Source organism: Cheilinus undulatus, linkage group 6 (genome assembly GCF_018320785.1).
Source record: "Cheilinus undulatus linkage group 6, ASM1832078v1, whole genome shotgun sequence".
Taxonomy (NCBI): Eukaryota; Metazoa; Chordata; class Actinopteri; order Labriformes; family Labridae; genus Cheilinus; species Cheilinus undulatus.
In genome coordinates this window covers 9,666,798-10,186,697 of record NC_054870.1, presented here as the reverse complement: position 1 = coordinate 10,186,697, position 519,900 = coordinate 9,666,798, and the positions used below count along the sequence as shown (strand labels likewise).

Here is a 519,900-nt window from a genome sequence, read left to right as displayed (position 1 = left end):
ACACAGACTCAGTGCTGTGATTGCAGCCCAAGGTGAATATTTATGGAATTACTAATTTTACATTACATACTTTTGTTTAATTGACATTACTTTGTGGAAAACTGTTTTCATTTTGACATTAAAGATAGTTTTTTTTTTTAAAGCCAAATTATATTGAGCATGATTGATTTATGTAATCAATAAAAGGGTAAAACAACCAAGGAGGTGATTACATTTATAGGCATGAGAAGACGCAGTCCACCTATTTAATGGATAAAGAAAGATTTAACACAAAAAAATTGTGCACTTATCACAAAGAAACTCTAAATGGAGTATAGTTCAAAAATTGTCCCACAGCAGCTCTTGAAAAAGGGGCGAGGCAGTGTTACATACAAGTATTTTTCTTTAAAAAGTATCTTTTACTGACTGACATTTAAAAAACTACAAGGAAGCCCATTCCCTTCTTTTAACCCTGAAAGGAAACCATATTATCTATTACTGCGGTCTGCCCAGTCTGATAAGGTGTCTCCTACATACTGTTAAGTGCATGAGAGGAAGGCCAGGTGACAAAGAGAAATGGGATGCAGCCTTCTGTTTGCGTATCTAGAGCCTCTGTAATCTAGGCCATGCTGCAAATCAGCAAAGTGTGCAAGGTCAGAGTCCAGTCAGCATTACATCTGATACAATGCATCATTTTCAACCTGTGGAATGATAATACACCGCAGTCCTCAAGGAAGATTAAACAGCAAAGTAGCAGTAAGAATTTCCACATTTTTCCCCTTTTCTTTGTCCTGGAATATTATGTTGTGGAAGAAATTTTAACTGTTTCCTCTGCAACAACACACTCCCTCCACCTACATTCTTTCTTTATATTATGTCTGTAAATGGGCCGTTCAGACAGTTGAGGTTGAGTGATGTACTTGTGAAGCATCCTTTAAATCTCCACTTCTTTATTCAAGGCCTGGCCTGTGTGTTTGACATCCATGGAGGCCCAGACAGAGCTCTGATTTATGGTCATTTTACCTGACTGCCACCCTGCCCTCGACAAATGTTTGTGGATTTGTTTTTTCTAAAAACTGCAGAGGTCAAAGGCTGACTTCTTTTTCTTTCTTTGCAAACAGAAACTTATAGTTGGTTTAAAAGGTGCTCCCCAACTAAAAGCTTCTACATGTTCTATCTCTTGAAATCACCAACAGCCTTGTTGACTGATGCAATAGCATGTAGTCAGGCGGACTGAACGGACAGTGATATGTGATACATTTAAAGGCCTGGCTGTTCTGGCAAAACGTCGATGTGCATGAGGTCATGTTTCACTTTTTGTCGTTTACTTATCTTTAGGTCCCCCTCAAACTCCATGATCCTTCCCCTATAGGTGGGATCCTTCCTCCCTGACAAGTGTCAAACACACATTTGGAACAGGCTGGCAATGTGCGTGATTACATCATTGGATTGGTCCCGCCCACATATCCAACAGTGCCACGGATCAAAATAGAGATAGTAGTAACAACTTCTTGTTCTACTTTTGCCTATCTAGCTTTACTATAATGCCATAGAAGTATGATGAGAGCATATTAGTGGTGGAAACTTTTTTTTAAAAGATTATGGATTCCTGCAGATGCACAAATTATCTGTTTGAAGGACTCAATCCTTTGAAAAATTTTGAGGATCCTCAACATTGGAACAGTCCTCCAATGACTGTATTTCAACAAGTGCTGTTCAGGGATCCTTCCTTGGCTTTGAGAAACAGCCCCCTGACTGTCTACCCACCAACTCTCCTCAAGAGCCACACTGTAAAGCTCCTCTACCAACTGGGCGCGGCGTTTAATTCGCAATATTATCCACAGTTCCTAAACTACAGCAGAGTTTACTGGTAGGTTTATTGCAGACCTGCTCCTCTGCAGTCACTCTGTTGTTTCAGTGTGACTGCTGCAGCCCTCCTCCACCCCAGCCACCTCCATTAAATCCCAACGGTGTTCTGGTCCAGCATCTTTTTGCCATGGATCATCCCTTCATTGCCACCTCCAAGCCATTAAAAACATCACGATGGATTCTGTCCGCCAAAGACATATTTGCAAACTTGGGTAATGAATTATTGTTAAACTTGTATTAATTCCCTCCTGATTGAAGCACACCAAGCTGAATTCCTACATACAGCTGCTTTAAGTTAAGAATTCACAGTTTGACTCCACCCTTTCAAACTGTGGCCACTTTTCAGTTGGGATTTGAAGATAATGCAATTAAGTTGATTATTTGCAACTTCACTCTTACCTGGAGAGAAAACAAGTCTGATATCTGCCGTCATGTTATTACCTACATTTCACCTGCCAGTTAAAAAGCCTGAAGACTTTGGCTCACATTTACCCTCATTATCCTAAATAAATACAAAATAAAGAAAATGGCCACAGTAGTCGTAACAGGACAGCATGGATGGTGTGCCCTCTGACACGTTCCTTTTACTGGTTTTATGATGGATTGTGTTTAGGTTCTGAACACACTGAGTCTCTTTCTGATGTGACTGGAGTGACTTTTTACTTTAAGTGTCCCACCATATGATGGGCCATTGAAGGACGATCTTGGAGAGTTTAACCTGCCGGGAGGGAGAGAGTGGAGAGTCTTATTATTTCACACTTCATAAAGTCAGAAATCTTCCACAGACAGCAGATCCACAGGGACGTGTTGGCAGGACGGTGAGACAGAGAGCAGAAAATATCAGCGCTCAACAATTCAATGTTTCTGAAACTGCACATGCAATGTATGTATGGATGTGTTTCTTTTCTTTTTGTTTGTTTTTAGTGAAATGAAAAAACAAAAGATTTGTAAAACATACACAGCCAACACACATACAATATGTGCTTTGTTTTCCTGCTGTTAAAAAGCTGCTATTCCTCATAAGTTTGACCTCAGTAAACATCCCTGCAAGTCGCTTGATTCAGTGGATAGCTGAACTGTGCCGGGAAGAATTAAGCAAATATAAATATAAATATAAATATAAAAGCATTCTGCACAAATGGAGGGAGTTGCTCCATTGAAATGGTAAGCTGAGTTTTTACTCTAGAAAGCAATAACCAGAGGTTAATTCATACTGTATTTATCTGTCCTTATGTATATTGGTCTGGTGTGAAAACAGAGCTATTAGAAGAAGTTTGGAGAAAAGATGCATTTAAACTTGTGGGCTTCATCAGGGCCATCAAGGAAAAGGTTGCAAACATATTCCACCAATGAGAACGCACATACAACATGGTGAAATATGGCTCTCTATTAACTATTTCCTGTCTAGTTTGGTTGATAACCCTGCATGTGTGCAGAAACTAGGCGAGCCCTTGATTCTCTAGATTCTCCTCACGAGACAAGCGTATCAGGCACATGAGACAAGGTGTTCCCGCAGGCAGTCTGACAGTCCTGAATTGTTAACATGAAAACAAAACCAAGCCCTTTCATGGCCAAGGCACGTGTCCCAAGCATGCAATCTGAAAAAACCCTAATTTGCTCCCTGTTCATTCAGTCTTTGCAATTCCAGAGCACGGGTTTCAGTCCATATCAGGCACTAACCACAAATCCTATTCTGTTCAGTTCTGCTCAAGATAGAACAAGCCTGGTCTTTTTTCGTCACAGGCCACTGCCGAAACAAATCCATCAACATAAGACAGATCAACCCAAACAGGAAAGAGAATGCTCAAAGCATCCAGTTAACTTCAATATACAACCAGTGCATTGCAATCAACTTCAGCTCCCATGATCTTGTGATCTCTCCTCTGCAGGGCTGTGCCCCAACATGCATCATTTCAGAAAAGCTTCCAGTAGGTGAAGGTGGTGCCATCAGTCAGAGAAAACATGTTGCGTGCACAGAGTAAGCTGAATTTGCGGGTTAGCTTTCAGATTAATTTTGGAGAACAGGAGGAAAAAGATCACCTACATTATATGATGTAGGTTCATGTAGACATAAAGGAAAAGAAAACACAGCAATCCATCAGGAGAGAGGGGGTGAATTAAACTCTATTGCCAGAAGAGGAGTTGACAGGTGTGTTGGTTTACAACATAAGCAGTACTCTCCTAAAAGCAGACAGGAAATAATAACAGATAAATCACAGGATATCAATGTGGATAAAATCTATTTTGACACAGACCTATGGCCAAACATATGTATAACTCATCTTACTTTATTTAAACTACTGGCTGCTGCTTCTCTCCACTTTGTTACTGAGTTAATATTTCAAAGGAAGCATCCATTTCTGCGGTTTGTGTCCAATTAGACCAGCAGGACAGCTCTGAATTTGTCTAAATAATTTTAATCTGATTAGATGCTTGATGCATGTGTATGCACATCATAATCAAATCATTTAAAATGCATCTGCGTAAGTAAACAGTGCATTGGGAATCTTCAAAAAGAAGGATTTAAGATCAGACTAAAAAAATATTGAATATGTAATCACAGCTGATGGGTTCTGAAATTAGGGAAAATTGGGTTTCATGAGAAAATGTTGTTCCCCCCAGTTTAAAATGACTAACTTCATTTAATACTTTTCTGAACTGCAGGTGGAAACACTCAAAAGATGCTGCATATTTCACATCCCCATCCCAGTCTTGTCACTGCAGAGCTGAATCCCTTTTCGTCACATTGAATTAGATGCACAATGATGAACAATACAGATGCTTTCTGATGACGTCTGATTCCACTCAGCACATCAGACCCTGTAGTCCCCCTAAATAATCAACTCTGTCATCATTTCCACATTTCCATAATGGCTGTAGCTCATTTACATCATCGTCATGTCCCGGTTATTCATAACAGTGCATCACGTCTGTCAATGACCATTCAGGAAAGAAAACTCTAATGGCTCTGACAGGCATTCATATTTTTCTTGTGATGTTTTCAAGGTTGAACTTCCAGGGGTTTATGTGTTTGATTTTTTTCTCTCAAAATTGACAGAACTTCAAGGTCACATACATGCATGTGCCACATCAGGAAACTTCAAACATGTTCAATTAAATACGAAGATTTACATTTGGATTTAAAGATCTCCTTGTTCTGAAGTTTTTGTTATTTTGCATGGAAAAGTAATATTATATTATATTATCTGATGTTATCTGCCTTTTTTAGATATCATATTATGTTCTGTCACTGTGATCAGCAATGACACATAATGCATATTTTATGGGTTTATTGTCTTTGAAACAGCAAACAACTTGCAAATTGAAGAATAAAAACCAAACCAGTGAATAGAGAAACATGTCAAAAGCTGTTGAGTCCATTAAGCCGGTTACAAGCCGACCCTATGACATTCATGGTAGAATGTCAACTCCTACGGGGTGTCTGAATCGCTTATGACACATGACCATCACGTTCAACCTGAGTGCTCACACTGTAGGAGTGAAGTCAGGACGGACTGACAGAAATCCAGTTTCCTTCAACAAAAATCACACAACCAGCATCACATCCGTGCCAGCTGCAGGCCTGCGGTTAATATTTCTGCTCGTTTATTTCATCTATCATAGAAGGGGTCAAGGGGCATCAGAAAGTCATTCCAGCTGTTGCCATGGTAATTTAGAACGTTGTCTGACAGTTTAAAAAGGGAAAAATCCCCCAAAGTTGTTTATTCTGCTCGCGTTTCTGCTCTGACTGTCTGGATTCGTACGACCAGAATATCAAACATGTCAAAAATCCATCTGACCAGTCGGGGGCAGCTCCCAGACTGTGATCAGGTCATTGCCGGCCGTCGTATCCGCCTGTACACAGCATGATAAACAACACCCACTCTGACTGAAAGTGGGTGTGACTTCCAAGTGAGTCATGCGACTCAAAATTCATGGCTGATTCGGACGAATTTCTCTCTCTTTTTATTCAGTGTTTGCAATTCCACTGTACATGCTACAGTACCGTGGTTCTCAACTAGTAGGTCGGGACCCAACAGTGGGTTGCAGAGCAGTTTTCAGTGGGTCGCGACTAGATGTATGAAAAAAATGTTGGCAAAAGTCCTGAAGTTCTTATTAGACATGTACCTTTTATTTTGCCCTGTTTTACTGTGAAATTGGGTACATTGAAATGTTTGGTCAATTTATCCCCTCTTCTTGCAACAAATGGCTACTTTTCCCATGATAATGAAGCAATTTCACAAGTTCTCTGGAAACATTAACACGTAATGATGGGAAAAGAGGGTATAACGTTTGTCAGTTTTGTCCCTTTTTTTTTAATCAGGTATTTTGGTCCAGTCACGCTAAAAACCACAACATATTCAATTAACTACTAGATTGTTGAAAATGTTTTTGAAGCTTGATTGTGATCTGACGTAAGAAAGACTGGTGGGTCCTGAGGCCGGATCAGTTGAGAACCACTGCTCTAGTACATCTCTGGCACTCCACTCCTCTGCTCTGGATACACAACAGGCTTATTTTCAACGCCAGCCGCTGCCAAAACACACTAATCCGCACAGAGCAGACCAGTCAAAACAGTTCTAACCTTCTGAGGTGGAAAACCAGAGAAATTTAAACAACAATACTGGAATACCAGAAGCTCAAAACAAGAGTTAATCGTTGTTCCAAAACCACACACTCATTCCCTACTCCCTATCCACTATATGGTGAGCAGCATATAGTGGACTATGTAGTAAACTCAACTGCAAAACACAAAAATGATTTCCGACACTACTCGCAGGCGATGACGTCATTGTCATCTTACAATTAAAACATTAAGCAACACTAGTTCGTAGATTTCCATGACAACAGCCGAGGATCGAAACTAACTGTAGAATTTCACTGAAAACTGATAAAAATAACGTATGAATGAAAAGTTTTGTGACTTTAATGGCTAAATAATATAATTTATTTGTGTATTATCATTTTCTTTGCATAAAGATTTGGCACATTTTTCAACGGCCTCCCCCACATACTGAGCTCTGCTGCTCATCCCACAAATGCATGTTCCTTAAAAATGTGGCACCACAATAACAGGCTTTCCAGCTGTATAAGATTTTTTGTTACAACAAAGAAATAATCTACCAAACACAAACGCCTTATTAGTTAAAAGAGAGTTAACACATAGTTGTTTTGGTGGAGCTGCAGCCTCTGAGGCAGGATGTGGAGCTCCAAATGTTGCTTTTAGTCTGAGGGGGTTTGTTTCATTCATCTGATTACACAGTATGAATGAGTTTACAAGCGTATCTAGTCTACTGACTATTAAACTTTACACCACAAAACCCAAAAGTCGCCTGTTGCTCAAAGACTTTATCATCACTGGTGTGGTTCTGTTATTACCCAGAACCAAATGCATTCAGGCTTTAAAAGTGACTCACTGGTGAAGCCAGAAGACCTCCTCTCCATTGTCAATAAAGGCCAAAATGGCTTAAAGGACAGCAAACATTGAACTCCCTTGAATTATGACTCTGCATAAATGCAATCTAAAAATCAAGCTGTGAGAGAAAATTGAGACCAAGAGAGTGGAGAGCGTGTTCTGCAGTTAGTGACGAGCTAATTAGAGGTGTGTGTAGTGTTTATTGCACTGCTGTGGAGTGAAGACGTCATGAACTGTCTGTGTGAGCGGCAGTCAACAATAACACAGCAGCAGGGGCAGGATTGGATGAAGCCATGGGGAAGACCGATAGTCATTTCCTGCTATACGCTTGTTTGATTTGCTTTTCTTGGACATCAAACACAAACGTAGATGGTTGGGGTCTAATCTCTGCTGGCCAAGACATGGGGCGTCCAGACTATTTTCACTAAGGGCCATAAACAGAAAAACACAAGGATGACTCAAAGGGCCACTTTGATGCACCTCACTTCTAGTGTAATAAAGTCAATAAAACTATTCTAGTTTTTACATCAATGGCTGTAGAGGAAAATAACCGGTCATGGATAGTTGGGTGGCCAATCAGATTTTAGGGGTAGCCTTGATCCTCCCTGACTACCACTGGAACCATCCCAAAAGTCAGAGACAAGAGCAAACTGCAAAAAGCTGGCAAACTTTAAAGGAATATTGAGGCTTAAAGGCACAATGTGTTTTATAAACAAGACGTTGGGATGAAGAAGATAAGGGGGCTAATGAGTGCATTCATGTTGCTGTTTTTCTGCTGTAGTCATTTTTTCTGTTTTTAGTTATCACAATTCTTATTTTCAATATCTTTACCATTTATGTTTTCCCAATTTTGTCATGAAAAAAGATGTCAGTCAATTATTCTGGTCAAAACATCATTTAGCAGCAACACCTTGTGTGTAAACTGTGTAAATTAAAGCCCTGTTCGCACTGGATTAGTATTACCTGAGGACCTCCGGTCATGTCTAATCCTGTGCAAATCAGCATCATGGTAGTTTGTGGAGGGCATTTTGTTTTTCTGAAGGTCTGTGCTTCTTTTTCTGCACCTTTTATGGTTGAAAGAAAAACATAACATTGTGAATAAACATATTGACATAAATTGGCAATTTAAAGTGCAACTCCCCCATTTAATTTTCAGATTATGTTCACAAATGTCTTCAGTTTGCTAATTGTACTTCCTGTCAGAACAACTCCCAATACAGGCAAGCAGAGCTCCACCTTACTTAAAGGTACAACTTTCACCAAAATATCTGTTATTAAAAGTGTACACGACTGTGTTATATAATACATATTATTTAATCTAGCTTTTACATTACCCCACATATTTCTATCAGCTTTCAAATCCTTAAGCGTTCCTCATTTTTCTAATTGTAGCATGCATTTTAAGTAGAGACCAGACTTACGGCTCAACGGTCCCCGCCTCTGCAGCTTATTTCTTATTTTTGACTTCAGGATTCTGTTTGTTCAAAAGCTTCCCATATGGTGTTTATTCTAAACAGTAAATTTGCATTTTGGTTGCATTGATGAAGTTCAAATAATGAGGGGGTAAAAACTGTTGAAAAATGACCCTCCTCATTTGCAATGCATTTGATCCCAGAATGTCTTGTCAAAGGCTCACAGTATGAACCAGAAAGGCCACTATTAACAGCTTTTCTCCCTAGTTATGTGACATTCATCCATGAAACCCAAACCATGATTTACTTTTCAGTAGATACTTATCGAGCACCATTTTTGTAGAACAGAAGCTTATTTTCAAAACAAGAAATAAACAGCTGAGCTGAGAAGCACTGGTCTGAACTCTTCATCTTTTGTTTTTGTTTTGATTAAGAGCCCCCTGCTGGTGGAATTTAAACAATGCATTTTAAATACACAGCACTCATCCCACTTATTGTCACAGAATTGTCTGGGCCCCTGATAAACCCAGCATTGGTGCTAGCATCCTGGCTAACAGTTACTTCATTTTGGAGCTAAAAAGTGTGTCAAGCTGTCATTGGGGTCTGATGTTGACATTTCTTATTTGCACCACTCTTTAACCCCTTTTCATCATTGTTTCTACCCATTTCTTTCCAACATTTTTTCCAAATGTTTTCACTTTAATCCCATTGCAGCTACTTTGTTGCCACTTTTCACAATTTTCCCATCCATTTGTTGCCCCTTTTTGCCTCTCATGAAACATTTTTGCCTCTTTTAATGTGTTTTTTAATCACTTTTTATCCACTTTTCACCATTTACCCATCCATTTTGCCCATTTTTGCCTGTCCTAACCCATTGTACCTTTTAACCAATTTTTGCCACTTCTCAACATTTTCGCATCCACTTTTCTTTCTTTTCTTCATTTCTTGACTCATTTTTGCCTCTTTTAACCTATTTTTGCCTTAATACCGTGATACCATGATACCGCATTACCCTAATATCAATCCTGCAACATTAGTACAATACAGTCAAGCACATTCTTTATGCTCTAATGTCAACTATATTTCATTATATTTTTAGCATTTGCAGCAGGCCAATTAAGAATGATCCACAGGCCTCAGTTTGCCTGCAGGCAGTAGTTTGGACACCTATCTTCTAAATCCAGCCGAGTCTCGGACTTCTCACTTCTCGTCTTCAGTTTCACATTCCAGTCGTGTTTTGTATGCTGCTGTAGTACCATGAAGGTGTGTATGGCACTTAACACACATCTCTCCTCTAAGCAAGGCATTAGTGTCAGAGGAGCTCATATGTAAGACATGACAGTAACATCCTCTCCACCCTCAGCTCATATAGGAGCACATGATCTGAGGATAAAGACTGTAAATAATCATGGCAGCCTGATATGGAACCTGTAACACATAAACAGATGAATGCAATGTTCTCAAATATTACATTTCCATCTCACCTCCACAATGAGCTAACAGCTCTGTGATGGATTTGTTCATCTTCAGCTGGAGTACATTCATAAAACACGTGATGATATGGAGAACTATATATCCTGCTAATTCACACCAGGGAAGCTTATCTTCATGCTCCCTGCAGAGCTGTACATTAAGTGAACCGTTTCATTAGTACAGATGCTCTAATATGTTAGCCTGCAGGCTGTTGTCCCATGCAGTCACCTCCGATAAAAACGAGCCACTCCTGATTGCTTCCATCAGCGACCTTCAGATTGCTCACATCGTGTTTCCTCCACTCCTCTGTCGGCTCATTCCCGGTGTGTTTAGGGAATTATGAATCTGATTGAGAGGGCCGAGCTGAAGACAATCTACTGGCCTCTCATTAGAAGAGTAAAAAACCTACTTAGTCAAGTAGAAGAATCTCATTTACTGGCTGCCGACTGTGTTTCAGTGCACACAGCGGTTGATTGCTTTGTTATTTTAACTGCTCCCCATTGGATGTGAGGGCCAGACACGTTTTCTCCTTGCTTTTATCTATGAGATCTTAAATTGTTGGCAAGCCTGTGAGTCCTAATGGTTAGAGGCATATTATATGTGTGTCTCTAGGCTGATTATAGGTCCATTTGAATTCACCACAGTGGCAGCAGCTGAGTTTGTTGCTCTGTATTGCCTCACATGCTGCCCTATGTTACAGGCTCCATTTGCAGACACTTGTGATGCTAATGTGTCGCTCTGAAGAGCTCAGTGACTTACAGCGTAGTGCTTTGCTGGCTGCCACCTTTACAATAAGCAGGTTTGTGAATTTTCATCTCTGCTTATTAGAAAGTGGAAGCGTTTAGGAACAACAGCAACTCAGCCATGATGTGGAAAACCATGTAAAATCACAGAGCGGGGTCAACGACTGCCAAGGTGCATGGTGCATAAAAGTCACAATGCTCTGCTGATTTCATAAGAGTTCACTGTCATTAATGTAAGCACAAAACAGCTGCATGCAAGACTCTTGCCATTCAAGTCCAATGCCAAGCATCACATGGTATAGTGTAAAGCACACCAACACTTGACTATGAAGCAGTGGAAATGTGTTTTGTGGAGGGACAAATCACGCCTGTCTGACAGATGGGTGAGTCTGGGCTTGGCGGATGCACAGTGCCAAGTGGGAAGTTTTGTGGAAGATGTTACACGGCTGATTTTGAAGATGTGGGCTAGGCCCATTATCTCCAGTGAAGGCCAGTCTTAATGCTTCAGCTTGCCAAGACATTTTGGACAATGCCGTGTTTCCAACTTTGGGGCAACAGTTTGGGAAACGCCCTTTTCTATTCCAACATGACTGTGCCCTAGTGCACAAAGCCAGGACTATAAAGACATGGTTTGATGAGTTTGTTGTGGAAGAATTTGACTCAAACTGCTTTTGAAGCTTCCATATTGAAATCGCGGTCTTAACCAAAATTTGGATCAACCTAAGCTAGACTTCCTGTCAGCTAGCTAGCTAGCATTCTGATTGACAAAATCATAGCTTCTGCCTGTGAAGCTATCTGTCAATCAAATGAGATTCACCAAAGGCACGCAGAGAGAAGAAGGGCTGCACAGCTGAGTGCCAGCTTTCAATTTAGTTCAGTTTTTAGGCTTCCTCAGTGTTGAGCCCAATGCACGCAGCAGCTCGAAGGACATGGAGAGGGGGAAGCAGAACGCATCTCAGATAGAAAGATGTGCAGGGCCAGTGGACACACGCTGAGATGAGATGTCAGCTTAGACTCGGACATCAGAGAAAAGGCCACGCCCCCTACTGTGGCGACCTGCAGGATTTTTTCCAGCCATCACCTTGTGAGTCTCTGACATTTAGGTTTGTGGATTGTGAGATCTTTGCAGAGCAGTGACCAGTGAAACATAAACATGAAACATTGGGATGCACACCTCAGTCAACAAAAGTGGAACATGGACCACAGGATATACCGTAGTTATTTATGTCTGTTTGCATTCTTCTTGTCTGCTGCATTTAATACCGCTTATAAACTCAATCACATACATACAATCAACACTGTTATAGCAAAGCACAGATTGGCTCAAAAGAATGCTATTGCTGCCATTTTAATCTCTTAAGTTACAAGTTAAACAAACTTCTGCCTTATATCTTTTCAGTATGTCATAAAAAATCGTGACCTTCATTTTGTTGCCTTACCATGGTTAAGAAGTGTGCTTGGTGTTTCAGTATTTTTCATCCCATTTCCTCAACCAAAAGATAATAATGTACAATGTCTTCTTTGGATATGTAGACGATCACACTGGTAATTCAACCAATCAGCACTCACATAGAATACTTGTTATGCTTGAGAAACATTTTATCTTTACTGACAACACATCTTTAATGCCAGTCTAGCAAAGCACATAAGAATGTATTAAACCTCTCGTTTATATCTTTTAGTAAAACATGCATTTGGTTGATACTTAGCTGGCATTACTAGCATCATACATCTATACAATGGTTTTTGTTTAAACATTTTGAATTATCAGTGTAGCACCACATTATGTAATAACGCCGCATTTTGTAAGCCACTAAGCGGTTAGGGTTAGGACAATGTAGTAGGGTATACCCTGGAGCACACCTTAAGTCCTAGGGTTAAGGTTAGGTGTTTAGTCTAGAGCCCTGAAGGGGGGTTAGGTTTAGGCATAAGTCACTAAGCTGTTAGAGTTAGGGCAAGGTAGTTGGGTAGGGCATACCTTGGAGCCCACACTAAGTCCTATGGTAAGGGTTATTAATAATGCGGCGTTATTACAAAATGTGGCGCTACAATCCTTATACAGCCTACTGAATATTTGTCTTTTTTCTTTAACTGAGACCAATTTTATAAACAAGTTCAACCAGTTAAAAAAACTGGAATACAAATACCTATCCATCCATCCAAACCCATCTATCCATCCACCCATCATCCATCCATCCACCCATCATCCATCCCCATCCATCCACCCATCATCCATCCATCCACCCATCATCCATCCCCATCCATCCACCCATCATCCATCCATCCATCCATCATCCACCCATCCAGCCATCATCCGTCCATCCACCCATCCACCCATCATCCATCCATCCATCCATCCATCCATCCATTTATCATCCATCATCCACCCATCCATCTGTCATCCATCCATCCATCCAAACCAATCTATCCATCCACCCATCATCCATCCATCCATCCATCCATCCATCTATCCACACATCATCCATCCCCATCCATCCACCCATCATCCATCCATCCTCCCATCCACCCATCATCCATCCATCCATCCATCCATCCATCCATCATCCACCCATCCACCCATCATCCGTCCATCCACCCATCATCCATCCATCCATCCATCCATCCATCCATCCATCATCCACCCATCCACCCATCATCCGTCCATCCACCCATCCACCCATCCATCCATCATCCACCCATCCACCCACCCATCCATCCATCCATCCATCCATCCATCCATCCATCTATCCTTCCACCATCCACCCATCATCCATCCATCCACCCATCATCCATCCATCCATCCATCCATCCATCCACCCATCCACCCACCCATCCACCCATCCATCCATCATCCATCATCCATCCATCCATCTCTCCTTCCACCATCCACCCATCATCCATCCATCCATCCATCCATCCATCCATCCATCATCCATCATCCATCCATCCATCTATCCTTCCACCATCCACCCATCCACCCATCATCAATCCATCCCTCCATCATCCACCCATCATCCATCCACCCATTCATCCACCAATCCATCATCCATCCACCATCCATCCACCCATCCACCCATCCACCCATCATCCATCATCCATCCATCCATCCATCCATCCATCCATCCATCATCCATTCATCATCCATCCATCTGTCCACCTGTCTGTCAGTCCATCCACCCACCCACCCATGAAACCATCCATCCAACTGTTCATTTGTCTCTGTCTGCCCACATGTCACTCCCTACAACCATCCATCCCTCTGTCCCCTGTCCATCCATCCATCCGTCCATCTTTCCAACTATACATACATGCATACATACATGCATGCATATTTCCATTTATCCATCATCCATCCATCCATCTGTATTCTTTTACTGAGACAATTTTATGAACAAGTTCCACCAGTTAAAAAAAAAAACTGGAATACAAATACCTACCTATCCATCCATCCATCCATCCATCCACCCATCATCAATCCATCCATCCATCCATCCACCCATCATCAATCCATCCATCCACCCATCATCAATCCATCCATCCACCCATCTATCAGTCCACAAGTGATTCTAGTCAGCTGTCTGTTCATCCTTCCACATGTCAGATTATTTTTTAATCTAATTAAATACATTTAAGCCAAAATTTTATTTGTTGCACTGTGGGTTTTTTTTACGAATAAGAAAGTATGTGGCCTTGAGCAATCAAACTGTTTCGTTTAAACAATGTCAGTCTACTTACAGAGCCTTGTGGTACACCTCGTTTGTTGAGACTAAAATGATGTCAACCTATCAAAGCCTATCCATGCAGACATGATGAAAACTAACCCTACAGACCTGGAAATCCAATGCTCTGCTGAATCCATAGAAATATAATTCACAGAGTCCACAGTTAACAAATAACATTCCATTATCATATTACATCAATATGTGTTGATCATGTGTTTTGGGATATAACCTGTAAGATTTAGGACTTGACATTGATTTTTATTTTATACATTTTTTACAAACAAGACTAGGAGAAGAGGCCATTTAAACATAAAACAGATCATATGAACGGTCATCTAAATATAGTAATATTCCCAACTATTTTATTCTGTGGAACTTTCCAGAAACAGTGAAGTTGTCACTCTATAAGTGTGGTGATGAGGCCCCTCAGGCAATGCTGACTGACATCTGGGTCAGTCTCACTGATTAACCAGCAGCAAGTCACTCATGGCGGATGGATTTTGGTCTGCAGTGTACCGATGGAGGAGTGGCCCTCAGGCGGTAGGCTGCTCATGTGGCTCTCCTCTGGGGATTCAGGCTTCAGGTTCTGGAAAGCAGGCCACCTCCTTTCTACCCCCTGCTGTCTAACCCTATCTCTCTCTGCACGGCGCTCTCTGCAAGGGCATGGTGAGTCATGAGAAACCATGGCTGGACATGCATTTTAATACAGCTAGGACCTTTGTGATCTGCTGCAAGGCTACAGTGGGAAAGTAGGAAAAGCATACTGGTGGATGGAGTAGTATTCCATATAATAAATAGCCCTGAAGCTTATCCTAAAGTTGTGGAGATCCATTTAGAAACCAGTCGAAGTACCTTAAAATCAGATTACATAATGGATCACTACTGTTATATAAATCAATACATTGCTATTGAATGCAGTTTAATTACAGCTAACAGTCTTACATAAGCAGTAAGTGTTGAGCCTTATTGTGGTAATTGTTGCTTTTTGTGTGGTGATCTTTTGAGCCTGGCTTTTGCTGTATAATAACATATTTTTATCATAGGTAACCCTTTGTAATGGTTTCACAAAATATTGAATTCTGGGTCCATTATGTTTTAATGAGAGTTATCAGCTACTCACCTCAAAACAAGCTGAGGCACAACAGTGATTTGAGTTAAATGTCAGCTTGCAAACAAAGAAAATGACAACAGTTGCTTTTTGGTGTTCAGCAGCAATCATTTTTATCTGTTGGTGTCACTAGAATTTTATCAATCAATATTTTAGTACTTTCAAAAGTACAGCTGAAGTTGAAGGGGGATTTTTTTGTTATCATTATTTCATAGGTTATTTTAGTGATTATTTGCCTCTAAAGGACAGACTCAGCCTATGATAAGAGAGATATAACAGGACAGCGAGACATGGAGTGACCAAGCAGCTACATCAGGTGTTAAAACATGAAGCCAGTGCATAGGTCCCAGAAACTGAAGGCTGCGGAAGCCGAGGAATTCCCATCAGGTCCAATTAGGAATATTTAATAGCTGTGTGTTTTTAGAAATAAACAGATTTCTTGGTAGAAACTGCTTTATTATCACAAAACTCCCTAAATGAAATGTTCAAGAGCTCAAGAACATTCATAAAATTTACTCGTTATCCAAACAAATCAAAGTGAGAAAAAAATGGATGTATTCACTTGGGTCTTTCATTCATTGAAGACTTTTTGCCACATTTTTCCTCAAGGCAAACATTCACCACTAGGGATGCGGCAATTACACGGTGTCAGAGTTAACAGGTGTTCTCTGTTGTCATTTGCAAATGCGGGGTCGGAATGCTACTTTTTGCGAAAACGCACAGAACCAAGACAAAGTGTCACACCAGCTGTGATGCCTCAGCTAAACCTGCTTGTTGCTGCTGTTTGCTATGCTGCATGGCTTTACCATAGCAGAGGGACGCAGCAGCAAAAGTTTGGACGATGGATCCCCGTCCGTAAAACCTGACGTAAGAGGCTGCCATGAGAGGTTGAAATACCTTGTGTTCAGACAGGACTTCCGGTATTTCTGCAGCCAGCCTCAAGTGGAAACTTGCAGGTTTTTTTGCACTTCCGCATTGGCTTCATTTTCAGGATGGGGGTTTGCTGCTTGGTTTGATCCCCAGCTCCTGGAGTCACATGTTCAATGGGTCCGTAGGCAAGACACTTCATACCCTGTAAAGTGAAGATAAATCTCTATTTAGGTTTGTTGAATGATAGGTCACTGTGTTATGAACCCCCAGATCAAATATTTGTTAAAAAAAATCCTAAGTTTATGAAATTAAGCTTCAAAATCATGACAAATGGAGTAGTAAAATCTGCTCTAGGATGGTGTGGGTGTGTCTGTTGAATGAGCTGAAGCCACGCCCACTCAGGAAAAATACAATCCTCTCAAATTTAAAAAAGTGCAACTATCTGAATGGAGAAAGGCACTCGCACTATTAGCCTGCCCCTTGACCTTATGTTGACTTTTTGACCTGAGCAGGCTGCCTGGCTCTGTGCCGGAGACGAGACAAAGTTAGTTTCCTGGCTCAAATCTCCGTTATGATTCTTTAAATTCAAAGTTTTTACATTTGGTTTGCAGGTCAAGCGAGCAAGAATGGATAAATATTTAAGCACATCCACTTCATCAAGTGATGCCAGGCCCAAACGAGCTAAACTGAGAAAAAATGATGACAGCAGCTTGGTTTTTCCAATTCAAAAGAAGGGATGGATCTTTTTTATTTAGTTATTAATTATTTTCTACTGATTATGTTTTTTATTTTTTGTTTTTTCATTTAAAATAAAGGAAGCAATAAAGACAGTTCAAATTTGTAAAGAATGATCATGTGTCTATACATAAAATGTACCAAATTAATGCAAAATTATCATGATAATGGTGAAACCAAGATTGATTCTTAGACTATAATTGTGACACCAAAATTTATAATTGTTGCATCCCTATTCACCAACCACTGAAAACACATTTGCAACCTACTTTTGTGTTCCACGATAGTTGAGAGCTACTGTCTTACTCCATTATAACAATTGTTTTTAATTTTATGATATAAGCATTACTGAAATTTGTAAGAAAAAAAGAAAGAAAAAAAGGTCATAAGAAACTAGGTGAAGACTTTAACCAAGGACACTTTGAAGGATCTGAGAAAATGGTTGTTTTTCACTCACTTCCCTAATGTGGGTCTTTCCACGTGGTCCAGTTCAATGATCGACCCTCCAGTCATTAAACCATTAGCCCAGTTCTCTGTTCTTCCTCCAGGCTACATCTGCACCCCTGACTCTATCAAGGCTGCTTAAATAAGGTCTTTTTGCATGAGAAGGATCCTGCAGAGTTGGTACACCTATTAATCACTTTGATCAAAGTTTATACCAAATATATCATATTCTCCTGACACTGAAAGCCTTTTTGTTTATCTTACATGGCTTTTCACCTGATTTAGAGAGTATTTAAAGTATGAGAAACGTATGACTTTATTCAATGAAAATTAATTACCAAAGTAGGCCCTGGTGATCAGTTTAGTTAAATCAAACCAGCTTTATCCCCATCTCATCTTATTGTGAGCTTCAAATGCAAAATTCAGATGCAGGAAGACTCATTTCTTGCCTCAGTTATCCGTTCAAATCTGTTTAAGCAAGCGCCAGCCCAACCCGAGCACAAAATACCCAACATCTGCAAAAATATATTCAGTCAGCCGCGGGCATTATGAATTCAAGGACAGAGTTTCCTCATTTAGCCGCAGCACTGTATGCAATCACACACTTGAGAAATGTACACCATGAAATGGAGAGCGACCCGCCAAGCTGAGAGTGAAACCAAACTAAAGCTCCACTCGAGCACCCCACGCCCTCAATTTAATAATCTGAGCAGCACGCTCATTCCCTGAGAGAGCCAGCGGACATGCTACCTGTTTACATTTATACTCAGATATTTATGGGGTCCTACAGGAGAGAAGTGGGTCACTCAGGATGCAATCATTTCCAAAACTGTGCACACGATAATGAGGTCAGGATTCCTGCTCAGAATGTCTCATGCACAACAGTCTGGACTAAAGGAAATGTATTCATTCATTCATTTATTTTTGTCCTAAGAGTAGGTAGGACTAATGTTGGGTAGAGATTAGAAGGGAGGACAGACTGTGGCATCCTATTTCTTCATCAAGGTTTAATTAGCCACCTGATGGCATGTTTGGCTGCAGAGCCAATGGAAAATCACAGTCACACTGGTACAGGATTAATTCAGCTGATTGGATTTAAATGTTTTTCCTTCAAATCTACACTCCTGAACAACATTTTAACTGATTTTCATCTGACATAGTTTATATAACTTTACAAAATATGATATATTAAAAGATAAACAGCCTCTTAAATGTAAAGAAAATGTGGCACCAGTGCTTCTGTTCGTAAACTTGTTGTTTCTTACATGGAGCACAACCCTGCAATGGTGTAGTGGCTTCACTGATAACCCTTACTGAGGGTTCAATCCAGAACCCTTTCACCCTCTAAGGGTTTCATCTAGATCCCACACAGGGGGTTCCACTGAGAACCCTTTTATATTTCAAGGGTTTCACCAATAACCCTCTTGTCTTCTAATGGTTATATGAAGAACCACGTTGTATTCTATAGATCAGGCAAAAACATCAACTAATAGACTAAACATGCATAATAACAACTTTGCAATGAACATGAACATTATTAAAAATGATGCGTGTTTAATTTATTAGTTTGTGTTTTTAGTGAGAAGTGTTTTTTGGAGTGTGACACCATGAGTGAGGGGGGTCAATGTTGCAGACCACCCTGTTTGTCTGTGACTGTATCTGTGGTTCAGAATAAAAAATACCTGCTCGTGCTTCGTTAGAGAGTATGTCAAAGTCATTCAAGTTGTCTGGCGGCCATTCCTCATCACTGTTCACCACAATATGAAAGTAGAGAAGCACCCAGAGAGCGCAGACATCGTGCATACACTCTTATTTCTAAGAGTGTATGCACGATGGTAAATATTGTTCGGCTAGTGACCATCAACTGTTCACTACTTTTCAAAATGCATTGTGGGATAGAATGAGTGTACTATACAGTGAATAACAATGCTCACCCAGAATTTGGACACCACTACAAAATGGTGTATTCACTATATAGTGCACTATATAGTGAAGGGAGTGATTTCGGACACAGCCAATATGTTAACAGTTTGGGCCTTTTTCATATGATTTCCCATATTCAGTTTCATTATAAGTACAGATATGTTACCGGTTGTGTACCAGTCACATAATGTAGAGAGGCTGTATTTGCAACTGCATGCTTTACGACCAATAGACTATATGGAAAAATGTTTGAACATCTGACCCTCACACCAACAATGGCTGTAATGTCATTGTATTCAATTATATGTACTTTAAAATGGAGTTGACCCCAAATGTTGCAGCTATAACAGCCTCCACTCTACTTGGACAGTTTTTCACATGACTGTGGAGTCTTTCTGTTGGAATTCGTGCCCATTCATTCTCTATTGCAATTATGAGGTTAGACACTGATGTTGCACAAGAAGCTTGCAGTCTCTGTTCCAGTTCATCCCAAAGGTGCTCAGTGGCGTTGAGGTCAGGGCTCTGTGTGGACCAGTTGAGTTCTTCCACTCCAAGCTCATCAAACCTCCTTATAGTCCCTTCTTGGTGCACTGGGGCAGAGTCATGTTGGAATAGAAAAGGGCCTTCCCCAAACTGTTGCCACAAGGTTAGAAGCTTGGCATTGTCCAAAATGTTTTGGTATGCTGAAGCATTAAGATTGCTCTTCACTGGAGAACAGAGGCTTAGCCTAGTTCTCCCAGCATCCACCAAATCCAGACTGCCAAACGAGAGTGTAATTCTTCACAACACCTTTCCACTGTTTTTCCAGTGCTCAGTCTAGTCAGTGTGTGCTTTACACCACTACATCTGACACCTGGCAGTAGACTTGGTGATGTGAGGCTCGCATGCAGCTGTTCGAAATGGAAACCTGCTCCATGAGGCTCCCACCACAGTTTTTGTGCTTTCATTAATGCCAGTGGAAGTTTGAAACTCTTCAAAGATGGAATCAGTAGAGCCTTGGTGACTTTTACACACCATGGGTCTTAGGGTCGTTGACCCTACTCTGTGATTTTACATGGTCATCTGATTCATAGCTGAGTTGCTGTTTTTCCTAAACACTTCCACTTTCTAATAATATAACTTACAGTTGACTGTTGGATATCCAGCAGGGATGAAATTTCACAAACTGTCTTATTGCAAAAGTTGCACCCATCACAGTACCACACGTGAAGCCACTGAGCTCTTCAGAACGACACATTTAGTATCACAAATGTTTGTAAATGGAGACTTCACGGCTAGGTGCTTGATTTAATGAACCTGTGGTCTGACTGAAACACCTGAATTGAATAGTAAACAGGTGTGGCCAGATATTTTCATAGTGTATAGTGTGTACTGATTTTGAACAAATGTAACGTACAGTAAGTACTGGCAGTATGCCAAAAATGCCCAGTCAAGTCAGAATTCTGCCTTTTTTCTCACAAGTAAAAAAAAAAAAAAAAAAAAAAAAAATTGTGTCTTAATTTTTTTTTTCAGTGGTCCTAATCCTCTTACGTAGTCTTCCTTACATGCCATTCTTAGTGAAATGCAACAAACCAAGAGATCTATATGGCGGACACCAACAGCATTAGTGTTTGCATTATAATACCAGTGAATTTACTTTCTTTAACTCATTACACAAGTAGCACATGTCTCAAAAATACAGTAAATGTTTATCTCTGTGAAAATCATGAAAATCCAAATAAATAACTTTTAAGCTTTTTTCAGACCATAATTAAATGCTACTCTACAGTGGCATTTGCAGTTATCTGAGCTAAAGTCCACCTCTCCTTTCCATGGCAGTCAATCAGCTAAGCCAGGAAAACTCCATACATTTGGACAAGTTTCAAAATCAGGTCATGTACCGTAGAGATCAGGTAAAATGGAAGTAGGTCAAGTCATCACCACAGAGGAACTTCTGACATTAAATCTAGGGAGAGATGGTGGACCTTTAATCAAGCCTGCCTGAAATTATTCAATGGTCAATTGAAAGTCTGTCTTACAGTCATTGGCCAGTATGGGGATTGAATCCATAATCTTGGTGTTATTAGCACCACGCTCTGACCATCTGAGCTAACCAGCCGGTTTCTGTTGGACAGACCCAACATTTTTTATCTGGCCGATAAATCCAAACAGAGAACACCAGAGAAGTGTCCTTTGTATAAAGCTGCATGGGCAACCACGAAGGGACTTGAACCCTTAATCTTCTGATCTGAAGTCAGATGCCTTGTCCATTAGGCCACGTGGTCATTTTTTAACAGCTTCTTTCATTATTTTTCAGATTTTCCTCACTTTGAAGTTCCTTGAAAGAGAAAAAGGCATTTTTCAATTAAGGTCGTAACTGTCACTTTACACCTCAGATGAAGTTCTGACATTGAATTCTAGTAATGGGAGGTAGGGAGGTAGGCATTTCTCCAAATCCTTATTCAATGGTCAATCCAAAGTTGGGCCAAAGGTGATCCTGAGAGAGTCTCACAGTCACTGGCCAGTATGGGGATTAAACCCATGACCTTGGCGTTATTAGCACCATGCTCTGACCATCTGAGCTAACCGGCTGGTTTTTGTTTGACATCCCCAACATCTTTTGTTGGTCTAATAAATCAAAACAAATAACACTAGAGAAGTGTCCGTTGTATAAAGCTGCATTTGCAACCTCAAAGGGACTCAAACCCTCAATCTTCTGATCCAAAGTTAGACACCTTGTCCATTACGTCACGTGGTCATTGGGTCATATCACTAAATGTGGTTATCAATTACTGTAAACTTGTGTGTGGGCGCAAGAAACTGGTGTAGATGTAGCAACAGTAGCCAAAAGGACCTTCACAAAAGGTGAAATGTGGAGAGCAGATCTTTAGGGTCAGAGGTAAAGGTGAGGGCAAATTGCCTGTGAAATAATGTAAGTGCAGCAATGAACCAAAAGACATTAGAACTGTGTGAGTGAGCATATCACAGTCTGGTGAAAAGGTACATTCTTCGTGTTCTCTGAAGCGTACCATAAAGTCATTATGTAGGATTTAGTGAATAATCATGTTCATAATATGTGTGATACCATCCAGGTCTTGTGATCATGACAGAAAATCCACCTGACCTGCTTCATTATTTTAGAGCTGTACACATCCATGTTTTTATGAAGAGGTTTTAACGTCATACGACAAATTTTCCATTTTAAATAATAACAGCGTAAGGCAGGATTAGATTGGAGCTCTGCACCAGAGTAGCAGATGCTGCTTTAATGCTGATACCTTGTATGAAATATGAAAATGTACTGAAGCCGGCTTCTGTTCTAAAGAGATGAAATAAAATCCATCTTATTCTCTCAGTCAAAGTATGATATAATAAATAACTTTGAAGAGCCAGTTCACTGAGCTTTGCCAGTCATTTCTGTGTGCAGGCCTGCATGTGTCTATTGACTGGAGCAGGACTGTGCACAAGTGAAAAGTCTCCATATCCAGGTACATTATAATGCCAGTTTACACCATGAAGAAGGCAGTGCCTTTTTAGAAGTTTGCATGATGGAACCTGTTTAAACTCTGAATTTTGTGTGACCCAAACACCACTGTCCTGTTAATGAACAACCAGAACACAACAGATGGTTTTGAGTTTTGGCTCGAAATCAGAGCCCAAAACTCACTTTATATTTTGAATCCTGTTTATTTTGTGAATGTGTTGACTTAATCTCTGTCTTATGTTTCTTATGTGTGTAACTAAATAAGACCGTCTCTCAAAGGACCCCTTAATCAGTCATTGACATGGCATAAAGGATTCATCTATTCCTCTGAGTCAAACCGCGTCACTGATGAAATCATGGATCGATGGATGCAGACTTAGTCTGTCATGTGGAGGTGTCATGGTTACACAGTCGGTTCCCCGCCTCTCTTTGGTGATGAAGAATGAACTCAGTGTGTGGTGGCAGCATTGTGGCTCTCTGGCTGACTATTTCCTGTCATCTCGTGCCGACTTCCCCACACTGTCCATCTGTCTCAGTTCTGTTTGAGCTCTCTAAACGGTGTGACGCACTGACTGAGGTCTGTCAGAGATCATGCTCCACAGCCAGGAGGACTAAGAGAGGTGAATGAAGATGCCATGGATAACACTCTGGACTCAGTGTTTATTCTGTAAAGTTTTTCTGAGTTCTAGTCTTATTAACTTTTATTTCACACAAAGGTCATGTGTATGATAGTTAAATGCGGAAAGATTTTTGGGCACGTCTTTCCCTTTGTTGCAGTTCTTTTTCTATGCTTTGTTTTTCTGCAGAATTTGAATGAGTGAGTCTTTAAAGAATTGTAGGTTATCTTGATTTTTGAACACAATACTGTGTGAAATTACAATATTATAAAGAATGACAGCAGAAAACACAAACCGAACAGATACAACACAATACCATACAAATTAACTCACTGTCACCAACAGGACTTAATGGGAAAAGGTCTAATGAACAGTAATGGCACGCCCCTCAGCTTACATGCAATTTCCACAAAGGACGACTGCGCTGCGCACCAAGTGCTGCAGGTGTTCTCTGACCGAAGGCGAGTGACCTCCCCCATTGGAAGCGTGTCTAGCGCCCTGGCGAGCAGCCCTGATCAGCAGGCAGAGATCACAGGAGAACAGCAAGTTCACACAGGAATAGTATGTCCACAGTAGACTTTTTTACCTTTTGGGGTAAATTTATCATCCTTTCCGGTGTGAGTCCATGAAATCAGTGCTTCCATTGGTTGAGTACATTAGGAAGGCAAATGGTTCATGGTTGCAAAAAGGATCTGTGGTTTTATGTAAGATTATTTGGCTGAATGTCCTCAAAAGCTAACCTTTCCTCGTCTATGGCGCCGTTGTAGCTCTGTGATCCAATGACCTCTTCGTGACCCGGCATAATGTTGATATGATGATTTACGATTGAGAGTCCGTGCACTGTGTTGTACTTTGAAAGTATTGAATAATCTACGCTTGTGATTTCCTGTTTGGAGCTTTCTGATCGACGGGTATTGATGCGGTTTGGCAGCGCTGAAAATAGACCTGAAGCATATCTCGAACTAAGCAGAGCTGCTGGACTGGAGCGCCGGCTGTGGAACCGCTCTGATAGACTACAGAGGGAGCGATCAATTTTACCCAGAAACAATGAGTTGAATTAATTCGGTTTTTGTAATCTGTTCTAAATACCTAAAAACAAGTTAGCTGTACTTCTTGACCTTAACAACTAAAGGGCTCAATTTACTTTAGTTTTCTTGGTTTAAACAAATTTAATTTAGGGGGGTAAAATTGAGTTATGTTTTCATAAAAAACCAAAACAGCTATTTAAAGTCTATTTTTATGAGCTGATAGAACTCATTTTAGTTTTAAGTGAACAGTACTCAAACAATTTAAGTATTTTTGTTGTAACTCAAATTATTTGAGTTATGACAAATCTGCAAACTTTTCCCAGAATGCCTTTGGGCACTACACTTTTAAGCACCATGAGTGTAGTTGCTGTATTAATTGCAGAGCTCCCGCCCATGGAGGACAGTGTTAATGTTGTTAATGTCAATGAACGTTGGATGGCACACATTAATGAAATATCAACTATTGGTTAAATAGGTCTATAACAGCCATTGTTGCAAATGGTTGCACAAGTCAGTCCATCACAGGTGAGATGCTAACTTAAAAAAAACTTATTTCAGTAGGTACTATTTCAAGGTAATCAGTTAATTGTGATATTTTGAGTTCTACAAAGTTAGCGGTGTTTACAGTGCACTAAAAATATTAAGTATTGCACGCTCAAAGTAGATGATTTAGCCTAAGTCCTGCAAACTTAAATTGATACTTGAATCTCAGTTTTCAGCAATTAAAATAATAAACTAGTAGTGAATAATTAAGTGGTGCATTTAGAACAAGTAATAGGCTCTAAAAAGGAACAAGTTTTTTTAACTCAAGTGTTTTAAGTCAAGTGTAGTTTTCTTGTTGTTTTTGAGGCAACAAGTTTGTGTGTTTTCTTTTTAAGTAAGCTCAAATAATTTTATTCTACAGTGTTGGCCTCGTGCACAGAGCAGTGAGTGTGCTGGGCAGTATGGGCTGCCAGAGTCAGCAAGTCAGAGTCTTTCAGTCTTTGGTCCTGCCGGTCTTACAATACTCGTGTGAGGCCTGGACATTAACTGATGGCTATAGACGGCGGCTGGACTCCTTGTGACGACTTCTCTTAAGAGCATTTTTGAGTATCACTGGCAAGACCGTGTGTCTAATGCTGACGTGCTCAGGAGGATGTTGGGAAGGGTCAGAAGGTATCTGGCATGCTTTTATGGGCTTTCTCTGCCTCACTGCATACTGCCTAGGACCTGGTGGTTGGAGCAGAGCTCAGGTACGGCCATGTGCATTGTGGAGGGGTCAGCTGAAAGGATACCTTGAGAGACGGGCCTGGATGATCATCATCTGGAGGCCGGAGCAGTAGAGAACAGAAGTTGATGTGGTGAAGTGCAGAACCAGCATTATGCTCCCATACCTGGCCTGACCTGTGGCCTCCATCATCCACCGGGTCAGGTCAGGTCAGGTCAGGTCATGTCAGGTCAGGTATGGGAGGATATTATGGCTTGGCCTCCATCACCCTATCAGAACTGCAGAAACAGAGAAAATGCACACCAAAACATATAAAAACACCACGGACTTGTCAAATCATCACTCACTCCTCAGAGAGGGTTAAATTCAAATTGAATGTTTTAATTAGTGCACTCTACATTTTTAATCTTGCACAGGTCACTTTGATGTTACATGGATATGTTACTGCTGTTTTAAAGCATGCAAGAGCATTATTTCTGCTTGTAAAGTCAATTTAAAAGGTTTAATGGCTCTATTTTTATTTATATGTGTATTTTCTTTTATTGCAAAGGGGAAGCGCTTGACCTTGGTATAGAGAAAATTTCATTTTGACTCATTTCTCATAGGTCGTACAGAAAAAACACAACACTAATGGAGTTATTCAAGAGCATACATGGAAATAAAACTGCATGTGATTCACTAACCAAATTCTACATCAGATTAAGTTAAAGTGATCTCATTAGGGCCAATGTCATTCTTCTTACAGGATTGGATTCATCGTGTGATCTATCAATTAAATGAAACATTCACATAAACATCCAAAGAGTCAACAGATGATCCAGCAGATTTCTGTGACAAATTCATGCCCACCTCCCATCAGGACAGAAGGAATATTCATATATTCTCTGAAGACTCATTATTCTGGAGCTTGAATTAGCCGGTATTTAAATCCATAAGCTATCATAGCCAAATCCATCACTGACACTTTGGTTTATTTTTAGTTTCTGAATCACCCAAACCTACCAACAACACCTTTTCATTCAGACTGCGTCATTCGGATTTTCCTGCCATCACTTTTTTTTCTCCTTCAGATAAAATATTAACGCTGGAGCTGTGACAAAATGATGACATCTTATCAATTAATGATGGGTTTAAAGTGCGGGGGAAATAGAAAGCCCTAATGTCCTTTTTCATCTGGAGGAAAAAAGACTGATGTTGTGGAATATTTATACACCAGCCGTGAGACCCGACCTTTTAAAGAGAAGCAACTCCGACAAATCGCTCAACGTGAGAAAATAAGACTTATTTTATAAAACTGAGCAGCCTCTAAAGCAGCCTTTAAAATGGCATCAGACAGTTACTACCACAGCTTTCTCACAATTTCTCTAATACTCTTTCTCACTCTGAATTATTCATTTATTTAAAATTTATTTAACCCTTATTGAAATCTTTAAAATTTACAATGATGTCAAGACACAAACACAAACAAAAAAACACCATCAATCAAAACAGAAAAATGATGCTCAGTTAAAACAGTTGCACACTGTGGTGAATTGATTTGACAGCATTTCCTCAAAGTGCCAAAGAGAACCTAACACACCAATCTTGAGGGTTTCTTGTAAATTGTTCCACATTTTAGGAGCATAAAAGCTAAAAGATTTCCCAAATTCAGAGTTAACCCTTGGGACCTGCAGCATTAAACAGTCATTAGAGCAAGTATTGCAATGTCCCGTGGTCCAGTTCAGCATGTAGGTAAATAAATGAAAACATACAAGTGTTTATCCCGCCTTTGTGCCAGAGAGGACCAACCAGCTCTGTCATATAGTATACAGTGATGAGTGTTATAAGGATACCCATGAATCAAGAGCAGCATGATAAACAGAATCTAGAGGTTTCAGTGTGGGAGCTGCAGCGTGTCTAGGATATCACCATCATGCCATACAGGCAGAAAAATAGCTTCAACTAAACTTTTCCTACAGTTACAATCAGTTTTTCTTTCATTGAGAAAAATTCTAAGAGTTGTAAAAGCATGTTGAAGACTGTTAAAAGTAGGGATGCGTGTGGTTAACCGGTAAAACAGTTAAAATCGTTTATCAAATCAGCTGGCATGGGATTTACTAGTCAGTTAAACTAGTTACCTATCATGTTTAAAAACACAGGCTTGAAATCGCAGTCTTTAAACTGTAATGGACCTCCCACCACTAGAAGCGGCTGTAGCGAAAAGGGGGCTTTTGATTTATCGGTCTTTGTTCCAACCCTCAGCTATGGTCATTAGCTTTTGGTAATGACTAAATGAATACAATCACAGATAAAAAACACTGACATGAGATCCCTTAGGAGGGTGGCTGGACTCAGCCTTGGAGAAAGGGCGAGGAGTTCAGACATCTGGAGGGATGTCAAAGTAGAGCCACTGTTCCTTTATGTCAAAAAGAACCAGTTGAGGTGGTGTGGGTGTCTGACTCATGTTCATCCCTTGCTGTGAATATGATAAAAATCAGGAATGCTTTGATGGATTTTCTTTAAACTTTGCACAAATGTCTATTCTGATTCAAGCTGCTTAGAGATTGGAAGCCATAGCCCAAAGGAAAAGGTCATTTGGCCTCATGTTGGTCATTTTATTTCCAACGCGATATCAAAAGAAAAGGTGAAATATTTTTTTCTAGTTTTGCCTTAAACCACTAAGGTCTTCTTCTTCACCCTGTCTTGCACTTGTACACCTTACTGAGATATATAGAATAACCAAGGACTAGTTGCTGCCTGCAGGTATCACTTTACAGTCCTATAAGGGCAGCTTCAACTGTTTCAATTAAAATCTCATTCTACTGAAGTTTAAGAGAAACTCTCCAGCCTACCTTTACTTAATCTAATTCTCAGAAAAGATTATCCTTATTAATTTATGATCTCAACCTATAGTTATTTTTTTTCCAATGCAGCATATTTATTTAGTAAATCGTCGTCCCCTTTAGAGTCAAGTATGGCCACAAAGCAGAGTTTTGTGAGGGTAAGGCTAGACACCATAGGGATTTTGTAAAATGTTCTTGTCAACGCTTCTGTTTACTTTGAAAATAGATGTGAAATGCTAATTCTGAAACCTCTGAAGAGTCACAGTAGTTTTTTAAAAAAGTTGGCTAAAATTGGATGACGTAAAGGTAGCTTCATTTATACACAGTCTATTGACACCATTAAACTGCCATATGTACCTTAACGTATGAAAATCATTTCTACCCCATATACATCATATATAGCAGCTCTATTTTAGAAGAATGATTGATTTCTGTTTCCTTTCTTACATGGCAAAAGATTTTTATATGACTCCCAACAGGGCAGGGGGAGGATCATGGGAAATTATATCGTTATTACTGTATATCACTCATGCGTTTGACATGGTAAAAATTGCTGTCACCATGGCAAACTTTGTTATCACCTGGGGAAGGAATTGATTGGGGCTGAAATGACATTGATTTCCTGCATGCTGCTGGATTCTGCTCCTGAAAACGACAGCAACCTTGACAAAGCTGGAGACATTTGACAACACAAAAAGAGATGACAGTGGCACTTATTTCCACACCTGACACTTCTAACCTTTGCAGTAAGTTTTAGATTCATGGAATAAATGTTTTTCAAGAGTACCCCCTCTTTATTGCTGTTTCTTTTCAGCCCTCTGCCACTCTTAATCAGACATATGCAATTCAAAACCAGTTTAGAAGGTATTATTTTGCCATCGCTCTGCAGTGTCACGCTTTCACACCTACAATAAAGCTGCCACTTGTACACATTTAGACATCTTTATGGAATACATTTGCACAGAGTACTTACAGTAAAAGCCTATCATGTCAGAGCTGTGCTTGAACTGCAGATCTGCGCTGTTGAATTGATGCCCCCGTCGACACGTGTGCAGCACTCCGTCATCGACAGGATGCAGTCTCATTTTGCTGTCATTGAAGGATCTGTTGTGCAGGGCTGAGCTGTGAGACATACAGCTGCGTGGAGGATATGAACACAGCATCATTGCCCCACAAGGCAACCAAACAGCTGTTGACTTTAAGGGGTACCATCATAAAAAGTTTCCAGCAATTCAGCCCAGTCAACAAAGAATTCCCTTTTGGCTCAAAGGGATGCTGTGGAGGAGAAACAGAAGTGCTTTCACAGCAACAGAAGTGGGAGTACAGTTTCTGCACTCTCTTTTAGTGGTGATTCTGAAGTATAAAGGTGCAAAGGGATCCTAAATCACGTCTGAACTGCAGACTTGCAAGAAGACAACGCATGCAACTCAGGTTTTCCGCATTCAATTGCTCTGTTAGATCTTTGAGCTCCTGCTGAGAGCATAATGACACCCATAAAGCCCTTAAACGCAGCTATCAATCCACTGTTAAAGGAGAGCCTTGTAATTAGTGGGTCAGAATGGGACAAATTGCTTCAGATATTTCCCATCTCCTCAGCTTACTGATTGATTTTATTGATTAGCATCCAGGGTTTACTGCATCCAGTCCTTATCGTGGTGGGATATTGTCTCCTTGATTTCTCCAGCCTGTTCAGTTGGGTCTCAAGGTCAAGCTCTAGTGCTGGATGACGAATCACAAAGTAGATAGTTGCCTCTTCACAGTGGGACTACCGCTGATGAATGATGAGATATTTGATTTTGTGTCTTGACAGAGCAGAGGGTGCATGTGAGGCAGGCAAGGATGAAGGATGGGATGGTTGCTAGAAGTGATAAAAGCTGGTTGTCACAGTTTTGAGTTGTCTGGATTTGTTCCACTTAAACATGCTTTAGATTAGTGGTTCTCAACTTGTCGTGTCTTAGGACCCACCACCAACTCCACAATTATAATCAACCCAATTTAAATTTATTGGACAAGAAATATTTTAGTTTCTTATTTGAAACAAAATGTGAGCAAACAGAGAGACAACAAGTGCATCATTATAGAAACCCTAAAATCATATGCATGCAATATTGCTGCATGATTTGGTAATAATGTGCAGCTGCAATCATACTGTGATCTGCGTTAATAATATAATTCATAAATGGTATTGCAAGTTGTAATGGTAGGTTATCAAAGAATAATAAAAGTTTTGAAGTGTGTATTTTTCAGCTCTTTGAGCAACTTTGCAAATAAAGGTACTTTTGGTTTAGTTCAGTGAAAATGGCCAAAATGCACTTGTTAGAATGGAAAAACAGAGTTTTATAAAATGAAGGGAATTTATTTTAGCTTACACCCTCTGTACACGTTCCAGGCACACTTTTGCGACCCACTGACAACAGCTCTGCGATCCACTTTTGGGTCATGACCCACTAGTTGAGAACCACTGCTTTAGATGGTAGAGATGGTTGGACCATACTGATACTCAACCTTAATGACTTGCTTGTAGAGGAGGAGAAGTAATGAGACTTAAGGAGTGAGTTAAGGCCAGCTCAGATTGCCTTGTTACCAATCTTTGTTTATCATCGGGCCCAAACATGAATGTCAGGAAGGTCAGACAATCAATCAGTGATGCATCCGGTATGCCCCATGACCCCTGGCATGTCAGAATATTTCATGCATCTTCCTCTAGTATTAGACGCTTACCTAACATTAATGACAACACGAAAAAAATGTCTGTTTTCATACAGCAGAGCTAATGTACACTATGTTATTTTGCTAACTAAGCCAATGTTCTCGCTAATACATGTTGGCCTCTTCTCGATACATGGCAAGTCCATTAACCTTGAGAAGCCAGTGGATTTGTCAGATTCATCTTGCAAAGCTTCAAGCTAATATTTGTTCCCAGTCAGAGGATGGCCAGACCAATCAGTGTCCTCAGTGTGAGGAGACAGTCCCCTGCAGGCATGGTTTAGTTGAAGCAGCTGCAATCCTGTCAACAGTTGCAGCTGGTGAAGAGGTCAGTTCAGATGCAACCACAGTGGCAGTTTCAACAGAACTGGGCAAAACTGTTCATTAAAAGAAAAGCAAAGTGCAGCACTGAAGGGCGCACCTCTTCTGTCATATGTTTTGTTGCTCTGATTGGCTCATAAAGAATGTGATACGATGTTTGTCAAGTCACCCTACATATTTTATTTATTTATGTATTTATTTTCTTAAAGGTTCCACCCTTCCCAAACACTTCATATGCTCTGTTGCCCAGAGGATATGAAATATATCCCTTATGTGCTAATCTTCCAAAGACTTTGGATTGGCCAGATTCCATGTTTGTCACCAGGGGGATTCAGCTTTCATCCATCCATCCTTTTATCCGTCCATCCATCTGTCCATCCATCCATCTTCTTCCGCTTATCCGGGGTCGGGTTTCAGTGGCAGCAGGCGTAGCATGTCAGCCCAGACATCCCTCTTCCAAGCAACGTTTTTCTGTCCCTCCTAAGGGATTCCAAGGCTCTCCAAATCCAGATGGGCTATATAATCCCTCCAGCAAGTTCTGGGTCTGCCTCAGGGTCTCTTCCCAGTTGGACGTACCTGGAAGACCTCAACAGGAAGGAGGCATCCTGATCAGATGCCTGAACCTCCTCAACTGGCTCCTTTTGTTGTGAAGGAGCAGCAGCTCTTCTTCGAGATCCTTATGAATGTCCGAGCTTCTCACCATATCACTAAGGCTGAGCCCAGACACCTTCCTGGGGAATGTCATTTTGACTACCCAGAGTTCATGACCATAGGCGAGGGTTGGCACGTATGTCGACAGGTAAATCAAAAGCTTTGCCTTTTGGCTCAGCTCCCTTTTAACCACAAAAGTGAGCAACAATGCCTGCAAACTGCTGATAATGCACCAAACTTCCTGTTAATCCTACGGTCCATTCTACCCTCACTCCTAAACAAGACCCATGATACTTCAGCCCCCCCCCCCCACTCCCCCACCCCTGGAAGAAATCCACTGTTTTCCTGCAGAGGTCCATGGCCTCAGACTTGGAGGAGCTTATTTAACTTGCAGAGCTAGAATCTGAAATGATTGTGCCTGGTATAGGCAGACCAGTCAGTGTCATTTGAGGAGAATGAGGCAGTCGGTACGGGTGGGGTTTAGTTTTATTGGAGGCTGGAAGCAATGGCAGTCAGAGTGGTAACAATTAGTTCAGGTGTAGCTATAATAAAGCACCAGAACTTGGCCATATTCCTTTGTTAAGAAAAGAGCACTGAACAGCACTGACAGGTTTTCATGGCAGAAAAGATGTTTTTGCTTTTCTCCCAGTCTGCATGAGTTTGCAATATTTATGGACAGGGTTTAGTGGTAGTGTATGCCGGTATACAATGGCTGCTGGTAAAGCAGTAAGCTTGCATGTAGCTATAGTATCAGTTTTTATCAGATTTGGACAGCATTCCTTTGTTGAAAAAAGGACCAAAGAGCCACACTGACAGCATTTGCACTGACCACCCTCAGCCTGAGTTTGAGCCACCAACGAGCTAAAATGTTCAAAACTACAACAGTGTCTGCTTGCTGATCTTCATTTGTCAGTGGGGGCAATTCATTTTGCAGAGGTGGGAGCATAAAAACACACCAGGCAGATAAACACACAAAAAATAGTAGTATGTAAAAAATAAAAGCACAAAAATTGCAAATTTTTTCTTGTCAAATTGATTTGTCCACAATGAATGTGACAAACAACGTTCGTCCAATCATCTTTCAAGAATTTTTGAAAAGTCCCGCCCTTCCCAAAAACACTTGCTATCGGAAGTTTTCCAGTTAAATGTGAGGTAATGAAATCTTATTATGATTATTGCTGGGCCGCTGTGGCTCAGTAGGCAGGGGGTTTGTCATTAAAGCTGGTCAACCCCAAAGAGATGGAGCAGTAGGAAAGTCATTCATCCATCCTTTTCTCCCGTTGCTTTTCTTGGCTGAAGAGATTGTTTGCTTATCTCCTGACCAGCCTCAGCGAGAAATTGATTTACCAACCGTCTCCACTGATAAGGACAATGGCTAGCTGTCTTTCTTGCATTGTGTTTACATCCAGACCTCCTCATCATATGTTTTGTTTCACTGATTGGTCTGTAATGAATGTGACAGACTATTTATCCAATATCTGAGATTTTTTAAAGTTTTTTTCCCTTTCCAAACATATTTATGGTGTTGTTCAGATTGATGTTATACATATCCTAAGCCATGGATTTGCAAAATTGTCTGGTGTATTCATTTGCAACTATTTCTTTTTTTTTTTTTTTTTTTTTTTTTTTTTTGATTTTCTTCTTTTTAGATCACTTGTATTACATAAGGCCCTTCTTCCATGATGGACACTCCTTGACCAACCTCCTTGATGACCTATGAACTTGCAGACACTTGTGAAGACATTCGATTACATCATAACGGCAGCATACAATAAGAGGTCAGATCACACTTGTAGTGCTGGTGACATGGGGCTATCGCAATAGACAAAAAAATCATATTCTGATCTGGCCTTTATCGCTTGTTTGTGGTCTCAAATATCTTAAATGTTGTGTTAATCTAGATTTAAAACTCTAAAAGACATGATATGCTGGAAAACTCAGCCTGTGAGGTTGGCAACAGCCTTGAATGCAGTTTTCTCTCATGCAGGATCCCAGTGACCATTCAAAAGCATGTGCACACTTCTCAATGGCGTGATTTTACCTGACTCAGCATGTTCAGAGAAGACAGATGAGTTCAGAGTGCTGTCCATAGATATCGCCTTCATTCTTGTCACTGTTCTCGTAAAATGATGGACGGTAGCTGTCAATGCTTCCATTAGATAAGAAGCTGAGATGATGATTAATGGGAAGGTTTAAGTTCCCTGTAGAAAATTAACAAGTGGAGGGGATTATGTTGGAGTGTCATTACAAAATAAAAAAAAATGGATGATGGTTAAAGTGTTTTGAAGCGTCAGCATCTAACATGAAGATGGCATGCCTGTCATACAGTGGTGTCATTAGTTTAAGTGCCTTTTGTCTGCAGACTCTCTTCTTTAAAATCATTATAGAAACCATGCACACCAAAAAAAGAAAAAAAAATGCAGAATTTATTTTAAAGAATGGTGGCTCTAAACACAGGACATCTTAAACTCCAATAAGTCTAAGAAAATCTAGAGTAAAAAGTGTGGCAGTATTGTGCTTATAATAGTGCTGTTACTTGATTTTTAAAAATTAATTGAGTTAATCACATCACTATGCTGTGGTTAATCATGATTAATCACAGCATTTTTAAAAATAGTATAAATATATCTTTATTTTTTTAGATTTTTAAAGGTTGTTATTGTCAAGTGTTTTATTTTTACTCTTTTATTTCCATGTACAGCACATTAAAGTGCTGATCTGAGTCCTTATCGATACCACTATTAATACTTTCTATAGTTTGGCGGAAAGACAAAAGAATGGCAAATATTTAAACTACAAGTGGTCTTGAGTGAGCTTGAGTTAAAAAGCTATGATTCAGTCTGTCCTATCTATTGTATATCCCTCAAATATAAACACATATTCTCTACTGTAGTTATTGAAGTTTCTCATCAAAAACTAAATTTTCCCATTTTTATGTGACATATGAACACACCATAACAGATAGAATGCAGTTGTGTAATTTACTGAGGTTACCTGAATATTTACCATCTTCAGCTGGTAAATTTTGCTAATTAACTTCAGTTTTGCCAGTTCCACCGCGGGTTTCTACACTGGATTAATATTGTTAACAAACAGGACTGTCTCAAAGTTTTGGAGCACTTTTCATCATTTATCTGAGCAGCTGAGGAAGAAAACTGTCCTGAAGCAACTGGAGAGAGTGGTATGACCATGGCTTGATCCCATGTTGTTGTTAGCATCTCTGCTAACATTAGCAAAGCTGTGCTTTGCCTGAAGGTGGAACTAAAGAGTCATTGTGCTTCGGTGTAAAGACAGTTCATCACTGCAGCATGGACCCACAATTCTGGTTTTAGCTTAACTAACATTCGCCTGCTTTTTAAAAAGGAAATTACCATTAAGCAGACCTGGGTCTGTCTCCTCACTCACCATGGCTGACTGTGGCCCCGTTTACACGGAAACGAAAACACTATACTGCCGTTTCGTTTTGGAAAAGTTTTCCATAAAGACAGAATCGTTTCAGGAAATATCCGCGTAAAAACGAAACCACCGAAAACGAAAGGAAACGATGTAGTGCTTATGCCAAGCCAGTAAGTGGCGCTGTAACCCTGCCCCGGAAATGCACCAGAAGACAGAAGAAGAGTACGGAGCAGGTTTTGTGCCGTTTTGGCCGGACCCGCACAGGCACGTTAAGAGAGCTACAGGGCGTAGCGTAGCGTGTGATGTAATCATTTCAAGAAATATGCAGATACGCATCCACATGGAGATGAAACGGCAGTCGTATACGGATTTATGTACTCTTTCAAAAAGTATCGTTTACAGTCACCTGAAACGCCATTTCCATGTGAAGAAACACCGATGAAACACCGATCCGACAAAAAACTTTTGCATATACACCTGAATTCGTTTCCGTGTGAACGGGGCCTGTGTCTAACTCTCTCACCTCTTCACCCCTGGGCACATAAACATCCACGCTGCAGGACTACGGGATCAAGTTGTGATCAAACTTAGTCATATGATTAAATTGTGCTATTATTAGTATTTTTTTTTTTGCGTGTTAAGGTTTCAAGATTAATCGCAAGCGTTAACGTGTTAATGTTAGCAGCCCCAGTTTAAAAATGTCAGGCCTTATTTTTCACCAGGCACCAAGTGTCTTTGATTACAGTGCAGGTGTCTTTCCTGTTTTCCACTCGTCACAGTTGTTCTTTTGGCATATGACATCGGCACAGTGGAAAACTCCAGATGGGAATAGGAAGTGACTTCTGCACAGAAGTGTTCTGTGTATGACTTTGCCAACTGTTTGAATTGTCAAACAAAAGAATCTTAAGTAGTGGCAAATTCAGGCAAAAATAGAGAACAATAGAGCACACATAAATTACAAGCCACCAAGCTAAAAGTGAGCTCTCTAAAGTTCACAGAAGTACTTGTTGTGATTCAGTGCCTTGCTGAGTGGTCTCTGTTGATCAGCATCTTGTCTCATCTTAATACACACTGAAGGATTTCAATCCATCCTTAGAAGTGGCACTGACACCAGTGACTGTGTGTCCATCATGCAGAGGAAACAGTAAATATTTAGAGCAAGTGTCAAACCAAAAGCCATGCAGGAGAGCTGAGATGAAAGTGTTGGTGCAGACAAAGGAAGAGGAGGATGAGTCAGACTGTAGTGGCAGACTGAGGTTTTAGAGCAATCCTGCACAGGGATGTCATCTACCTCAGACTGATGTTTTTTAGCCATTACTGAAATTGTTGTTAAAATGCAAAATATTTGAATCAATGTAGGGTTATATCATCTCAAGTCATAATAAAAAAGTGACTGTTAATTATTGCACCAAATCACCACTTTGCACATTCTCCATGTTACATTTTTCCCTTTTACCAAGAGATAAGAGCAACACCATATGAAGAGCTTTTCAGCTTTGAGATGAATTATGTTTATAAACTGAGTTAGAGCTCTGAGTTTATTTGAAATGAATTCAAAAGATAAGCCTTTAAGGCTTTTGCATGTCCATGTCTTGCTTAGAGACACAAAAATGCAGGAATAACAACAAAGGCTGGACTGGAGCCTTGGTTGCCCACGTACATGGAGTATGACCTAACTATTAGGCCATCAGTGCCCCATTCGTAGTGTTTATTCAAATCAGAGTAAGGTCTGTTTATCATTCATTAATGGTACTGTAGTTGGGTGGATTTTTAGGTTTAACCTGGAGGAATTACCCAAAGTAATCCAAGGGGAATTTGAATGGCGAAAAGACAGCAAAAGTTTTATTTTAGCTAAAATAAATTAATCTATGAAGTATGATGGTTAATCGCAGTTAATAACATTACCAATCAACTTTTTAAAAGACAATCATTTTGTATGTCAAATTAAATCTGGGGTCCACATTATAAATATCAATCAATTAGTATCTCGCTTTTCATTTCTAAATCAAATGAATCAAAAGAGATGCATTTCATGATCCTGGCTTTTAGATTTATTATTTTTATGAGTGCTGCAGTGCTACACCAATGTGATTTAGCCCATAATTTAGAGGTAGGAAACTGCTTTATTTTCTAAAATAAAGTCTTTTACATTGTTATTCATTAATCCTCTGAGCCCTCAGCTATTTTTTAACCATTTTGTCTCACCTGGACTTTTTTGTCTTAAAAGCTTGTAGAACATCAACGCTGTGGTGCACAGTCAAGCTCTCAACATCATTTTTTCAGGACTGTCGTAATGTCACCTGAATTTGTTTCATCATGGGACTATAAAGACATTAAAATAAAACAAACAGAAATTACTTAAACGTAAAGATTTTTATATGTGACACTGTTAACAATAATGACTAAGACTTCTTTGCACAAACTTGTTTTCTCATCTCAAGGGACAAAAAGTCTTCAAAATATTCAAATATGTACACAAAAAAATCCTTGTGTTTTTTTTTTTTTTTTTTTAATTGGCTGAATTTGAGCCATTATTTAAAGCAGTTCTTGTCTGCATTGACACAGAGGTCCACATTACAGGTTCTCTGTCTCCATTTTCTCTCTGACTTATTCAGGCCTTCTCTACCAGGATCTCAATGTGAAGACATGTGCTGTTTGGCAAAGCATGACATGACGATAGAACAGCCTGCCATGCTTAATACTTAGCTAGTGGGAGAAATTATTGAAAAATGGATTAAAAGTGGATAAAAAGATGTTCAATATCAGAGAACTTCCATAAGGGCCACAAAGATGTACCATAACGCTATGTCAACAGCATAACTGTACGTGGCATCGATTTATGGGTCAAAGCTCTTGCCGTATACGACAGCGTGAGTCTCAGGGGGTTAAAACATATGCAGGAGTGCATGTACAAAATGACTCACTTATATCCAGTTATCCCCTGCTGAAACATTTGCACTGTAGAGGAGTTACAGTTTAGTTGCTTTCTCTGGTAACATTTTTTCAAGAACCTTATCTATGTTATGCTTTTACTTTGTCATTGACTGTTTCTGCTCATTCTTCACTCATTCACATCTCTCCCTTTTCCATTCTTACTCTCTTCCCGCTCTGACGATCAGCTGGTTATGGGCGTTCACTCTCCTAAGTACTCAGCCAATCAGATTCTGCCACGACCTCATTTGACCAATCATCATGCACCTGTCAGATTTTAAATCTGTCATTCTCTCTTTCACAGTCAGCCAGTCAGACGCTGCAACCCTCCTCCACCCCAGCCACCTCCATTCAGTGAATCAGCATCTGGTCCAGATCCTCACAGGTCTCCTCCTCATTCTGCATAGCTCAGTCTCCTCCTCCATGCCACCTAATTGGTTCCTGGGCAGCTTTTCTCAACACCACCTGTGTCTAGACTACATAGGGGGTATCCTGTTCACTACCCCTTCAAATACATGAAATCATCACAGTGGAGTCTAATCACCAAGGACTTTGGACAATTCTTTCATTTTATTTGTTAAATAAATTATTGTTGATCTTGTATTAATTATGTCCTGATTGAAATGTCTTTAGCCTGGGCTACTTCAGATGAAAACATGCTTTTATTTTTGAGGGAACTCAAACTCAAAGAAAGTTTTTAATCCAGGAGCAGATGGAGAAGGACAGGCCTAACGTTGAGTAGTAAGTAATCTGTGATTTCATTACCAACTTCTTAATTTGTGTATCAAGATGAGAAGGTCCTGTAAATTGTCAGTTGTAACAGTCTTGATCTTTGTTGGCTGTAGGTTTTACAGGAAGTGTTGAAGGTCAGATATCAGATATCACACTCTTCACTCTTAACAACAATCTGCACACAGTATTAGGAATATTTCCCCAGTATGTCACTATAATAGGCCATGTAATGGGGTTTGCAGCTCCCTGACAGCTGCTGTATTAGCGGCTCTGTTAATAAAGTTCATGATGTGTGGCACCAACATGCATGTGGTCAAACATCCATCATCCCCAGTGGGCTTAGATATTGATCGCTTCATGTGGGAGCTGGAGAGGAACCTTGAAGAAGGTGATTCAAGTGAAGCGTGATCCTGAGAGAGAAGGAAGACGGAGCATCCTGCTCAGGTTTTCTGTTGTTGTTTCTCCATCAGGTGTCTTGCTTTCCAACCGTACATCCTTTCAAGGCTGGGCATGAATTGTGTGATGTCTGATAACTTTTGGGGTTTGTAAATGTATAAAATCAATAGTGTAAATTGAAAATTTGTATTACACAGCCTGTGGGACAGACTGAAGGATCTTTGACTCTGACTGGAAATGTTACCTTCTTCTTTTTCTTATCATATTCTTTCCAGGACAAGCTGCCTCAGAAATCTTACAAACCTGTCTGTTCACAAAAGCATGTCACAGCAGAAGAAGTTAACGGTCAAATTTAGGGTTTCAAGAGGACGGAAACTGAATAAGAAATGTTCATGTATATTTCCAGCTGCATTCTCTCAACACCTTACCCAAGTCAGGGCTCAAAATAGTTTAGTGTTTATATGCAGCACCCTAAAATTTTAGCACGTTTTGGAGGAGTTTTGTGCACATGTGAAAGCAGACGCATATATTCAACCTTAAATGGTCAAAGCAAAGCTCCTTATGAATGAAAAGGCAGAAAACTGAGCCCCACACCATCCACTGGACCAGACCCGAAGCCCCAAAGCTCAGCACTAAGTACCTCAAAAGCCCCTGATGGAAAGACAAGCTAAGTGCCCCAACAAACACAAAGCAGGAAGTCTGTAGATATTTAACATTTTTGTTAATAGAAACCTTTGAGAAGCTAGCAATGCTAGCAGTGTTTGGTTCATAATTTGGAAAAACAAAAGGGAAGTGGAAAGTGGGGGTTAAAAATGGGTTAAAATGGGATTAAAGCAGCAAAAATGAACAAAAATTAAGAAAAAATTAAATTTGTTCAAGAGACAAAATGGGAAAAGTGGTAAGGATAGGTTACAAAAATGCAAAAAAAAAGGGCAAAATGGGTAGAAAAAAAAAAAAAAAATTAAAGCGGCAAAAATGGGTTAAAGAAGCAACTAGAAAAACACTCAGCCATCAGCTTTATCTCCCAATAGTGAAGAATCCTTTAAAATCATTGCTGGATCCAGACGGCAATTTGGATCACTCCCAAAATCTAATTCGCCGATTACTCCCTCCCTGGTGGGGTGGAGACAAGATGAGGCAAAGCATTGGCTTCACTACATGTGAAAGTCATGGCAGAGGGTGAATATTCCTCTCTTCCTCCCAGCATTGTGAGTATTCTCGCTACAATTCGCTGTCTTTCTCTCTGTTACGCTTCAACTCGTCTCCTCAACTGGGCATGCATCTTTCAAACTCTATAAACTCCAAAACTTTGGATAAGTTACTCATGTCCGCCATCTGCTGGTGTAAAGTGGTAACAGCGCAGACCTCTGCCATTAGCCCTATCTCCCAATAGTACAGAATCCTTTAAAAACTTCCTGGATCCAGACGGTGATCCGGATCACTCCCAAAATCTTATCAGTTCTTCCTTATGCCATTTCTGACATATCCTGAAAATTTCATGAAATCTGTCCATGACTTTTTGAGTTATGTTGTTAACAATCAAACAAACAAACCCACCCAATCACATAACCTCCTTGGTTACCCAAAAATGGGTAACCTGACATGCTAGATGGATTTGTTTCACACATCCATCTGGGAAAGCTTCAATAGGAAACACTGAGAAAAGGCAGAGGCTTTGAAAACAACTAGGAGTATGATTGGGTGAACGTTCTGTCTGTCCCATCTCTATGGGCCAATCAGAGCAACAAAACATTTGACGTAGCTGCTATTGAGCTGTGCTGGCACAGCTACCAAGGAATAACGCGAAACATGGTGACTATAGGCATGTTAGTACTCGACTTTTGTCGTTTTTGAAAAGAAAACAACTCAAAGCTTTTCTTTGTTCTTCTTTTAACGAAGAAATGTTGTCAAGTTCTGATAAAACTGGCGCTTTAGCAGCATCCACGCTAATCCCTTCCTCCATAACTGCACCAGCTCTTGCTGCTGCTTGTTTATGTCACCACTCTGCTGCGCCTGAAAGTACATCGCTGATTGGTCCTGTCACTTTCTAACCAGGCCCAAACAGTTCAGATGGGAGCTTTGCAAGATGAATTCGCCAGTGAAAAACAAGGAAACAGGCGTATCCATCTGCTTTGCAAGGTTAAAAAATGGGCGAATGGTTTGCAAAAATATGCTGGTTAAAGTAGTGAAAAATTAATTTTTAAAAACTGGATAATGAGTGGAAACACTGGTGAAAAGGGATTAGAAATGGCACACAGAAATATTTGTGTAAAAGCTGTACAACATGTATTGATATCAGCAATAAATCAAACTGGGGAAGGCCTAGTCCCTGGGTGGTTCAGGGGCCCAGCAAAGGCCTGAGTTAATGCTTTACAAAGTTTAAAGGGCTTTGTGGTTTTATCTAAATTCTGTTTTTCACCTCAAAAATGAGCTTTTCTTCATCCATGGCACCATCAAACCTCTGCAATGCTCTGACCAACTGATGACCTGTTTCACAGGCAACAGGATGGAGCATGATGTTAATTCAGTGATAAGATTTACAGTCAGGAATCAAAATGGACCGCATGCTTTGCACACTCTTCCTCCTGTTTGGGTCAGTCTGCTTGGCAGTGGCCTCTTATATGTGAGTAGAACTGGAGCGGATCTCAAGCATAGCGGACTGGTGATTCCGGCACCAGAGTGCATGCTGTGGAACAAAGACAGACTATAAGGGAGTGATTTGCTGCTGATTGTGCTTCACATGTGGATCCCAGAATGGAATTTGAGTGTGAAAGTCTCTGCCATGACACGAAAATGTATTACAAGTCTCAAGTTCTTATTTTCAACTAGTACATTTTTTAGACTTAATCCTTTGCAGCAAACCTTTTTTTCTTGCAAAGTTGTGATTAAAATAAATATTAGCTGCATTTTTTAAGTACTATACCCTTTTCTCCTCTATTTTTGTGTTACAGAATTTTTTGGCCCACCTCTGCAAGTATTTCCTGGATTGTCGACCATGCGTGAAAATCTGGTGAACACCCCATCCAGAGAGGGACGAGTGAGATCCTCCAGAGATTTAGTGTGAAATGAGGCATCAGCTCACCTGTGCTGTGTTTAATGGAGCTCAGGAAGAGGCGGAGAGAGTCCCATCTAACCCTACCATCAATCAACATGGTTCCAACCTTCAGTTTGAGTAAAAACAGAAGCACACAATTGCTTTTCCAAAAATATACTTTAATACAGACATTTTTCATAACCAGCGTGCATCTATGACCAGCATGTCAATCAAACTTCAGACAAAAGCACTCATGACACAGAAAACATTAAAGCAGAACGAGCCTGGACATGCCTCTGTAAGAACAACACAAAAAACAAGTGGATCAGCATATACTCAGGGCTGTAATGTAAAAAAAACAGGAGCTTAAAGCCATCTTTACACGTGTGAAGAGTTTCCTCCCTCATCAGCATTCAGCATGGTCTGCTATCTGTGCACCAAAATGTAACAGTGGCAGCTGTGTTTGATTTATATCCTGTCTAATCTTCAAGGTGAAGTCACGGCTTCCAAAAGCCACTACACACCAACTTCACACCTAAAAATGAGTCTGTGAGTGTTGGTGCTCCAGTACTAGGGAGAGTGTGGAGAAAGAGAAAAGAATTCATGCTGACAGGAGAGGACAGTGTGCGTGGACATTTTAGCAGAAAGTTTGGATTTTGTTGACACACTGGTGGACAGTCTGAGTTACTGCCTAGATGTGATATTGATGCATGGGTATTATCTCAGGGCTGCCTTGCTGTGGCTGCAGATTTCCTAGTAAGACATCCAGAAACAAGCATCTGAAAATCTGAAGCAACAACTTCAGCTATCCAACTATCCAGCCCAAAAACTGAATCATCTTTTGTTGATTTTTGCTGCAACGTATGCAACTTAAAAGTACTTATTTCACACTTACAGCCCATTTCTTGGATCTGTCTGTGGGTAGTGGTTCTTGATCTGCTGATCCAGCCTCAGTCCACTCCTGTGAAGCTCCTCTAAGTTCTTGAATCTGCTTTCTCAGTCCTCTGAAGGCGGCTCCTTGTTGCTTGTGCACCTTTTCTTACCACTTTTCTCTTCCAGTCAACTTTCCATTAATATGTTTTAATACAGCCTCTAAAAATGACTGCCCTTTCAGCAGTGAACTTCTGTGGCTTACCCTCCTTGTGAAGGATGCCAATGATTGTCTTATGGACATTTTTCATGTCAGCAGTCTTCCCCATGACTGTGGTTGTGTGTTCTGAACCAGAGTGAGGGAATAGAGGCTCAGGAAACCTTTGCTAATTCAACTTTTTTAAGACAGTCTGGCTGCAAACAGTACATTTCTGACAGCCACTCTCACAGACTGTTCATCTGAGACGCCATAAATCTCAGAACGGAGATACACACTCAAACTTTCAGAATAAAATTGGATTAAACTTCCAGTTAGGCTAAGGGTTAAGTTATGGGCTAGGATATAAAAGTTAAAGGATCTGCAAAACCTGATTAAAAATGTTTAATAAAGCTGAGTAAACAATCTGCTTACAGGTAAAAAGCTCATCCTCCATGAAAATATTCTAATGCATTATCTACATAGCTAATGTAGCAACCTAGTTAACAGGGCTAAAGCAGCTAAGTAAGCTTTGTATCTATGTTACCTACATAGCTATGTTAGCTTTAGCTACATATGCTAAAGCTTAGATTGCTAAAGCTAATTTAGCTAAAGATAATGGAGCTAGCTATCAAGCCGAGGTATGTTATCAGTAATGCTATTTTAGCTTCAGCTACCTTTGCTAAAGAATATGATAAGCTAACTGAGCTATAGATAACGTAGCCACATAGCTACATCCGCTTGAGCTACATGTCTACATAAAGTAAAGACATAAAGTCTACATAGCTAGAACTAATTTAGCTATAGAAAACAGAGATAGGAAGCTAAAGCTGAACTCACAAAGCAGCTATGTAAGCTGAGGTATGTTATCTATGTAGCTATGTTAGCTTTGGCTACCTTTGCCAAAGCTCACATTGCTAAAGCTAACTTGGCTATAGATAACAGAGCTATGTAGCAAAAGCTAAGCTCACAAAGCTGCTATGTAAGCTTAGACACATTAGCTATGTAGCTTTGTTAACTTTAGCTTTTGTGCTGAAGACCATGTTGCTAAAGCTAACTTAGCTACATTGGCTTTTGTAGAAATGTTAATGATGTAGCTAATGTTGCTATGTTAGCTTTAGAGCTAATGAAGCTAATGCGAGCCACCATACATTTAATTACCTCTAAAACAGGTCTATCAATAATTTAATCCCAGAGTAGACCTCTGATCTTTTTCTGTTTTATTTATGAAATGTTGCTTATTCTGTAATTTTTAAAATTAGCTTTTTTCATGAATGTAACTACCAGATTTTGTTGATGAATGATACTTAATTTTAAAAAATAATCCAAAACTGGAATACATTATACTGGCAAAATACAACACTTCTTTTCTGAGAAATATGGTGCCTCAGATGAACTGTTGTTGAGAAATGCACATGGCTTGCTATAAAAACTGGAAAGCCTTTTATTCAGTATTAGTTGGGTGAGACGCAAACACATGCAGGTAGTCTGAAAGCCCTGACTTGTTCATGTGCATGCAGAAATGAAAATCCAGATTCAGCTGTTATGCTGCTGCCACTCACCCAGTCTGAAGCCCCCTCACTTATTTAACTGATTACCACTGCTTTTATTTGGTGGGATGACAGTTAACACAGAAAATCTTGCAGGTTAAAGATCCACTTTAAAGATGGGTTAACAAAGGAACAAGGTAAACCGTATGATATTTCCTTGAGAAAAACTTGCGGGAGATAGAAGCTGATCTGCCAGTCCTTTTCTCCATGGTTTTATGCTGTTAAGCTCATTACATCGAGGCATCACAAGTTATTTGGCACGTATCCACTGATGCTTAAAGATGTTACTCATAGAAAACCAGCCAAACATGAACACACACTCTGTACACTGCAGACAGACACCATACTGTTAATTTCAAACATAGTGAAGCACTGTGCAGCAAAGAGAACACAACAGTGTTTGACAAATATCCAATAATAGTGAACAAACATGCACCACGAAATCGAGTAGGAGACATTTTAACACTCACTGCTACAGCTGTAGCGAACGCCGACGTGTTCAACTGTGTGGCAGAAGTAAGCTTTAATATTGCTGCTGACCTGTGCTTAGGATAGCATTGCTTTTGTACATGGCTGTTCAGATAGGCCACTGTTGTGCTGTGATATTTATTGGTGCATCTTCACAGTGCCTACAGAGAGCTTATTGTTATACAGGCAGTGAACTGCAGTCGAGTGTGTGTAGGAATGTGAGTATGTTTGTGTTTGTGTGTTGGTCTCCTGCTGAAACTTCATGAATATGTTGTCCTCCAACAGAAGCAACAGGAGACTGGCATCTCAGAGTCATATTGACCATCTCCACTGAAGATGAAAGCTTTGACCCAGGCTTGTCCACACGGGATAAACTGAGGGTATCCAAATTCAGAAGACTCCCCCCCGTCCTCCTGACGGGCGGAGATGAATGAAGATGCACTGCCAAAGCAAAGTAGTGAAACAGCATAGGAAAACAATTCTTCCTCTACAGGCGCCATCACAAGGCTTCAAAGGAGACGGTGAGGACGAGATGAAAAGCCGAGTGCATTGTTGTCTCTGATAAAAAAAAAAAAAAGATGGCAGGTCCTCATGGTAAAGGCTGGAGTTTTTTAGAAGTCTCTTTTTTCACTTGGATATGAAGGCAAAAGAGGAGGTTGAATGAGGAAGAATTAGAATATTCTTAATCCAGGGTGCTTTTTTCCCTAAGTTTGATTCAAAATGACAAATAGGGACAAGAAGGCCCTAGTTTCTGACATCTTAATTGCTATAGAAGATTTCTGCAGTGAAACAGGCTGTCAGGACTGTAGTATTATTCTAATAACTTTAAGCAAAAACGTCTCTTCTTTTTTTTCACCAACAGGCAATTAGAAAAAATAATCCAATTCCTAGTCCCCACTTAAGTGGGCATTTTTTAAAAGAGTCTTTCCTCAGTATGACATTATTCCTGTCCACACATGCTTTGTTCTCAAGCCCACCTTCATCCACATGAAAACACAAAAAACACTCATTGTCAGGTATTACTGTTTGCTGTCTGCTACTGTCTACAGTGGGTTGTTTGCTAACTTTTTGTTTGAGGAGTATATGTTTGTATATACAGCTGTTACAATGATGTCTATAGTCTGTGGCTCAATGGCTACATTACAGAGCATAGTCTTTTGAGTTGAGATATATTTTTAAAGTTCCAAACTTATAAAGCTAAGCTTATGATCAATACAAGAGATGTTTTTGGTGCTAAATAGTATGCAAACCAGAGCAATAATATGGGGTAGATGTCTTTCTGCATCTAATACAGCTGTTAAACATGAGGTGACAATGTAGTGATGGGAATTTCGTCTCTTTTCAATGATCTGGCTCAATTGGCTCCCACACAGCTCTTCATTCAGCTACCAGTTTTTTTTTTAAATTGATGAAAATATCATGTTATTATTTTTGGGGTCAGATGGAATCTGCTCACTGGTTGGGATTTATGACACACCTGACATCACACTTTCCATTGAAGGTGTACTGGCATACTGCATCCCAGTGTGGTTCTCCAGCTGCACTGCTCAGGAGAAGACAGCTCTCCAGAGGGTCATCAACACAGCACAGAGAATCACTGGCTGTGCTCTCCTCTCCTTAGAGGAGCTGTTCAGGTCCCGCTGCCACAGGAAGGTCCTGGGCATCCTGAAGTACTCATCCCACCCAACACCTCACCTGTTCCAACTGCTACCCTCAGGAAGATGGTTCAGGACAATAAGAACCAAAACTAACAGACTGAAAAACAGCACCTATCCCAGCGCAGTTTCAATATTAAATGATAATTGCACTGAATGGAACTGCGTACAATTTCGTTGTACCTGTGTACAATGACAATAAATGATTCTGATTAATGTTACACTATCAAACACACGTCCTTAATGCATGGCAGGCCTGTGGTGGAGGATAAAAGATCATCTCTAATCAATCAAATAACACAGACACACACAATCTATATAAAAAACAGGATCCAGCTCTTACCATTCACTTAAAAGAGCTGGCTCTTTGAACCGGCTCGTTCACGAATGACCCATCACTACAACAGTGGCACTGATAATAATACAGCCTAAGGTGACATCACAATCTTTCATGAATGTCTCCAGGGATGTACACTCTGCCATTGGGATTCATTTATCTTGTGTTTCTTTTTTCAAACAACTAATTGTAGGATATGTATTTAAATGTGTGATCCTGTTGTCTCCCTCTCAGAAAAAACACATGATGGACTGGGACAACGCAAGGATCATTGGAGCAGAGAACAACAAACATAAACGCTGGATTAAAGAGGCTATTGAAATCAGGAAGTGGGGAATAAACACTGTCAGCTGGGGCGAGGGAGCATTCATGCTCTCCAACACCTGGGACTCTCTCCTCCGGACACCACTGGGTGGTGGGAGGGCGTGGTCAGCAAGGGTATTATAAGCTAGTTAACTAAAACTAACTAAAACTAAAATTCAAAAATCTTTGCAGTTAACTGGAACTAGATAAAAACTAAGCTTGACCAAAAAAAAAACGAAAACTCACAAAAACTATATAGTGCTCTTACAAAACTAACTAAAATTAAATTTAAAAAAATCCAAATTTCCTTAGTTTTAGTCTTTGATACAAACATAGTGGTAGTTTTATGTCTGGAGTTGTATTCAAACATTATCTTTAAAGAAATAAAATGATAAGGAAAGAGTAGCCTGTTAAAATGTTTTTAAAAATGTAGGATTTTCACTCAGCCCTGACATGTACCCCAAAAAAACCCTAAAACTAACACTAAAACTTATTAAAACTAAAATAAAACGAAGCATTTTTGAAAAATAAAAACTAAACTGAAATTGAACACAGTGTGAAAACGAAATAAAACTAAACTAGTGAAAAATTATATTATAACCTGGGTGGTCAGCCTGATAGACCTGTCAGGTCCATAGACCTGGGAAGAACAGTATAAGGATATGTCACAGGCGTCAGATGACGCTTCTCAGGAAGACTACAGATGACAGTGGAACCATGTAGAGGTAAAAAAAAAAAAAAAAACATATCCTACAATAAGTTGTCTTAAAAAAGAAACACATGATAAATATTCAGAATAAGAAGACAAAATGAATTTGCTGGATCTGGCATTAGGATTGTTTTTCTTGCTCGATCACTCTCTTTTCCTCCTTTCAGCATCATCTGTTGCTGTTCAGTTCCATCTCTTAGCCTTAGCCATTGTGACAGAAGTTACAGAGATGGGCTAACAGGCTTCTTTTTAGCTGAAAGCTGGTTTGTAAACTACCGGAGCTACATAGTGCTTAAAGCAGGCAACTGAGGCACTCTGTGGAAATAGGATCAATGCCCGTTCACCAGCTAAGTTCTTGTACTGTTAAAATGACATCGAAACAGCTGTTTTAAGGTGGGAAACTTGTATTTTTTGGACAAAAAGCTCTCTTTGTATTGATTCTTCCTCTAATTTTGCCAGACACCTAAAACAATCTGAGCCTGTCAGTGACAAAATAATTTGAAAAAAACCTTTCAGTGGACAAACCTTGACTGGATGCACTGCTAGATTACACTGCAGCCATTACAACCTGTTCCACTGCTGCTACCAAAAGCAACCTACTAGAGATTTTTTTTTCCAATTCATAGCTTTTAGTTCTGACTATTTATCCACCCTGATGTAAAATTGCCAAAAACATCCTTGAAGATCCTTTAAATTTGAGAAACTGGCAGTTGGGCTTGAATGCCTAAGAAAAATGTCCCTCAGCAACAGAAAAGAGCATCTGATAAAGAGTATTTACACCACCAGATTCTGTACAAAGTTCCTCTTTGTCCCCTCTGTTGTTCTTTGATCTCAGACTGAAGCATGCTGGAGTCCATTCCTTAGTTTTGATCTTCAGTGTCTTTTTCAATTATCTTTTCAAGTGAAATACAAAAAGTGCACAAATCTTTGACTATCAAAAGTCTTAGTGCACCCTTCCCTCACATCCACAGGGATAATTTCAGAACCCTTGTGCCTGGACAAAGGAGGGTTATTTTGGACTCCCAGAGGACAGTAAAAAGACACCCATCAGGAAAAAGTTCACCGTTACATGGGACACACTTTGTTCTCTGGAATTGGCAACTGTGCGAACGAGCCGCAGTCAGTTGGAGAATCATCCGACCTGGCCGAAGCTGTGCCACTCACAGGGATTCGTGCGGCGATGGCTGACATTTCTCCTGTTTGACTCTCCGCTGTGATTCCAGGTCGCTCTGAGGTCTGGTTCAGGTTGCTGTCCGGGATGGTTCCCATGCCGGTGAAGAGCTGGATTAGGCACTTCCTGAACTGGACAGGAAACAGGAGGATTAAAAGTGTGATAAATAGCCATGTTTATAATTATACCAACCAGTGATTCTTTGTCCATAGAATCAGAATACAGGGTTAAACAGGAAATTCTTCCTGTAAGGCCCTATAGAAGACACACTAATGCGCATATATGTACATGTGCACACAGAACCAGCTGTACCTGTGAACTGTTGTTCTTGGAAGAACATCATCCCGTCCCCACTATCAGCCCTAGAATCATTGTTTTCCACATTACATTAAATCTAAGCCTGATTGACCTTGTTTTAAAGGTAACGTTTCCACTTTACCTGAGGGCCTCAGAGATGGAAACATGATCCCTGACCCTTAAAGACCAGTCTGATGTAACACACAAGCCTTCAGCAGCTCCTGAGCAAACCATCAATGCTTTCCAAGAACAGAAATAACACCTCTGGTACCTTCTAATGTGATGGAAAAGAAACAGGCTGCAGTCTATAGCTTTGTTTACTCTGTAATTATGCACTTAAACCACTGACATGGTGCTTACACAACACCTACCTCAAACTCTGAAAAATAAAGCTTTTGCAACATTACTGCACAAAAAAACATGTCATCTAATGGCAAAAAGAACCTGAAATATATTTCACCTGAACATCATCTTAAGATGGATCTGCTTTGTTAATGGAGTCTTGAAATAAAGGTTTAGCTTACACTTTAGACTAAACTAGAACCAGATCGAGGATGCTTTTTTAACCATTTTCAGAGACCCTACAAATGGTTAAAGACAGTATCTAAAACAACAAATTAAGTACAGATAAGCTAGGGCATTAGGAAAAACTATTGCATTAGTGTTTGTTTCCAGTAGAAAGTGAATTTTCTTTGACTATCAAATATGTTGTAGCCCCAAACCGAGGTGTGCCGCTACCTTTGAGTAAACTCATAGAGAACTGCATAACGCGAACCATGGCGACTGTAGACATGTCAGTACATCATTTTTGTCATTTTTGAAAAGAAAACAACTCACTGCTGTTCTTTGTTCTTCTTTTAACTAAGAAATGTCGTCAAATTCTGATAAAACTGACGCTTTAGCAGCATCCACGCTAATGTCTTCCACCATAATTGCACCGGCCTCTTCTCACTGCTTGCTTACGTCACGACTCTGCTGCGCCTGAAAGTACTGTCCCTCAACGCTGATTGGTCCTGTCACTTTCCAGCTGGGCCCAACTGGTTCAGAGGGGAATTTTGCAAGATGGATTTGCCAGTAAGAAACACGGAAACAGGCGAATCCATGTGCTTTGCAAGGTTACAAAACTGGAACCAGAAGTTTAGTTTAGTTTATTAAGATTATTTGTGTCAGGGACGATGTACAACATTACATTAGTCTCAAAAAGAGAAAAGATGCTTTGTACCAGATTTAGCTTGTTAGCTAATTTCCATCTCTAGTCCCTGGGCAGGTAAACAATGACAATGAAATACAGAATCATCTACACACGAGCATGCACACACACAACTGCATTCACCAAGCCACAATACATCTTTCATAGCAAAGGAGATCATAATACATATATTAAAATTTAAATTTGATATTTTTCATAGTTATAAAACAGTGATTTAGATGCAAGATTTTTGGCTAAAGTGCAACGTCAGAGCTCATCGTCAAATGTCGGGGGTGATTACGAGCATCAGGGACCACAAACACTCTTGTAGTGTGACATAATCAATGACTCATCCAAGGCATCCCTCAGCCATGATTCGACAAGACTAGCTTGTCAGAATTCTTCTTGCATCTTCGTCTAGTTTGAAACCCCGACCTGACATTTACAATGTGAAACCTGATGCCCACCAATAGAAGAGCATTTGCTCCTTATCTTAACAACACATGTTGTATGTTTTCTGCAGCAAGAAGGGTCACAAAGAAGAAAAATCAGAGTTTCACTGCAGTTTTGCTTGTTTGTTGGACTCAAACTGATGTCAGAGTACCCATGTCAATCAGCGATCTCTCCCACAACAGGATATTAAAAAGACTAGTGAGAAGTTTAATCAATCACTCCAGGATATCTTTGTTTTTAGCTGAGACCAGGGGTCTCTGTACTGTTGTTCCCACATGGACAACCATTTATGACCATAAATGTTAATGTGCTGACAACTTAATTGTCCTGACAGGATGACGGCATGACAAGAAAATGAGTCAAATTTTCTCTTCTAAAGGTAATTCCTGGTTTTACTGCCTAAATGCTTTAATGTTTGGAGGTTTAAAAACTCATCTATGGCAGGAGGAGGAGGAGAATTAAGTGTTTTCTCAGATGGATCAATAAAGTTTTCCTCTCACATCGAGGCCTCAGTGGACAAAACATCAATATATAACTTTAAATTGAAGTAAGTCTTGTCAGAACTGTCCAGGCTTCGTTTTTTGAAAGCTTTGTTTTCAGATCTCTGCTTTGCCTCTCGTATTGATCAAGTGTTTGATATTTAGGGATCAAAGACAGTAAAGCTTTGTGTGAAACAGATGTGAAAGAAAACCAACACAAGTGATGGATGCATGTATGTAGGAGGCTTTTTCACCTTTGACCTTTGAGATCCCAAGAGGCTGTAAGACGAACACAGGTCATGAAAAATGGAAATTCTCTGAGACAGTTTGAGCTCACATTAATTAAAGCAGATAGATGTTAAACGTATGTGAGACTCCATTTATGAAGTCAAAAGATGGATTAAACAGTGAAGTAGAGCAAAGATTTCTCAGCAGCACACCACACACATTCACTAACAACCCAGAGCTCTGATTCTAAACACCGGAAATCTCTTTAAATCTGTCCGACAGGAATTTATAGCACAGAAACATGGAAAAACAGAAAACAAAGATCTGGCTAACATACTTCCTGGACTTTAAATGCCTTTATGCTGGGGACAGGCATAGTAAAGACTTCTTATAATTTTGACTTTTTATGTCACATTTTCAATAGTTTTTTTCTCATAATTTTGACTTTTTATCTCATATTTGGGACTATTATCTCTTCAATTCATTTATATTGTTTCTTTTATGAGTGGCTGAAATTGAAGTCCATTTTTTCCACTTTAAAAAGGAAACATTTGAAAGTTAAACAATAGTAAAATAAAACTAACCAAAAAAAAAAAAAGGAAACAAATCCTAAGTCATAATCATGAAAAAAGTCAAAATTATGAGAGAAAAAGCCAAAATTATTGGATGAAAGTCAATATTATAAGATAGAAAGTTAAAATTATTAGATAAAAAGTCACAATTATTAGAGAAAAAGTCTAAAATATAAGACAAAAATGCAAAAATAATAAAAAAGTCAAAATTATGAGAGAAAAAGACAAAATTATGAAATAAAAAGTCAAGATTATGAGATTAAAGGAAAAACTATGAAATAAAAGTCATAATTATAAGTGAAAAATTTAAAATTATGAGATAAAAAGCCCAAATTATTAGATAAAAAGTCAAAATTATTATATGAAAAAGTCATAATTATCAGATAAAAAGTCATAATTACTAAAGAAAAAGTCAAAATCATGAGATAAAGAGTAAAAGTTATAATATTAAAAGCTAAAACTATTACATAAAAAGTATTAATTTTGAGGTAAACAGACAGAATTATGAGATAAAAAGTGGAAATTATGAGATAAAAATTCCTAATTATGAGATGCATTATGAATTATGTTGCACATGTGCACCCCTGCCAGAGACGTTTCTGCATCCACACACTGTATGATATCAATGTTTATCAGATAACTGTGACTTTCTATCTCATAATTTTGACTTCTTAATCTAATTGTTATTACTTTTATCTCATAATTATGATTTTTTTTCATAATCTTGATTTATTATTATTATTTTTGTTATTTTTAGAATGGCATACTCAATTTTAAAAATGTTTTAGTGGCAGAAATGGGCTTCCATAAAAATGAGCTTCCATCGCAGGACCAGTGGAATTATGTTTTCAAGTTGTCTGTCTTTCCGTTCATCTGTCCAGGAATTTTTTCAACGCAATCGCTCAAGAAAGCTTTCAGGGATTTTCTTTAAACGTTGCACAAATGTCCACTGTGACCTGAAGGTACAAACTCAAGGTCACTGTGGCCTTAAATCTTATAAGCACAATATTTCAAGAATACATTGAAAGATTTGTGTCAGATTTAGCACAAACCTACACTTGAGCTTGTGGTTAACGTGATAAAATTTTGAAAGTCAATGGTCATTGTGACCTTTCCCACTGTGAGGTCACAGTGACCTTGCACCATATTGTAGCTTTAACCGCCATTGCACTTTCACTGTCTCTCTTGGAGGTTTTAAACCACGTGGCAGTTGTTCAACTTAATAAAGATTCACAAAGAAAATAAGACAATAGATGAAGTTGTTGATGGCAGCATAAACATGCTTTTACACTCTCTATGTCTCTATGAGACATAGAGAGTGACCTGGAGGAGAATGAAATTGATCTGCAGTGCTTGTACTTCCTTCTTTAGTCCCAATTGTCTATTGTTTCATTCAATCCAAAGTGAAGATCTAATGAGTGGGTGCTTGGTTGACCTCAGGGTTCTTCCCACACAGGTCAAGACACAACAGCTGTGTCTTAATTTAGGGCCCACTTAGTTTTAACCTGAAAGGCCAAATGGACTTTTGCATATATTCATTGCATAGAAGGGGAATAAAAAAAAACGTGCTCAGAATGTGATTGGGCAAACATTCTGTCTATCAAAGTCATTATGGGCCAATCAGAGCAACAAGACAAAATTAGTGAGGCATTTGCAGCCTGAGCTCAGCAGAAAATGGCTACTGTAGTTTTCCAGTCAGAGCCTGATAAAGCATCAAACTCTTACCGAGGCCAGTTTGGAGAAGTGCAAAAATAACTTCTCCACCATAAGGCCTTCAATGTGGCTCTTTGCTCTTTTTTTTAATGGAGAAAGGTGGACCAGTTAAAGCTTCCGATATATTTGTAACATTTAAGCTTATTGCTACACAAGCTTTGTATCTATGTTAGCTTTTGCTAAAACTCACATTGCTCAAGCTTAGCTATGTTTGCTAAGCTAACTTAACTACATTAAGTTATGGAGTAACTAAGTAGTACTTATGTACTGATGTAGCTAGCATAACTACAGTGCTTAACAAATTTATTAGACCACCCTAACCCTAACCAAAGTAAGGTTTATGCCACAGCTGCCCTAAATTAACAGCATTGGTAGTTACCAAAATCATTTTTATGTTTCTGCAATGGTTAATACACCAATATGTAGAAGCTCTTTAACCCAAATGATATTTAAATGCTAAAATAGAATTATTATCCATGAATTTTCAAATTTACTCATTTACAAAAAGACTGAAAAAATAGTAAAGCACATTAATATTTCTTGATTAATATGTCAAATTATAGTTATTTACTGGCATTCCTGAACAGAAAAATGAGTTTTAGTGGTTGAATGTTATGCTTGATTCATTTCTTACTTCTCAGAGAAGCCCAGTGAGCCTGCTCAAATTTGGGTGAATTCAGTTTGAAATTCCTCATTCCTGTTCAAAATGGTAAAATGTGGAGAGCTGACCGAAAATGAAAGAGTCTGCATTAAAGCACTTCATGATGCTGGATGGTCTCTGAGACAAATACGACAGGTGGTCTAATAAATTTTCTAATAAATTTATATATATATATATATATATATATATATGATAAGAGGAGAAAATACTAAGAAAACAATCCTGACATTAAATCTAGAGAGAGAGAAATGCTAAAACACTCCACAGTCCACGATCTAAAATTTAGTTAAAGGCCAGACTAAAAAGTAGGTCTATGTTGTTATTGTCACTTTAATTACTGTTATGTTATCATTTCAAAGAGTATAGTAGTTTAAAATGTTCAAATCCTGTATAAAAACAAATGAAAGAATTAAAGCAAAATTACAAAAAAGGTTTAAGTTCAAAAGGTTGTCAAAATAGATAAAGCGGGAACTTAAGTCATGATCACATTACTTTACAGTTTGTATAAAATTATGACAGATTTAAATTTGTGTACAGTTGTGAAGAGGGGGATAACAGGCCTGACCTAAAGGTCTCTGTTTGTGGATCACTGAGAAATGACTGATTTAGGGGGCTTATCTTTTTGAGCATGCATTCATGAACGTTCGTCACATGGCTGCATGGCTGTAACACATCAAAGGCTCTTTAAACTGTGCCAAACAAAGATCCTGTTTCCTCAAGACCACAGCCAACAAGTCCAAATGTATATTGCACATGAAGTTAAACAAAACATCTGACATTTAGCCTGCTGAAAATGAAAGAAATAGGGTTTAATTTAATGAAAAAGCAAATCTGAAGAGGACCTATCAGCTTGATTTTCTTGTGTTTACCCCACTTGATTAAAATGAGAGCTATCACAGTCAAGCATTAGAGCCCCCCTAACCTCTATAAGCACTGTGAGATCAGGTCTGTCTTTATTCACATAGGTGATCCATTTGTGCAGACCTGACCTATTTAAACAGCGAGTGCAGCTCAGAATTGGGCCAATCAGACAAACATGGAGACTTCATGCAGCTCTTTGGCACATATATGTAGAGCTGGACTTCTGTTCTCCAGTCTAAAAATAGACCACTTTAATTGCTGTGGTTGCTCATGTTTGTCACAACGGGGCATGACAGTTTTATGCTCAGCCAACAGAAACCTGCCATGTAAAATAAAAGCTTGCCACAGTTCATGGGGCGGGTTGGGGCAGAGAGGAACATGCTAACATGAAAACGTTGTTAGAGAACTTTATATGAAACATGAGAAACTTCTAGACATCTTTGCACAGCATTGACTTCAAACAGCAGCCAAACATGAAGACTGATGAGCTGATTGGATTCAGCATGTTCGTGTTTGTCCTTCTAGCAGTCAGGCCTTGATGTGAGGTGGTTCTGCACACAGAAACTGTTTTATTGGAGAGCATGTTGCTACTGTTTGCACAAGCTCAAGTATCAAATTATTCACGCAAAGGCAATTATTTTAACGATGGAAATATTTCTCTTAGTTTCAACCATTAAAGAATCGTAAAAACTGGCAGGTAGTATGGTGGAGTAAATTTTTTTAACATCATTTCAAAGCTTGACATCAGCGTTTCCAAGAAGAGCTAAATGTTTTCCTTACTGATGGTAATCACAAAGCAGATGTATGAAACATGTTATGTGAAATAATCTCAATGGTCTTAAATTACAAGCATAAAAATTCAATCTAGAAAAACAAATGGCTATTACAGACTCAGACACAAAACTCCTGCATTAGCCTAAAATCTAGCCTTGAGGAGTTTTACATGCTAACCATCTGTGGAACAAGCAACAAAGCACTTCCAGGTGACAAATTTCTTACAATTCCAAGTCTTGACACCATTTTTGTACAAGTATTCAGACCCTCTTCACTTTTTAAGTTTTGTACCTGCATCTTGCACTGGGGAGCCGACTCCAAGACCACTTGGAGATCGAAAAAAAACCAAAGTGGGTTTTCATGTGTTTTGTGCTGTCTAGAGCAGTGGTACTCAACCTTATTCTCCCAAAGAGCCACATCGTCTTAAAAATACTTTAGCGAGAGCCACAATCCAAACCAGGGATGTAAGGTAGATCACAGAGCAGTTAATTCATAGTTGAAATTAAATGAGGTTAAATGGGATGCAATAGGATTCATGAAAATGTCTGATGTGTTAGAGGAAACAATATGTCTCTGATGAGCTTATATTTATTCTATTCATCGCTGATGTCAGGCAAAAACTTTGTATCTCAATTTTCATGATTTAAATTGTTTTTAAAGAGGCAAAAGATGTGATTTTTTTTTGTTGTTGTTGTTTTTTCATTCCCTGAAAAGTGGTGCTTTTGGAAATACAAGTCTTTGGCCCAACACCAGCATTACGTGAGTTACACCTGGCCTAAAAAATTTTCAAGATATTAGAATTTGCTGAGTTTGAGCGATGAGCTGCTTTTTAAAGTGCTGATGAATTATGGTTGGATATTTGGGTATTTATATTTGGGCATTTACCGTAGTTCTGTGGCTTTATTAACATAAAAGAGATGCTTTCAATATTTTCCATTCATTATTAATTCTTTAGCTAGAGGGGGAGGGGCCTCATATTGATTTTTGCCCTGGGCGTCCGAATGACTAAAACCGGCCCTGCCTCACACCTGCAGCTCTCTCAGACACACTGTTCTGCCCTGCCTCATTTTGTAGCTTTGGTTTTATATTCCTGCTCTTTTGGCAATATTTATTATTACTAGTACATTAAAGATCATATAAAACACCCACGTTTGGACAAGTTTCACTGGATATTACATTATCCCAACATGTGATCTTTGTGTGCTAGGTTTGTTGATGATGATGCGTATCGCATAATCATTAAAAAAAACACTCTCACCAACAGACTGATCAAAAACCTGCCAAAGGTTGTGTGATCCATCAGGATGACTTCTTCAAGCACCATGATCATATTGAAGTTGGTGAGGACAGCTTTAATCAGTACGATGTCATCACTGCTCTGGAAATGGACGCCATGATGAGAACACATGGTTGGAGAACCCGGTGAAGTTTGAGAAATCTCATGGCGTTAATAACAACCTGGATGCTGAGATCGTCCCAAAGTCAGACACTGAGGAGGAGGAGACTTACATCCTTATTGTGGAACCTTTGATCAACGTGCTGAACCAACGTTACTTTATTTCCATCCCGTACGAAGAATGCATAAAGAAGAGGTGCTCTAGGAACTTCACGGTGCCAGATCCACCGGCCTGTCCAATGGTCATGTCTGGCCCATGTATTTGAAACGCAAGGAAATCGTCAGGAAGCAGCTGGCGAAAATAGTTAAAACAAGGGCATAGGAAGCTTCAGTTTGAACACAGCACAGCCCACCTCAGTGAATAAAGTTAGTGAAGAGACGCAACACCGGCAGACTTTCTCTCCTCTCTTCTCTTACACACACTCCTCCGCTGAGTGCACCTCGTGAGATCCAGATCATACAAATATCATACAAATATCCTCTCGTATCCTAACCTGACACGCCAGATGGATTCATTTCACACATCCATCTGGAAAACCTCTCAAACACAGCGTTTGGGAAAGGGTAGAGGGCGATTGGATGAACGTTCTGTCTGTCACATATTTACGAGCCAATCACAAAACACGTGACGTAGCCGCTACAGAGGAGTAAAATCCATAGAGAACTGCATAACGCAAACCATGGCAACTGTAGACATGTCAATACGTGACTTTTGCCCTTTTTCAAAAGAAAACAACTCACTGCTGTTCTTTGTTCTTCTTTTAACGAAAAAATGTTGTCAAGTTCTGATAAAACTAACGCTTTAGCAGCATCCACACTAATGTCTTCTGCCATTACTGCACCGGCCTCTTGTAGCTGCTTGCTTACATCACAACTTTCCCAGAAATCCTTGGAGGCTAATGCCACCACTATAGCCAAGTACTTCATATGACCCAACTTCAAAAATCCCAATATATCCCCTTGAAACAACAGACAGCTGTTAAATGTTGAAGCAGAGTACTGGGCTTGTTATAACGCTACATCAGGGGAACGTGAAGTAAAATTCAGTAGGCTTCTACGCAGGCAGTTATTCAGTCACTGAGAAACATTTTTAGAGCAGCAAAGAAGAGTTGAAGAAGATAGAGTTGGAAGAGAAATTGCAGCATTTATAACAATTATGTATCAATATAAGCAATGAAAAGCCAGAAGATGGAAAAAAATACACAGCTTTTATGCCTAAAGAAGTGAATCCATCTTCTCCCTGTTGAATCAAACTCAAAGAATGGCCTCCTTATGTTATCCTTATGAATGTTGCTCAGTACCAACAGACGTTTGTTCATCATCATAGATATGTTATTAGCTGACGTGAGCAGCTGAAGGTAGCACTCAGCACCTGGAGTTGATACAGGCATCGTCAAAGGACCTTCAGCATTGTTAATGCTTGGATAGAAGTCTGAAGATAGCTCAAGCTCACCTTGCTGTGAAAATAACCCTTGACCTGTTACCACTACAAGTTAAGCTGCACCAATCATATGCCTTGCTTCAAATGTATTTGTGTCATGACATTTTTGCACAGACTGCAACTCAAGAACAGGAAGAGGACAGAAACTGTAGAGAAAAAAACTAACATAAGCTGTTGTCACACTTTTATTTTTATTCAAAGATATATATATATGCTGGCAAAAAAATGTATGCACAGTGCGTACAGGATTACAGCTGGTGGCACCACTGGACCTTCACCCTGGAAGGAATTTTCAAAAGGGTGCGTTTTCCATTATACCCACCTTCATATGGACTAAGCCCAAGTTTATTAAGTCCAGCCCTAAAGCCTGTTTCAGACTGGATTAGTGAGACACATCTAGGCCATGACACGGCTCAATTTTCAGTTCCTTTGCATGTAAATGATGATTTGTAAAGAGTAGAGATGTTCCAATACCATTTTTTTCTTCCCCGATATGATTCCGATATCAAGTGTCACAGCCACAGTCGCATCCCCTCTCGTGTAACTAATTTTTCCTGTGGAGTGTCTGTGCATGTGTTTATGTGTGTGTTTGAGTGGTTTGGTTGCATCATTTAGGCTGATTTCCTGACACCTGTGCAGCTGCTGAAAGGTGATGATCAGTGAGCAGCTGCGATCAAACCAATCAGCCTAGAGAACAACAGCAAACAGCCCAACCCTTACAAAAGCCTGGCCACTCTTCAGTCTGCGCAGCTTCATTTAGTGTCTGAGCTCGCCACCGTGCCTATTTTTGTTAGAATTATGTTAATGTTTAAAACTCGTTTTGATGCTCTGGGCCAGGTAGTAGTTTAGTTTACGCACACTCATGTAGGTTTTATGTTGTGTTGTCACACTAGGTTTAGGGGTGCTGTTCTTTTGTTGTTAGATTTGGTTAGTTAGACTAGTTAGTTAGGGTTTGTGTTCAATTTGTTCTACCATGTAGTTCATTCATTTTTAAACGCTAGTTAAGATTCTGTTTTATTTGGTTATTAGTCAAGCAGCACTCAGCGGTCTTTTTTGCCTCACTTTTGTTAAGCTCAATTTTAGTTTTTGTAATGAATAACTTTAATTTACCAATTTCATCTGGTTTATATGATACTACTCTTTCCCGACGAGCTGGGTCATAACACAAGGTTTTGGGTATCGGCCGATACCGAGTACCGATCCGATACCAGTGTGAACTTTCTGGACAGACTGTGCAGAGCAATTTGTTTTAGACCTATATTTGACTCAGAACGTTGCTCAACAAATACAATCATAATTTACAGCATCTCTGTGATCCTAAAGTTGTTTATCTGCTGATTATTGAGTTTTACTGCTAAATATTAAAATAGTATGCTTCACAGGCTCTCTCTTGCTCTCTCTATTATGCTCTATCTGGGCAGCATGACCTGATTACAGAACAGCCTGCCATTGGCTGACAGACCCTTACAAAGGATGAACAATATGGAGATTAGCATTCGAGTTAGTATTTGATCTAGTGATAATAAATGATTGTAAGGCAATTAAAATGGATAAAAAGGTGTTCAATATCAGATTCACTGATGTGGATTTAATCGTTAAAGTCCCCAGAAGTCACACGCGTTCCAGGCTCACTGAAAATGCTGCCACACAGGATTCAAAGGCATCAACAGCATCAATGGGACAGCACAACGGCTAGCTTCAAGAGCAGAAACAAGTAAGAGGCAACCATCTGTGGCCCAAACGTGTTTTTAACTTTTGATAAATGAATCAACTCTTGCCGTGCACAACAGCACCGGTCTGGAAGGCATTTTAATGATCACATTCAGAGAAAACTGTCACGCAGCCACCATTCTCTGCTGCTGCAGTGAGTCCTTTGGTTCTTCCTCGCTGCACTAAAAATGGCAGCCTGTGCATGCAGTGTTTTCTGGCAGTGAAGAAGAATTGAGTCCGGTTTAAAATATAAAGCCTAACCAAACGGTATCGGATCTCATGTGCTCACTGATACCAAGACCCCCATTTTAAGCAGAACAGGACATATTTTTGATACTAGCATTGGAATCGGAGCAACCCTAATTAAAAGGGAAAAAATATATTAGGTTTAAGGGACAGCATGCAAGTTGTTAAAATGTTTTTTTTCTGTGATCAGAAACATCACCTTTTAAGAGAAAGACCTCGTCACTCCTTGCAGAGTAATTTTACTAGCAGAATTTCATATTTAGTGATGAGACAGTATCTTAACCCCCTACAGGTGGATGCTGGGGCAGAAAGGAAGTCTAATTCAAGTACTGTTTCAAGGCAGAGCAGAGGGAGACAGTGGAAGTCTTACAGCTTAAATTGACTGCCAACTGGGAGGGTGTTTGTCAGGTGATTGGATAATGACATTTGTCAAGTGTGAAATCAGCACAGCTCAAGCCGTCTGAATGAACTAGCTCACAGGTGTTGCTCCATTTAATTCAAATTTTAAATAAACACCTGTATACGTTCTCGTTTCTTCACTACAGCTACAGTTAGAATCAGTGATGACAGTGTGGTATGAAAACTGCAGGATGTGGGAGTGAAGGTATAGCATATGTAGTGGGTTTTAATCTGACTTTAACTACGTACGTAAGAGACAGTGAGATAAATCCTTCATGTTTTGTCCCTATTGGCCATAGGATGCATAGACATTTTACACCACAATAGCTCAAACAAGGCTCTCACTGTCATTAATCTAAAAAGTTTAATGATGACTTTTATGAGTTAAGTGAATTTGCAGTGTAAATGCCCTGCCCTCGATCGAAACACTGTGTTCATGCTCCAGCAGATTTGTCTTACAGTCAGCGTTCACACAGCCTGACCTGTTTATCACTGCCGCCTTAAATAAATAAAGCAATTACTCCTCCTGTGTGACTGTCACATTCTCCAATTAACAGCTCCTTAAATCCTGTTATGTAGGTCTGATGTGGAACACTATAAATCACTTAGAAGTCAACACAGGAGGAAAATGTAGGTGTGAAATTAAAAACATGCAAACAGTTCCTTTAAATAAAGAGAGTCAGTTCTACAGGGAAAACTGCTAAAACTATTTCAACTCAGCTTAAAGCTGTAGTAAGAGATTTATTTTTAGTGTCATATGCCCACAAAAACAACATAGCCTGTCAGGGTCTTGTTATTGAAGCCATCTAATAGAATAACACACTTCTGCAACGCTTCCTTGTGCTGCAGTCTCACTTGAGGAAAACCAGCAAGGGACGATGCTCCAGCCAATGAGGAGGCTAGTACTTGCTGCCAATCAAGGCTCAAGTCCGAGGGAGTGTTCCTACTGGCCGCTGTAGTAGGTGCGCTTCCGCCTCTCAGCTCAGTGAGAAGTTCATACAATGGCGGAGTTACCAGTGAACTTATGTCCTCAGTCCTATGTAGAATTTGTTAATGCTGGGACGAATTGTTTCCTTGCCTGTAATTCGGCCATTGGTTTCAGTGGAAAAGCAGGGAGAAGAACAAGAAGGGGGTGGGGCGTAGAGATGATTCTACACGGTTCTCATTGAATGTTACGTTCTCAAGCTTTAAATAAGAAGTGTGTATTTTTAAGCCTGTGCTCATTTTTTAAATAACTTTGTGTCGTGACTAACAAGTGTTAAAACTTTTGGAACTGCTAAGGAGATTGCTTTAGACAGTGGAAGGGAAAATGGCTGTGATTGCTGCAACTTACTCCCAAATGGAGAATATCCACGTTACAGAGACTGTTCACAAGTGTCCGTAAAAGTGAAAATATTCCTTGAGGAATGAGAAAGAGAGTCTAAGGAGGTAAAAAATGTATGAAAAAGACATTCAAGTAGGTAGACACAGAAATACAGTCCAGACTATGATGAGAGATTTTTGCTTTTTTTTCTCAGTGTAATTGTTGATGCTGTAAATACACCCAGAGGAGTGTAAAAGAACGTTCTGGAGAGCAGCAGGAGAATGAAGCAGCTTCATTATGTTCACGCAGATTGCACCAGTCATCCACATGATCCTCACCCTGCCCTGCTGCTTCTCCAGCTGTGTTAATGCTTCAGCTCATCCCAACTGAACACACAAAGGTTAAACTGGCCTCTTCTGAAAGAATGGGAGCAAAGTTTGACCACTTTTGTTCACAAATGTGACTACAGTTCACTCGAATGTAGTTTGAAGGAAGTGATTGAACAGCTGTAAAGCTGTTTATGGTAATACAAGATAGAATAAAATGAAACATCTCCCTGCTTAAAAAGCTCTCTTTCTGTAAGGCAGCAGTTTCAAACTCAAGGCATGGGGGCCAAATCCGGTCAGTGGTACAGTTATACCCGCCCAACAAAATCATATAATTTTTCTATCATGACTGGCCGTTGGGTATGAGGCCTGCAGATTTCTTCCAGTATAAAAATGTAAACGTAACCTTGATGTTTTGAAGTATCCTTGTTAAGTCATAAAAATCTTAAAAAGTGTAAAAATAATGATATAAGAAAATCAGGAATGTGGGGAAAGAAATTAATTTGTGTTTTCATTTCACATGTTCAATTTTCCATCTGAACTAAAAAGGTCATCTTTTTCTCTGATTTTGAGCCTTAACTTATCATTTTGATTATTTTTAATTTCAAAATGATTTCATCATGAAATGAGGTTGACATTTTCGGGTTAAATGTTGAAAAAAGTAAATTTATTGGAATGGGCAGGTCTGAAAATCTCTGACAGACTAGCTGTTTATATTGGCCATTCAAACAAGTAATTTTGTGGAGTTTAGGCAGAACCAAAAGACCTAGGTTAGCTGAAGTCTTTCTATTTCTTTATCCTCATTTGTTAAATTTAAGACTGTTCTGAGAACTAAAGTGTGTTCATCTGGTCACCCTAAAACTAAAAAGTGTGTTGTGATGTTGAAGTACATTTATTGATCCATTTCTATATAAGTATTGATATTTGCATATTGCATATTGATATTGGCATATCAAATATTTGCAAAAATCCAATGTTGTGCATCCCTACTAATAATCAAGCAGCATTGACTTCATAATGTTGCAGCTAACAGTAGTAACATGATGGGGGGGTACTTCTTGCTCTATCCATATGTATGATGTTCTAATGGTCTTGTCATGTCTTTATTCCAGGGTAGATGCACCTCAGCCAAAACCCTGGGGTAGACTTGGTCTTTTTGGAGAAAAACTGCAGAAAAACTGCATTGTGGCTCAATCTCTTGGATATCTTGTGTTAAAGAACTGCACATAATCACTCTTTTCTAATGGCTGCTGTCATGCAGTCAATAGACAGTATATAGTCAATAAGAGTGTGTGTCTCACTTTCACTGACAAATGGCTGCACAGCACAATGTAAAATTGAACAAGTAAATGGCATGAAATGTCAGCATCGGCTCTTTCACAATCATACAATAGATGACTAATGTATTTTTTAAGAGATCCATGCACGGACAATTGCACTCTCTGGATTTCACCTTTCTCTTATTCATTCAGCATGCATTATTGAGTGACGGGCTAACAACCCGACAACAACAGAGAGAATATCCCAGGATTTGGTAGCTGAAATCTGCTGAGTGGTTTCAGCTTCTCCACACTGCTGCAGAATGGTACCAACGTGTACATGAATATGTCAAAGAAACATCATCCAAACAGCCTATGATGAAAAACCCAATGTTACCTGTTTGTTCATGAAGACGTAGATGATGGGGTTGTACACAGCAGCTGTTTTGGAGAAGAAAGCAGGGATGGAGGCCAGCCGGGGGTCCAGTTCGATGGATGGATAAGCTGTGACCAGTATGGAGAAGGCGGCATACGGCGTCCAGCCAACCATGAACGCTATTATCATTACCACCACCATACGGGTCACCTGACGCTCCGGCTTCCTGGCTGTGGCCAGACGGCCATGAGACACCTGGAGGAGACGCAGAAGCAGATGTGAAGTCATGTAGCTGGACTTTGCACGATTTGATTGCTTTAATTTCACATAACCTGCAAATATTCCTTTCTTCTGACACCAGGTAAACTAAATACTTCATCATGTCATCATTTCTGTGTCCAAAACTTCTCCTGTTCTCTCTCACAGGTGGGTTGGTCCCCCTTCCTGCTGTTTCCAGCTCCTTGAGGCAGACCAGGTCCCAGTATGATGACTCTTCAGGGGGGATCAGTACCAGGATTTCTAATAGACACCAACTAGCAGCTTCAGATGTCAAACTCCTGTCTAACAGTTTTCACTAAGGTCAAGCATATACCGTGCTATTTCAAGATGACTCTACAACAGTCATGTCAGCTCAAAGAATGTGACTGAACCATATATGGTGCACAAAAAACACACAATTTATGTGCAACTAAATCTGTACAGTCTGACGGTCATGCATGACCTAGGTGGTCACACAGTAAGAGCGAAGTATTTACAGACTGTAATAGATATTAATGGAGTTCTCTTTGAAAAGTCTCACACATTGAGGTCAAAGTCAAATCATATCCCTGTGTCTCTCTCTCATACATATAAACAGCATTGCCAGCAAACACAACTAGCAGCCAAATAATAAATATCCTGTGACATCTTGGGGATCTGTCTGAAGGACAACAACCAATGATCTGCTTCACTGTCAAGCACCTGTCCATCTGAGTTCACTCATGCTGGGCATACACTTTCTTCTAACCAGGGGTCGAGCGATAGTGTTCTGTCAGGGCTGATAAGATACTGATTATTTGCAGTTAACAGGACCAGTTAGCAATATTTACAACCGATATACATTTATTATAATCTATAAAATGTACTTAATGGGGCGAAAGAAAAGTTGCATAATAAAAAAGTGAAAGAAAATATAAAATGTATCCCTGTGTGTATCAACATGGCTGGTGCTCAAGCCAATCAGATTGTTTTGTATACAGGACAGTTGGTGAGACTGGAGAATGAAAAAAGCCTTAGGAGAAGACAAACTCTGTAGTGGAGCCAAAGTAGCACATTAAATCTATTGATTTCCCGGAAAACAAAATGCTGATACAACAAGGTAAATATGGCCAAATCCCAAATAATTGTCAGGCAGATAATCGGTTGACCCATTCTTTAAATCACACAGTTTACGCCGAGCATGAGGGAAGTCCACACTTCACTCATACAGCCTGAGCACTCAGGTTGTGCACAGCCATCAGACCACAGAGTATAAGCACATAAATCATGTGTTATGGTTGTAAGTTGTGAATGATTCAACTGTATGTTGTGCTTTGGTATAACACCAAGACTGTTACAGGAGTTTGCTTGAATTTGCACAGTGTACGCTCAGTTTAACAGAGAATGGTCGAAAAAAAGAGGGCTGCACGGCAGTGAAGGGGTTAGCGTTGTTGCCTCATAGCAAGAAGGTCCTGGGTTCGCTTCCTGGTCAGGGTCTTTCTGTGTGGAGTTTGCATGTTTTCTCCATCCACACGTGGGTTCTCTCCGTTCTCTGGCTTCCTCCCGCTGCCAAAAACATGCTCATTAGGTTAAACGGTGACTCTAAATTGGCTGTAGGTGTGATTGTGAGCATGCCTGGTTGTCTGTCTCTATAAGTCAGCCCTGCGATTGACTGGCGACCAGTCCAGGGTGTACCCCGCCTCTTGCTTAATGACAGCTGGGATAGGCTCCAGCCCCCCTGCAACCCCAAACAGGATAAGCGGTTAAGAAAATGGATGGATGGTCCAAAAAAGAGGAAATATCCAGTGAATGTTCTCTGGACCAAGATGTCTTGTTTCTGGCGGACATTAGAGGAGAAAGTTTAGATTGGACTGAGCTGATAGAAGAGCACCAACAATAACTCAGTTAACACTGGTACAATCTATCTATGTGAAGAGCATCTCTGAATGCATAACATATTAAACCTTGAAGCAGAGGGAAAGAATATGAAAATATGGATCCATCCTGTCTTGTATCATTAGTGTCATGGTGTCAGGCAGTGGTTCTCAACCGGTGGATCAGGAAAGAATGTGGGTCGTGAAGCTTCCTCCAGTGGTTTGGGAAGGTGTGCTGAACAAATTGGATGACAAAGCTGTTTTTTTTCCTTTAGAAATTTCCTAATTTTGATTAGTGTCTTGAGGAAAAATGAGTAATTTAAATGTTTGCATGCTTGTCCTGTAATGCGGTGCTCTTGTTTTGTCATGTCTCTTTTGATCCATTTACAGTTCAAACAGTAACATTTCCTTCATTAGATAAATTTTAGTGGTTGAACATTTTGAAGAATTTGGATCGCGATTCTTTGTAAAGTCATGATGGTGGGTCCTTAGGCCCAACCAGTTGAGAACCACTGGTGAAGAGTATATTTTCTTGGTGCACTTCCGGCACTCTAGTACCAACTGATTATTGTTTAAATGCAACAGCCTGCCTCCGTCTACAGTGTGCCCATCTTCTGATGTCTACTGTCAACTGGACAACACCCCATGTTACTAAGCTCAAATCGTTTCAAACTGCTGTTTTGAACATGATGACAGGCTCCCTTTACTCAAATGGCCTCTACAATTATCAGATCTCACTCTAGCAGAGCGCCTTTGAGAATTTGTGTTGAAATGGGGGATTCACATTATGGATGTGCTGCAAGTATATCTGCAGTAATTGCATGATGTTATCTTATCCTTATGGACCAAAATCTCCAAGGAATCTTTCTTGGAACTTACTCAATCTCTGCCACGGAGAACTGAAGCAGGTCTAAAGGCAAAAAGGGGTCCAGCTCAGCACAGAAAGGTGTATCTAATAAAGTGGACGGAGGCTGAATTCACTGTATTCAAATTCTCAGGAGTTTAACATCATTGCTTTGGCACCAAAGGATGGTTGGATTAGATTTGAGTTTGAGTTCAAATCAGTGATATAACTAAATGGTATTTAAAACTTATACTGACCTTTCTGAGCTTCCGTAGAAGTTTTCCATAGCAGAAGAATATTAGACTGAGAGGCAGAATGAAGCAGGTGGTGAAGAAGGTGATGATGTAGCTGTGGTCCCTCGCATTGGTCGAATACCTGTCAAAGGTGGACAACAACAGAGTCAAATCAGTCAAGCTTGGTAAACGTATGAACCAAACATATAACTGCTCCAACCCTGACCATTAGAAACAGTAATCAGCGCGATCATTGATCAACAACACTTGTGTTTGCCTTGAAGAACGGACTGGTTAATAATACCATAATTTCAGCTATGAGCTGTCGTGAAATGTTATTTTGACATTTGCAGGCTTTTATCTTGCTGGAGAAAAGGATGAAAGTGTTACTCATCATTTGAGCTTCAGTTAAAAGGAAAATTTCACAGCTGAGACAAATCTCTGTGACACAATAAGGAACCTCCAGGCTCCTAAATTAGTCTCATTTAGTCATTTCCATGAGAATAACTTCCACCGCTAAATAAAACAAACTTCTCATTAATGTGTAAGGAAACACCTGGCAGACACAACAAATATTTATATTCATGAATTTTAAAGCTCACACGTGTGGCTGAACACATATTTGATACAGGCCATCACACCTTGCTCTTCATGTATTTATTGACATGTGACAAACATGTAAACTAGAAATTCATAATGCATGAAGATTTGCCTGGTTTGTTTGGATGGCCTTATTGCAGCTGTGGCTACCATATAGTGGTTAGAAGGAAACAAAGCTAGGAGGCTGAGGTTTACGTGCACTAAATCACTAAAATTCTCACAGAAGCCTATCTCAGATCATAACATGGTATAGAAAGCATAAATAAAACTTTCTCCCTGATTGGAAGTCAAATCAGGCAAAGAACTGGACATAACTTTATTTATTTATGCATCTTTGATACAATCATGCAGCTGACAGTGCAGACAACAAGGGAAGGACAATGATAAGTTTATTTTTTCTTCTTCTCTTTTTTATAAACAAACCTGCACCTCCAACTGAGATGGATGAAGCATCTCTAACATCAGCCAGTCACATCACTTTGAGGCATCTAGTTTGGCATTTAGGCTGCTGCAAAATTGTCCCTGGCGCCAAAAGTGACCATATTTAGACAACAGGGTGGCCCTGCAAGCTCTGTTGTCAGTGTGTCCACTAATTCTCCTGTACCTGGGATTTTAATTGGGAAGCTAATTTTGGAGAGCAAGAGCAAGGGTTCTAACTACATTTGATTTGCCAAAAAAAAAAAAATCCATCCAATAAATATCAGTGTAGCAAAGCAGCAAACCAAGAATTCTCAACTCAGTTGCTGACTGCTTGAAATTGTTGCAACACAGTACACAGATTATATTTGGCCCCTGGGAGCTTAAATTGTCTTTCAATAATGAACAATAGAGAGAAATGAAAAATGGAAATCCATTTATGGCTAAAATGTGGGTTTCAAACTGCTGTAAAAGAACAAACTGCCCCCTGTTTTGTGCTGACAGCTGAGGCCAGCCCTACAAATGGCTCTGTATGTGTCTGACTGAGTGAGTGGCTACTTTCAGAGCTATACATACAGAGTTTCGCTATGGGCGTGGTTTTGTTGTAAAGAAAGCTGTCAGCAATGGCTGCCTCCACTGCGGTGATTACCTCGGATATAGCTTTACCTTTGACCAGAACTGGACGATGTTTCTGTTCGAAATAAAGAATAAAAACAACACCAAAAAGGTTTCATGTTGGGAAAGATGTTTTCGCTCTTCTGCCAACTTGCAGAATATATAGATACAGTGCTTAACAAATTTATTAGACCACCTGTCATATTTGTCTCAGAGACCATCCAGCATCATGAAGTGCTTTAATGCGAACTCTTTCATTTTCAGTGACCTCTCCACGTTTTACCATTTTAACCAGGAATGAGGGATTTCAAACTGAATTCACCTTTTTATACCCAAATTTGAGCCGGCTCACATTTCATCTCTGAGAAGTCAGAAATGAATCAAGCATAACATTCAACCTCTAAAACTCATTTTTCTCTTCAGGAATGCAAGTAAATAACTTTAATTTGACATATTAATCAAGAAATATTAATGTGCTTTACTATTTTTTCAGTTTTTTTTGTAAATGAGTAAATTTGAAAATTCATGGATAACAATAATAATTATATTTTAGCATTAAGAATATCATGCTAAAGAGCTTCTACATATTGGAGTATTAACCATTACAGAAACATAAAAAATGATTTTGGTAATTACCAATGCTGTTAATTTAGGGCAGCTGTGGCATAAACCTTACTTTGGATGGTGGTCTAATAAATTTGTTAAGCACTGTATATAATCTTAAAAAGAAATAATTGGAATTTCTCCTTGTGGGACTAATAAGGGAATATCTTATCTTATCTTGATATTAGCCAATACCAATGTTAAACCAATGTACCTCTGCTTCCATATACATTGATGGAAATTGTGCCTTTTACGTCAGGGATGCCGTGGCACCCTGGGGTGCCTTCTGGCATAATCAGGGGTGCCTTCAAAGTGCTTTAAATGTCACAAAGAATTATCAAGAATATGCAGATCATTATCTTTCCCTGCACAAATAATCAAAAGTGCCTCACATGCTCCTGACATCACATCTATGTAGGGAGGGGTCTTGAATTCTTTCTCAGTTTTGGCAGGTGTGTAAAATGCATTAACATGTCAGTTTAAAGTCTGCACAGCCACAATGCATTTCATTCAAGGCATTTAAATAATGGCACAGGTGTTCTGTAGCGATCTATCTCATTGATTCTGTTATTGCATCAATCTCATGACAGTCATTGTGATGTTCATTTTACTCAAGACTTGTCAACATTTTTAATGGTGCCATGACAGAAAAAGTGTTGAGAAAGGCTGATCTAGGGTGAGATCTAGTGATGTTGCTGTCTGACAGGATGACTTTGACTCTATGGGGATCATTGTAGGAGTGGGATATCTTGAACCAACCTCAGGATAGAGAGCCTACCTTTAATCAGCACCAAAAATCTTGATAAAATTCAACTAACATAAAAGCATAATACTCCAGTCCTAACAAAAACCCTTCACCTCATTTTATTTTACAGTGACCATATGCTCAAACACCAATCTTGATGCCATAATAAATTAGGTCAGGTTTTTAACCACATCAAAAATGTTTTTTTTTTTAAAGAATATAAAAGTTGACTGGAGAGCAGTCTTATCTTTGCACATGCCAGCCTCCCAAACATTAATAATGATGATGTTTTAATGAGTTCATGTCAGCAGGTACTCTTTCTGCTGTATGTGTGCCCATTTCCCCAGCAAGGCAGAGGATTTGAGCAGAGATCCTCCATCTGCATGTCTCTGTGATGACACAATACTTGAACACTGAAAGGGATTTGAAAGACAGCATATAAGCAGGAGATTATATCCGAACCCTCACCAAGGTTATAGGCACCTGCAGACAATCTACAGACATAGACCTCTCCTCCTGACCTTTGTCTGCATGCTACTTTACATTCAGAAAGTCCCGGAGTTGAATATCTGCATACATCCAGAGATGAAAAGATGCACATAAATGAGGCTTTTAAGATGCATCCGGCTGTACGTGTGGCAGCATTCTGCACCTGGAGCACCTGCGCTGCTTCAGCTCCCACTGTTCACCAAATGTTTCCTGACAGATCTCACACTGTGTGCAGTTAGAGGAGGAGCGGGTCATCTATGCGCCGGTTATTTCCATAAGGTGATGTCTTAATTGTATTGTCTGAATCATTCATTCCCCCCACGCTTCATCTGAGTGCAGGTTCCCACACATGGCTCAAGGCAAGCACTCCTATCTGCACGCCTTTGATCAAAGCAGCTAAATAACATTACCCATACGGCACCCTGAGGGCCAAGGTCAGAGCCGTCATGCTTTCAGCCTCTCTCCATGAGGCATATTTACACAGTGTGAGACTACAGAGCTGAAGCTGCAATATAGATCTGAGCCACAGGGCTGAAAGTAGACTGTCTGTAACGTTTATCTGTTTGTTTGTGAGATGTGTGATAAGATATACAATAATACAGAGATCTTTGTGGGCTTAATGATGAGTGTAGAACTGTATTTGACACAAGGCAAGAGTCTGCAGGGGCTAGGAAAGAGTTATTTTAAGGCCTGAGATATACTTGCTATTCAAGCTTTCATTTATGTACACAACAGGCTGCGTGACAACACACATTTCTATGCCTGGTGTTTTACTGGGGGATACCTCTAGAGGGCACAACAGAGAGTTCGGGCTGTATATAGTGGTGGGTTGTACACTGCTATAAATACTGTCACTGATATGACTTCTGCCACAAAATTGATTTATGCAACGCTGTCATCAATGGTGCATTGTGTTGTTGTGCACATAGGAGGTAAAACCATTGCCACTGATTGCTCAAACTACCACTCATGATCATGGAGAGTTAAAAGAAGAGTAGCAAAGTGATATGTGACAGACAACAGCACAATCTGAGTTAAGTCATCGGCATGTTTCGCTCAGATACTAAAGAGCAGCCAGGTAACTAACCCAACATCACACCAGTTTAATTAATCTGCAGCACAGCTCGACAAATCAGGTTCAACATGGGTTCTTTCCTCTCCATATTTGTGCTGTAACAACAGCAACATGAAGCAAGTGTTGGAAATACGTCTGATACTTTTAATCCAATTATGATGATTTATTGCTGCTTGCTTGAATACTAACTGTCATATTGTTTACCTTCTGTGAGCATGTGTCAAGCAATGTCACGTCTTTCCGTAATCAGGTCATGCTGTCTGAAGAGAGCATAAAGGAAAAATAATAATCAATAATAACTATACTTTCTGATTCTATTGGTTGAGCCATGTTCTGAGTCAAATATAGGTCTTAAATAATTTGCTAAGCTGTACAGTCAGCCCAGAAAGTTCACACTGGTATATTATTATTATTATTATAGGATTGGTACTCGGTATCGGCTGATAGCACTGCAGTTACAGAGGTTTGCTGAACACATTAAAAGTCCTTTTAAATACATTTTTTGAAAGCCCTGCAATTTGGTGTGAACCAAAACAGAGTTAAAAGGACAGTAATGGTTGGGTGTGCACAAAGTAGCACAACTAGATAATGCAGCTGGGGACTGACTTTCTCTTGGATACGTACACCTCAATTGAACTAGAATTTACTTGAATGTCCATGTATGCTCCATAGCTTTTGCACCATGAAATGTGTGGCATAATGCTGTTCACAGCAGTACTAATGTTGTCATTGTCCTTCAGATTTACCATATGGCAGAGTTATGCATGGAAGTCCATTTCCAAAACTTAAACAAGAAAAATGGAAGAGAAAGAAAAAAAAAAGAATCCTAAGTCATGACTATGAGATTAAAAAGTCTAAATTATGAGACAAAAACTTGAAATTCTGAGATAAAACTTTATCTCATATTTTGACTTATTATCTCATAATTCTAAATTTTATCTAAGAATTTTGACTTTTTATACCATAATTGTGATATATACTCTCATAATTCTGACTTTCTGTCTCATAATTTTGTTTTATTATCTCATAATTCTGACTTTTATCTAAGAATTTTGACTTTATATCTAACAAAAAAAGACTTTTTTCCTCATAATTTTGACTTTTTTCTTATTACCATGACTTTCATCTCATAATTTCAATGTACTATTTCATAATTTTGACTTTTTTCTTATTACCATGACTTTCATCTCATAATTTCAATGTACTATTTCATAATTTTGACTTTTTATCTTATAATCTCATATGTATCAAAATTATAAACCCTCTTATTGGGCTCCTATTTTGGGCCCCAGGGTTTTCTGTATGATTTTCAACTTTAAACTCAGAGCTATAAAAAAAACAAAAAAAACCCCATCAAAATTCAAAAAGTTGGGATTGAATGAGCTTTCTTGGATGAATTTGTCTCTGTTGAAAGAGCTTAACACCAACAGTTCACACTGAGATAGTAAATTAGCTTTTCTCTCACCAGTCTGGCTCACAGGTGGTCCCAATCTTGCTGACAGTGTATCTGTTCCAGCCCAGAACTGGAGGGAAGGTCCAGATGAAGGAGAAGCTCCATACAAACAGCAGACCCAGGATGGCGTGCTTCGCCTGCAGTCGGATGTTTCCCAGAGGTCGGCAGATCACGAAAAATCGTTCAAAGGAGAGAACGGCGAGCGACCACAGAGCTACGATCCCTGAAAGGAACAGCAGGAGGTCAGAAACACAAGACCCCAAGTCCTGAGATTTGTTTTAATATGTATAAAAAATCCAAGATCTGTGGCTACCACTGATTATTAAACACAGCATGTTGACAATGTTTCTACATGTTTTCATTCATATCATGACAGTCTTTTGAATAGTCCAATGGAAATAAAACACTGTGTTTAATCTGGCTTATACAGGGCATTATATTTCAACTTTATTCATTTCTGTTTTTTGTTTCTCTGGTTCTTATTTGATCATGTTTTACTATGTGTTTCTTTTAGTTATGATAGTTACTGTTTTTTTCTGTAATTTTTTATTTTTATGACTTTATCTAATGACTATTATCCTTTCTGATATGCTCTATACTTTTTTTGAAATTTCCTTCTTGACAGACTGTTAAAAACTTTAAGACTTTCCATTTACAAAATGGCTGAAGCTGCAACTCCCACCTCAAGAAAAATAAAGCTGTAAGAAAAACAACTCAGTTGATAATATTTTGCATGAGAGTTTACACAAAAAAGGATTCTTGACTCAGTTTTTTTAAGCAAAATCAACATAGGCCTACAATAAAGGAGGAAAGGCTAAAGAAAGCAATATTCCTTTTAACAGAGAACTTAAATAGAATCAGAAATTTTAGGTGTAGAAATACTTAACAACTTAATTCACACAAGTGTAGCTTTTGCACTCACTAAACTGGAAAAACATGACAAGAAGATACTGTCTAATTAATAAAAACACACAAACAGGGTTAGATGTTCCCCTAACTGTGCTGCAGAGCAAACAGAGTCTCTGTGTACTACTACTGTACACAGAATTTTTTTTAAGTCTCTGGGTTTACTTCTGTCTAACTGCCCTCCAAGTTTCACATTTCATCTCTATCCTGCTGAGGTGTGTTAAGCTCCTTATAATTCGAGCACAATTCCTGATGAAGGCGTTCACAATAAAAGCGTTAGTTTACAGCTACTTTACAGCTGCTTTTCTGACCCCATTTAACATTGCAGCCTGGATCTTTGACTCACTGTGGACTTAGAAAAGAAAGTCATAGGTTAAAACAAACCTTTTAACGGTTGTTTAAGCCCCTGAAAGAAGAACAGCTGCAGCGCTGGGCTCTACACAAACTGAGACCAGCCAAAGCAGCACTTAGCTTGTGTTAAAGCCCCAGGCAGGCTGACTTTGTTGCGGTACAGTGACCAAACTGTGAGAGGAAAGAACACGTTTTGCTGTTAACCGTGCTTAGTTACAAGGGCAAGGGGGGCGGTTTTTGGTTTGTTACCTGACTAAACGTAACGCTAGTGCTAAACATGCTAATGACTGGACTGAGCCTGAGCTGTCTGTCACAAATCTCTCACTCCATCAGCTGTGGGAGCGGATATGCCTCGTGTATGCAATACAGCACAGCATAGAAATTAAACCAGTCATGTTGCAAAAATCTATTCCGTGGTAAAAATTTTACAGGTGATGGTATTAATACCAGTTTACTGCCCACTAGGTTGTATATAAATGAGATGTCGTATTCAAGCTTTCGAGTATTCAGGAAAACAATTCCACCTCAGTTTGACTCTAAAAGAAATGTATACCAAGTCTGGAAATATGACTTTGACATAGTCATTCTTCATATGAGGTTCACCTTCTAGGGCTGTCAGCAACTATATATATACTTAAAAGGAACCTGACATGATCAGGCAAATTCACCTAATTGGATAGATATTTGTATCTCTCATATTCATCCCATTTTGAGTTGATCTGAGTTCATATTCATCAGGAGGCCGCATTTCAGCAGTCTGTTTTATTGCTTGAAGCTGCTGCGCGTGTCTGATCCGGCATGCACCATCACAGCTTTAATACCAGGCATGAGTTTGTTGCGTGTTGACTTTGTCTCCAGTCTATGTTGATCAATAATTGCTCGGGGTGCATGGAATAATAAAGGAGACCTCAAATATCAAAACTGTCCGTGCGTGAAACATACAGATGCAGCCCTCACACTGGCTGCCAGTCTAAACGGGTAGTTCAGGTGTAGTACACTGAGGAGCGCTCTGGCCAAGTGACATCACACTGCCAGTGCAGAGCAAAACATGGCAGCCTCCTGGTCAGTTCGTCAGTTCAAATTTATTCAAAATGCAGATATCTAGTGAGTTGTTTGGTCAAAATACACACGAGAGACACAAATATCTATCCAATAAGGTGAACTTGCCTGCTCATTCAGGGTTCCTTCAAAACCTTGTGTAGTAAGGATGTGCAAGATTACCCAGCTAAACATCCAGTCCCTCTGCAGCACAATTACTAGTCAGTTGACCTAATTCATAATATTTTTTATTAGTACAGACCCATAATCCCAATCAAATAGTCTGTGTTAACTGTAACACAGCCACCCATCCCCACTAGCCACTGTAGCTAGAGCCCTGTCATCGTTATGCTCTGTAACATGACTGTAAACAACAGTCGATAGCATTGCTAGCATCTTGTAGAAATAGCCCTGATCAGCACCATTTTGATCTTGAAAATGGGGGTAAAGTTGCACGTAATCCATGTCAGGTTATACTCACAAATGAGCAAAGCAATTAGAGATAACATTCATCCCAGGAATGTGAACATTAACCTGCTGAGAAGATCAAAGTCTGGCAGTGTTAACACTGCTAAGGTTAGACACATTCAGCAAACTAACTTCACATTATTTAACAAATGCTGCTGTGATCCTGTCTGACAGTTAGTGCTCAATTTTGACTGTAAACAGTGAGTTTTGTTGATATTAGACAAGTTGACTAAGGGTGCTCTCACACTAGGCCCGATTGTTTTGAACACAGGATGAGAACTTTATGGGCATGTTTCAGCCTGAATATCAGGAGTACTATATGTTTTGTGAATTAGACCTTGAGACAGAGCAGACAGGGAGCAAATGATGGTGTGTTTTTGGAGCTATTAGTGGTCACAGGTCAGAGTTATTGAATCAGACCCACAGTATGCAGTGTAAACAGGAAATACTCAATCCCAGTGTGCTTTAATGTAACACATGTGGTCTGATTTGGCCTTAAAGATGTAATGTTATGTGACTCAGGAGCTGGATGACAGTCTGTCATGTGTGGGTTGGGGTTTAGAGCCAGAGCATTGCAAACATAAGAACTGCCTTAATGCCTAAATGCCTCAAAAACAAGGCTGTTTTTCTTTCTGTTGCTGCACTGCCTAATCAGAAGTCTCAGACTAACCATCAACCAGGATAATACAGGCAAAAGAGATTCATTGTTGTGAAGTGTCACTTAATATTCTGAATACGTGGAGCAAGGAAGAATCTGATGGTGGGGAAGTTTCAGGACTAAGCAATCAGTCCAGGGAGGATTTTACACGTGACGGGTCATATCCAACAGTGATCCAGTTCTCTTTCTGTGGCTGATCAGTTGTTCATTATCAGGGGTTAAATAATTGCTCTTGAACGGTGCTCTTTATACAAATCAATGCAATCCTCATCAGTTTTACCCACTCGCAGTTTTAGCTATATAAAGACCCCAGTGGTTCTAGTGTTGAAATCAATGATTTGTTGGGTGACTCTGGGGCATGACAACAATTAGTGACATATCGGAGCTGGAGGCTGAGCCAGTGCATTATAAATAGTGCTCTGTTGAGAGGGGTCAACAACAATTTACCCCCACACCTTAGGGTCCTGATGGTGTATTGGTCTTAATGATTGTCCATCAATTATTTCTTGTAGATCTTCTGTGCAAATGTGATAGGTAAGATTTTTTTCACAGTGCATTTCCACTACATCACAGTACAAAAAAAAACTGCCATCATTACGTTTACATTGATTTCTCTATGCCACTGAATATGGTGCCCATATAAAGTGCATATCTTTGCAGAAGCAGGGACAGGGAGACTGGTCCAGGTCAAGGGAAAACTGAATGGAGTGAAGTACAGAAGACCTTAGACTGGGCCGAAGATTCACCCTTCAACATGACAATGACCCTAAGCACATAACCAAGACAATACAGGAGGCTTACCTCCAATTTCCACATACAACGTCCATGTTGAAATCGGCAGGATAGACGTTGATTAGCATACTTGACAAGCTAACTTGCGGTTGTATGATGATGTGTTCACGATGGCTGGGAAATTTAGTGTTTAAAGAATGAGTACAAATATGTCAATATATCAATTAAAATAACCTAGTAATTCAAAAATGTATTTATTAATATTTTTATTAATTGAGGACCTTATGGAAGGAGGTTGCAGCATTATTAATAATTCAAATGTAATTTATTCAGCCTATTTATTTTGATTAAAAAAAAAAAATTTAATCAGTTTATTTGCTTTAATTACCATACCAAAAATGTACCAATTCGTGACTTTAAAACTGAGGTACGTACCGAACTGAAATTTTGACACCCCTACACCCCTACAGTTAACATATTATTCCTGTGTGAACACGCAGTTCTCCCGTGATCGCTAACCACTGATCAGGGCTGCGCACCATGGGGCGGCGCTCTAGACATGCTTCCAGTGAGTAAGGACACCCACATTATGTAATAACACCGAATTATGTAATAAATTTTCAATTCATTATGTAATAACGCCGCATTTTGTGAGCCACTAAGCGGTTAGGGTTAAAGCAAGGTAGTAGGATATACCCTGGAGCCCACCTTAAGTCCTAGGGTTAAGGTTAGGTGTTTAGTCTAGAGCCCTGAAGGGGGGTTAGGTTTAGGCATAAGTCACTAAGCTGTTAGAGTTAGGGCAAGGTAGTTGGGTAGGGCATACCTTAGAGCCCACACTAAGTCCTGTGGTTAGGGTTATTACATAATGCGACGTTATTACATAATGTGGCACTAAACACCTTCGTTCAGAGCAAACCAGCGGCATTTTGGTGCACGGTGCGATTGTCCTATGTGAAAATTGCAGGTTAGGGACAGCTCTGTAAATGTCTGGAGAGACCTGAAAATGACTGTTCCCTGACAGTCTTCATCCAAACTGTCAAAGGTTGCGAGGATTTGCAAAGAAGAATGGCAGAAAATCCTCCAATCAAGGCGTGCAAAGCTTCAAAAAGGCTCAAGGCTGTAACTGTTGCCAGAGGTGCTACAACTAAGTACTGAGTAAAGACTCTGAAAACTTCTACCAATGGGATATGTCAGTCTCCTCTTTTTAATCAATTTGCAAAAATTTCAAAAATTATCTTTTCAGTTTATCAGTGTGGGCTGCTGAGTGTTGATTAATGAGGGAAAATAAGGATTTCAAACAACTGTAACATCAGGCTGCACCATACCAAAACTGAAATGAATGAAGAGAGTCTGAATACCTTCTGAACGCACCGTGTGCTGAGTGCATGGCACAGATGGAGCACCCAACTCATTTCAGCTGAGGTTGGGTTCTGCCTAAAATTGAGCAAACTTATTCGTACATACATTGGATATTTACAGCCAGTATAGGCCAAGATTTACAGCCAATTTATCAGTTTTAGATATCAGCAAAATTTTCTTTTCAGCAGGTTCAGATAATTAACTCTTTAAGCTTAATAACCTGCAATACTGATATCAGGGCAATAATATTGTGCATCCCTAACACAAAACAAGACATGCAAAGATAGGTCTGCTCTCACTGCTCTGATCCTCTGTATGCCTCTGTTACTACCTGCAAAGCTGGCACAATGGGGATCACTTCAATTCCTCACGACGCCTCTGTGACATTCAAAGTGAAGGCGAAACATCACAGGGTAGTCAGCATCACTCCTTTAAACAGCACTCTGAGTGGGAATGTAGTCTTGTTATTTTGAAACCATCTGAGCTTCCTTTGTTAAAAAGGTGTTATAAAAATAAAGCTAAGGTGTGAATCTATGTTTCTTTATGTCCAGCAGGGGGCTCATCTGTTGACTACATCTCCCTCTAGTGTGATTATGTTTTTCAGTTCCTGACAAAGCATCCCAGCTCTGCACTGTCCAGAGGTAAAAGTGGAGACACTGCTGCTAGAAATTGTTTAATGATCATGGGTAGGTGCATGAGGCTGCCTCCTAATGGGCTAAAAAAAGCCAACTTTAATTATGGTAATAAGTCACTCTCACAGACCGGTTAATTACCTATCTCTCCACAGCTAGCTCTGCAGCCAGCTCACAGGAGAGGACAAAAGAGAGAGGAGAAAACCGCGCTGTACAATTATGTCACACTCATCTGAAACAAGAGTCTGTGAAAAGGTTCACTGAAACTATTAACACCCAGACTGCAACGCTCTTTAGTAACTGACCATCAAAGAGTGTGTTTTTCTAGAAAACATCCACTCAGTTCAGTAAGTTTTTGTGTATTTATCTGTACAGCACAGGTGTGGCTTAAAATAGAAACAGAAAAAAATCTCTACTAGGATAGAAAATTAAGTGGAGCATCCATCCTGGTCACTGAGAGGACCAGCTCAGCTAAATCAGCCTCTAATTCACACACATACACACGAATATGCAGGGGGCTCCGCTGCAACACATCTGTCAATCACTGAAACTGCTGTCAAGGATAAACTAGACTGGCGCCTTCAAGATGGATGCAACACTTTAGTGTGTTATTGATTCAACATCCGCATAGCGTCACCAGGACAATTCGGTTTAATATAAAAATAGTTCCTTTTTTTGGTCACTCCTATCTGGCTTTGTCCTCTCCTCCAGACTTTACACCGAGTCTCATCCATGTGTGGTTGTTCAGCACATCACTAGATAATAAGGTTGTCAACAATTTTTGATACTTTTCATTAACGTGTTTTAAAAATTAATTTATCTCAGATCTGTTATGAGTCAAAACTATCCAAAAAGCACATACACTCTAATGCACACACTAATGCCGGCCTTACACCAGAGGACTTTGATAAAACTTTTAAAAGACTCTAAAAAGACTGACATCTGAGACTCTCTCACGTTTAAACAAGTTTTTAGTCTCAGACTAAAGCTGGGCTTACACCAAAAGATTTTCACAGTCACAGACTAAAAACTGAACGTCTTTAGTAAATTTTAGGAGTCTTACTGGAGTCATGGCGTGCTCCCATCATCTCTATTGTTAAGTTTAAGGTGGTAATCAGCGCTGTTTTATATCAGTCTTTTCCTATTCTTTGACTTGCGATCATATCAAACATGTTTGATACTATCGCAAGTCGCAGTGACGTAACACTATCAACAACCAGTAGATGAGCTCTGACAAACCAGAAACAGGAAACCTGCCGGTCAAAACAAACACAAAAGCAGCAGAGTGGCATGGACGAACAAGAAACACCGGCAGTGAAACGTCGAAGGTAGAGCAGCTGTAGCCAAAAGCTGCTTCTCCTCCATTTTGTAAGTTTCTACCAAGAGCATGATGGGGGAAAAAATGCATGGTGGGGAAAAATTGCTCAAAGACTCTGGTAGTAGTCTTGTAAATAGTGACCCTGCAAGATTCACAGTCTTTGTAAAATCTCAGTCTGAGACTAGGCTGTGACTAAAAACGCTAAAAACTTGTCTTTAGATGTGAGCAGGTGTGAGCTGATAGTTTTCCAAGAGTCTTTTCCAAATCTTATCAAAGTCTTCTGATGTATGGTAGCATAAGATTTTGCAAAGACTGGTGGTCGCTAACTACGAGAGTAGAATACGATTCCTTTTGATATTATTTCCCATCATGCATCCTGTGGAAATTCACAATAACAACATTTAGGCAGAGAACAAGACGTAGAAGGAGACTGAGATTGCATTTGAGTTAAAATCTCTTATAATCCAATGTTTTTAAATCATTTACACCAAGTAGAAACAAAAGGAAAATTAAACACCAAAACAACCTTGCACAAACTGACCGGGCTTTTACTTTGAAAATCCCAGTGGCGGTTTACCGTATTTGTCATGTCAGCCTGGAATAAATTGACAGAAAGGGACACAAACACACAGGAGCAGAGATCTGACTGCAGCTCTGAGCAGAGAAGTTTTTCAATCTCTTGAGTTCTGAGCGGACATTCAGCAGCTCCAGACTGATATACCTATACGTTTAAAATAAAGTGATTTATTGTGCTGAGAGACACAAAACATGACCAGATTTAAGACTTACGACAATATCAAACCTGTTTGATATTATCGTAACACTGGATGGTGGTAGGTTTGAAAATATTGGCTGAAACTAGAGGAGAAAGGCGGGTTAATGTTGGACTGGTGCTGTTCTTCATGCTAGAGATCTCTCTGTGACAACAGGAGCTGTAGTCCGTCTGCCTGTCAAAAGCTTTTTCACACATTCACTAACTTATTAACCACATCGTGTTCAGATCCAACACACATAAGGTATGTGATGTTGGTTTATGAGATCTCCAATCACAAGATGGAACTGTTTGTCCAGTTTGACGGAGGGAGCCCGAACACACCCTTGTCTACATCTATAATTTCATTTTGTACTGGTGTGATGTAAGCATTTTTCATAAAAGGTCTACGTTATATCTTTATCTCACTGGCCATTAGATTTTGCTCCCAGTAACCGGTTAGCTGTACTTTTTCATATTTTAAGCTTTTAAATCCCTCATGACCCAAACGTTCCCACTGACTGCTGTTTGTTTTTAAGGACCTTTTCCCTCAGAAAGGGGCGGGGCTGAAATTGTCTGAGCAAATTACCCAGATGGGTTGCTCTGGTCTATCCAGTGACACTAGTGAGGGGCTAAGAAACTAGCTTTGTTCCTCTTAAGAAACCATCTTTTTCCCAAAACATTTTAACACAGATAAGTTAAATGATCTGTTTGACTTAGTATTGTAGAGAGAGCTTGTTCATTAAAGTGAGCATAAAATGATGCTAAAACTGTTAAATGCATCGATCCATCTCCAGGAATCCACCAATTTTCTGTTACTGTCAGTAACACTTGAATAGTAGATTTCCTGGAAATGCACACACCTAGCCTCTTACAAATACAGTCTGACTGTGCATGCAATGTGTGCATGAGCATTAGAGCATCCAGAAAGGTGTAATCCTGCACCTTTAGTTGAGCTATTTTGTGAAAATGATTCAATAACAGAATCATTAGAGGCTGATGATTTTCCCCTCCGCTTCATTCTTACTGACTCTTTTCTGATGGAGACATTCTGTGACTTTATGTGCTTCCTCTCTCTGAGCTGCCAAAATAAGACCTAACAAACATTATTACTGAATCTAATAAGCAGTTTTTGCCTAAATTAGCCCGGTATTTCCTACACTCTCGTTTCTAGTTCAGCAGACACCAGAGGACCCACTACACCATCACTGACTTAGTTAAATGTTATTGGTGGTCACGGTACTGCTAACCTACTTATGAGGAGTCATGCACTGCAGTGTGTGAGCAGGACAGTGAGCATGGCTTTGAATTTTCTCTACTAGACACTCAGAAACATGATTTTCTACTGTTTTACAGTCTTTTTGTTTACATATCACAGCAGAACTGGGAAGATCATGTTTTATTTCTTGGTAACCCTGCCCTGAACATAGCACCCAATAAGTTTCTGTTTTTAACTAAATCCTAAAGGTGCATAAATGTGTTTTCTTGTCAACTTTACCGTGTTTACATCTTGATTTTTATCCTGATGTTCGTTAATTTTGCCCGGCTATGTCTGGTTCACTTCAGCCTCCTGTCTTTGAACTGTATGTATGATTACAGAAGACCTTCCACACCCACTCCACCACTCCTTCCATGCACTGACACCACCAAGTCCCTCTGACCCACAAAAACATCTTAAATAACCTCCAATAACAATCTTAAAAAGGCACTACACAAACAAAGATGCACAATATTTGATTTTGTTGTTTTCCACTCAGCCAATACAGATATTAATATACACACTTATTCTCCATGGTAAAGAACACCAAGTCTCCCCTATATGGGAATTGAACATCTACCTGCGAGCTTCATCAGCCTTTTAGAGAGCTACAAACAGCACAGTTACAATGTGCTGACTGACAATGAGCTCTGAAGCACACTTAAGGAAAATGCACCTCTTTTATGGAGCTTAAACTTTCTAATGAAGACTAATTACCCTGAATAAACATGAGGTTTAATAGCAGGGTGGTTCACTGAGACAATCCTGACAAAGTTCTCCAAATAACCCAAAAATCCCTTCATTCTTAAGTGCCAAAAATTGCACCTAATCTGCAGATCAGACTAAAACCACAGTCTTTGGAGCACACTTTAGTGATAATAGGTCTATTGGCTGTGCTTTAAACTGCATGCCACACCTTATAATGTGAACACTACATTTTCATTTTATAAGGATATGTACATCCGATATCAGCTTTAAATACTGCTACAGATTTTCTTGTGGGACGATAAACTTTTAAAGCTATAATATGCAGATGCTGGTATTAGGCAGATGTGGTGCATCGTCACAAGACTTTCAACAGCCATTTCTTCATTCATGTACTTTATTTTAAATGTGTTTAAATGTAAGTTGTCTTTATTGTCTGAGCCCTTTCAAAGGAGCACATCTGTCACGGTTAGTCTCATGGTGTGTGAGACTCCTCGCACTCGCTCTGTCTTTGGTCGAAGAGCTTTTAATGTTTTTGCTCCATCGTCTTGGTCAGAGTTACAGCGTCATCTTAAACTTGAGCGTTGTGTTAGTTTAGGAGATTACAAAGCTAGAATTAGGGAACATTTGACCAGCGTGTGCACGTGTTTTTCTGCTGAAAGCTGCTGATTTGTTGATTGATGTAACCTCTGTTCTCTGTCCTGTTCTAATGTCATATATGTGAAACTTGTCATGCTGCTGTCTTGGCCAGGACTCCCTTGTAAAAGAGATTTTTGTATCTCAATGGTAATAAATCCTGGTTAAATAAAGATTAAATAAATAATAAAACAAAGTCTGTCTGTCTCAGTATGTAGCATATGTGCTCTTGCTTTACTTTGTTGTTAACTAGAGTTATAGAATTGATTGGGTTTTTTTTTTTTGTTATTTGTTTTGTTTTTTGTCAATGTGGAAAACTATTTTCTAATCAGTTCCAGAATCTCGGAAGTTACTTTCGCGATGTCAAATTATGTCTTTCATGCTGTCTGATCATTAAAAATCAATGTTTTCAACTCAGAATTTACCAAAACCAGTACTAGTAACAGGTGCCAAGCCCAAGATACTCATCAAACATTACCAATAATGCACTTCATACCATTTTAAAGCATGATGCTCTTCTCTAAATATCCAAACACGCAGGCATAGTTAAAGCCATGTCTGCAGACTGATGATATCTTAGGGTAAATGAGTATAATAAAAGTAGAGCACGTTGCACACTGTGCAGTAGTAAATTATCCAGAAAGGGTATTGAATGAAAATAAAACACATATTGGGTATCAGTGCGATATCTTGTATTTGTACTTGGTCTGAAAAAAATAGTATCAGTGCACCCCTACTGTAAACCTTAACTTTATTACCTCCCTATCACAGAAAGTGCTTATTTCACACGTGTACCCAAAGATCTAAAAACAAGTTTCCAGCACTGTGATCTTCCTTTTCACTTTGGGTGTAGCTTTTAGTGGCACTGATTTGTCTTCTTCATTTCACCTTCCTCCCAGATGCTCTAATTTACGAACAGATGTTGAAGGGAGCGCTGAGGATGCGCCATGTGGAGCTGTTTGATACACATCCCTGCAACATGTGCGTAAAAAGCTCCAGTACTGACACCTATAGTTCTTAGAGAAGTTGTCTCAACCAGAATCATGTTAGAAAAAAAACAAAGAGAGGGGGAACCTACCGAAAAAAGTCACAGCAAACCCCTCCAGGACGCACGCCCACCTCCCCAGGAAGAAGTAACCCCTCGCGTTCGTGAGGAAACTTATTACTCCGCCGGTAAGCGAGACCAGAAAGTCCGCGATGGCCAGGTTCACTATGATGTAGTTCAGCGGCTGCCTGAGCTGTTTGAACTTGAAAGTGACAAACATGACGAGAAAGTTTTCACTAAGAGACAGAGATGTGACCACGAACATGAGCACGGCCAGGACGGTGAAGTTCCACGGTGCGATGCCATCAATTGGTCCACTGAAGGGGTCATCAGTGGGGGAGAGATCAGCCGCCACAGTGTAGGAAACCGCGTTCACTGACAAGCTGAGAGTATCCATTGTCCATGCCCGGAGTGCGCGCTGCTTGATAGTAAAGAAAAAAAATAGTTCTTCCCAAAACTTTACGTGGAGTGATTCCTAGAAAGTCGCGCTCACTGCTATGCGCTGTGGAGCATCCTGCGCGCGCCGCCACTCTTCTTTGACTAAGTTTCTCGGTTGAAGTATTGTGCCTACGTGCATGTTTGGAGCAAGGCGAAGAAAAATCCGACAGAAATGCGGCGTGAAGTCTTGGGGCAGCGTGGCTCTAAGTGTTACTGAGCGGAGCTTTGGTGGAGCACGCGCTGCACGGTGCGCGGGGAGGTGACGTCCTAGAGAGCGCAAGCAGCGAGAGCATGAATGACCGATCAGTGGCATCTTGGAGACTCTTATATAGGCGCTCCGACATCACTGCTGCCCTGCAGGAGACGCGACAGGACCTACACGTGCGCTCCTCTTGCGCGCTGCGGACACTCATGAGCGTTCAGACGCATATGCTTCCACTCTGTCCTCTCCACAAACCCACACTAAATACACACACACCCTCTCTCTGACACCCAGGATTAATGAAACAAGCGAGTCTTTGTTCTTAGCCCTGGAATTACACATCGGGCTCAGCGGCGTTCCTGTGCGTAATTCATTAACCATGCGCAATTAGGCACCGAGCAGGCTGATTGTGGACTTTGAGTCATAATTAAACTCACGTGACCCTGTTTTACACTTCATGTGTCACACTAACAAATTCTGGATTCAGACAGCTTTGAGTGGTATATTTCTAACACCTTGATGGTCACTTCACACGGATCGATCCCATCAAGCTTCCTAATCAACTTGTGTGCACTTCTGTGATGCTTTAGTTATGAAACGCCTCCTGCTCCTACTGCATGATAATTACAATCAATAGCACTCTTTGCTGCAGCTAAATGTGGCATCAGGAGGTCAACTCACACAACAGGCTGGGCTGTGATTAGGTTAGACTGACCTCTCCATCAGAACCACCTGCTCACTGAACATGTCATGAGATTTAAGACACTGTGTCATTCTTCTATTCCTGTCCTCTTTCCTAAAATATAAAATGTTGACTAGTTAATATGACTAAACTGTCCCACCCTTCAGAAAGCACACATGAGCACTGAAACGTCTGAGTAATACCACTACACACTCCATAGTGACAAAATCATCACTGTGCTGATTTTATACTGATGTGTTTGATAGTGCTGCTCTTTTAAAAAAGTTCTGCTGCTAAATAGTGAAATCTGTGTGTAAAGGAGATTATTGCAATTAACTACAGAAATTCTGAGATTTATCGCAACTTTCAAAATTAATCGTTTGACCCCTGTTGTTTTCAACAGGAAGAGGCGGAATAAATCAGCTTTCCATTTAAAACATCTGATCTTTCTAGATGCTCTTTAACAGAGAGGACATTAAGAATGGGCAGCAAGCCAAGCTTCCTAGTACTGTCAAAGCTAGAACAGGTCTCTCTGGGATAATACCAAATCACCAGGCTGTTGTTTAAAATCTCACCATGGGCAAAAAAGTTGGTTCATCCTCCTGTATGACAATTTCCATTTTATTCAGCTAAGTCCACAGCATACAGTTTCTGTGCAGCTATGTCACTTGTCCTTAGTTACATTAGCTAAGTAGCTATATTATCTACATATCTAAGGCAGCTAATGCAACATTAAGAATGTTTTCACAGAGGATGAGCTGCTTTTCCTGTAAGCAGACTTGTTACTCAGCTTTTATAAATGTTTTGTAATCAGGTTTTGCAGGGCATGTTTTTAACCCTTAAAGGGATACTTCAACATTTTGGTAAAATCACCCATTGCCATAATCCCTATAGTCTTAGTAATAGGTTCGTTGCCTTTAGTTGTCGGTGCAAGCTGTTTATAGATCGGCGGGCCTGAGATTACAGCTGCTCTACCTATTCTATGAAGTCTTATGGTATTCCGGCTTTCCCTCATCAAACTCATCAAATACACAATCCAACAACTCCAAAACGCTCTCGTGGACAAGTTGTGACCTTCACGTTCACCAGGCTATGAATTAATAACGTATAATTATGTAACATTATGACACATGTAGCATATACTCGGTTACTTTGTTGTTCCGGCTTTGCATTTAACTTTTAAACATCTCCGTCTTGTAATGTTCCATGATTATTTCATAGCGTAGGAGTGTGTTTATGGGAATTTTTGACCATTCTTCCAGAAGCGCATTTGTGAGGTCATACACTGATGTTGGACAAGAAGGCCTGGCTCTCAGTCTCCGCTCTAATTCATCCCAAAGGTGTTCTATCAGGTTGAGGTCAGGACTCTGTGCAGGCCAGTCAAGTTCGTCCACACCAAACTCTCTCATCCATGTCTTTATGGACCTTGCTTTGTGCTCTGGTGCACAGTCATGTTGGAACAGGAAGGGGGCATCCCCAAACTGTTCCCACAAAGTTGGGAGCATAGAATTGTCCAAAATCTCTTGGTATGCTGAAGCATTCAGAGTTCCTTTCACTGGAAGGGGCCAAGCCCAGCTCCTGAAAAACAACCCCACACCATAATCCCCCCTCCACCAAACTTTACACTTGGCACAATGCAGTCAGACAAGTACCATTCTCCTGGCAACCACCAAACCCAGACTCGTCCATCAGATTGCCAGATGGAGAAGCACGATTCATCACTCCAGAGAACGTGTCTCCACTGCTCTAGAGTCCAGTGGCGGTGTGCTTTACACCACTGTATCCAACGCTTCGCATTGCACTTGGTGATGTATGGCTTGGATGCAGCTGCTCAGCCATGGAAACCCATTCCATGAAGCTCTCTATGCACTGTTCTTGAGCTAATCTGAAGGCCACATGAAGTTTGGAGGTCTGTAGCGATTGACTCTGCAGAAAGTTGCCGACCTATGCGCCTCAGCATCTCCCAACCCCGCTCCATCATTTTACGTGGCCTATCATTTTGTGGCTGAGATGCTGTTGTTCCCAATCGCTTCCATTTTGTCATAATACCACTGACAGTTGACTGTGGAATATTTAGGAGCGAGGAAGTTTCACGACTGAACTTGCTGCATAGGTGGCATCCCATCACAGTACCACAGTCTGCATGCCTAGGTGCTTGATTTTATAAACCTGTGGCCATGGAAGTGATTGAAACACCTGATTTCAATTATTTGGATGGGTGAGTGAATACTTTTGGCAATATAGTGTATTTAAAGGTGTTTTAAAAGAAAAAAATCAAAATTCAGAGGAAGAAATTATCAATTAGCAGAAGGGGGTGCTGTGACATAGTGATGAAATTGATGCAGTAATGTTTTAAGAGTCAAAATGTGATCATCCCTGTTAAGTTTGCTGATGACTGACATAAGCGCTGTAGATTGTATAGAATCAAAATAGTTGGCACACTTAAAAAAAGATGGAAAAGTGGCTTTCCAACTTAAGGCCCCGTTCAAAGCTTCGCCCTATGTTGAAAACTCACAGTTTGTCCAACTTTAGATCTTCATCTTGTCTAGAATAAGCACTGAAAATTTTGAGAAAATCTAATGAAATCCTTCAGATGTGACAACTGTGATGCTATCCAAAACAGCCAAAATATGACCTTTAATTGTTGGTAGTGTGTTTCCTGTACATATTGGAGGATGTTCCCAGGTGATTGTATTTTGTCTAGATCTGTACTGATTTTCATGCATTTTGCCTTTACCCAGTTCCCTATGCCACACTTGGAGCCCGTGGGGCCCATGTGCAATGGACTTACACGATTCCACCAAAACACAACAATTTGTGGATTTCAGTGGGTTGTTTTTTTTCTCAGTACTTGATGCTTTTTATATGTAATTAAGTAAAATACTTAACTCATACTTGTAAAAGTAAATGTTGGGATTTTAAAAACTACTCAAAAAGTACAAGTACACAAAAAGCTACTCAATTACAGTAATTTAAGTAAATGTAACTAGTTACTTTCCATCCCTGTTTATTAGCATGTATTTTCATTCTAACAGAGACGGTATCTCTTATGAACAGTCTGCAAGGGAGGCCGTCGGAGATGTACGGTCTGTCCTCTCAAAAAATGTGATCCGGGTCACTTTAGCCTGTAATGTGACTGCAGCCTTAGAGAACTCGAAGGTCGTGTCCACATGTACCCAGAACTCCTTCTCTAAGGTGACTTACCTTCCTGCTGTCCCCTCTTTGATGTGAACTAGGCCACGGTTTCACAGCTCACTGATCAACATGTAAATGAGGATTTATTACCTGTGCTCACAGTCTACACCTGTGGATCCCAGCTCTTTGGTTTGGCTGCTGTTTCCAAACACGACTGCCTGGTTGTGCTGTGCCCAATAAGAGCCACAAAAGAGATTACTTTTAGCCCAAACTTTTTTTTTTCCATCAACAAACTTCCTTCTGCAACATCCTCAGTAGGCGAAAGAAGGTAATCAGCAAGGACAAAGGAGGATTTTAAAAGAAATACAAAATGACATAAGTATATAAACACATTTGTGGAATAACTAAAAAAAAAAAGCCAAGCTTAGAGAATCTGTCTGGGGCCATGTCTGAATCAGCCAGTTGCATTCTGACCAAAGAAATCTCTATCCCATTTTTTATATTCCATTTTAATCCGTATTAAATTTGACACAGCCAACAAAGTCACTTCTTTGAAGTTTCATGTGTATCCACTTGTCCATATTTCTCATGTTAAGTTTTTAGAAACTTTCTTTTGTCTCTAGCTACAAACTAGTGCTTTCTTGGAAGCAGCACTAACATACTACCAGTTATTTTTTCTACATCTGTTTTAGTACCTTTACTTACAGGACATTTAAAATCGTATGACTTAGGTAGGTGAAAGTCAGCCAGCTCACCTGAACTGGAACCCACTAAATGTAAGGACACAATGTCAGGCCAAAAAGGATAAACCACATGGATCATACATGACTGAGGGTGCATGTCAGCTACATTTGATGGAGCTGGGATACTTTTTGGTGTACCTCCCTGGGAGGATCAGTCTTAAGAGGCACTCCTCAAAGAATGAATCCCACCTTCTGTCTCACTTTGCCCTCTCTAGACTTACCTGTCCCCTCATTAACCCTGTGTATCTTCTCTCTCATTTATTGTATGTTTTATTTCATGTTGCAATGTTTGTTCAATCATTTTTCCTAGCAAGTATTTTCCTTTTTTCTGTGTTGACAATATTTGCTAATTTGGTTTTGCCTTTTTGCCCGCTCCACTTCGACTGATTGCATCTTTGATTACCTGTGACCTTGAGTGAGTCATGTCTTTTTTCAGTCTGCCACCTGTCATTTCTTCTTTTGTGTTAGAAATCACACTCACATCTCCCATGCACACAGCCTCATCTTCCTCCTTACCATTTACTTGCTGTGGATTTCTATAATTTTTTGTTACCAGGCTTTCAACAGCCAGGGCTGGAGTCGTTATGTTTTCAAGTTGTCCATTTGAACAGCCGTGCAAACAAACACACATTCACCCACTTGTGAACACAGTTAATCTCAAGAATGTGTTTAGGGATTTTCTTTAAACTTTAATTAATGTCCACTCCGAATCAAAGATTAACTACAGTAAATGCAGTTTAACGGCATAAGGTCAAAGGTCACTGCGACCTCAAATCTTGTGAGTATAATATTTCTAGAAAACATTTTTATCCAAACTGGTGCAATCCTATGCTTGGTTTAGAGGGTGAGCTGATTAGATTTTGGAGGTCAAAGGTCACTGCTACCTGCATTTATCAAAAGAGCAAAGGGTACCTTTGGACAGTAGAGTTAAAAGGAAGTATTTGAAGAAGTTAATTGTCAATATTAACCAGGGTGCCAACTGCCGGCAGGTGGGGGGGCGGGTCCGGTTCTGAAATTGCTCTCTGATGATAAAGTTTCATCTATCTCCAAAGGGGTATGTTTTATTCCTACCCCTGTTCAGACTGAATGCATCCTTTTCTGCTGGTTTAATCTCAGCATCTCAGCATTGATTGTGCAAGTGAAGAGTTGATGATACTCATCCTACGCTCATACTATGGTCTGATAGTCACACATGGCAACAGAGTTCTCAAACTGAAGAGTAAAGTCAGGATGAACCAGATTTCAGCACAAGAATTACAACTTTGTCTGGGCGTACTGATATCACAGGATTATACAGGTTTATTTATTTTAAATAAAATGTTGGAGATGTTTGAAACAGCCTATGTTAGAGATGGTCTTTTGTTTATGTAACAGCTAACAAGTCATATTAATTTAATGGCTCTTGTAAAACAATAATTTCTTACTTCCCAATACAAAAATATTATTCTGTTCATTTCTTGCTATCCTAAAGACCTATAAATAAATCACCAGAAGACTACTCTTTAACTTCTATGTAGGACAATTGTCTGTTTTTGATGATAAGCATGAATTATTGTTTGTTTACTGATTGCAGAAAGAGAAAGCGAGAGAGAGAGAGTCAGTGTGAAGAGCGGCGCGCTGTGCTGTCAGTCTAAACTTGGATTAGAAACAGTTTATTTTTGCTTTGAGACAATATAAAGACGATCAGATCAGACAGAAACATTCAGCTCTAACTCCTGTCTTTCTTGTTTTGACAGTTTTTGTTGTTTCATAAAGAAACGTTAATCCAGTGGTGAAATCACGTGACTCTAAGCAGGTGCAGTATCAGTGACTGTGAATGAGATCTATGGGGGAAAGGTGGTGATAAAACCTTGAGAAGTTTTCAGACTTTTACCTGTTGAGACTTGAGTTTCACCCCTCCACTTGTAGCTCTCTCTCTGTCCTCACGAATCATCTGCTGCTCAGCTGAGAATAAGGCTCCGACACATGGAAAGTTGCTTGTGGCTCTGCTCTCATTCTGCAATGTTTCCATCAAAAATGTATGCACATCGTGAGTAGCTAATTAAGCCAAGGTCGGCCATTGTGTACCCACAAACTACACACTGCAGCTGCACGACTCAAAAATCATCAGGTGAGAATAGGCTTGAAAGCGCACCTTGCAAGATGCAGTAGTTTGTTTGTTTTGTTTTTTTTTTTAAGAAAATGTCCCCCTCCCTGTGGTTTTTCAACAGTTTGTACCCTGATATAAACTGAATTAAACTGTAGGAAAAGCCCAAAAAATAGACCTTGAACTTGGTTTAGAATATCCTACAGTGGATTGTTCTCAATTTATGGAGACATTTTCTGATGATTGCAGGATGATTGAACTCCAAACTCAGGAAAGGGCTGATTTGTGCTGTGACATATATGCATAATATGACAAGCATTCATGTTGACATAACATCAAAGTAAAAGTAATAACTTAATGGAAAAGGCAGAAAATCTAACAGGTAAAAAATCAGAACCACTTTGACATAAAACTACCACAGGTTGAAGTTGATATTTAGGACTACTTTATGCATAACACTGTGTTTGCTATGGGTGTTCCTCCAGTGGTCTACAAAGGGGTCTATACTTAAACACACACAAAAAGAGAAACTAAAAGTACCCTACTTGGCCCGGCTTTGTAGTGTATTGTGACTGGATATCTCAGTGACAAACCATAACCGGGCGGTAGTTGTAGCTATCTTTTATTGCTTTGGTCATTGTCTCTTAGTGTTATGCTTTATATAAGGCCTCATGTTAATTCATTTGCACCGTAACTGAAAAGCAAATTATGGTCATAAAACTAAATGCTTCTTTTAAAGGTGAAAGGGTGATCAAGCTTTTGCTGTGATTGAACCTTAGCTGTGGAGACTCTTCTGCTTTTTATTAGGCACTGATTAAAGGTCTTTAAGCTGACACTTGACTATATCAAAATGTTTCTTGTGTCATTGTTTTTACCCACATTTGTGATTGCCTTATCTAACTTGTTTTCTTCACGAGTATGCCTGCATTAAATGTCATTGTCTTCATTATTGTCCTTCTGTAAAGCTCCTGTATATCATTCTAATTTACACATGACCTCCTTTGATCTGCAGTACTGTTGCATGATTTTACATGAACACAAACCAGTCAAGTCTGTGCAATGATAGCAACCAACCTGCATCCAGGATGAGCTAAAATGACATTGATGATAACATAACATCACTGTGCACCTACAGTTTCGCTGTCCTGATGTCTTCATCCTTGTTGTGTTGACTGACAACACCATCCCATCTCATCCCATCCATCTATTACAGGCACATCAGGCTTCCCGGGGCACTGACCTGTGGAATTGGCTGCTGTGGTTGATCCAGTGAGGCTCGAGATTGAACAGGAGTACTAACCCATGAGGGAAATCTAGAAGAGCAGGAGAGGGGCCTGGAATGGGAGAGTTAGTGCTCGTTGCTTCTGCTCTCTATCACCTTGTGGTAGTGATCAAGATCGGTGAAACCATTTTAAGTTAGTAGTCCAGTGAATAAATACTACCAAATGACTGCTCTGGCATTGTGTTAAGAGAAGATACAGTATATTTCATCCCCTGAGGGGGAATATGTCTTGGGCAGTAGTACACTGAACACAGTGTATTTGAGACTGGTTAATCAACCAACACTGAATCTGTCAAGTTTTTTCTTCTAATATCTACAACCCACCAACAACCATGGCACATTCAAAGTCAATTCATCAACTTTCTTTCCTACTCTGAAGAAAGGGCAAGACATAATCATTGCTGTTTTCAGTCAGCGCTGGGATTTGTGTGGCCATTTTTCTATGTGTACACATGCGTTGTCTTGCATACGTATAAAGCTCAGTTAAAACCCAATCTTGCAGATTCAAAACCTTGAACAGTAAAAAGAAAAAAAATGCTAATGCCTCCTCAAAACATCAAATATTTGAAAGATATAAAATCTTCAAACATTTCAAGTATTTGACGGCAGGAAATAAGAAGCCCAATGAACAACGAAACCGTTGACATGAACCACCATGGTTGGATTTTATATTTCTTAGCGAACTGCAGCTGTAGCTGATTTCTTCAGCTTATGAAGAATAAGACAGTAAGACCCTAGTTTTCTTGAAATGCTGAGTTTTAATGTGGTGTCTGATGAGAACTTACAGTTGGTTAGCTATTAGCTGTAATAGATTGTTGGTGTTTTCTCTGGAGGGTCTTATCTGGCTGTTGTATGGTAGTAGCTGACAGGCTAACGTGAAGCTAAGTGGTGTATGTGATTAATGCAGCAGTGTGTGTGTGTTGTAACGGATTGTATATATGTAAGAAACAGCTGATCACGTTTTTCATCATGTTTGTTCAAACAACCAACATACAGATAGATGAAATAATGATTTTAATAGTCATTTTCATGGTCTGATCATGTGTATCGCTAACTAAACTAAATCGCTGCTGCTGTTCATGTGGTCTCAGTCTCCCACACTGTTTTATTCATATCTGATATCTCACCTCTTGGTCTTTTGTCTTTGTGAAAGAGAAAAATTCAACACCCCACAGTAAAGATTTGGAGGTCCCGTAAACTCACTGCTTTGGTACACTAGCGTCTGCTGAAAGCAGGGCTCCCAGGTCTGGGTGACATATCTAACCCAGCAGCTGATAAAAAGAACTAGCCCAAAACCAAACCCAACTCTGAAATTCAACAAAAGCCAGTAAAACCTCTGCCATACCACATATATTATCAGCCCAAATCCCAAGAATGAATAAACATGACCATGTGAATGAAATGGAGTTGCTCTGCCATGAAAATGATTTTAACATTTCTTCATTTGGGTCATAAAAAGTCTTTAAAAGACTTGCATTTGACTTTCTGAAACCCTGAACAAAACTTTTTTTTTCGTTTTCTGTTAGACATCAACAGTTCTGCAGCAGAGGGAGTATTTATTAAAGGCGTGAACTGTAAGAAGAGGAAAGGCATATGGTGAACTTCCAAATCAAATACTTTGTTCCATAATCAACAATGATAAATATTGATTTCACACGACAACTTTGAATTAATGTCATGTCTCTATGGAGGCATTTGTTATTTGTTTGAGTAAAGCTCTCAGATAATTGCTAACTGAATAAGTTCAAACACACATGTTCTAAAGGAAATGTTAAAGTTATTATCACCCCACCAATGGTAAACACACATGATCATCATGAGTGTTAATTCATTATCTAGCAGTTTCTTTATATGACTGATGCCTCTGTATGACCTACTTAAAGACAAAAACATTCATTTTTGATGGCTCTGATTTTTATATTTTCTCTTTTTATCTGATTATTCTAGATTTTTATGTTTTATCTCTCTGGCTTTGTGCTGCTGGGCTTCGTGGCATCAACAAAATTTTGTTATATTGCATACAATGACAAAAAGTATCTTGTCTTAGCATTTGGCATCCCTCGATAGAATGCCTGATAAAACAAACAAAAATAAAATACATTTTTTATTAAAAAAAAAAGTAAAATAAAAATAAACTAATAACCACTTTAAAAGACAAAACTTTAGATCAGTGGTTCTGCACTGGTGGGTTTGGACCCAAAAGTGGTTATTATTTTGTCATGGTTTGTACTATCTGTGGTCCAAGTACAGAATATTTTCTTTAAATATATCTGGTTTAAAAATAGTTTGGGGGACAGGTTCAAGAGAGTCTGGTTGCAGACATCATAAAGGCATGCACATTGCCTACTTAGTTGTTTTTTGTTTTGTTTTTTTAATCATTGAGGATTCTTTTTATTCAGACCAAACTCCATAAGGTTTATGTACTGTGCAGTAAACCAATGTTTTAGTTCACATTTTTAGAGAGGAAGTTTGTTTAAAAATGCAGACGTATTCCGGCCTTGTGTATGTGGCTCCCGTCCACCGCAAGTACGTGCTGGAATACATCAGCATTTGAAGACAGGTTTTCTCTATTAATACACGAAATTCATCCACCAAAATGAACCGCTGTTTTACTGTTTAGCAGATTCACCTTATGGACTTCAGTTTTCAATGAAAGGAAATCTCAGTCAAAAAAAGACAGCAGCGCAACACGGGCAGAGCACAACACCCTGTAGGATCACTACTTGTACATTGTCACTCGGGCATGTTCAGATTTCAGATTGATTTCATAAATAAAGATTACAGATGTCCAAGTGAACATGTCGTCATGGATGTCTGCAGCCAGGTGCCTCTCGGTTGTGATTGTTCACGAAACAGTTGGTGGTGGGTCCTGAGGCTATACCAGTTGAGAACCACTGTCTGAAGAAAGTACAGCTCCTAAGAAGCTACAGTATGGAAAAAGGTTGACGCAGTCTCACAGTATGTAAGGTCACGGTGACCTTTGACCTCCAAAATATAATCAGTTCACCTTCGAGTCCAATTGTAGGTTTGCACTAAAAGAGGCAAAAATCCCTCTGTGCTTTCTTGAATCATTTTGCTCATGATTTGTAGTCATAGTGGCTGTTTATCTTTTACCTCTACAATCAAGTTCATCCTTAGGTCGGCATGGACATTTGTGTGGAGACTGAAGAAAATCCCTTAAAGAAAATTCTTCTGATGTCACATTTACAAAAGTGGCCAGGACAGACAGACAGATAGACAACCCAAAATCCTAATCCCTCAGGCCCTACCTATCCCAAGGGCTAAGGCAAAAAAGGAAGAACCGAAAGATTTAAACTAGAAGATATTCAAGAAATGCATGTAGAGGTCAGGATCAGCAGAGACATGAAAGAGAATCAAACACAGTTGAAATCAAAAGCCAACAGATTCATGAATAGGTACTACTTTGTTAAACCTGGCTGAGTGCAGGTTCTACCTCACTTTGAAAAAGTGGAGCTTTTTTTGTCTCTGCAGCATCAGGGGCTGAGGGCGTTATGTTTACAGGCTGTTCGTCTTTATGAGCAATTATTGTGACAGCAATATCTCAAACACTTGGAGGGATTTTCTTCAAATTTCACAAATGAGAATTTGGAAGTCATAGTTCAAATGTCACTGAGTCCTTTGTCCATCCCTTGCTTTCAATGTGAGTATGTCAAGAGCATCTTAAAGGGGTTTCAGCTCGAACTTTGCCCAAAAGGCCACTCTGACTCAAGGATGAACTGATTCGATTTTAGGGGTTGAAGCTCAGTGGGCCTCATGTTTATTCCCTGCTTGTGAATGTGATTTCTGAAGAACACGACCCACACTGACCCAAGGGTGAACTGAATACTTTTTAGATGTTAAAGGTCAAAAACCACCTCAGTTTTTCTGCTTGACTCTCTCAGGTTGTATGTATGTATTTTTTTAGTTTCCTATGTGTATTTATATGTTTCCTGGTGAGCTAACTGATTTCTACAGATGTCCCCTCCTCCAGATCATCTTCTATGAATAAATGTCTTTTTTTATTGTGTCTGACTTTTCCAGGGTTGTCCTAACTTTGTGATGCAGTGACATATACACAGCAGCTTGAAAAAGCGATTGTTAACAGTGTTTCTAAAGCTCAGAAATCCACTGTCAGACTCACTGTTGATGCGTCTCATCCTGGGATTTGAGATGAGATATTACACTATAAACAGAAACACAAAAAACTACACCTTGTTTCTGAGAAATGTGTATTCAAGAGGCATGGACGTTGTATTTAGAGTTCTCCAAAAGACCTGTCTGGATATCAGACCTCAAATTAAAAATAAAATCAGGATTTTCTGTTCTGTGATTTGATAAAGATTCTGGGTTATATGTCTTAATGTTTAAGAAAACAAACATTTCAGGCTCCACCCTGTACAAACAATCATAAGAAAACTCACCTGAACAGACCAGGAGACTGTGTGTCACAGCATCAGACAGTTGATATTGTGGGGATGGTAAACATTTGAACCAGCATTGCAACAACTGTATGTCAGTAATGCCTCTGCCTAGGGGCCTGTGGCGGACAGAGCCTGGACAGATCAGACCCTCCATGTTGAGTCGTCCTTCAATGCAAGCAAAATTCAAATTTCCTATTCTTGACATGTAATACAACACAACTTGTGTGTTGTGTGATGCCTGTTGAAATGCCTGACTCCACAGCTATAGACAGAGCTACCCTGACATGCCAGATAAACTGTTCCATGTATCTACAGCATGGATTTATTTCACATTCACCTGGGAAAGCTCCCGTAGAAAGTGTCTGGGAAAGGCAGGACTTCTCAAAAAGATTCTCTAACGGTGATTGGAGGAGCATTCTGTCTGTCACAATTGTAATGGGACGATCAGAGCAACAAGACAAAGTAAGGTTCTAGAAATGTGCTCCTCCTGAGCAGACAGGCTACCGCTGCCGTAGCTGTGAATGGTGAAGCTCAAGACATTTATGCCAAGGCCAAGGAGATGTGCAAAAACATCTTCTCTGCCAAGGCAAGCTTTTTTATGTGACTCTTAGTTCTTGTGTGTAAGGGAAATTTGGTCCATTTCCGATTAAACTGACGCTTTCCTACAGCCTCATCTGAGCTAAAAGCTACCGCTAATGGCTATCAGCCATTGGATACACCAGCAGACCCCATCCATAATGATCGCAAACCTGTGCTGAAGCAGAGTGAAAACCTCTTGTCCGTCATGCAAAGCCTTAAATGTCTCTTGTTTTAAAAAATTATAGTCAGTCAGTCAGGCTGTCACATACAGACCCATGTGCAGGGCCGACCCGGCAGTCAGCCAAAATATACCCTGTGAGCCGTTTTCCTCATGGTGTAACTACTTCACTTAATTCAGTTACTTAATAAATAACAATACCATTACTTTTTAAATGTACATACGGTGCTTAACAAATTTATTAGACCACCCTAACCCGAGCCAAAGTAAGGTTTATGCCACAGCTGCCCTAAATTAACAGCATTGGTAATTACCAAAATCATTTTTTTATGTTTCTGCAATGGTTAATACACCAATACGTAGAAGCTCTTTAACTGAAATGATATTTTTAATGCTAAAATATAATTATTATTGTTATCCATGAATTTTCAAATATACTGATTTACAAAAAACTGAAAAAATAGTAAAGCACATAAATATTTCTTGATAAATATGTTATTTACTTGCATTCCTGAACAGAAAAATTAGTTTTAGTGCTTGAATGTTATGTTAGATTAATTTCTGACTTCTCAGAGAAGCCCAGTGAGCCGGCTCAAATTTGGGCGAATTCAGTTTGAAATCCCTCATTCCTGTTCAAAATGGTAAAACGTGGAGAGCTCACTGAAGATGAAAGAGTCCACATTAAAGCACTTCATGATGCTGGATGGTCTCTGAGGCAAATATGACAGGTGGTCTAATAAATTTGTTAAGCACTGTATATATATATATATATATATTTAACTTGGCGGCTTAAAGACATGCTTTGACTTGTGAATGTTTGATATTACCATATCTTATGAATGCAAGCACATTAAATGCAAACACACATGTACAAGGCTCGTTGTTTTAAATCCACTTGTGGTAAGAATGAATATAAAATGGTCTCAATTAAGAAGTCTCTTAATGTTGTTGTCTTTTCTTATTTCAAAGCACAGCATCTTTACGTACCCCTAACTCACTTTTCAAAAGTGTTTCTGAAACTCGTCAGACTTTTCTGTGTGTGTCTGAAGCTGCAGACTGTTCTCACACCTGTGGTCTTCACTAGCCATACCTCATCTCGGTGAAGAATCTTATTGGCTTAGTAGCATCACATGTAATTACCGTACAGACAGAAGAAGCTGTCAGGTCGGTCAAGTATGGGGGCCATATGCATTAAACTTGGTCCAATACTGCTCTGGCCTTTTGATGGCCAATCGTCCAGGCCTGTGCCAGGCCCATTCCCCATCTCAGCAGGTATCCACCAAACTGCCCCCTCCACGCTACATGCAGATGCCCACTGTGTCCTGCACTCCCAGCTGGATTAGTCCCAGGAAAACCAGCAAGTTGCCTGTTATAGTGTAGCCGCGGCTCCTGTATCAAGCGGCTGACCCTTCCCATCCCCACTCTTCTGAGCACATCAGCATTAGACACGCCATCTTGCCAACAATACCGAAAAATGTCTGAGAAGTTTTCACAAAGGAATCTAGCTGATGTCTCTGGCCATCAGTCAACAACCAGGCATCACAAGAGTATAGTAGGACCAGGGGGACCAAGGACCGAAATACTCTGCCTTTCATCCGCATGCTCAGGTACCAGGAACGGTATGGTACCCACTGTACTGTCTTGCACTGTCTTGCTCATCGAACCCATTGCCCCATGCGCGAGTCCAAGACTGCTGTTGCTTTCAGCCTCACAGTCAGCGGATCAATGGATTACACTGCTGAGAAGAGGGAAGAAAAGCTGTGCATATCAAAAATGTTTATCATTAATGTCAAAAGCTGCACATGTCAAAACAGAAGTGCTTGTTGCAATGAAATAACAGGTGTACTGGTCTGGATAAGATTGCACCTGCAGGATTCAGACTATGGTAATTAGTGACCTCAGCTTTTGGTGAAAGATTCAACATCACTGCAGGTATATCTGTATGAAAACATCTCTAAAGCTAAGTTGTAGCTCTGGCTTTTCTGATTTTAATGATTTAAATAATGTCCCTGTGTTGTGGAAGACTCCAACAGGATATAAACTTATAGTGCAAAGAAATATTTCAGTTTTTCTGCATTTGTCTGCATGTGTCTCTTTTAGAAGCTGCAGATTTATAATGCATTGTGCCACAGCCCCATGCTGGGTTCAGCGGTAGCTGCTACTGCCCTAAGCTGTCTTTGCACTCCAGCCCTACCTGTCTTACCATGGCTGAAAGCTATGAGCTCATTGGTTGGTGTCTGGGTCCCTGAGCAGTTAAGTGCATCACAGGTAAGTGAGCTAAGAAGATACCTTAAGAGATGGGCATGAGCCTCACCCAGGCTCAGACTAGCCATCAGGAGATTCAAGCAGTAAAGGGACAAGGTTGACGCAGTGAAGTGCCACATCAGCATATACTCCCATACATGACCTGACCTGCCTATAGCCCTATTGTAATTGCATAAAGTTGATATTTATAATACTGGTTAATCTTAGCTTCAATAAATTGTTAATGGAATTGACTGATAAACTGACGTCAAAGGTAATATCCCTGCTAACAGATCAATAATTGGTTAAGAAAGGTCTTTTTGTTTTAACTCTGCCTACCTCTGACAGTATTCATGGATGCCACCAGTTCTGCTTGTTTTTCCTTGTAAATGTTGCTAGTTTTGCTGATGCTGGATTAAATTTGGTCTCTGTAGATTATTTTATAAAGCGTAGTCTTAATGTGTAGTGTAAACTGTTCTGACTGAGAACATCACTATTAATAATTGGATAACTGATTGATTTATGTTCTTTTCTTTGACATATAGCTATCAATCGAAGGTCACAACATTCATTCCTGGTGTAATCAAAGTCAGGCGGATCAATAGTTCCCACCAGCCATCATGGACTCTGAGAGGTGACCTCTGTCATTCTCCTCACAGCTCTGTGCTTTCCAAGAAAGCAGCTTGAAATCGAGTTTTGAGTAATGACTTACTGAAAGGTCCTGTGTTGATTAGTATCGAAGCTCTGCTGGATGGTCTGCAGGGCTGATATTACACCAAAGACACAAAAACATACACTGACTGACACAAATCCCTGAAGAAATCCCTCCTGGGTTACCTGTTATCTTTAGACACAAATGTCATTATGGGACACTGTTAGAAGAAGGAAGATCCAGGCAGTCCCCCATGTTTGATTGTGAGTGTTTACCCATCAAACCTCATAAATATGTGTTTACCTGAGAGCTGTTAAATGCAACTATAACAATCAATTACAGGCCTGCAATGAAAGAGTCAAAGTAAAGCTCTATATAATTAACGGTCACCTACAGCTATTGATTGGTAGATTAGGTCTACAGACTTGAAAAGGGTGCAGACTAATACTATAATGACCACTTGTGAGTTAAATGTGTCCTTTAAGGTACTATTGTGTAACTAGGCTTTCTCCCTATGTTGAAAGAGATATGGAGGAAGAATGCTGCAGAAGATCTGAGGCTAGAAACAGAGATAAGAGCCTCAGTATTTACATTTCATACATGTGAAATATCCGTGAAATATTCTTGTTTCCATATAACTGCTTTTACTGACTCTCAAACAAGTCTAAGATCTCCAGTGAGTGTGAAACATTCAACCAGGAATCCCAAAAAAGCTTGATGAAACCATAAAGTGTCCAAGACTCGCTGCAGAGGATTTATGTTCCTCCTCTCTGCCCTTCTATTTTTAAAAGTGAACATTGTCCCCAAAAGGAAGCTGCTGCAAAATATCGTTTCGGTAAGATTAATGATGTACAATAAATAAAAATGTGAGAAAATGCTGAAAGATGAAAAGTTACATGACTAATGTTTGGCTTACCTTGACCTGAAAGGCTCAGCAGAAACTTACCTGAATTTATCTACTCTGTCATCGTCTAACAGTCCCCGTGTATTGATTTGTGTGGACACTAAAGTCATGTCTTCATGTTATATTGTGTCTGAAAATTTGGGGATCCAAGTTACAGTTTAAGACCCTTTAAAGCCAAATCAAAACTAGTCTCTAGATTAAATTGCTGTATACTTCTACTTAAAAAGGCTGAGAGCTACACTACATGTGGAAAAGCATTTGGCCCACCTGTTAATTATTGAACCCAGGTGTTTCAATCAGACCCGTTACCACAGGTGTTTAATTAATGGGAAATGGAAGCATTTAGGAACAACAACAACGCAGACAAAAAGCAGGAGATCCACAGAGTGGGATCAACAACTACTAAGGCACATGGTATGTAAAAGTCTGCTGATTCCATAGCTGAAGAGTTTAGAGCCTTTACTGGCATTTGTGTAATGACAAAAACTGTTCTGTAGGAGTCCATTTCCTAGCATCACTGGAAGGTGCAAAGAATACAACACAAGACTGCGGAGCAGTGGAAACATGTCCTCTGGAGTGACAAATCAAGCTTCTCTGTTTGGCAGTCAGGTGGGTGAGTCTGGGTTTGGCTGACACAGAGAGAACTCTACCTGCCTGACTGCATTGTGCCAACTGTGAGTTTGGTGGAGGGATAATGGTAATAGGTTGTTTTTCAGGTTTTGGCTAGGCCCCTTATCTGCCCTTACCAAGACATTTTGGACAATGCTATGCTTCCAACTTTGTGGCAACAGTTTGCGGAAGCCCCTTTGCTACTCCAACACGGCGATGCACCAGTGCACAAAGAGAGGATGACAAAGGCAGGGTTTGAAAAACTTGACTAGCCTGCACATAGCCTTGACTGTAACCCCATCAAGCATGTTTGGGATGCTGGATCAGATATTGCGAGCCACACCTTCTTGTCCATCATAAGTGCCTGACCTCATAAATACTCTACACAATGAATGGGCAAAAATTCCCATATAAACCCTCCAAAATCTTGTGAAACAGATTTCCCCAATACAGTCTGTTGTTTGCTGGTGTCTATTCTTTTATAGGAAAGTAGTAGCCAGCTTAATACAATGCATTATTTAGTGGGGGGTACATCTCCCCAAACTACCAAATATGGTGGCTTGTGGGTCATTACAAACTAACATGACAGACTAATCCCAGACTTCTGTCCCACCTACTCTGACACAGAACCAGGCAGCAGCACTCGTACCAAAGTTCACCATAATGTCAGGGTACAGGATCATTTCTAGTTGCCTACAGAGCTTAACAGTACCCATCCACTTTTTGGCAGCTCTGGTTAAGGAAGTACATTTCACCCTCAAAAATCTAAATAAATTCAAAAGCAAATTTTTGCTAATTTGTTAAAAATAAGAAACAGAAATATCACACTGACGTAAGCCTGACCCTTTACTCAGTACTTAGTTGAAGCACCTTTGGCAGCAAGTATAGACTTGAGTCTTGGGCTTTCCCTCAACCCTAGTTCTGCTGAAAAACACCCCCAACAGCATGATGCTGCCATTGCCATGCTTTACTGTTGGGATGGTATTGGCCAGGGGATAGGAGGGTAAGTAGGGAGGTAGGTACGTAGGTACTTTATTAATTCTGATGGAAATTCAAGTTGCATGAGCAGTGCCTCGTTTCCTCCAAACATAACGTTTAAATTGAGGCCAAGCAGTTTAGTCTTGGTTTCATCAGAGCAGAGAGTCTTGTTTCTCACAGTCTAAGAGTCCTTCTGTTGCTTATTTGTAAACTCCAAGTGGGCTTTCATGTGTTTTGCACTGAGGAGAAGCTTATGTCTAGCAACTCTGCCATAAAGTCCAGATCAGTGTAGGGCTGCAGCGATGGTTTTTCCTTCTGGAACTTTGTCCCAGCACCACACAGGACCTCTGGATCTCAGTCAAAGTGACCACCAAGTTCTTGGTCACCTTTCTTACTAAGGTCCTTCTCTCCTGGTTGCTCAGTTTGGCAAGATGACCAGCTCTTGGAGGACTCCTTGTTGTGCCAGAGTTCTTTCATCTGAGAGTTATGGAAGCCACTGTGCTCTTGGGAACCTTCAGTAGAATTTTGTAGCCTTCCTCAGATCTGTGCCTTGCAACAATCCTGTCTCTGGGCTCTGCAGGCAGGTCTTTTGACCTCATGGCTTGTGTTTTTTCTCTGATATATGACTGTAAGGCCTTCTATAGAGAAGTGTGTGCCTTTGCACATCATGTCCGATCAATTTAATTATCACAGGTGGACTCCAGTCAAGGTGTAGAAACACCATCAAAGATCCAAAGAAATTGGAGGAAATTTCAAGATTTGTTGCACAGGGTCTGAATACGTATGTAAATGCAGCATTTTCATTTTTTTGGCAACAAATTCTGTTTTTACATTGCCTTGATGGTACTGAGTCTAGATGAATGAGAGAAAAATGAATTAAAACAATTGTAGCAGGCTGCAACATAAAAAATTTTAAAAAGTGAAGGGGGTGTGAATATTTCCTGAATGCTCTGTATGTGCAGACGGAATTCCCCAAAATACAATTTAATAAATATGATAAAACTGTCTTCTTTGGGTTCTATTCTGATTATATTATACAGTTTTTGCTGAATTATTTCATTTTTCAACAGAGCCGTCAGCAATCTATTCTGCTGGAGGTGAAGAAAATCTGCAATGCCACGTACTAAACTGTGTTTTGGCATTTTAGACCTCCTTTTGGTCTTCATTCTTCCCCACAGTGAGCTCAGTACAAACTACACCCTTTGATTTTATGCCTCACATATAAAGTTGTAAAGTTTGAGTTCTTAGAGAGACTTCAATCAGGCTCAGCCAATGCACGTCAACCAATGAGAGTCATTCAAATCAAATTTACTTTGTACTCCTCGCTCTGATTTCTCTCCCTTTGAATGCACACCAATTGACTTTGCGGGCCTCCGGTGTGTGAAGCAGAGATGACCTATGACAGAGTGTCAATATCATTTCTGCTCCTTCAGCCTCAGCCAGTTTATTCCCTTTCAGAGATCAAACAGTGGCCGCCCTGACTGCGTGAGCGGCTGCTCTGTGGAGGGTGGGGGGGGCTGAATAAGGTTTGGGTGACTTGTTTTTTTATGACACTGATCCTGGGACCTTTCTTCATATGCCAGCCGGCCAAATGGCATTACACGTTGTATTCGCCCAGTTTATTTGCCTTCCCTCTTATCTGCCACATGAGAAGCCCAGACAACCCCCCATCAGGAGGCAGATGATAATTGTCTGCGCTTTTCCAGGAAGATGCAGGTAAAGGGAAATGGACTGGCATTTATCTCCTCATTAGTGTGTTGGTCAAGCCAGAGAAGATGGAATCGAGGCAGCTGGAAACAATCTGATTGTCCCTTTCCTGCAAACCTAAGTGTAAATCACAACCCCAGCAACTACATTTCTCTCATGAATAAGAAATGAAAACCTGTGAAAGTTCAAGTTCTTTCATCAAATTTTCATCCTGAACATCCAGTGTCATGTTCACTAACATATGTTAATTGGTCAGTGGGGGGAAGAGGGATAATGGCAAAGTGGGACATAATTGAATGCTCTCATTAAGTCACATAAGGATGATCAGACCTGAGCCTCTACTCCCCCTGTAGTTATCTTAATCATGTTCCCTCTGCCACACATGGAACCTATATAAATGCTAATTGCTTCTTTGTAATTGTACACAAAGCCAGATGTTCTCTGCACATGTTAATAATGTGCAGCAGTCCCATGAAGCTGCAGCAACCTTTGCAATAGCACAGATAAATGACTCTGCTGTTAAGCTGTTCATTTGTTCTAACCTTTTAATGCCGTGCTGAATCAGAGAGCACGGCATTACACTGTTCATTTGCTGTAATGTGACACTCACACAGGCCACCCGCCGCTGGTGTTGCAGTGGCTTGACCTTTCCAAACTACTCTCCCAGGGCATGTTTGTAAATGTCGAATCACTTCCTATTATGACACAAAAGTTACCGGCTTCTAACATCTTGTTATGCAGCTTTTGAATGCAAAATGCAATGATCTGGAAGAATTATGTGCCCCAAAATTTTAAATATTCTTTAAGAGGTTAGTGTTTGGAGGCTGTTTCCCTGTAGCAAAAGTAAAAAGACACAGTGAGGGCCTGATTCACAGAGATTGGACAGCTTCTGTAAACTCTAACCCTACGTAAATGAGTCAAAAAGATGCTCACAAAACATGAACATTGCTAAATGCACTCCTAACTGTGCTGCAGAGCAGGTGATGTTAGTGTGCATTTCTGTCTACCATTAGGAGCTCTTTGGAAAATAATGGAATAATGGTTCCTTTTTAAACAAAAGCATTTAAAATCCTGGTGACTGCTCTGTTCCAAATACAAACCAAGTCTTTATTCAACAAAGCCACTCCTTAAAGCACAAATAAGACTGATCTAAGGTCATAGAAGTTAAAAAACAGTCTTCTGATGACTGATTTATGGGTATTTAGGATAGCAGAAAATGAACACAATCCTGTTTTCGGACTGGGTTATAAGAACTGCATGCTTTACCCTTAAAATACACCAGATACGTCTCCGTTCAATCACGGCTGCGATGCGGTTTGACACCGCCGTCTGTCAACACCCACTGATTGCGTTTGCAGTACAGCACGGAGCAGCATTTAACTGTATATTTTAATTTGTTTTTGGTGACACTTGCTGGATTTATGTGCAGAGATGCCCAACAATTTCAGTGTTGATTTTTTTTTTTTTATGTTAATAGGCACAGACAAAGTTGTAATCCTGTTGCTTCGCCTGGCCTGTCCTGTCATTAATGTGTTGGACACACAGTGAATGCTGAGATTAGACCACCACAGTTAAAGAGTAGGATGCAGTCAGTCCAAGCAAAGGCAGGGAGAAGGCTTTTCATTGTAAAGGATTAGAGGAGCTGTTTACAGCTCCTACGACCCAGCGGCTGAATAACCTTAGAGACAGTGTTAATTTGGCTGCTGTTTTAAGATTTAGTCTTAGTTTTAGTCTTTAGACAAAAATACATTTAGTTTTAGTCACATTTTAGTCCTGGTCTAGTTTAGTCCATTTTTACTCCGTGAAAAGTCCTTACATGTTAGTTTTCACTTTTGGTCACAACATTTTTTCTCTCTAGAAAAACTTAATCAGGCAAATTATTAAAATAAAATGAACACTTATTTTGTACAATCAAAAGTGTACTTGTACTAACATGAAATAAAATGATGAAAGTACTTACACACACTGGATAACAGACTTTACGGATAAGGATCACTGATTTTATTACCTCTGCCAAGGAGGTTACGCGATCCGTTGGGTTTGTTAGTTTGTTAGTTTGTTTGTTAGCAGCATAACTCAAAAAGTTGAAGACAGATTTTGATGAAATTTTCAGGAAATGTCAGAAATGGCATAAGTAAGAACTGATTAGATTTTGGGACTGATCCACATCCCCGTCTGGATTCAGGAATTTTTTTAAGGATTCTGTACTATTTGGGGATAGGGCTAATGGCGGAGGTCTGCGCTGTTACCACTTTACACCAGGAGATGGCAGACATGAGTAACTGAAATCCCAGCAGCATTTGTGGGTGTGTTCTATTCAAAGTTTTGGAGTTTATAGAGTTTGAAAGACGCATGCCCGGTTGAGGAGACCAGTCGGAGCGTAACAGAGAGACAGACAGCGAATTGTAGCGAGAATACTCACAATGCTGGGAGGAATAGAGGAATATTCAACCTCTGCCATGATTTCCAGTCACCCAGTGAGACCATGGGTGAGACTGTCAGTACATCTGTTGGCACCAGCACGCAATGCTTCCACCATGACAGTCTACCCATAACAAAGACAGTGTTTTACCTCACCATATTTCCACCCCCCCCGGGGAGGGAGTAATCAGTGAATGCTGTGGTGGGGGGCACATGGGGATGGGTCCAGGAAATTTTTAAAGGATTCTTCACTATTGGGAGATAGGGCTAATAGAGGAGGTCTGTGCTTTCCAAGTGCTTTTCTAGTTAATATTGGTACTCTAATTAATTCTCCTTAATGCTCACACTCTTCATCAATAATATTAGTTATATTAACGGGAATATTTGTGTATTTAGGTTGGAAAATGAGACATCAATATGTTTGAAGTGAACTCGTGCTTTACATCTTAAAATTCTAAATTCCGATTTTCACCATGTGGCATTTGAACACATCGTGAAAAGTTTTTTTTTTTTTTTTCATCCCCCTTTACTGGTCAAAAGTCTGAGCTGTCATTAAACACATCATAATTTGACCGTATTCCACCTTGTTTAGGTCACTAATTAGCGTCTCAGTTTTAACATGGATTTCAACTTTGGATTAATATTTTTAACTAAAATGATTTTCTACAAGGTTTAAAAGTTTTTATCACTCTCTCTAAGACTGAAGAGGATTACTGTACAGCAACTAATGGAGATTTTTCAATGATTCAAAGGTAGGCTGACCACATTTTATATTACTTTCTTGTAAAGACTACAGCTGGAATAACCTATCAGCTGCTCTCTCTGTCACGCTGCTTCACACACCCAGACACGCCCACTCCAAACTCTCTCCCCTCTGGTTATTTTAACAGACAGCAGGCTAGACACACAGTGGAGAAATGAACATGGTGGTTTTTTTTTCTACATATTGAACGTGTTGCACTGCTCTTGCTTGCATTTGCAGTAAAATCTTTGAAAGCAAAACGTGTGACTTGTAGCACATCCTTGGGCATCCTGGCAGACACTCTTGTTGAGCAAGATGGCAAATGTACACGCATGCAGGTGAACACACATGCCGGGTTCTGTATGATCATTCAATAGCGGTTATAAAATATTACAGAATGAAACAGTGTTATAAAACAAGACTAGGTTAAAACCTAGTATATGGCTGACCACATCTATCAGGGATGCCTGTAGAAATGCCTGACTGAATTGTGTGTTCTGGCAGAGTGGTTTTGTAGAGGTGTGTAACTGTGTTGGCCCTAATGTCTGTGGTTGAGAATTGAAGGGTCCCAAATCCTGATCAGTTCAGGGTGTCATGATCCAGGTTCTGATTTATTATGTTCCTGAGTTCTCTCATGTTTTCCTTTGTTTATTCTGTGACTTCCATGCCTCTAGTTTTACATTGTATTTAGGTTTTCCAAGTTTGTATATTTCTGGTGTTTAGTTTCTTAGGTGTTTCTTGCAGTCCTTGTGTTTCGGTGTATTTTGTGCTTTATGTTAGATCATGTTCTAGTGTTTAGTTTGACTCTCTGTGTTTCATGTTTAGTTTGACTCTCTGTGTTTCATGTTTAGTTTGACTCTCTGTGTTTCATGTTTAGTGTTACTCCCTGTGTTTCTATTTAATTCCTTGCTCCCTCCTAGTGTCTTATGTTTGATTCTCCTCCTGGTCCAGTGTTTTTGTGTACTGGAAAGTGTTCCATGTTTCCTGTTTGTAACATTTTGTGTGCGCCTCGACTCCATGACAGTGTGGTCCAGGTGACGCCACAGTTTGTTGCCTGAGAAGAATATACAGATCATGATGGTGAATGTTTAAATAATCAAAGTTGGCCTCAAAATCAAAAATAATAAATTACCTGGGGTTACAGGCTGAACATCCTGTGATGTTGTTACCTGATTGCATTGTTCAGGGGCTGCTGACCTTATTACAGCCACACACACTGCAGTTAGCCTTTTAACTGCTTCACTCGCCTTTGTTGGACTAAAAAGTCCTATGGTCTTGAACCGGGGAACCAACAGTGTCGCTAATGACATTATGCACATAGATTGCAGGGTGTGGAGCCTCTCCCTCAGCATCCTGATGAGGTGGTCACCCATTTCACCTGCCACTGCAACTGTTGTAGCTGTCAAATCTTCTTGTAGAGATTGCTCAAGCATTTTTAACAGTGGCACAACCTTAGAGCCTGAAACAGTCTGCTCTGCTGAGAGCTCCACCGTAGCATCATTGAAGGGAGACAACAAAGTCAGGCACCCACTGACAACGCTGAACTCCTCCAAGGTCAGGATAGGAGTATCAGTTGGAAGGCTTGCCAAAGCCGCCCTGAGCTCCACCAAGCGTTGGAGCATTTGCTAAGTGCTGTTCCAATGTGTCTCCACTTCCTGAATCAGCTTCACCTTTGGCCTTCCCAGATGCTGCTGAACCTGTGCAAGCTCCTCCTTTAAAAAAATACAGATGAGAAGTTAATTCAATCACTGCAGCATTAACAAAACAAAATATTAGCATTTTGAAAAACTGGAATAAGTCAAAGAATGTACCATAGCAGTGATGCTGCTTCTAAAGTAGCCAGCCAGCTTCCTTGCCTTGGCCTGGATGTCACTAAGCACAGGGGTCTGATCAAGAGCCTTCTTGACCATCAGATTGAGTATGTGCGCAACACAAATATTGTGACAAAGCCTCAGCTCTCCACAGGCAAGCATACTGGCAGTACCATCAGTAACCAGGCATGTTACCTTATTTGTTTCCCAATTCCTCCATTAGGGAGGCTTTCACACTAGCTAAATTCTCCGCAGTGTGTGATTTAGGAAATTTCAGCACTCCTTAAAGCACTGAATCAAGCCTGGTGTTGTCATCTACAAAATGACACGTCACAGCCAGGTAGGCGTCCATGTTAATGGATGTCCACATGTCTGAACTAAGGCTAACTGCAGCCACCTTCTACACTTTAGCCTTTGCCTTCTCTTTAGCTGTGGTGTATCTGGTCTCCACCATGGCCTTTACAGCCTAAAGGAAAGAAAATAAAACAGGGCTGAATTGTCAGATGTACAATTAAAGTACTCATTATCTTTATGCATACACCCATACACACCTGCCTTGTTGGTAGAACGTAGGTGGGATCTAGTTTGGACACAAATGCCCTAAATCCCACATCCTCCACAACACTGAAGAGCTGGGTGTCCTTCACTATCATGGATATCAAGGTCTCATCCAGCTCCTGTTTTCTGGTGGCTGGATAAAAGAACATACATGTAAATATAGTTTCTGTTACTCGTCTTTCATATGCAAAATAAACAAAAGTCAACATGATGAAATTGTGATATCATTGTTATATTGTAATGACTTACCTTGGCTGGGTGCACCTCCAGTTCCCTCCTTGTTCTCATGCAAGGCACGGTAATGCCTTAGCATGGATGAGGTGTTGTTGTTGTATCCCAGCTCCTTGGAACACAATAAACACCTCATCTTTGAATAAAAGAAGAAACAGTGAAAAATACTGTTCTTGATAAGCAAACTCAATGCATTTGTAATAATGTTAGAATTAGCTTACCTTATTGGGAGTAATCAAATCAAAGTGTTCCCACACAGGGAAGTCCTCCTCTTCCTTCTTTGTCAAAATATTTCCCCAAAAATCAAACTCTAAATGGAGCATGGGATAAATAAACCACATAACTGAAAGAACGACTACATTTACATTACATTTACATTTTACATAATGTTTACAACATATTTAAGTTATTGTTACTGGTGACTTAAATGTATATATGGCTACATTTTCTCCTCTCTCTCTCTCTCTCTCTCTCTGTGGAGACTCAGTGGAACACAGAGCCCTGAGCAATGTTATCCCCCTCTCCTCCTGATTTTCTTTAATTGCATCTGATTGCTTACACAGAAACATGTGGCCAGAACACAGAGACGTCTAGTCAACAGCAGCGCTAATGTTGGCAGAACAGTGAGGAGGAGATATCCTCCCTTTATTCTTTGCTGTTTTGTGCAGAGAGGGGACACGTCACTACAGGAGAAGCGCAAAAACATCTTCTCTGCCATGACAAGTGTGGCTCTCTGCTCTGGTTTTAACAAGAATAGTGGTCCAGGTGTTCCTTCAGCGACATCCAAGCTAACCACTAACGGGCTACGAGGCCCTGAATATACAGGACAAGCCAACTGAAATCTTCAGAAACCTATACCAAAGCAGACCAGGAGTAGAGGGAAAACATCTTTTCTGTAATGGAAAGCTTTCAGTGTTGCTCTCTGCGCGTGTCTTAATAAAGAGACATTGTCCAGTTCAGACAAAAGAGCTGCTGCAGCTAAGTCCAAGCTAATCACTCCACTAGCAGGTCTTTCACACAGCCAGTCACAACAACCAACCTTTCCCCATAAGTATTATGTACTCAGGCCAAAGCAGGTCGGCGACAACATAATTTTCTGCCGCTGAAAGCTATCCATGTTTAACTGTTCCTCGGGCCGTATTTAGTCCATGGAAAAATTTTGACTTCTCATATAATATTTTGAGGTTTAAGATTCATAATTCTAGTTTTTAAGTGATATTTTGACATTTTTAATCAATTATTTTGTATTTTATCTCATATTTCAACTCCTAACTTTGACATCATAATCCCATAGTTTGACCTTCTAGACTCACAATTTAAAATTTTGAATCATATTTTGACTTTTAATTTCATGATTACAAATTTTATTTGTAATCATGAAATTAAAATGTGTAATTATATTTTATTTCATTTTCATAAACATTATTTTTCCATTTCAATGTCATGTTTTGACCTTTTTGAACTACTAAATGTACTTTTCTCAGATTGTGAGCCTTTAAACTTTTCTTTTTAACTTTTAAATGTCAAAATCGTTTATCATCAGTACTTTTTTTTTTCTTTTTTTCAGATTTTATTACCAGTGAAACAAGGTTGACAGTTTATGCTTAAAAAGGTGACCATGTTAGGCCCTCTGGTTAGTCCTGAATCCAGAATCTGGCCCCTGCTGTGATTGAGTTTGACACCCCTGCCCTATGCAGTTAAACCTTGACTCCAATCGAGTCACAAGTCCTCCAAATCAGTACTTGGGTCAGACTCATGTGACCAGGAAAACAGTTCCATCTCTTTATGACTTAAGAATAAGTTAGCTGTGAATAATGTCTGTAATTTTTTTGTTTGAAATTAATATAAAGATAGCCACAGATTAAATCAGCCCAGGGCTGCAAGCAGCTCCACACTCAACCTATGAGTGAAAACATGCATGAAAAAGTTTCCTCTCCACTCCTGATTCATCATCTCTGTGCAGCGAAGGTGCAAATAGCCTCTCTCCACAGTCAGACATTAAAACTGGAGCAAAATACACAAAGGATTTATGGGTATTTCCACTTGATTATTATTAGATACCTGTGCTTATTGAGGTGCATCAAGAAGTCAATGAAATCAATGTACAGTGCTTAACAAATGTATTAGACCACCTGTCATATTTGCCTCAGAGACCATCCAGCATCATGAAGTGTTCATGCGGACTCTTTCATTTTCAGTGAGCTCTCCACATTTTACCATTTTGAACAGGAATGAGGGATTGCAAACTAAATTCACCCAAATTTGAGCCAGCTCACTGGGCTTCTCTGAGAAGTCAGAAATGAATCAAGCATAACATTCAAGCACTAAAACTCATTTCTCTGTTCAGGAATGCCAGTAAATAACTATAATCTGACATATTAATCAAGAAATATTAATGTGCTTTACTATTTTTTCAGTTTTTTGTAAATCAGTAAATTTTAAAGTTCATGGATAACAATAATAATTATATTTTAGCATTAAAAATATCATTTGGGTTAAAGAGCTTCTACATATTGGTGTATTAACCATTGCAGAAACATAAAAAATGATTTTGGTAATTACCATGCTGTTAATTTAGGGCAGCTGTGGCATAAACCTTACTTTGGTTAGGGTTAGGGTGGTCTAATAAATTTTTAAGCCTTGCATATTAAGCAAATACTTTGAGGTTTCAGTCCTTAATATCTGATTTCTTAATCAAGTTAGACTTTTTTCACAAAGCAATTTGGTATCTTGATGGACATTTTAAAACATTTAGAAGGAGAAGAAACAAAATGACAAAGTTTGGCTTCATATCTTGACTCTGTAAAATTTGAACAACAGGTTTGTTAGTGGAGTTTTAGTGAAGGTAAGATGTAACAACCCTGACAAGTTGGAGGAAGAAGGCGCTGACTGGAGTAGCACTGGCGCCCCTTGTGGCTGTTTTGGAGGATGTCGGCGTTAATGAATAAGCGTGGCCTGAGGTGTGGAGCTTGATGGAGCAGCTGGCCGTCTGTTGAGATCCTCTGCGCCTCCAGAAATGACCTGATACTCCTCATGTATGTTTAGGGCTACAGACATTTCTAAGAAAGTAGGCCAGATTTATCTGTCCCCCCTTCTCTTGATCCGTGTGTGAGCCCATGTGCTGATTGATGCGACATCAAAGCTGAAGTATGCCAGATTCCTGATGTTGAAGCGGCTTGAATTGAAAGAGATGTTGTGGAGATTTTTTCTCATTTCTTCCTCAAATATGTTGTCAGGTTCCATATCTGCCAGACATCTGTCAATATAACAAGAGAGGAGGCTGGCAGGACAGAGTCTGGGTGAAAAACTCATCTGTTTGTGTTCATACATTGCTCGCTTCAAAAGTATAACAGTTTTGTATATAAGCTTTAAACTTAATTAACAATAATTTACCCAAGAGGTCCCTTTGAGATTTAAAGTTTCTCCAATCAAAGACACCTGGCAGGTCAATGTAACAGCCATACAAAATCACAGAAGCACATAGAATAACAACTTAAAACAGTGGAGGTCAGCCATGTTGCCATGAACACAAGTCTCACGAGACAGTGCGAGATTGAAGATGCAGATATCTTGCTGCTAGAGCCAAAAGAAAAGTTTCTCTTTGGACATTCAAGCATTTTTCTTAGTAATTACTTAGTAATTTCTACAAACCTTGATTTTTCTCTCTTGGAATGGCCTACAATGCCAACAACTGGACTCAGAGGATTGTGTGAAAGTCTTCTACAACAGGCTCTGCATCATGAGGACTGCCTCCTCATGATGCTCATCCAAACACAAGAAATCAAGCTTCTCTCCAGATTATAGACGGCCCTCTGAAGAATCACTGTCCAGCACAGGTCCATCTTCATCCCCACATTCCCTCTGCTATACAGAGGTAAGTGACATTCTCATAGCCATCGAAAATAAACTCACCAGACTCAATGCCAGAATTAAACTTGTTGGAGTTTAACACAGAGAATGGAGTCTCTCACAAAAGGAAATTAAACACTGTCAATGCCATCACAGGTCATCTCTGTCATGTCCGGCTCAACTCGCTCACTGCCGATAACAATCAATACAGGCAGTCTCTACTTGGTCAAATGATTTGGCCATTATAATAAAGGCTTTTTACATATTTCCATCCTAGCATTCCATGTTTGGAGAGCCTGGTTTCCTCTTCTTACATTGAACATTATTCCCCCCTATTCTCCAAGAGCACACAACTATTCAACCTTAAAAACGTCAATCTTAGCCATAATCTGCTCATTTCTCATAAATGCACAGATTTAGCTTTGGGTACTCATTTATTAATTGGATTGATTCTTTCTCATCAAAGTGAGCGCTCCTTACATAAAATATTTGTCATGGGACAAATTAGATGGCACATTACAGAGAAGTTTAAAGGGGCTCTATGCAAGATTTAGAAAAATATCAGGCGAACTACAACAACATTGTGTTGCTCATCCAGGACGGCACGCTCATGAACAAGCTGATAAGTGAGGTTTATCAGCTGATACACACACAGACCAAGGTGATTTACCGGCATCATGTATACAGAGGAGGTAAGTGAAGTAACACTTAAAAGTTCCACGGACTAAAAGTGAAAATAAATAAAGCATATATGAACCTCTAGTGAGGACACGGCACAAAATTAAATATTGGTTCATATGAGGCAATTTTAAAAGGTCCTATTTTCGCAAGCATTTCTATGAATGAACAACTTCGCTACTTAGTGCAGCATTGACCAATTTTATTGTCTTTTTATGTGTGCAATGCGTATTGAATGGGACGCATTTTAGAGCAGAAGCAACAGGGCAAACGTTGCTTAGCTCTGATAATGGTGCCTCGACCGCGGATATCAGATAGCTGACATTATGTGTTGAAGATATTTTATGAACTATCGAAAAATAAATTCAGTAAGTTGAGTCCAGAGCCAGGAAGCAAGAAAAAGATGCAGTATTATCCGGAAAACACTAAATGAGCAACGTGACATTCTTGTTGTTTGGATAGCATCTTCGTAAGCAAGCTAACGTGATGTAGCGTATGGTTTATACAGCATAAAACACTACATTGTATTTCACGGTCAGGAGTGATGCCTTACCTTTTCAACAGAGAGACGGCCATCTCTGGATCGGTATTTATCCTGAGCGCAGAGCGAAGCTCCATCCATTTCTCAAATGCTCCACCGATATTTATCCTCCATTTCCCCCTGCATCAGTCACACTCTCTTTTAGCTTGACGGGCTTCAGCAGATAAAACTATCTTAGTTTTTTTTATGTTTTCGCGGAGTTTGTGTGGGTGTTTGGGCTGAGCTAGCTGGTCGTTTACTCACAAAAGCAGCCTTCTCCATTCAACACGCCGTTGTCAGGTATAAACAGAGCAAGGGGGTGCACGCATTACGTAGTACCCGACGTCACTTCTTTTGAGATTTCGCGGAAAATTCGGCCCGAATCCTTCACAGAGAAACAACTCCACAGGCTTATACAGGCAAACAAGGAAGACATAAAGAGCCTCATTCTTCACATCGAGATAAAGTGCACACCATTATATATTCAAAAGTGGGAAGTTTTAAAGCAAAAATCTTACATAGAGCTCCTTTAACATTTTGTTGTAAGAGGCTTTTGCATATTTTAGTCATCTGTCCATGAAGGCGATGAAATTCTTCCCTGGTCTGATCTTTTTGAGCCGTATCATTTTGGCCATTTCACTCTTCAAAGCAACATATTTGACAACAAGACCCCAATTATGGAAATTATTTTTATGTTTGTAGAACAATGATTTTTAAGTTAATTAATATAGTAGATTAGTTTAATGTGCTATTTTAAATTTGTAATTGAAAATATTTAATCAGATGTTTTTAACACACTGAAATCAAATAATAAAACAGACAGGTTCACTTCCTCTCCCTTCAGCTGAATTCTTCCTAATTCCTGAAAAAGTTATCTATGACAGACTATTGTCTGCCTCAGTTTTTCACTGTCGTTGTGAATGCTATTCCAAGTGCCCTAGTTTTTACTTTTTTTGGTTAATCTATCATATTTCCACAACGTGACAGGCATTTAATGTTTTCATTGTGTTTTGTTGATGAGCTTACATGCTAAGGTCATATGATTCAGATTCCCCTCCATGAATAAATAAATAAATTTAGAGATAATTAATTAGATGTTATTTAAACATTCTGCAACCTGTTGAGCTGAGAGAGACAGAAAATGCGGCCTTGTCATGTCCTCAGATGGGTGGCATGGAAAAAGATTGCTGGTCCAACTCAGTCCCAATGACAGAAAAATCAATCAATTGACCGGTCTGAATCAATATGAGGAAATATCCTGGTCATTGACATACAGGCTCCCTCTTCAGGGTCTCACGTGGGTGGTCAAGGAACCAGGCTCAGTCCCTGTCTTTAAGGACCGTCCTTGGAGACAGAGTCTAAGACCATGTCTTTAAAGTCTTTAAGGATCTTGACTACTGTCAAAATGTAAATCAGCCAATAAATCCCAATCAATAGTAGGGCAATCTCTATTGCTCATAGACAGCCTCCCTTCTCATGGCCTGGTGTCTGTTTGTCAAGGGACCAGGCTCTGTCTTCAAATAAATCAATAATAGTTTAAAAACTCTTAAGTAAATACAAATTTGAGATAGATTTCTTCATAAATTTTAGCACATAATTCATGTTAAGCATCAGGATTCTTGGAAATATATATTTTTTTAATTTATGTCAGAGTATTCCACTTTATTCACATGTTTTTTCCCCACATTTCTGGATTTATTGAGTAGTTTCAAATGTCCAGTGAAGGTCTAACATATAAACCTGAATGAAAATATTCTTTAAGGGTTTAGCCAATCCTAAAACTCCTTTAAAAAGTCACCTGGGATTCAGTTAGAGAATTTTACTTCCGAGGTCAGAAGTTTGCTCAGATGAGTCGCTGAAAATTTGAGATCAAACGTAAATCAGGTCAGAGAGGGCAGTAAGGAAGAGGAGGGTGAGGCAGACGAAGACGAAGCTTCAGTCTCAGCTGTTCGCCTGGAGACGCATCCCACTGAGAGCACATGGGGACCGCAGACGTGATCTTCACTTCCTCATCATTATTACACAACATGACCCACTTTTAGTTTGATGTACAGGAGGTCAGACCCCAGACGGATGAGGTTCTTAAAGGTAAAACTGCAACTAAAAAGTTTTTAAAAAATCTGTTTACATTTATAACTCTTCTACTTTAGTGGGTCAGATAAACTATTGATGGTATAAATTGTCTCATCTCAGCATTAATTGATTTTAGCATTAGATTTTTTTTCAACTTGTCTCCTTGTACAGTTCAATTACATTTCAGGTAGAAGTAAAAGCCAGGTTTAGCATTTCTGTGGAAAAACTCGCCCTGTTTGCTTTTATTAAAATTTTTTCCACCCACTCAGGCTATCAATGAGTTAGATTTCTTCAGTTTAATTCATAGATTCATACATTATCATTATTATTATTGTGTTGGTTTTTTCACCACCTTATTTCTCTTTTGTTGTGTTAAAGCTATGCCAGAGTTTCCCCTCAGAGATGCAGAGTGAGAGTGAGATTCAGAGAATACGCAGCATTCATGCATCTGTTATGAAAGCTGCGACAGCATGAGTTGGAGCAAACCTACCCAGTCTGAAACCGGTGTAATACTGTACCATGCTGAAGCACCACTAATAGCTTGCATCACCTATAGTTTTCCTTTCTTAGTAACAGTCAATAAAATGTTTTAATTCAATGTTTCCTTTAATAAAAATAAGTGGCGAGTATGACTTGCACAGATTAAATGAGCACACCCCAGCTTGAACAACCTGCACTGTTGGTTCAAAGGCACTTAATAATTGAAAGAGTGATCATTTGCACTTGGTTATTAAATTCTTCCCCTACTATGTACTGCGCTGAATGATGTTTCTGCAGGCACTACACTCCTTTAATGATGCCACCAACACAAGTCAAGTCTTTTCAAACCAAGTTTTGCACGTTTTAAAGGGGGAACATGATGAGTGTTTGCTCCAGCAACCACAGGTAAAATAAAGCATGTAACAACTACATGAGGAGGGACGGAGGAAGTGAGGTAATAATTTATAAAACAGTGCAGGATTCAGATAGAAAGTGTGCATGTGAAAAAATAATTCAGGTTTGTACTTCCATGCATTCGCATACCTGCTTGCACTGTTCTCTTTATGAAGCATGTTAAAGCCATCTGTAAGGCTGTGGGGCTTCAGCAAACCATGATGAATTATAGCATATATATCCACAAATGGAGAAAATCTGAAACAGTGGTGAACATTCCCAGGAGTGGCCGGCCTACCAAAATTACTCCAAGGGCGAATCAACAACTCATCCAGGAGGTCCCAAAAGAACCCAGAACAATATCAAAAGACCTGCAGACCTCCCTTGACTCAGTTAAGGTCAGAGTTCATGATTAAATAAGGAGAAAGAGATCGTTTCCTTGTTTCTCACTGGCAAATCCATCTTGCAAAGCTCCTATCTGAACCATTTGGGCCCAGTTAGAAAGTGACAGGACCAATCAGCATCGAGGGGCAGTACTTTCAGGCGCAGCAGAGTCGTGGTGTAAGCAATCAGCAAGAAGAGGCCGGTGCAATTATGGCGGAAGAGATTAGCGTGGATGCTGCAATAGCGTCAGTTCCATCAGACCTTGACATTTCTTCATTAAAAGAAGAACAAAGAACAGCAGTGAGTTGTTTTCTTTCAAAAACGACAAAAGTCGTGTACTGACATATCTACAGTAAGCATGGTTCGCGCAGCTTTTTATGCAGTTTACTCTTTCGGTGGGGGTGCAGGCGCAGATCGTTAGCAGCTACGCCACATGTTTTGTTGCTCTGATTGGCCTGCAAGGATGTGACAGAATGTTCATCCAATCACCCTTTCAGTTTTTTTTTAATCCTCCACCTTTTCCCAAATGCTGTCTATCGAAGGTTTCCCAGATGGGTTTGTGAAACAAATCCATCTGGCTTACTAGGTTAGGTCTAGTGTGTTTGTTTAGAAATTAAATTACAAATTAATTGAAACCGTGCTTATGTCAGCATGTTTCAAAATTTGTTAAGATTTTGAAAATCACCTATATTACCTTGTGTATAGCCAGCATCAAGCACTGTTTAAAAATATTTTTAAAAAAAAGTCTGTTAGGCTATTGCAATGTTAGCTTTTTGTTATTAGCTAAAATAACAAAACACAAGAGGAAGGGAAAAACTACCCTCATCCCAGGATTCTTCAGGTAGCTTCAAGAAAAAGTTGGTCTGTTTCAATTCAACTGGGAAACCTCCGTCGGAGAAAACAGACACATCAGCAGCCGAACAGATCCGTGATACAGGCGAGTGTCCAAGTTAGGAGCCACAGAGAACAGCTTGAAGGCTAATGAGCCAGTCAAGTGAAGATCCTGTAGAAAAATCTGTCAGGAGCTGCTCTCGTCTCGCTGATGTGCTCAGCTGAACTCTGGCTTAATTCCTCTTCAGGCACATGAACCCTTCTTGGAATCTTTAACCTAACCAAGCAGAATAAACCTATTAACCTGTTGGACAACATGTGAAAAATACCACATCACAACGTTCAGCAGATATCAAACTGAAGAGAATTCACAAAAAAAACAGAGAAAGGAGTGATCCGTGTGTAAAAGTTAGCATAAAAAGTAAAATATCTGAAAGCTGTTGGCTAGATAAAAATGGATTACTTGGTCATTGTAACCCTGAAGTGCAGCTCCATGTTATACCCAACACTTTAAAAGGATTAATAAATGTACCCTGAAGGCTCTGTCTTGCAGATAAATGAACAGGAGAGATTTAAACTACCCATAGTTCCTTGTGATCCCTTGGACCATTGTGTGTGCACTCAGCAGAGGTTGTAACCTGCTCTGGAGATGACAACAGGAAGTCTACTGATTTGACTGGCAGTCTCTCGGACACACTCAAGTCCATTAATACAGGGAGTGTTTATGCTCCTACATGTCTATATGTGCACTGTTGTGTGTTAAAAGCTGCTGAGAGAGTTTCTATCTGGTTGTGAAACAGGCTGAAAGTAATAGTGATGCCTCTTTACCACAGTTGAAACCAAACCAGACCTTCAGCAACAACTTATTTATTAGGATGCCTTAAAGACTGTTAAGTGAAAACCAAATCTACATGAGATCTATATGTGACTGAATTCTGGAAATCCTGAGTGGGCGTGGCTTCAGCTCATTCAACAGACACGCCCACACCATCCTGGAGCAGATATTACTGCCCCATTTTTCATGATTTTGAAGCTTAATTTTGTAAACCTAGAGATGTTTTTCATGATTAAAATTTAAACTGGGGTGTCATAACACAGTTGCCCTTTCATAAAACAAACCTAAAATAAAAATGTATTTTCACTTTACAGGGTCTTTAAGTCACTGCAAGAGGGTCAGTGTCAGACAAAGCATTAATACCAGATTAAAAGCAGATTATGTTCAAATTTTCCATGGAAAGGATTTCTAGTGAAAGATAATTTGACTGTCAAGGTGGTTAAATAAACTGTTTATTCATGGGGCACAGGACAAAGTCAGCAAAGTGATAAGGGGTATCCCTTTGACCACAAGGAGCACCAAAACTGATGCATACCAGAAGATCCTCATTTGAGTTTTCAATGCATGAAAAATCTCAAGTATTACGGGCAGCATTCAAGCCTCAGATATCACTTTTGGATTTATGTCTACACTGTCTCCATTAGATACACTTTATAGACAAAAGTATTTGGCTGCCTGGCCATTACACAAATAGAAACCAAAGAAATTGTATTCAAATACATTTACTTTAATATTGAGCCCCCCGCCACCACCACCTTTTTGCAGCTATAACAGTCTCAACTCTTCTTGGAAGGCTTTCCACAACATTTTGGGAGTTTTTTTGTGGGAATTTATTTATGTGCCCATTCTGAATGGCATTTATGAGCTCAGGCACTGATGTTGGACGAGAAGGCCTGGCTCACAATCTCCGTTCCAGTTCATCCCCAAAGGCGCTTGATGGGGTTGAGGTCAGGGCCCTGTGTGGGCCAGTCAAGTTGACTGGCCCGCACAGAGCCCTGACCTGTGTGAGCCCTGTGTGGGCCAGTCAAGTTGATTTCATCAAACCATGTCCTCATAGTCCTTGCTTTGTGCACCAGGGCACAGTCATGTTGGAACAGAAAAGGGCCGTCCCCAAACTGTTGCCAGAAAGTTGGAAGCTTAGCATTGTCCAAAATGTCTAGTTATGGGACAATTCAGTCAGGCACGTTCTCCCAGCATCCACCAAACCCAGACTCACCAACCTGACTGCCAGAGAAGTGTGATCCGTCGTTCAACAGAACACGTTGCCACTGCTCAGTAGTCCAGCATCGGTGTGCCTTACACCACTACATCCCATGTTTGGACTTTGTGATGTGAGGCTTACATGCAGTGTGCAAACAGAGGGCAGCACCTCTGCTCACCTTGCTGGAAAGATCTGAACAACACTACAATGTCATTGAATGCTGAGGTCGTGTGATGGAGGTACCTGGGACAGTTAACACTTTATGAAAAATGTAGACAGGACCTCCAGATACACTATGCTGCCAAAGGTATTCGCTCACCTGCCTTGACCTGCATATGAACTTAAGTGACATCCCATTCTTAATCCATAGGGTTAAATATGACGTCAGTCCACCCTTTGCAGCTATACAGACAGAAGTTTACCTGGATAATATAGCATTTTTTTATTTGCACTTAACTTCATGTCTGTGTCTCATGTTTGTTCCCTGTTATAAAACTGGCAGGATATACGATATGTAGACTGACCTCAGTTTCACCATATTTGTGCAGGAACAGCTGTCTAACTCCATTCTGTCATGCAAAGTAAACAGGGGTGCTCTGTTGTTTTGCACCTCCAGCAAATAATCACGCCCCAAAACACCCCAATGTGTCTGAAAGAATTCCTGAAAGAATTCCACAACACTCCCACCAAATCAGAGAGGACTCATCCACAGAGCTACTCCTTTTGTCCTCTTTTCTACGCTAGAAATACTTCAGGAAGGGACACTTTATACTGAAATACCAACAGCGGTTCAGCATCGTTGAAGTTATTACACATTATTGTTATCATGAACCAATTGATCAACTCTAACTGCATGATTCCCTCCATGTTCAGCCCTTTGCTGAGTCGGTCATGTTTACAGTGGGAGTAGACTTCTCCTCAGACTGCTGACTCTCTGATCAGAGTTTCTCCAGCAGACTCCACCAGCTTCATGTGAATTCATGAGGCAGGGAGAGAGATGGGAGCGACCCCCCTCTTCATGGTGACAGCTCTCCTGGAGTGAATCACTAAATGAGCCGTGAGCTCCCCGGGGAGAGAGGAGCTGCTGATACCCATCCACGACTCCCAGCGGAGGGTCACCTGCAGCAGGAAATTCAATCTAAATCCTGACATTGTTTTGTAGTAAAGTGGGGATAACAGGCAGTAAACTCTGCTTCTCAGTATCAACACACAGAGATACACTGGTAAAGAAAGACCTCAGGAGGCAGTGGGAGAGGGGTTAATGGGTGCTCTGCTTCAGAGGCTGGTATGACTCTGAGTTTGCTGCTGAAGACCAAGACGGAGGTAACAGAAGGCTCTTAAGTAGAGATGGGGAACATTTATTTTGATCTTATTGATACCTTTATCGAAACTTTTCAATCATTTGGTGGAAAGACAAAATGAAGGCATTTATTTAAACTACAAGTGGTCCTAGCTGAGTAGTGATTGAGTTAAAAAGCTAGGATTCAGTCCGTCACACCTATTTTATATCCCTAAAACACATTCTTTATATTTTTCATATTTCTTGTCAAAAACAAAACTTTCCCATTTTTATATGACATATGAACATATAACATATAGAATACAGAAAAAGGTGATTGTAGTGGTCTTTTATTTAAAATAAGAAATAATTATGGATTGGATTATGGATAGCAGTTATGAGTGGGTCAAGAGGAGAACAATATGGACTGGCTCTTCTTCAGATAGGACTTCAGGTATGCATGTAATAGTGTAAATGTAATAAAACTTACACATTAGTTTTATGGAATAAATGGGGATAAACAGTGGTTTATCTTGAAAATGATGATGCAAAGATAAGGAGCAAACACTCCTGTTGGTAGATGTCAGGATTCACGTCGTTGACCCGGGTCAGGGTGTTGAACTAGACGACAATGTAAGAAAAATTCTGACACGCTAGTCTTGTTGAATCGTGGTCGTGGGGCATCTTGGACGCGTCATTAATTATGACACACTACAAGACCATTTGTCATTCCCAACACTCTAAATCAGGCCTGAGTTTTGACGATGAGCTGCGACGTTGCAGTCGGGCTTAAATCTGGCTGAATTCATGTAGTCTGAGCCGGCCTTAATTGTGCTGTCCCTTATGTCTGTTGGGTTAAGAAACCGAAGGACCCTAAAGTTTAAAACATAAAGCCCTGTCAGCAGGAAATGGCTAACCTGGCACGCCAGATCATGTCATATGAATATATTTGACATTTATCTGGGAAAGCTCCCATAGGGGGCTTTTTCCATTACATGGTGGGGCTCAGCTCTACTTGACTCAGCACGGCAGCCCAATGCGGCAGGGGGTTTGCCTTTTCACCACAAACGAGCTATCTGTTTGAGGGCTGATGACCCAGTATTTTGAGCCCTCCTCGATCTCTCTACACTGTCTGATCTGTTGACTTTGCATCGCTTAAAAGCAAAAACAAACTGTTAACTGACAGCGCTGCATGCTGCTCTTTTCAAATTCTCTCTCTTCCTTGCTCTCTTTCCCCGATCAATAAACAATAATTTACACTAATCATCAAAAGGAGAGCATTTCCTGCATATAAGTTAAAGAACAGTCTTCTGATGATTGATTTATGGGTCTCTAGATATCAGAAAATGAATATAACCATATTTTTGGGTTTAGCAGTGAGAATGGCATGCCTTACTAGCGCCATAGAAAACGCTTGGGAAGGGCAGGACTTTTCAAAAATTATTTAGAAGGTGACTTCATGACGGACCAATCAGAGCAGAGCTAAGAAACGGAGCACACATCATCCCATCTCCTCTCCCCCTGCTTTTCTTTTATCATATCTGGTTGGTTAACAGTCGTACACACATAAACATGCACCTACAAACACGCGTCCTCCCTTTATTCTGTGCTCTTCGTGTGGGGAGGGGACACATCACTACAGGAGAAGTGATTGGTCATTCGTGATTGAGCCAGTTAAAGAGCCGGCTCTTTTATGTGAAGACGCTTGAGAGCTGTTTTATATCTTTATAACTATCACTTTTACTATTTATTAGTATGTTGTTTGTGTGTTATTTGATTGATTATCAGGAAGGGTCTTTTCTACATACACTTCCGCAGTCACATCTCACATTAGGGACACAAGCTTGATGGTATAACATTAATGTTTTATATCAGGTGTGTCAAATAGCCCAGCCAGTGAGCAGATTTCATTTGACCCACAAGGTGTTTTGGGGGGGGTAAAGTATATTTTAAAAAATAAAAGCACTATATTTTCATCAGTTCAAAAAATTCAGCATAGTAGGACTAAAATACTAGCATAAATATCTATCATATGTTATGATACTGCTAAATCTGGCGGTCAAATGAACATAACTGGTACCTGAATGAAGAGCCGTTGGGGAGCTGAAAGAGCCGGCTGAGCCAAAGCAAATGAGCCGGATCATTAAAAAGAGCTGAAAACACCTTTTCTGACCTGAAAGCTTGGTGTCCCTAAAGCATTCGGCAAGCCCTGCCCCCCGTTTCATTCTTCATATTTTATTTGTGTGTTGCATTTAGTGAACAAATTTAAAAAAAAAAAAAAAGGATTTTGAAGAGTTTGTGAATGAGGATTTCTGCATACAGTTCCCTGATAGTATAAATTCCCCTAACCCTCTCAAATTAGTTCCTCAGATACAAAGACAAATCTTTATGGTTGTTTGGTTTGTTCTGGAGTATTATGCAGGTTTCTTTATTCATTAATTAAAGAAAAAAAGCACAAAGTTTTTCAATAAATTGAGCCTTGTCTGAACACAACATACACATTAGTTATCATTAAAGGTCATTTCAGATGATGGAGATTTCCATGTAATGCTTTGTTGTTGTCTTTTTCTTCAGTGGGTACCGTAGTCTACTCTCTAATGGAAGCAGCAACACAATGATATACTTTATTGTCATATTAAGTTTGGATTTTTATGAATCCATTAGGCAGAAACGTCAGACATACTTATTGTTAGGCTTCAGTGCTCCCGCAGACTTTCATTTTCTATCTTCTGATATAATTGCACTTTTCTAGTAAACCCAAAATGATTCAGACTGACTTTAGATTGGACACTTACATTAAAAATGTAAGTTCTGATAGAGCCTTCTGTTTGAAGTCTGGGGTCTTTAATGTGCAGACTGTGATCTGTGGTCCAAGTATGACTCAATATGAAGTCAGTGAGTACATTCCTTTTTCTGAAAATATGGTGTTTTATTTTGACTTAATGGTCTCCACAGCTGCATACAATCCATCTGTTTGTCAGGTAATACTGTGGACTGTATGTCATACATCTTGCGGCTGTTCTTTTGTCCTTGCAGATGCGTTTTCTGCACAGAGCAGCCACCAGTGCATTTGTTGTTTGGTATTCATCTTTACCTGATAAGGACACAAAAGATTTTTTCTTTCTAGGACAAAAAAAAGTCATGTGGGAACAAAAGAATTACACACAATAAACCCCCAAAATTGTAACCAATCATAGTGGTTTAACTTAGCAAAATATGTAATTCAAAAATCCTGATATTTCACCATCATATGTGGTGTACTGTTACCTGATTCCTTTTTGTCTCATCATCCCAGTTCTATTGTCACTGCTGATCCACTTCCTTCCACAGTAAGTCTGCTTTCTGACCTTAATTTTGACGTAAACAGTGCCTCTCTAAACAATTTAATTTTCAAGCTCGTCTGCCCTCTCATTTCCTTCAATACCTCAATGTGTCACTTCCCACATGAACTAAAAACTTTGTTGGTTGTTCTTGAAAGTCCTCTATGAGGATCCTCAGAATTTTTCCAAGGATCCTCCTCTTCTCTCTTCTCTTCATTCTCTACATAACATAACATAAATAAATAGTGCAATATCAGAAGGAACCCAGGTCCTCAAGCACCTAATAAGATTCTGTATGTCCCGATTCCACCGTAAATGTTATCATCAAGTTGAAGCTGGACGGGTAAAAGTAGCATCATAGAATATGATTATATTAGCCTTTATGATTATATTGTATGCTGAATATGATTATATCCATCCAACCATTTTCTATGCCGCCTATCCCGTTGGGGGTCACAGGGGATGCTGGAGCCTATCACAGCTGTCATTGGGCGAGAGGCAGAGTACACCCTGGACTGGTCGCCAGTCAATCACAGGGCTGATGTATGGAGACAAACAATCAGGCAAACTCACATTCACACCTTCGGCAAGTTTAGAGTCACCGATTAACCTGATGAGCATGTTTTTGGTGGTGAGAGGAAGCCAGAGTACCCGGGGAGAACCCACGCATGCACAGGGAGAACATTCAAACTCCTCAAAGGCCCTGACCAGGAAGCAAACTAGTGACCTTCTTGCTGTGAGGTAACAATGCTAACCCCTGCACAGCCATGCAGCCCTGAATATGATTATATGATCATATAATTATGTTATGATTCTATGATGATGTAACAGAGTATTAGAGGGCGCTGGTTAAAAGTTGTCTGTTAGCGCGCCTCCCATATAGATTTCTGCCACCGTCGTGTATGGGTGCGAGCATTCCTATAGTGTAATCATGCACACTCACTAGCCTGTTCTGAATGTATTCAAGAGCTGCCAGGGAGGACTCCGGCCTCACCTCTGAGGGACCTGACTCAGGAGGACCCTGTAAAGTAAAATCCAAAATTTGTGTCTTCACTTACTAAATATGTTGGAATATGGTCTCTGTAAACATGTGGAAACCCTGAGATCTACATGTGAGCATGTGTGTGCATGTCACCTCTTTGATGGCTGGGTTTAATTTGGGTGGTGCAAACATGTGGACTAATGATGTCCCAACAGTGGGGAATGACCCCGCCCCTCTAACGCTACAATATAAAATCACGGAGCAGTTCATCTCAGTACAGTCTGTTGTTAGCTGATGTCACTGCTTTTATAGACAGAGAACAGTCAGTTAAATGCTGTTTTATTGTTCATTGTGAGGTAAATTTGCCAAATCTATCAACCACAGCGGTCTACGGATCATTTAAAGCAACATAAGAGAGATTTGAGCCAGAAAACAGATTTTGTCTCTTCTTCTAAGGTCAACGTAAGCTCAAGGGGCAGGCTAATAAGTGCTTTCCTCAATTCTGATTTTTTTTTTTAATTTGAGAGGATCATATTTCTCCTGAGTGGGCGTGGCCTCAGCTCATTCAACAGACACAACTTACTGCCTCAATTTTCATGTATTTGAAGCTTCATTTTATAAACCTTGAGATGTTTTATCCGACTGAAATTTGACCCGGGAGTTCATAACACAGTGGCCTATCATGCAGCAAACCTAAATACATATTTACTTTCACTTTATAGGTCTTTTAAGAAGAAGGATCTTGAGCTTTGTGAAACAGCTATTGAGTTTGGTGAGGTAATCATTCAGTGCAGTGTCAGGTGTGTGTGACTAATTGTCCCTGATTAGGACCAGGTGTGTGAAGTTTATACAGTTTTTTGGGTTCTACCACTGTGTGTGACTCATTGGCCCAGTCTTAGGGCTGTCCCACTGTCAAATTGTTAAGTGTACGAGGGATCTCGCAGACTTTTTGAGCCCTTTATGCAGCCTTAGCGGGAGTGGGCATATCTGCAGACTACCCCTAAAATACACCAGGTACGTTTCTGCTTCAGCACGGCTGTGCTGCAGTTTCACCGTGTGCCCCGCCATCCATCAACATCCACTTACTGCATTTGCAGTGCAGCATGGAGCCGCACCACTGGACACAAAACCGAGGTGTTTCTCTGTATTTACAGAACCACACCTGGTCGTGCGAGTACAAACCAGGGCTGCCAACTTTTGAGGAAACCTTGGAGTGAGACTTTGTGGCGTGCGGGGCAAATGTATGGTTGGCCCAGTCGGGGTTACCACCACACACCCAATATATTTATCTATATTAATTAATTCCTAGTCAAACCTACCAATGTATGCTCTGTGTTTGTGTCCCATAAAAATGGGGTCCTGGTATTAACAGTAAGAACCACTACTCTGTAGGCATTACAGTACACAGTCTGTGTACATGTTTACGGACAGTCAAGTGGCCATTGGAGAATTTAACACATCTGAAATGCTACATTTTTTTGGAACAATTTAACATGTAGAAAAACATAAATTGGCATTTAAGCACATAAAAAAATTACATAATAAATAAAATAATAAAAAATAAAGTGCAATTAGGATTTGTGTGCCATGTTGTAAGTGCTTGTGGCCTTCTTTGAAGCCTTGATGAGGTTTGGAGAGGGCTCCCACTTGAAGCAGGGCTCCAGGTCAGCCATTTTTATGGCCATAATGGATGACAGGGTTCCATCCAGGGCCAAGCTGTTCCTTGTCAGAGGCTACGTTCACACTGCAGGCGTTAATGCTTAATTCTGATCTTTTCTCAGATCTGATTTTTTTGTTTTCCTGTTCACACTGCAGCTGACTTCCAAAAGATCAGATATGTATCTGATTCAGAACCACATACGAAAGTGGCCTGAATCTGATTCGAAAAGGTGAAAAGTTGCTTGCAAGACCATGGGGAGGGGTAGAGGGAGAGGGCAATAAACTATGATGAGGTGGGGGGTGAATTTTGTGTCCCTTCTTCAGCCAACAAATTTAGCATAGCAATTTTGACTACTGCCTCCTGGGTTCTTCCATTTTTGCCAGTTTGGGGACCATGCTTAAGGCAAAATAATAACATTGATCAATGTGTGTCTCTGGTTTGGGAAGGGGCTCCTGCAAAATGGACTGAAGGTGGTCTTCCAGAAGAGAAGCATGTTGTCTTGTTTCCCTCCTCATCTCTGTTGCGCCACATCTAAGTGATGTTGTTGTCCACTCCCTCAAAGGTTTCTCTGTCACCCCAGAAGTGGAATGTCCCAACACAGATGGGGGTCCCTGCCTCTCATGGCTTACTGATGCACTGCCACTGGGCTGATCATCAGATCCACTCAGACACAGTGGCACTGATGACCTCTCCTCCTCCAGATGAAGAGCAGACAGATTTGTTTTTAAATACAAATGGAAAAAACACAAAAGAAAAGCCAACTTAGTTCTTCATTTTTAATAGGATGCATTTTCTTACTGTAAATCTTTATAATGCAGTTCAGTTTGTCATCTAAGCACTTATAAGACTGTGGGTTAGATAATTTCATGCGTCCTGCTGATGCGCTGGTTGACACCTTTCTGTTTTTAATGAAGCCATCTCTCAGTATCCTCCATTTAGCTGTGCAAAGTTTGGCTGAAAAGAAGAAGAAGGGAAGAGGGTTAATTGAGTAAGATCTAATCTAACTTATTCTCTTTTTGTGTGTGTATTCCCTCGCAGGTTGGCTTTAGGGGACTCCATGATGAGTCTAGCATTCAACTACTGCCTGGGTCACACAACAGTCACAACTCTGTCCACATGGTGTGTGCAGCCATTGAAAAGGTCCTGATGGGGAAATTCCTACCCAGGCCAACAGTGGACACATGGAAGGAGGTGGTACAGCACTTCCGGGACAAGTGGAACTTCCCAAATTGCCTGGGGGCAATTGATGGGAAGCACATCCTCATCTAAGCACCACCACTGTCTGGGAGCCAGTATTGTAACTACAAAAAGAGCTTTTCTAGTGTGCTTTTAGCTCTGGTGGATGCAGAGTGCAGATTCAGGTGCATTCAGGTTGGATACTTCGGGAAAACGAGTGATGCTGGTGTTTATGCTGCATCTGATTTAGGCAGAGGAATGGAGAACAAAACACTACATATGCCACAAAATGCACCTCTGTCTGATGCTGCTCACCTTGGGGATGTGCCCCATGCCATGGTAGGTGATGCAGCATTTCCTCTAAATCCCTACCTATTGAGACCCGACCCTATTTATCCACTACAGGCTCTCTAGAACAAGGATGATGGCTGAAAATGCCTTAGCATTCTGGCATCCAGGTGGAGGATTTTCCATTGAAAAATTAACCTGCATCCCAGAAATGTGGACACACTTGTGGTGGCAGCCTGCATTTTGCACAATTTCCTCCTTGCCCCTTTGGATAATGTGAGGCTGCTGGAAGAGCCTGAAGAACAGGGGAGACGCACGGCACCTGTCACAAACATGGGGAGTAACAAGGCGTCTGGAGAGGACTATGCAGTCAGAGAGAGTTTTGCTACTTTCTCCACATCCCCTGAAGGCAGAGTGTCCTGGCAGGACAGGATGGTATGATGAGTTCACTACAGCGGGTAACTATGAAGATTTGTGAATATGTTGATTTCACATTGTTGGTGGTTGTAAAAAAAACATGTTGAATAAACATTTGTATAACCAGTTCTTGTAAACCCACTAACAACATTTACAGGAGTGAAAGCCACCATCTCCTCTGTGAGAGGTCACAGTTAAAAGCAAGGTGTGGACAAAATATCCTTTCCCCCTTTTGATGACTGTAGTTGTACAGTCCCCTTTTAAAACTAAGAGCCCTTTTCACGTTATTTTCATCAGTTTTAAGACGGTAGTATCGTGAAAATGTGCTTGAAGACGATATGAAGAAAGTGTGAACTACAATATTGAACTCTTTAACTTTGCAACTTAGTTTGGATGAAAATCACTTTATCCTGACCATCCATGCAATTCAACATAAGGTATCTTTAAATTATACATAAGCTTTTTACATAGATCACACATATACATTTCCATTTAATCATTATGACTTTATATGAAGATTTGAGAAGTTCCTTAGCAACTCTCCATGTACTCCCATGACTCCAGCTATAGTGTTCCACGCCAATAGTTATCCTTGTACAAAGGATGGGTGGTGTCATAAATAATTTTGTGGTTTTCCACCTTTTCCTCGTCCATCTCGGGGTTGTCGTGGCCTCTGACCCTTTGACTCCGTGCCCACCTGCACCCCATTGTGATGTTTTGTCAACGTAGTAAAGTTAAACACAATCAGGCATTTACACCGAGTATTTTATCTAGTATTTAGTGCAGCAGAGCAGGTGTAAGCACTCTCATTGACTTAAAGTAAAACCTATCTGCTTCATCACCATGCTGGAGCGGAGACGGACTGAACACGTACAGGAAATGGGCCAACCGTTCCAATATTTTTTGTCATGAAAAAACTCAAAAGGGGGACCCAAATGCAGAGAACTCAAAATGATTTAATGAAACAAACTAAAGTCCAATACTAAGAAAAAAAAACAACTTAGGATCCACTAGGAAAATCTACTGAACAAAAACTTACTTAAAAAAGGCCATCAGAAGCAAAAAAGAACATAAGGCATGAGGAGCAACCAGGGGAAGACATTCCATGATCTGACAAAGGACAGGGAGAAACAGAGCCTAAATACACAGGGAGTGCACAAGGAGAGACAGGTGTGGTTAACGAGACTCAGGTGAAACTGTGAGGGTAATTACAGTGGAGGGGAAACTGAAGCAGGAAGAAAAACTGCAATCAAACACGAGGGAAGGCAAAATAAAACAGGAAACATGGAACTTCACAAGAAGCACACAATGACTGAAAGACAACAAAACAGTACACTAGAAGCTTAACTAAGGAAACACTGAAAACACAGGAGGATACAAAGACAACAACCAAAGGGAACACAAAGAACACAACACAAGGAGGGAAACTCAAACACAGGGAGGGAAAAGGATTTACAAAACACACTAGAACTTTACAAGAAATAATGAAACACAAATGGTAATCAACTTAACACTAGAAACATGAAGTACACAAAATAAACATATGAAAACACTAGAGAACTCAAACATAAATCAAAACCTGGACCATGACACATTTGGAGGGGACTGTAGTTATCCTTGTAGAAAGGATGGGTGGTGTCATAAATATCTTTGTTGTTTTCCACCTCCAATATGAGTCTTTCCTCATCCATCTCAGGGTTGTTGTGGCCTCTGATCCTCTTACCCTTTGACTCCAAGCCTGGCTGCAAAACCTTTTTGTTTTGTTAATGTAGTGAAGTTAAATACAATCAGTATTTAGTATTTAGTATTTTATTCTGGAATTCAACTGGATAAATTATTTTTGTTTTGGCAGGACTTTCGGCCTCACTCAATCTCATGGTGAATTGATGTGCAGGTCTCCTGGCAGAAATAGAAGTCCAGCGTATCTGCTGCTGAGGGCTCCACACTGCCAGAGCTCTGACGGAGCAGAGATGTAGTGCAGCAGAGCTGGTGTAAGCACTCTCACTGACTAAAAGTAAAACCTATCTGCTCCGTTACCGTGCTGGAGTGGGGCCGGACCGAACATGTATCTGGTGTATTTTAGGGGTTAGTGTGAGGGAATTACCCATAGTTCATAGCATTGTGGCATATGACAGGGATTCTCTAAAAGATGCTACTCAGGCATGGGATAGGAAAAATAAGCAGTTTGACATCTCGAGGCAAAAACTCAGTCGATATCCATGCACTGGTGCTACGTCAGAGACAAATCAAAATAAATACACACGCGAGCAGAGCAGAGGCATTGCTCTGCAGCAGCGAATTGGATAAGAAATTCATGCTCTACTGAGATGAAACAAGTAGACTACATGAATTGCATTAAGTCTAAGGTATTTTGTGCCTTTTATTAGGACTGCTTGCGGGGTTGCGTTTGAGTGGAACGGCTCTGAAATGTGACTCTGAAAAATGTGTCTTGATTTGGTTTGATAGGCATCAGATGTGTTGGCACCAGTGTCATGTTGGTTTGGTACTCATCCCTATTAATAGGGTTGGAAATTTTTACCCACAGCTTCATACAAGACTGACTGTAGTAGTTGTGCTCTGTCTACAGTTTGGCACACACTTGCACGAATAACCTAAACAAAGTCTGTCAGGATGGATGGATGCTGCGTTATCTAATCCCTTTCTTCATGAAGTAAAAGAACAACCAAATCCCTTTTTTTAGCACTATGACAGCACAGCACTGTCTCACACTACAATTTTTCCAAAATGAACACAAATATAAACACATAAGACCTGGTACACAAAGTTTAAGTGCATAACATTTTTTTAATGTATTACGCATCTGACAGAGTGTTTATAACACTCATGTTGTTTAAAACACAAACTGACAGAGAAGTTGGACTGACCTCCAACTCCAATGCGTGTAATAAATAGAAAACTAGCCAAATTTATCTTTTTTGGCTCTAATATCACATTTGATCATGTGGGATTTTGAGTTTTGAGAGCAGAGTCTCTGGTTGTCTAGTGTGTGGTGTGCTGTATTGGTCACCTTGTTACACACCACACAGCATAAGAAAACTATACTCTGCCACTATTTTTTGTGTGGGGGGTATTTCACATTTTTGAAAACAATTGAGATTTTTAAAATCTTTAAATGTGTGCCTTTAACAGAATGAATATGAAGGTGAGGAAAACATCCTCATATGAGGCACTGAGAAACTGTCAGGGTCACAGAAGGATACAGAGTCATCTCCAGGAAGAATATTGTCAAGGAACAGTGTCGTGTTCCTATTATTCTCTCTTATTGCTTTAATATAAAAATGTAATTGTAAATGAGCAAAGATTTTGTTGTCATATTGAGTCATGTTTATTCTCTTCAGGTCTTGTTCCTCACTACAGGTCTATAGGATTGTCTCCTGCCTGCACTGCTTGACTCGTAGGCTTATTGTAGATTCCACTTTATTACACGGATAATCTGAAACAAAATGAGTTGCTGACATTATCTGTTGTGTTTTCCTACATTTCCAGGAAGCATATTGGGTTAAAGGGTCACACTGTGATATTGCTTATGCAGCTTTAATGTTACTTTATCAGGGTTTATGTAAGTCACTTGCATAAACTTGACCAATGAGATCGTTTGTATTTAATTTCAAAGATCACAATAATGTTACTGTTAAATAGATGAAGTTTTGTTGTTTATGTAAATCACAAAAATGGAAATCCTCACACCAACCTGAAGTCCTGCTGTTGTAAGATCATGTGGCAATGTGCTAAGTTACTGACTACTCAGTGTATGTAAGAAGAGTTGGATGTGGCCTTTTGATTACAGAGAGTGGAAGTGCTCAAAATCTGCACAGCTCATGGACCAGAGTTGTAAACATTTTAACATTTCCCTATCGAGTTTGTGATCTTAATATCTGAAACCAAGCTCAAATGTCCTTACTTTTTGTGCTTGGTCAGTCATTTCTTTGTTGTAACAATATTTCTTGGCATTTAATCTCCTACCATTGAAAAGCCACTTTATTTTCCTTTTAAATGGTGCCACATTTGTAAGGAACATGCATTTGTATGATGAGCAGTAGAGCTGAGTATCTGGGTTGCCCCCATGAAAAATATGCTATATCTTCTCTGCCTTAGGGCACCAGAAGCTCACAATAAGGGTCAATGGCAAGAGCGAAATAAGCTGATGACCAGGTGCCTGAGTGGCAGCACCTGTGAGCTTGGGCCGTGCTACTGTGGTCAATAAGTGTCCAATCCAAGGATGTGCCTGCTCCTTTGACTGACTGACTCATGTGGCAGGGCAACTTCAAGCTAGTGTTCCACAAAACCAATTTGCAGCTTTATTTGGAGTGAGCCCTAGTACCATCTCCAAACTGAAGGCCAAGTTCCACATGGGGGGGGGTCTTAGACAGGCTGCTAAGTAGACATCCGATGAAGGCAACAACCCAAGAAGACTGTCAGCACTTAGGAACCGTAAGCTGTCTTATACAGATTTGCAGTTAAAGTTTGCAGGACAATATGGCTGACGGCTCTCTACCCACACAATCTGGAACAGACTGCATGCAGCAAATCTTTGGTCTCAATGAGCTGCTAGGAGGCCTGCTGTGACTGCCCTCCACCATCAGGCCCATTTGCACTTGTGTTGGCAACACATGCATTGCGACCTGAATATGTGGAAGGACATGGTGTTAAGTGAAAAGTCCTGATTCTGCCTATGGCAGTTGGATCATAGGGTCAGCGAGTGCAGAAGGCATGGGGACCGTTATGCTGATTGGCAGAGTAAAATCTTTTGGAGGTAGAGTGATGATGTTGGGCAGCATCTCCTTCACTGGAAAAATGAGGCTTGTTATCTTTAGGGGCTATCTAAATGCAGAGAGACATCAAGATGAGATTTTGCAACCAGTGGCAATCCCTTTTCTCCACAGTCTGGGACTAACTCCATCCTACTCTATCCTCTATTTGGATGGGGGTGAGTGAGCGAAAGAGAGTAAAGTAACAGGCGCTGATCTGAATCATCAATCACCCATCTATCTGTTATATTTCCATGGTTTATATCCGCATAATAATGAGCAAACTCTGGTGTTTAAAGTGAGGTTTCAGGGCGAGAGAGAGGGAGAGAGAGAGGGAGGAGGGGTCCAGTGGGGGTGAGCAAGTGAGGAGGAAGTGGCGGGCACTGTTCTGAATCATCACTCACCCATTGAAATGACTTGGACTGATGCAAAATTTCACATAAAATCGAGCCTGTTCCTGGAAAAAAAAGTGACGGACGAAAATTTCATAACCCAACGCTGAATGTACCTACCCAGGGGTTTCTGGCTGATTCCAGCACCAGTGAATGAAACTTAAGTTCCACTAAGAACCATGGACCAACAGAGGATGGCACTGAACTATCCACAGTGGACACTTTCTCAGTCTTCACAACTACTAAAAAAGCTCAAGTGCGAAAGTTGTTCTTTTTGATTCTGGCCAAAAAAGTCTAGCGTAAACTTATCACTGTTATACAACTCAGCATTCAAAGAAAGGACTTGGTGAAAAGTGAAACTGAGCTGCTGGATGTTTAGTTGCTCACTCTCTGTTGAGTTCAATCATTTTGATCTAGAACCTCCAAATCTTAGAGGACACACTCATTTTCTGCTGAAGACTGGGCCCAGTGCTCTTTGACAAATTGACCTTGAATTGTTTGAAGCTGACAGAGCTGCAGGGAGTAAAGGCAATATTATGGATCAGTTGTCATTGGTGTCACACACCCTACTGTGGTCATTACAGTGATTACTTAACAAAGCCACAGGAGTGCAAGAAGACACAAGAACCGTTAACAGAGGATTATCCTCCCCAGTAATGAGGACAGTGCTCAGGAAACAGATATATCAGCATTTTCCATTCTGAGGGAAAAAATGTCATCATCTAGGGTAGGTAGAAGTAAAAGGTATCTTTAGATATAATGCATTTAGAAAGTATTCAGAGCCCCTTCTCTTCTTTCAGTTTTGTTATGCCGCAGCCTGATGATACAACTATTTTAATTCCTTTTTTCCCACAGTAATCTACACCCATCAAAGTGAAAACAATTTCATAAGAATTTCTGCAATTTATCAAAAACAAAAATCTGAAATATCAAACATACAAAAGTTTTCAGACCCTTATTCAGTACTTAGTTGAAGAATGCTTGGCAGCAGTTACAGTCTTGAGTCTTTTTGAATATGACGCCACACACTTTGCATGCCTGGATTGGGGGATCTTCTGACATTCTTCTTTGCAAATCCTCTCAAGCTCTGTCAGGTTGGATTAGCACCGTCAGTGACAGCCATTTTTAGGTCTCTTCAGAGACGTTTGATACAAGTCAGGGTTCAAGTCAGGGCTCTGGCTGGTCCACTATAGCACATCCACAGAGTATTTCTTCAACCCTGTCTGAGATCCTGAGCCCTGCAGAACAGATTTTCATTGAGTATATCTCTGTTCGTTGCTCCATACAGTTTTCCTTCAACCATGATAAGTCTCCCAGCCTCGCTACTGAAAAAAAAAACACCCCCACAGCATGATGCTGCCACCACCATCCTTCACTGTTGGGATGATATTGGGCAGCATTTCAGCTGATGGCCTTCATCAGGGTCACCAAGAAACAGATTACAAACATATTTTACTAGTGTGGACGCACATATTTGCTACAACAAGGTAAATATGGCTGTCTGTCATTTTCCTGTGTAATTTGGCTGTTGACCATGTGTAAAAAAGCAGAAGAGATGTCAATTCTCCAGATTCTCCATGCATGAGATGTGCGTATCAGGCATTTGAGATGGGGCACTCACACATACAGTATTGCTCATTCAAATGTCTCTGTTTGTCCCCTCTGGTAATCAGCTGGTATAGGTGTCTTCTCACTTAAATTCTAAACCAGTCCCATTTGGTTGCGATCTGTCTTGACCCAATAATCCTGCTGCTGTCATATTTTAAAATCTGTTCTCCTCTCCTCCGCAGTCAGTCTGTTGTTTCAGTGCGACCGCTGCAACCCTCCTCCACCCCAGCCACCTCAATTACATCTCATCTGTATCCAGGTCCAGGTCCTTAGAGGTCCAACCCAGGTCCTGCTTCTCTGTGCCATTTAGCATCCTTAATCATCACTTCATCAGTGGTCCAGGTCAAGCCCCTGAAAACTGGTCCACTCCTTCTCATGCTACGTCCTTCCATCACTACCACCCATGGGTGTAGCACAGGGAGGAAAAGGATACTGATTACCCAGGCCCACAGCAGGGAGGGGCCCATGAGAAGCCTGCAATGAAAATTGTGTTTTAATTTATTTTTTCTTAGTAATTATTGTCATTATTGAACTAAAAGCGATTAAATGAATCTACAGACTGAAACTTGTATCAAATAGAGTAAAATACAATACTGGGGGGGGGGCTGCTTCTCCCTTAAAAATGTCCAAATGGTGTAAATAATGCGAGTGAAAGTAATTTAACCATAGTAAAAATAATGCTCATAAATGGGGAAATTGTGGTTCAAAAATACATTAAAATGCATTGATTTTTGTAAAAAGGATGCAACATTTGTGGCATGGATTACCGGCTAAGGGGGGCCATGTGTAAACTTCTTTCCAGGGGCCCAAAATCTCTAGATACACCCCTGCTACCACCAAAGCCTGGTCTCCATAAAGGGGCTATCCTATCCTGCTGTCAGCCCCGTCAAGTACATGAAGACATCTGGATGTCTATTCGCCAAACACGTCACATTTCCAAACTTCTAAAAAAAAAAAAAAAATCTCTCCTTTGTTAAGTCTCACCTGACTGAAATGTTTTTTTCAAAGACTGATGGCTTTCAAGAGAGAAAAAACATTTTCATCTTCTTCTTTGACAAAAATGTCTCTGTATAATCTGTGCAGGTCCTCATTCATCCAGGTCATGGTTATCCAAATCTTCTTCAACAGGGCAGCTGGTCTTAATTGAGGTTTATGAAGACGATTTACCACTCCTCCAAAAGGCTTGTTCAGTTTTAATGGGACTGAGGCCAAAGTTGTATAGTCTCTGTTGACCATCCACATGTTAATGAGCTAGGCTGTCACCTGAGAGTCATTCACGGCTGAGTCACTGGTGGTGAAAGCAGCACAAGGCTGCATTGAAATGTAGCAGATAAGCCCTTTTTATTTTCTCACTGCCTTGGATTCCTTTTGACAGCAATCTAAATGCTTTCACGCTGGATCACAGTCACCAACATCATGCAGATATGACAACCTGTCTCACTGGAACTGAACAGGGATGTTCCGATACCATTTGTTCCCTCCCGATACCGATACCGAGGTGTTGGGTATCAGTCGATACCAAGTACCAATCTGATACCAGTGTGAACCTTCTGGACTGACTGTGCAGACTAGCGAATTATTTTAGACCTATATTTGACTCAACAAATAGAAACATAATGATCAGCATCTCTGTGACCCTAAAGTTGTTTTTCTGCTGATTATTGAGTTTTATTCCTAAATATTAAAATAACAAAAATACAGGGGGCTGCATCACAGGCTCTCTCTCCATTGTGCTCTATTTGGGCAGAATGACGTGATTATGAAACAGCCTGCAACTGGCTGACAAACCCTCACAAAGAATAAACAACATGGCGGTTAGCATTCCAGTTAGCATTCAAGCTAGCACTAGTAAATGATCGTACTACGATTAAACTGGATAATAAATACATTCAGTGTCGGGATCACTGGTGTGGATTTAATCATTCAAGTCCCCAAAAGTCACACGAGTTCCAGGCTCACTGAAAATGCTTCCATAAAGGATTCAAAGGCATCAATAGTATCAATGGGAAGGTACAATGGCTAGCTTCAACAGGGAAAACAAGTAAGCAATGACTAATGGATCAAAAGTTATATCTCCTTTGACGAACTTTGTCACTTTTTGATCACATGCAGAGAAAAAAAATGCCTCGCAGACACCATTCTTTGCTGCTGCAGTGGGTCCTCTGGTTCTTCCCTGCTCTAAAAACAAAAGCCCATGCATGCAGCACTTCCTGGCAGCAAAGAAGAATTGATTTCTGGTTTGTAGTTAACTTTTAGCATGGCTAAACGAAGCAAAATATAAAACTAAACCAAACAGAATCGGATTGGTGCATAAATTCGTGTACTCGGTGATACCAATACCTGCATTTTAAGCAGTATGGTACGTATTTCTGACACTGGTATTGGAATCAAAACAACCCTAGAACTGAACAAGCCTTTTAGAGGAGAGGCGAAATATCTTCAACAACCTCATTCAAGTCCAGTTGCCCTTTAGACGAAGACTTGTATACTCTGTCCATATCCTTTCTGTAAAATACAGACACATTCAGAATAACAATCTCAGCCTGTCAGATTAACTTTTAGCGGTTCTTTGATTTATTTGGCAGCACATGTGGCAGCTGCTTAAATTTTCTACCAGAGAAATTCCACATCTTTCACTACCTGTTTTTGGTTTAGAGCCCAAATTTTGCAAACAATGACTTTTTGGCATGACAATGACTTTAAAAGTCCTCTTTAAGAAAGCTTAAGTTTCTATTTTATGAGTGGAAGTGCAGATCTTATTAAGTATATATCACCTGAAAAGGATTATATCAGACTGTGTAGCTGACAGCACTGGTCTGAGTGGTTCTTTTGCAGTCATATACTGAGAAAGCAAGTCTTTCAGAGCCAAACTCAATGAAAAATAATGGATTCAGCAGGGACTAAAAGGCAGGCGGGTCACTGTTTGGTTAAAATCTAATCCTGATTTAGTTGTAAAAATCAGGTCTGAGGCTATTAATTGGTCTGAATGGCTGTGCAGTCAGTGTATGTGAACAATGCTTCTATTTGTTCTCCCTCTGAGCGGAAGGATGTTTACCTGTCTGATAATATGGGCATGGATGTGGTCTAATTACAGTCCCCATTTACACACAATCAAGCCAATCTCAGATTATACAATGAGCTGTCCGTCTGGGCTCAATGGTAATGAGAACATGGAGAAAGAGCCCCCCCTATGAGGGGACTCCATCATCTATCAGCTTTTATCCTGCATAACACTGACGTCTTTCAGGCCGGCTCCTATAATCAGCCATGACAGAGTATGAAAGCTCATCACATTACCCAGAAAACAATTAGCACTAATGGCACACTTACATGATATTGATTTGTGTGTTTTATGCACAGCTACCCGCTCAGTGTTTACACAGCAGCACACAGATATTGGACGTGGATGGAGATGGAAGAGTTGAGAGCGTTTTTTTACACCCTACCAGCTAATACGTCTTCATTTAAAGGCTGACACGGACACGCTATCGAAGCAGCAGTTTTATCCAGTGCTGTACGCTGCTGCAACACAACGTGATGAATGTAATCAATTACAGTGGTGATGGTAGCCAACCTGCAGCAGTACTCCTCCTCCTGCCGGCAGAAAAACAGCATCTCTCTCCTGGACAATCCCCACCAGTTCATCTCTATTAGCGATCAAATGAGCTGTCGAGCACCCACAGAGGCACTCAGTCAGACAAAGAATGGGACCCAGCTCTCTGGAGGGGCCGCTGTCACCCCCACTATGGACATCCAGCTTCCACTGTGCACACTGAAGCTACTGATTGATCAATAACCCAGACACTAATTGCTTCTTTAAACAGAAAGTAAGCCCTTATAAGCCACTTAGAAACAATGATTTCAAATGTAGTTCTGCAAACTTGCTCATTAGAGAGGACTTTGCTAACAGTATTGGGCACTGCCTGTGAAATATCTTCCATTTTCTGACCCAGAAATAACAGCCCAGAACAGAAAACGCAGCAACACTCGTTTGTCTTGATCCAGATGAACTCCTCATCCTTCATCTGCCTTTAATTCTCTCACTTCTCATTTGGTCTGACATCAATACCTGCAGCAGCCGGTGCTGAGCAGGACGGCCGGCCGCCAAGGAGAGCAGACATTAACGCTCTGTCCCCGTCAAATGTCCCCGAGAACAACTAATGCTAAATATTTACAGAAAAAGTGAGGAAATTCAAACAGGCCTTCGTGGTGAGTCACAGGCAGAAGGACCCTGACCTTTGGGTGTTGGAGCGATCAATCAGTCTGACCCTGTAGGCGCTCTGTCCTCCGAAACAGCTCAGTCTGCACCCTTGATATCTGCCCAACAGGAGACATTACATTAATCTAACTGCTGACAGCGGGTACAAGAGCAGCAGATACTGTGGAGCTGAACTTAACTCTCTAGATTCACTCTCCTGGTCACTGACAAAAAAGGACTTTAGAGCCTAGTGATGTCTCTCCTAACAGCCCATCTCTCATCAAAACAGCCGTTTGGTGGCTGCTTCAGTACTTGAATATAGCTTGCTGCTGTCATGATCTCAGGTCAGGGGTGTCACCTCAAGGCCCAGGGGCCAAATCTGGCAAGTGGTGCAGTTATATCCGACAGATCATATCATGTTTTTAGTACAAATGGTCCATCGTTATGAGGTCTGCAGATTTCCTCCAGTGTAAAAATGTAAACTTAAATTTGATGATTTAAAATATCCTTGTCAAGTCATAAAAATGTAAACATTTAAAATATTTATTTTTTAAAAGTGACAAAAATTGGAAAAAAAATATTTTATTTTCATTTCATATTTTCAATTTGGCATCTCACAACTTAAACTTATGATTTTGACTTTTTATTTTATATTTTGGCCTTTTGAATTCATAATCATTGACATTTTAGCTCAAATTTTGACCTTTAAGATTCAAAATTTTAAATTTTAAGCCATACTTTGACCTTTTTAACTCATTATTTGGAATTTTATCATACATTTTGACCTTTTAGACCTTCAGTTAAGTTTTGTAACTCTTTTGACCTAAACTCACATTTTCAACTTTATTTCATATTTTGACCTTAAGAACTTGTGATTTCATATTTTATCTGATATTTTGACATTAAAATTTACACTTTCAATCACATATATTTGCCTTTTAAACACATTATTTTGACTTTAAACTTTGTGTTTTTATCTTTTAAACTGTAAGCTGAACATTTTTTAACTCAGATTTTGAGCCTTAACTTGCTGTTATGACTTAAAAAAACTCAAGATCATTTATCTTTTTATTTAGATTTTTGTCTCCATAATTCATCACTGGTGAAAATAAGCCCTGTGAGGTTTGGGCTGTTGGGCTCCCAGGTGAGACCAAAATTTAGGATTGCCCCTGTTGTGAATGAGTTTGACACCCCTTGCTCTACACCGTAAACCCAGATTTTGTTTCTACTTAAACTTTTTAGTAATCATAACTTATTCTTCCATGTTTTGTCACAAACCATTGACATTACTAAATCAGATTAGTCGTTTGTACTATTCAGCTGAAAGATGCAATGCAATGATCATGTTAAGCTGAGAGAATTTAATATGTTTAGTTCTGGAAGGGGAGGGGCTACTTCAAAATTTTCAAGAAACCATGGGTGAGACTGTCAGTGCATCTGTTGGGACCAGCAGGCAGCACTTCCATCATGACTTCCACACATAGGGAAGCCAGTGCTTTGCCTCACCGTGTCTCTACCCCACCAGGGAGGGAGTAATCAGCTGATCCAGATCACTGTCTGGATCCAGAAAGGTTTTTGAAGGACTCTTCACTATCGGGGGTTAGGGCTAATGGTGGTAGTCTGTGTTTTCAGAGTGCTTTTCTAGTTTCATATTGTGGGCAATCAGTGATGAGGGATGGCTCCCAGACAAGTTGAATGAGTTTGACAAGTTCTCACACAGGAAGTAGAAGCAGCTCTTATTTATTCTGAACCAAATATACAGTCACATACAGGGTGATCTGCAATATTGACCCCCTCACTCATGGTGTCACACTTCAAAAAACACTTCTCACTGAAAACACAAACTAATAAACTAAATGCAATGAACATGAACATTATAAAAACAGTAGAACAAATTCTTACACACAAAGCACTCCCAGAAGTCCCTGCTCCAGGCGACTGTTTCCTGGATCGCCACAATATATTTTTATGTAAGTTAAACTTAGCATTGTTATTTCATACAACTTAGACTTCATTTATGTGAACTAATGATTTTTAGTAAAGACTACTAATATACACTTAATATGCCTACTGCATAAAATTAAGGTTCTGCGTTAATACAACTTAACTTCTTTAGTTTTAGCTTGTGTAAAAACTAAAGTGGTATAAGGCAATCGGTTTACTCGTGCTTATAGTAAAGTCAACTAATTCGGGTTTAGAGTGTGGGTAGTCCTGTACCCTTCAGTCATTAGAAATTTTTCTTTCATACGTTTGGGATCATCTTTCTTGTTTTTCACGACTTGAACCGCTGACTCAGCTGTAAACCTCACAAAACTTTGGGATTTGATATCACTTCTATATGAGGAATTCCCTTGCTGACCCTGTCTTGAGTTCTTCTCTGGTGTGACATCATCTGCAAACAACCTAAAAATACAGCTGTTGTTGTTGCGTTTATAAGCCTTGCTTTTTCTCCTAATCACTTAGGATAATCAGAACTTTCTTGTCAAGAGTGGGATCACTTCATCAAGGTCATCAGGGGACACTCTTTTAATGGAGTTCAGTGATGGGTCCACAGTTTCTCTAGAGAGCTCCGTGTGCCCCCTCCACTTTACACCTCTTGTGCAGCCCAGCCTCAAAGCCCTTTGCTGCTTAGAAAACCATCATCAACCAAACCTTCATGCTTTTAAAGAACCTGATTGTTGATTTGGCTACCAAAAACTTCCCACACATTGTCTGACTTGCAAAAGAAAAGGCAAAGTTTTGGTTGTGGACCTTCATCAGAACAGCCGCTTATTGAAAGGGCAGGACATCTTGCATGACATTATCATGATGTCTGATCTAAACCAGCAAACTAACGACAAACATCAACGTCCTGACTGAGAAAGTAAGGCCTTCTCTACATGGAGACGGCAACCATCTATTTTTTTGTTTTAAAGTTTTCTGTTAACACGGTATCGCTTCAAGAAATGTCTGTGAAAGCAAGAAACCACTGAAAAAGCTGTAGTATACGTGCTAGGCATGTAGGTGGCGCTGTAACGCTGCCACAGAAATACACCACCAACTGAGAGGATTGTGGAGCAAGTGCACCTAAAACTTTTCTCTTATCCAAAACTTTCTCCTGGCTGCCGTTCTGGTTGCTCTCCATGGTAGATCTTAGAACATGTCCCATACACTTCTCCATGGTCATCTGTTGCACACACTGGTAGAGGAGCAGAAGATTTTACTGTTGGAGCCGTAAAAGCTCAGCAGCTTCTGCTGCACAAATAGAATCATGAAATCTGCCATTGCTGTTATTGGTGGTGGGGGGGTTAGCCAGGTCGGTCAAGGGGGCTGTGTTGTGATCCTTTCAGAAAAGATGCACTTGGGTCGGTGTGACCTACGTTCAAAAAGTTGCATTTTCAGACTCCAAAAACACCTGCTCCATATGGATGAAACAACAATACCATAAAAAAAAACTTTAGCTGATACTCCTAAACTTGTCCCCATGTGGATGGCCCCGAAATAAACCTTTCATATTCATAATTTTAAATAAAAAAGTCACAAAATATTACCTTGCAATCTAAGGGAGAAAAACTGAAACACTACAACAGAACAAATGAATCCAGAGAAAGTGTGTAGTCACTTCCTATATAACATGTCCTGCCCCTTTTAATGGAAATTGCTGTCAAGAGATGAAAATTTTTTAATTGCAAGTCAATGTGCTATTAACGCTGTATCACTCCCAGTGTCATTGTCACATTTGGCAGCTTAAGGCGGCCTTCCACCCAACAACTTTTTTGCAGTCAAATTCGCAGTCAAAATTCCAGTCGAAGTAAGTCTAGCTAAAGTCGTAGCTCGCTCCCGTCGTCTCAATTGTTAGGTGTAAGGTGGTCTTAAGACTCAATTTTTGCAGTTTTAAGGCGGTCTTTCTTCAGTCTTGGTATTACGATGATATCAAATGTGTTTGATATTGTCGTAAGTCTTTAAGTCTGGTTGTATGCAAATTGTGTTTCTCAGTGACCATCGTCCATGACCAGTGGGAGCGGATGTTGTGCGTGAACACATTGATTCACCTCATTCTACAAAATACGAACGTGAGCGTAGATCATTCTAGAGTCGCTGAATGTCCGCTCAGAACACAAGAGACTGAAAAACTGTCACTTCATTCCAGGCTGACCTGACAGGAACAATAAACCGCCACTGGGCTTTTCAAAGTAAATGCCCGATCCATTTGTTTCTATGGTGAGATGACTTTGGTTTTCATGTGGTACTTTTATTCTGAAGTGTTTCCAAGATAGTGCCTTGGTTGTTGCAGTAACATGCAAAGTTGCTTTGGTATTTAACTTCCTTCCAGTTTCTACTGGATGTAAAAACATCGGATTATATGAGACATTTACTCAAATGCGTTCTCCATCTCCTTCTGCATCTTGTTCACTGCTGTTCAAAGATTGCTGTTTCGAATTTCCACCAGATGCATGATGGGAAATAATCTCAAAAGGAATCGTATTATAGTCTTGCAGTTAGTTACCCACATTCTTTGCAAAATCTTAGTCTGAGACTAAAAACTTAATGGCTTGCTGACAAATTGTCTTTAGATGTGAGAGGGTCTCAGATGTCAGTCTTTTTAGAGTCTTTTTAAGAGTCCTCTGGTGTAAGGCGGGCCTTAACTGCATGCTGAAGTTACGTCACAGGTTGGCTTAGAAATAATACGTTTCCTCGATGTTGATCTTTAACTAAGCTTTACGTGTTTGTCCCACCAACCTAAACCGAGTACGGACATAGTAGGGGGAACAATTGTGTGTTTAAGTGTAAGCATGTTAAAAGTCCAGTTATCTAGTGACTTTAAACAGAGGAGAAACCGGGGTACAGTCTGGGGTCATGCTACCTCTGTGGTCACATCATGAGGCTTAGGCCTGACCAAGATATTTGACATATTGAAGAGAAGAATGTGTTTTCCTTCCTCACTGTGTTACCAATTAAAATTCTTGAAAAAGACTCAAGTCATCACATTGTTCAAATGTTTTCTGTTGTTCTGAGTTTGTCATAAAACCGTGACTCACCAAAAGGACACAGACATCATTTGTTGGAAATCACAAGTGAACTTTCAAAATACTCTAAACCAGGTTGTTGTCTCACTGCTTTAACATTTTAGGAAAAGGTTAGTGCTTCATGATTGACAGAAAATTCATCCATGAGCTCCACACCCCCAACAAGTGATCATTTTACTGCTCAGCCTGAATCAGAGATGAATAAATAATTGTATTTATGTGATTTTAGTGGCCGGCTGTCGTCCAAGTTTGTACTTAGATATATTCTTGGTCCCATCTTACTTTTGTTCCATCACAGCATTGTGAGAAAAAGAAACACAACTTTTCACATATTCAAACCTGATATTTTCCAAATAGTTTTAGAAAAATTACTTAACAAAACAAAGTTTGACTTGTTGGGATGGATCATGTTTTCCCACTCAGGCGGGTGCAGGTGGGGAAAGACTGAGCCCTTGTATTGCCTTCAGATCGTGTTCACTGTGTCGGCTCCCCTGTGAGAGTGAGAGCACGGCCTGGGTGTGTTTCTCATTGTTTAGTAGGTTTTATGAGAAACGGCTGCAGGTGCATGTGATCTTTGTCGCAGTGGCTCCCTCTGCAGGTGTAAACAGAATCTGGCAGCAGTGCACCAGAGCATCTATCCGTCCACTATACTGGTATATATACCACTTACCAGATACGGGGTCACGGGGGTCCTGAGCCAGTCCCTGCTACCGTGAGGTGAGAGGCTGGGTACATCCTAAACAACAGACCAACTAGTTTATTTAACCTTTGTTTAACCAGGAGTGTTCCCATTCCCATACAAAAATCTCTTTTACGAAGGAGTCTTGTTGAAGAACTTCCACACATAATAAACAACAGACCAAAAGAAATATAAAAGTTATATGTACCAACAAATCAGCAGAATTCAGCTGTAAAATCTGTGAATAGACAGGATCAAATATTTACACAGTGATGCTGCAAGGTCATATCATATTCTTATTATAAGTGGCTCACCAGTATGAGGTCTGCAGAGTTCCTCCAGTATAAAAAAACGTTAAGTTAACATTGATGATATCAAATATCCTTAAGTCATAAAAATGTAAGAAAAAAAAGAGAAAAAATAATTAGATAAAAAGAAATGTGGGAAAAGAAATTAATTTGTGTTTTTGTTTCATATTTTCAATTTTGCATTGCACAGTTATGAATTAAATCAATTTTGGGGGGCTTTTATCTCATATTTTGGCCTTTGACATTAATATTTTGACTTTTTATCTCATATTTGTCATTTCTAGCTTTAATTTTGACACTCTGTCTCAAATTTGGCCATTTACATTTATTATTTTGACTCTTTATCTCTTTGACCTTTTAGGTACAAAATTTTAAGTTTTTAGTCATATTTTTTCCTTCCAAACATGATTCATCTTCCAATTTCATATATTTGCAACTCAAAAGTATTATTTAACATCTAATATTGTAATATTTTGACCTTTAGAACTAATAAGTTTGACTTTTAATCTCAGATTTGGAGCCTTTTAAACTTGTCATTTTGACTTTCTAAATCCCAAAATTCATTTATCATCGTAATTTATCCCCCATAAATTAGAACAGGCGATGATTAGGGTGACAGTTTTGTTAAATGTTGACCGTGTTAGGCCCTCAGGTTAGATCTAAATTCAGAATCTGGCCTCTGCTGTGACTGAGTTTGACACCCCTGATGTAGAAGGACAGGAAATAAATGAGAAGGTGAATTTAAAGTTTTGATCTTTAGCTTTGTTATACATTTTATTATTACACATACAGCTGCTTATTGACAAAGCTTGACATTAGTAATCAGAAGTCATGTCTAAAGTTATACAAAGATTTCTAACTGCAGATCTGATCAGGTGAAACTAGCCAATAACTCTGATCCCCTGCTATTTAAAAGTGATTTTTAGGATGGTTAAGGTGAAAGAAATTCATCCATTACTCTGCCAATCTTGATTGTGTAGACTGAAAATGATAGTGAAGACACTTTAGACAAAAAGTAGGTCCAGCATAATCTTTGTTATTCTATTTACAAAGTCCCAACAATAATCATGCAATGAGAACAGCACAAATAAACATTTAGAAAAGATACAGTGCAGGGAAAAGTTTCCTTTTGTCCCAAAAAACTGCATAACGAGGATATTTTAAATTTGCAATACAGTCCTCTGCTATCTCACTAACTGAAATGATAAAGTCAGTCTAGTTTGCCGTAAAGATGCTGGTCCTGCCCCTACCTGGATGTAAACATCAGAACAAAGGTGGTAAATGGGAAAAACAGAGTCTTTAGTCATTTAAAACCTTACAACAGCTGTAGGGTTAAAAGTTATTAGCTGCAGTTTTACATAAAAATGACTTTTCTGAATAAAGATGAGCATTTTTAACATAAAAAATGAAGTAAAATTTCAGCACTGAATTATCTATGTTAATTTAAAACTTTTTAATTGAGGTCTTACAGTATCTCAAATGTTTCCTAAAAATCCAAAGACAGAGAAATTCTTAATTTTTATATTTGTAGTGGGACATGTCTTGTCATGGTGGCTTATAATGGAGCCGCCCATTCTCAGCATTTCCAGCGAGTTAAGACCAGCATGGCTGGCCAACGCCAAAGCCTCCTTCTCAGCAATACCTCTTGTTTTGAATTGAGGACTCTAATTCAGTGATTTTCACACTTTATTTAGCCCAAGGTACATCAAAATTCAAGCCAAAATCTCAAGAGACACCATGTTCATATCCATGAAAAAATAGTCTCTAAAACACACGTTACGGTATTGTAAAAAGGATGCTTCAAAAAGTACTTTCTCACAAGAAAATCCAAAGAAGAACCTGGAGCACACGAGTCACTTTCCTGCAGTTTGATCAGGTGTAGAGGACCATGAGTCCAGGGTCTCTGATGAAGACGTCGTGCATGGTAGTCCTCTCCACCTGATTAAATTGCATGAAAGTGACTTGTGTGCTCCAGTTTATTCTTTGAATTTGCGTATGAGAAAGTATCCATCGAAACATCCTTTGTAGATTACTGGTCCTTTCTGAGAGCACCGACCTCCCCCTGTGGAAGGGCTATAGTGCAGGAAACGTCCTCTACACCAGTGGTTCTCAACCTTTTCAGCCTGCAACCCCCAAAATAAAGGTGCCAGAGACCAGGGACCCCCACTGTACCTGAAGATGTCTGAACAGAGCCATGCACAATTAAGAATAGTCATAATAGTCATAGACAAGGCCTTCCATAAGAGGGGTAAATGGGTGAGCTTTCAGGGGCCCAGCCAAACTGAGGGCCCATGGAGGTCAGCACAATCATGGTCCACTGTAAAATTAAGCTGTGATATCCATATTTTATATCTAACCTGAAAAATAACCACTCTTATCAAAGAAACAAATATCTTTTTTAATCATTTGTGTAGTACATAACCTTCATAAAAATGTTGTTAAAAAATAATTTAAATGGATTTAAAATTACAAAAATGGGTTAATAATTGTATAAAATGGTGAAAAAAGAGGTGAAAATATATTTTAAAAGTAGAAGAAATGAGTTAGAAGTGGCAAAAATGAGATTAAAATTGAAAAAAGTTAAAAAGACAAAAATCATCATAGTGATAAAAGGGAGTTAAAAAGTGGCTGAAAGCCTTAAAATCGGCAAAAATGGGAGGAAATTTGTTGAAATGGGATGGAAAATTGATATAAACTGGCAAAAAAGTGTTAACTGAGAAAGAAAAAAGGCAGATATTGGAAGAAATTTGTTAAACTGGCAAAAATGGGCATATTAGATCGTGAAATGGAATGATTTGGAATTTCCACTTGTGGGACTACTAAAGGAATATCTTATCTTGTCTTATTATATCTTAAATGTGGCTAAAATGGGAAAAATTGGGTGTAAAAAGTGGTAAAATGGGGTTAAAACTGGCAATAATGGGTCAACAGAAGTAACATTAGGCATAAGTGGCAAGAATTGGTTTAGAAGTGGCAAAAACAGGCAGAAAATATGCAAAAATAGGTTTTTAACTGGCAATAAAGTGTTAAAATTGGTGGGAAAAAAATTATGAAATGGGTTAAAATTTGGTTACATTTCTCTGAAGTGGCAACAGTGTAATTTATAAAATATTCCTATTTTTTTTCTAGGAAATCTGGAGATCCCCATTCAGTGTCTCATGACCCCATAGGGGTCCCGACCCCAAGGTTGAGAACCACTGCTCTACACGTTACAGAATCTTTAGCTATTCTGTTGTTGAAGTAATGTGTGTTGAAGAAATGTGGTTGTAGAAATTCCCATGGCACACCTAAAACTGCCCCGAGGCACACCAGTGTGCCTTGCCACACCATTATAGAACCACTGCTCTAATGAATAACACTGGCACCTCAGAAGACATATTTAAGAAAACCAGCTGTTCTGTTTTTAACATATTACCCCCAACACTGCTGTTCATAGTGTTTAATAAAAGGCTAAACAGGAGCTCAGCAAAAGGTCCACTCATTCATTAATCACCAATAGTTCATATCTCTCCTCTTCTCCATTCTTTCTCTCTTCCCTCTCTGGTGATCAGCTGATTATGGGCGTTCACTCTCTTAAGTACTAAGCTAATCACATTCTGCCACAGCCTCATTTAACCAATCATCATGCACCTCTTATATTTTAACATCCTCTCTTTCACAGTCAGCCTGTCGTTTCAGTGTGCAACCCTCCTCCACCCCAGCCACCTCCATTCAGGTCATCAGCATCTAGTCCAGATCCACACAGGTCTTCCACTCATCATATCCTGCATACCTCAGTCTCCTCCTCCTCCAAGCCACCTCATGGTCCAGCTTTTCAGAAGTCTACGTCTCATCTAATCCTGCATCCATCATCAACACCACCACAATGGGGTATTGTCACCAAAATCATTACACATTTCCTTCATTAAAATTTGCAAAATAAATTTTTGTTAAACTGGTATTAAGTCTCTCCGTATTGAAATGCTGTTAGCTGCTTGGCTCCAGGATTGTATTACATGTTTGTTCTCAGCAGGACTGTTTTCCTGGAGCCAAAGCCAGGTGAAATGCAAGAGGATCATTTTTTATGACGACAAACAAAAATCAGATCCCCCTTGATACGCAGTATCAAGTCATTTACCCACAGAGTTTGCATTTTATGCAGAGATAACACAAGTAAAAATGAAACCAGATCACAGCTGTGTCAGAGATGCCAACTCAGTTCTGGAAGTAAATAAATCCATACAGTTGTATTTAAGGGGTTTGGAGCATATTTGGGTTCTGAATAACATTCAGGATGAACTCCATTTGATGAGCTTCTTTAGACTCATGGCTTATTCTGCAGAACAGGCACATGTTTTTATTTACAGTATCAGTACAGTATTTTCTGTGTCCATAAGCCCCCACTGATTTAATCTCTATATAACCGGGGCTGCAGGAGGCCTGTGTGTGTTGTCTCAGCACCTCAATGTGGATTTAACATCATTTCACAGAAGAATCAAAAACAGATCAGACGGATCAGGCTCAACATCTCTATTAGTTTTGTGAAATGTAGGAATCAGAGCCCAAAGCAGCAACAAAAGTACTGAGTAAAGGCTCACAGACAGCCAGAATGTGACATCCAACACTAACAGATAGGCATGCAGCCAAGGAAGCCACATTTACTCATCAACATGATGGGTTAGGAAAGAAAATAAATCAATTTGTCTGATGTTTAAATTGTTTTCTGCTCATGTTGACTTGCTGAATTATGTTGTCAATTTTCTTGGCCAGGAAACTCACAAAAAAATATGTATTTATTTCATTTAAAGGGCTTCTCTTTCTGTTTCGATAAAGGCAAAATAAGACTAAAAAACAATATGCAACCAGTAAGAAAAAAACTTTATGTAACCAAGATTTAATAGAGGTCATAATGCTGATACAAAGGGACGCTCCGTCTCTTGTTAAAGCAGCATGCACTGAGCACATCTACCTTAAGTTTAAGGCATGATATTACAAAATCCTGAAGTCTCCATGAAGTCAGAGCTCTGTGCTGTCCAGGGAGGCTGCAGCAGAGTTTGAGCCAAAAACAACGCTCCAGTAAGCAGAGATGCACCACCCGGCTCTTTCATTTCCCCTGAGGCCTCCCAGATATTACTCCCTGATCCGCCATGTGATGCAGCTTTCACTCTCTGCTTTACAAACACAATAAATATGAAAGTGAAGTATTGACAGAAAATGACAATACAGAGGGGAGTCTGATGTGAGACAGCTGACACTCATCATTCAGCAGAGTTTACACAAGTTTTACCAGCCTCAATACAGCAAAAAGTCATATCTGAAGGAGGTAAACATCATAAATCAAGAGATTATGACTGTTTTTGACATAGCAGGTATTTCTTCACGACAGATGGTTTATGTTTGAGCATTTTACATTCACCATGACTCTTATAAAACACTGTTGGTTGTTACTGAGTTTTTATTTCTGGTTCAAACTAACAAAGTGCTCAGAACCAAGATTTGAAAAATCATGAACATGTTGGATGAGCTCTGACAACTTAGAGAGTGTGTTATTGATGTTGACATGTTAATGTGTCCATGTTTTCCCATGAAGTCAAACTTTTCACATCATAGGAGCAGATTATGACTAAAGCAAACTCAACACAGCACCCGTGTTCTCATACAGATGCACAACAGCAACACCACACTGTTTATACCCAGACAACTAATATCACCTAGGTCATTGGTTCCCAACCTAGGGCCTGGGACCCCCTGAGGGGGCCACCAGAATTTTCAGGGGGGGCAGTAGTATCTATTTGTTTTCAGGTTGTGAAAATTTGATTTTTTCATTCTAACTAAAATAATGATAAAACACAATAGTTCATGCAAAGGTCTCTGCTTTAGGTATGACAACCTTTGTGCAGGACCATCCATCCATCCAATATTCATCCATCCATCCATCCATCCATCCATCCATACATCCATCCAATATTCATCCATCCATCCATCCATCCATCCAATATTCATCCATCCATCCATCCATCCATCCATCCATCCATTATTCATCCATCCATCCATCCATCCATCCATCCAATATTCATCCATCCATCCATCCATCCAATATTCATCCATCCATCCATCCATCCATCCATTAACCAATCCATCCATCCATCCATCCATCCATCTAGCGATCCATTCACCAATCCATCATCCATCCATTCTCCAATCAATCCATCCATCCATCCATCCATTCACTAATCAATCCATCCATCCATCCATCCATCCATTCATCCATCCATCCATTCACTAATCAATCCATCCATCCATCCATCCATCCATCCATCCATCCATCCATCCATCTAGCGATCCATTCACCAATCCATCATCCATCCATTCACCAATCAATCCATCCATCCATCTATCCATTCACTAATCAATCCATCCATCCATCCATCCATTCATCCATCCATCCATTCACCAATCAATCCATCCATCCATCCATCCATCCATTAACCAATCAATCCATCCATCCATCCATCCATCCATTCACAAATCAATCCATCCATCCATCCATCCATCCATCCATCCATTCACCAATCAATCCAACCATCCATCCATCCATCCATCCATCCATCCATCCATTCACAATTCATCCATCCATCCATTCACCATCCATCCATCCATTCACAATTCATTCATCCATCCATCCATCCATTCACAATTCATCCATCCATCCATCCATCCATCCAACATCCATCAATCCATTCACCAATCCATCCATCCAACATCCATCCATCCATCCATTCACCTATCCATCCAACATCCATCCATCCATCTTTTTTCATCTATTTTCATTCTAACTTAAATAATGATAAAACACAACAGTTCATGCAAAGGTCTCTGCTTTGGGTATAACAACCTTTGTGCAGGACCATCCATCCATCCATCCATCCATCCAACATTCATCCATCCATCCATCCATCCATCCATCCATTCACCAATCCATCCATCCATCCATCCATCCATCTAGCGATCCATTCACCAATCCATCATCCATCCATTCTCCAATCAATCCATCCATCCATCCATCCATTCACTAATCAATCCATCCATCCATCCATCCATCCATTCATCCATCCATCCATTCACTAATCAATCCATCCATCCATCCATCCATCCATCCATCCATCTAGCGATCCATTCACCAATCCATCATCCATCCATTCACCAATCAATCCATCCATCCATCTATCCATTCACTAATCAATCCATCCATCCATCCATCCATTCATCCATCCATCCTTTTACCAATCAATCCATCCATCCATCCATCCATCCATTAACCAATCAATCCATCCATCCATCCATCCATCCATTCACAAATCAATCCATCCATCCATCCATCCATCCATCCATCCATCCATCCATTCACCAATCAATCCAACCATCCATCCATCCATCCATCCATCCATCCATCCATCCATCCATTCACAATTCATCCATCCATCCATTCACCATCCATCCATCCATTCACAATTCATTCATCCATCCATCCATCCATTCACAATTCATCCATCCATCCATCCATCCATCCATCCAACATCCATCAATCCATTCACCAATCCATCCATCCAACATCCATCCATCCATCCATTCACCTATCCATCCAACATCCATCCATCCATCTTTTTTCATCTATTTTCATTCTAACTTAAATAATGATAAAACACAACAGTTCATGCAAAGGTCTCTGCTTTGGGTATAACAACCTTTGTGCAGGACCATCCATCCATCCATCCATCCATCCAATATTCATCCATCCATCCATCCATCCAATATTCATCCATCCATCCATCCATCCATCCATTAACCAATCCATCCATCCATCCATCATCCATCCATTCATCCATCCATTAACCAATCCATCCATCCATCCATCCATCCATCCATCCATCCATCCATCCATTAACCAATCCATCCATCCATCCATCCATCCATTCACAATTCATCCATCCATCCATTCACCAATCCATCCATCCATTCACAATTCATTCATCCATCCATCCATCCATTCACAATTCATCCATCCATCCATCCATCCATCCATCCAACATCCATCAATCCATTCACCAATCCATCCATCCATCCATCCATCCATCCATTAACCAATCCGTCCATCCATCCATCCATCCATCCATTCACCAATCCATCATCCATCTATTCACCAATCAATCCATCCATCCATCCATCCATTCACTAATCAATCCATCCATCCATCCATCCATCCATCCATCCATTCATCCATGCATCCATTCACCAATCAATCCATCCATCCATTCACCAATCCATCCATCCATCCATCCATCCATCCATCCATTCACAATTCATCCACCTATCCATCCATCCATTCATAATTCATCCATCCATCCATCCATCCATTCACAATTCATCCATCCAACATCCATCAATCCATTCACCAATCCATCCATCCATCCATCATCCATCCATCCAACATCCATCCATCCATCCATTCACCAATCCATCCAACATCCATTCACCCACCCATCCATCCTAACCAAGACATCTCTCCAGCGACTTTTTCCAAATCCTTCTGGGGGATCCTAAGCTGTTCCCAGACCAGACAGGATATATCATCCCTCCATTGCATTCTGGGTCCACCCTGGTTCTCCCAACTAGACGTACCTGGAAGACCTCCACAGGGAGCCGCCCAGGAGGCATCCTGACCCGATGCCCAAACCACCTGAACTGACTCCTTTTGATGTGAAGGCAGAGCATCTGTGTCTGATGTCTGAAGTCATCAACCTATCTCTATGGCTGAGCCCAGACACCTTCCAGTGAAAATTCATTTCAGCCACTTGCATCCGCAATCTCATTATTTCAGTCATTACCCAGAGTTCATGTGTGAGGGTTGGGAGGTAGACTGGCAAAATAGAAAACTTTGCTTTCCTTTTGGCTCAGCTCCCTCTTCACCAAAGGAGTCAGCACAACCCCAGTAGTACTGCTGATGCTGCACCAATCTGCCTGTCAGTCACACACTCCCTTTTACCCTCACTTGAGAACAAGACCCTAAGATACTTAAACTCTTTTACCGGGGGCAGAGACTCACCCTCCATCCAAAGGGAGTTATCCACCATTTTCTGGCAGAGAACCATGGAAAAATATAATGCCTTGGCTGAACTTGAGATTTAAACAATAAAAACTATGAAATTTGATGTTAATTTTTGGCACTTGTGTATCACCTTTTGTTCGTGTGGGTTCTGACAGCACTGGTGTTGGACCAAAAGTGCCTATCTCCAAAATCCCCACTTTTCATGGAATGAAAAAAATGCTTTTCAAATAATTTGATAGTGAGTCTTCACAGTCAGCATCATTTTGACACTTTTATTTCTTTAAAATTTGTTAAAAACTCCCTGATGTAAAGGGTGATTAAAAGCACCGATTAATGAAAAAATCATGAAAAATATGATAAATATTTAATCTGTTTTGTTGATGCTATTTGAATTTTCAAAGTTTTATTTAAAAAAGAGCAGTTTTTCATTGTAATAAAGAGCCTTTTTGAGTGCTTTGCACAGCATTGAATGCGAAATTAATTTTTTTTTCCTCCAAATCAAGAAACTAATCTTAACTCATTTTCTTCATTAGATCGTTATCCTCATGTATAGACTAGACGCACCAATTTTACAATTTTCTGGCTCTTGAAAATCAGAATTTATTAAAAATAAACAGAAAAATCTAAGAAAGATATTTTCTTGAGGCAGATATTTTCGATGTATTCAGGTTTTATTTCCCTTATTTGAATTTTCTCTCATTCTTGGGTGATGATTTTTTCAATTTAACATATTATATAACTTTTTTTTTTTTTTTTATTATAACAAAATTCAGGTTTGTATTTAGACAACTTTATTTGTATCAAAGGGCATTTTAGTTTTTGCAGTCTATGGTGACCTTACATGCATGAGCAGACAAGCAGCAGACAGGAGGAGCTCAGAGACAATAATAGTCTGACTGAGATATTCACTCACACGTTGGCTCCCTCTTGTGGCACAAGTAGTGACACACACCAGGGTCATGCCAAGTTTAAAATTCACATTTCAAGAGAAACACTAGATTAAAATAAATAGACATGACATACTAATGTGCATTGTAGGTTACATTATAAGTCTACATTCAGAGAATGTATGAATGAACCACCAACATATGAATACAGCATAAACCACACAGAACAAGGCACAGAAAATAAAATGTTCCAGTGAGTTCTTTCAACAGTTACCAGCCTGGTGGCAGAAGGAATTAAAGACTTAGAATTAAACAAAATTCTCCTGAGAGACTGTAGAGCAGAAGTCTGAAGGCATTGAAGTGAACTCAGAGCAAGGGTTCACAAAGCAGCAGAACCCAACAAGAGATAAAGACAGCAAAACAACAACCAGAGAACACTCAAGGCAAGAGAACCTGAACAAGATCTAAATCCAGACTACAAGATCAGCCCAAACAACATTATTACAGAGACATTTTTAGAACTAAAAATCCAAATAAATCATAAGAGCTTAGACATCCCATGACATCACCAGAACTGAAACAACCTGACACTCATTTAGCATAGCAGAATGTTTAATGGAGCGTCACAAGCTAATTCAGCACCACTCAAACCCTGACATGTTCTACATAAGACAAAATAAATGTTTTAAAAATGATGTTTAAGTTCAATCTCCTGGCTTAACTTAATTTTAATTTCTAAAATTATATTTATGGGTTTTGTTTAAGGCGAAAGGCCTCTCACGGCCCACCTGAAGTACCGCCAGGGCCCACCAGGGGGAAGCACTGATCTACCTCGTTATACTTAACTTGATGTTCTGAAGGGGGGAATACTTTTGTCTACTAGTCTGCCTATTTGGGCTTAGGCTAAAAACACACAGTCAATACTCATTTAGCAAATCATTGCATCACCTTTTTGTCAGTTGAACGTGATATCCTGATGACGTGGAAAATGCACAAAACAAACTGCTTTAACATAAACACGTGGTTAGAAGACTTTTTTGATTATTATCAATGAACAGGCAGCTTCAGCCCTCTTTAAACTTGAGATAAAGGATCCTGGAACTTCATAAGAGAAAACAACACTTTGTATGACTGAATTCACTGTAAATGATATGAACTCTCCCCACCTCATTTTTGTTTTGTGTGTTAGATGGCATTAGTATGCGTTTTTCTTTTCAAAATAAGAAAAATTCCATAAATTTAGAGAAAAAAAGAACTTTACATGATATGCAGGACACTCCCAGGTATTTACATATTTATTTATTTTACATTCAGGCTTTGATGCCATGTTGTGCTCTCTAGGCACCTTATAACACTCTGAACTGAAATGATTTTTAATGTGTACCTCACATTTGATGCACAAAGTCTTAGTGCATGAAGCCTGAAGTGGTTGTTGACCTCTGCTAGATGATAAAACAACCTCTGGGTGCTCTGTACAGGAACATTAAGAGTTTAACCCCTTAAAGCCTGTTGTATCATATTTAATACATACATTTATGATACCTCTATCTCATCAACAGGATCAATAAATTACTTTAAAAAAAAAAAGATTGAATACAATCTCATAAATGATCAAAAAAATGCCCTTAAGTGGATTATCAGTTACCAAAAACACCTAATGTATCAAATGAGATACAAAAATATGTTAAATATTATGGAAATTTGAATTTTGGGGGATTTCATTAGAAAGTGAAATAAACATGTCAGTTCCAAAAAATTAGAATTTTCTGGCTGTAATTTGTGTACACAGGCTTTAAAGGGTTAAGGGACAATTTTCTTTTCAAACTTTGTTGGTCGATTTGTGTTTTCTCCAAGATGGTTGAGAAAAAATAGTTTGACGTTGGAAGTACAGAGTTCATTTCCATGTCGAAGGATTGCAGATTCATACTGATAAAAGTTCATCTGCCACAGTCAACCTTAATCATATACGATGTTATTTCCTACAAGAAAACTGTGGTTAGTCAAAATTTAGAATGACTGATGAGAAGAAAAGTTCATCTTTGTTTCTGCCGAGAACAATGATCTTTTTTTCCTTCTATCCTGCCGGATAAAACTTGTGTAACGGAGTTAAAAATGCACATAATTGTTTACTTTTGTTTACAGAAATATTTTAGAATTGTATTTAATTATATTTTATTCTGTAAAGTATTTGTGAATTTTAACTCAGTGAGTCATTTTTATTGACTGTTGTGGTTTCTGTACCTCTTGGCTTACCGTAGCTCCTGCTGTTGTTCCCTCACAGAGCGTTATGCTGTGGTTGGGGAAAGTTGTATGAGGAAATGCTGCTGTGCTATTCTGTTGTTAACTATGAAAAATACGCTGTTTCAGTTGAATTTTAAGAGTATATCGTTTCTTGCTCATTTTATGACCTTCACCAGTCAGTTGGATTTGTTTTTGATCGCAAAATATTACTTTAAAAGCTATTTTAACGGGATATGTCCACCATTGTCACGTGATAAGTGTAACATTTGCAGCAATGTCAAAGTGTAAACTTTATCATCCTTTATATTTAGGAGCAGAGGTGCAAAAACCAGAAGGCAATTTAAGTGTTTTCATTGTCTTCTGCAGGTTTTCTTTGAGAAATGTCATCAATGTTCAAAGTTTCTGGCTGTGTGCTTATTTATTTTGGCCACTAGGTGTCACTGTTTGACAATTTCTTGTGTTTTTTCTCATTGTTTAAGAGAAAAGTACAGTTAAGTTCGATAGAAAACAGATGTTTTTCAGTCTAATTCAGCAGCTCTTGGCTAGTAATGTGTACACTGAGTTTAATACAAGCAGAAATGTGATTTTAATGTGTTTTTATGTATGTAAAATGCAAATTTAGCACTGCACAGAGCTGTTATGCTGTGCTGAGGGAGCAGAAGTGCAGAAACCAGATACCAGAAGGCAATTTAAGTGTTTTTATTGTCTTCTACAGGAGCAAATAAATGCTGGAAAACAGTCCATGGTCTCCTCCTTCAACACCCCATACACACCTGTTACACTTTAAAGACAAGAATAATGCACAAAATATATTGAGTTTAGAGGAACCTAATTTGATAAAGACGGTTTTTGGTATGCCAGATATAACCCACAGGGACTCAGTGTTTTATGAAAATATCATAAATCTAAAGGGGGTAAAGTGTGAGAGCATGAGATTAGTTTGGCAAAAAGATGTAGGAAAGGCTATTAGTGAGAATGCGTGGCAAACCATAATATCCAATATCGGCTGTGCTTCAGGAGATATAAGGAGTAAATTTATTCACTCTAAAATTATACATAGGTACTATTATACTCCTTCAAAGTTATTTAGGATGGGTCTGATACAAGAGAGAAAATGCTGGAAATGTAAGGAGGAACTCGGCACATTCATACACACTGTTTGGGAGTGTCCTGTAGTTCTTCCCTTTTTGAAAAGATGATAGAAAAGCCCCTACCAGTAACCCCTCAACTGTCTTCTGGGAGATGAATCAGTTCTACCACTAGGGGTCACAAAAGCACAGAGTGGGTTACTGTTAAATGGCTTCATGGTTGCAGCAGGAATAGTGTTTGAAAAGCTACTGGCTAGAATTAATGATAAAAAAGGGAAGTTTGATGAAGTTTGGAACAAATTTATTTTTTCTTCAAGGGCCCAGCCTGTGGGACAGGTACAGTAGAGTAGGTAACTGTGATGGGGGGGTTAACTGGCTGTCTATACATATACATTTTTTTTCCTTTTCTTTTTTGTGGGTTTCTGTTTTGTTTTATATTAATTTATGTATTTATTTTTTGCCTTACTTGATATTATTTTGAGCATGTATCAGAAAATTGAAAAAAATGTGAGCACTCTGTGTATGTATATTGAATGATGGAAAAATTAATAAAAACTTAAATAATAACAACAACAAAATATATTGAATCGTCTTTATAATAATCTGAAATTGTTCTACAACATTCTCAGCTCCTCCTCTTGTAAGATATTTTAAATAAAGTTTGTTTTTTTTGGTCAATGATGCTTGAGGGAGTCTCCATATTTGATGTTGAGCGTGGATTGTGAATTTACAGAATGTGCCACCAGAGGGCGCTCCTGCACCAATAATACTAACTGTCCTGTCCCGTATCGAAGCAGAGACTAAACCCAGGGAGGGAAGCAGGGTCCTTTATATTTTTCTGTTTGAACCTTTTGACTTTACATCGTTAGAAATCAGAAATGTCTACATTTTTTTAGACTAAATGCTGGAAATGTTTTCACATTTCTGTCACTGATTAGTGGGAAACCATGCACAGTCACACATTTTTAGAACATTTTTAAGTATAATTTCCTGTTGAAAGGATTAAATCTGAGAGCATGATTCTACTTCTCTTTTACCTTATAACTCCACTGACAGCAGAGAGGTAGTGGGTGGCTTCTCTTCACCTGAACGCATCAGTGCCTCCGAGCAACAAGCGTCTTTTTGTGCGGACAGCTGCTTATCTCCTCTCTCTGTCTATTCCCATCAGTGTCGGAGGTTTCTCTCAGATAAGATTATCTGTGTGCGTTTATGAACTGATTTCTGCAGAACTGGGGGACAAAAGGCCTCTGCTGCGCGCGCCATCAGCAGGCCGACTGCCCATTCATAAAATCATCCGGAGATTTTACGCACGAATCTGATTAATGCGCACAGAGAGCAACAGGTTCATATTTTTACCCAAACAATACGATTATAGTTTTAAATGTTGTTCATGTTTTGTTTGGGTGACTCTGATTTAATTCGTCTTATAAGTCAAAGTCATTTAGTGGGATCATTCTCCCAATAATTATCAATCAGCTTTTTGCCGTATTAAAGTCCCCTACGTCTATTCCTTTAACATATTGGAGTTTAAACGTTTAAAGTTTAAATTACTCTTAAATTGATGCGATAATAAATGAAACCATTCATTATGTTAAATCGTCATTAGGTGTAGGTGTGATGGCTGTTTGGCACCCCTGCTGTCTGCTGAAAAAGAGCCAATGTCTGTGTCATTCGTGTGACTCCTTCTGCGTAATTTAAACCGCCTTTTTAATCAGAAACACGAGAGAAAAACACGACAGGACGGTGTTTGTTTTCCTCCTTTAGTGATCATTTTAGAAAGACTTTCAAACAAGGTGATAAAATCCCCTCGATGAGGGGAAATATCCGGATATAAATTAGAAAAAGAAGGCCATTTACAGAATTAGAAAGCTTGTGTGCTGCATCTTTCATCTGAAGAAATACAGTCCAAATTGTGAATCAGCTCGCGTTGAAAAGCCTTTTAAAATCCACAATCTCTCCCCGGTGAGCAAATGTGGCAGCAAGGTGCGTTTATAGTGAGTCCTTTCAGATGCTAACGGGGCCATATTTCACTGTAACAACCTGCTCACATCTCCATAAAATATTACTGCACTCTCTCAGATGACTGGAGGAGGCTGCTGCGCCTTTCGAGCCCACTTTCACTCTAATCACGCAGTTTGTCTCCAAAAGCCTGATCGTGTCTCTCAGATCAAACCCTGCTGCGTCCTTTAAACACCTCATTTGGTCTGAAAGGCCTCAGACTGCTCCGAGGATCCATGAAAAACAGCGAGCAGCAGCATGAGCTCATGTTAGAGTGGAGAGGAGCTGTTATCTTTGATGAAGGCAGATTTATCAGAGCTCATCCTCATGAGGAGCAGAGAGACTGAGAATCATTTCAGCAGAAAAATCAAACAGGAGGAAGAGTCCGAACCCAGCCTCCAAAGTAAAACATTCATTTAAAAGCTTTTTAATCAATTAACGTTCACTTTCCTCCAAATGTCATTTCCTCCCCCACAGTGTTAACCCCCTACAGATGCTGCTGTACGGTGGCCCTGACGGTCAAACACAAAAAACACTTGATTGAAAGAAAAGGGGGAAAGGAATTCTACTAAATGAGAAAATATTTCACCTAAAAAAGTTCACAAGAAATAAAAACTTTAACTTCAAACAGTGTTTGTGGTGACCGATTATTTTCGTTATAGTTTTCGTTAATAGCCTTTTCTCCCCTGAAAAAACACAAGACAGTAACCAATAAAAACAAGCGCACGTGGACAAAAACTAAAACCAAATTAATCGACACTTTAGTCAACAAATAAAAACAAGACAAAAACGTTTGACAGAGACTTGGGCATATATTGGAGAGAGATCCAATCAGTTGATTACATTTATTGTAAATTTCATCGACTAAATAGTTGGGAAGTTTCGTCAACTAAAACTAGATTAAAACTAAAACAATTTATATGACTAAATTATGATTAAAACTAAAAGATATTTTTTGGCAAAAGGCTATAACAAACTAAATTAAAAAGTGCTGCCAAAATTAACACTGACTTCAAAGAGAAAATAGAGCAGTCCACAAACTTCAAAAAATATTTCTAGAAACAGAACATTCATGAGACACAAAAATATCTTATGAGACAAAAAAATGGACACATTCTAATTTCATGAAACAATTTTTTTTTTTTTTAATTATTCAACCCAGATAAATTATGAAACCCAAAGAGATTTTTGGAATGCAATAAATAAATAAATAAATATTTCATAAAATTTTAATTCTGCAGCATATGTGTGGAACACAAACTTTTAATGAAACACACTTTTTATGAAACAACAAAATTAGGAAACAAAAAGGTCTGTGAAATACAAAAACATTTCATGAAAGAAAGAAAAGAAAAGAAAGAAAAAAGAAAGAAAGAAAAAGTGAACCACAAGAACAGAAATGCAAAAACATTTTGTGAAAGACAAAAAGATTTCATAAAACAGAAAACCACTGTGCAAAATAAAACAAGAAACAAAAACCTAGAAACAAAATGCAATAACAACATTGTGTTTTATAACAATGGTATTTTTGAGTTTAATTATATTTTTGCATTCTTTTTAATGCTCTGCAGTGGCTGTTCAAGGCCACCGTACTGCCTCTTCAGTTGTTAGCTCCCAGATGTGTGATGGTTTTTGATGAAACGGATTCACATCAGCAACCTCGATGGATGTCAGCGCGCCTCAGACACATGTACGATTTAAAAAACAACAAAAAACAAGTGTTGATTTTAATTTTGTATATTTTTTATTTAATCACTTTCTCAGGAGATTATAGACCATAGATTGGTGACTCTCTAAATTACAGACTTTGCTGTGTTTGAAAGTATTTAACCTTTTTTTTTTTTTTTTGTAAATAAACAGATTTAAATCTTTAATTGTTAAAATGTCAGTTTGATCATCATTATTTATCTTTTACAGAAGCAGCATTTAGTGTGAGCCATGTTTTTTTTTATGGAAAACACTTAATTCTTAATTTAAATCCATCCTCTATCATAAAACTCGATGTAACATTAAATGTCTTTTTCATTGTTTCTTAGATCAATCATGTTATTTGTGTTGATTCTTAATGTTTCCTAGAGCGTAGGAAAAGTAGTCCTCTGATAGTTGCTGATGGGGATCAGAATAGATAAATAAACCTCCACTGTTCTGTTCTCTCAGCATCCTGACAAAAACTAAGGAGAGAAGCTGATCTCATTATTTGAAGTATTCTACTATTAAAAAAAAAAAACTCACAAACTCAAAGATTAAGGGCCTTCAAAATTCTAATTTAAGAATTTTATTGATGCTCTTCACCCAAAAAGAAAAGCCAAATGTCTTATTTTTGACGGAGGCCCTAAACTCCCCAAAGTTAAAAACAGGCCGTCTATGTCCTCCTCTGAGCTCAAAGATCTGGTACCACTGACGACTTCACCGAGGCGTTGCATTGTGGTCACTCCATGTGGCTTTTCTGTGGCTTCGACAAAATTATGAACATTTTTATTTTTAACTAAAAAAATTAGCATCACTTCTTTTTTAGTTCAAAGAAAAAAAAAGGGATTTTTAAAAATACTATTTTCCTTTTAAAATAATGAATGCATGAAAGGGTTGATAAACCCATGCGGTTTGCAGGACAGCTCATCATGTAAATGTAAATGTCTTTGTCATATGTGGAAACAATGATTTCCGCGCAGTGAGACGCGTCATTAACAGCACCACTAAAGACCTTAATAGAGTGAGGCAGCTGCTGATGCCTTCACGACTCAACGTTTTTATAACGCTATCTAAGATAAACCGTTATTCTGGTCTGTTTTTTGTAGTTGAGCTCCGTTGCTTACTCTAACACGACGTTTTAACATTCAGAAAAATGAATGAATAAATGAGCAAAAATAAAACTCTGAAAATAATGATTCGTAGGCTAATTAACAAGTTTTTGCGATCGTTGGTCCGCTTTAAAAGGCCTGAAGTAGTAGGTGGCTGATATTTCTGACAGGACTTAAAGGCATCACCCGTCCAGCGAACACGCACAAGAGAAACCGCGAACCCTCCTTCTCCTCCAATCAGGACGCTCTCTCACTCAGACCCCTGTCCAATGGGAATAGCGCGCGTGCAGGTGGCTGCTCTATTATCAGCGGGTCCCTCTTCCCTCGCAGCTAAAGAGCAGAGAGTCAATTTATGGAGGAGAAGCAGAGCCTTTAATGGTTCCCATCAAAACCACTGAAACCAGCATCAGAGCCGCGCGGCTTCCTGCGGCGGCCACGTTCAGCCTTCAAACAGCTGACAGCACGAGAGCACGGCACGCGCGCGGAGACGTATCTGGAGTTTGGAGCTGTTCGCTTCCCCAGAGAGGAGAGAAGTTTCCCAACATTCCCACAGTCTTCCTCTCCTTCTCCAGGATACTCTAGGAGCGGCGGCAGAGGCGGCCTGGCTCCTGAAAGACAAACTTTATTTACTCTTGTTTTTTTATTTCCTGTTTTTATCGGCGCGCGCCCTGTGGTTCATGCTCACAAATGTTAGCGGTGGGGCAGATGGAGGCTAACCGGCAGAGTGCGTTCGTCCTGGGCAGCACCCCGCTGGCGGCGCTACACAACATGACCGAGATGAAGACGTCCCTGTTCCCGTACGCGCTGCAGCAGAGCCCGGCTGGCTTCAAGGCTCCGCAGCTCTCCAACCTCAACTCGCAGATCTCCATGGGCACCCCGCACGGAATAAGCGACATCCTGGGGAGACCCATCACCACGGCCGGGCAGCTGCTGTCCGGATTCCCCCGGATAAACGGCTTGACGACTACCGCTGCTGCAGCCGCCGCCGCGGGGATGTACTTCAGCCCGGCGGTGTCACGGTACCCGAAGCCGCTGGCCGAGCTGCCGGGAAGGGCGCCCATCTTCTGGCCCGGGGTGATGCAGGGTTCTCCCTGGAGGGACCCGCGGGTTCCCTGTCCAAGTAAGTCCTCTCTGTCTGCTTTCATGTTAAGAGTTTTATCATGTCTGTGCACACTTTTCCTCACTTCTGCTACTTTTATAACCATGCTTTCGTGCTCGTGGTGCATCAAAGGGTCATTATAGATGTTAGGACAAAAAGCATGATCCGGACATGATTTATTTATAAAGTACATGCAAGTAACATTGATCATTGATTGGCACTTTCTGATTTAAGTGTGATTTGGTTTATATATAAAGAAGCATTTCTACTATGCAGCGTGCTTCTTGTTTATTTTCTGGTCTTATAACTTCATCATTGTTGGTCTATAAAAGACACGTGACTACACAAATAAACACACACAATCAAACACACCAGACTGTATTTAACACAGATAAAAATGAACGTGTTCTACCAATTTTTACAGCTGAAACCAGAGCGATAAAACATAATTACGCACAGTGTAGTCGCCGTAAATTCAGGCTACTTAAACTGGAACTTCCTTATAGATAATTAAATTTTTATGTCTTCTTGGCAGGACGTTCAAACTTGTTAAATTAAGATATTAATATCAAAACTGTAAGTATCACAGGGAGGAGTGTGTCAGTGAGCTCATCGTGTAGCTCAGACACACTCTGGAGAGTCTGAGTCTAATTTGGATCATAAAATAAGAGTTAACCTGCAGGAGCATAACATTTTTAAGACTGTTCTTGATTAAATTAACCCTCTGTGTGTTTGTGTTGCAGCTCAGGCGAACATGATGGTGGACAAGGACGGGAAGAAGAAACACTCCAGACCTACATTTTCAGGACAGCAGATTTTTGCACTGGAGAAAACTTTCGAGCAGACGAAATACCTGGCCGGTCCGGAGAGAGCGCGCCTGGCGTACTCTTTAGGGATGACTGAGAGTCAAGTTAAGGTAAGAAAAGAAATCAAACACCTGTTCAAAAATATAGATAAATAAGGTGAATGTTGGGATGTCGATTTGAACTTTTACGCATCATGTGGAATCAAAGAAATGGAGTATTTTGGAGAAATTACGCAAATCTTCTCATATTACCCAACTAAAAAGAAATCTATTATGCTTTTATTTTTTCAATATTGTTTGGATTGCTACAGTTTGAATTATTTACACCTGCTGCCATGAAATATAAATGATGCACTGGATTCTGGACCTGTTGAGCATGTGTGCGCCTCCCTCTCTCCTCCTCAGGTTTGGTTTCAGAACAGAAGAACCAAATGGCGAAAGAGGCACGCGGCAGAGATGGCCACGGCCAAGAAGAAACACGACTCAGAAACGGAGAAGATGAAGGAGAGCTCTGAGAACGAGGACGACGACGAGTACAACAAACCGCTGGACCCAAACTCAGACGACGAGAAAATCACGAGACTGTTGAAAAAGCACAAGGCCACCAACCTGGCGCTGATCAGCCCCTGCAGTAATAGCTCGGACACCTTGTGATGCCCACACCCGTTGGGGGCAAAGTTTATGTGGGGGGGTCTAACAAAGAGAGACTTGCCGCACTCTTTCTGACCCCCTTTCCACCTGACATTACGAACATGCGCCTGAGGAGACGCGTTTTGCTCACAAGGAGCGAGAAATGCGGAGTGTGTGCCATGACGCACGGAGAACGCGCTCACCAATCCGTTTGGCTGCATCCAAACCCAAACTTTTACAGACTCTGTGTGCTCGGAGATGTCAGAACTGGACTTCACCAAGACTTAAAAGGTCATTCAGATGAAGGACAATAAAAAATAAATGGGAAAGGAAGACGTTTTGGCGACGCAAATCAGTTTTTACGCATAAAACTGGAATTTAACAGCAGGTGTAAATGCAACGAAATACTATTCACACACAATCCGGATCAGTGTTGGGCCTTTAAATGTGATTAATTACGTTTATTCCACTGAGAAAGCTGCTTTATTTTACTCATGAAGCCATGGCACTTGTTACATCATTGTGCGTAAAACATTCATCCAAATTAGCAACCAGTGTCGTCCATTAAGGTCTTATAGGACGCTCATTTTGCTCTGAATGAGACAAGTGATTGTTCTTTTTGATAAGGAGACTCTTTTGTTTATGCTCAAGGAAAATAAAAAATAATAATCTCATTTATTTAAGAAATCATGTGCCAGTTTTATAAATTCAAACTTTATTTAAAAATTGGCTCCATAAAAGGTAGCGACTTTTACGCAGGTGATTATCACATCTAAAATTGAGCAGCTGACACTGATCCGGATCCAGGACGCATGTTAAAGATGGCAGGTGTGAACGGGGCCTGTGATGCTTTTAAAGCTCAGATTAACCAGGGTATCCACTGTCCTAAAAGGCGAGAGAGCAGAGTGTAGTGAGGGGCACAGATTTAAGGTGCTGCAGCCTGAAGATGAAAAATGTTCGTGTGAAGATTGTATATATATTTTTTACTGGATAAGTTATGTTCGGACGCGCTTATTCCCCCTCAGATAGACCTGCTGCTTCCTTTTGATCCCTGCAGAGTAATGTCGTCTCTTTTTTTCAGCTCCGGAGCATCGATGTACAGACGCAGAATGCTGTAAATAATCACTGTAAAAAAAACAAAAACAAAAACAGCTTTTTAACATCACACACTTTTTCCTTGGGTTTCATTTGATAAAGTTTCTGTTTTTTTATTTTATTGCCTTCATCAGCTCGGAGCGAAGCAGCAAACTGTTGGAATTAAAGAGAATTATCACCTCTGGGAAGGTTAAAGGAAGAAAAAACACTTTGTATAATGAATAAATTATTTAACAAGCATTTTTTTGTTTCATTTGGGGTTTTTGTTTGAATGTATGGGCTTAATATAAATTAAAGAGGAACTCATGACTATCATAACGGAATTTTGTTATTGGCAAGAAGGATGATGGAGGATTAATTCTGATTTTAAACGGGTTTAGGGTTAGCTCTTAATAATTATAATAATTTTATTGTGTACGTTTTAATACTTTTTGATGAAGATTTTTGCACTGGTGAAATTTTGCAAGAAAAAAAAAGAGAACCTGAAAAATTGTAAATCTCATTGGGTTACGTTTAGTTTTTTTTTTTTTTTTTTTTAATTTATTACGTTTTTAAAAAGAAGAAACTAACAAGATTAAATAATAACGAAAGTTATAATTATAATAATTGCAAACGGGGCAGATATAACAACCATTTTTGTTATTACAATATAAAGTTATTGACTAATCTTTACCATGAAAGAGGCCGTTTCCCACAGACTGCTCTGTTTCAGATTCTTTTTTCTGCTGCAGTCACTTAATTCTCAAATTTGACATAAAATTAACTTCATCGTTTATACAGATTTAGTTTAATTTAGACAGTACATTTATTTATTAAAGTTTAGTATTTGCCCAACAGTTTCTTGATTTTGTGCACATCAAACTCGGTGCTGTACAGCTGTGTGACGGGCGCGCGCCACCTCTGTCTCCACGTGGTACTGCACCCTTTTGTTTTCTCTCTGTATAGCTTATTGGCGCTTTCAGCGCCGTCTCCTCCGGATTCAGCCAATCAGAAATCAGCAGTCAACTTAAATTAAATCTTTAATGCTTATTTGATAAACCGAGGCTGACGCAGACACCTGCTGCTGCGTGAAGAGGAGCTAACTGAAGGGGAAAACGACGAGTTTGATTTCTGACTGGGATCGACAGAAATGTAAGAAAATAGAGGATGATGAAGACATACATCGACATTTATTGGTACTATATTGTACCTTTAACCAACTCTGTTTTAAAAACCTTTCTTTAATGAACTGAAATGTGACACTGAGGTTATTTGGTGGCCGTAATTCCACCAAACTCGTCCTGAAGTCTTTTAAGGAAATTCAATCCAAAGAGTTTGATTTTGGAGAAGCTTTACGACATTAAAAACCACATATGTTTAAATGTGCAATCACTCTGCACACTTTTATTGCACCTAAATATAATTTGCTCGAAGTTAATTAATGGTTTAATTTCTTACGACTTATGGCACCTTTCAGTGTTGTGGAAATTTTGTTTTTCTTTCAATCTTTCACGATTTTAACGGATAATTTTTTCAGAAAAAAATCAACCATTTGTATATAATGTAACGTAGGATGTCCATCAAAGCATGTGGGGGCTATAAGGACAATTTGGAGGTATTAATAAAACTTTAAATATCACTGTTCTCCATAAACCCCGTAAGCCTCATATTTGGCTTTAGGCCTATCTTTACGCAGTTAACGTCGCCGTCACGCAGCATCTCCATATAGAAAACACCCTCACAGACATGTATAACATAATAATCTGATAATGTAGTGTGAGGATAATAGATTATGGTGCACCAAAGAGGTAAAATAATGATCAATAATGAGGACAAACAGGCGTTGAGCTCTAATGGTTTTTATTGCTTGAGAAGTGCATCACCTACAGTAGAGGCCAGGCCGTCAGAGGGGCTAAAGAATCAAATCTCTACCTGCTTTAATAAGATGGAGTGAAGAAGAAGAAGAAAAACTGCAGCTTAAACTCCTACAGAAAACTCACACAGAGCAGCAGGAACTCAAACAAGCAGGTGGAGATTTCTCTGGGTTTAACTTAACGAACCAAACACAGCAGAAGAAGAGAAACCCTGCAGCAGGCACTAAATCATTTCAGATGAAAAAAAAAAAATCAACAGATCAGTAGGATCCATGTGATGCTTTGACACAGTCTGAAATCTGTAGTGTAGGCAATTAAATCAATAAAAGGAAACGCTGGCGCCTTTGAGCTCCTTTAATGCTCAAATGATCCAATGAAGGCAACAAACAGATGAAGAAAAGCACCTCCTGCTGCTGCTGCTCTCTCCCATCTTTAGAGTTTCTCGCTAGTTTATTTTTTACATGTCATAATGAACACCTTTAACCTGTCTGACTTAAACATTTAAACTTTGACACACCTCATGTCTGTGTGGATACTTGGCACCAAAATGCAGTAACAAAAACTGACAAAATTACATTTTAAGGATACCCAAGCCTATCTAAAATATCACATTCAGAACCAGAATATTATAGAAATAAGTTAGAGTAATAATGAAATAATGTGAGAGTGCTATATAGGAAACATTATCTTATATACTTGCATGGTCTATGGCACTGCTTAAAACATTCTTGGATAGGCAATAAATCACACTCCTCGTTTCTCTCCTCGGTGCTGCAGGAACACCCACACAGTCGGCACAAACATTTGGTAAGAATTATAAATTATCTCTTTAAAAAGTACAGTATATAAAATGAGAGTCAACTGATGTGTCAGGCATGGCAGTGTGTTGTGCACACAACAACAAAAACAAAACAAAAAATATATATATAGAATTTGTTGAAATCTATTTTCCAACAAAAGGACCTCGAAGTTTGGTCAGAAAGAGAACGGCACTAAAACCATCAACAACTCTATGTTATACTGTCCAATGTACAAATAACCCTAACAATATAGATACACGACTTTTTTTGCATTGCACTTTTCTTTTTTTAAAACACCTTACACACTGTGTGGAGAGTAGCTTCTATACACAGAGGCAAACCTACGAATGGCGAGTACGGTGTCTACACATGTAGTCGACTGATTTCTTTTAGAGTTTTGGCAACGAGGCTGTGGCGTGGAGAAGAGTCGTCTGTCCGTCCGTCCTGTTTGTCTTCTTCTCTGGGGAATGGGGGTTGCATGGCAACAGTGAGGTCAGCGATGTGTGTGTTGTCTGGAGCCGGGCCCTCGGGTGCTCGTCCACGTCTCAACAAGTGTTTTATGGAGAGAAAACGGCTTCGTATGGATGAGGTGTCAGGACAACTGTGAGTGGTCAGCACTGCTGAGAAACTTTGTCTTCAGTGTACGCTTGTGTGAGTGTGTTTTTGTGTATTTTTGTGTGTTTTTGTGTTTGTGTATATGTGTCCTGTTTGTTTCTTCTCACAGAGGCGCTTCACGGAATATCTGCTCCCCCCTTTGGCAACACTTCCCTATGGAGAGAGAAAAAGGGAAAGTTTTACTCCCCAATAACAGGCTGACATTTCAATCAGAGAAAAAATGACCTGGGGCCTTTTATGTTAGATGCTGCTCTAGTTTGTGAGTGAAAGAGAGATTTCTGGATTTTAACCCTGGGTGACAGTTTGACATATTTTAGGGTCTGATGGCTTAAAAGGTACAAAACAAGTTCATGAACTGCTGCAGTTTTTAGTCACTAACGGCTCTAATTGTTGTTTTTAGTGTCTGACAACATAGGATCCCTACAGAAAGAGAGCTTTTTATCTCAAGAAAGATGTATAGATTTTTTAAACTCGAAAAAAAAAAAAAGAAGCTGCTATGATGCTCTCCATAAAGCCACCAGGCTAAATGAAACACAAAACAAAATGCTTTCTGGTCATGCCTGCCTCTATTTGTCATTTTATCACATTTAAAAAACATTTAGACTTGGGCTGTCAAGATTAATTGAATTAATGGCAATTAATTAAGGCCCACAATTAGTGCACTATCTATTTTTTTTAATTGCATTCTCTTTTGTCCCTTTCAGCACAATTTGGTGAGGGCACTGCAGGATCTCCCTGCAGCCACAGTGATGTAAAATAAGTCCACCACTGCTCCTAAATGTCTCATTTCACTTTAACAAACCCACAGACAGCTCAGTGGATGAATCAAAAGTCATCTGAACCTTGTGAATGTTCTCTTGTTTCATTTTCAATCTATAACAAATTCCTTTTTCTTTGTTAGTCCATGTTAAATTAAATGATCTACCTATAAAGGCAGGTCTGCATCCAAACAGTAGAGTCATTTACCCTTAGTTTAAGACAGAAAAATAAATAACACAAAAAACATCTGGAATGCAAAACACTGCAATATGGAACTGCAATAAAAATATGTGATTAATCACACTTAACTACAGAAATTCTGAGATTAATATCAGTTTTAATCTTTATTTCTTTTAACCATATCTGTCTTAACACTTGTCTTTTCAAAACAAACACTAATTTTATCTCTCTGGTTGAACTGCTGCTGTAATGAGGGTTGTAACAAAGACTTAAATGTTAAATATATAAATATTTTAAGGACATAACAGATCAACCAATACACCTGTTTTAAACCAAGTGCAAGTACCTCCACTTGGGTACCTGATTACTGAATGTTGAAATGAGTTGTTAATGATATCAATAGAGTTCTTCAAAGATTTCAGAGTTTTTTGAAGAGGGAGTTTTCTTGGAATTCTTTGATGGACACTTTCTCCTCCTTTGCACCAGCCTTGTGAAACCAGCCATTATCATCACAGTTATTGTGTGTTTTATGTTTAGATGTGCTTCAGTTTCTGACTGCAGCAAACTAGACCGTGTGATGTGGCTGCATCTGTTGCTGACATTTCAACAGTCAACAGTTTTTCCAGACAAACATGGCACTGTTTGCTGAATGCATCCATCTGTTGCTTGCTTTTTCAAACCGAGGACTCTCAATAAAAATGGAATTTAATAATGTGTATTTCCTTATTGTTAAACCACTGTTGTCATTTAATTGATAAATTTTACACACTGAAGGAGAAAACCTGTTTTAAAGTCTTCCTGCTTCACGACGCAAAGCTGGAAGGCGCTGCCACTTTTAAATATCTTTTCTCTCTCAGTTTGTGAAAATCATCCATGACACAAGAGTGCTGCTTTACTATTTAAGACATGTATCTTAATGAGTTTATTTTAAAAACATCTTTTTGAATTTTTAAAAGCTTTTTCTGCCTTTATTCTGATAGGACAGCTGAAACGTGGAGATGGAGGATGGGGGAAGACATGCACCAACAGCACCAAGACTGGGAATTGATCCTGTGGCCAGTGCATCAAGGACTACAGCCTCTGTCCATGTGTGCCTGCTCTACCAACTGAGCCAAAACAGCACCCATGAGTTTATTTTAGATCAGTCTCAATTAAAAAACTAGGTTGTATCGTAACCTCAAACATTAAGGTAGGACCAAAGATTTCAATAGCGTATAAAATTTGAAATGATGTGTTAACATGTTAATGGATTAAAATATTTATTAGTATATAAGTGTTTAATCCCTCCTCGTCTTGATGGTGCACAGTTTGCAGCCTGCTCTTCTTTTGTCATCCTTTTGTATGTTTAAATATCATGCAGGCTCCGCCTCTGTCTACCTACTTAACTAACGAGGCTAAAGCATGCTGTAAAGTGGAAGTTGTTTTGGAATAGATTTTTCATGGTAAAATGTTTTTGTCAGCGACGTCTGGTGCTTTAAGGAGAGCAACTAAGCAGCTCTCTGTGGTTAAAACAATCATCTTCCTCTTTAACAAAAAGCTCCATCTCTGTAGGGATCCTTTGTGTAATGTCAGAGACTTAGAAAACAATCTGAGCCTGACAGGGACAAAAACAGCTTTTAGTGGACACACTTTAAATTACTTTTTTACAGCCCATATCATGCTGTACTTCAAAACTTTTTTGTACCAATTCTTAATTTAGCCCCTAAAATATCTAAAAGTAATCCCCAGGTGTAAAATACTGAAATTCTCCTTGGATGTCTTAAAATGTCTGAAGCATTTTAATCACATTTTTCCAAAATTGAAGTTTAATTTTGGAATAAAAACCTTTAAACAGGCTCATTTGTCTTCAGACCCAACTTGTAGTGAAAATCAAGCAAATCAGAGCAAAAAATAGCAACAAGTGTGAGGAATATTAATGAAGAAAAGTTAATATTTACCACGACATCACTGCACCACACAACACTTGTGCTTATTTGCATTAGGTTTACCTGCCCCCGCTGTTATTCGGAAGGACAGGAAGACGGGCTGGAGGGGGACAGACAGAGACAGTCAGAGAAAAAGAACATGTTATTGATGCTCCCTCTCCCTCTGAGGACTCAGAGGTTAAACTCACACAGCGGTGCCGTGCATTTTTGGACCCGTGTGCTAACTACATCGGACATTTTTTAAACATAGCTGTGTGTGATTTTAGCAGCAGAGTGCGGTGGGGAGGTGAGCTGTGCTGCAGTATCTCTCTGTGTGCTCGGGTCACATCACACACATACACTACTGTCTGTGACACTCTGAGTATTGATGAAAGACCTGACTTGAGGCGCCTCACTCTCTTTCACAGCAAGACCTCTTGTCTGACACGGAGGAGACTGAAGCGACCATGTTAAACACTTTCTATACAGTCAGCTTTAAAGACATCCTGACTGTGCTGCAGCATCTCCCTTAGACTTTAATATCTCACAGAAAAAAACAACTGCAGAAATGACAATGATGTGAGAAAGAGCCTCTTTTCTATAAACATTCATTTTTATATTTCTTTGATATTTTGATATTTGAGCATCAAGGCAAGTTGATATGGAACCGCAGGACTCCTGCACACTTTAAGCATTCAAATTTAAGACTTTTAAAGACCAGAATAGAGAAAAATTAATAGAACTTCTGCAGCAAAAGGTGAAAAATGAAAGGCACACAAGATTTTTTGTTCAGCCAGGCCAGGGGTGAATCTGCTGATTTAAAACAATACATGTAAAATGTCCAATGGTAAAGGAAAATTAAATTTGCTTTTGTCATAATCACCCAAATTTTATGATTTTGGCACACTTAATATCTGTATTAACCAATATAGTGCATATCTATATTTTTCACCACACCATTTAGCAGCTTTGGTGAGCTAATACTAAACAAAGCAAAAAAGGATAATTAAAATCAAATACATTTAGCCGGAAAACAAAGATTAGACACAGACATGTCTCAGTCAAAGTGCCTTGTATAGTTAAAGACCTCTCACTGGTAAAAACAAGACTTTGAAGACTTTTCATTGCCTTAAATTTCAAAAACCCAAATAAAGACTTTGGAGAGTTTTCAAGGACCCAGGGGAACCTGGATTGGAAATATACTGATAAATTTTAGTTGAATGGTTAAACATGATAAATATCTTGTTTTTTTCTGTAAAGAGAAAACATATGATTACATAGCACCAGAATTATAACTTTTAAAATCATTTTAGTAAAAATCAAACTACATTCAAACCTGTTTTCAAACCACTGCAACAAAATTACAAGTCATAGACACCAATATTGGATTTTTTTGTTTTTTTTTTAGGTGTAAAAGGTTTATACACCGTCAAAATTGTACATAAACCCTTGTGTAAATTGAGGTTCTCAAATTTTTCTTTACTATTAAATACTATGTGCTTCAAAATGATCAATTTTCCATTATTTTAATAATCAATAGTATCAAAAGGTACTAAAACTTAACTGCCTTCAGTTGCATCTTTAACCCAAAGATTGTCTATACTGTACAAATATGTTAAAAATATTTAAAGTGGGTCAAAGTAGCTAAGAGAGATGGTCTTTTTATGCAATCGAAAGGGTATGCAGGAGTTTGGCACCAATTTTTGATTATTAAAAACGATTATCCAGTTCTGAGTGTCAGGGACTTCTGTTTTGTTGCTGTGGTATTACTATTGCTTCATTTTCATTACTCATATAAATGCTCTTAACTGAAATAAACAAAATGTTAATTCCCCTTTGATACTAAACATTTCAAACTGATTATCTTGTACTCGATGTGCACTGAACTGGAATTAGTTTGTACTTTTAACAATCTTTTTACCGGTCATCATGCTTGGTTTCTCCTTTATCTCTAAAACAAGTCATTCAACATAGCAGCCACCAATGGTCGGATCAAATCAGAAAAAAATGATATACTTTATCAAAATAAATCATACTGTCTCATCCATTCAGTCATTAGAAAATATATCAATATACATCTTGAAAACTTGATATATTGCCCAACTGTACTTAATATAAAGGCTAGAAATATATAACAACATCCTGTCTTGCTTGAAAATCCAAACACTCATTAACCAAACACTTTTCTTCTCAGTGTAAAAGAGGTGCTAAAAAAAGTGCATTAAGCCTTTTCTGAATGACAACAAGAGGTGAGATTTTACATATTATGTCAAGGATGAGGTTAGTCTTACAACCAAAAATCCACACAATTACAGGTGGATGTTTTTTGCAGATAATGAGTCTTATATTCAGATCAGTACAGTTATTTACATAAAACATAATACAACACTAAATATATACAATTTAAGTTATCAAAGCATTCTTTCAAAATGTTTGGAGATAATTTCAGGGAAATCTCAGTATTTCTAAAATCTCTATTATAGATCTGCTTCTCATTCTTTATTTGTGAAACAGAGCTGCTGAAAAAAGAAGACCATGACAGTTTGTAGAGGAAGGTTAGCGTGTAATCCCATCTACACTTCATGTGCATGCAGAAAGCTACAGACTGACCTGCTGTGGTTACATCTGTTGCTGTTGTATGACAGGCTATTAGATCTACACACAATGGTTTATTAATAACTCTGATTGATACAGTCATTAAGATTAAAATTTCACTGTGATGCCTTTCTGAGATCTTTTCATCCTTTGAACAGAACAAGTGTCATCTTAATCAAATTAAGGGACATTTTTAACCTCTGAATGCTCTTCTTTGACTCACAATTTCACATCACAAACAAACTGTTGTTACCTTGTGGTCCCCCATGCAGACATTGGGCCCGATGTTATCATAGACTATAGACTTCTCTTCATTTTCAGGCTGCAGAGACAAAAGAAATAACATTTGCAAAGGTATGAGAACTTGATAAATATCAGAGTTAATTTATCATAAGACACTCCTGATGCACAGATCAGTTTCTGTTACACAGGAAACACAAAGGATGCAGAGTCAGCAGATGCACAATGTTATAAAAACATCACAGCCTAAGATTAACAAGAATCAATCATAGATGGGCAATCAGTGTATGTGCTTCATTAAATACATTAAGCCGAGTTTTTTTTTACTGTAGTTAAAAGTGTTGTACAAGAGAGAAGAACAGTGACTGATAAAACAGGATGTTAAGGATTTAAAGACCAAGACGACACTGTAACACTACATTTTGATTATTAAATTTACTTGCAAAAAAATAAAAATAAATACATCTCTACGGACATCAAAATTCCTGCTTATTTTAGCCATGCAGTCACTTTAAATTGATAGTTTTTATATGCATCAGGCTTGTGCTTAATCTGACACTAATGAGTCTGCAAAATAAAAGAAGTGGATGATTATTTCCACATTAGATTAATAAATAATCTGTTTCTAAACAAAAACCTTAATTTTGTTGGTCAAAATGTCCAAAATAACTTTCATCATGTTCACTGATGGTAGATCATCAGTTTCAGTGTCCTGAAGGATAGAAATTAGGGATTTTTTCAGCACCATATCAGCAGATATAAAAGTTTCTGCAGATATTTACAACTGATATAATGGCTTTTAATTTGAGCCTATACTCACTTTAAATATCTGCCACATGTACGTCTTAGTTTGTGCAGTTTTAGGCGGGACCAACAGACCTATGCGAGCTGGAGTCTTTTTCTTTATTCATCCTCATTCCTTAAACTTTAAGGACTGAGGTTTGTTTAAATTTTCACTCTAAGAGTAATTTAAGAGCACAAATTCAGCAGGATTTCAGTACGAACATCGTTATTGGCTAAATAAATCTGTAAATACCAGCATGTTGCATTTTGCATCCCTTCTGATAATGTTTTTATGGTTCTGGACTGTTTCTAAAGAGTGATGTAACAGCTGTGTGTGGTTTTCAGACAGAATAAAAATATTTGCCTGGCAGGCTCCCAACCTGGGGTCTGGGACCCTCCAGGGGGGCACCAAAGATCTTAGGGGGGTGCAAGGCTTTATCTGTTCTGAGCCTGCCAAAATTAGATTTGCAAATATTGAATAAAACCACAATAAAGCTGTTATTAAGTAGTTTATACAAAGGTCTTTTTTATAAGAAAAGCAGGCATATGCTTATTTTAGGGTTTTATCAGCAAAACAAATAAAATTTATGTTGACTTTCGGCAACAGTGTCACTTTTTCTTCGCTCTGGAGTCCTTGGGGCGATCCGCTTTTCATAGGTACATGTAGTTGGGGGCTCCAAGGAAAAATTAGGAAACAGTGATCTAAAGGATTAAGTTGCAGCCATTACAGCTTGTTTGGTTCTACAAGAACATCTTCAATACTTAATGCACTGATTTGCTATTTGAATGACAATGAAAATTTTAAAATGGGCCTGTTTTTAAAAATCCAACTAAAATCCTCTTAGAGTTCTACTATTGACCTTAAAAGAATTGTGTTGAACAATTCTTTTTGCAAGAAGTCTGCACAGTTTTTACTTTGAATCAGCACCGCACAGTGCAGTGAGGAGGAATAGAAAGCAGGAGGGATTCACAAAGTGGACGTTTCCCTCCATCACAGATCCTCTGAGTGTAATCTGAGAGCCTATCAGAGGGAATCGTGTTTCAATATCTGCACACGCAGAAGCTGTTACCCTCTCACACATGGATCTCCAGACTGGAGAATAAATCACACTCGTCTGGTTGAACTAAAGACTTTTTAAACACAGAGTTGGCGGCTGGGTTGTGACTCTGTGAGCTGCTCTGACGCCTCAGAAGAAAGAGACAGAGAGCTCGAGAATGAACCATAAAGTGAAATCCAAATTAACTTCAGACCAATCCTGCAGCTGAACAGGGTCAGCACACCTCCACCTCTCTCCGCCTCCTGCAGCGGCCTCGCACCGCCACCTCTCCATTTGTCTGCTGCAGCCACAGATACATTCATCAAACACACACTTGATAATTCACAAAGGCAGCAGAAAATTGTGGATTTTCGGGCTGCATAATCTTTAGACAGATAAACAAATTACCCGGGGCCCTGCGGCAGAGAGGGAGCGCTCGCTCCGCTAAACATTCATTACCAGTGCTCCCGGAGCTGGTCCTGTGCCGCGCAGCCAGCGGGCAACCTTTGGCGTGTTAGGGCTCGGCAAGCAGAAAATAACATGATGGCGAGTTAACCGACCGTGCCATGATAGATGACGCCACACGCCGGGCTGTTTACGGGCCTATGTCTCAACAATCTGTAACGCTGGGAGCCGCAGAGTGTGTGCTCAGTGAATCATCAGCCAATCTGCGAACACACTAACTGTTCACTCCTTCCACGCATTACAAGCAATTAGCCGGAGCATGACGGGGGAGGAGGGCAAACACAAACCAGCTGTGTTAGTGTGTGAATCAGTCTTTCTATAATTCTGTCACACTGAGAGGCTGAATCAAAATGGGTGTTATCATTTTAAAATGTTTAACAGTCTTTGTTTTTTTATTGTTCCTGTGAAGCTGTAGTCAGGAGAAGAAGAAAGATCAGGAAGGAATTTCTCATTTGTGGCCGACAAAAGAAAGCCAAACTTCCTGAGTAGCCCCCTGTGGTGAGCAGTGACTGTACAATACACTTCTGCTTCTAGTTCACTCACATTAACAGATGAAAGCCACTGAACAGACTTTGACCTCCATAGTTAGAACCGAGGTTTTAGAAATTTCATAAAGTCCCACTAATTTTAAAGTTCCTAATCAAATAATGCTCTCGTAAAAGGAAATGTAACTGTTTATAAAGCCTGGGTTCATTTTTACACATTAGAATTGAATTTAGAATTGCTTCAGTAAATTTCTCAGCATGCAGCTGTGAAACATGCTGTTATCGCTACAACACAGTCCCTACATGCCCAGTTAAAGTGTTTTTTTGTTTTCTTGAGATTAAAAAAGGACACAGGGATCACTAAGATATTGATACCTCAATCAGCAAATTATTATTTTAAGATTTTTATCAGGGGGTTCTGTGCAAAAGCATCCTCCCTGCCAAGCTTTTGGTGTGTCTTTGCTCTTGTTTTAGTTGAGAAATGTGGTCCAGTTCTGTACAATTAAACCCCCACCTGCAACGATCGCAAACTCCTGCCAAGCAGGTTGAGAGAGGAGTGAAAACATCTTTTCCATCAAGAAGCTTTCACTGCTGTTCTTTGCTCTTTTTTCATAAAGAAATTGTGTCCAGCTCTGACAAAACTACTGCTATACTATACTGTAGCATCCAAGCTAATCCCTACACCAGTAGTCATTGCTATAGGATTCCAGTAAAACCAAACCATGCCCATGGCTACCGCCTCTGTCTTGTCAAATGATGCTGATCTGGCACACCTGTTTTTAGACCAGGCACAAACGTTATAGACTGGAGCTTTGTAAGATGGATTTGCCTAATGTCAGACAATCCATCTGCTTTAGTTATGAGTAACTAAAAAACTAAACAGATTACAAGGCCGGCTAAAATGCTGCTGCTCCATTGGCCCTGCAATGGAGTAGTTCACCTTACATTCATATGTGGACACACTAAGATTGATTCAAATTAAATGACTGTTCAGAACTGCATTGAAAATATCAGTAAGTTGATATTTATACCATGTTAAGCTATGAGTGATGTAGATGAAAACAGGTAGATCTATGTAAAATTGGAGGTTTAGCACCCCTATGGAATTATCCTTGTTTTATAAGCAGTTGTTAAACCGTAGGTGTTTTCAGTGCATTTATGTAAACTCACTCTAATGTTAGAAAACAGGGTTGTCTAAAGCAGTGGTTCTCAACCTTGGGGTCGCGACCCCCTTTGGGGTCACGAGACCGAAAGAGGGGGTCTCCAGATTCCCCTAAAAAAACTAAGAATATTTTTAGAATTCCACTGTTGTCACTTTACAACAAGTTTTGCAAAATTTGAGCCATTTTTAATTATTTTTTTCACAAAAATTTTAACACGTTTTTGCTATTTAACATTTATTTTAGCCATTTTAAACCCTTTCTACAACTTTTTTTTGCCTGTTTTTTCCACTTCTGAACCAATTCTTGTTACTTAAGCCTAATGTTGCCTCTGTTGACCTATAATTGCCACTATAAACCCCATTTTACCACTTTTTATGCCCAATTTTTCCCATTATAACCACATTTCACTATCTGATATGCCACTTTTTGCCAGTTTGACCAATGTCTGCCAATATCTGCCTATTCTTTCTTTCTCAGTTAGTACTTTTTTACCAGTTTATATTGAGTTTCTTCCTATTTCACCAGATTTCCAATCATTTTTGCCAATTTAAAGCCTTTCAGACACTTTTTAACTCCCTTTTACCGCTATTTATGACCATTTTTTGCCACTGTAACACATTTTTGCTACTTTTAGGATCCAACTTCACCACCTTTTCCACCATTTTTTGCCATTATTAACCCATTTTAGCTATTTTTAACCCATTTTAATTCTTTTTTTTTTTTTTTTTACAAAAATAGATTTACATTTTTAAGAAGGCTATATACTACACAAATGATTTAAAAAAGAGATTTCTTTAATTGATAAGAGTTTTTTTTTTTCAAGTTAAATATAAAATATGGATATCACAGCTTAACTTTACAGTAGACCATGGTTTTTCTGACCTTCATGGACCCCAAGGTTTGGCTAGCCCCCAGAAATCCTCCCCTTTATCCCCCCTTATAGATGGCCTTGTCTCCATATGACTATTCTTGAATTTGCATGGCTGTGTTCAACCACCTTCAGGTACAGTGGGGGTCCCTGCTCCCCGGCATCTTTATTTTGGGGGTCACAGGCTGAAAAGGTTGAGAACCCCTGGTCTAAAGGGCCAATCAGGCCCAAAATGAGTATCTTGTGATACTCTGCTTTAAATGAAAACCTGGTTACACAGTATATAGGAGCACTTGGCAGAACAGCACGGCGGATCTTGGTAATCTTGCAAACATTACAGAAGGAGAGGATGGAGGCGGCAGATTGGCTGCAGTTTACAGTGCTGGGACAGATTTGAAGCAGAGTGGAGGCCTGCCGGGTTTGACTCTCTGAGGAAGACGACAGATCTGTGGCTTAATGAAGAAGATTGGGGCCCGCTGGGGTGAAGTGCTGGGATATATATACTGTCTGGATGGACCTGAGGCTTAGCTCTCCAAATTAATATTCACAGAAGCCTCATCCCTCCATCTGTGAGGCGACGGAGAGCAGAGAGGGTGATGTGGATCAAGGACGATGGAGTTGTAGAAATAAAGGGACAGGGATGCCAATAAAGATGTTGCGTTTCAGTGGAGGGAGGGGGTTTGGACTTACCTTTAGGACCAGGTCTCTGGCAGAGGACGACAGGAGGATTCGGTCACACCAGGCAGGGCATCTGGTGTTCATGTACTGCTTCCCCTGACTGGAGTCTTCGCTGTACGGGTAACTGAAGAGACACACAAATAAAATACACAGTTATAATGTGTACTGAACAACAGAGAGACAGGGCTAAGCGGGTTAAGGATGTTGAGGGAAAGAAAAGGTGACAAATAGGAGAAATGCAGCAGGGCTGATCCAAAGCACTGTCCAGAACAAATAAATAACCCTTTGTCCTGTGTCCTGAATTCGTACAGAACATACCAGACAGGTGAAAGACTTTTTAATTCAAGTTTAAATCTCTATCTTTAAAACTAACAACTAATCTAAATCACATGCAGCTACAAAAAGAAAAGACATAAGAGATCAAAGTTTTTATAAGTCTCTCTGTGTTTACTTCTTTGTGACTGAACCTGTAGTTTTAAATGTTCTTCTTTGCTGAGGCATGTCAAGCTGCTACTGAAAACATCACACTTCCTGATATAGGCATTCACAATAAAAACAACAGACATTTTCTGTTAAGGATTTGCTGGTGGTACCATGTTTAGCATTGCTTGCATAAGCTTAGCTTAGCTCTGGTGCCAGCAAGTTTACACGAGTCCACAGATGGTTCTCTGACCGTTTTTATCGACACATCCCACTTCTTTGAATCATCGTGGATTTAAAACAAGTAAATCATAAGTTTAAACATATCTTTCAACAGTTGTTTAGGAAATTGTAATACAAGTCGCTGCAACAGCGCTAAAGACAAACCATCTTGAGCCCAGCTCGTATTAAAGCCCCAGACAGGCTGACGAAGACTGCTGTTATTACAGACACCTAGCTTCCCGAGCAGAGAACACACCTTTTAGCTCATTACTGTGCTTCACATTAACCACACAGATACAAGTAGTTGATGTTTGGCTTGTTACCTGGCTGCTCTTTAGTGTCAGAGCGAAACATGATGAAAACTGGACTGAGACTGAGCTGCAGCCTGTTACAAACACTTTTTTATGCTAAGGTTTGCAGGGTTATTACCTTGCATGTGCACTGTAACAAAACACAAGCATTTTAACCAGCGATGATGGACTTGCAAAAATCCATACCATGGCATGGCATAAATTTGACCAGTGACGGTGATGATGCCAGTTTACCACCCACCACTACATCAAACAGTAAATTCCTCTAAGGAGGAGAGGAAGGAGAAAAAATAATAGCCATAAAAAGGGTAGAAGAACTAGCACTTATAGAAGGAGAGGACAGAGGAATGGTAATACAAGGCAAAAAAATGTAGATGAGGAAAAATATCTCCAAGAAGAACTTATAAAATAGTTTAGGTAGTGGTAAGGTAGGTTGTCATTATTTTTAATTCTTTAATAATCTGCTTTTTCAAATGATACGATGTCAATTATTGTAGTTATTGAAAGCATCAAAAAGTAACAAATCTTTACAACGTAGTACTGTAACATCTAGTGAGTGAAACAAACATTTAATACCAATTTTCTTCTTCTTAAAAGTGCTGTGTCCTATTTTACAGTGTTAGCAATATACCACTGTAAATACTGAAATATGCTTCAGTCATGATCGTAAGTGAAGCAGCTAACGTCACACATTGCAGAGAATCTGCTGTGATTAAAGATCCACCTTGTTTTTTTGTTTTTTTTTTTTCCTCAAGTGTTCCCTTTGCTGTTAAAAGTATGATACCATAAACAATGAAGCACACCAGGCTGGGGCTGCCACTTTTTACCATCTTTTCTCTCTCATGTGTTCAGTTAATAACCTTGTAGAGTGCTGGTTTGGTTGAAAAAACTCCTCATTTAAAGACAACAAGGAGTCTGAGGAGGTAGTTAAAGCAACAAGCATGCTGTGGGCTTGTACATCCCAGCTATCACTGTCAGCTGACAGCTCAACTACTGTACTGTTAGCTGGCAGTATTATAGTCCACAGATAGTACTAAAAGAGCGACACAAAAGCATGGACTTGATGAACACAATGGAACTTTACTGAAAGACCCCCCAACAGAATGTTTCTGTGTACTGTTAAGACTTATACTCTGGATTTTACAATTACCCTTGGACTTTTATTTGTGATTCAATTGCATCAGACTGGCATAGATTAAAATAATGAGTTTATTGATTTTTCAAGAATTATATCCAAGTTAAAAACTGTGATGACAGCCAGTGACAGAGGAAGAGGAAGAATTGCAAAATCAAGAGGGACCAGCAGCCCATTCGTCCTTTCCCTGGATACAAGAACATTGCTCTGATAAGAAACATTTATGGTACTTTAAACTTGCTTAATCGGTATCTGAGTAACAATGAACTTTCTTCCTGCACAAAGAACAAAACATTTAAGGCAATCAGGGAAGTCATAAATATAATGTATGAATGAACAGAAGAGTAATAAACATGAGACATCAGACTTCAAAGACTTCAGATTGTGTTCCTGAGAAAACAGGAGGTCCATAAGTCTGAACGATGGTCGGAGTAATCTCCTGAATCAACACACATCGATGGCTCAATCTCAGCATCTCTCTGCCAACTGTACAGGCTGTGAGTGTCTGTGTTTGTGTGAGTAAAAATGAAAGAATGAGGGAGATTCAGCCGCCCGTATGCACGGCTACATCCCCACACGGTCATCAAAAACACATTAGGAGCTGCGGCAGCGCGAACGTATCTGAAAACAGCAGGAACAATCGCATGATTTAAGCGTCTGGAGTCGAGCTGATACAGATTTACATTGTTGAGAATTCAATTTGTCCCTTCAAACGCTTCAGATTTACACACCACACAATCCAATTTGTTTGTGGGCGCTCATCAGGATGTGGAACGGCTGTACATACTGTAACTCCAATCCAATTTACTCCTTGAGTGCAGCGCGTGCTAACTGTAGCAGAACATAAAGGGGAAGAAAACGTCTTCTGTGAGGATCTAATGAAAAAATAAACACACTCATCTGGACTCCCATTCATCACACATACAGTGCTGATTGTTTAATTAGACTTTATGCTAAAGCTGAATACATTTAATATGCATTTAGTGCGATTTGCTATGTATGTGAGTGTATTCTGCCGTGGATAATATGGCTCATAAATGCATATTTAAGTGTTTTTTTATGTCACTTCTGTGAATATCTTCAGATGCTTCATAGAACCTGTACAGTTCAAGCTTTATGGTCTTTTACAATAATCATAAAAAATTAAATATTAAAACAATTAAAATAATTCAAATAAAGCTTATCAAATTTTTCCATGAACAACTAAAAATGTTCATATAAAATTATGTCTGATGTGAAACATGAACAAGAGACTTCTTTGCATGTTCTTTTTAAACATGCAAACTTTTAGTTTTTAAAATAGAATTCTTTCAGTGAGTTCAAAAGAAATGCACTGCTACAATCGTATGTTTTTGTCATTCTGGTGCAATCCTTCTGAGTATCCTCAATGCTTTATTTGCCCACACAAAAAAAAATTACATTTTTTTTTCTTATTTTATATTGTTTACATTTTGATCATTTTAACATAATTATACAAACCAACAGCAAAAACACCGCAGCAAGACTGCAGAAGCTCCTGCCACCTGCTACAGTCATGGCCATAGCACAGGGGGGGAAAGGGTACTGATTACCTGGGCCCACAGTAGGGAGGGGCCCTAAAGTGAGTTTTTATTTATTTTTCTCTCAGTGATACTCCATGTGTGGCACTTTTATGTCTTAATTTGAAATATTATCCCAGAAAACCTTTAAAAAAGGGAAACTATTACCTCAGAAATTATCCATTGCAAGCCGCATTCATCAGTTTGAATCCTTATTTACAATTTTTTACCAATTTCTTTCCTTTTTTGCCACTTTTATTCCATTTTTACTGCTTTAAAGCCAATGTTTGCCATTTTTTTTGCCACTTTTTGCCCATTTTTACTACTTCTATCCCATTTTTGCCACCATTTCTGCCTCTTTTATTCTGCTTTTTGCCATTTGCATTTTTTCCTTGTCACTTTTTGCCCATTTAAGCTACTTTTTGCCATTAAATGCTATTGTTTTCAGCATTCTTGCCCATTTAAGTCACATTTACACTTATTTTTTGCCATGTTTTTGCTGTTTTAGGGCATTTTTTGCCACCTGTAACTCATTTTGGGGTAACTTCTCACCAATTTTTGCCACCTTCTGCCCTATTTTCCACTTTTTCTCCCCATTTTTCCACTTTTCACCCTATTTTTGCCATAATATGCAGACTCTGCCCCTTTTTTGCCACTGTTTGACCATTATTTGCTACTTTAACTTATTTTTTTGCCTCTTGCAAAGGCATTTTTCAACAATTTGGCTCTTTGGTTGAGCAGGGTTGAGTAACACTGATCTAAATGAATTGGTCAACAGACTGAAATTTATGTCAAATAGATTGAAATGAAATACTGAGGGGGCCCTGGTCCTCCTTTAGAAATGTCCAAATGGTATAGTCCAGCAACTCCAAATGATGCAAGTAAATTTATTTTGACCATAGTTAAAAAAAAAAAAAAAGAAGCTCTTAAATTGGGAAATTATGGTTCAGAATTACATTTAAATGTATAGATATTTGTAAAAACGACGCAACATTTCTTGCTTGGCTAGCCAGTTAAGGGGGGGTCTGTGTTATATTCTGTCTGGGGGCCCAAAATCCCTAGCCACACCCCTGGCTACAGTCAATTTCTTTTCAACTGCAAAGGAACATCATTTGCATTTCTTCAGCATGGCTGTGATGAGGCTCCATCCTCTATAAACCTTAGGACATTCATATACTAGTTTCCCTGTCTGTTAATTCTGTCCCTGTCTGTTTTACTGTGTTGCAGCGGTGAGAGAATGCTGAACACAGTGGAACTCTGTGAAACACAGTCAGACATGCACAGACAGAGCTGCGTTCCTCCTAGCTCTGCCGATTCCCTCTTGCATCTGTAACATCTTTGTGATGCTCAAAATGAAAATGAAACGTCACAGGGGTGTAAACATCCCACCATGACACCACAGTTTGAATTAGCCAAATGACATATAATTCAGTTTAGGAAGACGCTGCCAAATCTAAAAGTCTAGACTTCAGCTGTAAAGTTTCATTTTATAACTTTATTTTGAGAATTATGCAAAGACATTTATAAAGTGGAACAAAGTGATACCGATAGTAACTGATGTCTTTGATATTAGCTATAAAAGTAGTGAAGCATCTGTGCATTCCAGGTTTTATCAAGATTAATTTCAACACTAATGCTTTAGGATGAGGTTCTAGCTGCCACAGAAGTTAGGCCTAAGTTGCACATTTTTCACATCACAAAATGAAACAGTGCAACATGAGTTCATTATGCTAATTAGGGAATGATGTCAAAATTAAACTACTTGTAAAATTTTTGTGAAAAGAAAAATACAACTTGCCTAAAGGGAACACACAACAGGCAACCCCTACTTCGCTCCAGCATGCTTGAGCACAGAATCAAGCTCTGTTTGACTAGTGTGAGTGTGCCATACTGTGCTCAAGAAGATTACACCTCCTTGGCCCTGGTATGGACAGAATAGGCTTACTTTAGCATGGCACAGCATGGTCATGAAGTATATTCAGGACAACTATTTCTCTTGACGACCATTTTAAATAATGGGAACGAGTTAGAGGGCTGTATCTGACCAAAATGACTCAGATTAGACTTTGTACACAAAGTGAGTTCAGTTACTGTAGTGTTGTCTATATATTTCTCCATTGTGCTGTGAGACTCCACATCCTCTAAATTGCTTGTGTCATATTGCAATGTGATGATGTATCTGCCCTGAGAAATGGTTGGGCCTGGAGCAGTGATAGTGCAGGCCAGTGGAGGACAAGCATGCTTCAGCACAGTGCAGGAGCTTGCCTGCAAGTTTTGGTTAAAAAAAAAAAAAAAATGAGCCAATGATGAGTGCCTTGGACTTCTATTTTTGTTGAAGTTGTTGAAGTATCAATATAATTTGATTTTATCCAAACTCACATTAAAGTTTAAAATTCTGGTATCATGACCACCTTAGATTAAAGACATTTTGATGAGCTGCCTTAATGGCCCTGTATGTAAAGTGCAGATCATGACCTGCAACATACTAGGGAGTCCTGAACACCATTATAGACCAGTTTATCATCAGTAAAAAACGGTGAATATGAATGACCAAAGAAGAAGGGTCCCCATTTAATTGCCAAGTGAATTTTTAACAGTCGGAAATGTCGCAAAATATGTAAAATAGGGCCCAGGTTAAAATATAGTGGAATAACCCTTTAAGGAAGATGCTTGAATTGCCACACAAACTGTCACACAGACTTTCACAAACAGAGCCCCCCCCCCCCCCCGCCAGGTGAACAAACAGACCTGAATGAAGCTACTTAGAGAAGTTCCCTGCCTCCAATTAGCATTAATAGCACTTAAACAGTGGGGAAATGCATGGGGGGTTTTGGTATGCTAATCAAAGAGCTGAAGGAGTGATCCGGGATAAAAGAGAGCATGAAGAATAGGATGAGAGAAACAGAGATAGACAAGGAGGCAGAGGAGAGGGGATAAAGACGGATCAGACACAGAGAGAGGGTAAAAAAAGAGCAAAGTCTTCAAAGTCTTCAGGGTGGCCTGAATCCTTGGCTGCTTCCTGAGGAACAGCCTCAAACAATCCTCCTATCTGGGAGCCTCTGAGACCTTTATTGACTAACAAGCTCGGGGTCATTTTAGTGTTAAACTGATTGAGAGAAAATCAAGTTTCCCCCTCACCTCCTTCAAACAATGAACTCCCTCTCAGCTGATAACAAACTTCCCCGAGCACTTCAACAACAAACTCTGCCATCGTTCACTCACTCTGATGGCAAGCCAGCGTCGTAAAAGCTGATTAAAAATACTCAGCAATGGTCATTAAAGGGCCATTCGATGTGTGCAGGTAAAGGTTGTTCCCCTTTCTGTTTCACCGCGCCCTGCGCTCACTCGCACAAGATAACGTGTCTTAATGCGACTGCAAACAGTTCAACAGCCCAGAGTGATTAATGTGTCCGATTAGCAGCGAGTAAACTTATGGTTGAAGGTAAACGGTCTGAGAGGGCGTGTAGCCTCAGACCATCAGCTCATATCAGACTCCTACTGTCCACAGAAAGACTAATTACGCTAATTATAGAGGCCAAACTGATAACAGAAACTATTGTGTACTAGTAAAGGAGTAGAGCTGCAGAGTAACAGCTTTGACAACTGTACTCCCAGGTGTTACATGTCAGCAAGCAATAACATCTTTGTAGGATGTGGCATTCATGAGGGTTGTGCAAAAAAAAATAAATCTAACAGTTAATGGGACTTTGCATGCCTTCCTCCCATTGTCTTTTCAGCCACAGATTTGATGTTTTAGCAATAATATTATTCTTCATCATGTCATTCCTTGGTGTGCCTGATTTGGAAAAGTTTCATGTTTCAGCTTCACAAAAATCCCAAGCACAACACTGATGAACTGAAACCATATCTGGAGTGAAAACTGACAATCAAACACAACGGTCTTGAGCTGTTTTCTCACACACAAACAACCCATGAAAAAAACCTGAATTTCTGCAGCTGAGCTGCATGTTAACCTTATATAGACAACTTTTTCACTTTCGTGCTGAGTTACATTAAACTGATGTGAGAATACAACAACAACAAAAAAAAATCAGAATAATTTACTACAGGCAGGCTGATGTTTTACTAGAGTTGTTTTTTCTGTTATAGTCATATTTCTACCATTATTTTTGGCATAAAGCTGAATTATCTGTTATTTTTTCTAGCTGCGTGTAAACTCTGTGTCTCCTTCCTGTCTCTCTTTATTTTTCAGTTTATCCAGTCCCCACAGATGTCTGTTTTAGATGAGTCCTGATGACTTTTGTGTTATTTGAGGTATCTGCAGAAGCAATGAAGTTTGTTTGGCACAAGCTACCATCACTACAGCACATGTTTACTGTAAAATCTATTTAAGACACACTTTAAATACATATTTAATGTCTTAAAAGTTACCCGAGTCTTACATATACCATTTCAACAAGTATGATGTGCTTATACATCACGCAGTTGCCACTATCTCACATTGAGACCTAACACAATTGAAAATTCACCCCTTTAATTGTGCATTGCAAGCAGCTGCTTCATTGTTCAGAAGACACTGAATTACAGAACAACACTGACCAGACTGGAGGGAGCATACACCACTTCATAAACACTTTTCTATATCATTAGGTCATAATACTGCATGTAAAGAAAACAGGGAGTATACTGTTAAATAAATGAACCTTGTGTTGTTGAGACTGAAAAAATCCTCAGTTAAAGACAAAGAGAGACAAATGAATGGCATTCAACAGAGAGACTTTGGTCGTAAGTCCATCTCAGAGCAATCACTGTAGACTTCAAGCTGAATTACCGTATTAAAGTGAGTAGATGCACAAGTTCAACATGGCTAAAACTGATGGCACTGCATGTTGTGGACTTTTGATGAATCATATGAAATTTGTCTTGAGGCGGACAGATCAAAGCTTTTTTCCAGTGTATACAGTGTATATAAGAGGATTCCTTTTCTGAAATTTTACTGTACTTTCATGGGATTACTGGCATATAAAATTACCCATAAAAATAACTTCTAGTAAACTCTTTAATCAGCTCCTCTAAACATTTTCAACATTATTTTGGGGCATTTTTTTGCCTTTATTTGGGTAGGACAGCTGAAGAGGGACCAGGAAACCCAGGGAGAGAGTGGGAGTCGATCCCACAACAAGCACATCGAGGACCACAGCCTCTGCCCAGGGGTTCCAGCTCCACCAACCGAGCCAAACCAGCGCCCAACTCCTCTTTAAACCTATTACAAAAATACATCCAACAGAGATGATACTTCTGCTGTTTCGTAAGTTGAGAAGTTAAAGTGAATGTGACTGACTTTGCTGTATTTTTTATGTGCTTTAAGGTGTGTTTGTTGTCTACAGTTTCTACAGCAGCCACCTCTTGTGTAAAGTTGACATTAAATACAGTTTCCTCTCTGTGTTCTAACATGAACCGTGTGTGTGGTCATACACTGAGACCCTGACAACCCATCCAGGGCTTGTTCATTCATTCATGCTCTGTTAGTAGTTTAATGTTTGACTCGGCTGCTGACACATCACTCACAGGTGATGTGCTCGCTGTCAGTTTGTTTGTCCTGTGACAGTAAAAAACAGGTGAGAGGAGCATTGGTCCTACCTGCATGTGTCACCCAGCCTCACCCATGAAACAAAGTAACTCTACCTTTGATTTTTTACTCTAGGAGCTGAACATTATAACAAGGTTTATTTAACGTAAACACATTTAATCAATAAGCTTTTTAAAAACTTATTTCTGGATACGTGCAGTAGGACATAAAAACTGATCAAACATCTTTAATTTTTCAAGACTAATTGAATCACTAATGATTTTTTACATTATTTAATCAACAATAAAAGTCTTGTATACTGATATGATTAAACAATTAGTTTGTCACCACATGTAACATGATTGAATAAATAGATCAGAGTTAAACATGAATCCTCAGAAATATTGAAATGTTTTACAGGAACATTTTTGTATCTTAGTAAACAGGACATTTAAAAATGTATTGAGCGCACTAGGACCGTCGATGACGTAGTATCCTTCAAAAACTGCCGTTTGAGGATCCTTCCTTCCTAACATACGCACAGAAGTATGAGATGTAATGTTTAAAATGCAAAAATATACTTTGGTTCATTCATGGAGCATAAATGAGCCTTAAGCTGGCTAACTGCACACATCTCTGAAGTTGAATGTGATGTCAGAAATAGTAAAACACAGCCTTCTACTGCAAAGAGGATGAACACTCCCAACTGTTACAATGTGTATTCTAAATAAATAATAGTTTAAAAAAAGGTTTTCAGAGATTTATAGTTATTTTCCTAATTTCTGAATGGTTTCCCTTTGCATACAGAGACTAGTTGCATGGAGGTAGACTAGATGAATTGTCTGCACAGAATAAAGTGTTGCATTTGATTTATTAAAAATTATGACTTGATTCAATATTTTTATTGACCAGGCTGTACTCCTATTCCTGGAACAGACCACTCCTGTCCAGACTTCCTCGTCCCTCATCTCTTATCTTTCTGTCTGAATCTGTCACTCTTTTCAACATGATGATGAATAAGTGACAGGACAAACAGTGAGCTGTTTGGGTGCTCAGTATTTAATGAGGGCAATATAAACCTGTGAATATAGGTAGGGCAGGAAGCCAGAGATAACAGTCATAGGATCAGTGACACAAGGTTAAAGGTGGTGTAAAGCATCATAAGATGTTTGACGGCCATAGCTGGGCTGGGATTGGCTATAAAGATCAGACAGTGTGGGTCTGAAAAGACTCTGCAGATATGTTTGTTTGCTGTAGTCATAGGAGGCTAGAAAAACACTACACACACAGAGAGAGATTGAAAAAGATCAGCCAAATGTTATCAATAAAGCCGAATGTTTGCTTCAGTTTGCAGAGCGGGGAGAATCACAGGCACAACATTGGCAGAGTCAGTCCAAACACAGAGAAATGCCATCAGCAGAACTCAGCCTGTTAGCTTCAGCTCCGGCATGTTTCTGTCTTCAGAGGCTCTAAATGAAGATGAGGAGACACAGATGGCATCCATTTAATCCTCTGTGTGTAAGATTGTTTTTGACAAAGCCTGGCTCTCAGTGGCATCATCTCAGACAGCACAGAGGACAATCTGCAGCCATTATCGCCACAATGGACTCTCATCATTTTCACTGCGTTCTGCTAGTTAGAATGATGGATGTGTTGGTGATTGTACAACAATGTTCCTGTTCAGTGGATCAGCCTGTTTCACAGCACACACTTAGAGCAGCTTGGACCCAGTGCTTTAAGCAAACGTCCGAGCTGAAGTACATCTGTGCTGCTCCTTAAATGGAGTCACGCGCCTCTGCTGCACTATAGGCCATCTCAGAACAAGAGGCCTTGTTGGAGCAGGATGCAAACAGCTGAGCTATAGGACTAATGTATGCACAGTGAAATAAACACACAGGCTGACATCACTCCTGCAGGCCTTCAGAGCTGCTGTGTGAGGAGTTATTCACAGAACAAAGACAGCCAGTGTGGACAGGAGAGCCATCTGTGGCAGCTCTTCCTGTGAATTCTCCACTGCTCTGACAATCCTCTCATACACACTTATTAACAGTTATTGAAGAACTGGCAGGGAGCCATTAGAGACCGAAAACTCCCTCATCTGAAGGGCAAAGACACTGAGCCTGGCATCAGCACAACACCCCTCCTCCTCTTTTCACGAACCTGTGAATGTTGTCGCCCTCAGCAGCGGGAGCGTCACGTTTTGGCTAACAGAGCAGCAGTTTTGGAAAGTGTTTGCTAACGTGCCAGGGAGCTTCCCAAACAGTGAGAACCCAACTGTTTATCAGTTTCTGACCGTTCTCACCTCCTGACCTCTGTGTGAGACTGGTCAAACACAGACTGAAGGGACTGGAGCCAAGCTGCTGCCTCTAGAGCCTTCCCACCCTCTTTCTACATGTAATTTATGGATTTTTTTTCTGGTCATTGCACCAGTTGAACATCAAAATGTGGAAATCTGTAGCAGTTGGTCTGGATTTTTGTACAGGGGGACTTCTGGTTTCTCTTTGTTGTATGTTAGAAGTCCAACTACTATGAACCAATGATGAATCAGCAGGCTTTGGTGTCTGCAGGAGAAACAGCCTCTATGGAGGGCAAAAAAAGAAAGAGCATGTCCACCGTAATCACATCCAACAGCAGTGACCTGATGATTATTTGTCTTAATCTCCAGATATTTGCATGCAAGAGCAACATCCAGCACTTATACTAAAAGGTTGAACTGACTGCAATTAAACAAACAAAAGTCTTAACTGCTAGGAAATCACAAGAAAAGGATTTCTGTTTCAGGTTCATAATGCTGAAGGGATTGAAAGTGAAGCTGCTGTTTAAGACGTTATTTAGAGACCCAACAGAGACAGATTGATGGGAACTCCTCCAGGGGATTGGGTGAACCAAGAAATGATGGCAATTATTTTAAAGAAATATCTAGAGGAGCAAATTTTGCTTCACTTCAGGCATGCAAAGAGAAATCATTGTTTTTCCTTCTTTACAGTTTTTCCACAACACCTTATAGTCCATAATTCTCATTTTTGCTGAAGATGTGTTTTTCTGACTCAAGTATCAATGTTACACTCTTAAATGCCTAACTGAACATTTTAAATTAAATTAAAATTTAAATTAATTTAAATTAAATTTAAATTTGCTATCATGATCATTTATTTAGTCTTCTTTAACTGTTTGTATAGTCTTTATCCTGTCCATACCAGTTGGGTTTCCATGTTTTAGGAGTTACCAATGACATGCTTCTGCTTGGCCTATCACATCTCCAACTCCATGATCAGACTTCAACACTTTTCTTCACTGACACACTGTTCAGATGTTTGTGGTCCTTCTTTGAATCTTTCTCTCAGCAAACTCACTTTTTCTACGCCTGCATTTTCAAGCTGCAATGCTTTTTGTCTTGTTGGAGATTCTATCAGTAGTATTTATTTCAAGATAAAAAATGCTGTAATTCATTCCCTCACTGCCATAACTGAAGACAATTTAATTTCAACTTTGACCTGCATAAATGGTCACTTTTCAAGTTTCTAACTGTAAACAATGCAGCACATGGAGAAGGAAATCTTAGCAGAAAGTTGTTCAGAACTTACTACTGGTTACACTTGAACTGCCAAGAAAGTGGCCATTGTTTCCAGAGGTTTAAACCACATTGTTGTTAGATGATAGCATATGGTTTCAGAGAATGAAATGTAATCACACATGTAGAAGTTATTTTAAAAGATATTATTTATGCTCAGGTACTGCACAGCAGCGCAGGGGTTAGCATTGCTGCCTCACAGCAAGAAGGTTCCAGGTTCGCTACTGGTCAGGACCTATCTGTGTGGAGTTTGCAACAAAAACATGCTTATCAGGTTAATTGGGGACTCTAAATTGGCCGCAGGTGTCAGTGTGAGCGTGCCTGGTTGTCTGTCTCTATATGTCAGCCCTGGGATTGACTGGTGACCAGTCTAGGGTGTACCCTGCCTGTTACCCAATGACAGCTTGGATAGGCTCCAGCACCCTGCGAACCCCAACGGGATAAACGGTATAGGAAACGGATGGATGGATGGATAGATGGATGGATGGATGGATGGATGTTTATGCCCAAAAGCTCTGTTAGTTTCTGACCTTTTGACTTCAGATAATATATGCATAGAACCAGCACACGAGTAAACAGCCAAAACATGCAGCTTTTGTTTAAGGTACCATTTCCCTTTAACGGCCAAATCTTAGCCACAGTACTATATCATCATAACATTTTAACAAAGAAAGATGAAAAATGAAGTTGCATAGCATATCTGTATGCTTTACAGTTTTACTGTTGAAGTTCACACTGAGCATCGTAATAGGGAATAAGATGCTTTAAGGGACTTCAAACATGCCAGTGAAAAGTGCAAAACTGCACAATTGTTTTTAAGATTGAGGAATATTTATTCATAAAACCACGTTGGTCCTTAGTTGAGAGATGATAATACAACATTAGTATATAACTTTCACATTCTGGGCTGAAAGCGAACATTTAAACTATAAAAAGCAGCACTACAGGTTTTAGGTAACCACACCACACACCCACATGTTTTGTACTTTTATTCATCTGTGCTTGGCTCCTCTCTTTTTAAAACACAGAGCTATTGGATAGCTGCAGTGTTTCTTACTCCTGACTGTTCCATGATTCTCTCTCTCAGTTTCCTCACCATCTCCCTGCTGTAAAATCACTCATGATTTGCCCATTGATGGAGTTGTACCACTGCTCTGATGTCACTCAAAATCTCCCTCAAAGCTCATTCCCAGTAACCATGTTACGGCAGAATCCATTCTTCCACTGCTCCCTCATTGTCCACTGAATTTCCTCCCGAAGCCAGGGGTCCCGATTCAATTTTTGCATCGATCTTGTGCAAAAAAGGGCAAAGAAATCAGATCAAAGGAGTACTAAAAGCTTTCCCCTAAATCAATCAAAATACATGAATAAGTTACTGGTCCCTTTGTATGTTTTAGGGGATATTACCTTAGTTATGCCATTTCTAATATGAAATCAAAAGTACCATAATGTAGAGTAAAACTTACCATTATTTTCAGTCATTCTGGAAGCTAAGCTAAGATATTGATGTAATGGCTTGTTGCAGTCTTGTGCAATAAAGAGGAATATTTGTCTAGTCTTGTTACTTTCTTTTAACATATTTGGGATTTAAATTATGACTGGATACAAAAACTTTTCTAAAAGTTCTTGCTGATTTCTTAAGGTTGGAGCAGAAAAAAACATACTACATACAACATATCTTTTGCAAAAGAGCAGGATGATTTATCTGTTAAACCAGAAAAAGCTGCTTCTCACAGGGTCATGAGTTGACTTCAGCCTTAATTTGTCAGGTTTTTGTGTTAGTGCGTATTTTGGTGTTTTAATTTGTTAATTCAGATTCAACACAATATTGGGGTGATTCACAATCAGACACAAAAAACTGTCAAAACAATCTGGGAAGACCAGTTACCCCGAAGTTCTGCAGAGCTGAAGTACTGTTTTGGTCTGTTGGCCTTTAAGAAAGTGATGTGAAGGTTGTGTTTTATTGTGTTTTTACTGCTATTTACTATTGATTGTTTGGCACTTTAGTCAACTCTTGTTGTTTTCCAATGTGCTTCATAGACAAATTTAGACTGCGTTAGAAGATGATTTTTTTCTAAATAAATGGGTCTTCCTCTTTAACTAAAAGCTTTGTCTCTCCTTTCTGTATATTCATTACACACTTAAAATGACAATCTGAGCAAAAACAAGCACTTACATCAAATAAAGACACTGGAGCACTTTCAAAACCATACTAAATTAAGGTCTAGATTTTAAAATATATTTCCATTTATGTGTCTAAACAAATGACTGGTGTACAAAGAAGGAAATGATCTTTTCTCTTAAAATAGCTAACCCTACACGGCCTCCTCTGTATGAATTGTTCTGCAGCAGCCGACTGGCTCCAGGTCCAACTGTGACAAGGTCCGGACAAATTCCTCACCCCAGTGCCCAAGCATTTAGGCTTGTCACCGCCAACTTTGATGGACGACTTTTTGAAAGTAAAGATATATGCATTTTAAAACACGACACTTCTGTGGGGGGAAGAATTTAAGAGTGCATGAGTGAAGAAGCCCAATCCAAAAACAGTCCGTCTTTGACAGCTCATCTCATTTAGTGACGACTTCTTATCCACCGGCAGACAACGGGCAGAATTAACTTGCAGATTAAATGTTTGTGACTATTATTGATTTATAGATTTGAACTAAAGTGAGCCGTGTGCGCGCATGTGTGTCAAAGAGGGCGTGTTCTGATGGCCTGCATTAAAAAGAGTAATAACCTCACAGATGGTGAGGGGCTGGTCCGGAGCAGGCTATGTGATGGAGAACAATCGTTGAAGCTTGATTGCTCAAGGAGCACAAGGCAGACCTGACAGGAGGAGGGGGGGCCCGTGTATGTGAAGTGGGAGGAGGGGGTTGTTTAAGTTTAACTAGGCCACTGCTACCCATTACAAGGCTGACAATGATGTGGTTTGTCGCACGCACAGAGTAGATCAAATCAAATTTCATATGCTGCTCTCGGGTTTCATCTATTTGATTCATCATCACCTCAAGTATGAGAGAATCATTTGTATTCTCGTGCAGCGGCTCGTTCATGCCTCCCTGCGGGGAGATGATTCAGTGTTATATGGATAGGTGCAAAAGTCAGCCAGTGTAAAAGGACAATAAATCCACCTGTCACTTATGCAAAGTGATGTAAATGGGGTCCCTGATTAAGACACAGAGTCATTTAAAAAACAGGGACTGGCAGAACCCTGACACACACACACAGTCTCAAACTCGCACGCTTTGATAGCTCGATGTATCTCCAGTCCTCACACTCACACTAAAATCCCCCGCCGCCCTGCGCCTGCCACCAGAGCAGTTTATCAAGTAATTATTGTTTGATTACAGCGTTTCATTATCTGCACTGATTGAGTCATAACCGACGCCAAAGGTCAAGCGCCATTAACGCGCCGCTCCCGAAACATATTTCCACGCCGGCCTGCGTGTTTGCCCTCCCTCTCCTCTGAAAGGGCTAATTGCAAATGCATTTGTTTGAGGAAGAGGAGAGGAGACCACCCGCTCCGGTCTCCCACTCGTCCCACTGAGACAGAATATCAATGCAGGCGAAGTGTTCACACACATGAAGGAACACACACATGGGAGCAGTTTGGGATCATATCCAAGCATACTTAACAACTGATAGCCATCAAACACACATCCAGCAGCTTTTATTAAACCATTCTGCACAATAAGGAGGTGATTGACTCTCTGGTTTACATATTAATAATGAGTCCTTCTGTTCAGCTCAGTCAGTACACTCTCCAGCGTGTAGTACATTTTCAGAAGAAAATGTAAGCTTCAAGGATTTGTCTCATGTTTATTTTTAATCTTATTTTATTAATTTGTAATTTTCTTGCTGTTCCAGCAAATAGACTGTTTATATGAGGTGGATGCAGCCTCTAGAGTTGCCATGATACTAAAGTTTTAAACTTCCATGTATGGATGCACTATGTAGGGTATCCTTTATGCTATTATTTCCAAACTTACTTAAGCTGATACCAATATATACACATCTCATTTTATCGTAAAGAACACCAGTGCAAAGAGAGGCTGAGTCACGCAGAGCTGACAGAGGAGTAGGGAAGTAAATTACACAGTCTGGTAGTTGTTTTACATATGGGGCTTTATTCAAAATGTTCAAGGCTCACCATGAGCCTCATCTAGTTACTTCCAGACAACCACCTGTATCTGATGGTTCATTTGTATATTTTGCCAATATTTGAGGCTGATATACGATTTACGCTGCCGTTATGATCCTGTAAAGCTAATGTCGCCAATATCGTGCTGATGATACTGTGCATCCCTACTTACACAGGGTTCTCCTAAAATTCAAACAGTATAGATTCCTGTTTGATGTAACAAAAATAAGAGTCCTGGGCACCCAATATTGGGTAATTTCTTTAAAGTCAACAAAAATCACAGGACAACTCAGTTACACTGTCTAAAGTTAATAAAAACACTGATAGCTTCATAACTGGAAGTCAGAAAAGCCCCCATCATTTATATCTTGGGTAAAAGAAATGTTATCTCTAATTCCACTGGAAAAGCTTAGATATAATAGATCCAAGTCCAGACAGAAATGCATGAATACCTGGTCTCTGTTTCTAGAGTTCACTATATTTCTTTTCTATATGAATACTCAGTATTCATATAGTACTCTCTTTGCTGTTTGATTTTTCTATCATGATCTGTTGATACTTATGTGAGCCTGTATAAGCCTGTGCACAAACTTCAGTCGATGTACATTTACCATCCTCAGCATGTTGCTTTGGTGCAGTACATCTAGGTCTCTAATATAATGTGTTACATTCAGTGGTCAAGAAGTGGTAACTAGTGTGAAAAGTTGCCCCTCCCCTTATCAGCTGCATACATTTTTGGATATATTTTTTTTCCAACACAGGCTAAGTATTATTTGCTTGTCCCCCTTTTGTTTCTGTATTTTTGTACCTTATTCATTTACTTAATACTGTTGTCACTCAATACTATTGTTGTTATTATTACCTATTTATTTATTCACTTTAAGTATGTATAAGTTTCTTCTCTCCCATTTTCGTCGGGTGTCGTGATGTAGGGTGGGAGTGGCTGTTTTAAGTTTGTATGTTCTTATGCATCGTGTTTCTTTGTAAAATGTGAAAAATTGTAAATGACGTTGGAAAAAACACTGATAGCATTGAGAGTTTGCCTGCAATTTTGATGGATTTATTCCTGTAACACACACTTGTCTGATGAAACACAGTTTTATAAGTTTTAATACTTAAAATACTATCGTTCATTAAAATAAGAGGGGTTTTTATTTCAAACACATGGTATTGAAAAATTATTGTAATTCTGACAACCTCAGCAGCCTGCGAAGCTACGACTGCTTGAAAGACATTTTTTTTTTTTTTTTTTTTTTTTTAGAAGTGCTGAGTTTGGCATTCAGACAGTTACCATCTCTTTTAGTGACAGCCAGCAGCCATATTTGAACCAGAGGTTGAAGCTAAAGGGAAAAGGAGGAGTCAGCAAACTTATCAGCAAATTCTAGTGCTACTATAGCTGGTAAATTGCCTCCATAGTTTCAAGTGACTGATATAAATTAGGATGCAAATTATCGCTCAATAAATAGCATTTTGAAAAAAGATTCACAGAAAACAGCCAATTCCTAAGCTTTTTTTTTTGTTTCAATGCTGAACAAGATACCTTTAAGGTCAACTTTCAAAGACAATGTCAATCACAAGTTGGTACACCCTGAAACATTCACAGCCTGCTCTCTCAACTGTTTGATTTTGAATGAATATTTACTTCATTAACATCATGGTATATTCACAAAAACTTGAAAAAAGAGGTTGAGATCATTAACATAAAAGAAAAATACTTTAGAAAGGAATGAAACAACTGAGGAGGTGACTTGTTTTGGTGGTGATACAGGAAAAGTTAGGAAATCATATAATTTATTCATATATCTGAAAAAACTTCATCCAAATCAGTCAAATAGTTGTAACACTGCTGGTGTTTCCAAGACATCAAAAGATAAACAGGTGTCAAACAAAAAATGTAATGATATAAAAATGTTTTCCTACCTGGGAGGGAAAGAGATCTCCAGTTCGTGCAGCCGATCCTTGAACACAGACAGCTCTCTGTCGTACTCTAAAAGCTGTGGGGGGAAAAAACAACAGTATTTACAAACAGTCATGGGGAGTTTGTGATCCAACTGTTTTGATTTTAATCTGAATGCTCCTTTTCAGCTCAGCCCTACTTTATGTTCACTTACTGTAGCAGGTTTACAGGTTACAGGTCCAACTGAACAGTTTTACAAAAGCAACAAATAGTGAGTGTTCAATTCTAAAGTGTAGAATTTTTTTAAAGATTGATTTTGAGACAGTGGATAGAATGAGAAATCTGGTGAAGAGAAGGTTGGGGATGATGTGATAAGATGAGCCATATGTCAGACACAAATATGTGCTGCCTGCTTGGTCATCAAAAGATAAATAAATAAATAAAAGAACATTTCAAAAACAGGGGGCTGACTGCTGTACAGTTCCTAACAGCCTGTCAGTGACTAAAGCAACTTTTAGAAACACTTTATTCTTGCACTTCATTAACACTGCATCCTATTCACATGGAATAGCTGTAGCAAATTCAAAATAGTTCTTATAGTTTTAATATCATACCCAGAGATAATATAAATTAAGGCATTTGCATCCAGTTATTTGATCATAAAGTGCTAAAGGCTTAAAAAAAGATACTATTTCATGTTGTGTCAAACATGCTTGTAAACTGACTTAAAACTTTTATCTTTTTACTGCATTTTTCATATCCAGTAGGCCTTTTAGAGCGATGTTTCCCAAACTCTTCCTCTGGTGACCCACTTTTAACAAGGTCCAGGTAATCGTGACCCAACACCACTGAAGGCTGGTGCTAGCTTTGATGAAGTTAAGTCTGGACTCAACCTGGTCCTGGCCTGGCACTTTCTATTTTACAAGCTAGGGAGAGGCCACTTCACCTTCGTTGCATAGCCTTTCTTTAAATGCTTGATTTCTTGGGCCCTTAGTAGCTGTCTGGTTTGGAACAATATGTTTCTTTTTTACTAGCCAAGCATCAATAACTAGGACTTTAGTTCTTTTGCAATCCAGTGGCTGGTGGAGCCTTGTTTTGTGTTTTATTATGGTGGAGAGGGTTAGTGTAATACTGGTAGAGACCCCCATGTGGCTATAATGTGTACTGCAGAAATAAATGGAAAATTGAATACTGTAGCAAAGACATTATGAAATCTCCCGACCCAGACTTGGGGAATGAATGATTTAGAGCATCCCTTGACTATTGAGAGCTGTGGCTGTGGCTTTCTCTCTCTCAATTTCCTCCTGCACCAAAACTCGATTTTAAAAACTGTGTTGCGCCCTTTCTATGGATTTCAACCATGGAACGTGATAGACTGGGGCCAAAATCTGTACTTACAACTACACTAAGCAAGAAAGAATTAAATAAAAAGAATCAGTCTCTCCTTCAATGGGCTTTCATTGCATTGCACAGCACAATGACACACAAGCTTGTGCAAATAACCAAAACTTCTAATGGGCCCTTTAAGGAGGGGAAGGAACCAGAGTTTTTGTTCCCTACAAGAAACCAGAGAATCACAAAATCATCCTCACTGCTGGATGACTCCCTTTTTGTCTCATGCTGTGAATTTTCCTGTTAATAACTAAAAAAAAATTGAATAATGATAATAAAAAACCTCAGTGTAAAAGCACTATTTTGGGAATACAGATCTGAAAAACAAATCAGAAAAAAACAGACTTTTTAAAAAACACAAAACAACTGTTATTCTTTAACTTAATCTAAAGCCAACACTCTGCGGTCATCAGGCCTCAGTCTCAGTGAGCAGCAGTTTGGAATAAGGGCAGCGAGAGTGGAGGAGAAGGAGGCCATGGTTGAATTTCCCTGCTCCCAACAGTTGACCGGTTGTGTATGTGTACATGTGTGTGCTTTAGTGCGTTTACTGGCTCTGTCCTACTGAGGATCTCTCTCCCCACAGTGACAGTGCATCCACACACTCTTCATCAATCATGTCTCCTCACCCAGCTGTACTCACTCACCAGAGTGTACACACAAACGTCCCCCAATTTCCCCCCTTTCACAAAACCCATAAATCATTAGTGAGAAGTGCAATTAGTGGCTCCTTGTACACATTAATTATCTAAGAGATGAACAGGTAGCTTGGGCACCTGCATGACTGCGTCCCTGAGCGACTGACAGCGACGTCTCTCAGTAACCCCCCGAGGACCCTGCAATAGCCCCGCCCCTTCGCTTTCAGACATGATGCTGTGGAGATGATGTGGAGACATGCTTGTTTGGTGGTAAATTGGGCTATTGTACATGTTTCAGACAATTATGGCCAATGAAGAGCTCATACTAGACACTATGAGTCTGGCAGCTTAATGACATTACATTGTTGTTATACATGCAGGATATGCTGATGGAGACATGATGAAATATCTGCTGAGAACATGGGATGCATGCATTTATAAGGAGGAGAGTGGGCGTCTTATGAATATCATTAAATCAGTAACTACAGTAACTACAGTCTTCCATCTACACTGACATGTTTATGTTGTCCATGTCTGCCTGTTTGTCTTCCTGCTCTGAGTACGCTCCGCATGCAAGTGTGCGTGATTATATGTCGGTGGTGTAGAACAGTGGCCATTACTTGAAAAAAAATTGGGGGGTGGGGTTTGGATGGGGGCTTGCAGACAGAGTCTCAGAGGTTCAGGAGGGCAGATGTGCTGCATTCATCAAACTCACAGAGCCGGGGTCACAGGAGAGACTCGCACACTGTGGATGAGGGATGGCTGAGCAGGGGATGCAACCCCACGCTCCACTGTGCACCCCGTCTCACCATACACGCACTCACATCACCCTCCACTGTGTGTTTGTGTGTATGTGTGAGTGTTAAAGCCTGATACTGGATCTTACAAGCTAATGGGAAAACTGATCATTTTAAGTTTAAATGGATCTAATGCTTTAGTTTTAAATACAAACTACATAAAACATTTCTTATATTTTTTAAAAAATTCTAACTTAAGGTGTTTAATACAGTCATGGTGAATATAATTTTGCTTCTTTGATTCTTGATTTTGAATTCTTTAATGTCAAAGTGTAAACAGATTTGTACTAAGAAATGTCAATTATGGGGCTCACAGATAGCCTAGTGGTCTAAGGCGCCAACTCATGTACGCGGACCGCCCAGGTTCGATTCCGGCCTGTGGCCCTTCACAGCATCTCTCTCTTTCTCATTTCTGACTCTATCCACTGTCCTTCCTCTATGTAATAAAGGCATGAAAAAGTCAGAAAAAATCTTTAAAAAAAAGAAATGTCAGTTAGATAAAAATACATAAGGTAGAATAAGTGATTGCATAACTATTTACCACATTCAAGTCCGTATTTAGTATATGCACCCTTGGCTGCAATCACAGCACTGAGTCTGTGTGGATAGGTTAGATAAGATAGATCAGTCAGACTTGCACATCTGGAAACTTTAATTTTACTCCATTCTTCTTTATAAAACTGCCCAAGCTCTGTCAGGTTGCACAGGGTTGGGCATGAACAGACCATTTCAAGACCAGCTACAAATTCTCTTTTTTATTGAGGTCTAGTCTTTAATCCAGATCATTCACCTTGTTGTCTTTAAAACATTTCTGTGTATATCTCGCTGTATGCGTCGGGTCATTGTCTTGCTGGAAAAGAAATCTTCTTCCAAGTTCTCTTGCAGACTGAATAAGATTGTCCTCCATGATTTTTTCTATATTTTGCTGAATTAATTTTGTCCTCTACCTTTACAGGGCCAGCTGCCGAGAAGCATCCCCACAGCATGATGCTGCGACCACCGTGCTTCACAGTGGGGATGGGTTGTTTGTGGTGATGTGCAGTGTTTGGTGTCCACAAAACATAGCGTCTTGTCTGATGGCCAAAAAGCACCGTATTGGTCTCATGGGACAAAGATTTTTCTCCTTCTTGGCCATAGAGTCTCCCACATGCCTTTGGTGAACTCTATTCAAGATTTAATAAAATGCGTAAATCTATTTTTGTACATGTAAAGAGCATAAATGAGCTTTTTGTTTGCACAAGAGTAAAATTATAAGCTGTTCCACAGAATTGTGTTTATGGCTATCACTGAGAGGGGCACAGCAAGCAGAATTTCAGCACTTATTAAGTGAGTTTGGAATGCATTTTCCTCCATAAATAATTACACAAATAAAAAAATAAAGTTACCATTCATAGCCCACTTTTTAGTGATACTGGTAAAGTCTATGTGTGGGAAATGCTGAATGTTCATTACTTTTGCAATAATACTCATATAGACAGCAGCCTAGTGCACCATTGTTTCTGAAGGGCAACATGCCTTAAGCGCAGAATTGGCAGATACCAGTGGGACCCAGGTAAACCCTCCAACTGTGCAGAAAAATTAGGTCAGAAGTTGTCTTCATGGAAGAACTGTGGCCTAAAAGCCATACCTCTGACATGGAAACAAGGTCAAGCAACTCAACAATGCACGAAACACAGGAACTGGGGTGCAGAAAAATGACAGCAGGGTTTCTGGACTTATGACTCAACTTGAAATATCTGGCTGTAGCAGAGGGCAGTGGCAAGAGCTGCAGAGTAGTACAAGAACCATTGTCTGTAGGCAGCAGTGATGCATTTTAGACATTCCTTGCAAGAGAGTGCACCTCTGCAAAATGGAGTTGGGGATGTGGCAATGATGATTTCCTCTGAGAAGTACAAACAGATACTTTTCCATCAGGGTGTATCATCATGGATACATCTGATCAGATCCAAATTTTTTCTGCTGAAGGACAACAACTCGAAATACACAGCCAGCGTCATTAAGTAGTATCTTCAGCATGAAGAAAAACAAGGATGGCATGGTTGCTACAAACCCTGATCATGACATCATGGAGTGTGTCTGGGACATGAAGAGACAGAAGCATTTGAGGCTGTTGTGCACTGAGGAGAAGCTTCCATCTAGCTATTCTCTTACAAAACCGAGATTTGTGAAGGGCTGCAGTGATGGTTGTCCTTCTGGAACACTGTCCTGTCTCCACACAGGGTCTCTGGAGCTCAGAGTGACCACAGGGTTCTTGGTCACCTCTCTTTCTCCCCCTGTTGCTCAGTTTGGCTGGCAGTCAGATCTTGGAAGAGTCCTGGTTGTGCCAAACCTCTTTGGTTTGAGAACTACGGGGGCCACTGTGTTCTTGGGAACTCTCAGAGTAACATAAAATTTTTGTAGCCATCCCCAGATCTGTGCCTGGCAACAACCCTGTCTCTGAGCTCTGCAGACAGTTCCTTTGAGCTCATGGATTGGGTTAAAATATGAACATTTCTCTTTTTGGAATAATCTGTATTTTACTGTATGTTACAGTACAGTACATATTTGCATTTATACTATACTACTATATCCTACGACTATACTTTATATGTCTTTCATGCTGATCGGCCAACCAGTCTAGGTTAGCAGGAGAAAGACAAGGCCCAACAAATGATGCATAAAAATGTGTGTTAGAGTATACTTAGCAATACATATGGTGGGTCTTCAAATCAGTAATGGATAATTTCCTACTGGTGATCATGTGTAAGCTATTCACAGGTGTGAAGCTGTTTGTTTAAGTGTGTGACAGTTTAAACAGCAGAGATGAGCAACATATGGCTGTGTGTATCTAAGGAGTGTGTGTTCTTAACTGAGTGTTGAGTAATTCATCCAGGTGAGTGAAAAACCCCACAGCTACAGATTTCACACTACATCAGTTCTCAGGTCAGATACACATAATGCTCTACTGCTTGAGCCAGGTTGGTGCTTTGAGATAAACAGATTCTATTGGTTCAAGGCCTCACAACATCATAACACCAGGGGACGTTTGTCAGCTGGGAAGGAATAACCTTGGAGAGGAGGAGGCAGGGGAGTGATGCAGCTCCACTGAGGAGCATAGATGAAGAGGTGTCGGGGTAAAAACTACCCTGTCATGGGCTCACATTTCTGACTCTGCCTGGATGATCGGCACTCTCTTAAATCAGGGAGGGGGGGACTGGTTAAGAGGCAGGAAGTTAAGGGGGATAAAAAAAAAGTGAATATGAGGTCTTCACCCCCCTGACCAGCCTCCTCTCTGTGCTGGCGGCGTGTCCACCACCTGTAATTGTGCTTTGATTTACGCGTTGTCAAATATCCCCTGTGACAACACCTGCTGCTGTTAAAAACCATCAATAAATGTTGGGGTGAGAGGTCATTTAATTTGATTTTTACACCTAACACTTGGCTTTCATTGCAGGAGCCATATTTTTCCTGCTTTTATGAGATCTTCATTATTTTGTGTGGAAAAGCGATAAACTGTCACTGACAGGGGGGAGGGTCGATGGGTGAGAGAGGGGCGAACACCAAACAAAACACAACACTGACGTACGCTGCACTTCTGAACGCTCATTTCTTTGTCATTAATATTATTAAGAGATGACAGTCATGAGGCAAAGAATATAATTTCACACAATCATCAGAAGAAGTTGATGTCAGAGTCTGAAGACGGTAACTGACCTCTACTGTAACAATGCAATTTTGACTTTCTTTCAATGCAGCCTTTTTTTAAACATACACACTTGAAAATTATGCAAAAATGTCAGGCAGGCTGCCCCCAAATGTTCCTGTTGCCAGAATGTATTCATTTCAGATGATGAAAAAAAACTCCTGCAACAAAGTTGGCCATTAAAATAACCATTTTTGTCTTTACATCAATGCTGTATGTTGACGTAATCACAGAGAGATAGTGGCAAGAATTGGTTACCTTTAACAAAATCATCCCTGCCAGGATAATTCCTGAATATTTCCTGCTTTGTTCATCAGCTTCATGTGACATTTTGTGGAATTATTACTAGATGGCTGGCAGGAAAGAAATGGGTTGAATTAGGATGAAAGAGTCTGCTGTTTATGCTAACACGTGCAGTTCACTTCAAATATTTGGGGAAATCTTCAGGACTTTTATGCAAGTATAAAAGTATAAAAATAAAGCTAAAGGAGTTCATCAGTGACTTAGGAAGACAAGCTTATTATAATCATATAATAACATATTCTATACTGGTGTGGATTTTGAATGTGAAAAGATTTGTAGTCAGGTTTACAATAAGCCAGCCCTAACCCATATCTATATAGCCTCTACTCTACAAACAAAGCTAAGAGTACCCACTCGTATCACATTTAACAAAGCACACTAGGCATGTTGTGCAATTATTCTTGAAAGGCTAAATAGGAGGTCTATATACTTTTCTGAATAATTCAAAACAGAGAAGAGCTTAAAAAGAGATACAAATAGTGGCTCCATTCTCCATCAGTTTGTATAACAGTCAGATTTCATTCAGTTTAATGTCTTTGTTTCCTCTAGACGACATTTCTTCTTTATTCTTTAACGTCTGCTCATGTTTAAAACGTCTCTGTGCCTCTGAGAAATGCTGAGGACGACGCTGCTGGCATCACAACGAGCAGCGGGCCAGACAGGAAGGTTCATCACTGACTAAGGCGAGTACACAAACACACCTCCCCCCTCGCTCCCCCATCTGCCGACACCACACTGATAAAGTTACAATAAAGAGATACTGAAACAAAATCAATGTGGACGGAGGAGGGGGCCAGCCCCGTGGGTGAGTGTGCATCTACAGACACACAACACACGCTACGCATGCATTCACACACAAACACACATAAACACAGACATTATGCTCCTCCCATCTCTCTACTGGTGCAAGGCCCCGCTGTGCCCCTTGACGCCACGAGTGCCCGGAAAATTTAATCTTCCCAAATAGTCATCAGGGCTCTCCATCGTCCCGCCGTGACAGCACCGGGGATAATTAATTATACAATTTCGATGGGAATATCGACTAAACAAACCTATTAATCATAGCAAAAGTCAATAGGCATGGACACATTCAATCATGTCCCGGCCAATGATTACTCCTCTCAAAATACAATAATTATTTTCAAGAGCTGCCTCGAATTAAATTTCTGTCAAGCCGGTACAAGTCTTGCAGTTGATGAAGGATGCGATGGATTTTTTTCTCCCCTCTCTCCCGGTGGAGGAGGGTGAGGAGGGACATTTATCCTTTTGGAAAGGTAGTTTGTTTTATAAGGATCATAACATGGTGTGTTTAACTAGACCATGACCATCAGATTATCTCTGATGCCCCCATTATGTCATCCATCTTGTCTGGCTGGGTGACAAGGAGGAGGGGAAGGAGGGGAAGAGTAAAGGAGGAAATCTGGGGGGGGAACGCCAGCCTCTAAGAGCTCCTGTTACACAGTTTCACACATTCTGCTAGTCCAATTCTCCAAACAGAAAAGTGCAAAGAGGACGGTCAGCATCTTTAACATCTAGATCCGAGTGGTCTTACAAACTCTGACGCACACTGTAACACTCTTTGAGCCAGTCGAACTTCTGCTGTCTAACTATGGAAGGAAGTTTTGGACTCACATACCAACATAAGATCTACTGTGACTGAAAATCCATCCCTTTCATTGTGTATCACTAACAGCAGCTTTACAGCCCGGCAGGGGCTGGTGCCACTTTTAACCGCTTTTCTTCCTCGGTCATAATCATGCATAAAAGCAGATAGGATGCATACCATTAGTGTTACCATTGCTGTTAAGTGCTGGTGTGACTATAAGTGCTCTTCATCGAAGACAAGTGAGAGGCAGAGAAGAGCAGACTGAGTCATGTGTGGCGAGTCTGTCTCACAACAAGAGCTAACTCTGACTCAAGAGCTCAACTACTGCACAGCAGCCAGAACATGTGCAAACTCCAAACATGATAAAACAGATGGTCCTAACAGAGCGACCCAGCTGCAATGAAACTGCAAATTGTGGACTGAGCAGAACAAAATGGAAATTTTCATACAAGAGGACACACCTTTGTCCTTTTGAGAGACTCCCAAAAACAGACTGCAGCTTAAATAACAGAATGACTTATATTCCAGATTTCACGGTAACTGAAATCCACCAATCAGAATCTTTCGGTGTTCTCAGTGTATTCTGTGAGTTCAGAAGGAGAGAAGTTCATTGAGTCGGCTTGAGTCTGGTCTACTGAAGACATAACACTTGGAAAGATCAATACTCCAGCCTGCAGGTACAACTGGCCCTCAAAGGTACTGAGAGCTGTCTCTCAGATGGTTTGATTCACGTTAAGGCTAAATGAAATTTTAAAGAAAAAGACATAGGGATAGTTTTTCTCCCTGCGATAATTTTTTTTTTTTTTTTAAATAAGGAAATAAGATAAACCCGGATAAATGAAGTGCCTTTTATGTACAGTGCTTAACAAATTCATTAGACCACCCTAACCCTAACTAAAGTAAGGTTTATGCCACAGCTGTCCTAAATTAACAGCATTGGTAATTACCAAAATCATTTTTTATGTTTCTGCAATGGTTAATACACCAATATGTAGAAGCTCTTTAACCCAAATGATATTTTTAATGCTAAAATATAATTATTATTGTTATCCATGAATTTTCACATTTACTGATTTTACAAAAAAACTGAAAAAATAGTAAAGCACATTAATATTTCTTGATGAATATGTCAAATTATAGTTATTTACTTGCATTCCTGAAGAGAACAGTTAGTTTTAGTGGTTGAATGTTATGCTTGATTAATTTCTGACTTCTCAGAGAAGCCCAGTGAGCCGGCTCAAATTTGGGTGAATTCAGTTTGAAATTCCTCATTCCTGTTCAAAATGGTAAAACGTGGAGAGCTCACTGAAAATGAAAGAGTTTGCATTAAAGCACTTCATGATGCTGGATGGTCTCTGAGACAAATATTATGGGTGGTCTAATAAATTTGTTAAGCACTGTACATTTAACCAATTTTTTATAAGAATATTACAAATGTTTCTCTTATTGGGTCTTTGTCATTTTTGGATTAAAAATATCAATCTGGGCAGACTCTGACAGTGGAGGATGAGGATGAGCAGAGACAGAGCAGGTGGATGGAGAGACTCGTTTCTTCACGAACTTTAGAAATTAACTCGCCGCTACATTCCTTAAATATCATCAGCCATGAGACAAGAAGAAACCCAAGGGTGCACCTGATGGTTAAACATATCACAGAGTCGAGCTGCTCTGACTGTCACAGTGCAGCAGTGAAATAAACAGTCGCCATGTCTGTGCTGTGAACAGACTGTTTATTAGAGAGCGCTGGGACGAGGTGTTAATTGTAGCAGGAATCCATTCACCTACGAATGTCTTCGCATAACTTAGAATCTGTCTGAAGGGTCATATCGCTGTTAGTAAGCAAGTAAGAAAGTTAAGTTCATGTGATATAGAAGTGCTTTACAAAAACAACATAAAAAAGCATCAACAGCAACAACAAAAATTCATACAAAGAGCATGATATAACACTGAACTAGTACAAGTGTACAAAATTACATAAAGTGATGAAAAGACAGTTTAAAGAAATGTGTTTTCAGCTGCTTTTTAAAGACCTCAGTTGAAGCAGCAGAGCATAGGCTAAAAGGAAGAAATTCCAAAGAGTCGGGGTCACAACCTCAAAGGTTCAATCACCTTTGGTTTTAAGTCAGACCTGAGGAACAACAAGTACAGCCTGGTCTGAGGACCTGAGAGTTCTGCTGGGGGTGTAGGGATGGAGCAGGTCAGATGTAGTGACAGCAGCAGTGTTATCTGTAGCCTGACATAAGGAGGAGAGACACAAACTCCACTGCCAAGAGTTTACTTCTCTGGCTTCAGATGGTGATTCCAGGTAGACTTAAAGGCACATTTGCCACAGGAACAGGAAAAAAACATCATTTTGGCTAAAATCCAAAAACACAGAGTCGGTTGCATGAAATACACCAGGTCACCTGACTGTCACACGTTCCTGCTATGTGGCTGTTGTACATGCGCACACTGCAATAGAAATAAGAAATATCATACATCCCTAATTCATGCTATGCCCAAACATACTTATATGATCAAGCAACTTAATCCAACCTCTTGCTTTCTGCACCTGGCTTTGAGACCAGATTTTACACTGTGAGACTAGCAATATGGAGACTAGCATGCATTAGAAAAGTGCACTTTGCATCACTGAAATAGAGCCCATGATCTTACATTCATATTATGTTCACAGAAATGAAGGGTCCCTATTGTGAAGCCACAACATTCAGAATTCTTTGATATCTGAAACTGCATTCAGCACTCAATCATAAAGTAAAGCTGAATATTATATTAAAACATTGCAAGTTGAAGGTGGAATATTTATACACTGTAAGTCTTTTGGATGTGTAATGTCTAGAGGTTAAATGGTACACTAAAAAGGATCCCAGATCCTTCATAAGAGAAAGTAAAAGAGGAGCAACCATGCCAAAGCAATGTGTAACTGCATGGATAAGTGTATGTATGTATGTGTTTACACACTTTTTTCTGATTCTACAATACAGTACTGTAATGCATCATGAAACTACACACTGACACTAATATCAGGCTTCAGCTTTAAGCCTCCAGTCACTGTACTGTTTGCTAATGTGTTGGTGTGTGTGTTTTCATGGTTCATGAGGTTTTTAACAAGCTCTAACTTTGAACACCTTAATGTAATAAACAGCCTTATAAAAGCGTAAATGTGTTTATCTGCAGACATTTAGCACTCACATCATCCCCACTCAGTCTCATTTAAAAGTTATTTTAACGACATTTGGCCCCTTATCAGAGACTCAAACAGTGTGAGTGTGTGTATTAGGTTGTAGTGATGTAAATATACCATTTGAAGCAGCAACAGGACTTGGCTAGGAAAAGGCTTGATTTAAAAATGGCAGCCTTGTTGTACATCATGGTGAACAAGAAATTTAATATAGAATTTATTGTATATTGAATAAGAGGGAAAAGGTGTTGAAATAAGGAAGTAGATGGATGTGTAAAGGTTGAGTAAGTAGAAAGGAGACTTACTGAGGTCCCATTGTTTTCCCGGAAAACGTCCTGGTTGACGTAACTAAAAAGCTTCTTTTCAAGTTGAAGAATAACCTAAAAGACAAACAGTGCTTTGATTAATACCAACACTGATGTAAAGTGCCCTGTGTAATTAGACTTTTAATGAACAGCAGTGTAATAGGGTGGCAGACTGATCTCTTCCACACCACTTTACACCACATGTAACCACATCCTGAGAACAAGACATTTATGACAAAGATGAGTAAAAAAGGCTCTATTTATAGGTCTATGTCAAATGTTTAATAGATGTAAAGACAGCACAGTCCAAAGACAATAAACACCCTGACAATAGCTTTTATATCTTCCATTTTTGCTTGATGAAGTAACCATATGTCCAACCATGCATATAGTCTTTAGCAGAGTGTATTTTATTCAAATTAATTTTAACTCAACATCTTCGGTGTTTTACAGGGCATCCATCATTTTTAAACATGCTAATCTTTTTAAAATTGGGCTCAAAATGACTTGAAGAAGGTCTTGAATGAGTCACAGCAGACTGTTTCAGCTGCAGGTTACAGGTAAAGTCATGGGGGGCAAATACATCACATGAATTTCTGTCCACTTTAAATTGGTGTTTGTTGTTCCTGACTGACTCAGATGTTTTTTCAAGGTGCCTGAAAAAGTTACAGAAATGATTCCTACAGGAGTTATGCTTTTTGTGAGAGAGTTTTTTTTTTTCACAACCAAAAACTTCAGTGTCAAATAACTACTAACTGTCAGAGAGAATCATATTGTGTGTGTCAATGCAGATCTAAGTTTAAAGTTTAAAGAGTTAGGTCTTATAGTTATTTTCTGCAGTTTTAGTCCTTGACCAAGTATACAAGTGCAGTGGGAAGGTGGTCTATGTCAGCCCCCTTTCACACAATTTCTGTCACCAACCAAACAATCAGCTAAACAAGTTAGCAGCAACTGATCTGAATGTCCAAAAGTGACAAACTTGGAAACTTTACAGTGCTGTAAATCTCAGCTGACACAGCATGTCCTAAGTCTCTTCAATGGGCCTAAAAACACTTTTTTTTCTGTTAAAACCTCTGTCTTTTTTTCTATAAGCATCTATGCTGGTGTATGTCTGGTTCATAGTGATGCAAGACAATTGGAGCATGTTGACCTAATTTCTAAGTCAGCTTTTGTCCAATTTGAGGTGAATACATGCAACAGTAAAGTGACACCCAACAACATTGTCCAAGAGTCTTTGTCCAACTTTGTGAAATTCGGCTGGATAGTTTCAAGTCAGCTTAACAACAGCATGATTGTTAAAGATCAGTTTAATCATATTTAATATCAACCAAACAATGAATTGTTTTGTATAGCATCAATTCATAACCAAAGTTATCCCAAAACACTTAACAAAGAGGGAAGGTCTAAAGCATAGGCTGTACAGTCATGGATGAAAGTATTGGCACTACTGGAATTTTTCCAGAAAATACACCATTTCTCCCAGAAATTGTTGTAATTACAAATGTTTTTGGGATACACATGTTTATTTCATTAATGTGCATTGGAACAACACAAACAATGTGAAGAAAAGGGACAAAATTGACATAATTTTACACAAAACTCAAAAATGGGCAAGACAAAATTATTGGCACCCCTTTAAAACTGTGAGTAAATCATTTTATTTCAAGCATGTGATGCTCATTTAAACTCACCTGTGGCAGTAACAGGTGCTGGCAATCTAGAAATCACACCTGAAGCCAGTGAGAATGTCTAAAAGTTGACTCAACCTTTGTGTTGTGTGCCTGTGTGTGTCACACCAAGCATGGAGAAGAGAAAGAAGAGCCCAGAATTGTTTGAGGATTTAAGAAGCAAAATTGTGGAAAAATATGTACAATCTCAAGGTTACAAGACCATCTCCAGAGATCTAGAAATTCCTTTGTCCACTGTGCGTAATATAATCAAGCAGTTTACAACCCATGGAACTGTGACTAATCTCCCTGGACGTGAGAAAAACTGATAAAAGAATGCAACGCAGGATAGTTGGAAATTCCATGCAAATTCAGGCTGTCCTGCAGACTCAGGGTGCAAAAGTGTCAGCTGGGACCATACGTGGTCATCTGAATGAGATGAAGCGCTATGGCAGGAGGCCGAGGAGAACCCCACAGCTGACAAAGAGACATAAAAAAGCCAGACTGGAGTTTTCAAAAATGTACCTGAGTAAACCTCAATCCTTCTGGGAGAACATTTTGTGGACAGATGAGACTAAGGTAGAGCTTGTTGGAAAAGCACATCATTCTACTGTTTACAGAAAACAGAATGAGGCCTACAAAGAAAAGAACACAGTACCTACAGTCAAACATGATGGAGGTTCAAGGATGTTTGGGGTTATTTTGCTGCCTCTGGCACTGGGTGCCTTGACTGTGTGCAAGGAATCATGAAATCTGGAGACTATCAAAAAATTTTGGGCCGCAATGTAGGGCCTAGTGTCAGAAATCTGGGTTTGCATCAGAGGTCATGGGTGTTCCAGCAGGACAATGACCCCAAACATACCTCAAAAAGCACCAAGAAATGGAGACAAAGCGCTGGAGAGTTCTGAAGTGGACATCAATGAGTCCAGATCTAAATCCCATGGAACACCTACGGAGAGATCTCAAAATTGCTGTTGCAAGAAGGCATCCTTCAATCTGAGAGACCTGGAGCAGATTGCAAAAGAAAAGTGGTCCAAAATTCCAGCTTAGAGGTGTAAGAAGCTTGTTGATGGTTACAGGAAGCGATTGGTTTCAGTTATTTTTTCCCAAGGGTGTGCAACTAAATATTAAGTTGAGGGTGCCAACAATTTTGTCTTGCCCCATTTTTGAGTTTTGTGTAAAATTATGTAAATTTTATCTTTTTTCTTCTGCTTTGTTGTGTTGTTCCAATGCAAATAAAGGAAATAAACATGTGTATACCAAAAACATTTGTAATTGCAACAATTTCATGGAAATTGTGTATTTCCTGGAAAAATTCCAGGGGTGTCAATACTTTTGTCCATGACTGTAGATTCCACATTAATCCACCTTGAGCTCAGTGCTAAGCAACATTTAACAAAGTTGTAGTGGTAATGAAAAATTTCCCAAAAACCAGACTCCTGTTGGACAGCCACCCACCAAAGCTGTGTTGACATGCTCTAAATCCACTTTTTTGACATGTAAATGTGCTAATTGACACACAGAGCTGCAAGGACTACTACATGTTGAACTTATAGGCCATTTTTGTGTTTGTTAGCAGAATTGACGTAACTTGTAGGCAGAGCCACACTTGTGGAAGAATGTTAGCAAGCAATAGCATGCAGTCATTTAACATCATAAAGTTCTGGACCATCTGGATGCCTTTTCTAGTTATTTTATTTTGTCCTCAGAAGACATGTTGTCATACATTAACATGCTAGGACTTTGCAATGAGCCGAGTTTTCCTGAGCCATACTCAATGTTGGCTCAGTGGGTCAACCAGGATATTAAGGATATTGACTTGTGTGTAATTAGGGGCATGGCTGATGTGACTGCAAGCTGGCATGATGTAACTGTTCGTCAGGAGGCTTAAGACCAACTTAAACTCTGCCTCTTTGCCTGCTACAAGGATGCTATGGCTGATCTAAAGTTAGTTTGAGACATGAGTTGGCACTCATGCTTTATTATCTTATCTTCAACTGAATGTACCAGACATGGTCGATAATAAAATATCATAAAACGTCCAACAACTGCTGTACATACTGATGGTAAACTGCACTTCTTTGGCCGGGTCAGAATCATCTCTTTCTTCATCATATCCTTGATTGTTTGATGTATGTTTTAACACTGTAAATTACAGGAAGTACTGCTTCTCTTTGGTTCTCTCGTCTTTTATTTTTTGCTGTTTTTATGCCACCACCATGAGCACAAAACTGATGTGATGTAAGAGTGACATCTACTCCAAATTGGTCTGCCAGTCCTTAGGACTCCGGGACATGTAGGCTAAAGACCCAGGTTTAAAAAACAGATACTCCCCTTTAAGTCAAATTATTTCCCATTGAAAACTAACAAAAGATGTTGGGATAACAACATGACCTGCAATAAGAGCATTGCACTATACATACAACCAGCTTACCTTTCGGTCATTATCGCTTTCTCGGAATATTAGCTTGTCAACTTCGTTGGTGTCTGCGGCTCGAACCATCTGCATGGTGGCCGTGGAGCAAAGCGTCTGCATGAGAGAGAGGAAGAGGATAAGAGATCACAAAGATGCTAAAAAAAAGAAGTTAAAGAAACGAATGGAAACAAGTTTTTTTTTATTTTCCCCTGTTCACCCTGAACATCAAACACCCACAACCACACTTTTTACAATTGTTTAAAATGCTTTCATGTCAAGCTGTTACAGCAGCCTTTTTAACAAACAGCATGCACTACACTGTGCTGCATTTGAATGATTTTTAAAGCACTGTCTTTGCTCTTTATCTGCCTCTATGTACTGACCCCGTGGACTGTGTGCATGGTTAAATTCCCCTTTGTGGACTCTTTTAACAATTAGTTAAACATTCGACCATCTGTGTTTGAAGACAGTTGAATGAGGTAATCCCTCAGCCAGCGGTTCCCATCCCACACGGCAGAGAGCGGCTGAGCTGATTGAAATTCAAAGCACAGATTAGATAATCGGGTCAAGCCAATATAGCGAGCAGAAAAAGGCCCTTTAGACTGAAATGTCACAAATCAGTCCGAAGAAACGGCACAGCAGATTAGAACAAACACCAAGCCCTGAGAGAAAGTGGAACAACTCTCTGCTGCAGCGCCCCCCCACCTCTCTGTCTCACCCCCATTCCTTCATGCTCACCCCCCTCCCTTCCTCCAGGAGCAACTTTCTAAAGCCCTAACAAATCGCTCCATCTTTCACTCATTTAGGCCATCCAAATGCAGGGTCAATATGGTCCCCTGGCAGCCAAATGCTAATGCGCTTAAGTGCGCTTAAGCAGCTTTGTGCAATGAATAGGCCAAAGAAGGAGCTAGTGAGAAGGGCAAGAGATACTCTCCCTGTCAAAAAGTCATTGTAGCCACAACCACAGAAAGTCACTTTCTGCACTTTTGATTAATGAAAACAGCGACAGTCGTGGCCATATTTCTGATTCAAAGTATTTAAGAATAACAAGTAAACAAAACAAAAACTACAACCCTTTCAGACAGACTTGTGATGAATCAAAGGTCGAGAAATGTTTTCTTGTAATGTCACTTGATGATTTTGGAATTTAAAAACATGAAGGCTTGTAATATTTCCATTAGAGCCCCTTTCTTTGCAAAATACAAAACTCAGTGAAGCAGAAATCTCAGACTAGAGGCTCGCCCAGCTCACTGACACAAGCATCAATATCTCAAAGACAGAAGCACATCCAATCATGTTTAATAATTTATGATACAGGAAACTGACCTGTGACGTGTCCTCTACATCTAGAATTAGTACACATTCATAAGAGGGTGAACGCAGATGGATATGAGCAGACGGAAGAGTATGCAGCAGGCTGAGGATTGGGATGACTTCATTCTCAGTGAGATAATTGGACCACAGGTTTTCATGTTAACATTTATTTCAGTGCCAAGAGCGTGGCTGCAGGAGAGGTTCAATTACAGAAATAAAATGGCTAGTGTTCCCTACTCTTGTGGGAAAAATGTCTGTTCCCCTAACAATTACATTCTAGGTGAATTTAACTTTTTAGCTTTAGGGGAACTCCACCTGTAGATGTTATATTTGGCAAATTATTAGAGTGACAAAGATGCTAAAGATAACTTGTGAAAAAGTCTCATTTTCAGGGCAGCTGTCAGACATTGTTCTTTGCACATTTGCGTTTAAATTGATGAAAAATAAAAAACTTTAATAGCCCTCAAATTAAATTCTTGTTGCAACACAAAGTTTAGTTTCTTGTCATGATCCTTTAATCTTTTAACTTTTTGTTGTGTGCAACATAAGTTGTGCAGAGGTTAAGATTGGTCAGTTGTTAATTCATAGTTGATTTCATAATCAGACTCTAAATCTAAATATGAGCGGTCAAACATTTTAATCGCCATTTATTTCTGAATTTCTGTCATTTATGTGATCAATCTCTGCTTTTTGCATTTTGAAATCCCATTATTTTGCTTTTAAAACTGGCTTTGCTTTATTTTGAACTTTTGTTCTGTCTTGATCCAAGGCTCACTGACCTCCTGTTTGGATTAGACCTGCTTTAATTATGAAGAAAAATAAGGAACTCTGGGTAGATTGAACATTATGACATCAACATAATCACAGTAAAAAGAACTTGTTAGGGATTGAAAAGGAAAATACAGTAAAAAAAAAAAAAAGTAAGTGAAATAATTGGTAACACAAGGTGCAGATGACTTATGACTTTTCCACAGAGCTGTCTATGAGGTGTTTTTTTAAACAAAAATTAAGACTTAAAGGTGCAATGGTGGACTTATTTTACATCACCATGGCTGCAGGGAGACGCTGCAGTAACCTAACCAAATAATAACCGTACGATTATCAGGATTAAAAAAATAATAATATTAAATATGTACTTTAATTGCATCACGAATCACACATTAATACAGACAGCCCTGAAATAAGTAATAATCAACGTAACTAGTTCGAAAACCATGAGGTTTTACTGAATACAGGGATGTGATTCATTTAAAGGAATTCAAAGAAACTGAATTAGAGTAAGTGAAAATACTAGTGCAGTAGGGCTGCAGCAATAGATTCTTTTTGTAATCGAGTACTCTATCGATTCTTCTGGTTAATAATCGAGTACTCTAGTAAGAAATATTGCATGTTTTTAATCAGTCACTTTTGCTTTTTCAAGAGAAGTAGTACTAGACAATGAGAAAAGAAGCTGGGTCCCTTAAATGAACTACTTCTTCCGTTTTTCTCTACATTAAAAATTGGCGCGTAAACTCGGAGATCTGCGTAGGTTCACCAGCGCAGTTATAGTGCCATATCTGCCATGGCACTACGGCCAAGGATGCGAAAAATGCAGGACAAGAGCCTGTAAACTTCACTGCATTATCTCCTCTTCCCTCGAGATTTTCATGCCTCACGTCATGCATGTTACGTCATAGTAACAGTGAAAACAAGTACATATTGCCACACAAATAGCCATCTGTGAGGAACACAACATGCCGTGCAACACATGGCGCGATGTCCAAGCATGGGCGTATCTGGATACAGGACTGATTTAAGCGAAGCCTCCAGGCAGATGAGGATTTTTTTTTTAATACAATCACTCAAATAATCCGAGGAATCGTTTCCGCTCTATAGTGTAGACACTGTTTTCTATAGACGATGAGTCAATATGCCCTTTAATTAAGGCTGTCATGATCCATCGCATTCATCGTGATAAACAAAGATCCACAATTTATGCATCAAGTTTTTTAGTGCCAGTTATTCATCATTTGTTTGTACTTGTTTTCATTTTCATCATTTTTTGTTGATGTTTCCAGCATTTCTTATTTTTTGTCTCTTTTTTGCCAACATTTCCCTAATTTTTTTTGTTGATATTTCCATCTTTTCTTGTCTTCAGATTCATAACTTTTTTCATAGTAATTTCTGTCATTTTTTCCATCAATGTTTTCATCATTTTTTAGTAGTTGATTTTGTTGTCTTTTATTTTTCAACAATGTTTCAGTAGTTATTTTCATCACCTTTTTGTCAATGGTTCTGTAATTTTTTTATTAACATTTCCATCATTTTTTTGTCGTCAGTTTCATTATTTTTTATTGTCTTTTTTATGTTGTTGTCTATGGAGTAGTGAGAGTGCCAAATTACAAAAATAAATCTTTAAAAGAATAAGCAAATAAAAGTGGAAATATAAAGATGGATAAATGAAATAAAAAATAAATATTATTATGCTATATAAAGCAATATTAATCAAAAATGAATCCATAAAAGAAAAGGCTAATAAAAGTAGAAATATAAATATAAATTTATAAAATAATTTTAAAAAATAAGAAGAAATGTGCTTATAAATAAAATAAAAAATAATGTGGCTATATAAAGCAATATTAATCAAAAAAATCCATGAAAGAAAAGGCTGGTTAAAGTAGAAATATAAAGACAACTTAATAAAATAATTTTAAAAAATATGAAGAAATGTGCTTCTAAATAAAATTAAAAATAAATAATGTGGCTATATAAAGCAATATTAATCAAAAAAATCCATAAAGAAAAGGCTGATAAAAGTAGAAATATAAAGACAAATAAATAAAATAATTTTTAAAAATGTGCTTAATATGCTTTTTACTGCCCACATTAAACACCACATTGTCGTTGCTTTAACTGCTTACATTTTTTTTCCCGCTTACAAGGCACATTATAAAGTCACTTTAAAAGCAAAAGAAACATGCGCAGAAAAATGTGCGCAGAAGGAATGTCGTGCACAGCCGCAGAAGGAATCCCAATCGAGGAGAAACATGGCAGGGGCAAATTTGACGAGAGAACTTTTAAGACTTGCTGAAGTTACAGAACAAGATGAATATGATGGAGAATGTGTTCTGAGGACAGCAGAGGACATAATGGAGAGTGTTGGTACTATGTGTGTGCTGACCAACACAGACATCGTTGAGTTTGTGTTGCGAAAACTTGGGTCTGTGTGTCAGCCGGCATCACAGATTAACTGGTGTTGAATTAAGTGAGGCAGATGTTAGGGGTGTGGCTTTCGACAGTTTTGACTTTTGTGTTTACCTTCAAAATAGCGCTGAAAATGCAGTAATATCGCCTGAGTTTCTATGATAACAATTTATTGGTGCTTGTGGGGTTATTAACGTCACATGATCAGTGTTTGGGGCATCAAAAAGTACGTTTAAAGACTTAAATACCTGGAAAGAAAATATAGGCGCAGGTGCCTGTTAAAAACAACGCAAACAGAGGTGACATCCCGTGAAAACTTCTTGTTTTAAGTGGAATATTTTTGCACAGGATGGTTGTGGTTATGAATCAGATGCATTAAGAAATGTTTAGACTTATATGTAGTATAAATGGGACACAAACATTATAAGGGATTAGTTCAAATGCAGCAGGTAAGTTGAGTAGAAAGATGTGCTGTGTTAATCTGTGATAGCCCATTGACTAGTGATAAATTGCATGCTTGGTTATGTTTGATTAATGAAAATTTATAAATGTTCAGTCTGAGTTTGGAAAGTGTAAAAAGGCTACAGAAAAATTAAATATATCACTCGTTGTCTGTTTAGATAATGACAAAACATGTTGGCATGGCAGAAATTGATTAAAGTGGAAAAAAACGGCAAAAAGTAACAAAAATGTGTTAAAAGTAGAAAAAGTAATTTGTTGAATATGGAAAAACTGTGACAAATGTGGAAAAAATGTAGCACATATGTAGCAAAAATGGCTTTAACTGGAAAAAAATGGTGACGAAGGTAAGCAGAATTAGTAAGCAGGTTGCAAATATCTGGAAAAAAACAGTTTAAGTGGAAAAGAAGTAGGCCAAATTAGTAAAAAAAAGGTTGCAAAAATCAGGTAAAAGTGGCAAAAAAGGGTTAAGAGTGACAAAAACAATGTGGCAAAACTGGCCAAACAATGGCAAAAATGGGTTGAAAGTGCCCAAACAATGGGAAAAATGGGTAAAACTGGCAAAAAAGTGACAAAAATTGGTTTAAAGTGACAAGAACAGATGCGCAAATGGCTTAGGGGTTAAGGTGCTATGTACGCAAGCGGCCGGGTTGGAATCCGGCCTTTGGCCCTTTGCCGTATGTCTCTCCCTGCTGTCTTTCCCCTCTCTGAATCTATCCACTGTCCTCCTCTATCCAATAAAGGAACAAAATGCCCCAAAATAAATCACAGGACAAGAACAATATGGCAAAATTTGGGAAAACAATATGATGAAAATGGGTTAATAGTGACAAACGCAATGTGGGTTAAAAGTGATGAAAAAATAAAAATCGGGGCCAAAAAAACAAAGAAGAAAACGGGGTTGTTAGTGGCAGGGAGAAGAGGCTGAAATGGGCCACAGTTGGCAAAAAGAGGCAAAAATGAGTTAAAAGTAGCAAAAGAAGGGGTAAAAATTGCAAATAGCATCAAATATAGGTTAAGAGTGACAAAGGAAGGGGCAAAAATGGGTAGAAAATGTGGTTAAATTTGTTAACAGTAGCATAAATATAATAATAACTTGCCATGCTTTTCTGCTCAGAATGAGGTAACTGTTAGCCAGGATGCTAGCACCAATGCTACTGGTCCAACACACATGCACTGATATCTTCTATAAATCATGGCTGGAGAGGGCCCACTCTCTGGGATTTTGAAAGACGCACGTCCGGTCAAGGAGATGAGTCGGAGCGTAACAGAGAGAGAATGTAGTGAGAATACTCATAATGCTAGGGAATATTCACCCTCTGCCATGACTTCCTGTCGTCCAGTGAGACCATGGGTGCATCTGATGGCATCCGTAGCGAAGCCAATGCTTTGCCTCACCGTGTTTCCACCCCACCGGGGAGGGAGTGAGATTGCAGTATGATTGAGTACTGCATAAATTAATTAAGATTATGAATAAAGTAATTTTAAGATTGCATGGAATAGATGATATAATATGCTGTTATAATCAATTGGAATTACATAATATCTGTTTTTTTAAAAATCCATTCCATCATTACGTATCAAATAGGGGGAAGATGAAATGAGAATGAATCATAGAATCAAATCGTCTTTAATTGATTTAAACAACTTCAGCGTTGTGTGCTAGGCGTTGATGAGTTTCCACGCACCGATTATTGTGGGCCGGGCTGAGTCAAAGTCCAGGGCTGTTTTTTTAGTCCCAGTCCGTCCCTGGTTATACAGATTCTCAAGGCACACCTGGACTTGCCTCCATTGGAGAACCACTGCTACAGTGGATAGGGAGTAAGGGAATGAGTGTGTGGTTCTGCACACAACCATTGCTTTACGATGTATTCAAATCTTATTATTTTCAGGAACTTCGGAACTCAGTTCAAAGGAATGCTGCGTTCTGTTTACCTCGGAACTCGGATGTTGGAACTGGGGATTTCCGGAATGTTCAAGTTCAGAGTGAACTTGAAAACCCCAATGGAATGGAATGTTAACGCATCATCGAAGCCATCAGTCATCCAAGCCAATTTGACCTTAAATACAGAAGGACAGAGCGGCTCTCCCATTAAGTTGATTCTACTGAGACACGTGAATCTACCACTTTTAAAAGAGGCAGACGAGTTGCAGCCTGCATCTGTTAACCGCATTTAACTGTGGAATACCGGCTTTTACAATCAGTTACCTTGTCAAATTACTTTGTTGATCAAAATGCCGAAAAACAAAGGCAAAACCACACAAAAGTCGGACTACTCTGAAAGAGTAAGGGGCAAACGTCAGCAGGACTTGGTCAGCATAGACGAAGTCTTGAAAACTGAGACAAATAGCCCAGACACCAAGCAGAAAATCTGGCTTAGTGTAGAGGAGGAGGAAGAGACGTTGACCACTCCACTGAACAAAGAGAAGACCAAGGAAGACAAAAAGAGAAAAGTTTCAACAAAACAAATTAAGAAACAGGAGGAGTGTCAACCAGAGGGCCAAGAGAAAATCCCAGCCCCTGCTGAGGATGAAACCATGCAGCAAGCTCCATCTGCAAAAGAGAGGGATCTGCTGAAGGAGAAATCTCTTAAAAAACAGAGGAAGGAGCCCAACACATTTGCTGCTGATCTCGCTCTCGAAAAAGAGAAGAACGAGCGTCTCCAAGAAGAATTAGACATCGTCAAGAAAAGACGCGAAAAAGAGACAGCAACGTTCCAAAGACAAATCGACAGCCTTCAAAATAAGCTTGAAAATGAGGTCCAGTCTAACACAGACAGGACTTTGGAAGCTCAGAAGGTTATCGAGGACCTCAAGGCCAAGCAGAAAGCCCTCCAGAAAAAGATGGCAGAGGACATCAGTGCCATGCAGAGGAATTTTTCAGAGAAGGAGAAGGATCTGCTAAAGGAGGTGAAAGAGCTTAAAAATCAGCTCCACCTCCAAAAGCGTACTCGGAAACAGGATGAGGAGCAAAATGAGGATTCTGAGAAGTTAGCTGCAGAGGTCCAGAGAGAGCGAGAAAGGAACAAGTGTCTCCAACAGGAACGGGAGACGTTTGCTTCCGATCTCACACTGGAGCAACAGAAGACTCAGCGTCTCCTGAAAGAACAGGAGACATTTGCAACTGAGCTTCAGGAGGAGAGAGAGGAAAAAAAGCGTCTCCAACGAGAACGGGAGACGTTTGCTTCTGATCTCAAACTGGAGCGACAGAAGACTCAGCGTCTCCTGAAAGAACAGGAGACGTTTGTAGCTGAGCTTCAGGAGGGGAGAGAGGCAAACAAGCGTCTCCAGAAACAACAGGAGACGTTTGCGGCTGAGCTTCAGGAAGAGAGAAAGGAAAACAAGCGTCTCCAACGAGAACGAGAGACGTTTGCTTCCGATCTAGCACTGGAACGACAGAAGACTCAGCGTCTCCTAAAAGAACAGGAGACATTTGTAGCTGAGCTTCAGGAGGAGAGAGAGGAAAACAAGCGTCTCCTGATAAAACAGGAGACGTCTGCTTCCGATCTAGCAATGGAACGACAGAAGACTCAGCGTCTCCTGAAAGAACAGGAGACATTTGTAGCAGAGCTTCAGGAGGGGAGAGAGGCAAACAAGCGTCTCCAGAAACAACAGGAGACATTTGTAGCTGAGCTTCGGGAGGGGAGAGAGGAAAACAAGCGTCTCCAACGAGAACGGGAGACGTTTGCTTCTGATCTCGAACTGGAACGACGGAAGACTCAGCATCTCCAGAAACAACAGGAGACATTTGTAGCTGAGCTTCGGGAGGGGAGAGAGGAAAACAAGCGTCTCCAAAGAGAACAGGAGAGGTTTGCTTCCGATCTCACACTGGAGCGACAGAAGACTCAGCATCTCCAGAAAGAACAGGAGACGTTTGTAGCTGAGCTTCAGGAGGGGAGAGAGGAAAACAGGCGTCTCCAACAAGAACAGGAGAGGTTTGCTTCCGATCTCGCACTGGAGCGACAGAAGACTCAGCGTTTCCTAAAAGAACAGGAGACGTTTGCAGCTGAGCTTCAGAAGGAGAGAGAGGAAAACAAGCGTCTCCTGATAGAACAGGAGACGTTTGCTTCTGATCTCGCACTGGAGCGACAGAAGACCCTGCGATTCCTAAAAGAACGGGAGACTTTTGTAGCTGATCTTGCTTTGGAGAGGGAGAAGAACCTGCTTTTCCATCAAGAACAAGAGAGGTTTGCTGCCATCCTGGTCCTGGAGAATGAGAAGAACAACCGTGTCGAAGAGGAACAGCAGAACCTCCGCAGTTCGTTCAACGAATTCAGCTGGAAGTACGAGCAAGACATCGTGATTGTCCAACATCAGGTCGACATCCTTCAGAGGGAGCTTGAGAAGGTAGTCGAGACGAATGCGGACAGGGCGATGAGAGACCAAGGACTCATTGCAGACTTGACGGCTGATTGTAGCAGGATGGCAGTGGAGTTTGAAGTTCTGCAGGAGAGGTCATCAGAGAGGGAGAAACAATTCTCAAAGGTAGTGGTGGATCTGAAGGATCACGTTACAGCTTCCTTTGGGAAGATGGCTGAGGATGTGCAGGTACTGAAGGCCAGATTCCTGCAGGACCAGATTCACACCGATGAGACTGAAGAACCTCGAGCTCAGATCAGGCACCAGTCCTCGCTCAACCAAGTCACAGAGGAGCAGGAGCCTGAGCTGAGTGAGCAGGAGAATTCAGTCCCAGATTCTGGTGCGCAAGAGGTCCAGGAAGTGGCTGAGGTCCCTGTGGTTTCCAGCTGGTCTTTGAGGTTCAAAAGGTTCCGGCATTTCATTGGACTGAGGAAACCTGAGAGCTGGAAGAAGAAGAAGGAGCCTTCAAGTCCTCAGACCAGACCCTCTGAACCCTCCTTAACCACCCACTAATCCCCCCAGTACCTCCCTCCTCCTCATGGGTTTTCCCCGGGTGCTGCGGTTTGTCCCACAAAAAAATAAACAATAAAAAGAAAAAAAAAAAAAAAAAATTTTGTTGTCTGAATTGTCAATATTTTAAAAAAGAAATAAGTGAAAAACTCATAATAAAGATGCCCAGAGTTGTACATAAATGTTTATTTTGTGTCATTTGAATTTGTAAAGTAAATTTCTGCATTGAAATAACAATTAAACTAAATCAACCGAATCTAACAAAAACTGAACTAAAACACTTTTTTTAAACTTAACAAACCTGCTGCAATAATCAATTTCAATTAATTAAATTTCTGATGGGTTATTATCTGTTATTATGTGATCGATGTCTGTTAGGGCAGATAAACTGAGGAAGGGCTCAGTGTTTTTCTGCTGGGATAGTTAAACTGGTTCAGGCTGGATGAAAGCAGAAAGAGAGACTAAAGAGAATTTTTAAAAATTGTTTCCACTAATTTATCATCCAATTATCCTACAAATGTACTGCTAAATAATAAACATACTTCATAATCATGAAAACTAAATCCAGACAGTAAATAACAAAACATCTCAACAACTACTAAAAATTTTGAGATCTCACAACTTTTGAAGTGTCAGGTAATATTTTGTTTATAATATGGCAGGATTATTTTTTAATGTAAAATTTGATGTTGAGACATAAGATTTTATGTTCTAAAAATAAACACACCACATCTCGGCGATACTTGTTTAAGAGAAAAACATGTCAGATTATTGTATTCTTTCAAATAATCTCTAATTCTTTCATTGTGTCATACTAACTTATACAACTTTTTAGGTTAGATGTTGACATTTTAGACATGAAGCTATTAAAGATAATCCAAGAACTAACACGCCAAGACACCAAAATATTTATGTATGCACTAGCAGACCTTTTTATAAATTTTCAAGTCTTAGTATGGGTTTCATCTGTGTGTAAAGGTGTGAGGATGCAGCTTCCATCCTTATTTAGGTTCATGTGTGCTGCAGATCACCTCTCATGTGATCAGGCCTTTATGTATGTTGTTGCAGTGTTGGATGGTGACATGTGCTGATTGATCCATTCACAAGTTCATTGACCGACCAATCAGAGTAGTTGGAAGCGGCTGATTGCACCCGATTGATCACAGCTCATCCCCCTCATCCTACACACAAACCACACACACACATTCCTGGCTCATCCTCTGTCATAAGACCGGCAGCCCACCCAACACCAGCAGGAGTAAAATAAAGACCCCATGATGTCACTTAGACCACATCTCTGCACTGAAGAGTCCTTCACAACCAGCAGAGTCTAGATGTTGGAGCAGAATCTTTGCACAGATCTCTCCTTCAATACTCTGTCATCCTAAACACATTAAACACAGACACACAATCCTGCTGACTACCTTAAATGATTCCACCTTAACTCGTTTAAATCAGCTCCTTATCTAATACTCCATAATTGCTGAAAGGGAAGCAGCAAGGAAACATGAAGTGGGAGAACCAGAGGACAGTCAGGATGTCTTCACTTTAACTCATCTGCTGTGACTCTGCATCACATCTCTGCATTATGGGTCAAAAGTCATCACTGAGCGTTTGTGGAGGGCTGGGGGGTGGGAGTGGGGGGCTTGAGGAAGGCTCTGTCTTTGTGCATGAATGGAGGATAATCTCATGACTGTCGGAGGAGGAAGCGGCTGTTTAAAGGAGCTCTCTATTCCAGCTGCTCTCCTTAGAAGAGAGGTTAAAGCAATCTGTGCCACTTCAAAGACCAAACACACAGTCAGGCCTTCTGTCTCTGGTCCGTCCGACAGATGGAGGAGACCCTGTGTGACTTAAACAGTAAGAAACTCACAAACAAAAACCATGGATCTCTTTAGTGTGTGTTTAACTTGTTACCAGTTAGAAAGAACAAAGAGAAGAGGAGAGGACTATGAAATTAGAATTAGCTGACAGCACTTTAAAATACAAAAAAAAGTCAATTATATAATACTGTCTTTGTTGCTCCTTGTTAATACTGTTTTAAAGATTTTTAATCATCATTATAATCATCAAAGGTTTATTTGCAGTCTTTCATTGCATCATACAGTTATTAAAGAGAATGGTGTTTAGCTTTAGAAACCCCAGTCGTTGTAATTTTCATAAAATCAAATGCTTTTATGCCTTTGTTATTGACTCAGACAAAGACACAGATTTGCTGAAACAGTTCTGGTTATCTGATGTCAGTAAAGATCTGTTTCTGCACACTTAGAATCGCTATCTGCCAAAAACATGAGAAATAAGAACAACTGACAGCGCTAATTTAAACTGTGATATTAACACCCTGTTTCATCTTCACTACAAATGCTGCAGAGACATAAAGGGGAGGTGAGGTGATTCCGGGGTTGCTGCACATATTAAACTAAATTAAATCTGAGATTTTTAAAGGCCTCGTCAATATCCAGCCAGACAGTTAAAGACCATTTCTGCACCATGTAACATCCACACTTTTGGACTTTCCTGCCCACCAGCCCCAGTCATATTTATCTTGAAGTCAAATTCCCTTAAACATGAATTTCCGCCATCTTCTCCAGCTCTTATCCTTTCATGGTTTGTGTTTACAAGCTACCTTTAATGAGGTGATCTGTCACGTTAAGAGGCAAAGCCAAAAAAGAAAATAAATCTCAAATAATGCCAACAAGGCAGTGTGGATCACAAAGTTTTCAGGCATGTTTCAATCAAGAGCGCCACCTAAAATTTAAGGCCTCTTAAAAGTTAAAATGAGACTGTTCAAGAAAAATCAAGATCTTACATTTAAAAATCAAGTTTAAGACTCTTAAGCTGTGTTTCCATTACCATCAGAAATGTGCAGAATCTAAAAAAACTGGTAATGGAAACACTTGCATTTCGAAAAACCTCCCAAATATCGCTAAAAAGTCCTTACGCTCTCATGAGGGGGTTTTTCAGATGTTTTGATACAGAAATATATCAACAGTGCAATGGAAACACACACATCACAGGACATGATGCACCGTGTCACATGACCAGTTCACTCCAAGAAAACATGGCGCAGTACGTGTGGATAGAAGAAGAGACGAGACTTTTCTTAACATCATACTTGTACCCTTATACGTTTCTTTTGCCATACATACCGATTTGGCCTCTGAACTATCATCCGTTGCCTTCGTCTTTTGTCCAAATTGTCAAGACAACCACTGTAGATGTAATCATAACCGTACCAACATGCAACAGGTTTTGGCTGTCCAGCTTCCTTTCAGCAGAGTCTCGCAAGATAAGATATTACGAGAATTACAAGATTCATGCACAAAACTCCCTTCAGTGGAAACACATTCAAAGCACAGTTGTACGTCGTTGTAATTTAAGAAATATCACTGTTATTTTGGAAAAAAAAAACTGTAATGGAAACTCAGCTTATGTGCTGTGCTCTCTGGCTGTCCTGCAATGTCTAAAAGTGTGAACTGACATGTTGGGATATCCCATCATCACAGTACAAGTTTGAATATCACAAGGTGTAAAGATGACCGAGCTTTGTTATGTTTCTGTTGTGGAAATGTGCTGTAAAATCACCAAAGTAAAGACTGAACAGCTTATAGTTCAATTCCTCTTGAACAGTTCCAGTACTTTCAATCCAGCAGATTTTCTTCTTTGTAAATCTAAAATCAGGATTTGAAGTTTCTGAATTTACTGACTGACTCAGCAAGCAGCCGTAAAACTGGCAGCAATGGCTGCAAGAATCTGGATGGAGTTAGTGTCTGTCGGAAGAGACTTGTCCTTTCAGAAACAGCTGTTACCACAGTCAGATCAGAGCCACCAGACTTCATTGAAAACAGCAGTTACATCTTGCATGAGAGTTGTTGATCTACTACAACAGGTTAGTTTGTTTAGCATTCAAAAACACACAAAACCGAACCAATCTCACAGCAGAAAACCAGAAATTGTTGTGTTCTGTGAGGTAGAATGACTGCTTTGTCAGTGATTCCTTGTAGTTTTAATTGATTAGCATAAGTTTTGGTAAAAAAAAACATCGCACTCTAGAAAAAAAAGCTCTGTCTCTATAGGGATCCTTTCTGTAATGCTGTCAGATACTTAGAAGAACAATCTGAACCTATCAGTGAAAAATAACTTTCATGATGCACACAAAACCCAACATCACTCTGCAGTCATTGTTAAACATTCAGGTCTCTTGGTTGGTGCTTTCTGAAGGAGCAGTTTCAAAACTCCTGGCATTACAGACCCCAAAATATGTAAAAGAGGACCTAGGGTTAAAAGCACCACGACTCTTCTGTTATTTATATCCCTTGCCTTCCCTTAATCTCTTGCAGTAATTCTATCAGTCATTAAACATTTATTATTGCAATATAATAATCCTTTGAGTGCCTTTACAACTCGGTGATTAAATCTCGATTAGGTAGAGGGAGTGTGGGTGTGACTAGGGAGACAGAAGATGAGTGGACAATGAGCTAACTATTCATTCTTCATTACCATAGGCAGGAGACAGGGTCTCCCCTTTGTGTCAGCAGGGGTGGTGGCATTGTCAGAATGCGCCATTATTTTCTCTCTGCCACGCACAGCAGGAGCTGCCAGCTGAGTTAAGGTGTGCCAGCAGGGGCTGGCAGGTTCAGCATGAATTGCTCAACACTGCGATCACTTTTCTCCCTTACTCCACCGTTCATCACATCCATCCGGCATGCATGATTGCGACATCTGCCCGCGCTGGGTAAAAGGGGGCATCAAACAACAAACTCTGCCTCCTGCTTTCCTGAACAGCCAGTAAATCAGCTGTGACCCTCCCAACCCGATCTGACTGGACAGCAGCCAGAGTTATCCACTCCTCTCTCCATGTGGCGGTTAATTTAATGCCCCAAAACACGCTGGATTCATCACTGACACTCTCAGCAGGAAGACGATGAGGTAAGATTGGTGGACACATTATCAGAGTTAGCCTGTGAGTGACCCGCTGGTCAGTGAGTGACCCTAGTAAACCTGGCCTGTGTCAGACCCTCACCCCTTCCCATGAACCCTTGGGGCTGTGTGAGAGCTGATGGCAGTGTGTGCATCGTAGGAGGTCTGCAAACCTGCCCCGCCCTCGCCATAGCTCGCTGAGGTAAGAGGGCGTGCAAGGTGGCGATCATGTGCCCTATTTATCTTGTGCATTATAACATCTGGGAAACTTCTCTAAAAACAATGGTGTGCATTGAGAGCTGCCATTCTGCCTCTACCTCCAGAAACAGAACCAAAAGCATTTGTCCCCTCGCAATGGATAATGGACAGGCCACAAATCATTCAGGACAACAGGATGAAGGGGTGTGTGAGAGAGAAACTCAATGTATGTGTATGTTTTGTGTGTGTGTGTGTGTTCCCCCCTGGTATTTAACTCCTCTGCTGGCCCATTCTGCAGGGCCCCGCAGGACAAATTGCCCTGCATGGTTGTCTTTGAGAGGCAGTGCAGCGCGTAGAGAAAGGGACAGGCCTGAAACACAGGGAACAGGCCTATAAAAATTCATCACTTTGACCCCAGCGACCTCCCACTAACTGGGGGGTTGCTCACGCACACACTCACAGAAATGCACGAGCACGCACTTGCTCACCCAACAAACTCAGTGCAAGCTGTGAGCAAATATTCAGAAATCATCTCCAAACATTTTTTAGTAAAAATTCAAACTTATTAAAACTTAAACATGTGTGACAGAAATGTTCTAATCCAGCAGATCTCTTCTCTGTCTCTCAAACAAACACATGCTCAGCAGCACACACAATGGCTACAGAAAAGCCCTCCACACAGGAAAAGGCCACCAGATGCTTCATTGTGAGTGCGTCTGTGTGTAAAGTAGAGGCAGTAAAGGAGGGAGGGCTCTCCTGAGGCGTATTAGTCGAGTAAGAGGAGGACATTGTCTCAAGCCAGGGTTTTGACACATTACTGCCACCTGTACAAAGAAAACCTAATGAGAGATTTAATCTGAGAACCCTCCCCTGCCACTTTCAGTCAGCACTTTGAAACCAACTGCGGCAGATGTCTGCAAGACTGTTTAACGCAGCGGCTCCTCTTAACCTCTCAATAACACTGTGCATACTTAAATTACTCAACTCATTTGAATGTTGTTAGCTAGTGAGCTTTGTGATGTGGAGCAGCAGCCTGCAGAGAGCTGTGACCATTCAGGCTTTCTTTTTAACATCTCTGAGTTAAACGGCATTTATCCTGCTAATGAGGAAACAAACTCACATCCAACATCAAACTGTAAAACACGTTTAAACCTCTCCAGCAGAGCAGCTATTAAAACAGAGGATAACCTCTTACTAAGCACCTGAATCACTGCGCTCTCATTTAATTCACCTGCTCCACTGCAGGGAATCAATAAGAGGAAACAGGCACAGGGGTTATTTGTTGTTGCTGAGTCAATTACTGAATATCGAAGACCCAATCAGTGATAAGTGATTAGAGATGGCCCAATAGGAGCAAAGAGTCTGTGGAGTCCATTACTCTATTGTTCAATAAAGCCTGGTTAGCACCATAAACAAGACGGACCACAAACATGCAGCAGTCTTCTTAATGTTAGAAAAAAGGTCAAATAAAGCTGCACACAGACCGACTGGCTGGGTCCCTGTTTGATGACCTGTTAGCTAGGATTAGCACCAGAATGTTTCTGATGGAAACCAACAATTGATCTATTTCAGCAGTAGAGGTCCTGTCCATCTGTCTAGACTGAGTGACAGTTTCACAGTATCTATCAAGTCACTGTACATTTGGCTGATATCTGTCTTACTGTCACATTATAAACCCAAAACAGCCAAACTTTACTTTAAATTAATGATAAAACAGGCTGAATGATGCTGGGATAACTACATCATGATGAGGGTTTGCAAATAGTTAATTCTTGCTTTGTTAGCTCTGTGTGTAGAAAAACAAAAATGAATCACATTTAGAATGATTTTGTGCCTTAATTTATAGAGGAGGACAGTGGGCAGAGCCAGAAACAGGGATAAGAAAGTGAGGGACATGCAGGAAAGGAGCCACAGGCCAGACTTGAACCTGGGCCGCCTGCATACACGGTGTGTGATCCAACCACTAGGCCACCTGAGTGCCCCGGAGTGCTTGCTTTTTTAATACAGAGTTCAGATTTACGACTGGGAGTAGGCAGCAGAATCTCAATAATTGTTTTCACATTGAAGAGTCAGCCACATTTCTTTCTCAGATTTAAACAATTTAAGCTGCAAAAAATCCATTGCAGGACAAACTTGTCACAAATGATTTGAGCTGCCTGCTGTGGGTTTGCCTACAGTTTCATCTCTTACTCTTTATCAATTGTATTTATATTAAACAAGTAGACTTTTCTTCCCTTTTAGACTTAATACAACATGGCTCCAACTACAATTTAATCTGCAATCCAGTTGATCTAACTTCCATATACAAATTCTACACAAAAACGGGCACATGGAGGTTGTGATTTTCAGCATTAAGTGTTATGGTCTCAGTTTGTAGTGCCTTTGTGGTCAAAGTTGGATTGACTAATCATGTATCATCAGGCTCTGGTGTAGACCATAGACTTTAGAACAAACTGGACAAAGCCTGTGCGGCGTCAGCCGTCTGCTTACCCTCAAACAGCTTTTGAAGCCAATCCGTGGCGGGCTCCATAATGAAAATCACTGTCTCAACCGAACTTTGAAACAACCCAACAGCCTGCCGACTAAGCTCGACTTCCTGTTAGCTATCTTGCTAGCATTCTGTCAATCAAATAAGACTTGCTAATCAGTCTGCAGTGAGGTTTTTCCTAAATATAATCTAAATTATTGTGGTACAAAAATAATCACCCCTGTACAGTGAGAGCACAGAAAGACATTAGCTAATGAGACCCGTTTGGTTTTTGAACCAGGCTGTAAACCAGTTTATTTCTTGTATTTAAAACGGTGTTCAGACGGGACTTCTGGTGTTCCTGCAGCCAGTCTCAAGTGGACACTTGCTGTATCACAATTTTTTTGCACTTCCGCATTGGCTTCATTTTTCAGGACTGGAGGTTGCCGCTTGGTGTAGACAGTTAAAACAGTCACTGTGGACAGCACTAAACAGGCTGAATGCTATGCTAATGGCATAACAGCAGATGGTACTCTTTTAATATATATTTGTCACTGTAGAGTAATACTTAAGTAATAAGATAAAAGTTCAGCTAACAAACCACTTTAATTCAAACCTGAAATCAAATTTTGCTTGACTGTGTTGTTAAAGTCAATCAGCAAATAAATTTACTGACGACCTGAAATGCCTCAGAAATGATAAATCCAAGCATCATTTATGAAACATTTAAAAGGCTGTTTTGTGGGCACCAGTTTACCTCGAGTATAGAGCAGGCGCCTGTATGCAGAGGCATGAGTCCTCAACGGTCCTGGCACTGTTTGGGGAATGTCTTCCTCTATTCTCTATCCCTTTGTGTCTCTCTTTAGTTATCCTATCACAATAAAGTTGTTATAGTCATAATTTTATAGTTATTAAAATGGTATTTTTCTTTTGAGGACAGGCCCATAGGTTGACTTTTTACAACTTGGCATCACGATGTTTTTTTGGCAAACTTCTCCTTAATTGTGAGTAAATCGTATTGAATATTTGTTCCTTCTCAGACTCATACCACTGAAGTGAGCTGACTGCAGCCGCTGTATGATTTGCATTTTACTTTTCAACAGATCAACTGGATTCTACAGTTTCTCTGTCTAATGGACCAAGGGTTGACAACTTTTGCACCACATGGAAAAGGAAGTCTTGCCCGTATGTCACTCAATGCTAACCTCTGACTTCACCAGAATTAAGTAGAAATAAAAATCTAATCCAAAGGCATATATTGTCATTTAGATGGACTGCACTTAAATGAAGACATAAATATTTAACATTCACTCCTTACTGACAAAAAGGGCTGTCAGAAGGATATTTGACCTTTATTAGGCATTAAAAGCATCATTAATGCATTATTCTGCATGACAAAGAGTTTCTGTCCTCCTAATATGTTTTGGTCATAATGAGCCTTTAAAATCTCAGCACAATGAAATAAATGAAACACTGTCAACCTGCTATCATTAAGCAGTATTCAGCAGGAAAATCTCTTCTTTAATGCCCTGGTTGTGGCAGCCTATGGTCATGAAGAATAGCATTACAAAGTGCCTCAGAATGACAAATAACAAATCAATATGCTACAAATGCTCATGCAAATTCACACCTGCTAACTGCTAAATAAATACACTGTAATGTAGAATTTTATGAACAACTGATTTTATATGGACAACGTTTCTAAAAGAGCACTATATGGGAGATTTTTCCCCTTTTTTCTTTAGCTTCTATGCAGCAACAGTTGAGCTACTGAAGCAGTTAATGTCTTTTTTCTGTTAGGCAGGTGACCAGTATCTTCCTCCCAATGTGCACTGGGAGGAGAAGATCCCAGAGAGGCACAAAACCCTCGTCACTCACAAAGAACATTGATTCATCTGGAGCACCTCCCTTTAATTTGTTTGCACCATTTCATCCAAATGATGTGCTCGTCCAGCAGAGAAAGAGAGAGAAGGAGAGAGAGAGGTGTAATTCAGTCAAGGAACAGGGGAAGAGGAAGGTACAGGGGTGGGGTGGGGGGTCTTGAAAGCCCACCACAGGGTGCTAGGCAACCATCTTGTGGGTGGGCTTTGTGATACATTTTACCAATTTTTCATGCCCATCCCTCTTGATGTGACCCCACTCAGGGCCCTTTATGCCCCTGACAGCTCCTCGCAGGAAAACATGCTGCCGCTCTGATAGCATGAAATCGGGAACAAAGACCCCCGGGGAGAGGAGAAGGGGGCCGCCGGGGCACGCTGTGCTCTGGTCCCGCCTGGCTCTGGACACAAACAGATGTTAGGCCGGCCCCGGCTCTCTCTGCCCCCTGAAAGAGGAGGCCCTGCAGGAGGAACGGGCCTGAGATGCTTTGTTTTGGGCCTCCTCTAAGACAAAAAGTGGAGCCACTCCTTCTGAAAGGACCCGGCAATATGGTCATCACAGATAAATCACATGGGGCGGAGTGAGAGAAAGGCCCATGAATTCTCAATGTGGCTCTTAATGGGCCCTCTTAAATATGATGGGATATTTGTGTGAGGATGTGAATGGAGCCTGGCGACTTTTAATGTCAGAGGGCAGAGTTGTTTAAAAGCTCATGGTGCCAACAGTGAGTTTACAGCTAAGTTACAATGGGACGGTCTGAAGGAGCATCACTCTGCTGCTGACAGAAAGATTCACAATAAGAAACCTATTTAAATAATCCAAACGCTTCTACAGGCTCCCAGAACAACAGCAGAACCACTTATTATGTTGTTTTTTTAACCTGAGCTTTATTTTAACATATTTTGGGGTCTAAGTTACACATAGATGGTAGAAAATGCTGTGGCACAGGCATAAAAAACATTAAGGACTTTGAAGGTCTCATGTCTCACGGACGAATCAGGGGGAAGCAGAAGTCACCAATCAGCCATTACTGTGAATTTGTCTTCATATGACACCTGCAGGCTTGACTGAAAGTTGAAAAATAACCTTTATTTTTTTTCCTGAACATTACTCTGTATTAGGGGTGTAACTGTTCACGGGGTCAAGGTTCAGCCCATACCTCAGTTTGGGGTAATAGCAGTTAGCAAAAACTTGTGAGCATTACAGCCTCATGGACTGGCAGGTCAACACTGTCATATGCCTTTTATTCTCCATTCAGGCATATTCACTGTGCAACTTTGTGCACCAAACCACAGGATGAATGCAAAAACTGTTACTGCATGCAATTCTATTTTTTTAAAAAGTGCAATGGACATGAGAAGAAACCTGTGGAGTATTCAGATGGATCGGTCTATATAAGAAGCTTTCTTCCATAGTAAACGGGAAAATAAATTAAAGTTGCTCAGCCTACCTGGTCAAAAACACCTGTTACTTGATTTTTTCAGTACTTTTACTTTGAAGAAAATGGGTGAATATTTTTTTTTTTTTTTTGCTGATATTTCTAAACTCCGTTTCACTGAAACATATACACACTGTCACTTTTGCGAAAAGAGGTGGAGTCAAGTGGAGCTGAGAGAGAAGCTAGGAAGCAGTTTGGTAGTTTAATGTTCAGGGCTCACGGTGGGTCCTCTTGAGTGTGGGGTACACTTGTCACCCATCTATTCCTGATGGTACAGTTGTACATGTTGCCAGTACTGAAGGCAGATCTGATATACACTATCAATATGTATGGCCGATACATTGGTAATATCTGCTGATACTGAAATCGAGCTGTAAATATCGTGCATCCCCACTGAAGAACAAAGAAGTTGCTGGTCTACAGCCTTCTTTATGGAATAAGACACTTATCAATGTGTTTCAAATATAATGCTTTATTATATATCACTCAATTTAAAGACAACAGCCACATAATAACACAGCTTGTCTCAGTGATAGTGGTGCATCATCAACTTCTGGATCCTCTGTGGTGAATACACTGTTTTTGAGGGTGTCATGTGGTGTGTTTATAGATAATGATGTAACAGCTTATGTGGTTCAAAGTCATCCTTCTTTTAAGTCACCCGTAATGTTAGACACTTAAAATAACAATCCGAGCCTGTTAACATAGAAGCCCAGGTTTTTGTCCCTATCGGTTGTTAAGACTATCAAAATGTTCCCGGTCTAAAACTATAGAAATTCCCATTTAAAGTTTTGCCTTATTTGATATTATCCACTCTATCTTTCAGAGAGAGAGAGACAGAGAGCGAGAGAGAGAGAGAAATAAACATTTATTGTGCTCTGTTCTCCAAAGACTGAGGACTGCATTAGTCAAAAAATAGACTGACATCATACAAGTTGGACACTATGTACCAGGCACAAAGAGACGCCTATCCCTCACACTTTATGCCACATTTCATCTGGACTAAATAATAGCATCTCTGTTAGCTGCTGTTGTGATTTCAAAGGCAGCACTCCACTCTGACTAACAGACAACCAGACAAACCATCAATAACAGCAAAGATAAAGAAAGAGTGAGCTGGAAGCCAAAGTTGATTATTGATGATTTATAGAGAGATTAGACTGTTTGGAAGAAGTAATGGATAAAATAAAGTTAGACAAAGATGAAGTATTGAGTCCATTTGAATTTACAGGCTGATTGGATTATTCAAAAATAAGATTGAAAATATTTAATGTTTGTATTATCTTAAAAAGCCATGTATTGGTTTGCAATGAAAGCAAAATATGAAGAAACTCATCTTCATTAGTTTAAATTTACTTTAAATCTTTTGTATTGCATAAAGGATTGATATTCTGTACAAAAACTTTACTTCTTGATGTCCATGTATTTGCAACAAAGCAGAGTGTTCTGGAAAAACTAATAAATAACATTGTGCCTCTCAGAAACAATCTAGCAGATATTTATTCACAGAAAAGTTTTATTTATATGTGTTTGTTTTCTTTGGTAGACATTTTCATCATTTACAAGCAGTTTAAAAAGATATTTGTTGTTTACCTGAATAATTTCATCAGTCATTCAACCTGCAATTATCTCAATATTACATTTATTGTTTTAACTATTTTTACAAGAAAGAAAGTCAGACTATAACATGCTGATTTCAAATTTTCTTATGCATGCTAGGCAGACCTCCCATTTTTTTTAATAGTGAGGGGCAATTTTTCCACATTCCTGATCACATAATTTCAGATAATGACAATAATCATGAAGCACAGCTGTAATTTGGTCACAAATTCAGTGGAATTTCCATTGACAAGTTCAGATAATTTGTAAAATCTTGAGTTAAAGCCCGTGAAGGGAGGAGAACATGAGGAAAGACGGCATAACAAACAATGAGGATAGATTAATTAGGAAGAAAAGTAGAAAAGTTTTAGAAGCAGTTTGTGTGCAAGTTCATGAAGCAGGAAAGTGAAATCTTTAATAACAACTCAGATGAAGTCAAGGCAACAATGCTTTTCAGTTTTTCAACAGGTTCAACCTTTCTTATTTAGAGGCCTAATGTGTTAGAGCATTTATCCCTGCTTCATATCAGGACTATCATGGAAAATGTCACTTAATTAAGGGGTCATATTGGTCAGTTTCTAAATTAAATAAAACCATCTGGATGTATGTGTTGTATTTGTGTGCATTGTGTGTATATGTGTTGTCATGGTATTTGTTAAACAGGGGCTTCACAATATAAAGCATAAAGTATGACAGACATCTCTCCTCATGTATCACATGTTCAAGCACTGAAGAAAATTTTTATTGTTTCTTTAAAACATCCCGTTAGCTGACTGTTTCCTCTTCAGCGATGAAACTGATTCTTTGAGATATTGTGCAGCATCGATCCAGAGTGGGGGATAAAAATCTGGAGCCGGAGCACATGGCAATGGTGCATGATGGGGGGTAACTCAGGTTAAATCACTGACCGGGTCCGACCCCCAGGGGCCTCTAGGCCAGTGTGCCCTCCTCACCCTGTCAGTGCCAGGCTCTGCGCTCATCCTTGGCTTGGTTTGTCACACCACCCCACCGTTGGCATGGTGTTCCCAGCTGCCAGTCACAATAACCCCCCTCCTCAGAGTACACAATGGTAATAGCATGGCTGGCGCCGGGCTCAAACGGCCTGTTGTTAATGAGCAGCACCAACAGAAGCCTCTGCTTGTTCTTCATTTGCCAGAGTTTTAATGATATGGACAGAGCTGCCATCAAAGCTCAACGCTCACAGCTCCTCTCTCTCTCTCTCTGTCTTCAGAGCTGTTTTCATTAGCATCGAAGGCAAACAGACAGAGAGAACAGAGCTGTTGTCTGCTGGGAATAGTCTTCCTCTATATCCAGATGGTTATCTGTGATATAATGGGCCCTTATTGTGATAGGTTGGACTCTACTAGCCAGATAATATGCTTTCATTGTGTCAGAAGGAAACATCTCCATCCCAGGCTTCACCTGACAGCAGTGGGTCAACTATTGGCATCAATAATGTTGTTGTAACTTGCTTGGAGTGTCGTAAATGAGTGGGTGTGACCGCATCAGGATGGTAGATCAGTGTAGGAATTTGCAGTGATTTTTAGTACTACAACATGTCATTAAAAGGTTGCTGCCTTGAGATTTAGTTTAGGGGTAAAATATTCAAATACAATTTTTCAGACAACAATAACAATAATAAAGTTGTTAAAGTTGTTTTTCCTGACAATTATTGTGAGTTTTATTGCTAAATATTAAAATAACAATGATACTAATCTATCTCTCCTTCTCTATAATATTACCAAAATGATGTGTATGTTTAAGCATGTGCAGTTTGCCACAGCATGATGTGATGACAGAGTGGCCTGTGGGCTAGCTGCACTCAATGAATGAAAAACTGATAAAAATGAATAAAAAGATGTTTGATTTCAGATCTATTGGTGTGGATGTACTCTTTTAAGTCCCTGAAAAGCCACCAAAGTTCCAGGCTTTCTAGAAAAGCTTCCATAAGGGCTGTGAAAGCATGGATAGAATCATTGGAATGGCACAATTATTAGATGTAAAAAGTAAGAAACTACAATTTATCGTTCAGAAGTTATTTAACATGGCTGCACAGCGGCGCAGGGGTTAGCGCTGTTGCCTCGCAGCCAGAAGGTCCCTGGTTCGCTTCCTGGTCAGGGCCTTCCTGCGCGAAGTTTGCATGTTCTCCCTGTGCACACGTGGGTTCCCTCACGGTACTCCGGCTACCTCCCACCACCAAAAACATGCTCATGAGGTTCATTAGGTTAATTGGTGACTCTAAATTGCCCGCAGGTGTGAATGTGAGTGTGCCTGGTTGTTTGTCTCTATATGTCAGCTCTGTGAATGACTGGCGACCAGTCAAGGGTGTACCCCGCCTCTCACCCAATGACAGCTGGGATAGGCTCCAGCCCCCATAAAGGGAAAAGCGGCATAGAAAATAGATGGATGGAAGTTATTTAACATTTAAAAACCTGCATCACTTAATTCATAATATCAAAACACGGGTCTGAACGGGTTTTAAACAAAACCATACTGGATCAGTGCATAAAACGTGTACTAGCTGACATCAATACCTGCTTTTTCAGCAGTTTTGGACAAATTTCCCATACTAGTATCAGATTCCAAACTCTACAACACTTCACACTTTTTAATGCAATGTACTAAAATGGCTCATTAGGAAATAAACATCCCAAAAAAAATCCACTACAAAAACATTTATTTTTCAGCATTCGGACATAAACCCTGCTGCTTTAAACCATTTTATTAGGATAATTCTGCTTCAGTAAAGTAGCATAGTTGTCACCTCCATTCATCAAAATAGAGTCAGGTGTCATTGTATCCTAGTTTAATGCACACTGTCCTTCATTTACCACTTTGTTCTGAGAAAATATGAAATAAAACTTAAAGTTACTTCAGTGAAGTTTCCTTTTCAGACCAAATCTGATGGAGCACACCAGGACCACTGAGTATATGCACTGTGATTGTGTGCTAATGTGTATACATCTGGTTTAACTACATGTGTGTGTGGTAGCTGAATGCAGCTGAAGAGGGTGGTCACAGTCCCCTGTGTCAGGGGCTCCACAGAACAGAGGCCCAATCAGTGCTGGCCCGCTGGTTAATGGATGGATGGCCCCCAAAATTAATTAGCCTGACTAATGTAGTGTACACTTAATTACACTGGCCGTCTTTTGATTTATAGCCGAGCAGACACACACTTGCTAGTCAAAGTCAGGGCTAAAAAGGGAAAAATGTTTACTCTTAACTGCAGCAAATGATTTACCAGGAGGGGATTCAGTAGCTGGGAGAATGACCAGCAAATTGGAATAAAGCCTGATGGTAGCATGCAAGGAAATACAAATGGTTACCTTCAGTTTTTTAAAATTGTGACACCAAATGGAGATATTTAGACTCAGCTTATAAAAGTCATGTAAAGTTTAATCCCAGTATTCTTAGCCTTAGTCTTGGATTTTATGTCTAATAGTCAGCTAGTAAGAAAGTAAGCTGCCTGATCTGGAAGCCATAGATGCAGCAATTTGTTTCCGTCAAGGGTAAAGTTTTTGTTTTAGTCACTGACAGGCTCAGATTGTTATTCTAAGTGGCTGACATCGCCACAGAAATGATCCATGCAGGGAAAAACCTTTTTGATGGTGAGAAGGATGCTCTTTCAGTGGGCATAAATAGCCTGGTGGATATTTTTGGATGCCCCATGAGCAGGCCTAAACTGATATTGGTTTTTCAGGGCTGATACCAGTTTGGATTATTAGTGGTTTATGTGACTGAAAATAAAAAACACTCACTATGTCAGTGGCACCCAGGCTATAACTCATGTGACATCTAGCTACTCAGACTGTGTTGTGGGAGGGTCATTAGGTGAGACCTTGCTGAGTCAAAACAGAGCCAAAGGGGGAGACACACCACACAGTGGAGCCAAAGTACGACACTTTCTGATAAAATAATTTTACAAATGATAGGTTGATTGAAATGCCAATACAGATAATCAGCCAAATCCCAAATATCAGCTTCAATAACTGGTAAGGCCTCACTTTCTCCTCACTTTCTGACTCTCTCTGCTATCCTATCTTAACAAAGGCATAAAAAACTCTGGTAGGATGTAAGAGTAATGTATTTGCAGCTTAAAGTATTAATTTGTACTTAAAAGGCTAAAAAAGACAAAAAAAAAAAATCTTTCTCTGCAGGGATCCTTTCTGTAATGTTGTCAGACACTTTTAATAACAATCTGAGCCTCTCAGTGAGAAACACAACTTTTAGTGGTTGTATAATGGAAAACTCTGAATTGTTATAGACATTGCGATCATTTTCCCACACTTGCTTCTTATGTAAAATGGCAGCTATGGTTCATTAGCAGAAAAAAGTGTTGTTTAAACATTGTTGACACTGCAAGAGAGATGAATCATTCTTGGTTATGTTTATTACTGAGTGTTGCTGTTGTTGTAAGAGGTGTTCCTAATATTTTGACCCTCTGATGCATGTGAGTTGGGTTGGCAACAGATTACAGACTCCTTAGTATGATGCTCTTCACACCAACACCCACTACCACCTCAATAAGACGCATACAGAAGAATTATCAGTTTTCTGACAGTCAAATAATGTAAAAATATTAAAAAACTTTGATTGGCTGATATGTCTGTTATCTGAATTTTTATTCTCTAATATCTGCATCCGTTCCCGAAAATCCACAACGGTCAGGCCCTAGTTATTTCTTTCACAAAGACAATGCAGAATCTAGAAAGAGATGACCACATATTCAAAGGTATCAAATCACTCCTTCCAGATTCAAGCAAAAATAAAAAATAAAAGTGAAAAAAAGGGTGTATTCTTTACATGTTTTGTTCACATTAGTTGCTGTAATGGGCGCGTGTATGGTGTGAGTCCACAGTGTGAAGCATGACTGATCTATCACACGGCCTGTCATCACTGAGCATTTTACAGCATTCATTAGGAGAGGGGCTCGTCTTGGGCCCCACCTTTAATTTCATGCTGCTCAAGCCAGAGAAAGGACACGGGACAAAGGAGAAAGATTGATGCCCAGTCTGGCCTCCTGCACCTCCTGTAGACACAGACAGGGGGCGCTGATACAGACCACCTCCTCCTCCTCCTCCTAATGAAATGTGTCCATGTAGCAGCAGATCAGGCCCAATTAAAAACAGCCCCACACCATGTCACAGGGACAGTAGATCAAGTCAACAATTAACCTTTCTGCTGGCCTCTATCAATCTGAGATGTGAGCGGGCCGGCCAGCAGCACACCATCTCTGCAGATATTAAATTTACATTCTATTAAGTTTAATTAGGAGGGATTTTAAATATACTGGGAGAGCAGGCACGGAGCCCTGAGCCTGTCATCGACATCACTGATTCACGACCAACGGCCACCTCTGGGGACACACACACAGTCTGTCACACACACCACTGTACACCTCAGAGCACCTCCTGACTGAAACATGGAGCTAAAACTGTGTTTGCTGTGAGTGTCAACAAGGGTCGTGTGATCAGGAGCTGGCTCTGCCTGGCTGAACATGGCTTTCAGTGATACTAAATGTTAGAGGGTTAAAATAGAATTACTCCTTATCAGACTGTAAACATGACAGTGAATATTTGGACTGAACTGATAAAAAATGCTTAACATTAGTAAAACCAGTTAGTAGTAAGGAGCAGACACCATTCAATCATTTAGCTGGCTAACCGTACTCAATAATGTTTAACGATAATGTTCCAAAAGATTCTCTGCCTTCTGCCAATGCAGTTCTTATCAGAGCATCATTAGACATGATTTTTTCAGATGGGGCCTCCACAGACTCACTTTGTGGAAACTACAACTGTAAACATGAAAATGACTCACCATAATCTTATTAAGATAGTACAACTCCTCCATCTATGAGCCAAACACTCTATCTGGCTTTGGACTTACCATTAAAAGCCTTCAACCAGCTAATCATTTATCATTCATTTTAACTGTTTTTTTAAATAATACAAGTGTGTGATGCTGATGTGTAAATGGAGAGAGTGAATCCATTGTGCAACACTTAGTACAATACATTTATACACATTACTTTGTTTCGTCTAATCTACACTTTTTATGCATAGATCATTATTCAGTTCTCTATGCTTTCAGATATATAGCTTCATTTGTCATTTACATTTTTCATTTTGGTCACATTCATATCACATACAGTGCCTAACAAATTTATTAGACCACCACCCAAAGTAAGGTTTATGTCACAGCTGCCCTAAATTAACAGCATTGATAATTACCAAAATCATTTTTTATGTTTATGCAATGGTTAATACACCAATATGTAGAAGCTCTTTAACCCAAATGATATTTTTAATGCTACAATATAATTATTATTGTTATCCATGAATTTTCAAATTCACTGATTTATAAAAAAACTGAAAAAATAGTAAAGCACATTATTATTTCTTAATTAATATGTCAAATTATAGTTATTTACTTGCATTCCTGAAGAGAAAAATTAGTTTTAGTGGTTGAATGTTACGTTTGATTCATTTCTGACTTCTCAGAGAAGCCCAGTGAGCCGGCTTAAATTTGTGTATTAAAAGGTGAATTCAGTTTGAAATTCCTCATTCCTGTTCAAAATGGTAAAACGTGGAGAGCTCACTGAAAATGAAAGAGTCCACATTAAAGCACTTCATCAAAATATTTATGTTTTCTTGTTTTTATGACAGGTGGTCTAATAAATTTGTCAAGCACTGTATATGTTTATAAGCTGCAAGAATTTTTGACCAATCAGAGCATTTCTCTTGCACATCACACATTTTTGTCTGCCTGTAAATCTCCCCCTTGTAAACACAGATAGAAGTTGATGGGATTATTCAACAATGAGACAAATTGGTCCATGATTCACATCCATGAACAGTCTCAAGGAGTTAATCTGCAATTTTTAAAAGTTAAAAAAAAGAATTTGCCCTTTACTGGTTGTCTAAGACTTCTGTTTTTTGCTGCGGTCTCAAAAAATTATCATTCTTGTTTTCTTCTGTGGCTATTTTATTCTTAAAAAGCAAAATAAGTTCATGAAACATGGTTTCAATCAGAACTTAAAACTGCTTCAGACTTTCAAAGGTAGAGATTATTCATGTGTATTAAGTTCAAGTTTGTGGAGTACTGTTTAGGACAGAGGAATATAAATTAGTACAAGTCAGACTTTGTTTAATTCCCACAGCACACATGTGCATCCTCATAGTTACTAAATCCCTGGATTTCAGCTGAGGTGCATTTTGATTTTTTCTAAAAAGGGAGAAATAAAGCCTTAAAAATGTTCTGGACATGACACAGTGAGGAGGGATAAGACACTCCCTCTCTCATCTTTATGCCATCACCATCAGCTGCAACAGCATAAAGTTAATGCTGCTTTTGCAGATTTGATTTTCAGCTGTAATGTCTTAGTCATTAAAGTCAGACTTAATATGAAATACCTGAGTGTAAGACAAGGGTATACGCTCCTTCAGAAGACACAAGTTCTTATGATATCAACCTCATTTTAAGAAAGCCTGGTTTGTTCACATTCTCAGAAATGAACTACACTACCCACAATCCACAAGTGTCACAGTTAAATCTGATCTCTGGTGGAGCCTGTTGTTACTGTGAAATGATTAAATCGCACTGCAAACTTTGGCTTTTGGTTGCTCCCACTAAAGTTTAAAAGTAGCTTTTTAATGCTAGGATTTGAACTGGGAAATTTACTTTCAACCTCAGCCTCCAGGAAAGTGGGCGGTCACCGCTGAGCTCTGTGAGGACGAAAGCTGGCAACACAACCGCCACCTGCCTCAACATCCACAAATAGAAAAAAAAATCCATGCAATTGGCATATTTCTAACACAGCATGTAGTTTGTCATTGCTTTGTACTCTTGTGCCAAGATCTGGATTCTAGCAACACTTCTCAACACCCATACACACAGGTTCTTGGCTGGAAAAAGTGGGCTGGGGGTTGAGTTACTCTTTAAAACTTGAGAATGAGGTTTCGGATGCTCTGTGTTTGGGTCTCTGATCTGGTTTAACATGTTCTGCATCTTTAGTCAGTTAATCTCCACTGGATTAAAAGGAAATCACAGGCGGGATATCGACAAGTGGACTGTGAAGTATCTGATCCGCCAGACCAAATCTTCAAACCCCTTCCTCCTCAGTGTTCTGTTTTATCAGCACCGATGCAAAGCATGATCAAGCCGAGTCTGATCAGACCCCTGGGAGAGCAGAGGGGACATGGAGGGGACTGGACCACCTCCAGGCTGCTCAGCCCCAGCATTAGTCTCCACGTGGCTGTGTCCTTTGTCTGCCAGTCAAAGGGCCGCTGAATGGGGGTCAATTGAAACCAATTCCCTCTGTCGGACACAATTAATGGGGTTGCCCAGGCTGGGCAGGAGGGGGGCGACCGAAGGCCTTTGGTTACTGATCCTGCTGCACAAGCATGCCAGGAATTTGCCACCTGGAATTTACCCTGTGACAATAACAAACCACCCCCTTCCAAACCCATCTCCTTTTCTGTGCACACATGGATACATCAAAATGTCCCCCGGGCCCGCCACCCATCTACCCACCAGGCAGGATGGGTGACAGGGGAGTGGCAAGTGGTTGTCCACAGTCTAGTCACCCACAAAGGAGCAGGGACAGAGAAGAAGAGAAGTGGTGTAGCGTGCAGCTGGACAGAAATGTACTGCAGTATTTTCTGATCCAGTGGATCTCAAAGTGGGGCCTACAGATCCCAAAGGGGGGCTTCGGGGTAAAAGTATCCCTCAATAATGGTTTGTAAAAAATATCTTATAATATTTTAGGTGTAATACTAGAAAAGCAATCCTTGTTTATCCAAATATCAGCACTTTGTTGCTACTGTCTCATGTCTTCTGATTTGGATGACAGAGACCCCATTTCAAACATTTCAAATGTATTTCAGAGATCAAGACTGCAGGAGTTTATCTACAATTTATTACCATGTAATTTCAATCACTCTTTAAAAAAATATTTTTAATCTCAACAAAGTCTTCCTGGTTAAGTAAAAGTTGAATAAATGTATTAAGTGCCTAGGACTATTTTATTTACCATGGTATTGAAACAGATATCTGTATCATTTGTTTTTTATTACTATGGTATCAAAGTTTAAAATTCTGATACAACAACAACCCTAACCCTGAGTGTTCAGTATTTCTGACCTGGAGATAGTAAGCCTGTTTTGTCTCATGCAGGAACTTAACAGCCATCCAAATACCCCATGATTACGTGGATTTTATGAGAATTTTAGTGTATTACTTAATGTGGTTAAAACTACAACATTGGGGGGAAAAAACCTTCAACAAATCAGGTGTACATATTTTATTTTTTGGATTATTTAATCTACTAAACACAGAAAAAGCTCACATTATCTGTGGCTTTTTGGGGCCTTTTTCTATCGATTGAAACGGTGAGAAAACCAGAAAAATGAGCCTCTCAGACAGCGAGAACGAGGGCCGGCTGCTCTGTGTCTGAATCAATCTGTGGATAAGTATGGCCGATCGATCCCCCTGCAGCCCATCTACAGTTAAGCACTCCACTGGATGTGCACTAATTGTCCTGTTGACATTAATTGTCATTAAAGGGCTTCAAACGGCCTCCCGGCTGTGAGTTACACCCTGCGCCGAGGTTGCAACCCATTTGTTTATTGGTGACATCACGGCTCTGTACTGTTAAATCACACAGGTCGGCCACGGTGCAGGACGGCTTTATATGATGACATCATCAGGCTTTCTGTTGTCCCCATTAAAAGCTTGAAGTTTTTGAGGACCCCTCATTTAGCAGGGGGGATTAAATGTCTAGGTGTTTGCGTGTCACAGCCCACAGCTCTAACTTCCTGAAGGGGAGGTCTAAAAGGCCCTCCTGCTCTGCTGCCACACCCCTCTAAATGGGCCAAATCAATCAGATTCATGTGGCCTTACAAATTGGTTGTGTGTGTATTGGCGGTGGATGTGAATGGGGGCCAAGGTGCATAAGAAAGGAACCCTGTGTGAGTGGAAGGGAGAGGGGGCAGAGATGGACACACACCGATGCGAGCCTTACACATCCCTGGAAAAGGGGTCATGACCCCCTCCTGCACTCAAACAGCATTTCAGAGATGTAGGGACATGAAGAGGCTGAGTGCTGACCTACCACAGAGGAGTAGGGACTCAGGAGATGCAGGAAGAGTTATTGAAATGTGCTGCACTGGAAAAATACAAACTAATTTCACCACACTGAGTGGAAGCTTTCCTTAGTGCATGTTTTTAAATGTAGCTGTAAATTCTAGAAAAAAAATACAATTATCAATGCTAAAGCCAACATTTTTTTGCAGCCAAGGACTTTTGTATTTCCCATCATGCCATCATGCTTTAATTGCCAATTCTGATACCAATGTGTTAAACTCCCACCTTGTGGATGCTTTCTTTATGTCTGACCTGTGATGACACATTACAGTTTGCCCCACAGGTCACTTCTTCTGCCCCATAAAAACCTATTATCTAAATCAGCAGTTAGACATTCCATTTTGCCAGCATTAAATCAACACAACGGATAAACTTCGGATACCAGCATCCGTGAATACTACAGTATTTGACAATGGGCCAATGTCTGGCAACAGGGCAGGTATCAGCTGATACCAATGTTCAACCAATACAGCCCAAATAAAACAGAATTAAAAAAAAAAAACATAGACGGCTGCAAGGGCAAGAACAGAACTAGATGATCCTGTTTAATTCAATTTAAAACAAATTTCATGACAGCTAAAGACTTTGTAATGTTTGCAACAAAAATGAAGCTTGTTGTGTTTCACATTAGGAAAGCACAGTGGATAAGTGGTCAGCTGTTGCCTCACAGCAAGAAGAGTCCTGGTTTGAATCCCAGCCAGGCAGGGCCCTCCTGTGTGGAGTTTACAGTTCTCCTCCATGTGTGTGTGGGCTCTCTCTCAATCTTCTGTTTTCTCCCAAAGACCTAAAATATGCTTATTAGCTAATTGGGGGCTCTAAATTACCTGTAGGTGTGACTGCTTGATTTTCCCTATATGTCAGCCCTGTGATGGACTGACTGATTGACTGGTGACCAGTCACCTCTTAAGGCCGGCTCAGACTGCACGATTCTTTTGGTCGTTCACGATGGCACCATGTCAGCCTATACGACCAAAATCTTGTCCCAGCTTGGCCAACAGCCTGGCCACACTATAAGAGTGGTCAGGACCGCTCAGCGTATGCTGACGTCACCACTGTCTCCGCAACTGTGTGCGAGTTCACAGGTTGTCGGGGGGCGGGCCAAAGAGTGTCACTCACTCTACAACAGAAGCGCTCTATGTAATTGTAGCGGTCTTTTGCGCAAAAAAGAAACAAAAAAAAACTTGAGGGCATTACAGACAGTCCAGGTCAAAAAGCTCTAGCTTCATTACTAATGTCATTACTTTACATTGCATGGTTTGCAAAACAAGAAACATGTCAGCAGTGTGGGGCAGGCACAGTCTGAATCTTATAGTTTGCAAAGTCTTTATTAAAATGTAAAAAAAAAAAAAAAGATGACCCATAACAGCAAGGGGATATCTTAAAACTCAAACAAACTTTAGGTTGCAGGAATCTGATGGATATGAAGTGTTCAGGGAGAGTCAAAAATGAAAATCACATTCAGCTGAATTAATTATAATTAGTCCAAAAATTAAAACAAGTTCCTTCATAACAAAATGTTTTTTGTTTTTTTTTGTAGTTAGCTAGTTTTACAAAACTCAATGATGTGTCAAATTTGATCATTTCTTTCATGAGTGACATTCTTTGATTAATTATTAAAGTTTAGTTAAGTCTTCTAGAGTTTAGAGATATAAAGCAGATGAAGATACTCCACAGCAATGGTTGCGCGACTTGAGAATGTTTAAAGTCGAATTTCATGTGAAAAAAGTTGACTCAACTCCGACTACTCATTGATGAAATCATGAATGATTCTAGGAGAAGGGTATAGTTTAAAATGACCAACAATTTATATATTTTGATAATTAAAGTCCATATTCTCCCTAGAGTAGGCAGCTTACAAACATTTTTTGGTATAAGTGCAAACAACAGAAGGTTAATTTGGTACATAACATACCAGAATAAAGCAGTTCCTAAGACTGAATCTTGAGGAAAGTCAGAAGAAGAGGATCCAGCCATCTGAACACATTTCCCATCAAACAGTTGTCAAACCATGATGCTGCTTGGTATGACACGCCAATGTGATGAAGCACATTCATCAGTAAACAGTGGTCTACAGTGTCAAAAACCTTAGATAAATCAATTAAAAGGGCAGGATGTTAGGCATTGTAATTGCCTACTCTTGTGATGAGTGACTAGTCAACTTCAAGCAAAAAGAGTCCTCACACAGCAGTAAATTCAACTGGTCGACTCGTCGACTACTGTAGTCTATGCAGCCCCTACTCCAGAGATTACATCCCAATAAAAAAGAAATTCATGTGCAAACTGAATCAGTTGGCTTGAAGACTTTAACAAGTAAGTGGTGAAAAACATCTTCTTTCCTAGAAAAGTTCTTAATCTTAATCGGTGTTTTCATCCTAGCATTGCTGATAAGATATAAAAGATTATATTTATAGTATTAGCCCAAATGTGTGTCAGGTGAAGCTTAATTTCTCCTCTGAATGAATTCAGTGTTTGCACATCTGCTGTTATGTGTTCTTGGATTAATTATCTCCAAAGTAACTCATGCACACATGATCATCAGTTAATGTAATCTAATTCCACACTAAAATCTAATGTTCTGCACAAACTCTGAGGAAACAAATCAAAGCTTCTAATAAAAAACTGACAGGGTAGGGGTCATTACAATACAAGGATTTTAAACTTTTTTATGATACAAGCACAAATCAAAACATACACCTGATTAAACATCACATCAACAGAACAATAGAAGACTACAGTGACAAACACTTCAAAAATTGAAAACAAACTCCTGCACACTGTCTAGATCGAACAAAACAATGGCAAGACTTTGGGACTAAAACATGATTTCTTAAAAAGTATATGTGAAAACTATTAGATTAGTATCAAGGATTTGAAATATGGACAATTTCAATTGTACGCACAGTTAAGGCACCAAAACTTAGTTGTGAAAGTGTGTAGAAATTTCTTAAAATTTTGGATGAGTTCATTTCTTTTCATATCCTATGTAATAGATGAAGGAGACCTGAAGTCCTATTGGCACAGAGTTTTTGCAGATTACACTCCTCAAATGAAGTAAGGGAGAAGAATTTTGAGGAGCAAATGACAAAGAACGATCACTCAAATAAAACATCTCAGGCAGAATACTTACTGATGAGTATGTTTGTTTAGTGTTGACTGTAGTTTTACTGAATACAGAGTTGTCAGATTATAATGCATTATATAATTGGTTATATATCAGGCATCATATAGGAGTTTATCTGTAATATTTGATGGATTTATTCCTCTCTTAGAGACCTCTTTGATAAAACAGACTTGGTTCATAAAAGCTTTGGTACTTGTTGATACTTTTGATCATTAAAGATCTTTGACATCTTCAGTCATGATGGTGATTTACTGCCGCCCTAGTGGCAGGAGCTGCAAAATCTTGCCACTGAGTCCATCTTCCATTCAAGACAGCCACCCTCTCTTCTCCCCCATCCTCTAAATGAGGCTGAACAATACCCATACCTTGAACAGCCCACTGACTCAAGAGCTTATTGTGCTGCAGAGGAGAGAGAGCATCGACCAACAAGTGGCTCGCCTGCTCTGCTATCATAGGACACCACTGTCTGTCTGCCTGCAGTGGGCCTTTATGACTTGTTATGCTACTAACCCCCTCTCTTCACCCACCCCGCCCTCCAATCTCCTCATTAAGGATGCTGAATGACTGCGCTACCTTGGCTCTCACTGGCCTCATTTGCACCAAGAAAAGGAGCAGAGGAGGAGGAGGAAAAGGGGGGAGGGAGGGAGCAGGAGAGGAAGGGAGGGAGAAAGAGCCATGAATGGCACCATAACATAACAATGCACTTGGAGGCTCAGTTGGCAAACACAGCTGGGCCGCCAACAGTGAAGCGTTTAATGAGTCATAACTCTGAAGAGACAGTGGCCTCCTAAAACCTTTTATTATCCTGCAGTGTCTCTAATACACCCCAACACTTTATATTACTATGACTATGCAGTACCTAAAGGAAAATTCTTGTATTGGGCACTATTTCTTTAAAATATTTAAGCGTTAAACTACTAGAGGTACAGAACTACAAGATGTTCTCAGATGAAATGCTTCAACCAGAGGCAGCAAAATAGGCTGTGATGGCTGCAGTGTAATACTAAGAGGCAAAATATGCCCTGTAGATTTGTTGTTTTTGCCATTGGCTCAGATTGTTATTCTAAGTGTCAGATAATATTAGGGAAAAGATGCCTACATAAATAGGCCTTGTGGTAAAGAAGTATGTGTTTTTTAAGCAGAAAAAAAATATTACCAGTGCTTCCCACAAATAGATGATACTTGGACAGGCCACCATGGTATATTAACAGCCGCCAAAGTAAATGCCAAGACCATGGAAGAGCAGACACATGAGGCAAGTATCCCCAAACTTTTGGGACCACAAGACCTGGTGATGGATTTGATGCCATTCAGGGCTTATTGAAGCCAAACAGAATCACCTCTTGCAACATGTCCTCCTAGCAGTGCTGTCAAACGGCTCACAAAGAATGCTTTGGATCGAGTGTTGTCTGCCATTTCTAAAACCTGTCATCAAGTCACCTTTGCTGGAACCATGAGAGATGATAAGATCTTTCCTGAGGGAGAAGCTCAACAGCTTTGAAGCAGGGGTTCTCAACATCATCTCTGACGTTGCTGCAGAGCACATCCCTGTGCTGTTTGAGTCACAGGCTCACACCGACATGCAACTGATGAACCTCCTACTGTCACTGCCATCCATGGCTTGATCGGTGTCCTCCAGGCTACATGACAAGAAAGGCCAGAACAAGAACCTGCTGGAGTACCAGCTCCAAAACCTGCAGAAACCATGCCAGCTGAGGATGCAAATAAGGCTTCGGTCATGGAGGAGTCCAGGACTGAGGTACTCAGTCTTGACTCAGAACCTGCAGAGCTACCAGCTCTCCCATCAGCTGCCAGCTGAAGATTGTTCTCAACTTCCATACAGGAGGGTGAGGTTACGACTGAGGCACTGCATGCTGCAGGAAGTGATCTCAGTCTGCTGCTCTCTCTCTCTCTCTCCTACCTTTAAGTGTGCCGCAGACAAGTATGAGTGCCATACTGATGTCATCATTATCTGCCCATTAATACAATTTTCCTGACCCTGTTATGAATAAAAATCAAGATTACATAGAAAATAAAACAAGGTCAACTCTCCACTGCATGACCATGTGCCACAGAAGTTGTGTGTCTGTGTTCTGTTAATAAATTGCTCATGCTGTTTTTCTTACAAGCAGAAAAATCCCACATGAACAGATGCTAATTGTACAGAGCCGCAGCTGCAGGAATTCTGCTTGTGGTCCATGTTTTAAAATCAAAATAAAAAGTGCCTGATGAAGACTAAAATAGATCATGAAAGAGGAAACACAAGTAAATCCTGATTTTTATGTGGTGCAGAAAATACACAAATTGGTTCCATAAAACATATCATAATGCAGGGAAACAAATGTTTGATGCCTAGATATTAAGAGAAAAGACCTTTAGACTGCCTTCCCTGATGATATAAACTATGAAAAGACAAGTATTTCAATATTTCATGCACTGACCAACAGACTGTTGCAGAGGAAAAGATAAAATAAAATAAAAAAAATAGACCTGAATCTTAAACACAGTATTTAAACAACTGCACTGAAAATGCATTTGTCTGTTATTAGGAATACAAAATGTTTTCCATATTGCCAACCCCACTAAACAGTCACTTTTAGAGAAATATTTTAAGAAACACTCACCTCAATAACCTGCTTTGAGTCCAGCCTGAAGTTAAAATCCCCAAACACAAAATATGGCAACTTCTCGTATCTCTGGTCCGTAATCCTGAAAAACAGAAAAACATCATCCATCAGTGAGAAAGTTTCAGCAACTACTGTAACCTCTGCATGTTGTACTCTTAAGTATTTTATGTATCTATACATCATCATCTCAGCATTTTGAACAACACAAAAAAATGTCCCCTGAGGAAATTTAAAGAGCACACTGTATACTTGACAAACTTCACCTTTTTGAACTGCTGCCTTCTGGAAGGCATAAATGGGCAATTAAAGCATGGACATGTGCAATATGTGCATTTTCACTATGCAACATGCACAGTAAGCATTTGACAAGGTATGTGTTTTGCTATTTTGTGGTTTTAATAAAAATATTGTATCTACGCTTTTGTCCACACACCATTTTTTATGCTATCTGCACAAGTAAAGACAGCCATCTTTTTCAATGCACCGCATAAACAATAAAGGTCTATCCATCTTTCAATCAAACTCAAGTTTCTGAATATCTTTAAGCCTCTTCATGCTGTCACTGATACTCTGACCTCAGGGTATTTAGTTTACAGGGGCCACAGCACCACCTGCTGGCCTGACCTCCTTGAATCAGAGTGTGACCTTTACAGAGTAACTAAAAAGCTTTTTAACATCTCTTCATTGCCTGAACACATCTTCTTTCACATACAGTTAAAAGCACCATGGACTTAAGGGTGGGGTACATGGAGAAAATCATAGTCAAATGCATTTTCTGAGCATAAACAGCAGGCCTTTTTTGAGAGTTAGCAGTTGAGGTGGAAATATAAGGTTTTGAAAGCTGGAAAAAAATTATATAACCATCAATACTCTGGAAAAAGATTGGACAATTGTTATTTTACTTTTAAACCTAATATTCCTGTTACTAAATCAGTCAAAATTATTACAATTTACAAATCTAATCATACCTCTAACATGTTTGGGATTGCCAAAGTGCAGCCATGTCAAACAAAAATTAATGAAAGAGAGATTAAGGCATAAAAGAGAGCATATAGTTATTTTTGTCTCCATCATGTTTCTAGTTAAATGCACAGAGGGTTTCATGTAAATCATTTTTCAGCAGTTAATTTTCAGCTGACTCCTCTATTAGATTAAGAAATCATTTCCTTTGATGGCAGAGAAAATTCACTTTACTCAACTGATCAAAGGGAGAGTGAACCATCCAAACCTTGAAGTGTTCTGTCCTGAGGATATTCTCTGAGTCTGTCCTGCTCTGACATGAGGACGCCACCTTTAAACCCCAAAGATCTGAATCTGTTGAAGGACATTTATTTAGAAGCTACAAGGTCCTGAGAACTTTAATCAAAGTCACAATGTCTGATTAAAAAAACAGCTGGAAATTAGACTAATAAACAGCAACGTTTGTGTTTCATTAGCATTGCTGCAAAATACTGTTTTGTATTTTGCATATCTCTGTTCAATATAACTTATTGTTCTATTTATATGAATGTTTCTCTTTTTTTCCAGCTGTTCTTTGCCCTTTAATGCATCTGAAGAACACTCACACAAAAATTTTAGCCATGTACTTTTTATATAAACACGCTGTGCAGCATAAAGTCTGAGAAAATTCATATACTATACATCTTCTCTTTCATGGACTTCATCCAAATCCTGATCCATTTTAAAGCATCCCACTTCTTCAGAAAGGAACTTAAGTGAAATATAATGAACTCATCTTCCTCATCATCTACTAAAACAGGATCTTTGACAGAGCTCAGATAGGAGATTAAGGTGGACGCAGCACAGCCTCTTGTGTAATTAATGATTCAGGATGCTTGGCTCGCTGTCTCCACTAACCGCGTGGATAAATCTCACCGTGGACTTCCCAGGCCTGATAACAATATATTTATGAGGCTGTAAAGAGAGAAGGAGCCTCTTCTTAGTGGTGGGTCTGTCGTAAAGCATGTGAGCTGCTCCTCTGTGAGGGAGAGATGAGGGATAGGAGAGAGGAGGTGCTGGACTTGACTGTTATATTAAACAGAGAGTGTGTTTCTGAAATCTCATTAGATCAAACAGAAACTGGAGCAGATCAATACCACAGAGAGATTTTCTAATAGAAAGAATGTCACTTCCCTTTCAGGGGTTTGTTTAAGAAATTATACACCTTTACAGGAAATAAAAATGCATTAAACTGAAAGGAAGAAAGATTCGGGAAATAAAAAACTTCAGTGATAATGAATTTTAGAATATAAAGAACAAACAATTGTTCAAAACACTCACCACCAGTCAGTGCGACAGTTTAACTGCTTCGTATTTGTATTTCAACAGTTTACCTGTACTCTTAAAAGTTACATTAAAGAATTCTGTGACCTTCACAAAACATCTGTCAGTTTACCTTTATGTTTACATTAAAACAAATGGTAAGAAAAACTTTAAAACATAGGCTAGGTCATGTTCATATCTATTATATTTAAAATAATAAGGGCATTTAAACACTATCTCAATACTAAATTTAGCTTAATTCAAGATTTAATCTTCAAATGAGTCAAAATGAGTCACTGAACAGATACAATTGTTGAGCTAAATTTTTATTTACTTCTTAACCATATTAGTTATATGATACTTATCATGGGTAAATAAAATACTTGTCATGGGTAAGCTAGTGATTTGCATGATTTGCTTGCTAAACTTTTAAAGTTGGATCCCTCTGTTGGGCCCCTTACTAGTCATTTATACAAATTATTGATATTTTTTTTTCGCATCTAATTCAATCCTGATGAAGACCTCTGCCTAAACTGTAATGCAGCAGCATGCCACTACTGACCACTTCACATCCAGTTACAGCTACTGCCATACTGCCAGATGCTCTACGATCTAGATGTAAACAAGCACAGTGAATAAAGAGCACCAGGAGCATCGTGTAGGAAAAGGATCTTTGCAGATGATGTAACACACAGCATGGTCCATTTCCAGAAAGCAGTCCAGTTTGTTCAGTTCAGTTCATAAGTTTTACACTCTGGAAAAATACACTACAAACAAGAATGAGGTTGTCAGAGTTTTGACACTTCAGTACTTTCTGTATTTTTTAAAATAATTCAATCTCTGTTATTGTAATGATCACCAGTACTTTGAAGTACTGAAGCTTTACAAACACTGAAGATCTTCATATTTTTCACCTTAAAGCTTTAGAATGGTAGTAACTAAAGCAGAGGGCCTTATTTCCAGTCTATCATTGTCACTGATGTCATGATTGACCTGACACCTCGGTGCTAAGAGACTCAGCTCTATTCAAACAGGGTTAGTGTTCAGTTTATCCTGTGGGCTTTAATGGAGGGCAGTAAAATAGACGTATGCAAGCGTCACCACTGTTGTTAAAGGCGTGGGAACTCTCTGTGCCAACAGAAAATTTAGCTCATCTTCTGACTTAAATATGACCATAGGTAACCAGAAATATCTGAGCTAGGTTTTGCTCAGTGATCAAATATGAGAAAAAGAAACCAGAACCAGAAGTGAACAAAGGAAAACTAAAGGAGGGTGGAGGAGAGTCTTTAAAGACTGGAGGAAAGAAGTTAGAGGCATTTGGGTCTGGATTTAAATGAAGGTCCTGTAGTTGTCAAGGTGCACCATCTTGTGAATAAAGGTTTCTTTAACAATCTTTGTAGAAGGGTTGGGGTAAATGCCTAGTAAGTTAGGGCTGTCAATTTAACTTTATACAGTATTTGAAAACAGAGTAAGAGCACAGGTTATAATTAGCTGGAGTCTATGCTATATAATGAAGTGTGATCATTGTGATAACAGTTGTAATCCTGGGGCAAATGGATGGCACTTGTAAATGTGAGGAGACTCATTTGTCTCATTTTAACAGTTTTTAGATGTTTGTGGAACTAGAGAGGGGCCATAGTTTCTTGAAAAGTAGGTCTAGTTGTAAAGTTCTTGGTTCTCCGGGTGGTTTCTGAGTGTTTCAGCAGAGCCTGGAGGTCTTCCTCCTCTACGTCCTGCAGCTTTATCCTCTAACAGCCATGTCTAATACCCTCAGTGAGGCGTCTTTGTGTGCTGCTCTAAGGTATCAGCTCAGGTCAGAAGGTAACGCTCTGTTTACACGATCGTTTCCTAAAGCACTCGTGGTGACCCGCTGGTGTGAAAGTTGACTTTTTTCTTGGCCTTTGTCGGGGGAAACGAAGAATTGCAACATTAGCTGCAGCTACTGGGCGTGAAAAGAGCCTGAGGGTGGGGGGTCCTGAGTATGGGAGGCCCCCCCACGCTGACCCTCACCCTGGGCGGGGGCCCCATTAGCCTCGTCATCACAGTTCATTCAGGCAAACTGTAACAGTGTCAGTGACATTCTCCCACAAAGACTCACTCCTTTACACAGTCTATAAACATGCTTCTGCTGGCACATTCATCGCACACTGACACCCTGAAAGAGGCTCTTACAGGGGCCGTTCTCACTAAGGCAGGATCCGGGGCCTTCTTCAGGCCTTCCTCAGGGGCCACACAAAGACAGAGGTCAGACGCTAATTTATAACACTCTGCTCCCAGGCTCCTTAAACCGCCCGCACAAAGACACCACAGCACATTCCCTCTTCCTGATTTCTCCCACACAAACATTGCAAACAGTTCACCGGGATTTAAAAGAATGCATGCAACAAAGTGCTGATGATATTTACAGCAAATTCATTCCATTATGATGTCACATAGAACTTTTTACATGCAACCTGAATGTTACATTTACATGTTAGGTAAAAGAAAACCTGATGTGGAAATCAGCCTCCTGCAGCACATGAGCATCAGTGAGGCTTTTTTACACTTTTACCAGCAAGTTGTTAAATAATTATGTAATATTTGTCAGGGCATTTATGTGCAATTCTACAGTTAATAAATCGGCATTCATTTTATAGGTGTTAGAAGTTTTATCTTCCTACTGAAAATATGCAACATTCAAGGTTCAGGTAGTTTGCAAATTAGACCTGCAGACTGTTGGGACTCAATTTTTCTGCATCTCATATGGACATTTAAGAGCAACCAATATGCATGTATTGACATAAGATTACAGTTTATACATTTAACTTTGATTATAAATAGTTATATAATTGATCAATTTAAAAAAAAGGTCTAATCAGGGAGGACTCTGTGAACAGGAATTCTTCAGTATTGAAGGTGTTGCTTTGCTGTGTTGCTAACAGAAACATTGGTAAAATTTGCTGCAGAGATTTACAGGTATATATGAAACACTCATCTTCGTGAAATTAAATTGTCTGTATTTCCTCTACAATTCTCTTTGATTGGATGACCAAAAATGGATAAAACAGATATTTAATGGAAAAACAACAAGGTTTTTTTCCTAAACAAGACTTAAACAGCCTTATGAACCAGTGAGAATTTGCAGCTTAATATGGATTGTTAAAATACAAATTTTAGACAAAGTATGTGTCAAGAAAAAAGCAAGTCATTTGGAAAGTCACAGAGAAAAAAATGTGAAAATGTCTCAATTAGTAGGGGTAAACTGAAATAGGTCTTTGTCATACCTTTGCATTACTATTTTGTTGGAATGAAGGAACTTTAGTCAATAGTGTATTACAGACATGATTCAACCAAGAGTTTGAATTAGAAAAAATGGCAGAAGTCAGCATTTCAGTTCAGTTTAACCAACAAAAATGCCTCCTTTGCCACTTTATCACTCAGACAGAAACACCATCTCATACCCATAGAAAACACTCAAGCAACTGAGAAAACACCTGCCTTTTACCATAAGTTTCTCCCTCACAGCGGCCTCAATACCTCCCCGATTCCTCTCCAGATTACACAAAGTGATTGACAGCTAAACTGAGCCATAATAGACAGTTTATATGAGATTATGAGGGTGAAACGGGGGGCCATGTCATGATTATATTGACAAGATGACTTACCATAAGTTGACCGTTCAGACTGGACTCTGCGCACAATAGCCTGGCTGAGCGCAGTCATCCATTGTAAGTAAATGTTGAGAATTTGGGAGAATGTTAACATTGTGAAGAATGTGCTGGGTGACGTCTGAGTGAATAGGTGGGGGGTGGCCCCTGACAGGACCTTTGACACAGCAGGACAGCCTTCTCCTCGTCCCTCCGTTAGCACCGATCTCCTCAGTGACGCCCCCACTACCAAGAAAACCATGCAGGAAAGACGGGGCATTGAGGGGGAGCGAGGATGCTGCTGCGGTCACTCAGAGGTTAACGGATAAGTCAACTGCAGCCAACACAACTGGCAACTAAAGATGGGGAGGGGTCCACTTAATGAAGGTGGAGTCAATGTATGAGAAAATGTTTGGCATGTATAGGAAGAGTGGAATCTGTCGAGTTGTTACTCCATCAAACTCAATCTTCAATGTTTGTGCCTGGTATCATCATTGATCCTAGGTTATTGGATCACAAGTTTCAAGCTTTAACTATAGGAGCATTGAAAGTAACACGACAGTCATTGTTGCAGCAAAAATGAAATCTACTTAAAAATACTTGCTATTCTTGGTACCTACTTTCCCTGTTGTAACAATATGAGAGCTGATAAGAACATAGCGGCTAAACGAAAACATGCTGTGAATTTAAAACATCTATGTTTTTGCTGAATATCACCAGGAAGCTGGTGGGAAAAATTTCAGAGAAAGGTAGAGTGAAAAATTTGGCCCCTTGCATCCCACCCTGAAAGTTTTGTGCATATGTGAAAGCACTGTTACATAATAGACAAAATTCGGCATCCTATGAACTATCTTTACTGGTCCAGCCCAAAAATAGGTAAAATTCAACAGCAGGTAAGTAAAAAGCAATGTCTCTAATATTTAACAATTCAAGAATAACATTCAGCTAATACAATACATGACCATTCACAGAGTTCACTTCACAGGTCACAGGATGTTTAAAGTGGGTTTAGTACAATCTGACACATGCACACACTGCTCCCAAAACACACAGGACACCTACCTTTTCGCCCTCTGGCACTGTACACCTGTACAACACTTTTGGGCTGAAATCACCACTTCACTCAGCAATATTTTGGGCTGCCTCATCCCTCTGTCCCCCTCACTTTGCCTCCTAGGAGATCACTCAATGATCAATCTCAAAAAAGGTCTAGAAAAATGTAAATCGCTCCTCGTGGCGCTGACCATCGCCAAGAAAACAACCCTCATGAACTGGAAATAAAAACACACCATAACTATCACACACTGGAAAAGCCTTCTACTAGACAAACTCTTCTGCTCCACTAAACAGAAGTTAAAGTCTCAAGATTCAATGTGGTAACTATTAAAAAATTTAATAAACTCATCATAGCACTCCATCAGTGATTTATATTTGTCCTCTTTGCTCAAAATCAACCCATCCCCCAAACACAAAACACACACAAACACACACAAATAAACAATAACTCCTTTTGTTTGCTTATTTGATTGCTGTGTTTAATCATTTAATCATGACAATATTCTGTTTATTTACATCATGTTTTATAGGAAACATAAACAAATGTTTTCCTCTTTGTTCCGTATCTGCTGATTTTAAATCACATCATCACAGCTTCATTCACATGTTATTGTTTTATTTATTTTACAATTATGATTAATAGTTATCACAACTAATAACTATTATTATTATTAAGTATTATTTGTGTTTATGATTATTGTTTTTATTAGTATTTATTATTATTAATTTCTTTCTTATTGATTCATTTTTTATTATTTCATACTCTTTCATTACCTGTATGTTGTTGTGTTTATAATATTTTGGCTCCCTACAAACACAGTTTCAGACTTTCTTTAAATTATATATGTTTATGGATCCAGGCTGAAAAAACACTCCAGTATTGGATAATTGCATGTCTAAAAAAACCCTCTGTTTCAGCCCTACTCAGAATGAGCTGTTTCTGTGTCTGTGGCTTTAAATCTTACTGAACTGTCTGACTCCGCCCCTCACTCTACCCTTGACTCCGCCCCTCTCAAGAAATGGATGGCTTAATGGATGTGGCTCTCCTGATCCTCCTCTCAGCTAGATCAGGAGAGGAGGGTGGATGGAACTTTCTTCCAAGTGGGGAGGGCCAACTGAAAATGGGGGGGGGGGGGGTGCTAACTCCCCACATGACATCATGAGGGGAAACTCTGAGAACGGCTTGTTTCAGCACATATTGTCTGAAAGCTGGGGAAAGAGAAAGGAGGAGGGGATGGATTTTTCTGGTACTTGAGGGAATTGTGGATGGGCCACGGGCAGATATTTTTGTCAGAAAAGCCTGAAAAGTGATTTTTGCATAATATGTCCCCTTTAAAAAAATCTTTATGATAGTGTCTTGATTCATTGCGAGCTACAACTGAGCCAGGAGATTTTAGAATAACAGCATTACTGTATGTAAAGGGAGTTGAGTTTCTCCACATGTCTCACATGTCAAATGTGAAACGATGTATTGAGCCACAGCTATGTTGTTTCTTAAACTGGTGCCAGTACAGCTGGGATCTACTTGAGCTTCCTGACTGCAAATGTACCATTACTCAACAGTTTTTCATCCCACTTTATTCTTTTTATATAACCTTACGTTAGCAGACAATAATGTCAAATGTCAAGTCTTCTGTGTTGAATATGGTTAAAAGCATCTTTTTGTTGGTTCATCCTTTGACCTGATGACTAAACATAGTTAAACTATGGCAATAATTTCTTGCACTAAACATATTAGAGTTTCCTGTTAACAGTAACGGTGCAGAAATGTCCCAAAGCTGTTTCTGCTGATGTCATAGAGAGGAGGGAAATTACTGTAATGGATCTTAGACTACTGCTGTATCTTAGACCTCTGTAGGCCTAGGTGGTTGAAAAATGAAAGCATATTTAGGACACTTAAGTACTGTAAATATGAGGTATTGAATGGTACTTCATGGCATAAAACTACCAAAAGAAACTTGACTCACTGTGGGCTCTACTATCCCAGGTAAGAGGAAGTCTGACTCAGCACATATGCTGTGTGCTTAACAGAAGTATGTAGCCATCAGGGAATTGTTCATTTGCCAAAATCACATCATACATAAACATTCACCCACAGTAAAAAAATAAGTTGAATATCAGTCAGCAACTGCTTACGAACACAAAAAACCCCATAGGATCTATAGTCTGATTCAAAAGACCAGTGTTATGGTTCAGTGAGTGACCATGTTAATTGATGACAATAAGGCAAATGTGTCACAGTTAATAACAGCTACCAAAAACTTAAATAGACCCTTTGTTAAGATTTTCATTAAATTCATATCGTCTAAGCGTATCCTACTTAGACATAACAGACGACGTTCAGTGTTTCAACAATGTTGTAGCTAAGTACATTATCCACTGACACTGTCAGCTAAAAGCCCCCAGTTAGCACGGCCCCTTGTTAAAACGTAACACCTGCTCTCCTTCAGCATCAACAGTCAAGTTTTTAGATTTATATTTTTGATTGACAAGCTTCTTAAAACTGTATTTCCTGTCTAAGCTCATATATATTATTAATAAAATAATTTGCAAATTAAGCACAAATCACATTAAATAAGGCTTTTTGATGTCAAAAAATAATTTACAGCCCCTTAATGCACAGCAGACAGGAGCAAATGCTGAAATTAGAAATTAGAATCATGAGGTACTTAAAGATCCACAGCTCTTGTCTAAGTTATTTAGATGGCCATCTTCACTGCCCAGGTACGGCATAATGCTGTGGGAAACACTGGTGTCTGAGTGTGTGAATGTGCGCGTGCATGTGTGTGTGAGAGAAATAAACAGGCCCACTATGAGCAGAGGAACACTGGGGAAGATTAACCTCTGCTCCTGCAGGCCTCCCAGGGTGAGAAGGCAGTTCAGAGTCACACACATACATGCACACACAGAATTGTATGCAGATAAAAACAGCTACTGTAAGTTCAATAACCACTGTGTTTAAGATGCATTCAAAGATATGAACCCTGGGAGTTATAATTTGACACACATATTCACACGTCCAAACATACACACACGGCTGTGGTTAATAAATTCATTCTGGCATTATGGAGGATCTGCTGTGATTATCCAGTCCTCCCTCTTGCAGCTCAACATGTCTATTGGCTGGAAAGCGGCCGGCCTCTCTGCTCTCTTTCAGCCCGTTGTTCTGGGAAAAGCCTAAAGGGAAACATTTAGATTGCAGGGCTCTTTGAGACGCTCTGACAGTTGACTGATGACCGTCCATAAAATGACAAAGCATTGCTGTGTGGTGGCCAGTGCGGCCCACTGCCTCCCCATGGGAAACTAATTGCTTTGAATTGTTAACGGCAACATTATTTTTCTGCCAATCATTGCTTTTCAATGCCCCGAAAATGAGCATGAAACAAGTCTTTTCAGTGAACAAAACAGTTAAATGTCCCCAATGTTGATCAAATTAACTTCAGCACTCTGACAATGGACTATATTTGTGTGAAAATAATGGAGGGCCACAAAGGACGCCTTTATGCCAGGATTTCACAGTTGTAATGTAAAACTGTTCTCCCCTGAACCGGACCAGCCACTCTGAATGGAAGCAGGAAAAAAGAAACAAACTTGAGTGCACAAAAGGGATTTTTTTAAGAAAGAGGTAAAGAAAAAAGATGTTGATTTTATCTCATGCTATCATTTCACGGTCTCATTCAGTGGCCATGTTTCTGTCCTCTGAAAAGATCTTAAATGTCACATCACATCAGCTGTTCTGTTCAGAGGTAAAAAGGCTCAATTTTCACAGCATTAACTTTATAGCAGTTATTGGATGATGCTTTTTAAATATTTCTTGCTGAGGGAATTCCTGTAATTTTCAGTCTGAGCTTTAATTTAACAGTTTAAACGACTGAAATGGCTGCTACGCAGTCTTTAGGAGATAAATCTTTTGAGTAAAGACCTTTCTGTTTAAGGTTCAAATCTGAGAAATTATCTCTTCATGTTAAATCTCAATATCAACCAGACGCCCCTAACATAAATTTTAACTTTAAATAAGATTAAATTTAACACAGTGTCTTTGCTGAACCATCCAATCAAGGGCCACAACAGAGACCAACTCCCCGGTTCTGTGGGTGGAGAATGTTTTTTGTTGATGGAATTTGGTAGGGGTGTTGAAAAGGATCATTTTTAAGATGTGTCATGCTGACGTAGATAGAACTACACTGATGTAGTGACAGAACATAATCCATCATTGCATATGGACGTGGCTTGTAGATTGTCCTGCTGTGAATTAACTTATGCTGTTTATTTAATTTGGTTTACAATTGAAGGCTGCTCATGTTAACTTGATTTCTGAAGCACTGTCTAAATGCGTAACAAAAAAGGGAGTGGATATTAAAGACTGCTTGGTGGAAAAATGGCCATGTGCAGTAATTTAATCAAGTGTAACTGTCCTTATGCAATTTCAATGCAAACTTGACATCTCTACTGTTACCTTCTTTCATTTTCTAAAAGTCTAACTAGGGACGGGAGATGGAAACTAGCAAAAGCTATAATCTCTCTATGTTAAACATCAGTTACTTTTAGTTTGTTTGTAACAGGCTGAAGTTGCACTATGTAATTTCATTGTCCCTATCAAATAAACTTAATAATAATAAAAAAAAAAAGACGATTGTGGATGCGACCAATTATGATGCATCATGATATCAAATCCAACATCTGAGAGAATAACTGTATCAAATTGCACCAAATTGTGAGACCAGTGAATGTGCACATCTCTAGAGTTTGGTTTCTTTAAACAGGCTGATATAGAGTTTGATTCTGGTAAAAAAAAAAAAAAACAAACAAACAAAAAAACAAACAAACCTGGACCTAGATGACCTAGCAGGTCACACCCCGAGTAACTGAACGGAACCAGGTTCAACTCCAGCTTGTGTCACTTATTACACTCTCATCCAAGTTTCTGACTCTATCCACTTTCCTCTTCAATCAGTCAACGGAAATAAATCAAAATAAATACATCTTAAAAGATAAAAAAAAACAAAAACTAAAAATAATTATAATAAAATTAGATTGAAAACAAAATGAAATTAAGTAAAATTTCTCTTAAATACTAGTACTTTTTTGTCACAGAGTACACATTAAAAACTGTTCGTTGATGATAAAACATCAAACTTTACAGATATTGGTGGTGCTTACTTGACCCAATAATGTTGCAGCCATGTCAGCCTGTTTAACTACTGCAAGCTGAAATCTACTTAAAAAATTCTTAACTGTAACAATTAAGCAATTCGGTTTAAAAAAAAATCTGTATTTTAATGTTAATGACTTATAAATTAAACTCCAATTTTAACTAATTTAGAATAATTTTCATGATTAGAAGGTTAAAATGTTGGCATACCGTAACATTAATCCAAAAAAAGATTCGCCTCATCAGAATACTGCAGTAAAAGAAGGTAAATAATGCCGCATGCAGCCCTTTGCACATATGCACACTTTCAAAGCACAGGAGAACCAGCAAGGCATGCATTTCCAGCTGAGCTCTGTTTTCCTCTCATGTTAGCGGCCCACACGTCAGTGCGGCTACAGATCTGTGCTTTTTTGATGTGACTCAATAGTGAGGTCTGGCCAGCTAAACGCTGTTCCTTCTCAGCATTGTTCCCCTGAGGCCTTGAAGCACTTTGGAGATAAACACCGTTTAGCAGTTAAAAGGGCCACAGAGGAAAGGCTTATCAGATGTCTTCTCAATGGGCCGTAAGCTGCATTATGAGGCCTGGGATCAGATAAGGTGGAGGCTTGAAGCCTGGCTGCAGACCTCTGTCCTCAGCGCTCCTGTGTGATCCAGCTCCTGTGCCGGCTGCATCATGAAACTCAGCTGGCGGTGTGTTCAGTGGCCCCCTCCTCTCCTCTACCATCCAGCAATGAGAGATTAGAGCTCAGAGAGTGAGAGAGAGGAGAAGAGAGAGAGGACAGAAGGAGGGGGGTTTGGCTTTAGTTATTCCCCCTGTCCCCTTTTCCTGCTCTGCTTTCTGGGGGTAGGAGTCAGAGTCAGGACAATGGCCAAAAAGATGGTTCCCAACCAGCCGCTGAATGGGAACACTGTTGGTGGTAGTGCTTCATTCAAAGCGCGGCCCGGGCACATTGTCCTCCAGGATCGGCGGAGGAGAATGGAGTTTGCTGGTGGCTGCCAAAAGGTTAGCAGCCTCTGTGAAAGGAGCGACCCATTATTCACTGCCCTTTACAAAGCCCAAGCAGCCTTTGTGCTCCTCCTCTTTTTCCTCTGCACCGCCAGCTTTTTCTCACTCTGCTGCTCCGGATCTGCGCCCGACGGTTTCCCCCAAAGTGAGCGAGTGAGGCGCGATGCCACCCCTGTACCCCGAGCAGGGAATACCAGGAACATACAGGGACCACCCCACCACCACCACCTTGTCTCACATCCCCACCCCTGTCAAAAAAGGAACCTTTAAATGATATGGCCCAGAAGTAACAACAGGGTTAGCATTCACAACACAAGGGGATTTAGAAAGAAGGAGCGTGGAAACTGCCACTCAGCCAACACCAATTCTATTCAAACCCCCCAGACACCAACTAAATCTCTGCTATTTAGGTGTGTTTACAAGGGAACCTTTAAAAATAAATCAAGTGAAAGAGCATGATGGAAGAAGGGGAAACACAAAGAAAACACTTGAATGTAAGGCCCTTTAGAAACTTCATTATGCCAGTAAATCCAGGTAATAAAAAATGCAAAAGCTGCCATATTCTCTAAATGTCCATGTCCATTAAATGTGCTGCATTCTTTCATCAAATCAAGAATCAAGCACAAGTGAAATACGACCTCTTGGAGAACACTTTAGCCTCATATTTCATGCTCATGGTGGTAATGAATGCCACCCATATGTGCATGTACTTATTCAAAGTGGAGGGGGGAGAAGGTGGTGCATTCTGATGCTGTTTGAATGGGAGGTCACCTGCAGCGATGCTTTTATTCTGTGTTAGCTCGATCAGGTGAGGAGCAGAGGTTACGCTGTGCACTCTCTCTTTCTGCTCTGCTGTAAATGGATATCCCATAAATCATAATGTGGCCTGGCCTGTTTGTACAGAGGCTGGCTTTAGACAGAGCAAGGTGAAGAAATCTTTATGTAGATTTTTGAGGTCTAAGGGTAAATTTAAATGGCTACTTTATCAGTTCAGAGCAACCTGTATTGCAATCAGCTTATTCAATTTGAATTCATATAGCTATTTTGAATTTGAATAGTCACCTGATGATGCAGAAACACAGAATGGAAAAAATGTGTTGATCATCTGGAGACTATGAATTCCATATGACAAAGCTTTCTATTCTACTTAACCATAGAAACACTGTTTTACACATCCAAGGATCAGACTGAGATCATGAGGTGTCCAGAATTAAGAGGACTACTCTAAAACATGCAAATGCTCAGTAAATCAAAGCAATCAGATTCAAAAATGGTCTCAGCTTTTGGAACTAGCTTAAACCAATTCCCCATATTTTAAAATCATCTCTTACTAAAACATTTTCTAGAGGGTAACCTAATTTTTTTCTTTTTGTCAGCAGAAACAGGAATTAAATCACTAGAGTCAGTTTATTTGAAATAAGGACAATACTTTTGTAATATTCATAGAAAAAGCTTAACATAAAACCTCAAATTCAAAACAGTCTGGGCACTGTTTAAATGTAAATAACAACAGAATGTAATAATTTGCAGACTTTATAAACCCATATTTTATTCGCAATGGAACATAAACATATTAGATGTTGACCCTTTCATGTAAAATATTAGCTAATTTTCAATTTGACGGTGGCAAAAAAATATAAAAAAATAGGGACATTGGGCTGGAAAAGTAATTGGTGCTTAAAAGGATGCTACAACATTTCGGCAAATTCACCCATTGCCATAATTCCTATAGTCTTAGTAAAAGGTTTGTTTCCTTTAGTTGTGTGTGCAAGCTGTTTCTAGATCTGGGGGGACTAATATACCAGCTGCACAGCTAACGCTATGGAAGCAGATGGAATTTTTTGCTTTCCCTCATCAAACTCATCAAATACACAATCCAAAAACTCCAAAACGCTCTTGTGGACATGTTGTGACCTGCACATTCACCACGCTGTGAAATAATAACATATGATTATGTAACATTACGACACATGAAGCAAATACTCGGAACTATTTCTTGAGTAAACCACTGAGTGACACAGTGCAGCAGCCATGTCTGGAGTGTAGTTCCAGCTTTGCATTTAGCTTTGAAACATCTCCGTCTCGTATCGTCCTATGATTATTTCATAGCGTGGTGAATGTGCAGGAAATGAACCTATTACTAAGACTATAGGAATTATGGCAATGGGCGAATTTGCCAAAATGCTGAAGTATCCCTTTAAGAAAAACAGCTGGAGGAGCATTTTACAACTTATTATGTTAACTGGCAACAGGTCAGAGATTTGACTGGGTATAAAAGGAGCATTTTAGAGAGGCGGAGTTTCTCAAAAGTAGATATTGGCAGAGCTTCACTGATCTGTGAAAAAATGTGTCAAAAAATTGTTGAACAATTTCAGAAAAATGTTCCTCAACATGAAACTGCAAAGAGCTTGAATACCCCTTTACATACTACTCTCTTTCAGGGAAGGCCTTGCATATGTCAGCAAGAAAATGCTAAACCACATCCCATATCCACCACAACAGCATTTCTTCACAGTAGAAGAGAATAGATGTGGAACTGGCCAGAATACCCAGAACTGTTGAGCAGCAAGAATACTACATCATATAAGAATGAGACGATGTTCTCCCTGAAATTCCTGCAAGGTCTCCCAATCTAAGTCAAGGCTCTTAGCTTATAGTGGGTCTAAGAAGGAAGTGGCATGTCCTCTATTTATTCCATAATAAATCTCATGTAAAACAAACTCCCTTTGAGGCCTTTTCCTGAATGAAACATGAAGATTTCTGAGGTCACTTATTAGTGGTAGAGACTGTTGATACTAGTGCAAGTGTCAATTGAGATGTTTCAGTAAAAATGTATAAAACATGACCAAGATGGCAAGCCATCTAGTGCTCATCCTAAAGCTTACCAGCAGGGAGAAAAGCAAGGGCAAATGTAGGATTATAAAGAATAAAACAGAAAAAAATGCAACATTTCTAAGTAAGGCAGAGCTGGAGAATGGGACAGAAAAAGAACAGATTAAAGAGAGTTCACAGACCGTGTAGTGAGTAAGATCCTAACTTTACAGACAGATGTAATCCTGCTGAGCAACAACTAAAATCTGCTCTGCTTCTGTCTCACCCCAAACCTCCATTACAGTCACATCTTATTTTAGATGACTTCAGACACTTGTCTTAAAACTCAAGGGAAAGTTACGGCTTCATAATTTCCCACTGATGCTTATATCTTGAAAAACAAACTATTTTCATACAAAAAAACAGGGTCTTCCTTAGAACGTACAAAGATTGAAGTTTAGATGACAAAGAAAGAGATAGACTAAGGGGGTACCAGGTGTTTTACAGTACCTGTCTAAAACGTAGCCCAGGGCCTTCTGTCTGGTCCCAGAGTAGACAGACGGGCTCTTCTCCCAGGCCACCAGGTTGGAAGCATCGTGGAAAAGGTGGATGTTGACCAGATCAAAGGCACTGTGATGAAAGAAACGCAGTCTGAGTGACCCAAACAACCTGAATGTCCACTGCTTTCTAAATAAGTTAATTCATCAACTGATCTTATCTGTTAATACAGTTTTATCTGGAAACAGAAGGACTAATAAAAGCTCACTGTTTGTATTCTTAAAGAGGATTTAGAATCAAACAAACTTTCACTGGACCAAAGGATCAGTTTAGGTCAGTTCACAGGGTTCATTTATTTCCATAGAAGCCACTAACAAAATAAAAGAAGGGGTTTCAACATTACCTAATCATAATTCAATTTCTGTCAAAAAGCCCTGCTCATCAATAAGAAGTTAACATGGCAAACAAGCTGTTTGGCTGATGTTTTGATGAATCTGGTTCTAGTTTGATTCTGCTGCATGTGGATTATGAAAGTCAACATATTAGATGTTTTATGTTGTAGTCGTCAGCCACCTTTTATAGAAAGAACACCTTTTGTCTTGAGCAGCTCTAGATGTGTCTGTCTTTGCAAACAAAATAAAAAAATGAATAAAATTGAAACAAAACAAAAAAATCACAATTTCCAGAGCATATGAAGTAAACATAACATGAATCCTACTGAGATAATATATTTTGCTAGGCATATTTCCTTTATATTCCAAAGTGAATTGTCTGCACAAAGTCAGCAGGAAATATGAAAAAAAATCCCTGCAAGTTAGGGATTAAGTTATTTTATACCCCGTGGCAATCTCTTTGCATGAAATGAATTTATTACTTCATTACATCTTTTTACCAGGATTTTTTCTCCACATTTTTGCTAAAACTAAGAAGATATCAAACTTCATAAAGCTCTGATATGAAGGCAGAAACTGACATCAAAGACTCTGACTTGGTTGTTTTGTCAAATCCTATTGGTCATCTTGCATCGTGCCCTTCTCCTAGGAAATCCCCTCATCAATACGTAAATGGAGGGCATATATGACAACTTCTATTATTCAAAACCTTTCTGTCTGTTGCCAAACTTAAATCAATGTGGGTATATCACTGATATAAATCAGCTGTATCATAAGTCAATGTAAATATATTAGAGGCAGTTTTTTTTTTTACCAACCTGCATACTATTGGCCAATAACTATATGCCATTATTTAGCATAATCAGGCTTTGTTAAAGCGTTTAGGATCTGAAAATTGATCTTGCTTAAAATGACGTTCTATGATTCTAAACGGCAAATACCTGCAAGGTTTTGAATTTGTGCAAGTTTTGTTTTTTTGTCTTTCTTATTTATTTCTTCTATTATTTATTCATATATTTATGGAGTGTGTTTGGTAACCTAGGGCCCTATGAAATCCATTCTATTTTTTCACAAATTCCGTTTTTTCCATTTTAATTTTTTGGAATTCCGTTTTCCTTTACACTAATTTTACTGCCAGAGGGGGTGTCCTGTTTATGTAAGGGAATAAAATGTTCACTAATTAAATAGAAATAACCTTAAATTTATTACATTTATTGTATTACTATTGTATTGTATTGATGGGCTGCAGTAGGTCCTCAAGCCACAGTTTGGATAACCCTGATATAAAATATTGGTAATCAGTGTAACAGTCAAATACTTCCATTATTTTAAGACCTTCATTAAAAATTGGAAGGTTTTGAGTACTTCCATAATTACACTGGGTCCTGGCTGATGTTTTTAATGTAAGTGAAAAAATCCTGTAGTAACTCATAATGTAATAATGTAATAATGGCTGATAATGTAATAACTTAAATGTAATAAAAGTTCATAATGTAATAATCGTCTCACAATTTAATAAAATCATGAGCGTGTAACATAATAACGTCTTTGCGCATAATGTAATAATGTGACAATTTATTACATTATGGGCTGATAATTACATTATGAACTTTTATAAGACTAATAATGTAATAAGTTATTACATTATGTGCAAAGCTGTTTACATTATGTGTTCATGATTTTATTACATATTAATTTATGAGCTGTTATTACATTATGAGCTATTATTATATTATGAGCTGTTATTACTTTATAACCTTGCAAAGCTGATGGATATGCCCGTTTCCTTGTTTTTCACTGGCGAATCCATCTTGTTAAGCTCCCGTCTGAACCGCCAGTGACAGGACCAATCAGCGATGAGGGGCAGTACTTTCAGGCACGGCAGTGTTGTGACGTAAACAAGCAGCAGCTAGAGCTGGTGCAGTTATGGAGGAAGAGATTAGCATGGATGCTGCTAAAGCGCCAGTTTTATCAGAACTTGATGACATGTCTTCATGAAAAGAAGAACAAAGATCAGCAGTGAGTTGTTTTCTTTTCAAAAATGACAAAAGTCGAGTACTAACATGTCTATAGTCACTATGTTTCGCATTAATCCTTGGTAGCAGTACAAGTGCTGCTCGATAGCAGCTACGTCACGTGTTTTGTTGCTCTGTTTGGCCCGTGGAGATGTGACAGACAGAACGTTCACCCAATCACACTCTGAGTTTTTTTCAAATCCTCTGCCTTTTCTCAAACGTTTCCTATTGAAGCTTTCCCAGATGGATGTGTGAAACAAATCCATCTGGCATGTCAGGTTAATTACATTATGAGTTGCTACAAATCCTTCTGTTCTCTCAAACACAAAGTGATAACAATGTAATAAGAAGTTCATAGTTAAGTTAAATGGTTAAAAGTAAACCTGTTACCTAAACTTTTCTTTACTCTCACAATGCAATAGTCCATGCAGTGTGATGCTGCATTGTTCACCTCTGAACTGTAACGGTCGCCTCCCCATCTCCATCCTCACTGTTTGTCCATCTGCCTCATACTGGACCGGGACGTTAAAGAGGTGCATTTGCATGTTAACCAATCAAAATGAACTACAGTATTAATGGGAAGAATTATTCACCTAATTGATACTCATGTAACATTGTATAGCCCACAGGTGTTCCAACATTTTCAAGTTCAACGTTTGTATATGAAGCCTTTAAGGGGTTAGTAGGTTTTAAAGTTAGCCTGAAGTCACAGCTGTGTTCCTGTCACATAATAAAACTCACTCTCTCTAAGACTCTCTGGCGTGATGAGGAAAAAGCATTTGTAGTAAGGACCAGTTATCTTGTAGAAGTTGTGTTACGCATTAATGACCCCCCCCCCCCAATATTCTCCTCAAATAAACGTTCCTCTCTCTCACGGAAACAACAACATTTATGTCAAATTAAGTCAATTTCCGCAGAATTCCGCGTTTAATAGTAGATTCTGTTTTTATTGGCCAATTCTGCAATTCCGTCCACAATTCCATTAACGCCGAAATCATAGGGCCCTTAGTAACCTTCCAGTTCAGGCTAGGCCTCTTTCTTTTTTTTGTTTTTTGTAATAAATATTGATTTGAGAAGGAGATCTCTGAGTTGAGACATTCAGTACATCTATGATTAAGTAATTTACTGTAAAGAAAGGCCTTAACAACTTAAGACCGTTTTTGTTTGTCTTGGCTGACAACATTGTCTCATTTCACCTAATGTCAGAAAAAACTGCTCAGGACTGAGGTCTAAATTGATGCAGAAAGATTCCTCTAATTACTATCTCACCCTGAATATCACTGCACACAAACACTAATCTGCTTTCTGTCAGTTTGTTCTGTCACAGTGAAGAGAGAGATATCTCTTACAGAGTGATGAACAGCTCCCTGCTGATCCCATCAGTCTGAGCTGTTTGTTAGCACGCTGTTGTGCAGGAATTACTCTTATCTCCAGAGGTTTATTCTGCAGTGACATCCTGAACAAATGAAAACATGCATGAGTCTGACTATCTCTGATCTGATCGCCCTCCTCTACAACCCCCTCCTCTTTCTCTCTGCTTCTTTTCCTGTCAAACGTCATGCCCCTATTAAATGCTTACCGTTTCAGCTCTTTAGTTCTCATGTCATCCTTCTATTAGATTACACAACCCCCCCCCACCCCCCCGATCCCCTGCTCTGCACACTGGAAGCCAGCGTTTGTATTCATCCCACAGCTCTTCAATTGCATGTAATGTTTTCTGTCATCCGTCATATGGAACTGCTTGTCTAACGTGATTACGTCTAATCACATCCCTGCTGGTTTCTGCAGCAAACTGTCCACAGAGGGTTCAGACAGCCGGGACAGTCCAAGTAACTGACACGGTCTGATCTTCATCTCTGATCACACTGATACTGTTCGAATGATCCAGGGTTACCAAGTAAGAGAGGGTTGATCATGGCAATATAGAAGAACACTCACCAATCAGCCAGGGCCCATCGAGTTCTGATGAATCCCTTTCTGGACCACTTGCACTGCAAAACAGAGACCCAAATTGATCAATGAAAGAAAGAACATGATGTTATTTAAGCTGTATTCATGACTTTAGGGTAACCAATTACTGTCTTGCTTTAGGTTAGTTTGTATTTATTTGTGACTGTTAAAAAATCAGTTTGATAAGTTTGACAGAGTTAATCTAAGGACATCAGGAGTAACTCAACACTGAACAGCGTGAATGATGCAGATACAACAAGACTAGGTTAAAACCTAATATATGGCTGACCACAACTCTCTGGGATACCTGTTGAAATACCTGACTGAATTGTGTTTCCCAGCAGAGTGATTTTTTGGGGGGTGCGTCATTGTACTGTCCCTTACGTGTTTGGGTTGAGAACCAAAAGAGCCCTGTTGGCAGGAAATAGCAAACCTGACACCCACTGCATGAATATATTTGATATTCATCTGGGAAAGCTCCCACAGAAAACATCAGATCATTCAGCCCAGTTCAGCAAGAAGAGCCGGCTCTTTCGGCTCCCAAACGGCTCTTCATTCGGTACCACTTTGGCTTCTAAATTAGACAAATTAAGCTTCCTTTTTTTATTTACCCATGATTGATATAATTTCATGTTTTTCCACAAAACTGTTGGATTAAATCCTTTTATTCTCAGAATAGCAGAATATTTTTACATCATGCTCGATATAAAACTGTAAGTTTTTAGACAATCAAGCATTGATTGAAGAGTTCTTTAACTTTTTAATATGTTATATGCTGTAATTTGTTTTACATTTAACATGAAACACAGTGTGAGTAGACTTCTGTGATTTCCATTAAAATATAAATTAAAAATAGTAATAAAATAAATAACACTGCATTGTCAAAAAAATTCCCAATTAGATCAAACTTTAAATGGAGCATGGGGAAAGTAATTAGACCATAAAACTCAAAGAATGGCTACATTTGTCATAATGGTTTGTATAAAAGCTGTGTTACACAACCTGGTACCAGTCCTTATTTTTAAGGAATTTATTGTAACTGGTTACTTAAATTTATACCTTTATACCTTTAGGCCCCTCTCTCTCTGTGTGGAGACTGAGAAGCCATTGTACACAAGCATTCACGTAAGAACCACCACCCCCATCACATACTCATGCCAAAGCAGGTTGGCAGATGAGCGAAAACATTTTCCCAACATGAAAAGCATTTAGGGTTCTTTTTATTCTTTATTTCATACAGAAACATGGTGCAGTTCTAGTAAAATGGACACAATTCTAAAGCTATATCTGAGGTATTTACAGCAGTGGAGGCAGCCATTACTGACAGCTTTTAGTACAACTACACTGCAGCCATAGCTTAACTCTGTATGGTAGGACTCTGAAAGTGGAGTCACTCAGTCAGTCAGTCAGTCAGTCAGACAGATACAGATCCATGTGTAGGGCTGACCTCAGCAGTCAGTCAAAAATAAACTGAACAGGTGCATCATAGTCAAAATATTGTTCGAAAATGTATTTTGATTTCATAACTTAATCAGAGAGGGGATTTTACGCGATTGTACATCCGTTCCAATCACCCATTTCCATTCCAATCAACTTTTCATGAATACAGACAAGCAGCTCTATCAAAGCAACAAGCTTCTGTAACATCACAATAGTGCCAAAGTTTAATTGCCTGCATGCCACGTTGCACTGATGCATAATTTGTGCAAAAGGAGTCATGACCAAGTACTGATAGAATAAAAGAAAATCATGTAAGGTCGATATTTCTGTAATAACCTTTCTATTTTTGGTCTTAGATAATGTTCTAATATTTTGAGAAAGTGGATTTTTTATCTTTTGACATAGGCAGCGAGCCACGGCCATCAAGATTGAAACAAGAAAGTCTTGAAATAAATGAAATAAAAGACATGAAATAAAAATAACCTTGCAATGCTGAAGGATTGACCAGATCCCTTGTCTATCATCAAGCAGATCTGGTAGAGCTTCAATCTGAAAAACTAAGATAGACCTGAGTAGTAAGCATCATTTGAGGAGACCAAAACAGCAGCTACAGATATGGTTTAATTGAACTGTAACCTGGAAAGCAATATTAACTGGTAATTAGCCTGAATGTATCCATCATGGAAGTACTGGACCACATAACTTTTGGCGTATGTGCAAAAAATCTGAAATCAAATTCAACACTTTTTAGGACCTTTTTCTAAGACCCTCAAGTAACATTTTAAGACTTAAACACTGATGATCACTCAACAGTCACAGAGTTACTCTGATGACCACTCAACAGTCACAGAGTTACTCTGATGACCACTCAACAGTCAGAGTTACTCTGATAACCACTCAACAGTCAGAGAGTTACTCTGATAACCACTCAACAGTCACAGAGTTACTCTGATGACCACTCAACAGTAAGAGTTACTCTGATAACCACTCAACAGTCACAGAGTTACTCTGATGACCACTCAACAGTCACAGAGTTACTCTGACGACCACTCAACAGTCACAGAGTTACTCTGATGACCACTCAACAGTCAACAAAAGGATACCCATCAGGATACAAAGGTAACAATTATTATAATACAGAGACCATGACAGGAAAAGTATCATGATACACATTTGTTTTGTGTAATAAACATCTCTGAAAAAGAATTCTCCACTGTTAACTGTTCTTTGGGGTCAGTTACTGGTTGCTGTTTACTTTGTCAACTTTACAACTATCATTACAGGCTTAGACTTTAACTATGGTTTTATACATAGCGGAGGTGCAAACTTTTTTGGAAAAAACATATGGTACTGAAAGAGCTACACAGCTCAGAGCTACTACAGAAACTGCTTGATGTGGACTTTGTTAATTACAATGGAAATGATCATGCAGAAAAAGTTTTAACCCCTTTACCCCAGAGAGACCCCAAAAACACACATAACTTATAAACTAGTGTGACATATGATCTGGATTTTACAGCGTGTAGAAATGCAATAACAAAAACCTCCTCCCTGAGGACCTTACCTGTATAATTTGTAAATTTAATACTTTCCTGGGAACTTTTATTACTGCTGCTTTTTGGTCTCTTTTTAAACTATTTTTAAGCAGAGTATGATGGGGTTGTGACATTTGCTTTTACAATAGAAATACCTTTCTATTGTATTTTTTAGCAATTAAGATTTTCAGATTTAGGCCAGTTTAACCAGATTCTAATTACTGCCAGTTCCAACATGTCTGATAATAAACTTTACAGCCTGTTTTTTTTTTTTTCAGTACAAAGCACACAGCACTAAAACTCTCTGTGTGAGCCCTGTAGAAATCTATTGAGCTGCTGTTTGATCAGATCCCACCAGCCCTCAGTTTATTATCCAATCACAAGTCAAAGATGTTTCAGAAGCAGCACATGATTCACCGTGAAGCTGCTGATTAAATGAGACAAATTGATGCTGCGAGTGTTCTCATTCTGAATAATAAATACGTCTCTTTCCTCTCTGCTCTCTCTCTCTGATTCTCCTAATGGGGAGTTAACTGTGCTGATGAATAAACTAATTATGGACCAGGTCACATAATTACAAATTGACTAATTTTATTTAAAAAACTCAGATGCAAATTAAAAGGCTAAGAGGTATTTGATTGCGCCTCACATCCTTCAATCTGCATTAGTGCAAGATTAACTGTATCAAATTGAATTACATTAGCATACTTGAATTAATCCATACTGCCTGTGCAGGATGTATGGGCCCAATTATAACTCGCTGTCCCAATCTGAAGACTGTGAGAGGAGCAAATGAAAGAAGAGGTTGATGTCATACTGGAAAGTAACAGATCAATCTTAGAGACTATTGTTTATACAGAATGAAACAGAGGAGACAAATCTCAAACTTTAATTACTCGGATCCTATATTTATATGCTTAGTTTTACCGATTATTAGTAAAATGAATTAATGAAAATGTGTGCCTCGCTAGCTCAGTTGTGAGCTGTCACCCCCCACCCCCACCCCCCCATTTCGCGCTCCACAGTCTCTCTAATGTCCCACTCAAACAGGTATCCGATTGGCTCGATGTCATATATGCACAAGCAATGTTCATTTTTAGTAAATGGGGTGAGGTGGTCTAGTTATTTTGAGGAACACATTTATATCCTATCACATGTTATAAACCTAACATTTCTGAAAACTACTAATGGCATTTTCACTGTAAATACTACTGATCATGGCATTACTATGATCTACAGTTGCAAGAAAAAGTATGTGAACCCTTTGGGATTTCTTGGATTTCTGCATAAATTGGTTATAAAATGTGTTCTGATCTTCATCTAAGTCACAACAATAGACAAACACAGTCTGCTTAAATTAATAACACACAAAAATGATATGTTTTCATGTTTTTATTGAACAAAACATGTAAACATTCACAGTGCAGGGTGGAAAAAGTATGTGAACCTTTGGATTTGACCTGCCTTTGGCAGCAATAATCTCAACCAAACATTTCCTGTAGTTGCAGATCAGACCTGCAAAACGGTCAGGAGGAATTTTGGACCAGTCCTCTTTACAAAACTGTTTCAGTTCAATAATATTATTGGGATGTCTGGTGCGAACCGCTCTCTTGAGGTCATGCCACAGCATCTCAATCGAGTTGAGGTCAGGACTCTGACTGGGCCACTCCAGAAGGCGTATTTTCTTCTGTTGAAGCCATTCTGTTGTTGATTTACTTCTATGCTTTGGGTCGTTGTCCTGTTGCATCACCCATCCTCTGTTGAGCTTCAGTTGGCGGACAGATGGTCTTAAGTTTTCCTGCAAAATATCTTGATAAACATGGGAATTCATTTTTCCGTCAGTGACAGCAATCCGTCCAGGCCCTGAGGCAGCAAAGCAGCCCCAAACCATGATGGCCCCTCTACCATATTTCACAGTTGGGAGGTTTTGATGTTGGTGTGCTGTGCCTTTTTTTCTCCACACATAGCGTTGTGTGTTCCTTCCAAACAACTCAATTTTGGTTTCATCTGTCCACAGAATATTTTGCCAGTAGTGCTGTGGAACATCCAGGTGCTCTTTTGCAAACTTCAAATGTGCAGCAATGTTTTCTTTGGACAGCAGTGGCTTCCTCCGTGGTGTCCTCCCATGAACTCCATTCTTGTTTAATGTTTTACTTATAGTAGATTTGTCAACACAAATGTTAGCATGTACCAGAGACTTCTGTAAGTCTTTAGCTGACACTCTAGGATTCTTCTTCACCTCACTGAGCGTTCTGCGCTGTGCTCTTGCAGTCATCTTTACAGGATGACCACGCCTAGGGAGAGTAGCAGAGAGACTGAACTTTCTCCATTTGTAGACTGTCTTACCGTGGGCACATGAACATCAAGGCTTTTAGAGATACTTTTGTAACCCTTTCCAGCTTCATGCAAGTCAACAATTCTTGATCATAGGTCTTCTGAGAGCTCTTTTGTGCCAGGCATGGTTCACATCAGGAAATGCTTCTTGAGAAAAGCAATTCAAAACTAGTGTGTGTTTTTTATAGGGCAGGGCAGCTTTAACCAACACATCCAATCTCATCACATTGATTGGACTCCAGGTTGGCTGACTCCTGGCTCCAATTAGGTCTTGGAGAAGTCATTAGCCTAGGGGTTCACATACTTTTTCCACCCTGCACTGTGAATGTTTACATGGTTTGTTCAATAAAAACATAAAAACATATCATTTTTGTGCGGTATTAGTTTAAGCAGACCGTGTTTGTCTATTGTTGTGACTTAGATGAAGATCAGAACACATTTTATGACCAATTTATGCAGAAATCCAAGAAATCCCAAAGGGTTCACACACTTTTTCTTGCAACTGTACCTTTAGAGCTTCCTCTATTTTTCAAAGTTTGTCATTTTTTGGGGTCCAGGGTGCTGGAAAATCAACAAAATTCTGCACACATCCTAGTTATGCCAAAAAAAAAAAAAAAAAAAAAAAAAAAAAAAAAAAAATGAGCCTGTTTATACCGGCACTAAAGTCCTTAAAAAACCTTATGTAGGTGATCTGCACATGTGAATGTAAATAATCTCAATTTCCACCCTGGCTTTTTTTTGTCTGCAAAGTTTCAAGTAAAATGTCGAGAATAGGCTGGGGTGAGCAGATATGAGACTACAGCAAAAAAAATAAATAAAAAATAAAACATAAAAAAATTCAGTAAAAAATTCACCTAGAGCAAGCAAGCGGGGTTGGCAATGTTTACAACTATGAAACTAATGTGAAATAGATTCAGTCTTAAAGCACATCATTACATTGGTTCATGCTCTATTTCTGCTTGCCAGTATGTTCTTTTTGAGCCTGGTTTAGTAGGGTTAAGTAGTGAAAACCTCCACTATAATAGACTGTTTATCAGGGAAACTCTGAAAGTGTCAGGGGATAATTGTTGTAAAATTGTTCTTTAATTTTTAAAAATGCATGTGTTCAATAAATTCTACAGGTATTGTAAATGGGTGTTGAAAACTGGCTACACTGCAGCTCCTACAAAATTGAAGTATCCCTCTCAGATTTTAAAGGCACATAACTGTTCCATAAAATCATCTATCTATATTACAGAAAAAGGTGAAGCTAAATTCTGAACCCAAGTCAGCCACTTAGATTAACTCCTGATTATGTTAAGTATCACCGCGGTTCATGTGGGCTCAAATAAACACAATGATTTTAGGCATTTGGTCTGCTAAATCAAATGCTTGGTAAGTTCAAAGAAGACCTTAAGGATAAAACTGGAGAATGACCAAAGAAATTTTCCTCCTTTTTCTCCTGTCAAAACAGCACATTCAGTGAAATTTTCAAATTATTAGTGAAAAAAAAAACTTAACATGTCAATTACACATGACAATGTTTTTGCAAGAACTATAGGAGTTTGTTGATACAAAAATAAGGAAGGAAGTGTTGGGGTGAGGAATGAAGAGGGACTGAATGAAGGGGGGATGAACTTGCTTCACGCCCGCTCAAGCTCTGACTGCAGCCAGAGACGTTTAATCTCGATTTAATTTAAAGAGCCATTAACTACAATCACAGCATTAAAATCCATCATTTCCCTGACACCCGGTCCCAGATTGCCCCATTTCCTGCACCTATGACTGATTGACCCCCTGCTTCACCGCTTCCTTATAAACATGCTCACACACAGGCGTACACACACACTTTACAGTCATGAGGGATCACGGTTGTGTCTAATGTTTTTGTGTAATTTAAACAGGGAGAATCGACCAACACTGCTCCTTCCCGCGTCAGCTTTGGGTTAAAATTATGACTGAAGATTTACAGTTTTTTTAAAGCGTTGACACTTTTCATACTATTGATCAATAAAATAATGCCGGTTGTATTATTTTGAATCCCATGGTATTAAAAAGTTTTGAAGCACTGAATTTTTTGTCAACCTTTCAGAGAAATAAGCATCAGCACATCTGAAAACAAGACCCATTTTGCTACCTATTCCACCTGATTTATGTACTTCTATTTGGTAATAGGATGGTTATCACGCACGATAAATCAAAGTGAAGAAGAAAAGACTTGGTCTCTATTGGTTGACATGATGATGACATCGTGATTTGGTTGTTGTTGCAGTAAAGAGGATGACACAGATGCTGACCGGCTCCATTTAATCAGCTGCTGAAACATCCTCACCCCCCCCATCCTCCATCTCCTTACAAACACACACACACACACAATGGTTATCAAATTTTCCATTCTTCACTACTTTTTAATACTAAATGTTTTGAAAAAGACAAAATTTCTGATAATAGAATGGCTGAAAGTGGTGGAAAGTATTACATCCGTAGAAAAATTACCAATCTTCTGTCATTTGGTCATGTTCTTAATCAAAAAGCTGCCATTAGAGAAAGAAAGAAACACTGCCAATGAAAGACAGTGTGCTAGAGTTTGCCTCCCTTTATCTGTGATTAAAAGTTCATCCTACACTTGAAGATATTTTAAAGTTTAAGAGATGTTTAAAATGTGAGACAGCAAGCAAATACTGTCAATTAATGAAAGACTAAACAGATTCCTGGAATAAAAACAGGAAATCTCACTTTTAGTAATACTATAGGTCTACATTTCACTAACAAAATATAAAATAATAGAGCCAGTGTAAACATGGGCTGTAAACATTACAGACTGTGAGCTGGAGGTAAGTATTAAACCATGTGCAGAAATTTTTTTTTTTTTGTTTCTTTCTTCAGTCATCTCACTTCCCAACTGGCAATCATTCACTCATGTGGTTAACAACAGAGAAACAACAGAGCACCTAATCACAAAATATCTTAAAGGGGACATACAATGCAAAAATCACCTTTTAAGGCTTTCTAACAAAAAAAAGTGCCCCTAGACTGTCCACCATCCCCCCAAGAATCAGAAAAATCCATTCCCTCCCTTGTTCTCTTTTTCCATCTTTCAGAAAATGTGTGCAGAAACAAGCAGAGCCTGTTGATACCGGCACTAAAGTCCTTAAAAAACCTTATGTAGGTGATCTGCACATGTGAATGTAAATGTTCTCAATTTCCACCCTGACTTTTTTTTGTCTGCAAAGTTTCAAGTAAAATGTCCAGAATAGGCTGGGGTGAGCAGACATGAGACTACAGCAAAAAAAAAAAAAAAAATTAAAAATTCAGTAAAAAATTCACCTAGAGCAAGCAAGCGGGGTTGGCAGTGTTCTCTTTTTCCATCTTTCAGAAAATGTGTGCAGAAACAAGCTGCTCTCAGATTTTCCCCTCATGATGTCATGTGGGGAGTTAGCACCGCCCCTGGGTTCGGTTGGCCCTGCCCTGCCCTTCTCTCCTGATCTTCCTCTCTGAGTGGAGGAGAGTCACATCCATTTCCTGAGAGGGGCGGAGTCAAACAGCTCAGTAAGATTTAAAGCTCAAACAGAGGATTTTTTAAACATTTAAAATTCCAATACTGGAGTGTTTGTTCTTCTCAGGCATGTTTAGGGGACCTCTGAGACCAACTTGTCTTAAAAGGGTAAAATATGTTTCCTTTAACAAACAGTTAGGGTTTGGTATGGTTTGGGTTTTTCTGATACCGGTCGCTAAATTGATACTTTTTATGCAATGCCAGTGCTTAAACGGTGCCTAAATCGATACTTTTTAGTGAAAAAACTGTGTTGAAAGCCAGTGGGAGAATGAACGCTGTCTGGGTATCGTAAATGATGCATGGATCTTTATAAGATGCCAGTCAAACATGGGAAAAGAAAAAAAAAACAGTCTAACTTAACACATAAATCACACAAAATGCAAAATGCATTTCATGCCTTTCATTTGGGGTGTCAGAGTATTGAAATGAAGTACCAATATCTTAGTTGTAATCAGTACAGTGGGTATCTGATGTGTTGGTACCGGTACTATGTCAGTACTGGTTTTCGATACTCATCCCTGCATACAGTGCCTCAAACCACAGGTTAAAAAGATGAGATAGTTTTAAATAACCCTAAAAAAATCAGGACTTTGACAAGTACTGTTTGACCAGGGGCTCGGCTTCAAAAATTAGCTTTATGTCTTGTGGTGCACACAGCGCTTCGCAGAAAATAAGATGTATTTTCCGGAAATAAACATGTAATGTGTAATCAGAGTGTGCATCAGTGTAAAGTCTCAGGTGGGAGGAGGACAGAAGTGGGAGGAAGGGGGTGTGGGTGGGAGTCAAAGGGCGACGGTAAAAGGTCCGAGTCTTGGGGTGACATTGGCTGACCTTCCACAGGTCAGCGATGGCGTCTCCGCCCATGACAGTGATGAACGGCGGCTACACGGAGGGTCACATCCAGGGGGTGTCAGGAAATATACACATACACAGACTGACGGCCAACACACGCACACAAAAAACCCACACAAGGATGAGAAAAAGAAAGACAAGACAGGAAAAAAAGACAAGATGGAGGAAAAAAACTGACCATATGATTCACTGGAAACTGTAAACCACTAAATAAAAAAACTCCCCAGTTGTGACCAATGGAAAATTACGCTGCTATAAAATGTCATATAAGACACACAGACACAATCCAAGTCCAAGTCCAACGGCCTCCAGTCGCTGTTTCACGGTCCATCCCGTTTGATTCTTTGACCTTTCTTATATTTCAGCTCAAAGTCTGACCCCATAAATAATGCCATGGCGGGGTGATGTTTGCAGGGTGTGTATGTGTGCTGGGGGGTAGATAGCAGAGTGTCGGGCAGGCAGTGAGGGAGTGGGTCGAAAAGGGGGGTCTTATACAAAAGCCCTTTGACAGAAATGCACTGTGAGTAATAAGTAATACACACAAACGCTGATTGATTTGAGCCCTGCTGGACACTCACATTTATCTTTATTCCATCATCCAGGGGGGTATTAAATGGTGTGTGTGTGTGTGTGTGGGTGTGTGGGTGTGTGTGTGTGTGTGTGTGTGGTGGGGGCGCGGCTCATGTGTGGGTTTATATGACTGGACAGCATGTGTGTGCGTTGGGGTGTGACTGTGAGTGTGCTATGGCTGAAAGGTTTAAAATAATCTAATTCTGTTTTTAAACATTTTTTTCAGTATTGTGATTGTTTCAATATGTGAACATTTTTAAAGCTCCTCATCATATGCATATTTCAACAAACACAAGTAATTAATCATTCTGTATCATATCCAGCACAATACAAGACAGATTAAATTAGGGCTGAACTATTTTGAAGAACTATCTAATGACTTTTATTTTGACTCATACTGCAAATTTGATACGAACTGTATCGGCGGGAATGATCATTTTTATGTCATTCTCGTTTTGATTAAGAAAAGCCTTTACAAATAAAGGAAAGTATGAATTTTTGACAAAAGTCACATCACAAAAAATAAAAGATTCAATAACTGAGGCATTTTAAACCCCTGAAGATGATTTTAGTCCCACAGTGCAGGCCTGCTTATGGTATCTAAAAATAGTATGAAAGGTAACGCCTTCGGCTAACAGGCCCCTTGTCTTTGAGATCATCTACCAGTCCTGAAACCAGGGAGAGAAAGAGGAGAATGACATGTGGAAAAGAGCCACAGGCAAGAGGCTAACCTGAGCTGCCCTTCCCCAAAACCACAGCTGGATAGCTCAGTGGTTTACATTGTTGATTGTGGTATGGGAGATTGGGGGTTCAGGTCCCAGTCAGAGCACGAGTGTCCAGTGTGGGCCCTTGGGCAAGGTCCTTAACTCCAGGTACACCTGTCCCAAATGCAAATCTGCTACATGGCATTGTAACATTGTGACATTGTAATTGAAACAACTACAACTATGGCATACAGCTAATAAAACCCATAAAATTCATACCCATAAAAACTCATTCATAAAATTAAAATAAAACTTGAAATGGTTTCTTAGTGAGGTTCAGTAGACTACACAATCAATGGGTTGGACTGTTGACTTGATTGTTGTCCAGAAGACAGTCACTGACCACCTACACCAGGAGGGTAAGCCACAAAAGGCCATTGCTAAAGAAGCTGACTGGTCACAGAGTGCTGTATCCAAGCATATTCATAGAAAGTTGAATGGAAAGAAACGGAAGAAAAATATACTGTACACAAGCAGTAAGGATCACTGCAGCCTTGAGAGAATTGTCAAGCAAAACCAACTCAAGAATCTGGGTGAACTTCACAAAGAGTGGATTGAGGTCAGTACATCAAGAGCCACCACGCACAGACGCGTCAAGGAATTTAGCTACAGCTGTCACATTCCCCATGTCATGTCAATACTCAACTAGAGACACCATCAGAAGAATCCTATCTGGGCTAAGGGGAAAAAAAAGAACTCGACCGTTGCTCAGTGGTCCAAAGTTATCTTTTCAGATAGAAGTAAATTTCGTATTCCATTTGGAAGTCAAGGTCCCAGAGTCTGGAGAAGGATCAGAGAGGGACAGAATCCTAGATGATTGAAGTCCACTGAAGTTCTCACAGTCAGTGATGAGTTTGAGAGCCATGCCATCTGCTGCTGTTGATCCACTGTGTTTTCTGAAGTCTGATGTCAACGCAGCCCTTTACCAGAACATTTTAGGAAGAGGGTTATTTCATTCTCCAGCAGGACTTGACACCTGCACACACTGCCAAAAGTGCCAAAAGCTGGTTAAATGACCATGATGTTCCGGTGCTTGACTGGCCAGCAAACTCCCTGGATCTGAACCCCAAAGAGAGTCTTTGGGGTACTGTCAAGATGAAGGTGAGACGCAGAAGAGCTGAAGGCCAGTATAACAGGAGCCTTGGCTTCCATAACACCTCGGCAGTGCCACAGGCTGATCGCCTCCATGCCACATCGCAGTGATGCAGTAATTCACTGAAAAGGTGCCCCAAACAAGTTTTGAGTACATGCAAATCAACTTCCTTCATTTCTGTATTAAAAATCGTTTTTATTGGTCTAATGTAATATTCTTATTTTTTGAGATGCTGAATGTTGAGTTTTCATTAACTATAAGCCATAATCCGCAAAATTAAAAGAAATACTTTCATTTTATTCATTCTTTGTATAATGAATCTGTATATGAGCTTTGCTTTTTGAATAGAACCACTGAAATAAAAAAAAAAGTTTCCACGATATTCTAACGTATTGAAATGCACCTGTATGTGCTCCTACAGCTGTTCTTCTTGTTACTGACTAGCACAATACAAACAGCAGATTGAATTATTTTTACATTACGTCTGTAACAGCACCACACCAAAGCTCCATGGTCTTATTGTCTTTATACTGTATCTTTTTTACCCCAGTAATATCTATTCCCACCTCCTATGGTGTCTCAATGGTGCCATGACAGTCAGCTACACTGAAGACTAGACATGACAGGCACGAATCTTCTGCCTTGAACTGAGTGGCAACATAAACTTAAGTCAATAACCCATCTAGGCAGAGGTAGACCAGAACCTACGGTGATTCTGCAACCTGGAAATGATTATTTAGGTAATACAGTCTGAAGTCATCAGGAGAACACTGCCATGGCTGTTTCTGGGTCATGAAAATAATGTCACTCTTGTATCTTAATCCTGTTGTTGCAGTTTCAAGAATGTTTAATCCTATGTCATTTAGACCCTAAAATATGAAAAATAAAGACTCGAAATACTAGAATGATATCACTTCAGAGAGCAAAAAAGCAACTAAAAATGGGTTTTTGCATAAGGGTGCGGATTTAAAATGGGATATTTTTTCTAAATTCATCTACATGCAAAAATGAGCTTTAATTCCAACATCATGCTCTCGTTTATGAGCTCCTGCAGCCTCATGGATCACAGCTGTCACAGAGAACAGCATCCATGTCACAGGTGTCTTCTCCGGTGATAAACGCAGAGAGCATTTTACAAGCGATGCCAGTTTAAATGACTTCATCTCCTTAACATCTCATCCATGAATCAGGTACAGAGTTTAAATCAAAGGAGGAGAACATGAGGGGAAGTTAACTTTCATCGGGGGCAGAACTTGAAAGTAATCACAGCCCTGTATCAGAGCGCACACAGAGGGCAGCATGAAAAGTCAATGCTTTTATGGACGCACTCGCCGTGCCAAACAACAAATACAAACTCTTATGGATGTTGATCTACAGCCTGTCCACTACTGCCTCTCTCTTTTTTCTTCGGTGTAAAACAATCAATAGCAAGGGCACATTAAGGTCCGGGTCGTATACTTTATTTATATAAGGCAATGACAAATCCTTATGATGCAATGGTTTTTGGAGGCATGTATTACCGCGCCAAACAAATAAATATATTAATGTCCGCTGGGGAAGTGGAGAGATTGACGGAATAACGGGAAACGACAAGCCGCCAAATCCATCACGCCGACCTTTCAGAAGAAATGCACACACTATTTTGTCCACTTCTTTCTTATTCAGCATTTCAATTAATGTCCCGGCCGCTCTCTCCTTCACTTAAGCTATAACTCATGCCAGATTACGGAAAGAACTGATGTTTTGCATATGGACTGGCTGTCACTTAAATCAGAATCAAGCAGGAAGTGATTTTATCCAATATTTTATTTTATGACACAGAGTCGGGACACTTTTTAAAAGCTAAGAGAAAAAGCCATCAGGAGAAAGATGGAAATGAAAATGGATTTAATCTAAGATATAATATTCAGGGAAGATGGACATGTTTGATTTTATTTCTGTGTGTTCTCTTCATGCACTCATTTGATGTTAAATTACCACTCTGTGCTTTAAAGTTAAACATTTAATCACTAATTTAATTAATCCCTGGAAAGAATTTAAGTTTTGATACTTTTACAGGAATACTTTTACTTTTGCAATCAACCAGTATTTTATTCATGATAAAATCTATGGACGATTATTAGGATTAACAATATTTTTGGTCATCATTTCATTTTCATACAAACACAGAGCTTTAAAGTGCCTGGAAGACTTGAACAGGGGGTAGAAACTAATGAAATCACTGAAAGGCAGTTCAAAATAAAAGGAAAAAATCAAAGCAGTTTGCAAAGCATGCAGATAGCAGCAATTCAGAAAGAAAATTGGATTCATGGATTTAATGCAGCTTTATATAATCCTGTTTGGAGAGGAAAATTGCAGCAAGTGCACAATATCTGCCAATATTCAATATACTGATATGTACGAATTCATTTGAGGAAGAGCCAATGCCTTTATCTTTCACAGTCCTGATATAGACATTATGTAGTTAAGCCCTAAAACTACAACGCTTATAACGAGAAACTTTAGTCCTTAGAACAAATTAAAAGTTCAAGGAATAAAGAAAAACAACTTCATTTAATGTAGGTCTATCAATTCGGCAACATTTTTTTTCACATTTTTCATAACTGCTGACACTAATTATAAACTTAAGCTAACACCTGCCAATACTGATATCTTGCCAATAATACGGTGCATTCTCAAAACTTAACATTTTAAGCACATTAAGTTTTCAGCCATGACTTTTAAAGATAAAACCATTTTATTCTTACCTGGAGGATGGCAGATTAAAGATATAAAAGGCTACAGTACCCAACAGAGCTTTAAATGTGATATATTGTAATTTAACATAAAAACAATGTGTAGTCATTGTTGAGAAGGTAGCAATAGTGTAACTTTCTGACCCAGTTAGAAGCCACTTTTATTATGATAGCTGGGGGCAACAAAGAAAATGTATTATACCTGTACAGGAAGATTTGAAGATAAAAGGTTGACTAATCCCAGGATGGTTTCCTAAAATGTCTTGTGTTGTTCATAACTCAAAGATTTTTAGGTTACTGTCAAAAAGGAGGACGGTAACCAGACTGTTCAAATGTTTTCAAAAAGGAAACTATTGAATGGATAAAGTTTACATCAACACTGTAGTCATAACTGACAGCAATAGTTCTATCTGAAGGCATTTCTTTAGTTTCTGGTAGTTATGGTTAATATCTTGTTAAAACAAAACTCTTAAATACCGTTTATATATGATTCTAGAGCCAAAAAAACTCAAAAACTGATAAATAAACCAATAAACACAAACAACTTTTTAGTTATTGATTAATCTGAATAAGCACTTATTGAAAAAGAAAAAATTCCTTTATTGCCTTTATTACAGTCAACTGATTAACTTTTGTTAGTTTTTTCTTCCATTTTCATGGTCCAAAAAAACATATTCACTAAAAGATTAATCCAGAATTACAGAATCTTTAGACACTGGTGAGATTAGACGTTCATACTTCAAAGGTCTGAACCACTCAAATTCAGTTAAATGGGACTTTTTCTCTTTCAGACACATAAACCTAAACACACATCCCTCCTTCACCATGATGTCATCAGCCGCAAGCTCAGTGACACTTTATTAATGGTTGACAGTAAAGGTAAGACATGAGCTGAGAAATACACACATCTGTCTCCCATCATGCACCTGTGCTGTCTGCTGTCACTCTCTCTCTGTCCTCTGAGGATCACACACATCACTCCTCAGCTCTGATTAGTTATGAGCATGTAAACAAGATACCCGCCCTCTGCCTCTTTTTTATTCACTTTAAATCATCCTTCTTCCTCATTTTGAAAAACAATTACTCGTCTGCATGACCTGCAGCTGAGAGACTCGAGCGACTGGTTCGGGGACTCATGCGCGGCGGTGTGTCCGGTCCGGTATCTGCGTGTAATAGGATTCCTCAAAGCTGCAGATGGATGGCAAATCTAGGCGGTTTCATCTACTAAAAGAGGGCATAAATCAGCAGCGGAGGAAGCGGGGACGAGGCAGGGGTTATCACCAGTCTGCCTCCCTCATGAGAGCTTTGCATTAAAGCATTAGTGAAATTAATTCATCTTTCATAAGAGGTTTGAGCAGTATCTGTGATCTATGATAACAACCAATTTCTCACTACGCAGGACGAGGAGGAGGAGGAGGAGAAAAAATACTCGGCGACCCTGATAGACTACACAAATCTGCTCTTTTTAAATGGGCTAACATTATCTGGAGTGCTGCTCTCCGGAGCATCATCCCAGATTCATATTGCAGCCGGGAAGGAGGCATAAATCACTGTGCAAAACTTTTCTCATCTTACACACACACATACACACCTTTCTCGCTGGTTTGTTTGGTGTTTTTCTCTCCTCTTCCTGTTAAATGCAGAACAATGCTTCTGCTGTAATCATTTTAAACAGCTTCAATCAGTGTAATTGGTTTTAGATCATCTGTAGAATGAGAAAAAGGGGAACCATGAGTGGTGTGGGTGTGTTTGTGAGAGTGGGTGGGGGGGGTTCTGCAGTGTGTGTGAAAGAGACGGAAATTGGGGGGAAGTGTGTGAAGGGGCCGTATCCGTCTGTTTTGCATATATTTGCAGCGGCGGCCGGCGGAGCATGGTTGACAGATGAGTGGGGAGTGCGGGGATGACACACGGGCGGCCGTGCTCTTTATTACTATATCAGCACAGACATGCTCGGCGCTCAGCCCCCCCCCATGGGTGACACACCACACACAGACACGCACACACAGTGAGAACCAGGAAACTGAAACATAGCGGAGTGAGCAGAGAAATGCACCATGGGATACGATGAGGACTTTGTCTGATTCATGATTGAAATTCTTCAGCCTGATTTGTCATTAAGCGCAATCAAGCAGCAGAAAAATAAATTTTACAGTAGAACTTGACATGCAGCATAAACAAATAAGAAGTTAAATAATTTTAGACAAATTCAGGAAGTGAATGTCTTTAGTGTAAATTATCAATAACATCCTGAAAATAAGGACTTGAATTTTAAACCAGGAAATCTGAAATTAAATATAACACTCTTCAAGACTTTCATAAGACTCTAAATATACTTGAAGATCCCATCTTCAATTTCAAACCAGGTGCACTGATGACATAGTTATGTACGCGTTTTGTGCAGATTGTAAGATAAAAAACATGACAACAAAGTCAAGAAAATGCAGAAATTATTTGCTGTTGTAGTAAGCAAATAAAGCTATCATTGAGTTAATGGCAGTGCCAACATTTACAGTGGGTAAAAGCTTCACTACCAAGGTGCTGTTAATTTGCTAAATCCTGTAAAATGTTTATAAGCATCCACCTGACCAGACCTGACCTAAGTACTGACCCCAGCCTCAGCACCAACTCCTTCTCGTCCAGTCTCATCCCAGAAAACTTGCATTTACCTATCACTTTACCTGCACACATCACATAGTTGACCTGCTAGCCAGGGTGGCAGTGGCTTTCAGGAAGCACTGATAGCTGAACAGGGCAGAACATAAGCAAGCATGCAGGCTGACTTCATATCAGGTGGAGGTCCATTAGAATCTCACCTGTGCTCAAAACTAAATGCAAAAACAAAAGTGGAAACACCCGCCCAACACCTCTATTGAAAAATATTAACACTGGAAACAGCTACAAAATTTGAAACCTTATGGTCTAGCATGTAATATTTTTAATACTTTGCAGAGGCCTGAATTTTTGCTAAATTGATTTATCAACTTTTAATACTTTTTAAGACCTTGCAGACACCTAGTAACTTCATGGGCCGACTTGTTGTTCAATGCTGGAGAACAAAAATAAGTTTGATGGTCAAAACACACAAAAAAAATGTTTCTGAAACGTACAAAGTTAGTCTCTCTTTTGTATGCAATGGTATCAACGCCCTGGGATAATATGTAGACTTTCTTCATGTCATGATTTGACTTTTTTTTTTTAATTGTCAACAACTTAGATTGGTTCTTTTGCAACAGAAGAGAAAACTAGACTTACATGAACAAACAAGAGGAGTGCCAATGATAGCCTAGAGTCTATGTCTCTACACCCCATGTACAGAGGCTGTTGTCAACAAAGTGGCCCAGTTTCAAACCTGGTCTATGGCTCCTTTTCCGTGTGCAATTGCCTACTCTCTATTTCCCCAACTTCCAACTATCTGCTGTCCTAGCTATAAAATGAATGCAGTGAAAGCCCCAAAAACTAAACACGGAAAAAAGACACTTATAAAATACAATGGTTTTGGACCACTCAATAACAGTTTTTTTTTTTTTTTTTAACTTAGGCATTGTGGATACCTACAATTAACAAAAAAACTGGATTTTCCTAGTGTGCAATTGTTAAAAAGCAGTATTGTCACTCTGTAATGAATACATACACATTAAATTTCAATTTGTTGCTTTACTGATGTGCTTTTAATATATTTCTAATTTGTAAATTTTCTGTCTTACGTTGATATTTAAAAATCTAACTCAGGGAGTGCCATCACATGTTATTTATTGTTTTTTTTTAATATAAATACAATGAGTTTTAGATTCATTATTATTTATAATTTTTTAATGTTTCTTTAATAATGCTTTTGCTTTCATTTGCATTTGTCCCTGCACTCTTGCTTTATGGAAATTTTATCTTGGTTTGTTAAATTTTAAACTTGTTGTAGATCCAACAGTTAGCAACTGTACCAAGTTTCCAGCTCTAACTGTGGATCGGTCAGTCCTCTTGTCAGAAACACAGATGTCTTTAAAAAATCATTGGTATTCAGTCAGGTGAGCTGATTATACCTCCACCCACCTCAGGAAAGTAGTCCTGTGGAAACTTCTCCTTCTCCAGTGTGGGGGTGCTTTCTAGTGTCTCTGAGTAGGTCTCCTTCCCCACCACCTTCTTGAATTTCTTAGCTGAAGTGCAGATTGAAGGAAAACAGCCAGAGAGAGAGAGAAGGAAAAGAAGGGGGAAAGGTGAAATAGGTTATTCATTCTTTTACAAACACTGAAGGTTTGTTTCTGTTCAAAGTGTGTTTGTGTGAGTGTAAACGTCCTGTAGAAATTGGATCACTGCTCTTCAGACAACTGCACCACCTACTGGTCAGAATGTAGAACAGCAGCTAGAGAAGAGGATAAAAAAATACATCCGACACTGTTCTATAAAAAAGATGGATTCAGTTTCGTTCACCCTGACCCTGAATTTATCTTAGAGTAAATGTCTTTGAAGCATTTGATGCTGATGAGGAGATCAGCACATCTCCATTTTTAAACTTGATTCAGGGAATGTAAAGTGCTTGTTAATCAGTGCTCTGAGTCATGACAGAGATTTGTGATTATATTCTTTATATATACCCAGCATGGGAAAGAAAAACAGAGGTCACTGTGACCACTGGTATGCAGGATGTAAATGCTGCAACAGTCAAAAAGTTTTAAAAATATGTGCAAACTTATGCATGGAAGTCCTGATGACGATGCTTTAGTACAGATTACATCCTATTTGAAGTGGAGCAGATGTAAAATCTCTATTTGGACCTCCAAATATATTCCATCATCTCATATCAAATGCTATCTCTGTTGATTGTTTTCTGTAAAATTATGTTAATAAAAAGGCTTATATTATCAATTACTGAACAGAAAATGTTTTTTTCTGTGCAGGAAGCTTTGAATCACCAGAAAGAGAGAAACATTATATATTCTTTTATTGCAAGCATCTATCAAAATTTTCACCAACATTTTGCTATGACAAAATAAGAGAAGCACAGGCTGTAAACCATCAAATTACTGATGGTTGAATTGATGATGATCATGTTTTGTCTCTCGGGAGCTCTCTGCTAAACTCAGGACATCAGGAGCTGAGTAAACCAGCTGATTGTATGCCTTGGTATAAATGTATGTCTTACTTGAAGCTTGAAGTTACAAACAACCTTGAGCACAAGTCACACACAACTTTTCAAAAATGTCCTTTTTTATGCTAGAAGTAGACAAATTTACAGCCTGTTTAAAAAACAACTTTGGTCAGAATAGTTCATGCCTTTATTGGCTCATGCTGTACAGGGGGCAAAATGTTTTGTACCTTATCCATTTTTGTTTTGAGAATAGCTTTAGAGGGATTTGTGCAAAATTAAGGGTATATCTGATGACTACAAGCAGGCAGGTTGCAGCTATTTGTCAGAAGGATTCAAGTCTACTTCAGCTCTGCCTTTGTCTGTTTTCTTTTCATCTAAACGTTAATTTGAGAGAGCATTTTCAATATGGTGGCAGCTATGGATTGGCTTCAAAAGACAGCTGTAACAACCAAATGGGTGAAATCATTCAAGACATCTGATTAACCTTGCAAAGCAGATAGATTGGCCATATTCTATATCTGTCATCAGATTGATCTATCTTTTAAAACTCCTTTTTGAAAAGATTGTGCCTGGTCTAAAGGCAGACCTGACCAATCAGCATCACTTGAGGAGAATGAGGTGGTGGCTACAGGCAGAGTTTAGTTGTACTGTAAGCTGGTATGTACAATAGCTGCCACTGGTGTAGCTACTAGCTTATACGTAGCCATAGTAAAGCTGCAGTTTGTCAGAACTGGGCCACATTTCTTTATTAAAAAAAGAGCAAAGAGCCACACTGAAAGCCTCTGCTATCTGCTCCTTAGTGCAAGGAGGGACAGGAGGAGCACTGCCAGAGCCCTACAAAATGGCATCCAGCAGGCCACTAATGTACATGTTTCTGCTCGAACTGTAAGAAACAGACTCCATGAGGTTGGTATGAGGGCCCAACGTCTACAAGTGGGGCCTGTGCTCACAGCCCAGTACCGTGCAGGCCAACTGGCATTTGCCAGAGAACACCAGAATTGGCAGATTCGCCATTGGTGCCTTGTACCCTTCACAGATGAGAGCAGGTTCACACTGAGCACATGTGACAGATGTGAGAGTCTGGGGATGCGTGGAGAGCGTTCTACTGCCTGCAACATCCTCCAGCATGACCATTTTGGCAGTGGGTCAGTGATGGTATGGGGAGGCATATCCTTGGAGAGCCGCAAAGACCTCCATGTGCTAGCCAGAGTTACCCTGACTGCCATTAGGTACTGGGATGAAGTCCTTATACCCATTGTCAGACCATGTGCTGGTGCACTGAGCCCTGGGTTCCTTCTGATGCACGACGATGCCCAGCCTCATGTGGCTGGAGTGTCAGCAGTTCCTGCATGACAAAGACATTGATACTATGGACTGGCCTGCCTGTTCCCCAGACCTGAATCCAATCGAGCACCTCTGGGACATCATGTCTTGTTCCATCCACTGCCGACACGTCCCATCACAGACTGTCCAGAAGCTGACTGATGCCTTGATGCAGGTCTGGGAGGAGATCTCTCAGGAGAATAGCATCGTCTAATCAGGAGCATGCCCAGACATTGTAGGGATTGCATACAGGCACGTGGGGGCAACCACATTATTTAGCCTCATTTGAGTTGTTTTGAGGAATTTCACAGAAGTTGGATCAGCCTGTGATCTGATTTTTCCACTTTTATTTTGAGCATGATTCTGAAACCAGTCCTCCATGGGTTAATGATCTTGGTTTCCATTGATCGTTCTAACATTTTTTTTACTCATCACATACCAGTATGTAATGAATAAAGATTTTCAACTGGAATATTTCATTCATCGAGATCTAGAGTGTGTTATTTAAGTGTTCCCTTTATTTTTAGAGCAGTGTATATTCATGCAATGGATATAAGAAGTAATCTTTCTGGCATGTCAGGTGAACGTCTAATGGCTGAAATCCTTCATCAAGCTGAAAGTTAGAAACAACAGAGATCTATGACATAATTATGTTGTTACTTAAACAGTGGCAAAGCACAAGGCTACAGAGGTTGTAATCTCCTGTGAACATGTTGAACCATAGACTGACTTCTTCTTGTGATTGGCTGTGATTCTCTATCTATATGGCATACATAATCTCAGAGCTGATCAGCTTTATTCACCTTAATTCATTGGTGATATTGTCTTGTTGGAGTGCTATTTTTCACTCCATGCACTTTTCTCATAGTGACAATACTCAGTGTTTGCCATAAAAATGACCTACAACATAAAGCATGAGCTTCAGTGAATGTTCAGTAATCCTTATATTTCTGACTTTAAATCAAATCTTCAAGCACATGCGTGTACACGCTGACCTCCTGACTCCTCCCATGCCTGCGCCCTGTCCTTCACTGGGGTAACTGGTACTAATGCTGACTCTGGTCTAATAGGAATCAAGGCATCTCCACATCTATATCCCTCCTTTAATTAGCGCGGCCGCTGGACCCCAGGGCCCTCTGACACCACAGGCTGATGAGACCGCCGTAACTGTCCAATAACCCGCCACACACCATTACTGCAGGCCCGAAATCTTATGAATTAAATCCTAATATTAATAAGCATTACCATTCTGTGGGCCTGCCTTTACATTATCCTCAGAGCCAATCTCAGAGCGCTGGGTTTGATGGGAGCCAGAATAGCCTGCAGATGGTTGTGTGTGATATGCAGGGGTGGGATGAGGGGGCACGATGAGGAGATTTTATTCTGACTCTGTGGTCATCATGTGTGTCTATGTGTGTTTGAGGGGGCAACTCACCTTTGAAATCAAACTGGTGGATGCTTTTCAAGGACTCGTGGATAAAGTAGAAACTTCCGAGAGCCTGAAAGAGAGGGACAATCCCTGTTACATAGGATACTTGTTGCATAGCTCCTTGGGAGGTTTTCATTCTTTTGTGCTGAACAAAGTCAGTAAAAGCATGTTGGTAACTGAATAAGGATGGTTTTTATGCTCCTTTAATCAGATGGCTGATCACTGCAACAGCTGCTTTATCAAAATACAATATATCGATGTCGGTGTCCCCTAATTGTCTGCAGGAAACCTGTTTAGCAAAAGTATGTTTTACGTTTATTTAATGTAGAGGACAGAAACAGGGAAATTGGGGAAAGAGAGTACACTCACTCATAATTTTCACCTTAGTTCTCCAGTTTGCGTAAAGCAGTACTAAACCTTTCCACCATGTTGATCGTGCTGAGCATTGACCCATATCAGCAGAAAGCTTGACTAATAAACTGTGCTCTTTAACATACTCCTCAGCACTCTACACACCATCAGCTACACAACAACAGGTGCACGGTGCTGTCAGTACAGTATGCTATGGGCTCAGACTCTTCTAATGTGGCGAGTCAACAATCAGAGCTTTCAAAGGACACATTCAGATGGACTTTTGAACGAGCAAAGATCGACTTCAATAGGCTTAAAATCTTAATTTTCCCTGTGAACAATCAGGAAACTTTCCCAGTCGGGGGACGAGCCAATCAAAGTGTGTGGGAAGAAGAAGGAGTGAGAGCGGTGCAGAGAGGGGATTTGATGCGGTTCACAGTCCGCTACACTGCTTTCTGTCGCCCTCTTTACATTTAGAGCAAACGGAGGCAAAGCTCGGCCTCAATCCGCTCTGTCTTTGAGATCGCTGCAGACTCTTAGCCCGGGATAATTCTGTCTCTGTCTGCCTTCAAAGGAGAGGAAGAGGAGGGAGAGCAACTTTTAATAAAACATAAGTGAAGAGAGGGATGTGACAAAGTACAAATACTCTATTACTGTATCTAAGTGGAGGTGTTCAACTTTGATTTTATACCCTAAATGCCAATGAGAAACTCTGTGCTTTCTACTTAAATACTTTCATACACCTTATAATCTAAAACCACAACATCACTGTTATTTGACTGATTATATCAAAAAGTACCGACATGTTCCTCAGTTATTTCTTTGACCAAAAGCCATCTGGAGAAAATATACCCGATTAAGACAGTTTGTCTGCATTTTTACCACAGTTAGAAACAAAAAATTCTCCCAATTTTTTTCCCAGAATCATATCAAAGTTCAAAATTCTAGTTTAGTGACAACCCGAATCCTTTCTACCCTGTAGATTTTAAAAGCAGGCTCCTTACTTAAGAGTTAAAGTATTACTGCTTTCATTCATTTTTGCATCCTTGGAATATAATTTTCCAGCAATACCACTCATCTAACCCAAATAAATAAGGCAGTCACTCATGTTCAGGCTGACTTCTCATTGGATCAATCACGTGACAAGTCCCAGGACCAACATTTACTTGAAGAAAACTGAGAGAAAGACATGAAGACAAGCGCTGAAGGTAGAAGTAGGCAATATATCAACTATACTCTGTGAATCGCAGCTGTTGCCACATAAAGGGTATTAAAATGTCTATACCACGAACGTGGAGTATAAGGAGTTTTGTTTCTCCTGTTGTTTCTGAACACCTCTCTCTTACAGCAGAGTTCACTACCTCGCTCATCCAGAAAACTCTCCACTGCCCATGTACCTTTTTTTGTATCAGCAGAGGAGAGAGAAGCATGGCATAGCGTTGAAAGTAAACAGACCGCTAAGGTGAGTTAGCGGTGTTGAAGACAGACAACAAGAAACAGCGCTGGATCTGTCATCCGGCAGTGGTTCAGCTTTAAATTGAAAGACGTCGAAAAAAGTTCAACAATCTTTAGAATATGCAAGAAGATGATGCTGAGATTATGGCAGCATTAACTCAACTTTTTGCCATGACACGGCCCCAGAAAGGATTGTTGAAAAGACAGGATTTAAAAATCTCTGGAGACACCCGACCCAACAAACTCCCTGTCAGAGCCAACAGTTCATAACATCGACTACTAGGAAGTAAAAAGTTTGTGCTTCCAAATGAGCTTTTTCCAGGTTGATCACAAAGGAGAGCTCCTTAAGTCTAAAAGATGATTTCATGTGATGAAACTTTTCAGAAACTCATCGGTTTGTATCACTACAGATAACATACCAATGTAATCAAAGCTGTGAGCCTTAATGGGTGGACTAGACTGCAGTGTTATATTGCAATATTTTAGGCCATATTACAGCCCAAATTGAAGGAAGCTGGATGGAGAAGAGGGGTCTAGTGAGCAGAGACACTTCCCTATCCAACTTGTTTTACATCTACACAATCAGTTAAAGTAAACAAACTCACACACATACATCCTTTTTCACAGTGGAGATGCAGAAGAAAGGAATGGATCCATCAAAAAATTGCAGGCAAACTCCTGCACAATAGATAGAATTTGTCTGCATTTTTTGGTAACTGAAACAAAAAAAAAAAGAAAGATCCAATATTGGATAACAAGGATCTCTACTTTCTATCACTGAGGTATCAAAGCAGGTTTGACTAGAACCACATGGATGTTTGAGATGCTGATATTGTGAAAGCCGTAGTGAGGATACTATGGGGCTGCAATGCAGGAAAAAGGTGAATCAATACTACTTTTAACAATCTGTTTTTACACAAGTATCTGTACTTGATTTAAATCTTTCACAACTCTGCATGCACAAGTACTTGGGAAAAGAAAGAGTGAAATGAAAATGAGTAAGCCCATGAGGCTTGGTAAAGGTGGAGGTGAGTGATGGAGTGAGTTTTGGGAGGTGTGATCAAAAAAGAGACATCTGCAGAAATAAAGCCCGTGTGCATGCAGGATGATTTAGTCTGGAGGGTTTTCCTGCAGACACCTCTCTCTCCGGCGCTCTGGGGGACAGTTTTGGCCCGGCTCGGCCCGCTCTCTGCATTATTTATGAGCGCAGGCACATCTTGAGATTAAACATTTGCTGATTTGTCAAAAGCACAAACATGAGGTCCTGCCCATCTCCTTGACAAATAAGTTCAGCCAATGGAAAACACTGTCGCACATTTAATTGATGAGAACGGCGGCTGGTGACCCAGACCCCCGCCGCACCCCCCTTTTCCTCCTGCGGAGAGAAGGAGGGAAGTGGGTGGGTGTGTGTGGGGGGGTACAGTGCTGGGTGAAGCAGGACTCAAGGTCACACTTTCCCATAGCGAGAGGACAGCTTCCCGGAAGGCCCCCCTCACAGATCTGGGCTTGTTGCTCGTCTTTATGTTCTCTTTCACCTTAAAGTGCCGACGACAGACTGAGCGGCAGAGATGGATATGAGAGCAGAGCCAGGGAGGGAAAACTAAGCTATTTGTCAAAACGCTGCCACTGTGCTAACTGCTGCTGTTTGTGGAAATATTTCAGCAACTGCTCCAGTAAAAATGACTGTTTTGATATATGACATATGGCGGAATTATGGAGAAAAATGATATATTTCACTCTATTAGAAATTATATTTCTGAACTGCAAATGCTCTGCAAAGTCAAAGTGTGACTGCTGAATGAATCAGTCGACGAATCAATTTGTTTGACGGGGAAAAAAAGAGGGGAACGATTCCAATAAATGAGTCAAGGTTTAAGATGAAAAGCCAAAGATTTAGACTAATCAATTTTACAGTGAAATATTTACATGTTTAAAGTTAAAGCTGTTCAAAACAAGCACAAACAAAAAGCAATGTGGGTGGACTGCTATTTTTTCTTAAATTTATTTTAAGAAAATCCTGAGTACATAAATTGAAAATAGAAAAACAGATACATGACAGAAAAAGATGATCAACTGCAGCCCCAGGTGAACTCAACCTCAAAATCAACTGAATTATCAGTTTTTACTGATTTTCAATGCTAGTAAAGAGTTGTGAATTGATTGTTTTTAAGAAAAGAAAGAAACAACAGATTTTACCAAACCTGACTTTAATCAATGAAAATAATTAAACATGTAACATGAAATAACATGAAGAAAACATGCCACAATCTGCCATAAAGTAATTCCACGTAAGATGCTACAACACCATGCACAAGTTAATATCTGAAGTAGAAACATTTTATTCTTTTATTTTCAGTCTAAAAGAGGATGTTAATGGATTAAATTGTTTGTGTAAAATGCTTTAATGAAGAATCATTTAAATTTACTGTAGAATACTCTAGATCAGTGGTTTTCAACCTCTCTTGTGCAAGGTGCACCTAAGATCAAGCCAAAACTTGAAGGCTCAAATCCAAATCTATACAAAACTGCCTATTTAAAACATGTTAAAGTAAATCGAGCGTATAGCATCAAGCTCAGGCAGGCCACAGAGTCAAGCACTGCTTTAAAATTGAGATCAGCTGATCTCATGCAAGCCCTCATCATCTGACGGCCAGCTGATTTGCTTTTTAGCACGCTATTAGCTAATCGCACTCATGCTCCTCATACTCCTTACCCTCCTCCACCCCAGCTTCTCCTTCTCACAGAACAACCACACGTGAAAAACAGCAATAAGTGCAAATTTACAACTGCTTATAAAGAAAAACTACTTATGACTACAAATCATGTGTGTTTCTTGTCAACATGGTCTTGATTGAACTTCCATCCATCCATTTTCTATACCGCTTATCCCATTAGGGGTCACGTAGGGGAGCTGGAGCCTATCCCAGCTGTCATTGGGTGAGAGGCAGGGTACAGCCTGGACTGGTCACCAGTCAACTGCAGGGCTGACATACAGAGACAGACAACCAGGCGCGGTCACACTCACACATGCAAACTCCACACAGAAGCGAACCAGGGACCTTCTTGCTGTGAGGCAACAGCGCTAACCCCTGCGCCGCCATTCCAGCCTGCTGACTGAACATAAGTTATTGTATAGTTTCAGTAATTATGTATGGTTGTACAAATCGCTAAGGCACACCAAGACTTGGTTCTAGGCACACCAGTGAGCCTTGCCACACCGTTTGAGAACCACTGCTCTAGATATACTAAAACAGACTTCGATAACCAGTAAATTCTATTCTAGTTTATTTGAAAAGCAGCTTAAATTGGTAATAATCCTGTGTTTAGATCATTAAGTCAAGGATTCTTGTTGTATTTTAAGCTTTAGAATATGAATGACAGTGCAACAAATTATGATTAAACTGCATATTTTCCCTTTTTTTTAATAAGTAATTATAATATCATTACTACTTGAAATACTTGAATTTGTCAACTGTAGTTGAATACTTGAATTTCCTTCAAGATCAATAAAGAATACATCCATCTATATTAGGGCTGCAGTAATAGATTCTTTTTGTAGTCGAGTATTCTATCAATTCTTCTGGCAATTAATCGAGTACTCTAATAAGAAATATTGCATGTTTTTAATCAATCACTTTTGCTTTTTCAAGAGAAGTAGCACTAGACAAATGAGAAAAGAAGTTTGGTCCCTTAAATGAACTACTTCTTTATCAAAAATTCGTATTAACAGGTTCTCTAAAGAAAATATACTTTAAAAGTGCAATGAAGTTCTGATGACAGTATACATTTCTTAAAGTTACAAGGAAAAGAAGTTAAATAATGACATTAGATTATGCCATATTTTGGGGTTTAGGGACCCTCTCCTAGGAAATGTTTGGTGCCAACACTTTATTTCTTCTATTGTAGTTTATTTCTATCCTCCAAGTTGTCATTAAAGTAAAGCAACACTTAATCATTTTAAAATCCTCTATTTTATGCATGAATGTAATATTTCACATATTTCACATTATAGCAAGAATAAAGCTCCATCATTCACACAGCGGTCTGAAAGGTGAACCACTAGATTACAGGAATATGGTCTATTTTTCAAAAGGGTGTTCACTTTCAATTTTTGCACATTTTTTTGTCAGTTCATCCACCATAGAATAAAAATGTGACCTTTTAAGACCATCCACTGACATGGAGAACACACATATTAAGGGATAATTTGGGATAAAAAGGCAGATAATTTACCTCGAGGATTTTTTTTAATCGAATTACCCGGATAATTCGAAGAATCATTTCAGCCCTAATCTATATATTAGGAGTTTTTACAAATTGTGAAAATGTAGCCTTTCAGCTGAGAGAGTAAACTTTATGTGGCCCTCTAGGTCACTGGTTACCAGCCTGGGGTCTGGGAATAGGGATGAGTACCCGGTACCAACATGGTACTGACACCAACACATCAGTTACCAAGTGGACCGAATTACAGCACAGGTTTCTATACTTCATTTCAATACCTCGCCACCACAAATGAGAGGCAAGAAATCGTTATGGAATTTGTGTGATTTAAGTGTTAAGTTGCACTGGTTCCATTTTCTTATGTCATACATCTGGTATCAGAAAAAAACTAAACAATACCCATTCCTACCTGGGACCCCTTGAGGGTTGTGCAAGAGATTTCAGGGAGGTCGTGAGAGTTTCTCTGCTCTGAGGTTGTAAAAATTTAATTTACACACACTAACTAAATGATAAATTGCATATTAAATCACTTATATATTATTTGTTTCGATAAAACATCAAAAACCAATTCAAATTCATGTTGATGTTTGCAAAATATCATTGTTTTCTGTGTTGGTCCCTCGAGGAGGGGGTTTGGCTCAGCTTAGATGCAAGGAGGGAGGCAAAAAGGTAAAGAAGGCTGGGAACCTCTAGTCTAGGTAGTCAAGTTGTTCATCCCTGACATAGATTGACTAAAAATTGTAAAAGAAATAGAAGTAAACAAAAGGGGGGAAAGATAATTGAGATTTAGAACAAGAGCTAGACAAAAATCAACAATGTTAGAATAAAGAAAAGAAGTCAAATCCACACAAAGAGAGTAATTTAGATTGAAATCAACAAGGATTATAAATTTACACTGACAAATAAGTAAAGGAACAGTAATGTTTCCAATTTTGCAGCATATTTCAGTCACTCTAAACAGCATAATGTCTGCAGTGAGTCTTAAATTGCTGTTTTATGTAAAAATATAACACTTATCAGCCAAATAATTGAAGAAGTTTAAGATGAAACCCTTCACTCCCAGTTAGTCTCTCTAGCACTTCATACATCTCTCTCTCTTCTGCAGACTAAGTCCATCCCTCCACAGGCCTTCACTGCCTCTCTACAAAAATAAAATGAATCTGGCATCAAACATAACGGCATGAATCAATTCTCAAATAAATGATAAACAGCTCTGCTTAAGTGGCTATCCGTGTAATCGCAGAAATCTACTTAACCCTGCACCCTGATAAATATTTATTTGACATCAGCTGCTCTCCCTCGTCTTCCTCACCGCTGCACTCTTCATGAAGAAGCTATTATATTAGCAGGGCACAATTAATCCATTTGTCTGAAACACGACAGCCTCAAAATCTTCATTATGGCCCCTCTGCGCTGACAGGCTGAGCTTATCTGTTATCCCGAGCTCCACAATGGCCCGTGTCAAACGTATGTTTGTCACGTCCCTCTTTATTGATTAGCTGCCAGATTCACTTGAAATAATTAAAAGTATATTTTACATATTTATAAACCCCTCTGCCACCATGGCTACTTAATTTTCCATTAGTAAAATGCAGTCTATTAAGTGCAGCGTGGGGGGCTGTGGGGGGAGGGAGGGGGAGATGAGTAATCACCATAATTGTAGACGGAAAGACAATAAGCGCGCTATAAAAGCCAGTTTATGACTCGTCCTGGCAGAGCTATCTCTTATCGCAGCATGTATCGGCCGCACAGATAAGGGCACACAGACACAATATGCATGTATGTGTGGGTATGAGTGTGTAGCTGACATTTCCAAAAGCCCCAGCAGATACAGGCTGAACAAGTCCCAATAGACTGGCTGCTGGAAAATAGAGACTTGCGAGCAGCAGTACATAGCGTGCTGCATACTGTGCTCCTCTGAATGCTTTATCGATACGGAGGGCTGCAGAAATTAGTTCCTGCTGCAGAGAGAAGCAGGAATTCTGTGACCCCTGCATGGATTTTCTGTGTTTAATGTGAAAAATGAGCCATAAAGCAAACATAAAAGTAATAATTTTTCTTCAAGGTCTCACCTCCAATCTGTGCAGAGGGAGAGTGTGTATTCCCTGGAGAGCCGACACACACACACTGAGGTGTCATCACTGTGTCACTGTACTGTACAGGGTAATGTCCTGCAGAGTGCAGGCTGATGGCTCAGTGCAGCACGATGACCAGTGAGTGTAATGATGTCCTTGTAAAGCACTCTGTCTAAAAAAATTAAGATTGTTTAATTTCTTTAAACTCTGCAAAATACTTTATAAAGTTTGAAAATCATCTCCTCAAGCATGTAGCTACTTATTCCTTGCATTAAAATTGCTACACAAACATTAAGTATGATTTTTACACATCTTTAAAATAAGGGTAGTTATCTTAGCAATGCCTTACCGTAGATTTTATTTCCCAGCCATGTAATGCAGAATTTGGTTCATATTGTCATCAGTTTAATTTTATCTTAAATCTTAATTCTATTGTGTCTCTCAGTCAGTTAATCTCATGAAGCAATCACTCATTTTCACTCATCCATGACTGTACTGCGTTTTTGTTGATGTTGTTTTGACTGCTGCTAACAGTCTATTTTTAATGTATAATGCACACAAGGTCTGCATGATACATATGAGAAATAAAGAAAATAATTAATATACGAATATCATAACTGGTTGATGGTTATTCAAAATCTCTTGGGTGTCTCTTTAGCTCTTAGGTACTTATTGTTTGCTAGATTTGTTTTCCAAAACTGTTAGAACCAATATGCATTTAAGTTAATGACTGCATCTTCTTTAAGAAATCCTCGCCTCCAAAGCTAGAAATAAACTTATTTACTACATTAAATGTAGTGTACTTACTGTGGTGCAGTGTGAGAGTGAAATGACAAAACAGGCAGGAAAGACAGGGGCAGAAAAAAAAGCCATAACAAGAGATGCTAACTGCTAAGCTAGGCTGTAGTTAAAAAAAAAAAGATTGAGCAGATCAGGAGGAACAACAAACAAAGAACTTAATGATGACTAGTGAACTAGGGGTGCGTGATACGACAATCTCTGATCGTGAAGAAATACAATGTATCGGCAATCTGCTAAAGCTGTTTTTCGTAGAATCGACTTTATTACTTGTAGTTCTTCCTTTTGCTTCCCAACACAGCAGTGACTCGTGGCTGGAAAGGAAACTAAAACTTAAAGATTTCTATCGCAATTAGAAAATGTCTTAAAATGGTGTAATCATTTATTTCCATGCACTTCTTCAGCCTGCATGTCTCTCCTCTCTCCTTCATTGGGAGAAGAAGCACTGCTCCATGAATCAACGTTTACTTGACATCTTTAAATAAAACTCAAGATCACACTAAAATAACATCCAGTCACCAAACTGCATAACCACATGTCTCAGAAATTAATCATATTCTGGGTTATGTTTATATTTACTTATTTTGTCAGTCTGTAAATCAGGCTGAAGTACCTCTGCCATATGAAGTTGCACATGAACAGGCTACTCCTGCAGAGCTAGAGCTGTGGGAATTCAGTTTATAGCTCACATGCTTTAAAATGAAAATCACTGTTTAAAAAGCACCTTATAAACACAAAAGTTGATTTAAAAACATAAAAGCAGAAACACAAATCAAAATTTAAAGTGGTGCAGATTAAGGCTGGGCAATTAATCACAAATCAGACTAAACTGCAATATGGCCTACTGCAATTTTCAAATCACAGAGGGTGCAATATTTCTTTAACCTGAAATTTGTGTCAAAATTTTTGCAGCAGAGACATATTGCATTGCATATCATGCAGTTATCCTAATGGCATATTTTTAGAATAGTGTACAAAAAAAGAAAATCCAATTTTCTTCATTTTTGTACGTTTTTCTTTTTTTGTTGTTGTTGTTGTTGTTTGTTTGTTTTTTTAATATTTTATTTTGTTTAAAAAAAATAACAATGCTATCAGACGCAGACATAACAAACAAAACACGGCAAACGGCAGACATATACAAAACAGACAATACAGTAAAATACAGACGGACAAGACAATGGCCCTAGCTCTTTGAGGAAGCTGCACCGCTTGAGGACTCCTTAGATCACCCCAAGTCAGGTACCAGCACCTCAAGGAGAGGGTCAGATACGGGGGATTAAGGGGGCAGGTGCCCATTTTCAATGCAAAAGAACAAAGGATCCAAAACAGACAACAACAAAAATTTGAAAAATGATCCATGTATACCATGTTTTTCTCGTTAAACATTAGAATTATATCAAAATTATCATTCTGTTAATACAACAGCTCATATCCAACTTGCAAAATGACTCAAAATCATCACAGTTAGATTCTTTTTTTTTTTTCTTAATTGTCCAGCCCTAGTTTAATCTAATATTGTGTTGGATTTAGTATATGACGTATTTATGACGTATTGCTTGTTTTTGTTGGAAAATGCATGAGATTAAGAACTTAGGATATAATCGCATATTAAATTGCAATAGCAATATTGGGTTAAAAAAAATCCCAACTAGATTATTTTCCCAAATTGTTCAACCCTAGTGCAGATAATACAGATACTGGTTCCATAAAATAGACAAGAAAGCAGGAAAAATACATAAATTAATGTAAAATATTTAATGCACTGAGCAACAGGCTTCTGCAGAAGAAAAATTAATTTAACTTTAAATAGTATTTTTTTGCATTTACAAAAAATATGGTGAATAATTTTTTTTGGTCCTTAACTTACAAATTTGTCTTAAAAATGGTAAAACAGTGATGAAATTAACTGTGATTTGACCATAAAAACTGTGACTTTTTTTCATTTTGCATACCCCTATTGTGAACATTTGAAAATGTACAGCAAATAAACAACAGCAATTATCAAAAAATGAAGAAAAATGAACAAATTATCACTAGCTCTATCAATGTGAGAAATGGCACAGGAAGTTAGAAACAGGAAGTGATCTAATATGCTCAATGTCCCAGGCTTCTTGGTTAAATTAAAACAGTGTTACATAGGAAAAATGCTGAGTAACAGTCCTGATAGACAGCCAGGATGATGATCAGTCTACCCCTAATCTTAGTATGTTCTTGCAAAGGAAGCCTTTGGACTCTCAGTAAAAGCAGCAGATGCTTCAGCTGTTGAAGCTGAAGAAGACCCAGTTGAATGGGACTATTTATACAATAATCTCCTGCAGCAGTTTAACTAGAACTGTTGTCATGTTTAAGGTTTTCATGAATAAGCATGGTCCATTTTAACATACAGACCAGATAACTCAGTAATAAAACTGCATCACTCTCTAACAGCACTTCTTTTGATGTGATTCAGAGCTTGCACTATGATCAGGGTTATCTTAATGTTGACTGTGAAACTCCTTACAGCCACCTCAGAGAAATATCTCTGTGACATTTTGCTCTCAGGCAGCAGAGACAGAATGGGCTGTTTTCCAGTTTATTTCTCATTGCTCAAAAATCCCAGGAGTCCTCTCATCTGTCACAGTGATGCCACACTCACACATAAACCTGCACATAGAAACACAAGCGCAAAAACGGCTAGGAGATGTACACACGCACACACAGAGAGTCTTATCGGAAAGGTCAATCAGATGAGCTGTCATGAAGAGATGGTGTTACGATTTATCAGAAAACACATGCTGTGTCAAAACAGCTCAGAGTAGGAGGCAGAGACATGAGCTCTGACTAATAGCTGCATAATATCCTCATTAGTCACTAAAGAGCGGCTGAATTCTCCTTTAAATCAGAGCGTGAAGGCTGAATCCTGCAGCTCACAATAGAGCAGCATGCTGTGGGAATGTCACAGTCCACATATCTGTTTCTGCCCCGTGTCCCAGAGAGGAAGACATTGATATGCAGGGTCTGGGGCTCAAAGAGCACCTTCTCTGCACAAATCTCCAATACTGCACAAACAGCCTGTTTGTCATCCCAGGGAAGGAAAACACGGCAGCACAAAAGTGAGCAGCATCAATAGAGATGCTTTTTCAGGCTGCAGATACAGATGGAGGAGTATTTTCTGCCCCTCCTGAGCCCACCGCCCACCCCGAGCTGCCATACGTGTTTGCCAAGGCCCTCTCCCAGTGCCATTGATTGAGTATTCAGAGTATTGAGCCACAGTGTCTATTATTCATCGCCTGCCTGGAAGGCCTGACTGGATACACAGACAAAACTCTCATTAAAACTTCCTCTGTCACTTCCTGTGATTTGAAAGCGGCCCCAAGTGTTGGAGCCATCCGTCACGTCCTGAAGGAGCCCTTGTCTCTGGGGTGTGTGTCGGTGTATGCGTGTGTGTTGGTGTGTTTGTTATGGAGCAGAGGTAAGGAACCCTGGGAAGGAAATGAGACTGTTAAAAGATGAAAAGAAGGGAAACATCAATTAGCTAAATTTATTTCACTGTAATCAAGATTTAATTTTAGCTTACTCTCCTTAATGCTCTTCCTCCGTCTCAATGAAAGACCATGTGAGCAAAGCCTACAAGAAAATTGGTTTACAATGCAAAACACAGCTGGTGTTTATAACTTACAATTAAAGTAGCTACAGCAGAACCAGAAACTGATCAGTGCTGCATCTGCAGTAAATAACACAGACCAAGCATAGATTCAGATTGGTTAACTCTGTGCAGACTGGAATGGTTAATAGTGAGGGTAAAAATAACCTTTTATAACATATTTTTCTTGGAACTGTGGAGAAATCCATTCTACCACATTAAGAGTAGAGCATACTGTACAGGAAAGGAAGACTGTTTATCCGCCTGGCTGATTATCAGGACCAATAGATGGTATCAGGCTGATCATCAGTATCAGTGTTGCATTTTTCAATAGCAGATAAAAAATTATTAATCAAAGAGTACAGAGCAGTGAATCTTTCCCTCTGGCTCTATTTTCACTTCTCAATCTGAGTCAGTCCTAACAAGCTCAATCATTACCATCTGCAACATTACCGTGACACAACAGATACCATCCAGTGTGACAGTTTCTTATCCTATAACGCAGTCTCTAATGTGTTACAATACATTGTAAGTCATAATTACACAAGTAACATGTTTAACACTTTGCCTGCAGTGGCCAGCTGTGCATGGAATATAGCAGTGGTAAAAAAAATTCACATCGCATTCATATGTGTCTGGCTGCCACCAGTGTGGGTCTGTATTTAAAAAATTATGGGGGTGATCATTTGGGCACGGGTCAGACAGCACCTGTGTGTTTTTGTAGCTTAGTCAAAGCCTCAGGTTCTCTGGTAGTTTGTTCAACAGGTGAGGACCATAGGCACTGACAGCACCCTACTTGGTTCTGGTTCTAGGAAGAGTTTGTAGATCCATCCCAGAGGACCTGAGGGTCCTAGATACCACCAATAAAATTTATTCTAAACTGGAGGTCGTACAACTACCTACCAAGTTTGTTATTATGAATGAGTAAAATATACACTGTTCAGTTACACTATGAAGTATTGTTCTAACAGTATGAAATGTGAAATGCAAAAATTACAAAGTAAATACTACCTGTAACCCAAAGGTTTTATGTATGTTGTTTTTTTATGTTTAACACAATCTGTTTTCAACATGTTTCTACAATCATCATCCATGACCTATTCCACTTATCCTGTTCAGGATCCATGGTAGCCTGACATGCCAGATGGATGTGTTTCACACATCCATCTAGAAAATCTCCCATAGACTGTATTCAGGAAAGGGCGGAGCCTTAAAATAAACTCTGAGGGTAATTGGATGAACGTTCTGTCTGTCACATCCTTGCGGGCCAATCAGAGCAACAAAACACAAGACATCGTAGGTGTGCACTGCTACTGAGGAGTAAACTCCATCAAGAATTGCATAACATGAACCATGGCGACTGTAGACATGTCAGTACACAACTTTTGTCATTTTAAAAAGAAAACAAAGCTGTTCTTTGTTCTTCTTTTAATGAAGAAATGTCAAGTTCTGATAAAACTGCTGCTATAGCAGCATTCACGCTAATGTCTTTCGCCATAATTGCACTGGCCTCTTGTTGCTGCTTGCTTACGTCCTGACTCTGCCACTTGAAAGTACTTCCTCTTACTCCTGATTGGTCCAGTCACTTTCTTACAGGGCCCATATGTTCAGATGGGAGCTTTGCAAGATGAATTCACCAGTAAGAAACACGGAAATGGGTGAATCCATCTGCTTTGCAAGGTTAGATCACTGGAGTGCTGGAGCCAATCCCAGCTACCAATGGGTGAGAAGCAGCATACACCGTGGACTGGTTAGCAGTCAATCACAGAAACATGTCACCTTCATAAAATTCCAATCCAAAGGATATATTTTTCTTCCAGCATCAAACTGTCAAAAATGTTAGAGGGTAACTGATGATCTTAAATTTTATCTAACTTCATCAACATGTTTTGAAACCATGGTGATAAAACTAAGGCCTCCATCCAATAGTTAAAATGTGCATGCTGAGAAAAATGTGTTCACTTAAATAAATTGTTTTTTACTTGTTGTGATAAATTTAGAGTCTTGCTTTGAATCCTCTAGATTTTAAACAAAACAAAGAAACATGTTGTAAGCCCAACCCCTGTAGAGCAATGAAAACCCCTTGCATATTTTTGCTTAGGCCCCGATAAAGTCAGACAGATAAACTGGAGGAAGAATAAAATGCCACAAAGACAATCAATGTCAAATATGTAAACAGTTGCTAAGATATTTCAATCAGGGCCAAACTAAAGGACCAGCCAACATTTTCCTTGCCCAGATCCATAAAAGGAAACCACAGTATTTGTTACATTTCCCAAACCCAGCCTCTGCCCTTCCCTTTATTGATCGTCTATTCGAGTAAACCCCTCTGCTGTATGGATCAGTAATCGTACCTGTATTTTAGCTCTGCAGACTCCTGAGGCTTCAGGCAGACTATTTCCAGGCTTCCACTTCATTATTCTAAAATCTCCCAGAATGCAGAGCGACATGCGCTCATGATTGATCTCAAAACCACTGATTTTATTTTCTTTTGAGGAAAATATTATGGATGGGTCTAAACAAGGCATAATTGGCCAAACCCACGGCAGCGCCTGACCTGCCAACAATCCAGACCTACTCCCAAGGTTGGCTGCCTCCCTGGGAAATATTGTGCATTAATTTCATTTAGTCTCCCCTCCAACATTCAATGCTAGAAGTTAATTAAATTGCTTGTCCATTGTGTTCATCCACTTACAAAGTTAATGATATTGTGCCGGGGAATTAAAGAGCGTTTTATAAAGCGCACGGGATGGGAGCTGGCAGGCACTACATTGCCCGGTTGAACCCTGTCAGTCGGCGGGCTGCTGGACCCCCTAATTAGCGGTGAAATGGATGCTTCCATCTGCCAATTTCCTGCCACGCTCATCAGTCGTGCAGTCGCTCCTCTAACCTGCCCGGCAGAGGGGTCTAAAGCAATAAAACCATCACAGCAGTGACATCCAACAAAAAAAAAAAAGGGAATACTCGTATATATGATATGAGTCAGACTTTAAAAGAGCTGCTTTATAATGCTGGGACCACATCATTGGTTCTTCAGCTTAATCCAGATGGAAGACTTTGATAACTTTATTTAAAATGTCGGACACACACAGTAATAGCCCATCATTTCTGTTTCCAGAGATGGAGGTTTGAATTAATGTTTTCTGATAAAACAAGAGAAAAATTAGGTTTAGATGTAAAACATGCTGTACAAGAAAACAATAATCCAAGATAAAGAATAACAATCTAAAGCTAAATCAATGCATCTTTTTATCCAGTTAGTTGCCCACTACAGAGAATGATTAATGCTCATAAGTATTCCAGCTGCACGTTTACTAATAACATGTTGCTACTTCAGCAGATTTTAACGAGGACATAAAATGAGAGAATCAAAGTAAATGGGATTACACCTGTGGGGCTGCCTTTGACCTCTTCAGGAGGCTGGGCTCAGTGTCCTCTGCATGGCTGTAAAGTCTGTAAATTCAGGAGGAAATAATTAAGCTGTGAAGCAGAGGAAACTAGTATTCACAGAAACATGAGCACTGTAGTGTTCAAGTAGAAAAGGGGTAAAACAACATTGAGTGATAATGCTTGCAGCTAGATTACGATTAGGATTGGATATCGTTGGGGTGTTTTCCGATGCGGTGCTAAACTGATACTTTTAAAACAGTACCAGTACCTAAACGGTGCTAAAATTGACACTTTTAGGAGGAAATTAAAAAAAAAAAAAAAAACAACAACTTTATGACGAGTGCCGATCGGGGTTTTTTTTGCCTCTCGGTGTTTTTGAGCCGGCACCGATATTCCTGCATTTTGTTGAGTTGAGCTCGTCTTCTCCAATTAAAACTAAAAATACTTTAATAATTTCAAAGGGATTTACAAAGAAAAAAAAATCCACTTTAGAAAAATTCATTCAATGAATTATTAACACCTTACCCAAACCCCATAAATTGTACCTTTTACTAACAACTCCATCAAGGGTAATAATAGTTAACTAAATAACTAAAACTAAAATGTGAAAATCATTTTAGCTAACTGAAACTAAATAAAAACTATGCTTAACCAAAAAACAAAAACTAACTAAAACTGTATAGTGCGCCTGCAAAACAAACTAAAATAAAATAAAATAGAGACAAATATCCTTAGTTTTAGTCTTTGACACAAACGTACTGACTGGCACCTACACCCAAGTCTGGGGAGTGTAAAATGGCCTTATTTGATTGGTTAAGACTTCTCACAGTGGTCGTTTTACAGTAATCAAACATTATCTTTAAATGAATAAATGAAAAGTGAAGAGTAGCCTGTTAAAAAATGTTTTTAAAAACTTGTTCACTCAGCCCTAATATGTATATAAAAAACCTAAAACTAACACTTCAATAAAATCTAAACTAAAACAAAGCATTTTTTAATAAAAAATTTAACTAAACTAACAAACAGTAAAAACTAATTAAAACTAACCTGAAATTGAACACAGAAAGTGAAAATGAAATAAAAACAAAAACTGACGAAAACTCCAAAACTATTACAACCTTGAATGCCACCTTCTACGTTATTTCTGTCTTATTTCCTAAGAGTCTTTTAAATGAGTTAGTCCTACTAGAACTCGAAAATGTCACCTGAAAATTTTAACTATTTAAATTAAACTAATTATTTAAACAAATTAAAATATTATCATAACACATGTTGATCTGTTGTTTGCGTAAACACACAATCTTCATTTCCCCCCTGCACAAATCAGGGCCCGGGCCCCCCAACCAAAAGGTGTAGATTCACCCCTGCACTGACTGAATTTATAGGTCAGTCCACCAAACTTGCACATTGATTTGAGAAAGCCTGACAGCAAGAATAAAAAGAAGAGTAAGTTCTGCTTTAAAAAATAATAAATCTGAATCAGAACTCCAGTAAACTTTTGCAGTCAATTGGAAATAATGTTTCAGCCAGTGTCTCTTGAGAAATAAAACTTAATTGCCTGCAGTTTGAGCAAAGCCTTAAATCAGGGGTATTCCTGCACTTATTCTCAAGTCTTCTGTTTTAAAACTTTACAGTCTTTTATTTACAGAAGCAATCTATAACTGCCTTGATAGCACTTGATTCATTGAGCCATTCAAGAATTTCAACCACTTTTACAGCAAACTTGTTTTACAAATACTCAAAGAAATGCCAACAAAATTGCCACATTTAAGCCCACTCCTCCTTTTTAATATAACTGATCTCTGGTACCTCCTTCCTTATTTAAGTTTCAGTCTCAGTTGATGCATACTACTCATTCATACTGTATGTACAACACTGTGTATGTGAATTATCTTCTATGTTTCTTAAACTAATTAGAGTGTACAGGACAAAAACAGCTGATTAAAGCGCTTGTACAAAGCATAAGGAGCACCTCTGAGGCGGCCATCCTCATGATTTACACCCTACAGTGGCGGGTTTGTTCTCTAACTTCATAATAAAGCTTGGGTCAGAACTCTGCCATGCACAATTTAATCATGACTGAACCAGTGAGCACTAAAACCAGACATAACATTTGTTCAATGACAAACGGTGAGAAGCACGACGTGGGACTATTGTGCTCCTTCAGGGAGATTTTACAACGTCTGCCCCTGCTAACAAGGTCAGCGTCTCAAACGTAAGTGTATCGGACATGTGCATGAAAAGACCTTTCTTCTGTCTTCACAGGAAAATCATCTTTGAAAAGCAATCTTCAAATAATCCGTTGATCTCAGAGGTCGGTTTGGTAAACAGCCACTTTCTTTAAATAACTTGGATGTCTGGCCTCAACCTAATCACGGTTTTTAAAAGGGGATATGAAGATGATGAATATTTGCCTTATTAGATTGAAAAATCAAAGCCTGAACAATCGAGGTATCCATTAGTAATTAAAGTGACATTACCTCCTCTCATAGTTGCCAGAGCCATTATTCAATTGTTTCGGATGCAGGGGGGTAAAATGCCTTTAATATACTTATGCTCATTAATGTAAATCATATTTGGCTATGGATGTCCAATAATCAAAAAGAATATCTCAGCCTGTAGAAGTATTCCCATTAGGGGAAGAGGTCCATGCAAATGTCAGGTCTTTGAGCTCATTGATTTTCTTTTTTTCCCCTTAATGTTGTCATGGACTGTTCATCAATCTGTGTTATTATCTGATTTAATATTGTGCCTATTCATGTGGCCTCATTTGTGAAAGAATTGATTGAATTAGGATCATAGAGGCTGCACAGAGGGGGAAGTAATATCATCTTAACTGATTGCTGCGGTTTAGACAGCAGAAGACTGTGAAGAAGTTTGGAAAGTTTTTAAACCTAGCCAGATGCATAACTTTTACTGCCCAACAGTGACTATTTGGACTTCAAAAGCATTCATTTGAATAGAATACTTTACATCAAGACATAAAAATCAAAAGCTTATCTGTCATTTTGATCATTTACACAATGGACTGTTTTCCTTTCTGTCAAGTAAATCAAACGAAAAATAATATATAGCCATATTTCAAACTCATTATTGGGCCCTCTGGTGTAATTGGTGGCAGTTGTCCATACTCATTGGCTTTTAGGGATGCATGATATTGGATTTTTGTTGATATCTGATATGTCAGTTTTTCTGAACTCACTTTAGCTTAAACAGATACAGTGCTTAACAACTTTATGAGACCACTCTAACTCTAACCAAAGTAAGGTTTATGCCACAGCTGCCCTAAATTAACAGCATTGGTAATTACCAAAATCATTCTTTATGTTTCTCTAATGGTTAATACACCAATATGTAGAACCAAAATGATATTTTTAATGCTGTAATATAATTATTATTGTTATCCGTCAATTTTCAAATTTACTGATTTACAAAAAAACTGAAAAATAGTGAAGCACATTATTATTTCTTGATTAATATGTCAAATTATAGTTATTTACTTGCATTCCTGAACAGAAAAATGAGTTTTAGTGGTTGAATGTTATGCTTGATTCATTTCTGACTTCTCAGAGAAGCCCAGTGAGCCGGCTCAAATTTGGGTGAATTCAGTTCGAAATCCCTCATTCCTGTTCAAAATGGTAAAACATGGAGAGCTCACTGAAAATGAAAGAGTCTGCATTAAAGCACTTCATGATGCTGGATGGTCTCTGAGACAAATAGGGAAAGACATAAAGTGTTCTCACAGTGTGGTCAAGTATGCTTTGGAGTCAATGCTGAGACTGGTACTTACAAAATGCTCCAAGGAAGAGGCAGGAAACCAAAGTTAACTGAAGCAGATGTCAGACACCTCAAGATTTGAAGTACTAGAGACAGAAGGAAGACCACTGCTGATCTTCAGGCAAAGATGAATGCTTCTAGATCAGAGTCTGAGAAAGTCTCCAGAATGGCCATAAGCAGACGACTGACTGAACAAGGCTTAAAGGGAAGAATAGCTGCTAAGAAGCCATTATTGAGGCCTGCAAACATCCAGAAACACCTCAGATTTGCCAGAGAGCACAAACACTGGACTGTTGATGACTGGAAGAAGGTACTCTGGACGGACGAGTCCAAGTTTGAAGTCTTTGGTCAGCATGGTCGTGTTTATATCTGCAGAAAAGCTGGAGAAGCTTTTGATGCCAGATGCATTGCACCCACAGTGAAACACAGTGGAGATTGCATTATGCTACGGGGTTCAATTTGTGGATACGGCGTGGGCAAATGAGTGAAAATCCACGGTATCATGGACAAAAATGTCTACCACAACATCTTAGTGCATCAACGAATCCCTTCTGGACTGAATCTGATTGGTCCTGGGTTCATATACCAACAAGACAATGACCCCAAGCATACTTCAAAGCTGTGCAGAGACTATTTGACTAAGATAAAGGATTCTGGAGTACTGGAACTGATGGACTGGCCAAGTCAAAGTCAGGATTTGAATCCTATTGAACAAATTTGGGATTTAGTTGATTCAAAGATTGATGGCACAAAAGTTTCATCTAAAGCAAGTCTGTGGGAACAGCTAGAAACTATTTAGAACTCAATAACAAAAGAGACTGTGGAAAAGTAAAAACAATGGCAGCAAGAATGCAAGCTGCTATCAAGGCCAAAGGAGGCCATACAAAATATGAATTTTTTGGTTATTATGTGTGAAAAAGGACTATTTAGTTGTTTCAGTTTGTTATTTGCCAAATAAATAACAATAACATTTTTAGTTTTAAACAATTTTTTAAAAGATTTCTTAAATATTTATGTTTTCTTTTTTTATGACAGGTGGTCTATAAATTTGTCTATAAATGTGTTAAGTACTGTATATACACACCTTTTATATTTTTTTTTTAATTAAAAAAGCATAACAGAAAGTCTCAAGTGAAGCTGACAGAGGAGCAGAGAAGTAGACAGTCAGGTGGCTGTTTTACGCCTGGGGCAGATAAAATGTGAAATCTGTATTAAATCTATCAAGCTTATCCACAAAGGTGCTATGATGCAGAAATCATCACTGAAATACCATAAAAATGTGGACATGTAGGGAGCTGTGTGGTTCAACACAAAATATAATACTAAATGTTTGTACCTCTGAGTGGTGTGGACGTGAAAGGAGGCTGAGTGGTACCTGCAATTGATTATTTTTTTATATAAAGTGCAAATTGTGGTGTCTCGTTCTAATTAAAAGGTCTAAATCAACATATTGGTTTTATATTAAAGTTGACCTTATATGTAAAAGTCTACTGGCATAGTTCTTGTAACCCTGACTTACATTTATTGATGAGGCACATAAACACACAATGTAAAGTGACCAATGGCATCAGCAATGCTAAATGTCAATCAGTATTGAATGACTCTCCCTAAGGATGCTGGGAAACGACAGAGCTGTGAAAAGTAATCAGTCAGCTTGTGTCCAGCGAAGCCTCTGTCCGAGCTGAGTGCAGCTCGTTCATGATGCTCGCTCATGTGGCCTTGTGGTGACAGAGCAGCATCCTTGGCTGACCAATGAGATACAGCTCTATTGCTGTGTCCCATTATGAAATATATTAGTTTGCTGCATCTTAGAGGCATTACTTTGTCAATTGCAAGAAGAATTTATCAGGAGGTTCCTCATTTCTCTGTATGAGGAGCTCTTCCTCCTGCCTTAGTCCGAGCACAACTCTTCCTAAACAAGGACAACATGGTTTAGATCATGAGCTATCGAGTCTAACATCTATAAAATATGACAGCTTCCTTTGCCTGCCGACAATCGATGGAGGTCTACAGAATCTCCTCAGGCCCAGAGCCCTCCTCTGAACATGAAGGCAAGCAGTCACCCCGTTAGAGCAGGGGTTCAGTTGAGAAAAATCATAAAAAATAAGCAGCTTTCTGTCTGTGTTCTGTCTGGTATGAGCAGAGGCGTTCTCACAGCACAACAGTGAGCACAGGAGCGTGAAGCTTTAGAGGAGTCTGCAAAAACACACGCAGCGGCTCGTCTCAGGCTAAGACGCCCGTCCGGTGGCTCTTTGTGGCCGTCTTTGTCTTTATGTAAAAACCAATGCTCGCCAATGATGTGTTATGTAAAATTCCCAGAGGCTTGATTTAAATGGTTGGATATCCTGCATGCTAGCTTAGTTATACTCCAGTGCATCGCCCCTGAGAGCACATGGACGCTGCATGAAAAGCAAATGTAAATGCAGCCTCAGCTTCTTAGATAACAAGAAATTATGTCATGGCTTTTTTTTCCTCTTATTGTATTATTATAATAATAAATAAAAAAGAGTGAACAACAGAGGACTTTTCCTGCGCAGATGTTTCTTTTTATCCGTACAATCGCAGCATCCAGCCGTTTCCTTGGCCCCTCTTAAAAAAAAAAAAAACGCTTTAAGAGAGTGCAGGTCTGTGCCAGGGGCAAGTGTGGCAGCAGACCCACGTCTGCTCTCCTGAAAATATCACACCCACAGAGGGGAAAAGAGGATTTGCAGGGGCCCATATAGGTCTGCAGCAGGACTGCCTCAAAGAGGACTCCACAGACGACCAGGTGGTTCTGTATTGTATATCTACTAAATATGAATATGCAACGTACAGTGCATCTGTTCTATTTGAGAAAATTAGACTCATTATGAAACCTTATTTCAGCATCAAGGAGATTCAACAGGGCTCACATGTTGCGAGTGAAAATAAAAATGCTCCCTTGCCCTTTCACCTTAAATTCTGAGCTCAGCTGTATGTTGTGTGTTCAGTGGTTTATGTTGACTTTGACTGTTTGAGGCAGTAGCTCTAACTGTACTACCATTACAGGCTGTAAGCAAGGCATTCCCTATTTACCGTGTCAAACTCTTAACTAGACTGAACTTCTGCAGGACCAGCACCATGCTCTAAGCCCTGAAGGCTGGTTGAGGAGCTTTAAAGAGAGACAGGTTTATTACTGAAACTGCATTTTTATGCTTTTTCAAAACCAGTGGATTGTGTTCTGTGAAGTTTGCCCCTCATGCAGATGCTGCCTTGATCTGTGTGCAGAAAGGCTGGTAGAAACAAATGTGCAGGAACTCTAGACATAAAATGTGAGTCAAGTTGGATTGTTTTAGGCTGATGATTTGATTTATTGACATCTCAGTGGATGTCTTACTTAGAAATGATCCTATTTGTGTTGCATTTTCAACTCTAGTGGTCATTAAGTTCCATTAATCAGTCAGCCAGTGCTGACTGCAAGCATGCATGCAGGGGAATAATTGTAATTTTGTCAACAGTGAATTTACAAGACTCCAAGTTTATGCTGAAGTAAAAGTAGGTGCCTTTAACATCTTAAGATGTGAGAGGAGTCCAAACTTAAATCATATAAACAGGCTTTCCAAAAATTAGAATTTGTATGAGTATAAATGACAGCAGGTGTTTGAAAAAACAGGGGCAGTTAGCAGTAAATAAGAAAAAAGAGAATTTGATTTTAAAAAATCTTTGCCTCTGCAGCACAGAGGACATTTATTCACATTTACATAAATAGTGCTTTGTCGTGAATGCTACCGTCTTATCTGACTTATTCAACTTGTTAGCACGCATTTATCAAACTCTAAAGTGTGTGCAATTCAGACTTATTTGTCTACACATTTACAGCTGGTTTATGAACTCCATGTGTCCTGAAGTAGCTGTTTTGGCCTACATTTCCCCAAAAGCTTTGAACTGGATTAAAGCCACCTGAAACACAGTGATATAAGCTTCATTTGATTATCTTTATCAACAATTATCTGCGCATCTCCATGGGCTCATTAAAGTGATTTATGCTCCTAAAGTCTAGGAGATTCACTTCTCTTTAAGTCGACCTTCTGTGGAATCTCTTCATCTCCAGCTGGTCGAGTCACTTTGAAACGTGTTTTTTTTCTTTTTCATAAATGTAATTAGGCAGTTAAAACTAAGAGCTTGAATTTAACTAAAAGAGCATAACATCCAATCTAATTAGAGTGGCCCTTAATGAGCTGGTAATTAGCCACAGCATGTTGCACACAGGGTGCCTTTGTGGCCTGAACTTGTGCAGGGATCCTGCTGACTGGGGCACTCTTTGTGTTAGATTGGTTCCCACTTGGGGAGAATTACTCACTGAAATATGGTTATGCTTTGCTTATAAGACACCACCTGGATCTCTTATGGACTGAAGTTTGAAGGAAGTGTTATTCAAGATAAACCTGAGTTACACTCTACACCAAAGTTTATCATTCCAATACTAAACTTTGACTACCTGTTCCTTATCATCAGTACAGGCCAAAATAGAATAAGCCATAAATCTCAGGTTTTACCTTTAACAGTGTGCTCAGACCAAAAGTTTGACCTTTTTAAATTCCTTTTAAACTAAAAACCACAATAGTTTGCTTTCTAATATACATCCCCCTGGGTTAATCTCCCCTCATCTTCCATGAGCTGGGCCTTGGTGAGCTTTCCTGCTGCTTCCACCTCAACGGGGCTGACCACGTCCCAGTCTGATGAACTGTCAGATGCCATCAGTACCAAGCTTTCTCTAAAGTACTGCCACAGCTGTGGAGCTCCTGTCCAGCTGCTCCAGTGAGCGACAGTTTTACTCTATCTGACAAGCCACACCAAAATCAGCTGACATCTGCGTCGTTTTAGCCCTCTATACTTTCCATATTAATGTGGCACATAGTCCTTGTGTAGTTTTGAGATTTTCCTAGCAGTGCTGGCACGAAGAACAAGCAGGTGGAACCAGTAGATGTTGAACTTTGAGTTCTGTCAGCTTAAATTTTTATGCTAAATTCGACATGAGATGACCAGCTACAATCAACGGATTCAAAGAGGCACGATACAGCAGACTTCTCCCTCTCTGTTTAGCTGCAGAGCCTGAATCAGACGTCACTCTCACTACTGAAGACATCAATAGATACAAAGAGGAGATCGTTTAATTTACCTGGAAAATAGTCTTAAATAGTGCTCTTACTATGGACAAAAAAGAGAAAACACTGTCAGCAAATAAAGGTGGGAGGCCCCACTGGTGTCCGAAATGTCTGAAATATTCCCAAAAAGCAGAGAGAAGTCTTGATATCTTCCTCATCCTCTTACCCTTGACTGCTAGCTGTTAGCTCTTTTCAGATATGCATGCATTTCAAAATTAAAGCTGGCCTTAAAGATGTGTGGATCGATGTTTTTACTCCCTGTATTTGATTTCATACATAAATCCACAGAGATGATTACACCCATAGTTTAATTGAACACACCTTGAGATTTGTTCCTGCTGCTTGACTGGACATTAAAACATTTTTATCCAAATTTTTATGTTTGTTTTAAGGCATAACTGAACTTTACTCACTATTTAACTAAAAGAACAATTTAAGTTGCCAAAGTGTTTCTCTAAGTTTTTTGGCTTTGACTATCAGGTGTTTGACTGAGAAAGGAGAAACTTCAGCTGAAAATTCAAAAACATCACTTATTTAAATGTGAAATTGTTATCAAGTCATTTTTTTAGGGGAAGGAGATAGACTTTGGCTCAGGGTATAAACCTTTAGCATTTAACAAAAGAAAAAAAAGCTTATATCCTTAAAGGATGAATCTTGAAAATCAGTTTGTAACTCCTAATTTCCCAGCTGAAACATGATTCTTCTTCTGAAGGTTTAGTGTCATCTTTAGATTCAGTTTTTTAAAGTTTATAGCCTTGTTGTTGCTTCTTCAAGGTTCTTTTTATAAAGACTGCAAACAGAAACAGAGGATGCAATCGAAAAATGCAAGACTTACAGTCTTTTCTATATACTTTAGGCTGTAAACTTTCAGGGGCAGCTACAATAAACTGTGAGACAGTCAAGAAAAGAAAGATGACGACAAAAGAACCTACAACATAAAACAAGGGCAACAACCCACAAACACAGGGTGAACGAATGTAGCCAATAAATGAGCTCATATACGTTCTTGGTCAATCATACGAGATGTGTTTTGATGTCTGCATGAAACTGCAGAGACAATACATCATAAGCTATAGCTATAGCGCCGCCCTCAAACAAACCAACACGAAGTTTCATCAGACGGACTCTGAGCGTCCCACTGGCGTTCTGTTCGCTCAGCTCCGCCCCTCATCTGCTGCAGCCATCTACCTCTGACCTCCAGAACCTCACAGCCGCCGCATTAATTTTCCCAACAAAAATCAATCGGCTGTGGAATAGGAGACAGAGGAAGACCCTGGTTATTACAGCAAGCAGACACACCCTCTGACTGGGAGTGTGCGCCTGTTTTTATTGGTAATAGTTTAACAGGAGGCGGCGGCTTGAGGACAAAGGGAATGCACATTTCCTTTGACCCACAAGATGAGTCAATCCAAACACACATGCTTCATTTAATATTATTAGAAAACATGGCTTAGGACAATTTTAGGGTTATTTGAAGCGTTTATCACAAGGCGGAGAGCATATGAGACTAATTAGTTTGAAAAGATGCCACTGGAGTATCGACATTTGGACAGGAAAATAATGCACCCAGTCAAGGGCAAGAGAGGACATATGACTGCAAATTCATTTTTGTTTCCCTATTTATATACTGGCCAGCCAAACAGACTTTCAATTTACCAAATAAGATTAGGAAGTTATGAGCCACATATAATTAAGCCACCGTTTCAGCCCAGAGCTGCAGTTTCCTGTTTCCTAACGAGTGAGAAATGATTTAATAAAGCAACAAATGTGCTTTATGAGCTATTAATAAGTAGTACATAACGTAAACATGACAAGAGTATTGGCTGGACATTTAAAGATCTGAATAAAGTGTCTATGTGGGCAGAGTTATGATGTTAAAGAGGAGAGGCAAGCGCTGTATAGAGAGCTAGTGATGCCATTACTCTGACAGAAAGCGGGGGATCATCAGCATGGAGGGTGAGGAAGAGTGACCGAGTGTGTGTGTTTAAAAAGCCCTATGTGTTTAAAATGTGCTGCACAATACCTGCTAATCCTATTAAGTGCCTGTGTGGTGTTGCTGTGTGCGTATGGGTTGATGTAAATGGACGGCTGGTTGACTAAACAATGCAGCAGCATTAGAATAAGGTGATTGGATGACAGAGTGCAGCAGGAGGCCTGAAGCCCGGCCGACCCGAGCCGTGCCAAGTCCATTACGAGTATTGGAGACGTCTTGATATCCGTCATGGAGAGAGAGAAAAGGTTGTTGTTTTGTTTAGCCTTCATCGTCAAGATGGCTTCCACCTCGCGTAGGTAATGCAATCAAATGAGAACCTCACAAACAACTGCACGCACACTCACACACACACACACATAGATGCTCTCTTTCAATCTGCTGCAGGACCTCTGGGCCATCTCAGGAAACACAGGTAGGCAACTTGTTCAAGGACGAGCACAGATTTGAGTTCTGTTTTTTGTCTGTGCCATAAAAAGGTCTGTTTCCATGAATCACTGTAAAGCTTCTGATAGCTCAGAAAAGGATCAAAAAGTTAGAGCTGCAAAGCATGAAAAACAGGCTGTATACCACCGCAACAACATCAACTCTAGAGGCTGAAGAAGGTACTACAATGACCATGGTTACCGAGAGATTTGCACATTTTTACTTTAAAACAACTAATAACCTTAATTCTTGATAGCGACATATTAGGGGTGCACGATATGATCGGCATGACACTCATATTAGCAGATACTAGCTTGTAGAGTGAATTAAGGTATCTGCTATGGGTGTGAATCTCTCCTTCTCAAGACAGAGATGGATATTTGTTATTTTGTTCATCCTCAAACTTTAAATTGTGTGTTTTAATGGGATACTTCAACATTTTGGCAAATTCGCCCATTGCCATAATTCCTATAGTCTTACTATTAGGTTCGTTACCTTCAGTTGTCGCTGCAAGCTGTTTTTAGATCGCCGCTGCCGAGTTCGGACCTGCTGTGCCAACTCAATGTAAACAGACGGTATTCCGGCTTTCCCTCATCAAACTCATCAAATACACAATCCAACAACTCCAAAACGCTCTCGTGGACAAGTTGTGACCTGTACATTCACCACGCTATGAAATAATAACGTATAATTATGTAACATTACGACGCATGAAGCAAATACTCTGAACTATTTCTTGAGTAAACCACTGGGCGGAGTGACACAGCGCAGCAGCCATGTCTGGAGTGTAGTTCCGGCTTTGTATTTAGCTTTAAAACATCTCCGTCCCGTATCGTTTCATGATTATTTCATAGCGTGGTGAATGTACAGGTCACAACTTGTCCACCAGAACATTTTGGAGTTGTTGGATTGTGTATTTGATGAGTTTGATGAGGGAAAGCCGGAATACCGTCTGCTTACATTGAGTTGGCACAGCAGGTCCGAACTCGGCAGCGGCAATCTAAAAACAGCTTGCAGCGACAACTAAAGGTAACAAACCTTTTACTAAGACTATAGGAATTATGGCAATGGAAGAATTTGCCAAAATGTTGAAGTATCCCTTTAAGGACTAAGATTTTAGGTCTGACTCTTTGACTCTCGATATCGGTATCAAAAATCCAACATCGTGCAGCCCTTCAAAATACTGTTAACTTATTGTCTCATAAATGGAAATTGAAATTGAAATACAATCTTATTGAGTATTCAATTTATATTGTACCAATTAATGTTAAGTCTGAAATTTGTTTGGATGTATTGGAACAAGGCTGCTGTAAACATTTAAAAACACTGAGATCTGTGTGTGGCTGTTACACAGTTTTTCACACCTTTTCATAGCTAGGTTTATTTTGGGCAGGGCAAATGCAGTGCCCCATGATGTCAGCGAGAACTGAGTGAATGATTCTTACTGAGGTCTGTAAATAACAGCAGCATTAGGTTAGTGTGCTCACATTGCACAGCATCTGTCACTCTGTTTGGGGCTTATCAAATGATATGTGCTGGAATGGATCAACTTGGACTGTCTTTATCCCAGTGTTTCAGTGACCTAGATCTGAATTTCAACAGTTCTAACAACTGTTAAAACAAGTCAAACTAGAAAGGATAGAGTATGTCTGTCAGTATGGTTGTTTTAAGATAAAAATGAAAGCAGAGACATAATTCAGGATAGCACATCACATAAGCTCATCTCACACTGTGTTAAAATATGTGATCCCATAAGCCAAGTATTTTGTGCCTCAATTACAATGGCGATGCATAAAGATGGTGGCTGCCACTCAAATAATGGTAGTAGCCACACTAAAAAACTGGCCAGTGTTTAAACAAAACTATTTTATCCTGTGTAGCTCACCAGTAAAAAATTTCAAATTTAGCTCAGGGTCTCGCCCGTTTCTCTCAGTCTTTGCTGAGAAGTACACCTACACCTTGATCAGAGTCCACCTGTGTTTAACTGAATTGATTTGACATGATTTGGAAAGGCACACACCTCTCTGTAGATGGCCATGATGAGCTCAAAGAAACCGCCTGCAGAGCTCAGAGACAGGACTACTGCGAGGCACAGATCTGGGGAAGGCTACAAAAAATATGTTGCATTGAAGGTTCAAGAGCACAGTGGCCCCCCATAATTCTCAAGGTTGGCACAACTAGGACTCTTCAAAGAGCTGGTCGCCCGGCCAAACTGAGCAATCAGGGGAGAAGGTCCTTAGTAAGAGAGGTGACCAAGAACCCAATGGTCACTCTAAGCTCTAGAGATTCTGTGTGGAGACGGGACACAGTTCCAGAAGGACAAACATCACTGCAGCCCTTCATTTATCTGGGCTTTATGGAGGAGTGGCTAGAGTGAAGCCTCTACTCTGAGTAAAACACATGAAAGCCTACTAAGAGTTTGCAAAATATTCAATGTGAAAGCCAAGTGGGCCTTCATGTGTTTTGAACTGACCCGTGGCTTTGGTCTCCCCACTGTGCCATAAGCCCAGATCAGTGGAGGGCTGCAGTAATGTTTGCCCCTCTGGAACTTAGTAGTCCTGGTCTACAAAAGACTATCTCTGAAATCAGTGTTGTTTTTACTGAGGCCTTCACTATGACAGCTGTCATTAAAGGCACTTGTTAGGGCATGTTCATTGAAGACAGGTGTCAAGAGGTTGTTTCTACTGCTTTAATTACTTCATAACACAGGAGGAGCTCTTCAGAATGAATTAGGAGAAAATGCTCTGATTTAATGTAACTATTTCCTCCCTGATGACACCAGACGTGTGTGACACCACGACTGGGCGAGGAGATCAATCCTAGTGGGGGTGTCTTCACCAGACAGAGAGCGAGAATCACGAACACTTTCTTCACTTGGAGGGGTTGAATTAGAGGCGAGCTGCAGGTGCCCCCCCACATGATACCTGGTGTGGGTGCGGTGCTCCCAGAGGAAGGAGGATATATATATATACACTTTAGGCTGCAGAAAGGTCAGGCGGGCTGAGCATGGCAGGCAAACAGGCAGCGGGGGTCTGAGGGGATGAATCACAGGAGAATTGGTGCATGGCAGTGAATGAATAACCCGCCATGGCTCCCCAAACCCCATTATTTCCCTCCTTCTCCAGCCGGGCCTGAAATTCATGTCTGCGCATGCTGCCACTTCATTAGAGGAGGGGGGGGTGTCATTCCTCTTCTGGTTGCAGCAGGACAGGCCAGGCGGGCCCCAGGAGGACCCGGCCCTGTTTAATTCCACATCAACCGCTCCACTGAGGGCCTTAATCTCTGCCAGTGTGATCAATACTATATCAGTGTAAATTAAAATGACAATTTTAAAGTAATTAAGCCTGTTAATGCTCGATTCAAATGTCATTATTTGCACGAGGAGGAGCAGATGGTGGGATGTGAGTACTATCTTTATGTGTGTGAGAAGGGGGGGTAAATTACAAGTCATGTTTACAGTGACAGGTAAAAAAGCTCTAACTGGCAAAGCCTTGTGTTGCCGCTGCAGAAACCAACAGGAGGGTTTAACAAAAGCAGATTAACTGTCCACCCATGCCGGCCCACAGACCTCTCCAATTTCAGAGGAGGATAACCCAATTGGTGAAATCTGATTTGTGCGAGTAAACCTAATTACAGCCATATTAGATGAGAAGTGGCAGGGAGAGAACGTCTGCAGAGGGAGGCAGGACAAATAAAGGGGGGTGCAGGAAAAAAGAAACGTTACACAATAAAAATGCACTTAACTATAGAATGAAGCCCAGCAGTAATTGTGTGATTCGATTATTTTTGTCTCCGCTTTTGAAAGGCTATTTAGAGTCATTGTTGGAGTGAAATAAATGGGGCCCAACGTTAACCTTGTCCCTTTGTGAGTCTGTGTGCGTGTCGTGTGTATGTTTGTGTGTTATACCTTCTAATGTGGAGTGAGGTGATGTGTAAGTGAAAAGGAAATGAAATGATCACATTGTTGGTTGTTATTATGACAGGCTCACATCCCACAGACAGTGACCCCGCTCTCCTGTTAGACCAGATTCACCAATTACGCCCAATCACTGCGTTTAGGGGCCACACAGGGGCTAAACAGTGGCCAGGCAAGCACACGTCCTAAAGCCACTGCTGCCTTTAGAAGCTTACAAGATGGCTAACAAGAGGAAGTGATTAAAAGAAAGCCATTAATGCAGTGGCATCGAGGATTGTGTCTGTCCTTGATAGGCAGCATACCTTTTATGTTTGTACAAGTGGTTGCGATATGTGTGTTGGGATCCAAAACACATGCACTGCCAGACTGCAGTGGCACACTCAATGGGCAATAAGAGTGACATAAGGAACATGTCTAATCATCACCCCCAAAAAGATGGGCGAAGATGTAAAGAGCAGAATCCGGCCAGGCCAAAAGACTCTTAAGGCAGAGTTCACAATCCCTTAAGACCACTTCCCCACAAAAGTGCAAGGGCTCAATAGGTCAAAGGTTTATCAGTGTATATACACTATATTACCAAAAGTATTCGCTCACCTGCCTTGACTTGCATATTAACTTTAGTGACATCCCATTCTTAATTCATAGGGTTTAATATGACATTGGTTCACCCTTTGCAGCTCTAACAGCTTCAACTCTTCTGGGAAGGCTTTCCACAAGGTTTAGAAGTGTGTTCATGGGACATTTGACCATTCTTCTAGAAGTGCATTTGTGAGGTCACACACTGATGTTGGACGAGAAGGCCTGGCTCTCAGTCTCCGCTCTAATTCATCCCAAAGGTGTTCTATCAGGTTGAGGTCAGGACTCTGTGCAGGCCAGTCAAGTTCATCCACACCAAACTCTCTCATCCATGTCTTTATGGACCTTGCTTTGTGCACTGGTGCACAGTCATCTTGGAACAGGAAGGGGCCATCCCCAAACTGTTCCCACAAAGTTGGGAGCATGGAATTGTCCAGAATCTCATGGTATGCTGAAGCGTTCATAGTTCCTTTCACTGGAACTAAGGGGCCAAGCCCAGCTCCTGAAAAACAACCCCACACCATAATCCCCCCCTCCTCAAAACTTTACACTTGGCACAATGCAGTCAGACAAGTACCGTTCTCCTGGCAACCACCAAACCTAGACTGGTCCATCAGATTGCCAGATGGAGACGCGCAGTTAGTCACTCCAGAGAACGTGTCTCCACTGCTCTAGAGTCCAGGGGCGGCGTGCTTTACACCACTGCATCCAACGCTTTGCATTGCACTTGGTGATGTATGGCTTGGATGCAGCTGCTCAGTCATCGAAAGCCATGCCATGAAGCTCTCTATGCACTGTTTGGAGGTCTATAGCGATTGACTCTGCAGAAAGTTGGTGACCTCTGCACACTATGACCTCAGCATCCGCTGACCCCGCTCCATCATTTTATGTGGCCTACCACTTTGTTGCTGATTTTCTGTCGTTCCCAATCACTTCCACTTTGTTATAATACCACTGACAGTTGACTGTGGAATATTTAGGAGTGAGGAAATTTCACGACTGGACTTGTTGCACAGGAGGCATCCTATCACAGTACCACGCTGGAATTCACTGAGCTCCTGAGAGCAACCCATTCTTTCACAAATGTTTGTAGAAACAGTCTGCATGCCTAGGTGCTTGATTTTATACACCTGTGGCCATGGAAGTGATTGGAACACCTGATTTCAATTATTTGGATGGATGAGTGAATACTTTTGGCAATATAGTGTATCTGCAAAGATCTACAGCTGTGTTTTGTGGTGGACAACAATGACCATATTTAAAGTGCAATTGTTGTTTAATAAATGCCTAAGTCACTTTTTTCCAAGTGTTCATTTGTTGTTGTTGTTTTTTTTTTTTTAATACTGACAATAAATACCATACCGTGGACTTGTTACCAAGGTTTTACCATAATGTGAGATTTTATACCATTACATCCTTAATAATTATCATCTAAAACTCAAACTCCAAAGCCAGTGCTTGGTCCTTAATAAGTGTAGAAAACAAGGTACCTCTTTGGCTTGAAAGCTTGAAAAGAACTATCAGTAATAAAAAATACAGGAAATGCTTTGGATTGTTGGAATGCAGTTCTGTCATCCTTGCAAAAATTGTGTAGACAGTCTTGTACCTTTGCCTTTTCTTAAGTTTTTTTAACTGCCATTTTTGCGCCTTATCAAATGCGTTAAAGTCCTGAATATGTTACGTAATTAGTTACCCTGGTTTATGCATTAACAGTACTGACATAAGGGTTTTGCTAAATGTTAATGAATGATTTGAATGGTGAAATGTCTTTTTAAATAAATGCTACTTCCAGAACCAGAGTGGCCAAAGTAAGTGAGCACTGTGGAGCTCCGTAGGTACCGTTCAACTAAAGGTCTCAATGTCTGAAATACAGAAGCTCTCAGAAGACATATGAGCAAATATTTTACTTTATTTCATTTATTTATCTCAGTGTTGTGCCTCAATGGTGAGCTCCGTCATGCCAAGTGTTTATTTTACAAAGAGCTTACAAAAAGTTACAGAATATTGAAATGCATAAAATAAAAAAACAAGCACTGATTAATTTCATCTACATTTCACATCAAATCATTACGGATAATTTTAAAAGTTTAAACCTAACCTATCAAATAAACTTCCTTTTTAAAATCAACAATTGAAAAAAAATCAGTTCTTATCAGTTAATTGCCATCAGGAGTAGGAAATTATCAGTATTGGTTAAAAAAAAATACTTATCATGCATGATTAATTTAACCAATACAAAACCAGATTGATTAACTAGGGCTGAATTATGGTTTTAAAATATGTAACTCATGTTGTGAATTTGATTTGATTTGACAAATTTCAGGTTAAAAAATATTGCCCCTTGTGCTATTTAAAATTACATTTTGTGATTTAATCTAGAATTATTTTAACTGCCAAGCCCTGTTCACGATGCAGCAGGAATATTGATTCCTTTCACTTTAAGGTCAGACATGTAATGCATTTAAGCATAGCCATTATGATATTAGTGGTAATCTTGGAGGAGACCAGATGTTGCACCAGCAGGGATTTCAGTTGTTGAACTTGTTTCTGTCATCTTGGATTTTATGGTGTCTCCAAAATGTCATTATTGGCCACACTGTGTTGACTTTCAAGTGTTTCTTTGAAATCAAAAGCTAATTTTGCTCATTTTTACGGTGCAAATGAATCTGTCACACCCTGATGTGACACTGCTAAACAGATAATGAACCACCTCAATGACAGACAGAGGAAATGGCTTGGAAGTGCTGCTATTTCACAGCTCTACAACAAATGCCTTACAATGATGTGACTGCGTGTTCAGAGGCATGATCAGAATTATCCAAATGTTAATTATTATTGATGTGAACCATCTTCATTCAACATGACAAGTATTTAGAAAGTAGCTGCTGCTTTTGAAACATTTAATTAAGTTAATGACATGAACTAAACACACTACAGTGCTGTTATTATATTGTGACTGTTTAAGCCTTCAAAATATGTCAGAGTTTATCACAAAGTCTGCAGCAGCATAGCCCAGAGGTGTCACCCCCTGAATTATTAAAAACCTGCCAATACTGCACAGAAAACAGGAGCAACCTGTGGGTATTTAATTAGCAGGGGTGTGGGCTCCTCTGCATGCCTGATCAGGCCGGGTAGAGGTTTAGGAAAGCTTGGCGTTGTATCAGTTTGCATCAAAGCTGTCCGATCCATCATGCTGTCGGTGGACTGCTGTTTGCAGAGCCAGCCCTTATTAATTATCAGCTCGTTTGGCGTGTGTGCGTGTGGTGTGTGTGGGGGGGTAGTTCTTCTTTCATCAATGTAAGAAATCACTGTGAGAGAACTCTACAGAGGGTGATTAAGGTCAGTTTGGCCTGGCACAGAGAATGATATCACAAACAGGAGAGGATGAGCGGATGCTTGTGGGGATAGAGCAGTGGGAGGGGAATGTGTTAGCTGCAGTGGATCCACATCGCTGTTTGGCTGGTACTAATAATTGGTTTGCAACCTAGAAGATTAAAGGAGAAATGAGAAACACTAAAATTTACATGTAATAATAGTAAGTTTCACTTACAGTACTTAACTTCTGTCTGTCCAGATGTTTTTAAATACAGCAGGCAAGAAGAAACTGTAAAAACATTTGACTAACAAACAACTACAACCACTTTCTCGACCTGGTTGCATGTCTCTGCATTCAAGTGGAAAGTCCACCTTAATTTAGTTCCTCCTAAATTTATAAATGCACCAAATTTATTATCTTGGGCTTATTCTGATTTCTTTTTTTCCCTGGTCTGACCTGTTGATTTTGGCCCAATCAAACATTCTCTCTTTAAAGTACTATAATTGATGGTCACAATCAATGTTGGAAGTGTTTTTGTATCTATCTAGAAAACCTAATAAAGGGATTATATTATTTTTTTAAATAATATGAGTTTAATTTTAGTGTTTAACATTTCCAAAGACTTAAAGAACCATTATCAACATGCTCTCTTTGCATTGTTGTTTTAATGTAATTAATAAATCAAATAAGAAAAACAAAAACAGGCAACTGAGATCAGCTCAGAACTGTCTACATTAGTAAAGACTGGCTGGTAACAGGTCACAACCAAACAGACTGAAAGTTGTTTAATTCTATCATTATGCTTTAAATCCAAAGTCCCACAGAGGAAATAAGCAAGCATTACAAAACCCTCAAAAAACAAATCCACAACAATGCTGCCTTACTCATCCCTTGCTGTGTGTGTTGCATTTACCATTTAAAAAACTGCCACAAACAAAAAAAATATACTGTGAAACAGACATTTAAAATTGGCCCTTTTAACTGTGATTGTGTGGGTTTTTTTGTAGGACAGGTCCTGAAAATACTTTAGTAACACAATAAACACAAAAATAACCAGTCTAGACTAGGGCTGTCAATATTTATCTACTGTCCCATTTGAATTTCGTTTATTATTTTTTACAGATTTCGAATTACATTTGAATATTTGTTCAATTTTTAAATATGTATGTAAAACATTCAGTTAATTTAATCACTGTGTAGTTACACATTTGTCCACTAGAGGGCCCTCAACTATTACATTACAGATTGCAATGAAGAAATAATGAGCTACAAGCAAAAGTAGGTTTTTTAGTGCAAACATAGCCGCCTGCACCATTTAGAGCCATCTAACAGGTATTTTTGGTACTGATGGTCAACCTTAAAACGAACAAACAGGTTAGAAAGTAAATGTCAAACAAAACTAAATTAAATTGCGCAGCTTATGGCAGGGATGACATCATGTTTATAATGAACAAAACACTTAAAAATTGTTGGTACTATCTTGACCCTACATGTTTTTACCTAAAAACAAAAGGCCGTCCACATTTTCTGAACCAAGAACGGAGGGTTTTTTTGTTCGCTATCGTCCCAGCCGTGGAGAAAATACTCTCCGCCCTGACGTAGGTGCCCGGGGCGCACAGGTAGCAGCATGCCAGCTGAGACAGGAGAAGATACCTGGACCAGAATGTTTTCCACCATGACAGCGGGTTACTGTTGATGGGCATTGCGGTTTTACTCTCGTACATCAGCATCTCTTGATGTAGCAAAGCCTCATTTGCCATATCACCACCAGCGTGCGTACCACCTTGGCGATAAACATCCCCAATGGCGGCCATTGGTGCCTCTGTGTTTTAGTGTGAAAACTTTATTGTTCATCATGTCACGTGTCATGTCTTGAGAACAATTATAAACAGCAAAAATATTTCAAAAACACGTTTGAATAGCAACTTCAGCTTTTGAATATTAATGAGTTTTTAAATATTCGAACTATATTCGAACCACTAAATTCGTTCCAACAGCCTTAGTTTAGACAGCAGTTGACCAGAAGCTCCTATGCTCTGTAAAATGAAATAAATCACTGTTTTATCAGATGTTCTGGATCTTTTTTGTAATGTTGACAAGACCAAACTGCGTCTATCAGTGATAAATAAATCAACACGTTTCAGCAGACGCATATTATTCCATCAAGGGCCCAGGTTCCTTAAAGAAAAAAAAAAATCCTAATTTCTATGTAATATATCAATTAAAACAAATAATAATAAGGAATTAAAAGAGAATTATTGCAGTGTTTAATTATGCATATGCATTTGTGTGTCTATGATGAGCACTGCAGGGGACTGAAATGACTGGGTGGGGGTCTTTTTTTTCTTCCTTGGAGAGCGGGACTGTGAGAGCTGTGAGGGTTCTCAATAGACAGAGGATTATGGAAATCAAAGCTGAGAGATTAGCTAATGGGACTATAATGGCCCCTGACTGCCCGGGTCAGCTGAGCCATGCAAATGAAGAAGCGATAGCTGGCGGCGGAGGAAGAATCGATATGCAAGGACAAAGTGCTGGCTGGAGATAGCCCCACATCAGACATACATGTACATGCACACGCTGACACACAGAGTGAGGGCCCACAGCCAGCAGACAGGAGCAAGCTTTCAGCAGCAGGACCCTGCCTGAGTGCAGGACCAGAGATATCGCCGGCTTGAGCCCTGCTCGCTCTCACTGATTTCAACAGGCGGCATGTGATTCAGCCTGACGCCTGGCTCTCGTCCACACTGACAGCAGCACCGAGATCCAGATTCTGGTCCAGCCCGGCTCTCTGCGCTCCATCAAATCTCTATTCATCCCACCTCGGCCCCAAAACAGAACAAACGTCCTTGTAGACAATCAATAAGAGCTGCTGCCAGGACGGCCAAGTATTACGACAGCGTTTAGATACACTAAGTAGTTTATTTTCCTACACACTGTGGACAATCTGACATCCGCCATTTAGGATATGCGGATATTAACCTTCTCAGGATGTATGAAGTAAAGTGGGTGTCGTAAAATGCAATTGAGTGGGACACACGGCGGCTTTCATCATCAAACTAAATGGAACATCCCCTCTCTTATATATCAGAATACCAATTTTGAGCATGTCAGAAAAATTTCAATTTCAGGTGGGACTCTGGCTCCCCCGCTCTGGCCTCTCCCCTCTCATTTTCATTGCCACACGGCTCGGCAAGGCCATTCATCAGGACCCGGGCAGAGGACGCCTCCCGCCCGCTCACAAATGCATGGAGCAGGCAATAAAATTAACCTTGTGGCAATTGTTTTCCCACCCGTTTGATGGCCCCATGTCAGCTCATCTGTTACAGCAGGGAGGAATAAAAAAGTCAAGCTCAGATGTACAAAAAATTATGAGTCAGGGTGGGGGGATGTGGGGGGGGGTTGCCTGAATGGAGCCGGATTATGGAGTCAAAACTCAATCAATCAGTGTACGAGAAGAGCTGCAAACATGGCTGCTTCTTTATTCGTGTCAATAAAGAGCATGGTTCATATTAAGACTAGCGAGCAACAAGATGGTGTGATATGTTTACAGTTCAGTCAGCCTCCATCCTGACCCAGCCCCTTCACAGGGCGGGGGCAAGATGGAGGGGGATAAAAATCCTTCAGAGGGTGTTTATTTGCTCTCAACACCTCCTAAGCGATCAATATTTTTAATTTGGGTCCGAGTTATTATTTTTCACATCACTGCGCTGGGGAGCAGAGTAAAGTGGCTCATATTTTAGCACTAAAAAGATCGATATGACAGGCTCACCTTCACTCTGCCCCCTCGGTGGCGGGGGGCCGCACATCATAATGGACGGTGGCGAGGTACACCCAGCCCGCCTCATGCTGGAATCACATCATTATCTGTGGCTGGAGACCCCCCAACACCACCACCACTCACACCCTCCAACACAGGACAACACCTCCACCTCCACTGATTTACTCCCTCCATAGATCCCACTGGAAAACACACTCACACAAGGTTAGGGCTACTTTTGGTGTTTTTTAACCTGAGGCCATGTCTTCAATATATTTTGGTGTTAAAATGCTAATAAGTACAAAAAGTGTTGAATTACTCAATAGATTGATGATCACTGCTGTTAGCCTATTGCTTCCTTAATCAGGTTCTTCATGTTGTAGTGTGACTTCTGTTTTTCAAATTATTAGTTTGGATCCAGAAAACAACACAATTTACTTATAATTGAGCCGAGTCAGATGAAGTTACGCAGATAATGCTTAAAATGCAGGTATTGTTATCAGTGAGTATGAGTGTTTATGCACTAATCCAATACCATTTTGTTTTACTTTATATTTTGCTTTCTTTAGCCACGCTAAATATATGCGTTATAATCTGGAAATCAAATCTTCTTCGCTGCTCCGAAAATACTGCATGCACACAATAACTTTTTGAGCGCAGCGAAGAAGAACCAAACAAAACAGAATAAAGGACCTACAGAGTTTGAAGTCTATGTGGCAATTATTCTCTGTACGTGTTTGCTAAATAATTTTCCAGACTGGTGTTGTCGTACATGACAAAAAGTAATATAAGTTATTAAAAGCGAAATAACTTTTGAACCATAAATCATAGTCTCTTACTTTTTTCCTCTAGAAGGGAGCCATTGTGCCATCTCATTGACACTACCCATGCCTTTGAATCACTTCATTAAATCCTGAAGCAACAAAATGCCTCAGGTCTAAAAATAATTATGTCCATAAGGCAAAGTTTATGGGAGCACTTTAAGTGATTTATAGTTAAAGAACTGTTCTTACACTTAAGTAAACTGAGCTACGTCAGGAAAGCAGAGCAAATGAAGTTCCTCTCTTTTTCTTTTAAATCTATGGCAAATATGTGCAACTCCATCCAGCCGTAGTGTCACTTACAGACTACTTTGGTGCCTAAAATAACCACCAAGCACTGATATACTTTATCTACATTTCACATAAAAAGGGGTTTTAAACTCACGTTTTCTTGGATCACATTAAACAGTTTGACTACAGAAGACCATACTAGCCACGCCATGCTATGGTACATGAGAATATACAGTATATATGCACACGTTCATTGTTTGCCAAATTAGTCCGACATCATTGACAGGAGAGTTCTTCAGCACTCTTAAAGCATCTTTACACACTGGCAGTGGTGCTGCTGGGGGAAATGGACACATACAGGTACATCTCAATAAATTAGAATATCATGAAAAAGTTCAATATTTTTTTGTCACTCATTTCTGAAAGTGAAACCCATATATTATATAGACTCATTACACATAGAGTGAAATATTTCAAGCCTTTATTTCTTGAAACTTTGATGATTGTGGCTTACAGATAATGAAAACCCAAAATTCAGTGTCTCAGAAAATTAGAATATTACATAAGATCAATAAAAAAGGATGTTTTAAACAGAAATGTCAGGCTTCTGAAAAGTCTGTTCATTTCTATGCACTCAATACTTGGTTGGGCCTCCTTTTGCATGAATTACTGCATCAATGCGGCATGGCATGGAGGCGATCAGCCTGTGTCACTGTGACATTACCCCATAGATTCTCTATGGGGTTCAGGTCAGGTCAGTTTGCTGGCCAATCAAGCACAGTCATACCATGGTCATTGAACCAGATTTTGGTACCTTTCACAGTGTGGGCAGGTGCCAAGTCCTGCTGGAAAATGAAATCAGCATCCCTATAAAGCTTGTCAGCAGAAGGAAGCATGAAGCACTCTAAAATGTCCTGGTAGATGGCTGCGTTGACTGTGGACTTCAGAAAACACAGTGGACCAACACCAGCAGATGCCATGGCAGCCCAAATCATCACTGACTGTGGAAACTTCACACTGGACTTCAAGCAACGTGGATTCTGTGCCTCTCCACTCTTCATCCAGACTCTGAGACCTTGATTTCCAAATGACTTAAAAAATGTACTTTCATCTGAAAAGAGGACTTTGGACCACTGAGCAAAGGATTGGTCTGTGTGTAGTGGCTCTTGATGTGCTGACTCCAGCATCAGTCCACTCCTTGTGAAGCTCCCCCAAACTCTTGAATGGATTTTGCTTGACAATCCTCTCAAGGCTGCAGTTCTCCCTTATGCTGGTGCACCTTGTCCTACCACACTTTTTCCTTCCCTCAACTTTCTGTGAACATGCTTGGATACAGCACTCTGTGAACAACCAGCTTCTTTAGCAATGACCTTTTGTGGCTTACCCTCCTTGTGGAGGGTGTCAATGACTGTCTCCGGACATCTGTCAAGTCTGCACTCTTCCCCATGATTGTGTAGCTACTGACCCAGACTGAGAGACCATTTAAAGGCTCAGGAAACCTTTGTGGGTGTTTGGAGTTCATTAGCTGATTAGGATGACTTTCCAATATTGAACTTTTTCACAATATTCTAAATTTGAGACACTGAATTTTGGATTTTTATTATCTGTAAGCCATAATCATCAACTTTTCAAGAATTATAGGCTTGAAATATTTCACTCTATGTTTAATGAGTCTATATAATATATGGGTTTCACTTTTTGAAATGAGTGACAAGCTTGTCAACTTCCTTTTTCCCCCTGAATGCAACTATAAAATCTCCATAATGCAAACACACACTTCTCATACATTGCCTTCTTTTCACTGAGACTCTGCACATACAGGGATTTAGAAACAGTATTTTACATCATGCTGATAAATTTTCCATCTATCCACAAAGTCCATGCTGCCTGAGCCTTGGGGGTGAAATCTGGACACCTCATTGATCAACTCTGATCCTTTTCACCTCTGCTGTGTTTTCTATGAAATAAAAATGCATTTTTTTTGGGAGTGATGCAATGCTGAATGTCTGTAAGTATCCTTTCTGTAATTTTGTTAGAAACTTAAGGTAACAATCTGAATCTGCCAGTGACGAGAAAAACTTTAATTCAATAGGCTTTCCACCTTAATAAAAAGTTGAAGCCATTACAGCCTGTGTGATTTCTGATGGCAGAAGCAATCTACAAGAATGATCCAAAAATCTTTGTACCATTAAGTCATTAAGACCTCTAAAAGATGAAGAAAAACTGAAAAAAATGTCTCCCTTTACTATTTTATCAGTGTGCCGTTAATGGGGAGACTTATGATGTGTGTTTTTGTGCGTCTCAGTGTGTGTGAGAGCAGCCTTTGCACACTGCAGCGAGGATTCAGGAGGGTGAAAGGCTCAGCTCCCCCACATCTGACTCTGAGTAATAAATGCATCAACTTCTCCACCTCTTTACACCATCTATTAATTATATCTACATTTTCAGTCCAAATATTTTCACACAGGGAATGCCCACTCTCTCTGCACCATAACTCATGTCTGATGGCAGATTCATTGATTGTCGCTCAACCCTTGTCCTGAGTGTGTGCATGTGCATGCATCAGTGTTTATTCAGGTTTGTCACTATATGTGTGTGTGTGCACTTATGTCTGCCCTGAGAGTATGAGTGATGGTCGTGGAGAGTTATGGCTCGGCGATATTACCAAGCTGACATCTACTCCATTCAAGTGGCCTCAGCGGGTGCCGTACTTCTCACCATATTGAAATAAGAGCTCTCTTAGATTTAGTTTGCAATATTTTAACCTGCTTATTTGCCCGCTGCGGTGTTTTTTAAACACACAGCTGAGAGGAGGAGAAGGAGGGGGGCTGCTTCTGCTAGTTAACCTCTGTGTGTAAAACCAACAGACTGTACATGGAGACCCCTCCTCCATGACCCCACTCTCTGTGCTAAGTATATAATCTCTATATGCAACCTGGTTTTGTTTTGTCATAAAAAGGTGGAACAGGGGGGTCATATAAGCTGCAGTAAAAAAAGAGGGGGCGATAAATGGGAGTGACACGTATTTCTGGGTAATACCGTAAACACACTGAGGCTGAGCTGCTGTCAGCACAGAGGGACACTAAGTGTTCATAAATTCCTGGCCGAGCAGAGCAGCACTGATGATTGCATTACAGCCCGCTGCCTGCAGGAGAATTAAAGACTCACCTCTGGAGGAGAGGGAGGCCGAGCTGCCACTGACAGGACCGCTACGATGACCACAGAACAGGTGACAAAAATGAGAGATTTTTACAACACTGGCCATTTTATGACATATTTGGGATACTCAATGACAAACAGGTACAAGAAGTTTTGCAATGCACATGTATTTTGCAAAGAATGTCCATTATATTTAATTTGGTCACCGGCAGGCCTCAGATTGTTATTCTGTGTCTGAAACTTCATAAGAAGGACACCTACAGGGAGATCTTTGGTTAAAGAAAACGATTATTTCAAACAGTCCAAGCTTCAGATTTGCAGTTTGTATAAAGTTCCTGTGCTTTGCTTGTTCTACAAGACATGGCTGCTGTTAGTTTAAAAAGATATAAGAGACACCTTAATAACAGAGGAGGAGGCCTGGACTCAACCACCTTTTATCAAACCTTAAAGTTCTGTTTCACATATATAATCTTTATAATAATCTCAAGCAGGGCACGCAGATGGCTTAGTGGTTTAGAGCGTTACCCATGTACGGTGGCCGGCCCGGGTTCGAATCTGGCCTGTAGCCCTTTTCCGCATGTCTCTCCCTGCTCTCTTCCCCATTTCTGACTCTATCCACTGTCCTCCTCTGTCTAATAAAGGCACAAAATGCCCAAAAATAAATCTTAAAAAAAAAAAAATAATAATAATAATAATCTCAAGCAAGTGAAACAGTCTTTTCCAGGATGTACCAGGTGCTATTTTTGAGGGCTTTTAGCATTTACTTGATAGCATAGCTGAAGAGAAACGGGAAATAAGGGGAGAGTGTGGGGGATGACGAGCACCAAACAGAGCCAGGACCAGGATTTGAATCTGCAACCGGTGTAACTAGGACTTCTACCCTACCAAATGAGCTAAACTAGCACACCAGAGTCAAAATTTGCACCAAATTAACTAACAGCTTCTCAGATGCCTGCACATAAATCTTAAAGAACTGTTTTTTATTTTGAGTGGTTTTCCTTGTGTCTTTTATGGCAGTCAGACATGTAAAAAGAATCAATTCTATCATGCAACATAGTTTTTTTTTCACATTTAGTTAGTCTTGTGAGGGTCATTGTTGTACATGTGTAGAACATGTTTTATTAAGTGGGACTTATTTACATTGAATTTACAAAAATAACTACATATGCAGGTAGTTCCACCCTTCTTAATCCCAAACATGTGAGATTACTAAACGCTATCACTGGAAAGTGTGAATCTTCCTTTGGCTGAGATTCATGCAGGGAACAGACCCCTCAAAGAGAGCGAGGGAATCTTTCTTTTAGCATTACACTGTTTGAGATCTGTGACTCAAATTGGTTTGGACAAAGTGTTAACACACTGTAACACTGCTCTTTTAGGGTGAAGTACAAAAGCATCAATGGATGCAGACACATACACAGAGGGTTAAAATGAGACAGCAGTGTCCTGTCAGACTGCTGAGCCTGATTTATCCTCCGTCTCTGCTCCCGTCCTGCAGACCACAGACATGAGCGATGCCTTTAATCTCCCATTAAAATGCCCCAGAACAAGTGATGGTTGCTGTGTGTCACTGTGTATGTGTGTGTGGACAGCTTGATTAGACTGTGTGACAATGGCAGGTGTGTGTTTCTGTGTCAGGAAACAGTAACACCAGCTCATGTAGGACGTGTGAGGCTGCAGCAGTCAGGATAAATATTAATGTGCAGGAACTAGAGGATTGGGAGTTGAGTTATCAGGGCGGGTCCTCCTAATTGACATTTTACCTGCTGTATACCTTAACCAGGCAGTAAAACAGCAGCTCAGGGCTCAGCTGAGGGGGGATGTGTCAGTCAAGATTGTCCCCGTCACTACGGCGTTCCTCTGGGAGGAGGAGGAGGAGGATCTCATAGTGTAGATTCTGCACTGAGGTGTGACATGCAGCATTATGACATCAAGATTTAATTACAGTTTAATTATGAGTAATAAAGATGCAGTAAATAGATGAGGATACAAGAGCATATGTAGCTTTGACTCTTGAAATAGCTACCGACAAAAACAATCATGCTACCCGAGCTCTGATATGATCAACAAAGAGATGCAAAAACTAAAGACATCACTGACGACTATCATTGCAGTGAGATGACCAGCTGTTTTACTGTCTGTTTGTCTGACAGTGGTTGTTTTTTGGTAGCACCAGTCTGTTTATTGCATCTTTCCCATATATTGTGGAGGTTTAGGATTTTTTTTTTACCCTTTAACCATACAAAAAGTTGTGGCTAAAGACTTCACTAAAAGAACAATTTGAGGAAATTTTGTGGATTTATTTAAATACTAGTTTTTACTTGACAGAAGAGATAAAAATGTATTTCCACAAATCTTGTCAGACTAAATACATGCTTTTGTTTCCCTAAATCTTAACCGTTATTAAAGTTGAAAGTAAATAGTTTGTCACTGATGAGTTCATATCTACACGACCTGAAATGATGAGACTTTAAGATAAAGATGTCTGTATGTTCAAAATGTTTTTTTTTCCTTCAGATTTTAGCATTTTTATCCCCATAACGAAGGTGCAGTTTTGATCAACATATTCTGATCTGTTTTCTTTTGCTTTGCTTTGCATTGTTTTATTCAGTCAAAATCCCAATCAGAACCAAAAATATTTAGCAAAAAACTCAGTGACAACAGCAATTAATTAAAGCGTGAGGAAGGTCACAGAATTTGTTTTTTTTTAACTAACCATATCACGCTAAAACAAACATTCTGAAGCCATGTGTGTGTGATTTTGTTTGAGTTAATTTTTCTTAAATATGTGCAATAAATTAGAATCTGTTGTTAATCATTTTCTGAATTGTGGTGCTGTTGCCTGATGTGAAATGGGGTCCAAACATAATAAATTGTTTTGTTCTGTAAAAAGAAATAAAACTAACATAACTCTCTTCATGCAGAGGAAATTGGCAAAAAAAAGTAGCTTGACCCGTATATATTTCAGCATTGTAGCTAACACGTCTGCATTGTAAATCCATCTTGTGTCAACGGTGCATTGATGCAATTTTTCCACTCATATTTAGTTTAAAAATGGGAAAATCTCACTTTCACAGACCTACAAACTGTTTCACACTAAGAAAGCTAACAATCAATCTTGACTTGACATTGTATTACTCCATTCTCCATAATACTGCACCTCATCTCATCAAAACATTTACACACACACACGGAAACACACATTGTGCGTGCTCTAGAGCCTGAAAGGTGCTATCGGTAACATGATGTGAAAATTGACAGACGGAGGGCAGACAACAAACAATTTTCCCCGGAGCATGAGGGAGGAGAAAATCGAATATTGAGAAAACAAACCTGAGTGATGTCATCAACGTTAAATGTTACGCCCTGAGTGAGAAAGACTGCGCGCTCTCTTCATATTTACTGTTTCCAACATTTCAATACCAATATCATAGAAAGCATGTCAGATGCTTCACACAGAAACACACAAACTGGCTGCAAACACAACAAAAAGGTTAATCTATAGACAAACACATTAAATAAACAGCTCATAATGCAGAGAGATTATAGGAAATGGCAGATAATTATATTTTCTAAAGGCCAATGTTTGTAATATTTTTTTGAAAAGAGCAAATGTGACTCAGTGGGAGCTGTGATTTATGAGCGTTTGTGGAGGTGCAGTGTAGCGTGTATATAACACACAGAGAGGACTGCACACCAAACTTAGTGAATAAAGACATGACTGGGACCAAAGTCAATATCCAGACTAATCTTTATATCTTAATCTGTAGTCTTTTAACCTACTTAACCTCCTAAACTGATCACCTACAGTCTTTTAATTAAGCACCAGGTATAAAAGCACATCTAAAGGTGTGTTTCACTGTAAACTACAGGACAGCTTCAGGTCTTTAACCACTCTGCTGTGAAGTCTGAGTGTTTGGCTCCACCAAGAGGACAAATGAAAAAACATGTTCAGCTGTGGAGCAAATCTGAAGGACCATTCCATCCACCCAAAGTACTTCTGGTTTCAGACAAGGCCAAATTAAGGGATGAAGATATCTAACAAAAAATAAACATTAGGCTTTACTATGATGATTTATTAAAGAGTAATTCCTCTTTTTTATCTGCTTTAACATTCTTTGTGGTCTCAATGGCTAATTGGTAAAAAAAAAAAGATATTTACAGTAGTTATTCTGAGTGTCTGATAAGAAAACAACCAAAGTGTCTAGCAAGAGAAATAATTGATTTTAGTATTGAGATGTCTCTTTTATTACTTCCTATCCAGCTACCTGACAGCACTGACATAAATAGTAAAGTTAACATGAAGAACACTAGAGCTGGTGGTTCTTTGTTGATATGACTGATACTTTTATTTTTGCTATTGTGTGATTTTAAGATTTAAAAAATTTCATTTGGATCCAAGATTATATTTATGTTATACAAAATAACAAACAAACAAACAAACAAACAAAAAAAAAACCCATAAAAATCCAGGCTGAGGACCAGCTCTCCTTTGGCTATTTAAAACTTTTGTTTCTGGACAAACACTATTTTTTGTTTTTTAAAAAATGTCTTACTCATTGATAAAAAGGTCTACCTTTGTAGAATCTATAAAACAAATCCTCCTGGGTAGTGCAATCCAACTGGATTTTCTTTTACTACACTAAACCTATTTTGTCATTTTCATCAACTTTTATCTTTGTTTTTAAAGCCAAGCAAGTGTTTAAGAATGTGTATAAATTACTTTAAATGTTTGTTTGGTTGTTTTTCTATTAAGTAAAATGAACAATAAATTTGATTCCAAATAATAAATAAATTATGTTTATATTGAGCATTTTTGAACCTGGGCGATGACATGAGGATTATTTCCTGTCATTTGCTGCCATCTAGTGGCATTCTGACAAAACTACATACAAAGGATCTCACCACCTTGAGGTTTGTTTGAGCCAAGAGCAGATTATAAAAACTTCAATGCACCATTGTTGTGTGAGAATGGTATTCAATGTTAAAATTTATCAAGATAAACACAACACTCTGAAGGATGCATTCAATACTTTGCCAATACTTTAATCCAGTCAGCATTTCGAAAGAGTGAGATGAGCGCTGAATTGTAGCCACAAGCTAAATCTAAAGGGAGTAAAGGGAGTAAAGCAAAAGAATGTGTTTTAAATGATGTCAGTGTAATAAGAAATCCCCACTGACTGTCTGAGACATCTTCACGTTAGTGGCAAAACATAAGATAAATTTGGTCTATTAGGTCGCTCATTCTCGAAGTCTGGGTCCCAACACAAAGGTAGGCCACAGGGGATTTTCTACATTTTTTAATTGCCAAATACTTTTCATTTCTGACCCTTCTGGTTTTGTTTCCTGCAAGATTTGATGTGGCATTTATTGTATGTCTGCAGTACACATTGAAGCCTCATGAGGAAGCTCCAGCCTATCAAGAATCACCTTCTCCATTATAATAAAACACAAAACAAGACTCCACCAGCTACTGGATGGTGGAAGGGCTAAAGCCACAGTCAAAGATGCTTAGCTAAAAGAAAAAAACCCTCCACACCAAACAGCCACTGAAGGCCCAAGGGGCTGAACATGTGAAGAATGTGATGGAGGTGAAGTGACTTCTAGCTGGCTTGTAAAACAGCCAGGTAGAGGCTGTTTTACAGCCAAGTACTGGGTCAAGACCAGAGTGAGTCTGACACCAAAGTTAGCCAAGCTAGTCCCAGGCATCAGCTTAAGCAACCAGCCAAGGACGGCCCAGGAGGCACACTTGATAAACAATGACCTGTTGAAAAATGAAGTAACGATACTTTTGTCAAACTTGTATCTTGCATCGGCTAGCCCTTAAATTTAATGATTGTGTAGAAACAGTATTAAAGTGGTCAAATATCTATTCATGCACAGTTATTTATCAAATGAATAAATTTTGCATTGGGTCACGATGGCTTGTACCCCCTAAAAGGAGGGTCACCAGAAAAAAAGTTTGAAAACACTGTTGGATTTTCTGATGATGTGAGCATGCGCAATAGTCACATCACAAGGACATGCAACATTCAGGTGACCTAATGCACATCACACTGCTGCTTCTGTGCTTTTGGATTCAGCATGTTTTCTTGTGTTCATGACAAATTTCCATTAAAGTCTGAAATCATCATCAGAAGCAACAGAAGTGAGCTCTGTGCAGCAGAGACTCTGTGAGTCTCCTCCTGCTGCATGTAGAGTACTGTGCAGAAGTTTCAGGCATATAGAGCACTGAAGGTTCTTCACAGGTCCTGATGTTCCACAACTCCAGGCTGAAGAGAGTTTAAGAGATGTTTAAGCACCACATCTACCCATAACTCTGCCCTAAAGCTGTGGTTTTTGTTTTGTTTTCATCAGATTATTTTCTCATGCCCTTGGTAATGTAGACATCCAGAGCATGACCTGGGTTGTGTCAATCCTCCTTACCGCCTGACGGGGTCCTCAGGTGGGTGTACTCACCATTACACGCCTTATTTCAGCCTCAAATTTTGGCCCAAACATGCCTAAAACTTCTGCACAGTACTGTATGTGTTGCCACTGCTGCTGTCACTACACCAGGAGGACCCTTTAGGCAGATGCTAAGTTACGCGAGGACAGTTCATTACCACTACAAAGATACCTCGTCAAGGTGCCCACTAATAAATGGACTGGTCAGGGCATGGGCAATTGTGCCAATTGTTAATTTTAGAGCTTCATTGTGCCTTCATTGTGTTCATTTAACCATCAGTATGCCTAGCTGTGTTGGCTCTTAACTCTGACTGTTATTAGAAATGGTCGATGACATTTAAGGACCATATTGGCAAGTTTATTTGTAAAGTTGATGAAGAAATGAGTCACTCATTCAGCCTCTGTCTCATCCTCTTCTCCTCCTCCTCTCTCTGGCCCTAAATGATCAAACTTGCGGAGAAACCAGCACAGATTTGGGTGTAGAAACCATCTTATAACAAAGTCGACGTTTGATTTATGAAACGTGCATATCTGGCATATCAGAGCGTTGCAGCTGAGTGGGTGTTGAGAAATGCAGCGGCTGAAAACAATCGTCATTTAAATGACATGCCCCTGGATATTCAGGGTTCAGCTGGTCTCACCCCCTGAGTTTGCAACATGCAGATATACAATACGGTAAAAATACCTTTTTACTTCTATCATGGTTTCATTCTCCTGGTCAAAGAAGTAAGGGACAATAAATTTGTTTTTTTTTTAGCCTGAAGTGACATTAAAGTGAATCAGAGACTCCGCACATGAAAGGAAATCACTGAGGTTAACAGTGTTGTTGGGTAACAGAACTCCAGCTGACATTAGAATATTGAATTTATGCATCTGTGATATATAACTTGTATATATATAATTATTTTTATATTTGGATTACAATATAATCAATATTCTTTACATTTGGGTTTAAAACACATGTTCAGCTCTTAAGATACTGTCAAAAAAGCCTTCTTTAGCTCTTAAAAGAAGCAGCGCGACAACAGGAGGTCAGACTAAAACTGCTCCAGACTGAGGAGAGGTTCTGCATTGCCTCAGTTTCAGGTATCATTAAAAATGTAGGCTAATTATTGGTGTCAGTGATATGCCGGTTTATGGCGGGGATAAACTTTTCTCTTCTGGCTGTTCATGAGACTATAAAGAGATTTAAAAATATCTAAACAAATAAAGAATTGAATTGAATTGAGGTGCTCAACATCTAATTCATTTTCTCAAAAGTTTCCTTGACTTTCCTCTTTTTTCTACCTCAAATAACTGTAGTTTTATTCTGCTTAAATCTCCCAGGATGTTAAGTGCACGATATTACGAGGAGTAAAATGGAATTCTAATCGTTACTGAAGGCAGTCTGTTTATTTTCTTTATAAAATAAATCAAGAGCATAAAGAAACGCTTGTTCATTAAAGATAACAAATAACAAGGAAATCAGCTAAAAATCGTACTTGTCATTTAAAAAGTAATATTGTTCACAGGGATGTAAAAGCTTTGTTTTAATGTTAAATGCATTTTGAAAGTCATATCTGATCTAACAAAGCCAGATTTAAGCTGCAAAGCACGTCGACACAGACTTGAAACTTGTACACGAGCTCAGAGCTGGAGTGGGATTTCAGTGTATCGTACATCTGCCCAGATGATAAACGCTGATCTGCACATGATAATGAGTGTACACCCAAATGCTGCTGTGCGCACGTTTGATAAATGAGGGCCTCTGCATCTGTGCATGTCAGAGCTGCTGTCAGATGCTGCACGGTGTTATGTTTGAAATCAGAGTATCTGAGACCAAAATATATATATATATAACTTTTTAATCACTTTTCTTAAACATAAAAAGAGACTTAATTTATCTGTTTTTATTTCACTTCTTTCAAGAATATGAAATACATAATGCTGAGAGAAAAGTATTGCAATGTCTGTTTTTTCCAATATCATTCAGTCCTGAATCAGTCACTCAAAGTTTGAACGCTGTTTCTGTTGCTAATAATTTTACTGGTGCTGCAGTATTAACTGTGTTTATACAGCATCTGCTTGCAAAAAAGAGAGACAACAGGGGCATTACTAGTATCCCACAAACCAACTGTGCTCATGGATGGTAATGCTTTAATCACCCTACCATACGAAAAAGTTTATGATTTCTATTTGGATGAAAATGCGATACAAAGACTGTATTGAACTTGTTTAAGGCTTAAAAGCCGTTCAACTTTATTGCCTAGATTTTCAGGCTTTAAGTCTGTTTGAAACCAGCCTTCAGATGTGCCATCATTTGGTGCACCTGATCATTCAAATGCTATTTTTGTGTCTTATATCATATCTGATATTGTAGAAGAAGATGTGCAGTTTGTGACATGTTATTTAAAATGTATGTGATGTGGGAAGACTTTTTGCAGATCCAGTTTCATTAAGTTAGATTTTTTAGAATAAAGTTGATAATGTAATCCATGAAGTGATAAGCACAAGTTCAGCACTCATCAACACACAACAGGTTAGATAACAAAAATTCTAAACTCCAAACTTTTTGTTTTCTCAGAACATGAATGTTGCATCTGAATTCAGAGTCAGATCATGTAGAAGTGTGTGCCTATACAAAGAAAATTACTCTATTTTAACATTATTTTTAATTTACAGACACAAAAAGATGTGCACATCAAAAGAGGACCAGCACGAGGCAAAGGAAACATAAAAATGTAGTATAAACACTAGATTTTACAGAACTACAATGTTTTATATGTTAAAACAACAATGGGAATGAGAGTATGAAGGTGCTGAAATCAGTTTTATGCATAAATTTCTCTTTTGATGATCTCATTTCCCAGGTTCTGAGTGTTTTTCTTCTTTCTTTAAAGTGTTTAGAAGTCATGCACCACAGTGTGGTAACAAAAATGACGCTCCAAATGAGACTTGTTTGATTTTAAATACCATGTTAGTAATTTGCTCCCAAACTTGCAACTGATCCAAAGAATTTTCCAAAACCACTTACGTAAAAATTCATCAAAGGTCTTAATGCTTAAGATACGTTTCAAAAAGTTACTCACTCTGTGTATGCAGCTTATAGCTTATACCTAAACTCAGCCAACAGTTGTGTATACCAGTTTAAAGGACGACTTTATGCATATTTCAACACTGCATGAATGCAGGGTTACAGCACTTACTGTGAAATGCTCCTGGGATTTGTAGTTCTCATCGAGGTAGACGCGGGCTCTATTGTACTCCTTCATGGCATCACTGGACAACAGCTCTCTGATGGACACAAAAGGATATTTACCAGGGAATATCCAAAACAAGTCTTCTTTTCTTTCAAACATTTAAAAGAATTTTGCAGTTATTGCATCTCAATGATATTCACATTTAAAGACAATTATGATTAAAACCACATATGCTGACATGCAGCTGTGATGCTATCCTGAGAGGAAGATATAATTAGAAATACAAAAGCTTCAGGTGAGATTTCCTCATCAAAAATGCTAATCATTTGTCAATATCTAGACCAGGGGTTCTCAACTTTTTCAGCTTGTGACCCCCAAAATAAAGGTGCCAGAGACCGGGGACCCCCCACTGTACCTGAAGGTGGCTAAACACAGCCATGCACATTAAAAACAGAATTAAAATACTTTAAAATAGCTAAAATTGGTTAATAATGGCAAAAAATTGTGGTAAAGGTGGTGAAATTAGATTTTAAAAGTAGCAGAAATGCCAAAAATTCGATAAAAGTGGCAAAAAATGGCAAAAATGGGCAAATCAAGTGGTAGAAGGAGATTTAAAAGTGGCTCAAATGGCGTTAAAGTGGCAAAAATAGGTGGATAGGTGGTGAAATGAGATGAAAATTGATTTAAACTGGCAAGAAAGGGTTAGCGGAGGCTGTAATAGTCAGAAACAGGCAAAAATGTGGCTTAAAAAGTGATAAAAGGGGTGAATATAGGCAATAATCTGTCAACAGAGCCAACAATAGTCAGGGTGTTGCAAGATTTGGTTTAGAAGTGGCTACAACAGGCAGAAGAAAGTGGTGGAAAGGGTTTAAAATTGACAAAAACTGGGTTTTAAGTTGCCAAAATATGGCAAAATTAGCAAAATTGGTGGGAAAAAGTGATCAAAATTGGTTACAATCAGTTAAAATTGGTGAAAAGTGGCAACAGTCTGATTCAAAAATGTTCTTAGTTTTTTAAGGAATCTGGAGACTCCCTCTCAGAGTCTTGCTACCCCAAATGGGGTCCCAACCCCAACATTGAGAACCCCGATCTAGACGACATTATAGCACTTGACTTACTTGACAAAACTGTCCACATGTGACATGGACGCCTCGTAGTTCTTCCCCCCGACCTCCTGACAGTGAACGGCCAGAAAGTGAGGCCTGTGTGTTTGAACCGTCTGCGAGAGAGAAAAAAACAAAACACACACACAGGTCAGTATGTCTGCACTTAACGGCATCCATAACAACAGCACAGTGACTCCATCTGTCCATTATAAACAAGCCATGGGTACAACTGTTCAGTTGTGCACGAAACCTATGTGATGATGACGTCTGAGCCCCTACTGTTTCTGTTTACAGAAGACAATGTGTGAACTTGTTGCTCCCTTATAATGTCTAACACTCTTCATCCTGCTGAGGAGATCTGTCTGCAGAACAGTGTATGTATGCGTGTCTGCATCTCAGTGCATGTGTGTATAATGGGGCATGACAGATGTTCACACAACACATGCGCTGACACTTTGCTCACATTACAAACACTAACTGTGCAGGAATAATGCCAGGAACGATAATAAGAATGTGGAAACACTTCAGACCTCTGTCATTTAAGGAAGCGGTGAAATTTATGCAAACTACCCGCATGTTCTATAATTTAAACAAATTGTTGCACACACAGAGGTGTGCATAAAGTTACTGTGACACTGCAAAGTTGGCTCATTTATAAGAGCAAAATGTGCTTAAGATAATGAAACATATCAGCAGGGATATCAAGAAAATATCACCTGCAAAACATTATAATAAAGAGAAAAAGCTCAAGATTATCTTAACCCTAACACATGAGCCTTACTTAAAACCACTGGCCTATCCAGGAAGTGGGAAGGCCAGTGGTTACATCCAGCGTGGCGAGTAAGAGCGTCTGCTAAAGGACAACATTCTAACATTTTAATAAGAAAGAGAGATGTTCAAGAGTAACTCTGTTTACTCAGATCAACTTGTACTAAAGTGAGATCAGTTTTAGCAGCTGCGTCAGCCACCATTTTGCAAAAAGCAAAATCTGCAAACTTCCCAGTGTGGGCAAGGTAGGTCATTTACATACAACTAAAAATCACAGAATAAATAAAAACAAAAATAATGATCATAATACTTGATTACATGTTTTAATTTCTCAGAAGTAACAAAACACAGCCTGAAATTTTAACTCTCATGTCACCTTTTTAAATCATTTATTTTGACTGTGGTATACAACCAGTGTCATTGTTTAACTGGTGTTAGAGTTAGAGACACTGAAGATTATCATTATCATGATTGTCATTACTACTATTTGTTTTTGATGTACTCTGCTTTGGCAACAAAGATGTCAACCATTCATGCCATTAAAGCATATTTTGATTTTGAATTCTACTATGCCGCTTGCTTATCAATTTAATGAATTTATCATGTCAACAGAATAAACAACAGTGGCCTATTAGTTGAACTTTGTGACCCCAAACCACACCGAGATATTCAAATGTATCTCAAAGTAAAGCAATTGCACTGAAATCCACGTTTAGCGAAATAAATATATTTATATAAAAGGTCAATATTTGAGTCTCATGTTATGGTTGTACAAGGGCTTTGATTGGGCTTCAGCACACTCAATTTTGGGAAAGACTGTCATAAAGTAAAGCTAAACTCAAAGGAACTCAATTCATTTATCAATGCTTTAAAAATGATGAGGATTTATAATCTCAATGTGTATGAGAACATCCTAACATTCACCGACTGCAACAGTTACCAACAGTATATGTGTAGTAATTATATTGGGTAAGTCTGCAGTCAGCAGTGTATACATTTTCAGAGATTATTTACATATAGCCTAATGTCCATAAAAGTTGTTGTTGAGACCTTTGCCTTTTTAATGCTGTCAGCTTTATTTTATGAAATGAAGTATTAGAAAGCCAATGGGGCTTGAATTTCCTAAATTAAAGCGGGTAACACTATTTTAGACCACCAATGGGGTCTTTTCGGCTTTCATAACTTCATTCATTCATATTGCTGCTTGTGTACCAGGTGAATAAAAAACAATATAATATTGTTCTGCTGCCCTGTCTGCCCTGCTGTGATTATATTCAATGACTAAATCAGAGCAAACATCGTTCTCCTGGTGGGACACTGCTTTAATTATCTGATGTCAAAGGCTTCCTGTTCATGATATAGTGATCTGTGGATAGTGGATTCCATAGAGGAATCATCTGAATGATACAAAAATTATTTTGGACACTAATTCAACCACAGACAATAACTTCATTGATGTCTCACAATTAAGGTGTTTAATAACAACAGCTCGAAGATATTCATGACTAAGGCTAGGGATCAAAAATAATGGTAAACTAAAAGAATTTATAAATAATTTAAAGGATAAATAATAGAAAAAAAGTTTTGTGAAGTTTCAGCAAAATAATCATCCATATTTTTGTGTAGCATCATTTGTTTGTGCATATCTAGCATCAAAGTTGATTTTCTCATGTCTTTATTCATCATAGGGAAAAAAACCTTAATTCATTTGAATCCTTAGCACCTACAAATAGTTTTTTAAAAGGGATCAAAATCTGAGCGGCTCAGTGTTCCTGTGCTCTGTGCTTACACTTGCTGTGTTTCTCATCAGTCTGTCATGACTGAAAACAATCCAATGGCATTTTCTGCTTATTAAAGCTTTGAACCGTGATACATGATGGTAAATATAATTGGGCTAGTGACTGTCAGTAGTTCACTACTTTTCACAATGCATTGTGGGACATAATGAGTACACTACATAGCAGGGGTCATCAGCTACATTGGTATAAGGGCCAACTAATGCCTATGCAGACACTGTGAGGGCCGGCGTGCAAAATGACCTAAATAAAAGAAACACGTCTAACAATTGTATTTTCTTTAAAAAGTACATTATTTTTAGCCTTTACCAGTGAACTCAGTCTAACTAAGTTAAATCACTATACAGCAGCAAGCCACAAGGGAGCGATTGAAACATTTAAGCCACATATTTCTGGGGCTGCTATGTAGTTTGATGTGAATATGCTGCATCCTCATTGGTGAAAAACACATGATGAAAACATATATTTTGTTTTAATTCTCAGGCAGTGGAAACTGATTTGTTAAATTAACACCGAGTTTGTCATGCATCGTATTTGCTAATAATGGTTATTAATAGTTGGACTTTTGTGCAACTGATCAAACATTAAGCCAATCTTTAAAAAATGTTTCAATCTATCTTATTTTTGGATTAACTTACATATCCGAAGGATTATAAAGGGAAAGAAAGAAAATATAACCTAAATACAGCAATATATTTTTTCCTCAGCACTTTTTTCTGAATTTAATCGAGCTTCTAGGGGCCGAATGGGAAGATGTGAGGGGCCTAATGTGTCCCTCAGACCTCCAGTTTATGATCACTGCTATATAGGGTCACAATGTTCACCCAGATTTCAGACACCACTTCAAAATAGCACATTCCCTATACAGCACACTTTTCATATAATGAATAGGGAGTGATTTCAGACCACCATAGTCTCTGCAGTTTAAGCCTCACCCTCAACAGTCACGTGACCTTGTCTTAGTCTCCTCTAACATCTCATCTCACTCACAGTGAGGTGTTTGTGAGCACGCTGTCAGAGGTGTTCAAAGAGGCCGACCTCTAATGGAGAATCAATACCACACAGTGATTTACAGCGCTCACGGCACTCACAGGGTCCGCCTGAGGTGGACGTATATCACTGTCACTGACTGGGAGTGTGCAGCAGGAAGTACTCTGGACCCGAACAGAGCCTTGCTACTCCACCTCAGTGTTGCATTCAGCAGCCCAATCAAATAAAAGTAATGTACGGCGATAATAGTATGGATTTTCCATCGACCTCTGGCTCGTCACTTAGCCCGATGACCGCGCACAGAAAGGACTCAAAGTTACAAAGATTAGTGGAGCCATCAGCTCATGATGGAAAAGGTCACACACTCAAGAAGCACACACTGCAGACTGACGTTTGTGCGTGTGCACGTGCTTGCTGAGCGTCTGTGTTTGTCTTTCCAGGCAGCTCTGCGTCTGCACACACTCAGTTTCCAGGAGCTCATTTCATGAGCATGGTCACCAAACAGTGACCAGGCTTTACTCTGGAACCAACATCCAATTACATCAGCTGCGTTTAACAGGAAACTCTGTTGACATTTCAGTAAAAATATTGACAGGACAAATATTGTATCAATAAAAGGTGATTTTATGACGAGCTCAGACAGCTGCTGCTGCTCTGCAATAACTCTCATCCTGAAAAGGATGTCACATGCTGATGAGTTTGATGTGGAGGTGTATCCTCTGTTTTCTTTTCCTTTTCCATTCAGACGTGACTCAAATACTGAAAACATTTTGATTTGGAGGAGCTTCTCATCTATTAGCCAATCAGATTTCTCACAAGCTCTGTCTTCAATCCAAATTGCACAAGCTACAGAGGACAGTAAAACAATTTCATATCTATTTTAAAATGTTGATTCTGCAGGCAACAATTTTTGGAACTGGAAATGCTTGGTTTCTAAGAGATGTGGTGGATCAACTGTTAATTGTTATTGATGCACAATGTTATTATCATAATAACATGATATCAGTTTGTAAAGTTTACTGTCATAATTAGTAGACCTGATTTTTTCTTTTAAATTGCAAAACAGACAAGTACACGTAACAAACAAGTACACAAGACACAGAGAAAAGTGACAAAGTGCAGACAGTTCATTTGATTGAACAGACTAGTAGATCGATTAGTATATGTTATCTAATAGCCTGTGGGTGCAGGTGCGGGTGTGTGTTTGTATTCGTGATTTCCTTTGGAAACAGAGTGTATAGCTTGTAAAAGTGATTGCAGGTGATCAGGCAGAGAAACAAATAAACAAACAGAAGTAAAGTAAATGAATGAGAGGAAGACTTGAAGCTATTATAATAGCTGCAGTAGCAATTACAATATCACTAAGGAGACGATAGATAGACAGACAGACAGACAGACAGACAGATAGATAGATAGATAAAGCAAGCTCCTTCATACACTGTCAAAAGTCAGTTGTAAAGGGGAGTGCAGACCCCCCCTTCTCCCAAGGCAGTCAGTACAAAAATAAATTTAAAAAATTGTAAACAAATATCCCTACAAATTGCTGCCTCATTTTCCTCCTAGCGTGCAAAAAATACACAGGGGCTTATTACTGTAAATAAAAAAAATCATATTAGTTTATTTTTAATCATTTCCTTTTTTCCTTGTTTCATCAACTTGTGCCATTAACAAAAATACCAAATATTCAATAACTGTCATATCTTTTAACCCTTTACTTGCCATGTATGTAATGTAAACAAACAAAATCTTTGATGAAAAAAAAACCACACAAATTGATCTGATACTACACTGAAAGTGAATAACTTGTTAATGGATGACTGCAGCCTGGCATATGTCATTGATTTGTAGCAACATTGGTTAAAATGCATTATTAGTTTTTTTGTGAGGTAAATTATTCTAAAATACTCACGTTTTTCACCCTTCTGCGCAAAAAAATGCACACCTTTAAATCATGCTATAAATATACTTTTCAAAATAGTTTTGCTTTAATGAATTATATTTTTTATCATTTAAGGTCGGCCCTAATCATAAATGTCGAATACTCACTTTCACTGTCCACCACTTGAATCGCCATCATTTCCTTAGCTATGAACCTTAGCTAGTAAATCATCCGCTAAGACGGAGACACTTGCATATTTCCTCCATGTGAGACCATGTTGTGTTTTGGTTGCCGACCGCCGAGTCACGAGACTGAATCCTGTCCGCTGATTGGCGTCTGAGGCACGCATTTTTCTTCTTCTCTTGTTTTATTGGCGGGTCGCAAACAACTTTAAGGTGCATACCGCCACCCACTACAAGGCATGCATTCGGCGAAATGAGGACATGGATGCACCTCTCCTTTACTGTCTACGCACCGTCCGTTTGTTTTCTTTACAGGACAGTATGAATACTCGATAATGTAAATTTGCATATTGTCAAAGCAACATTTACGATACTATCGTAGGCGATATATATCGCCCACCTCTAATAATGATATTTCCCATACTAATAATAAAAAAGAGTAATCTGATTGGCTGTCCACACGGAGACGAAACGGTGTCTACAGATTTGTTCACTCTGGGATCCAGTTTGAAAAAGTAGCATTTGTCTCATGCTGTGCATACTAATGCAAATGCAGCTAAGGATCTGTTCTTAGGCCTCCACAGCTCCAACCCTGTCTGAGCTTCACAAGTTTCTGTCTGGACTGAAAAGACAAAGAGAGAAGCTCCCAAACACTGTCAACTAACCATCTTTAAACCAATGTTCATGAGGTATGAAGACCAGTCAGACCAAAATGCTGTGTCTCAGTAAATATGTCAGCAGACAGTGTGTGGAGGGTTCTCACATTGTCTACAGTAATTTCACCCTCCTCCAATGCACCTGCCACACATTCAGGTGTGCAGACAATTTGTTAAAAAATGGTTGGACTGTTCACAAAGGTAGAACAGGTAGTCTTGACTGGAAGTATTTTATGTCTAATGGCTTGCTAAATCCAATGTTAGTAACTTCAATGTAACTTTATGCTAGGTTTGAGGCCCTGACAATAGGCCCTGATGGGAAAAAAACAATAGATCAACTTTGATGATCCCATTTTAAATTCATGTTCAATCTAAAAGCACTAAGAGCAATTATACCGGGGTAAACTGTGTGTATAAAATGAAAATTTTGGGCCTCCAGGTAGCTCATCCGTAGCTCAGAAATGCTGCTTATTGCAGGAGCCAGGTTTGATTTTAAATTTGGACCTGTAATATATTTCATAACCTTTTACTTCTGCATATCCACTCATTCCTGAACTACTAAGAGGGGGAGAGAAAAACCCTAATATACGAAGGAATATTGGAACAGTGCCTGTGTTTCTAAGCTTGTTACTGTGAGTCATTTTTCTAGCACAAATATGCAAATAATTATGCACTTTCAAAATTACTGTTTGTTTTCAACCCTTTTGTTGTAATTTGTCCCTGAATTATAAATCCCAGTCTGAGCACGAGTGTCCAGTGTGGGCCCTTGTGCAAGGTCCTTGACGCCAGGAACACCTGTCCATCGGCTACATGACATTAATTGTTGTTGTCATTAAAAAAAAAACAAGAAGTTAACAGCAGTGATGGCCAATGCTGGTCTGTACTCATCATATTGGGTTAATTTTTTAGTTGAGAGCCCCCTGGTGGCGGAATTTAACATATTGAGTGTTAAAGGTCACATGTGCAAAAATTACTTTTCAGGCTTTTCTAACAAAAAAATATGTGCCCCTACCCTGTCCGCAATCCCCCCAAGAATCCAAAAAATCCATTCCCTCCCCCCTCTCTTCTCCACCTCTCAGAAAATGAGTGCTGAAAAAAGCCATTGCCAGATTTTCCCTTCATGATGTCATGAAGGGAAAATCCCTGCTTGGAAGAAAGTTCCTCTCAGCTGTCAACTGAGAGGAGGATCAGAAGAACCACATCCATTAAGCCACATCCATTTCCTGAGGGGGCGGAGTCAGACAGCTCATTAACATTTAAAGCCACAGAGACAGCTTCTGACCGGGGTTTAACAGAGGGGGTTTTAGACATGCAAAAATCCAATCCTGGAGAGTTTTTTCAGCAGCAAACTTCACAGGCGTGTTTTGAAAACCTCTGAGACTAATATAAACTTGTGTTAAAGGGGTAAAATATGTGATGCTTTTGAGTCCAATCTGTGGCAGCAGTCATATTGACAACACTGTCTCAAAGTAACTTTCAACCTAGAAAAAAAGAAGTGGAGCTGAGGTGGGTCTTAAACATCCTGACAAACAGCTACATAGTGCTGGCTTGCAGTCATCTCAGCCATGCCCCTATAATGCATAAATTGAGTTCCTTATTTAAACCAAAGTTGGAATACTTTGTTAAAAAAATTCTCCTGTAGTACAGTATTAGTCTTATAAAGGAATGAACAATGTTGACCAAAATAACTTTTTGAACCAGACTGTAAATGTGTTTATTTTTGATGTAAAAATCAGAATCTTAATATGTAGTGGTCCTGGCTACTGTAGCCAGTCTCTAGTGGACACTCGAGGAATTGCAGTCTTTTCCCACTTCTGCATGGCTTCTTTTATCAACTACGGAGGTTGTCGCTTTGTTTGCAAACAAGGAACACCTCCAGAATCTAATCTTGTCATCCTTGGGTCAGAGTGGACATTTGTGAAAAGTCTGAAGAAAATCTCTTGAAGGGTTCTCGACATATCATGTTCACAAGAACAGTGCAGAATTAAGTAAAAAAAAAATAATGATGTTTAAAGATTTAAACCAGAGCATTGAAAGTGTAAATGATCATTCAAATAACAACTGTTAAAGAATGAGCTTTAATATCCTGTGAGAGACACATTAATGCAATTAGGGCATCTCTTTGTCATGCTTTTTCAAAGTAAAACCTGATATTTCATAGAGTCTAACAATTTATGATTCATGTGGTTTGTAAAAGAAAATAGTTTGTGCCATCTTCATGAACTGCGTCAAAGCTGCTCGGTGAATCAGATATGATCAGAGGGACAGAGAGCTTCTTTATGAGCTTTAATCAGAAGAGCCTGAGTCTCATTTCACGCTTTCTATTCAGAGGTGGAAAATAATCACAGAGGTCTGTGGAGAACTGATCACTGACAAGGATTCTTTAGTTTTCTATCAGATTGTCGTGCATTTGCTGACACAGAAAACTCAGTGAACCTAATGTGGGAAATATGAAGCTTCAGGACAAAGCCTGGAGAACGTGATCAAATTAAAATAATATGCCCTGAATTCATCTCTATATCAGACAGTGGATCAACAGAAGGTCCTGGAGTTTAATTTAATGACAGACTTCTCACTGAAACATTAAACTGAGACTGATTTAATGACCAAGTTTCATTATTGCAGATCACAGAGCTGCTGTGGAGTTCTGGCTCTGACCCTGCTGGCCTGTGATAGATGAAGGAGTTTCCAAAGCAAATCATCTGTGGGATTTTTCACTTCATTGTGGTGTGATGCAAAGCGCAGTTTATTCTCCTGCAGCAGCACGGCCAGATTCCCTCAAATACAGACTAATGATCACATGTGAAGCAGGCAAATGAGCAGCTTTGCTTACATGTAAATGTGTGGGATACCCTGACATGGGCTGAGAGTCCTCATACAGGATGTTAATACATTAGACTCATGCGAAGAAGTATGAAAAGAAGATATAAGTGCCTCAGTAATGTAAGTTATCACAAGCTAGTAAAATGATTTTTTAACTTTTTTTTTAAGCCATCCAATCAAGTACCCCAAAATTACACCCAAAGCTTGTGCACAGAGTTCTACTCGTGGTAATCACTAAGGCAGGAAAAAGGCCGCTCAGTTATGGCAAAAAACATAACTATTAAGACTAATAATAACACTGTTAACATTTCTATATCAGAACTCTTTGAAAAGCAAGCAATAAATGAAAGCACATAAGGTAAGATATAAGAAAAAACAATACAGAATGAATCATTTGCAAAAAAAAAAAAAAAAAAAAAGAAAGATATAGCAATATGTTTTAAGACAATAATGGCACATTTACCACATATGACAAAACCTACAGGAGAAACAGAGAAGTTACATGGCATACTGCAAAGAAATATTTTTATCTTGAAAATACTGTTTTCTTGATTTTTGGTAGCCGTAATGGAAACTGAAACTTAACTGCTCAGCACTAGGGCAGGCATGAAAGGATTTAATTTATTAGGGCTGTAAAAAAAATAGTAGGATACAAGCACAACAGTATTTTACTGTGTAGGAGAGAACGGGGTTGGTTGTCACATTCTTTGTATCTTGTCAGCAGAAATTTGGTGTGGAAATTTCCAGATTTTTTCTGGAGTAGGACAGCTGAACTGGAGGTGAGAGGACGTTTTGTGTTTTTCATGTCAAACTGAGCTATTCAGCTCCTCAGTAAACGAAGGATGACTGACAGCAGCAGCAGCAGCAGCAGCAGTGAATTAACAGTTTCTGTTTTCCAGCCAACTGTCAAAGATGCTGCTTTTAAGAAAAATTTGATTCACTGTGCTGATGTTCTTATTGGCTGATAATGCAATTAACCTTTTTAATTGCACTACACAGCACACAGAGGTTTAAATCTTGAGTGATCTGTTTGGTGATAATGTGATGACCCCTCCCATTCAGTTTCCACTCTGCCTGATTTCCTCCCTGCACTGTTCTCAGACATGTTTCCCCCTCTTTCAGCTGTTTGGAGTGGGCATTAGTGTGGGGCTGTGAGGAGTCATCAGCTGATTGCTGCTTCCCTTAGCAGGGCCTTTAGAAAGGAAGATAAGCCGGTCTGTTTGAGATTCTCGCTCTCTCTCAGCTGGACCTGCTGCCGACATCTCATCCTTCGGTTTGATGCACATTTCATCACAATCACACCACACATTCACTCATCCAGACATGATTGATAGCTCACATTCACATAGCACATTAGTTATTCAATAAGTTTGATCATTTTGTTACAAAAAAAATACATCTGTTATTCCTTTAATATTTCCCTGAGCAAGGTCGTGGCACTAATCTACTCATCATGTAATTGATAAAAAACAGCTGATAACGGATGGTTGCAGATCATTCAGGACATCCCTTGTAAATATCATTACTACTGATAAAAAAATCTTCCATTGTAAAAATGTTACGTCAACACTCTTAAGCAGATTAAGCAGGTTAACACTTAGAGGTCCACTGGTTATTTTGCCTTTTGTTAATTTTCTTTTGACAAAATAAAACACTTAGAAAATATAAACCATGCTCATGTTTGGTATAATCCTTTTTGGCACTACCTCAACTTTATAAAATGAAAACTAGGGATGGGACCGAGCCAATCCAATATTAGTATCAGGTCCAATATGGACGTGATTAATAGATCGGACATCTGACTGATGGCGCCAATGAAAGTGACCGATCCAAATCCATCCTACAGTTTGTGGTAGACCATGAACGCACCACAGTCTAACACGAGACAGTCTGTAACTGAGCTAGTATTAGGTAGGGATGTTCTTAGTGGTATAATTACCTAGTAGATTAAATGTAAATCTATATTTAGAATAGTCAAAACTAGTCTAAAGACGAGAGAACACAAAGAAGAGTGGGTGTGACGTTAGCCTGATAACAGCCTTTGTTCCTCTTTGCAGATTAATATCCTGCTTTGATATTTGGCCTCTTTTCACTTTGGGTGAGTAGTCATACTTGAGTTTACCCTCGACAGCCCACATACCACTTTATTTCCATTTACTACTTTGGAAAACTGTCGTACTGCGGTCTTCCTACTATATGCTAACAGGTTAGCCACCGCAGAGATTCTCATTGTTTATATCCGGTGAAAGGTAAGAGAGGAAGGCTGCGGCCATTAACTGAAGCGACAGCGGTCTCTAGTGGCAGGAGGTTCATTAAAGAGCATTATAGACAGGGATTTATAACTTATACTCCATTGTTGTTGTTTTTTGGATAATGTTGATATTTATTTTTTAGTACTAGTTCAAATAAATTTGTTTGGAATACATTTAAATTCAATTCATTTTTCATTTTTTTTTTTTTTTTTTTTTTTTTTCTTTTTAATAAGAGGAGCTGGGTGGTTTAATACAGCCTCATGTAACCTCACACATTATACCAACAACAACAATAATTGTTAAAAAATATATATATATATACACATACACATATATATATACACATACACATATATATATACACATACACATATATATATATATACACGTACATATATATATATATATATATACACATACACATATATATATACACATACACATATACATATATATATACACATACATATATATATATATATACACATACATATATATATATATATACACATACACATATATATATATACACATACATATATATATATATACACATATATACATATATGTATACACACATATACATATATATACATATATATATATATATATATATACACATATATATGTATACACACATATACATATATATACATATATATATATATACACACATATATATATATATATAAACATATACATATATATATATTTATATACACATATACATATATATATATACATATATATATATACACATATACATATATATATATATACATATATATATACACATATACATATATATATACATATGTATATATATATATACACATATACATATATAAATATATATATACATATGTGTGTATATATATATATATACACATATACATATATATACATATATATATATACATATGTGTATATATATATATATATATATATATGTATATATATATTGGAATCAGTATCGGTATCTGCACATATTTATTGGAATCGGGTCAGAACTGAAAAAGTGGATCGGTGCATCCCTAATTAAAGCTATATATTTTTTAAAGTTTAATTTACTGTATCAGGTATAGGGCATCCAAAAAGCACCACACCCCACAAAAATGATTTTTAAAAATTGTTATTAAAACAATATATCGTCATTTTTAAAAAGAAACTACAAAATACTAAAATTATGAAAAAATACCAGTGCTGGTCCTGTACAGCATGGTCCACCGTCCCCTATGTTTAACATAAATTTATATATGAAATTAAAATGATCATATTTCCTGTTTCACTTGGCCTATTGACATCAAACAAAAACTGAAAGAAACCTTAAAGATCACGCTTTCCATATGAAGTGATTGCAATGCAAAATGTGGCTTTGTTTTCATGCTATCATGTGACATAAGTAGTACATGATGAAATCACGCATGATCGTGGACTTCTAAGAGCTACAAGGTGTTGCCATTTTAGCTTAGCTCAGCTACCTCAGGCGTGCTTGTTTTTAGGCTGGGAATCTCCCTGTCGTCATTGTTCATGAGATTGTTAACCAGAACAAACAAGCATTACATATTTCCTCATTCCCCACACGGGGAGGTGATAAAAACCATCTTAAATACTTGCTAAAGCAGTTTTAGGATAATCATTTGTGTTTAAGTGAGACAATCACTCACCACATGTATAAAGGTTAATACTCCTTCAACAGTGATAATGAGTTTGATCCACACTCATGACCAATACCCACTCTGGCATCCCTGTTTCCTATCCAGTGTCTTACCCCATCATTGAAGACAAGAGAACTCAAATACAGTCATTGTCAAATGTTTTTTGTGGACAGGACTGTCTGGTGAGGGGGCTGCTAGCCAAGCTGCTGCTAATGGCCACGTTAATGAGGTCATGTTAATGGTTTCCCTCAGCTTTTCAGGATAACACAAGTTCCCTTTCACTCTGGCTTTCATTCCCCTTTACTCCACTATTTCTTTCCTCCTTTTCAGAACATAGCCACTTTTTTTTTACACGTTGCTCAAACATTGCTTTGCAGCAGAAAGTGGGAGTGTACTCTGCATAAACACTGTAGACTAACTGGCTGCTGCTCCTGCAAGTTTGTTTCATCCTCCCTTATCATGTAAAACGCCCAAGGTTTATCATCATTATCTCTTATCTACATTGTTTTATTGCCCAATGACAGCCCTACCTTTGTTAGGGGTAGGGCTGTTGGTGGCTGTACTAGTACAAAAAAAAAATTATTTAGAGCAGTTAACACATAACGAACACAGAAACCACCGTTCCATTTCGTTTCATCAGCCTCTGAATGAAAGAGTCAGTGCCACGCAGAAATATTTTAATGCAGCAGTAAAAGTTTAGAATCCTGCAAATTTTTAGCACGGTAAGGTTCTCTAAAGGACAGAACAATACTTGTAGAAATCTTTGCGCAAGCCTGCCTGGATAAATATCACTGAAAAGGGAAAGGTGCAGAGTTTTTCTGCTTTTCAAGACCTTAAAACAGAAAATAGGCCAAAGAAAAAGAGCACTTGAGAGCGCAAACATGTCGATGGACTCTGACCGAGGTGTGTCCTGAGATAAATCACTTTATTTCCTTAAGGAATTCCCTCCAGCTCAGATAAAGAATAAGTGCGGTGAAGTTGCCAAGAAAACAAGATTGAACAGCGAAAGCAAATGCAGACACATCTATCAAGAGATGTAGAAAGAGCACAGGTATGAGCAGGTAGTCTTTTCATCACTCACACCTCTTGGAGAGCCAGTCAGACAACTTTTTGACTGTTTATTTTCCAGGATGCTGCAGCTGGACTGAGAGGTGATTCCTTGTGACAAATAAAAAATGACACTTCCTCACACTGAGGAATGCAAACAGAAGCTCTGAAGCAGCAATGCGTGGCAAATAGTCTTTTGTTTCCTGTATTCTTTAAGCAACAGGGCAGATTTCATCTACTGAGTGCAAGGGCAAAGTTTTCCTATAGTGAAACAGTGCATCATATTAATGAGATAAAGAGGTTTTTATTTTTATTTTTCTGTGAAAAATGAGTCACAGCTTGATGAGTTCAGGCCGAAACAGCAGGTGCTGTTAGGGCAGACACAGTGAGTGTATTGTGTGTGTAGAGAGGTCATGATGAGCGAGCGCATCGTGGATGATTGGAGCTAACAGCAGAGTTCAGAGTCTGATGCTTCTTTCCATGACGTCAGCCGGCTGCACACAGGGCTGGCATGAGGCTGCAGGTCTGCTGGTTCACACAGGGGCACTCCTCTTTCTGTCTCTCGATCTCTCTGCATGCTTTTCTTCCTCTCTCTCTCTCTCTCTCTCTCTCTATGCTCACACACAGTAGACGATATCTTCCAGTAATGTGTGCAGACCTGCAGCACAATGCAAACAGAATTCCTCAACAGCTGTAACCAGTACATGCCTCTCCACGTGCTCTATGCCTGTCCAATAACCTGAGTGCTTAACTAAACACCCAGGCTGGAATCACCTGGCAGTTGACATGTTTCGACACATCACTGACAGTAATAATTAGGAGGAAAGCAGAGCAGTCAGACTCATGGAGCCTCACAGTGCACACATGTTTCTTTATTCTGTAACAAGCGGTAGACTCTCTTTACATGCAAAAAAAAACAAAAAAAAAACTTCTCATTTTTTTTTAATCACCTTGATCTAATAGCTGCTGACATGATTCACTGTCTACTGTCTTCCTGTGGTGTAGGCTTGGCTTTGCTTGTTAGATTCTGTTTGCCAAGTGAAATACAAACTCAACAGCTGTATAGATACAGATATATAAAGGGGATGTGCATATTCAAAGTGTTTCATTTTCTCACCAATGGACCACGAAATGTGTCTTAGTTTGTTAGCTTGGGGGCTCTACAATCGCAGCAAGTTCGATAGATCCGTCCATTCTGTGTTCTGCTTGTCCTTTTTGTTGTTGCAGGCGGCTGAAGCCCAGCCCTGCTGCCATTGGGCAACAGGTGTGTTATTCCTAGGACTGGTTACAAGTAGAAGTGGCTGCAGACTGTCTGTTACAAACTAGAAGGTTGTGGGTTAGATCCCCAGCTCCAATGAGAGGCATCTGGCTGCAGACCTTTACGGTGGTGAGCTCATCTTTTGCAGACCTCTTCAATGGGACAATCTCGACAGTGGAGTGGAAAGTGATGTACTAACCCTTGTTGGATTTTTGCTTATTTTTGGTGTGTTATTTTAAATTTCATTCCCCTTCCCCTCCCTCTTAAGCCGGGCTCACACTGTGCGATTTTTGTCTGGTTCAGCCACGAATTTCAAGTCACACGACTCACTCTGAAGTCGGCCCAACTTCCACTTGAACCGGGCATCATTTTTCGTGCTGTGTACAGGGGGGTAAACCAGCCAACCACGGCCTGACTATGAGCAACGAGCTGGTCCCAACTGGTCAGATGGATTTCTGGCATGTTTGATATTTTGGTCGTATGACTCCAGACACTCCCACAGTCAGAGCAGAAATGCGAGCAGAATAAACAACTTTGCGTGTTTTTTCCCCTTGTAAACTGTCAGACAACGTTCTAAATTACCATGGCAACAGCTGGAATGACTTTCTGATGCCCCCACAGCCATGCTATGATAAAGGCAGGAAATATTCCAAACCGCGGACCTGCAGCTGAAACAGAGGTGATGCTGTGAATGGGTGTGGGATAAAGAGAGAAAGAAGGAGGAAGAGAGAGATAGAGAGAGAGAATATGACTGGAAACACTTTACCCTCAGTGTGTGAGACTTTTTATAAAGAAAACTGCAGATTTCTGTCACAGTCGGTCCCGATTTCACTTGTACAGTGTGAGCACTCAGGTCAGGCACGACCATCTGTCTGTCATGTGGTCAGTTTGAAATCGCACAGTATATGCCCAGTTTTACCCTCATCCTAACCTTTAGGGGTTAGGTGCGTAAACCCAACCCTCTTTGAGTTTTTCCTAAGTTTAAGGAGTGTCAAATTAAAATCCACCCCCCTCTGTAAATGTTCAATTCATAAAATTCTGTTGTTTTAAAAAACAGACACTTACTGCAACCTCTGGAAGCGAGCGGAAAGCATTCATCATTCAGTATGTGATTCTGGTTCTGGCTTGGGTAATGTACATCACTTCCTGTCCCATGGACTAGGTCGCCCCACTGTAGAGGTCTGCAGCCAGATCCTCTTCGCTCCTACTGTCTTAAGCACGTGTCCTTAGGAAAGACACTTGACCCCAGCTTGCTCCCACTGCTGTAACAGTGGTGGGTAAATGTGTATGAAAATCATGAGCTAATACCGATGGCCACTAGGGCTGAACAATTTGGGTAAATTATCTAATTATAATTTCTTACCCCAATATTGCAATCTGGATTTTATATGCGATTATTTCATAAGTTCCTCATCTTATGTATTTTCCAACAAACACAGGCAATAATTCATTCCATTGCTGATTCCATTGTGGTTAATCACGGGTAACTCAAGGGGGGCAATTACTTTTTCACAGAGGGCCACATAGGTTTGGATTTTTTTTCCCTTACTTCACCTTTCTTTCTCACTGAGCTCATTTCCTTCAGAAGCATTATCACTGCACTTCTCTTCAGCCACTCACAAACAGGCTCACAGCGTGATTCATGGCTGGAAAAATAAATGTCCGGGTCACACGCTCTTACTCCAGGATACTTGTGATGCAAGTCGACCTGCTTCGTGACGTGGAAATCATCCTGAACCTTGCAGTGAAAATGTGCTTTCTTCTTCTTATATCTGACAGTGAGGAATCCTCTTTATGTTTGGTCAGACTGTGACAGACACTCACAAATGGATCATCCCTATGTTGGCATTGATGCACAAATCAATATTGAACTATTTAAATTGATGGCAGTGCTGGGAAACACCGTGAAGTAGGAGTTTGACAATTCCAGCCGTCCTCTCTGGTGATAAATATGGAGAGAGCTAATTTTATTCAGTGTTGATTCTTGTTTTCTCCTCTGATGTCCTTCATTTTTACAGTTTCTCGCAGACTTTGTCATTCTGTTGGCTGAATTTTTTGACTTTTACAGCTTTTTTTGCAGCTTCATTATAGACAGTCTGACTTTGAGTATGCAGTAAAACTGCAGCTGATGTAAATGTTTTTCCATTTTGTTAAAAATTGGTGGGGTTTCAATTTGAGGACTGACCTATGACACTGTTATTTACAAAGCACAGCTGCTCTAAAACCCAAGTCAAAGAGCCTGGGTCTGTTGTGTTTTTATATCACTGCCCAGGCATAAAAACTACACTTGAATACACCAGAAAAACCACGGCTGATAGCCTTCTCGCTTTCTAGAAAGAGGGGAGAGAAAATCCCTGTCCATGCAAGCAGGTGACAAAGTCCCCTGCTTCCCCTATGTGTTCTTCTACTTAAGAACCTTAACTGTGTGCTGAAAGAACATTCTCTTTATAAAAAAAACTCCTGTGTGACTTATTGTATGAACCTTTTTGAGGTATTCATTTCTTGAGCGACAATGTTTTTGTAAAGTGTTTTTAATGTTTTAACAACAGACTGTCTGGCACATGACCCTCCAATTTAGGATGGATACCTGATATGATTTCTGGCTTCTATTGATCCATTTTTATATTATCATATCAGGCTTTCTGCCACTAGATGGAGCTATACTTATTCAAGACTTAAATTAAAATTGTTTTCCTCTTGGATAACTAGCTCCTTTCCCGGAGCTATTAAGTAATTTGATGTATTAACTTTAATGTGTTTCGATTGAACCTTTATAGTACTTTGTATAAGATAGAAATAGGAAAAAGTTCTTTGCATTTCAAATGTTTAACTTGTGTTGGAGAGTTAACTTCATGTACGATGCAAATATGTCTCACATCAAAAACAACAACAATCCACTACAATCATGACCAAAAGAACCCCAGAACCCCTGTGCTGACTACACAGTAGTCAGTACAGATAGAAAAAGTACCAGAATATTTTACTCAAGTACGGTTACTCTGGTTAAAACTTACTGAAGTTGAAGTAAAAGTATCAATTACAAAATGTCCTCAAAAAAGTTCTAGTATCTAAAAATCAACTCAATTACAATAACCTGAGGAAATGTATTCATTTACTTCCACTCTTGCTTCCCAGTTTCCCACTGGCCTGCACTCTCATTGCGCCAAACCCAACTAGGCTAAAGCATACCTGTTCTCTGTAGGCTAGTTCTTTAGCATGGCATTAAATTCAACTGTTATGCAGAAGACATACAAATTTACCACTGCATTTAAAATGAAAAGTTTTGGCGTTTTGGAGTTGTTGGATTCTGTATTTGATGAGTTTGATGAGGGAAAGCAAAAAATGATGTCTGCTTCCATAGCGTTAGCTGTGCAGCTGGTATATCGGTCCCCCCAGATCTAGAAACAGCTTGCACCGACAACTAAAGGAAACAAACTTATTACTAAGACTACAGGAATTATGGCAATGGATGAATTTGCCAAAATGTTGAAGTATCCCTTTAAACCACTAGGCCACTTGCACTCGTGTCATGCATTTGTATGTGAATATACAGTATCTTCCTGTCACACAATTCTGGAGCACAGCTTTGAGCTCATTAATGCATCTGTACTTCTTTAGGTTTTGTTGCTTTAATTATGTTTTGTATTTTATTGGGTTGTTTTACAGTTTATTTTTACTGCAGAGCGTTTGGTTCTAATGCTGGTTTGAAGTTAGCTTTTTAAAGATATTTATATTGGACTTTAATTTCTTTTTCCATCCCAGGAGTATAATTTTGACCAAACACAAACACTAGTGAAAACAAACACAGCATGTATAAATAGTGCCAAGTGAAACTGTTCCAGACTGCATAAATATTCCCTCTCAAAGTCCAGCTTTAATGAAAACATTTCGCACAGTGTATTTGTACGCCCAGTTTCCTTTTTTGAGCAAAAACACCTCCCTCTTTCTCTCTCTCTCTTTTTCTGACACTTTTTAACAGTTCTAGCTGCCTCACTTCCTTCATCTCAGTGGAAAGAGTTGTGGTTAGTCAGGGGTTCCTATGAAGATCTGAACGTTTGATATGAGGCATGACTGAGCTCAGATGTTTCTCTCTGAATAAACAATGCTTAAAGAGGGGTGAAACAAGGGTAATTAAAAATACAGCATCCTTCACACATGGAAAATTTTTTACAAAGATTCCCAGTTAGGACGAGGTGGGTATGAAAAAATAGAAAGAGCAATGAAACTTTTGGGCATAGAAAGTTTTTTGTTTTTTTTGTTTTTTTTAGGTTAACGGGTTTGCAAAAAAGCAGTTTTAGCTATAGGAAGCAAAGGCCTCCAGTTGACCTGATAAACAGAACTTCACAGTCACATGAAGAGGAAGCCTCAGGGTTCATGGTCCCGGTCCCATGACAAAACTTTAAGCTATAGAAACCCGATGCAAGCCTGTTGGGACAACATCCACAAAACTACTACTGTGGGAAATCATGTGTGGGAGCAAGACCAGAGCTGCAACAACTACTCTGTCCTTTTTACTTTCATATCTGATTGATAGTTTCACTTTTCAAAAAATAAACACTGACAGGTTTTGGTGTCTTATGTGAGGGTCTTTGTGTTTGTACTACAGTGAATATTGTTTGTAGACCTAAAAAGATAATTTTAACACATCAAGATAACCTGTGTGAAGTTGTTGAACACGTTTTTACAAAAGTGATGTGGCGTTTCAAAACCAAATGACACATCCTTAATGCAAAGATGCCACTAGAAGTTCTGATCTTTTTTGTATAGCAGTGAAAATTACTTGAGGTAAGACACCTGCTTTGAGCAGGAGACTCTTAAGAAGGAACTTTTTGATCTTAAAAAGCTTCTCCTGAGGTTTAACTGTTGTTAATTGAAAAAAAAAACGCATTAAAGAAAGAGTGTTAATAGATAATGTCCCTGGTGGAGTAAAGGCTTGACATACACAATGGACAAAAGTATTTGGCCACACCTGCTTATTATTGAATTCAAGTGTTTCAACCAGATCCGTTACCACAGGTGTATAAAATCAAGCACCTAGCCATGCAGTCTTGTTTGCAAACATTTGTGAAACTAAACTGGTTGTTCTGAAGAGCTCAGTGACTTCAAGTGTGGTACTGTGATGGATGCCACCTTTGCAATAAGACGGCTTGTGAAATTTCATTCCTGCTGGATATTCCACAGTCAACTGTAAGTGGTATTTTTGGAAAATGGAAGCGTTTAGGAACAACAGTAACTCAATGACTGCTAAGGTGCATGGAGCATGAAAGTTACCAATGCTGTGATGATTCCAGAGCTGAAAAGTTCTGAACTTCCACTGGCATAAATGCAAGCGCAAAATCGCCCATAGGGGCCATGCATCAGATGGAGTGGTGCAAAGCACACTGAAACTTCACTGTGGAGCAGTGGAAATCTGGAGTGGAGAATCCCGCTTTTCTGTTTTGCAGTCAGTTCAGCAAGTCTGGCAGATGCCAGGAGAAAGTTACCTGTTTGACAGCATTGTGCCAACTGTGAAGTTTGGTAGAGGAGGGATAATGGTGTGGGTCTGTTATTCAGGGTTTGTGCTAGGCCCCTTATCTTCAGTAAAGGTCAATATTAATGCTTCCGCATATCAAGCCACTTTGGACAATGCACTGCTTCCAGCTATTTTGGAACAGTTTGGGGAAGGCGCTTATCCATATCAACATGACTGTCCCTCAGTGGACCAAGCAAGGACTATAATGGTTTGATGAGTTTGGCATGAAAGAACTTGGCTGGCCTGCACAGAGCCCTGACTTCAATGGAGATTGCGAGCCAGGCCTTCTTGTTCAACATCAGTGCCTGACCTCATAAATGCTCCACAGAATGAATAGGCACAGGTTCCTACAGACACACTTCATAATCTTGTGGAAAGCCTCCCAAGAAGAGTAGAGGCTGGAAAAGCTGCAAACTCTATGCTGAAATACATGTATTTGAATACAATATCCTTACAGTCCATGTTAGTGTAATGGTCAGGTGTCTGAATACTTTTGCCCACATAGTGTGTTTGAGACATAGCACCACTTACCTGGTAAAACTCCCTCAGCCATGTCTTCTGTAGATTTTCAGGCTGGAAAGAGAGAGAGACAACATGTAAGTGACACCATTAAAAGCATTTTTAACAACTTTCACAGTCGTTTGAAGTGGCCGTTTTAACACTACAAGCTCTTACTCCTTACTCATCAATTACAGCAGCTTGGTTAACAGCTCTACACTTCAAAATGATACAGATGCCCTTTAGGTTTACACATGCAGGGCTCTGCAGTCAAGTGAGCAACAAGTGGCTAGACTTGCTGGAAACAGTGAGGGCTGGTGTCATCTTACAGCATGCGACAAAGGATGTTTTTTATATCCTATAAGTTTGGTTGTGTTAAAGCCCCCCAAAAAACATGTACTGGAAAATGTCATGGTTGTGGCCTCAAGTAACAAGTTGCTCTGTTTTTCTCAATTTCTCTGACCTATGCATGGTCTCCTCTATATCAGTGCCTCCTGTAGCTATGCACATAAACAATATCAACAACAAAAAATCACAGAGAGCATGGTGGAGAAAGGCATTGTGTGCAAGGAGACCACATCACTCACATGGCACACACCACTCGTACATTATAAACTAGGGATGCCCAGATCTGATCCTGGCATCAGATATCAGTCTATCCTTGGGTGGGACTGAAGATTATACAACACCAGTCCATGGATCTTTATGGATGTAATCATGTTTTTGGACTAAAATTAGTCTGGGTTTATACAGCGGCGCTTCTCTCTGATGCAGCAGGACTGTTTTTGTTGGAATATGATGATCAAGAGAGTACTCGAGAGCTTCTAAAGGTGAGCTGTGGCACTTTAATTCTTGTTTGTTTGTAGTCTGACAAATGCATTAATTGTTGCTGCTCTGGGGTTTTTATCCTGGAATGTTAAACATGATCAGAATTTTGAGAATCAGAGCTCTCCAGTGGTGTACAACAAGTGGTATATTAATGAACAGTCATTCTGTAAATCACTGAATAGTGTAAAAGAGCATCTGTCGGCCTGCTGGACCCTCAGATTTTTAAGGGGTTAACGTCAGCTGATCAACAACAAACACGTGAATATGAGTAAGGTATAATCTAATCAATATTATTTGAGAGATGTGCATTTAGAGGCTGTTCTCCACCAAAAGGAGGTTGCAGCATCTTTGTTTCAGGGTCAGAAAGCTTCTTCATCTTTCTCCCTCTCACCTTCTTCTACTCGCCCTACATCTGTCATCCCTCCTCCACTGTAAAAGGTTATTCCCAGACCTGGACTGGGCTGTTCAGTGGAAACAGACACAGAGCCCTGAGCAGTCTACCATTTAAGGAGAGATCTCCCTACGTCGATAACTAGGTCTGATGAACAGCTCTGTTTGTGTGTGTGTGTAGTCTATAATAAGAATCCAGCAGGGATCTGCAGGCTCTGTAACAAAGCCCTCATATATTATAGGAGGAGGTGAATTATCCTTGGATGGTATCAGGGCACAAAGCACAACAAACATCTTGTCACCATGACAACCATATCTGAAAAACATTTACCTTATGGACCAAACAGTCTTAAGCCTCTAATATAACTGATGTTGTTTGTAAGTTACACTTCATCTCAGGATTAACTTCAGGGTGAAACACCTGACTGACATTTGTGCTCAAACAGGAGCATTTATTGAGTATAATCACGTCTTTAGATTCATTTATCTTAAGAAGAGCTGGGGGAACATCCGTTCAGGTGACCTATATTTACAGTCCGTTAACTAGATTGTGCTTGAACAGAAATATGTGTCTGGTTAACAAGAAGGATTAATACAGAGTGACAGCTTTAGGTTTGGATAATTTTCTTGTCTTTTTTACACCTTTTCAAAGCTACTAGGACATAAAGAAGACAAGGGAGTTGCTGAACCAGGATGCAGAAAATCTGAGATCATTTTTAATACCCATCCGTACCATGCAGCTGTCTGGAGGATTGCAACTGGTCGCTGATGAATTTGACCAGGTACGCCAGATCCAAGTAGGTTTTACAATGAAAGAGACCCCTTTCTCGGAGTTGAAAAGCATGCTTGCGACTAAGCACGGATTGAATATCTTTATATTTCAGGCCAATTTCAAAGTGAAATTCAATGAATCACTCCCACGGATGCTTGCCCTCCGTTGTTTTGGTTGGTTTGACTGGGAAGTAGTTACTGCTTAATCATTTCAATCTACTTTTGCAAGATCTCGCAAACTGTTTCCAAAAAAAATTCCCCATCATCATATTGACAACAACAAAAGAAAAATCCATCTTTTTTTTTTCTCCCATTTTTATTTTTTTTCTCCCATGTCCCTTAAGGGGCTCCATAAGTTTTATATATAGAGATCGATCGCACATTTTGTTTCTGGGCTGTTTTTGCTGAGGAGATATCGTGGTTTTTCTTTGTTCCCCGTGGATTATATGGATTGCATTGGCGTGCGTCGCAGACTTTAAAAAGACTTGAAAGACACTTAAAAGAGCTCAGAGACAGACTAGTTTGCAGTTTTCGTTAGATGGGGACTTTTAATTTACTTTGATTTTATAAAGACTGTGATTAAATCATTGTTTTTGCTGTGAAACACTTTTGATTTAACTTTATGTACAATGTGTGCATTCATTCTGGTGGTGGTGTTTATTAAATGGGAGTCACTTTAAATTCATTACGTTCTCTGGAGAGATTTATTGATTGTATTCATTCAGAGTTGTTGTTTATTTCATTGTGATATATTCTTTACATAAAAAGGTTTCTTTTTTCCTTAGAAGTTCCCCCTCGTGTGTTAAAAGCTAACTTGAGAAAGGTTAAGTGTTACACTTTCATTTTAATAGTCTACCATATCTTTATTTTACTACACTATGCACTCATTGCTACACTTACAATTATAATAATAAAAGCATTTAGATTTAGAAAGTAATTAAAAGACTTTTGACAACAAACCTAGATATAAAGAGCGGCATCAGTAAAATTAAACTAGTTTAATTTTAGAAATAGCTATCTCATTCTCTTTAAGTACATCCATTTAAAAACACTCAAAAGAAATATTTCTGTCAGTAACACGTCTGACTTTTTACAGTAACTAAGAGAAATAGATTATTTTATCATTTTGTATTCTTTTTTCACACATGAGCTTTGACAGTGTTGGACACCACGTACAGATGAGTGTGTGTGTTAATGTGTGTGTGTGAATAAGCGACTGTATGTCTGCTTCGTCTACTGTCAGACGACAAACAGGGCACGTTTGTTGTGAAAGGCCTCACTCCTGCGACCAGTGTGGGAAAAGTTTCATGTGGTCTGATGATTTAAGGCGTCACCAGATGATGCACACTGGACACAGGCCTTACACCTGCGGCCAGTGTGGCATGAAGTTTGATTGGCTGTATCAAGTCAAAAAAACACCAGTGTGACCACACTACAGTGGATGAGAATTAAAATGTATCATTGCATGAAACTAAAGTTCCTGTTTTCATTTCTCCTCATTGCCAGAGCTACAGCATTAAAAACACAGAGCAAACACAAACACTAGCACCTGATGTTAAACTGTCCAAACATTTTAGACTGTCTGATAATAATGGGGGTTTTTTTGTATTGTAACAGCAGCAGCGGTACCAGTGTGTGGTCAGAGCGTTTTCTTTTTTAGTCCAGTTCCTGAGTCTCACATATTTATCTTGTCTGGTGTAGATGAAGGTTGATCGTGGTTTTTTGTTTTTTTTTCACAGCTTGCGTGCTGGAGGATTCATGTCCAACTCCAGATGTTCTGCTGTTTGACGGGTGATTCTCATGAAATCCAGGTTCAAAAGATTGCAGACATCAAAATTGCAAAAAAAAAGCATAAATAGAGCATATTTCTTCAGAAACACAAATAACAAGATCTTAATTATTATTGACTATTAATTTCAGAACATAACTGGAGCATTTTTAACCTTTTTATCAACATTTTACCACAGAGATCGGTGAAAAAAACTCAGCAACTACTCTGAATCATCAAATACATGTGAAAAATAAATTATTTGATTTTTTTAAGATACAATTCTTAAATGGTATTTATGGAATTACACAAACCTTAATTAAATACATTTTGAACATAAATCCTTTTTTTATTTTTACAGATTTCTCTCATTACTGCAACACACCCCTCAATCTGCAACCAGTTTTTTCTGATATTTCCTAGAAACCTGACATGTTTTAAATGCCACATTGAAAACTGAAATAACAAAACTGCGATATTCTCCAAACTGAAGGAAAGGCAAAGTATTTTTGTTACTCTATTAATTAATCTCACAAGTAGCACTGTTTCTGTAATGATATGTTTCGGAAATGAGGTTGATGGTTGTGAATGAGAATTAGACTGGCAACTGCATAAAAGAACATTGTTCAAAGAACATAATTTTAAAAACACTGGTTCAAGTCAATTCATAAGTTTATTCTTAGTAACAAGTGAGGTCAAAATACCATGTGCATGGAATATAATAATCAAAAACATGTTTCATATAACACAATAAGACCCGTTTCAAAACTATGTATATAAAGCAGAGGCTGTTTTTGTTGTCCGTCATTTTGACAGTAAGGGTCGTATAAATTCTGTCATACCATTTTCACAATCCACCAATACAATTTTCCCTTTAATACCTGTAATATAATAAAATTCAATATGACTTTATTAGCAGTATTTAATTAATGAAGCACCCTTCCTAGCTTATATAAGAACAATCTTGAGTTTATGCATTTTAATGTCATTGAGTGACAGATGAACACAGTAGCACAGCATTTACTCCTCGTCATTTTTTACGCAGTGACGGCGGAACAACAATCATTGTCTTCAAGCAAGCAACTATGAAATTTGCACCAAACTGATAAAACCTGGATTTTAAATCTTTTAATTAGCTCAAACAGACATCTGCCATCGCTGAAAAGGTGCTTATGTGACGTAGAATCCTACCATCAGTAGGTTTTCTACGTCACAAACTCTATATAAAAGCTAGAATGTAAGAATGTATATTTAGTCAGTTCAGTATTTTTTGTACTTAAAAAGGTCTGGTTAAAAAGCTTGACACTCAAATTTAAGTACAATATTACAACAGAACAATAAAACGGGATAGAAGAGGCATTGTCAAGCATAATATTGAAATTTGATCATTGTTTAGCCCTAAAGATTGTGAACACTTGCAACTTTAACCTTTCTTCACCCATTCTAGCAGACCTATTTGACCCACAAAGTGTAAATTTTACCACTGGTCAGCTCAAAACTAGAATACAAAAAGACAGAAGGCTTAGCTCCTTCCGACTGTTTTTCACTTCTTGTTTAAAATTGAAGAATCTGTTAAAACTTCAATCCTTAAGGTGTAAACAGTCAACCAACATTGTTGTGTTATTTATTAGGGGTGTGTATTGACAAGAATCTGGCGATACGATACATATCCTGATACAGGGGTGCCAATATCAATATATTGCGATTTTTTTCTATTGTAATTATATATACAGTGCTTACCAAATTTATTAGACCACCCTAACCCGAACCAAAGTAAGGTTTATGCCACAGCTGCCCTAAATTAACAGCATTGGTAATTACAAAAATCATTTTTTAAGTTTCTGCAATGGTTAATACACCAATACGTAGAAGCTCTTTAACCCAAATGATATTTTCAATGCTAAAATATAATTATTATTGTTATCCATGAATTTTCCAATTTACTGATTTACAAAAAAATGGAAAAATTAGTAAAGCACATTAATATTTCTTGATTAATATGTCAAATTATAGTTATTTACTTGCATTCTTGAACAGAAAAATGAGTTTTAGTGGTTGAATGTTATGTTTGATTCATTTCTGACCTCTCAGAGAAGCCCAGTGAGCCGGCTCAAATTTGGGTCAATTCAGTGTGAAATTCCTCATTCCTGTTCAAAATGGTAAAACGTGGAGAGCTGACTGAAAATAAAAGGAGTCCACATTAAAACACTTCATGATGCTGGATGGTCTTTGAGACAAATATGACAGGTGGTCTAATAAATTTGTTAAGCACTGTATGTATATGTGTGTGTGTAAATACACATACATATGTATATTATATATTTATATAAATAAATAACTGTAATTTTAAGTTAATATGGAATATAACAGAACAGAGTTAAGCTAAGTTTAACAGAAAATCTCAATTTTCCAAAAACCTGATTTATCGATTTAATCGATTTATTCCCCAGCCCTACCACATGGCATTATTTCCCATAAAAGCAAGGTTCACTCGCTTCCAACAGACACAACAGTGGGCCTCTCTATCGTTAACGGGTACAGCCCTCAGCCATGCCTCAAACTCTCTCTACTCCAACCACTTCTCACTAAACTTGCATTTACTCATCCTTCACACACATACATGCAGTCAGCTAGCTTACTTGCACTGATAGGTTAGCGGCCGGAACATAAACAATTGTGAATTCTACTGAAACGGAGTCAATGAAACAAAACATTAAAAAGTACTTAGGAAAATTTTATCATACAATTACTTTAGATGAATATACATGTTACACAGATGTCTTATCATGATTTTAGTTGATAAGCGATAATCCAGTTTTCACAATCTCAGAGCAGGCCAAGCCTTGTGGCCCACCTGACATCTTCAGTGTCCCCCCAGGGGGTCCTGGACCTCAGGTTAGGAACCATGAATGACTTAAATAATCTGTAGTTGCAGCCCTAAGTCACCAGAAGCACGCAGGAGAGCTGATGATGCTTTTATACCACTAATGGTGAAACTTTCATGTCATGTACTACTTCAGTGTCTTCTCCACTCCACAGTTTCTTAACACTCCCCTCAGATCCAAAGATACGTAGAAATACTGTCCTCCAAGGGTAAAAATATCTTCGCTACCCTTTAAGTCTCGGAAAGACGACAAATAAGTGAACTTCCCAAAAAGAATTTTTCCCTCAGCATCAAGCTGAGAATTAATTGAATTAAAAGTGATTCTTTCCATAAACACACTAACAGATAATACTTGCAGTCAAGCGCTAAAGCTTCATATATGTTGACTTTTCCAGGAGCACCTAAACGTCTCGTGTGAGTGTGTGGTGAGTGTATGTCCCAGCCCCAGCTAGATCCCACACAGTGCAGGTCTATATAAGGACATAAGCACTGGACCCTGTCTTCAGCCACATGGATGGAGGAAGAGAAAAAGAGACAGAGACACTCAGGCAGAGCTCCACCTGAACATCCTGGCACTTCTCACACATCTAGAGTCTCTTAGGGCACAATCATGGTAGGGCAAGTTGTCCCGCACCATGCTAAGGTACGACTGCACCCCCTCCCTAGTGCCCTGCTGGCCTGTGCTCACACTGCTCCGAGCCCAACCAGGCCTGAGCGCAGACACAACATCACATTTCAATATTAAAGTTTACAAGAAGCGCAGCTTCAAAGTCTTCACAATGCAGAAACACACACACAGCACTGCAGCAACTTTCTTACTTTGAGGCTTATTGTGAGTTGTTTGGTCAGGCAGGCTCTATGACATGCCATCATTGTTTAAATGATTGTAAACAGGAACAGCTGTACAGATTATTTGTCATGTCTATGTTGCAAACTAGGGCTTGTGTGCATGCATGAGTAACTGCACCATGCTTAAGCCCACCTCTTCTGTCTGTGCCCTGGTCCAGGAAGTGTACCATGCTTCAGCAGGACATGGAGCACTTACACTTGTCAAACAAACTGGACTTCAAGGTCAAACAGGCTCTGGCACCATGCAAAAGAAATTATGGTCCAAGTGGCCCCGTAAGGGCACACCTGCCCAAACCACAGTGCACATTTAAGCTGTGATATTTACCTTCTTTTACCATCTTCAGAGGTAGTAACAGGTGTAAAAGAGCGCGCGCATGCATGTGTTTGTGTGCATGTCTGTGTTAGTAAATGTGGAGGTGCCTCTGTGCTGTCCTCTCTAGCTGTCCTGCAAACAGTGTGAATTGACAGACGGTGACATGTAATATCACGTTGCAGTATCAGTGTTAATGTCTCAAGGCATTACGATGGCAGGGCTTTGCAGAAATGCACTGTGAAAACACCTACTAACAGCAGGTTCAGGTGGTGCTCTTTGGATTTTTTCTAATCTGGACTGCAGTACACGTTCATCAAAGCCAAAATGGTGAAATGTATGACAAGAGTGTTCCTGACTGAATTAGCGTTTAAGCATTTTAAGTTAAGTGTCTATGTTGCAGTTTGGTCAAATTTATTACAGGCTTTTTTACATTTTTTGTGTATTTGTCAGTATTTTGTACTATAGTTTTTCAAAGACTCACAATCAAAAAAAACCTGACAGCAGTATTGTTAGTCTGTAAACCTAACAGCCATCCCAGCATTTTGCCAGACTGTTGCAACATAACCCAAGATTTGGCACGCTATAGCCAGACTACATCTCTTTCCATTGGTTCCCCCTCCTCTTTCCTCTTTTAGCTGTTAGCTGAGGTGTCAGGTGCAGCAAACCACAATAAAGTTTATCTTATGAAACCTTCCTTCTTGTTCACTTCATAAAACAACACAACAAACACTGAAGTGATGGAGAGGTGAAAGTAATGAGGCAATAAAAGCTCTCTGCCGGCTGTTTTACAAACAAGTGTTCAACTCAACTGGAGAAAATGTGTCCTAGAAAACACAAACAGCAGCTCACTGAAAGAGAAACATGAGGGCTGCTCTGATTTCATCTGACCTGACTCTGATGTGACAGATGTCAGTTTGGGCTGGGCCACTCAGAAGAGGGCCAGCGGGGCCCTCAGAGGGCAGGGCCCCGGAGAGAAACATGCTAATAAGAGAAGCCTATATCTGTTAGAGCGGCCCTCTGCAACCTGCTGGCGATCAGAAGTTAATTTGAACTTAATTAGAAAGTGGGGCTTCACTGTCAAGAGGTAAAAATAAACCTGCACCCTCCTCCTCCTCCTCTTCCTCCGCTCTGTGCTCTCCACCTCCTCTCCTCTCTGTTTTCTCGGTCCATGGCCTACTTTTGAGACAGCGTGGGGAACTCAGAGACTCCAGAGGAGATGTTTTTAGATTTCAGCCCAAAGAAAAGTAGATCTAAAGTGGACAGGCACTCAGGATATCAACAAAGCATCAATTATGGACAGTTTGGAGGGAGGACGAAATCTGCTCACTGTCTGCTGCTGGGTTGCGTCCACTCCTGTTTAATATCTGTCAAAATTAACCTCATGTATCACTGTTATACTTTTGTTATTTCCACTGCCTTTGCACAATGAAAGATTCATGCATTCTCCCTTTAGTTTGATCTGACCATGAAAATCAAACCTTTACCTTCCCCTCAAACATTTCTCTGAGCTCTGGTTGGACTTGTGACAGTCTTGTGACCAGAGATTTGCAGGCTGCAAATGCCTGATCTTTGAATTTAACAAATATGATGCAAAGCACTGCAGCAAAATTCAGCTTTTCCCACACAGACGGAGCCTCTGCAGTTTGATCAACCTCTGATTTTTCAGAGTTGTATTTGGAAACACTTTAAAAGACATGCTAACAGTGTAGAGGGGGTGTCTTATTAAAACCACAACAAGAGTTTCTCACACACTACAAACAGAGTCGAGCAATGCTGCTGCTGTATTTCTGAAGAAAGCAGGCTGTGTCATAAATGTAACAAAGGTTATTAACATTTACTCACTACAGCTTCTGCAGCCAGAGGCATCTCTGCACATTACTTTACAAGCAACATAAAAGTGAGAGGACATGAATGACTGAACATTGTGAGTGAAGTGTGAAAAACTGTTTTGAAATAAAAGCAACATCCTCACTGTTTGTGAAAGCTTAATTCCAAGGTAATGTGTGCTGATGTCTGTGCAGCGAGTAACAGGAAGTGATGAATTCAAACTCCTTTGCACAAGTTACTTCACAGCATAACTGCCACATGTACAAGTAGGAACTCTGATGCTGACAAGTTCATGCAACATCCAACATACCAGTCAAGATAACAAGAGTATTTTAAAACTTTGGGCATTTTTTAAATCAAAATATGTAGTCTAAATGGTTCAAGATGAAAGCTTTTCTTCAGCCTGCAGCAGTGAAACAATCTAGAACAAGCTTGGTCGACAGCCGTCCTGTATTAAGTAGGGCATCCCATTTCCAGTTGAGTTTATTTCTCTACCCCTTGTCCTAACCTGACAAGCCAGATGAATTAGTTTCAAACGCCCATCTGGTAAACCTCTCGCAGCCAGCATTTGGGAAAGTACAGAGCCTTTGAAAAAAAAACTCGGAGGGTGATTGGATGAATGTTCTGTCCGTCACATCTTTACGGGCCAATCAGAGCAACAATACGTGATGTAGCTGTTGCTGAGGTGCGCCCCTACCAAGGAGTGAACTCCATAGAGAACAGCATAACGTGAACCATGGCAACTACAGACACATCATTTTTTAAAAAGAAAACAACTCACTGCTATTCTTTGTTCTTCTTTTACCAAAGAAATGTCAAGTTTTGATAAAACTGACGCTGTTGCAGCATCCACGCTAATCTCTTTCACCATAATTGCACCGACCTCTTGTTGCTGCCTGCTTACATCACGACTCCGCCATGCCCGAAAGTACTGCCCCTCATCGCTGACTGTTCCCGTCACTTTCTAACCGGGCCTAAACTGTTCAGACAGGAGCTTTGCAAGATGGATTCGCTAGCAAGAAACATGGAAACAGGCGAATCCATCTGCTTTGCAAAGTTACCCTTGTTCTGTATGTTTACATCACTTCTCTTTGTCACAAGAAAACACTTCATTGATATGAGATCAGATCCAACTTAGCCAGCAGCCCATCACGCACTGATCACATCTTTTAAGTGAAACCTGTCATCCAATCATAGCCCCTCTCATCAGATAAGCCAGAAGTGTCCAAACATTTTCCACCATAAAGAAAAAAAAAGATGTTGGGGCAACTTTAACATCCACAAAGCAAGGTGTATGAATGTTTTTAAAAACCAATATAATGTAGGTTAAGATATGCTTAGTGATTGAGTACGCTTAAATGGCTAGTTCATTCAGGAGGCAGCAAAAACCCAGAGCAGAGCAGGCATCAGTGACAACAGAATGACACTGATTAAGTCAGAAGCAGGATAAGGGAGGAGCTGGGGTGGAGGAGGGATGCAAGAGCTGCTTGCAGAGTTTGGCCAGGCAAGAGCAGTTCAGATAAGGCAGCATAAGAGCGATTAGCAGATAGCATGCTTAGAGCAAATCAGCCAATGACAGCCTGCATGATTATGGCAGCGCTCGACTTTGTGGCCTGCCTAAACTAAAGCTTAATATAATGGCTGACAAGGCAAACGGACAATCATTTCCAGGTTTTTGGGGAAGCCAATCAGATGTCAGGGGGCCATGTTTGGCCCTAGCTGCCACTGGCTCAGCCCCCACAATATAATTGGTAGTGCTATTTGCTGCCATAACCCCTATGGGTGTTAGAAAACAAGATATTATCATTTTAGTTGCCAATATGTTTAACATGTGCAGTGTTGTCTCAATTTAGTCACACAAAACACATCAATAAATTCCTCTTGTCAAGATTTTTGTTCACAGAATTAGCATAGTAGCCCAGCCTTGTGCTAAAACTGTGAAGTACTAGATAGTCAAGCACAAGCTTCATGTTCAAATGTGGCCCAAATTTCCTTTAGTTCCGAGAGTTTGCAATCAAAACTGGACTGAGGGCCGCATTTGACCATCGGGCCATAGTTTGGACACCCCTGAGATTAGCCTTAAATCAAAAGCACCAAATACCACTGTAATAAGTTTCATCCACGAATGTTGCTGTTTTTTTGTTGGTTTTTAGTGCACAAGTATGGATAATAATATGGACAATTAATCTGACATGCCACACAGACTGATCCACAAAGCCGTGGTATAAATAGATTTCACATCAGTTTGGGTGTTTTGGAAGGGCAGAACCTCTCAAACAAATTGTGAAGGATGATTGGATGTGCGTTCTGTCCATCCTTCATTATTGGTCAATCAGGACAACAAAAAATTTGCACTGCCAACAGTAAGCTACACGACACAGGTTCAACAGGTGGTGGAAGTGAAGAGAGAAACATTCTTCCCAACAAGGAAAGATTTGAGTGTGGTTGTTCGCTCCAACCAAACTACACCCATAGATACCGCTTTTTTCTCCTCAAATGACTAATTCATCAAGCCATTCTCTGGTTCTGACCAGGAACAGACATGGGATCTGGAAAAGTTCATCTGTATTCAAAGGTTATGGATAAACAAGCCAAAATGAAAAAATATATTGTAATGAAATTTCTTTTGTGAGTAGGGTAACAATTTGGAAAAATAATGTGATTGCAATCTTTTTTCTCTTAAGGCTAAACAATTTTGAAATAAATCTCACTGCAATTACTCTGACTCATATTGCAAATGCGATGTGAATCGGTGAATTGGGGTAGGAGCATTTCATGTCAAGAAGTACTGCACAATCAAACAGAAAGTCACCTCAAAATTTGTGTCTGAATCTGCTGTTGAGTGTACGCCCAGCTAAAGCTATACACAAGTCACTAGCAACTAAGCAAAACTTTCCTGCACTGTATTCCATCAGGACATTTTAGTACGCCTCAGACGTAGCATAGCATGCTGCTACAGAGACACACAAGAGGGCCAGTTCAGCAGAATATGCAAAAAATATTACCAAGATAAGATTGGAATAATACATTTCTGCTGCAATAATTTAATCTCATTTATCTTCTCTTGAAAAAGTAGACCTTAAATTACCCTCAGATGGGCTCTATGATATAATTTATCAGAAGAGAGGCTTATAGCTGTGATCCAATACAGTTTTAGGAAAAACTTAAAATCAAACCCACGTTTTTATCTGCTTTTATGTCATTCACACATCATCCCCACAGCTGCTGTTGCACTGAGCAACAATGTGCACGTTTGTCTCTTATCTGGTACTGAAAAAGCTGCTGTAATATAAACCTCTGGGACAAATATGCTTCATTAAAGTACTGTAAATTGTTGGGACATTACAAAAATATCCTGGGAGAGAAAAAGCTTTTTAAAGAAACCAGGAACAGCTCTCTAATTTTTCTCTCAAAAACTACCAAACCTCATTCACAAAGTCTTTTTACTCTGCAGAGAGAACTGAGAAAGTCTTCTTCCTCTTTAACAAAAAGCTTTATCTCTGTAGGGACCCTTTCTGTGATGTTATCAGACACTAAGAATAACAATCTGTGCCTGTAAGCAACAAAACAAAACCTTTAGCAGACACATTTTGGACATTCAGAGATTTGCTTGCAGCTCTTGCAGCCTGTTCCACTGCTGCAGGCTGCAGAAATCTACAGGTATTCAGTTCACTTTGGAACCACTGAGGCATCTAAATCTCTTATAGGAATAATTCAGTGTAAACATACCAGACTTCCTCTTTAATACCTTCTTATTTTAAACAGTAAAATGAAACTCCACATTTAGAGCAGAGGTCAGGGCCTTCAGGATGCCTCAGACCCTCAGAGGTGGTGACCTTTAATCTTGTGGCTCCTCAGTGAGGAATTCTTTGGCTGATAACCGAGGAGCATTCCCCGTCCTGGTATCACAGCAGGCGGTTTGAACTGAGCCTTAAGGGGAAATTACGTCAAGGCTAGTCCCGTTAAAGGCCCCCGTGGTGATCTACTGGGAACACATGGCCACCACATGAGTTTTATCCCCCTCCTCCCACTCCTCGTACTCCCACCAATCCTCTCCTAGTTTTGTTCCTGTTGGCTTCAGTTTCAGCTATAATATTATTATTTTCATGAGGCTGATCCAGGTTTGTCCACCTCCTGGGCTCTGCTGGATGTTATTTTCATCCATCCAAACAATCAGGCTGTTCTTTCTTTTCCAGCCTGCAAACACAGCTCTCATTTTCTCAGACTTACATGTATACAGTATGGCTGACATGACAGCAAAATACTAAACTTCATTTCATTCTAGCAAAATTCAAACATTAACACCTCTTTGATGTCCAAGACACAAAAACACATTTTTTTTTAAACTTTATAAAAATAGTAGTTAAACTCTTATAGTGTCTAATCTGCACTGGAAAATTATTTTTCAGTAATCAGTTATCCAAAAATCACAGAGAAATTCCTTCACATAACTTAAATTACCCCAAAACCCTAACAACGCTTCTAAAGATGGGTAATTTCTCATTTAGAGTCGTCAAAAATTGCATCCAAATTTCACAAAAACATAAGCAAAATTTTTAAAACATACTGTTTTCTTATCAAAAAACTAAGGCAAACTCCTGCAAACTGTCTTAACTGCACTAAAAATTGCCAGTATTTTGGTTCACTGGACAATAAAAACATCTCCATGTAGTAACATTGCCAAAAATTATTTGCGAGTGGACCTTTTTATGTAGTCTTTCCTCTTCTCCTCACACAGTAACAATAAAAAAATATTTAACCCCTTTGATGTTTTACCTTTTAATATATTTTATAAATTAGCCATGGTCAATATAATTTGGCCTTCTGAAAGAAAAAAAGCCTCTTTAATGTCAAAGTGAAAACAGATTTCTACAAAGTAATATCAAGTCAATAAGAATATGTAAGGTAAAATAAGTTACTGCATCAATATTCACCTCCTTTAAAGTGACTCACTAGAGGTTCAGCCAATTGGTGCTAGTATTCTCACTATTAGTGAAATGGAGCTCACCTGTGTTCAGTCAATGTGTCTCAAATGATTGTAGCAGAAAGGCACCTGTGTCTGGGGGTCCAGTCGGTATTCCTGGTAACCATTACACCATGAAGACAAAAGAACACTCCAAGCAACTCTAAGAAAAGTTTACTGAAAAGTATAAGTTGGAGGATGGATGCAAAAACAATTGGTACACGTTTAGATCTGTCTGGATCAGGCTGACCTCACAACCCGAGTGACCGTGCAAGAAGGAGACTAGTGAGAGAGGCCACCAAAACACCTATGACTACTCTGAAGGAGTTACAAGCTTCAGCAGCTGAGATGGGAGAAACTGCATACATCAACTGTTGCCTGGGTTCTTCACCAGCCAAAGCTTTATGGGAGAGTGGCAGAGAGAAAGTCACTGCTGAAGAAAACTCATCTCCACCACAGTTTGCCAAAAGGCATGGTGGAGACTCCATGTTCACGTGGAAGAAAGTTCTTTGGTCTGATGAGACCAAAGCACTGCTTTTTGGCCATTAGAGAAGACGCTGTGTTTGACCAAGCACTGTACATCACCACAAACACACCTCACTGTGAAGCACGGTGGTGGCAGCATGATGCTGTGGGGATGCTTCTTAGCAGCCAGCCCTAAAGGTAGAGAGTAAAATGCAAAGTATATAGGAATATTCTAGAGGTCAATCTTATTCAGTCTCCCAGAGAACTGCAGCATGGGTAAAGATTTATTTTCCAGCAAGACAACGACCCGAAGCATACAGTGAAAGCTACACAGAGATGTTTTAAAGACAACAAGGTGAATGTTCAGGAGGGGCCGAGTCGAGGCCCAGACCTCAATTCAATAGAGAACTTGTGTCTGGACTTGAAAAGGGCTGTTCATGCCCGATGCCCCATGCAACCTGATAGAGCTTGAGCAGTTTTGCAAGGATTAACGTAACAAACTGCAGTGTTGAGATGTGTAAGCCTGATTAAGACCTATCCACACAGACTCAGTGCTGTGATTGCAGCTCAAGTGTGCATCCAATAAATACTGACTTCAAAAAGCTTCAAATGAGGTTAAACTCTGAACAGATGGAGAACAACACGCTCCTAATTTTGTTTGTATGTCAGAGATGGAAACAGAATGAGAGAAGTGGACCTTGCTCTGCAACCAATCAGACTGAAAATAGAACAACCTTCAGCCTCAAGGACGTCCTAACAGGGAGAGAAACATGAAGAGGAGGCTGGTGCTTTCATCCTGAGTAGATGAGGCTCTGGTTTGAGTGATGATAGCTGATGAAGAACATTTGTGAATGAAAGCTGCCCTAGGCTTGATTTATGAGCAAATATTAAAATTAAACAAAGAGTAACAAGAAGGAGGGAGCATGATTGAGTCAAATCCACAAATTAATCAGATTTTACTCTGATTTAATGACAGTGATCATGTTGTAAAGATGCTTGATAACTACTTCATGGCGCTCATTTTCATAAAGTCTGCATTCATGATTTGTCTGCTCAGACTGTAAGACCACAAGCGGACAACTTTTCAAAAGCTTGATTTTTAACAGAGTTTGTCGTGACCAAACAAAATGACATCAGCAGAAATTCAACACTGAAAGGCTTTCACCAGACAACATCACATGAACTTGCGGTGAAAAATTTGACTCATGCAAATAAGCAAATCGACATATTTTTGTGTCACTGACTGTGCCTCGTCTATCAGCAACACTGGGTAACCAAGACACAAACATAAATGTTGAAACTATCACCCGCCCAGCCCTAAAATCAACCTGCTCTACATGTGTTTATAATAAAGTTACCACAGCAGCCTCAATAATTTGTTCCAAATGTAATGTGAGTGGTGAAAGAGCAATACACTCTCTTTGGGAGCATGAAAAATCCAGTGATTTTGGAAGGCAGATCGTGGAGAAATAGGTAGAGTGATGGGAAAATAACTGCTTCCTGGCCTACTTTTATACCTGCAGGAGAAGACACCTAAGGGATATAAGAAAACAGTTCAGTTGACCAGAAAGGCTATAATAACAAAATGGGGTGGGGATGAAAATCCTTCTGTTCAGCTGTGAGAGTTTGATGTTATCACTTTAAGGAAGCTGAGATACTGTATTAGAGGAAGGATTCAACTTTTTAAAGAAAATGGGAAAACCTCTCCGTCTTCTTGGTAGAAAATTCATCTTAGCATAAAGACATCTGAGTAAGCTTTGCCTCTATGTTGAGCAGAGTATTATACATTTCAAGCATGGATATGTTTACTTTCATTGCACAACTATCTCTACTTTGGTGAAGCACGCTTAACAAGCTCTGTTTACTGAGAAAACTGATAGAAAATCAAGGAAATATTCCTGTCTGACACTCCTGATGCCTTGTCGTCTACCTCTCTTCTTGTTCCTCGTCCAGCTCAACATGGGCAACAGAGAGGAAAATAAAAATGGGACAACGGTTAAAATCTTCCACTCATGTGTCAAGATACTTCAATAGACATCAATGCAGTCAAGTTGATTTTGTAGGTCCTTGGTTCCCAACCTATGGTCCAGGATCCAGAGATTTCGGGGGGTGGCCTGTCTACTCTGGGGTTGTTAAAAGTAGGTTCACTCAAACTACCTAAAATCGTGGTAAAACCCATATGAATGGTTCACCCAGGTCTTTGGCTAATAACACTTGTGGTCTGGGCTATTGTGTTTGGCTCTCAAGGATGAAAACAATTCAATTTTTGTGTATTTTTGTCAGCAATGGTACTTTTTCGGGGGGGGGGGGCACAGCTCTTCTTGGGGGGGGGGGGGGGGTCAATGGAAAAAAGGTTGGGAACCACTGTTGTAGGAACAGTTAGCTTAAGCATTAACCTTAATTGGGTTTCTTACAAAGAAAACTCAACTAAACAGGAACTCCTGAAAAGTATAAATTTGCATTTTTGCGGAGCTCACTGGACTTCAGTGAGTCAATTTGTACGTGCACTCCTACATATTTATTTGTGTATAACAGTGTTAGTGCGTTTCACTTTGTGATGGTGTCAGACCACACTGTAACAGTGCAGCCCTCATTTTACCCTGCCAGACTGCCATTACTCATACACGACAATTAGTGCCACACTCTTGAAGCAAGCTGTTGCATTGTTCCAATAACGGTATGCCTTCATATCCTTACAGACGCTTTTCTAGAGAGCCTGGAACACTTGTAGTGATTTCTAGTGACATCTTTTGAAATCAATTTTTGATCATTTTGCCGCTATGCTACCGGTTGTATTGTCCCGTCAGAATGTGAGGGGTTGGCAACCAATGGCAGGCTGTTCTATCGTCTCATCGTAATCTGTGCAGATCTTGGTGGAGATGTCCTGAATAGCTCATAATGAAGAGAAAGAGAGAGAGCCTGTGATGTGGCCCTCTGTATCACTGCAGACAGGAACTGCTTTCAGAAATGATACAAATACAGCTAAAACAAAAAGTGCAGGAATTTTTTAGGAAGTATGTTCATATTTATAAGACTTTTTTGTCACAAAATGTTTTTTTTTACTTCTTTGTTACCCAAGAGATGGAAAAATTGGTCTGTGCAGAAACAAAGTCATTATTGTTTACATGTTTCACACATAAAAATCTTTGAGTTCTGTTTTCTACTTATTTTTTTTCTTTTGGCTTTATAGTGCCGTAACTGTTTTTTAAATTCAAGTGACATAACTGCAGCACACATATTCTTAAAGCCTGGGTTGTCCTGAAAAATAGAGGATATTGCTTGACTGTGCACCACAGGGTTGATGTTTTACAAGCTTTTTCAGACAATAAGTCCAGGCAAGACAAAATGGCTAAAAGTAGCCGAGGGTAAAAAAAATAATAATCTTAAAGTGAAGACCATAAATCCTTGCTTTTATTTGATTCTCAAATCTAGACACTGTTGACACATCAGTATGGACTCAAAAATGCCTTATGTAAATCAACTTTTATTGTTTCTTATCCTGATCTTATTTTCAAGTTGACATCTGTTTTTTCTCTCTGACTGTTGAGCGATATTCTAGTCGTAATCATTTATAAATCACGTATTATTTACAATGTCTTTATTTATCTTGAGTCCTTTTTTTTCTACATAGTTTTTTTGCTTTTTTATGTTGCTACAAGTTCACTGGAAACACTCAAAAAAACCTTTGGGAAATAAAAGCTAGAACTGAAAAAAAGGAGGCAACAAAACAACATATAAAACCAATTAAAATCAAAAACTGCTCCAGCCTTGATTCAACCTTATAATCCACTGTGATCATATAATAAAGAGGCTTTGTGAGGCAACTTTTTCCAAGTCCAAACCACAGGATTTGACATGCAAAGTGAGGGAATAAATCAGGACAGATTTTATTACCAGGAAATGTCTCTGAACAACCACAGAGATATTTTTACAAAGAGAATCCTGCACTGCTTTGACGCCAATCCAAGCTCAGATTAATCAACACCATAGCTTTTTTAGGATCTTAGAATCACATACAAAAGTCAGAATGAATGCAATAGAAGGAAGAGCAGCAACCTGGTTTTCAACCCTCATTGGCCTGCTTCCCCTGCATGGGTATCCTCTGAGTGTGTTTATGTGATGGCTGTTAAAAAAAGAGGTTACTGGCTTTCAGGGGAGTGCACAGCTGACTAAAAATACTCGATAGATGGAGGCCGATGACTGAGGGAGGGGGGATCATGTGATTGGCTCTCCTCTGACACGTTGCTCCTCTCTCTAAGGTGTCTCCTCATGTGGAGGAGTGGAGCGGAGGTGTGTCCCCTCAGCGTTTTATTAAACTCCACATCAAAGAGGTTCATTATGGGATTAATTAGAGCAAACTTACTCAGAGGAAGCTCTGAATTAGCCGAGCTGACTCCTGAGAGTCCGGCCATAGGAGCAGGTGGAGGAGGACGGAGGCTTCAAACAAAGTGGAGCCTCTGAAAGAGCCTGAAATCCTCTGATGGCTGTTTTAATGTTAGACTCAGGAGGGCTGCATCCCACAGTTTTTAGACTTTTAGAGAGGAAGCATATCCCAAAAGATCATCCACTAAGAGGAGATAAAAGCAGGATTTTAACTTTCCTTTTAGGTGTTTTTATTCTAAGGATGCCTCTCACATGTGGGTGCAACTCAAGGGGACACCAATTAGTCCAAAAGAGAGCAATATTTTCTCATCATCAGGTTTCAATCTGATTCTCCACATCCTTTCATACGACAAGTGTGGAGAAGAAAAATGAGTGGGTAAAATCCTAAACATTTTTTTATCATTTTCAGCAAGAACTTACCAAAATATCATAGCTAATGTTTTGGTGCAGAAGGGGGTGAATGTTTATACACTCACCTATTCTACCTTACGTATTTCTATTCTATATTTCTATTTAGAGTCAAAGAACCCAGAAAGCAGGGGTAAAGTAAAGGCTGGTCTACATGAGATTTACAAGACATTACAATAGTGACATTTCATCCAAGATACAGCAATGATTCTCCATCTTTCTGTCCAAATATGATCACTTTTTTCTCCAAAACACACTGGTGGCAATGGAAGAAAAAGCAAAACTGAAAGTCTCACTCCCAGCTAAATATCTGGAATAAGTGCATCAAGATAAACAGCGAGTCATTCCCCCCAAAGCAGCTGCAGACAAAGAGGTTGTAATAGAAGATGTAATGAAAAATGCTCCAGTCAAACATTAAAATAATCGCGGTTAGACAATGGAAAGACAGAGTTAATGTTTTTACTGCAGGATGTGTTGGCGAGCTGTGACATCAGTGTAGGGTTTGTATCAGAGCAGAGTTTCAGCCACGTTAACCACAGACGGCTAAAACAGACCTGAAACTGTCTCTATAAAATGCACTTTTTATACTCATTTTTCAACTGAAAAGGTGGCTGCTACCTACTTATCAGTGCGACTAATATACCAGTAAAGTGCAGAGACATGCGTTGTCGTGACCACAAGTGCAGTTTTCACCATCACACATTGCATGAGACCTGATACCACTGACAACTGAAGTGATGCATAACGACACAGACCAGACAGGTGGGGGTTAGCGCCACTTTTTACAATCTTTTCCCCCATATAAGGTCATAATCCTTTATTTAAAGACAACGGCGGTGCACTGTTAAGAAGATAAACCTTCTTGACAGTGTTGGTTTGATTGAAAAGACTCTTCAATTAAAGACCACAAGTGAGCAGGGGAGGTGAGTTGCACAACTCACAAATTGTGTGTCCGTCAGCTTCACAAAAATCACCATAGGGTGAGAGCTGAATCACACCTAGCAGAGGTGCAAACGCTTGATGAAGACAGATGGAACTAAAAGAGCGACTCAGATGCACAGAAAGTACTAACAGAGACCGACTGGGTACAAAAATATAAGACCCAGGCATTTGAAACAGGCCAGCATTATTGTTCAAGACTAACACCAACCCAACTGTTAACATCAAAACCTTGACATAAAATCTAATGATGCACCAATGCATCAGTCCAACATCGGCAAATGGCCACCCTCTTAACAATGATTGGCTCATCAAGATGCACCGATGACAACACTCTTTTCTTTACCTAAAAATACTGAGATTTTTAGGCCAGTATAATACTGCAACAGAGTAAGGCTGGGCAATTCATCGCTAATGAAATTAAAACCGCAATATGGCCTGCTGCAATTTTCAAATCGCAGAAGGTGCAATATTTCTTTAACCTGTAATTTGTGACAAAATACCAGTTTAAAAGTTTTCTTGCAGCATCGGCATTATGCATTACATATCATGCAATCATTTTAGTGAAATATTTTTAGAATAATGTACAAAGAAATCTATTTTCTTCATTTCCTGTACGTTTTTCTTGTTAAATATGAGAATTATATCAAAATTATCCATCCCTTTAATACAAGAGTTCATATCCAATTTGCTAAATGAGTCGAAATCATCACAATTAGATATTTTTTCAAAATTGTCCAACCCTAGTTTTTAGAATGAATTATTGCTTGTTTTTGTTGGAAAATACATGAGATGAATAACTTAAGAAATAATGGCATATTCAATCACCATGCCAACATTGGGTAAAAAAATCACAATTAGATTATTTTCCCAAATCGTTCAGCCCTACAACAGAGTCATCAAAACAGAAAAAGAAAAAGCACAAGCACAGTTTGCCGTCACTTATGCTAATGTCGGCACTGCTACCTAAGAAAACACTGTTGCGAACTTTCCTGGCAGCCTTACTCGAAAATGTTTTAACATTTTTATATTTGCACAATTTTCACCTTCAGCCGAGAAAGTTTTCTTTTTGACGCTCTTTCTGTTTGCAATTGTAATTACTGCATAGCACTGCAATTTCCACTTGTATTTACAATATGATACATGAATGGCATCATGATTATTTGCTTGATTATCAAGGAGAATGCAAAGAATAATTATAGTTCTGAAGTTTGTATTTCAAAATATACATAAAAAAATTTAAACATTAAGTCTTGACAAAACTGCTTTCAAAATAAATTTGTATTTAAAAAAACAGTTTTCCCTCTTTCAAAAATGGAGGTATTTCTACATAATGCAGTAGTGCTACTCTTGTACATGTGCGGGCCTTTCTGCAGCCAGTTTTGTTAACCTTTAAAGTAATACAAAAGTAATTACAGCCTTTAATGGGATTATGTACATGCACAGCCTGACTTCATGATTGTGATTAATTTTGGAGCAATAGATGTTTAGCACCTTGATGCATCTTCCTTTTGCCTTTAATGCTTTGTAACCATTAATTTCAGATCTATATCCTGAAGGAATCGTGGGAGGAAATTCGTGTTTGTACCGCACTGTTTTAGTCCAGATCATCTGGTGCACTCAGTCACTCAAGGAAGACATTTGAGTGGAGAATTCAAGGTAATCCCACATCCTGCATCCAACAGTTTTTTTCCAAATTTTCTGTCCCAAAAGATCACTCATAAAAAAAACTGATTTAACAGAGTGGTTTCAACTTCTCTTTCAAGGGTTTTTTCTCAAAAGATGTCCCTCACATGTGGGTGTAGCTCGAGAGGATTGCCTACCCAAGAGTGTCAACTCATCAACTTTCCATCCATTTCTCTGCAAAAATTCCCTTCACTTCCAGTTCATCTACTTAAAAAAACTACAAGTTGAATGCATACTGGTGCCATCATTATATGCTGCATAAGAAGGAGATGTGGCCTGTTTAAACAAAAATGTTCTAAGATCAGAGAGGTTTGCCTTAGCATTGAAAAAAAAAACACTGAAGCACACAGAAATAGTTCCTACTCAGCAGAAACAGCCTGCTAGCTGCAGGGCTGATGCACCAGTGAAAAATAAATAAATCAGCACCCATACTAATGCAAACATAGCACCCTTTTTAGTGTGAATGAATGCTGTAATCAGCTGGGATTTGTGTCGATACAGTCTTGTAAAAAAACAGGAAATTACATCACCCAGAGCCACCGCAGAGAACCTTTTCTTCCCTGCATGAGTCTGCAGCTCACAAACAAACTCGCTTTCAACACACAGCGCTCAGAGGCTGACACACCTTCAGCTGAAGGTAGAGGATGTACAGTAGCAGAGCGCTGCAGACTAAGGCCTGGGTTAGAAAGATCAGTCTCTTTAAAGGTGAACTGTTTTTGATGTAAATTCACAGTTTGCACACACATCAAGTCGGATCAGAATCAGGTAAAAACAGGAGGATATTTTAAGATTGTTTTCCACCATAAGATTCAGCTGAAATATGATAAAAACATGAGGCCAATGGGAGCGGAGTATCTGACAGAGCTGAGCTGCTCTCCCACTCACACCTCTGCCATGTGTTACTCAACACACACACACACACACACACACACACACACACACACACAAATAACGCACTGTAACAGTGTGAAACACTGAGCTGCTGAGCTTAAAAACCAACCTTCAACATGTGCTAATCTTTTCATTTTAAGTCAAACTAATTTACTAACTCAGATTCATTTTATTAAATTCTGAGCCAATACGACACAAATGACTTAACAAAAGGAACTACAAAATGCTCCTTAAAAAAACAAATTTATAAGTCATTAATTTCTCATGCAGTGTTGTTAAACTATCACCAGACTTTAGTTTCAAATGTACCTGCATTACAGAAAACATAAACTGTTGTAATTTGAGCCTACAGCTGCAGGGAAGCAAACAAGCTCTGTGAGACGGCGTAAATGTATGTTTACCCTTTAATAAACACACTAATTTTGGACAAAGTAAGATATTTGTTTTTTTACTTTTTTATACCTTTATCAAACTTCTTATGACAGTTGTACATTTTTAAGTATTTCTGCGACATATAAATGGTTTTATTATTAGTTTTAAAGCCCAGTGTTTGTGAATTCCAAACTGATTTTAGCTGATACAGGCTGCACGGTGGCGCAGGGGTTAGTGCTGTTGCCTCACAGCAAGGTCCCTGGTTCGCTTTTCGATTGGGGTCTTTCTGTGTGGAGTTTGCATGCGTGGGTTCTCTCACGGTACTCCGGCTTCCTCCCACCACCAAAAACATGCTCATTAGGTTCATTAGGTTAATTAGTGACTCTAAATTGCCCGCAGGTGTGAATGTGAGCGTGCCTGTCTGTCTCTATATATCAGCCCTGTGATTGACTGGCGACCAGTCCAGGGTGTACCCCGCCTCTCACCCAATGACAGCTGGGATAGGCTCCAGCACAGTATAAAGAAAGTAACATATTTTTTTGCACCGAAACTCCCATTTCTATTTTCCTTTCTGTAACTTGTTTTCACTTAATGAGAAACAAGGGGATTTGACAAGATGCTGGTATGTCCTACAGGAAGATTCCCCTGATTGTCTTCAGTTTTTCTCACTAAACAGAGCTGGAAAGCTTGCTCTAAAAAGTGGAGACATGTGCATTAGGGTCACATATTATACAAAATACACTTTATCAGGATTTTTTAACAAAAATATGTGCCCCGGGCCTGTCCACAATCCCCCAATGAATCAGAAGATTCCATAATCCCCCTCTTTCTCCTCCTTTTCAGAAAATGTGTGCCAAAAAACGTCATTCTTAGATTTTCCCCTCATGATGTCATGTTGGGAGTTAGCACCACCCCCAGATTTGGTTGGCCCTCCACCCTCCTTTCCTTATCCACCTCTCCTAAGCTGAGAGTACGATCAGGAGAGCCACATCTATTTCCTGAGAGGGGCGTAGTCAGACAGGTCATTTACATTTAAAGCCATAGACACAGAAACAGCTCTTTCTGAGCACGGCTGAAACAGACAGGAGTTTTTAGAAAAATACAATACTGGAGTGTTTTTTCAGCATCCAACTTCACAGGCATGATTTGGGGACCTCTGACACCAATATAAACTTGTCTTAAAGGGGTAAAATATGTGACCTTTATGAAAACTCTTATCAGTGACATCTTTAAATCAGAGGTAAAACCTTTAAAGCAATTACAAAAAATGATCAGAAAGTAGTGAGAAGCTGAAGATGTTGGTCTCATTGCACAAACTTGACCTCTACATTAGTTTATTTTTGACCACACACATTTAACCAGCTCCATTTGTGAACTTCATTGTGATGAATTATACAGTAATGACTGACACCCCTCGGGATATGTCTGGATCATATTATCTATTAATACATGATAACCAATGATATAAAGTTTTAAAGTTTGATCCAAAATATTGGAGGCTATGAATCAGCAGAAGCTCTGAGGCTGTTTGTGTATGAATGCAGAGACAGAATAACAGGGAGTCAGTGAACCCCAGCAGAGAGAGAGGAAGGGAGGGTCTGAGGATTCAGACCCACCACTGTAATTATGAGTCACAAATCACAAACACATAGAGACTATCCACACCAGCATTTTTCACATATTACCCACTGAATCCTGTTCCTGCTTCCAAAGAAAGCTACAAGGCAGTCTGCTGTGTGAAAATGATCTAAATACACCAAACTACTGCTCCTAACGCAGCACATTTTCCACACGTCCATGACTTAATCCTGGGTGTTGTCCTCTGTGGTGCTTTTATAGATCCCATAAAAAAGTGCGTTAGTCTCAGAGATAAGAAGCTTTTTCACATAGTAGCAATTTTTTCATTCTGTGCAAAAAAAAAGCTGCTCTTGATCCAAAGCTACGTCAGCTGAACCAGAGAAATAAAGAGCTATAAACTAATTTAAACAATTTATTGCTGCATTTGAATTGTGGGGAAACTTTATAACTATTTTAAGCTTACAGGGTTTAAGAGTTATGGTTTGCAGCTTTGAATAGATGACTTCTTTTTATTGGCTTTAAAATAAAATAAAAAAATCTGTCTTTTCAAGTACTTATCCAAACTTTCTCAACAGTTAAAATGTTTTATCAGACCTGTATTTAGTTCATCATATGTGCAAACTGATAGGTGTTGTACGGTTGTCTGGTGCCAAATTTCCACATCATCTATCTAAGATATTGGTTCCCAACCTGGGGTCTGGGACCCTGAGGGGGGCGGCAAAGATCTTAGGCTTTGTCTGCTCTGAGGCTGTCAAAATTAGATTTGCAAATATTGACTAAAAACCATGATAGAGTAATTATTAAGTAGTTTATACAAAGTTCTTTAGATAAGAAAAGCATGCATATGCCTTTTTAAGTGTTTTATCAGTGAAAAAAACAACATTTTGTGTTGATTTTTGAAGGAAGTGTGTCGCTTTTTCTTCTCTCTTGGATGCTGGGGGGGGGCTCCGCTTTTCTTAGGTACTGGGGGTCCAAGGATAAATGGTTGGTAAAGACTGACCTAAGACCCACCTTAAATATCTTTTTCATCTAAATTTGAGCTGTGTCCTATAAACCTCTACGATCAGTGCGACATGCCCCATCATTTCAGGAAGTGCAGAGTTAAAATCAAAATTTCTATTCATTCAGTTAAGCAAGTACATGCTGGAATATGTAGTTATGCAGAATGACTGTAGGCACCAATATTTCCTCCTTATCTCCTTCACTGGGTCACAATTCTGCATCAAAAAACAATGGTATAAAGTTTTTAAAAAAAATCCTCAAGAGTTGCTACAATATCTGATTTTTTACTTTGGCATGTTTATATTTAAAAATCCAACTATATAGCAACACAACCTATTCATAGACACAAAATAGTTGATGATTTGTTATTTTCAATCGCTGAAAGCTGCAAGAAAACTCCAGCGTACTTCCTTAATTGTACAAATTATAACTAATCAGGATGCCTAGATCAGGTTTGTTGCAGCTGTTCACCAAACACCCAGACTGAGTGGTTTAGTGGTTGGTCAGTCTACTTAGCTTTGTAGTGTGCTGAGACTTCCAACAGGGGGAAGAATAACATGATAAAAAGCAAAAAAGTCCTCCTCATTCAGTCAACGCGAATGTTTACTTACTTTAATAAAGCAGTAGAAAAATTCATGATGGTTCTGATGTTTGCATGAAAGCATGAAACGTTAATATATATATGAATGAAAACAACGTTTTTTCCCATTGGGTTATAAATATGACTGAAGTTTTTTTTTTTGTTTTTTTTTTTAAAGCTTCAGCACTTTTCAATAAAAACCAGGGGTGTCCAAACTATGGCCAGGGGCCACTTTTGATCAGCCCCCCAAAAATTATTTAAATCAAATTAAATAGAGCATGAAGCTTGTGCTACACTGTTATTCTTCTTAGTTTTGAAACAAGGCAGTGCTATCATGCTTATACTGTAAACATACATTCTGACGAGGATTTATAGATGTTTTTTCAGGGCTAAATTGAGACAACTCTATAAATAGTAAAAAAAAATTTTAATAAATAATAACATATCTTGATTTATAATACCCTAATGGATTACAGCAGCAAATATCAGCACCAATGATGTTCCAGGGGCAGGGCCAGTGGTAGCCAGAGCTGACTTGGGCCCCCTGAAATCTAATTGGCCTCCTAAAAATCCTTAAAATGATTGGCCATTTGCCTTGCTAGCCAACTAGCCATTTAAGCATACCCAATCACTGAGCATATCTTAACCAACATTAGATTGTTTTTACTAACTTTAAAGTCAAGGTGAGATATATAAAAGTGGCACCACCATCCCTATACATTTCTGTATGTGCCCCCCAATGGAAAAAGTCTGGGCACCCCTGTTATAAATCATTGAAAGTGTCACTTTAAGCAAGTGGAATCAGAAAGTATCAAGTAACAATTTTGACTAAATAAATAAAGTTCAACAAGTTCAAATAACATATTTGTTTCTGTATAAATGGAGGTCAAATATCCTGTTTTTTTTTTGTATGAGGGCCACAGAAAGGTAAGGACTAATTTTATCTGGTCCTTAAAAAGATAAAGTGCAGCAATTCAGAGCATTTTCACACTTCCTGAGCAGCAGCTCATTGACACTGACAGGACACTGAAAAACATCCACGTCTGAACACATGCAGCCTCTCTGCAAAAGAAATAAAAAGATTTAACAATCAGCAGACTTTCCTGAAGAATCAAACAAACGCTCCACGTGGCACCAGTGACTGAAAGACGTAATAAAACTCCACACGTCTGCTTTCTGTCCCTGCAGGTACGAGGTCATGGCGTGGAGTTATAACATCTGAAGGGTCCCAAACATGAGAGTGTGAAAGCTTTATTATTAGAAAATGTTCTAAGCTTAAACAGATCAGCAGAGCTTCAGCTGAGATAAGTGGAGGGATTTTTTATTGTTCAGAGCAGAAAATGCATTTTCTCTGAGATTTAAAAGCTATGTCGGACGCAGTGTGAAGGTTAATCCTCGTGTTTACTTTGTTCACAGAGTAGTATATCAACAGAGGGAGCAGAGACGGTGGCTCTACTGCAGGAAGAAGTCATTCTTAGGCAGTACTGTCGCCGCTGCTTTCATGCCAATGAAGCTGAATGAAGAAAGAAAAAGTACCCAACAACAAGGCTTGAGGTACAATATTTAGGATGCATATTTGGTTTTTCCTGGACAAAAAAAAACACTCTGCCAATGTCAATTTTGGTTTTGAGACCCCCTAATATTTCTCTGAAATGTTACATAAAGGAACTTATTTTTGGAAGCTCTGGAAAGAGCTTTCCTTGGAGACCTTGACATAAATTTTGGCTGTTTTCACAAGAGAAACATGAAATTCTAGGTAAAAAAAACACCAGCAGTGAAGCGTAATTGCCATGCCTTTAAATCAAAAAAGTAAGAAAATTATCTGCAGGAGAAGGAATCATGAAAGTAGGCCACAAATATTGACTATCAAATCTTAGAAACCACAGTGTTGTTTTTATCAGTCCATGCAAATTACGAAATAAGATATCCTCCAGTGCAAATGGTTCTTTCATGAGCCAAGATCAGTGTCTGGAGGCTAACTGTAAGATTTTATGTCAATAATGACACACCTACAGACTTTAACAACTTTCAAACAATTTACATGCACTCTATGAACCTCCAAGGTGTCAAGAACACCAGAGGAACAACTGTGAATGTAAAGGCTGTTTGCAGATGATGTCAAGCCCCAGTGAAGGACTCCAAATGGGAGCAGGAAGTGAATTCTGCAAAGACAAAATGCCAAACTTTGTGCTGTTGACACTTCATTCAAATTAGGAAAAATGAATATTCCATATCGGTTGGGCCCTAATGCAAAGTCTGAAAAAAAATCCTTCAAAGCAATATTAAGCCTGTGACCTCAAAATCTAATCACTTTATCCTTGCATTAGGGTAGACAACTGTTTGAAGTTTCAAGAAAATCCATCAAAGGGCTGTTGAGACACTAAGTTCACAAGAATGCTCTGGACAGAGATACAGACTGATGGATAAGCCTCTAGGTTTTATGGTGGTTATTTTAGATCAAAACTAGGTTCTAAACTAGGGGCGGGACAAAAAATCGATACAATGAAATATCGCGATACTTCCTGGCGTGATGCTGTATCAATATTTTAAAAAGCAGTATCAATATTTAATTAATTAGTTAATTATTGACTTTGTTGGTGCGGTAGTTTGTGGTGTAATTTCACCCCCTGACCGCTAGTTGGCGGCAGGCATCGCCAGCTGGAAGTTGACTCTTGCCTCTTCTCTCTTGAGACAACGAGATCACGCGAGACTTCCGGTCTGCGTGAGCCGGTTGCTTGTACCTACCCAGCAGAGCGACAGCACAAACTTAGAAAGGAGTTAGACAGTTGTTTGCAAGATATGCCACGCCAGAGTAAAATACTCAGACAACATGACGAATCTACGAGTTAGGCATCATCGCGTTAGCGCTATAGCTAATGGCTAACGTCAACAAACAAGCCCGTTGAAGCTACCGCTGGTCTCTACTCATGCAACCATAATCACAGTTGTATTATTTGTAAGGACCTGTCCCGTGTAGTGTTGTTATGAATGATGGCTTCGGTAACACAAGAAAGAAATACTGGCCTGTCACGTCATGCCCTCCACAAAACACAGTCCATCAGTCTTAAAGCTGGACGTGACGATCAGCTCGTCTCCCATAGTCTCCCTCCACAAACACATAATGTGATGACATAAAAAAACTGATAAAATATGAAATATAAAAGATTGGAGTACATTCACTCTATAATAATTTATTCCCCTTTTCTTTAAAAAAAAAAAAAATCACAGTAGCATTTTAATTCAGTGCAACAAATGGGGAAAATCCTCATCTTCAGATTGAACAAAGATGGGTAAAATGCAAGATGATGCAGGACTAGATATGTTTAAATAGCTTAATTCTACATTGTTAAATTCGATATTAACTTAAAATTACATAATAAGTTATACATATATATACTACACACATATGTATAGACCTTATGCACTTCATATTCAGTATTTAGCTCAGTCTGTGCCAAATTCTGTGAAATTGATACTAAATTGTTGTGAATAAACTGAGAAATCCTGCACTTGACCATTTTACAACTGTTTTGTATTCTCTAGTTAGACATATTTTGTGATGTATCGTTATACAATTTTCTTGCAATATATCGATTATCGCAGTATCGCTGTTTTCTGATAGTATTGGTATTGTGGACCATGTATCGCGTATCATATCGTATCTTGAGGTACCCTGTGATTCCCACCCCTATTCTAAACATTTACAATACATATGGCTTCATAGGGTTAAAAAAGGGGCTTAATGTTTCTTTGAAATTGTCTTTCATTTTTCAAGAATGAGATATTCTGCTTTTAATAGAAGATTAAGTTTCAATCACCATTACAGTGCAGGGTCACTGAAGAATTGGTCATTTCTCATTCCATCTTTCCACAGCGCTTGAACATCTGTAACATCTGTCCCTGAGCTCCATGGCCTGAGGATATCCTGAGGGGAACCATCAAACTGGATCTGTTCACACTTCAAAATAAAAGAGGCTTCAATCTGTAGATAGGACCAACTTAGAAACACGTATGCATAATTTAGCAACAGAAGAGAGGGTCACAGAGAAATAGGCTGTGACAGATTGTACAGAAAAAGCTCGCTCTACTTTCCCTAGCTTTGAAAAGTCGCTCAGATGCATCATCTCAGGAGAAATCTGCAGAAACACGTGCGATGAGACGGAGCTGCTGTATCATTTCTGTGGGTTTGGAGGGTAAAAGTGATCCAGATATTGATTCTGACATCCTTTCATTTTAAACATTCAACTAAACCAACAAAAGAAAGTGTACATTGGTGTAAAAAATGAGAGACAGCGTCACATTATAAACACAAGCTGATAACGGCCTGAACTGTGGTAACACCAGACTGCTGTTTTTCACTGTTTTTAACTGACCCATACCATCCTACTTTTTTGCACCCTTCGTAGGGGTGTAAAGCTTAATCATCTGTCCCATTAAGGTACACAATAGAGGTTGTGCAGTGATGTCACTTTTGCTCAGCTGGGCTGCAAAACACAGGTGTCTGCTCTATGAGGAGTGGGTGAAAATGGGAGAAAAAAACAGTAATGACCGGTTAAATTAGTGATATTTGGACTCTACAGAGGTCGATACTGTTTCCTGGACTGTGGACATTGATATGTGGCCATAAATCAAGTTTCCTGGCATTTATGTGGGCCTGATTTCAAGCAGAGCCTGAAGTCTCACAAGAGCCTGGTTTATTACTGATGGACGGGAAACTGAATGAATGTTTCCATCTTTTGTTGTTACGAAGCTTTAGATCAGTTGTTTCTATATTTTAGTGGTTCGTTCACTTCTTTTTACTTTAGGTGATCTAGGAAAAGATCGCTCCATGGTTAAATCTTTTTGTAAATACTTCCTTTTTATTTGATATGACAAATTCACACAATTTGATATGACAAATTCACACAATACAGCTCACAGATTTTATATTATGTAGTCTAAACTGTTATAGCATCAGATAAGTTCACTACACGAAGCATTCAAAGAAATTACTTCAGTATTTAACCAAATAGAAAACAGGTTAATCTACAAAGGCTATTTTATTTAATCTGTGATAAATAACAGTTGACTTCACAATTATTTTGATCCTTCCCATATAAAGCCCTGCTGACCAGACAACAGACTACATGTACAACTCTAAAACAGTCTGTTGTCCTCAGATGCTGTCAACTTAGATATTATGTTACCAAATGGTTGATTTGCTCAAACGTGAGGTCTTAATTTTTTAGGTAAAAGGGAGGAGAATGGAGAGGAGTTTAGATTTATTAACCCTCCAAGACCAATGTCATCATATAGACAAGAAAGTGAAATAACTTTTTGACTGTAAGTCATAACCACTCACTTTTGCTCCTTTTGTGCAGGTCTAATGAGGCTATTCATGCCTTTGTAGCCCTTATGGAGGCTTTTCTAGCTAGGCTAGAACTTGTGTGGCTTTCTGTGGCATGTAAAGCTTAAATCCACACCAGTAACCCCAACGCTGAATGCCTTTTAATGCATTTTAGAAGCCATTTTCAGTAGTTTCTGCTGCTTGTAGCTAATGCTGGGCTGTGACAACCAATGACAGGCCGTTCTACTGTCATGTCATACTTCGTCAAACTGCACATGCTTATTCTGAAGGAGACAACCAGAACAGCTTATAGTGGAGACAGATAGTCTCTGATGTTTCACTCTGTACCACTGCAGAAAGGAACTGCTTTGAGTAATGGCTCAAATAAAAACACAAAGAAGAGCAAGGACGTTTTTAAAATATGTAAATATTTTAAGAGTTTTCGGCACAGAAATGGATTGTTTTTCACTTGCTGGTTCCCAAGAGATGGGAGAACAAGTTTGTGTCAAACAAGTCTTGGTCATTACCGTTTACTGTGTCACACATAAAAATATTTGAGTTTTAATTTCCATTTAGTTTTGTTATTGTCCTTACAGTCCAATAACGTTTTGTTTTTTTTTTGTTTTTTTAATTTAAGTGACATTACTGCAGCACGCATATTCTCAAAGCCCATGTTGCTCTGAACAAAGAACAACAGATGCTTAGAGCTAGACAAAAGATGTTTAGAGATAGACAAAAGATGTTTAGAGCTAGACTGGGCACCACAGGGTTGGATTTTTACAAGCTTTTTAAGATAATAAGTCCAGGTGAGACAAACTGGTTAAAAAATAGCATAGGGTTAACTGAATGTGTGTTGTAGCTATTGTAACAGCTTCATCTTGTGGCTTTATTAATGTACCATCAAAATATTTCTATCAACACATTCCACTAGCTGAGGATCTATACTGACTACAGTTAACATCATAAGATTAGTTATTAAATGACAGCTCTTTTCAGCTCAAATAAAGCCGTTAATTACTGCCTATGCCCTACTGGTTCCTGTCATTAGTCCATCCTTTCTGCCACTCAGTGGCTGGAACTGCAGAGACCCTCACTGCCTGTGACGCCACATGCATACCCTCCACAGAGACTGTGGAAACAGAAACTATTTTGGGGTTTACCATACTGAAGCATTACCAAACTGTACTCAATCAAACTGGACCAAATGAAGCTCTATTGTCTCGCGTGGTCTTGTAACCTATTGTCTCTGAAATCCATATTTGCTTACAAAAATAAATACTCTAAAAGCAACTGGTGTTATGGCAGCATTAGTGAAAAACAGAAAAAAACTTTCATTCATCTCTTTTTTGAGGACGTTTATTATTTACCTGTGCCTGCTAATTGAGCACTTTATGCAAAAATGAGTGAGCTTTCATGTAAATCTACTCTCATTATGATGTCTGTTTTAAGTCATTGTGAACTTTAATGGCGCACAGAAGCAAAAGAAAATAGTTAGATACAGTCCAGCTTCCTAAGGATGAAGATGCACACTTTCTTATTTGTTTAAATGATTCTGTAAGTGAACTCTGACTCTGTTTCTGCTCTCCTATGATCATCTCTACAGCCGTTTTTTTCCCCTCTCTCCCTCCTTTTTTGTCCCTCCCTCTTGCCGTTGTGTGTTGTTATCTCTTGCCGCTCTCCTACACACAGCTTCCTGGACAAACATTGTCTCTGTTTGACGCTGAAGACATTTCACAGACTATTACGTTTTCAGCACAGGCCTCGTATCTCTGTAATTGGGTTCTTCCTGCTGCAGGAGAGAGAGTGTGAGGGGTGAGGGAGGAAAACGGGGGCGGGGGGGGGGGGGGGGGTCAGTTTCCATTTCCAGCGGGACCTCCATTAAAAATGTCTCAAAGAAATGAGCAACTCCTCCCCCACTATGTAGAGCAGAAAGATCAGCGTGGGATCCACGTTAAAGAGAAACGGGTTCAGTCATCAATAGGGAGTCCAAACCAGGACAGAGAAGACTCTGAGCATGTCCAAGAAGTGTCCGAATCAGAGATATATGTCCTCCTTTTAACGGCTCCCCTCAGCTCTGACCTTCACACAGAGCCAGAAAACAAGATGTCCAAAATAAACAAGACAGGAGAGAGATGGATTTACACAACAAGACACAACTGAACCTTGAGTGGATCCTCAAAGAGACAAGAAACAGTCCTGAGATGTTAACCCAGAAATAAAAAAACTGAATTGCTTATGTTTTTAAGGAGGGATGTGTGGTGTCTGATACAGTCCTGTGGGTTTCTACCTTTAGAAATTAACTATCCTTTGTCCATAATGTCCCATTACCTCTGTGGCCCTCAGACCAACTGATGACCTGTGGCATTTGCACATCTTTGACATAATACTGATAAAGCATTGTGATTTACAGTCATGAGTTTGAACATTGTGTTTTATTTTCACATTGACTGGATACTTTGTGCATGCTTGTTCCTGTTTGGGTCAATCTGCTGTATGTGGACTGACATGTATTGGCTGTGGCATCTGCTGAAAAAAGACATGGTGTGCATATCGAGCAGAAAAGAGCCGTACTTCTGGCACACACTGCAGATAGTCCAGAGTGTTTTCTGTGGAACTGCAAAGACTGACTAGGAAGAGAGCGATTTCCTCTGGAGTTTGTTCATGTGCAGATTGCTGTACTTAAAGCACTTTAACAACTCAGGTCGCACCTACCCATTCAAGCCCATTCACTCCACATTCACACACTGATGGCAGAGGTCTCTATAGAGAATTGGCTAACAGTATTAGCTAATCCCCTTCATACCCGTCCATACCCATTTACGCTCCACTGATGAAGCAAACTGGCGTTAAGTGCCTTGCCCCAAGACATACTGGCATGTAACTGCAAGAGCTTGGGATCGAATCCACAACCTTCTGATTGACTCTAGCAACTCTGCCCACTGAGCCACAGTCATCTCAGTAAAGATGCTTCTTTTTCACCACCTGGAGGCTGACCATCAATAACTGATCATTTATTTAACAGACAAGATAAGAGAAGATGCCTGATACTGTCAGAAGTGGGACTGGAAGAAAGTAAGATGATGAGGAAGAGTGAGAGCTGGCAGCTCTGGTGTCCATAAAACAGTAATAGAGTGATTATTGATCATTGTGAGGTACAAGCTCACAGCTCACATCCTACCTTTTCAAGTAACACAAGTTCTATTAAATCAAACCAGCACTCTGCAAGGTGTACGTATTTAACAGTATACAGATATGCCCTTTAAATGTAGGATTATGATGCAACAAGAGAGAAAAGATAGTCTAAGGTGGCGCAGGCCTCTGAGCACAATATGTATGCAGCAGTCTCTTGCGTTGCACAATGAATGGGGCGATTCTTAACACCCTCACTGCCTTGTGCAATGTGTAATGGCAGCATGTCTCAGTACTTTACACTATTTCACTGATGGACAACTTGGGCAGCCAAGATGGCCACATTGATTTTACCCTCACTGACAGAGGGCCAAATTGTTAAAAATTGTAGAACACCCTTAATTAGACAATAACGAAACCTTGCAATGTAACAAAAGGAACAAATGTAAAGCTTTTATTTGAATCTGTTATACCAAAATTCAGATTTTCAAACTCAAATGTAATAGTAACACTTAACCTAATGAGTCAAAGAGCTAAAGCTAATTAAAGCTACCTACTTAGTGCAATTAAGCAAATATTTTTAAGATCTTTCAATATATTTCACTTACATATGTGCAAATGCATTCAGCTGTGCTTTAGTTTTGCAGAAACAATTACAGCCAAATATATTAGAAAGTTCTTGCATAGAGATGAATGAAAACCAAGTATTGATTATTATAAAAATACTCCTGATTTTAAGTTGTAATGGCAGATTTTGTTACCTTTTGTCAGGCCAAATGAAGCCCTAAGGCCAAAATTTGCCCCCATACTAACTGATTAGTGCAGCTGACTTTTTGGAAGAAAATATGCATTAAAAGTTTGCCTTCTATTGTGGTGTATACTTTTCCACTGTTTGTGATTTGCTTTTTCACACTAAGACTAAAATTAAATCTTTGGGGGAAAAAGAAAAAAAAAGGCATCCATCCACAGGGCAATGTTGGAAAGGTATCTTGTCTTCTGATTTCTTTTCAGAGGTTACAGTCTTTCTTTAGACCTTTCATTTGCATTAATATGTAAAAAGTACTGACTTCAGTTTCATCACCTTGCACACACAGGTTTTGAGTGAAAAAGGTAAAAGACATTTAAAGTGAACTTTCAGAGTCCTTAAAAATGAACCCTGCCAGGAACCCATTTAAAGAACATCATATTTCCAGGTAATGTTTGCGTCAAAATGTTTTTTTAAATGTCAATGACATCATTTGCTGTAAGTTAGAAGTGAATCTAGCTCACTATCTTCTGTTAGATCTGAACCGAGCCCTGAGAAAGTTAGATTTGCCATCATTAGCTTCCTTCTTTGGCGAGTTGAGTTTATAATTTATAATTTCACAATCCAGTTTCACAACTTTCTCTAGAACTGAGCTCAGAAAGCCGCTGTGGGGAGAGCGATGAGGCTGTAGCCTACATTTCAGAGGATGTTTCAAGTGTGTTGTATTTCTGTCAGATAGAGGAGGTGAGGACTTATTTTAGAGTCAGAGAGGAAGCTGCGTGGACGTGGCGGTCATTTGAAGGACAGGGGAGATGTGAAGAAGCATCCTGTGTGCAGAGAAGAATAACGTGCTACTCAATATAAATGTAAACACCTTATTGCTGCCAAGAGGTACACTGACATTGATGAACTCATAGGCAAAAAGACGACCTGAAAAACAATGACTTAGAATTTACGTACTGTACATTTAAAATACTGCAGCTTACATAAACTCTAAATATTCCCTTATGATACTTTCACTGTTAACCTATTGTGTGTTAACAACAGCAGAACAATCAGGTCGATTTACTCCGAGTGTGATCTTACAGTTCACACACACTCAGCCGGAGACAGAGATGATACTCTCACACACAGAATGTGATGGTATAGATGAGTGGGAGCTGTGATGTGGGCACACGCTGAAAACAATGATCACCTGAACACAAAGAAAATGTTTTAGCTTCAGCAAACTGCAAACGTGCACAGATCTTTTTCTTTTCTCACTGACATTCAAAACTTTCAGACTTAAATTCTCTGCAGCAGCGTCACAATCTGTCTGTCTGTTCAGGCAGGGCACTTAATCCAAATTTAGGTTAGATCAGCCTATTGCAATTTTCCCACTTGCAAAACCTGCAATATTTCTTTCTTGAGATTTGTGTCTAAAATACCAGTTCTCTGCATTATTTCTGCAGCAGAAATGCTATGCTCAGTTTTTTTCTAGAATACTTTGTAAAAAAAAAATCCTGCTCTTCTTGTTTTCTTATCAGAAATAAAAATGGCATAAAAATGATCACTCCCTTCAATTCAACAATTATCATTGCATTTGCAATATGAGCCAGAATAATCACAATGAGATATTTTTTACAAATTGTCCAGTCCTACTCTCCCTTCATTCAGCTTTATGTCTTTGTAATCTCATCTGATCAGATTTTATCAAACAAACAGACTCATATCCACCACAGTCTGCTCCCTTTTATCAGCTCAGATATCTAATCAGCCCCATTGCTCTCTGGTGAGCCTCCAGCAGAGCAAAGAAACACAATAACACACCCACAAACACACAGGATGAGGAGTGCAGGCTGGTCATCATGAGAGGCATGTAAACAGGAATCTGGAGACAAAGTTCTCTGTAATCTCTCTGCTCCAGATGCACAAACACACACAAATGCACCAACAGCCTCAGACTACACACAAACACACATTGTCTTCTACTGCAAACACACTAAACCCCGACTTGGAGAAAAGCGGCTGATTCTAAACCCAACTTTTCTCCCTTTAGCTGAAATAGACATCATTTCAGTCTGTTGTGGTCGTATCAAATCTGCATCAAAGTGTCATCTTACGCTACTCTAAAAAAATTGCCATTGCACCAGGAACCCATTTTGTAAACAAAGAGCTGATATTGTCCCGCATTATGAAAATTTCCTTTTAGTTTTGGTGCAAAGCTAGAGGGGATCACTTCAGCTTTTTGCCACTATTGTCACTGTAAATAGCACAGAGGAGAGACAAGGTACTGCTTTAATCTGCTTCAAGATTCAGACCCTGTTTACATTTTGCATTGACATCACTGCTGGGTATTTGTGATACCAAGTTAACTGCACTTTAGTATGCAAGTTCACATCAACATTTTTTTCAGTGACAGTGTGCGATAAGAACTCACCTGTCTCTCTCTTATGCAAATTAAATAATCATATCTGTGGCTCGAAGCTTACTGGGTTTAGGCCACATTCACCCAGCCTCGCTGGTTACTTGTTGCTTTGAATCGAGGACTTAATCCATCTAACCTTCACCCCACATGCTCACTATTTTGTTTAGAAGGAAGATTATAACAACATTAGAGAGAAAAGAGGTTAAAGAGGTACTGTAAAACTCTTAACTTGCTATTCACAGTGAAAGAAGGAAATCAGTCAGAAGCTAAGAGGCTAGCAGCGCCTTGGTTTTCAAATAAATGAACCAAAATGTGCACAGCAAGGCCAGTCTGTGTGTTAAGGCACTGGCAGACTATTGCAGGTTATGTTGTTGACATGGCTGTCATTAGTGTACAGCATTATATTTGAGTATCGATTGTACCAAACTGAACTGCCCCCCCCACCCTCATGGATCTTTAGCTTAAAGATGCTCCAAAGGTTCTCAACAGGGTTGAGGTCAGGGGAGGATGGGGTCCACACCATGAGTTTCTCTCCTTTTATGCCCATAGCAGCCAATGACACAGAGGGATTCTTTGCAGCATGAGATGGAGCATTGTCATGCATGAAGATCATTTTGCGATGGAAGGCACGGTTCTTCTGTTTGTACCATGGAAGAAAATGGTCAGTCAGAAACTCTTTATTCTAAAGGGGCCTACCAGCTCTCTCCTCATGATTCAGGCCCAAAACATGACTCCACCACCTTCTTGCTGACGTCACAGCCTTGTTGGGACATGGTGGACATCCACCATCCATCCACTGCTTCATCCACCTGGACCATCCAGGGTTGCACGGCACTCATCAGTCAACAAGACTGTTTGAAAATGAGTCTTCATGTATTTCTGGGCCCACTGCAACAATTTCTGCTTGTGAGCATTGGTTAGGGGCGGCTGAATAGTAGGTTTATATACGGCTGAAAGCCTCTGGAGGATCCTACACCTTGAGCACTGTAAGAAAAAATTAGTTGAGCTTACTTAAAAAAATGATGGAAAGTCGTTGCCTCAAAAATAACAAGTAAACTACACTTGACTTTTGTGAGTTTAAAAAAACTTGTTTGTTAGTAGTGTGCAGTACTTGTTCTACTTGAACTATTTAAGTATTCACTACTAGTTTAAAATCAATTATTTTAAGTTCTCACAACTGAGATTCAAATGTTAATTTAAGTTTGCAGGACTTGGCCTAAATCATCTACTCTGAGTGTGCAATACTAAACATTTTTAGTGCATTGTAAACACTGACAAGTTCATAGCATTCAAAATATCTTAGATAACTGATTACCTTAGAACATCAGCTAATACTCTCTGTAAAAGCTTTGTAAGTCATCATTTCACCTAAGGTGGACTATTTTGTGCCACCAATTGCAACAATAGCTGTTGGCGACCCACTTCATTAATGACAGTGTGCCATACAGCTTTCATTGATGCTGATAACAGTAGCAGTACCTCTTACGGACGTGACATCTTTAATTGAGACAGTAACTTCACTCATGGTGCATTTTATTTATTCATCTTATTTCACCTTTTTTTAACCAGGAGAAAACCTCATTGAGATTAAAAATCTCTTTTTCAAAAGTGTCCTGGCAAAGACAGCTGCAGCAAACAGAGTGCATAAAGGTTTAATGCCCAAAGGCATTCTGGGAAAACTGCAGATTTGCCATAACTCAAATAATATGAGTTATAACAAAAAATACTTAAATTGTTTGAGTACTGTTCACTTAAAATTGAAATAAGTTCCATCAGCTCATAAAAATAGAGTTCAAATCGCTGTTTTGGATTTTTAAGTTAACACAACTTAATTACTTAATTTTTTTAAACTAAGTAAACTTAAGTAAATTGAGCCCTTTTGCTGTTATGGCCAAGAAGTACAATTAACTTGTTTATAATAAGTATTTAGAACAGGTTAAGAAGAACTGAGTAATTTCAACTCAATGTTTATGAGTAAAATGGATGTTGCTTTTTACAGTGAGGTTGGTGGCACTCCAGAGGCACCAGCAGCTTCAAATACCTGTTTGCTGCTTTGTAATGGCATTTTAGCAGCTGCTCTCTTAATCTGATGAATTTGTCTGGCAGAAACCTTCCTCATTACACCTTTATCTGCATGAACCCGTCTGTGCTCTGAATCAGCCCCAAATTTCTTCACAGTACGATGATCATATTTAAGTTTTCTTGAAATATTTAATGTTTTTACACCTTGTCCAAGGCACTGCACTATTTGACAAACATCCTTCTTAAGTAGTTTTCTTTTAATTGGGCTCACCTGGTAAACTAATCATCACAGGTGTCTGAGATTGATATCAGTAATCCAAGAGCCCTGAGACACAATTCCATCCATGAGTCTAACAGAAAAACAAAAAATTGAATGTTTTTGACACTCAAATCTAATTTGCATAATAATTTGGAACCTGGTGTAAGTAACTGATCATTTTCTAAGTCATCTATATGGGATGCAGACTAAAAGTGTGGTTAAAGCAATAGCCCTTGACATTTTGGATAACCTTAAAGAAACTAACCAAGTTTTGTCAGGATGCTGAACCCTCCTCTGTGGGTTACTGTGTCTATGTGTTTCTGTGTATTTAAATGTCCTGTGAGCGCTCATTAGACCGTCTGAGTAAACTGATGGTGAAGAGGAGTTAAAGCTTCTGTATGTTTACACACTGACACCAAGTTCAACACATGACTGATGCTCTTCCTCCTGTTTGCACCAAACAAACAGAGAAATACAGAGAGAGAGAGGCAGAAAGTATTACTTCTAAATCTGCTGCTTTGACAAACATTAAAAACAGGTGAATACCCCTTTTACCTTTGGTTCATTGTGCGACCCATATGGTATCAAGTGTGGAACCAATATTCTTTCACTTTCAGGTATATCTTTAGCATCAAGTATTGTGCAATGTGGAGTATGTAATGTGTGCACTGGCATTAATGTGATGTTTGCTTTAGATATACCTGGGAGATCGACTGAGTTAGAGTTTCCTGTCAAAATGTTCAGAAACTTTTAAAATCAAATGTTTTAAACAATTTCATCTGACACTGATCAAGAGTATCTAAAGTTAGCTTAGAAAACTGAATTGTTTTAATCAAAAGTTGTGCAAGAGATTGTACCAATACGCCGGAAATGTGTCATTACTACATTGTTTGGCTGCAGTATTTGTAAACTAAAACAAGATAATACCTGGAATAGTGTTCCTATTAATCCAATTTTTCTTGCTGTAGCATCAAACAGGTATCATCATCTTTTAAGATTTACTCAAGTTTTACCAGAGAATAAAATTCTGTTCCTTTGTGAGCAGAGCAGGATGTCCTTAGAGGTGATTCTAGGTCGGTACGGTCCAGAACTAAGTACTACTATGAGACTCAGTGGCAGCGCATACAGGAAAGATGGGAGAGCAGCTGCCTGCCAAAACCCCCATCCAAAACCACTCACGGTTGCACTTCCAGAGAGAAAACACATCTGCTAATGTTATGTCATCTTAAACAACACTTTGCCTCCTCATTAGTTTCTTCTAAGTTGTTCCTAATTGCTCCTGGAGCGTCTGTGCCGTGTTTTGATCTGTGCCTGACGAAGCCCAGCTGCCTTTCATTCCAGCTAGTGTTTGTGTGAGCTTCCACAAGAGCACTGCAGCTAACTGATACACAGACAGATCTTTATTACAGAATCTACCCAGTAAAATATGTAGCAGCATAAGTTGTGATGTTCCATTCTCACATAACAGACAGCAGCTCAGACAGGCTGTGATATGACAGTCAGGGACTCCTCTGTAACTAATTTCAGTGGCACGGTATCTGCACGTCTTTCTTTACTTCCTAAACACAGTGCTTGTGAAAGGGTGCGTTTGATTTATTGATCAGGGAAATTCAATTTTCCCCAACTAGATAATGGTCTTTATTAATGTCATTTAGGACAAAACAAATAATAAATGATTTCAATGGAATCCCAAACATTCCTGTTGTTGGCCGACACACTGCATGTTTTAAAAATCTGTCACTGACATTTTAAGAGTTTTATCTTATAGTAATCTGTTCTTTTAGTGTCCAGTGACCTGAAGAGTCATAGCCAGAGACTTGAAAAATGTTCAGGCAACGAATTAAGCTATTCATATACATTGTACTGTGCAAACTTTCAAGCATAATTGGGGCAAAAACTGCAGCTGCAGTAAGGTGTAGATGTGGTGAGTAAACCACCTGAAGGCACCATCAGGTGGGAAAGAGTGATGACACAAACCGGGTCATGCACTGGATGTCCTTGTATATAACCAGGAGCAAGGGCAAACAATTTGTATGAATAAATACAGTCCATGCCTTCTGGGTGACGTAATGGGTGGATGTGGTGAGTAAGCACAGCCTAGGGCAGTGGCTTCCAACCTGTGGTCTGGGACCCACTAGGGGGGGCGCCAAAGATCTAAGGGGGGGCATTTTTCTACTCTGAGGTTGTCAAGATTAGATTTGCTAATATTAATGGTCTTTTGGTTAGAAAAACCTGTGAAGAGCTACTTTCTTGGGGTTTTTATCCATGAAACAATAAAAGGATGTTAGTTTTTGGCAACAATGTGATGCTATACATTTATTGTTCCAGTCTTGGGGGGGCTCAGCTTGGCTTCAAAACAAGTAGGGGGCTCCAAGGAAAATGGTTGGGAACCCCTGGTCTAGGGTACCATCCAGGCAGGTAGTTGCCATAAGCCCCTGGTCATGCTGTGGATGTCCCAAAGGCTTGAAAACCACCAGAGATATCCAGAGGACTGAAAAGTCAAGGACAAATCAGGCGCCGGTGAGCTTGATTTTGGCTACCAAGCTACAAACGTGTGTGTCAACGTGTCTCTCCAGCCCTGGGTTGTGCTTCATCAGGCCCCTAGATGATCCTCAGAGTCCAGCATGCCTAAAATTTAGGCACATGACTTCATATAAATTAAAACAAAACATTATGGGGATCTGGAAAGTTTTCCAATTACCTAGTAAGTGTTAAAGGTTGTTTCTCAACCATTAATACAAAACTTTTACTATAAACAATGTCCAGTTTTTCTAATGTCTTCATACTCTTCATATCAAAAATGAAGCCAAGCAAAGGTCAACATCATAAAGCAACAAAGGTTCTGTTAGCCGTGTCGGCAAGAGCTTGAAACTACTTTTATAACTGTGTGTAGACAGTAAAGTCCAAGCCTAAATCCCATTTGAAACATTGACCCCAACCAACTGATTTTGAGTGCCTATTTGACCCTTAAAACAGAGTAATAGGGGGTAGTGATCAAATCTTCCCCTACTAAATGGGATGACCCTTCAAGCTGCTGATACCTCATCATTAGCTGTCAACAACATTTACATAAACAAATGAGAAGACAAACATTTTACTGTAAGCTATTTTCAAAACTTGTTTGGAGTCAAAAGGACCATAATGCACTGAAAAAACATGAAACCATGATATAAGATTGTTGACACAACTCTCATATCTTGCTGATGATTATTCTGGCTCCATATAACCTGAAGATTATATAGCCCGAGCAATTCATCCTAACCCTCCATTCCAACAAGAATCAGGACACCCTACACCTAGGTGTAAATGTGCAAAGCATAAAAGTACAGCTAAGTTATATGGGCTAGAGGCGCTGGTCATAGGTTCAAATCATAATCCTGGCATTGTTTGGTGCATGTCTTCCCCTGTCTCTCTCTATATACACTCCTGTCTCTCTTCAGCTGCCCTATCAAAATAAAAGCCATAAGACCAAAAGACAATCTTCAACAAAAAAAGGAATTTTTACTGTTAAATCACTTACTGTTGTGCCATAATTATTTTGTAAGGGATCATTCTGACTGATTTTTTATTCAGAAAGATACTGATGGTTTTCTTGCATAATAAACATTTACCAGAAATGAAGAGCAAAGCTTCTTGACTGAGAAAATCCCCAGTGTGTCAGCTCTTCTCTCTCAATACAAACAACATCCTCCATCACAATGCTATTTAGAAATTTAATGAACTGTTCCAGAGAACATTATCTTGTTGTTGCATCTAGTTTCATTGCTATAATAAATCTAATGGGTTTGTCTGAGCACAATGCAGCCTCAAGAGGACTTCTAACAACAAGATAGGAGGGACATTAGAAAGGGTCCATTATTGGTATAAACTAAAAGTCTTTTATGACTTAGTGCACATGCATGCACAGCAGCATGATCTGTATGATTTATTTAGTTTATATTCCTCTATATAAACATGAAGGTGTTATTAATCAGGACTCAGTTTTGTCTTAGACAAGAAAAAACTGCAACTGCACTCAAAATTCATTGCATTTGTGGTGCCGGTAGCCTCAATTTAAAAAAGATCGCAATACGAATAAATTATGATACTTTATAGGCTTGCTGACTTAAAAACATAAAGTTGAATGTTTAAATTAAGGGGAAGTTCACCTGCTATAATATAAACTGTTAAAGCCGTCCTGTGCTGCATGTCATGTCATCACCATATAAAGAAATAAAGATGTACCGCATGAAGACACAGCCAGGCGATCAGTCTTTTTACAAGGCAGACACACAAACCAGATGCCAGCTGTTGTAAACCTTTGTACTGTTTCAGTTTTATGTGGATTGCGCAGCTTTAAATACAACAGAGCAGATTTTCCTTTTATTTTTATATATCAGCGCTGCTGTAGGGCTGACGCATTACACACAGCATCTGCAGGATTAACATTTAAATCTTTATATTTGAACTGTTTTCAACCTGTGAGTAAATACCTATAAAATCTAAATGATGAGCATTAGCAGGTGGATAAATGGAGCCTGTTCTTTAAAGCTTCGGTCTCCATTTTTCTCTCTCCTGTTAAAGTGACTCATAAAAACCTGTGAGGATGCAGGTGGAGACGCCACCATCTGCTCACTGTGTGTGAGGGCGATCTTCAGAGACCGTCCCAGAGACAGACGGGTGGCTGAGCGCTGACAGGCTGCAGGCAGACAGCCAGGACGACTCTTCACTCAAGTGTGTATGTGAGACGGCGTGAAGTCCTCTTCCTTTTATCTTGGTCTGTCAGTGAACACTGACAGCTTTCTGCTCTGAGACACATGTAACAAACAGATGTTTACTGTTACAGTGGCAGATATGCAGCTGTTTCAGGATTCATTTACACTGCCTGTTTTATTTCCTGTTTAATTTTGAAGGTTTTTCTTTTGGGGTGACCCCAGAAAGTCCAATATTCAACAGTTTGTCTGGAATAGCCTTACTCTCACAGCCAACCACCTGTCAATGAAACAAAAATCACTCCATTCCAGCTTTACAAGGGAGCTCGGTGTCTGATTTTACATACATTTGCATGTTTTCTCCAAAGCCCGTTGTATGAATATCATCTCATTAATGCTTTTAATATACATCTTTAAATAACATGATAAATCACATGTACCTACAGTCAATCTTAGTGCAAGCATAAATACATTTAAGGTGAATTAAAGATGATACACAAAAGTTAAATACAAGTTATGAACAGGTAACTTGGCCTATCAGTTAAGACAGGTAAGTAGCCATCGGGCTGACAAAGATCAAGATCACTGCGCTCTGAGCCTTCTGTACTGTATTTAAGTATGTGTAATTTCATTAAAAGGTCACCATAAGGCAGACTTGATGAGTGTGACAAAGGGATGGATCAACTCCCATGACAGAATAGGTTCTTATTCCGAGTCATGAAGACAAGCAGTTTAATTGCATTTTTTATCACTAATGTTGCAAATGAGAATATGGAACACAGTAGAAGCAGGAAAACAGGATGTCACGCTCACTGTGCCAGTGTTATCCAGGCTGAAATACTGATTGGTTGGTACTCAAGTGGCCAGTTAGATTGTGTTGTATGAACAACATTTGGTGAGACTGTGTAGCATAAAACTAAAGCCAGAGGGGAAGACACACATTGCAGTGGAACTGAAGTAATGCACCTATGATCAACTGATTCGATCGATTTTTCAGCAAACAAAATGCACAACCGATAATAGGCTAAATGTCAAATACCAGGTCAGCTCAGGTATGGGAGCTTATGCCATATTGGCACTTTGCCACGTCCATCTTGGTCCTGTACTGCTCTGACTTCCTGACGGCCATCCTCCAGACCTTTGCCAGGGCAACGCCCCATCTCTCCAGGTATCCTCCCAGCTGCCCCGCCATGACACATGTAGCCACCCCAGCGTTGACTCTAGACAAGCCAGCTGGTTCCTGGGCACCCAGTATACAGTGAGCTGGACCAGGCTGGAAAAGCTCACCAGGTGCCCAAAGATGCACCAAAAGAAGACGTCACAAAAGAGTCCAGTCTGTGCCTCATCAGTCAATGTCCAAGCCTCACAAGAGTACAGTAAGACTAGGAGGACCTAGAACTGATACACTGACTTCATCTGCATGCTCAGATACCAAAAACGCCACACTGGCTTGCTCAGCAAACCCAAGTCCGAGTCTGTGGCAGAACTCAGCCTCCCAATCAGCAGATCCAGGGATTTTGTTGCCAAGCTAGGTGAACTGCTCTACAACTTCCACACTCTCAACACTCACAGATGTAGATTTGACGGCATCAACCAAGCCATCTCCAAATACCAGGATTTTTGTTTTTCCCCAGAAGACATGCATCCCCAACGGTTCAGCCTCCTCACTCAGCAAGTTAAGAGCCCCCACAAGGACATCTACAGTCTCCGCAAAGATTACAGCATCATCAGCCAAAATACACTGCACAGTTCGCTGCTACTGTTACCTGTCCCATTATCCAGTCAGGTCCTGAAGAGCTTAATAGGAAGAAGTCAGAGGTGAAGCCACCACACTTCACAGCACTCTCTGTACCAGAATATAGGGCAGACATCAGTAGGACAAGTGAATGTGAGATCCCATGGAGCTCCAGAATCCTCCAGAGGGCCTCTCTACTCACAGTGTCAAATGCCTTCTGGAAGTACCAATACGTATAATCAGCTTAATGTAAAATATCAGCCTCAATATTCAGTAAGGTCGATAATCGGTTGACCCCTTACCTGGAGGAAGCTAACAATAAAGCCTAAGCAGTATGGATTGTTTTTACACAACATGAGAGAAAATGCTGGCATAGTGGGAGTCTTACACCAAAAGAAGTACTGAAAAAAAAATGTTATTGTCACTGTAAACACTGGTAGGTCTAATTTTCATAATTGACGTATCTCTAATATTTGAGCGTAAAAGGTTTAATTAGTACATCACTAACATAAATATAAGAAGAAGAAGAAGAAGAGAGCAGCCCACCTTCATCAACGGAGCAAAGGAAGCGGTCAAAGCTCTTTAAGCAGGGACTGTAAATCCTCATTAAACTTTTGGAGAGCACTGTATTTGATAGCGATCTAAAACGTCACACCGAACACAGCCTCTGTTGTGTTGAATTTCACGTACGTAACATCTCTGTCCATTACTGAATGTCAGCTGTGTTTCAGCACCGTGACTGTGGTGTTTGATTCAGTGTAAAAAGGCAAACTGAGGGCGATGACGACCATCTTTACAGTCATTTTAGGATAAAAATGTCTGAAAACACTAACACACTGATGCAGACTCCTGGATAAATCTGTTTCTGCTGAAAGCAAAATAAACAGAATAAGTCTGAAATGTATCAGCGAGGAAATTCTGCCACAGAAAGCAGCAGGAAGCACGTAATTCAGACGTGTCCAGTCACAACCTGACCCTTTAAACCCCCTCCTCCTCCTCTATGATTTATGGCCTCGCACTGTTTTTGTCACTGCAGAGGAAATGTGGGTGAGGCTCCGTTCTTAAGTGTCACAGTGTTTCCCTGAGCTGGACCATAAAGAAATAATAGGATGTCTTAGACAAAGATTTAGCTGTGCTTTGGGTCTAAATATAGCAGCAAGAGGAGAGTCGGAGCGCAGCTGAGAGAGGAGGGAGGGGGTCTGCATTGTTCCAGCTGTGAGCAGTGGAAACTTCAGGGGAAGACCGAGTGATAACCCTCTGCAGGGTTAGGATGATAAGAACGCACACACGACACAGGAGTGTGTGCAAAAACACACGTATGTGCTGGAAAACTGGCGAAGGCCCAGTGGTGAATTCAGACACAAAGAGGGGAGATCAGCGAGGAGGGTCCAACTCCCACCAGCTTTTCATGACTAACCAGAGCAGAGACAATTAAGATTTCATACATTTAGTAAGGGTTGCAATAAAAATGGGATGTCACTATAAAAAAATAATCAAATCAATCGAAACTAAAATGATGATGGAATAACACTTTATCTTCTTCATAAGGCAGGTATGTAGGAGATTATGACACACTTTCTAAACACTGGCAGCGTCATTGTGCCAAAATGTGGGAAATCTTTTTGTGCAATTTATACATTGAAAAGGAATTTGCCCACAATTTTCGGTCATAAAAAAACTAAAACTGCCACATGTTTGAGTTAAGTAGTCAAAATCTAATTACTTTAGTCCTTTTTTGATACCATGTGTTTTAAAATGATAAATTAGCTGTTACATGGATTAAGAAAGTCATTAAACAGTGCTTAAGCTAAAAAAACTCCTCAAATGTACATGACAGATACTCAGAAGAAGAACAAACATACCAAACATAGCTGTCAAACTCCTGTGCGCCGTCTACATTGAACAGAACCAAAACAATGCCAAAATTTTTGCAATTTAAACAGTGTGAAGGAGTTTTCCTCATATTTTTGATGATTTAAAATCAAAGAAACTGTCAAATATTGGATACGAAGGACATCTATTTTTATGTAGTGCATCAATCACATTTTAAAATTTAGTTTGATACTTATTAACTCCTTGAGTTTAAAACAGCCCAATCTCTGTTCTGTAATGCAAAAACATTGGCAATATTTTTGCATTGTGAAAAATTACAACTTATTAGCACAATTTGGGCTTTTTTTTTTTTTTGGCATTTTTCTTAATTAAAAACAAGAAATGATCAAATAACAGGTGCAGAGGACTTGTATTTCTACTGTTTTAGCATTGAAACTATGTAGCCTGATACGCTACATTGTCTATTTTGCACATTGCATGGGTTTAAGTTCATATTAATGTGGGCAACATCCCATACATGTTGTTACCACAGTAGGCATGTGCACAATTTCATCTACTATATCCCTGTTTGGATCAGTATAGACATCCATATGTCTAACCATATTTTATCTGACATTCCTGGGAGTAAACAAAGTGATGCAACTTTCACAGATAGCTGCTACCGTTGTTCACAATCAGAAGAGCAAGTCAGATAATCAAACTCTTGCTGAAGCCAGTAAGGGAACAAGCAAAAACATTTTCCTCACCAGGGAAAGCTTTCAGTGCAGTTTTTGCTCTTATTTAAATAAAGAAATGCTCTGATAAAACTTCTGGTATTGTCTAAAGGCTTGCAGTACAAATAAACCACACTCATAGCCAATGTCTCATTCTCCTCAAATGATGCTGATTGGTCATTCTCTCACTGGGCACAATCGTTTCAGACTGAAGCTTCAGAAGATGGCTCTGCCTGATGACAGACATGGAAGCTGGTCAAGGTTACAATGACAGATATCAGTAATGTTTAATTTTTACCAGGGTGGTATCAAAGTTTAAAATTGTGTAAACTGGTGGTGTACTGTATGAAACATAACATCTGGATTCTTGCAATGATACAGTGGTTTAGATAAAATCTGTTATATGCCTATTTTTTCTGAGAACGAGCAAAACATTAACCACAAGAGGACTGAAGACTCTCAAAATGTCATCACTTCACTGCTGTTCCATACCATGGATTTTTACAGATTTTACAACAATGACAAATCTGTTATTAATGATCAGTTAAACTGAAAAGTAAAGAAGCCTTAAAGTAAACATCTGTTTCATATGGCAGGTAGGCAGGAGAGGAATAAATGGCCAACAAATAGAAATTTAGTTATTTGGTAAATAAACAGAAGAAATCACCAAATATTGTGCCTCTAGGTCTTGAAATCAAAAATCAAGTCCTTTATGTTTCTCATTCTTAAGTTTATTTTCTGCAGAAATGAAAAAGTGAATCTCTGTTCCTCACAATAGGACAAGCACATACTTTTTACATACACTAATACTTTTTATAACTACCTCACTATGAGCATCAGAGCGCTGGCATTCACACGCCGGCTCACTGTCACAGTGTCAGGGCTTACAGGGACGTTTGAATAGAGCAGAGCAGTTGTTAACGGGATTAGTGAGAGCTCGACTTTACAGTTTTCTAATGAGGTGTAATGCTATCAAGAGCTTACAGTGAAAATGAGAAGCCTTGTAGAGTTGTAGACTCGATGCAGCAGTGCACAGATGCAGCTCTGAGTCACAGCGGTTACACACCTCAGCTTCAATCTGGAAAGCTCTCTTTATGTGGACCTTAAACTTCTAAATTTACTTTGCACCATTTTTATACTGACAGTTCTTAAAGTTTGTAGAAAATACCAGGACAGCCTGCCCCTGAAGTCTCCCTGGGTTACACTGACACATGCCCCTCACAGCTGGAGATTCCCTCTGGCAGGCAGGGGTCTTAAGATTCAAGACATGATGTCAAAAGTGTGCTGTGGTACCTGGATTTTTACTAGTGAGCTGTCTGGAAAAAACCCCAGATGAAGTGACGAAGAAAAATATGTCAGTCCACATTCACACACGTACCTCTCCCCTGAAAATTCTGTAAATGTTTTCACATTTCATGTGCATGCCTGCGAAGGCTTTGTGAATGCAATGTGAACAGAAACATGCAAAAGAACAGCCAGCATCATCATCATTCTGATGCAAGAATTTATGGCACAACATTTTCTGTAAGTTGAGCAAGACGGATAAAAAAACTTAAAGATGTAAGTCGCAGGTATGATGTTATTTCGGATAAGACAAAAGAAAATGTGGGGAAGAAATACAAGTTAGCATTCCTTGTAGCAGAGTTTTCGAATCTTATTGAGCTCGTCATTTACTTTGCCAATATCACTCTGTCCATTCTGTTAGCCTGCTGGCATATACTGACGTTTGAACATTTTAAGAGTCCATTTATTTGCCTAGACCCGGCTGACTCTATGCTTTGTTTGTATACTTGTTGTTAAATGGGGGCACACAGGATAAATAATGTGCCTGTGGTTTTCTAAAAGAGCTAAAAATGTTGCAGATCCTCCTGATTGTTTCCTGCACAAAAAGTGAAGCTCATTTAAAACCATCAACAGAAGAGTAGCGCTCAAAGGACCGTGCCAACACATGCTTCTGTTGTGTTTTTGTTGGCAGTACATTTTTCTGTGTCGAGTACAGGGTTGTTGTCTTGTTGTTCACGTTTTACTGTTGTGAGCCTGAGTTCTTCCACGAGTGAGTCTGAGAGTGGGAGGACTAATGATGGAGTAATTACAGAAGACGCTGAGCTCCAGCTACACAGCTGGACTCAACACCCCCCACCCAGCATCCACCCCCAACATCCACCCCTCGGTGCAGCTGGTCCTTTATCTGCATCTGAAGGAGGGAAACCAAAGGATGCAACACAGAAAGTGACCAGCAAAAACCACAAAGCAAAGATCTTTATATTTGCTTAACCTAAGGATGAGTGTGTCTCATCCTGGTATCGGATATCGGTCCAGTCCTTATACAGCTAGACCAGGAAAGGGTGACGACAAGCCTTATCTATGGGGCTGATCTCTGCAGTGAACACTTGCACTGTCTTCTGTTCCCCAGTAGGCCTAGGAGGCAGTTAACAACACATAAGCAGTCTGGATGTATTTCAAGCTTGTTACTCAAACAACTTTGTCAGTTGTGCTGCAAAGATGGGGCAGCTATCCTAATGATGGTTTAAAAGCAACACAACACTGAAACCAAGGTATTTTACCATCACATAAATCACTTTTAATGGCACTCTGCCAGACCTCTACAAGAAAGTGTGAGAAAGTTTATGAGCAGAGTTAATGGATACAAAAGCAACACGTTTCACTGCAGATACCTGAAACAAAAACATCACAGCACACTGCAATACTACAGGTTAAAAACTGATCACTCGCATGCCACTAAATTTCAAATGGCATTGACAAAATACTTTATTAGTAAACTAAGTGTAAGACATTTAAGATTTAGTGCCAGCAACATGACAAAAGCAAAATACAACAAAGAAACAAACAGCTTTGGCTGCTTTGTACAGAAACTATACCTAATGGTGACACCGTGACAGCAGAGGGCGAGTGATGCTTTTTATGTGGTGTACAGACAGTAGGGGAGATTTAGACAACAATTTCAGTTTTCTGTTTTTTATTTATCCGAATTTTTTTGGTTTCAAAGCTTAAAGCAAGGATGTAACCTAAGATCCACTTTACAGTATTGGTTAATAGGGGTATCTAGACCATCTACAGATCCACAAAATAGGACACCCAGTCCCCTGTCTGTTGTCCACCTATGTCTGAAAACATTAGATCTGAAGGTCCATTTAGAAATCTGTGCTCCTTGTAATGTCACAGTGGCAGTCATTATATAACCCTCCCCCTACTGGTATCTCTAATCATGTTCCTAGACGTATAATTTTATATCCAACTGAATGCAAAACATGATGAAATGTGGACGGCTAGTCAAAAGTCATATAAATCCTAATCTGTAAAACAACTTCATACGGTAACAGCGTGAAGCTGGTTTACAGGATGTGGCTAACGTTAGCTGTGCCACTGCCAAAGGCTATTGATCCTTTTTCAAATCTGAATTTCATGACACAGTACTTCCATTATTTGGGAGTATAATCTGATTCAATCTCTGAACAACTTTATTCCCTTTTTCCAGATCAAAATAGTTCCTAACCACATTGTTCCTATGGCATGCTAGTGGTGCTAAAGCAGTTAGCAGTCATTTATCTTGGATTAAAACGCATTGTGGCAGCAAGGCAGTAGTCATCAAGAACAACTAGTGGCTACTAGTGGCGGGTAGCTGTGTTACAGTTTAGATGGAGCATTTGACCAAGATGGTTGGCCTGAACTTATAAAAAAAAAAGAATAGTCTAACCAACGAATAAATCTGGTGCGAAATACAAGCGGATACTAATTGAAAGACCAGATTTTGTTTCTACTAGGGCTGACAGCTTCAATTCGATTGGTCGATTAATTGATCGGAAAGCTTTAGGTCGACCAAGATCACCCTGGTCGGCGAATCCCGCCCCCCCGTTCTCCTCTATCAAATAAAGGCACAAAAATTGAAAAACAAATCTTTTTAAAGAAAGAGGGGCTGTTTAAAGTTGGTTAAGACAGGGTCAAAACCTCCTCTAGTGCTTGCTTCGTATTTTAGTTTGACCAGAGCACAGTACAGTTTTTCCATTTAGACCACAGGGGATGCTTGAAAGGAGGAAAAAGGTTGTGATATGTCACCTTTAAAAAGTCGGATCGGTACATCACTAGATCTGTACATTCAATGCATAGCACAATAAAGAGGCTGCAATTTTGTAGAAAATTCTTTATCTTTTAGATAATTTTGGGACTGTTTGATTTTTTAGACTTTCTCTACATATTCCTGATTGAATAAGCAGTGTATGGAATTTTTTTCTGTTTTATGTGCTTTAAAAAGTGTCAAGTTGTTTTTATAACTTATCTTAGTGTTGTTTGTTTTTAAATCTCCAATTGCTTCTTGAAATCTCTACAGTCAAAAGGTTATTTTTTTGTTAAAGTTTATGCTCCATTGTGACTTTATTTCAATAGGATTATGCAGACAATAACGTCCTATGGCAGCCTGCGGGGGATGTTTTCATTACGCTGAACACTAAATAAATGACTGCACCAAATGTCTGCATGCAAAGTACAACTCCAGACCAAATAAAACATGCCCCTGGTCCTGATCTACAGTATCAACTCTCTGCTCTCTTCAGAGCGTCCTGACATCTAACAGAAGCTATCATCTATTTCAGTATGGATAAAGTGGAGCAGAGTGCGTGTTGCGTATCTCTCTATCTGCTCAGTTTGCCTTAAATGGGAACCAGAGAGTCAAACTGACTTGTGCTGCTGTCTAAATGGAAGGAAGGTTTCGTTAAAGGCTCAGCAGCTTGTCCAGAAAATAATCACAAATAATAATGATGGAGGACAAACTTCTGACTGATCAATGCTGTTAAATTTAACAGTATTTCTGTCATGACCAGCAGATATTTTCAGACTCACAGCATAGAGTAACAACATCCAGGTGTTTTCATTACAGAGTGAATCCAGAGCAGGAAACCCAACAGAGGCCGGAGGAAAAGTGCAGCGGTCATAATCAGAGTCAGCACCCGGCTCTGCTTAATGACTCCACCAGACCTGCTCGTCCTTCTACAGGGAGGGTAAAACAAAAACAAAGGCCTTTAACATGGAAATATTCAGCCACATAGCAGAGACAATACGCTCACTCCATCAAAGGCGGTGGGTTAAATAAACAGCCGCTCTGCTGAGAGTGTGTGAGACTCAGTGTGAGAACAAAAATACAGAAGAGAGGGTGAGAGTAGAAGTCTCTGTGAGGGTTAAAAATGAAGAACCAGGCTCTGTTTTTGTGAGTAAATAAACCATAAAATGACAGAGTGTCTGCAGATGCTGAGAGAGCCCGCAGGTGAAAGTCTGCTAATAACGACCTTCCCCGAGTGTCCTAATGTATGTCTTTGTCAAACCTGCAGAACGAGTTCATCTCAGCGTGAGTCTGCGGAGCAGGACCTGACATGTGACGATCATTCGCCTTGCAGATATGTCAGCACACAGACAGCTCTCTAACATGTAGACAGACTGAGAGAAAGCGCTTTCACAAGGACTAATAACTAGGGGTGTGACGAGATCTCCTGCCAAGAGATCTCGCGAGATCAAAACGTTACAAGATATCTCATCAAGGTGAAAATCATCTCACGAGATCAATATTGCCCAGACATCAGGAGCAGCAGCTCTCCTGACAGAAAATAATACCAAACTGGAAATTATAAAAGATCACAAAGATGTCCTGGACACTTTAGAATTGCTGTTTTGCCAGCTAATGAAGAAACGGAGCTGATCCATGACCCATTAATACCAACCCTTCCTCCGCGTGCACTACTCGGGGCCTCACATGATCCGCCAATGCATAATAAATTCATCATAACGGTCCGAAATGATGAAATAATGCTACTGGAAACCTGTGCTGTCTCCGCAATGTTGTGTATGCGCACAGACTCACTTATAGTGCCGCTATCTGTGGCTTTGTAACTTTGATTCAGTCACTGTTTCATCACGTCTCCTTCTCGTCTCACCGTCTCTCAGTCACTCATCCATCAGCTGTTGGCTGTGCGTGCCATCAGTCAGAAGCTTACGTGAGTAGCGCAACGGGCCGTTGTATACTGCAGCGGTAAACTTAGCAAAACAAATGCTGCTTGAACGCCACAAAGTCCACTGTCAGCTCCATAAAGCTAAGTTCTAGCTCCAGTTAAACGATCCCTGTTTGTTGTCTGACAGCAGACACAGCAGAGACACACACACGCTCATCTGTGTGTCATGTCTGACACTGTCAAAGCTCATCTGAGAAAAAAAGACCACAAAATGATCAAATAAGCAATTTCATCAAATAACTGTAAAAAACAAATTTGTTATTGACAGAAATATTTCTTTTGAGTGTTATAAACATGGATGTCCTGAAAGAGGATGAGAAATAGTTTGATTTTACTGATGCAGCTCTTTACATCTCAGTCTGTTGTAAACAGTTTTTAAATTACTTTCAAAATAATCTAAATGCTTTAATTATTATTTTAATTGTAGAAATGAGTGCAGAGTGTAGTAAAATAAAGATGTAGACTATTAAAATGAAAGGTCTGATTTGAAGAGCATTAAAATCTACAGTTTGACTCAGTTAGACAACATAAACTGTGTGTAAGCACTGATAGCTTATTCAGTACTAGAGGAGTTAGTTTAAATATTTCTGAATAGACCTGAATGCTTCAAAATGATTATTTTCAGCCGTATAAAGATCATATTTTCCACTCATATATGTTTTTTCTAAAAAAAAAAAAGTGTAAAATCTCATCTGGTCTTGTGTCTCGTGGGCCCGAATGTCGTCTCATCTCGTCTTGTGAGATAAGCGTCTCGTCACACCCCTACTAATAACCTCAAATTTTACTGGGCAAATTACAGTTTTTGATTGCCAAATTCAAGATTGTAGGAAAATTAATATAAAACAACATGAAAATTTGCGATCTTCGCAAAAGTAAAAAGCTTTATTTTCCTCTTGCCTAATAGTCATTCTACTGACCAGACCTTCAACATCATAATGTACATTCACGTCACTTTCTTGAGTTTCCAGTTTCAGCACAGATTTAAACACTGGACTACAGCTTTTGATTAAAGTGACTTGTGACAAAGGTTAGGGTATCTTACCACAGCTGTTTTGGAGTGGGTTGATGTTCTTAACTCTTATTAGCCAGCCTTTACAGCTGCACAACAGTGCCTCTCTCAGCCACAGACACCAGTGCATTGACCACAGGTCAGGATAAGTTTGGTGAGTGATGACTAGAAGCCTTAATTCTACTTTGACAATAAAATATTATTTTCATGACAAAAGCGCCAATAATCTGTTCCTAATCAATCCTGGCATCACTGGTTTGAACTATGGCTGAACGATTTGGGAAAATAATCTAATTACCCATGCCGATGAAATCGCCAGGGGGTTATGTAAAAGGTTCCATATCTTTCTTTGTTTGTCTGTTTGTTTGTTTGTATGTGTACAAGATCACTCCAGAACAGAAAGTTGGATTGTCACCAAACTTTCAGGGAACATTGGGATAGTGACAGGGAAGAATCGATTAGATTTTGGTGATGATCCGCGCATCCGTTCGTTTTTTCTCGGACTTCGAAATTTTGAACACCATAGTAATCAAGGGGAGCGTGAGTTCCTTGGTGGTGCTGCTTAGGCATGGGTCTGCCGCCTCAGACAGCCATTCTAGTTGCAATATATTTCCCTAATATTGCAATCGCAATTTAAGATGCGATTATTTCTTTAGTTCTTCATCTCATGCATTTTCCAACAAACACAAGCAATAAATCACTCTACATTATAACCAAAACATATTGGATAAAACCATGGCTGAACAATTTTAAAAAAAAAAATCTAATTGTGATGATTCTGACATGTTTTGCGAATTGGATATGAATTATTGTCTCGAAGGGAATGATCATTTTTATATCATCCTCATATTTAATCAGAAAAAATGTACAAAAATGAAGAAAGTAGGATTTGTAGTATTCTATTCTACTATTCTGGGTCTTGAATGCATAATTATGTAATGCAAAACAACTCTGCTGCAAAAAAACGTTTTAAAACGCAATTTTGACTCAGATTTCAGGTTGTAGAAATATTGCATCTTCTGCGATTTGAAAATTGCAGCAGGCCATATTGTGATTTAATCTAATTTGCCATTAATTGCACTGGGCCCTACTTTGAACAGCTGTCCAAAAAGTTTAGGTTATCTGATAAATAGTTTGAAACTGCTGATAAAGTTTGAGCTAATGCGGTAAACTTCCCTGAAAAGAACATTCCAATATATTTCTGTGTAAAGGCCCAAAACGACCAAAATTTTCTGCCACTATCATCTTAGATGTCTTTGCTTTAGCCATTACATCAAACAGTACAAAGACAGGCTAACTGGGTTCTTTTTAGCTGTAAGCTGGCATGTGGACCAGAGCCATATGCATTCCTCATAAGAGAACTGCAGCTTCCTGTCACAGTTACACAGTGCTAAAAACTGGTGACCACAGCACTCCGTGGATGTTATAGACCCCATTCTCCCTGTTAAAAGGTGTACTGTTAGTTCAACTTTGAAACTACTATTTTAAGGTGGATAAGTTACATATTGTTTCTTCAGATGTCAATGACATTTGTAAGTTTTTGCCCTCAAAAAAAGGCCATGTTAGATTTCTCTATACTAAACTTGTCTATCGAAAATCCTCTGTGACACACTATCTATTCCCAAAAGTTTGCCTTAAAGATTGCACTTCTCTGAAAGTGTTTCTGATCATGAGCAGTTCTGTTGAGAACTTAACGTCTCCTTTCAACCAAACTGTGTTACAACAACACAACTTCACAGTTTAGTTAACACTAGCGTCAACACAACAGGCACTGTTAGACAGAGATTTTGAGTTTAGACACAACAAGAGTTTCAGATGAACAACACATTCAAACAACATGTCTAAACCACAAATAATCAGGGCTTATTATGAGCTCCTGCAGTCAGCCAAATAGCAGACTAATCACTTAATTAAAGCCAGCTACTGTTTTACTGTTGTTGACTTAAAGGTGCAGTGAGTAAAATTTGGGGATTCTTTATTTCTGGTGGTAATCGTGGCAACCAGTGTAACCTTAAAGACCCTGAAAAGTGAAAACAAATCTGTATTTAGGCTTGTTGTATGACAGGTCACTGTGTTATGAACCCCTAGTTCAAATTTCAGTCAGTCAGTTGATAAAACTGAGCTTCAAAATTATAAAAAAATGAAGCAGTAAAATCTGCTCTGGTGTGGGCGTGTCTGTTGAAGGAGCTGAAGCCACGCCCACTCAGGAAAAAAAGGATCCTGCTTAATCTGAATTGAGGAAAGCCTTCACGCCATCAGCCTGCCCCTTGACCTATGATCAAAGTGCAGCTGCCTGGCTCTGTGCCAGAGAAGAGACAAAGTCTGCTTACCAGCTCAAATCTCTGGTATGATTTAAATGATCCATAGACCACTGTGGCTGATAGATTTGGCAAATTTGCCTCACAATGAGCAAAAAACAGCATTTAACTGACTGTTAACTTTCAATAAAGGCAGTGACATCAGCTAACAACAGACCGTACTGAGATGAACTGCTCTGTGATTTTATATTGTAGCATTAGAGGGGCGGGGTCATTCCCTACTGTGGGCTGGTGACATCACCAGCCTACATATTTGCCCCGCCCAAATTAAACCCAGTCAGGGAAGAGGTGAAAAACGTTCTTACGGTCTAAATCCAAAATTCAGTCACATGTAGATCTCAGTGTTTTCACATGTTTACAGCAACCATATTCCAACATATCTAGTATGTTAAGACTCATTTTGGATTTCGCTTTACAGGGTCTTAAAGAAAAATGGGTTTCCGTTGTCTTACTGAGGAAAATTCAAGGTGAAAAAATTCAAGATTGCGGACTCCATGGAGTGAACCCTTTCTATGTATAAATAAAAAGTGTATTCTTAGTTTAAAAAAAAAAGAAATTAAAAAAAAAAAAACAGTTTTCTTTATTCAGGTGATTGAACTCTCATTTAGTAGGCGTTCTTAAAAATATAGTTTCATTCTGATAAGATCTGTTCCACCAAATGCTACCAGGCTAAATATTACTTGGATGCATCGTTAATTATGTCACTCACACTACAAGACCATTTGTGGTTCCTGATGCTCAAAATTGGGTTGTCGGGCTGCAGCGTTGCAGTCGGGCCAAAACCAGGCTGAATTCATTTAGTCTGAGCCAGCCTTAAAACAATGCAAAAATAATCATTTATTGTACATTTTTTTCATCCTTAAATGGCAAAAGAGTGTAAAAGAAAAGCTCTGTGGCTTTAGATACAAACTAGAGAGGAATTTAGTCAGTCAAATGTGTTCCTGCCAACTTTAAACCAGCGATCACTCAGTGACAGCAGGAGCAGTAGTCCGCCAGCCTCATTTACACATTCACTAACATATGAACAGCATTTTAAAAGTTGAGATCCAACTCACTTATCACAGCTGAAATGAATTTATGTCAGTTCATAAAATCTCCAGTCTCAAGATATTTCCAGTTTGACAGAGAGTTTGGACTCAGCTTTTATTTCTAAAGTTACAGTGCAAATCCTTTATACACTAGGGCCGAACGATTCACAAAAATAATCTATTTGCAATTTTTTTCTCTCTTTGTTGCAATTGCATATTAAAATGCGGTTACTCCTAGGTTCTTCTTCTTGTGCATTTTTCAACAAATTCAAGCAATAAATCATTCTTTATTATAGCCTCAGTCAGGAACACTCTCAAACATTTAACCATTTTTTCTTGCGTAATTTACAGGTTTACTTTGCGAAGAGGGCTCTGCCCAAAAGATGCTCCCTGGGTTAGTCAAGCAGCATGCTTTGACTTTCTGGGGAGTGCAAAACTAGAAACCCCACATGGATAGAAAAATGTATGACAAGGTATATTAAAAACAAGGAAATTATTTCAACCCATATTAACATGAATCTGAATATAAGGGTGTAACAACCTTTATGCAATTAAGGAGGAGGTTGGGGTGGAGGAAGTTAAGCATTGCAAGTGGCAGCGTGGTGCAACAGCACTAATTATCAGCTGATTGCAGCTGGGCGTTTAACTTCTGTGAACTAAAGCTAAACTTTATCATTATTAGACACAATGAACTAGGGCAGAATTATAAAAATTGCAATTATTTCTGCTTGTATTGCAAATTTGATCAAAATTGTTCTATTGCAGGAGATTATCATTTCTATGTCACTTGTTTTGATTACAAAAAAATATATGTAAAAACAAGAAAAGAGGGTTTTAGTAAACCATTCGAATAAAAACTGACACTTGAATGTTTGCACAATATGCATAAAAATTCCGCTGTTGCAAAAATAATGTATGAAAGTGGTATTTTGACGTATTTCAAGTCAAAGAAATATTGCAACTTCTGGGATTTGTAAATTGCAGCAGGCCATATTGCGATTTAATCTTATTTGCGAATAATTGTCCAGCCCTTTTGTACACTCACCATTGAACTTGGGATCTGAATTTTGGTGGAACGTTTTCATAAAGGGGCATGGCTGGTGTTGTTCGGACTGATTGCTCTAACCAATTCTCTGAGATGTTTCATTCTTTAAATAACCATAAATTTGAAGAATAACAGATCAAATCTTGCAACAATGTAGGCTTCCTACTTATATATTTTTAAAACAATTTATTAATAACTAACCTATGTTTTCCTTTTACATAATTAAATTCCCACCTCAGCTTGCTGCTCAAATATTCACCAGATTGCTGGGAATTAAATGTTGAATGCTTGAATTAGTATCTTCAGGGGGAGGATATAAATTGAATCATCGTTCCAGGACGTCTGGCCACATTATGCTTTAAAATCTAAAGAGAAGCTCACTTTGGGGAAAAGATCGCTCAACAACTCCTGTTAAACACTAAAATTTTACGATAGAAACATGGAGTTGAAACTTAAGTCGAGCCGAGGCTGTAAAGGTATCAAATCAGATAATTTCCCCTCCCTTCATCCGGTCTGTACAATCATGTGACCACTTCTTACATCTCTTTTTTTTACAGAAAGCTGAAGGACTGATTCTGTAAGACTTTCCTTCTCTGGAGATAAAAGAGTGATGGAAATGTTTGTATTCTCTGTTTGTGCGTCTCGGAGGAGAGCGTGTGTATGTGTCGGTGTGTTTTCTGTGTGACTGTAACAAACGGCGAGGAGAGTCAAACTGAATCATCAGACGGGCCGCATGGAGCTGAAGAGGATCAGACACAAACACATGAGCTGACCGTCGGCCTGCTGTTGCTAAGCGCGCTCTTTAAAACACACTTTGGGTTTACAGCATGAAAGTGAGCCAAATTCCTGTGATAAACAGCGCTGACGCACGCTCGAGTACTGCACATAAACACTGCACACATTTCCAGGTATAAATACCAACAGCTTCATGACACAGAGAAACAGAAAGCTCAAACTTTCTCTGCCAGATCAAGCATCTGCAGAGTCGGCCTCCTCCAGCAGGGAGGTTCATGAGGAGGTGAGAAGAACATGACGAGCAGAAAACTTTCCAACCACATCAATACATGAACACAGAAATAGGCCAAGATCAATCCGAGACCTCTGTTCATGACACATATCTGTCTGTGATTTTGCTCAAGTTTTCTGTGTCTGTCAGCCTAAGACGCCTGATACTGGAGCAGCTTTGGAAACAGCTGAACACAATTATGCTATCTGTAGTTTCTATGTTTTTTATATATAGGTCATTTTATAGGTGTCACTGATTGTACAGAGCTGTGAAATTGTCTAGGAAATAACACCTCTCTTTGTAGCACTGCTCTGTTTTAGCAACAGGACACCAGCCTTACTCTCATTTGATCGCCCATCACTGCCTCTCTCTCTCTCTCTCCACTCACTGCTATTTGGGTTAAAAAATAAATGTTTATTAGATGTTTTAAAATGTTGGTACTATCAGTACCACTGAATATGGCTGAACAATTTAGAGAAATAATCTAGTTGAGATTTTTTTTCCTAATTTTGCACAATTTAATATGCAATTTTTTAAACTCATCATCTTGTGTATTTTTCCTCAAAAACAAGAAATGACTTATCATATATTTTAACCAACGCAGTATTGGACAGATAAAACTTGGGCAGAATGATAAAAAAAAGTGATTATTTTAAATTCTTATTGCAAATTTGATATGAATTGTTGTATTGAACAGAATAGAAAAGCTGTTCCAAAAAAAAGAACAATCCACTGTATGATTTGTGGCTGGTAAAAGAAAAAGCAGCTCCAAGTCTGAGGCCATAGTTGTCTGCCAGAAAACGGTAGATTGCTCCCTCCTGATGGGGAGTGAGTCTTTGCCCCAAGTGAAGGAGTTCAAGTATTTCTGGGTCTTGTTCCAAGTGAGGGTAGAATGGACATATACTCTTCCACTCCATTTATTGGCTGAACAAGCTGTTTGTCTTCTTACATCACTTCTGGTCTAATCCTGCATCAAATGCCAAATAAGACATGCAAAAACTACGGTCAACTAAAGTTAACTGCAAATGCATGTAAAGATTAGGGCTGAACAATTTGCAAAAATAATCTAATTGCATTTTTTTTTCACCCAATATTGTGATTGCGATTTGATATGCGATCATTATTAAGTTCCACATCTTGTGTGTCATTAAACTCAAGCAATACATCATTCTATAATACAACCTACATTTAGTCAGGAACACTTGCATCATACATTTAAACATTTTATTCTAAAATGGATCTTCTGCAGTTTTACCTGGCAGAGAAAGCTCTGCTCTAGAGAAGCTCCCTGGGTTAGTCAAGCAGCATGCTTTGGCTTTCCAGGGAGTGCGTAGCTGGAAACCCCATATGGAGAACAATCTGCATTGTAAACAATGAAATTATTCAGAAGCAATTAATCCAAAGTAGCAATAATTTGAGAATGAGGGTGCAAATAGCTTTATGCTATGGATTAGTGAGCAATATGTCATCTTTAAATGGACCACTGTGTTGAGAGGAAGTGTTGTAATTGGCTGTGGGAGCTGGGCGGCGATAATTAGTGTCAGCAGGCTATCAGCCTAGGCTAGGGGTATGACTTACGTGAACTACACTGAGCTTCATCAATATTAGATAGAATGAACTAGGGTAGAACAATTTAAAAAAAACTATCTAATTGCAATTACTTTTGCTCATATTGCAACTTTGATATAAATTGCTTTATTGAATGAGGATTAGTGTTTTCACGTCACTCGTTTTAATTAAGAAAAACACATAAAACACAAAAAAGACATTTTTGTTAAACCATTTTTTAAAAAATGACACTTGAATGTTTGCAAAATGTGCATAAAATCTTTGCTGCTGGTGTTTTGACATATTTCAAGTTAACACAATATTGCAACATCTGTGATGTGTGAACTGTAGCATGCCATATTGCAATTAAATCTCATTTGAGATTAATTGCCCACTCCTAGCAAACATGTCATCATAAATCACCTGCATAACTCTAGATCAGTCAATAGCAGCATTCAATAGTTGTAGCAACTGGCGTCAATTGAAAGCGGACAGCAAATATGCAAATTTCTGTTAAAAAAAATGGATTTTTAAAAGTATAAACTCAGATGTCTTGATTTGGATCCTAACTGATAAAAAGAACTAAATGTCCAATTAAAATGGCTTTAAACTGACTACCGTGGTCTTTGACATAATAATAACGCTTTTATTTGTCAAAGTCATCCAAATTGCAGGAGTATCCAAACTTTTTGGGTTTCCATGTTCCTGTTAACACACATTTGCAGGATTAAAAAAAGACACACTTTCGAATTCACCCGACTACATTTCTACAATTCACTAAATTTTTGTCACAAGGGTTAAATTGTCTTCAACTGAATAATTAGAAAGCATGTCTAAACCTGAGTAAATAAAAGCAGAGCTAACAGTGCAGCTAAATGTGACCACAGTCAGGTGAGATTTGTGTACACATCATTAAAATAGAGCTAACATTTAAACTCCTTGACTTTCCGCGTCTCATGTAAGTATGCCAATAATCTAAAAATACCTTACATGCACTATACAGTCGACCTACACCCTTAAACACAATGAAAACTCAGCAGGCAGGTCTGAACACGGAGGAGACACTCTGGGAAATCCAGAGATTGTGTGCTGCATTTTACAGAAACCACTCTCTGCATGTCAGCACTTTAATACCTGTCTAATACAGTACTACCCAACATAGCTGTAAATATGAAATTGTTTCCTTCATTTTATTTTGTTTCAGGTGCCTTTTTCACAACTGGAAGGGTTATTTTCATGTCCATGTTGGCACTGTACAGCTGATTTTTTATAGACAAAAATATGCAGGTATGATTTCTGGTCCATATCACATCCCCTAACGCTACAGGCCACTAGGATGAATGTTCTCAGCTCTCTCCATCTTCTCCATCTGAAACTCTGACAGCGTTATGAAAGGATGGAGGAGGGCAGAGCAGGGAGGGAAACCAAAATAGCATCATCTGATCTTTCTTTCATAAACTTTTCCACTCCTGCAGCAACACTTGGAACAGACTTTGGCAGAGGAAGAAACACAAAAATCAGCTGTCAGATGAATTACTTAGTCACAGTCTCTCCAGCTGAGCCTCTTCTCATAAAAACTGAGGTAAAAAAACATCCCGGAGTTAAACCTGATATAGGCAATAAAGCTGTGTTCACAATGTAAGCTTACTCCTCACAACACAACGTCACGTCTGCTGTCACACATTCACAGTGCTCCTGCCAACACTATAAATACACATCCTGTATGCTCAATTACATTGATTCAGTTAGGGAATTCACTACCATCATGTGCCGTGTGACGAAAGGTTAAATATAGCCGTCAGGGTCTCTGCTGGCTGCAGACACATATTCTCATGTTCGCAAGATAAGTATACAGTTCCTACAGTTCCTATTCACTTTTTAAATTTCTACAAAGTCAATTAAATAAAAATAAGCAATGTAATGTTAAACATGTGACTGCATAAATATTCACCCCCTTACACTCAGTATTTCGATGCACCTTTGGCTGCATTCACGTCACTGAGTCTGTGTGGATAGGTCTCAGTCAGGCTTTCATATCTGGACACTGCAATTTTACTCTATTCTTCTTTGCAAAACTCTGGGAATCAGGCGTAAACAGCCCGCTTCAAGTCCAGCCACAAATTCTCTATTGGACTGTGGTCTGGGCTTTGACTAGGCCACTCCAGAACATTCTCCTTGTTGTCTTAAAGCATCTCCACAGCATGATGCTGCCACTGCTTTGCTTCACAGTGGGGACGTTTGTTCATGGTGATGCGCAGTGACAAACAGTCTGATGGCCAAAAAGCACCATTTTGGGGTGCAATCACACTAGGCAATAGAAGTGAGGTTGTAAGTTAGCGTTAAATTCTGCTGCTTTTTCCCCACACATCATTTCCACTCTTGTAGCTGCTGTTTGGTGGCCGCTTTCACTCGATTTCAACAAACGCTATCATCTCAAAGGAGCCTTCTGGTTCAACAAAACTTAATGTGAGCCAATCTCCAGTCATTAGTTTCACAAGAGTGGCAGGACAGTCTTTTCTGCTGTGGTATCATCACAAATGACGAGCACAAACAATGCTAACTGTCCCATAAGAGTTACTGTCGCTGTCGTAAAGTCCCGTAAAACACTTGCTGTTGTTGCCATAACATGGTTTGCTATGCTAATAAATCCAGAGCTGTAGCTGGAGAAGTAACCTCTGTGTACTGTGTATTATTTTCTAGCTCCCTGGTAATTTCTTGCAAAGTATTTTCAGTTAGATCAAAGATCTTCAACCTTTTTTCCCAAAGGAACACCTAAAATCTTATCAAAATCTCAACAATACTCATTACCACGTTAATCGCCTCTTTAAAACCAACAGCATTATCTTCAGTTGATTTTTTTGTTTTATATGGTTTTAAAATTACCATGGCACACCTTGACTTGCCTCAAGGCACACCAGTGCACCGTAGCACATTTGAGTTAGACAAACCCAGAAAGTGTGGTTACACATGTAACAATAAATGAGTTTTAGTATTGTGGCTTAAAACAAGCAATGGCATATGACTCCAATGATCTCAGCCACATCAAGTACTCGAGTACTCATACCCATTATGTTAACTAAGCCCTCGACTTTAAGGTGAATTTGATTATTTTCCCAGAGTCCAAATAAACCCCTGCACAGGTATACTAAACTGCCTATCAGATGAAAATTGATTCATGTGTTTATTGAAGTGCACTGATATAAATTTTCAGCTGAGCACATCTCTTCACCCTGTATCTATTAAGGGTCATGTTGCAGCCACTCCAGCCCATCTACAGGCTGGAGCAAACCACTGAAGCAAATCCAAAACGTTCTGAGCTATTCTTCATTCAAACCCTAAAGTGCAAAAGTATTGCAAGGTTTGAAACATACCCAGAATCCCCATCTTGTAGTACTCTTTTTTTTTTTACCACAGAGCTTCAGAGCAGTATGTTGGGAGAAAATACTTGGCACAGTGTTTGCAAAACTTCCAGATTTGAGCCCTTCCTGCTCTGTGTTGGCGTAAATACGCCCGCTCAGTGGGTTCTGGGCAGTGATAGTCTGAGTTAATGAGTTGTCAGTGGACAGGAGAAACAGAAACAGAGAGAGCAGGAGGGTGGCATACACCTAGACATGATGAGAAATAAACTGGAAGACTAAACCCACAAGGGGGGCTATTCATAGCAACGCATTGCATCACCATATGGTCATCTTGGCTTGGTAACCAAGAGGTGTATGTAATGATGAGAGAGCCGGCCAGCAGTGACCTGTGTTTACTGCAATGAGAGCACTGGAGGAGAATGTGGGAGCCATCAGGAGGAGTATATGAGCGGAGAGAGCTGTCCGCACGGAGAGCAGAGGCATATCAGCTGACTTCCTGCTGGCATCTGCTTGTCTGGTTTTCATCACGCCAATCAATCCATCAAAGCTTTCCTGTGGAATGTCTCCAAACATCAAGATGATATGATCTGTCAGATAACACCTATAGTTTGTTTTCTCTGGACTGAACCAGAGTGGAAAAGTTTGGTGTTTTGTTAAGGTTATTTAGGTTTAAACTATGCAGGTTAACCAAATCAGACTTCCAAATTGTATTTGCTCCAAAAATCTTTCTCTGAATCCGTTTTCCTCATCAGTCCAGGACAGGTTGCAAAGGTAGTTTGCAAGTTTGTCCATACAGATTCTCCTCTCTCAAGCAATGCTTTCCAGCTCCTCCTCCTGTGAGATCTGAGGCGTTTTGATGCTAGATGAGACTCATAATCTCAAACCAGTTGAAGGTATCTGCTAACAACTCAGCTTTCTCCATTGAATAACCAATGAGTTGCGTATCCAAGCTCTAAATTCCCTCGAGATATCAGAGCTCATAACCCCAGAGGTATTTTTGGTGTCAAAGGCCTTCTGCTTGCTACCTGTAGTCAAATCAGAAATCTCCACCAAGTTTTTATCAGGCATTGACTCAACCAATGTCGGCCTTACACCAGAGGACTTTGCTAAAAACTCTTAAAAGACTCTAAACAGACTGACACCTGTGACCCCCTCACACCTAAAGACAATTTGTTGGCAAGCCGTCCCGGACTGAGATTTTGCAAAGACTGGTGGTCACTGAGCACAAGACATGAAAACGATTCCTTGTGAGATTACTTCCCATCATGCATCTGGTGGAAATTCACAACAATTCTTGTAGCACAGAAAAAGATGTAGAAGGAGATGGAGATCACACTTGAGTTAACATCTCTCATAATCTGATGTTTTTAAATCATTTATATCAAGTAGAAACAAAAGGAAAGTTAAACACCAAAGCAACTTTGCATGTCACTGCAACAACCGAGGAACTATCCTGGAAACAGTCCAGAATAAAAGTACCATATTAAGACGCGGACCGTCTCACCACAGAAACAAACTGATTGGGCTTTTACTTTGAAAATACCAGTGGAGGTTTACCGTGCCTGTCATGTAGGCTTGGAATGAATTAACAGGCAAACACAGAGGTGCAGAGATCTGACTGCAGCTCTGAGCAGAAAAGTTTTTCAATCTCTTGAGTTATAAGCTCAAGTTCATGTTTGAAGAATGAAGTGAATTAATGTGTTCACGCATAACACCGGCTCCCATTGGTCATGGACAACGATCGCATCAGTGAGAAACACAATTTGCATACGACCACATTGAAGACTTGCAACATCAAATACGTTTGATATTATCATAACGCCAAGACTGAAGACAGACTGACTTAAGTGTTATGACCACCTTACACCTGATGACTGAGACAACAGGAGCGAGCTGCAACTTTAGCATGACTCCCATGACTTTACCTCCACTTTGGAATTTTGTCTGCGGCTTTGAAATCGGAGGAGAAGTCATAAGGTGTAAGGCCGCCTTAAACAAAATCAGTCATCACACAGTCCTGGCTCACTTCAGTGGTCATCTAAAGATCTTGAAAGAGGTATCTTGTTGCAAATACATCTTACAGTCTGCTCTTTGACACATGTAGATTCTTAGTCCAGTCTCACCTGTAATGTTGCTTATAACACAATAGATAATGACAATGCCCCAAAAAGTTAACCATCGCCTCAAGTGGTGATTTCCAAGAGATTTCCAAGCCTCTATAGTTGAACCCTTCTGCAATCCTGCAGAAACTCGTACCTGATTTCATTCCTTAAAGATCTACCAAATTTTTGCAGGTTGGCTGTCTTTTGCAACGGTTGTTTGGTCCTGCACGATATGGTAGGATACAATACAATGGACATTACACCAATCTTTCTGTCAATCTGGCCATCAATTTTACCAACACTTGAGAAAGATTGAAATACTTAAGCTTGAGTACTTTAGGCACCAATTTATGCCAAGCATGCAGAGTAGCTATCACCTACCCTTTCCTAGCCGGACACCATGGACTCAGGTCTCTTTATGTGAAATATCCTTGGAAACCATACATCTATTCTGAATTTCAACTTTATTCTCTTTAATGAAGGCAGAGTTCAGCCACAAAAGTACCTAGATATCCTATCCAACAAAACACAGTAAACAAAGGAAACCAATGTCGAGTCTTGTTTATCATCCCGGGTAATTTTGCATATCAAGAATTTTGTAAATAATTGGAGTGTTTAGAGCTGTCAGTGTATTTTAAGCTACATTTGTTTTAAAATCAATTTAACAAATTTGAAATTTTTCTGTCTACTTACTTTAAAATAAAACTTACAGCAACATATTTCATTTATGTTAAAAGTCAAAAATCTCCAAAGCAGATTTGTGGTACAACTGATAAATCATAATCTTTTTTGTGTTTGCAACTAAACTTTGTGCCACCTCGGCAAAAGACAGAGCTCTAGTCAGGAACCCAAGTCAAAGAGTCTTGACCCAACCCTCCCCTGCCACATTGTATTACTTGGGCTGGCAGCAGGAGACAGGGTTCTGTTGATAATTCTGCATAGTACTGTGCAGAACTTTAAGGTCTGTTGGGCCAAAAGCTGAGGCTACATTAAGGGGTAGATGACGAGTAAGCTGTCTGAGGGCACCATCTGGCATGAAGGAGGATTGACACAACCCTGGTCCTGCTCTGGATGTCCTTGCATGCTACCAGGGGTATGAGTGAATAATCTTTTCATAAATAAAGGCCACACCTTTAGGGTGGCATACGGGGTGAATGTAGACCCAAACATTGTCTGGGGTACTGTCCAGGTGGGTAGTAGGCTTGCCACAGGCCCCTGCTCAAGCTGTGTGTGTTTCTTTTCTATCTAATGACTCATAAAGTTCAATGATGAGAAAGAGGGCATGACTAGAATGACACAGACTCAACTTTCATCTAGGTAAAAGTCAGACAGCTTCTTATGGATGTATGACCATTTTTCCTACATAGATGAGACAAGCTCACTGGGACAATGCTGTGTGCTTTCTCTCGCTCTAATTACAAATCAAGCTAGATTGCCCAATGATCTATCCTTCCTTCTCTATAAAAAATAAACCAACAATAATCCAACCAGGTCATCTAAAAAAGGGGATTTTCTTAGAAAATCAAAACCATTTTTTTAATGGATGTATTGGTCTACGCAATCCAAACTATTTTTGCACCATAAGAGCAGTGTACCTTACTTACATGTCAATTTAAATATTAAAAGTCAGCAGGTAAAAGAGCTCCATATCGTAAATGTTTTTGAGAAATTTCTTTGGATGAAGCCAAAAGAATGAGGGATAAGAAAGGGAACAGTTGGAACTTCTTTAGGTAAGAGGCTTGGACAAGATTCCTCTATTAACGCTGCATCAGAGGAAATGTGATCACCAGTTTAGATGAATCAATGACAAAAACTCAACCTTTGTAGGAACACATGAGCAGAGACATTGTAAAGGACAGCATAACATGAAAAAGACGCTCGCATCCTGTTAAAAAGTATTAAATGCATGTTATATGAAATATGGCGGGGGGTTACACTGGGGTGGTGGATAATGGCGTGTTTTTTTAAGTCTGATTTTAGGGTCCATACTTTAATTTAAGATGCTGTTTGTTTACCAGTGGACTTCATGCTTCAAGCCTCTTCTGAACAGTTAAAGCTGCCCCTCAGGCATCATCGTCCTGTTATTTGGTGACACCCAGGAGCAGCAGGCTTGGTGTCCACCTGTTTAAACAAAACCAATACTGAAAAGAAAACACACCAGAGCTCTTCAAACATGTCGGATATGAAAATGCCCACACACTGGCATCAGCTTCCTGCTGGAGTTCAACCTGCTTGTGCAGGTGATGCGTTCAACAACCAGACTTCATCAGCTTTGTCTGCTCCCCTGGTCACAGCCATTAACAGGAATAAAAACAAAAACAGTTAGGGTCATTAATTGGCTCCATATGTGTTAGGCTCTGTACGCCAGGCTGACTGTGGATCAAGATTCCTGCAGTGATTCCCACAGTGCTCTCCCTCTGCAGCTCCATGATGGAAAAAGATGATAAAGTCGAGTCTGGGGAGCAGAAGTCCTAAAGCTCAGTGGGACTTAATGCATCATGTAGGATAGAGGACGTCAAAGATTCATCATCTAACGCATCTTAACCCTTTCAGCAGAAGGTCAACGTGAAACATCCTTTGTTTAAAACCCATAAACCCTGGGAATTCTGCTATATATATATATACATACGTCAAAACACATGGTGTCAAGAAAGTATTAAAGATTAGTTCAGAGCCATTAGTTTTTAGTTTTACATGAACGCCTCCTCTCCTTTTTTGTCATACCAATCCATCAGCATGGCAATTCTTTTTCAACCCAGTTAAACTCATAGAAACAGGTAAAGAAGCAAACAGTTATCTCTTTTAGCCAGAGGGGGTTTATCGAACAAACAAAGAGCGTCTGGAACCCTGGTAAAAATAAATAAATGTCAACAGCTTTTGGGCTGTAATAAACAAAAAAAGGGTGACTACGCTATCATATCTCAATTTCTGTATAAGGCTAAAAGGTTTTCTGTTTAAGGATTAACACCTTTAACTCAAAATAACTATAGCATGACTGATACATTTTAAATCAAACTTAGTAAGACTGGGAGGGAAAGATACGAGAAGATTACATTAAACATAAAGACAGGATATTGACACAGCAGCCTTGCATGGTACTCATACTTCACCTAAAGCCGTTTTCTTTTGTTCTAGCAGCATTGTAGCAGCATCCTATGTGTCTGAACGTTTCTTATGTGTCTGAACATTTATTTTATTCCTATGGTGTGAGGAATTGTTTGTATGGTACTGCTGGCTGTGAAGCAAATTGCCCCTCTGGGATAATAAACATATCCTTGATCCTTGAACCATGGCAGAACTCTACTGAACCAAACCGGACAGCATTGTGGAGATGGACTACACACTCATGTTGGCCTTAGAAAGAGACTAAAGTTCCATTTCTTCCTGGTGCTGTTTTTTTACTTTCCTTCTCTTTTTGTATGAATATTTCGCTACTATCAGGACAGAAAAGTAGCTTAAGAAATAAGACATTCATATCTTGCAATTGGAGCACTTGGCATAGTCCTAAGCAGCTCAAAAAATGGCTGATTTGGTAGCATTTCTCTAAGAGGAAACCACTTCTTGCCCCCACTGGCAGTCGTACACTGCTGCATGTTGTCATCTACAAAGAGCCTGTATGCATGATTTTTTTTTTTTATCATGATACAGTATCAAGGTCTTTTATCACTACGCCCTATTTCCCATACTGCAGAAGCCTCAGAAAGAGCAGAACAGACTTCCCCTCTGCTCTTTACTACTCACATAAGCTTGTCTACAACTTATTGATCAACCCACAGCCATCTTTCCTCTTCCTTTGAAGATATCCGACATTAAAAGCTGCACTTAAGGAGGAACTCTTGTTCAAACACATTTATCCTTCATGTTAAAGCTGTTTGGATGAGTCCATGTTTACATTTCTAATGGCTGTAAATACAGGAGCGTCCGCCAGGTAATCTGAGACACAATTAACAAAGCAAGGTTTGCAAGTTTTCCATTGAGAGATCAGCTTTACGTAGGCTTGATGCAGTTAATATTGGATCTGAAAGCCACATCACAAGATTTCCTCATCTATAAATATTCTCCAGTTTAAAAAAAGCTTCAAAAAACAGCCCACAAAGACTTCATTCAGCACATATGTGATGAATAGGAGAAGCCAAAACAGTGCTGACTATAGATAGCCTCATACATGAGTGGAGAGAAACATGCTCCAATATGCATTTTGGCTCCGTCTGTTACAAGTCTGGTGTTCTGCTTGTGAGCCGCTATTTATAGTCTTTACTCCAGTGAGGGAGAGACGGCTCTTCCCTCATGTTTGGGATCAGCTCTTCACACGGGTGAGGGGAAGGAGGAGGAAGAAAAAAGGGGGGGAGGGGGGGGGGTCTCTATTGACACAACACAGAAAGTGACACACGGTGTTTGGACTTGAAGCATGTCATTGTAACAGTTAGAGAGCGTCATTAAGCTACAGGCTGAAGACACAGAGTCCAAACATATGATAACATATCACTCAACAGGCTGCACTTCCTCGCCACAGTCTGGACACACCTACAGATACACACAGCAGTTTCATTTCTGCAGCCAAGAATGAAAGATTTATCTGGATTGAATATTTGAGCGCTGCTTGTTCCTAAAATTATGCAAAATGATGCTTGTGAGTGTTACTCTTCACACTGTCTTCTCTAGGAAATAACCCTCATGTTCAGTGAGACACGGCAGACATGAATGGAAAATAGAGCTCAAATATAACTAATTCACAAAACCTTTATCCTGATACCACTCCTCACTTGGTGACATAAGCATCTGCTGATCTGTTGTTATTGTATTTGTCTAAAGCTGCTCTGACCATGTTTGCTTCCTATCTTTTTGTCTTAATCTTTTTTAACAAGACTCTGTGTGGCTGTGAAAATGAATTGTCCCTTTAGGATAAATAAAGCTGTCTGAATCTGAATAAAAAAGAAACATCTGACTATTTCGTGATCTTAATTTGCTCCTTTGGTAATTCATTTCACACATAGCCATGAAGTAAAATACTAAACGTGACTGCCACAACAAAAACTTCTTCCAATAGTGTTGCTGCAGCCATGCACAAGTTTATTTTCCTTTACTTTGTGTGTAAATTAGACTATGCTACTTAACACTGTACGCCGCTTAGATCAAGCTTTGATTATGTCTGTTTAAAAGCATGTTTGTACATATTACATTACACAATTTTGAACCCAAAGATATAAGAGGATAAAACTTAATCAAATAACAATAAATGCATTTTTAACATTTATTTAAGGACTTTTTGCCCTCATTGTAAAGACGGGTCTGTGGTAAGAGTCAGAGACAGGGATGAGAGAGTGGGGAATGACTTATATCAAGGGAGCCACAAGCCTGACTATACCCCAGTCGCCCATATACATGGAGGTGACCTCAGCCATCTGTACCCCAATACATGCAATAATAAGGTTATTAATGAAAACAAAACTAAGTCTGTTCTAGGACAAAAAAGGTGCCCAGTTTGGCATTGGTTTCATTCATTTGGTAGAGCAAAGGCTACTGTCCTCAGTGCACTGGCTGCACAATCAAATCTCATTTCTGGCAATGTTTGGCACGTTTCCTCCCCACTCTCTGGCTCTCTTTAGTTATAATACCTTAAGGTAAAAATGCCCCCCAAAAAATATTTGGGCAGGAAAAGCTTCTTTGTATGAAATTGGTCTTCAGGAAACCTGTTGAGTCCCACTTGTGGCCCCTTTCCCACATGTCATTCCTCATTTTTTCTTCCTGATTTCCTTCTGCCCTGCCCTCTCCACATAAAGGAGAAAAAACATCCAGAAATAAACCTGTTAAAAAAAGAGAAATAGATAAGAAGCAGAGATGTGCACCTTGTGCACTGATAGTATGACGTTTGAAACAGCAAAAACCTGGCCCGCTTCATTTTAATAATGTTTGTCTTTTCTGAGGCAAAGCAACTAAGAAGTCCTGCTGACACGCCGGCGTGGCTCAGTGGGCAAATCAGGGGCTCCTAAGCAGAGGCTAAAGTCCTCAACACACAGGTCCCAAATTAACACATTTCAGCCCATAAAAGACACTTTTAATTGTAAGGAATGATAATGTATAAAGAAGACGACATAAACTGACATAGGTCTGTTGGTCCAGCCTATAACTTGACTAATTTATGTTTGTTCGGCCAGTATTTACAGCTGGTAAAGGCAGATTTTCATAGATGTTCGTTTCTGATCTGTATGATCAACTGCTCCTGTTACAGCCTATTCAAATTTACTGCATTTATCTGGCATAACATCCTGTATTTCTTAATATCTTTAAGTATCTAGGAACGCCAGTTTGTTCCAGGATCTTTCAGCCTTACACACTTCTGCAAGAAATCTCAAAAAGATGACAAGTAATGGCACTTTCCAGCTGCGCAAAGGCCAAAACAGGCAAATATCACTAAACTTTTCAGTCAGTTTGTGCATCAGAGAAAACCTTCTATGTTTGATCTCCTAAAAGTAGGGTGCACTCTGCAGAGGTAAACTGCTGCATGCATGCTCGCTCAGCTCAGTTACAGGTTGCTTCATTTAAAACAAACTACCAGATGATGATGAGCACGCTGTCATTCATACTACTGTGAAGGAAAGAGTGTAAAAGGCACAACCTTTTGGACACACAGCTAGCCTAGGTAAACACGGTTCTGAGGCCCATGTGTGTGTGAGTAGAGTCTAGGTGTTTACTTCACACACAAACACGAGTCGTGACCAGGTTGAACACAACACGAGCTGACGGCGTTACAAGCATGAGACAGTGAAAGGATCAATGGAAAAACTCACATCCTCGAACAGAGATCCAACGTTGGCTGTCACCAGCAGTATTCCCGTGCCCTGCGCTGCTGTCAGCTTCCCTGCCATGATTTTGCCTCGCAGGTGGGTCTGGGACTTACGGCTACAGCGGACTTTACAGGTAAGAAGCGGGGAATAAAACAAGCGAAGAAGAAGCCGGAGAATGTGTCAGGAAACTGTTTTTCAGAGAGGGAATGTGCGACTGAAGCCGGGGCTGAGGAGGCTCGGCTGGAGCATATTTTTCAGCAGTGGCCGTTCATCTAACCAGGAGTTGCTCTGCAGTAGGAGCTCCGTTATCGGCGGTGGTTAGCGAGCTGCTGCAGCGGCTTCTCGCGCTACTTTTCCCCGTTCAGAGCCATCCCAAAAGTTTCCGGTTTAATCCACGGCGAGCGCCTGACGGCTCTGGTTCATTTCAGCCACCCGGGCTTGCCCAGGCTTTTTGTAGCAGTGTAAAAGTCTCCCTCCGACAGCAGGACTCTGAGCCAGGACCATTGCCTTCAGTGTTTAGAGAGGAGAGGCTGAGCTCTGACGTCACCGTGCCAATGGAAACACGGCGCTGCCTTAAAGGGGCCGCGCACCGTAAACACAGCAGCCACAGGCGTCCATTATCGGACACAGGTGGGCTACACTGGGTAAAAATCAGGCATAAAAAGAGGTAGGTAGGTTATCAAAAAAAAATAATTCAAATTAAATCAAATAGAAATCACTTTGCCGCGTATTTTAAAGTTAGGTTCTCTGTAGAGTTGTTATAACATAGAAACTGAATTTTTGACCCTTACACCTCATTTCCAAATACATGGTCACAGAGACCAGTACATACTGTTTTTAAACTTGTGATGTCTTTCCATTAAAACTGAACTCCATAAGGTGTATGTTCTAATCAGTGAACCAGCGTTAAATTTTTCTGGATACATTTCACACTTTGAGAGAGAAAATTTGTGCCAACGTATTCTAGGCCTGTACCGCATCGGGTTCCCAAAATGCTTTGCATTTAGTTCCCTTTCACCAGAAGCACAAGTCACATTGTCAGTTTGGGGGTTCAGCGGGGCCGTAGATTACAAACTGAGAAAATTATATTTATTTTTTTTAGATAAGATTACAGATTATTAAAAAGATTATGGATGTCTAATTGCACATGTCTTTATGGATGTCCGATGTGTGCAGTCAGGTCTAGATTTTGTAAAACATTATGGGGCAGTGTGCTAGCGAACAAGCTGCTAATAGCTAACAGGTTACAACGAGTCATGCATTTATCAGCTTGATATGAAATGCAGTCAGATATACTACTTTGAAATAAAGTGTCATGATTTATCAGTCAAGATGAAGTACTGGCAGATCGTCTTGGCAGTTTAAAATGTATTTACAGGCTACATTTAAGTTAAAAGGACTAACTGAGTAAGCTTAGCGTAGCTTGTCCAGCTGTTCAGACATCTTTTAAAAAATATATTTCTCAAAATATGCTACGCTCCAGGCATGCTTCTTCATGCATTTCTTGATATCCAATATTAGTCCTCTTTTGTCTTAGTAATTACCCAAACACTTAACAAGCTGCTAAATAACAGAAAACTGACAAGTCTATCCTCTCCTAATGACTGCAGGTAGTTTTCTAGCTTTCTTATGATCTTTAACAAAAAAAAAAGTGCACTTCCTTGCTTTGGACACAAGAAGGCATCTTACCTTTATTTACGAATATGGACATCAGTCTCAAAATGCATTTGTCGCTTTTAAAGGCTCGTTTATGATCTACATTTGCAACACAGAGTACAAACTGACCTTTCTGTCACTACTCTGCAACCATTTTGTCTGTTTTGGTCGGTTCTCTAGCAGCTTACAGATACAGACCAAAGGTAGCAATACCATAGCCAAGAGTGGGGGCAGTGTTGAATGATGCAGCTATCTTAGGGTAGCTAAACACAACAAAGAGGAATCATCGTAGAAAAAAGGCAGAACTTAATCAAGTTTTTGGAGGAAATATCACCAAATATTGAGTGAGATCACATAAAATATGACCATATCAATGATGTTAGCTCACCTGGGCACTAAGACAGAGAAGAGTTAGGGTTGCCTACTGTCCCATATTACCTGGAAAGTCCTGTATTTTGAGCTCAGTTTGTTTGTCCCGAAAGGGATGCCCCTTGTCCCTTATTTTACATCACATCTCTGTAGTCCCAAGACGACACTTTACTGATCCTGGATCAAACATCGAAGAGGTGGCTCAAGCCGGTCTCTGACGAGTTAAAGTATAAGTGAACCCACAGTTCAAAGCTAACTCCGCCCACTTCAGAAATTTAAAAAAATACACAAAAATAGGCAGTTTTGGTACTGAGAGGAGGGAGGGGAAAAGGACAGGGTTTTCTCAATCGGCAACCTCTGATCCTAAAAAATAAAGCCGATGCGGAAGTGCCAAAAATTGCTATACCACGAGTGTCCACTTGAGGCTGGCTGCAGGAACACCAGAAGTTCTGTCTGCACACATGTTAAACAGCCGGTTTTGACACACAAAATAAACTGGTTTACAGCCTGGTTCAAAACACCAAACGTGTCTCATTAGCTAGTGTCTTATTGTGCTCCCACTGTATGGGGGGTGAATTTTTTTGTACCACGATCGTTTGGATTATATTTAGGATGAAAGCTGATTGGAGCGTCTCATTTGATTGACAGATAGCTCGGCAGGCAGAGGCTCCGTTTCTGTCAACAAGTATGCTAGCTAGAAGGCTGACAGGAAGTCGCGCTTAGCGGGCGGGCTGTTAGGTTGATCCAAAGTTCGGTTGAGACCGCGATTTCAATATGGAAGTGTCTACAAATGGGCTTCAAGAACCGTTTGAGTCCGCCTATTGTAAGCAGACGACTGACGTCACACGGGGTTTGTCCAATTCTTTCTACAGTCTATGGGTTTTCCAGATGAGGCGGGAGTGACAGTGAGGTCGCCCTGCCAGAAAGTGACACAGAGTCCCACAGCACTGCTGCTTCAGAGCAAATACGTCACATAAGCCGTGCCTTTTCAAAAAAGATTTTCAAAGCAGATGTCCATTTGGGCTAGTGCCATAAAATGCAGAATTTTATCAGTTTGGTGCAAATGTTAGAAATAACACCAGCACTGACGTGTTTTATCAAAGTTCAGTCAGATACTTCAGTGTACAATTGAAAAAATGTTAAAGCGTTCACTACTTCTTGAGTGAAAGCTTTCTGCTCTTTGTTTCTGCTGGACATTAAAAAGGCCAAGGGGGTAAGATGACCGAACACAGCAAGCTTCTACAGTGATGCACAAGCGGGCCACGCTACCAAAAGATGCCAGAAATACTGAAGCAACTTTTGTGACAACAATAGAAGATTAAGAATGCAGCAAGAGGGAAGCACTGCATGTGCTCCACACACACCTAGTGCAGGTGCAGCACAGAGCTGAAAAGGTAACTTAATATGCAGAATATGACTGCTCATGTCAGGACTTTTCTTTAGTGTGTGAAAGGACTAACAGAGCAACAAGAAATATCCATTAAAAGTGACCTTGGTGAGTCATGCCTCTCTACTGGATACTGTGTTTTTCATCATAAGGCTCCAAGCTGAGGTTTATCTTACCGTTGATCTGTGCCTTTCTCCAAGTAAAGTCCAGGGACTGTCACAGTAAAACTAAGAGGCTTACAGGGGTCTCAAGTTAGTAGTCATCTTTAAACAACAAAATGTAAATCTTTAAGATGGTAATATTTATTTTCTATAATTATTATATCTGAAATTATAAGGCTGAGTTCTTTGTTATAATTTTTTGCTGACCGCTGCGGTTGGCCCTACACATGGGTCTGTATGTGATTGACTGAATGACTGAGTGACTCTACTTTCAGAGTCGTGCATACAGTTACATACATACAGAGTTGTGCTACGGGCCGGGTGTGGTTGTACTGAAAGCCGACTGTTATGGCTGCCTCCACTGGGGTAAATACCTCAAATATAGCTTCAGCGTTGCGTCTTTTTTACTAGAACTGGACTACTTTTCTGTATGAAAAACAGAATAAAAACAATAGAGAGATTAGCTTAGGCGATGGTGTTGTCTGAGCTGGATAAGGTGTCTTTACTGATATGAAGGCAGAGAGCAACACTGAAAGCTTTCTATGACAGGAAAGATGTTTTCGCTCTACTCCTGGTTGGCTTCGGCAATATGGTGGGGCTTTCTGGTGTATCCAGGGCCTGCTGCCACGGTAGCCCTTAGCTCGGATGTAGCTGTAGGAAACTTACAGTTTTAATCAGACTGGACCACATTTCTTTTTCATAGCAGAGAGCCACACCTCATTCCGTTGGCGGTGGAGAGCAAGCTGATATTTCCATCCTTGGACAGCCATCTTTCCATCAAACAACCCACAAGCTCACCAACATCGACAGCTGTCCTGTCTGAACTTTGTAGGGGGATCCAATCCTCGCTGTCAGTTTCAGACCCAGCAGAACCCTTCCCCTGATCTGAGGAAGAGTTTTCCAGGCTGGAGTCATCGGGGTCTGGGGGTAGTGACGCTGTAGAGGAAGATGGTAAGGGAGAGGGCTGAGCCCAGCTTGTGTCTCCCCAAGCCTGGGAATCAGGCAGAGAGCCTGGGGATTCGAAATGAAGCCAGCCAACGTCCATGGAGTTTATTCGCACCTAGCTGAGTGCTCGATTTGCCATAAAACTGATGATGGTCTATGGCTGCAACAAAAGAAACAATCCTTTCTGGTGTTTGGTATATTTATCAGTTGTAGACTGGCTGCACCTGCATAAACAAAAAACCCTTTGTCTTAGCCTTGTTTTCTTTTTTGCTCTCTGCAATTTAATGTGAAATTGTTATAAGAAAAGCTGTGTGTACTGGTATTGGCAAAGGGGTCACAGGGGTCATGTTGATAAATACCATGTAGTGAAGAGGGCAGTAATCTTTTTGATCTCTGAACTACAAAGAAACATGAAAAGAGTGACTGAAAAGTATAGCTTGGGAAACACTTGTTCTGCGAATCCGTATTCATTTTATTGCATTGAGAAAGCCTAAAGCGTGCATGCAAACACACACACATGCACACACTCTTATTTCTCCATGAAATCACAGGCAGCAATCTCTGGCATCATATCAGAGTAAATTACCCTTTTTTATAGTTTTTTTTTTTCCCTCAATGGCCTGTAATCTTCCACTTTGACAAAAAAATTTATCAACATTCATTTATTTTGGATTTGCATCTTAGGGCACATTTGTTCCATAGTAAAACATTATATGAAATGCATGAATCAACAAGATATTGGTAAAAATGAAAGTTGAAGTTTTACCTTAAAAACAAAGTATAACATGGTAAAAATTATGATTTTATTCTTCCTGGCTTGGGAACCAAAAAGCACAGATTTGACAGTTTGCAAATTGCCTTTTTTCCATTATGATTTCAGTGTCTCTGATCATGTGGTCACATGCTGACACTCATAGAAAACATTTTTACACTTGAACCATTCAGACCACACTCAGGCCAGGTTCAACTGTATGCAAATTTTTGCATTAGTCCAAGTCATTTAGATGCTGACTGATGATTCAGATCAGCACCTGTATGGAGTTATATTTGAGTCTCAGTTCTGAGTGAGCAATGGGAAACTTTGAGGGCAGAAAAATACATGTTAGCCCTCTAATCATATTTTGAGGAAAAATTAAACTCGCACTCGCTCAGACCGTCTCTCCCTCTCTCAAAATCTGACATTATGTCCATGCTCAACGTTCCCTGTGGACTCTCACAAGATGTGCACAGCGTTAAAAATGCTCCACAAGGTCAACCAATCAAAGAACTCAGGGGAGGGTGTTTAAGTGTGATTGCCTGCTTCAGCTCTAATTAGATTGCAGCATCCTGTAAGTCTGTCCTGGCTGCAAACTACAGCCTGTCTTCTGAGCAAGACCAAAATGTTACAATACAGCCACACGTAAGTAGTTTGTGCTTTGGTCTTGCTCAGGAGACACATAGTAGTTAGCAGCCAGGATCGCAATATTTACAACATAATGAAAAATGTATTTCCCTCCTTGTCTTTCTTCATTGGTTAGACATAACTCCGGGATGCTGCAATCTAGTTGGAGCTGAAGCAGCCAATCAGAGTTTAATACCCCTCTTTAAGTTCTCTGATTGGTTGACTTTGCACAACTTGAGCGAGCGCATGCACAGGGAAAGTTGAGCACAGACTTAATGGCCTGTTTTTGAGAGAGGTTGAGATGGTTTGAACAAGCGTGCTGTGGTCTGCCTGCACACAGAGGAAGAGTTTGTGAGAGGGCATAGAATGAATCTGAGCACAGAATAGATTCTTGTTTGACCAGCCTGACGTTTTTCTTTGCTTAAGTTTAGTTTTTCCAGCCAGGTGCCACTTGTGCTGACTACTTTTTATTATGTTTGATCAAACATACATACAACTAAAAAAAAAAGATTTTTCATTGTAATTTTCAAGGTCCCATCACATGTTTCTGTGTTAGTGACATCTCAGAATCACAATCGGGTTCTGTGTCTGTCTCAGACAGCAGTATAGGACCCCAGTCCTGCTCTAGCACTGAAATGATGCTGGATCATAGCATTTGTGTTTTTGAGTGCTTTGTTGCTATCAAATACCGGTTATTAGTCATATCTTAGTCATATGGCTATCAAAAGCAAATGTTCATAAGCTGTTCTCTGGTTTGATGAGCATATTTTGACACCAATGAAACATAAACTAAGAGGTATTTGTGTGGACCGCTATTTAGTCATCAAGGCTTTTATATACTTTAAGATCACTATCCGGAGAAACGTGTCTTTCAATCCTCTCTCCATAAGTTTCTCCTCAAAGTGAATCACTTCATTTGACAGAGTCACTGATGTTTGGGTTAAAAAAGCTAATTCTATTTTGACACTGTCTGTTACTTTAATTGCTCCAGAATATACCTCTAAAGTTACTGACCCTTTGTTAAGCCCCGCCCCAGTTAGTTACTGTTGCTATGCCTGGCAAGCCTACACACCTGCCGTATTGAACATAGAGTTTTAGTAGTCAGAATGAAATAAAATCTAATTTCTTGAAAATAGTGTTTGAAAATATCATAGGTAGACAGAAATGTCTAGAATATGCGTTTGAAAGCTACTGTACATAACTGATATCTGTTGACAGAGATGTGTGAGCAGAGTTTACATTTGCAGGTATTTACCTACACTTAACATAGCACATGGCTTATTCAGGCAGCAAATATGCATGTGATTGAGATAATACATCATATAAAACTTGTCTTCACAGACATTTAAAACTGCAGAAAAACTGTTCAGGAAAATGATGGTATGCAAGGTTTTTGATTTAATCACTGATGCAGGACATAATGAAACCTGGAGGACTGCTGCGACAGAAACGCAAAGCAGTAGCTGACGAGCCATGACTAGAGGACTGCACTGAACTATCCGCAGTGGTTTTTCTCTCTTTCACCACTCTAAATAAACCAGGATGGTTGGATTTTATAGGATCTTTACAGATGAAGTCACACAGCAGCAGAGAACACTATTTGAGGGGCAATTAACGATTTCTGCACAGAGAACCACCACAAAAAAGGTCATGTTCTTGACTGTTGACGACTATGCCAAGCGTTCAAATAGTGTAACTAAAAACATTTTTAATTCTTAGGGTGCTTTCACTTTAGGCCTAATTGTTTGCACCGCAGCATAATTCCTACCTCTCCCCTTTTTGGGATGCTAGGAAAGTTGCTCTTGTATTTGCACATCTACATGCAGCTCAGAGGAGTAAATGGGCTCATGCTTCACAGTTACAGCAGTTTTTGAAGCAACAGTAGATTTTTATTGCCATTGCATCTCATCTTGCTGACTCCAACTTGAGTTCATCCATAAGTTGAATCATAACAGACCATTGGTTGACTTGATTCTCATGATTTCTGCCTTTTATGGAGGAAAAATGTGAACAAACTGTCGCTCCAAGGAAAGAAGTTTAATTTTACGATGATGTCATATAGCTGACGTGACTCTCTGTCCTCTCATGTGACTGCATTCACATCTCAGCTGAACCGTGCCAGAGTCCGCTTGAATAGCCCCTAAACCACTTTCCCAAGTGGTCTCAGTGCCGGTTAGTTCACACTGACCAAAACAAACCAGACTTTGGGCTCAAGTTTCCTCTGATCTAGGACCGCTCCTAGAGTGAAAGCCAACTTAAGCTACTTTTGTGTCCTGAAGGTAGTAAAATGTTCAGGCAAAAAAATAGAAAAAAGTTTTAAAAACTCCAGGAGAAATGGCAGCAGGCGGGAATTGACAAAGCCTCCATCTAAAGCCTGGAGGAGCAATGTCACACATTTATGTATGGTCGGTTCCACACAGGTGTTCGGTTTGGTTTAGTCAGGGTTGTCAGGTCTGGATGACAAATCTCGCCCAACGCTGAAATTCAACATAAGCCAGTAAAACCTTTGCCACACCACAAATACAGGCACATCTCAAAAAAGTAAAATATCATGAAAAAGTTCAATATTTTTTGTCACTCATTTCAGAAAGTGAAACCCTGAAGGTGCTGGTGAAAATAAACTATAAAAAGTAGCTTAGTCAGGTAGCATGTGCTGTCGTCAGAGCTGAATGCCTGTCTACAGCAAAAAGCAGTGCCCATTAAGATCATGATTTATGTACACCAACTAAACTACTGACCAGTAAGCAGAATAGGAGGGTGTTGAGGGAAACTCTAAGTCAGTGGCCTATTAGCTTTAGCAGATGGTCATACAAGAATCAATCAATCAATGCACACTTGGTGCCTGCACTGAAAATATTGTTCTCTTCCTTCAGACTGCAAAAATGTGTGAATGAGCTGAAAAATGTTGAATGACAGTGCTGAAAAAGCACTCACATAAGTGTGTTTATGTAGCTGTTTGATTTGCACTCTTGGATCCCAAAAATCCTTAGTAGCTGATCTTTTTGCAAGCATTTTGCAATGAAGAGAAAAAGTTCTGTTTTCACAAATAGGGCCTTGGCTTATCTTTCTGACAGGTGGAATCATTGTTGCTGTTTCTGAGGGGCTAAAGATCTGTTTTGAACCTTTATACAGTTCACTGACAGGGATTTATAGCAGTTTGGGGCATTTGGATACCAAGTGGTAATCTTTAATTCTTCCGTGAGTACACCTCAGTGTGAAGACGGTTAGATATCTGATAGCTCAGACAGCATATAGAGGTGGTCTGGGATCCCTTTATCTGGACTGGATTGGTTGTGTAGACGTAACATGTGGTGGCACATATTAAAGACTTACATAATCTGAGGAAGTCCACTAGTTAACAAAAGCATGGCTTTGTTTCTGTCCATTCAGCACTTTAGAGGTTCAGATTTCAGCTCAGTAATAAGATCTGGTATTTAGGCTCCCAGATGGCTCTTCATTGGTCCTGACCTTTAATACTGCTTTAAACAACAATTTATTGATTTAACAATTTATTGATGATGTAAACATGTGTGTTGGATCAGTAGTATTGGTGCTAGCATCCTGACCAACCCCTCAGTTTGGAGCTGAAAAGTGTTTGAAGCTATTATTGGGTTTTAATGTTAAAAAAACTTAGTTGTTCCACTTTTAACCCATTTTCATCACTGTTTCCGCTCATTTTTCAACATCTTTTCTATATTTACCCATTTTTGCCTGTGTTAACCAATTTTGCCACTTGTAGCCCATTTATGTGACTTTTACCCTATTCTTACTACTTTTTAACCCCATTTCACTTCTTAAGCCACACATTTTTTACTTATTTTGCCTTAATTATTTTTTGCCCCTTTTATCCCATTGTTGTTATGTTTTAACCACTTTTTGCCACTTGTATACCATTTTTGTTTCTTTAAAGTAATTTTTTGCCTCTTTTTGCCCGTTTTTGACATTGTTTACCAATTTTGGATACTTTTAACCCTTTTTCACAACCTAATCCATCCAATTTTTGCTACTTTCTGCCCATTCTTGCCTCTGTAACCAATTGTTTCTACTTTTTACCCATTTTTGACACCTTTAACCCATTTGTGACACTTTTTTAATGCTTTTCACTACAAGCTTTTCTATCATTTTTGCAACTTTGAACCCCCATTCCCCTGTTTTGCCAGTTTAACCAATTTTTCCTACTCTATGACCATCTTTTTCTGCAAATTTTTGCCACTTTGAACCACTTTTTGCAATTTAATAGCCCGTGTTTGATCCTTTTTGCCTTTCTTAGCCCAGTTTTTCCACTTTTATCACACTTTTGTTTCTTCAAACCCATTTTTTACTGCCCTGTAACCCCTTTTCACCATTTTTTTCACAGCCAATTTTTCCCATTTGTAATACTTTTTTTTGCCATTTTTTCATCTTTTTTGTCTCTTTTCTGATTATTTAATGTTTTTGGGTTTTTTTTTATAGTTGTCTCAGTTTCTTCTACTTTATTTTTTGCCCTCCTGGCACCTGTGCAAATTATGTCTTAGCTATGAAGTCTGACATTACTTCCCTAAGGGTTTAGTCAGTGTTTCCATCCACATTGTTAACATCCCTAATAATAAGGTAATACTGCTTTATGAAAAGATGTTTGATTTTGAAAAAAGCTATATTGTATTACAGCATAAATAAATATAATGAAGGTTTTGTTGCTTTGATAAGAGTGGTTCCTATTTAGGTTAAATATAAATTATGGTTATCATAGTCTAACAATGATTTTGTTGACCTCCATGGGCTCCTATGTAGCTGGGCCCCAGAAAGCTCTCCACTTTATCCCCTCTTACGGGTGGCCTTGGCTCAGAGAACCTTGAACAACACACCACAACCCCTAAATTTGTATTGTCTTGAACTGAGTTGTCATCTCAATTTAACAGAACCTCACAAGGTTTATTTGCTAAAAAAGTATATCCCAGTGCCCTCGAAAGGCACGAGAGGGAAAAGCTGTTAAAGTGGCACCACTAGCCTCTTAGCTTGTGGCTAATCCCCTTTCTTAATGTTAACTTTTCTGTCACATTTATTTGAATAAAGCAGAAGATTTTTAATTTGTTTGACAGATGATGAGACTAATAGGTGTGGCAACTAAATATATCATTAAAATAATATTTCTTAGAATTCTTTTTTTGTATTTTAAGTCTGGGCTGAAAAGGTATAAATATTAAATGGATGCATTATGGAAAACTCTTTCACAAAAAGAAAACAAAACCATCAGTTACCAGGGCTGAATGCTAGTGAGTTAGTTATTTAAACTGGTTATTACATACTCTTCTTTCATTTATTCAAAGGAAAAGTACAACAGTTATCAGCACCTTTGTGTGATTCTAGTGAAAGCAGTCGTCACATCACACCTGTGATTAGCCGTGATAAGAACCTCTGAGGTGTCATAAGTCAGTCGTCACACTCGTCTGTGTAAAACAGGTCAACCAACAGACTGTTAAAATAGTCCTGACCTGATGAACGCGTCCTCACAGGTTATGTTTGTTTAGGAGTTTAGACCTTTATTGTCCTTTCCATTGCATGTCTTTCTCACTTTTTCCAAATATGGGCACACACTCTTTGATCCAAAGTTTTCCTGTTTAGGTTTTGGCTTGGAAATTTTCATATAAAGCCTGGAAACTCAATGACTTTGATTCGCCAAGGGTTACAGAGAAGCTTAGCCAAGCCCATGTGTACTGGATTATTGTGAATGAGAGTCGATGATTGCTGGCTTCATGAAACCTGTTTGTTGACAACCAATTGCTCATTCAGGATGAGCTCACCTTTTCACTGGAACAAGACTCAACACTGAGCTGGAGGGGAACTGTGATGAGAAAATGACCTCTTCGACTTCAGTGGGCTGGAAACTTTGATCAGCAGCCAAATTTGAGATTGATTCAGTAATGTTGTCAAACACCTGCTACAAACCAGGGCATCTTTATTCACTGTCAAACAAAAAAGTGATGTAACTGTAAAACCATGAGTTTAATGAGAGGAATAACCTGATATGAAAGTGGGTGATGTACTAGAAAAACAGATTTATGTCAGGGGTGGGTTTGAGTAACCTACAACCATAGTATGCTTTATAAACCTAATCCACTGGTGAAGAAATAAACTTATGCTTTAACCACTGACATGATTTGTTTACCATTGCCATCAATAATTCTGCAAGCTGCCTCTCTGTTGCTGCATCCCATTCATATTTCACTCTGCTTACTTGTGATGGACCACCATTATTCTCTGCCATTGGTTGCATGTTCAGTCACACCAGCTAGATCCCACAATGCAGATCTTCATCCTCTCCCATGACCTGTCACATTGAGGCCCTTCCAACTAGGCTTCTACTGCATAGCAGTGGTTCTCAACTGGTGGGTCAGGACCCAACAGTGGGGCGAAGAGCAGTTTTCAGTGGGTCACAACTGGGTGTCTGAAAAAAATGGTAGCAAAAGTCCTGAAGTCCTTATTAGACATGAATCAATACCTTTTATTTTATCCTGTTTTACTGTGGAATTTGGTCAATTTAAATGTCTGATCAACAAATTTATTTCCTCTTCTTGCATTAAATGGTTACTTACCCTTGATATTGAAGTGATTTTACAAGTTCTCTGGAAAACTGGCAAAAATTGATACATAATGATGGGGAAAGAGGGTATGAAGTGAGTCAGTTCTCTTTTTTATGTCATGTGTTTTTGTCCAATCATGCTCCAAACTAACCTGACTCGCCAGCTGGATGTTTCCCACCATGGTAAGCCTTCCATGGACGGCGTTTGGGAAAGGGCAGAGCCTTTGAAAAAAACTCAGAGGAGGATTGGATGAACATTCTGTCCGTCACACGTGACGTTGAAGCCCCAAACCAAAGTGAGCCCCTACTGAGGAGTAATCTCCATAAAGAACTGCATAATGCGAACTATGGCGACTGTAGACATATGTCAGTACGTGACTTTTGTAATTTTTGAAGAGAAAACACCTCACTGCTGTTCTTTGTTCTTCTTTTAACAAAGAAATGTCTTCCAGTTCTGATAAAACTGGCGCTTTAGCAGCATCCACGCTAATGTCTTCCACCATGCTTGCACCAGTCTCTTGCTGCTGCTTGTTTACGTCACGACACCGCCGCACCCGAAAGTTCTGCCCCTCTATGCTGATTGGTCCTGGCAATTTCTGACCGGGCCCAAACGGTTCACATGGGAGCTTTGCAAGATGGATTTGCTAGTGAGAAACACGGAAACAGGCGTATCATCTGCTTTGCAAGGTTAGCTCCAAACCACAACATATTCAATTAACTAAACATGAATTGTTGAACATTTTTCTGAAACTTGGGTCGTGATCCATCGTTTGGTATGAAAATGTTTTTAAATGCAAACTAATTATTTTTCAAACATGTGATATAAATTGTGATTTAATAGTGACCTCTGAAATCCAGTGATTAATGCAAGTTTTTAAAATATATTGACAACCAAACTTTAAAAATACTCCAAAATACCTGAATATGTTGCTGTAATAGACTTTATAACAGATGTTTAAGGGTTACTGAGAGCATTATGATATACCTTAATACAACCATTATGGGCAAGTAATAACAGCTGCAAGTAAGACCTTTGTGTTTTAAAACTAAAGCAAGAGTGTGAAAACAAAACAAACACTGTGTGACGTCAGCCATCTGCTTACAATAGGCGGACTCAACCGAACTTTGGATCAACCTAACGGCCCACCCACTAAGTGCAACTTCCTGTCAGCCTGCTAGCTAGCAAAAAAGGATCTCTCTGCTCCCGAAAAGCCTCAAATAGTGCAATGCCTTGGAGAAGGAATGAAAACTGTAGATATTTCATGAAAAATTAATCGTTATCGTTTTACTGTGAAGAAATTTGTGGCTGATTTAGAGCAGAGACGGGTTCATGCAGATAAAGGCATAATGAGGAAGGTTTCTGATAGACAAATACATCGGATTAAGAGAGCAGATGCTAAAATGTCATTACAAAGCAGCAAACATGTATTTGAAGCTGCTGGTGCCTCTGGAGTCTCACTAACCTCAATGTGAAGGATCCTCCAGAGGCTTGCAGTCATGTATAAACCTACTATTCAGCCCCCCTAACCAATGCTCACAAGCAGAAACAGTTGCAGTGGGCCCAGAAATACATGAAGACTCATTTTCAAACAGTCTTGTTGACTGATGAGTGCTGTGCAACCCTGGATGGTCCAGATGGAGGAGTAGTGGATGGTTGGTGGATGGCCACCATGTCCCAACAAGGCTATGATGTCAGCAAGGAGGGGGTGGAGTCATGTTCTAGGCCGGATTCATGAGGAGAGAGCTGGTAGGCCCCTTTAGGGTCCCTGAAGGTGTGAAAATGACCTCAACAAAGTATATAGAGTTTTTAAGAGGTCTGAGGCATTCAGAAGGACTGTAGATAAAAAGCCTTTATTGCATAGGGCTACAGCATCATAAAAAACATGCCAACATGTTTCAGCCTAACAGGCCTTCATCAGGGCAGTTACAAAATGGCTGCCAAGCTGCTTCCTTTAAAGGTTTTCAGCAGGTCACATGATTACTAGTAGTCACATGATAGAGTCAAAGGTTACACAGTTAAAACAATCAGTTAAATGATGTCTAATTGCATTAAACACATCTATATTAAGAATCTGTACCATTTTCTACTGAATTCACACACACACACACACACACACACACACACAAAAGTTCTTTCTAAGCAGTTACCAAATTAACTGAGAAAAAGTACATTCGAGGAAAGACAAAAAGAAAGCTATAAAAATGGAGAGAAGACCAGTTCCCCATTTAGACCAGGGAATTTTGTAGCTTTTAATGTATATATCCAGAAGGACTCTCTTTGTAAGAGCTTATTCAGTCTGTCCCCTCCTCTGATTGAATTTTGTATATGCTCAATGCCTGATATTTTCAGAGAGTTGCAACTACCATGATTAGCCTCTTTATAATGTAAAGCCATGGGATATTGTGGGTTTCCTGTTTTAATGGCGTGTTTATGTTCAGCCAATCTTGCCTTCAGTTTCCGCTTAGTTCTCCCAATGCAGAAACACCTGCAAGGACATTCAAGTCTGTAAACTACAAAGCTAGTATTGCAGTTGATAAAAGACTTAATTTCAAACCTCTGACCCGTTGTGACATCAGTGAAAAAGCTGGTTTTTGTCATATTATCACAATGATTACAATTACCACATTTATGATTACCTATTGTGGTGTCTAACCAGGTCTTTTGTGTCTTGGGGGGGAGATAGCTTCTTACCAGTTTATCATTTAAGGTAGGGGCTCGTCTAAAGCTGATAGTAGGAGCATCAGGAAGGGCTTCTCTAAGAGATGCGTCACTTTTCAAGATATCCCAATTTCTTTTGATTATTTGTTTGATTTGGTTTGCTTTGCAGCTGTATTGTGTCACAAAGTAAACTTGATTAGGTGGCTGTTGATGCCTTTGTTTTTTAACCAGTAGCTGCTCTCTGGGGAGATCTTTTGCTTTGTTGTAAGCTGTGTCTATAGTCTTTTCAGGATATCCTCGCTTCTCAAATCTATGACTCAGATCTTGGGCATTTATCTCAAAATCATCTGCTGAATCGCAGATTTGTTTTACTCTCTGAAACTGACCAATAGGTATATTTTCAATCAGCCAGGAAGGGTGGAAACTGTCTGCTCTCAGGATGGTGTTACGGTCAGTTGGTTTTCTAAAAATGGTTGTATGTAAGTCACCAACATCATCTTTAAAGATCTTTAGATCTAGAAAATGAATATTGTCTGATGAAAAGTCAAGACTTAACTTTAAATTGTTGTTTGTTTTATTGAGATATGAATGAAAAAATGAAAATTTTTTCTAGGTAGACATTCTGGCTTGAAAACACAAACTTCTCCTCCCAGTGTCCCATAAACAGGTTAGAATAGTTTGGTGCAAAGCATGCTCCCATGGCTGTACCTTTCTTCTGCTTATAGAATTGATTCTGAAAAAGAAAAACATTGTTAGTTAAAGTCCATTCAGTGAGTTGCAGGATGAATGCAGCAGGGGGCGTCTGTCCTGGTTGACTCTTTTCCAAGTAATGTGATAGAGCTTCCAATCCTTCTTTGTGATCAATATTTGTATAAAGGGATTCAACATCCATGGTCACAAGAAGTGCTGACCCTATATTCTCAATTTCTTTGATTTTGTTGAGTACATGTGTACTGTCTTGAATAAACGAGGGCAGCTTTAACACAAATGATTTAATGTGAAAGTCAACAAATTTGGATGCTGAAAATGACCTCAACAAAGTATATAGAGTTTCTGACTGACCACTTTCTTCCATGGTACAAAAAGAAGAACAGTGCTGTCTGTAAGAAAATGATCTTCATGCATGACAATGCACCATCTCATGCTGCAAAGAATACCTCTGTGCCATTGGATGCTGTGGGCATAAAAGGAGAGAAACTCATGGTGTGGCCCCCATCCTCCCCTGACCTCAACCCTACTGAGAACCTTTGGAGCATCCTCAAGCTAAAGATCTATGAGGGTGGGAGGAAGTTCACATTAAAACAGCAGCTCTGGGAGGATATTCTGACATCCTGCAAAGAAATTCAAGCAGAAACTCTCCAAAAACTCACAAGTTCAATGGATGCAAGAATAGTGAAGGTGATATCAAAGAAGGGCTCCTATGTTAACTTGGCCTGTTAAGATGTTTTTGATTGAAATAGCTTTGACTTCAGTAAATATGACCTCCTAATGCTGCAAATTCAGCAAATGACCATTTTCAGTTCTTTACAACCTATAAAATGTTTTAAAAAGCTGTTGTGCTTAATAATGTGGAACAGTGCATTTTGAGGTTTTATTAAAAAAAAAAAAAATAACGGTTATCATTATGAAGTTTGTTCAAAAACATTTGAATTATGCTCTAATAACTGATAACTTGAACAATATTCTGTCATTTGCATTAATATTTAGGAAAATAAGAGAAAAATGTCATTTGGTTAATAATGTGGAAAGTCGTGTAAACATCACTATATGTCCACTTTATGTCTACACAGCTCACCCTAGTCCAGTTTGTCCTTAAAAAGAACCAATATCTTTTGTGTTTGGGTCATATTTAGATCACTATTTGTTAAACTGCTTGTTTCTCTGTTATCTTTATGGGCAGATAATGGAACCACCATTATCAATCCTACCACCTCCCTATTACACCCTAAAAACATGCAATATTTTCTGTTTGTCCCCACTATTCCAAAGCTTGAATCCACAACTCACTGAAAAATGCTCTGAGACCCACTTTTGGGTCTTGCCCCACAGTTTGTGAACCTTGGGTAAAAGCAATAAATGCTTTCATTATCACTTAGTGATCTTTTCTGATGGCTCTAAGAGAGTCTGCCAATATAAATAGGTAAAATAAGACGAAGTTAGAGGTCAGCCTTGGGACGTTAGATCAAAAGCATACTGACTCAGAGTGAATGCTAACGTTTAAATGAGTTCAACAAAGGTTTCAGCCTTTTCAGTGTAGCTGTAGTCCCGTACGTCAGCGTGTTCAGGGAACGTCCAGCTGTGTGGAAATGACAGGCAGGAATTCTCAAAAGGAAGCAGTGATTATGTTAACTGTTTTAGATAATGTGTGCGTGTTTGGAGAGGGGCGGTCATGGCTCACTGAGAGTCTTTGAAGAGGCTCAGAGATTATCGCCAAAATGAGAGCGCTCACAGCTGTGTCTGGCATGGACGTGAGCGTGTGTGGATGTGTTTGCATGTTTGTTTGTACGTGATTTGGCTGTGTGTGAACATGATATCTGCAGAATATCAGCTGTATAATCACTCAGCGGTCAAACGTATGAAGAGGATAATAACAGTGTTTAGGAAAAGGACCAGTGAGGATGATAAGTGTGTGTTATTCTGTTTGTGCTTAAATCAAAAATGAACTAAAATGTCCTTTAAAACAATCCAAACATGATTATATCTGTGATAGGGATGTCATGCTTGTCTCTGTGACATGATTACATACACTCCTGCTGGGTTCAGATGATAAAGAGTTAAATGTTTTTGCCCAGAAGGAGGTTAAAAGAAGGCAAAGCAATTGAAAACATTAACTCATCCTTAATAGGCTATGGAAGCTCATTTCTATCACTTAAAACATGAAAAATGTATAGGTTAGGCAATTCTTAAAAAAAGAAAAATGGAAGCATAAAAAAAAACATAATTATGAGATAAAAAGTCAATATAATGAGGTAAAAAGTAATAATTATTAGCTAAAAAGTCATGATAATAAGAAAAAGTAATAATAATGAGAAAAGAAGTTATAATTATGAAAAAACATCAAAATTATGAGATTAAAAAGTCAAAATTATGAGATTAAAATTCATAATTATGAGATAAAAAGTCAAAGTTATGAGATTAAAATTCATAATTATGAGATAAAAAGTCAAGGTTATGAGATTAATATTCATAATTATGAGATAAAAAGTCAAAGTTATGAGATTAAAATTCATAATTATGAGATAAAAAGTCAAAATCATGAGATTAAAATTCATAATTATGAGATAAAAAGTCAAGTGTAAGGTAAAAAGTCAAAATTATGAGATAAAAGTCAAAATGATGAGAAAAAGTCATGATATTTTGGTAGAAAGTCCTAATTCTGAAATAAAAAGTCATGATTATGAGATTGAAAGTCAAAATTTTGTGATTAAAATGTCTAAACTATGAGATTAAAAATCATAATTTTGAGTTAAAAAGTCAAAAGTATGAGAAAAAGTCATCATAATGAGAGAAAAGTTATAATTATGAAACAAAACATCATAATATGAGATAAAACGCTGAGTTCAAGATTAAAAGTGTTAAGATTATGAGATTGAAAGTCAAAATTATGAGATTAAAATCCTAACTCTGAGATAAAGCTTCATAATTTTGAGATAAAAATTCATATTTATGAGGTAAAACATCGATATTATAAGATAAAAAGTCAAAACGATGGGAGAAAGTCAAAATTATGAGATAAAATGTTAGAATTATTAGATAAAAGGTCAAAATAATGAAACAAAAACATTGATATTATTTGATAAAAGTCAAATTAACCAAGTCAAAATTTGAGATTTAAAAGTCTTAACTCTGAGATAAAAATGTATAATTTTGAGATAAAAATTCATATTTATGAGGTAAAACATCAATATTGTGAGATAAAAAGTCAACATAATGGGAGAAAGTCACAATTATGAGATAAAATGTCATAATTATTAGATAAAAGGTCAAAATAATGAAACAAAAACATTGATATTATTTGATTAAAAGTCAAATTAAACAATTAAAAGTCAAAATTTTGAGATAAAAAGTCGATATCATGAGATAAAAAGTCATAATTATAAGATAAAAAGTTGAAAATGTGAGATAGCTTTTTATCTCATATTTTTTACTTTTAATCTCATTATTATGACTTTTTTTGTCATAAATACCACTGAGGAGACGGATGATTTTTTTCAAAATTGCCAAGCTTTTACATTCTTCTTTTAGAAGTGGTGGAAATGGGCTTCCATAATAAGCAGAAGAAGAAGGAGGGTGAAAAATGAAGAGAAGCTCAGCACGGCAGGTATGTGATAAAAGATAAACCTAACCTCTGGAGGAATACCTATCAGGTAAATACAAGAAAGTGAAACAATGCATTCTGTATTACACTGAGAAGTAAACAAGCAATGTTTCCATTGATATGATGGCTACAGGAACTAAAGCCCTGACAGCTTCCTTAAGTCCAGCTGGATATCTGCCCACTGCTCACTCCTGCACAAATTCTGTTCAATTATACTAGAGGAATACTAACACATGTGTTCTTGTAAGGACATCACTTCTGCTTTGTTTCAGCAGCTTTTACATACAGTAGCCTCACACATGTTTGACTTCAGCGTAGCTGTTGGACATCTTGTTTTGAAAAATATGTGCAGTAATTACTCCAGTTCAAGTCTCACAAACACCAAGTCAAACAACTCGCTTCTACCAAACTAGCTGTCAGAGAGCTTAGTGCTGCAAACATCGGTGCAGCTCATGTTTGCTCCACAGACCACAGAGGATCTGCAGCATCCAAACAGATGAGGCTTGGTTTTGAATACCTGCAAGCCTCCTCTCTGTAAGTTCGGACCAAACAGCAACTGTTGAGTCTGGTCCCCTTCAGAGAGGTAATCAGAAAAATACTGACATACTGACAATGGCATATGTAATATGAAAATAAGAGCTATTTCCTCTCACACTGCCGCAGCAACACTATTATACTATTTTTTTATCTTTTAGAATTTTAGTTGTGCTTTTTCAATCTATGCAACAAACAGAAAACAGAACAAGAACAAAACAAAAGCTACACTACTAAAATTACATCCATGAAAATATAGTAGTAGAGACAACAGCCAATGAAAGTCACAAACAAATAAAATAACAAAAATTTAAAAAAAATCACCAGAACGACAGTGAGAGACATAGATTGATTTCTAATCTGAAGGGTGCTGTGAACGGCACATTTCAGCATAAATGCATCCCATGGTTAGGTCTATCATGTGTGATGGGAGGTTTTCTATATATCAGCAGAATAGAATATAAAGGGCTGCTATATTTTTTAAAATACTTTCCTTATATTTTTCAGGTGAAAAGATATTTTTTCTTAATTTATACAGCCATACACTTAAAAACACCAATACTACATTGATATACTGAGATTACTCTTAGACCCCTTTCACTTTTATCAGTTTTGTTATGTTGCCGCCTGATGCTGCAGTCGATTAAATTCACCTTTGTTATCTCCCCCAAAACCACATAAATATAAGGATTCAGACCCTTTGCAAAACACTCGAAATTTAGCTCAGATGCCTCCCATTTCTCTGGATGTTTCTACACCGTGACTGGAGTCCACCTGTGAGATTTTAAATCTGGGATGGGGCACACCTCTGTATAGAAGGCCTCACAGCTGTCAGTGCATATCAGAGCAAAAACCAAGCCTTGAAGTTACTGCCTGCAGAGTTTAGAGACAGGATTGTTGTAAGGCACAGATCTGAGGAAGGCTACAAAAATTCTCTCTTGAGCTGAAGGTTCCTCAAGAGCACTGTGGTCTCTATGGTCACTCTGACTGACTCCAGAGATCCCGTGTGGAGATGGGATGAAGTTCTAGAAGGACAACCATCACTGCAGTCCTCCACGGATCTGGTCTTTATGGCAGGGTGGCTAGATGGAAGCCTATCCTTAGTGTAAAACCCATGAAAGCTGACTTAGAGTTTGCAAAAAAAAAAAAGACAACTGAAGGAGTCTGAGACTGGTCTGATGAAACCAAGATTGAACTGTTTGGCCCCAGTTCTAAATATCTGGAGGAAACCAGGCACCACTCAAAGCAGCAAAACACAACAAACAAGTAAACTGTGAAAAAATGTTGGACCTTTACTTGAACTATCTGAGGAAATGTTGCAGACTATTGTGTGAGGTGTTAACAATACAGTGATTTTTGGATGTTGTAATCCATGAATCTAATTTGTACAAATTTGTACAAATGGATCATAGACGAGCCTTTCCATGGTGCAAATGCTGCCATAACTAAACCATACACTGACGACATGAAGATGCAAGAAAAGGAAAATTGTGTTTGCATATCTCAGCACTGGAGGTAGGTGGAAGCAGCTCACCTTGGCTCTGCCAGAATTTTATACGTTTTTACAATTTACTAAGGAATCAATAATATTATTTTCACATTAAAAAGCAAATAAGAGGCTCTCTTTTAAAACTTTCAAATAGAACCAGGGTAGCATTAAATTTTAAATGGTTTATGCTAGGCTAAGCTAACACTCCTTGCTAGCTTGTCAAGAGTAGCACGTCTCCTCATTCAACCCTTATTAGGAGAGTTACACAGCTTTTATTAATGGTCAGACTCTTTCTTGAAAAACTGTTCAAACTTCTAGGAAACACAGTCTCGATCAACTTGTGAGATGTCAGTGTTTTACCACTTTTTCTTCCTGCTGCTGAAACCTGAACAGCAAACAGGACAATCTTTATGTGTGCATTTTCAGTAAGATAACAGGTAGTGTAATGTGCTCCATGAAGGTCAGTAAATACTACACCGTTAGCCCTGACCAGGATATCCCACAGGGAGGGAGGGAGGGGGGTACTGAAACCTGAGTGTGTGCTGATAAAGACACACACTGACCAGCAGCCCCTCCCGCTGCACTCTGGGTAATGGAAAAAATTATGTTGGAATTCCAGACTGAAGCAAGTATGTGCACTTTGACCCCAATCTGTGGTGCTGCTGAATTCACTTCTCTAAAAATAGACAAACCTGGAAATAATCAGGCGTTCTCATGTCTCTGAAGGAGCAGGGAATCAGCCTGGTGATGATGCTCTAAGACTCGCTCCACATGAGGTTTTATCTGCAGCCTCGCTCTGGATTCAGTCATGTAGAGCTGATGTATGGATCCCAGGAGAGACGGCTCTGTTAGCATGGGAATTTAGCATGAGAAAATGTTTTCATTAGGGAGCTCTGCTGCTGCTGCAGAGAGAGAGAGATTGTCTCAGAGTCATTCTGCAGACACTTTATGTCTCTACAACCCCTCTGCCTCTCTAGCTGCATTTCCATTACCCTTAGAGATGCACAAAATCTAAATAGCGCAAAAAAAATCTAAATAAAAATACCTCTTAAATATCACTTAAAAGTTTCTGTGCTCTCATGAGGAGGTTTCAATGTAGAAATATATCGCAAAAATGCAATGGAAACACTTATTCTGCACTTACAAGTCCCAGGGTGTAACATATGGTGTCACATGACCAGTGCACTCTGAGACAACATGGCACGGTACGTGTGGACAGAAGAGGAGATGAGACTTTTCTTATACTTACACATATACGTGGCTTTTGCCATACAAACAGACTTCGCCTCTGAAGTATCCTCCGTTGCCTTTGTCTTTTGTTCAAAATGATCAAGGCAGCGGCTGTAGATGTATTCGTAACTGTACCAACACACAACAGGTTTTGAACATCCAGCTTCCTTCAGCAGAGTCACATGAGATGAGATTTTACGAGAATTGCGAGGCTCATACCCAAAACTCCCTTCAATGGAAACACATTCAAAGCACAATTGACCTATGGCTAAGTCCCGCCCTCAAACGCGATGAGCCAATCACAGGGCGTACACCACTCCAATACACTCAGACATCGGCTGCCTGGACGTCCACTGAAATGAATGGGAGAAAGTCAGTTTTCGTCCGGTTTTATGAGGTTTTTTTGAGATTTTAAGTTTAAAAATGGTCAAACGGTGTTCATGGGGTACATGCGACTCCAACACAAGGAATCCTGAGAGGCTAGACGACGGAGTGTATTTTTTACCCTTCTCTAAGCCACATCTAAACCGAGAAAAGTGTCCTCTTTGGATGAAAGTTTTGCAGTAGACCACAACATCAACTCAACATGGATAAAATTAACATCTGTTCTAAGGTAAGCCAACTTGTATTTGAGGCAACATATTGTCACTTTGCTGGAAAGAAATATAAAGTTATCTTTAACATCTCTAAAGTTAGCCTAACGTTAGCCTAACGTTAGCTTCTAGCTTCGTTGTTTGTTGTGTCACATTGTTTGTTTGGAGTTCGTTGGCATTTTTTTTTTTTGTTCTAGTTTTTGTTCTTTGGTGATCGTACATCATTAACTGTTGTCCAAAGGGCTTCTAGTTAAACTAACGTTAACCTCTGGAGCTTAGCTTCATTAATTTATCTGTAATAGCCGAGATAACAAAGGTTGGCAAACGTTATGCTGAATGATTCAATGTAAATACTGTAGCACCAAACTAACGGAGAGACACTCTTAGGAAAGATGGTAAAAAGGCTGTTATATTTTTCTCATATTCTGAGCCAAAAACCTTAACTTCAGTGGTATTTTGATGCTGATCTCTTTCTTGTGGTCTGAGATTGTGATGGCAATGAGATGTGGTTTATCACGTTTGCACTGGGACCTGCAAATTTTGATGATTAATATAGCCCTCCAATGTGTAGTTTAGACCCTTTTGGTGACTTCTAGATGATATGTGATCTTTCTGTCTCCAAAAATCATCATGGCCTCCTGTGAAATGTCTCCTACTGTGACAACTGCAATAGTGTCTGTCACTGATGTTCATTGTTTGTCCGAGAGAGTGGAGGTGGCGTGGCTTAGCCATAGGTCAATTATTCAAAATTTAAGAAATATGGTTTTTATTTTGCAAAAAAAAAAACAAAAACAAAAAAAAAAAACCCAAAAACTGTAATGGAGACCCAGCTACTGTAGCTAATTTTCATTTATATTACAGCTTAACTCTTTTTTTATTTTTTTTATTTTGAAGGTAGAATTTTTGGACTGAAATGTCTAAATTAATACTTGCGTATTTACTCGGTCTGAAACAGCAGACCATGGATGACTAAAATTACTTTTTAGATGTCAGCAACTTCGGTCTTTGTATCTGCACGTCTTCGTGCAGCTCAGAGGATTAAATGGGCTCGCGCTGCAAAGAAACAGTGGTTTTTGAGGTGACCGGAGACTTTTTACTGCCTCTGCATCTCCTCTCGCTGACTCCAACCTGTGTTCATCTGTAAGGTGAGTCACAGCAGACCATTTATTGACTGGATTCTGATGATTTCCGCCCTTTATTAAGGAAAAATTTGAACATACTGTCCACTTGAATCGCACCCGAGACCACCTCCCCAAGTGGGCCCAGGCCCGGTGCCTGGGCGCGGTTCATTTGCATTCACACTACCAAAACGAACCAGACTTTCGGCTCAAGTGCACTCGGATCCGGGACCAGGCCCCTAGTGTGAAAGCCACCTTAGGCTACATTCACACTGCAGGCCTCAATGCTCAATCCTGATCTTTTCTCAGATCTGATTTTTTTTGTTTGCCTGTTCACACTGCAGTCAACTTCCAAAAGATCAGATACGTATCTGATTTTGAACCACATTCGAAAGTGGCCTGATTCTGATTTGAAAAGGTCAGATTCAATGTGACTTGCGCTGTTCACACTGTCAGAAAAAAAATCAGATACGAGTCTCATGTGAGCAAAAAAATCAGATTCAGGTCACTTTTAATTGCAGTGTGAACGTAGCCTTCGAGAAACTTACACCTGCACTCAAACATACTCAAAACTCTGTCTCACATCCACAGACTTTTCATTCCCAAACAAAAAGACTTTGCAAAGCCTGTTTCTTTCAGAGACACTGTGTACTGGCTACAACTACCTTCCTGTTGAGATCATTTCCCATCATGCTCCTGGTCGAAATTTAAACAAATAAACAAAAAACTGCTGCACAATGAAGAGCAGATTAAGTCAAAAGCTGTCACTGTGAGTGCAGAGGTTTGAGTTTTCTCTGCTGACGGAGGCTGTAACGCTGCCTCAGTTGCCTGATGGTAGTTGTGGTATGACTGCTTTCATGGAAGGTTGGTTGTTTTTCTGTAAATTTATCCATCTTTTATCCCCTTTTGCACTGTTGATGGCCACATTTTCTCTTTGTTATGTATGCAGATAGGTAAACAGTCTTTGATGAGCAACAGGCTAGGGTAGGAAGAGGGGGATTAAAAAGATGCTGCAGAAGTCAGTTTCATGTTTACAAAAAGAAAAAGTGATGAAGAACATATTCTCAAGTGGAAAAAAGGCACGAAGAAGCTTCTTTGTTGGCACATCAGGTTGCTTGAATTCACGCAAAAAAATTGCAAGGAAAAGGGAGAAGAATTTTGGTGTTTGCTTTCATACTGCAGCCTCTCTGTCTCCCCTGAAAGGAGTTCTCCCTTTGGTTGTTGAAACTCTTTATGCCATGAAAAATAGTGAAATAATTGCTTGAGCCAAAACTCCCCCAGAAACTCAGAAATTTTTCATTTGTGATGAAGATGATGATGAGAAAGGATGGACTTGAGACAGATCCCAGAGTTTTGACTACCCTATCCTAGAAGAGTCCTGACACCTCTATGGTGCATTAACATTCACCCTGTGTATCATATAACAAAGCAGCAGTTTAACATGTCAGCAGGGACTTTATATTTTCAAACTCAATCATTACTGATAAGTAAAAGATGTTTCGGGCATATTCAGGTCAACCCTTTGGCTACTTTTTAACCATTTTGTCTCACCTGGACTTTTTGTCTTAAAAGCTTGATAAACATCAACGCTGTGGTGCATAGTCAAGTTCTTCTGGTCTGTTGGGCACAAAGCATTGTGGGATACAAACTGGCATTTAGCATTATCCACTAGTGGCAGAAACGGTCATCAATGTATCAAAAAATGCATAAAACCCATTCACTGTCGGATTTACTGGTATGGATTTAAGAGTAAATAGCCTGTAAGTCACCCAAATTTAAGGCTTGCTAAAAAAAAAACGCTGTAAGGAATTTGAATGCATGGCTAGTGTCACTGGAACAGCAAACAAGGGCTTTAAGAGGGGAAAAGAAGTAAGAGACAACAATTTATGGATCAAAAGTTATTCAGTTTTTTATAATCAGTGTCAATGTTTGTCATATGCGACAATGCCAATTTCGTCCAAACTAAAACACTGTTTCTTCATTGACACAGAAGAGAAAGGGAAGTGAAAATTGTCCAGTTTAAATTTTAAAGACCATTAAAGGAAATTGTTGTAATAATTTAATGATTTCTCACAAATATCAGAACATCTAAGTTTCATAAAAATACATCATAACATAAACAGACTCATATGTTGGTCATGGAAAAACTCTTGAACACTCATTAAATGCATTTCTTGTCCTACGACCACGAAGAAAACTAAACACCTGTTTCATACTCACCTTTTCATCAGTGGTTAGTGGTGCCTGGAGCAGTGGGTATACTCTTGATTTATCCCCACTATGTGTTATGAATGAAGACATATTAGACCAGTGGTTCTCAAACACAGCTTGGGGGTCCGCAAAATAATTTGAAATAAATTATTAAAGTAATTTCATGTCATTAAAATGCAAATAAACACATATAGGGACGACAGCACCATAAAACAACCATACTAAACCAGTGACTCCCACATAAGTCAGCTTTGGTTCATTTAAAACTCAGACGTGATTGTAAGATATCACGTAAATCTATCAGTCGTCACACATCAGTCACTTCGCTCCTTGATCCAGCTAGAACATTTCAGCATGTCCACTTCATCAGCCGATGCTAAGACCAAACCAGCTAAACAGAGAAAATACAATAACAGCTATCTTGAGTTTTGTTTTATTGAGAACAGTGACAGAAATGTGTTGTGTCTTCGTGTGAAGCCATGAAGCCCGCCAAGCTAAGCGTCATCTGATAACAAAACATCTAGAGTTTAAAGACAAAACAAAAGATTTTTTAAGACAAAGGGGTGAGGAAAACATCGACCAGAAACCACGAATGGTGAACCTGACCACAACCTCAGAAAAAGCACAGAGGACTTCTTATTTGGCTGCTCAAAGGATCACAAAAAGTATGAAGCCACACTCACTTGGACAAGAGCTTGTATTTTGGTTGACGAGTTAAAATTCAGCATCTAGGAGTAAAAATGGCAGTCAACCTATGTTTAATCAGCGTGAGGTTATGTGGGGGTCCTTGGAAAATTTTCTGCCCTGTAGGGGGTCCCTAGCCCCAAAAAGTTTGAGAACCCCTGTATTAGACCATATTGCATATTTAGCTAATCTAAAATGGGCCTCTATAGTATTTGCACATTTTTACTTAAAGGAATATTTCGGGATTTTTGAAGTTTGGTCATATGAGGTACTTGGCTATAGTAGTGGCATTAGCCTCCAGTGATTTCTGTGAAAGTTGAACTTGTGGTTATTACGAGCTCAGAGAGATCTGGTGCATAGTGGTTATAAATGGGAACGTTTTATCCACGTAGTTTAATGAGTTTTACATAAAAATGGGCCGAGAAAATATGATGGCTCGCCTGTACGCTGTGTTGAAAACATACAAAGCACTTCATTTCACCCCAAAAAACCCTCTGTGTCAGGTACTAATTTCCAATGTAGCTTTTGGCATTTTGTCTCTTTCCGCTTCCACGCGCTGATATCCTGTGATCAGCTGTATGGGTCAGAGTTACCTGGTGATGTAGGTGTGGAAAATGTGAACCCATGCTCATGATCTCTCACAACTGATCAGAGGATATCAGTGCGCCGCGGAAGGAGACAAAATGCCGAAAGCTGCATCATAAATATGTGCCTTACACAGAGGGTTTTTTTTTTTTTTCTGGAAGACATGAAGTGCTTTGTACGATTTCGACACAGCATACAGGCAAGCCAACATATTTTCTTGGCCCATTTTTACATAAATTCGGTAAACTATGCGAGTGAAACGTTCCCATCTACAGCCATTATGCATGGATCTCTCTGAGCTTGTGATAACCACAGGAACAACTTTCAAAGAAATCACTGGAGGCTAATGCCACTACTATAGCCAAGAACCCCATACAACCTAACTTCAAAAATCCCGAAGTATCCCTTTAACTACTGCTGCTTCAGGAAGTAAGGATGCAATAAAATTAAAAGCCTAAGAAGATCAGAATTTTACCCTTACAAATGACTCAGAGACTGAGGCAGCTATGTGATGGTGCATTCTGAGTGAACTATGCCAAATTCCTTAGCATATGATACTGTGTTACTGAGCAATGCTCTAGTGCACTCATGTTAGTTTTCTGTTGCTCTTGTCATCCTAGAAGAGGAGGTTTTAAAGTAAGTACGCTCTGCTGAGACTGGACATTAAGTGGGCATACTCCTCATACCTACACATACCTCGCACAACACCACCGTCTTTCATACACACTAACGGACACATTCGGAGCAACACACTATCTTTCAAAAGAATATGCAACATGCACAAACGTGATTAGGAATGCTTTTGCAGTCTGCATTTGAGTCTTACCTGCTGTTTCCACTTTCCAGCACACAGTAGCATCTTCATACTGCATTTACAGATTTCCATCTATCTTTGCCGCTTTTCCCAACCCAGTTGCTGAAGGGCTGGAGCCGATCGGCGTCATCAGGCAAGAGGTGAGGAACATCCTTGGGTGATTGGTAGTGAATGAAAAAGCTGACACCAAGAGACAAACATACTAACATTCACACCCACAAAGAATTTAAAATCCCTAATTAACCTAACCAGCATGGCTTTGGTTTGGCCTATAAGGGGAAGCCAGAATATCCAGAGGAGGGAGAACATAAAAACTCCAAAAGGCCCTGTTCAATTGGGATTCAAACCAGAGACCCTCTTATTGTGAGGTGACAGTGCAAACAATAGCGTCACAATGTAGCCCACACATTTATACATTATAATTAAACCAAGAAGTTATGTGTGTCTTTGTAAAACGTTAACATTCCTATCGAATGCATTGTAATACCTTTAAAAAAATCTGACATTGATAAATTTGTTGCTTTTTAACCTGGATTTTGATTGATTTACTACTCCTATTAGGTGCATTTTACCAAGATTGCCTTTTCAAACTACTAACAAAGCAATACTAGGTTTTTGGGTACCCAATTTCCCTCTGTTTCAGGTATTTTTTATTTGATTCATCCAATGACAGTATGAACTAGAGTGCTAAAATATGGAGTAAACACGCTGTCTCAGGTACAAGAATCATATCATCCATAGATAACATGCAGGTCTTGGGGTCTTCAGTTAACCCTGAGATATTTTCCACTCCTGTCAGCTCATAAAGTTACCTTTTTCTGCTCTGACTGTAGCCTTAAATCTGCGGCACATTTCTCCTCCTCTCTCTTGGCCGGAGAGGGTCCCACAGCGAGGAGGCCTATTTTGGAGCTCCCAGTGGGTGCTTTATAATATCCCCCTGTACTAATTTATCCTCCCTTACCAATTAATTCGGAGCAGAGAAATCCACAGGGACAGAGGTCAGTTATTTTCTGAAAGAGGCCGCTCATGGCCTCAAATCATTTTTTAGTTCAGGGGGGACTCGACGGTGAGACTGTCCCCACATCAACTCATTACTCAGACTATTTTCAGAAATTAAAAAAAACACAGGACTTCAGACTGAAATGACAAATAAAGAAAGAAATTCAAATGTGGGCTGCAGAAACAGGCAATTATTTGGACTAAACTTTGTGTGTAATCATGTTTGAATACAAGACTCTCAGATTTATCTGTATAAAACTGTGGATTAGGATGAATGTCATGATCTGTGATACAGTCCAACTCTCATCACTGCTGTATTTTAGAAAGAGTTCCCTTAAAGCTGGTTCATATTTAAGAAAAGACCTTTTGGATCAACATGAAAGTCACTGAGCATACAAAGTAGTTTGTGTCAAGTCAATGTTATTTGGCCAAAAATGACAAAAGACTGTTTTCTTTGCACATAATTTTAGTGCAAAACAATTTCCCTCTTTATTTTTTTGATGTGTTGATTTATGGGGACCATAAAAAAGCACGAAAACGTTGCCATAAATCAAACAAACTTGGGGCATTAGTCAGTTCTGACCTTCATTTTTTTGTTTTACAGTTCAAACTTGAAAGTTTTAACTAAAACAGCAGGATTATTGACTAGGCCACACCAAAAATTCATAAAGCTGCTTGTACTTTTCATCTTGGCAGCTGGGTGAGGGGAAGAATTTGTCCCTTTTTACACATCACTGATGTGAAGTTTCTTCTTTTAATGATTTGTAACCCACTCAAAATAACATTGCCAGACGCTGAAATAACTTTTGAGTTTCACTGTCTGCAGTATCTAGCTTTGCCCAGCAGTGGGCAGTGGTGGTGCTGCAGAGCAGATAGGATTACAGCAATTCTCCCATGAACGAGAGCGGATCAGCAGAGAGAGAAGAGAAGCACAAGCTAGTTATACTTTACAGCAAAATTGTGCAGTGCAGCATTATAAACAACTGACACAAAGTTACTATAAAGTTTTTCTGATGAGTTTAGAGGATCAACGGGTCGAGGATCGCGGAGGAATCTCTGACCCTGTATTGCATTCCCCGATGAGTGCTTGCTACATTTCTGCCATGTGAACTAGCTAAGATAGCTCAATCAATATCTCATGTAAGCTAGCTTGTTGTTTCTCTTGTGTGTTTTAAAATGTGATATCTTCAAGAAATGAAAGTAAAAAAAAAATCTGATTAAAAATTATGTTTACAGGTTAAAACACAGCAAGAGACAGTTAAAATAAGATGCAGTTCATGTTAATGTGTGGTATAAAGATGCCAGAGTTCTGTATGTGAAGCTTGTCAGATAAAAATGGGAAAATTTAGTTTTTGATGAGAAACTTCAATAACTACAGTTGTGAATGTGTTTATATTGGAGGGATATACAATAGATGTGACAGACTGAATCATAGCTTTTAACTCAAGCACTACTCAGCTAAGACCGCAGTGTAGTGATGTGGTTAATCATGATTATTTTTTTAATCGAGTAACAGCACTTGTATGTGTTTATATTAATATATGGGGTGTAAAGGTACATGTACCGTACAGTACAGATGTGTACTGAATGGATACATGTGTAACGAAGCTCATACACAGACAGAAAAACCAGAGAACATCTCACTGTCACACTGTCCTGGCAACCACACAACCACAGCAAACGACAGCAACAGCCTGAATATTCCCAGATAAAAGTGTCCTGTTTAGGAACACTTTGTTTCCCAGTAAAATACAACAGTGGACAAAGACGACAACAGTAGCGCTGACATTATTCAGCAGGTGTGTCGCTGACAGCACGTCGTCCAGCGAACCAATCAAAGCATTTGAAAAGGCACCAGTCAAACAAGAACGTCACTGTAATGAGGAGGGACAAAAAGTCTCACCAGCCGGTTATGAATTTTCTGTCATTTAAGATTGTTTTTATTATAACACTGGTGCTCTGGCTCTGGGAATCAAATTAATTCTAAACCTTCAACCGTCAGCCTCAGAGGAGGGGGAGAGGAGACTCCATCATGTCCATCAGGTATAGTTATCCTCAGATTTCACACAGCTTTAACATCTTTATCTGCCTAGATGGGCTGTGAAAAGTGTCTCAAGCTTTGTAGTAGGTCCCATTGGTTAGAAAAGTAATGCAGTGCTGAAGTCTGTGTTAAAATTGGCAGGATAGACGTTGATTAGCATAGTTGACAAGCAAACTCACGGTTGTATGATGATGTGTTCAAAGTGAAAGGTAAATTTTAGTGTTTAAAGAATGGGTATAGTTATGTCAATATATCAATTAAATAACCTAGTAATTAAAAAATGTATTTATTTATTAATATTTGTAATCATTGAAGAACTTTTGGAGGGGGGTTTCAGCATTATTAATAATCTAAATTGAATTTAATCAGCCTTTTTATTTTAATTTATTTTACGTTTTGGCTGTCCATTTACAAGAGAACAGAAAACTGAACAATTTGGAAATGGGCTCGAGAGTAAAAGTTTTCCTAAATGCCCCCGACTCCGTCTCCGTGTAAACAGGAAACAACACTTTCTGAAAACGCACATGCACACTACGGCAGCAGTCAGTTGTCAAGCACGAGCATGGCAGCACTCTGAACTGAGCCAGAGCCGTCTGGTTTAGTTACTTCTGAATCCGCCTGTAAAGTCACAAACAGCTGGATTTGGAAAAGGGGAAACATTATTCTCATTTAGAGGGCTAATAACTGTCATCACCGCTGTAGCGGGGTAAAGTAATTCCACTGCTCATATTAACACAAAAAATTCTGACCTGAACCCCATAGAGAATCTATGGGTTACTGTCAAGAGGAAGATGAGAGACACCAGACACAACAATGCACATGACCTGAAAGCCGCTATCATAGCCATTACACCTGAGCAGTGCCACAGGCTGATCGCCTCCATGCCACGCTGCATTAATGCAGTTATTAATGCAAAAGGAGGTCCAACCAAGTATTGAGAGCATAGAAATGAACATACTTTTCAGAAGCCTGACATTTCTGTTGAAAACATCCGTTTTTTATTGATCTTATATAATATTCTAATTTTCAGAGACACTGAATTTTGGGTTTTCATTTCTGTAAGCCATCATCTTCAACATTTCAAGAAATTAAAAAAAAAAACTAAAAGTAAATTTAACTATTTGCTTCAATTACCGTACGGTAAGCGTGCCGAACTGTGACTTCAAAGCCGAGATACGCACTGAACCAAAATTTTTCTGTATGTTACGCCCCTAATATATATATATATATATATATATATATATATATATATATATATATATATATATATATACGCAATATAGCGATATAGGCACCAGTGTTTCATGATATGTATTGTGTCTGCAGATTTTTGCCAATACACAGCCCTAGTAAGCAGATTGAATTTTTTTCTGATGGGCTGTGGGGGGCACATATGGCAACAGTGTACAACATGATGGCTAATTATACCAATTTTTATATTTGTTTTTGGCCTGACCCGCTCCATGGTCCATTAATAAAGCATTTGTTAACTTTTAAGCACTTTTGGCACACATGAAATACAAGAAAATAATGATAGAAGATTAACTTCTCTCCTTAGCGAGATATCAGAGCAAAATAGCTGCTGTTTAACAACGGTTAATTACAGACGATTTATTCTGTGTTAATGATCTCCAGAGATAAGACACTGCGCATACACAAGAATTCATCATGTCTGCATTTCAGTAAATAGGCAAACTTCCCGAGTATTTATTTCTGACTTACAAAGCAGCTTTGTATGAAAGCCGACTGTTTCTGACTAAATTGGCTCCTCTCAGAAACACTCGTGCGTCAGCAGCTGAAGCTCAAGTCACCAAAACAAAAACTTTTTTAGCAGCAGGAGCTCGTGGAGAGGGGGGGTTCTGCCCTGATCACCTCTCCCACTCATTCCTCCGTTCATTCAAACCATAACTGGCAATAAGTCAAAGCAGCGACCTCGTGATTCTTGGAGTAATGAGAGGACTGTACTAAATATAAACGAAGCGGATTAGTCCTTTTTTTTTGCAGCTTGTCAAACACAAAGCTCCTGAAGGTGCTGAAAACAGGCCTGTGTGTCTCTAGGAAACGGCTGCTGCCAAACTGGGAAACAAACCTCGCTCTGTGCTGCTCTGCACACGCTTATGTAAACGTCCTGACAGAGAGCGGCTTAATTGACTTCAACTGGACACTTCACACAGACTGAAAATGATGAAACTGTTCCACCTTATGACCCACATGTTTGCTTTTAACATCACAACAGAGCTGTACCGTCTGACCTATTTTTTATTTTTAAGCAGCTCAGTGCTGCTAGAATGACAACTTTTATTTCTTTACAAGGCAGGAACACAAATATTGTCATACAAAATGGTCAAACAACCTTTCATTCAATCTTTCTTTTATATTATAACTGAGGTTAATGAACTATTCAACATTTTCACATCAGAGAAGATTCAGTTTTTTAAGAGGGCTTCTCGGCAGGACAAATAAACAAAAATGGGGCTTGAGCTTGGCTTAGACCCTGTTTACAGAAGAACGCCTTCAGGTGAAAATGCAGAACTTTTTTCGCGTTTTGGCTGTCCATTTACAAGAGAACGGAAAACTGAACAATTTGGAAATGGGCTCCTGAGTAAAAGTTTTCCTAAATGCCCCCGACTCTGTCTCCGTGTAAACAGGAAACAACACTTTCTGGAAATGCACATGCACACTACGGCACAGTCAGTTGTCAAGCACGAGCATCGCAGCTCTCTGAACTGAGCCAGAGCTGTCTGGCTTAGTTACTTCTGAATCCGCCTGTAAAGTCACAGACAGCTGGATTTGGAAAAGGGGAAACATTATTCTCATTTAGAGGGCTAATAACTGTCATCACCGTTGTAGCGTTGTAAAGTAATTCCACTGCTCATATTAACACAAAAAATTCTTTGCAAGATCAGCCTTGTTATAACGCAGATTGTTATAACCTGCCCACACTGACAAAGGTACCAAAATCTGCTTCAATGACCATGGTGTTACTGTGCTTGATTGGCCAGTAAACTGGCCTGACCTGAACCCCACAGAGAATCTATGGGTTATTGTCAAGAGGAAGATGAGAGACACCAGACACAACAATACAGATGACCTGAAAGCTGCTATCAAAGCAACCTGGGCTTCCATTACACCTGAGACAGGATTGAAGCTTCAGTGTTAAGGTTGAAAAAGATTGTTGTAATCACTTCCAAAAAGCAGATGAAATTGAAAAAAGGGGAAACAGAAATATATGGCGGCACTCGTCCAACTTTGTATGAAGTAATCCTCACAGGGTTTTAATTAGATAAACAATATGGTAAGCTTGAACATTTTAACTCTCTTACAGTGTTCATTTCCTACACTCAGTTTTTAATTACATATTAAAGTGTACGTTTTACATGTTTTTTACTTTCACTTTGAATGTAAAGTAGATCTATTTACAATATATTGTCAATAAATTGCAATAGCAACTTGATTGAATTTGCCTCCCAATTTTTTACAACTTTTGCAGGGTGGAGGAGAACGCCTCTGTAAGGATTAGACAAAGGGCATCCTCAAAAGTGAGCAATGCTTTTCACTGGAAAAACAGCACGTCACCCCTTCATTAGCACCATCCATTTCCAGGGGCAGGAAATGACTAAATGTGGATAACTTCACTCATGGTGAAAAAGCTTAAAACAACAAAAACAATACAACAGAAAAATGAGCGAAGAAATCCCAGCAGTAATCACTGGGAAACAGGAAACATCCGAAGACATTTACACATAAAAGATAAAACACTGCCTAAGGGAATAGTGGAAAACCTCTGAATATAGAGGTGTGTGTCAAATAACTACAACATTGAAAGCAATTTAACTCAGAATGGAGTTAAAAAAATTTGGGGAGTTAAAATGTTTAACCCAGCAATATCAGCACTCAAGATTTTGCTGTGTAATAAAACAAAAGGAACTGAGGGAAGAATTTATTGATCCAGTAACATACTGTAGGCCTATCATGCATAATTATTCCGTTGTTGGTCATTATTGTCATTATCATTTTGAATGCATTTTAGTGGCTTTGCAATTTATGTGCTGAGGCAGAAAAGTAGAACAATGCAAATTGCCTTTGTCTAGTTAGAATTAAGGCTGAACAGCTGGAAAAATAGTGTAATTGCTACGTTTTCCTCCCAATTTTACATTTTGATTTGCAGTTATTTCTGAAGTTCTTCATCTTATGTTACCTCCAACAGATAAGTTATTGTGTCGGTCTTGACTTGTACTGCAAATTGGATATGAATTTTTGTATTGAAGGCAGTGGTAATTTTTATATCATTCTCACATTCAGTAAGAAAAATATTAAAAAATGAAGAAAGTAGGATTTTTTTGCAGACTATTCTAAAAAGATGTCACTTCAATGACTGCATGATATGTAATGTACAACATCTCTGCTGCAAAAAAAGAGGTGTAAACTGGTATTTTGGCACAAATTTCAGGTTAAAGAAATAATGCACCTTCTGCGATTTGAAAACTGCAGCAGGCCATATAGCGATTTAATTGAATTTGCAATTAATTGCCCTGCCCTAGTTAGAATGGTTTCAAAACAACACACTGTCCTTTTGAAAAGGTCATTTTTTTCTGATAAGGCTCAAAATTAACCGCACATTCCCCTAAATTGTCCAGTAATCTGTTGGCCTGTTGCACTTGGGTTGGAAACCAGAGGCACACCAGATCAAGTCCCAGCTGAACCAAGCTTGGAATGTGGTTAAGTGTACTGCTTGGGTACCCTGAAGCAAGGCAACCACTTGGGTGCGTCTTTGTGTGCAGCAGTCCTTCACTCTGATGTCTGTCCAGTATTGCGTGTAGGATCCTTGCGTGCATGTGTGTCATCAGCCTGTTTGTGTGTGCAGCATGTTCAACAACAGGGTCAAAAATGTCATTTCCCTTCAAGGGATTAACAAAGTTTATCTTCTTCCTCTGTAGAAAGAATACATCCACCATCAAGCTCTGAACAAGTCTTTTAAAATGAACTGAGTGTGATTACTAAACAGTGCACTGACAGTGATAGAGATCATCTCTCTTTTTGTAGCACAATTATTCTTCTCGTGTGTTTTAATATGTGAATTTATTTCCATTAAATATAATAAACTATTCTGGATTATATTATATTAAACAAACAGCCATAGGAACATGAAGACGGGAGAAAGGGAAGTTCAGAACACATACATGTGATGTGCATTCATGCTTTCTACCACAAGATGGCAGTAGATATAAATGTTGAAATGCTTCAGCAGTAATCTCATTCAAAATCTTCATCTTGCATTATTGAAGAGAAGCTCTGAAAATGAATGTGTCATTGTTTTGATCACATTAGACAATCTGCAGCTGTTTCACTGGTCACAGACACTGCTGAGGGCAAATCATCCACCACTGTTCATGAAGTACACGCTGTGTGAAAATGCAGCTGATCCCTGTGCTGTCTTTTCTTTATGAGCATTATCACTGGTCAGAATTTAACCACACTGGGCTCTCATTCCTCTGTGAGCTGACCGTCCTGGAACTGTCTGTAAAAGTTCAACTTCCTGCGTGTTTTTGGTGCAGCTGCTGCAGGATTTCATACATACCTGACTGCTGAATGTGACCAGATGTACAGAATTGGTCATCTTAATTTGAAAGCAGTTTGGGCAAACCAAGCAGCAACCTCTGCTGAAAAAAGAAGTCAATGAAAAAGTGCAAAAAAACCCAAAAATCAAACAAACAAAAAAAAACAAACAAACAAAAAAAAAAAAAACAGACCTGCAGTTACTGGAGTTCAACCTGTGGCCTTTTCCCCCTCTTCCATGTTAGCCATAGCTGAGACAGGAGTCATAATGTTTTCAGGTACATCAGACAGACAACCTGCACTCTTTTAAAACAAGATCTAAAGAATGCCTTGACAGAGTTTCATCAAATCAACTCAAGGATGAATGGTGCTTGAAGGTCAAAGGTCAAGGTCCCTGTCTGAAGAATGCTTTAAGGGATTTTCTTCAAACTTTGCACACATATTCCCTCTCACTTAAGGATGAACTGATTAGATTTTGGTGGTCAAGGGTCAAAAGTCAAGATTCATTATACCTAGTAGGAACATTTGCTTATAACATTTGTACCACAGAAAACACTCGGTCCTTCTCCTTGCCCGAGCAATGTACTGTACTGTCGCTCTTCAGCTACTGGAACCTCTGTGGTATGTGAATCTTCTAGGTGTTTTGCATCCTGGTTGTATGAAGGATGCTATTCATAGATAATTAGAGGCATGGCTGATGACTCCATGGTGAAGCTATTTGTTAGGGAGGCTTAAAAGGGGCCCTACTTGATCAGACAAGTTTATCTTGTTGGATAGACATTTGTATCTCTCAAATGTATACTGGACTAAAAAACTCACTAGATATCTACATTTTGAGTACATTTGAGCTTATAAACTCACCAGGAGGCCGCCATGTTTTGGTCCGCGCTGGTAGTGTGATGTCACAGTTCCGCAGCGCTCCCTATGAGCGCTCCTCGCCGTTCCTATGCAGGAACCATTTTACAGACATTTTTTCTGCTTGCAGCTGTTGCTGCCATAACAGCTTTTATACCAGACATGAGTTTGCTGTGTGTTGGTTTTGTCTCCCTGCTGTCAAAGCTCTGTCATTCCTCCTAAGTTTTACCTCAATTAAACTCACTACAGGTGACTGATTTCAGTGTATCGAGGAAGCCTGATGGGAGCTTTTCAAAATAAAAGCATTATACACGTATGAAGGAAGTTTCCCCAAAGAAATGCTAACGTGGACTTTTACTTTGAAAACTGGAAGTGCCTTCGTACTGTGTTTACCTTTACCTGAACCACATGGAAACAGAAAGCTTCATAAAGAGTAGACGTTTGGGGCACAACTTTATTAAACAGACACATTTTAGCTTGTGGCCTTCATCTGGTTCATCAAGAAACAATTTCAAACATATTATGTGGACATGGACAAAAATATTTGCTACAAGAAGGTAAATATAGCTCTGTATTTATCATTTTCCTGTCTAGATGGACAGATAACCGTTCATGGTGCAAATAAAAAACAGAAGAGACCTCAAATTTTAAAATTCTCTGTGCAGGAGATGTGCAGCCTTTCTGAGATGCAGCCTTAACACTGTCTGCCAGTCTGAAACAGGTTACTGCATAGGAACAGAGAGGAGTGCTGCAGGAACTGTGACGTCACACTGCCAGGGTGGACCAAAACATGGCGGCCTCCTGGTGAGTTTAAAAACTCAAATTTACTCAAAATGCAGATATCAAGTGAGTTTTTTAGTTCAGTATACATACAAGAGAAACAAAAATATCTATCCAACAAGATGAACTGATCATGCAGGGTATCTTTTAAGACCTGCTTCAGATCACTTTTTTGTTTCTTGGTTGACTGAAAGTTGGTCTGAGACAAGATTTACAGTCTGGTGACCTCCATAGATTAACTTTTGAATGCAGCTTTAGTAAACCCATAGGTGGTGTCAGACTGAGACTTCGTCCATTCATTTTTACAGGATGGGGCAGCTTTAATCTTACTTGCACACTGCACATTTCATTCCAAGATTCTTTCTCATTTCATGTTAGAAAACATTTTTCTTGTAGTGTTTCACTGTTTGCCAGCTCTGTCTTTCACTGAGTTGTGAACCACCGCCCTGTCTTTGCTTCAGATTGACTCAGCCTCTCTTAAATATCTTTTTATACCTTGTCTTGTTACTAACCTGCCATTTTAACCCGAATGACATGATGTGACATCAAAACCAATGAGGACATAAAATAAAGAAAAATGACATTTTTCAGTTTCAACATTTGAAATGCTGTAGAAAGATATTATAGGCATTATTATCATTAAATTATTACAGGAAAAAAATCCTAAAGGATGGAGGAACTCATAAAATCTTTTTTTTTTTGTTATGTTTTGGTCATTTTTGCCTTTATTTTAATAAGAAAACTGAAGAGGGATAGGAAATATGGAGAGAGAGTGGGGGGCACCAAATAGCACCAAGACCTGGAATAAATCTGGCAACCAGTCCATCCAGGACTCGACTATAGCCTCTGTATGCAGGAACATGCTCCCCCACTGAGAGTGTGTTTTTAGATGATGCTTTACTTAAAGAACATGCCGTCTAGTTAAGGTATATAAAACCTCTTTGCAAAAACAGAGGCCTTGGTTTCTGTAAAATTTTTCCAGATTGGTTCATGCCCTTCACTAAACCGTCTTTTTTTTTGCTAATAATGCTAGTTCTAAGAAGCTCTCCAGTCCCTTTTCTTTTGATACCCCCCCCCCCCGGAGATGGGGGCGTATATAGCATGTAAGTAAGAGCAATCTGTCTCTGGCCTCTGTGACAGGTTTTCATTTTTTACACCAAATTCTGACCCAACCATTCAAATGTTGTAGCAGGAATTTAGACTCATCATATTGAGGCAAGGTTTTCTATCCATGTGAAATGTAGTCTTTTCTATTCTAAACAAACGTGTGTAGTGGCATCCAGTGTAGTCTTCTGCTGCTGCAGTCTATCTGCTTCAAAGAACAACATGTTGCATGTTCAGAGATTCTCTTCTGCATACCTCAGTATAAAGAAGTGATGATTTGAGTTGTTGGTGCCTTTATCTACTCGCACCAGTCTATTCTTTCTTTTGACGTCCTCCATCATCGAGGCATTCTGGCCTGAAGAACTTCTGCTTCTGTCAATTTCAGACTTTAAAGATGTTTGATGATAAAGATGTGTGATTTGATTGATAAAGATGTCTAAAAATCCCAGCAGATCAACAGATTGTGAAATACTAAAACCACTGCACATTCAAAGTCACATACATCACCTTTCTCCCTTATTCTGATGCTCAGATTGAACTCTCGCATATCACACTGACCATGTTTACATTTTCAACTGCAGTGGTCGCTGCCATGTGATTGGCTGATTAGATAATGAGCAACTAAACAGGCGTACCTAATAATATGAAAGCTGATGTATCTTACTGTAGCACTCCGTGACACCACCAGAGGGGAGTGTTGGACTTAGTTTGCCTTTAATCGTTTGCTAATTAGAAACCCTTTTGATGTAACTGAGAAGAGACACATTTAATGTCCCCCTGCAAAACCAATTACATGTTTTAAGTCAATCCAGCATTTTCTGACCCTGTGATCATGATGCTGCACCAGCATCTTGTCGAGTACTAACAGTTTTTCATCTGTTTAACAGATTAGTCCCACTTTTACATTTCTAAGGTTTATTTTCCAGGACTCGTCTGTCCTCCTGATGCCCACACCAGCCAGCGGACAGATGAGGGGGCACGATAATGTCCTGAGTGACAGCTCCATGGCAGCTGTGTGCTGAGAGACCGACCCCCACCATCACAGAGGGAGGGGTTTGTTACTGTGTGACAGCTGTCAGGGCCCCCCCCCCCTCCACTCCCTCCTGCACAGATTTCCACATCATTACCTCCCACATAACCTGCTGTCCCCTCAAACCTGTCAATACAGAAACACAGCTCTGTGCATAAACAACATCTAGAGGAAAAAAGAGTCTGCAGAGATTTTCAGCAATGGATTTAGCCTTCAAGTTAAAGCACTCACTCTGGAGTAATCAAACAAACAGAAGTAATCACTGCCTAAAAGGTGCAGCTAAACTAGTTCAGACCCTTGTCCTTTAAAAGAAAAACAAGCTGTGACTCCAAACACATTTACTTTGACTGACAGATGACATTTAAGGATTTGAGCAAAAAGATCCTAAAAATGAGCACTTAGCAGCAAATGTACGGCCAAGGAAAGTGAAGGGATGCCGTTTGATGGATGCCATTCACCAAAATAATTCAGTTTCCACCAAAGTATTTTTTAAAATTCAGAGCCAGCAGTTAAGAAAGACAAAAAAGACCTTCACTAAGGCTGAAAGTAAAGTATTTGGTGTGTTTTATAACTCAAACATGCAGAAATGTTTCTTCAATAAGCTCCAATATAAACTGAAGTTAATTTGCTTGTACTTGAAAAACAATTTGGACTTTTCTGAGCTACATGTCTGCTGTGGTTTCTGCTATATGTCTGCTGTGTTTATTCTCTCAGGTCACATTTATATGGAAAAGGTCAGCAGAAAACAAAAGGTTTTTTTTTTCTTTGTTTTCAGTTTCAAAAAAGTTGATCAGACAACAGCGTATGAAACAACCAAAGTGCACAGGGTTAGGTCAAATCATTAAAAGTGTAAGAAACGTAGTTATGAGTAAGTTATGTCAGGAATTTTCATTGTAAGTAACTGATTGCATAGAAAACAGTGATTGATTTCAAGCAGTGGCTTTGTCAGGCTGGTTACATTTCCGGGGCTAAGCCCAAACAAAGGACGGCCTTGGCGGGGCCACATTCCAAGAAAACTTTTGCTTATCAGACTTTTGTATGCACTATTTATACACGACTTTATACAAAAATGTATATTTAAAATAACCCAAAATCTTTGCATAGTTTGGGTAAAAATAATACTGTTTTACCTAAAAAATATGTCATAATTTTAATTATTGTAAATATTATATATAAATTATTTACAGCCTTTTTTTCTCAATCTAAATGCACTAAAAGTGTCATTGTTGTTCCAAAATCACAATACACTATGCTGTCTAAAGTTTTTTCAGGTACTTTTCACAGGTAGGGTGGGGATTTGGTGTCAAAATGTAAGATTGGAAGTACTGTATGCGCAGTAAAACAAGAAACATGAAAAGGAACACGGAGGTACAGATGGTGATTATTCACAAGTTCTTAAAAATAAAAAAAACACATTTTTTTAAATACCCTGTAAAGTGAAATCCATATTTTTTTGTCTTAACATGCTAGATATGTTGGAATAACTATACTGCAAGAAAAACTCATTATGATTTGAAGTGGAGAAGACTGAGCCAAGGCTTGAGCCTGAAGAAGAGGGATGTGGGCAGTAAGACGTGAGCATTACCAGCTGAGCTAGATACCAGCTGATGTTTTATCTCCAGTCCTTATTTCACATGTTTAGAATTGGAGATTTGGAAGATATGCTAATACCTAAGGACATTATGGAAGAGGATTAGGGCCATTTTTGAAGTAGAAAATAATTTTGGGCAAGTCGAGATTAAAGTGAAAGTAATGAGAATAAAGTCTAAATTTCCAGAACGACCGATCAATCTTCTTTCGCTCTCCCATTACATATCGAGGTTGAGTCTGTGACCTGTGTGTCTCTACAGGTGAAAAGACGAAGAGGAAGCAACATGAGCGCTGTTATGACCCTCCTGATGATGTATGAGTATTTAAGACAATAACAGTGAATCATGCCTTATGCCTCATATTGATGAATAAGTGAAACTGCACCTCATCATTGGATTAAACAACAAAGAGATTCTGTCTCGTTAGTACATAAAGTGTCTGAGATCTGATGTTAGTAAGAGCAAGTTCTGACTTTTCTCATCATTTTGACTTTAATCTCAAAATTGTATGTCAATTTTTGAAATTTCAACTTTATTCTTTTCATTTTGCCCTAATCCTGAGATTTAATTTAAAACTCAGAGTGAAGTTGTCAGCTTTGATTAAACAGGAGAGACTGAGATTGATGGCCATCCAGCTGTGAATCTTCAAAGTTTAATCGATTAGTTGGTAAGTACTGCTGCCTCACACTAGGAGGGTTTTAGATTTCACTCCTGCAGCGGAAGCACTTCTCTTACGTTATTAAAATACCTAGTAGTGGACTAATTTATTTTCTGAGACTAGAATGCAATTGAAAGATCAAATGTGTGAAACAGGAAGCACTACAGATCAGCAGGCTGGTGCTGGGGTTTGCACAGTTTGATATGTTCACTTCTTCATTTTTAAGTGTGCTAGTTTGGAAATTTTTATGTCCAGTTTTGATCCAACAAACACAAAAAAATAAAAGTGACCAGTAGAAGCATTGGCAGACCAGCAGTTTCCACATTCTTTGTGATGTAAAAGTGGTTTTCTGTGAATTGAATCCTGGTTATTATTGTCCTGCCTTTTGACATTCATTTTCAGAGTTGTCTACTTCATTTTGCACTTATTTAGACTGACACTGCACTTTTGTTTAAAAAGTGCTTTTAATTGTAGCGTGTTTGATTTCAGATGCCAGTATTGGACAGGACCCCCCTCATCTTGGACATAGACTTTTTGAGGCCCCTCCCTCTAGAAGGAGGAAGAGGTCCACCAGGACCAAAACCTCCCGCCACAAGAGCAATTTCTTTCATTCTGCTGGACCAGCAGACAAAAATAATGCATATTTATACAGACTTTGTGCAACATTAATGCAAACGGACTTAAACTCTTCTGTTTATAACTGCAGACTCTGTGTGTTATACTCAATTAGAAATAAAATGTATTATAATTACTCACCAGTTAACCTGCACATCCATACAGTTTCTCCTTTTTGCGCCTTTGTGCGTTTTATCATGTTTTTATTGTGTTTTTATTCTGCTACTATATATTTTTTCTTTAACAATCTATTCAAGTCTAACCCTTTAATATTTTATTTTATTTTTTAATAGCCTCTTAATGTTTTTATTCTTCCTCTATGTGAAGCACATTCCCACATACATTTTTCAAAGCATTAATATTTTTTTCCGAGACCGAATCAAAGGTTACACTACATTTACCTCTTATGAATAAAAACAAATCCAGTTTTCATTTTTTCCTTCCAAGTTGTTTGCTTTATGTGAAACTTTACTCCTTTTTTCCACTGGTTCATTTTAAGAGAGTTGGGGAAAAGTGAGCAGAACTCAGACTATTCTCTCTGCCCTGTCTTTAAATCGTTGACTTTAACTGAGACTTTTTATATCACTGAAGTGTTTTAAATGACTTTAACAGCCATAATACTTCACAGACAGCATCCTCTGCATGAGTCAGTGTTTAATCTGTTAATTCAGGGAGGAGGTTAATCCAATGAAATGATGACACGCTGCTTCCTGTCAAACCGATGTCCTGTTGAGTCACAGCCTGCTGTCCACACAGTCGCCGCAACTGTCACTTTATAGCTCTGAAACATGAACGTACAGGACAACTGGTACAGCACACGGTCACACATTCACACTCATGACTGCGGCAGAGGGCTGATAATCTGAGTATTTTCAGTTCCTGTTGACTGTACCCATAAAATACATTTGTTTTAAGTCCATGTTCCCTGGCTCTGCTGCCTTTACTGTGGCCCAAAAGGAAAATTCAGATGGTTTTATATTTTCTATAGCAGCAAGATCAGAAGGTTTCTAAATTAAGTCTGATGTTAAAATGACTCACACAATCCCTATTTACACGCACAAACTTCTTGAGCTCAGATGGCCAATTTCTCACCCTGACTTTAACCAGATTTATTCCAGTCAGCCGCTTGGTGAATATTCAGGATATTCATCACCAGTGAGCTGGCAGGTATGATGACAGTTATATCCTGTGGTGCTGCTTCATACTTTTTTCTGTTGTTTGCTCTTTTCCACTCATTGTGTAAACTATGAATACATGGAATCACACACAGCATCCAGGAAGTTCACATTTCAGACGAGCAGCAGCTACAGCTTGATTCAGATTTATGGTATGTTGATTACCCTATTTACGTGTCATGTCTAATCCTTGTGCGTTTATAGAGATACTGTTGTTTGCATGTTTTTTTTCCAGTATTCTCCCTGGGTTTTCTGATAAAATCTGCTTTAAAAAGGTTCCTTTTCTGAAGCAAAACTCAAGTTTCTCATTGTCCAACCAAAAAAGTCAGCATAATGGAAGACATTTTCTTAAAAGTATATCCCTCAAGTCATCATAAATCAGATGGTAAAACAGAAAATTAATTTCATCCTCAGTTTACCCAGAGTCTTGCAACAAACAAACTCTGTCCTCTGCATTAACCTATTAAGATCCTGAGTGTTCCCGTTTACATGGATCCTCCTCATTAAATCATCAGTGTAGGCTTCTGTCTATTCTTGGAGAATACTTTCATAGTTTTAGTTTACACCATATCAACAGACTACTTTTCTTCTCACATAAGGAAGATTTTAACTCACGGGGCTGGGGATGACAAGTGTTTGGAGGGTCCCGTCCCATATCTCCTTTCAAAGCCATGACTGTTGTGGATTTATGGACTCCCAGAAAGGCCCTGGTAGCTCTCAGATATACAGAATTACAACTCCGATGTTCCTGGAACCTCCAAACACCAGATGCGCAGTAAGACATGGGACATGTGCATGAATTTTAAAGAAGAGTACAAGTCTGAAATCTAGGATTACCACAGTTAACTGTTTAGAACTGATCCAAAAGCTGACTGAGACAACACACACCACTTCTTTAGAGATATTTACATTTCTGCAGAATAACCCGACCAAAGATGTTCTTTGAAGTAAAACAGACTTTTATGGTTGTAAAGCACTAGCAGCTGCAGCACCTACAGTGATCTACAGTTTTCTAACATAAATTAAAACAATTTATGAACTTTCTTCAAGAGCGTCAACAGTTATCCAACTATGTGGAGTTCTCTGTCAGTGTGTTGGTGTTTGACTTGTTTGCGATGGCTCATGTCTTGAATGACAATTTTTTATGTCCTTGCTGCTGGCTAGCCAGTATGTCCTTCATACACACACACACAAAAAAAAAATCTGACAAATCTGACTGCAAGGTACAAAACTGTACACAGTATGTCACGACATTTTGCATGCCCTGAGTTCTTCTGCTGAGGCATTCAGACTCAGAGTTTCTTAACACGGAGATATATGAAGATATCTGTTATGTTCTTTTTTATTTTTTTAACCATTGTTTGCATCTTGTTGGGCAAGACAAATGTTCTATTTTTTAACACCTGTTTTTGGCTTCTTCTCCACCTCATGCTGCTCCTTTTCTACACCTCTTTGCCACTCGCCCACAAGACAAATTTCAAGGAAATATCTTCATTTTCTAAACATATCTAATCATCTTCGTCTTTTAACTCAAACTTCACGATTTATTTCAGTATCACTAGACTCAAAGGAATAATGGCAATGAAAAAAACTGAATTATAGCAATTTATATCGAGCAGTTTTAGCTCAGTCAGATTAGAAGAGGACTGTCAGTGGACAGAGTTTTCCCTGAGCCTGTGTTGTCTTGGCTGAAGGAGTAAGGGTCTTTGTCATGTTTGGGGGGTGAACCCTCGGCCCACTCTGAGGTCCTGAATAGGTTTTCATCGATGATATATCTGAGCTTTGCTCCATTCAGCTTTCCCTCAACCCTGACCAGTCTCCTAGTCCCTGCTGCTGAAAAACACCCCCACAGAATGATGCTGCCACCACCATGCCTGGATAGTATTGGGCGGGTGATGAGTGGCGTCTGGTTTCCTAAAGACACAATGTTTAGAAATGAGGCCAACCACTTCAAACTTAGTTTCATCAGACCAGAGACTCTTGTTTCTCACAGTCTGAGAGTCCTTTGGGTGCTTTTTGAACTGTGGGTTCCTTATGGAGAGAGGCTCCCGTCTAGCCAATCTGCCATAAAGCCCAGATCGGAGGAAGGCTGCAGTGATGGTTGGCCTTTTGGAACTTGGTCTCATCTCCACACAAGATCTCTTGAATCAGTCAGAGTGACCATTTGGCTCTTGGTCACCTCTCTACTTAGACCCTCTTCTCCTTATGCTCCAACTGGCCAGGCGACCATCTCTTGAAGAGTTCTGGTTGTACCAAACTTCCGTTTGAAGATTATGGAGGTCACTCTGCTCTTGGGAACCTTCAGTGCAGAAGAATTTTTTTGTAGCCATCCCCAGATCTGTGCCTCACAACAATCCTGTTTCTGAGCTCTTCAGGCAGTTCCTTTGACCTCACGGCTTGGTTTGCCATGACCCCTGGCAATGCAAGCATATGGCAGCATAGAGGACCTGGTCCAGGCCTGAGCTAGTCCTAACTATAAGCTTTATTATAAAGGAAAGTTTGAAGTCTACTCTTAGTGCTTTATACTGTGTAGTTATTATAAAGTGTTTCTGACCTGAGACTCTCTCGTGGAGCTCTTTATGAGAAGGTTCACTTCCTCTTAAACCCTGGTACTTCTACGGAGCCTTTACAGTCTGTAAAAAAGGAACATTAAAGCAGTGCTGATATGAGATAAGAGCCAGCTGAGGTTTAAATGTCATGCAGTGGAGTTTTTAGTCTGTGCCTGCAGGTTCAGAGAGTCTTTGTCCTGAATTATTCCTCTCTGCATGAGTCACCGAGCTGGCATCAAGGTAGTCTGGCACTGAATCCAGTGGAAAGGTTACAGCTCTTTGATTCAAGCACTGAATAACTCTGACATTACACACATGCTGCATAAAGGGTGTGACTGAATGAGCTCGGTAACAGATTCTTCATTCTTTTCTTTATTATACGAGCACCAGGCGGGTTCATTATATTAAGATACTTGATCTCTGCTCAGCTATGAAGGCAAACATGATTATTTCACATCTGATATCAAATTAAACTCGGGACAGATTTAATTAAAGGGGCATTAATTGTGTCTCTAATTAAGACTCAATCAGATAAATTGACTCATGAAGCAGAATGTGAGGAAGAAAAAAGATCAAACGCAGGGATGCGGCGCTCTTCCCTGACAGAGAAACATATTGATCTGTCTCCTGCTGATTACTGCCTGCATGTGCATGTGTGACTCACTCTGAGCTGTCGATGAGATGAGAGGAAACCTGTCAGAGAGAGGTGGCAGTTAGACACCACAGGGCCCGAGGGGGATCATGGATGAGAGATGTGTTTCCTCTGCTGGATTTCACAGTCCTCCAACCATGAAGAAGAGAAGAGAATGTGTTCAAAACAACTGTACTGAGTATTAAATGAAGCCTCTGTTACCCTAGCCATCACTGATACATATTCGACGGAAGTCTGATAAAAACACTCCTACTCGTCAGTTGATTTATTCCTGATTCATGAAACAAGTGCGCGGCTCTTGCGTCACCAAACCTTTGCAAAGAAAACAAAATCTGCTTTCACACATTCAGCATGCTGGCAAGCAGAAAAGAGAACAAAGTTGCATCATTGCATGAATCTTTAGAGCACTGAGGATGCGATATAAACAAGCGGTTCTCATCTAGTCTGGCCAAAGATCCCAAGTTTACAAAAAAGTTAGACTCTCACATTTATTTCATAAAAGGAGTTGCAGTTTGAACCTTAGATGTACAAAATATGAATGAACAAAGAAACAGAACAAGAAGAAAAAAATAAAAGCACATCATGACAAAAGCACCTGGAGGACATGCATTTATGTTATGTTACTCTGTTTCCTGTGATGTCATGTAAAGTGTCCTGAAAATTTTGGTTGTTTAGTTTGGGAAATGAACTCATTATCGTGATGAAACCAGATTGTTATGTCAAAAAAAAACTAAGCTGAAAAAGTAAGGAAATTTGTGTTTATTTAATTATTTATTCATTGAAAAGCCTGTTTATTTCCTTTTCAAATGGTGTCACATTTGTAAGGAGCATGGATTTGAGGGATGAGCAGAGGAGCTGAGTATGTAGGTTTATTTTTTTCTATTCAACCTTTATTTAACCAGGTTATTCCCACTGAGATCAACGATCTCGTTTTCAAGGAACACCTGACCAAGAATGGCAGCAACACACAGTTTCATCAAACAATACACTCAGGGCCAGATCTACTAAAGGTTTGCGTGTATAAAATCGTGTGCAAACTCATTGTACACACAAAAAAAGTAAAAACTGATTTACTAACAGTGTGCGCTAAGGGTTGCGTCTTTCAAAGGTGCAAAATAGCGTGTCTGCCTCCACTTAGTACATTTGCTACAATGAATATGCAATATGGGGCGTTTACATGCAATTGTGCGTGTACTGGGAGGAGAAAATGTAAATGTATTATGTATTAACCTGAAAGCAATTTTGCTCATAGAAACTGCGTCTATATTTAACACGTCTCGAAGGGAGGTGCAAACTTTTCGTATGCGTAATTGTGCACACATGGCTGCGGTTACTGTGGCAAGAAGGAGACACTGAAACGATGAAAGAAGACGCAGAGAACGCATTTTTCACCCTTGTGTGAACATTTTTGGAATGAATGAGGAAACAGTCATTAAAACATATCGCCTATGCAGCCTTGATGTTTTGGAGCTGTTGGAGGAACTCAGAGCGGATTTGAAGCCAGCCACGAGAAGGAGTCCCGCAATACCTTGTGACAGTGTCACCAAAAAAGTTTTTTTGAACTTATGGTAATGAATGAAATGATGGAAAATGGCAGGTCTGTCATTCTGGTATGTTGATGTCATGTTTGTGTATTGATATGTGGTTAAAATAATGTATAAAATAACACGAGAGAATATAAGGAGGATGTGTCATGGAGGAAGAGGTGGACCTAGGAATTAGGGCCTAAAAAAAAGAAAAAAAAAGAAAAAGAAACAAGCTGAACAGGTTGAAAACACCATTGAAAAGTAAAAGTAAGCGTCAGTTACGACGACAGAAGACAGTAAAAAGTGAACCAGTTGGATTCTCTGCTCGGAGGCTGGAGCGTGCATCAGGGAGCAGAAAAAGGAGTACTTCCCTGGTGGATTATGCTGTGGAGCTTGGGGAGATCGTCTCTTTTTTGTTATTTTTTACCTGGTATACCAGTAAATAGCGATCGATCGTATATTTTTTGTTTTTTGGGGGTTTTTGCTATGTGGATTTATCGTGTTTTTCCTTTGTTTCCTTGTGGATTATAGACTATATTGAGTTTACATGCATCACTGACTTTAAAAGACTTAAAAGACACTTAAAAGTGCTTGGAGAGGGACAGGGTTGCTTTTTTCATTAGATTGGGACTTTAAATTTATTTTGAATTTATAAAGACTGTGATAAAATCATTATTTTTGTTGTGACCTACTTTTGATTTAACTTTATGCGAGCATTCGTTCTGATGGTGGTGTAATTAAATATGAAACGCTTTGACTTTATTACGGTCTCTGGCACACTTTATTAATTGTGTTCATTCAGAATTGTTGTTTATTGCATTTTGATATATTCTTTACTTTAAAAGGTTTTCTATTTTCCTTAAAAGTTCCCCCTTGTGTATGTTTAACACTAGCTTGAGAAGAGTTAAGTGTTACTACCTGAAATGACAAAACTCGCGCCGGATGGCCCGGTTTATCAGGTTTCCACGCACTCGGGACTCCTTGAATGAGACCAAACAGGGCTTCTTTGCTGTAGCTCATTTAAGTGTTTATTGGCTTCATCCACCAAACACCTCTAATTCTGTAGGGTCAAATTTCAGTTTGCGCGTTCGGCTCTCCAAACTCACCATGCTGCAAACCATGAAACATGCAAAACCCTCATTTAAATAGGCGTGTCCCAACACATTTGCACCTCTTGTCATTTACACAATCAATCTTAGTAAATCACCCGCAAACTGCGGTTCAACCCCAAACACAAAATTCTACATTGGGCACGCAAATTAATACATGCAAATTGGGATCTTAGTAGATCTGGCCCTCAGACTCATACAGTACACATGAAGTGATAGGAAACAATTAGAAGTTATCCGTTATAGCAGCGACGTTCACGGAAGTTTGGATTCAAACGTTTTCAATGCAGAATTAAAAACATTGAAGACACCAAATTTTGCAGTTTAACTTCAGTCTGCAGATTGCTTAAAAAGTGCTGAAAACCAAAATGCCTTCTTTCCCAATTCAGGTCTGGCTCTGGGAGCAACAAACTGCACAAAGTTCAATGATCTCACATTGTGTAATCCATCTTTCAACATTAAAAAAGAGGACAGATAATCGTGAACTTTGCTGAGAATGGCTTTGTAAATGAATATGTACCAATGTCCAAGACAATGTGTAGTTAAAGAAGTCCAACTGACTTTAGAATATAAAGAACAATGGTGAATCAGAAATCAACAGTTTGTGATAAATCTCAGAGGTCCGGGATACACACTGTCCATCATATGCAGGCTCTTAGCAGAAGCATTTTTGTGCAAAACATCACCATAATCAAGAACAGGTGAAAAAGTAGACTCAACCAGCCTCTTTTTGACCATAAAGGAGAAACAGTTCCATCGAGTAAGAACCCCAGGTATCTAAAACACAACACCAGCTCAATTTCTTAACCATCTTTAGTAACAATTTTCTCGGACAGTGTTCCTTTTGTTTTCCTTGAGGATGTAAACAACATGAGTTTAATTTTATAACAAGCTGCAGCTGACTAATCTAATCTTGGACTTAATTAAAAGCATGCTGATTTACAAAAGCTTGTGCAGGCGTAGGTGCACACCAATAAATAACAATATTATCAGCATTAAAATAAAAATTTGCATTTGGAACATTCCATCCAAGGCAAGTGCTGTAAATAGTAAATAAAAGTGATCCCAAAACTGAACCTTGAGGTACCCTCTTGTGGATTTGTCCTACCTCTGACTGAACAGCTTGGGTTGTGCCCATATTAAAAGAAAGAAGTCAAATCTTCTCTGGCAATAGTTTTTCTATTCCAACATGACTGTTCCCAAAGGAAGGACCATAAAAACATGGTTTAATGAGGGAAAGAACATTACTGGCCCACACAGAGCCCTGACCTTAACCCCATCGAGCACCTTTGGGAACGGAGATCGTGAGCCAGGCCTTCTCATTCAACATCAGTTCTTGACATAGACTGTTAAAAGAATTGAACAAAGCCTGTGTGACGTCAGCTGTTTGGTTACAAAAGGCAGACTCAAAAAGCTTTTGAAGCCAATCTGTGGCGGCCTCCATATTGAAATTGCTGTCTCCCAAACAGCAGACAAGAGCCCGCCAACTGAACTGGACTTCATGTCAGCTAAGCTACCACTAAAACTAGCCTTCTGGTGGTAGTGTCTGCCTGTAAAGCTCTCTGTCAATCAAATGAGATGCGCCAATCTGTGCACAGTGAGGTTTTTCCTAAATATAGTCGAAACGATTGTGGTACAAAAAAATTCACCCCCCGTACAGTGTGAGGACATGAAGACATTAGCTAATGAAACACGTTTGGTTTATTGAACCAGGCTGTGAACCGGTTTATTTCTAGTGTCAACAACACATGTTGTCTACGTAACTTCTGGTGTTCCTGCAGCCAGCCTCAAGTGGACACTCGCCGTATTGCAATTTTTTTTGCACTTCCGGGGTGGGGGCAACTCCATTTTAATATCTTTAGTAGTAGTTTTGGAGTGTAAAAAACACATTGAAAGAGGTATCTCTGTCTTTCAATGATGTGACTTTGCAGTTGCAGTCATTTAATAGAAAAATACTTGTTTAATAATAATTGTATTAGATCTAAGAGTGGCCTTTACCAAAAAATCTACTCATATTATCTCTCACTCTGATACTGATTTAGTTTCTTCTGCGTTTGAAGGCTGTATTAACTTGATCTGAGCTGCTGTCAAAAGAATTTCAGGAATGAGAGGCCATAAAAGTGATTTAATGCTCACAACTCTTTCTCTCTTGTTTATTTATTTGCTCACATCCGGGACTTTATATCTGACCTTCATTCCAAGAATGCACCAGAGGGAAACAACACCCCAAATAAACCTCATCTCATCCTCCCCTTTGAGGCATAAAATCCCAATTATAGACAAAAATTAAGCTTGTTATCACAAACTTACACATCACCTCTGCTTTGCCTGAAACATGTTGTTGAAAGAGTCCTTGATGAGGCAGTGAAGACTCTTTTAATCATCTGTGTGTCTCACATGAAAAAGCAGAGATAATGACTGTGCAGCTATGAATGCACATATTGGCATTTCCTGCCGCTGGGAACACGGCCGCAATCAGAGCCTGGAAATCTGACTCATCATGACTCTAACTGTAAGGAGAAAGAGGAAGTTTAAATTTTGTCTTTACTGCAAAGTCAGATGCTTTCTTTATCAGACTATGAATAGTATTTTCAAAGGTTTAAATGTGCTCCTTAGAGCAGATGTTGGCGTGTTTTTCCAGCTGTGAGCCTGAATGCATAGTGAGAGTTGTGGTGAGTGGAGCAGCTTGTGGAGGGCGTTGGCGTGCAGAAAACACAGCGGTCTGTGGTTATTATTCTCCTCCAGAGCTCCAGCTGATGCTGATCTACCGTACAAGGCCAAAGAATGTCAGATATGGGGGAGTGCACTTTCACATCCACATGTGCTAACACACACAGAAATGGTGAAGAATCAACAGTTCTCTTGGGGGGATGCTGTGCGCACTCAGCTCCTCTGACTTACAGTTAGAGATCCTCAGCTTAACCGCAGCCTGAGCGCTGAGCTGTTTTCTTTTTCCTCTCAGAGATGAGCACAAACCTTCCTGAGCTTTGCAGCCTAACTCTCCTGCTTTTACTGGGGCTGATTTTGTGATTTTTATCAGATAAAGAATAGACAGGCAAAGATGTTCATATAAAGACTGTATGAGCTGACAGATGTAAGGAAGACAGTGAACATCCAGCATTAACAATAAATAAAAGCAGGTATGAGACAGAAATCAAATCATTTCTAAAGGATTGCTCCGTGTTTCATTACCTCCACCAAGGAGGTTATGTGATCAGTTGGGTTTGTTAGTTTGTTAGCAACATAACTCAAAAAGTTGTGGATGTATTTTGGTGAAATTTTCAGAAAATGTCAGAAATGGCATAAGGAAGAACTCATTAGATTTTGGGACTCATCCGGATCACCGTCTGGATTCAGGAATTTTTTTTAGAGGATTCTGTACTCTTGGGGGATAGGGCTAATGGCAGAGGTCTGCGCTGTTACCCCTTTACACCAGGAGATAGCGGACATGAGTAACTTCAATCCCAGCAGCATTTTGGGTGAGTTTCTATTCAACGTTTTGGAGTTTATAGAGTTTTAAAGATACACGCCCTGTTGAGGAGACGAGTCGGAGTGTAACAGAGAGAAAGACAGCGAATTGTAGCAAGAATACTCACAATGCTGGGAGGAATAGAGGAATATTTACCATCTGCCATGACCTCCAGTCTTCCAGTGAGACCATAGGTGAGACTGCCAGTGCATCTGTTGGCACCAGCAGACAATGCTTTTACCATGACAGTCCACCCGTGGTGAAGCCAATGCTTTACCTCACCGGGTTTCCACCCCACCGGGGAGGGAGTAATCGGCGAATGTCGTGGTGGAGGGCACATGGGGACAGATCCAGGAATGTTTTTAACCCTTTGATGCGCAACATGGGTCAAAAGTGACCCGGATGAGTTTCTTTTATCTATATCTTTGGAAAACATTAATTTCATCATTCAGTCCTCCAGGTATTCCTCAATTAACTTGTTTTTAATCATAAAACATCCTTATTTGAATTTCCACTTTCTTACTTTTTGAGTTAAACCACTTTTTCATTACTATCCCTCTAACGCGCAACATGGGTCAAAAATGACCCATATCTATTTCTTGTGTTATTTCATGTAAATGGCAGAGAGTTTCTATGATATTTCTTTTTAAAAAAATTTATCAGTAACTATTCCAATTATGCAGTAAATATCTTGTTTTTGAAATGTACAAATCATCATTTTTATTTTCCCTTCCTTACTTTATGAACAATCAGACTTTTTGTATTTCTACATCAAGTTTACACACATGAGTCAGAAATGACCCGCACACATAAAAGTACATTGTGGGATACTGTAATGTGTTTCAGACACTTCACAGCTCAACACAGCTGCCCTTGCACATCTGGTAGATGTAAGAATTTGTTTTTTGTTGTTGTTTACAATTAATATAACCTTACCTCTGAAAAAAAATAAAATGACATTTCTGAAAGATGACTGTAAATAATGTGATAATTTTAGGTTACCTTAGGAGAGAGAATACATTCCTTGTCAGAGAGTGACAGTTATAACTATTAGCCAGCTAGCTAGCTAGCTAGCTGTTGACATAGATAATCCATTTTATTTATGCTTTATTTTATTTTCTTATTTAGTTGATAACCTTTGTAGTTAGCATTGCTAGGCTGCTTAGAAAAGTAACTAGCTAAGATATTTTAGCCAAACAGTGAGCTAATCCATAGTTAGCTCATTCTAATTTAGTTTCTAACATTTGCAGTTAGCTGTCTACTTAGCTAAGTTTATTGCTAGACAGTTTAGAAAAGTACTGTTGTTAGCTAAGCTATTTTAGCTGATCAGTGCGCTAATCTATATTAGTCAAGTGGTTAGCTAAACTATTTCAGTCAAACAGTTAATCTATCATACTCAAGCATTTAGCTAAGCCATCTTAGACAAGTCATCAAATAAAACTATATAGCAGAGTGTCCGCTAGACTCCCCCGGTCAGAATGACCGACAGTCCTCAAGAATGCCGGCCATTTAGAACAACTACCGACATTTGCTTTAACATTATTTTGCTGCATTAACAACAGCAAAACGCATAAATCTGGTATTCTGTGATACATCGATACATTCAAGTCTGCGCTAAATGGGACTGAGGACACATTTTTATTTCCAGACCTGACCCAAAACCGAGACAGTAGAAACCAAGCCAACAGTAAATCTGAGTATGGTAGTTATTACCCTGTTATTACAGACACATGATTAGACCCTAGAACCGACTGCACAAAGTCTTTCTCTTATTTTTCTTTGTGTATGTGGTTTAAAGTATCAAAATCAAGACTGTGCACTTTTCCTTACACACGCAGTCAGTTACACAATATACGCCCACGTTAAACTCATAAACAACAACAGTTAGCTTCACATTAGGAGCTGGGCAAAGAGCTTGTAATGAAGAGGCGCATGGAGGGCACACTGAAACTCCATAAGCATGTCATCGAGGCAATGGGAAGATGTGGGTTAAAAAAAGACAACACAGCCACCACTGCACAAAAAGACTGTGATCCTTTGTGAGGCATGCAAAAATTAGGATGGTAGTTTGTGCTTTACTGAAATGCTGTGTTTAGTTGAACACAGACAGAACACAATTCAGCAGTTTTCTGTTATAAAACAAAAGTTCAGTTCAGTCGCTGCTTTATCTGTTATCTGTGTATGTGTGACAAAATTACAAATAAACATGTTGCAAATATTGATTACAAAAGTGTTTGGCCCACTTACTGCTAAAGAAATAATACAAGATCAAATCATTCAATTATAAATCACACATGGAAGGATGGGTCATTTTTGACCCATGTGTGTAAACTTGACATTGTAATATAAAAACTGGTTCTTTTCATAGCGTAAGGAGGAAAAAATAAATAAAAATGATATTTGGTAATCAAAAAAAAGCATATTGAAAGAATATCTGTAGCAATTTATCTATGAAATTAATATATTTCAAAAGATGGAACAAAGATAAACTCAGCCAGCATTAAATAGCCAGGGAAATGAATGCGGGTCATTTTTGACCCATGTTGCGCATTAGAGGGGGGGTACTTATGCTGCGCATCAAAGGGTTAAAGATTCATTACTATTGGGAGATAGGGCTAATGGCGGAGGTCTGTGGTCTCCAAGTGCTTTTCTAGTTTGTAAATGCTTTTCCATCATAGTCTGTATTTAGAAATGCATGTAGCCATTATGACAACACATATAGGTTTATTACTCTTTGGTAGCCTGCAGTTTAGGTTCTTTTTTAGCACTCCTGCACTAGGAATCTAGAGGATAGAGGGCTCGCCTATTAAAACAGACAAGAAAATTATCAATAAAAAGCCATGTTCACCTTGTTGTAGCAGATTGTATGTCCACATCATACATTTGCAACCAGTTTTTGAAGATCCGAAAGAAGGCCATAAGCCGAAACCTACTCCTGGTGATACTTTCTGTTTCCACATTGTTAGAATAAGTCACAGGCAAGACACACACCATATCAGTACACTTCTGATTTGTACCTTTCAAAGGAAAAGCTTGGTTTTGTATTTCTGTGGAGAAACTCACCTTGTTGGTACATAAAGCTTTAATTCTGAATTGTTCCAGCTAAGTTAGGTTATATTATGAAGGAAGTCCCCTTTACCTTCAATTTTCACATACTCCGCCTGCGTAGTCCACTTGTGATCGGGCGTTGATCCACAATGCACTCCTGGCTGCTGAGCAACCCTTTTAACTCATTCGCCACTCTGCTTATGCTAACCTGACACGCCAGATGGATTTATTTCACACATCTATCTGGAAAACCTTCAATACTAAGCGTTTGGGAAAGGACAGAAGATTTGAAAAAAAACTCGGAGTGTGATTGGATGAATGTTCTGTCTGTCACATCTCTATGGGCCAATCAGAGCAACATAACACATGATGTAGCCGGGACCGAGGTGCACGTGTGAAGCTACCAAGGACTAAAGCAAACTATTGCGACTATAGAAAGGTCAGTACATGACTTTTGTCATTTTTGAAAAGAAAATACAACTCAATGCTGTTCTTTGTTCTTCTTTTAACAAAGAAATGTCATCAAGTTCTGATAAAACTGGCACTTTAGCAGCATCCACGCTAAGCTCTTCCACCATAATTGCATCGGCCTCTTGCTGCTTGTTAACGTCACGACTCCGTCGCACCTGAAAGTACTGCCCTCGTCGCCGATTGGTCTTTCTAACCAGGCCCAAACGGTTCAGACGGGAGCTTTGCATGATGGATTCGCCAGTGAGAAACAAGGAAATGGCTATATCCATCTGCTTTGCAAGGTTATGCTCATGCTATTATCAGTGCAAGTTGCCGCTAAACCATGTCAGTCCATGTAGAATATATTGATCCGAACAGCCGGTCAATGAGCAAAGTATCCAGTCAAGTTTAAAATATACAACAATGCACAGACTCCCGATTGTAAATCATCACTATATCAACATTGCATCTCATCCTGTGGCACAAGCAACTGATCATAAGAAAGTTGATGGGTCAGAGCCACTATGGCGCTGATGAAGAAAAGGTAACCTTTGAGTTGGAAAAAGCATAGAATTTTACATGAAACCACACATCTTTTGGTGAAAAAATAATGTATTTACCCAAGGTGGAAGCAATAAAATCATAAAATCATGTCATGAATGGCACATCAACCCCTGGAAGGCAAAATCATCTGCTGTTTACATACTACACCCATGTGAACTCGTAGTTCTTCTGTGATCTTGAGTCTAGAGCTATTCAGGGCTGCACAGCGCTCCAGATACGTTTCCAGTGTTTGAGATCCCTCACCTTCAGTTAGAGTGAAGCAGTGAGCACCTGGATTTTGGCGCAGGCAGAGTATGTGGAAATTTGAGGTAGATCTACTGGGACAGCGACGTGACACAAACGCACCTGGTATGAAAGCCGTGACGGTGTTAACCTGGAGTGGACATGTGGTCATGCAGGACAACACGCAACCAGTGTTTTGCGTTCTGTGTGGGTAGCCCCACAGACACCAACTGACTTGGAAAAGTGATTCTGAAATGTCTAGTCTGTGTACAGAATACCCAGCCCTGGCTTCCTTTTTGCCAAAACCAATATGCTCTCAAAAGCTGGGGGGCACTGTCTACAAAATCACATCTGTCACATGTTTTGCTGTCTGGTGCGTTCTTGTCTAGAAAGTTTCTCAGATGTGCACGGCCACATTAAATTATATGTAATGTGTGTCAAGTATAAACAGATTTTAGGAAAGGCAATCCACCAGAGAAATATTTTTCTTTTTTTAAATCGTTCGGTCTTTTCAATAGAAATTGAACTTGGTTATGTTTATCAGCTACTATGTAATCTGCCATTCTCAGTTTATGAATCAAATTCTCACATTGGTGGAGAAAAATGTTTTAAAAGTGTGCCTCCAGCAGACGTATTTTGGCAGCCTGTAGCAGCAAAGGCCAGAAGGTATTGGCACTTTAAAGCATATTTTCTGTTTCAATATGAGAAATTTATCAAAAAAAATTAAATGTTTGTTTCCTGTTTAGTTCCTACACATTATAAAATTTAGCTTTTAATGAAAAGACTTTTCAGTTCAACAATGATACTATAGGTAGCAGATGCAGGAAGAGTATGATGCTCCATTGGATAGTGTTTATTCAGTGGGGCTGTCCTGTTAAGCTGGCATAAAGCATGCACACTACAAAGTGGCATACTCTCCCTCTTTTTTGCCTCTGTTACTACCACAAAGACAGCAGGTAGGGGAATCACCAATCCCCTTGTCCCCCCCCCTTGACAATGTTTACAGTAAAACTAAAATGTCATAGATATTAAATGTATTGGTTAAAGATGGCACTATGAACAGGGCTAAAGCTACATGGGCTACATGGTGGTACAGAGGTTAGCTCTGTTGCTTGAAAGCATGGACATTGTCATTCTGCGTTTGCATGTTCTCCCCATGCATGCATGGATTCTCCCCCCACAACTCTGGCTTTTTCTCAGACATGCTCGTTAGATCAACTGATGACTCCAAATTTTCCGTAGGTGTTAAGGATTGTCTTTGTCTGTATGTCAGCCCTTTGTTTTACTTGCATCTCATCCAGGATGTACCCTGCTTCTCATCCAGTGACAGCTGGGATAGGCTCAAACCCCCCCATGACCTGAACAGGACCGGCAGTATAGATAATGGATTGACATCGCCATTATTTCCGATACTTACTCTTTTGTTTCTACCTCTAGTTCTACTTCCTTTTTTTTGTTGTTGTGATGCTTAAGCGCTTAACACTGCACCACACATGCTCTCTTATACCAAACTCAATGGACATTAAACTTGAAACTTGAATTTAAGGCCATAAACTCATTAGGGAATGTTTACTTGCCCATTAACAGAGGGTTTTTCTATTGAAGAGTGCAGCCCAGGTTCAAACCCAGCCAGTGGCTTCTTTCCTGTCCTTCTTCACTCTCTCTACCTCCTGTTTCTGATTCTAAGTACTCTTCTAGCTACAATAAAAGCATAAAAAAAAGAATCTTATAAAAAAGAACGTATGCAACACTTGATTTAACAGAGATTACTTTATTGTTGAATTGTGTTTTCTAAGAGTTACGTAATTAAGAGGACTGACGATGAGGGAGTGGTAGGAAATTCGTTGCTCATGTTTCAGACTGAGTCCTCTTGTATTTTGTTTTCTCTATCTCCAGAAAGTGATCCAACCATCTGTCACATCCTCTAAAATTCTTTGTTTTTTTAAACCTTTAAAGTGAAGTAAAAACAGAAGCTCGGTGCTCTTAACCGGACTATGAACATGTATTTTTTTTTTTTAATACTGGCTGCTGAGCCAGTTTTCATTTGGCACCTGTAGCAGCTCAACCGACCTCACCTTGTTATCAAAAGGAGCTAATCCACTGGATCCTGTTAACCTCACACACTGGACCCCTACGCCCCTCCTCTCCAGAGTTAATTAGATTGCGGTCTGTTCAGAGGAGAGCGTTTGCGGAGCTGTAGTGTTAATAGTCGAGGATTAGAGAGACAATGGAGGCCGTGAGGCTTCAAGCTGTGAGGAGGCAGAGTTCACAGATGGTAGGCCCATAGCTGTAGGCACACGCACAACACAAAAAGAGTCAATTCGTGCAACTAGTAGTCTGCATTAATGATCCATTAGTGATTTCCTCTTAAAACTTGGTGTAAAGGATTGTTTTAGCTCTTTTTAAAAGAATAAAATGCTGCTACAACACTGATAATTCATAAAACACAAATTGGTTTATTGAGTTTTAGGATTTGCTCCTTCATAAGGCTGACTCAAGCTCAACTTTTAAAAAGTATTTCTAACTCCTGCGTATTGACCAAATCCAGCAAGACTTTTATTTCTTGACTAACCAAATTAGTTTAGATTCTCTAACATGATTTAGTTAGAGCTTTCCATCTCAATAAATTTTTACAAATACAAATCTAATGCAAACGTACACCTTGACGTTGCATGTCTTGAATCGTAACCCTGTGTTTTCACGGCAAACAATGGTCAAGTTATGCCGAGAGCGCCCTCTGCTGGGTCGAAGGACAAAGGCTTATTACAGTTAAAATGAGAACTTTCAACCACAGGAGCAATTTTCAAAAGCTTTGAATTTAAACAGCAGTAATCTGCTATTTAAGCATTATCCGACACCTTGATGGCATCTTGAATGATCCTGGTTATTTTTATGGAGAATATAGGCTAGGTAGACAAGACTGTCAACGTGATTGGAACTGAGTGCAGCTCTCACTTTATTTACAGTAAAACCAACAGATGAGAACAACCGCCCAGAGTGCACAGAGGTTCCCGGTATGCACAAATGTTTATGAGCCAGCTTGGAGAGCAGCAGACCTCTAGAGCAGCCCATCTCTCCACTAAAGCAGCCGTTTGCTGTTGCCAGATGCTGCGTTTACAGTACAGTTTCTCGCAAAATAAAAGCAATATTCCTTACATTTTTTACTAAGTACAGTTGTGCTTTGAATGTGTTTCCATTCAAGGGTGTTTTGGACATGAGCATCGTAATTCTTGTAAAATCTCATCTTGCGAGACTGTTGCAAGGAAGCTGGGACGCTCAAAACCTGTTGTGTGTTGCAGTGTTAATTTCGTCGACTAAAACTATGACTAAAAATGTTTGTCAACAGCCTTTTTTCAGTGACAAAAACTAGACTACGACTAACAAAGATAGATCTGTGATAACTAAAACTGACAAAATATAAGTTTAGTTTTCATCAAGATAACTAAATTAAAATGTAATTAACTTTTCGTTGGACATCAAAATCCGTGGTATTTCTCCACTGTGGGTAAATCTGTCAAAAAACAACATATCTGTATCTACTCTGCATATCAGCTGCAGAAAGCAGGGTGCAGAGAATACACTACCATGATTTGGAACCAGATTTAGGCAAGAGAAGAAATGTTTAGACTAAAAGTAAAGACTAAAATGTGAGGACCTTTTATGGACTAAAACTAGACTAAAATATTTTTGAGTTTTTGTCAACTGAAACTAGACTAAAACTATGAAGGGTAGAAATGACTAAAATATGACTGAACTAAAAGGCATGTAAACAAAAGACTAAAACTAAAATTAAAATTAGCTGTGAAAAATAACACTGGCATGTTGGTACGGTTATGATTACAGCTACAGCGGTTACCTTGATCATTTTGAACAAAGGACAACGGCAACTGATGATAGTTCAAAGGCAAAGTCCATATGTATGGTAAAGCCGTGTGAAAGGGTATAAGTATGACATTAAGAAAAGTCTCAGTCTCCTCTTCTGTCCACACGTACCGCACCATGTTGTCTCAGAGTGAACTGGTCATGTGACACCGTACGTTACGTCCTGTGACGTGTAAATGTGGAAGAAGTGTTTCCATTGCACTTTTGCGATTTATTTCTATATCGAAACGTCTGGAAAAACCTCCTCATGAGAGCGTGAAAAGTTTTTAGAGATATTTGAGAGGTTTTTCGAAATTCAGGTGTTTCCATTACCAGTTTATTGTACTATTTAGATTTTGCTATTTCTAAGGGTAATGGAAATGCCTTCACGTATTGGCGTCGCATGTTGCAACCCTGTGTTTTCATGGCAAACAATGGTCAAGTTCTGCTGAGAGCGCCGCCCTGCTGGATCGAAGGACAAAGGCTCATTACAGTTAGAATGTGAACTTTCACCCACAGGTTCAAATGAATGTTTGAATTTTGAATAAAAAGTGACAGCGTTAAAAAAAGCACATACCAACTTTACTGTAAGACAGTTTATTTTTACAATCTTAGTCCAGACTTATGTCCCCTAGCATTGTCCTGGTTGGATCAGACATTACGGCCCCTCTGATGACAGCATAGTCAGAAACCCACACTGCATTCTGGCAATAAGCACCCCTAATCCCACCCCGAGGCTGTCTGCTCTGCAGGACAGTTAGTGTAACTCTTTATGTTTTGTGAGTTAGGTGGTTTCTTTTTGACTCACTTGCTCAGATTTAGTGGCCACAGAAGTTTCCCATTCCTAAATACTGAATCAGGCACTCTGCGACATGGCTTAGAGACACAAACAAAACTTCTGAACCAAAGTCATTTCATCATTCACTTTCAATCTGAGATCATTTTATAAGACTTCAGAGTCTCTCATTTTCTAATCCGCTTTAACACATCCCTTAATCTGAGAGAACAAGACGTTGTGTTTGTGAGTCAGTGATCTTGGTATGTCCTCTTCTTTTGTACCAGCTGCTTTTGATGTTGGAAACACACTGAGGTTAAAAAAAATAAGGTTCAGATAAAGACGGAGTAGAGCAGCCAGAGCGCAGACACATGCACAGATAGGAGCAGATAAGTCAGGCAGTAAAAACATGTGAGGAGTGAGTCAGAGAGAGATGATGTGATAGATGACAGATTAAGATAAAGAAACACCCTGATCAAAGTATTTGTATGAATGTAAATAAGCACCAACACATACTTCATGTACAAACTCAGTTACAGAGTTTAAGAACATGTCATGGATCCCACGTAGGTTTCTCTTTAAAAATTTTCTTTAGAACAAATTAAAGAAAAATCTTAGGAAGGTAATAGTGACAACGCCCGTTGAGATGATAAGAGTGTTGGTGGTTGGTGTGCTGTGTTGGTCATTCTGTTAAACATAACACACTTAGGTCTTCACCCTGAGTGGCCCGGTTCACTTTGGTATGGGATAGTACGCGTTCATTTGTGTTTCCATTTTCAAAAGTTGGGAAGAGCCCCATAAACTGACCTGTCGGTACCACATTTTTGGTACCCTTCCATAGGGGTGCCTAGCCTACCTATCCGTCCCAAAATGGTGGAGCTGCACAATCGAGGGTTTCACACTGACGTGAAACACAACTCAGCCGGCTGAGTGACATCATGGAGGTATTAAATTTGGGATATTTAGACTTCACAGAGATCCATATTGTTTCTTGGGCCGTGGACATTGATATTTGGCTACAAATCAAAGTACATGTCGGCCTGATTCATCAGTGATTGATGTGAAACTGCATTAATGGCAAACTTTTGTAGTTGTGAAGCTTTAGATCAGTTCGTTCTCCATATTTCTGTGATCCCTTTACTAATTCTTGCTTCACGTTATCTGCACAATGATAGCTTTGTGTGGTTGTTAAATTTGTTTGCAAGAACTCAGCATGTATTTTAAAATGAGATGGATCTACTCAGCCTGTCTTACTTAATTTGGTTTAATTTTAACACCTATAAAACCTTGATTTTATTTTTAATGTGACAAATTCCCATGGCACAATGGTTGACACCAATATTATGTTGTATAAACTGCTATAGAGTCAGATAAGTTCACTTTATGAATTTTCCAGTAATCAAATAGAAATCATGTTAATACAATTGCTTCTTTATTTAATCTGTGATAAATATCAGTGGACCTCACAACTTTTTGGTCTTTCCCCTATAAAACTGTGCTTGCTTGCTTTGAAACAGACACTGATAGAACTGAAGTCAAATTTTTAAAGTAATATATTTTGATTTGAAAGACATATTCTGTTTGATTGCACAGAAGTGATGAAGCTCACTCTAAATGGATAGTCCTTCAATGTAAATTATCTTTTTTTTACTAGAAACAAAAATTGACTCTGTACCAAAATGATCCTTCATTATTTGAGATCATACAAACACACACACCAAACTATTTTCTTACATTTCATAATCTGTTGCTTCGACTTCTGCAAGTTAAATTTCAGTTCACCAACTTTAGTATCTGTATTATTGCTTTATTTGGCATTAGGGTTTAGAGCAGCTTTTACATTAGAAAACATCTGTTCAGGTCAGAAGATAGAAGCAAGTAGGAAATATTAACCTTGAGGAGCACTTCCTGTTCCTGACCACATGCAAAAATAAAATACAATAATCACCATGTCTTATTTGGAAAAACAATTTATTTTCCACAAGTGCTTCTTTCATTTGCATCCTTATTCATAAATTATCCCCTCACTCTTTTTTACACAATATTAAAATTATAAACTAATTCAAAGC

At 39.4% G+C, this 519,900-nt stretch overlaps 3 protein-coding genes and 2 non-coding genes across 6 annotated transcripts; 1 reads left to right on the top strand and 4 right to left on the bottom strand.

The window, feature by feature from the left end:
* Positions 1-21,718: 21,718 nt before the first annotated feature.
* On the bottom strand, positions 21,719-21,792 carry trnai-aau. Its single transcript has one exon. It is a non-coding gene; the product is annotated as a tRNA-Ile (tRNA).
* Positions 21,793-22,191: 399 nt separating this feature from the next.
* On the bottom strand, positions 22,192-22,265 carry trnai-aau. The gene has a single exon. It is a non-coding gene; the product is annotated as a tRNA-Ile (tRNA).
* A 27,886-nt stretch (positions 22,266-50,151) lies between these two features.
* valopa (vertebrate ancient long opsin a) lies at positions 50,152-87,382 on the bottom strand. The gene is made up of 5 exons (XM_041789650.1): positions 87,016-87,382; positions 75,138-75,348; positions 69,153-69,270; positions 65,962-66,195; positions 50,152-50,388 (listed from the first exon to the last, which is right to left on the bottom strand). Exons 1-5 carry the CDS (start codon positions 87,377-87,379, stop codon positions 50,152-50,154), a joined length of 1,164 nt encoding a protein of 387 aa, XP_041645584.1. The 5' UTR covers positions 87,380-87,382.
* Positions 87,383-169,374: 81,992 nt separating this feature from the next.
* On the top strand, positions 169,375-172,876 carry nkx6.2 (NK6 homeobox 2). The gene is made up of 3 exons (XM_041789998.1): positions 169,375-170,128; positions 170,851-171,023; positions 171,318-172,876. The coding sequence occupies exons 1-3, from the start codon at positions 169,696-169,698 to the stop codon at positions 171,564-171,566; spliced, it is 855 nt and encodes a 284-aa protein (XP_041645932.1). The 5' UTR covers positions 169,375-169,695; the 3' UTR covers positions 171,567-172,876.
* Positions 172,877-174,459: 1,583 nt separating this feature from the next.
* On the bottom strand, positions 174,460-455,023 carry LOC121511093 (inositol polyphosphate-5-phosphatase A). 2 transcript variants are annotated; one of them, XM_041789627.1, is made up of 16 exons: positions 454,515-455,023; positions 378,574-378,615; positions 357,234-357,334; positions 356,122-356,209; positions 303,492-303,555; positions 299,698-299,801; positions 280,784-280,836; positions 276,451-276,570; positions 260,025-260,109; positions 221,830-221,925; positions 217,729-217,803; positions 205,851-205,924; positions 187,075-187,186; positions 181,597-181,665; positions 178,782-178,869; positions 174,460-176,058 (listed from the first exon to the last, which is right to left on the bottom strand). In XM_041789627.1, the coding sequence occupies exons 1-15, from the start codon at positions 454,590-454,592 to the stop codon at positions 178,789-178,791; spliced, it is 1,242 nt and encodes a 413-aa protein (XP_041645561.1). In that variant the 5' UTR covers positions 454,593-455,023; the 3' UTR covers positions 174,460-176,058; positions 178,782-178,788. The 2 variants fall into 2 exon arrangements, with proteins under 2 accessions (XP_041645561.1, XP_041645560.1); XM_041789626.1 differs by having other exon boundaries at positions 178,833-178,869.
* Positions 455,024-519,900: the final 64,877 nt, after the last annotated feature.

What these genes read in the sequence shown, in the direction of transcription:
- valopa (XM_041789650.1), bottom strand. Translation starts at nt 87,379, where the DNA reads ATGGATACTCTCAGCTTGTCAGTGAACGCGGTTTCCTACACTGTGGCG. An exon ending in ACCACCTGTGAGCCAGACTG is followed by an intron (nt 69,271 to 75,137) that starts GTGAGAGAAAAG and finishes CACCTTTGACAG; the next exon opens with GTATTCGACCAATGCGAGGG. An exon ending in ACGTCTTCATGAACAAACAG is followed by an intron (nt 50,389 to 65,961) that starts GTAACATTGGGT and finishes TTTCCTGTCCAG; the next exon opens with TTCAGGAAGTGCCTAATCCA.
- nkx6.2 (XM_041789998.1), top strand. Translation starts at nt 169,696, where the DNA reads ATGTTAGCGGTGGGGCAGATGGAGGCTAACCGGCAGAGTGCGTTCGTC. An exon ending in CCCGCGGGTTCCCTGTCCAA is followed by an intron (nt 170,129 to 170,850) that starts GTAAGTCCTCTC and finishes TTTGTGTTGCAG; the next exon opens with CTCAGGCGAACATGATGGTG. An exon ending in TGACTGAGAGTCAAGTTAAG is followed by an intron (nt 171,024 to 171,317) that starts GTAAGAAAAGAA and finishes TCTCCTCCTCAG; the next exon opens with GTTTGGTTTCAGAACAGAAG.
- LOC121511093 (XM_041789626.1), bottom strand. Translation starts at nt 454,592, where the DNA reads ATGGCAGGGAAGCTGACAGCAGCGCAGGGCACGGGAATACTGCTGGTG. An exon ending in CATGTGGACAGTTTTGTCAA is followed by an intron (nt 356,210 to 357,233) that starts GTAAGTCAAGTG and finishes TGTGTCCATCAG; the next exon opens with AGAGCTGTTGTCCAGTGATG. An exon ending in AATCCCAGGAGCATTTCACA is followed by an intron (nt 303,556 to 356,121) that starts GTAAGTGCTGTA and finishes CCTCTCTTTCAG; the next exon opens with GCTCTCGGAAGTTTCTACTT.